The following is a 529,299-nucleotide window of genomic DNA, read 5'->3' as shown; positions in this document are numbered from 1 at the left end:
TTTACCGGTGCTCAAATCGTTCCAATAGAGAAAAAGACAAAAGCTATTATAGGGTACCAAAAGTAGTCACCCACAAAGGTGAGAAATGTAAAAAACTTACAGAACAACGCCGTCAAAGGTGGATCTTAAACCTACGTCTGCGGCCGGGAGGAGCAGAGTCTGCTAATGCCCGTGTCTGCAGTGACCACTTCGTCAAAGGTATGTTAGCTAGCTAACTTGGTTTTTGTGGCTGTGTTTATATCATTAGGTTGTCGCTTAATGCTCATTTACATAGTAATAATTATTAAGTTGCCGGTAGTCTAATATGGACTTCACTGGGACTTTTTAGGCTGCCCTAGCGCTTTAGGAGACGTTGACTCAGTAGACTGGGCACCGACGGTCAACCTCGGTCACGGTCAACTCGGTTACCAGAAAACTAAGCCCAAATCAAAGGCATGTCTTCAACGAGAGCAGAGAATGAAGCTGAAGGAAGACCAACTAAGACTGTTGGAATGCGCAGAGGCTATGTTGGATCTTCAACGGACAGCTGAGAGCCTGAGTATGAGCCGGTATCTGATGCAGACAGCCGAGAGCGAACCGAAGCGGCCAGCTAACCCACAATCAGAGGGCATCAGTGGGAATGAGACATTAATTGATCAAGGTAAATTATTGTACTAAGATGTGTAACCAGCCTTATTATTAAATATTACAAATGTTGAGTATGCGTATCAGATCCTGTTTCAACAAACCACAATCACTGAAATACACAAATGCAATGTGATTAAAAACTGATAACCACTGAATACAAATCTGACAAACCTTAGCTGCTTTTGTAATATATTTTTTTAAACTGTAAAGAGACCTGTGTAATCGGACCGGAGAACTTGCATGTTTGTAAAAAGGTTGTCAAAAAAAGTGCATCCACTGTCTTGTGAATTAATTTTGCCCAATTGAATTTAAAACAAAAAATGTTGCTAGAAACACTTTTCTAATACTACAGTATTTCCATGTTATTGTCAGTAAACTGTAAAATAACATTCACTTTGAAGTGCTTTTCAATTGCTACATATGTTCTTACAGCCATGAAAAACTTTTATGTACATTTTTTGTTTTTCTCAGGTTGATTATCCACTTTCCAACACTAGGTAGCAGCATTTAACCAGCAGTTCACATTAACAACATTACAATAAATTATACTTCACATTTGAACAGATGAATCACTCAGTAACAGTTTCACAGTAAAACCTGAAGATAGTCCTTAGTCTGGTCCTTAGATTGATACACATACCCCACACAAACCTATTCCCTACAAGTTCCTGCACAAGAGAAATACTGCACACACGTCTGAACAATAAACTTATTTTGAACTTCAAGAAATAACACACATCATGAAATGGAGGGACTGATGTTACAGGGATTATTTTGGGCCACAGTTTCTCTAATGTTGCATGTCTAGACGTGCCACCTTGTACCACTGCAGCAACTGCAACTGTCAAATCAAATCTGTCACAACATAAGCAAGCTGTTTATGAGTTATTCTCATGACTAGAGGGTGTGTTGATTCAACAGAGGCATCTGGTGGTTGGATATACAGGAGGGAAGTTAAAGTAACATACTTTGAAATGTCAAACCCATATATACCATTCTCAACTAGCTATGAGTTTAGGATGAATGAAGAAAGGGGTCTGCTTCCAGAACAAAGATTAATATGAAGAATGTCATTTAATATATTCAATGCATTTTGCTAAAATCTACATGAAGATTAATGTCTGCACTGGCAGAGGTGTGGGTATTCAGGTCCTTGCATTCTGCTGACATGGTACCTGAGCTAAAGTCAGAGATGACCAGTAAACCATGAAGGAAAAGAGACATGAGCATCAGACAATGACAGCTGTAGCTTCTGTAGCTTCCTTTGAAACTGTAGGCAGTTTTAGAGAATGCATCACTTTTGCACAACATATGCATCCAAAGATTTTGCTCTGAACTGATTTGATCTACAGAACAGTCGTTCAAACTCTAAGTAGAATGTATTTTATTTCCATTTCTCACCTCAAATAAGAGTAGGAGCCTTCTGGCAATGAGGAAATACCATGTACTGTAATTAGCCTGGTATTTGGTAGAACTTTGGGATTAAGTTTTAATATTAGACTCTGTGTATATTGAAGTTCAGGGACCTCAAGATTCTGTGAGGAAAATGGGAAAATTGGTTTCCGGAAAAATAAACTAAGATTTCAGCAGTAGTAGAGACACTAATTTATGGGGTTTTAAGATTACTGTAATTAACAAAGTTGCTTAAGGCTGACTGTAACCAGCTTTATCAAAATTATTCTGGTTTGGGATCAGCTATGAGGAAAATCATCCTCAAAGTCAGTGCAATGACTGAAAACACCACTTATTGACTAATTAATTATATATTGACTATTAGTCCCAAACAGCAACCAAAAACTTATTTCACAAACATGCAGCCTGTTAATGAATCTACATGCTTGGGTAAAAGGAAAACTTTTCTGCCTTCAGGGACCTAGTTTCTCCTCAGGAGTGAAATTCTTCTTGTTTTTCAGTTTGTGAAAATGCACATGATGCTGTAGTGTTTTTTTTTCACCTGAAAGTAAGACTCTGTACAACCAACCTCTGCTATCCACTGACTGTTTTAACTACTCATCCTTTTAAGTGTCGAACTGTATAATCACCTCTTTGTTCTGGCACAGGAAGGCTCAGTTGGTTGGCAGCAGCTGGCAGCTCTCTATATTATTTCTCATAGGACGCAGCTGCCAGGATTAAAACTTCACTCTCATCCATCACCACTCTTTCTTCACTAACTCCAAGGACATTTTAGTAGTTTCCCCTAAAGCAAGAGCTGCAATAAAGGAAAGATGTTAGAAGGAAAAAAAGATTCTTTTTGAGGACTTCTTCGTTTTTTGGGGTTTTTTTTTAGCTGGATAATGGAAAAGTGAACTGCAAATACATGTAACAATAAATCCAGAGAACACTTTACACCTAGCCTGGAATAACTGACAAGTAAAGTGATGAATCTGTAGCTTAAACTCACCTCATATTTCTTTAGGGACAGAAAAGGAGAAGGAGAAGTGTTCTTTAGCATGCTCAGCGCTTGTCTGAAACCAGCTAATTATATTTCATAAAGGAATCTATTTCCAGGTTAATGACCCGTGAACCTTTATATACTTTTGGGCCATGATGAAAATCTATTTCTCTCATTTATTTTCAGCTATCAATGGCAGGGACTGGAAAAATAGGTGTCACCGTTGAGGTAAACACTCAAATGGACCATAACAGTCATTATGTAATGAACTACAATATTGAATTTCATGGTATTGCATCCCTGAAACAGAGCAGCTGGCCAGGTTTTGGTTGTGCGTGTGAGTAATGCGAAAGCTAGAAAAGAGATTTCGCAATACAGTGATACAGAAACAGAATACATCATTGGATGTTTTTTAACAGCTCAACAAACACGCTCAACATTGTTTTATTACCTTGACATTTCATAACGCACAGGGAGTGTGACTGACACCAAACATAAGTAAGGTCTTGACATTATTTATGTTTGGTGAATGGCTTTTTGGCAAATAAGATCAATAGAGAGTGGGGTCCAAAAGTCCAAGACCACTTTCTAAGACTTTTGGACCACACTGTATTTGTTCAAACATATCTTAGATAATGTAATTCATGATATATTTCCGTATTTGGTGTAATGATGATCTGTGCAAGGACCCCACACAAGGAGGAAGTAAAGGCAAAGTCACCAACCTTCATGTAATTTATCTAAGTTAATGCATCACAATATTATATTACAGTAAGCCCACTTTGCCCTGCCATTTAAGCCAGTACCTACCAGCTTATGCCTCTTTCAATGTAGCATTTACTTCATGTTGTATTTATGATCACATACGATTGAAATGTCAGTTACATAACCGTAGGTAAGGCCACGCCAGCCTGTGCTTTGTGTCTGTTGACTTGGCCTCCTTGCTCCTGGCGCGTTACAGTTTCTGCGCTGTCTGTGATTGGTTGGTTTGGGACCAATGAATGCAAACATCTGTGGTGACGTTCGGTGTCAGTGGGTTTTTGCGCGAAGGTGCAGATGTTGGCGGTCTGAGTAAAGACGAGAAGACGTTGGCTGAGTGGCTGAGGGCGCCTCTTCAAACTGAAACACTCGACGGTGAGAACAATGCTTTTATGTAAATGCTTTCAGACCATTCAGAGACGTTGTTGATGGAGTTCAAGGTCGCTCTGGACACTTTTGTTTTTGCAGCGCTTTGAATTCTGTTCGGCATTAATGAATGAAGTCAACTGTAGTAGCTAACGGACTTTATTGTTATGGCCGCTGTTCAGCAGACGTTATTTGCTGTGCATTAAAATTCAAAATGCTTTGGAAAATACCTTCAAAATGTGTATCACAGGTATACATTTTTCCAGCATCTTGCCACACACAGCCAATAAGTCAGTTCACACTAAGTTTGGCAGACAAACGTGTTTGTGTTAGTATTATGTAACGATGTTTGTGTGTTTATTAAGCATCTAACGTTTATGGTTTATTTAGGTGCCTCATCTTTGCTGCCCCTCTTAGGAATTTGAACTCGAATCTCATCTTTTTTTCTCTCCTCCTCATTCGTTTTTCAAAATGATGCCTTAGTTTTCAGTTGTGTGTGTGTGTGTGTGTGTGTGTGTGTGTGTGTGTATGTTTATCGGTGTTATGCTGCATTTCTATTGGCCCGTCCCGCCATTTTTTGCAATCTTGCAAAAACAAACAAACAAACAAACAAAAAACAAAACAAACAAAAAAGTGTGTGGACTCTCCATCTGTGGGCACCCAAGAATCATCACCATTTAATACATGAGGTTCCAACTTGTTTTTCCTGACATGTCACATCATGTTAGACTGGCAACTGAACAAATTATGTAATGTTATAACTGGTGAATGTGTGCAGCACCTGCTGAGGTGTTATTCTTATTTATGCTGCAAAGATTAACTATTGTATTGTTGGAGAAATTATGTTATCAACTTGTCTTTCTGTGCCCCAAAAGATGCTTGGTTTGATTCTGTAATGCCAAAGCAGGAGGGACAGTTAGTTAGTTTTATTTTTAAGTCATGTTTGCATGCTTGACTGATGATCTGTAAAAACATGACCTGTTACTGTCAGCTACATTGGTGCACTGCTTCTCCTGCAGAGAGGACATGGACATGGTACATCCTCTCATTTGACCAAAGTAAAATGAACACTTCTGCACTGTACTAGATGTACATGGCTTGTTACTAATCTCATTTTTTCATTTTCTCCTATAGTGTTACTAAAGGCAACATTTCTGCTGAAATGGCAAGCTGTGGAGGTAGGTCTAAACTATGCAAATAGTTACTGTCTGTGGTCTTTTGGGATGCAACAACACCTTAAAAACGTTAGATTAAAAATCTTTAAAGACCTTATCAGTGCATTTTAAAATAAATGTAATCCCATTTTCATTACAGCACAATCCTGTACAGTTAAAACAAGACAAACAAAACAACAGTATATAATTGCTAAAACAGAAAAGCAGGGCAAAGTTGCGACGTCCTTAAGACTTCTGAAACTATATGCAACAACCAAACACATTATTTAATGATATAGCAGTAAGTAAGATCCCTTTGATGTGGTTGGTGTTGCAAGTTACAAAACTGATCGGTACAGCTGCGCCCCCACAGTCTTTGTCTTCTCACATCTTGTTTTCATTTCTTTTTCACTGGGAGATGCTTCCACACAGCAGAGATCATTGTTCTCTTTTGACCTCTCTGACAAGGCAGTGACCCCTAAAAAGGCAGCAGGAGGCCACCTCCTCAACCTCCTTTAATTTTCCTGACTCTGGATGGAGACAGTGAATCTCCATCTTTTTTATAGTTAATTGTTTATCATTCATCAAGATTTTAACCATCACTTATACCGATATGTAGTAAAATATCCTTTTTTTTACAGAGATCCAAGTGAAGGAGCTGAATAAGCGTGCTTCAGGTCAGGCATTTGAGGTCATCCTGAGCCCCACAAGCCCAGATGCCAAGGGGGAATTTCCACTGTCCCCTCTTAAAAAAAGGGAAACATCACTGGATGAGATTAAGAAGAAACTGGAAGCTGCAGAAGAGAGACGCAAGGTATCTGCACAAATAGCATTATAGCTCATAGTAACTGATGTGAGCGAACGACCCACCAACTGAGCTTTGAGGTGTAGCACGGGGATTAGGTTCTGTTAACTTACTGCACAAGTTCTCTTTTGTCATTCTGTCAGAGCCATGAGGCTGAAGTGCTGAAACACTTTGCTGAAAAACGAGAGCACGAGAAGGAAGTCATCCAGAAGGCCATAGAGGAAAACTGCAACTTCAGCAAGATGGCACAGGAGAAACTCAATCAGAAGATGGAGGCGAACAAGGAGAACCGCACTGCGCGGATGGCAGCTCTCAACGAGAAGTTCAAGGAGAAGGTGAGCTCCTAATGTCACACCAGCATATCTTCATGTTTAATGTTGAAAGAATTGAAACTATATAGAACTATATATACTTAACAGGACAAGAAGCTTGAAGAAGTGAAGAGGAACAAGGAGACAATGAAAGAAAGGGAAAATTAATTTGTTTGCGACCTGAAAAACAGTCTTTACATCTCTAAAGATAAGCTATATTTTTTTAACTGACGCTTCCACATTATTCTTTGTAGTGTTTGTTCTGATTATGCTGTTGATGCTGTTGAAGTTGGTTATACTGGTTAGATTTGGTGTGGATATAGTCTGACTTTTCCTTACATGTAGATTTCTCTTTGGCAGCTGATTACACATTGTTTTGGGTTTTGAACTTTTTTTTTCATAAGCAGGGATTCCATTGCAAAAAATTGGTCATTATGCTTCACACTGTTAAAATGCATCATTAATACTGTTCTGAACTTTTGATACTGTTACTGAATGATACCAAGGTTCTGCCATTAAAGTTTGTATCCTCAATTGAAGTTTTAAGTTTCTGTCCTGGAGAGTTGATTGTGTTTACAATGTTATCTTTGTGGCATTTGATGAAGACTTACATAATTATTGGAACAAGATATTACACAGTCCCCATGTGGCACAGTCTGTAGTTAACGATATTTTGACACTGCTGACACCTAGTGGCAGAGAGTTCATCTTATTTATAGTTTTGTAATTGTTAAAAGCTCAAATCCCCAAGGGATATTGAGATAAATCTTATGTTCTTATTTCAATTTGTTTATTTCTCTTAGGAAATAATGAATATTTATCTCACCAGACATAAAAAAATCTTTCAAATAAGTAATAATAGAATAAAAAACATGAACTGCTCATGTCCACAGTAAAGATTAGGGGCAATATTTTTATTTTAAGGGGTCACAAGCCACAAAAGGTGGAAACCAGTGTTCCCCTAGGCTTGTTTATGAGTCTTTTCCTGGTCTGCATCAACAAACAAACAGACCTTATTTTTAAAAGATAGGAGCTTTTGCAGAGAAAACTTTTGGATGAAATGTGCTGCCTGATTCCACTGGAGTTGTCATGCTTGTCAGAGATGGTTCAGCTAAGTCTTCATTTGGATAAAGAGTTTTTGGAATAAATAAAAAAAAACTTGATGCATAAACCTATCTGTAGAGAGACAGAGGAGTAACAATGCTGCATATTAACAGTGGCTTGTTTGTGAAGGTGACAAAATATTTTTGCTATTTTACTTCCCTCCCTCCTCAAGCCTCATAGAAGGAAGTAGTTTGAAGCAATATGAGTGGTAAATGCGGGGGAGAGAGGGCAGAGAAATGCGAAGGCCTTTTTGGCACAGCACAGATGATAGTCCATCTTTAAGAACAATGTATTCTCTGTATTTTCCCGGCAATATCATAACCAATGTACAACAACACACCAAAAGAAGTACAGAAATATTGCTTCACTTTAAGTAATCCCAGACCAAAAAAGTTTGGGAACTGTAGTCATCTGTGAAAATGAACATACAGCTTGAAAGGTTTATGGTATAATGTCTGGCAGCACAGACTGATGACTGATGGCAAGGCAAAGAAACACAAATCTGTCATTGTGGTAACACATAAACATTCTCACGTTTACAGCTATGAGCATATTGTAGTTTCGGTGTTAGTAGACAAAGCTGTAAAACTTGTATGCTGTGGTATGATGGTGTACAGGTAGCTCATGGGCCCTGCACATGAGCTACCTGACACAAGTTGTCACAGTGATTGCTTTGTCACACATCCTTGTAGTGAACATGAGTTTGTAGAGTCTTAAAAATGCCCAGACAACATGGTAGCACAAGCTCAAGACTTCTTCAGCTCTTTTGCACCTAGTTACATAAATCTATTGCATATTGTTGAACACACAAAATTGCAACAGAGGCCATGGATCAACCATGGACATTTTCAGACAGCTGTGAGGCAATCCCTGCATGCCGCATGGTCCACAACATTTTGTGTAAGTACACAGAAAGCTTGCCAGTGCTTTTGAATTTGTTTACACTTGCTTGCATTTTGCACAAACGTGCAGTCAGTGTCTGTCCTGTCGCCCATGCTGGAACTGTCAGTGCCAAGTATCATTCATTCAAGTTCAGAGCAGTGTTGTGTGTGTATGCTCAATGAGTTTTCTAAAGCAGCTCAACCTGTTTGAATCTTTCATTTCCAAAGCATGTTTTGTGCTTCTGATCACTCTCTCAACATAGATTTTTACCTCTTTCATTGGCTATTACATTTAAATAGTAACTGCAATGGCTTTGTTTATTACTCATGAAGTGCAATGTGAAACACATACCTGCACTCATGGATCAACCTTTTTCCTCAGCTTACATAAGAAAGAAAAGAAAAATTCTTACGGTGCATAAATTGAAGAAACGATAGACACTTAGCCTTTTTTGAGATTTTGCACATGCAATGATCTATCCTACATGTCCTTACACAACATAATCCCTTTCCTTCATGTTTAGGTTGTCTTTCAGGTTTCTCAGCAATTTAACACTTTGTGGCGACAGTATAATAATGTTTGTTGAAGTGTGATGTATGTACACATGGTTGTTTGTGTTTGAGTCTGTATTGCTATGCACACACACAAGTACACACAGTGCTGCACAATCCCATCTTTGTCATATGTTTAGAGGAAACTTCTGGACCCATCAGCCCACAAAGATGCTTGTCCCATGGTGCAGTGCTCCTCCACTGTCTGACGACACAGGGGACAAAGACTGGCTCGACTCCAAGACCCTTTACTCAGCCTGCTCTGGATTTTTGGATGCTTGCTCATGATCATGTGTTTTGCTGGCTTCACCAGTGCATATGCAGCATATGAACCATGTTCTGAGCTTCTGAGTTTTCCAAGGCTGGACTTATTCGGGTTAAGACATAGATCATCTCAAAGTAGGTAAATACCCAAAGGGCAAAAGCACATCCAGTGTTATTGTAGACACACCCTGAATCCATCTCTATTGGGAATATACACTGAGCAGGATGGGAACAATGGATATCTTTCACAAACACAGTCCAACAATGGAAACTTTGTTACTGAACGCCAAACAGGGGAAAGACATAAGCTATAAAACTGATTTGACCACTAGAGTCAAGCAGGGTAATTACTTGTTTTGATAACCAAATGAGATCCAGTAGGGCTATCACTGTTATTTGAAAGGCAACTTAGAAGTCAAATTAAGAGCATAGGTAATCTGACAGCGCACACAATATCGTGGCTCAGATAGCTTTGTTACAATACCGAGCATGGGGGTATGAGCTAAACCTTGTTTAAATATATATGTTTATTATCAAAGTCATTATCAACAGAATGGCAGAAAGCTGTCTTTTGGGGTAAAGTGGTGCATGTTGAAAGGGACATCATTTCCTTCAACAGTGAAGCCACTGCTACTTTTAACCCTTTGTTTTTATGTAGCGGCCTTATGATACATGCAGGGCAGATGTACGAGATTGAGAGCAGGAATATGAGATGTAAAAAAAAAAAAGGCTAGAGTCCAGAATAACACCTCAACTAACTAACTAACATTATGAATTCAAGAAAAATATAAATATATAAACTCCTGTATGGATATTATAATGGGATCATATTTAAATAAATATTACGGTGACCTTTTGTGTTAACATTACATGACTTTGATCTATTTTTAATAACCAGACATAAAGACACAGAAAACCAGTTTGACAAACGTGATTAACTATAAGACTGGGTATCCAAGGGCCTTATCTGACAGAAATGCCTCATGGGAGTGTCATGCATTCATCTGGCAGTGGAAGAATTTCTTGTCGGGAGTGGGTGGGCTGATTGGCGAGACGGCAGCTGTCATTGGTTGAATCCGTGCGTGCGGGAGCAGTAAAAGAGCAGCGCCGTGTTTGCTGATTGGCCAGAAGAGCCGCTCGTCAAATCGTCCTTGTATCCTCCCAGCAGCTGCGCTGTGAGAGCCGCCAGGCGCTGCTCCAGTCACGGTCATCTTTTCTCTGCTCACCCCTTCAAACAATGTTATCTACATTCTGCACGGCTCTAAATCCTTCACCGGCTGCTACATCTGAGTCTTTGGATTGATTCTCCCATCTACAGGTATGTCCATTTTATTAATATAATTATTTTTTTTCCTCGAAAATTCGCGATATTTTTTCCGTGATATGGTAAATTGACATAGCGTGAGATAGGTTCGGATGCGCCTCGATCGCAAAGAAGGTGCAGCGGTATCTTATTACTATTATTTTTTTTTATTCGGCTCTAAACACCGCACAGCAGAGGTTTTTAATGGACTTGGGGGATTGAAGCAAGCGTCGAGGCTCGGAAGAAGGGTGAATGCAAATTTATTTCTGACATTGGCTCTCAAATTTGAACAGGCATGTCGATCAGGTGCAGGTTTTGCTTGAAGGAATTAACTGCAACAGGCCCATATAGGCCTGCGTTTAAAACCCACGCTTTGAAGCATCCTTTCCGGTCATAGTCGAGCATTTTCCTTGACCCATAAATATTTTAAGGGGTTTCAACCCTTGTTGGAAACCGAGGGCTGGACTCGGATGGGGTTATGTTACGTAATCTCTTCCCATTCATCACTCCACGCCTTTCCTCCTGATCCTCGCTCGGCCTGCCTTCATCCCACTCAGCCTGATCTCTCGGAGGCTGCTCACTTCATCCCTGGGAGTAAACCCAGGAAGATCTGCAGTGTTTTAACTGTTTTTTAATCCTGGTCTTCATGTGTAGATCACGCTCATGTCAGTTATAGCCCAAAAGACAAACTCAGCAGTGTGCATAATTAGGCTTGCTATATTTATTTTTTAAATTCAGTTGTTGGTGTTGCAGAACCAGGACAGAAAACACAGCCTATATTTGCTGACAAACACGCCAGGAACTTCAAGTCATATTTTCCTATAAAATTGTTTATCTACTTAAGGGTGAGTCCAAAAACCAGCTGAGCTGGAATTGGAAGGAGAAAAAAAAAGCAAAAAAACAAGCAAACTGGAGATGCATAGTACTGATTACATTCATTTCACCCTCAGGTCAGGTGGGAGTCATTTCTCACTGCTGTGATAGTGTTGCAACGCTTCTTCTATCAGTTATATTGTCATAACTAACCTTTTAGCATCTTGATGTTTAAAAAAAGTATTATTATTATTATTATTATTATATTATTATTTTGTATATTGATATTGTAATATAAAAGTACATATATTGTGACAACAGTCATTCACAGTCACATGATAGTATCACCTGTACAAACAACTTCCACTCTCTTTTGAATTAAAACCTATTTTCATATCCTACCTACACCTCTTGAACAGAAACACTGTGCATAGTATTGATTCTGTGTCAAGCCCTGCACTCTACAAATATCAAGACTGAGAATTTAGAAAGAAGGCAGGAGTGCCAGAATTTATGACCATAAGGGCAGCTGAGGTCAGAGCGTTATTGCACCTTAGCTCCTGTGGTGTGCAGCAGTCCTTCAAAGTGATGCATCATGTTGTAGAGCAGATTAAAAGCTTGTGAACGAGCCAGAGAGAGAGCAATCAGATGCGGTGCTGCCACCATGAATAAAACTCTTATCCATATGAATCCATGATGTATTATTAATTATGAAAACATTAGGATAATTCACTTCGCAAGTGGAAATACTCATCAATACTTTTACTTATTAACAATGGATCAAATGACGTGTGTAATATGAATGGGGTCACAATGAGTGCGGAACACACAGGATTATCACTCAACACTGCAATTCATCTCTATAGAGCCTTTCAGTCTATTTTAGGCTGTGGATTATTGTTTTGGTTTTCTGGCCTGACAAGTCTGCTCTAATCAACCTCTATTCTAGCTGATGTCGGCAAAAAATCTCTGATAAACTCATTGTAAATTTCAAGCAGCAGAATCAAACGGTAGGCAGACACAATTAGAGACTAGCTGGTGAACACGGTGGCGAGACAGTTTTCTTAGGAGTTTGTGGCAAACAAAACTGAGCTAAAAGGAGAGTGAATGTTGTGCTTCAGTTTTTCAGGTGGCCAAGACGCAGCTCCAGATGAATGTAAATATTGCTCTGTGCCTGATGAATGGGTTAACTGTTCATAAATGTTTTGTTTGACCACCCAATCATATTAAACAGAAAACCAGCACACTCTGGAGTATATGGAACCCACTATCAGACAGCATCTGAGTACCAAACACATACCGATTAACTTTTAACTGACTGTTGGTTCATTCTTTCCGCCCTCCTCTCTCATCTCCAGTTTGCCATGGCGACGGTGGTGATGGAGCAGATTGGTCGCCTGTTCATCAATGCGCAGCAGCTGCGTCAGATCCCTCAGCTGCTGGAGTCGGCCTTCCCCACGCTGCCTTGCACCGTGAAGGTATCTGATGTTCCTTGGGTGTTTCGTGAGCGTCACATCCTCACTGGCTACAGACAGCCAGACCAAAGCTGGCGCTACTACTTCCTCACCCTCTTCCAAAGGCACAATGAGACCATCAATGTGTGGACTCATCTGTTGGCTGCCCTCATTATCTTGGTGAAGTGGCAGGAGATCTCGGAGACTGTCGATTTTTTGCGAGATCCTCATGCTCAGCCCCTCTTCATTGTCCTCCTGGCTGCCTTCACCTACCTCTCCTTCAGCGCCCTCGCTCATCTCCTCTCTGCCAAGTCTGAGCTCTCCTGCTACACCTTCTACTTCCTCGACTATGTGGGGGTCGCTGTATACCAGTATGGCAGTGCCCTGGCGCACTACTACTATGCCATAGAGAAAGAGTGGCACACTAGAGTGCAAGGGTTCTTTTTACCTGCGGCAGCATTCTTGGCTTGGCTTACTTGCTTCGGCTGTTGCTATGGCAAATATGCCAGTCCTGAGATACCCAAGTTTGTCCTCAAGCTCTTCCAAGTGGTGCCCTCAGCCTTGGCTTACTGTTTAGACATAAGCCCTGTGGTCCACCGTATCTACAGCTGCTACCAGGAGGGCTGCTCTGACCCAATTGTGGCATACCATTTCTATCATGTGCTCTTTTTCCTAATCAGCGCCTATTTCTTCTGCTGCCCTCACCCAGAGAGTTTGTTCCCTGGGAAGTGTGACTTTATTGGACAGGGCCACCAGATATTTCACGTATTCGTGGTGGTGTGCACCCTGACGCAGGTCGAAGCACTGCGAACAGATTTCACAGAGCGCCGTCCCTTCTACGAGCGTCTTCACGGTGATCTTGCGCACGACGCCGTTGCACTCTTCATCTTCACTGCCTGCTGTAGTGCTCTTACCGCTTTTTATGTACGCAAACGTGTACGTGCCTCTCTCCACATGAAGGAGGAGTAAGAATTGAATTGAGTTTAAAAAAAAAAAGTAATTTATTTTAGTCCGTGGTGACCATTTAATTAAAATAATTCAAATGTTTTTGTCAATGGAAGTTATCAGTTTGTGACAGTGACTTATGATTATTTCTTCTCTGTGATTTGCCAAACTACTGTAAGTTATAAAAGTGATTTAAGGTTGTGTTTTGTGACTTTCACTGAGGAAAAGGGAATCTCGTAATTTGTCCGTAGCAATACAGGTAGTACTTAAACACTGAGTCCTTGCATCTTTCCTCAGCTCTTTTATTAGTCTGCAAGGTTTTTATTTAGTCGTAGTCTAAAGGAATGTTTTACTTTACCGTACAAAAATACACAGAAAACTAAAGAGACTGGTTTCTTAAGATGCCTTTTACCTAATCATATTTAAAATAATCTCACTGTCTTAATCAAATTGTAGCATTTCAAATCATGCAAGCATTTCTTTTTACAATTTGCAGTCCTTTTAACACTTTTTAAATCGCAGCCAGACACCAGTTCCAATCCAGTTTAAACAGCTGTTCAAACAGCTGTTCTTACCTAGGTACTTACCTTTCTGACTCTTTCCTTTCTTCTTTTTGATTCTGCCCCTCTCTTCAGGGATCAAAGCAGGATTTTTTTTTTCAATCTATCAAGGCGCTAACACTGTACCATGCAAATGTTTGAACATAATCTGGGAAAGTTAAAAACCCAATTTCAAAACCAAATATTGTACCTCTTTTAAAAAAGAAAAAAAAAAAAAGAACCGTTTTTCTGTGGTGATACCCTTCTGTTGAATTATGTTGAAAATGAGGCTGGCACTCAGTATTGGTTAGGAGATGGATGCTAGATTACTGATGTCTCTTTGTTGTTGTGACAGTGTTAATCTTTTTTTCATTCAAAGGGCTGGAACTTCAGCTTTTGCCTTTTCACACCCCATGATATCAGTGCTTTTTCGTGCATTGTTTTCTTTGTCAGTTAATCAGATTCGAGTCACAATAAGCCGTGTCTGACTGGTGTTCCGCTTTTGGTATATTTCGGTTTTGTATGATGAATATATATGTGCCTCTACGCATGTCTTTTGGTATATATACTGTGGATATTAAGTGTGTGAATGTCTATGAAAGCTTAGCCTTGCACTTCTTTCTTACCTTGTAAATAAGCTGTATTTCTCTAGAAGGTTGTATCCCCTTTTTTCCGTCTCTAATAGCATTCAGCCCTGAATGCTTTTTTTTTTTTTTTTTTTTTACTGCACACTCCTATTGTGCTGCATCCTCTCGTTGTGTTTTATGTTCGGCGTCCTCCTGCTTATCAGACCTTAATGGCTATGAATACACCATTTCATACTATTGCACTGTTACTCTGGAGAGTCCCTTTGTTTTTAGTCTTTTTTTATTTTAAATCTTTTGTTAATATCACACAGATATGGCTCACTGGTAATGTTGCTTTGTTTTCTATCTCATGAAATCTTAAATGTCAGAACTCTCTGTTCATGATGGTGTGTAATGTGCCAATGAATCTGTTATTTCTTCAGCGATGGTACTACTGAAAAATGAATTCAGAGAAAGAATGTCACAAGTGACAAGTTGATTTTAAATGATGTCTTGACCTGACTGCAAACATGCTATCCTCAATGCCCCTAAATATGAAACTTGTAACTGTTGACTTTAGCGTTACTGACCCGGTCTCATCGTGCACTGCCTGAATCAACACTGTACATACTGTAGCTGACAACACTGGCTATGTTTACATGCATGAAGGTGTCTGCAGTTAATGCGGTTACTCTGGTTTTGTGTTGACTCTTGGAAATGTCACAATTCAGATTAACCTGGGTGAACCTGTGCTCAGGGTTGCCTGTGCGAAACACCTCCCCTTTTTGTGCAGGGTCTTAAATTGGTTGGCAACAACGTTGGAACGCTCATGTGATTTTTGTATGTGTAGTCTAATGCTTCATCAGAAGGCTGCCTTATAGGCTAATGATATCCAATTGGCAAATGAAGCCTCTAAGACTCTCACTAGCTTTGCCTAACACAAGGTTATTGTCCTGATCATCAAAAGTTAAAACCGGGGTTGTAATGTATTTCCCGTGTGTTACAGGTAACTCAGTATTGCTCAAACAGGGAGAGAACAGCTGGAAAGTTACCAGTGTTTTTGGCTAAATATATTGTTGCAACATAGATGCTCTGTCACAGATGATCTAAGTTGCACGCCAATTAAACCTGACTAAAGGCCAGTATATGCTTCGGCAGTAGAATCGATGCTGTACGTATGACATTTTACGTGTGTACCCTACACCGTAAAATGTAACTACACATTGCGATGATGCAGACCACAACAACTGTGAATGATCCACTTGGAAGCTTGTCTCTCAGTAGCCAGATGAGTACATAAAATTCACTCTCTTTCTGCCTCAGTCAGTTCAATGGTTGTACACACCGTCTTCTCTGAAGTCCAACTCCAAAATGATCTGCTCAGTCACAGTGGCACAGAAACTCTACTGCCAACTGGCGTTTTGGCAGCTCTATTGCAGAGCGATAAAGACACACCAGCACACAAGAATAAATGCTCACAATGGCATAGGTACTGCGTCAAATCCTGCGCAGAAGCATAAACCGGCCTTCAGATCTTAACTGGAAAATGGCCAGCAGTGTGTGTGTGTGTATGTGTATGGTTGTGTGGACAAAGTGTGGTTTGGAACCACTGTTGTGAGGACATTTTGGTTGGTCCTCACAATTTTAAGTGGCTGTTTGAGAGTTAAGACTTGGTTTTAGGGTTCAGGTTATCTTATTTGTCCTGGTTAAGGTTAGGGTTAGGGGCTAGGGAATGCATTATGTCAGTGAGTGTCCTCAGAAGGTTAGAGGTACAAAAGTGTGCATGTGTGTGTGTAAACGTAGCCTCTGATGCCACCCAAGGTTTCCCTTGTCCCTTTATGAAAGCAGGGTGAGAGGGACCAGAATGTCTCCTGCCTCTAAACCATGTGTGGCTGACTGTATTAATATTCTGTGGTATTTAAGAAAATAAAAGTGTTACAGTAACTTAAAGTTCTCTTATTCATTTTTCAGCAACATATGGAAGAAAAGAAAAGCCATAATGATGAACGGTGAAGTTGAAGCACTGCTGAATACTTTATCTTGAACTTTAACTACTTTAAGTACTTGAAGTTTAAAGCATTGAAATACTTCACTTTGGAAACAATCTAAATGAATTTGTGTGCCTGAATTCCCTTCACTGGCACTTCTAGGCCATTTCATGTTCTGTAATTTCAAAAACTTAATTTCAAATATTTTTAGGGCTCATTCTTGTAACTTTTGGATCAAGAAATTGAAGTAAAAAAAAAAAAAAGAAATCAACTTGCTCAGTTTGAATATGTGAAATTCAAGATGAAAAAACCTAAACATTCCAACATTCAAGGTACTGAAAAATGTCAACCGAATTGAATTGGTCTTACTGTTGCTATGAGGGCATTTTTCAAATGAGCCAAAGAAGAGAAATTCAGATGAGCAGTTGGAAATTCTGGACTCTAAGTTTGTGAACCTAAGACGGGAAAAAAGTTGGCAAAATTAAAAAACTCTAAATTAAATTTCAAGGAGGTGAATTAAAACCACAAAAATATTTTAATATTCATTAAAATGGTATTTTGTATTCAGAGGTAGTACAATTAGTTTCTTTAAGATTCAAATTGTTATGACTTTATTTCCACAGATACATATTAATGTTTGTATATTTCTGATAAATGGAGCTTCACAGTGATTGAATCCCACATTTATGTATTCAGGCTGATTTCAGAAGCATTATTCTGCAAATCTAATAACTTTGATTTCCTAACACACAGGGAGTATGTTGATATGCAAGATTTATTTATGTCTAACTGGGCACTGCAGATATATTTTGGTCTTTTCACTTTGCAGACAGTAAAACTGCCAAAAATCTAGCAGTTTCTCAGGCATACCTCAGTTAAACAATACCATTTGTCATTGTCCTTACACCACCAGAGGGCAGCCTTGTCGTTTGGTAAGAGTCACAGATCAACAGGAAAGTAAAATTACAGCACATGGAGAGGATTGTCTCATTGTGGGTAAAACTGACTGAAGAGGTGTTTTGAGGTGAAGATATGTCTAAAGTGAAGATAAAACTGAATATGCCCTCTTTTCTGAATGGTTTATGGTTTGCAAGGTGTTTATATCAAAGGCCTTTAATAATGGAGCAGTTGAACACATCAAGATATTACATCGAAATGTTTTGCTAAAAACTTGACATCCTCGGGTTGACTGTTAAAATGCAAACAGCTCATAACATCCTGTAAATCTTTACTTAACTGCAAGCAAAATGGCTTGAATTGGCAAATAAGTTCAACAATGGCCTAATCAGTAATGTGCATAAATCATTGAATGAGCACATGTTAATATTTAAATTTGATAGCTCATACGTTTCATTTTATCAGTAATGGGATGAAGCAAACCATTATGACACGGTTGGCCTATTTACAGCTGCAACATAGTGCAATGCACCATTGTGTTGGTCCCACTGTCTTGGGTTACAATGGCGAAAATACAAAACAGATGTCTCTCTCTCTCTCTCTCTCTCTCTCTCTCTCTCTCTTTCTCTCTCTCTTTCTTTCTTTCTTTCTCTCTCTCTTTCTTTTATTTTACAGTGTACGAGTGTACGAGAGGAGCACGCAATCATTTTCTTCTTGGGGTAAGAGTTCTAAATTGTATCCAGCCAGGGGGGAAAAAAAGTTGAATTATCTGGAGTTCTTCTGCACATTGAAGCTCAATCATTCTCACAAGATCTATTTCATCCCACAAAACTGAAGTTTACCAGAGTCAATCTTTCCATTAGGGGGCACAAACGGTCTGCATGTCATTACAATATATTACTGATGTATCACAGCATTTTAAAATGTACTTGCAAGTCAGTGTTTTATAAAATGCATTGTTATTGATAGTGATGCCCTGCTGTTCTTACACATCAGGGTATTCATTACAGGGCATCTGCAGCCTGGACTTCTAAGCAGCATACTGTATGCCGAGTCCTTTGCTGAATGAAACTATGAGTGTACATCAAGTAAACATTTTGCTTAATAGTCTAAGAATAATATTGCATGATTAAATCTAATGTTTTCCATGCAGATGTTCATTTGGGAACAATAGTGAACAACTGTGTTCATCATAGGTGGCACATTTAGTTTATGTGTGCATATATATGCATGCTCTGTAGGTGTGGACACACTGGCTTGGTTGTTAACTCTTCTTTTTTTTTTATCTACATATGTCTACATATTTTTGTTGTAGTTCCTATATTAGTCTAAATGTGTGGAAGTTTGTGTGGGTTTACACAGCCTTTTGTTGATATTTGTCAGGAGCGTTGCTTATGATGATTAAGCTGGCTCATGCACTGTGCATTCATTTAAGGTAGTCGTCTCATCAAGCCTGCTACCTCTCTCCTACAGACTCACACACACACACACAAATCCATACATAACATTTATATCCTGAGTGAGTGGAAATTCATATGCTGCGCTAATTAGAACATCTCTACAGTACATTTTCCAGTGATGGAGAAGAATCATTGAAATTTAAGGCAGAAATGAGCTCCTGATGTATCCACCTTGGATGTGATTAATTCATAGTATTACACACTCAGACGGTCTTAAATCAAATGCCAGAGATAGTGATAATTGCCTTACAGCCTGCTTCCTGTCCTCTAACTATCAATTGCTTCCCCAGACTCCATCAATTTTCATACGCCTGTTTCTAGAGCAGCTCGCCGTCCCTCTTCTCCGAGCTTCACTTGTCTTTTCTCCCTCTGTCTCCGTTCCTTTCTCTGCGAGTTGCGCTGCAAAGCTATCGCTCCTCTCCATTCCTCTTTAAATGCTTCATTTGCTTTGTATGATTTGTATCAAGGTTGCCAAGGTAATATTGGGTGGCCTTGGTCTCCTATCGTGTTTTGTAATTAAAGGTTTGACTTGCTAGAGGGAACTGCTTTGTTCAGAGCTATTAAATCGCCTTCTCTTTTTGCCAGGTGACAGACAGCCAACTTCTTTTTCCATCTCTCTATTTTTTTGATGAACCTCTTCTGCTCTGCCAGGTATTTTGTTCTCACATCCTTTGTTATTGTGGCATTTTCATATGGTTTCTCGCTTTTGTTATTACATAAGAGAAAAGCTTTGGGAAAATCACTGTGTTATGAGAGATGTATTCATATGAGGAACTGAACAAAGCACTATCAGACTGTAAATTAGAAAGGAATCAAAATGAAAAAGGTAATACCTGTCCTCCAGTCCCTATAATGTACTTATAACTAATAATGGTGCAGAGTCAGTGAATGTTTAAGCTGATACCCAGCAGGACTGTCAAATATTTCTCCCTCTAAAACCTCATTTTCTGCTTCATGCAGTAAACTTAATTCTCATTACAGTTCAAACAATGGTCTATTTGAAGTTTGAAAAGTATATTGAAAAGACTTTGAAATGTTCAGTTGGTTCTTAAGGTCTAAAATGTTCATTTAGTACACTGAACAAAAGCAAGATAATATTCAGCGCTTTGCTGTCTATACACCTGGTTCACCTGAAATAGTGTAGGAGTTTGAAATATCTGTTATTGCTCTTGTGTAGGCTTAGGGAATAACACAAGCTTTTTCGCATTTCTTCCCCAGAGGAGATTGATGCTACTTCTACATATCTGTTCATTAAATATGAAGCTGAAGCTGTGAGACAGTTAACTTAGATTAGCTTAACCATTTTTTTTTTAATTAAACCTTTGGACAGAGCCAAGCTGTTTCCCCCTGCTCCCAGTCTTTGTGCTAAGCTATGCTAATTGGCTGTATAAGACAGTGCTATTGATCTTATCATCTACCTCTCAGCAAATTTTTTTTTTTTTTTTAACTTGGCTTTGTAAATTTATTGGGAGAGACTTGACAGATTAGAAACTTACATTGTGCCTACTTTGTTCGGTAAACATACAGATCATACTTTACATGTTATACACCATACTTGTCGCTCAGCTGTCCTCTTTTGCATTGCTTTCTGAGCTGCATTGAATGCCATTGTTTTCTAGAGTCGCATTTAGCTACTCAAATGTACTTTACAGTGTTTGGTTTCTGGCAATCCCAGAAATCCCAGCAGTGTTTGTCATCAGTCATCATAGTGTGTATTTCTAAGCAGAGTAGGACTGCAGTAGACAGATAAAGGCTAAAAGGAATAGAAGTGTAAAATATAGATAAGAGGGTTGATGAAGCAGGCTGTTGAGGGGTGTAAACTGTGATGCTCCAGCTAATCAATGGTTGTTGTAGAATGAATCCTTCTAAAGTTACAAAGTGAGTGTGGCTTTGTTAAAGGCAATAATGAGGCGCTGGCTCATTATTATACAGCCTAATGTTGTTATATACTACTTCTAAAATAGCATGAGAGAATCAGCCTCTGTCTTCACGATCTCATAAACATTGCATTGTCCTTGCTGGCACTGATATATACTGTAGCGCTCATTCTACGGCACTGTCAGAATTTACCTCTAACCTAATAGATTCAGTCTGTTCCAAAAGAGACACCTCTTGCCTCCTTTTCATCTTTGCAGTTGCCTCCATGCTACTTGCTTCACCAATCAGCTCGCCCGCTGATCGGGCCTATTCATCATGAGCTGGTTGAGGAGATACTGGAGGCTGGCGGAGGTGAAGAGGAAGCACGTATGCCCTATCTGAAGGTCTCTCTCTCTTGCCAAAGCCCAAAGCCCCTCAAGGATAATGAATTCCCTCCTCTTGCCCCTTAACCTCTCTGCGTACAGCAGGGTTACAGACTCCCAACACATTATACCCAGATAACCAGAAAGTGGGAAACTTTAAGAAGCCTGGACATTGTATTTTTCTCCCAGCAGGCTTGTGCTAGTGGAGTCTATAGACTTGTATTGTTGGTGTTGTTTCAATAACCTTTTGCTCACTTAGAGTTGAGACATGACAGCCAATACTACATGCTTCTGCAGCAAGCACAATTCTTTACTGTACTTCACTGTAACCTCTACCTTTGGGTTTCTCTGGCATCTGATTTTGGCTCACTTTTTTTTTACCGTGTCCCAGTTCCATACCTCACACTAAATCTTAGCATGTTCTGAGTATGTGGCGTGTTCACACAGGAAAAGTGACTAAATAAAGTGTACGTAACATTCTGGAAAGTAGTAATATTTGCTTTTTTTTTGCCAAAAGTTAGATGTGGAGATGGATACCGCTCTTGTGTCTGTACAATAAATATGCAACCAGTTAGTTTTTCTCAGCACAAGGACTGGAAATAGCTAACCTAAAATCCTCCTACCAGCATCTCTAAAGCTCACTAATTAACACATTCTATCTCATTTATTTACAAAAACTGTGGTGTTAACAAATATGTTGTAGTGGGTTATGTGCTGGACTATTTCTTAAATGGGCGCAGGAACTTTCTGGGCTTACTGCTGGTTGCCTGGCAACAACTCTGCGCCAAAAAATAAGTCATGCACATGACCCTCTAGTAAAACCGTAAACTGTCACTTTTATTTCTTGTATTTAGTTTTCTTGTATGTTTGTTTTTGATCGACATTTTATTTAATTTTAGACAAACATATGAATATAAAAAAACATAAAACAAGGGGAAGAGGCTGATATGCATTTACAACATTAAACAGACATTGACTCTTGAACAAGACAAATTCAAATACAAATACAATAAGAGCAGAAAAGAGCCTGTGTTGTAGTTAAGGATTTCCTAGTTAAGAGGAAAGTCCATAAGACCAGGAGAGCACATGCCTGGATGTGTATGTGTGTACATGGCAGGGAGCTAAGCCTTCAGTTTGCCTTTACTGGCCGTTAACACAGAGGGGAAATTTTTCCCATTTTGAATAATACCATTCTATCCGGCCCAGCAGAGAGAAGGATAGCTGTTCATATGCCGCCACCCTAGCAAACAGATTATGCCAGTCAGTGACTGATGGTGCATGAACTGATTTCCATTGTTGGACGAGCAGTCTCCTATCCAGCGTGATAACAGTCTGGGCCCATTCAGGGTAGATAGGAGGAATTGTGCCTTTCGGGATGGATGGCAGAAATAAATGAATGCAATAGGAGACTTCTTGACCAATAATTCTCTGGATACACTCATGAACTTATGTCCAGAAGTCTCATACTCTGGGGCAATACCTTAGGACATGAGGTAATGTACTTTCCTCAGGGCATTTCAGGGCACTTTCCTCAGGGCATTTCACGGTTTTCGTAACACACAAGATAATTATGTTGAGTGTTAATTAGTGACATATAGAGGAACTGGTTCTTGGATTTTGCTGTCTCAATTATACAAGAATTATATTGCACATGCTGTATACAGTAAGTATGTATCATCTGTATGGTTTACTGAATAAATTATAGAATTGATGGGTATGTGCTTGTCAAAATGGCAAGCCCCTGATGCTTTTGCCCAATGTATCTGCTCCCTTATTCTCATTGTGCCTCACAGAAGAGTCTTTATGTTCCAGTTCTGAAAATCCATCACCTGGTGAAAAGTACCCTCCTCCTCCTCCTCCACAGTATGAGTTTTCGCAAAAGACTCCAGATGGCTCAGGATCCTTTTGTTGAAGCCTATCTGTACGCTTCCTCCACTCATATCTGTTCCTTGATACACACTATTCAATTACCCATGCACCTGCAGCACGGGTTTCAATTTTCCGACGGAAATGTTTGAACAAGCTTTTCATGCTTGTTTCTATAGGAAATGAGATATTTCAAGTTTCCCTACAATCACTAGTTTTCATATCTTTACAATATTCTATGTTGGAAATCAATGCTGAAGAGTTGTTTTATGATGGTGCCTTAAAAATAACTTCCTTTTTCCAGTGCATGATGAAAGTCTTGAGCAAGACAGGACAATGCTCGTACAGTAGATGTTCGGGGTTATCTAATTTCAGTTTTAAGTTGTAACGCTGAATGTAATTCTTGGATTATGCAATTGGATGGGCTCAGTTATTGTTGTGACTTTTTCAGGGATTACATCCACACTGAGGATTAGTAGAGAAATTGTTAAATTGAATTTTGGGGAGGTGCAGAGATGATAAAGGGAAATGGTGCTACATGGTATATTGGCTGAGGCTCGCTGAATAGATGTGCTCTTCTTCAAAGAGCAGAAGACCTGAGAGCCGCTTGAAACTGGCAAACCTCTCTGATCCCTTTTCTACCGTCTAAACTGGCTTACTGAGCAACAGTTGAGCATCCTATCAGAGGCTGATTTTGTGCGAGAAGTTGTGCCCTAAATTCAGAGGAAAGTCTATCACGGCAATATAAGAGAAAAGTACCAGTAATTCTGTATAGTTCCTGCGAGAATAAAAGAATAATGATAGCTGAAATGTTTAGCTGAATATTTAATCCATAAAGACTGAGAATAAAGAATAAAACTAGGCTAAATACAGAGACTTTATGAAAAGAACCAGAAATACCTCAAATATAGCTTTGTACTTCAGATTACAGTAATTCTGTAGTGATTACCTTTGAATGGACTATTACCATTTACCTTCATCATAGTTTCCATAAGACTGCAATAGAGGTTCATTTTATAGCAATTACGCTTTACTTCAGAGTTTCCATTCTATTTTTGCATGTTTTCAATCACTGTGATATGAAGTCATTACTTGTAGCAAGAGCTTTATCAGAATCAGAGAGTAAAATAAATAAACATGGACAATCCATGATGGGGAGATGGAGCCACAGGTGGTGTGGTTTCAAAATGGTGGCTTTATGATTCAGGTCTTGTAATAGCTGTAAAAAAAAAAAACAAGAGCTGCCTTCTTTAACTGGCTCAAAATAATTTAAACCTCCGTCTGTGTGCATGTAACGCATCCTTTTTCTTATCTGTCGAGGAGGTGAGCTGGGACTACTAACAAAAGGAGTGTGAAGATACATATAAAAAGCAGAGAACCCCCATGCCCATGACTCTGAAACAATACATATAATGTGATGAGTGTATCTTGACAAAATCTAAATAGAAGTGTCTGAGGCAAAACAAGGAATGGGTGGAGGCAATCGCTGTGGTTCGAGAGCTCCAAACTCTCTGAATCGACACAGGTTGATAGATGGCGCTCAGGCTGACAGCGCTGGCACAGTAACTAAATCACAGAGAGGAGGGGCAGGGCTGATAAAAACTCTGGGACTGTCACACTGTTTCTGATTAAGGTTTTCTCTCAGCCTCTCCATTGTGAGAGAGCAGCACTTTTAAACTTGGTTTGAGAGAGTTTTTAGAGATGCCGGAGGGAGGCGAAGAACTTCCTTCTCATCCCAATTAACCTGAGCACCAGTTCTGTGGGAGTACTAGTGCAGGGAGTGGGAGTGTCATGCATTTAATGTTTTCCCTTTATAATCTGAATAGATCTTGATATTTTTTTTTTGTAGACATGACCATCTAGGCACAAGAGCCTATAGTGCTGAGGGGTTAATACCAATTACATATGTTAGAAAACATGCCAAAAATATATATATTTATGTGTTTATTTTGGTCTGGAAAAATAAAATGTTGTTTAATTGTTGATACATAAGCATAATGCAGTCTGGCTGCATTCCATTTGGAGCCAATTTGAAAATTAGTTATGGTGCTATTTAGGATTTATTTCAGCACTTTGAAGTCCAGATAAATCAGGCTGTAAATTTAATGAAAGACTGATGATATGCTCACTTGAAATAAATGCCTGCGATGAAGATAACACTAGTTTGCATTTTGGTGGAAACTCAAGAGTCCTCTAAAAGAATATGCCCCTTAAAGGCGCCACAGTGTATTTCAAGCTGTGTGAGAAGAGCAGCTCTTTGTGTTTTAACGAAGCGCACACCCACTTACGCTTGTGAGTCATCTCCGTCTGCTACTTGTGACAGCTGGCTCAACAACTTATAGAGCAGCAAATAAGTAAACTCACTGTCACAAACCCAAACTTGGCAACAACAAATCTGAGTTGATGCAGTTAATTTAAAATAGTTGAAACCTTCATATTTTATTTCCACAAAAAATAAGTTGTAATTACCTCTGTCTATATAGATGCATTAAATACGACACCCAGATTTATTTAGGCATATCCTTAAATGTGCAATCAAATGTAATGTGATAAATGATGAAAGTTTAACAATACAAAACAAATCAATTTAGCTGTGACAGAATTTTCATTTGGAAAAACAAAGCAAAATGGCCCATATTGTACGTTAGGAGACAATCTTTAGTTTTGCAACAGCTAAACATTAAGCATAACTTGTGTACATTGCACCAAACCTGAGAGTTTTTATTTCAGTTGTGTGTCACTGAGGTGACTTAAAAGAATAGCTTGACTTTTAAGGAAATTTGCTTGTTTGCCTTTTTTTTGCTGAGTTCAGTGAGAAGATTAATACCACTCTCATCAATAACCATCAGTAAATATAATTAGTAAATATGAGGCTACAGCCGGCACCTGATTAGCTTAGCTTAGCATAAAGACTGAAAGTACAGTAGGGGTGAAACACTTGGGTGGCTCCTTTCAAAGGAGAGAGGGATGCAAAAGAGCTGTGACCAAAACTCATGATTTTCATTTAAGTTTAAAGGGGAACAGCAACAATTTACTCATCTGAAAACAGTTTAAAACTGTTGTAAAAATGGTCTGTTATTCTGAAGGGAACTTTCCAAAAATAACCCTGAAGACATGAAATATTTTCAGAAAGTCTTTGTTACAAACTGGAAGTGAGGAGTTTGAAAGACTTGCACATTTACAAGGCAGGGAGTGTCTAACAAAATGCAATATTATATTGCATTATGGGAAAGTATAAGATCTAGTATTTAGAGATCAAAAATTTAGGATATCTCTGCCTCTGCTGCTGCCGACTTTGACTATTTGTGATTTTTAAAGTGTCTCATAAAATATTTGTTTCTTCAAGCTTTTCCGCTACCTTAAGAAAACACTTATTTTAACCTAAATTATGGTCTTTTTCAAAACCTAAGTTGTTTTGTGCCTAAGCCTAACCAAACTGACTTTCCACAACCTTAACTACAAGTTTAGTATTGTAACCATGTTTGACCTGCTGCTGCTACACTCCTACAGGTTGTGTTATAGTTACTATTCTTATTATTACCATTACTACATTACTGTTATTATTGTTACCAATATGCCTGCTGCTGTTACGCTCCTACTGGTAGTATCAGAGGGCAGCGACAAGCAAGTTACAAGGTCATTTAAGTTGGAGGACTTGTTGTATTTCTGTGGATGAAATCTGGATGTAATAAAGTATTTTTAATTGTAGTGCATTTTAGACTCTGTCCATCACACTGATGGCCACTGCCCAAAAAAACTGGAACAAAAATATATATCAGCACAGATGGAAATGCAGTTGGAGCACACATACAGAGTGAACATAAACATATTAAAGCCAAGTGAATGAGAGGAAGAACAGATGCTGTATTAATTTACTCACGGTTAATCCAATACTCAGCGGCAAGCCACACACTTCTTCCCCTCGGCGTGAAGGTCTTCTGTAATAGAATTGGTATTCTTCTGCAGACACAACTCTCTGGGGTAAATATTTATAGAGGGGACTGGCATGAGGTGATAAGGAGTAGGGGTCCATTCATGATAACACAGGGGAATTTAAACAGAATATTTAATCAAGCGCTAGTTTGTATCTCTGGGACAAAAACATTTCAGAGCTTTTAAAGGCATACGTTAAAGCATTCTGGCAAAGGTCAAGGAGGAATTCTGCAAACTTTTACTCACCCTGGAGCTGCATGCTGTTTAGAGGCTGCTTCGAAGGGTTGTAATAATCATAGACAAAAACATGGCATATTTGTTGTCCCAGAATGCCGTGCACTGTGGGCTGCTAGCTGAAAATAAAAAGTTATCTGAATGCGCACCACATGCAAAATAAAAACTAAACTTGCAACTGCATATTTAGATACAGATATATCACAGACAGGACTGTAAATTATGTTTGCTCCTAAATGGCTGCTTCTTTATTCCTTCAAAACAACTACTTTTCTGTTTTTGACTTTAACCCTCACTTTGAAATCCCCTGTGTGCAACTGGATGAATAAATAAGAAAACAGTCAAGGTAAAACGCAGTGATCAACATTATATACTGCATTAAATTACAATTATGTCAAAACTGCTGTCATCTACATTATTAATCCATCCACCATGAAATGCTCAACATGGGAATCCTTGTTTATTGCTTATCCAGTACCCATTTTATTTTACATACGATAATCATTTTTCAGTCTTCACAAGGTGTGACAGAAAACACAGAGCTGAGGCGTGGAGGTGCAACAGGAATCAATACATCATTCACACAACAAGTCCCCAAGCACTCATATTCACGGTTGAGCAAGCCTGCAGTTAATAGTTTCACTTCTAATGTAATAGCTATGCGCAAAATTGGAATCTCAGTGTGAACGCGGAAGATATCCAAATGACTGACTATCAGTAGGTCACGAATTGGAGCCTCTGCATCGAAAAAACATGAAAATGACAAGTCATTCTACAACCTGGAATATAATGTTGACTCAAATTACTTTGTATTGATCATATTTATCTGTTTGCAAGATCTGATTATCACTGTTATACCAAACACCTATTCTTTGAGATTTTTTTGGCCATTTTAACTCCTCTGTTTATCTGTCCATATACTATTTATATTTATATCAAGATCAATGTAGCCTAAATAATCATTTTATAATTTAATACTTTTAAATTTGTGATTTAAAGGTTGCGTAACACACCAAATTGCAGGAATTCCATAAGAATGAAAAACAGAGGCGGCAGCTTCTTCTACCCAGCCAAGCTTGGTTTTTAGCTTTGTAGCTACTGTAAATTTAAAAAGCTGTTTTGACAGAAAGGACACATTTCACTGTCACAATATTCCTTATGTAATAAAACAGGCATCAAAAGGCCAGATTCTGGTTTTGGCCACATGTAGTTACTGTGTGTTGCCGTATTAGGGCAGTATTCCACTGTATTTCATGTCCTTTATGATGCAAATGCAAATGTAAATTTAAGATTACGTGGGGAAAAGAATACAGTAAAAAAAAAAAGGAAAAGGAAAAAAGCAGTGGTGTCAGTTCCAGTGCATATTACACTCAATGGGAAGAAGTGTGTAGACTGCTTATTTATTGGGATCTACAAAGGAAAGTGTTAGTTTAGGAAAATGTAGAGCGTGAGATAGTATGAGCTTGAAAATCTTTTCAAATAAAATGCTTGGCAGCAAGGACCCTACTGTGACAGATGGCTGAGGGAGGTAAGGGAATAGCGGAGAGCACCAGATCAGACCTGACTTGGGATTGAAAGATAGGGGAAAGAGAGTTTTTGGAACTCAGGATGAAAAATGGGTGATGAGAGGAGGGATTGCAAGATTAACTCCAAACATGAATCATATAACTTTAATGATAGTTTGGAGTGTCCAGACATAGAAGTCTTTCTTGTGCTTTCCACAAACATGAGTCATTTCATTTAGACAGTCTGAGAGAAGTACACTGTCATGCTGTACTTAGGTCTCCTGCTGAGTCTGTGATAAACAGAGTTTGTTGCTTCACATCTTAAACCCAGGTCATTCTTATTTGCATGCAATTAAGAACCGCTTTAGCTATGCAAAGAACATGGCCGCTTGATATCGCATAGGCTTACGGGCGGCTCACCTCAAATATTGTGTAGACCCGGTAACACGGAGCCTTTCACTGTCTTAATTAACCCTGATCATGCTTGTATTGTGTTCTGGTTAGTATAAATGGCACTGCCAGCGAGAAGCCTGCAAGTACAAATGAGCTGGTGAAAGCTTCATGATGAGTCGGAGACTGGGATATAGTAATGCATAGTAATTAGTATGCACACCCAAGTGAATATGTCAGAGAGATAGAGGGAGACTGTAAAAACGTGCCTCTCTGACAGCAACGCTTACATCGATGCGACAACCCTTGCATTGTTATTTATTACCAAACTGTGGGATGATTCAACGGCAACGTCTGAAACATCTCACAAAAACATGTAGTTCAGAAACACACACACACACACACACACACACACACATTGATTTCAAAGGATTTCCCCCTACAGATTTCTTGGTTTTGGTTTGGTTTTTGGGAGCTTTCTCTCTCATTCTTGGCATGGTGCTCTTGACCCACGAGCCAGGCTTAATGAGTTTACTGGTTCATCTGTTTTTCAACATTCAACACTTAACACCATCTGTTGTGCTCAAATACAACCCACCCGCAAGTCCAAGCCTCACCACCTGATTCTCAAGCTACGCCGCACTGCTCCATCATCCTCTTATCCTCCCCGCTCCTCCTGAGGGAATCTGTGTTTTTAGACACCCGGCTGGTGGATAGAAAGTGTCCAATCTTTCTGGTGCAATGGGTATTTAATCTTGTTTTTTTCCCCCATTCTCTTTCTCTCTCTCTCTCTGATGATCTCTACAGCCTCCCTGAGTTTTATCTTTTAGATAGGAGCAACAATCTGCATCATCTTCCTCCCTCTGTAAATTGTTTTCTCCACACCTCCGCTGACTTGTTGTAAGCCATCAGTATGATTTAGTGAGTGATGCTTCACTGATTTTAGTGTCTCTACAGTGAATCAAAAGGGAAGCTAACAAGGAGGGCAACAATATGAATATGACTTTTTCTCTTCTAAAATATGAGGTGCCATTGTAGTTTTAAGACACAGAGAGAGAAGGAGAGAAGAAGAAGAAAGGAAGCAAGAAAGGCATGTTTGCTTAGTGTAAATGCAACAAGTTTGAAAACTGCACAGCAGCTACACTCATCACTACTTATCATGAAATGACCAGTGTATTTATGGATCAGTAAAGATCCAATTTGTTGAAACGGCTTGTTTTTATATGTGGATTGTTAATTCGTCTTATTTTTCTCATTTCAATCATGTTGTCTGCAACCTTTTCTTGTCCTCAGGAGCATAGGTCGTGCCCAAGTTCACCCATCTGAGAGAGACCAGTATTTTCTTTTTATTTATTTTGTTTCCATTCACACCTATGTGTGCCACCTTCTCCTGTAATTACTGAAAATGACTTTGCATTGAATGTGCATTAAAGTGGGGGATTTAAATGTCGGTGCCTGCATGTAAGAGTTGAAGCAGAGAAAACAGCTAGCTGTAACCTCTGCTAACCTTTGCTCCACAACAGGGCAGATCTGCACCTGGAGTCCACTTCAATTTAAGTCCAACTGTATAAAAACCTGGTTTAATGGGAGCTGAAATATATGCAGTGTCGAGGGAAGAGCTTTGAGGAGGCAGTGGCTTTGATGTGCATGCAAATATCATTGTTTGAACATCCTACAGTTATTGATCTTTAGGAAGATGGCAATATCAGTATAGAAAAATTTCTATTTGGATAATGCAGTAACATGTTGTCCAACCCAGAGATGCTGTATGAATTCATCATAAGACAGGTGTCAGAGCCAGTTGGTTTGAAATCTCAATACTGGATCCCTTAAAGGCACAATCCAGATGTAAACAAAAGTATTTCCTCAGCACAGAAGACTGGAGCCTGCTACAACTCAATGATTGACAGGTCTTTGAATACAGACACTAGCCAACAACAGTAGACAACATCTAAATCTGTTTTTGTGTTTTTGTCTAGGAGAGATGCAGTAACTGGCCCAGAGAGGTTTTGGATTGCACCACATGGTTTTTCTCAGAAGACTGAGTTGCTCAGTTGGCATTGAAATCTGGAATTTCCATTTTTCTGAGTGCTCCTCATACAGTTTGTTTTAAAAGCTGACATCGAAAGTTCTGTCTTGAGTTTGGAAACAGTAGCTGACGAAGACGATCTTACCAGAAGGTCCATTCAGTAGCTATGCTGGAGAGTCACATGATCACATTTTGTCCCTTAGCAGAAGTGGTAGAGTTTCTTTGTTAAAAGTTATTTTGATGGACAGGAAACAAGATTTCTTCGATCACCTCACCATGACAAGTTTCTGGTGGTCTTTAGTTTTTGTATAATGTTGTAATTGTGTATTGCATTGTGCTGTTTCACCTTGTATGCTGGAAATTCAGACTTTACGGAGATCTAAAGAAGTGTGTTGTTTTTCTAACCACATTTTTACCTCACTCTGGAGTGCAGAGGTCAGTCACGTACACCCAGTGGGCACACCCGGCTTTAAGTAGTTCGTAACAGCACAATATCCATTTTGCATAGCTAAATGTAGATGTGCCAGTGATGTTACATTGAGGCTAACTTTGCTCCATTCTGTTTTTCAAACTTTCCCTTTTCAGGGCCTTCATGTTGTTCTTCTGCAATTACTCATGACAACAACTTGCATAGATTAGCATAATTTCCTTGCAAAGAATTTGTGCCTCTTGTTAGCATTGCGCAGCACTGCCATAGCTAAGCAGAGGTCATCCATTTCTCACAAGTGGTCTGCCTCTCCTACCTGCAATTAGTCTGGGAGGCAACATTTGAGTTGTATCAAGTATCACTTCATTTCAAGGATGGAAGGAACAATTAGCCTGGTACTTTTATCTTTATGTTATTTTAAAATTGTACTACTGTCATCAACAAATCCAATGGAAAAAAACCCAAAACACAGTACTGGCCTCCAGAAAATTAAAGTTTCAAAGTATATGATGCATCCTGCATTATGGATTGTTATATGTGTTTTTAAAGGTTTTGGGATGTCACAAACTTCTGCAAATCCCATTTCAATCTCAATGAAATATATTTGCACTTCTATAGCCAGTTATCCTGGTTTCAATTAATCAACAACTGGTAAAACATTTAATATGTGGAATGAAGATATGTACATTGACCACGCCTTTGCCTTTGCACAAATTAAAATAAAATATTCATGGAGGATGCTCCTTCTTCAGATAGCTTTAGGGCTAAATGTTAAGAAGAACTCTGTGCCCCTGTTTCTTATGACAGATGGGAGAAAGGGCTTCATCACATACACACAACCTCAAACAAGGATCCGCACCATTAAATTTGATTCAAAATACAGCACAGACTTCATTATTCTAAAGTAAAACTAACAAAGTCTGTCCAGATGTTTCTTCCATATGTCACAGATGCCAGTTCTCAGAGAGCCGTAGTTTTCTCATGTGTGCTAAAAACCTTTTGGTCTGATGTTTTTGATACTGCCTTTAAATTCATTACCTCTAATCCAGATCTAAACCAGATCTTTTACTTATCATCCTTGACTCATTTTGAGTCACCGGTGAAGCTTACTTCAGCTCAGCAGTCCTTTCTTTCCTGTTTCCTCATTACAGTTGAAACCTAATTCTGACATGTTGGGAGAGAAGAAGCTTTTATAAAACAAACTCAAACTTCTATCGAATTTGATCAATTTTGGGAACCTCTTTAAGTTAAGTTTGAATCTTGAAATTGGGAAATGAATCTGTATTTTGCACGGTCCCATACAAATGTGAATGCCTTTTGGTTTTGTAATTGTCAAATGGAGCAACAACTGAAACACTGTTGCTGGTATATGATGAGCCAGTTCTCGGCACAAGGGCTCATAGGACTGTGTCTACATCGCCCAGTATCTGTGGACAATACTTCAATATTTCATTGATGTTTTGGTTTCTTAAGGGGATTTGTTGATAAAAAAAAAAAAAGAAAGCACCACCAGCAATATACTTTAAATAGCACTAAATATTCAATACTAATGGTATTAAATGAGCTGAAAGCATTTCTCTAACCATGTAAGATCTATGCTCATCTGTGCTCTTGTTACACAGCATACAGTAATTACATGACCATGAAATATGATCCAGTTTTGGTTTGAACAGAGTGGCCCAGGACAATGGAAACTTGCTGGCTAAGAAGCACATGAGACACATTGTGACCGACTTACTGGGTCTGTCTTTGGCCAAAAGAAGAAAAAATGGAAAAAGAAAAGAAGCCAAATGCAAACTAAGCAGCAGAGGTGTCTGTGTGACTGGCAGGAAATGTAAGAACGAAACCATTTTTGTCCACAAGTCTAGTCTCCTGCTCCAGTTTCTTCATGTCACCTGTTAACACTTTAATAGCTAAATTAGAGTGCACTTAACTTCAACTAATGTGGCTATTTCAACAATACTGAATTTTTTTTTGGAAATCTTTACAGCTCTATTACTTATCTCTGAGTTACAGGTTTTATTTTCTGAAAAGCCAGCTGGTATGTCAGTTCAAAATCCTATTAAATGTGGACAAATGCTTCAGATTACAGGCAGCAAAGGTTTCGTTTCTTTTTAATATCAACCAGGAGTGGAGTCAGGTGGCGGGTCAGACACAAATCACTGAAGTACTGCTTATTACAAACAGTAAGGAAAGCAATTTTAGCTTGGGTGGTGAGGAAATAATGACTGAGGGACTTAAAAATGATGAGGGATAGAGAAGAGGGTCATGTGTTGACGAAATTGGGAAGAAAGTAGTGAGGCAGATTCACAGAAATAGTGAGAGATGGTTTGATATACTCTGCTGACAGAAAAGTCTGCTTTTTGGAGAGGAGCGAAGCAGAGTGGCATGATGGTGAGGGGCATCGTCTTTTAACTGGAAGAGTGTGAATTTGTGACTGAAGGCTTGGTTTAAACCTGCGTGACAGAAGGTATCCATCCTGCTGAAGCATCATTGACCGAAGGCACTGAAACCCAACTCAGGGATGATGTCACTGTCGAAAGAGGAAAGGTGGAAAAATGAATCTTTCCTTTGAGGAGTATTGCAAACAAAAATTGCTACTCATTTTCCAGTTTTCAGTAATTTTCTGTGTGGCAGAATGCTTGGTTAAAACAATTAAGGTATTCACGATGTATTCAAGAAAAAGTTTCCTGACCAAAAACTGTGCACAGATGTATAGCCAGCTGGCAGGGACTAAATGTGCACAGACTCCACTGAAGGTAGAAAAATCAAAGAGGAACTGCGAAAAAAAAAGAAAAAAAAAAACTTTCCACAGTGCACTGTATCTCACATCAACCCCAGACTAACAGCAGCCATGCACACCTCAGTGACTCAGCAAAAAAAATTCCAACACAGTCTGGGGACAATACACCTCCATCAGCAGGTGTTTACTTTTTTAAGACCATATGTGACATTCCTCTCAGGTAGTTAAGCAGTCTTTGAGCGATAATGGCAGTGCATCTGTTGAAAGAAGGCTAAAACATCTTTGTACGTGACATTTAACAGATTAAAAGCCAAAACAAATGTGACCTTTGGGAGTATTATTAAGTTAAGAGACAGACAGGTAGAAATTATGCCAGACCTTTCTTCACACTCTGATTTTTGGTTATTACACTGTCACAGAGGGCTCGTTTTGTTCACTGCCCCTGATGAATCCGACTTGCGCCACAGTTTTCTGCGTTTTCTATGGCCACATAACTTCAGAATGTGTATTTCACAGCTCCGATTGTGGTAATACACTTGGTCATATTATTAGAGTTTTTATAGATCAATATTTTCAGTCTGTGCTGTTGGCCTACTCTCATGTGTTGACATGATGTCACATTTTTAACCACGCTGGTAGAGAGGCTTCAGGAATGACAGTGTCAGGTCAGCATGTCCACCACTTCAGGGGGACCAACCTGAAGTGGTGGATTTCAGAACAACCAGTACAACCTCCTCAGGCAGTACTGAAATATTTAAGACTGTTTAAATGGATTGGCATGAAATTTTGTACAATAGTTTAGCAAATGTAAGCGTTCCAACACACTATGGTTAACATGGTAAACTGATCAACTTACATTAACTTAACTATTATGAGTCAATGTGTTTCCAAGATGTGGCTTACATGTCTGCAGGTTTAGGCTTAATGGCACAGACTGAGACTCTGCAAACAGGATTGAACAGTGCAGCTCAATCGACTGTCGCATCAGTCTCACTTGTCGTTTGTCTTCCAATAGCAACATACAGCACACTGCTGTGTCTTCAAAAAAAACACTTAAGATCTTTGTAAATTAAATATTGAGATGTTTTAATACCTTTTACCTATGCCTGACCTGCAAGTACCCTGCATCAGTATGTTGGCATTATAATTGTAAGCATGTTGCCATGTATATTTTAGCATTAGTGCAAAGCACTGCAATGTTGATGTAAAGCCTCACAGAACTCTTAGCATGGCTGTAAACTACTTCCGTACTCTACAGTGTGCTGTGAAACTTTATTCAGAAGTTAATAAACTTGTATTTCAGCTGTCAAGAAGAGAAAAGGTTACGGACTCCATGCTGCTTAGTCACTGGGCTGAAGGATAATTCATGTGCTACCATCATTGTTCTCAGCCCTGTTCCCTTAAGAAAGCTCTCATTATGACAAACTGATCGGGTCGCAGTGCAGGAGAGGACACTTTTTTGTAATTTCCTCCAGAAAGGAACTTTAAGCAAGATGACATTAGGGCATTGTACCCTGTTGCATCATTCAGCAGCTAAAAGCTGACAGCTTTTGCAGAGCATTTATCTTGTTAGTTTTGGCTTCGGCATAGTGGTGCTTTGAAGGAGAGAGAGTGGTGTGAAATGCTTCATTTGAGGGTGGATGTTCCCCTTCCTCTTCACAAGTCTAATTACCTCAAGGTAAATAACTACCCATTCCACAGGTCTCTGTTGCTAGGGTGAGCTCAGTAAAACATTTTGTGCAACCCTCTGCCTCCTGGAATCCACTGTGTTTGACCATAAAAAGACATGTATGCCAGTGTATGTTAACCTTTCGCTTTTAAAAAGACATTTTTTTATTTTTTTTTTGCTTGGATGAAAAATGGCCCATGGGACATGAAAGACTTCTGAATTCATGCAGCTAAAATGAATGTATTTTGTTTAATAAGAATGCTAGTGCAAAAGCACTGACCTTCATCTTCATTTGAGTTATTAATTTATTTATACTTTTAACAAAACATTAGTTCTTCAATTAATTTTCACTTAGATTGATCAAAATGTCCCAAAGTATCCCAACAAAGACATGCACAACATTAATGATATATACACCCTGAGTCATTTAGTAATTTAAATTTTCCTTGAAAGAACATGCAGTGTATTTGTTTTTGTTTTTTTGTTTTTTTAACATGCACACGTTTTTAACCCAGTACTGGGTGATGAAAGTACTGCATAAGCATAGAAGATTTGCATGTCCAAAACTAAATGTAGATTTGAAAGAATTGCATGTGCTGCAGCATCTGTAACCTATCCAGCTGCTGAGTGCAGGTAATCCAATAATACTCACATGCATTCCTTCTTAGTGAATCTTGCTTCATGTGGAAAACCACAAGTCGATAGATTGTACATCAGCAGACGTCCACACAAACATTTTTATAAGTCTGGGGTCTGACTCAGGTCTGTATTTGCATAATGGAATCCTTTGTTTATTATAAACTTGCACATTAATTTCACCAAGGACCATTAAACAAGCACAAAGTAGTTAAAAAATGTGGAAGCTATGGCACGGAATATAAAATTAAAATGCAAATGTGGCTCAATCCTGATCCTCCATGGACCAATAGAACACCAGCCTAACAGGTAGTGTGTGCTTCTCCACAGCGACAGTCGGGAAGCAGAGGACCCAGAGGAGCAGAGCCAAAGCAAGATGCGGATGATGACACTTGATTTCCCTTCATGAATGAGACTCAGGTGGGTACTGAAGAGCGTGTCAGGGAGGGGGGGTATTGGATATGACGAGGAGGAAGGGGGCGGTATTAACGTGGTAGATCAGATCAGCACCACTGTGCCATTAGCAACTTCCTGCACAGAGATTTTTGAACAGCTACTTGTGAACCTGTTGTGAACACAGACAAACAGGCAAAATTAAAGGTCAGGTCACTGAGGATTTGCTTCTTCACTCAGCATACATATTTATCAGATTTAGTGTGCGTGTGCGTTCTTGAGCTTCTGTCCTGTGGTTTAATGCACATACGCACATACAGAGATTTGAGCTTATCCTCACCATTTGCAATGTGCCTGCCACCTCCCTGCTCCGCACATTCACTATGACCCAGACGTATAATGTTATAAATCTGTAACTGTATTTGCTATCAGAGAAGTCTTATAGTGTGATAAGCCTGAATTTGTGGTAGAATTATCTTTCCCTAGCTACATGGTGATGTACTGTTGTTTCTGGGCAAGTTGCCAAGACAACGTGACTGGAGTTGAAGTGTGAGGAAAGCTTACATAACCACAAATCTGCGTCTGAGCTGTGTCAATGCCATGTAATAACCCCAGAGGAAAGACTTGAGCCAAAATTGAACTACTGTCCCTTTTATCTTTTCTCTGCAATGTTATGGAAGCCTCACTTCATATTGATGATTTTTTTTTTCAAGAGACATGACTTTGTAGTGATTTTTTTTTTTAATAAAAGAAGATCAAAATGCTGTAGGTTAGATGGTGAGCAGGTGAAGAAAAGGTGACAGAGAAGTAAAGTAACAGTTTTAATGTGCATCAGGAAGTTTGACTGTTGCAGGAAATGGAGCAACCAGATCAAACCAAGGGCCAGAATCTATTGTCATTGTTATTTGGGCACGTACATCCATCTTATTCATTCAACTTGTAGGACTTGTAGGAGCCAAAACTGTCAATAAACAGTTAGTGTTATTATCATGTTTATATTATTTAACAGATCTACAAATGTAATTAGGACTTTTCTTAATGAGTTTTGTCTAGAGCATGTGCATTTAGTTAGATAACCCATTTTGTTCTAGACAAGAAGAAAATGTGATGTTTAAACTCACATATATATTTTCTAATGTTTTATGTTGAAAGAATCTCAGAGCACATCCTCACATTCTGTGGAAGGAAACTAAAGACTTGAATGGATCTGAGAACCTTAATAAACTGTCATACTCAGATAATTTGATCTCAGCCCCATAGAGATGCGATTTGTCTGCAACAAAAGCAAGAAAATCACAGAATATTTTAATAAAAGTAAAAAAGGCTTTACCTGACTAGCATCCTAAGTGGGTTTGATTCTACATAAAGAAACAGTTTATATCTGTACAAAATTTCATAGCAAGCCATCAAATACTTGTTCATATCATTTTAGTCAGGGACCAAAGTGGTGGAACATCTGATCAATGTTGTCATCCCTAGAGTCAAGGTGGCAAAAAATTTAGGCTGCTGGTACCTTGTGATTGTGACATCTGTGTCCCCAGCCTGAACACATTTCTTTTCCCTTTTTTTTTTAAAAAAACACCTGTTCTCTGTCTAGGAGATGTACATTTTGGTTCTCAGAGCTGATTCTCATCCCGTAAATGGGTGAACACTGCTGAGTACTGACCTGATTTGTTGGCTAGACTATGTTGTGCTATGTGTTTTGCGGAGGGTTGTCTGGATTTGTATACTCCTCACTGCACTCCATTGCATCTGTTGCTCTGCTGATGTTTAGGTATGCCTTAGTGTGTTGCCAGGTTTGTAAAATACCAGTTTGTTGTGGTTCACACAAATCCTGTAAGTGGCCTCATAAGGGATGTTTGGTTTTAACAAAAGCCCACTCAGGGTAACTGTAGGCTCTCACAACCTGTTGGAAGTGTTTCTCTTCTTCTTCTTCTTGTTAACCTCAGTGTTTGTTATTTTCTATGCTCAGTGGTGCAAAGGTAGATCTCTGGCCCATTCATGCTCAGTTGGATGGGGAGAATCAAACAGTAGGTTCTGGTTTGTGTAGGTGGGTTTTCCATGCACCTCAGTTTCAAGGCTCCCCTTTCTTTCATGGAGATGGCACAGTCCATGAATGCCAGTTTGTTGTTATGCAAATCCACCTTTGTGAATTTGATCTTATCATACGCTGTGTTGATGTGTTTTGTGAAAGCCACCAACCCGCAGTTTTTGATTTTTTTTGCACCCAAGTGCCATCCAGTAGCTGAACCAGTAGCTTGGAGCTTCCCATACCTGTATGTTTCCAAGATTTTTTCTTTTCTCAGGTCATGTGTGGGACCCTGTGTTTGTAGAATGTGGTGTTCAAATAAATCCACCATTTACCATGGTCAAGTTGTGCTGTTCAGAAATTGGTCCTGTTGTAACGGTCACAATCTCCACTGCTTTTTGTTGTTGTTGTTGAAATGCATTTAAAGCAATGTGCAGTTTTATAACACTATGCCTTCATCTGCTCCCCTTTAAATCCACACTGAGGACAAAATCCACAGAATTTTTTATGTTGTGCCAAATATAGGTTTTAGGACAATAGACAGATAATTGGCTTAGCCATAGTTTGAATTCCACTGACAGCCGGTTGGAGCAAAGACTTACTTTAGGACATTGTTTTCAAGGAAAGTATTTTTCTTTGTGATGAAAGGTCACATCTGATTACTTTTAGTTTCTTTAGTGATTGTGGACAATTGATAAATCTTTGTCTGTAGACTCTGGTAGGATCTTTCTGTGGGTTTTTTATGTGCTGTCATCACAAAGATGACCACTTGTCTTATTGCGTTGGTCTGTTCTTCTCTCCTTGTCCACAACAGGATGGTGATTTTCAGGTTCCTATCAAATGCAAACAGAGCTGTCTTCTTCTCTGTTGTCAAATTTGATAGGGGTGGCTTGAGGTTTGTTTTATCTCTATTTGTTGTTTTTGTTACGCCTGTGTCAGAGATATTGTTTTTCTAAAAGTCTGATTCCTGTGACTGTGATCAGTTCTCTTTAAGTAACGTCTTATTAAAGCTGCTCACATCGCAGAGGGTATTCATTTTATACCTTCCACACTTTGAGACAAACCTTAATTTCCTCAGTGTGGCAAACAAGGAGAAGCCATGTTACTGACCTGTGACAGTGACAGGATACTCAGTCAAGGGCAAAGAGAAGGAGAAAATAAAAAGTCTGCAAATAATTTCACTGCTTTGACATTTGGACTCTGTGTTGTTCTGGCCTGGAGAACTCATCATCTTTTCAAAATCCTAAATATGCGCCTCCGCCAGTAGTCTTGTGCTGTACTTACTCTGTATTTCTACAATATAAAACACACATCTTCAGTCTAATGTAATACCACTGACTCCGCACAGCAAGGGTCAGGTGCGGTAAAGCCAAAAAGATCAGAGAAGGAATTCAAATTTTTATTTCCAAAGGGATTTTCACGGTGCAAATGCAACTCCTTCAACATCCCTCCACCCCTCCACATTGTCATCTCCCCTCAAGCCCAATGAATTTGTTTCAAAATCCTCCCAAACATTGGACTCACAGTCCCCGGCACTGTTGCCATGGAAGCCACCTCAATATCAAGTTTCCCTCCTCCTAATATGGTTACAGGCCTTATGAACAGCACATTTCATTATGGCCCCCATTAGATTAAAGCTGTTTTGCCCTGGAACAACTGAGGGCCTAAACCAGCTGTCATAGTTTATTAGAGGGCAGCCTGGTACAAAAGCAGACTCTGGATGTTCTGAGATGATACTACTTCTTTATTGGACCATCATGTTTATCTGGTCTTTGTGAGCAGGGATACATACATTTTCGTGTCATGAAATTCTGCTCGCCGATATCCCTTTAGTGCTGAATATTAGCTTTTTATTTTTAGTTCTGCTCTGCGCCTGCTTTGTTTGAGCTGACAGCATTGTTACTCATGTTTCTTTCATTAAAAGTGGAATAACAGCAGATTCATAAGCAACAGCACTTACAGTTAGAGGCTATTATCACCAGCGCGAACCGTTACAAACCTTCTCTCATGACTTTCCCCCCGTCAAGCTTAGCACCGTCCTCTTGCTCCCTCGCCTTGTTTCTGAGGAGCTTTGCCTTAGCGCTAACACTAACAAACATAAAGCTCACAGAAACAAAAGCTTAACTGTCAAACACTGCCAAAATGAGCTCCCACACACTAAACAATGTCTTACACTGTGTGTGCTGCACACTGCTGTATGGCCAAATATGCTATGCACAGGGCTGGCATTCCAGTAGGCGGGTAAAGTACAATCTACCGTAGTAGGCGGCTCTTATGGAATTCGAATGTTTCATACCTCAAAGATTAAAGAGGGAGCTGATAATTCCACTTTAGACAGAGACGCTCAGATTAAGCCTTTCTCTGTTGCTCTCTCTCCCTCTCTCTCTCTCTCTCTGTGGCTCTTTGCGTTTTAGTGGGCAGCTGGAGCCTGCAGAAAAACACAGGGTGAAGAGAACTGAGCTGCCACTAACGGGACTCATACAAGGTGTGAAATTCTCAGTGGCAGAGTTCTTGCATGAGGTGAAAAAAAAAAAATTAATAATCATCTTCTATTGTATAAGTCTGAGACAGATCCTCCCAGTGGTCATTGTGGTTCTCATTTGATATTCCGTAGTCTGCAGAGGCTTGCTAATCAATAAGCCTATCAAGCCTCTTATCTTTCAAGGTCACAGGCATCTAAAATACACCATATTTCAGATCCTCCTTTTCCATTTTTCATCACTGTGATTTTAATAGCATTTCTTAAATTTTAAGGCGGTGAAGTTCACAGCACATAATGTGCCATGTGGAAAATCAGTATTCCTATAGTATCCCCGACTGTCAGTGTAGATAGTTATCAAACATTTTCGTGCTTGTGGGTGAGACACTAAAACCTGACAAATGAACCAGGGTCATTTATATTTTATTCAGATTTTAATGACTCGTGAGCTAGGGAATCCTCCTCTGAATGTTTTGATGAATATCCCATGTCAGCGGATACATAATTTCTCCCAGTGATGATTTTACCTTAGCTCCACATGAGGAGAAAAAAGTATATTTTGCTTTTCTCCAAATCGTGGCAGAGTAATATCACCAGCTGAGATAGCTTGCACACCAGAGGGATTTTTTTGGGGGGTGAGAAACAGATTGATGTGAAGAGGTGTGGAGTTGCAAAGTAAATGCAAAGCCTCCCTTTTGATTTCTCTCTTATATCAACCAGCAGGGGGAGCTAGTAGGCCAGTAACAGAGTTGGGAAGTTGGTTTCTTGTGAACTCAGAGCAGGAGCGGAGGGTTTTTTCCTCAGATGTGGTGTACAAGCTCTTCAACAACACAAACACAGCTCCCCTTTTCTGCTTCTAAGTGTTCACTGTGCACACATAAATACTCAAAAACAAAAAAAAGAAAAAGAAAAAAAATCAATTCAACCACATTCTCTTTTGCTTTGACTGTGCTGGAGAGATTTGCCGGTGTGCCCAACTCTCTGTGCACTCACCAAATTTTGTGTCACACTTTTAAATGCTGCTTGCTTTATATTGCATAAGGAGTAACCCAAATAATAGGCCACCGTTCTGCCTTTGCTGTCACGAAACTGGGAATTCAGCAGCTGAACAATACAGCTGAACAGTCCATTTCAGAGTGATTTCAAAAATAAGTCACCGTCTGGAAGTATGAAAAACGCTCCTCACTTCGTCAGCAGAGATAAACACCTGACTCAAAAAACAGGTGGCTTTGCACTGTGTATTGTTATGCTTGTCTTTCTAAAGGTTAGTGCTGTAACTCTCATTACATGTAAGTGCTTCAGTGGTAATGCGCCTCTTATGACGGAGGAGCTCACATTTGGTTTGATTCTCCTCCTTTCTGCAGCTCCCCCTCTCTCAGCATCTCACCCTTTTCTCTCCCAAGCAAAGAACTGCATTCATGAAATAGTGATGCCTGTCTGTGGATATACTCTACATTGTGCCTTGCAAATTCAAGTGTCTGAGTTTATCATTCTTTTCTCTTTCTCAGAGGCCTTTCTTTGAGAACTTATCAGCTATAAATTATGTGCTGCCTAATGTGTTTTTAATGTGTAGGGCAATCGAAGCTGTTTGAAAATATTTTAAAGGAGTCTTTGCGGGAGCTTTGAACGCTGGTATCAAAAGTTGTTCAAATCTAGTGAGTCCGGTGAAAGGTTTTCGTTTACAGAATACCTCTTCTTATGTTAATTGGTCCCTGTGAAGGTATCGTTTGAAAGAAACATTGGACCAATGTAAAATAGTTGGAAAAAACACCTAATGCACTGTAAAATTCAAAATTATCATAGATGGAAGCTGCATAGAAGAATAAAAAGTCTGAAACTCAAATATCAGACAGCATTCAGATTTAACAGGCTGGGTGGTGAATTCGAAACCACATGGACCACCAGTGACATGATATTTTAAACCTGAAGTCCAGTGACCTTTGACATGATAGAAAGAATTCAAGGGTTAAAATTTCATATTACATGTCCATAAAATTCTGCGACTCACAAGAGACATTTTGAATCCTACATTTCCCATAATGCAGTTCAGCAGCATTATGCCTCTTTCATTAGTTCCCTCCTGCCTTCTAAATGTTTAGTTTTTCAAGCCGAGATTAAATTTGGGAAAGCTTCTCATTTAGCCACAGCAGACATTATACAGCTGTTTTCACAGGCTGAGCAGTACCTCTAATGATGAATACACAAACCTCTATGTAAATCAGTGGCTTGTCCCTTTAAAATGTAGCCTGGGTGGCGTTTCACTGCTTTCAAAACACATTCTCTGTTAAAAATTGATAGTAACTTAAAACATTTTCTTGGAGACAGTGTTACAACCCTTCCATAACAACTGAACTCGCGCAGCCACTGGACTCCAGGTAAAATTTTGATCACCTATTTGTCAATAGCATGGGAGTGAAACACAAAGGATCTGTGATATTAAGAGGGTCATAACTCAGTCTGAAGATATGGCTTGGTTTGACTAAAAAAACAAACAAACTGTGAACTGATATTGTAGCATTATTATTGGTTCGTCTTGGTTGTGATGTTTAAACTCACATAGAATGAAGTCACTCTGGGCTTTGGCCATCTGGATCTTAAGCACCGCCGTGCTCCTTAGTGGCTTTGGTTTCCATTGCTGAACTATCCCTGAGCAGCTATTGACACCCGAGAATGTCAGCTTTATGAGCCAGGAAGTTTGTTCCTTTCTTCTCATTGGAGGTAAAGAGAAAAGAACAGATATCATTATGAGATGTGCTTCATTAAAAAGGGGGCTAATGGCTGCTCTTTAACGCTGAGCCTGGGCTGCCTCTGCAGACATCAGTGCTCTACACTGATTGCCACTGCAGCCTCAGCATCACTTAACTTCACGTTAAATTGGCCTGTGCTCGGTCTGCTTTGAACTGGGGCACGAAGGAGAAGCCAGTCAGCAGATTAATGAAGGCAAAAGGACCTATTCTCTTTTGCTTTCCTTAGTGAGAAGCAATGAGAGACACTAATGTCTGGAGAATAGAGGCTGAGCTCTTGGAGGCTTTTGTGGAGGGAATGGAGAACGCAAAAGGGAAGGAATTACTTTAACCCAACAACCTCATGCCTTCATGGTTTCTCCTGGCTGCTCTTTCTCTCTAGGGCAGTATAGCTTTATTGAACATTTTTTATACATCAGGGAGAATTGTCATCGTGCCATTAAATCAGGTTTTATACTGATATTTATGTGACAAATGCCATTTTCCCCTTAAATAGTTCTTATGGGAGCAACAGCCTGTGTCACTGCATAAACTGCAAACATAAAGCTTTGTAAAAAAATAAAAAAATAAAAAAAATAAATCTATTTGGAAACAACAGATTCATCCAGTGCTAATATGCCCTGAATTTTAACTCCAGCTCAGGCTGAAATCAAACTTCTCAACTGAGGGCAACAAATGCGAAATGAGCCTTGGAATCAATTTAAAGACTTCTCAGTCAAAATGAAGTTAATGCATAACTTATTCTTTGAGAAAATGGCAATATTTATTCTGGGAAATTCTCCAACGTTGCCTGGGCTGTTATTCAAGAACTAACAGAACAAAAGGAAAGAACACCTAGCCACTTTTCTTATCCATGATTATTTTCTCACACACCTTGGGGTAGATCTGACAGGAATAAAGGAGCTTGCTCGATGATGGCAACTAAATCCTTCCGGACACTATTGTCTGTCTTATTCAGGCAGATAGCCACAGTCTCAAAATTGCTTAGTTTATTGTGTGTGTTTTTTCTGCATGAGATGACGATCTGAGAGGTGATGATGTGTGTGAGATACTGGTGTTCCACCATTTCTCGGTCTCACACATCAGACAGGTTAGAGAACCAAACAGTCCAATAAAAGTCTCCTCAGGACATATGATCTCTGCGTAAATTTAAGTTCTACAGGAAGGAATTTTGTTTTGAAAACAAAAAACAAAAACAAAAACAAACGAAGAAATAAGAACAGAAACTCACAGCTGCCAGCACAAAGAATGAACAGATCTAAAGCTGTACTCACAATTCAACATCTCAACATTTTGCTTAAGGCAGACCCAGAGATCTTTCTGAACGCCCTTGAGCATGACACTGGGCATTACAAACCCCTCCATCACACAGTGGTGTTTGGTTTATGCCCAGTGTAAAGGACAGAGGAGTTACTGCCATGCACAGCCCCTGTATTGACATGTGGCCTCCCGCTGGGAGATGCTGAGGAACCAGTGTTCAGCGACTTGTCAAGTGAATATTAATGCTGAGGACGTCACTGAAGCAAGGCTAGGAAACAAATGCTTGACAACACAAAGGACTATGACAAATTAATCAAGTGTCATTGTGACAAATGCCTATTGCTCAAAAGTGGGTGTTGAAAGTAATTATATTTAAATGAGCTTGTCATCGGCAGCTTGGGAGATCATCACCGTACAGTAGCTTGCTCCTTTTTCATAAAGCTTTCCTGCTGTGAAAATCCTACAACCTCTTTCTTACAGGAAATGAGACTAAGCCACAAAGGCACTAGTTTAAATCCCTCTTAAGTGGTTGATAAAAAAGCACTTTTAGCACTTTTTTGGCTTTTAATACTATTATTTGTAATATTTTGTTAAATGAGCTGCTTTTGGTTGGTTCTGATGATTTTTGACGTTGAGTTCCAACTGGTATCAAATTAAATCACCAGATGAAAGGGTCCCACAAGGGTCAATATTAGGCCTCCAGAATACATAATTACAATATCTTCTTCAACTGAATATTGCAATGTCCTTTTTTATACTCACGACACCATCTTGTGTGCCAGATTGTTTGATGCCCTCCAGACCCCTTTTATTAATTTAAGGCTTGTTCTAAAATCCAAAAGGGCAAATTTTATGTTCCCACTCTCATCTGTCTCATAATGGAAATCCAGTAGATAGAGTACAGCATTATTGACACTATTATGAGCAAACTGTCCTACGAGACTCATGTTAAGCATTAGTTCTATTCTTATAGCAAAACAAAGCGTATCTCCTCTTTAACAACAGAAAAAAACATAATACAATTCACTATACTCTGCTATGCTCATGCTGCTTCCACTACCCTCAAACCACTGGATGCCATTTACCACACTGCAAGTGGTTGTGATGCTGTATGCATGTATTTTTCTCTCAGGTCCATTCCTTGTAAAAGAGATCTTGATCTCAGTAAGATTTCTGATTAAATAAAGCTGAAAAAAAAGCAGAACATAGGTGGCTGCGTTAAATCGAAATCTAGTGCTGTGATAAAGTTGCAAAAATACAGTGTACACGAGAGGTCAGAAAGTAAATGAGGTTTTCATCCAAGCTAATGGTGCAGTAATGAGCTTTACTACCCACAGTAGCGTGTAGCACTTCCTAAAGTGTGGGTCACTGTGTGATTTTGCAGTAGTGAAACTGTTAATACTCAGCTCAGCTGTCACTGGATTTGTGGAGTCTGACTTGCCTTGATGTGGTCCACAATGATGTTGACATAAGGAAATAGCACAAAGAACCAAACAAACACATGTAGACACCCACACAGCTGTGAGTACACAAGTGATATGAAACTGTCTATGACCATACATAAATATGCAGAGAGAAAGAGGGACGGAGGGAGAGCGAGACACTAAAAGGAGGAGCAGGGGGAGGATAGGAAAGGACACGCAGGAGCAAAAGAGAGGGAGGGAGAGATGGAGGGACACTGCCTGCGGGGATCTGTTTTTCTGTTTGCAGTCAAACAGTCTTTCCTTGCAATGTTTTTTTTTTTTTACATTATTCCACCAATTGTTATCAAGCATGTCCCGGGGCAACACATTGGGCTGGTTAACTACCCAATATAGGGCATAGTATATGCGCTGACAGCACAATGCTTTTGCTTTAACAATGCTGCAACAATGAATATGCTAACAGCTCCCTTTCTGGAAACAACAAAACAAACTTGTTCAACTGAAAAAGCAATTCTTCAGGATGGTTCGTGTGTGAATACGCCGGGCTGTGTGTGATAATATGCCCTTTGGCAGAAAAAGCTATTTCTCAACAGCTTCCCCAACCAACATGTCCACAGGCTGCATGTCTCCTGACCCTACTGTACCAACAAGAGCATTAATATCAATTTGTGTCACTTCATTACAGTTTGCCATTATTTAACATCAGGACTGCAAATTTTTTATGTTCCCTTTGCTATGAGCCTAAGATTAAAGCTCTAACGACCACTCCCCGCTCTCATTAGAAAGCTCGCCCAGATACACTTTTCATCTGAGCCTGTCACGCGCTGAGACTCGCCTGTCAGCCAAATGAAGATGGAGGGACCCTTAGAAAGGCTTTGTTGTTTTGCCTCAGTGTTTGGGTTGTTTTCTGGCATGCGCACCCTGTTTTGATTTTCCTCATCATAGTCCTCATTCGGTTCCTCACAAATTTGAGGGTGAATTTGTGTGTGTTGGGAAGTGTGTGTGAAGATGTGATTGAATTGGTACACGCTAATCACAGCACCCAGAGGCCTTGCTGATGCAAATAATTGGTGACTTGACCTTTTGGCAGTTGCATCCTCTTGCACAGGATATAATATATGAAATAAGCCAAGCCGGTTTCATTATAAAGGGAAGATGGCTGTGGCAAATCAATTCTCTTAATCTGCCTCTCAATAAAGATAATGGCTAAGTACAGTTACAATAAACGTGTGGACATTGTATTTTTACTGCTCTAAGTCTTTCTTTTTCTTAGGTTTTGATGGCTTTATATTTTAGACTCTAATCAGATTGTTCTGCAGCGCTAAGCACCACGAACTCAAAAACAAACATCTCTCAGAGGCGTCAGCTGTGTGGGTTTTCCGGATAATGATCAGAGTTTTTAAGCTGCAAGTGCTGAGTTACTCTGTCCAAGTGCATTGTCTTCTTGTGGAAAATGTGTGTATTTATGGCTTCTCCACTGACACGGTTTTTAATAATTCAGTGATTGCTATATGTAAATTATTCCATGGAACCCGCTCTTCTCAACAGGAGGAACAATTTGAAAGATGAAGCTGCTACAGGCATTTTAAGATGAACAACAATTTCAGTGCAAGAACAATATGCAGAGGTGTTAAAATATTCAGCATGGCCCGCAAACAGTCTTTGCCTCTCCTCCCTGGGTTATTGTGCACTGAAATATGCAGTTGATATTGGCAAAGGAGCTGCATAATGCTAAGTCTAAGTACTTGGATGTAATGTCTTTGCATGAAATGCTAATATTGTTCAATAAGTACCAGTGAGCACCGATAGACTTTTTTTTTTTTTAAGAACAATTATAGGTGGAGGGGAAATAGGGACATGGAGTATGCATACATATATATACAGCATATGTCTCATATCGCCTCAAACTTCCCAACACAAGAGGGTGTATTAGTTCTCTGCTTTGCTTTGCTGGGTTTTGTAATGAATCACAATTCAGAGACCTCTGCCTTGAATCAATACAAAGCGCCACGCCAGCACTATCTCTGCCTTATTACAATATGGTTAGAGTCATTGGAAATGAGTTCCCAGCAAGTGTCCCACTAGTTCTTTAAAAATGCATAGGATTAAGAGGGAATGGTGTGCTGCAGTGTCAATCAAGCTCAGCCAAGTGAGTAAAAGGACAGAGGGGATAAGAAAATTGATGCTTGACAGTTTCTACAGATGGTGTTTTCTGGATACTTGGTGCACGTGCACTTTAATTCTTATAGATGTAGACCCACTCTCAGTTCTGTATGGAGAGTTGGTGGATTGGTGGTAATGGTCAGTGGGTGGCAAGGTCATTATTTATTGCTATCAGACCAGAATATTCGGTCTCATTTTGAACTAGTGTAGGCTGGAATGTACTGCGAAACACGTAGAAATGAAAACTAATGCATTTGACCCGAATATGGGCACTGAGGCATTCCAGCAGGGTAGGTGTTCTCGTTTTACATCATGTATGAAAGGAATTTAAATTCAGGTAAATCTGTGTACCAGAGAAATAAAAGTCTGTGGGCTTTTCAACATTGGTTGCATTTTTTTTTCCACGCTGTCAGTACACTTTACTTGGACAGTGGCAGAGACAGCACAGCTACTCACGATGAAAGCAAAATCCCTGGTGGATTCATGTCAGTGATGTGAAAATGCTCAAATGTGCTTCCTGTGTTATCTGCAGTACCAGCTGACACCTAGCACATGAAATATGGCCATGTATCCCTTCAGAATCAGGCTTTGTATCTGGGGAAAAAAAAAACAGAAATCAAAACGCTTATACACATCTGCACCACTTGAGAGTACAAACAAGTGGATGACTTCAGTGAATTCAGACCCTTCCAGGGCAGAACACCAGATGAAAATATTCACCTTTGATTGTTGATCAAGTTGGGTTCTTTCTAGAATGTACCCAGTAGGTTTGCTCATAACTACGAGAAGAGTTGAAACAGCATTATGATGAATGAAGCAGCTGAGAGAATAGCAGAGCAAAAGAGAACTGAAATGATCCTCAAAACTGAGTTTATTTTATGGTGAACCCTCAGTTCAAATGTGTCTACAGTGTTTCTTTTTTTCCACAGTTTTATTTTGCCAGGCTATTATTTGACTTCTCTGAGGCCTAAAAATCCACAGTTTTGTTGTAAAAGACCATTTTTAGCCATTCATGCCAGCGGCAATGCTATACAGGACACAGTATCAGCAGGTCCAGACTGAAATATCTCAACAATGATGAACGGATTTCCATTAAATTTTGGATAAATCCTGAGGACTTCGGTGATCCCCTGACTTGTCCTCTAGTGTCACCAGCAGGTTGACAGTTTTCATTTTGAGTGCACTGTCCCAACAATTTGATGGGATGCATTGCTATGGTGCACATGTTCCTGCTCTCTCAGGATGAACTGTAATCACTTGTCTTTAACTTTCAATCAGTGTCATGAGATCCAAATTTAAATTACTTTATCTTATGACAAAATATCTGCAAAGTGCACTCAGTTGACCAATCAGCAGCCAGACAGAAACCAGTGAGCTGTTCCTAACTGATCTTGATCCTCACTGTTTGTCCAGGGAACGCCTCCTTTGTTTTTGTCCTGAATAATGTAATGTGATTATTCATGGCTATTTGACAACACACAGTTTATTCTAGTGTCTGGATCATCTCAGTTCATGACACCTCAGTTGCACAGTCTATACAACAGATTTTATAAAACGTTCTTGAAATTGATTTAAATGTGCAGTCCAGCCACGTTCACCTACCTTTGGCCCGTGACTCTAGGAGGTAGTAGTAGCTGGCGAAGAAAGAGAGAAAATTACTGGTTATTCAGTTATTTTGAGGAACCTTTTGGTAATAAGTGTGTATCTCTGCCACACAGTTTTTATTTTGCATGAGTTTGATGTTCGGATTTGAGCCAGTAGTCTTAAAAAGATAAACACCCATATCAGCAGAGACCAGAAACAAAGTGTACAATGACTAATTAATGCAATTAATACAAAATAATAAGTCATTATTTTTGAAACCAAGGTTCAAAAGAGCCTCATGATCAAGAGATATCAAAGTCTGAGCAAATGACTTTGATCAGTACAACAGAAGGACAGTGACTTACTACAGTGATAGTAGAGACTTAAAAATAAAGGAGAATTAAAAACTTGGTTCTGAGCGAAATGCTTCAGCAGATGGAATGATTAAGAAATAAGACTGATGGAATAAAAACAAGGAGATGGCGACAAGGATGAAATCCTTAAATTTTCTAACAAAAATTAGAGCCAACGATTACAATAAATAGGCCGAACGATAACTGAGTATGTGTTTAATTTGCACTGAACAAATATTTATAGCTTCTCCATTCTGTTTTGTTCTCCACTGCAAACTTTGATTTAAAATCTTTTTGCTAAAAAACTTAGAATAAGATACCAAACACATACCCAAAATAAATGTAAGTTTCACCTTATGTTCGGCAAATTCACATTGTAAATTTTTCAGTCTACGTTCCAAATGAAAGACAGGGTTTGAAACAGAGACGAGCAAAAGCCTAAAGTAATATAACACCTAAAAAAAAAAAAAGTCTTTCAGCTTTTATCAGCACATCTCTACCTGCCACATCAGTCTCTCACTTTCCTCCACTATTTCTGCTTCCAGGCTATATTTAATTTCCCCTAAAGTGCAAGCAGTAACTTATGTTGCCTGGTTCTGAATAGTAGTTGTAAAAAAAAAAAAAAAATCAGAAATAGCTGAAATGAAAAATGTTCACTCTCACAAAGTAGATGTGTGAAGCAAAGTTTGGCACTTATTTGGGGTTCAGTTCTCTGTGCCTCAGTGAAAAGACTAAGTATTGTTCCAAATCACTTCAGGTGTGTGTGAGCGAGGCAGGAACCTCAAACTTTCACTTTCATTCACAAGAAATCCATTTGGTGGCTGGTGTGCAGCCAAACAGCCTATTTATAGTTCCCATTGCACTGGCCTCTAGCGGTGGAATCAGACAACTCCTCACTGCTTCGGTGTGGTTCACACACACTCTCACAGGATGACTTGTGTGTGTGCTTAACAAGCATGAAAAACAGCTCACAGGTGGAGGCAAGCCATGACTACTAATGCACTGAACAAAGTTAAAAACTAGTGAATTATTTGGCAGCTGAGCATTGCTAATATCTCATGCAGAGGAAACAGCAAAGGAAGACTGGAAGTTTTTAAGTCAGAGAGAGCGACATCTCCTGATAAAATGAAAATAAAGTCAGATGTGGAAATTATGAGAAATAAAAGCCCACTAACATAAGACAAATTTAACCCTTAAATGTGGTTATAACGTAAATGTTGAAGTAGTTATTTATATATTGTGTTTTTGGCCACTGAAGCAAATTACATTTAGGAGAGTTTTGTATAGCTGTGATCAGAGTTTGAGACTTGTATTAGCTGAGCCCCACAGGTTCTGCTCAAGGTTTCTTCCTGTTAAAAAGGGAGTTTTTTCTTGCCACTGTCACCTTAAGTGCTTGCTCTGGGGTCAGGCTCTGGGTCTCTGTAGAGCGCTTTGAGACAATTTTGATTGTGGAAGGTGCTATATAAATAAAATTGAATTGAACTGAATTGAATTGAATCATTACATTTCATGTAATGAGTAAATAGTTGTGAGTAGCAAGGTCATCTGTGTTCTTGAGAGTCAGCAAATACAGTAGAGCCCTGCTTCTCTCTATCTATGTAAACTCACTTCAATACCTGGTGCCCACAGAGCTTCAGGATAGAAAACAGTGCCACTGATAGGAAGGAAGGATATTTCATTTTCCCAGTCCCATCTGGTAAGATTTCATGTTCAGATTTGGGGATTTGAAAAGTCCAAACTCACCAGAGATGGTGGTGATTCAGGCTTTTAATGCAGTTTACAGCTGATTTACCTACCTACCAACAAATCCCACCCACCCCTGCTGTCCTCATCACGGATTAGCATCACACTGTCCACATGTGCACATGGAATTTGAAAAACAAACAAACAAACAAGCAAAAACACAACAATCACAACAATTACATTATTTGTAATCACATTGTTCTCATTCATTTTGCAGCTCCACAGTTCAAGATGCATGTGACATGTGATAGATAACACAGATATTTTCTTTATTCCCTATATTGTTCATTTTCGGGCTTTCAGTAGACAGCAAGAAGTGCCTCATGTACAGCTCTGACTTTATCATCCTTGGGGCCAGCTGGAGTTCACGGACTCAGATGCACAGTGCAATGCAAAAATACCCATGTGCTTAAACTGATAATTCTGCTCTCAGACTCAGATTCGTTTGCAGTTCCTGATGTCTTTTATGTTACTGCACAAGTTTGGCTTCTGAAAAAAACAACTTCAGTGATTTACTCTGTCAAAACACTTCCCAACATGCGGTTTTTACATGCTCAGTCTCAGTGGTCATTATGTTATGGCTCCTAGTGTAAAACAAAGACAGTCAATGGATAACAGAACCTTCATACATGTGCCATAAAGCCACTAGTTTACACCACATTGCTGTAATCATATGTGACACATAAATGTCTGTGGGGTCTGTTTGCCGCCAGGCTGCATCCCTGCCAGGAAATATTCACATTGTTATGGTGCCTTGAGATAAAGACGATTTTAGTGTGCATGCGTGCGTGCGTGTGTGTGTGTGTGTGTGTGTGTGTGTGTGTGTGTGTGTGTGTGTGTGTGTGTGTGTGTGTAAGGGTGAGTACTGAGCATGAATGAATAGCTGTGAGGAATGTATGATTGACAGTGAGTGTTTAAGACAGTGGACCATCTGTATCACTCTGGCACAGACCAGTCTTCCATGCTTGTATGGGACTGAACTTGACCATTATTGGTTCTGTTGTGATTGGGTTTTTCACTGAGCTGGCACCTATGCAGCCCACCAGCGGTCAGACCATGAGTAACAGAACAGAACAGAGGACTGTGTTCACACACTGGGTCCTGTACATGCCCGGCTTAATTTCTTTTATTACACTAATGGTAACATATGAAGACATTGAATTAAGATGTTTCTACAAAGATGACTACAGCATCTCAGAAAGTATAGCAGCATGCAGATTTAGCAGTAAGGGATAGAACTATTTCCTGCAATGCATATAATATATAATATAGAGTCCTTACCTTACCATAGGCACATGCATAAGGCAATAAAGTCAACACTATATTTGCAGAAAACATGATATTTCTCACCCCTCCTTTATTAACACATTACAAGATCTGCAAAACCAAAAAGCACATTTGTCATACAAGACTGGTGAAATCACTGAAGCAACCAAACTACTAGATACTTGATAACAGTAATTATTACAGACTGTCAACAAAGGAAATTTCATACTGCTTTGGGTGAATAAACAGCATATAATTGGGTTTTAAAAGGATATATCCAGTACAAACTAGGGACATATCCCTGACAGTGGACACTTTGTAGGTCATGCATCCATGATCTCCTTTTGTTTTGTTTTTTCTGTGCAGCTCCTCCCTCCTCTTACCTAAAATCCACAAATTAGCTGATAAATGCAGAGACATCAGCAGAATGACAACATTAGCAGCTGTCATTATCTTTAAGTTCAATAAAGCGTTGACAAGAGGTTTTCCATGAGTTATCTAGGGAGAGGCAACAGAGCACAACAGGGGACATCGAGGATGACAATGTTCATCCCAGGTTTTCATTAAGATCTCTGCAGAAACGCTGTGCTTTGCATGGAATATAAGCTGTCTCCCCCTCGTCCCATCATGTACTGAAGCGTACGCCTCCCACTGCTTTTAGATTAACTTTGTATTCCCTCTTTCACTGTTGAAGCAAGGCTTTCATATCGTCCCACCTGCCATGTTGTTAACTCCTTCAGCTGATAAATGCAATTCACAGCTTCCAGTCTTCCTAATTCAGCAATGCTGCACACGCTACGCCAAATGAATAAATTAGATTCAGTATCACAAAGTGGCACAGAAAAATAGAAACTTGAGAGGAGACTTTTGTGAAACAGACTGCGATCAGCGTTTATCTCATCTCACTCTCCACTGTTTCTGTATTTCTAAAAGAACTGGGTTTCACAGAGACTTCCATTATTCTCTCCTCTTTGTTTTTTAAATGTTGTTGTGACAGGTAGACTTTGTAACGGACGTCTTGATGATACTGTTTTATCTACATGACTCATATATTGGTCCTCGCCTCATCTGTGGTACTTCCTGTACTAAGAAGAAACCACTTTATAATCTAAACTATGGAAATGACTAAGTTTTGGATAACAATGAAGACTGGAGTGAATCATCATGCAACATAAATGCAGACATATTAAAGAGACAAAAAAAGACACATTTTACCTAATGGAATCAAAGAAATTGGATGCAGTTACTTCAAATGAGATACCATGTTTAATGTCCAACAATGCCAATCTCAGGACACATTTCCAATAGAAAGACCATTTCTTGTGTTCTAGAAAAGGCATTCAAAGATGGAATGTTTTTGTACTGTTTGCCATCAGTCTGCATCCTTGGGACTCAGTGGGTCACTCAGTACTGATCTGTATGACACCACAATAATGGAAGATATCCATCTACGGTGTATGACTCTGTATTAAATGTCATTTTCAATTAAAAGTGTAGCTCTGAACATTATGACTCCCTCTTCTCATCTATGCTCTCGTCCTTCTGCCTTTTCATCAATTTAAGCGCAGGGATGATTTTCCTCAATTAACACTTAACGCACAAACTATTAGAGGGCTTTTACATTAAAACCTCCTGCTTGCTGGGGTGAAGGAGGAACTGTGCTTTATGCTCTGTCATTTGTTCAAGCAGGTAAAGTCTGCTGTCACTGATAATTAGACCTCAGAGAGCCATATAAAGACCTGTGAAAGGGAATGATTGAACAGATTGCCAGGACCCCTGAAAGTGTTTGTGTGACACCAGAGGGACTTGTGTATGAGTGTGAGAGAGGAGAGAGGAGCAGACAGACAGGCGGGCAGACGGGAAAAGCGGGAAGCGAGGAAGCCATTATCCAATATGAATTTCCATTTTTTCTTCCGCCTGCCTTCTGTCCGTATTCCACTCCAATGAATATCCCACTGATAAAACAATTAGACTGAGAGACAAAACACTGGTTTCAAAGCCATTACTCATGCTTGGCAGTAACATATTTTCCACTGTTTCGCTGCATATTTCATATAGAAATCTTTAATTATGTACTTACACAGTTCACATGAAGCATTTATATAATATTACTCTAAACTGAACTGATAGCACTGTAACCACACCCACACCGCTCTACTTACAGTAGACAAAATGTCAGCCAAAGTAAGTAATGTGAGAAATTGTATATGAACCTGTTGTCTGAGCACGGTGGCTCTGGTCTATGGAAACCTATCAGTCGTGCTTAGCTGGACATTTATGTCCATTTCCTCCTAATGGCAGCAGCTCGAGGCTCTTCCTGGCAAACCGGCCCCAGTCACACAGGATGTGATGCGAGACTCCTGTTGTATTTGTGGACAGGTCTTATTTATCTCAGAAAAGGGCATCAGAAATGGCTGGAACAGTGATATATCCAGACTCATTTTCCCTGCTGGATGTCCTTTCACTTGTCAGCTGGAGATATGGCAAACATCAAATTGCTATTAGTGCTGAAGCTGCAGCTACTTTTGTCCAAAGCTGTCTACTGTACATACAGACTGTACAATGAAAGCCTTTCCACTGATTAAAACTTGGTTCTTTGTCATTTTTTTCATATTTAAAAGCATAAATTAACAAAACAAGATTCTTTCTCTCCAAATTTTTATGAGCTCAGGCTGCAATTATGAACTGTTTTATGATCCTGACAGAAATATGGGCTTGTAACAAAGAAATTATCTCACTGCATAAGTGGCATTTATTATCATATAAAGGGAGAAATGAAAGCAAGAGCTATGCTGGTGAAACCAGCGCAAAGCCAAGAGTTTGTGATCGTCATCACAACAGCACAGAAGTGCATGTAAACAGGCGAGCGTGGGAGCACAATGGGAAACAAAGGAAAAGTAATTTTCATCCTCTGTCCCTTCTACCAGGAGTGCCACCACAGCTCTGAGTGCCCCCTGGCACATTGATTCAAAGATGAAGGGGAGCCTCAGCAGCAGCGTGATCCTAAACACGATGACACAGGACTCTGTGGCTGATTCTTTGGACAGGTGCATGCTGGGTGATTTATGTGTGCGTCTTCTCGCAGGTCCCCAGGAGCAAATATTGACTGTTTATTTCTCCAAGCTCAAGGCAACAGGGAGGCAGCAATTTCTTTATTTTTGGACCTTAGATAAATTGAACCCCGCAAGATGCAAACGCAACTGACAGGGAGCAATTTCTTTTTTAACCTACCGACCAACACCCGAAAACCTCCTCCCAACACTGAAAATGGTGAGGGGAAAAGAGCATCTTAATTGCGAGCATTATTGATTTGTCATTCCTATTCTCGGACATCTATACACAACAGGGACATTTCAATTACATGGGGGCTTTCCGATTGCTTCTCCATTCAGCTTCTCACCAGGACAGGCTACCTGCTGGTGATCAATGATGGACACACACCGACACTTCTGTATGTTATAGCTGTAGCTCATATAGATTCATGGTATTGTCCACTTAGAGGTTTGCGCTTGAAATCACCAAATCCGTCCTCAGAGGACAGGGCAGAAACTAAGGATTAGTCAAGTCACAATTTAGTATTTTTCTGTATATTAGTGACAAATAAGAGACAGTATATGCTTTAAATTTAGTCTGACGCACAATGTGAAGGACATGGTGAAGGTTAAGCTAAGATGCCCTTTCTGCTATTGATGCCATGATAGCGGATAAATGTAAAATTCAGCTTTATTGAAAATATATCCTTGAATTTCCCTCTAAAGATACAAATATATAAAAATACAGTATACCCAAGAATCTAACATGCTGAACACACCATGTTCCATCCGGAGGGTCCTGTTTTTCCCTCTTTAATTTGCCCTTTACTGGGAAATGGACTGCACAGGTTTTTCTCAGCAAAGTCTGCTCCTGGGGGAAATTGTGTTTAGTGTTATCGGTGGGAGATACATGGGCTCAGTCAGCCAGAACAAACAATTATTTTACAGAGGGCAGAGCCGGGGTGTCTGGATGGAACCGGCCCACATGTTTATAGTTCTGAATCCAAAAGTGATAGAATGAGGATTCCACATTAATAATAATAATGAAGATCAGAGATAACACCTTCTTATTCAACATTGTATTAATATTTCACCTTCCTTCATTCTCTTTCTCACCCTTGTGTGCCATCTTCTATTCAACAGCTATTGTAGTTTGTGGACATACAGACATTCAGCAGCAGAAATACTATAACGAAAGAAAACTTAATAACTAAACGCAGCAGTGTGTTTCTCCTCTGGTGCTGAGAACATGTGATTCTTACCTGCTGCACTGGGGACAGAGATTAACAGTGGATAGTGCAGAAAAAGAAAAGCCAGACATGCTTTGTTTATTCAGTGGTCTGAGTGGTCTATTTTGATTTAGGGAATAGCTGCATTATGTTATTTTGGTAATATTCCCATAAATCCATTTACTTACTCAGGAAGAAGAAGCCTCACAAGCATGATTGAGGAAAATGCATCAAATTGCACTTGTTAGTTTTCCTTTTATCAATTATTTTGTTTTCTTGGAATACAAGTTCATTTTTCTTGTCGTTGGGGTCCAAGCAGTGAAGCTGCGAGGAACCCATTGTGTTTGTGAGCGTTCTTCTTCTTATTATTATTTATTATTGTCTTATTATTATTATTAGGGCCAAGCACAAAATTCGTGCGAAGCCCTATTGTAACTGAAGGGATTATTATTATTCTCCATTTATTTTTCTTCCGCCGATTTCTTGGCTAATTTGAACCCCTGAACGTGCTCAAAAAGTCACCAAAGTTTGCCCAAAATTGTCCCCTGACGAAAATTCTTGTTTGACACTGTCCGTGCGACCGGGTAAAGCCAAGCGGCTCTGCAGTGCCCCCTAGAGCAGACTCTTGGAGGAGGCATATTTTGACATCATACCGCGGAATTACGTTTTTTATGACATTTTGAGACCTTATTAAAGTATGACTTTTTTTGGCATATTTCGACATCATATGTTCATTTTGAGACCTAGTATGACGTCAAAATATGCCAAAAAAAGTCATACTTTAGTAAGGCCTCAAAATGTCATAAAAAACTTCACCGCGGTATGACGTAAAAATATGCCAAAAAAAGTCAAACTTTAGTAAGGCCTCAAAATGACATATATAACTTCATAGTATAGTATGACGTCAAAATATGCCAAAAAAAGTCATACTTTAGTAAGGCCTCAAAATGTCATATATAACTTCATAGTATAGTATGACGTCAAAATATGCCAAAAAAAGTCACACTTTAGTAAGGCCTCTAAATGTCATAAAAATGATCATAGTATAGTAAGGCATCAAAATCGGCCAAAAAAAATCACATTTTTTTTTGGCCTCAAAATGTCATAAAAATGGTCATGGCATAGTAAGGCGTCAAAATCGGCTAAAAAAAGTCATTTTTCAGAACGGCCTCAAAATGTAATAAAAATGGTCATAGTATAGTAAAGCGTCAAAATCGGCCAGAAAAAGTCATTTTTCAGAACGGCCTTAAAATGTCATAAAAATGGTCATAGTACAGTAAGGCGTCAAAATCGGTCAAAAAAAGTCAAAATTTTTTTTGACCTCAAAATGTCATAAAAAACGTCATACTATAGTAAGGCGTAAAAATCGGTCGAAAAAAGTCAAAAAAATTTTTGACCTCAAAATGTCATACTATAGTAAGGCGTCAAAATCGGTGAAAAAAAGTCAAAATTTTTTTTGACCTCAAAATGTCATAAAAAATGTCATGCTATAGTAAGGCGTTTTTTTTCGGCCAAAAAATGTCAAAATTTTTTTTGACCTCGAAATGTCATAAAAAACGTCATAGTATAGTAAGGCGTCAAAATCGGCCAAAAAAAGTCAAAATTTTATTTGACCTCAAAATGTCATAAAAAACGTCATAGTATAGTAAGGCGTTTTTTTCGGCCAAAAAAAGTCAAAAATTTTTTTGACCTCAAAATGTCATAAAAAACGTCATAGCGTCAAGGCGTTTTTTTTCGGCCAAAAAAAGTCAAAATTTTTTTTGACCTCAAAATGTCATAAAAAACGTCATAGTATAGTAAGGCGTCAAAATCGGCCAAAAAAAGTCAAAAAATTTTTTGACCTCAAAATGTCATAAAAAACGTCATACTATAGTAAGGCGTCAAAATCGGTCGAAAAAAGTCAAAAAAATTTTTGACCTCAAAATGTCATAAAAAACGTCATACTATAGTAAGGCGTCAAAATCGGTCAAAAAAAATTTTGACCTCAAAATGTCATAAAAAACGTCATACTATAGTAAGGCGTCAAAATCGGTCAAAAAAAATTTTGACCTCAAAATGTCATAAAAAACGTCATACTATAGTAAGGCGTCAAAATCGGCCAAAAAAAGTCAAAATTTTATTTGACCTCAAAATGTCATAAAAAACGTCATAGCGTCAAGGCGTTTTTTTCGGCCAAAAAAAGTCAAAATTTTTTTTGACCTCAAAATGTCTTAAAAAACGTCATAGTTTAGAAAGGCGTTTTTTTCGGCCAAAAGAAGTCAAAAAATTTTTTCACCTCAAAATGTCATAAAAAACGTCATAGTATAGTAAGGCGTCTTTTTCGGCCAAAAAAAGTCAAAAATTTTTTTGACCTCAAAATGTCATAAAAAACGTCATAGTATAGTAAGGCGTTTTTTTTGGCCAAAAAAAGTCAAAAAAAATTTTCACCTCAAAATGTCATAAAAAACGTCATAGTATAGTAAGGCGTTTTTTTCGGCCAAAAAAAGTCAAAATTTTTTTTGACCTCAAAATGTCTTAAAAAACGTCATAGTATAGAAAGGCGTTTTTTTCGGCCAAAAGAAGTCAAAAAATTTTTTCACCTCAAAATGTCATAAAAAACGTCATAGTATAGTAAGGCGTCTTTTTCGGCCAAAAAAAGTCAAAAATTTTTTTGACCTCAAAATGTCATAAAAAACGTCATAGTATAGTAAGGCGTTTTTTTTGGCCAAAAAAAGTCAAAAAAAATTTTCACCTCAAAATGTCATAAAAAACGTCATAGTATAGTAAGGCGTTTTTTTCGGCCAAAAAAAGTCAAAAATTTTTTGGACCTCAAAATGTCATAAAAAACGTCATAGTATAGTAAGGCGTCAAAATCGGCCAAAAAATGTCAAAAATTTTTTTGACCTCAAAATGTCATAAAAAACATCATAGTATAGTAAGGCGTTTTTTTCGGCCAAAAAAAGTCAAAAAAATTTTTGACCTCAAAATGTCAAAAAAAATGTCATAGTATAGTAAGGCGTTTTTTTCGGGCAAAAAAAGTCAAAAATTTTTTTGACCTCAAAATGTCATAAAAAACGTCATAGTATAGTAAGGCGTCAAAATCGGCCAAAAAAAGTCAAAAAATTTTTTGACCTCAAAATGTCATAAAAAACGTCATAGTATAGTAAGGCGTCTTTTTCGGCCAAAAAAAGTCAAAAATTTTTTTGACCTCAAAATGTCATAAAAAACGTCATAGTATAGTAAGGCGTCAAAATCGGCCAAAAAAAGTCAAAAATTTTTTTGACCTCAAAATGTCATAAAAAACGTCATACTATAGTAAGGCGTTTTTTTCGGCCAAAAAAAGTCAAAAATTTTTTTGACCTCAAAATGTCATAAAAAACGTCATAGCGTCAAGACGTTTTTTTTCGGCCAAAAAATATCAAAAATTTTTTTGACCTCAAAATGTCATAAAAAACGTCATACTATAGTAAGGCGTCAAAATCGGTCAAAAAAAATTTTGACCTCAAAATGTCATAAAAAACGTCATACTATAGTAAGGCGTCAAAATCGGCCAAAAAAAGTCAAAATTTTATTTGACCTCAAAATGTCATAAAAAACATCATAGTATAGTAAGGCGTTTTTTTCGGCCAAAAAAAGTCAAAAATTTTTTTGACCTCAAAATGTCATAAAAAACGTCATAGTATAGTAAGGCGTTTTTTTCGGCCAAAAAAAGTCGAAAAATTTTTTTGACCTCAAAATGTCATAAAAAACGTCATAGTATAGTAAGGCGTTTTTTTCGGCCAAAAAAAGTCAAAAAAAATTTTCACCTCAAAATGTCATAAAAAACGTCATAGTATAGTAAGGCGTTTTTTTTCGGCCAAAAAATGTCAAAAAATTTTTTGACCTCAAAATGTCAAAAAAAACATCATACTATAGTAAGGCGTCAAAATCGGCCAAAAAATGTCAAAAATTTTTTTGACCTCAAAATGTCATAAAAAACGTCATAGTATGGTAAGGCGTCAAAATCGGTCAAAAAAAGTCAAAATTTTTTTTGACCTCAAAATGTCATAAAAAACGTCATACTATAGTAAGGCGTCAAAATCGGTCGAAAAAAGTCAAAAAATTTTTTGACCTCAAAATGTCATAAAAAACGTCATACTATAGTAAGGCGTCAAAATCGGTCAAAAAAAATTTTGACCTCAAAATGTCATAAAAAACGTCATACTATAGTAAGGCGTCAAAATCGGCCAAAAAAAGTCAAAATTTTATTTGACCTCAAAATGTCATAAAAAACATCATAGTATAGTAAGGCGTTTTTTTCGGCCAAAAAAAGTCAAAAATTTTTTTCACCTCAAAATGTCATAAAAAACGTCATAGTATAGTAAGGCGTTTTTTTCGGCCAAAAAAAGTCAAAACATTTTTTTGACCTCAAAATGTCATAAAAAACGTCATAGTATAGTAAGGCGTCAAAATCGGCCAAAAAATGTCAAAAAAAATTTTCACCTCAAAATGTCATAAAAAATGTCATAGTATAGTAAGGCGTTTTTTTCGGCCAAAAAATGTCAAAAATTTTTTTGACCTCAAAATGTCATAAAAAACGTCATACTATAGTAAGGCGTCAAAATCGGCCAAAAAATGTCAAAAATTTTTTTCACCTCAAAATGTCATAAAAAAACGTCATAGTATAGTAAGGCGTTTTTTTCGGCCAAAAAATGTCAAAAAATTTTTTGACCTCAAAATGTCATAAAAAACGTCATAGTATAGTAATGCGTTTTTTTCGGCCAAAAAATGTCAAAAAATTTTTTGACCTCAAAATGTCATAAAAAACGTCATAGTATAGTTAGGCTTCAAAATCGGCCAAAAAAAGTCAAAAATTTTTTTCACCTCAAAATGTCATAAAAAAACGTCATAGTATAGTAAGGCGTTTTTTTCGGCCAAAAAATGTCAAAAATTTTTTTGACCTCAAAATGTCATAAAAAACGTCATAGTATAGTAAGGCGTTTTTTTCGGCCAAAAAATGTCAAAAATTTTTTTGATCTCAAAATGTCATAAAAAACGTCATAGTATAGTAAGGCGTCAAAATCGGCCAAAAAAAGTCAAAATTTTTTTGGACCTCAAAATGTCATAAAAAACGTCATAGTATAGTAAGGCGTCAAAATCGGCCAAAAAATGTCAAAAATTTTTTTGACCTCAAAATGTCATAAAAAACGTCATAGTATAGTAAGGCGTTTTTTTCGGCCAAAAAATGTCAAAAATTTTTTTGACCTCAAAATGTCATAAAAAACGTCATACTATAGTAAGGCGTCAAAATCAGCCAAAAAATGTCAAAAATTTTTTTGACCTCAAAATGTCATAAAAAACGTCATAGTATAGTAAGGCGTTTTTTTCGGCAAAAAAAAGTAAAAAAATTTTTTCACCTCAAAATGTCATAAAAAACGTCATAGTATAGTAAGGCGTTTTTTTTCGGCCAAAAAAAGTCAAAAATTTTTTTGACCTCAAAATGTCATAAAAAACGTCATAGTATAGTAAGGCGTCAAAATCGGCCAAAAAAAGTCAAAAATTTTTTTGACCTCAAAATGTCATAAAAAACATCATACTATAGTAAAGCGTCAAAATCGGCCAGAAAAAGTCATTTTTCAGAACGGCCTTAAAATGTCATAAAAATGGTCATAGTACAGTAAGGCGTCAAAATCGGCCAAAAAATGTCAAAAATTTTTTTGACCTCAAAATGTCATAAAAAACGTCATAGTATAGTAAGGCGTTTTTTTCGGCCAAAAAATGTCAAAAATTTTTTTGACCTCAAAATGTCATAAAAAACGTCATACTATAGTAAGGCGTCAAAATCGGTCAAAAAAAATTTTGACCTCAAAATGTCATAAAAAACGTCATACTATAGTAAGGCGTCAAAATCGGCCAAAAAAAGTCAAAATTTTATTTGACCTCAAAATGTCATAAAAAACATCATAGTATAGTAAGGCGTTTTTTTCGGTCAAAAAAAGTCAAAAAATTTTTTCACCTCAAAATGTCATAAAAAACGTCATAGTATAGTAAGGCGTTTTTTTCGGCCAAAAAAAGTCAAAACATTTTTTTGACCTCAAAATGTCATAAAAAACGTCATAGTATAGTAAGGCGTCAAAATCGGCCAAAAAATGTCAAAAAAAATTTTCACCTCAAAATGTCATAAAAAACGTCATAGTATAGTAAGGCGTTTTTTTCGGCCAAAAAAAGTCAAAAATTTTTTTGACCTCAAAATGTCATAAAAAACGTCATACTATAGTAAGGCGTTTTTTTCGGCCAAAAAAAGTCAAAAATTTTTTTGACCTCAAAATGTCATAAAAAACGTCATAGCGTCAAGACGTTTTTTTCGGCCAAAAAATATCAAAAATTTTTTTGACCTCAAAATGTCATAAAAAACGTCATACTATAGTAAGGCGTCAAAATCGGTCAAAAAAAATTTTGACCTCAAAATGTCATAAAAAACGTCATAGTATAGTAAGGCGTTTTTTTCGGCCAAAAAAAGTCAAAAAAAATTTTCACCTCAAAATGTCATAAAAAACGTCATAGTATAGTAAGGCGTTTTTTTTCGGCCAAAAAATGTCAAAAAATTTTTTGACCTCAAAATGTCAAAAAAAACATCATACTATAGTAAGGCGTCAAAATCGGTCAAAAAAAATTTTGACCTCAAAATGTCATAAAAAACGTCATAGTATAGTAAGGCGTCTTTTTCGGCCAAAAAAAGTCAAAATTTTTTTTGACCTCAAAATGTCATAAAAAACGTCATAGTATGGTAAGGCGTCAAAATCGGTCAAAAAAAGTCAAAATTTTTTTTGACCTCAAAATGTCATAAAAAACGTCATACTATAGTAAGGCGTCAAAATCGGTCGAAAAAAGTCAAAAAATTTTTTGACCTCAAAATGTCATAAAAAACGTCATAATATAGTAAGGCGTCAAAATCGGTCAAAAAAAATTTTGACCTCAAAATGTCATAAAAAACGTCATACTATAGTAAGGCGTCAAAATCGGCCAAAAAATGTCAAAAATTTTTTTGACCTCAAAATGTCAAAAAAAAACGTCATAGTATAGTAAGGCGTTTTTTTCGGCCAAAAAAAGTCAAAAAATTTTTTGACCTCAAAATGTCATAAAAAACGTCATAGTATAGTAAGGCGTTTTTTTCGGCCAAAAAAAGTCAAAAAAAATTTTCACCTCAAAATGTCATAAAAAACGTCATACTATAGTAAGGCGTCAAAATCGGCCAAAAAATGTCAAAAATTTTTTTGACCTCAAAATGTCATAAAAAACGTCATAGCGTCAAGACGTTTTTTTCGGCCAAAAAATATCAAAAATTTTTTTGACCTCAAAATGTCATAAAAAACGTCATACTATAGTAAGGCGTCAAAATCGGTCAAAAAAAATTTTGACCTCAAAATGTCATAAAAAACGTCATAGTATAGTAAGGCGTCTTTTTCGGCCAAAAAAAGTCAAAATTTTTTTTGACCTCAAAATGTCATAAAAAACGTCATAGTATGGTAAGGCGTCAAAATCGGTCAAAAAAAGTCAAAATTTTTTTTGACCTCAAAATGTCATAAAAAACGTCATACTATAGTAAGGCATCAAAATCGGTCGAAAAAAGTCAAAAAATTTTTTGACCTCAAAATGTCATAAAAAACGTCATACTATAGTAAGGCGTCAAAATCGGTCAAAAAAAATTTTGACCTCAAAATGTCATAAAAAACGTCATACTATAGTAAGGCGTCAAAATCGGTCAAAAAAAATTTTGACCTCAAAATGTCATAAAAAACGTCATACTATAGTAAGGCGTCAAAATCGGCCAAAAAAAGTCAAAATTTTATTTGACCTCAAAATGTCATAAAAAACATCATAGTATAGTAAGGCGTTTTTTTCGGCCAAAAAAAGTCAAAAATTTTTTTGACCTCAAAATGTCATAAAAAACGTCATAGTATAGTAAGGCGTTTTTTTTCGGCCAAAAAATGTCAAAAATTTTTTTGATCTCAAAATGTCATAAAAAACGTCATAGTATAGTAAGGCGTCAAAATCGGCCAAAAAAAGTCAAAATTTTTTTGGACCTCAAAATGTCATAAAAAACGTCATAGTATAGTAAGGCGTCAAAATCGGCCAAAAAATGTCAAAAATTTTTTTGACCTCAAAATGTCATAAAAAACGTCATAGTATAGTAAGGCGTTTTTTTCGGCCAAAAAATGTCAAAAATTTTTTTGACCTCAAAATGTCATAAAAAACGTCATACTATAGTAAGGCGTCAAAATCGGCCAAAAAATGTCAAAAATTTTTTTGACCTCAAAATGTCATAAAAAACGTCATAGTATAGTAAGGCGTTTTTTTTCGGCAAAAAAAAGTAAAAAAATTTTTTTGACCTCAAAATGTCATAAAAAACGTCATAGTATAGTAAGGCGTTTTTTTTCGGCCAAAAAAAGTCAAAAATTTTTTTGACCTCAAAATGTCATAAGAAACGTCATAGTATAGTAAGGCGTTTTTTTCGGCCAAAAAATGTTAAAAAATTTTTTGACCTCAAAATGTCAAAAAAAAACATCATACTATAGTAAGGCGTCAAAATCGGCCAAAAAATGTCAAAAAATTTTTTGACCTCAAAATGTCATAAAAAATGTCATAGTATAGTAAGGCGTTTTTTTCGGCCAAAAAATGTCAAAATTATTTTTGACCTCAAAATGTCATAAAAAACGTCATAGTATAGTAAGGCGTCAAAATCGGCCAAAAAAAGTCAAAAATTTTTTTGACCTCAAAATGTCATAAAAAACGTCATAGTATAGTAAGGCATTTTTTTCGGCCAAAAAAAGTCAAAAAAATTTTTCACCTCAAAATGTCATAAAAAACGTCATAGTATAGTAAGGCGTTTTTTTCGGCAAAAAAAAGTAAAAAAAATTTTTCACCTCAAAATGTCATAAAAAACGTCATAGTATAGTAAGGCGTTTTTTTCGGCCAAAAAAAGTCAAAAATTTTTTTGACCTCAAAATGTCATAAAAAACGTCATACTATAGTAAGGCGTCAAAATCGGTCAAAAAAAGTCAAAAAAAATTTTGACCTCAAAATGTCATAAAAAACGTCATACTATAGTAAGGCATCAAAATCCGCCAAAAAAAGTCAAAATTTTTTTTGACCTCAAAATGTCATAAAAAACGTCATAGTATGGTAAGGCGTTTTTTTCGGCCAAGAAATGTCAAAAAAATTTTTGACCTCAAAATGTCATAAAAAACGTCATAGTATAGTAAGGCGTTTTTTTCGGCCAAAAGAAGTCAAAAATTTTTTTGACCTCAAAATGTCATAAAAAACGTCATAGTATAGTAAGGCGTCAAAATTGGCCAAAAAAAGTCAAAATTTTTTTGACCTCAAAATGTCATAAAAAACGTCATAGTATAGTAAGGCGTTTTTTTCGGCCAAAAAATGTCAAAAATTTTTTTGACCTCAAAATGTCATAAAAAACGTCATAGTATAGTTAGGCGTTTTTTTCGGCCAAAAAATGTCAAAAATTTTTTTGATCTCAAAATGTCATAAAAAACGTCATAGTATAGTAAGGCGTCAAAATCGGCCAAAAAAAGTCAAAATTTTTTTGGACCTCAAAATGTCATAAAAAACGTCATAGTATAGTAAGGCGTCAAAATCGGCCAAAAAATGTCAAAAATTTTTTTGGACCTCAAAATGTCATAAAAAACGTCATACTATAGTAAGGCGTCAAAATCGGCCAAAAAAAGTCAAAAAAAATTTTGACCTCAAAATGTCATAAAAAACGTCATACTATAGTAAGGCTTCAAAATCCGCCAAAAAAAGTCAACATTTTTTTTGACCTCAAAATGTCATAAAAAACGTCATAGTATAGTAAGGCGTTTTTTTCGGCCAAGAAATGTCAAAAAAATTTTTGACCTCAAAATGTCATAAAAAACGTCATAGTATAGTAAGGCGTTTTTTTCGGCCAAAAAAAGTCAAAAAATTTTTTGACCTCAAAATGTCATAAAAAACGTCATAGTATAGTAAGGCGTCAAAATTGGCCAAAAAAAGTCAAAAATTTTTTTGACCTCAAAATGTCATAAAAAACGTCATAGTATAGTAAGGCGTCAAAATCAGTCAAAAAAAGTCAAAAAAAATTTTGACCTCAAAATGTCATAAAAAACGTCATAGTATAGTAAGGCGTTTTTTTCGGCCAAAAAAAGTCAAAAAAAATTTTGACCTCAAAATGTCATAAAAAACGTCATAGTATAGTAAGGCGTCAAAATCGGCCAAAAAATGTCAAAAATTTTTTTGACCTCAAAATGTCATAAAAAACGTCATAGTATAGTAAGGCGTTTTTTTCGGCCAAAAAATGTCAAAAATTTTTTTGACCTCAAAATGTCATAAAAAACGTCATAGTATAGTAAGGCGTCAAAATCAGTAAAAAAAAGTCAAAAAAAATTTTGACCTCAAAATGTCATAAAAAACGTCATAGTATAGTAAGGCATTTTTTTCGGCCAAAAAAAGTCAAAAAATTTTTTGACCTCAAAATGTCATAAAAAACGTCATAGTATAGTAAGGCGTTTTTTTCGGCCAAAAAAAGTCAAAAATTTTTTTGACCTCAAAATGTCATAAAAAACGTCATAGTATAGTAAGGCGTTTTTTTCGGCCAAAAAATGTCAAAAAATTTTTTGACCTCAAAATGTCATAAAAAACGTCATAGTATAGTTAGGCTTCAAAATCGGCCAAAAAAAAGTCAAAAATTTTTTTCACCTCAAAATGTCATAAAAAAACGTCATAGTATAGTAAGGCGTTTTTTTCGGCCAAAAAATGTCAAAAATTTTTTTGACCTCAAAATGTCATAAAAAACGTCATAGTATAGTAAGGCGTTTTTTTCGGCCAAAAAATGTCAAAAATTTTTTTGATCTCAAAATGTCATAAAAAACGTCATAGTATAGTAAGGCGTCAAAATCGGCCAAAAAAAGTCAAAATTTTTTTGGACCTGAAAATGTCATAAAAAACGTCATAGTATAGTAAGGCGTCAAAATCGGCCAAAAAATGTCAAAAATTTTTTTGACCTCAAAATGTCATAAAAAACGTCATAGTATAGTAAGGCGTTTTTTTCGGCCAAAAAATGTCAAAAATTTTTTTGACCTCAAAATGTCATAAAAAACGTCATACTATAGTAAGGCGTCAAAATCGGCCAAAAAATGTCAAAAATTTTTTTGACCTCAAAATGTCATAAAAAACGTCATAGTATAGTAAGGCGTTTTTTTCGGCAAAAAAAAGTAAAAAAATTTTTTCACCTCAAAATGTCATAAAAAACGTCATAGTATAGTAAGGCGTTTTTTTCGGCCAAAAAAAGTCAAAAATTTTTTTGACCTCAAAATGTCATAAAAAACGTCATAGTATAGTAAGGCGTCAAAATCGGCCAAAAAAAGTCAAAAATTTTTTTGACCTCAAAATGTCATAAAAAACGTCATACTATAGTAAAGCGTCAAAATCGGCCAGAAAAAGTCATTTTTCAGAACGGCCTTAAAATGTCATAAAAATGGTCATAGTACAGTAAGGCGTCAAAATCGGCCAAAAAATGTCAAAAATTTTTTTGACCTCAAAATGTCATAAAAAACGTCATAGTATAGTAAGGCGTTTTTTTCGGCAAAAAAAAGTAAAAAAATTTTTTCACCTCAAAATGTCATAAAAAACGTCATAGTATAGTAAGGCGTTTTTTTTGGCCAAAAAAAGTCAAAAATTTTTTTGACCTCAAAATGTCATAAAAAACGTCATAGTATAGTAAGGCGTCAAAATCGGCCAAAAAAAGTCAAAAATTTTTTTGACCTCAAAATGTCATAAAAAACATCATACTATAGTAAGGCGTCAAAATCGGCCAAAAAAAGTCAAAAAATTTTTTGACCTCAAAATGTCATAAAAAACGTCATAGTATAGTAAGGCGTTTTTTTCGGCCAAAAAAAGTCAAAAATTTTTTTGACCTCAAAATGTCATAAAAAACGTCATAGTATAGTAAGGCGTCACAATCGGCCAAAAAATGTCAAAATTTTTTTTCACCTCAAAATGTCATAAAAAACGTCATAGTATAGTAAGGCGTTTTTTTCGGCCAAAAAAAGTCAAAAAATTTTTTGACCTCAAAATGTCATAAAAAACGTCATAGCGTCAAGACGTTTTTTTCGGCCAAAAAATATCAAAAATTTTTTTGACCTCAAAATGTCATAAAAAACGTCATAGTATAGTAAGGCGTCTTTTTCGGCCAAAAAAAGTCAAAATTTTTTTTGACCTCAAAATGTCATAAAAAACGTCATACTATAGTAAGGCGTCAAAATCGGTCGAAAAAAGTCAAAAAATTTTTTGACCTCAAAATGTCATAAAAAACGTCATACTATAGTAAGGCGTCAAAATCGGTCAAAAAAAATTTTGACCTCAAAATGTCATAAAAAACGTCATACTATAGTAAGGCGTCAAAATCGGCCAAAAAAAGTCAAAATTTTATTTGACCTCAAAATGTCATAAAAAACATCATAGTATAGTAAGGCGTTTTTTTCGGCCAAAAAAAGTCAAAAATTTTTTTGACCTCAAAATGTCATAAAAAACGTCATAGTATAGTAAGGCGTTTTTTTCGGCCAAAAAAAGTCAAAACATTTTTTTGACCTCAAAATGTCATAAAAAACGTCATAGTATAGTAATGCGTTTTTTTTCGACCAAAAAAAGTCAAAAAAATTTTTTGACCTCAAAATGTCATAAAAAACGTCATAGTATAGTAAGGCGTTTTTTTCGGCCAAAAAAAGTCAAAAAAAATTTTCACCTCAAAATGTCATAAAAAACGTCATAGTATAGTAAGGCGTTTTTTTCGGCCAAAAAATGTCAAAAATTTTTTTGATCTCAAAATGTCATAAAAAACGTCATAGTATAGTAAGGCGTCAAAATCGGCCAAAAAAAGTCAAAATTTTTTTGGACCTCAAAATGTCATAAAAAACGTCATAGTATAGTAAGGCGTCAAAATCGGCCAAAAAATGTCAAAAATTTTTTTGACCTCAAAATGTCATAAAAAACGTCATAGTATAGTAAGGCGTTTTTTTCGGCCAAAAAATGTCAAAAATTTTTTTGACCTCAAAATGTCATAAAAAACGTCATACTATAGTAAGGCGTCAAAATCGGCCAAAAAATGTCAAAAATTTTTTTGACCTCAAAATGTCATAAAAAACGTCATAGTATAGTAAGGCGTTTTTTTCGGCAAAAAAAAGTAAAAAAATTTTTTTGACCTCAAAATGTCATAAAAAACGTCATAGTATAGTAAGGCGTTTTTTTCGGCCAAAAAAAGTCAAAACATTTTTTTGACCTCAAAATGTCATAAAAAACGTCATAGTATAGTAAGGCGTCAAAATCGGCCAAAAAATGTCAAAAAAAATTTTCACCTCAAAATGTCATAAAAAACGTCATAGTATAGTAAGGCGTTTTTTTCGGCCAAAAAAAGTCAAAAATTTTTTTGACCTCAAAATGTCATAAAAAACGTCATACTATAGTAAGGCGTTTTTTTCGGCCAAAAAAAGTCAAAAATTTTTTTGACCTCAAAATGTCATAAAAAACGTCATAGCGTCAAGACGTTTTTTTCGGCCAAAAAATATCAAAAATTTTTTTGACCTCAAAATGTCATAAAAAACGTCATACTATAGTAAGGCGTCAAAATCGGTCAAAAAAAATTTTGACCTCAAAATGTCATAAAAAACGTCATAGTATAGTAAGGCGTTTTTTTTTCGGCCAAAAAAAGTCAAAAAAAATTTTCACCTCAAAATGTCATAAAAAACGTCATAGTATAGTAAGGCGTTTTTTTCGGCCAAAAAATGTCAAAAAATTTTTTGACCTCAAAATGTCAAAAAAAACATCATACTATAGTAAGGCGTCAAAATCGGCCAAAAAATGTCAAAAATTTTTTTGACCTCAAAATGTCATAAAAAACATCATAGTACAGTAAGGCGTTTTTTTCGGCCAAAAAAAGTCAAAAAATTTTTTGACCTCAAAATGTCATAAAAAACGTCATAGTATAGTAAGGCGTTTTTTTCGGCCAAAAAATGTTAAAAAATTTTTTGACCTCAAAATGTCAAAAAAAAACATCATACTATAGTAAGGCGTCAAAATCGGCCAAAAAATGTCAAAAATTTTTTTGACCTCAAAATGTCATAAAAAACGTCATAGCGTCAAGACGTTTTTTTCGGCCAAAAAATATCAAAAATTTTTTTGACCTCAAAATGTCATAAAAAACGTCATACTATAGTAAGGCGTCAAAATCGGTCAAAAAAAATTTTGACCTCAAAATGTCATAAAAAACGTCATAGTATAGTAAGGCGTCTTTTTCGGCCAAAAAAAGTCAAAATTTTTTTTGACCTCAAAATGTCATAAAAAACGTCATAGTATGGTAAGGCGTCAAAATCGGTCAAAAAAAGTCAAAATTTTTTTTGACCTCAAAATGTCATAAAAAACGTCATACTATAGTAAGGCATCAAAATCGGTCGAAAAAAGTCAAAAAATTTTTTGACCTCAAAATGTCATAAAAAACGTCATACTATAGTAAGGCGTCAAAATCGGTCAAAAAAAATTTTGACCTCAAAATGTCATAAAAAACGTCATACTATAGTAAGGCGTCAAAATCGGTCAAAAAAAATTTTGACCTCAAAATGTCATAAAAAACGTCATACTATAGTAAGGCGTCAAAATCGGCCAAAAAAAGTCAAAATTTTATTTGACCTCAAAATGTCATAAAAAATGTCATAGTATAGTAAGGCGTTTTTTTCGGCCAAAAAAAGTCAAAAATTTTTTTGACCTCAAAATGTCATAAAAAACGTCATAGTATAGTAAGGCGTCAAAATCGGCCAAAAAAAGTCAAAAATTTTTTTGACCTCAAAATGTCATAAAAAACGTCATAGTATAGTAAGGCATTTTTTTCGGCCAAAAAAAGTCAAAAAAATTTTTCACCTCAAAATGTCATAAAAAACGTCATAGTATAGTAAGGCGTTTTTTTCGGCAAAAAAAAGTAAAAAAAATTTTTCACCTCAAAATGTCATAAAAAACGTCATAGTATAGTAAGGCGTTTTTTTCGGCCAAAAAAAGTCAAAAATTTTTTTGACCTCAAAATGTCATAAAAAACGTCATACTATAGTAAGGCGTCAAAATCGGTCAAAAAAAGTCAAAAAAAATTTTGACCTCAAAATGTCATAAAAAACGTCATACTATAGTAAGGCATCAAAATCCGCCAAAAAAAGTCAAAATTTTTTTTGACCTCAAAATGTCATAAAAAACGTCATAGTATAGTAAGGCGTTTTTTTCGGCCAAGAAATGTCAAAAAAATTTTTGACCTCAAAATGTCATAAAAAACGTCATAGTATAGTAAGGCGTTTTTTTCGGCCAAAAGAAGTCAAAAATTTTTTTGACCTCAAAATGTCATAAAAAACGTCATAGTATAGTAAGGCGTCAAAATTGGCCAAAAAAAGTCAAAATTTTTTTGACCTCAAAATGTCATAAAAAACGTCATAGTATAGTAAGGCGTTTTTTTCGGCCAAAAAATGTCAAAAATTTTTTTGACCTCAAAATGTCATAAAAAACGTCATAGTATAGTTAGGCGTTTTTTTCGGCCAAAAAATGTCAAAAATTTTTTTGATCTCAAAATGTCATAAAAAACGTCATAGTATAGTAAGGCGTCAAAATCGGCCAAAAAAAGTCAAAATTTTTTTGGACCTCAAAATGTCATAAAAAACGTCATAGTATAGTAAGGCGTCAAAATCGGCCAAAAAATGTCAAAAATTTTTTTGGACCTCAAAATGTCATAAAAAACGTCATACTATAGTAAGGCGTCAAAATCGGTCAAAAAAAGTCAAAAAAAATTTTGACCTCAAAATGTCATAAAAAACGTCATACTATAGTAAGGCTTCAAAATCCGCCAAAAAAAGTCAACATTTTTTTTGACCTCAAAATGTCATAAAAAACGTCATAGTATAGTAAGGCGTTTTTTTCGGCCAAGAAATGTCAAAAAAATTTTTGACCTCAAAATGTCATAAAAAACGTCATAGTATAGTAAGGCGTTTTTTTCGGCCAAAAAAAGTCAAAAAATTTTTTGACCTCAAAATGTCATAAAAAACGTCATAGTATAGTAAGGCGTCAAAATTGGCCAAAAAAAGTCAAAAATTTTTTTGACCTCAAAATGTCATAAAAAACGTCATAGTATAGTAAGGCGTCAAAATCAGTCAAAAAAAGTCAAAAAAAATTTTGACCTCAAAATGTCATAAAAAACGTCATAGTATAGTAAGGCGTTTTTTTCGGCCAAAAAAAGTCAAAAAAAATTTTGACCTCAAAATGTCATAAAAAACGTCATAGTATAGTAAGGCGTTTTTTTCGGCCAAAAAAAGTCAAAAATTTTTTTGACCTCAAAATGTCATAAAAAACGTCATAGTATAGTAAGGCGTCAAAATCGACCAAAAAAAGTCAAAAATTTTTTTGACCTCAAAATGTCATAAAAAACGTCATAGTACAGTAAGGCGTTTTTTTCGGCCAAAAAATGTCAAAAATTTTTTTGATCTCAAAATGTCATAAAAAACGTCATAGTAAAGTAAGGCGTCAAAATCAGTCAAAAAAAGTCAAAAAAAATTTTGACCTCAAAATGTCATAAAAAACGTCATAGTATAGTAAGGCGTTTTTTTCGGCCAAAAAAAGTCAAAAATTTTTTTGACCTCAAAATGTCATAAAAAACGTCATAGTATAGTAAGGCGTTTTTTTCGGCCAAAAAAAGTCAAAAAATTTTTTTGACCTCAAAATGTCATAAAAAACGTCATAGTATAGTAAGGCGTTTTTTTCGGCCAAAAAAAGTCAAAAATTTTTTTGACCTCAAAATGTCATAAAAAACGTCATAGTATAGTAAGGCGTTTTTTTCGGCCAAAAAAAGTCAAAAAAAATTTTCACCTCAAAATGTCATAAAAAACGTCATAGTATAGTAAGGCGTTTTTTTCGGCCAAAAAATGTCAAAAATTTTTTTGACCTCAAAATGTCAAAAAAAAACGTCATAGTATAGTAAGGCGTTTTTTTCGGCCAAAAAAAGTCAAAAAATTTTTTGACCTCAAAATGTCAAAAAAAAACATCATACTATAGTAAGGCGTCAAAATCGGCCAAAAAATGTCAAAAATTTTTTTGACCTCAAAATGTCAAAAAAAAGGTCATAGTATAGTAAGGCGTTTTTTTCGGCCAAAAAAAGTCAAAAAATTTTTTCACCTCAAAATGTCATAAAAAACGTCATAGTATAGTAAGGCGTTTTTTTCGGCCAAAAAATGTTAAAAAATTTTTTGACCTCAAAATGTCAAAAAAAAACATCATACTATAGTAAGGCGTCAAAATCGGCCAAAAAATGTCAAAAATTTTTTTGACCTCAAAATGTCATAAAAAACGTCATAGTATAGTAAGGCGTTTTTTTCGGCCAAAAAATGTCAAAATTATTTTTGACCTCAAAATGTCATAAAAAACGTCATAGTATAGTAAGGCGTCAAAATCGGCCAAAAAAAGTCAAAAATTTTTTTGACCACAAAATGTCATAAAAAACGTCATACTATAGTAAGACGTTTTTTTCGGCCAAAAAAAGTCAAAAATTTTTTTGACCTCAAAATGTCATAAAAAACGTCATAGCGTCAAGACGTTTTTTTCGGCCAAAAAATATCAAAAATTTTTTTGACCTCAAAATGTCATAAAAAACGTCATACTATAGTAAGGCGTCAAAATCGGCCAAAAAAAGTCAAAATTTTATTTGACCTCAAAATGTCATAAAAAACATCATAGTATAGTAAGGCGTTTTTTTCGGCCAAAAAAAGTCAAAAATTTTTTTGACCTCAAAATGTCATAAAAAACGTCATAGTATAGTAAGGCGTTTTTTTCGGCCAAAAAAAGTCAAAAAATTTTTTTGACCTCAAAATGTCATAAAAAACGTCATAGTATAGTAAGGTGTTTTTTTCGGCCAAAAAAAGTCAAAAAAAATTTTCACCTCAAAATGTCATAAAAAACGTCATAGTATAGTAAGGCGTTTTTTTCGGCCAAAAAATGTCAAAAAATTTTTTGACCTCAAAATGTCAAAAAAACATCATACTATAGTAAGGCGTCAAAATCGGCCAAAAAATGTCAAAAATTTTTTTGACCTCAAAATGTCATAAAAAACGTCATAGTACAGTAAGGCGTTTTTTTCGGCCAAAAAATGTCAAAAAATTTTTTGACCTCAAAATGTCATAAAAAACGTCATAGTATAGAAAGGCGTTTTTTTCGGCCAAAAAAAGTCAAAAATTTTTTTGACCTCAAAATGTCATAAAAAACGTCATAGTATAGTAAGGCGTTTTTTTCGGCCAAAAAAAGTCAAAAATTTTTTTGACCTCAAAATGTCATAAAAAACGTCATACTATAGTAAGGCGTTTTTTTCGGCCAAAAAAAGTCAAAAATTTTTTTGACCTCAAAATGTCATAAAAAACGTCATAGCGTCAAGACGTTTTTTTCGGCCAAAAAATATCAAAAATTTTTTTGACCTCAAAATGTCATAAAAAACGTCATACTATAGTAAGGCGTCAAAATCGGTCAAAAAAAATTTTGACCTCAAAATGTCATAAAAAACGTCATAGTATAGTAAGGCGTTTTTTTTCGGCCAAAAAAAGTCAAAAAAAATTTTCACCTCAAAATGTCATAAAAAACGTCATAGTATAGTAAGGCGTTTTTTTCGGCCAAAAAATGTCAAAAAATTTTTTGACCTCAAAATGTCAAAAAAAACATCATACTATAGTAAGGCGTCAAAATCGGCCAAAAAATGTCAAAAATTTTTTTGACCTCAAAATGTCATAAAAAACATCATAGTACAGTAAGGCGTTTTTTTCGGCCAAAAAAAGTCAAAAAATTTTTTGACCTCAAAATGTCATAAAAAACGTCATAGTATAGTAAGGCGTTTTTTTCGGCCAAAAAATGTTAAAAAATTTTTTGACCTCAAAATGTCAAAAAAAAACATCATACTATAGTAAGGCGTCAAAATCGGCCAAAAAATGTCAAAAATTTTTTTGACCTCAAAATGTCATAAAAAACGTCATAGCGTCAAGACGTTTTTTTCGGCCAAAAAATATCAAAAATTTTTTTGACCTCAAAATGTCATAAAAAACGTCATACTATAGTAAGGCGTCAAAATCGGTCAAAAAAAATTTTGACCTCAAAATGTCATAAAAAACGTCATAGTATAGTAAGGCGTCTTTTTCGGCCAAAAAAAGTCAAAATTTTTTTTGACCTCAAAATGTCATAAAAAACGTCATAGTATGGTAAGGCGTCAAAATCGGTCAAAAAAAGTCAAAATTTTTTTTGACCTCAAAATGTCATAAAAAACGTCATACTATAGTAAGGCATCAAAATCGGTCGAAAAAAGTCAAAAAATTTTTTGACCTCAAAATGTCATAAAAAACGTCATACTATAGTAAGGCGTCAAAATCGGTCAAAAAAAATTTTGACCTCAAAATGTCATAAAAAACGTCATACTATAGTAAGGCGTCAAAATCGGTCAAAAAAAATTTTGACCTCAAAATGTCATAAAAAACGTCATACTATAGTAAGGCGTCAAAATCGGCCAAAAAAAGTCAAAATTTTATTTGACCTCAAAATGTCATAAAAAATGTCATAGTATAGTAAGGCGTTTTTTTCGGCCAAAAAAAGTCAAAAATTTTTTTGACCTCAAAATGTCATAAAAAACGTCATAGTATAGTAAGGCGTCAAAATCGGCCAAAAAAAGTCAAAAATTTTTTTGACCTCAAAATGTCATAAAAAACGTCATAGTATAGTAAGGCATTTTTTTCGGCCAAAAAAAGTCAAAAAAATTTTTCACCTCAAAATGTCATAAAAAACGTCATAGTATAGTAAGGCGTTTTTTTCGGCAAAAAAAAGTAAAAAAAATTTTTCACCTCAAAATGTCATAAAAAACGTCATAGTATAGTAAGGCGTTTTTTTCGGCCAAAAAAAGTCAAAAATTTTTTTGACCTCAAAATGTCATAAAAAACGTCATACTATAGTAAGGCGTCAAAATCGGTCAAAAAAAGTCAAAAAAAATTTTGACCTCAAAATGTCATAAAAAACGTCATACTATAGTAAGGCATCAAAATCCGCCAAAAAAAGTCAAAATTTTTTTTGACCTCAAAATGTCATAAAAAACGTCATAGTATAGTAAGGCGTTTTTTTCGGCCAAGAAATGTCAAAAAAATTTTTGACCTCAAAATGTCATAAAAAACGTCATAGTATAGTAAGGCGTTTTTTTCGGCCAAAAGAAGTCAAAAATTTTTTTGACCTCAAAATGTCATAAAAAACGTCATAGTATAGTAAGGCGTCAAAATTGGCCAAAAAAAGTCAAAATTTTTTTGACCTCAAAATGTCATAAAAAACGTCATAGTATAGTAAGGCGTTTTTTTCGGCCAAAAAATGTCAAAAATTTTTTTGACCTCAAAATGTCATAAAAAACGTCATAGTATAGTTAGGCGTTTTTTTCGGCCAAAAAATGTCAAAAATTTTTTTGATCTCAAAATGTCATAAAAAACGTCATAGTATAGTAAGGCGTCAAAATCGGCCAAAAAAAGTCAAAATTTTTTTGGACCTCAAAATGTCATAAAAAACGTCATAGTATAGTAAGGCGTCAAAATCGGCCAAAAAATGTCAAAAATTTTTTTGGACCTCAAAATGTCATAAAAAACGTCATACTATAGTAAGGCGTCAAAATCGGTCAAAAAAAGTCAAAAAAAATTTTGACCTCAAAATGTCATAAAAAACGTCATACTATAGTAAGGCTTCAAAATCCGCCAAAAAAAGTCAACATTTTTTTTGACCTCAAAATGTCATAAAAAACGTCATAGTATAGTAAGGCGTTTTTTTCGGCCAAGAAATGTCAAAAAAATTTTTGACCTCAAAATGTCATAAAAAACGTCATAGTATAGTAAGGCGTTTTTTTCGGCCAAAAAATGTCAAAAATTTTTTTGATCTCAAAATGTCATAAAAAACGTCATAGTAAAGTAAGGCGTCAAAATCAGTCAAAAAAAGTCAAAAAAAATTTTGACCTCAAAATGTCATAAAAAACGTCATAGTATAGTAAGGCGTTTTTTTCGGCCAAAAAAAGTCAAAAATTTTTTTGACCTCAAAATGTCATAAAAAACGTCATAGTATAGTAAGGCGTTTTTTTCGGCCAAAAAAAGTCAAAAAATTTTTTTGACCTCAAAATGTCATAAAAAACGTCATAGTATAGTAAGGCGTTTTTTTCGGCCAAAAAAAGTCAAAAATTTTTTTGACCTCAAAATGTCATAAAAAACGTCATAGTATAGTAAGGCGTTTTTTTCGGCCAAAAAAAGTCAAAAAAAATTTTCACCTCAAAATGTCATAAAAAACGTCATAGTATAGTAAGGCGTTTTTTTCGGCCAAAAAATGTCAAAAATTTTTTTGACCTCAAAATGTCAAAAAAAAACGTCATAGTATAGTAAGGCGTTTTTTTCGGCCAAAAAAAGTCAAAAAATTTTTTGACCTCAAAATGTCAAAAAAAAACATCATACTATAGTAAGGCGTCAAAATCGGCCAAAAAATGTCAAAAATTTTTTTGACCTCAAAATGTCAAAAAAAAGGTCATAGTATAGTAAGGCGTTTTTTTCGGCCAAAAAAAGTCAAAAAATTTTTTCACCTCAAAATGTCATAAAAAACGTCATAGTATAGTAAGGCGTTTTTTTCGGCCAAAAAATGTTAAAAAATTTTTTGACCTCAAAATGTCAAAAAAAAACATCATACTATAGTAAGGCGTCAAAATCGGCCAAAAAATGTCAAAAATTTTTTTGACCTCAAAATGTCATAAAAAACGTCATAGTATAGTAAGGCGTTTTTTTCGGCCAAAAAATGTCAAAATTATTTTTGACCTCAAAATGTCATAAAAAACGTCATAGTATAGTAAGGCGTCAAAATCGGCCAAAAAAAGTCAAAAATTTTTTTGACCACAAAATGTCATAAAAAACGTCATACTATAGTAAGACGTTTTTTTTCGGCCAAAAAAAGTCAAAAATTTTTTTGACCTCAAAATGTCATAAAAAACGTCATAGCGTCAAGACGTTTTTTTCGGCCAAAAAATATCAAAAATTTTTTTGACCTCAAAATGTCATAAAAAACGTCATACTATAGTAAGGCGTCAAAATCGGCCAAAAAAAGTCAAAATTTTATTTGACCTCAAAATGTCATAAAAAACATCATAGTATAGTAAGGCGTTTTTTTCGGCCAAAAAAAGTCAAAAATTTTTTTGACCTCAAAATGTCATAAAAAACGTCATAGTATAGTAAGGCGTTTTTTTCGGCCAAAAAAAGTCAAAAAATTTTTTTGACCTCAAAATGTCATAAAAAACGTCATAGTATAGTAAGGTGTTTTTTTCGGCCAAAAAAAGTCAAAAAAAATTTTCACCTCAAAATGTCATAAAAAACGTCATAGTATAGTAAGGCGTTTTTTTCGGCCAAAAAATGTCAAAAAATTTTTTGACCTCAAAATGTCAAAAAAACATCATACTATAGTAAGGCGTCAAAATCGGCCAAAAAATGTCAAAAATTTTTTTGACCTCAAAATGTCATAAAAAACGTCATAGTACAGTAAGGCGTTTTTTTCGGCCAAAAAATGTCAAAAAATTTTTTGACCTCAAAATGTCATAAAAAACGTCATAGTATAGAAAGGCGTTTTTTTCGGCCAAAAAAAGTCAAAAATTTTTTTGACCTCAAAATGTCATAAAAAACGTCATAGTATAGTAAGGCGTTTTTTTCGGCCAAAAAAAGTCAAAAATTTTTTTGACCTCAAAATGTCATAAAAAACGTCATAGTATAGTAAGGCGTCAAAATCGGCCAAAAAAAGTCAAAAAATTTTTTGACCTCAAAATGTCATAAAAAACGTCATAGTATAGTAAGGCGTCAAAATCGGCCAAAAAATGTCAAAAATTTTTTGACCTCAAAATGTCATAAAAAACGTCATAGTATAGTAAGGCGTTTTTTTCGGCCAAAAAATGTCAAAAATTTTTTGACCTCAAAATGTCATAAAAAACGTCATAGTATAGTAAGGCGTCAAAATCAGTAATAAAAAGTCAAAAAAAATTTTGACCTCAAAATGTCATAAAAAACGTCATAGTATAGTAAGGCATTTTTTTCGGCCAAAAAAAGTCAAAAATTTTTTGACCTCAAAATGTCATAAAAAACGTCATAGTATAGTAAGGCGTTTTTTTCGGCCAAAAAAAGTCAAAAATTTTTTTGACCTCAAAATGTCATAAAAAACGTCATAGTATAGTAAGGCGTCAAAATCGGCCAAAAAAAGTCAAAATTTTTTTTCACCTCAAAATGTCATAAAAAACGTCATAGTATAGTAAGGCGTCAAAATCAGTCAAAAAAAGTCAAAAAAAATTTTGACCTCAAAATGTCATAAAAAAACGTCATAGTATAGTAAGGCGTTTTTTTCGGCTATAAAGAGTCAAAAAAATTTTTGACCTCAAAATGTCATAAAAACGTCATCGTATAGTAAGGCGTCAAAATCGGCCAAAAAAAGTCAAAAAAAATTTTGACCTCAAAATGTCATAAAAAACGTCATAGTATAGTAAGGCGTTTTTTTCGGCCAAAAAAAGTCAAAAAATTTTTTCACCTCAAAATGTCATAAAAAACGTCATAGTATAGTAAGGCGTCAAAATCGGCCAAAAAATGTCAAAAATTTTTTTGACCTCAAAATGTCATAAAAAACGTCATAGTATAGTAAGGCGTCAAAATCGGCCAAAAAATGTCAAAAATTTTTTGACCTCAAAATGTCATAAAAAACGTCATAGTATAGTAAGGCGTTTTTTTCGGCCAAAAAATGTCAAAAATTTTTTTGACCTCAAAATGTCATAAAAAACGTCATAGTATAGTAAGGCGTCAAAATCAGTAATAAAAAGTCAAAAAAAATTTTGACCTCAAAATGTCATAAAAAACGTCATAGTATAGTAAGGCATTTTTTTCGGCCAAAAAAAGTCAAAAAATTTTTTGACCTCAAAATGTCATTAAAAACGTCATAGTATAGTAAGGCGTTTTTTTCGGCCAAAAAAAGTCAAAAATTTTTTTGACCTCAAAATGTCATAAAAAACGTCATAGTATAGTAAGGCGTCAAAATTGGCCAAAAAAAGTCAAAATTTTTTTTCACCTCAAAATGTCATAAAAAACGTCATAGTATAGTAAGGCGTCAAAATCGGTCAAAAAAAGTCAAAAAAAATTTTGACCTCAAAATGTCATAAAAAAACGTCATAGTATAGTAAGGCGTTTTTTTCGGCTATAAAGAGTCAAAAAATTTTTTGACCTCAAAATGTCATAAAAACGTCATCGTATAGTAAGGCGTCAAAATCGGCCAAAAAAAGTCAAAAAAAATTTTCACCTCAAAATGTCATAAAAAACGTCATAGTATAGTAAGGCGTTTTTTTCGGCCAAAAAAAGTCAAAAAATTTTTTCACCTCAAAATGTCATAAAAAACGTCATAGTATAGTAAGGCGTCAAAATCGGCCGAAAAAAGTCAAATTTTTTTTTCACCTCAAAATGTCATAAAAAACGTCATAGTATAGTAAGGCGTTTTTTTCGGCCAAAAAAATTCAAAAATTTTTTTGACCTCAAAATGTCATAAAAAACGTCATAGTATAGTAAGGCGTCAAAATCGGCCAAAAAAAGTCAAAATTTTTTTGACCTCAAAATGTCATAAAAAACGTCATACTATAGTAAGGCGTTTTTTTCGGCCAAAAAATGTCAAAATTTTTTTTCACCTCAAAATGTCATAAAAAAACGTCATAGTATAGTAAGGCGTTTTTTTCGGCCAAAAAAAGTCAAAAATTTTTTTGACCTCAAAATGTCATAAAAAACGTCATAGTATAGTAAGGCGTCAAAATTGGCCAAAAAAAGTCAAAAATTTTTTTGACCTCAAAATGTCATAAAAAAACGTCATAGTATAGTAAGGCGTTTTTTTCGGCCAAAAAAAGTCAAAAATTTTTTTGACCTCAAAATGTCATAAAAAACGTCATAGTATAGTAAGGCGTCAAAATTGGCCAAAAAAAGTCAAAAATTTTTTTGACCTCAAAATGTCATAAAAAACGTCATAGTATAGTAAGGCGTTTTTTTCGGCCAAAAAAAGTCAAAAATTTTTTTGACCTCAAAATGTCATAAAAAACGTCATAGTATAGTAAGGTGTTTTTTTTGGCCAAAAAAAGTCAAAAAAAATTTTCACCTCAAAATGTCATAAAAAACATCATAGTATAGTAAGGCGTTTTTTTCGGCCAAAAAAAGTCAAAAATTTTTTTGACCTCAAAATGTCATAAAAAACGTCATAGTATAGTAAGGCGTCAAAATCGGCCAAAAAATGTCAAAAATTTTTTTGACCTCAAAATGTCATAAAAAACGTCATAGTATAGTAAGGCGTTTTTTTCGGCCAAAAAATGTCAAAAATTTTTTTGACCTCAAAATGTCATAAAAAACGTCATAGTATAGTAAGGCGTCAAAATCAGTAAAAAAAAGTCAAAAAAAATTTTGACCTCAAAATGTCATAAAAAACGTCATAGTATAGTAAGGCATTTTTTTCGGCCAAAAAAAGTCAAAAAATTTTTTGACCTCAAAATGTCATAAAAAACGTCATAGTATAGTAAGGCATTTTTTTCGGCCAAAAAAAGTCAAAAAATTTTTTGACCTCAAAATGTCATTAAAAACGTCATAGTATAGTAAGGCGTTTTTTTCGGCCAAAAAAAGTCAAAAATTTTTTTGACCTCAAAATGTCATAAAAAACGTCATAGTATAGTAAGGCGTCAAAATTGGCCAAAAAAAGTCAAAATTTTTTTTCACCTCAAAATGTCATAAAAAACGTCATAGTATAGTAAGGCGTCAAAATCGGTCAAAAAAAGTCAAAAAAAATTTTGACCTCAAAATGTCATAAAAAAACGTCATAGTATAGTAAGGCGTTTTTTTCGGCTATAAAGAGTCAAAAAATTTTTTGACCTCAAAATGTCATAAAAACGTCATCGTATAGTAAGGCGTCAAAATCGGCCAAAAAAAGTCAAAAAAAATTTTGACCTCAAAATGTCATAAAAAACGTCATAGTATAGTAAGGCGTTTTTTTCGGCCAAAAAAAGTCAAAAAATTTTTTCACCTCAAAATGTCATAAAAAACGTCATAGTATAGTAAGGCGTCAAAATCGGCCGAAAAAAGTCAAATTTTTTTTTCACCTCAAAATGTCATAAAAAACGTCATAGTATAGTAAGGCGTTTTTTTCGGCCAAAAAAATTCAAAAATTTTTTTGACCTCAAAATGTCATAAAAAACGTCATAGTATAGTAAGGCGTCAAAATCGGCCAAAAAAAGTCAAAATTTTTTTGACCTCAAAATGTCATAAAAAACGTCATACTATAGTAAGGCGTTTTTTTCGGCCAAAAAATGTCAAAATTTTTTTTCACCTCAAAATGTCATAAAAAAACGTCATAGTATAGTAAGGCGTTTTTTTCGGCCAAAAAAAGTCAAAAATTTTTTTGACCTCAAAATGTCATAAAAAACGTCATAGTATAGTAAGGCGTCAAAATTGGCCAAAAAAAGTCAAAAATTTTTTTGACCTCAAAATGTCATAAAAAAACGTCATAGTATAGTAAGGCGTTTTTTTCGGCCAAAAAAAGTCAAAAATTTTTTTGACCTCAAAATGTCATAAAAAACGTCATAGTATAGTAAGGCGTCAAAATTGGCCAAAAAAAGTCAAAAATTTTTTTGACCTCAAAATGTCATAAAAAACGTCATAGTATAGTAAGGCGTTTTTTTCGGCCAAAAAAAGTCAAAAATTTTTTTGACCTCAAAATGTCATAAAAAACGTCATAGTATAGTAAGGTGTTTTTTTTGGCCAAAAAAAGTCAAAAAAAATTTTCACCTCAAAATGTCATAAAAAACATCATAGTATAGTAAGGCGTTTTTTTCGGCCAAAAAAAGTCAAAAATTTTTTTGACCTCAAAATGTCATAAAAAACGTCATAGTATAGTAAGGCGTCAAAATCGGCCAAAAAATGTCAAAAATTTTTTTGACCTCAAAATGTCATAAAAAACGTCATAGTATAGTAAGGCGTTTTTTTCGGCCAAAAAATGTCAAAAATTTTTTTGACCTCAAAATGTCATAAAAAACGTCATAGTATAGTAAGGCGTCAAAATCAGTAAAAAAAAGTCAAAAAAAATTTTGACCTCAAAATGTCATAAAAAACGTCATAGTATAGTAAGGCAAATTTTTTCGGCCAAAAAAAGTCAAAAAATTTTTTGACCTCAAAATGTCATAAAAAACGTCATAGTATAGTAAGGCGTTTTTTTCGGCCAAAAAAAGTCAAAAATTTTTTTGACCTCAAAATGTCATAAAAAACGTCATAGTATAGTAAGGCGTTTTTTTCGGCCAAAAAAAGTCAAAAATTTTTTTGACCTCAAAATGTCATAAAAAACGTCATAGTATAGTAAGGCGTCAAAATCAGTCAAAAAAAGTCAAAATTTTTTTGACCTCAAAATGTCATAAAAAACGTCATAGTATAGTAAGGCGTTTTTTTCGGCCAAAAAATGTCAAAAATTTTTTTGACCTCAAAATGTCATAAAAAACGTCATAGTATAGTAAGGCGTCAAAATCAGTAAAAAAAAGTCAAAAAAAATTTTGACCTCAAAATGTCATAAAAAACGTCATAGTATAGTAAGGCAAATTTTTTCGGCCAAAAAAAGTCAAAAAATTTTTTGACCTCAAAATGTCATAAAAAACGTCATAGTATAGTAAGGCGTTTTTTTCGGCCAAAAAAAGTCAAAAATTTTTTTGACCTCAAAATGTCATAAAAAACGTCATAGTATAGTAAGGCGTTTTTTTCGGCCAAAAAAAGTCAAAAATTTTTTTGACCTCAAAATGTCATAAAAAACGTCATAGTATAGTAAGGCGTCAAAATCAGTCAAAAAAAGTCAAAATTTTTTTGACCTCAAAATGTCATAAAAAACGTCATACTATAGTAAGGCGTTTTTTTCGGCCAAAAAATGTCAAAATTTTTTTTCACCTCAAAATGTCATAAAAAAACGTCATAGTATAGTAAGGCGTTTTTTTCGGCCAAAAAAAGTCAAAAAATTTTTTGACCTCAAAATGTCATAAAAAACGTCATAGTATAGTAAGGCGTTTTTTTCGGCCAAAAAAAGTCAAAAATTTTTTTGACCTCAAAATGTCATAAAAAACGTCATAGTATAGTAAGGCGTTTTTTTCGGCCAAAAAATGTCAAAAATTTTTTTGACCTCAAAATGTCATAAAAAACGTCATAGTATAGTTAGGCGTCAAAATCGACCAAAAAAAGTCAAAATTTTTTTTCACCTCAAAATGTCATAAAAAACGTCATAGTATAGTAAGGCGTCAAAATCGGCCGAAAAAAGTCAAAAAAAATTTTGACCTCAAAATGTCATAAAAAACGTCATAGTATAGTAAGGCGTTTTTTTCGGCCAAAAAAAGTCAAAAAATTTTTTGACCTCAAAATGTCATAAAAACGTCATCGTATAGTAAGGCGTCAAAATCGGCCAAAAAAAGTCAAAAAAAATTTTGACCTCAAAATGTCATAAAAAACGTCATAGTATAGTAAGGCGTTTTTTTCGGCCAAAAAAAGTCAAAAAATTTTTTCACCTCAAAATGTCATAAAAAACGTCATAGTATAGTAAGGCGTCAAAATCGGCCGAAAAAAGTCAAATTTTTTTTTCACCTCAAAATGTCATAAAAAACGTCATAGTATAGTAAGGCGTTTTTTTCGGCCAAAAAAATTCAAAAATTTTTTTGACCTCAAAATGTCATAAAAAACGTCATAGTATAGTAAGGCGTCAAAATCGGCCAAAAAAAGTCAAAATTTTTTTGACCTCAAAATGTCATAAAAAACGTCATACTATAGTAAGGCGTTTTTTTCGGCCAAAAAATGTCAAAATTTTTTTTCACCTCAAAATGTCATAAAAAAACGTCATAGTATAGTAAGGCGTTTTTTTCGGCCAAAAAAAGTCAAAAATTTTTTTGACCTCAAAATGTCATAAAAAACGTCATAGTATAGTAAGGCGTCAAAATTGGCCAAAAAAAGTCAAAAATTTTTTTGACCTCAAAATGTCATAAAAAAACGTCATAGTATAGTAAGGCGTTTTTTTCGGCCAAAAAAAGTCAAAAATTTTTTTGACCTCAAAATGTCATAAAAAACGTCATAGTATAGTAAGGCGTCAAAATTGGCCAAAAAAAGTCAAAAATTTTTTTGACCTCAAAATGTCATAAAAAACGTCATAGTATAGTAAGGCGTTTTTTTCGGCCAAAAAAAGTCAAAAATTTTTTTGACCTCAAAATGTCAAAAAAAACGTCATAGTATAGTAAGGTGTTTTTTTTGGCCAAAAAAAGTCAAAAAAAATTTTCACCTCAAAATGTCATAAAAAACATCATAGTATAGTAAGGCGTTTTTTTCGGCCAAAAAAAGTCAAAAATTTTTTTGACCTCAAAATGTCATAAAAAACGTCATAGTATAGTAAGGCGTCAAAATCGGCCAAAAAATGTCAAAAATTTTTTTGACCTCAAAATGTCATAAAAAACGTCATAGTATAGTAAGGCGTTTTTTTCGGCCAAAAAATGTCAAAAATTTTTTTGACCTCAAAATGTCATAAAAAACGTCATAGTATAGTAAGGCGTCAAAATCAGTAAAAAAAAGTCAAAAAAAATTTTGACCTCAAAATGTCATAAAAAACGTCATAGTATAGTAAGGCATTTTTTTCGGCCAAAAAAAGTCAAAAAATTTTTTGACCTCAAAATGTCATAAAAAACGTCATAGTATAGTAAGGCGTTTTTTTCGGCCAAAAAAAGTCAAAAATTTTTTTGACCTCAAAATGTCATAAAAAACGTCATAGTATAGTAAGGCGTTTTTTTCGGCCAAAAAAAGTCAAAAATTTTTTTGACCTCAAAATGTCATAAAAAACGTCATAGTATAGTAAGGCGTCAAAATCAGTCAAAAAAAGTCAAAATTTTTTTGACCTCAAAATGTCATAAAAAACGTCATACTATAGTAAGGCGTTTTTTTCGGCCAAAAAATGTCAAAATTTTTTTTCACCTCAAAATGTCATAAAAAAAAGTCATAGTATAGTAAGGCGTTTTTTTCGGCCAAAAAAAGTCAAAAAATTTTTTGACCTCAAAATGTCATAAAAAACGTCATAGTATAGTAAGGCGTTTTTTTCGGCCAAAAAAAGTCAAAAATTTTTTTGACCTCAAAATGTCATAAAAAACGTCATAGTATAGTAAGGCGTTTTTTTCGGCCAAAAAATGTCAAAAATTTTTTTGACCTCAAAATGTCATAAAAAACGTCATAGTATAGTTAGGCGTCAAAATCGACCAAAAAAAGTCAAAATTTTTTTTCACCTCAAAATGTCATAAAAAACGTCATAGTATAGTAAGGCGTCAAAATCGGCCGAAAAAAGTCAAAAATTTTTTTGACCTCAAAATGTCATAAAAAACGTCATACTATAGTAAGGCGTTTTTTTCGGCCAAAAAATGTCAAAATTTTTTTTCACCTCAAAATGTCATAAAAAACGTCATACTATAGTAAGGCATCAAAATCCGCCAAAAAAAGTCAAAATTTTTTTTGACCTCAAAATGTCATAAAAAACGTCATAGTATAGTAAGGCGTTTTTTTCGGCCAAGAAATGTCAAAAAAATTTTTGACCTCAAAATGTCATAAAAAACGTCATACTATAGTAAGGCATCAAAATCCGCCAAAAAAAGTCAAAATTTTTTTTGACCTCAAAATGTCATAAAAAACGTCATAGTATAGTAAGGCGTTTTTTTCGGCCAAGAAATGTCAAAAAAATTTTTGACCTCAAAATGTCATAAAAAACGTCATACTATAGTAAGGCATCAAAATCCGCCAAAAAAAGTCAAAATTTTTTTTGACCTCAAAATGTCATAAAAAACGTCATAGTATAGTAAGGCGTTTTTTTCGGCCAAGAAATGTCAAAAAAAATTTTGACCTCAAAATGTCATAAAAAACGTCATACTATAGTAAGGCGTCAAAATCGGTCAAAAAAAGTCAAAAAAAATTTTAACCTCAAAATGTCATAAATAACGTCATAGTATAGTAAGGCGTCACAATCGGCCAAAAAATGTCAAAAATTGTTTTGACCTCAAAATGTCATAAAAAACGTCATAGTATAGTAAGGCGTTTTTTTCGGCCAAAAAAAGTCAAAAAATTTTTTGACCTCAAAATGTCATAAAAAAATGTCATAGCGTCAAGACGTTTTTTTCGGCCAAAAAATATCAAAAATTTTTTTGACCTCAAAATGTCATAAAAAACGTCATAGTATAGTAAGGCGTCTTTTTCGGCCAAAAAAAGTCAAAATTTTTTTTGACCTCAAAATGTCATAAAAAACGTCATAGTATGGTAAGGCGTCAAAATCGGTCAAAAAAAGTCAAAATTTTTTTTGACCTCAAAATGTCATAAAAAACGTCATACTATAGTAAGGCATCAAAATCGGTCGAAAAAAGTCAAAAAAATTTTTGACCTCAAAATGTCATAAAAAACGTCATACTATAGTAAGGCGTCAAAATCGGTCAAAAAAAATTTTGACCTCAAAATGTCATAAAAAACGTCATACTATAGTAAGGCGTCAAAATCGGCCAAAAAAAGTCAAAATTTTATTTGACCTCAAAATGTCATAAAAAACGTCATAGCGTCAAGGCGTTTTTTTCGGCCAAAAAAAGTCAAAAATTTTTTTGACCTCAAAATGTCATAAAAAACGTCATAGTATAGTAAGGCGTCAAAATCGGCCAAAAAAAGTCAAAAAATTTTTTGACCTCAAAATGTCATAAAAAACGTCATAGTATAGTAAGGCGTCAAAATCGGCCAAAAAAAGTCAAAAAATTTTTTGACCTCAAAATGTCATAAAAAACGTCATACTATAGTAAGGCGTTTTTTTCGGCCAAAAATTGTCAAAATTTTTTTTCACCTCAAAATGTCATAAAAAACGTCATAGTATAGTAAGGCGTTTTTTTCGGTCAAAAAAAGTCAAAAATTTTTTTGACCTCAAAATGTCATAAAAAACGTCATAGTATAGTAAGGCGTTTTTTTTGGCCAAAAAAAGTCAAAAAAAATTTTCACCTCAAAATGTCATAAAAAACGTCATAGTATAGTAAGGCATTTTTTTTGGCCAAAAAAAGTCAAAAAAATTTTTCACCTCAAAATGTCATAAAAAACGTCATAGTATAGTAAGGCGTTTTTTTCGGCCAAAAAAAGTCAAAAATTTTTTTGATCTCAAAATGTCATAAAAAACGTCACAGTATAGTAAGGCGTCAAAATCGGTCAAAAAAACTCAAAAAATTTTTTTGATCCCAAAATGTCATAAAAAACGTCATAGTATAGTAAGGCGTTTTTTTCGGCCAAAAAAAAGTCAAAAATTTTTTTTCACCTCAAAATGCCATAAAAAACGTCATAGTATAGTAAGGCGTTTTTTTCGGCCAAAAAAAGTCAAAAATTTTTTTGACCTCAAAATGTCATAAAAAACGTCATAGTATAGTAAGGCGTTTTTTTCGGCCAAAAGAAGTCAAAAAATTTTTTCACCTCAAAATGTCATAAAAAACGTCATAGTATAGTAAGGCGTTTTTTTAGGCCAAAAAAAGTCAAAAATTTTTTTGACCTCAAAATGTCATAAAAAACGTCATAGTATAGTAAGGCGTCAAAATCGGCCAAAAAAAGTCAAAAAAAATTTTAACCTCAAAATGTCATAAAAAACGTCATAGTATAGTAAGGCGTTTTTTTCGGCCAAAAAAAGTCAAAAATTTTTTTGACCTCAAAATGTCATAAAAAACGTCATAGTATAGTAAGGCGTTTTTTTCGGCCAAAAGAAGTCAAAAAATTTTTTCACCTCAAAATGTCATAAAAAACGTCATAGTATAGTAAGGCGTTTTTTTAGGCCAAAAAAAGTCAAAAATTTTTTTGACCTCAAAATGTCATAAAAAACGTCATAGTATAGTAAGGCGTCAAAATCGGCCAAAAAAAGTCAAAAAATTTTTTGACCTCAAAATGTCATAAAAAACGTCATACTATAGTAAGGCTATTTTTCGGCCAAAAATTGTCAAAATTTTTTTTCACCTCAAAATGTCATAAAAAACGTCATAGTATAGTAAGGCGTTTTTTTCGGTCAAAAAAAGTCAAAAATTTTTTTGACCTCAAAATGTCATAAAAAACGTCATAGTATAGTAAGGCGTTTTTTTTGGCCAAAAAAAGTCAAAAAAAATTTTCACCTCAAAATGTCATAAAAAACGTCATAGTATAGTAAGGCATTTTTTTTGGCCAAAAAAAGTCAAAAAAATTTTTCACCTCAAAATGTCATAAAAAACGTCATAGTATAGTAAGGCGTTTTTTTCGGCCAAAAAAAGTCAAAAATTTTTTTGATCTCAAAATGTCATAAAAAACGTCACAGTATAGTAAGGCGTCAAAATCGGTCAAAAAAACTCAAAAAATTTTTTTGATCCCAAAATGTCATAAAAAACGTCATAGTATAGTAAGGCGTTTTTTTCGGCCAAAAAAAAGTCAAAAATTTTTTTTCACCTCAAAATGCCATAAAAAACGTCATAGTATAGTAAGGCGTTTTTTTCGGCCAAAAAAAGTCAAACATTTTTTTGACCTCAAAATGTCATAAAAAACGTCATAGTATAGTAAGGCGTTTTTTTCGGCCAAAAAATGTCAAAAATTTTTTTGACCTCAAAATGTCATAAAAAACGTCATAGTATAGTAAGGCATCAAAATCGGCCAAAAAAAGTCAAAAATTTTTTTGACCTCAAAATGTCATAAAAAACGTCATAGTATAGTAAGGCGTTTTTTTCGGCCAAAAAAAGTCAAAAAATTTTTTGACCTCAAAATGTCATAAAAAACGTCATAGTATAGTAAGGCGTCAAAATTGGCCAAAAAAAGTCAAAAATTTTTTTGACCTCAAAATGTCATAAAAAACGTCATAGTATAGTAAGGCGTCAAAATCAGTCAAAAAAAGTCAAAAAAAATTTTGACCTCAAAATGTCATAAAAAACGTCATAGTATAGTAAGGCGTTTTTTTCGGCCAAAAAAAGTCAAAAAAAATTTTGACCTCAAAATGTCATAAAAAACGTCATAGTATAGTAAGGCGTTTTTTTCGGCCAAAAAAAGTCAAAAATTTTTTTGACCTCAAAATGTCATAAAAAACGTCATAGTATAGTAAGGCGTCAAAATCGACCAAAAAAAGTCAAAAATTTTTTTGACCTCAAAATGTCATAAAAAACGTCATAGTACAGTAAGGCGTTTTTTTCGGCCAAAAAATGTCAAAAATTTTTTTGATCTCAAAATGTCATAAAAAACGTCATAGTAAAGTAAGGCGTCAAAATCAGTCAAAAAAAGTCAAAAAAAATTTTGACCTCAAAATGTCATAAAAAACGTCATAGTATAGTAAGGCGTTTTTTTCGGCCAAAAAAAGTCAAAAATTTTTTTGACCTCAAAATGTCATAAAAAACGTCATAGTATAGTAAGGCGTTTTTTTCGGCCAAAAAAAGTCAAAAAATTTTTTTGACCTCAAAATGTCATAAAAAACGTCATAGTATAGTAAGGCGTTTTTTTCGGCCAAAAAAAGTCAAAAATTTTTTTGACCTCAAAATGTCATAAAAAACGTCATAGTATAGTAAGGCGTTTTTTTCGGCCAAAAAAAGTCAAAAAAAATTTTCACCTCAAAATGTCATAAAAAACGTCATAGTATAGTAAGGCGTTTTTTTCGGCCAAAAAATGTCAAAAATTTTTTTGACCTCAAAATGTCAAAAAAAAACGTCATAGTATAGTAAGGCGTTTTTTTCGGCCAAAAAAAGTCAAAAAATTTTTTGACCTCAAAATGTCAAAAAAAAACATCATACTATAGTAAGGCGTCAAAATCGGCCAAAAAATGTCAAAAATTTTTTTGACCTCAAAATGTCAAAAAAAAGGTCATAGTATAGTAAGGCGTTTTTTTCGGCCAAAAAAAGTCAAAAAATTTTTTCACCTCAAAATGTCATAAAAAACGTCATAGTATAGTAAGGCGTTTTTTTCGGCCAAAAAATGTTAAAAAATTTTTTGACCTCAAAATGTCAAAAAAAAACATCATACTATAGTAAGGCGTCAAAATCGGCCAAAAAATGTCAAAAATTTTTTTGACCTCAAAATGTCATAAAAAACGTCATAGTATAGTAAGGCGTTTTTTTCGGCCAAAAAATGTCAAAATTATTTTTGACCTCAAAATGTCATAAAAAACGTCATAGTATAGTAAGGCGTCAAAATCGGCCAAAAAAAGTCAAAAATTTTTTTGACCACAAAATGTCATAAAAAACGTCATACTATAGTAAGACGTTTTTTTCGGCCAAAAAAAGTCAAAAATTTTTTTGACCTCAAAATGTCATAAAAAACGTCATAGCGTCAAGACGTTTTTTTCGGCCAAAAAATATCAAAAATTTTTTTGACCTCAAAATGTCATAAAAAACGTCATACTATAGTAAGGCGTCAAAATCGGCCAAAAAAAGTCAAAATTTTATTTGACCTCAAAATGTCATAAAAAACATCATAGTATAGTAAGGCGTTTTTTTCGGCCAAAAAAAGTCAAAAATTTTTTTGACCTCAAAATGTCATAAAAAACGTCATAGTATAGTAAGGCGTTTTTTTCGGCCAAAAAAAGTCAAAAAAATTTTTTGACCTCAAAATGTCATAAAAAACGTCATAGTATAGTAAGGTGTTTTTTTCGGCCAAAAAAAGTCAAAAAAAATTTTCACCTCAAAATGTCATAAAAAACGTCATAGTATAGTAAGGCGTTTTTTTCGGCCAAAAAATGTCAAAAAATTTTTTGACCTCAAAATGTCAAAAAAACATCATACTATAGTAAGGCGTCAAAATCGGCCAAAAAATGTCAAAAATTTTTTTGACCTCAAAATGTCATAAAAAACGTCATAGTACAGTAAGGCGTTTTTTTCGGCCAAAAAATGTCAAAAAATTTTTTGACCTCAAAATGTCATAAAAAACGTCATAGTATAGAAAGGCGTTTTTTTCGGCCAAAAAAAGTCAAAAATTTTTTTGACCTCAAAATGTCATAAAAAACGTCATAGTATAGTAAGGCGTTTTTTTCGGCCAAAAAAAGTCAAAAATTTTTTTGACCTCAAAATGTCATAAAAAACGTCATAGTATAGTAAGGCGTCAAAATCGGCCAAAAAAAGTCAAAAAATTTTTTGACCTCAAAATGTCATAAAAAACGTCATAGTATAGTAAGGCGTCAAAATCGGCCAAAAAATGTCAAAAATTTTTTGACCTCAAAATGTCATAAAAAACGTCATAGTATAGTAAGGCGTTTTTTTCGGCCAAAAAATGTCAAAAATTTTTTGACCTCAAAATGTCATAAAAAACGTCATAGTATAGTAAGGCGTCAAAATCAGTAATAAAAAGTCAAAAAAAATTTTGACCTCAAAATGTCATAAAAAACGTCATAGTATAGTAAGGCATTTTTTTCGGCCAAAAAAAGTCAAAAATTTTTTGACCTCAAAATGTCATAAAAAACGTCATAGTATAGTAAGGCGTTTTTTTCGGCCAAAAAAAGTCAAAAATTTTTTTGACCTCAAAATGTCATAAAAAACGTCATAGTATAGTAAGGCGTCAAAATCGGCCAAAAAAAGTCAAAATTTTTTTTCACCTCAAAATGTCATAAAAAACGTCATAGTATAGTAAGGCGTCAAAATCAGTCAAAAAAAGTCAAAAAAAATTTTGACCTCAAAATGTCATAAAAAAACGTCATAGTATAGTAAGGCGTTTTTTTCGGCTATAAAGAGTCAAAAAAATTTTTGACCTCAAAATGTCATAAAAACGTCATCGTATAGTAAGGCGTCAAAATCGGCCAAAAAAAGTCAAAAAAAATTTTGACCTCAAAATGTCATAAAAAACGTCATAGTATAGTAAGGCGTTTTTTTCGGCCAAAAAAAGTCAAAAAATTTTTTCACCTCAAAATGTCATAAAAAACGTCATAGTATAGTAAGGCGTCAAAATCGGCCAAAAAATGTCAAAAATTTTTTTGACCTCAAAATGTCATAAAAAACGTCATAGTATAGTAAGGCGTCAAAATCGGCCAAAAAATGTCAAAAATTTTTTGACCTCAAAATGTCATAAAAAACGTCATAGTATAGTAAGGCGTTTTTTTCGGCCAAAAAATGTCAAAAATTTTTTTGACCTCAAAATGTCATAAAAAACGTCATAGTATAGTAAGGCGTCAAAATCAGTAATAAAAAGTCAAAAAAAATTTTGACCTCAAAATGTCATAAAAAACGTCATAGTATAGTAAGGCATTTTTTTCGGCCAAAAAAAGTCAAAAAATTTTTTGACCTCAAAATGTCATTAAAAACGTCATAGTATAGTAAGGCGTTTTTTTCGGCCAAAAAAAGTCAAAAATTTTTTTGACCTCAAAATGTCATAAAAAACGTCATAGTATAGTAAGGCGTCAAAATTGGCCAAAAAAAGTCAAAATTTTTTTTCACCTCAAAATGTCATAAAAAACGTCATAGTATAGTAAGGCGTCAAAATCGGTCAAAAAAAGTCAAAAAAAATTTTGACCTCAAAATGTCATAAAAAAACGTCATAGTATAGTAAGGCGTTTTTTTCGGCTATAAAGAGTCAAAAAATTTTTTGACCTCAAAATGTCATAAAAACGTCATCGTATAGTAAGGCGTCAAAATCGGCCAAAAAAAGTCAAAAAAAATTTTCACCTCAAAATGTCATAAAAAACGTCATAGTATAGTAAGGCGTTTTTTTCGGCCAAAAAAAGTCAAAAAATTTTTTCACCTCAAAATGTCATAAAAAACGTCATAGTATAGTAAGGCGTCAAAATCGGCCGAAAAAAGTCAAATTGTTTTTTCACCTCAAAATGTCATAAAAAACGTCATAGTATAGTAAGGCGTTTTTTTCGGCCAAAAAAATTCAAAAATTTTTTTGACCTCAAAATGTCATAAAAAACGTCATAGTATAGTAAGGCGTCAAAATCGGCCAAAAAAAGTCAAAATTTTTTTGACCTCAAAATGTCATAAAAAACGTCATACTATAGTAAGGCGTTTTTTTCGGCCAAAAAATGTCAAAATTTTTTTTCACCTCAAAATGTCATAAAAAAACGTCATAGTATAGTAAGGCGTTTTTTTCGGCCAAAAAAAGTCAAAAATTTTTTTGACCTCAAAATGTCATAAAAAACGTCATAGTATAGTAAGGCGTCAAAATTGGCCAAAAAAAGTCAAAAATTTTTTTGACCTCAAAATGTCATAAAAAAACGTCATAGTATAGTAAGGCGTTTTTTTCGGCCAAAAAAAGTCAAAAATTTTTTTGACCTCAAAATGTCATAAAAAACGTCATAGTATAGTAAGGCGTCAAAATTGGCCAAAAAAAGTCAAAAATTTTTTTGACCTCAAAATGTCATAAAAAACGTCATAGTATAGTAAGGCGTTTTTTTCGGCCAAAAAAAGTCAAAAATTTTTTTGACCTCAAAATGTCATAAAAAACGTCATAGTATAGTAAGGTGTTTTTTTTGGCCAAAAAAAGTCAAAAAAAATTTTCACCTCAAAATGTCATAAAAAACATCATAGTATAGTAAGGCGTTTTTTTCGGCCAAAAAAAGTCAAAAATTTTTTTGACCTCAAAATGTCATAAAAAACGTCATAGTATAGTAAGGCGTCAAAATCGGCCAAAAAATGTCAAAAATTTTTTTGACCTCAAAATGTCATAAAAAACGTCATAGTATAGTAAGGCGTTTTTTTCGGCCAAAAAATGTCAAAAATTTTTTTGACCTCAAAATGTCATAAAAAACGTCATAGTATAGTAAGGCGTCAAAATCAGTAAAAAAAAGTCAAAAAAAATTTTGACCTCAAAATGTCATAAAAAACGTCATAGTATAGTAAGGCATTTTTTTCGGCCAAAAAAAGTCAAAAAATTTTTTGACCTCAAAATGTCATAAAAAACGTCATAGTATAGTAAGGCATTTTTTTCGGCCAAAAAAAGTCAAAAAATTTTTTGACCTCAAAATGTCATTAAAAACGTCATAGTATAGTAAGGCGTTTTTTTCGGCCAAAAAAAGTCAAAAATTTTTTTGACCTCAAAATGTCATAAAAAACGTCATAGTATAGTAAGGCGTCAAAATTGGCCAAAAAAAGTCAAAATTTTTTTTCACCTCAAAATGTCATAAAAAACGTCATAGTATAGTAAGGCGTCAAAATCGGTCAAAAAAAGTCAAAAAAAATTTTGACCTCAAAATGTCATAAAAAAACGTCATAGTATAGTAAGGCGTCAAAATCAGTCAAAAAAAGTCAAAATTTTTTTGACCTCAAAATGTCATAAAAAACGTCATAGTATAGTAAGGCGTTTTTTTCGGCCAAAAAATGTCAAAAATTTTTTTGACCTCAAAATGTCATAAAAAACGTCATAGTATAGTAAGGCGTCAAAATCAGTAAAAAAAAGTCAAAAAAAATTTTGACCTCAAAATGTCATAAAAAACGTCATAGTATAGTAAGGCAAATTTTTTCGGCCAAAAAAAGTCAAAAAATTTTTTGACCTCAAAATGTCATAAAAAACGTCATAGTATAGTAAGGCGTTTTTTTCGGCCAAAAAAAGTCAAAAATTTTTTTGACCTCAAAATGTCATAAAAAACGTCATAGTATAGTAAGGCGTTTTTTTCGGCCAAAAAAAGTCAAAAATTTTTTTGACCTCAAAATGTCATAAAAAACGTCATAGTATAGTAAGGCGTCAAAATCAGTCAAAAAAAGTCAAAATTTTTTTGACCTCAAAATGTCATAAAAAACGTCATACTATAGTAAGGCGTTTTTTTCGGCCAAAAAATGTCAAAATTTTTTTTCACCTCAAAATGTCATAAAAAAACGTCATAGTATAGTAAGGCGTTTTTTTCGGCCAAAAAAAGTCAAAAAATTTTTTGACCTCAAAATGTCATAAAAAACGTCATAGTATAGTAAGGCGTTTTTTTCGGCCAAAAAAAGTCAAAAATTTTTTTGACCTCAAAATGTCATAAAAAACGTCATAGTATAGTAAGGCGTTTTTTTCGGCCAAAAAATGTCAAAAATTTTTTTGACCTCAAAATGTCATAAAAAACGTCATAGTATAGTTAGGCGTCAAAATCGACCAAAAAAAGTCAAAATTTTTTTTCACCTCAAAATGTCATAAAAAACGTCATAGTATAGTAAGGCGTCAAAATCGGCCGAAAAAAGTCAAAAAAAATTTTGACCTCAAAATGTCATAAAAAACGTCATAGTATAGTAAGGCGTTTTTTTCGGCCAAAAAAAGTCAAAAAATTTTTTGACCTCAAAATGTCATAAAAACGTCATCGTATAGTAAGGCGTCAAAATCGGCCAAAAAAAGTCAAAAAAAATTTTGACCTCAAAATGTCATAAAAAACGTCATAGTATAGTAAGGCGTTTTTTTCGGCCAAAAAAAGTCAAAAAATTTTTTCACCTCAAAATGTCATAAAAAACGTCATAGTATAGTAAGGCGTCAAAATCGGCCGAAAAAAGTCAAATTTTTTTTTCACCTCAAAATGTCATAAAAAACGTCATAGTATAGTAAGGCGTTTTTTTCGGCCAAAAAAATTCAAAAATTTTTTTGACCTCAAAATGTCATAAAAAACGTCATAGTATAGTAAGGCGTCAAAATCGGCCAAAAAAAGTCAAAATTTTTTTGACCTCAAAATGTCATAAAAAACGTCATACTATAGTAAGGCGTTTTTTTCGGCCAAAAAATGTCAAAATTTTTTTTCACCTCAAAATGTCATAAAAAAACGTCATAGTATAGTAAGGCGTTTTTTTCGGCCAAAAAAAGTCAAAAATTTTTTTGACCTCAAAATGTCATAAAAAACGTCATAGTATAGTAAGGCGTCAAAATTGGCCAAAAAAAGTCAAAAATTTTTTTGACCTCAAAATGTCATAAAAAAACGTCATAGTATAGTAAGGCGTTTTTTTCGGCCAAAAAAAGTCAAAAATTTTTTTGACCTCAAAATGTCATAAAAAACGTCATAGTATAGTAAGGCGTCAAAATTGGCCAAAAAAAGTCAAAAATTTTTTTGACCTCAAAATGTCATAAAAAACGTCATAGTATAGTAAGGCGTTTTTTTCGGCCAAAAAAAGTCAAAAATTTTTTTGACCTCAAAATGTCATAAAAAACGTCATAGTATAGTAAGGTGTTTTTTTTGGCCAAAAAAAGTCAAAAAAAATTTTCACCTCAAAATGTCATAAAAAACATCATAGTATAGTAAGGCGTTTTTTTCGGCCAAAAAAAGTCAAAAATTTTTTTGACCTCAAAATGTCATAAAAAACGTCATAGTATAGTAAGGCGTCAAAATCGGCCAAAAAATGTCAAAAATTTTTTTGACCTCAAAATGTCATAAAAAACGTCATAGTATAGTAAGGCGTTTTTTTCGGCCAAAAAATGTCAAAAATTTTTTTGACCTCAAAATGTCATAAAAAACGTCATAGTATAGTAAGGCGTCAAAATCAGTAAAAAAAAGTCAAAAAAAATTTTGACCTCAAAATGTCATAAAAAACGTCATAGTATAGTAAGGCATTTTTTTCGGCCAAAAAAAGTCAAAAAAATTTTTTGACCTCAAAATGTCATAAAAAACGTCATAGTATAGTAAGGCGTTTTTTTCGGCCAAAAAATGTCAAAATTTTTTTTCACCTCAAAATGTCATAAAAAAAAGTCATAGTATAGTAAGGCGTTTTTTTCGGCCAAAAAAAGTCAAAAAATTTTTTGACCTCAAAATGTCATAAAAAACGTCATAGTATAGTAAGGCGTTTTTTTCGGCCAAAAAAAGTCAAAAATTTTTTTGACCTCAAAATGTCATAAAAAACGTCATAGTATAGTAAGGCGTTTTTTTCGGCCAAAAAATGTCAAAAATTTTTTTGACCTCAAAATGTCATAAAAAACGTCATAGTATAGTTAGGCGTCAAAATCGACCAAAAAAAGTCAAAATTTTTTTTCACCTCAAAATGTCATAAAAAACGTCATAGTATAGTAAGGCGTCAAAATCGGCCGAAAAAAGTCAAAAATTTTTTTGACCTCAAAATGTCATAAAAAACGTCATACTATAGTAAGGCGTTTTTTTCGGCCAAAAAATGTCAAAATTTTTTTTCACCTCAAAATGTCATAAAAAACGTCATACTATAGTAAGGCATCAAAATCCGCCAAAAAAAGTCAAAATTTTTTTTGACCTCAAAATGTCATAAAAAACGTCATAGTATAGTAAGGCGTTTTTTTCGGCCAAGAAATGTCAAAAAAATTTTTGACCTCAAAATGTCATAAAAAACGTCATACTATAGTAAGGCATCAAAATCCGCCAAAAAAAGTCAAAATTTTTTTTGACCTCAAAATGTCATAAAAAACGTCATAGTATAGTAAGGCGTTTTTTTCGGCCAAGAAATGTCAAAAAAATTTTTGACCTCAAAATGTCATAAAAAACGTCATACTATAGTAAGGCATCAAAATCCGCCAAAAAAAGTCAAAATTTTTTTTGACCTCAAAATGTCATAAAAAACGTCATAGTATAGTAAGGCGTTTTTTTCGGCCAAGAAATGTCAAAAAAAATTTTGACCTCAAAATGTCATAAAAAACGTCATACTATAGTAAGGCGTCAAAATCGGTCAAAAAAAGTCAAAAAAAATTTTAACCTCAAAATGTCATAAATAACGTCATAGTATAGTAAGGCGTCACAATCGGCCAAAAAATGTCAAAAATTGTTTTGACCTCAAAATGTCATAAAAAACGTCATAGTATAGTAAGGCGTTTTTTTCGGCCAAAAAATGTCAATAATTTTTTTCACCTCAAAATGTCATAAAAAACGTCATAGTATAGTAAGGCGTTTTTTTCGGCCAAAAAAAGTCAAAATTTTTTTTGACCTCAAAATGTCATAAAAAACGTCATAGTATAGTAAGGCGTTTTTTTTGGCCAAAAAAAGTCAAAAAAAATTTTCACCTCAAAATGTCATAAAAAACGTCATAGTATAGTAAGGCATTTTTTTTGGCCAAAAAAAGTCAAAAAAATTTTTCACCTCAAAATGTCATAAAAAACGTCATAGTATAGTAAGGCGTTTTTTTCGGCCAAAAAAAGTCAAAAATTTTTTTGATCTCAAAATGTCATAAAAAACGTCACAGTATAGTAAGGCGTCAAAATCGGTCAAAAAAACTCAAAAAATTTTTTTGATCCCAAAATGTCATAAAAAACGTCATAGTATAGTAAGGCGTTTTTTTCGGCCAAAAAAAAGTCAAAAATTTTTTTTCACCTCAAAATGCCATAAAAAACGTCATAGTATAGTAAGGCGTTTTTTTCGGCCAAAAAAAGTCAAAAATTTTTTTGACCTCAAAATGTCATAAAAAACGTCATAGTATAGTAAGGCGTTTTTTTCGGCCAAAAGAAGTCAAAAAATTTTTTCACCTCAAAATGTCATAAAAAACGTCATAGTATAGTAAGGCGTTTTTTTAGGCCAAAAAAAGTCAAAAATTTTTTTGACCTCAAAATGTCATAAAAAACGTCATAGTATAGTAAGGCGTCAAAATCGGCCAAAAAAAGTCAAAAAAAATTTTAACCTCAAAATGTCATAAAAAACGTCATAGTATAGTAAGGCGTTTTTTTCGGCCAAAAAAAGTCAAAAATTTTTTTGACCTCAAAATGTCATAAAAAACGTCATAGTATAGTAAGGCGTTTTTTTCGGCCAAAAGAAGTCAAAAAATTTTTTCACCTCAAAATGTCATAAAAAACGTCATAGTATAGTAAGGCGTTTTTTTAGGCCAAAAAAAGTCAAAAATTTTTTTGACCTCAAAATGTCATAAAAAACGTCATAGTATAGTAAGGCGTCAAAATCGGCCAAAAAAAGTCAAAAAATTTTTTGACCTCAAAATGTCATAAAAAACGTCATACTATAGTAAGGCTATTTTTCGGCCAAAAATTGTCAAAATTTTTTTTCACCTCAAAATGTCATAAAAAACGTCATAGTATAGTAAGGCGTTTTTTTCGGTCAAAAAAAGTCAAAAATTTTTTTGACCTCAAAATGTCATAAAAAACGTCATAGTATAGTAAGGCGTTTTTTTTGGCCAAAAAAAGTCAAAAAAAATTTTCACCTCAAAATGTCATAAAAAACGTCATAGTATAGTAAGGCATTTTTTTTGGCCAAAAAAAGTCAAAAAAATTTTTCACCTCAAAATGTCATAAAAAACGTCATAGTATAGTAAGGCGTTTTTTTCGGCCAAAAAAAGTCAAAAATTTTTTTGATCTCAAAATGTCATAAAAAACGTCACAGTATAGTAAGGCGTCAAAATCGGTCAAAAAAACTCAAAAAATTTTTTTGATCCCAAAATGTCATAAAAAACGTCATAGTATAGTAAGGCGTTTTTTTCGGCCAAAAAAAAGTCAAAAATTTTTTTTCACCTCAAAATGCCATAAAAAACGTCATAGTATAGTAAGGCGTTTTTTTCGGCCAAAAAAAGTCAAACATTTTTTTGACCTCAAAATGTCATAAAAAACGTCATAGTATAGTAAGGCGTTTTTTTCGGCCAAAAAATGTCAAAAATTTTTTTGACCTCAAAATGTCATAAAAAACGTCATAGTATAGTAAGGCATCAAAATCGGCCAAAAAAAGTCAAAAATTTTTTTGACCTCAAAATGTCATAAAAAACGTCATAGTATAGTAAGGCGTTTTTTTCGGCCAAAAAAAGTCAAAAAATTTTTTGACCTCAAAATGTCATAAAAAACGTCATAGTATAGTAAGGCGTCAAAATCGGCCAAAAAAAGTCAAAATTTTTTTGGACCTCAAAATGTCATAAAAAACGTCATAGTATAGTAAGGCGTCAAAATCGGCCAAAAAATGTCAAAAATTTTTTTGACCTCAAAATGTCATAAAAAACGTCATAGTATAGTAAGGCGTTTTTTTCGGCCAAAAAATGTCAAAAATTTTTTTGACCTCAAAATGTCATAAAAAACGTCATACTATAGTAAGGCGTCAAAATCGGTCAAAAAAAGTCAAAAAAAATTTTGACCTCAAAATGTCATAAAAAACGTCATACTATAGTAAGGCATCAAAATCCGCCAAAAAAAGTCAAAATTTTTTTTGACCTCAAAATGTCATAAAAAACGTCATAGTATAGTAAGGCGTTTTTTTCGGCCAAGAAATGTCAAAAAAATTTTTGACCTCAAAATGTCATAAAAAACGTCATACTATAGTAAGGCATCAAAATCCGCCAAAAAAAGTCAAAATTTTTTTTCACCTCAAAATGTCATAAAAAACGTCATAGTATAGTAAGGCGTTTTTTTCGGCCAAGAAATGTCAAAAAAAATTTTGACCTCAAAATGTCATAAAAAACGTCATACTATAGTAAGGCGTCAAAATCGGTCAAAAAAAGTCAAAAAAAATTTTAACCTCAAAATGTCATAAAAAACGTCATAGTATAGTAAGGCGTTTTTTTCGGCCAAAAAAAGTCAAAAATTTTTTTGACCTCAAAATGTCATAAAAAACGTCATAGTATAGTAAGGCGTCACAATCGGCCAAAAAATGTCAAAATTTTTTTTCACCTCAAAATGTCATAAAAAACGTCATAGTATAGTAAGGCGTTTTTTTCGGCCAAAAAAAGTCAAAAAATTTTTTGACCTCAAAATGTCATAAAAAACATCATAGCGTCAAGACGTTTTTTTCGGCCAAAAAATATCAAAAATTTTTTTGACCTCAAAATGTCATAAAAAACGTCATAGTATGGTAAGGCGTCAAAATCGGTCAAAAAAAGTCAAAATTTTTTTTGACCTCAAAATGTCATAAAAAACGTCATACTATAGTAAGGCGTCAAAATCGGTCGAAAAAAGTCAAAAAATTTTTTGACCTCAAAATGTCATAAAAAACATCATACTATAGTAAGGCGTCAAAATCGGTCAAAAAAAATTTTGACCTCAAAATGTCATAAAAAACGTCATACTATAGTAAGGCGTCAAAATCGGTCAAAAAAAATTTTGACCTCAAAATGTCATAAAAAACGTCATACTATAGTAAGGCGTCAAAATCGGCCAAAAAAAGTCAAAATTTTATTTGACCTCAAAATGTCATAAAAAACGTCATAGCGTCAAGGCGTTTTTTTCGGCCAAAAAAAGTCAAAAATTTTTTTGACCTCAAAATGTCATAAAAAACGTCATAGTATAGTAAGGCGTCAAAATCGGCCAAAAAAAGTCAAAAAATTTTTTGACCTCAAAATGTCATAAAAAACGTCATAGTATAGTAAGGCGTCAAAATCGGCCAAAAAAAGTCAAAAAATTTTTTGACCTCAAAATGTCATAAAAAACGTCATACTATAGTAAGGCGTTTTTTTCGGCCAAAAATTGTCAAAATTTTTTTTCACCTCAAAATGTCATAAAAAACGTCATAGTATAGTAAGGCGTTTTTTTCGGTCAAAAAAAGTCAAAAATTTTTTTGACCTCAAAATGTCATAAAAAACGTCATAGTATAGTAAGGCGTTTTTTTTGGCCAAAAAAAGTCAAAAAAAATTTTCACCTCAAAATGTCATAAAAAACGTCATAGTATAGTAAGGCATTTTTTTTGGCCAAAAAAAGTCAAAAAAATTTTTCACCTCAAAATGTCATAAAAAACGTCATAGTATAGTAAGGCGTTTTTTTCGGCCAAAAAAAGTCAAAAATTTTTTTGATCTCAAAATGTCATAAAAAACGTCACAGTATAGTAAGGCGTCAAAATCGGTCAAAAAAACTCAAAAAATTTTTTTGATCCCAAAATGTCATAAAAAACGTCATAGTATAGTAAGGCGTTTTTTTTCGGCCAAAAAAAAGTCAAAAATTTTTTTTCACCTCAAAATGCCATAAAAAACGTCATAGTATAGTAAGGCGTTTTTTTCGGCCAAAAAAAGTCAAACATTTTTTTGACCTCAAAATGTCATAAAAAACGTCATAGTATAGTAAGGCGTTTTTTTCGGCCAAAAAATGTCAAAAATTTTTTTGACCTCAAAATGTCATAAAAAACGTCATAGTATAGTAAGGCATCAAAATCGGCCAAAAAAAGTCAAAAATTTTTTTGACCTCAAAATGTCATAAAAAACGTCATAGTATAGTAAGGCGTTTTTTTCGGCCAAAAAAAGTCAAAAAATTTTTTGACCTCAAAATGTCATAAAAAACGTCATAGTATAGTAAGGCGTCAAAATCGGCCAAAAAAAGTCAAAATTTTTTTGGACCTCAAAATGTCATAAAAAACGTCATAGTATAGTAAGGCGTCAAAATCGGCCAAAAAATGTCAAAAATTTTTTTGACCTCAAAATGTCATAAAAAACGTCATAGTATAGTAAGGCGTTTTTTTCGGCCAAAAAATGTCAAAAATTTTTTTGACCTCAAAATGTCATAAAAAACGTCATACTATAGTAAGGCGTCAAAATCGGTCAAAAAAAGTCAAAAAAAATTTTGACCTCAAAATGTCATAAAAAACGTCATACTATAGTAAGGCATCAAAATCCGCCAAAAAAAGTCAAAATTTTTTTTGACCTCAAAATGTCATAAAAAACGTCATAGTATAGTAAGGCGTTTTTTTCGGCCAAGAAATGTCAAAAAAATTTTTGACCTCAAAATGTCATAAAAAACGTCATACTATAGTAAGGCATCAAAATCCGCCAAAAAAAGTCAAAATTTTTTTTCACCTCAAAATGTCATAAAAAACGTCATAGTATAGTAAGGCGTTTTTTTCGGCCAAGAAATGTCAAAAAAAATTTTGACCTCAAAATGTCATAAAAAACGTCATACTATAGTAAGGCGTCAAAATCGGTCAAAAAAAGTCAAAAAAAATTTTAACCTCAAAATGTCATAAAAAACGTCATAGTATAGTAAGGCGTTTTTTTCGGCCAAAAAAAGTCAAAAATTTTTTTGACCTCAAAATGTCATAAAAAACGTCATAGTATAGTAAGGCGTCACAATCGGCCAAAAAATGTCAAAATTTTTTTTCACCTCAAAATGTCATAAAAAACGTCATAGTATAGTAAGGCGTTTTTTTCGGCCAAAAAAAGTCAAAAAATTTTTTGACCTCAAAATGTCATAAAAAACATCATAGCGTCAAGACGTTTTTTTCGGCCAAAAAATATCAAAAATTTTTTTGACCTCAAAATGTCATAAAAAACGTCATAGTATGGTAAGGCGTCAAAATCGGTCAAAAAAAGTCAAAATTTTTTTTGACCTCAAAATGTCATAAAAAACGTCATACTATAGTAAGGCGTCAAAATCGGTCGAAAAAAGTCAAAAAATTTTTTGACCTCAAAATGTCATAAAAAACATCATACTATAGTAAGGCGTCAAAATCGGTCAAAAAAAATTTTGACCTCAAAATGTCATAAAAAACGTCATACTATAGTAAGGCGTCAAAATCGGTCAAAAAAAATTTTGACCTCAAAATGTCATAAAAAACGTCATACTATAGTAAGGCGTCAAAATCGGCCAAAAAAAGTCAAAATTTTATTTGACCTCAAAATGTCATAAAAAACGTCATAGCGTCAAGGCGTTTTTTTCGGCCAAAAAAAGTCAAAAATTTTTTTGACCTCAAAATGTCTTAAAAAACGTCATAGTATAGTAAGGCGTTTTTTTCGGCCAAAAGAAGTCAAAAAATTTTTTCACCTCAAAATGTCATAAAAAACGTCATAGTATAGTAAGGCGTCTTTTTCGGCCAAAAAAAGTCAAAAATTTTTTTGACCTCAAAATGTCATAAAAAACGTCATAGTATAGTAAGGCGTCTTTTTCGGCCAAAAAAAGTCAAAAATTTTTTTGACCTCAAAATGTCATAAAAAACGTCATAGTATAGTAAGGCGTTTTTTTTGGCCAAAAAAAGTCAAAAAAAATTTTCACCTCAAAATGTCATAAAAAACGTCATAGTATAGTAAGGCGTTTTTTTCGGCCAAAAAAAGTCAAAAAAATTTTTCACCTCAAAATGTCATAAAAAACGTCATAGTATAGTAAGGCGTCAAAATCGGCCAAACAAAGTAAAAAAGTATTTTGACCTCAAAATGTCATAAAAAACGTCATAGTATAGTAAGGCGTCAAAATCGGTCAAAAAAAGTCAAAACATTTTTTGACCTCAAAATGTCATTAAAAACGTCATACTATAGTAAGGCGTCAAAATCGGTCGAAAAAAGTCAAAAAAAATTTTGACCTCAAAATGTCATAAAAAACGTCAAAAAAGTCAAAATTTTTTTTGACCTCAAAACTTCATAAAATGGAGGCATTGGTGCAGTTGAGCTCCTTTTACTTGGAGCCATAAATGTCTGTTTATGTCAGTGTGCCATGTAAGCTATATAATGGAAATACATACATTCTACATAGATGTGTTAACATGGAGTTGTCATGACAAGCTGTGTAGATTTAGGATTTTGTGTGGATCTTACATCATCAATCTATTAGCAGGGCACTGCAGGGAATTGAACCCCACCCTAGTGTACTAGGTGTACCATAACCAGTGCCTTTTGCTTTTTGAAGTGATGTAAAGGTAAAGTAAAACTTATATTTCAACAGCATTTTTTAAATATTGTGATATCACCATATCTAATTAGAATGAGATATGGCATTCGTGGAAATGCTGTTGTACTGAAGGAAAGAAAACCTTACTTTGAATAATGTATATGACATATATGTAGGTATTACTGCTATAGAATCAAAGTATGGATTTATGACAATCTATAATGTGTTATGTATTTTTGCATTACGTCTGTGGGTAAGTGATGATGTACATGATTGTATATCATTTGAAATAGTTCTTAATTGTTGAGAAAGTAGAGAAAGAAAAGGATTTGGACATGTAAAGAGCACACACAGGCTCCATTAACCTGCTTCATTAACATCTCTCAAACTGAACACTGACTGTATGAGTTATTCTCTGACAAACTTCATGATAATTTTTCTTAACGTGCAACTTTCTTGTAACCACATTACACATGTAGTCACATAAACACAACTCACTCAAAGTACAAATGTCCATTAAAGTTGATTCAGACCTGAATTTCACTCTGTCTAAAAAGTCTAGTTCTTACTGCAAAGCATGTGGCAACACTTTACTTTAACTCACCCATACTATTTAGCATTTATAAGCAGTATTAAGTATTGAATCAAAGTATCTGTCAACAATATTTCTTGCCATGAGGCATTCGTGTTGTGTTTAAACAATTGCTCAGTTGTAAAGATACTGAGGGAGACTTCCTTTATTAATAATTATGATAAGTATAAGTTCCTTTTTAATAAATTAGGAAGCAATAAATATAATAAATACATAATTTTCCATATTCATATATTTATCATCTTTTTATGCACCTGTTAGAGATAAAAGAAAGTTATAATTTTTTACAAATAGATTGATAAACACTTGAACTTGAATGAGGTTATAGTGTGTAACTGTACAAAGTGTAATAAACCATTCATTGGATGTTCACATCCTGCATGTTAATGCTAAATAGGAGGGCTGAACTAAAGTGTTGACACAAACACTACTGCACCTCTTTATTTACAAATGATTTACAGTAAACAGTTCACAAACTATATGTCGTCAGTTGGTTCACAATGTGGCATCGTTGTTACTAACAGTGCTAAACACCTTTAGTGCATTTTACCTCAGTCCTGGCTGTTTTACATTGCCTTCCGGTACCTTTTAGAATCCATTTAATTATATTTAAAGCCTTTAATGGTAACTATCTAAGACATCTCTGTTCTTTTAACCCCATCCTCAGAAGCAGCACTACTCATAGCCCCTAACCAAGAGACATTAAATGTTCTGCAGTCTTGTTTATATCCTGCTTTTATTCTATTTTGTCGTGTGTATTTGTAAAGCACTTTGTAACTATGGTTTTAAGGGCTCTATAAATACAATCTACCATTTTATATTAAGTTTTAAATTCATTATCATTCTTTCCCCCCCCCTAAAAAAGTCCCATAAACAGAATGATTTGGAAAGCTTTCGGCCCAATTTCCAGGAAGAGGCCTGCTTGACTGAGGATGATGCTGACTTAACAGATACACACAGCCAACCACTGTGGAGAGATCACTTGCAGAAATACACAGCAGTGACAGCAACCGTCTGGCCAACAGGGAACATACTATGCACAGACACAGACTCCTACAGGGTGTTTACCTGCTTTCTGTCCTTCTCTTTCTCCATGTCTAATCCTGTCAACTTATGAAGCTTCTGAGGAAGCGACATCTACAACCTGCATGAATCCTGATAATACAAATGCAGCCAGTGTTAGAAGTGCAGTTTAAAAATCCACATGCAGGGTGCCTCTTGGCCATCTCTCATCTGCCTGACTTCTATTTCCTGTCAGTTCTGTTGGTGAATCTTCAGTCCTCCATTGTCTCACTTCACCATTTGTAATGTCAATGCTGATGTCAGTATTAGGGATGAAGGTTTTCCCACACATCTCAGGTATACTGTATAATTGTGTGTTTGTCGTTGTGTTTGTTTTGTGGTGAAATTTTTAGTAAAGTAACAATTCTTCTTAAAAGTGAACTTCTCTTTGAGATGTAAAAAATACAATACCAACCATGACATAGTCATTCGTCTTAAAGTGTTTTTTTGCTTCCAGGTTGTTATATTGGACTGTGTGACAGTCTTTAGAGGCCTGATCTGAAGTTATTGCTGTGTGCATTGGCAGAGACAGAAAATTCAGCTTCAGTTGTTTTAGTGATTTGAGGAAGATGAGCGTTGTTCTTTGATATTTAGTTATAGTGATCTCCTGCATTCAATGCCCCACCTGGTGAAAGCCATTCTGCAGTCAGCCCTACTGTTCTGAGCTGGAGATGAATGTACAAAACCTCTGATTAAGATATTTGTTGCACCATCTATCTAGCTTACCTTTACACTCTGCTTCGTTCACATAATCTAAAAATATTTTGCCTCTCGGCTGAACTGGAAACTGCTGTTTTAGCATGAAAAGTAGACTAACTGGAAGAAACTGAAAAGCTGATCCAGTTTACTGTAGTAATGACAATTTAATGTCTAAGGCCAAATCCATGACAGTGTAGAAGTATTGATGGTTAAAGGTTCTGAGTCTCATCATCCTTATTTCAGTACATATGATATTCTTCAAAATATGAACATGTATAACACATAATACCTCATTTCTGACTTTAAAAACTGTGTAAATACTAAACTAGTAAAACAAGTTTTGCCAGTAATATTAACACTAGCTTATATAATGCAGTAATGCGCTTGGAAGGTCTCATGATACCTGCAGGTACTTTTCCCATGAAAAAAGATCAGATCTTTCTGACAGCTCCTGGGAAATAGCGTAATGATCCCTGATAATCAACTCTAGTCAGTTTGTCAAATGGCAAAAGTCCCTATTTGCGTAGCTACCTAACCACAAAGGAGTCATGAGAGAAAGAGAGAAATCTAAATTCATATTCTGCTACAGCAAACATTGTTTATTTGTTGTGAATTACTGACAAGTTTTATTAAATAAAATAAAAAAATATGCTCAGAAAGCATTGAAATAAACACATTTGCAATAATAAAGAAATAATAAATAGATGGACAAGGATGGAATTTACTGTTTAACCATTTTAACAACCCTGACACAGCTTGTTTTCTTTACTGCATTCTGTTTTCCAAATCCCACCAACGCATGTATGACTCATTACAAGGACAATGCGTTAGTTCAATTAATGCTCTAAAAACCTACGAGGAGAGTGTCTTTGTCACTGGAGTAAATAATATTCAAGGTTACTTTCCAAGACACACTCTTGTCCCGTAGAATTAGGAGATAAAACATACGCATTTGCCAGAGCAAGAGGGGGAAAACAAGCAGAACAGGCGACAAGTCCTGTTGTCATGGTCAAAGCCTTAGTTTGTGTTTTTTAAGTAGAAAACAGATTGTCCCCCGGTGGCTTCCTGTGAGTCAAGGAGAGCTGAAGTAGATAAGCCTAATGACTCCCACACTTCAAAGCCGACTCATTTAAATATTAAATTATACCACTTCATTAATTAAAAAAAAAAAAAGTGAGGAATAGAACGAAGAGAGTTTTCAGCAGCAGATGTTAAAGATGGCAGTAAATGCAAGGCCAGAGACAGAGACACACAAACACATAGAGAGAGAGAGAGGGTAGGAAAAACATAAACACGATAAACACTAATTAGCTACTCTAATTGAAGTGTACTCTTAAAGTAATTACTAGGCAGAGGAAGCAGTATTTACATTCATAAATAATCCTGACAGCACAGGGAGCCACTGCAGGGGGAGAGTCCCTCTTCTTTCCTTTGGGTCCAGCAGAAGGTGGGCTTCCCACTCTATAAATCTGTCAGTCATCAACAATATCAGTTCCAGTTTACTGCTAATGGCTTTGTATAACAGTTGATTTGTAAGCATTAAATCAGTGACTGGCTGCCCTCAAAAACAAATACAGTGAGTATATACAAAAAAAAACCTTGCACACAAACAGTTATTGGAATATGGATCAGTGTTGTCTCTAAAGCATCCTCTGAGAAAATCATAATAATCTCTTTATTACAGTAACTGGAACCTCATTCTTATACAAGACCCAAACATCTCTGATGCCTCTACTACAAAGCATCGTAGGCTGCTTCCCGCTGTGGCTTTTCACTAGTGTCTTATTACTTTTTAATAAAATAAAGCTCTGTAGCTATGGTTCAGTGGCCCAGCACGCGGGGGAAATGTGTTAAACGCATGTTTCTGTCTTTCTTCTAATGAGCCCATTTATTTACACTGAGCAATCATAATATACAGCCGCAAAGGAGGAAAATTAAAGTTTTTATTTAGTGCTGTTCACTCTAGAGTACTTTTCTTTAAGAGCACATATGTTAAGATAACATAAATCAGCATCTGGCAAACACAGGTGAAGCCAGAAACGAGAAAAGGCAAAGATGAAAAGTGTAAAACATTCCTGTCTGATACAAAAGACAGCACACAATGACAATACCTCCCAACACTGACACACACACACACCTAAACTCTCCAGGAAACATGATTTCACATTCACAGTGTCCAGTTAGGATGGAAATTATTACTGTTAAATGAGGAGAGCCGGAAAAGCCGGAGATGACACATCAATCAAATGGCAGCACACGGTCTTTGTCTCACACATCTTCCTGTCAGTTAGTCTGCCCACCAAGACCCTGTGGATCTCAAAGTGCTCCCGTCGTAAAGGAATATCATTTTATGTGCCACACATGGTGGAAAGAGATGACTATTCTGACTTTAGGAGCACTATTAGGTGATAGTAGCCACTGCCTGCCACACATTATCAAGAAATATAGCTGTGTTTTTGGTGGTGACCTTTTCAGAATCGCTAAATATTTGGTGGCAAAGAGAATCAAATGAGAACATTGTATTTATTCTGTCGAGCGTGCACACTGTCGCTGTTCTCTGACTTCCTGTTGGCTCCTTACACACAGGAATGACATGAAAAAAGTTAATGATATGGCATTTGTAGGCTTTCCAAATTTAACTGGACTGAATGCATTATACTGAGAACAATCTGGGTCTGTTTAAGACACTCATTCCTTGCTTTACAGCTGTTCCTTTTCCGTGTAGTAAAAAGTCTTCTCAGGTCAGTGTGCGTCATGTCAAAACTGCCTCACAGTTCAGCACCGTTCCTGAGGGTTTGTTTAGTGTGTGTAGTAAGTGTTAGCATGCTAAAATGTGCTAATTGGCAGTGAACACAACCTGAGGCTGTTGGGGATATCATTGGTTTTGCAGGTTTTTGGTCATAAAGTATCAGACATATTAGGATTTTAATCTGAGTTAAAATGTTAAGAGATTGTCAAAAATAATTCGAACTCATCCATGCAGGTAACAAGACTGTCTGTGATAAAGTCCATAGCAATTCATCTAATAACTACTCAGATGTTTCAGTCAGGACCAAAGGACCAACCGACATCAACATGCATACAGTTCATGTCACGTAGACGTCTCTAAAACCCTGAATAAAGCAATTAAAAAACTAGTGTCAGTGGCTTATCCAACGCATTGCAGACATTTATTTTCCTTTCGTCTGAATTGTCTTCATGCTAATTGGCACTTGACTAAGTAGTATGATCTTCATAATTTCTTGGAAGACTTTGTTTGTCTTGACATATGCATTAATGAACTGGTTGTCAAGTTGAAAAACAAAGCTGCAGATTTTGAGTATAACTGATTAACAAACTCTGACTGTCTGCCCTCCCTCAGATAATCTGTGTTTGCTTTCTCCTTCATATGTATGAACAAATTAAACAGTCTAATTTGAATTGTTCTCATAGCCCTGGCAAACAGCACAATGTCTCCTCAGTAGTGTTGGTCTACAAGAAATAACCTTCTATTAAGCTGTCACTTATCAGCCAGCAAAAACTGCAGGGGGCGGAAAGTTTTTTAATCAAAAAAATGTACGTATCTGTTGTCACAGAGCAAAAGCACAAGGAAGGCGGTGTCCCACTGAGGAGGGATATAAGAGTCTGAGACGTGCCACTGAACACTCCTGGCTACACTCACACAGAGAATTGTAAAACAAAAGCAGCTGAATTTATGGATTTTTTCAGATCCCATCAATCATTTGGAAGAAAGGAGCTTTAGATGACCCTGCTGAAATATTCAATCAAAAGAAGCACACACATTTTGAGCATAAAGTTGATTTAATTTAGAAATATAGGGCACATTAATCGATGAGCAGGAGAGATATCCAACAGTTTGTTTCTTATTAATCTCACAAAGATCAAGTTACTCAGTATCCACCAACTTGAGTTAATATTTTCCAAATAGCTCCTGCACAGTTCATGCACAGGACAAAAGTAAGAAGAGGATGGGAGATGGGGGAAAGGGGGCAATGGGAGCGAGAGACGGTAAATTTCGCACATGCTGAACTACCACTTTACTAATCCACAACCTAGTTATTGTTAGTTACATTACTTGCATTACTTCCTCTCTTCTGTCGCTGTAGTTAACATCAATCTAAACCAATAGCTCACGGTAGTTTTTACTCAGTTGAGTGTTAAATACTGTGTCATTTGTTTCGTTATATGTTATAATGTTTGTTTTACTTCAGCAATGAGAAAGATGGATTCCCTATAAGATGGCTTGCTTCTGCGATATTTTTTCTTTTGGTCAGCTGGTCCAGTTGTTAGTGTCTTTGCCTTGGCAATGCACATCTGTAAATTAGGGGAGTGGAGCTTCTGGAGGAGGGGTGTATTTGTTTGTGTGTTGAGTTCAAACATCAACTCTTCAGATGTCTGGGGAGCAAACGAATCTGACTTGGTGGCAACTTGAAATCTAAAGGCTACACTTGGGTGTGCAGAAAGACCACAGAGGGAGTGAGAAGAGAACTAACTTGCAGTCAGGTAACACTGACAGATTGTGACCCACAAACATTATAGCTATACACCGAGGCTAAGTTAAACACAGAGGAGTGTAGGACCAATTCTCGGGCTACTCAGTGATTTGGGTGCTGGTGCTAAAAAATTTATGAAGCATGAATTTAATTTTCTAATCTATTTGAAATATGACCCCCTGTGGATCTTTACGAATATGTGCACTGTGTGTTTGTTGTTTTAGCACATTTACTAAGGGAGCCATTGGTTTCAGTTCATTTCAAATGGATACTACTGTATAATCAATAGACAGTTGACCTTTGCGTGGGACACTCATGTCCTCAGTCGTTCTCTAACCTCAACCAACGTTAACAAAGTAGTCATCTGAACCTGAACTGTGATGTTTCTTTCAACCTGGCCACGTTGTTTTTGTACCTAAACCTAACCAAACCATAGCCACAGGGTTATCAGATCAATAGATTTATTTTTCAAGGCAAGTGATGATATCCTGCTAACAGGGACCTCAGGTCAGTAAACGCTTCTGTGTGTCTTTCCAAGCCTCTCGAGGCCCGCACGAAAGATAAATACCTTTCCTGTTGTGGTGCGATCTCCTTCAGCTTTCACTGTGCTGATGTATGATGCCATTAACCTATTTAGTACAATATCACACCACCAATAAAAGTGCAATATCACTAGAGAATTTGTGATTGCTCTGACTTGTACTCCGAAAAACGCTTGAGAAAAATCAAGAAGATTGTCACTTTGGGAATAAGTAGGGGTTCTAATAAGCATCTTGTGCAAATGACCTAGGGTGTTGTTTTTTAGGGGAGGACAATCAGATGCAGATCTATGAATACTGCTGTGCACTGGCACATTGGCATTGAAAAAAAAGTTTCTGACTCAATTTTGTACGCCAAATTCTGCAAAAGAATACTTTTCTTGTGATTTCATTCATACATTTTTAGATGATCTTTAAGCTTTAATATGGAGGGTAAAAGCCAAACTTTTAGGTATAAATTTTGGTCGGTTCATTCCAGTAAAATAGCTACTAACTTTCTCAGTCTGAACATTACATTACATCACACTACACATTTAACTACACATTTGATGCATAAAATGTTTGTCTACTCTAATGTTTTTTATTAAATCAAACTCTTTTGATACATACACACTTACGTGCATACACTGTGATACAACATAGCTTTAGTTGTGGTTTCTGTAAGTCATAAAGTGCATAACAAGGAGACTGTTATTTGAAAATAAAATAATAATGCAAACAGTACGTTCTGTCAGCATGCAGCCTCTAACGAGGTACATTTATAGATCACAACATCTAACAACTTAAACATAACAGAGGGAGGATATAATGCAGGATCTCTTCTACCGAATAGCATTCGCCACTTTTTCTTTTCATCTTTATGCAGTTTGGTGTCTGAATCAGAGGAAATGTGCTCAAAACAGTAAGTGAATGCTTCAGTCAGATGAGAAAAGAAGAAGCTGCTTTTAATCAATTCACTCCACTGATGAGGCAGGAGCTCTGAAAGACCATGTTTATTTGCAAAAATTCTTCCTTTTTAAATCTTATTTTCATACTTTGGGACATCCTTTCTTGGTTCTGATGACATTTTATTCACCAGCCTTATTTCTGATTTATGGGGTTGTAGCAGCTCTGCAGCTTTTCAACAGAGGAAGCAACATGAGAAATCAGCCAGATTTAAAATCACTTATTCAGAACTAAAAACTAAGAAAGAACATTAAGTTACTGCCCAAACTGTCCATTGCAAACCATCACATTTTTCCTAGTTCAGCCTTGACCTATGCTTTACTGTAGTTTAGGCAGCCAGGACACGATGAATGGATTTATAAAGTGAATACAAATTATGCAGAGTGAGAGCACGAGTTGAGATTTGGTTCCTTGGCTCTAACCTCACCGGTTCCCCCAAGAATACATCAAGCTCAGCACAGAGGAAATTTAAGAATGAGAATTATTGAATCCACTTACAGTCACAATACTAAAAACTTTTAAATTTTCTGTGAGGGCTAGGCACCAGCCGCCATGTGGCCATTCCCTAACAAAGCAGCTACAATAACGGCAGAGACCATGAACAGATAAATCTAAATCCAGCATGAACCTCATTTGCAGCAAAGAGCTTATTTATTGAGCAAAATATTATTTTTAATTATTATCACAAAAAAATCACAGCCTGGAAAATATCTTTTGATATTGATAATTTTCATGATAATTTTCTGGTGAAGCCTGGTACTACATGTGAAGCCTGGTACTACATGTTCTTAGTATTGTATTTTGATAAATCTGGAAGCCTTGAACTTAATTTAAACTTAATTGAATGGTCAAAACTGGTGCAGCAGGGGCCAGGATAACCCCTAGTGTAGTTTAATCTCCAAAAGCATTGACCTACACTTACCCATAATGCAACTCATTAGTGTCTTATGTTAGATTATCCCTAGTGTGTAATGCAGGCTTTCTCTCTGAGCACAAATCATGTTGAGCAGATGATTTCAGTTGGGTCATTTTCAGACTTGACAATAACTGAGTGGGAAATGCAATAGAAAAACATATTGTATATATGTATATATGTATATAAATGTGTGACAGCAACTTCTCACTCACAAGTTTTTATAGAGGGGGACTTTGAATTGCATCACAGAAAAGGCTAGTAAGTGGAGTTTAGTTGAAGAGTTGAGATTAGTTTATCACACATGGCGATCCCAAGGTCAAAAATAAACTTCCATTCTCACAACAATGTAAATCAACGGCATTCATGTATAAAATTGCACATGCCAAACAACAAGCAGTACAAAAAAAAGTCATTCAGAAGACAAATCTTCACTCACGAATAGATCTGTGGGAGAGAAATAAAGGAGCAGCATCGGCAGCCTCACAGCACAGATATCAGCAAGCACACAAGCACAGCGTGGTATGTGGAGAGAAGAACCTCAAGGATTACCAGGATGAGGACAGTGAGAAACATACCCTTTTGTGCTCTCTGACAGCATGTACAGTATATATCACAATGAGTGGTATGCAGTATGCAGCCTGTTTGCAGTTATTGTTTTATTCATTCGAGCACTGAGTTCGTGACTGATTTTGAGTTTTGCTTATTCATATTATTGGAAGCTATTTTGTCTCTAAATTTATTCTACTATATTACTGAGACTGTCCTCCAGCAGCAGCTTATTGCAACCCATAGTTACGTTTTATTGCTAGGGACAAAGTCCATGTTAAGAGGAAGGAAGGGTGAACAAAACACTGGTGTTTGACACAGAAGACCACAGTTTGTTTCCTGTTTGAAACCGATAGTCATAGTTGTCTCTTTAATCTTGTCCGTTTCCCCAACCTCAACTTTGTGTTATTATTGTAACCATGACGACGAATCTTAACAAAGTACTTATTTTAACCCAGGATCTTTTCCTAAACCTAACCAAGAAGTACCAAGTACTTAACCAAGCCTAACCAACCATTCCACCACCATCATAACCATGTGTTTACTATGTAACCATGAAGACAAAGGTCCAGCATGCCTGCCGCCGTAGGGGCACTAAATCAGGGAGCGCTCCTGTGGGTCGTATTAGAATGTAGAGGAAAACTACTTATATGGTCGTTCAGGTTGGAGGACAACCTGATGACCTTTTAAAGCTGAAGACCAGTTTCTGTAAACAACAACAACAAACCAGCTGTCTAACTAGACACAAACTGTATCACATCATCACATCGTTTGACTGCGTTATAATGCAGCTCAGAGTGGATCCTACCCTCAAGAGGTAAACAGAACTGTAAATACTGAATAGTAGAAAAAAAAAGAGCTCTGAGTCATTGATGAACAGCAAGTGGAAAATACATACAGCAAGTGTATGTATTGGTTGATACAACTTGAAATTTAGAATCCATTTTTTACTTTAAAAATGTGGAGGTGACATCATATGTGAAAATGTCCAAATGTGGAAAATCCTATGAAAGCAAAGCTATTGGCGATTTCTTCGGTGTGTGCTCCTCACTTGTCACTGTCAAACGTGTCTAGATTTATTTATCAATGCAAATAACTCAAGCTCATACCCGTCATACACCAGTGGCGTATGCATTTAACTGGACTGTTCCTTCTGCACACACTGAGCTGGGAAATACAACTTAATCTTCTCCAAGGCTGTAATGCACCCCACCAGTCATCTTGGCCCACACGCAGGGCATGTGATTGAACTCTCCTGGGCGCATGTGAGGTGCAAGAGACATGGAGCGCCAAGGTCCAGAAGCCACCCTGTGGCCTCCAGACAAGCAGGGCGCAGGTTAATGAAAACATCAAACAACTCCCCGTGGAGCCCAGATGAATAGAAAGTTGCCAGGACGACCACGGCCCCCTCAGGACCAGGCCTAAAAAATGATCCAAACAAACAATAATCTGCTATTCAAGTAAACACAAACAGCACATTTGTAGAGGACATACAGTACACCACACTTCATCTTCTTTATGCTCTCACACAAAATGGAAATCAAACTAATGACATTATTTCCCTACCTAGCTTTTAAAGATGAAAGATTACTTCCTCCCTTAGAGGACAAAATGTTCAGTGGGCTTTTTATGCAAGTGTCTGTAAAAAACATATCATACCATTCTGACTTTTCAGTCCATTATCCCCAGCATCTAATTTTCAAGAGAGTGGCTGCATTTGTACGGAATCTCCAAAAGCTGAAATAAAAGAAAAGATATTTGCATATTTTTTTCTTTTTTCTGTTTTGTTTTAACAGTGATCCAGAAATGTCATACATGCAATTAGTGCGTATTACCTAAACCATTTCAACAAATGCAATCCCATTAGGAAGATCTGCTGAATGTCCTGGCCCACTTAACGTAAGTATACCGTGAAAGCACGTATAGCAATGGTCATTTGCACTGCTGGTACAGAGCATGTACTGTAATGAACAAGGACTTTCAAGAAGTCAAGAACTTCTCAAGAACTGCATTTGTGTTTCATATCACACTGTGATCAAAATATTTAAATTGCAAACATTAGTGAGCACAGTAATTGTTCCAGCCCGTTTCTGTGGAAAAAGGAGAAACAAAATAACATTTCTTTCTTCACTCTATACCACAGAAACTGCATTTGCCCCCCATGTGTCCAGTTTCTGCATATTTGTTGCCAATCCCCTGATCATCCCCTTTTGCAATATATATAGAATGAATTATGTACAAGAAAAAGCTGCTCTACTAAAGCCAGTGGACACACACACACACACACACACACACACACACACACACACACACACACACACACACACACACACAAATCTGTATAGTTTGGCCTTATTTAACAATTGTCATTTTGCATTTGATTAAACAAGCCTCCATTAGAGCAACACAAAAGCCTCTTTTTATAGTGGTAGTGCAGGGAGCAGCTACTTCTAATGACCTGTTGTACAGCATATCTTTCACTAAAATTGCTGTGTATAAAAAAAGTATAATGCATACTGTACATTTAATCATAAAACTACTAAAAGCTAACAAGAAATATGAGCATCATTTGCTACCAACAAAGATCAAATTTAAACCACTTCTTAATGATCCCTGAATCAGGCATCTAAAAACTTTCACTTTATGGTCTCATTAGGCCCAAGAAAACAGAAGACATCTGAAAATGTCATAATTGGAAAAGCACAGGTGTAAACAGGTGTGCTAACCATTTTTTATGTTCATTTTCAATTTGCATATAAAATGGAAATGTCATACATTCAAAATAATTAAAAATAACTCAAAGTAACTCAAAATGTGACAAAGTGAAAGTGTAGTGGAGCCAGATTTTGCACATAAATCATGCTGCACATGAAGCATGAGACTTAAACGTCTGCTGAAGCTTCTGCTCCACTCAAGAGACTGAAAATAGCTGCAGACGAAAACATTAGATCTGTGTGGAGCGATGAGGGGACTGTGACGTCCCTCAAAGTAGTAAGTGGAACAAACATAAACGTCATATTTCCATCATGTTTTCAACATTGCTTTCACCACTTGAGCTTTGACTAGTGCTTCTTTAAGTCCGTCATCTTGTTGTGCTGCCCCTCTTCTTCTGCCAAGTTTTAAAGGCACCCACCTGGAAAGTTAGTGCCACAAGTTGTTTATCTCAACAAAGCAACTCATTTTTTTTTTTTTTTTTTTTTACTGATTTTCTTGAACTTTGGTTAAAATTTGCAACACGTTTGGCCAGAAACTCGGATTTGGACACTCGAATAGAACAGAGCTATGATTACTCACGCCAAAAGGTCTATTGGGGTTGTTGGCGATTTAAAAAAAATCATTACTCTAGATTTAAAAGCTAAATTTCTCATTTGTTAAAAAAAAAAAAAAAAAATCCAGTAGCTGTAGCTGTTCATGTTAGGGGTCACCACAGGGGAAGACAAAGAAGGACAAAATCAAATTTACACATCCCACTCACTTTTTGACAGCTAATATTAAATGTGTCCTCCATTTATATGCAACTCACATTTTCTTTTCTGCTGCTTTTTCATGAAGCTCTTCAATTGTCTAGTGATATTCTCTCTATAAACATCCAACGAGGGAATGATTGTTTCTTTGAAGATAACGTAATTTTATCTCCTTTTTTTTTGTCTTCACTGACTTTTTCTGCCATCCTATGCTGTTTCAAACAAGGTCACTTAGCCAGACTGTTATGAAACATACTCTGTAGAAGCACAGCTTTCATTGATGTTCACATGCAGCAGACGTTGTTAAAGTGTGGATTATCACTTTCACCTTGTGGTTGTACCTTGGGGACAATTTTCCACTGCCCTCTGTGGTTATTGGTCACTCTAGATTGTATCATTTCATTCGACTAAGTGGAAGTCAGTCAGGAACGCTTACTTCAGACCCCTGAGCTGCGGACAAACGGGGAGTTATGTGTGGACAAGAATCCCTCCGTAACACATAAATCAGCCCGGCAACACTCTTGCAAGACACCTTGCTTTTTCTTAATTATTCCCATTAGCAGCTGAAGCATCTGAAGCATGTATCACTGTCTATGGAATCGACTCAGTGGATTGACCAGGATGTGAGGAGTGACTTCTAATAGGACATGGAGAGTGTTATCAGTCTTATGCACATGAAGAAAAACAAATGGGTTCATCCACGTCTTCTTCTACTAATAAGGACCTGAGCATATAGAGTTCTGTGTAATTCAGTAAATTAAGAGCAGTTTGCTATGAATAAAGCATGAAAGGGGAATCAGTAAGCTTGTTGACATATACAAGAGCCTTCCCCTCCTTGTCAATAATAAGTGTTAGTTAATACAAACAAACCAGATGCACCCAATGCAGCCTCAGAGATAGTCCTCGTGTTATGGCTGGAGAGGACAAGAAGTGCATGACATCTCTTTCTCCCTTCGCCGGTCAATGATCCTTGCTCATGTGGAGCATGGCAATCAATAGGAACACAGAAGCTTCAATTTCCAGTAGTGCAAAACTGACTGCAAGATTTATTTGGTTAATTAGGTGGAAGAAAAAAACAAAACAAAACAAAACAATAAAAGACGCAATCACCCCATCCTCGATCTCTCTCTCCTCTTCCCATTCTCTCTCCGTTACATCAGGCACTTAATAATTGCCTTTCTGTGTGGAGAATACATGGGAACATTGATAATGAATGATAAAAGATAGGAAAACATGGCCAGAGTCCATCTCAAAAGATTTAATTTTGGTTGTTTATTTAATAGAACGATTACGATCAAAATCAAGTGGTAATAGCTTTAGGAACGTCACTGTGGTGATAGCAGTGTTTGCCTGCAAATAGAAATGACTGGAACAATTTTTGTGGCTGGATAGAGAACCCCATTTAGATGAGTGCAATGACCACTATCTGCTTATTTAGTATCAAGTGATTTTAAAACTCCAATTCTTGATTTTTGCAATAATTGTTGGCAAGTATTTCATATCTGTGGAAATGATTAATTAATTATAATTTAATTTTCAGATAAACATGTGGTCACTGGAGCTGACAGTGAAAGTTTGGGGATCCTCTTTTACATTTGATGCCTGTTAATCCCTCTTAGCTGTAGAATCATAATGCAAATGAGTAAAATGAGCCTTAAAGGTACCCTGTGGAGTTACTGAGTACTAGTGGCGTTATGGCGTATTATTTGTATGTGCTGTCCCCATTTTGTTTGTATTGTGAAAGCGCAAGAGGAGGCACACGGGGGGGGGGGGGGGGGATTCACACTCCTGCCAATGGTTTCACATCATTCTACTGCGCCACAGGTGGCATTAACACGCTAATAAACAAAGCAATGTGCCAACAAAAGCAGGGAAGGAGAAGACTGCAAGCTAGTAAACAATGGGAATAAACAATGCAGGAATGAAAATGTTTAGATGTTTGTTCATAAGAAAACTCCACATGGCACCTTTAAGATGCATGGGGAAAAAAAGGAATGGAGTTTATTGGTATCCAAAAAAATCCTCTTTCTAATATCAGTGCTGTATGGTGGAATACGCACATCATTCTTAGAGAGTCTGAGCTCCCTCCATGGAAGTGGCAGCCACCATGGTTGATTGTTGAAGCCATGGCCACAACAGGATTTCTCCATTACAGCTGCAGTATCTATTTTCATTTTGTCCATAATGTATGTTTATTGCCATTTGCAAAATGAATGTTCTCTTTTATAGCTGCATTAACAGTTCTAATCTTATCTGCAAAAAAAAAGAAATCAACCTGTAGCAGCTCTAAAAGAGGACACTGAGTACTTTGAGCAATGAGACTGAAAAGTAATTGATCAAACACTTAAAAACACCTTGTGTTCACCTTTTCCTGTCAAGCAACCTCTAGTGGCCATGTAAATAATGACTTCAGAAGTTGTTAGAAAACCACAGACGCCAGGGTGGATTTCAAGGCAAAAAAAAAAAAAAAAAAAAAGCTTCACTTTGAAACCAGAGATCACTGTTTGGATTCCATGACCTTCCAACACTAAACATTGATTTCTTTTAAGGATGAACACAATCGTTCTGTAACATTCATGCTTTAGTTGCCCAGATCCAGACCATAGAGGTGGCAGATCAGAAAAATCTCATACTGGTCAATGTGGAGGGTAAAACAATTCAGTTTGGAGAACTTCAGTATAGATTTGGCATACAAGCTACAACTTGAAGCTCATTCAGTCCACCTCAGCTACACTCATATTTAGTCTTAAACTTATGGCAGTCTAATTAACCGGTGTTTGGATAGTCCCCTAGTAAACAGGAGCTTCACAGCTTGTTTTGATCAGACTGCAGTGGCACACATTTCCACATCATGACAGGCCTCTCTGGAGGAATGTTTGCATCTCGTATAGTACCAAGGTGACTTCTGCTGTGTGCTGCTATGCTGAATGCAACCCTGTGATAAGATAAGAGAGGGGCATAGAGTTACTGCCCTAGAGATACAAGCTAAAGAGGAACAAGCTTAGTAAGCACAGCACTTAGGTTCTATCGAATGCCTGTGTGAGAATTTACTGAGGTGTCAGTCTATTCATAGGTTTGAGACAGTTTCTCCAGGGCTATCAGAGAATTGCATCGAAAACAGCAGGGTAATGTGACGTCAGTCAAAAGCGTAGGTTCAGCTGGGAAACTTAGATTTGAACATTTTTTGCTAGAGCTTTACACACAGATATGTACTCAGTTAATTCAGATACAAAATTATTTGTTAAAGATACACTGTTGTTTATGGTTACTATAGGTATAAATATTTTTAAAGCACTTAGATTGTGTTAGCTCATGGTTTTTGTATGGCTGCTGAGTGCTGCTTGGTCTTCAAGAGAATGTATGGCAATTCCTTGAGTGGTGACAGTGGATGAACCTTTTGTCATATAAAATAAATCTTCTTCTGTGTTTTTTAATATTTGGAACCTCTCCTTGACTTAGAAAAAAAACCCCTCAATTTTATGCTTTTTAAAATGTTACACTCCACTTTAAACATCAGTATCATAATTGGACAATAACATAGCTATTGGCATGCACATTACAAGGGAAATTCAAATCTGTGGGCACCGTGGCAAAGTGCCCACAAACAAGTGCAGACAGCAGCTCTGTTGTGCAATCTGCTGTATTTGTGTTCAAGAACATCAACTATTTGATGTGTTTTGCAAAATACCTCTCACTAATTCAGTAACTATTTTCACATGTTGTTTGTGGGATATTGTGTTGTTTACTGGGTGACTTGTGTGATACTGTTGTACCACATAAATACTGAGGGGATGTTTTATATTGAAGATGGCTTGTTGCTCACCAATTTGCCATGTAACACGGAAATCACTGCTTCAAACCGCAAGTTGGTGAGACAGCAAGAACCCAGTTTAATCCATGAACAATGAACCAGGGAGGTTTGATGTCTCATCTCCTCTCATCTCCTCCCACTGTTTTCACTTTTTTACTCTAGATTTACAACAAGAATAGGAAATGCCAAAGGCAAGAATAGCCATGCATTTTACAGTGGCGCAATGCATCAGAAAGCAGAATTTGAATTTTGAGAGGACTGAAGGGGCTTTCATCTGTAGACCCCCTGGATGCCCCTGAAATCAAAGCTGAAGGAACGCTGCTTGCACTCATTGTTGTCGCTGTACTGAAGAGCAGCATTCCTCACTGTACAGTTTGATTTTGTGGCTGCCATGGCTGGATGCAATTTTCAGCCACAGAACAGGGCATGATTGGTACAATGGCTGATCTCGGACAGGACACGTTAGCCTCTGCCAGACAGCAAGAATTTTGCTCTAAATTGCCAGCAGTGTAACTGTGTCAGAGGGTACGGTGCAGTGTGGCAGCAGTCAATAAGCCATCTGTCTATCGGACCAAACCAGAACAGCCTTTTATGATGAAACATTTTGTTCTTGTTGTGAACACTGTGTTGGGGATGGAGAAGACAAAAAAAAAAAAAAAAAAAACAATCACACAATTTGTACAAGTTGGAGTCGAGTGCTGAGTTGGCCTGTGTAAGTGTGGATTCGTATTAGCATAAGACTCCACCGACAGCCTGCTATTAATGAAATTAATAAAATGAAAAGCAGGGCACCCGGGTGCTTTACAGTAATTTGATCATGTTTGAAGAGCTTCTTGAAATTTCACCCACCACAGAACTCTGAGGATTTTTTGGCCAGTGTATTACCAGTGTTTTGACCATTTTTACTACCAACAAAACAAGAAAAAAAAAAAAAAAACTCATACTGTAAGTAAAATTAGCATACTGTGATGCTCATGTCAAGATGTTTCTTGTGTAATAAGAAGAAACTAGAAAAAAGTGCCCTCTTTTGGTGCTGTAATAAGTACTGTGACTGAAATTGCCTGTAGACAAACTGTGCTGTCTACTCTTCTAAAAAATTCTAAATGTAACTCTAAAGCAACAACTGTCCCAACCTCCATCCGTTTCTACGTCATCTGTCTGTCAGAGGTGCTATGTCTCAGATGCAATTTTAAGATTGGTCCTTGAGAACATGATGCCTCCCCCTACTGTGTTCTGGCATTTTTAACATTACAATGATGAGCCCAAGGAAGCTGCTTTTACAGGTATTATGTAAGGTGACATTTTTGTTAGTGTTAGCTCCAGAGGGGCTACGCATCAGTCATGAGGGATGACATGTTTACCTTTTCCTTCGTCACTTTGGCAGAACTGTGTTTTGAGAGCAAAGGGAGCTGGGAAGGAAACTGTGCTGACAAGCTTTGAGCAAAAATCTTAGGTCAACTTATAGTGTGACATCTTTTCTTATGAGCCTCTCAGTGCTTTCACCTGCTCAGAATTTGGTATTCAGTATGATTGAAATCTGCAATGTTTTTCTGAAAGACATCAAGTGGTTTATATTATACAAAGTACAACCCCCATTCATACCATATAATCAAAGATTACATAGCTTGTGCTTCAAAAAAAAAAAAAAAACACTTGAAAGTATGATTATGACAAGCCTGTTGACTTATTAGTGGATTTCATGTAGTAGGTGCACCGTGTCGGAGGAGCAGTTACCTATCTTTATCTCCCAGTGAACAAACAAACACATGGAAACAAAGATTCCAGCCCCTTGATGTCGAGATTCTGTTTATGCAATGTGGTGTGTGAATAATTTCTACAGTCATCAACCTCTTATTTACACAAACAAGTCAGACCCACACAGCTACACAGCTGCAAAGCCTGTGCAAATCAACAAGCTGAATATTAGGATATTTGTTTCATTGTTTCTCATAGCGGATTCAGTTTGGTATGCACAGGTGCCGATACTGTATTGCACCCATGATGAGCACACGAGTTGTTTTATCTATATTCAGTATCCGTCATGCGCACACTGAAATGGGCTTTGTGCATTTACATTACATTAAGATACAAAAACATTAGGCACATTCTTTTTCAGTTGCATTACTCACTGAATTTGCTTGACCAGTATAGCAAAACTGATGTAGTGCTCTTGTCTTCTCACACATGCACCCACTCCTGCAAGCACAGACACACACAACCACTCGGCTCAAATTCCTTTTCATTTGACTCAAACAAATGATACAGCATGAGTATCAAATCAAAGATCAAACCTAAGTCTGTCTCCGACTTATTTCACCTAAAATGGTGTATTGATGCACCATGCTCTTAGTCATTATTCTTAGTTTCTCTAGTTAATTATTGATCTGAGCAGTGTTTAGAGTCTTGAATAATTAACATGCCAGTGTTGTCGCTGTCAGAACAGAAGTGATCACAGCAACATGTCAAAACAAAATTGAGAGAAGTCTTAAATTATGCAACGTTGCAGTTGCACTCATTTAGGTGTCCTGTGACAAGTTTCTGCTGTATCAGTAAGGAGCTGCAGGCAAAGGGGCAACACAACACAACACAGGGCATGGAGTCATGCTCTATGACCTAACAGAACAGTTATACAGTATGTTGTCGAAACAATATTCAGAGTGGCTTATATTATGTTGTGAAACCTTTGGAAAGGGTGACATAAAATTGTTTTATTTACTGATTAAAACAAAATTATGACAAATCCTGCCACCAACACTTTTAAAGTTCCCTAAAGAAAATCAGTAAACCAGAATATTGTATGTTTCCATTTTTGACTTCCCCCTCTTCTCTTTAAATTAACTTTTGCTGATTACTTACTGGTTTAGTTGTTTTTCATTATTTACCACACTGTTAAGAAAATAGAATTCCTTTCACACCACTAATGAATACAGCTAAAAATGTATTCTCTCTTACTGCTACTGTATATGACACAGCCCACTCTGTGGTGTTTAGTTATGCAACTCTTTGTAGACACAGAAGACTATTAAATATACAATATTGTTTTATTATATAACAACACATTCACTAACAAGTGAGGTTCCTATGTATTTACAAGCAGGAGTTTCACAGTTTTGGCCACAAGCCCATACACCTACCAGAATCTATCCTGGATTTACAGTTAATACACTGTTAACCTCACTCAGAGTAATAATAATAACCCACAACAAAATCACATTCCTAGACATTAAGCAGGTTTTATACATAGCCATTATGTTTCTGATTTAGCCAGGCTGAGTCTAGCTTAGACAAATTTAGTTTACTGAGGTGGTGAACTAGCAGCTTACAACAATACAAAAGCAGCAACAGTTTTATAGCTCATTATTCAGGTGATTAATACTTGAAAACAAATTTGAGATTTGCTCAAATTTGAGACAAAACAGTTTGAGTGAGATGACAGTCATTTGTGAGTTTTTGTCTGTGCAGCCTGGTCTTACCAATTTTGCATATTATCAGCATGATTTTTTTTTTGCTTTTCCTGTGTCTTTTCACTTCAAATCATTTCTCTGCTAACCCTTAACCCTCCCCCTAACCCTAACCCGAACCAAAACAGTTTTAAATGACATGCGAAAAACTTAAAATGCATAAAATGACATGAAATGTGTCTGAAAGTGGCGTGCTATTTAAATGCAGTCCCATGAGATCACATTAGTCAGTGCCACAGTTTCCTTCCTGAAATTTCTTAATTTGTGAAGACAGGGTTTTGCTTCAAGTCATGTTTTAAAATAATTTGCCATGCGGACACTTTAAGAAAGCTCGAGGCATTACTAATTGATCTAATCTGAGAATGAAGGAAAACAAAATTGCACAAGCCGTCGTGTAATTAATGTTTTTTTATATATATTCTGCGGGTAGCTCTGACAACAGTTTTCTGGATCAAACTTGGAATTTAAGTTCAACAATTAGTCTATTTGAATTAGTCCATATGGTAAAGCTAAAATAACAGTGTTACTGTAACAGCATCTTGAGTGAGGGAGTCCATAGTTCATTTCAGTCATTGTGTCCTGAACCATTAACAATAAAGATATCAAAACTTGTTTTGAAAAAAAACTCTGTTGCTGAAACATTGCTGCAAAATGGATATAGGACGTTAGAGTCAGTCAGTAGAAATTAGTGTATCTGTTCAAAGTAAATTAAAAAAAACAAATGCAGTACAAACAAGCTGAGACACATGTAGCTGTTATATACTTGTATAGTCATGTTTGAAATCATGACAAAGATTTTTCTGTCAAGCAAACAATTTATAGTGGCACGCCGATCTAGCTCTCAAATCATGTACAACAAGAACATTGAACTCTCTGACACTGATCATCTATATGAACGTCAGCGGCTCTATGTTTGCTGGCAGGCTGCAGCTATCAGCGTTGACAGTCTTGAAGAAGCTTTATGTTAAAATGGAAATCAGGCAGCTCTGAGAGCCACCATCCTCCTGTTTGCCTCACTCTTCTTGCAGATAACATTTAATAACGTAGCAGATTGCTCTCATCATTTTTTTAAACATGTTTCAGAATTAAGGCAGTTACAAAACTTTTTCTGTAATTTTCCACTTGGTAATTGCAGTGAATAAGATGTTAACCTTCCACAACATAATAATTTTCCACAACACATTCATAGTCCTAGATTTAAAGTGTGTGGGGTTTTTTTTTTCGTTTTCGAACTATCTATTATTTTTCTGATTTCATGTAAAAATGTGTTAAGCGTCTCTCGGTGAAAAATGACTTTAATGAGTTTTGGAGTCTAAAAACAAGGCTTATCTAAACTGTGCACCAACTCTTCCAGCACTGGTTGATGCATCATGAGTAATCAGTGTTGCCTACACCAAACCAAGTAAACAGACCTACACTGTGCGTGTCAGTTTGCATAAGTGGTGTGTCAGAGGGCACTTCTTGGCATTTACTTTTTCCCACTACTTCCTTCCCCTGTGGTGAGTGCACTTGTCTTCTGCAGGGCCTCTGATTAGGCTGTACAGTACACTGAAGTGGCAATGTCAGATCAGATTTCTTTTTTAGATATTTTCTGTTAGCAACCCCATGATTCTCCTCAGCTCAACATTGTCTTTTACAACTGTTGTAGCACTGTGGACTGTGCTTGCATCAGGAGACAAACACAGTTAGCTTAGATTTGACCTCATATTGCATTGATCAGTACTGCTTTCTTTAAACTAATGCAAATTATGCTCTTTCGTCCCAGAATGTCTTAAATGGGTTTAGGACCGTACATCCTGTCCCTCCTCAGTTACTGTTGTTAGCAAGCTTTCTGTTCCCACACAGCACATATCCAGTCAATAAAGACAATAAGAGCAGATTTATCACTCCAAATTCTTAGTAATTTTTTAAACAATGGATTCAGATGATGGTAAACAAAAGCAGGGTTCAATACTTTCCAGCCTTCAACTGTCAATTATGCTGGATGATAACTATTGCTGGTAGATTTTATCAGCTGTAGGTACCTCCCTAATTAAGTTAACACAACTGGACTTGCTTGAGGTTGTTGAAGACATTTCCCCTCTCATCTAAAAGGCTTCTTTAGTTTTAACTGACTGGTGGGGAGTCAAAAGTATTGTGGGGTTGTTGCTGTCTGCTTGGCATATAAACTTCTGTGTACTTTTAAACCATATGTTTTAATTTTTAACATTACAAGTAAAAAGGTTTTTAGGATTAGGACCAACTGATTAGCGCAATTGTGTTGGCTGGGATTGCTTGTGTTTCAACTTCCCCAAAACAACCTAACAACTTCTACCGTTGCCCTAAACCCTGAGAGCATCCATGACCAGCTTCCACACAGTGGAGAAATACTACTCTCAATCACTGTAGGCATTTAGCTGGTTAGCTGGACATGCTGATATTTGTGGCTGACATTACAGCAGACAAACACTGTGTTCTGGTCAAACCATTTCTACACTTTTGCTCTTACTGTTTAGGCTTTATAAAAGCTAAAAATAAAATGTTTCTGCAACGTCTCAGCTGTTTTCAGTATCCGAATGAAAGTTGTGCCCTCAAGAGAGGCTACTCTGGGGACAATAAAGTGGCAAAAGAGTGAGAGGATCTGTATGTCCACTGTGTATACTACATTCCCCATGGATATATGAAGAGGAATAAACACATGGTTCCCAGCGGTCTGCTGGTGCCAGGCCTGCTGGTTGTTGGCTGTGCAGATGTTTGAGTGAGGGCAGCGGGAGTGAGGCAGAGAGACCGTCAGCCCAACTAACTCCGCACACTGACATATGGACTGCCTGTCAATTGCAATTATTAATTTGATATTTCCCAGCCCCAGGAGCGTGGCACAACATGCTGCCCAGAGTCAGTATAATCAAATTACCGGAGCATAAGTAATGGCTGGCCATACACCACTGGTTCCCCTGACTCAACTTTTAATTCTGCCATGCTGGCTCTGTGGGTAAAAAATAGGATATATTTGAACTGATAACTGCAGACAGTCCTCCAGAAGGGTCTGTTTATTGCTTGCTCGGCGGGATGGATACACACATTGTTCTGGGTGCAGTAACCATTGCTTTGGGGATGGATTTTGCGGTTGAATAAAGTTTAGAGTCAGTGTTTGACAAACCTTAACCGAGTGTTTAAGTAACCTTATACTAACCTCACCTTAACCTTATTTTATTTTTCCATAACTACAACAACATTCCCTAACCTTAACCATACCAAATCGTAGCTATCATACGCAGATATTGCAGAGAGCAAAAATTTTAAAAAATTACCACAGGGACGTCAAAAATAGTGGCAATAAACTCCACAAAAAGTTTCTATGGGCAATTAAAATGGCTGATCAAGAAAAAAACGATCAATTAAGAAGTAACATGAAACAATACATATTGTTATGTATATTTCCCGTGTATGTATGCATTTGCTGTTTCATAGTTAACTGAAAAAAAAATGTATGTATGTAACTTTTTGTATGTCTTTCATACTTCTCAAGGCATGGGGTCTAAATAGAAAAAGGCTAGATCGCCACAGTATTATCCTTTACTGACTTCATTATCTGATTTGTATTACAAGTCAAATAATAACCTGTAACCTCTCTAATTTATGAAGTTAATAAATAAAACTCTTCTAACGGGTGTTCGCTGCACTTACAGTGCTGGTCAGCATCCCACTGCTGGAAAAAGGACGATGATCATCACATGAATGAATCACCACAGGAATTTCAGGAACCTCTTCACAGGACATCACCTAATCTCTCACATGTTAGCCTTTTTCCGCTAGATTAATCCCAATCAATATTAATTAGTGCTAATCAATGCCGTGCAATCTTTTTCACCCTCAGAGGAGTGAACCAAACTAATGAAATTAATGAAGTACAGTGTTTCAGACTTCGGTCATCAGCCTCTAGCGTTGTGCAACATCTACTTAAAGAGTTTTTGGGTACAGGGCAGTGCTAACAGTTCAGTAGATGACTGTGCTTGAGGATGGCTGTAATTTATGGTTCTCTTTCCCCTTTGAGGGTACAGTTTCCTGATAAGAGGACAAATATTTATTGTATTAAGCCATATGCTTTTTGATGGATTTTAAATAAAGCCCAACAAGGAAGACCAACACTCAGCGCCAACAGATTAGCAGGGGACTACAACAAATACGCTATGCGGTTTCTTTGTGAATCACTAATACACATTTGACTGCCAAGGACATTACATGCAGACCATCCTCGAGGGAGAACTCCCCCTTAAAAGTCTTGCCTGCCTTGAATTTCATTTTCCTGCAATTAGGTTTATCAATAATTTGTTCAAGCATGCCCTGCTCTGCAAATGGAGTGATGATTACTTGTGCAGACTTCTAATTGCCTTGTAAATGAGAGCAGAATTACCAATACATCAACTTGGATTCAGTGAACTGTTTGTTTGCTCAAAATCATAGAGTCTAGACAAAACAAATAATAAGAACTTTTGCAAAAGGTCCAACTGCAAGGTTGTGCAAAAGAAATCATATTTGACAGACATAGTAATTGGATCATAACAGTTCAATATCAGTTCTTGTCTTTTCTTGTCAGTAAAAATTTCCTTTGACGGGGATAGATCAATGTCAGCCCGATATTTTCATCCGTGGCTGAAAATACATGAAGGCGGTGACATTATTTCTAACATATTGTTCGCCTGCGAGTGTGACTAGCAACCTGACAAGGTGCTAGGATCTCTTCACAGCTTGTTCCTGTTCATATTGCTTGACAGTAGCGTCTGTTGCCATGTGAGGTACACTATACAATACACCTACTCCTTTCTGTGAGCAGATTATTCTCTTGTCTTACCATAAGGGACAGTGTATATTGAAATTAAAACTGTCTCTCCCTATTCTTGTTGTTATCAGTACAAAACGTTTATAGATAGATAGATAGATAGAAAACTGCAGTTCTAAGGAAGTATAATTATCGTTGCAGATAATGCGGGACAGATAATGATATTAACGTGCCAAGAGGCGTAGCAGTTGGCCAACAAAGGCAATAAAGATAGCAGACAAATAAATAAATAAGCAACAATGTAAAGAATGAGTGATTAAAATATTTTTTTTTAAATGAGGAAGGATATCATGTTGGTTAGATTTAAAGGATACATACAATGTTTTTTGGTGAAAAAACAATAAATATAAACAACTTTTGTTTGTTTACAAGAAAATGCCACTCCTCCTTTAATTTTAAAATGTAATTAAGAATAAGAGGGTAAAATCCTCCTTTGTCTTACCTCCCATGAACCTTACATTATTACTATTATTATTATGATTGTTATATCAATGAGGCATGAAACCATTGAGCATTGTCTTTTTCCACAGAGGTCAATGAGTGACTGAGTGGCAAAGCCAGTGTTAAACAGTAATCTCCTGTGCCTGGTCTTGGAGAAGCCCTGCACGAACAGCGGAGGCAGATTCATACTTTCATCCAAGCAGCTATGAAGCCTCCCGGATTCCTGGCAAGTCCAAATCCATGTGACAGTTTACTGCATTTCAACACCTCCCACACGAAATAAACAATAAGAATAAATAGGAATGCAAGCTCCCTTAACATATTCCATGAGGACTGTGGGGTCCATTTGTATCGGCAAGCCTAAAAAAATAGCTTTGCTGCAGCAAGTTCTTAAGTTTTACTCGAGTCATTCTTGTTTCTTATTTTAACAGTAAGATTTGTGGTTCTGCAAGTACAATGCACATACAGAGCATGGTAGTAAAGCCCAATGTATGCTCCAGTGTATCTGCAACTCATTATTCTGCTGTGATTCATCCATCTTAGTCAGAGTAAACCCTGATTTCCTGTCTCGCAAGCACCTGGGAAGGGGGTCTCTTTTTAATGGAGGTAACATTTGTCATTGGCTGATGTGATTGATTAAAGTGACAAGGTCTCATCGAATGGTGTTTCTCACCCATATGTGCTTCAATCTGGGTGCGGGTTCTTCCACTTCCTCGTCTGAGAGGTAAAGCGCTGCACCTGCACCATCTGCTGTGCCATGTCAGGCCCTCTGCACAAGTGTAAGGGTTGAATTATTGAGATAGGGACACGTTGTTCTCCAGACACTGGTACCTGATGATACTGTGCAATGTGAGCATGGGTTGTTTACAACCAAGCTCAACAAGGCTCAGAGAAAGAGAGAGAGAGAAAGAGAGAGAGAGAGAGAGAGAGAGAGAGAGAGAGAGAGAGAGAGAGAGAGAGAGAGAGAGAGAGAACATAGGTATGCAGGCTGAGGTGATTCTGTTTTTGATTATTCTACTGTGTTAAAATTGCAGCTTTACCATACTTTGTAATATACCTATAGGTTTTATTCTCTAGCGTTGAAAGGATGTTGGAAAACCAAAGCTAAAGAAAATATTTGCTTTGCTCTATGTAAATTATCAGTAGGAATTAGTATTATTATTATTATTTTGGTTGCTGAGACTTCACTTCTAAGACTGGTGTTTCCCTTTGGAGTACCTGTAAACTGTTTCTCGTGTAATTAATTCTGGTAAGATCTCCCTGTCCCTGCTGATTTCATTCAACCAATTCCACGGTTTGAACAACAGGACTGCTGCTTCACATGGACATTTGAGCCCAGGGGGGCACACAGGAACAGGAGAGTGAAGAACTTCATACTGCGACGGTAAAACACCTTTGCAAAATTTTGTCAGACAAGGGGACAACAAAAAGATTGTTTGTTCCAGGCACTTCAAACAATAAATACTGTTCAGGAAAAGGCTTGAAGTGGTTGCAGGCCAGGCAACCCTCTGTGGCGAGCATTATCATATTATCTGCTGTGGGGAAAACAGAATCATAGAGATGTTTTTGCTTTCTTCCTTTCTGATTTCATGAAATGAATGTCAGTATTCATTTTAATTTTACTTTGACGGTTTCCATGGAACAATTACCGAGTCTGCGCAGAGAAAAATAGGAAATAAATCACAATGTATGTGACACCATAGGCAGTACAGTATATTTTGCTGCAGTATACACAATGACCCACATCTCAACTGTACTAAATGTGAGATATGGTAATGTGACTGTAGCTTTTGATTTGTCTCTGATGGCAGCAGCTGCGTTAGGAGGACAACATGCATTGTGTGTGACGAGCTTCCAGAGATAGTAGAAGATAATGGATAACTCTGGAGAGGCTCAGATGAGATCAGTGAAGCAGGAACTCAGCTGGAGACGGAGCGAAAAAGAGATCCTTATTTTCGCTCAGTATGTACAGTATGTACCTGCAGGAAGCAGATGATTGATTCATCAAGCCTGCAAAATCAATAGTAACCTGCTAGAGTTGCCACTCATCGTATCAAAGTAATAAAAGCAGCAAACCTCATCTGAGGCAGATATAAACATCGTGAATGTGGGGAAGATAGAATAGTAGAAATGTGGGAACATGAGGGAAAACTGCATAAAAAAATATAGCAAAATTAAAAAAAGAAAACAAGTCCTGCCAGTGTTGTTGCACAAAGGAAAACCTTTAAGCTCACATCTACAACAGTACGTTTGATGCTGATTTGACAGCGTTTAACCACATTGCATTTGCATAGGCTGGGCTGATCAATTGCAGGTGCTAGGACAAAACACCTGCACAATACATCACTCTGCAAAAACTGATTAACTTCCCTCCTTTGAGCAACACACTCCTCTGGAATGATGATATGTACGTGTAGTGTGTTGTATCAGAGCTGAAGATACATCTTCAGACCATTTCTACATCTCGAAAAAAAAAAAGGAAAGAAAGAAAAGACTCCCAACGAGGAGCTTCGTCTCATTGTTTTGATTCATTGAGAGTGAATGAATACTAAAGATCAAGATGAAATCTGATCATGTATTTTTTTTTCAACTCTCCATTCTGGTTATCACCATTGTTTCTTGCTGAAAAGAGACGGGCCTTAAAAGAAAGAAAACAGTTATTGTAGCTCAAGGGGAATGATGAGGCCAAGTTAATCACCGTCCATTGATTTTACTGACACGATCCAGTGCAACTGAGCCAGCTTTCCATTCACATAGAAAAGAAAATCAATAAAAACACTGTCATACATGTGGTAAAAGATTTCTAGTTTGCAGTAGCTAAAGCATAAAGCATAAACTTCACAGTAAGTTTAAATGTTTGTGTCTGTAATGCGTCTGTATTACTAAACCGCATGAACAGAAGAACCACGCTTTTTCCTATAATATAGAAGGAGGCCCAAAGCAAAACTGCACAGCGTTTGCCGGTTATTGCTGTGCCGTAAATTGTTTCCTTTTTTGAAAAACAAAATGTTTTTTTTTTATCTTCACAGCTTGGTAGACTGTGTAGATCCTCTCCTGGAGTAGAGGCAAAGGGCAACATGCAAAGATGAATCGCTGTTGCTCAGTCTAAAGACAGAACAGGCCAGCACTGAGGTCAAAGAAACACCAGCTGCAACACTACGTTGTCAGTTCCAAATGAGTAGCGCTGTGGGGTACAACACAGTGTTTGTGACAAAGACTCTTTTGAATGACGGGGTTCCTGCTTTGGCTTCATGTTCAATTCAAATGCCTAAAGTTAAAGTGGAAACAGACAACTTTTCCACCCCCCCCTATCTGGTCACAAAGACCAGATCGCTTTCTGTTTACCCAACAGCACAGGACACAGTAAAAATATTCAGCCATCTATCTGCTTATCAACTCCTTAATTTTAAGAGACTATAGTAGCTTTGACCACTGCTCAAACACAGATTTTTTTTTCTGACTGTTCCTGGTTTACTGGTATCTCTTACTTCATTTCCTGGCTGCTAGCACTAGTGTTAGCACCATGACTGCCGTTATCTGTCTGGCTACTGTCCAAAACAAGAAACAACCATAAGAACCCCAATTTGAACTAGAAGCCCTGATCTCAATGATATGATAAAGGCAGAGCAAAACACCCGGTTGCATTAATAAGTAGGCGGGTTTTGCGGGGTTGCCAGCTTTTCAGTTCAGCTTGGAGTGCAGGTTTGTTCTCTTGGCTACTGTCAGTGGCCAGTAGCATAAATAAACTGTCAAACAGTAATGCATGAGAATCAGCTTAAATGTTGCAATGAATGATCTTTGTCAGTGAGTTTGCACCATTTTGGATTTGACTGGAGAAATGAGTCTCAAACAGAAAATTCTCTAGTTACTTGTATCACGCTTCAGCAGATTCTGCTACTTGTCTACTTTATCATCAAAGAACCGTCGTGTTGTGAAAACATTTTGTCGGAATGACAAGATCATTCACTCCACCCACCCACACACAAGCAATGTCGCCGGTGATCAGAGGAGAAAGTTGGTTATCTTGGTATTGTACAGTGTCATTGTAGCAGCAAAGTAGAGTTATTTTTAGGCAATTATTTTACAACTTTTATAATATACCTGACCTGGGTTTGATTGTTTACTCATGTGAACACCTGTCCAAGGTTCACTTTCTATCACTCTCCCTCTTTGCCTTCTTTGCCTCTTCTGACAGCAGGGTTCTTTTTCTTTTGTTTCCACAGTTGATCCAGTTGTTCCAACATCTGCCACCTGGGGAAAAACTACCAATAGCTACTGGTGGGTGGGGTGGGAGGGGCTATCATCATCCAGTTTTGGTTGCGCAATGGCAAACACACATCCTTTGTGCAGTAAATCTAGCCTTCATTTTCTCTGGAGATTTTGTACCGAGTGGCAGACAGCATTGCAAAGTGAAAGCAAGGCCTATAGGGAACCAATCTAAATGCCAGTGGTGTCATTATTTCATTATGATATGTCAAAGCAAAAAAAAAAAAAAGACAACTTATTGCCACTTTAACTGTTACCATAGAAACAGTGATTAAAAATATACTCTTTCAAAGTGTTTATGATCAGTTCATATACTTTCTCACTACTCTGGAGAGTTTGTAACATAACAGTGTGCACATATGTGTGTCTGGGTATGATTTCTCTGAGAACAATGTTGCACTGTTTTATTCCCATTAGTTTGTAATTAGCGCAAGAGTTAATGTTTGAGGAGAAATCATTCCCACCACTCAGCAGGATGAGGTAAACTCCAGGCTTTTATTTTTCTCTCCACGCAGCAGGTGGAGGAGTCTGATCAAACAACAAAAGACATTTAAACACTTAAAGTCATACTGTGGCATTTTCAAATATTCCACCAAATTACTCAAATGGTTAATGGCGGATGATCCTTTGAAGTGGAACAAAAGATAAGCTGCTGATCCGTGTCAGAACCCCATTTTTTTTTTTTTTTTTTTTTTTTTGCTAGTGGCTATAAGGTTTACTTTAATGATAACTCCCTTTAATGTTTCATTTGTTGTTAGAAGATTGTCTAAAATCCAATATAAATAACAGAGGGAACAGCTACATTTATGTGCTTTCTTGTAGCCTACTATTTCCAATCTCAGTGCAAGTAAAGCTAGTTAACCTCACCGAGTCACCTGTACTGTTCTCGTCCTTTCACGTTTTCTCAGCCTTGCTGGTTACTGGTTCGCTCCCTGTTCTTCCTTAATTCCAATAAATGCATGCTGCAGTAATGAGGCAAAGTCAGAGCTCCCCTGTTTCCTTTCATTTACTGAGAGATCACAAAGCCAATGCATCACACAGGGGTTTCTAGTGCCCTCCCAGCTGACCATGGCTAAATGGTGTTTTTGCTCTGCTGAACACTAATCCTTCTGTCAGATAAGGCCCATTATAGCAGGGGTGTAGCCAGCCTGCTTCAGTCTGAACAGACATGGAATCCATCTGTGGCAGACAGCACAGTCCTGCAGGGGACGGCAGTTCAATGGCACCGCCGCGTTAGTGCGTTCATAATAATGCAGTGTGTCTCTCTTGCCGCACAGTGGGTTGCTCCTCACTCTCAATATTCAAAGTCAAGGTTAAGGAACATCAGTGGCACAGAAAAAAAAAAAAGAAAAACTGCTCAGAAAGTTGCTTTGAAGTAGCTGCTGCTGTTCCACACCTGTACACTGCAGTATGCAAGGCAGAATCAGATTCAATCACTCTATCTTATTTAATGTAACACAAAGTGAAGATGCTCATATTTCATAATAGATCCGGAGACAGAGGGAGTTTGTCATGCATCAACTGTGTTAGGCTGTTCTGACAGCACAAGGGCCATTATATAAGCTACTATCCTCTACATCTGTGCATTAGATTTTATTGCAAAATGAAGTTTGCTCTCGTGAAACTCATTTGGAAGTCAGCAGATCTATCATCGGCTCTCCCAGACCCAGACAGCTGCATGGAAATGAGGAGCCAAACAGATGCACTTTATTTCTGTGAGAGCATACAGGCATTGTTATTTTTCTCTCTCCGAAAATGAGGAGCTTGGGCTGGACGTTCACAGCCTGAGGGGATGGAAATTTAACTTAGAAATGGGTCATATATTGAAGCCCACAATCATTGGTATTCTTTGTAGTGGGTTTTAACGATGTACATCAGCCATTTCAGCATTATGGTCGGCAATAGAGCATGTGTGATGCCATTAGATGATATTTTGTTAATAAAATCTCAGAAGAACTAAATCCTCAGAAAGAAAACAACAGATTTGTCTTTTTTATTGCATCGTACTTAATGGGAAAACAACTTGCCCCTCTCTAGTCATGTTGTTTTTTCTTTGAGTATGTTCAAGAAGGTGAGTCAAGAAGACTCATCTATAAGTGGCTGTTTACCAATTGTTCCCCTGCAACACCTACACAATACGCAGTAACAGCGTGCTCACAGATTGACCACCCGGGGCGCTGTGGGAACACAAACATCAGGAGAGAAATTGGTTTCCTTTCCTCCTCCTGCTGTTGTGTCTGCTCTGCAGCTGCAAAGTCCTTATTAATATCATCAAGGGTCTATTCTGTTGATCTTTCAAAGAGGTAACATCTTTCACATAAAGCGCAGAGGAATCTTGGGAGTATAATGTCAAGGGAATAGGTTGGGAGATTGTAGGGAGCGCTCAGAATGACTCCTCTGCCTGCTCCCTCTCAACATCACACACATGCTCATGCAGCTTCTCTGCCCCTCCTTTCGCCTGTATGCCAGCACTTCTATTTTGGTATATTTGTGCTGTGTACAGCCTGATGTGGATGTCATTATGGGAGGCGTTCACACTAATGAGGTTTTGGGGAATGTAAATTCATTAATTAATCTGTTTCTTTATACTGGAAATGCAGTAACAGGAGTTTGGGAACTGCCTTATAGACTTGACTTGTGGGATACTGTTATCTTTTTTTAGGTTTATAGGTTATCCTCTACCTTGTCTGATTGTTAAGAGAATTTTGAATTGAATGTCTGCTTTATGATTAAATTTTCCTAACAACTGAATGACCATATAGGTTCTCAGTGATCCAGGTCATGGCATTTGTAAAAGCTATCGAAAGACAACTGGATTTGTGGGGAATTCAGGTGTTTACCTTATTGTGGAGACGTTCACACCTTGAGGGTCGTTGATGTCACATATGAGTCGTTAGGGTCACATGAGTCATGGTTTTGATCTGTCCCAAAACTGCATCACACTAAAAATTAAATTTAAAAAAAGCACATATGATAGTCATGAACAGGGCTTTTTAAATGTAATCTGTAACCCAACATAAAAATTGTAATATGAAACGCCCCTGGCCATGTGCATTGGGTGAATATTTTAATGAACACGTCCTGTTTAAATATCAACACCTCAAACAAATATAGATACAATCAAAGTCACTTTCATCCAACTTTAGCCCCTGGTGTCTTGAACACGGCAGCCTTCTTCTTGGTAAAAGAATAGGGTGTCAGCTTTAGATAATCCATTGAAGTCATCTCTCCTCCTTTAGAGAAAAACAAAAAAAAAAAAGCAATGGCTTAATCTTCTTTTGATAAATAAAAGTAAGGTGAACTGAAAATGTCAAAATAAAACATATTTAGAGTTACATTATTCTTAAATAAAATTGTACTATGCAAAGCTATACCCACGTTCATCATCTACTATGACGTATGTTTACGTTGTGTGTAGTAAAGTAGTTTTGTCAAATGAAGATTGTGCAGGTATTCATGGGATCGTCTTATTGATTATTCTCTTTTCATAAGGAAATTACTGAGAGCAGCAACACACATCACCATCATCAGAATCATTTTTAGTGTACAGTATTAACCAATTACCGAAATGACTCCAAATTAAACAGCCAATTAAATTCTGAATTGCATTGGTTTGATCATATTATTAATATGTACTTTTTTTCAGTTAAAGTGAAAAGACTACTTTCTGTCTCGGCTTTATACAAGTTTTAAATAATTTATTCTGATTTATTTATCTATTTATAGTATAGGAAAGTTAAATTTAAATTAGCCAGCCACTGCACATTTTAGAAAATAAAAGTGGAAAACCAACAAAATATTGAAATGTTGAAATTTTGGAGACCAAAGTACTGGTTTATAATGCAGATGTTTTCATTTCACATCAGGGTTTTGACAGGGACACAAGTACTATGAATATTTACAGAAACAGAAATCATGCTCATCAGTAATATTGATTTCATTGAAAATGTTCCAGCATTTCTTCTTACTTGATAAGATGTTGAAGTACACTTCGCAAATAGAAATTGTCCACACAGCCGGAATGTAAGCGCTGAATCAGGAGTTACTCTGCACTGCACTGAGGCTGAAGGCAGCTGTGGTTGTAAATTTATATTTTACTCGTTATCTCGAGATCATGATTGAAGTATCTCATTATCTCGTTGTCAAACACTTTTGCTCATGATCATGGTTTAATAGCCTCATTACTGTGATAACATTAAATGGTTTTCTCAAAAATCACAGCTCAATTAGGAAACTGATTGAGGTGGAATTTTCTGCTTAAGTCACACATGTACCCTTGTCTGCATAAAAAAAATAAAAAAGCACAGAAAGAGGGTCATTGGTTCAAACCTAACCAGATGTTTGGGGTCTTTCTGTGTGGAGCATTGTATGGGTTTCCTCCAGATGCTCTCAGTTCCTCAGAAAATCCAAAACCATGCAAGTTAGGTGACTGGGAAAGTGTGAACATGACTGAATTTCTTTCTTTATATTTCAGCCATGCAAAAGATGACCTGCCCAGGGTGTATCCTGCTGCCTCCCAGTGTGAGCTGAAATATGCTCAATTCCCCCATAACCCTAGCATTTTGGATATTCTGCCTAATTAGTCCCCATGAAGGCAATAACAGTTGAAATAAAAAAAAGTTGAAAAAGGAAGTTAAATTTCTGGAACCACACAAACACACATTTGTGTGTCAGAGTAATGACATATTCTTTTCAAAATAACGTCACATTCATCGGCTTCCACTGATACCCACAATCAGAAGTGCTGTAAAGCCACGCTGGCTTTCAGTAATAGGAATTAAACACAGCGAGTGAATTAAAGGCAGCAATGCAACGACGTAAAAGTCCTACATTCATAATAATGTTTTTTATTACAAATGCAAGTATTACCAAAATGCACTTAAAGTAATCAGTAACTGCCATTATCAAATAAATGTAGAGGTATAAAAAGTACAGTATTTTTCACAGAAATGTGTTAAACCATGTAATAATGGTTCATACAACACTGAAGTAGTTGCAAGCAGGTGGAAGTGTTCAGTTTCAGTAACCATAACTTCTTCTATGGGTGCTGGTGCATAAACAGATAATGAATGGCAATATAATACATATGTCTTTATAGGGTGAGTTATTATTGTTCACTAATACTGTACATTAATAACCATTAAAAGGTCCTTTTATCTGCTTACAACTGAATTATAGTGTGCTATGAACTATTTATTAACCGTTTCCATAGTGCTTATAAATGCTAAATAAAGTGGGGGGGTTAAAGTATAGCCCAACTAAAATAATGATTTTTGCTGTTACATCATTATGAGATCATTTATGCACTTTGTGAAATCCTGGCTGAGAGACAGTAAATACAGTCTGGTGAAGGGCTCCTGTTCAGCTCCCCCCTTTCATGTTGTCATTTTCTGTGATATAAATGAAGGCGCACAATAATATTTTACTCATTGAGAGAGGGATGAGGCATCATATGGTCCTGATACACTTCCTCGCCTATTTGCAGTTCAATATTTAAACTGTATATGCCTCACAGACTCTCTGAATGTTTTCTACTTCAAATATATTCAAAAAATTGCATATTAGGTATTAGACAACGATATTTGAAATTGAGTTGGGTATGAAGGATTATTCTAACTTCAGAGAAACCACACTCCATGATATTTTGGGTAACCTGTTTCACTGAATATAATCTCTTATCTGCGATTGTGAAATTATTCAGTGAAAGGGGATTATGAAGTTTAATCTTAACAGGGATTTTCATGCTGAAATAAATTATTTTCCTTCCTTAGTTCATCAACATAAAATGATGCGGGGAAGGATTTTGCCAGCTCCGGATGACACAGGTATGAATGTAGAGCTTCAACATCCATTCGAAACACAACAGAAATCCACACTGAGGCATTACTTCCCTTTCTCTGTTCGTATTACTGTGATTATTTTCCTGTTCTGTTGCTTTCATCAGCTGTGCGCTCAGCTTAATCAGTCAAAGTGAAGATGAATCCATGTCTGTGAAAGCCACACAAGACCATTCATTTGGTTTATTATGTGGTCAGACAATCATTGGGGCGTTTTTTTGTTTTTTTTTTAAATGTCTTTCTTGACGTCAAATGAACAACAGTTTCATAACACACCTTCTGTTATTTTGCTTAATAAACTAAGAGCTGAAATTATGCAGATTTTTACCAGGAATGAAATTATGTGTCCATCACATGAATGTGTAATGGTGTTAAATAATTTAGAGGAAGTAATAGAAAGGGGAAGCCTTCCTATCGCAGAATATGAAAATGTTCCAAAGGATGATTGATCTGTTTTTAAACCTCTTACAACACATACAACAACTCACCACCTCTTTTTTCTAGATAAGAATCACCTTTGCAAACCTTTATAAATCCCAAACAGCCCATAATACTTTTGATACACTTTACCTGATAAATAATTGTGTCTGAATCCATGTCTTAGCCATTACATAGATTTACTTCACTGAAATGGATTTGCAAAGCAGAACCGATAACAGTTTATATCAAAATTATTAGCTGAATTACTGATTTGACTTCACACGCTATCAGGCCACAGTGATTGCCAGAGGGCAAAATCAATATTGTCCTTTTTTATTCCAACACTGTTATCAAATTCTTTTATAGTACCTAGAAACAATCCAGCAATCAATCCACCATCCCAATAAATCATGTATGTATCATGAGTTGTTGTTGATGCTAAATGTTAAAATTCTATTGGTCAAAGACTCATCAGCCTCTCACTGTGCTGCAGTGGCTGCTATCTATATCTACAGCTGACTCCCAAAGGTTCGTTTCCAGCCCTGACTGAATTCGAAACAATCTTCCTTGGGGAACGGTGAGATTTTTCCACACTCATGTACCCCTCCCAACCCCCCACTACCCAGGAGAGCAGCACAGTGGCTCTTTATGATGTTGAAAGATAACCTTGGTGTATCTGGGTTGCACGCGAGACGACTACACTTCATACTGTCCGTGGTTGTATCTCCTGATCATAGCTTCCAGTATCAGATAACCAGGCTGCTTTAACTCCCAGCGGGGACAGATTTTTGCTAAAGTCACCTGGTCCAGACTTATCTCAGCTGAACTTGAGAATTTCTGGTCTTAATCTAAAGCCAGAATCAGCACAGTCTCATAATCTCAGAGCCATTCTCAATACAGAGTCAAAGAAACACCCTAAAGAGCCCCTGGAGGAGATTCAGCAAGTAGAAATCCAGCTCCTGAGAGGAAGGTGCTGAATTTGATTCAGCAGCGTAAGACTGTAGGATACACTTGCTGCATTTTGAATTGTCTCAAGAATAGTAGATATTGCGAGACAGGAGGAAGACAGAGGGTGAGAAAAAGGGCGCAATTTTACTGACACGAGAAAGTGGCTGGATTTGTTGACCAACCTCTTTCATTCAGTAGACATCCTTCCAATCTCTATCCGGATTTTCTATATAATCCTGTCTTTCAATTTAGTGCCTCAATCTCGTGTTCACTGAGGTAAACAACCTGCCCAGCCACAGTGTCCTTTTTATAGCTTGTTACACCCACCCCTGTGCCATGTTCTCACACAGATGGATGCATGAGCAGGTTTATATGATCTGCATAGACATGTCCCAAACAAAGTCAAAGCTGGAAGCAATATGAATAAAAATGTCTGACAATTACACTGCCAATTTTTAAAGTCTAGCTCTGTCCAAAGGTAACAAAATCTCCTTGTCATCTGTAAAGATCAGCTGTTAAGGTATTATATTTTGTTTGTTTGATCAGAACAAAAACTTAAATGTAAAAGTGTTAGAATGACACGTCAAACTATTCCTTTAATATTATAAACATCAACACTCACTTGGATTAGCAGTGTTTACCATGTTGCAAAGACACTGGTGGTGGTGATGAGTAATGAGGCTTGAGGTTTGCGACATCTTCTTAGAATGAGACTTGGAGGGTTTGATTGGAGAGTGTCGGGCATCCACAGTTGAGGTGGTGAAGGGGGTGGAGGCGGGTCAACAGTCGTCGCAGTGCTGATATGACAGCTGAATGACAGCAGAGAGAGAGAGAGAGAGAGCACTTTTAAAGTTTGACAGCTTCAGAGTGATTGGCTAAAGCTGAGTGTGTCGGGCTGTGGTTGGACGCAGACGAGAACGAGCTGGTGGAGCTTAGAATTAGTGGGAAACTCTGCTTGTGACTTAGAAGGCATGCACAAAGACATAGTCTTCCTGACTGAACTTTTGCTAAGCTTCCTTGGGGTCAAAAATGTAATTGGTTAAACGTATTGTAATTATATAAACATAATTTCAGTAAGACAGGGTTAACTGTAATCCAATGGTGTATGCAGTGCTTACTGTGTTTGCACTTTTGACAGGTAAACAGATGCTAAGGTGAACCAGGTCAGTGCTCATAACTTGTGTGAATGCTGTAAAAACAAAGCACTGTTGGAAAGGCTCTGTGAACGAGAGAGCACAGAATTTTCTGTCAGTTTGAATTATACCCAAAGCGATTGGAATTCTAATACACACAGACCCACGGCTCGTTCTGGATGCCCACATAAGTGGCTGGGAAATATTCCTTCACAGCCTGTGTACAGCCTGTGAAACATTCCTCAGAAATGGATATCTACTGCATGCATGTTTATTACTGCTAATTAATTACTAGTAATCTCTCCAGCAATAGCTCATGAATTAAATAGTGTTTAGATGTAGTTTAGGAGGAGCTGAGGAGAGCAGCGTGAATGCTGCCTGTCACATTCATCGGCTTCCACTGATACCCACAATCAGAAGTGTTGTAAAGTCACGCTGGCTTTCAGTAATCACAAAACCCCCGACTGCAAGTTGTTCTCTCTGAATAGACCTCAAATGTTCTTCCTAGAACTCAGCGGGAGTGGAGCTGGACCTGTTGGGTGGAAGAACAGCAGTGAGGCAGACAGACTGCTTCAGTGACATCTTTGTAATAGAAAATAATAGGGGATTTATATTTCTCACATCTATTCAGCTTGAGCAGTCATCACCTTGTGTTCGATTTTTTTTTTCCCTTCATGCCATTTCCACCGCAGCAAATTCAGCCCGGCATTCAGGCTGAAGTAAATTGCAGGTGATGGTGGTTTTCAGCTGAATACTGTGAGCATACTTATTTCCACAAAAGAGAATTGTACTAAATGCATCAGGATTTAGCACTTACAGTATGTACCATTCTGTTTCTTGATTTTAACCAATTGTTACCTTGCCATTAAGTCAGGTTTTTGCCAAGTTTTTGCCAAGTTCACATAGTTATCTTTTGTGGCAGTTTGATGTATGTAGTTACAGTTAAAGTCGGTGCTGTGATTTGTATTCAGTTAACTTTGCATTACCTCTGAATATATGGTTGTGCTCCCTAATAAAATGATAATATAAAAAAAAGTTATATTTTTTTAAGTTCTTTTGTGAACCGTATTTTGTACAGGTAAACCTCATATTGCTGCATTTCAAAGCTGCACCTTGGAAAGTAAACTTCTGCTAATATGTTGTGAATTTCAAGAATGGTTAGGGCAGAGACTCAGCAGAGGTTATTATGGTTCTTTGCACTGTTGTGTGTTAAACTAAAAGGAAAAAAGGAAAAATACTAGACATTAGTGAAGACACATTATCAAATCCTACCATATTCACAAATGCAGCTCCAAGGAAACATGGCTCACCACTCTGACATTTCATTCCTTATTTATTCTGTGTGCTTTAAATGTGCTTTAACTTTATGTGGCTTATTTCCTCATGAAGTTCAGTGGAAGTAAGTGACCAGAGAGACTCAGAGACATTTTCTACATTATTTGGTGTCTTTCGTGTTTGAACTGATAATCACACATTCATGTTTTTTGAGTTTGGTTTGCTTATAAAGCCAATGAAAAGTCAACCACAGAAATGACAAAAAGTAAGAAAAACAGAGGTGAGTTTTGGTCCAAGTCGATAACAAACAGTGAGTGAGGAAAAGAAAATTGATGATAGGCCTTTCATCAATTTTCTTTTTCTCAGGAAAAATAGCTGAAACGGACCGGAGAGTACAAAAAAAAAAAAAAAAGGGTAGCCAGAGATTATAACGGAAGAAATGAGACAGGTTTTATTAAATTAATTTGGACAGGAATAGTGTGCAGAGGTTTTGCTGACAGCTGATGAGTCTGCTGCTATAGATAGCTGCTTTGGTAGGGAACTGATCTGCAGTGAAGCAGCAGTCCGCTCTCTCTCTTTCTCTCTCTCTCTGCCTCCACAGGCAGGCCTTAACACTGGCATTGAGCTGCTGTCAGCTCACACTCACACATAAGAGGAACATTCTCAGAGGTCAAACGCCAGGCTGTATCACCTGTCAGACACCAACAGGGAACATCATCGTGACAGGAGGAAAGGGAGGACAAGGTAATCTGCTGAAGGGTCCAGACAGCTAAATACCATAAAGGAAAGACGAAATCCATGTTTCAGCACGCAGCTGTTCGTTCATTATTTGTGGATTGTTGAAGAAAACTGGAAGAAGAATGCATGACTGGATCTAAATCTGTCCATTAGAAAACGATTATATCAGGGCGTTGTCAAGAATAATGGTATGTTGCACATTGCAAGATATCAAAATGGTCTAACGACAAAAAAAAGAGAAGAAAGACTCAAGCTGACAAAGAAGATTCACCTGTAAGCATTTGGCCCTCAGAGAAAAAGCCGTCATAATTGACGCGTCACTCAAATAACTGAAATGCAATGATTTCTTCTATTATTGCATGTGCTGTTGCTTGATACAGGGCATCAAGCCAACATGTATGATGTGCTTTTTTTTTTTTTTTTTTACAATTATTACTTATTCTTATCTCAGCATACTGCAGGAATCAGTCATGTTCCACATGCTGAAAATATCACAGCACAAAAGGGAGCAGCCACCTCCAACTGTGACAAAAAAGGTAAAGGTTAAAGTGTTATCCCTCCATCCAGTATGCTGGAAAAAAAGTATCTTGTTTATTCCCTACTGGTATTCACATTGAATTCAAAGCCTCTGGTATATCAGATAATTTGCCCTTTTCTCTTCTCCTGCTTTTTGGCCCCATCACTCTTGGCTGTCTTATCTCTGACGGGAAGGACAAGCGCCCTCTCCCTCCATCTTACACCTTCCATCTTCTGGCTCTGACCTCCAGACGCATCTGCCATCAACTCAAAGGCATAAAGAGTGTGCATAATTCCATAATTCTCTCTACAGGGAAGTGAACAAGGTGGTCTTACCTCTTTATATCGGCAGGCTTAAATAGATTTTTAATTTTAGTTAGACTTTTAATTTTTGTCTCAAGCTGTGATGGTTTGAGGGAATAAATGTGTTAGTGACGTCTCTTTGTGTTTCATTTAAACACTGGCTACATTTACACAGCCTTGCGAATACTTACATCTTCAAATGAGTCTTCAAATGAAGACTCATTTGAAAAAAGCACTCTAGATGCTGTCATTCATAGTAGACTGACCAAACAACAAAACAGCAACAAAATGGAAAAAATTATTTGCAGAATCACAAATTGGTGGTGCATCAGTTAAAAGTAAACGATAAATCTATACGTGTAGTTGTATGAAATCGTCATGAAAATCGATGTCAGCAGTAATTGTGACTATCTGAAGAAGAATCAAAGTCATGTGCTATTGTGCTCTTAAAGCAGTTAAAGTGAATTTACATGAGAGAAAGAGAGACTGAGCCAGTATGGCAGTCAGAGTCACTGCATTCTATGTTATCAGGCATCTTGAAAGTGCAGACGTTTGATACCTTCTCAGAGAGTCCAAGGAACATGGAAATTTGAATAACAATATCTAGCCATTGCTGAATAACATGAGGTGATGAAATCAGGCCACCTCAGGGCTCCAGGAGTTCTTAACTTTTATCAAGGCCACAGTGATTGTCAGAATTGCTACCTGCCATTGACTGTGGCATACACCTGCTGTACAGTTACTGGATGTGCACAGAGAAGGTACAGGCTAAAGCACTGCATTAGGTTTGGCGAGATTTGCATTCCAGCGGGAACAGGTGGTTTTAAATTTGCTGCTGGCGGTCAAAAAAATAAATTGCAGGTCCCAGGATTTAGCTAGCACTAAAAAGAAGGATGGAGTCAACAAATGAAGTTGAAAAGAAGATTAAAGCTGAAAAGAAGATTAAAATCAGGTTTTTACAATATGAAGCAAAGCAAGGCATGTCTGATATTGGGACAAATTTCACACCTCAATGTTGAGACGACATCCCTGCTCCGTTCTCCCTGGACAAAGTAAGCTCTGCTGCAAAGATAACGCACTTCTTCCTGCACATCTTAAAAAAAGTTCTATCGAAAAATGTCTTGCACTTTGCTGCAGAGACCTTCGCTTTGTTGACATTGCTCAACACTTTGTTTATGTAGCTGGTAAATATGGCAAATTTGATGTAAAGGATGTCCTGCATCACCCAAACTCTGTATCCAGACATGTCGAGGGGAGAGCACAGGCACTGCAGGCATCAGAGGCAACTATTAAAAGCTGGGATATTTTATCTCATATTTTATTTTAATCACTTAAATAAAAATAGGCCTAGGTTAGGCAATTACTTAGTCATCTAGCAATTCATAGGGATTTTAAAGAACTTTATAATTTTAAAGTGAAGTCATTCATATAAATATTGTGCCTTGTTAGGCTATCAGAGTTAGGCTAGGTCAGATGCAGCCTCACAGCTGTGATGTTTTGTAGCCAATCAAGTGCTAAGATGGTTTTGTTAGGCCAATAAAAACAGGCCCAAAGTATTAGTCATGTGTGGTGATAGAATAGCATAGAATAGAAAGCCTTGATTGTCATTGTACAGAATACTATTTAAAATCAACCACAAAGCAAACAACCATAGGCAATAACAGGTTCTAAAATAATAAGCAAAACTAGACAATTCCCCTGCGGGAAATCGCAAGAGTGGTGCGGTGCGGTGTGCTGTGCTGTCCCATTCATTGTACTGTTACTGTAAACCAGAAACCAAAATATATTCATGACCTTTGTAAATGAAAGAATGATAAAAGAGAGGGTGGAAGAAGAAGAGAGGGAGTGTAGGACAGATAGAAAAGGGTCCGATTCACAGAGGGAAGAGGAATGATAAAATGGGCTAGTATGGAAAATCACTGTAGGAAGAAAAGAAGGAAGGGAGGGCAGAGGAAGGATACAGAAAGGACGGATAGATGGGGATGGGGGCACAGAGGGGTTAGGAAAAAGAGGAAAAGATAGATAAAAATGAGTAGGAGATCTTCAGAGGAGTTAGAGAGGATAAAGGATGGAAGAATGTCAATAGTAGTGTGTGTGTGTCAATTAAATAAAATTAAATAAAATATGAACAAATTACTTTGGGTCATTACATCACATTCAGTTATATCATGAACATACTTATCACAGTTCAACACAGACTGACCAGAGACTGGAAATGACACAGAGCATCGGCTAACAATCAGGAGAGAGCACAATACCAGCTAATATCGACCTCACAGTACAAACTGAGAATGGTAACCTTGGAAACAGCAGAATATCCCAAATCATAAGAACCTAAAGTTAGAACAATAATTTGCTATGGTTGTTAAACATACACATAATTCAGATACCAATATAGATTTGAAATTCATTCATAAAATCACTCACTTGGTAAAAAATACAGCTTTAAGACAACGTCAGCAACAGTCTAAATGAACAACAACTACTTACAACACCACTATGTCATACGAATCGACTCAGTTTGACCTTATTCACTATATAATGGAGAGGTTCTGGCTAATTGAATCCTGTTAATGATAATTACTGCCAAAATGTGAGCACTAAGTAAAAGAAACTACAAAGAATTAAACACTATAAAGTACAAGATTTTCTTCATCCAAATGAAAAAATAAAATGACAAACATACGAGAAAAGGGACAAAGAAATCCTTCTTCAACCTGACTTCAACCTGTATTTTAATTATTTTTAGATAGAAGATACGATTTCTTTTAAAAAGCACAGATACCAGCACATGTTCAGACAGTTTCTCCAGGGTTTAGATTCAAGTGTTCAACTTCAAGTATGTCAACAGCGGGTAGCACAGAAGGAGCAAATTAATCATCATTGTTCAACCTGGTAAACTTAAAATATCTATTAGGTTTTCACAGTGGTCACTGCGTTCATCATCACCACGAGATGGAAAATTAAGCAAATATACCCAAACTGGGTGCATCTTTAAAGTCATCTGAGTCGTCTCTCTGCCAGGCTTCCTTCCCTTACTCTGTCCACCACGCAATTAAAAAGAAAAAGAAAGAAAGGTATGAATCCACCTACACTTAAACCTGACTCAAATAACCCCACGTCGCTTGATTCTGCAGCGAATCTTGTCCACGATTGACCGTATGTAGCGCTTTACAGGGGCGGGAAAAATTCCCCTGTCGGGAGGCCTCCCTATGTGCCGACGCCAAAAAACAGAAGAATCGCAAAACTTTTCCTCACCACACCTACTTCAACCAAGAAAGGTCCTACTCCAGTCTCCCCTTGGAACGAAACTTGGCAGAGCGAGACGAGCCAGTGTTTGACCTCAGTGGTATCAACTCACCCTCCCTGTACAATAAAGCTTCTATCAAAATTTGGCTGGTGATGATGGACAGCAATGCAACTATGCTCAGGACACAGGCTGACCAATCGATCTACATCACACCTGTCTGTGCATCTCCACCATTTAATGATGGAAAACTTGGTAACTTACTGACCTAACAATAATTTTACTCAATATCAAAAAATGATCAGTGATCACAAATATATCTCACATGTCAATACAGATTTTAAATGCATTCATAAAACATCATCCATGGGCTGAATAACCTCTTGAAAAAGCCAACATCACAGACTCAGCTGTGTTTCGTTTGCAAGTTCCTGAGACCATGTCCTCTTGAGGCGTCACAAGTGAATAGCTGGTAAAACTTTGGTTCCAACAACAAAGATACTAAATGGTCACAGTCTGTGCTTAATCAGCACTTGAGCTTCACTATGCAGAAAATCAGTCCATCCACCCCCTAGATGCAGCAGAGTCACTTCCTGGTCGTGTCCTGTAGTTTGTAGAGCAGGTTGCAGACTTGTGCGATGTGGGCTGCAACAGTCCTTCAGAGGTGAGGTCCGGAGATCTAGGCGGTGTCCAGGACTTGGTGGATTAGGTCAGGTCACAACATTCCCCTTCCAGCCTTCCTTAAGGGTGGACACATGACTAAAATAGAGAATAAAACAATCATTAATAATAAGTAAAATGTAAACAGACTAAAGCAAACCTTCAACGTGACCTCAGATCTTACCTTTGGTTGCCGCTCTCTCACTACCTCTGACTAATTTCCTCTGAATCTCGTGTCTGCTGCTTTCAAATACTTTCACAGACTGTTGTGGAACAATCCAGTGCATCCATCCCTGCAGGGTGGAAAGTCTGCTGGGAGCATCTATCCATCAGTCCATTAACTCAAAACTTCATCACATTCCAGTTCTGTATCGCCTGTGGAACTCCTCATCAGCATGTTCTGCCGTGGTCTTGTGATCTTTGCAAACCCTTCCACAGAGGCTCAGCATTAAATAGCAAGTCCAATGTCCTGACGTACATGGAGACAGTCTGAGAAGACACTGTTGTCTTCTACTGCGTTTTACACCTTTTGCAGACTAATCATATCAACAGGTTGACAGCTCCGTGTCTTGGGCTCAGAGACAGAAAAGTCCAAATGTAAAGCAAGAAATTAAAAAGATAAAAAAATAAAAATACAAATGATCAAGCACTACAGAGTACAAGGTTTTCTTCATCCAAGTGACAAAGTTAAATAAATTCACAATAACAAAAATTTAAGAAAAAGGATAACTATGAAAACAAAAGAATAAAAAAACATACACAAATGTGTAAAGTTACACTAAAATAAATAAAATGACAAGTATATGGAAAAGGTGCTAAAGGACAGAGAACTGACAATAAGGGAGCAATGTGTACAACAGACCATGTAAACATAAACAGCATGGAAAAAGAGAGTAACACCATCACTGGAGGTTCAGCCACAGATTAAAGCCTCAGTTCACTCATAATCGAACTACAGCAGCTACAGAATCATTTAAGCAGAACTTAAGGTGTGTTCAAACGTCAACATGTCTTCCTCACTCTGTTTCTTCATGCACTGAAACGAGGCCTTAACTGTGTCTTCCTCTCTAGTGTCTTTGACATGTTTTTTAAAACATAGTGAAAGGTTTCTCTACCATCTGTAAACATCTTTTCAGGTTTGCCTTCTGAAATGGCTGTCACTCTGTTCAGATTTGTTTATAAAGATTAGCAGTTCTACTTCAAGACAAAGCCTGTTATCCTTAAGACCTTCTCTTCGATTCAGCCCATGACAATGTCTCATTTCAAGTATGTCAATAGCACGTAGCTCAGTAGGAGCAAATTAATCATCATTGTTCAACCTGGTAGACTTGACACATCTGTTAGGTTTTCACAGTGGACACTGTGTTCATCATCACCACGAGATGCAAAATTAAGCAAATATACCCAAACTGGGTGCATCTTTACAGTCATCTGAGTCGTCTCTCTGCCAGGCTTCCTTCCCTTACTCTGTCCACCACGCAATTAAAAAGAAAAAGAAAGAAAGGTATGAATCCACCTACACTTAAACCTGACTCAAATAACCCCACGTCGCTTGATTCTGCAGCGAATCTTGTCCACGATTGACCGTATGTAGCGCTTTACAGGGGCGGGAAAAATTCCCCTGTCGGGAGGCCTCCCTATGTTCCGACGCCAAAAAACGTAAGAATCGCAAAACTTTTCCTCACCACACCTACTTCAACCAAGAAGGGTCCTACTCCAGTCTCCCCTTGGAACGAAACTTGGCAGAGTGAGACGAGCCAGTGTTTGACCTCAAAGTCCAACTCACCCTCCCTGTACAATAAAGCTTCTATCAAAATTTGGCTGGTGATGATGGACAGCAATGCAACTATGCTCAGGACACAGGCTGACCAATCGATCTACATCAGACCTGTCTGTGCATCTCCACCATTTAATGATGAAAAACTTAGCAACTTACTGACGTAAGAATTATTTTACTCAATATCAAATGTGTGATCACAAATGTATCTCACATGCCAATACAGATTTTAAATGCATTCATAAAACATCATCCATGGGCTGAATAACCTCTTGAGAAAGCCAACATCACAGACTCAGCTGTGTTTCGTTTGCAAGTTCCTGAGACCATGTCCTCTTGAGGCGTCACAAGTGAATAGCTGGTAAAACTTTGGTTCCAACAACAAAGATAATAAATGGTCACAGTCTGTGCTTAATCAGCACTTGAGCTTCACTATGCAGAAAATCAGTCCATCCACCCCCTAGATGCAGCAGAGTCACTTCCTGGTCGTGTCCTGTAGTTTGTAGAGCAGGTTGCAGACTTGAGCGATGTGGGCTGCAACAGTCCTTCAGAGGTGAGGTCCGGAGATCTAGGCGGTGTCCAGGACTTGGTGGATTAGGTCAGGTCACAACATTCCCCTTCCAGCCTTCCTTAAGGGTGGACACATGACTAAAACAGAGAATAAAACAATCATTAATAATAAGTAAAATGTAAACAGACTAAAGCAAACCTTCAACGTGACCTCAGATCTTACCTTTGGTTGCCGCTCTCTCACTGCCTCTGACTAATTTCCTCTGACTCTGGTGTCCGCTGCTTTCACAGACTGTTGTGGAACAATCCAGTGCATCCATCCCTGCAGGGTGGAAAGTCTGCTGGGAGCATCTATCCATCAGTCCATTAACTCAAAACTTCATCACATTCCAGTTCTGTATCGTCTGTGGAACTCCTCCTCAGCATGTTCTGCCATGGTCTTGTGATCTTTGCAAACCCTGCCACAGAGGCTCAGCAGTAAATAGCAAGTCCAGTGTCCTGACATACATGGAGACAGTCTGAGAAGACACTGTTGTTCTTCTACTGCGCTTTACACCTTTTGCAGACTAATCATATCAACAGATTGACAGCTCCATGTCTTTGGCTCAGAGACAGAAAAGTCCAAATGTAAAGCAAGATATTAAAAAAATAAAAAATAAAAATACAAATGATCAAGCACTACAGAGTACAAGGTTTTCTTCATCCAAGTGACAAAGTTAAATAAATTCACAATAACAAAAATTTAAGAAAAAGGATAACTATGAAAACAAAAGAATACAAAAAACATACACAAATGTGTAAAGTTACACTAAAATAAAATGACAAGTATATGGAAAAGGTGCTAAAGGACAGAGAACTGACAATAAGGGAGCAATGTGTACAACAGACCATTTAAACAGCATGTATAAAGAGAGTAACACCATCATTGGAGGTTCATCCACAGATTAAAGCCTCAGTTCACTCATAATCGAACTACAGCAGCTACAGAATCATTTAAGAAGAACTTATGGTGTGTCCAAACTTCAACATGTCTTCCTCACTCTGTTTCTTCAAGCACTGGAACGAGGCCTTAACTGTGTCTTCCCCTCTAGTGTTTGTGGCATGTTTTTTAAAACATAGTGAAAGGTTTCTCTACCATCTGTAAACATCTTTTCAGGTTTGCCTTCTGAAAAGGCTGTCACTCTGTTCAGATTTGTTTATAAAGATTAGCAGTTTTACTTTAAGACAAAGCCTGTTATCCTTAAGACCTTCTCTTCGATTCAGCCCATGACAATGTTTCAATTCAAGTATGTCAATAGCACGTAGCTCAGTAGGAGCAAATTAATCATCATTGTTCAACCTGGTAGACTTGACACATCTGTTAGGTTTTCACAGTGGACACTGTGTTCATCATCACCACTAGATGGAAAATTAAGCAAATATACCCAAACTGGGTGCATCTTTACAGTCATCTGAGTCGTCTCTCTGCCAGGCTTCCTTCCCTTACTCTGTCCACCACGCAATTAGAAAGAAAAAGAAAGAAAGGTATGAATCCACCTACACTTAAACCTGACTCAAATAACCCCACGTCGCTTGATTCTGCAGCGAATCTTGTCCACGATTGACCGTATGTAGCGCTTTACAGGGGCGGGAAAAATTCCCCTGTCGGGAGGCCTCCCTATGTGCCGACGCCAAAAAACGTAAGCATCGAATCGCAAAACTTTTCCTCACCACACCTACTTCAACCAAGAAAGGTCCTACTCCAGTCTCCCCTTGGAACGAAACTTGGCAGAGTGAGACGAGCCAGTGTTTGACCTCAAAGTCCAACTCACCCTCCCTGTAAAATAAAGCTTCTATCAAAATTTGGCTGGTGATGATGGACAGCAATGCAACTATGCTCAGGACACAGGCTGACCAATCAATCTACATCAGACCTGTCTGTGCATCTCCACCATTTAATGATGGAAAACTTGGAAACTTACTGACCTAACAATAATTTTACTCAATATCAAAATATGTGATCACAAATATATCTCACATGCCAATACAGATTTTAAATGCATTCATAAAATATCATCCATGGGCTGAATAACCTCTTGAGAAAGCCAACATCACAGACTCAGCTGTGTGTTTCGTTTGCACTTTCCTGAGACCATGTCCTCTTGAGGCATCACAAGTGAAGAGCTGGTAAAACTTTGGTTCCAAGAACAAAAATACTAAATGGTCAGTCTGTGCTTAATCAGCACTTGAGCTTCACTATGCAGAAAATCAGTCCATCCACTTCCTAGATGCAGCAGACTCATTTCCTGGTCATGTCCTGTAGTTTGAAGAGCAGCTTGCAGACTTGTGCGATGTGGGCTGCAATAGTCCTTCAGAGGTGAGGTCCAGAGATCTGGGCGGTGTCCAGGACTTGGTGGATCAGGTCAGGTCACAACACTCCCCTTCCAGCCTTCCTTAAGATTGGACATATGACTAAAACAGAGAAAAACAATCATTAGCAATAAGTATAAAGCAAACAGACTAAATCAAACCTTCAACATGACCTCAGATCTTACCTTTGGTTGCCGCTCTCTCACTTCCTCTGACTCTGGTGTCTGCTGCTTTCACAGACTGTTGTGGAACAGTCCAGTGCATCCATCCCTGCATGGTGGAAAGTCTACTGGGAGTCTCCGAACTCAACCATCCATCAGTCCATTAACTCAAAACTTCATCACGTTCCAGTTCTGCATTGCCTGTGGAACTCCTCTTCAGCATGTTCTGCAGTGGTCTTGTGATCTTTGGAAACAAAGATTGGGAATAAATGGTCACAGTCTGTGCTTAATCAGCACTTGAGCTTCACTACATGGAAAATCAGCCCATCCACCTCCTGGATGCAGCAGACTCACTTCCTGGTCGTGTCCTGTAGTTTCAAGAGCAGGTGCAGACTTGAGCGATGTGGGCTGCAACAGTCCTTCAGATGTGAGGTCCGGAGATCTAGGCGGTGTCCAGGACTTGGTGGATCAGGTCAGGTCACAACATTCCCCTTCCAGCCTTCCTTAAGGGTGGACACATGACTAAAACAGAGAATAAAACAATCATTAGTAATAAGTAAAATGTAAACAGACTAAAGCAAACCTTCACCGTGACCTCAGATCTTACCTTTGGTTGCCGCTCTCTCACTACCTCTGACTAATTTCCTCTGAATCTGGTGTCTGCTGCTTTCACATACTTTCACAGGCTGTTGTGGAACAATCCAGTGCATCCATCCCTGCAGGGTGGAAAGTCTGCTGGGAGCATCTATCCATCAGTCCATTAACTCAAAACTTCATCACATTCCAGTTCTGTATCACCTGTGGAACTCCTCCTCAGCATGTTCTGCCATGGTCTTGTGATCTTTGCAAACCCTTCCACAGAGGCTCAGCAATAATTAGCAAGTCCAATGTCCTGACGTACATGGAGACAGTCTGAGAAGACACTGTTGTCTTCTACTGCGCTTTACACCTTTTGCAGACTAATCATATCAACAGGTTGACAGCTCCATGTCTTTGGCTCAGAGACAGAAAAGTCCAAATGTAAAGCAAGAAATTAAAAAAAATAAAAAAATAAAAATACAAATGATCAAGCACTACAGAGTACAAGGTTTTCTTCATCCAAGTGACAAAGTTAAATAAATTCACAATAACAAAAATTTAAGAAAAAGGATAACTATGAAAACAAAAGAATAAAAAAAAAACATACACAAATGTGTAAACTAAAATGAATAACATGACAAATATATAGAAAAGGGGTAAAAGGACAGAACTGACAATAAAGGAGCAATGTGTACCACAGACCATGTAAACATAAACAGCATGGATAAAGAGATTAACGCCATCACTGGAAGTTCAGCCACAGATTAAAGCCTCAGTTCACTCATAATTGAGCTATAGAATCATTTAAGCAGAACTTATGGTGTGTCCAAACTTCAACATGTCTTCCTCACTCTGTTTCTTCAAGCACTGGAACGAGGCCTTAACTGTGTCTTCCCTTCTAGTGTCTTTGGCATGTTTTTTAAAACATAGTGAAAGGTTTCTCTACCATCTGTAAACATCTTTTCAGGTTTGCCTTCTGAAATGGCTGTCACTCTGTTCACATTTGTTTATAAAAATTAGCAGTTCTACTTCAAGACAAAGCCTGTTATCCTTAAGACCTTCTCTTCAATTCAGCCCATGACAATGTCTCATTTCAAGTATGTCAATAGCGCGTAGCTCAGTAGGAGCAAATTAATCATTGTTCAACCTGGTAGACTTGACACATCTGTTAGATTTTAACAGTGGTCACTGTGTTCATCATCACCACTAGATGGAAAATTAAGCAAATATACCCAAATTGGGTGCATCTTTACAGTCATCTGAGCTATCTGAGTCATCTCTCTGCCAGGCTTCCTTCCCTTACTCTGTCCACCACGCAATTAAAAAGAAAAAAAAAAAAAAAAAGGTATGAATCCACCTACACTTCAACCTGACTCAAATAACCCCACGTCGCTTGATTCTGCAGCGAATCTTGTCCACGATTGACCGCATGTAGCGCTTTACAGGGGGGCCTGTAAAGGGAGGCCTCCCGTCGGGAGGCCTCCCTATGTGCTGACGCCAAAAAACGTAAGAATCGCAAAACTTTTCCTCACCACACCTACTTCAACCAAGAAAGGTCCTACTCCAGTCTCCCCTTGGAATGAAACTTGGCAGAGACGAGCCAGTGTTTGACCTCAAAGTCCAACTCACCCTCCCTGTACAATAAAGCTTCTATCAAAATTTGGCTGGTGATGATGGACAGCAATGCAACTATGCTCAGGACACAGGCTAACCAACTGATTTACATCAGACCTGTCTGTGCATCTCCTCCATTTAATGATGGAAAACTTAGCAACTTACTGACCTAACAATAATTTTACTCAATATCAAAAAAATGTGATCACAAATATATCTCACATGCCAATACAGATTTTAAATGCATTCATAAAACATCATCCATGGGCTGAATAACCTCTTGAGAAAGCCAACATCACAGACTCAGCTGTGTGTTTCGTTTGCACTTTCCTGAGACCATGTCCTCTTGAGGCATCACAAGTGAAGAGCTGGTAAAACTTTGGTTCCAAGAACAAAGATACTAAATGGTCAGTCTGTGCTTAATCAGCACTTGAGCTTCACTATGCAGAAAATCAGTCCATCTACTTCCTGGATGCAGCAGAGTCACTTCCTGGTCGTGTCCTGTAGTTTGTAGAGCAGGTTGCAGACTTGTGCGATGTGGGCTGCAACAGTCCTTCAGAGGTGAGGTCCGGAGATCTAGGCAGTGTCCAGGACTTGGTAGTTCAGGTCAGGTCACAACATTCCCCTTCCAGTCTTCCTTAAGGTTGGACATATGACTAAATCAGAGAAAAAATATCATTAGCCATCAGTAAAAAGCAAACAGAATAAAATAAATAAAATAGAAATAAATAGAATAAAAACATAAATATGTAAAGTCAAACTAAAATAAATAACATGACAAGTGTATGAAAAAGATGCTAAAGGACAGAAAACTGACAATTTAGCAGAAATGTGTGAAACAGACCATGTAAAAGTAAACAGCATGGATAAAGAGAGTAACACCATCACTGGAAGTTCAGCCACAGAATAAAGCCTCAGTTCACTCATAATCGACCTACAGCAGCTACAGAATTCTTTAAGCAGAATTTATGGTCTGACCAAACTTCAACATGTCTTCCTCACTCTGTTTCTTCAAGCGTCTCCTTGCTGAATAAAACCAACATTACAGATCCAGCTGTGTTTCGTTTTACCTTTCCTGAGACCGTGTCCTCTTGAGGCATCACAAGTGAACAGCTGGTAAAACTTTGGTTCCAACAACAAAGATAATAAATGGTCACAGTCTGTGCTTAATCAGCACTTGAGCTTCACTATGCAGAAAATCAGCCCATCCACCTCCTATACGCGGCAGACTCACTTCCTGGTCGTGTCCTGTAGTTTGAAGAGCAGCTTGCAGACTTGTGCAATGTGGGCTGCAACAGTCCTTCAGAGGTGAGGTCAGGAGATCTAGGCAGTGTCCAGGGCTTGGTGGATCAGGTCAGGCCGCAACATTTCCCTTCCAGCCTTCCTTAAGGTTGGACATATGACTCAAACAGAGAAAAAAAAAAGCAATCATTATTAATAAGTAAAAAGCAAACAGACTAAAGCAAACCTTCAACATGACCTCAGATCTTACCTTTGGTTGCCGCTCTTTCACTTCTCCTGACTCTGGTGTCCGCCACTTTCCCAGACTGTGGTGGAACAGTCCAGTGCATCCATCCCTGCAGGGTGGAAAGTCTGCTGGGAGTCACCCTAACCTGACATTAACTATCCAAATTGAAAGTTTAAAGGAGGGTCTGACTTATCAAAATGCCTGATTATTTTGTCCTTCCACACTTGTGACTATGGTCACAAGTTCAAGTTAATTTGTCTTATTTGAAGCATTTTGTCATGTGACATAACTGCTGATATATATATCACTGTTTATTCTGCCAATCATCTGTCTGCCTTGGAAATTTGCTGTTTAGGTTGATAAAGCTAATAGGGGGGGGGTCAAAATCAGACCCAACACACGGTCCCCAAATCACCCCACATAAAGCTAATGGGGATGGGGAGGGGGAGAGGTCAAAATCGACCATATTAGACAGAGACAGGCCCTAAATAGCCCCAATGCTGGGCCCCTAGTTCAACCCCTAGCAGGCTGATTAGAGGGAGGGAGAGAGACAGAGGTGTGAGTGTGAGTCTGTGTGTATGTGTGAAACTGAGAGAGACAGAAGGATAGAGACTGGCACAGCAGCCGAGACAAGGTAAAATGATGGCACGGTGGCCAAGCAAATACCAGATACCTCATACCTCTTGAAGACTCAAAACAAGGATGGATGGATGGACAGCAGCCAGGTTGGAAGGATGGACAGGAACAAATTCTCTAGGAGGAAAAGTTATGGCACGGCGGCCAGACATCCCAGCATCAAAGAAACAAAAATCGAATACCTCGTATAGCCTCTTCATCCAACGTGGTCAAAATCGACGAGCAAACAATAATCAAACAAACAAACAATAATCAAACAAACAACCGCCCGACCAACAGAGAGAGACAACCGATGGCAGCCACATTGGATGGACAGGAACAAATTCTGTAGGAGGAAAAGTTATGGCACGGCGGCCAGACATCCCGGCATCAAAGACATGAAACTCATACCTCGTATAGCCTCTTCACCCAACGTGGTCAAAATCGACGCTATAAGAATAGGGGGGTTAGACAGACATGCAAACGGTCGGGCGGACAGTAATAATTATGGCATGGTGGCAGTGTGTGAGACAGAAAGAAAAAGAGGGTGAGTTGTGTGTGTGTGTGTGCATGTATGTATGTGTGTGCGTGCATGTATGTATGTGTGTGCGTGTGTGTGCATGTGTGTGTGTGTGCAAGAGACACACACACACACAAACACACCCCAGAAGCAGAACAAAAACTTCACTTACAATTAGTTGATTTATTCTCATGCTGATCTGTTTGTGGACCTGAAAGAAGAAAAAGAACCAGCTCAGTCTGAGTCTGCAGGTCAGAGCCAGTTCACCTGTGAAGACACAGAGTGGAATGATCCTGTACAACACTCAAACTCTGTGGACATCAGTTCACTGAATATAAATCCATCAGTGTGACGCTTTATACACACACACCTCACACTGATCAGGGAATAATAATTGCTCCTGCTGTGATCGAGTTTATGGAACATTCCTGTCATAGTTATTGATCATATTGGAGACTGTGATGTGTGAGTGAGGATGACTGTGGTGAAGCTGAAAGATTAAGATTTTCAGACTGACTGCAGGTGGTTTAGAGATCGGCAGCATGTTCTCTTCACTGAGCAGCGTTTCACAATCTCTAAATATTGTTTATTGATTAAATTCTGCTCAACGAGTAAAACGGAAAATCAACACTGATCAAACTGATGACGGTATTTTACCGTCCGAGCTTCACTCGGAGCGAACCACCACTGCCGCTGCTGCACCTGTGAGCCAAGGCAGCAGGTGCGCTCCAAACAGCCACAGTCGGCGCGCACTGACCTGGAGTTCTGGACTCTAATATAACTAATAAATGTATATGTGGGTAAAAACTCTGAGGACTTACAGTCCTGTCTCCACATATCCCTGATAACCTGAGCACGTGGGAGGTGAACTGAGGGTTTACTAACGTAAACTGAGGAGGCCGAAGAGGCCTAATTATCTCTGTGCGGCTGCGCTGTCCCGCGTGTCATATTCAGCCTTTATCTTTATCACATGAACCACATCACGGTCCAGAATTTAAATATGTCAAACCACCAAGGCTTAAGAAATATTTACTACAGAACCAGGTGAGCTCCACCTTAAAACATAACCTCAGGTGGCACCAGCGCAACATGGCGCCGTAAACTGTGACCGTTTTCGGAACCTTGCGCGCTCTTTGGGGCTTGTCTGAAATGGTGGACTGAAATGTTGTGTGTACTCACTTTTCGTAGAAAGTCAAGAAATCCGTTTCCAAGCCGTCTGTCCAAGGTGAGCGGTGCTATGAAGACACGCGCACTGAGGCTGTGTGCGCGAGCGTGTGCGCGGGCGTGAGCAGAAAGTGGCGTCTGTGGCTCACACGGTGGAAAGGCCTCTGTTGCAGCATCTGAAGAACAGAGATTCACAGGCTGATACACCTGGTCTGTTTCCCTCAGTGTGCTCACACTGTCTCCATACTCACTCAGAAACTCGGTGGAAGTCTGCGTTCCGCGCACACGCGCTCTCCTCTCCTCCAAACCGACGCGGTAATGGCGGACTCCCGTGGTGGTCACAGTGGTAACGTGGTTTAGCTGAACTATGAGCTGAAACCAGCTCCAACACACGGCTCAGCGTCCGATTTTTACACAGGTTACACTTTCACTCAAAGTCCCGGGTCTTCACCTGATGAACACCAGTATTTCACAGATTTGAATAAACTCACAACTAGCGTCTCTGTATCCCCCTGTTTCTAGCGTTTTCCCGGCCTGTACCTGTCCCTTTTAAGTCCCACCCCTCTAACAACCAGGTGGGTCGTCATCTCTGATTGGCTAATGATTGGCCAATGATAATTGAGCCAGACCACAATATCACAGGGGTGTGCGATACTGCTAAATTTGGTATGATCCCATACCAAGTAAATACAGGGTCAGTACTTCTGATACGCATACCAATATCAATACTTCTTTACTCAGAAAAGCAGCTTCTCTACTTTTGTGTAGGGCGGAGCAATGCGTCATAATGACGTGAATGCAATATGCTAACTTAAATAAAATAAATAATAAAAATTGAAAATGTGAATTTTCATAATTGAATGATTTTGTGATTTTTCAATTAGTTGATCATGATTATGATCATAATAAAACACAGGACAAAGATTTTAGGCAAATAAAAATACTTTTTAAGTCAAAATTTAAAATTTACTTTTTCATATAAGATTTTTGTACAGTTTTTTGTTCAAAAACAATAACAATATATAAATACAACAATATATCAAAATGACAATATCAACACTATAAAAATATAACAAAAATTTGCTTGCATTACACAGTTTTTTGTGAAAAATAAAATCAATAGGGCAAATTAAAAAAAAGTGCAAATAACTAAACAAAAGCAAAAACTACTATTGGCTGTCATTCACAACCTTTGGCTAAGGTCCCCTTTTGGTTCCTGTCCCCATGTTTAGAGCCACAGATTTATAGGTTTTTGTTCAGAAACAATAACTTGTTTACATTTTTCCCTGTTATTGCACTTGCAGTTGCTGACTACTAAATCTGCTACTGTTACTATTTTTATCTAGTTTATATTTTATATGTTTTCTTGTATGCTGATGTTTTGTCTTTGGGAAATTTTCAGAGCACTTCCCTGCTGCTACGACGGACTCATTATTGGCCGATTCAGGCCTGTCAAACTACTGCTATTTATTCAAAAACCAAACATGATATTGCCAAACAAATTTCACCGTCAAAGCCACGAGACCTTAAGGAACACAGTGATGTATTTTTGGTCTTAGTGTCAAAAATGTGGATAATATGGCAAGTTTAAAAAAAGAGTATTTTCTGCTTTTCTCCAAAAATCCTCTTCTCGATTTACATTGGAGTCAATGGAGCAGATGAGAGCGACTCATGTCAGTAAAAGGCAGGCTATTCAAAAACCGTAAATCCTACCGATAAAGTAAACACATTGTGAGAAAGAAGACAAGTGTGGCTACGGAGAATATCACTGTTGTAGAGTAAAATTTGTGGCTGTAGTCATCATGTGAAGAAAATATTTCTCAGACTTTTTTACACTCTAAGCTGGAACATTCTGCAATACACACCCATTGTAAACTCAGAATTTTTCCAAAATCACTCATGAGCATTAAAGGGTCACCGTTCAAAAACTACACAAGTTAGGGAAAAGTTGAATACACCTCAAATACACAGGGCTTGTGTCTACATTTTAAAGCACCACTTATAGTGTGCGGTGCTACACCCCGCACCACTAACAAATAAATACTAGACAATTGCCCTGCGGGAAATTGCGAGAGTGGTGCATTGCACTAGTAGTACTATTGTGTGTCTGTATGAGTATGTGTGAGTGTGTGTCTGTGAGAGTCAGATTTAAAAACAAGTATTGTGTAAAACTGATGAATGCAGAAACATAATTGTTGTCAACAGTGTTGTCAACAGTTCTCAAAAAAAGAGAACAAATAGGAGACAGCCAGACCATTGGTAACCAAATTTGTGTATTTCCATATGCTGGACATGTTACCAGCAGGAGGGGAGAGGATCTGTGTTGAATCACACTTTCCCCAAGCCACCTACTGCATTAAACAGTAGAAAATGCTCAGATGCATGCACTTTGCCAATTTCATATTACTGTAGGTAACATTTAGTCAAAGTTCTGAGAGAAAACATTTGGTCCTGCTGCTTTTCCATGTGTCCTTAACTGCAAAAATCGGAGTGTACCTTTCCATTCTTATACCATTAAGCAACCATGTGTTGCCTTGAGCAAATAAATCACTGTTGTTTGCTAAGGATACTTTAGAATACAATAGTAAAGGCAGTAATACCCTGGGCAATGATGATTAGTACGTCAGCTCGCCTGAGATTCTACTGTACTAGAGAGGGAGCTACGCCAGCCGTGCTCTGTCTCCAATATAATTAAGGAATAATGGAACAACAGTAATGTCTTACAAGCCAATAATGGAGGCCTTGAGTCGATAAGAATTGATTTGGGAGTCATCTCATTAATGTCTGAGGCTAACCCAAAAGGTGGTTTAGTCTTAGAGAGTCAAAGCAGCAGAATGGTGACAGAATGAAAACCATGTTAATATGCTGTAAATTTTCTGGGAATATAACTTGAACAGTAAAGGTGTCAACTTTGCGTTAAAGGGTCAGTTCTCCCATTTCACACACACACGCACAAAAGAAAGGCTCTTTGCCCTTTGATTTCTGCCAAGACGACATGACTATGAATACAAATAAAATTTGTATGTGTTGCCCAAAGCATTAAACATAATATTTCCTTTGGCTGAAACAACACTTTAAAGGCATAGTTTGAAAGAGTTAGATGAAAAGATTGACATCAGTTTCATGTCTGTATGGTAAACATGAAGCTACCATAAGCGGCCAGTTAGCTTAGCTTCGCACAAAGCCTGGAAACAGTGGGAAACAGCAGCCTGGGTCAGTACAACTGTAACAAAATCAGCTAACCGGCACCTCTACAGCTCTTTCCCCCCCATAAAATGGAAATTTGACAATTTACACTACTTTGATAACGTGTACTGACAGGTGTACAGCATCAAGGTGCCATGCAGTCTCAGAGGGTATGTAGCTCATTGTGTATGCATTAGTAAACAGGTTAATTATATGGATAGTCTGCATTTTGTTTTGTTTTGTTGTTTTTTTTGTTTGCTTTTTTAGATTATCAGTGTGTTTGCCCAGTGAAACAAATGCTGTCAATTTTTGCACCATGACATCACAAATAACCATTCAACCACAGATGAAAATTGTGCTGGGAGAAGGACTGCAACTAACCTGCACTTGCATACAAATGCATCATGTGATTTTTTTTTTGGCAGAGGCAACCAAGAGGAACCATCATTTAATGATTGTAGTTTGACATATTGTGTGTTCCTGCGCAACTCTCTAATCCTTGGCATTGTAATTGTTGGAGGCACACAGGGTTGTCAGAGCATGGAGAGGCCCCGATTAGCTCTCACCTTACACCAGTCAGCTCTGTTCTCAGGCATTTCACAGCAGTTTTAGTATTGCCTTCTCATTAGTTACACAGGAGACCCGAGGTGCTATCCCTCCATTTAAGCTGGTTGTTTAACTGTAGGGACAGGCCTCCCCTCCTTCACTGTAACACCACGGCTCCTCTCAACCATAAACTGAGAACTTGAGAATGCAACAAGGCAGACCAATTCACCACACAGGTTGAACAGTCAATCAAGTAAACACACAAAACATTAACAGCTTCAGTCATAATTAAACTGTTATAAGGATAGGTAAAATTGCACACTGCCACCTCACTTGTATGAAATCTTTAATTATGTCTACAAAAATTGGCAATTGGGAGTCGCAAAATTACTAACAGTAGTTGAAAAAACAATAAAACTTGGGCAATATTTCAACTTTTCACAAGGCACAACAATTTTTCCCTGTGGATTATATGAATACAAATGGTTCGTGTTTGTTGAAAATGATTGTTTTTGTAACAGTGATGCCAATAAACCTGAAAAGATTATAAGTATTTGTTGCTTTGTATCACCACAGAGTTGCAATGTCAAGACATGAGGTCCATTTAGTAGCTATTCTGAAACTGGTGATCATATCAAAAGAGTCTTTTTTCTGAACACTTTCTCACCAATTGTGGCTGAAAACCTGAACATCTACAAGATTATCTACAATTCTGTGATGTGTGGGGAAATGCCACCTGCTGATGAAGGTCATGTAATGATCCAAAGCTCCAGAATACTCATTAAATTGAACTACTGGTGAGCTTGTTTTCTCAACTATAATTTTCTTCTTGTGAGGCATTTGCATGACACCTATCTTGACAGGAGAAAAATGGGATTAACTTTAGTGTGTAGGGTACATTTTAACAGAAAACAATCCCCGACTGACCATATACACAAGGAACTCTCAAAATTAATAGTTTAAATTGCTGTAAAACACACTAGAAATTAAAAATGCTACTGCTGACCTTTCTAACTTGTGGGTGCTACTGCAAAGGTCTTTTGTGACTCACCACACAATCATCTGTACTGTGAGCCTCATCTATGATGAGTGTGCAACTGCTCCTGACTCTCTCAAAGTGCCTCTGCTTGTCATCCTAAATGGTCAGGAAATATAAGGCCGTTCATAGAGGCCTGAGAACGTTTCCTCTGAATGGTCACATTAATGCAGTGAACCCACAGACATGCACTAGAGCAGACAGTGGGACTGCATCGCATCTTCTGTAGTTACTGGCAAAAGGGCAGCCATCTCTGTCTTCTCAATGTCTTTATCCACATGAAATAATAATGTCACCTCTGCAGTGCATAGAATAGAAATTTCCATAGGGTGCAGACAGAGTTGTCACATGGCTAAACAACTCTAACTATGCTACTCACAACACAGAACAACAGGGAGGAGAGATTAAGCAAGACCACTGACTGCTCAAGATATAAATCTCATGAAAACTATTCTGTTTAGGGTGTGTGTGTGTGTGTGTGTGTATGTGTGTACGTGTGTGTGTGCATGCATGCTTTTTATTATCTCTTTGGGACCTTATACAGCATGAACACTGACCTCACCAGGACCAATAGTCCTCAAAAGGAACAAAGCCCGGTCCTAATGAGGCAAAACTGGATTTCTGAGGTCCTGATTAGGGTTAGGGGAAAGGAGTTAACTGAGGTTAGGTTAATGTTAGAGTTAGGCATGAATTGGTTGGTTGTGGTTAAGATAAGGGTTAGGGTTGGGATTATGCATTTATTTGTTATGGTTAAGGTTAGGATATGGGTCTAAGGAATGCATTATGTCAGTGAGTGTCCTCACAAAAATAGAAGTACAAGTTTGTGTGTGTGTGTGTGTGTGTGTGTGTGTGTCTGTGTGTGTGGTTTATTTTCTTTTGAAGCTGGTATAGACATTAAATCATACGACTTTGAAAGAATTCCTGGTGTCAGCGATTTCCAGCCATTAGAAGGTCTATGACTGTTCAATAATAGATAAGGCTTAATGGCTTCTTTTCTGCTGCTTCTGGCTGTGTTTGACATGTAGTGAGATAATGAATGTAAAAGAGTGCTGGGGACATGGGTCACATGGTTAACATCCTATTTTGGTGCTGAAAATTTCCCCATGTTTCCTGGTATCCTCTGACTACTACCTGTCTGCGTCACACATTTCTAAAGAGCTCTATAAAATATTCAGTGCACAAACAATCAATGCTTTAACATCTAAAGCCCTAGAGGATTTATTACAGATAGTCAGACATATCTACTGATATTCACAAATGAGTAGGGTGAGCAAATTTTCCTCATGCATGAAGGGCAACAGCTTGTGTTGCTTTCTTCATTTTATCTGAAAGAAATGCATTTGTCACAATATGATATGCTTTAGATTTGTCTGTACTCCTTAGGAAGGCTCTGCGATACGACAAGTAATTGCAGGAAAGTCTCCTTTCATCTTGAAGAGTTCTACTTATTTTCTCTTCCAGACAAAACACTAAGACTTTGAACCCTGAATATATATCAGTTCTGAAACCTGGAATAGTGTATGTAATATCACTACAGCCCGGCCCTTGACTGCCAGTGGCCTGCTCAGGCCATTTTGAATGGAGTGGACAATGCTGTACACAGGCTCAGATAAGACAGTCACTGAACAGCTCTAAACACACACACACATGGTGACAGCTTCACTTAGACGTTGAAATTACCATGTCATGAAATCCAGTCCAACAGACAGATTTTTCAAGCAGTCAGTACCTGACACGTGAACAGAATTGCCTTGGTGTTGCCATCAGGTTACCTTCAGGTATGTGTGTAGTTTAAAAGTCAGTGGACATTTTAATAACTGTATTGACATTGTCAGTTTTGGTAATTGACAGTATTTTCTCATTATGATAAATGTAATCAGAGCAGAATTACATTTTCTTCAAAAGTGTATTTGCTGTAGCATAGTAGTAATAAAGGAATGCAATTTCTAGTTGCCCTTGTGTTATGACCCTTGTGACTGCATCAACATAGTATATAGATGTTGTGTGAATGATTGTAGCCTTTCTATGAAATATAAAGAAGGTCAAAAAGTGTAACTGGAAATTTCATACTATAAAAGAACATAGATAAGACAGTAAATCAGTGAAAAAGTCCTTTAAATGTAACAGAGCACTAAATTCAAAGTTGTAGCTTTGGTTCTATAGTGAGAACAGATGAGGTGTTCACCCATTCTCAGAAGAACTCAGACCTCCCCGATTCACTTGGCTGTATCACATCTGAACTTACAGTGTTTTCTAAATGTCTTATTTCCAGTTTTCTCGGGCAATTGACACAAGTCCTGTTCTTGATTGATTTCGCTGCTGGTGCCTTCTCTCTGTGTTTACATGCGATAAGACAGGTGGTTGTTAAACACGGCTGGCATTAGTCAAGAGGAATGTGCTGAGATTGAGGTGAGGCAGCATAAACAGATCTCCGTTAATGGGTCCGTCCCTCTGGGTCTGCTGTGCGCTGAAGCGGAGAGATAGCCACGGACCCTCCCATCCTGATGGAATACTGCTCCAAGAAAATAAGAGGTAGATTATTGATGAGCAGCTTTCTTGACTGTCAGCTCATCCAGTGTGACGGTGGCCACATTCTTCATTAAAATCTAGATCATTAAAATTTAGTCTGTTTTTTTTTTTATTTTATCAAGGATTGGACTACAGAGAGACAAGAACAGTCAGAAGCAGCAACACAAAAGCACTTTATAACTAGAATATGTCTGCTGAAAGAGCACATAAAATTTTTATTTTGCTAAATCTTTTTATTAAAATTGACTGGCTTTATCATTCAAAAGTTATTAGAGTGTATTGGCAGTGTTCACAAACATCAAAAAACTCATTTCTTCAGCACTGACTAGAAACAAATTGGTACTAAAGCTATATGTTAAAAGATAAATCCCCCTAAATCTCACTGTCACTGGGACAGTGAGATTTGTGAGATTTGTTTACATCTCGACAATCCATTGTGTTCAAAACCTCATCAACATTTCACAGCTCAAAGAGTTACTCTCCAGCAAGAACAAGAGAAGCAAATCGAGCTCCAACTGAAGTACCCAAAAAAAGGTGATTAAAAGCGTTCCCAAACAAAACATACCGTGAAACACACAGTGCAATGAACACACCTTTAAACAGCAGCAATCAAACAATTAGCATGGCATTTCATTTACAGTTGTCTGACACCTGCCTCACACATTTCATTGTGTCAGCTGTCAGTTTATGCAACATCTTTGTCAAACCAGAGGGTGTCATGTGAAAGTGTTGTTCTTTCATACGTTAGCATGAACGCAAAAATTAATGTTGATCTTAAATGCCTTAGACTGCTATCATCAGTGCATGCAATGTGTTGTGACAATCTTCCACAAATTGAGCAATTTGTGACGCTTTTCACAGACATCAGAGCCTGCAGAAGATCTCACAATGCTACGTGTAATTATCACTAGGAAGTTGATGTGAAATGTTTTTCCCAGTTGGCAGCTAGAGTGAAAACATTTGATTTGACATGAACAAGACATCAGAGTACTGTTGCTAGATAAAAGTCTGTAACACCCACAGTACATTCTGTATTGGACAGTAAATACTGTATGTTTTATTCTGTTAATGATTAAAAACAGTGTGTAGCCCTCTAAACTAAGACTGGATTTTTTTTTTAGTTTTTATTATCAGCATGGTACTAGGGACAACAGTGGCACTTCTCTAGGTTAGTCAAGATGGATGTTATCAGATTTTGTACAGACGTTTATGGTTCCCAAAGGATAAATGTAAATGACTTTGGTGATCCCCTGACTTCATCATCTAGCTTCACTAGGAGCTTCATGTTTGTGGTTTTAACTGAAATATCTCAACAACTGTTGGCCAGATTGCCATGAAATTTGGTTACAGGCATTCATGTTTGTTTCTAATGCTAATTAGCAAATAACAAACTAAACTAAGATGACACTATACCTGTTAAACATCAGGTTAGCACTGTCACTGTGTGCATGTTAGCACTCTTATGTTATCATTTAGCTCAAAAAACTGCTGTGCCTAAGAACAGTTCTGTATATTTCACAGAGATGCTAGCATTGCTATAGAATTTTAATCCTGTTCACTTTCCTTTTGTCTGTTATGCTGAGCTTTTTTCAACCAGCAGGTTATAATAGAAACTTATGAATGACATATTAGTCAAAAGGATCCATAGTAAACATATTAACATATTACATATAACATACTACACAATCCCTGTGGCACTATGTTTTTTCACAGGCACACAGTTATGTCATCTATGCTCTAGTATGGTGGCAAATACAACCTCTGACAGGGGAAATGATTTCCAGGCTTGATGAAGCAGAAAGGAATTACCATGAAAATCCACAGAAACTCTTATAGTTAGTGTGTGCCACCCATCAATTATTTGAGTCACAGGTCACCTGTGCAACGGTGGTAGGAAATGTGGAGGGAAAATTACTGGAGTGGAAAGATATTATAATATTGGAAAGTAGGAAAAATTAAAAGCTTCGACCATTGCCAAGTAGCCCGGTACACTGACAGACTCTGTGGACGCTCCACCGACAGCTGAACATGTCTGATAAGAAGTGAGCCAAGGAACATCGGCAGAAAGAGAGGTTCCAAGACTTAAAGAGACATGAGAGAGAAAGAGAGAGGAAGGGAGGGGGAAGTCTATAGAGCATGATGCTGCTTATTTGATAGAACTAATTTTGATCCAATATTAGCTTGAATAAGCACTCACACTCCGGTTTCTGAACAAGTAACACTTTGACTATAATGTAATATTGTTGTTTTTATGCCCAGAGGAAACACATTACATTAGAAATGTAGCAAAATTAGTTGAAGATGTCTTCTAAGTTTAATTAACTTACTGAAGAGGAAAAATGTGCTCTCTGACCCCAGACGATGGAGGAACTGCTGCTTTAAAAAATAACATCAAAATAATGCATGCTTCATAGAGCAAAAGACGGTAGAAAAAAACTTTATATATGGTATAACATATCCATTACAAAGATCTAAAACAATAAATGCCAGTTGCAGTTTTTAGCATCTACATGGTGCCTTGTTGTACAATGTGTCTATTTTTAGCATAAATGGTCCAAATGGGAGTCAAGTTGCTATAGCTGTCAGTTAGAGCCTTTGCTCATTAAAGTTTACAGTCCCTGTACTTGTACTTACGTCGAATTCTGCCATCGGGGTTTTAAAAGAGATCACATTAATCCGTTCCCGGCTTCCCTGGTGACCTGTTAGCTTCAGAATTAATTTCAAGATTTTTGAATTCATGCATTTCTAGTGCCCACCTTAACAGAACTTTTAACCCTATATGACCCAGGATGAAGCCCACTGCTACAACTCTATATTTCGACAACACTAATAATATTGGTCCAATATAGTAGAAGTTGTATTATTTGTCCCTGTTATTACTGAAGTAGTATAACTGAATTATTTTACTATGGAAGATAGTTGTAGTTTTATTCTGCCAGGTCTGTCAGAAGTCAGAAAATACACAACATCCATACAATCGACCCACGGGCCTTCAGTGTGGCTGTGGAGATTAGAATGCAAATTAATTAGATTTTTTTTTTCTACTCCCAATATTCACCTGAAAACATCAAGTTTGAAGAGGTCTGCTTCATCTTTCCCTCAATGCCCCTACAGCTGAATAAACAAAATTGTTTTTATTTTAATCAAATTCAGCACATGAAAGGGTAAAACCTTGTGGGTCACTGAAAATGAATATTTTGTTTTGGAATGCCACGGAAATATTTGTGAGCAAAGGTGACTCACATTTTCAAGCTGAACATCCAACCAACACTCCCTTTTGGGCTGGCACGGCAGACTTTAAATAACAACTGCAATCCTGAAATAAACAAGAGTGGAAAGAATGCATTTGGAGTGTGGACTTACATGTACGACATAGCAAACAATGTTGCCCACTAGGTTTCACATCTGATTGAGGGTGTTTTGATCCTTATTCTTCCTGCACTGCTTTGTTTTTATTAACTATTTCCCTCTGCAAGCTATTTTCACAGCTGTACTGTTTTCTTCCTGCCTTCTATGTTTCCTGCTGCACTGTGGCTGGCTGACATGGAAGAATGAGCCATCTCAAAGAAATTACCTTGGATTGGCTCCATGCAAAGAAAAAACATATATTTTGAAAATATATGTTTTTGTCTCTGAGAACAAAAGATGTTCTCACTATTTACTTTGCACTAGATGTGATCATCCTCACATGCTCAACCAGGAGTGAAAGATACATTCTGATGACATCTTTCCTCTTTTTGCACAGTTGGCCTACTGAGTATTGATGAAGGTTAATTTTCAACTGCTCAAACTGGCTTCTACATATGAGCCAATTTGACCAACTCCCTGAAGCCCTGGTTTATCTCACAGTCTTTTCGTGTACCTGCCAATATCCTGTCTCCTGGTGCCATTGTAAACTGCACCGTGCCCTGTGCACACTCAGCAATCCATGCTCATCAACCCAGTCAACCTTATTCCTTTAATCTATTGTCTACCTAAATAAACTATGTGTCCTCTGACATCACAGCTTTTCAATAGGACCAACAGGGAGGTAACACAGGACTATTTCTAGTCAACTGGGTCTTCCAAGGCCACACATTGATTGAACTTGGAGTTGAAGTTGGATCCATTTTTGTACCACTTTGGGCCCATAGACATCAGCACAAGGGAGGGGAGCTTGCAAGTCAGCAATATTACAGTGCGTTAACATTGTTTTTCTTACTTGGGGTTATGATCTCATCACAGAAATGGCAAAAGTTTTGCAAGTTGCAAAACATCCATAAAGAGACTATACCTTCTCCATTGTTTGCTGTGTAGCTGGTGGACAAACATAAGTGAAACACAAAAACAATGTGTGAATATAAAGCAGGGCAAAGGTTTGTATGCAGCCTTTAAAAATCCTTTTAAAAAATGATTATCTGCAGTGCTGATCCACAATTTACAATCGAAGTTCTGCTTTGATCGTATGGTTTGTGCACATTTAAATGATGTGAAGCCCATAATGAATTTCTTAAGGCACAGAGCAGGGGAAGTATGATTATGTTGAACACTGTTACAGCTACATGCCTGTATAAAAATTTTACTTTTTGTTTACCTCAAACAAAATGTGGAAAATATGTTTATTTGCTTTCTAGATGAACAACATAAATACCTCAATAAATATCTCAAGCCTGTGCTACCACCAGCAGCTGGTTAACTTAGCTTATCATAAAGACAGGAAACAGGGAGAAACAGCTAGCCTGGCACTGTCCAGAGCTGCCCAAGTTTGCAGCAAAACATCAAACTATTCCTTTAAACTAACACATTCTGCTCATTTTGCATTTAACAAAGTGTAACTTGACAAGTCTAGCTGCCTTTGCCTTTGTGGCCACGGGCCTGAACTGTCCTTCAGAGAATTCCAGGGCCCCCACCCCCTCAAAAAAAAAAAAAAAAGAGTAATAATTTGATTTAGCAAATGATTGCTTTATTTCATTTCAGTGAACCTGTAATCAAATCTATCACCCTCAGGTCAGGAGCATTGTACCAAATTAATCACACCTGTACAATGTCACTGCTGCACAGTGTATGAGCACTGTGCACCCACACACCCACCCTCTTTCTATTGACTGGGAAGGAAAAAGACAGCCCACCTTCCCCACCAAATAATGATGAATGGTTCCAGCCTCATACTTTCCTCCTGGTCAGTAACAGCTTATACCAGTCAGTTGTATACTACTAGTTACTGCTGACCTTCATGGTTTTGCTGCCGGTCATGGCCTGTCTTATGCTTGGCAACCTCTTGGCATGCCGTGGAGTGCCGAGGACTGTCGCGCTGCATTGCCTTGCATGGCGTCTCAGGAGAGGGATAGGGTGGACAGTGGCCCCGAGGATGCCAGTGCTCCAGTTATACGGAGGAAGTGCAGCAGTAAGTGGATGTTGGTGGAGCAGGGGTAGGTCTGTGATCCATGTGTGGATCTCATGCAAAGGCAAGTGGATTAAGTGTGTGAGAACATGGCTGCAAATCAACTCAGCCTTTTGAATCTGCAATGCCATGCCCCACCCTGCAGTGGTCCAAAGCCTGACAGTGTGTCTCAGGCAATTTGGATAAGACCGACAGCTCTGGCTGGATGTGTGTAATGCAGCGGGGTGGGTGTCCTCATTGACCTTGACTGTGTTCTATCATTTAAATGTAGCATCATCCTCATCTGTCTCAACCCCTGTTCTTGGTGTGGCAGCAGATTCTTAAACTTATCCATTTCATTTCAGTGCCTAGTCCATTTTCACTTATGCTCTTTGCCCTTGTGAGCAACTTCGGCTGTCTGTTTGGGTCATGCTCTGGGTTTCCACTCTCTGTCTCTTTTCATTAAGTACATATGTGTTTGTGGACATGCTATTAACCTGGAGAATCTAATTTTGCTGGCAATAAAGTGCATGGAATCTGGAACTGGGGTATGTTTTTAGCTCTGTTTTATATGAGTCACTGGCTCTTAAAACATTGTCTGTACCTTGTGTCATCTCACTTTCCTCATGATTGATCTGGTGTATTGTAGTTACTGATCCACCGAAAATTAAATAAAACAAATGTTTACTAATGTAAACATAATTTTATGAATGGCCATTCATCATCACTTGGTGGGGTGTGTGACGCTCATATATTGTGCAGTGGTAATGTCGTACCCACAGGTGCAGTTAGTTTGGTTTAAAGCTCCTGACCTCTGGGTGATAGTCAAGTGGTAACAGGTTCACTTTCATTCATAAAACTGTGTTTGCATATGTAAATATCCAATTTACATATATCGCCTAATCTGAATTTAGTATTAAGTTATGTAACTGGCATGAAGTTGGATCCAAAAAAATCTGATCCAGAAGAATCTTGGACCGAGTTCCAGCAGATAAATAAAAATGAAATTCAATTACAAGGCCCTGCGGTCTAATGTAGACCTATTTGGTGTCTTTTTTCACTTGATGAGTTTCTTATTTAGCTTGCCCTTGTGCATGACATTTATTTGTCTTCCACACAATGAAATCGGGGTGTCAGACGGTGTTCATGATACCGATGAACATGATGTCTCAGGTGCTGGAGTATTTCAAGCCCCACAGGTGTGAGTTTGATGAAATCTGGCACTGCTGAGGAGATTAAAATATTACACATTGGCTTAATGGGGACATTAGCGCTTCCACTGTACTTGGCATAGCTTATCACTCTCTTTTTACGTGCATTGGCTTAATAAATTTTTATCTTAGACAATTTTTGGTTTAGTTAAGATGATGAACTGAGATATCCACCAATCTTTTTTTTTATTATTTAACTATTCATTCATATTTAGAGCTGGGATGTACACAATGCCGTATGTCACAATTTATTATGGACAGTAAAATTAAGGGTAATTTTGATAAAACCTGGAGGTTTTTCAGTGAGTCAAGGTGAAACTGCAGAAAATATAGAAAAGACATATGTTTACTGAAATAACTTCAGCATTAGCATGTTTGGAATAAACAGAGTACCACCATATGTGACAACAAGTACAGTGTTTGCCTTTGCCTCCCACCATATGAGGGGAAGCACTGTGAAAATGAGGAATAATAAAGGGATTAATTATTTCTCACCCATACCACCTAGGGGAAAATCCCCATATGGAGGGTTCCAGTGAATGAATTAAACTCACAGATGTTTCCGCATCTGGTTGATCCTTTTGGCATTTGCCAAGGCAGGATACCTGTTTTTGCTTGCACAATTAGGCACTTCAAAGGTCTGGCACTTAGTCTACACATAAGCTAAATAAATGCCTGTCACTCAAACAGTAGGTTCAAAGCAACTGGTTTTTACCTCTTGATTTTATTTTCTTTCACTCTTTGTCTTCCTTGAATGCATTGCAGGGAATGTCAGCCATTCTTGTTTGGTAGGGTTGAAGTTGTAGGGTCAATCCGTTCTCCTGTTCTCCAATCAGTTCTCCTGACCAATGGAAAGAAAGGAAAGACAAAGGAAAGAAACACAGATGCAGACTTGTAAGCTTGACAGGGTCATGCATGAGGATTATGAAGCAGTGTATTTAGTCATATTATGACATAAAATTGGCAGTGGAGAAGTGGATTATGCTGCAGGAGTGGACTGAGAAACTTTTATGGATGTTTCATTTCCACCATGAAAACTAGTCCCCATTTAAATCCAATGCAGCTGCTGTGAAACTAAGCTGACTACAGCATCAATTCTTTATGGAGGAGCAAACTACAAACTTTTTACAGCCTTTTTACACCCTTTGAGGTCGACGGGGGGTAAGTGTTTCATATTCTAAAGATAGATTTTGGGTGAAGTATCACTTTAATGTAAAATAAGATAACAGAGCTTCAGTCATGCAACTGACACATGCATACACAAACAAACAGATACGCATACAAGTTGTGTATTTCTGAAAACTTCACATGCATATGAATGCGTCTGAGAAGGTTCAAAGTGACTCAAACAAACCTCTCTATCTTATTGACTCACAACCACAAAGAGAGGCTATGTCAGTAGAGAGGAAGTAAAGCTCCAACAAGATGGAACATGTCAAATTTAAGGATTCAGTGCATGACTGCTCAGTTATATGGTGGATTCAGCAGTTCCGACATGCCAAGTAGAACTGACAGATGAAGGTACAAAAGACAAGAATGGCACGGTGTGATGCTTTAAAGCAACACAAATTGTTTCCTTTCTGGCCTCGCTTTGGCTACGAGACACTACAGCAACAGCGACAACAATACTGTGAGCAATACTGAGAACAACCAGACAACCAGCAACAGGATTTAGTTAAAACCCCTACACTTGGTCATTTTTGTAACATGAAAAAGAAAACTGTATGCAGCCCATTTCAGTTGATCGTTTATTATAAATGTGATTTGTTTTGTCTCTGCTGTATTTTTTATAATGTGTAAATTTATGCATGCTGATCTACAGACAGAATAACCAACTGCAGATACTGTAGAGCATCAGCAGAGGGGAAAAAAAATACTTGAATGACCCAGTGCTGCTCTGCCAAAAAGTTTATTCATTTTATTTAATTTTTATGCAGTACTTTATACAACACAACCTCTGCCTGATGAAAAACGGAGGCAGTTGAAATATATTTATGCATAATTAATAGCCCAAAATATACTATTCCCCTGAATCTTTGTCATAATCCGTAGTGTTGTGAAATTTGACCAACTGTAGCTGCAAAGACCAGCCGGGATTAGAAAGAAATCCCTCTCTCCATCACATCATTTAGAATAAATCTGAAACAATTTTCTCACACTGTAGTTGAATCTCAGACTCAACAGACCATGACTTCCTTTAGGTTTCGCAAAAGAATTTCTCTATCACTTCAAAGGCGGTCCGCCACAGCAAGAGCAGCTCTCTGCAACAGTTGTAGCCTGCCAGCATCAAAACGTTCAGTCAGAGGCTTACTCACACCCTGTGGTGATTCTCTGGAGAATGTTGTAAGCATTTTGAACAGTTTTGCTCCTTGTGACTCTTAAATACAAGACAGTTAAAGTGACTGGAAAGAAGTGACACAAAGAACATGTCCTTCTGTTTATTTACCTACTTACTGCATATGCTTATTCTACCACATTCATACTATGGACTTTACAGAAAACACAAACTATATGAAGGATATATATTCAAGCTTCCCTTGAAAAAATGTTCAGAAAACAGTTTTTTCAGATTTGTTAGTATGCATCAGAAGTTGTGGTTAGCTGAGGAAACTTGCATTACATAAAAGGACTTTTCTGGGGTTTCGTTCGGTTCAGTCAATAATTGTCAAAATCAATAAACTTCTTTTGGAGCAAAGAAGCCAAAGAGCCAAGGTTGTAAGCTTTAATCAGAGAACTAAGGTTAACCGTGGAGAAGCTACAAAGGTGACTGTGTTTTTTAAGTTTTAAAATAAAATATACAGTTCATGTTATTGTCGTAATGAGCCCATAAAATTACCCTGAGCCAAGTCACAGTTTACACAGAGAGGATTTTTCTCTGGATTGTTGCTTTGTCCAGTCCAGTTGTCCACAATTGTAGAATGACTCACTCTCCAAACTCAGATGATGAAAATTTATGTTTACTCTTTTATCAGTTGAGAGGTCCTTGAAAAGAGAAAGAAGCCTGAATGCACATCCGTGGCCTTAGAGAAGTGGTCCACTTATCACCTCTCGAATCTTGAATCTAAGTGAAGGTTCCTCTGTTCTTGGTATGTTTGGCATGTTTGCCTCATTGTGAGGAAAGGGGCAAGGGGCGGTACAAAGGGCTGGATGCCATCTGTCCAAAATACCCATCGCTCTTCACCAGGTCAGATATCAATTTTTAAATGTTTATTCTCAAATAGCATATTCAGAAAGTGTAAGATTTCCTACTCAAAATTCCTATTAATTTTTGAGTTTAGTCATTATTTCTCAGTGGAAACCTAAACTGTGATAACTTCTATACTACTACCAGAAAACAGTGTATGTGTAAGTCTTGAATGGGCTTTTATTTTTAAAGTAACCTGTAACCCCACAAATTAATGTGGGTAGGTAATGATATGCCCCTTGGACTTACTCTCTAATATAGGTTGTAGTTAGCCAAACATGCTAGCAAATGCAACTTAATTTAAAGCAGGCATAATGTTTTATGTATTTTTTACACTTTGTTTGATGTGGTTTTGTTTTTGGAAAGGCAAAGAGGACTCGACTCTCCAAACTTTAAATGTAGAGTATCTACAGCCCCGTAAACCCCACTGCAGTATGTGGAGAAAACTAAAACTGTGCCTGGTTATGGCTGCTAAGCTATGATTGGATAATCTCGGTTTAGGGGAGGGGCTCACAGAAATATCAGTTCCATTAGTTTTCCCAGGACTAACCATCTTGATAAATAGCAATAACCCACCCCTAATACATATAATATAAATGATGTAGCTTTAATTATGTAGCTGGAAAACATTCAATCAGAAGCAGAAAAGATATATTTCATGTTTGTTTTACAATGTGTACCATTAGTTATTTTTTGTCAATGTGCAATTAAACTGAACCTAAACAATGTGAGAGAGATGTAATTTTAAGTGTTAAGTGTTTTTTTAAGGGTTTATATTTTATTGGCATGCAAATGAACAAACGCATTACATGGTTTTCAAAAACTGGTCTCCCTCAGGCATCAGTAAAATCTGTGAGAGAAACCTGCAGTTGTGCAATGTAATGTAATGGCCACAATTACATTGTGTTCCATTGTGTTTTTTGGTCTGTTCAGCAAAATTGCTTCACCCAGCCATCTGTAGGCTCTTTGTCTATCTTTCTCTCTTTCCTACACTATGTCTGCGAGAGTGGCTAATCGCAAAGCTGAAAAGTGAACTGAAAAAAAAATACAACGTACAATTTAACAAAATAAACACAGCTGGAGAATAGTTCTAAAGAGAGAGAGAGGATTCTGTTTGGGAATGTGAATTAACCTGAGAAATCCCTTCCTCAAGTCTCCATCTTCAGGAAGATTAACTGATTAGAAGGTTGTGGCAGACAAGAAGCGAGTGGAGGTGCCTCAAAGTTTGTCTCTTTTCAGGTTTACCTGAAACAAATTAAAATCACATCATACCTCTGTGCTCAGTTGTAAAGTTTGAGTTTTGAAATCAATGGCTAAAGCATCACACGACAATAAGCCTCTCATTTTGAATTTGTGCCGATTCTGATCAGAAAAGCTCTGTCCTCTTATCAGTGTACTCTTATCATTGTTTTCCTTGATGATTATGATTTAATAGTCAATACTTCAAGACAAGCTTTTCGTCTCCCAATGGGAGGTGACTTCCCACAAGTGTCCAAACAGATTTTTGCCCATGCAATGTAGGGACATTGTGACCACACACAGTAATTGTGACACCCTGCATTTCCCTTCATTTTTGATTTTTTTCTTTAATCAGTTGCTTATTTTATTTGAGTAATAACTAGAATCACCGCCTTGTGGTTGTAGTCTACAGAACAGACATTTGCATCTTGATGATTAGGAGCTTCCCACGTGAAGAAACCCCCCCCCCCGAGATGAAGGCAGAGGAGAGGTGGTTTGAAAGGAGTTTGGAATTAGCGGGAAACTGAAATTGACTAAGAAAGCAATGTGCAAGGATGTAGTCTTAGTGACTGAATTATTGCTAAGCTTCATTTGTGTGAAGTTTTGTCACAATTAGTGAATGAATTCTTGAGCTGTGTTTCTGAGGTCACAGTGAAATTGACCTTTGACCACCAAATTCTAATCAGTTCATCGTTGAGTTCAAGTGGATGTATGTGCCAAACTTGAAGAAATTCCCTGAACCAATAAAGGGTATGTTTTACTACTTAACTACTTAAGTTTAACTTTTCTTTTCTAGAGGGAGGACTGCATGCAAATGAACAAGTTTAACAAGAAGTAAGTCTGAGGCAGTGGAGTTTGTCACCTTATCTGCTCTCCTCTACATAAAAAAAACCATAATTATGATATTCTACCAATTTCTACCTTCACTTTCAGCATGAATAAAGTCCAGAAGCTGAATTTAAATTCTAAAAGCCAGCACAGGAATCACTTGAATCAAAGAATATTATTTCTTTTAGAAAACTCTCCTACATAGAAAATAGTGTCTTTTCAGTAACTTAACCTTTGTTGCTACCTCGGGTGGAAGGTAGTAAATTAATCAGTCTCTAATGACAGCCTAACCCTGTGGAAAGGTTTCTATTTCTGTCATTATTCTCACAAATATATTGTAGTGTATGTTGTGTACTCTGTCTGTGTGCATGTGTAATAGTGTGTGTGCACATATCTTTAATTATTGCACTTGTGCAGGTCTGTGCATACATGCATCCTGCCTGAGAATTGTGCGTGTATATATTTACTGATCATTCGCAGTGTGCACTGTAGGAATATAATGATTGCATGGGCAGGAGAGATAATATTATCTAGGATGTCCAAAAGACCAGGCAATGTCACTTGGTGGGATAAGTGCGAGCCAGCAATTGAATAGAGGTCCATTATTGCCAGCAGAGGATTTCTGATGATGTTTATGAAAGCTATTATAACGCAGAAATTGAAAGAGCTGAGAGCTCAATACAGAGTGCTCTCTACTATCTCTGGCCTTTTACGTAAAGCGCTCCCCCATGGACAGAAAGCCATCCAGTAGTGTCTCATTTTGGAGAGGGGAGGGCAGAAAGAAAGAGGGAGGGAGAAAGAAAGAAAAGAGACGTGCATTTCATTTTTTAAATATATGATTTCAGTATTACTACATCCTCCAACCTGGCTTCAGAACATTGCACTGAAACACTCAGAATCAAAGTGAGACATGACCTGATCCCTTTCAACAGTTCCCCGAAAACAGTAAAGAATTTCAATCCAGACATGTTTCTGGGTCTACCTCAAATATAAATTTGGCTTTAGGACAAGTGATAGGAATCCTTTAAAGCTGATTGCAACATTCATTCATTCATTTTCTACCACTTAATCCTGTGTCAGGGTCGTGGGGGAGCTGGAGCCTATCCCAGCTGCCTATGGGCAAGAGGCAGGGTACACCATGGACTGGTCGCCAGTCAATCGCTGACACACAAAGACAGACAACCACACACGCACACCTACGGGCAATTTAGAGTAGCATATATGCATGTTTACCCAGAGAGAACCCACGCAGGCATGCAAACTCCACACAGAAGGGCCCAGACCGGGGCTGTGAGGCGACAGTGCTAACCACTGCACCACCGTGCCGCCCTTGATTGCAACATTCCAATAGTATTATAAAACAAAATGATACAGGGCTAAGGAGAAAAAAATATGTGCATGACTCCTCTCTATACTTCAGTAAAATTATTTAAACATTTTGACGGAAGTTTGCGACGCTATCTGTAAAACATGGGATAAGACCTACCTAAGGGATTTAAGCAACTGCTGGGGATTTGTAAGTAGTTGATAAAAGCTACTGAGGTTATGTTTCATCGCACATCTCAGCAGATTTAATTCTCATTTGCTATTCATTCCTGTGTACAGAAACACCTTTTATTCTCCACAGTATTTATAGTTTTTTCCTGTTCTTGTATTATCCTTCTTCGTCCCAAAATGGATACAGTTAATGCACTTATGTGATAGAGTGAATACAAGACATCAATGAAAGATTTTTGTATTTTACTGTCAAAAAAAAAAAAAAGAAATGGAATAGCACTGGGACAGTAGCTACAGTACAAGGACATGATCCCTCTACAGCCTCTCATCCAGGAATACTCACAGTTTTAGTCAATGGGGCCAAACACTGCTGCAAGGCATTGCACCCAGGTCTTTGTAGTGCCCTCCACACACCCTGCAACACCCAGGTGGCTCAGTCACTTTACCAACTTAAACTGTACTTTCAGTGCAGGTTGAAATGGAGCACATTTGCACCTTAAATAGGAGAAAATATTTCACACTTTTACAGTGTATCAAAAGGTGTGTGTCAGACACATTATATACCTGTTATGGTACATTTGTGAAAAGTTTACGTAGAGTACTTTTGAGTGTTTTTCAGTTTAGTTTCTGGTGCAGCAAAAAAAAAAAAAAAGCTTCCTCTCTTCTCTACTTTTCTCTTTCCATTTATCAGGCATTGTGGATATGTATTATACGGTCGTCCATCATGGAATACTTGTTGTTGGTCTGGTTCTTCTATTACATTGAGGGAAAATTTGTGCACAGCCACAAAGTATGACAAAGTATGGGTGCACTGTCAGCCGGAATCTGCCTTTCATATGACAAGGGTCACATGCCAGACACACATGGTGTATACTGACACCACACACACGATTAAAAAAAATGATATTCCCACCAGATCCCATACTCATGCATATGCCCACAACCTCTTGGAGGAAAGGTATTAGTCACTGGGACAGGCATGAAAGGCATGAATAAATACAGCTATGGTTGCGTGGGTCCAAGGCCAAAGAGACAGAGTGGCTAAATACAGCTGACAGTTTGATATCTCTCTCACCTGGGTCAGGGTGGCACATGGGGTTAGATGGTGCGACACCTTTTAGTGTGAGACATATTGTAATCTGTATGTTTTTTGTATTTTTTTTTTCAACTTAACCTCTGCTTCTTTGCCAGATTAAATTTATATTTAATAAGCCTCACCATCCCACTGTGTGTGGGAAAGACATGAATCTCTAAGTTTAAGTTGAAGGCAACAACAGGGTGTGGATTGGCCAGAAGAAACACACACGACTTTTTTTTTTTAAAAGAGAGTATGGGTGCATTGTCAACTGGTATCTGGCCATTTCTTTCTAAAAATGTATCATTTCACCCTTGAAACAGTGTCCCATGAAATACAAAGTGGTAGGCACTCAGACATGAAGGATGTGCACAGGCTCAGAATACATATCTGAGACGAACACACACATAGCCACACGGGTTTACTCACGTTTCACGTTCTTGCATGGGCACAGTGCAGAGTAAAGGCCCCTTTTATGCTCATTGTGTAGATTTAAGGCCATAGGTCATTGTCTCCGGGAATGTCATTTGCCAGAACATTTTATGACACTGTCGGTCGGCCTCGTAAGCCCAAGGGCTGAGACTGAGAGAAAGAACCCATCTTTGTATTAAAGCTATAAATAAAATCATTGGACTTGTGATATTGTTTCAAACCTCTAGGCTGCTTGCTCACCCTGCTGCTGTGACGGACAATTTTCTGCCCATGACAGGTGTTAGAGGATTGTTTCGTACCCTCTAGCAGTCGAGAAGAAGTTCTCAGGACATGGGCTACAGATGAACAGGATACTGTGGTTGAGACATTGCCCTCTGATTGGGTTTATTATCTCATCTGGTAGGGCACTGAGCTGTACCATTCACCAACAAGCAGCCCTGCAGCACTGAGCCATGTGCCTGTAACATGGTGATAAAACAGGCAACTTAAGGTCAGCTACCAGCTGAGCTAGCATTTAGCTTCTGGAAACCAGAAATAACATCACAACATAAGACCATAATAGTGGTGGTAGCACAGATGCATGGACATAATGAGTGTTGTTCACCAAAGGTATTTACCCTGTAGTTGTTGCTTCCACAGCCACAGAACATAGAGAAAGAACTCCACTTTGAGCGTTAACTTATTGAATAAAAACACTTCACAAATCTATGCTATACTGAGTCCCTAGTTTCCAAATCCAAGTTATTAGCTCGAAACGAATGTTTTACTTAGAAAAACATTTAGTTATAAAAGTATTTGAAAAAATAAAATGTGTGAAAAAATGGTAAAATACCAAAACGTGTGACCTTTGAGGAGCACTTTAATAACCCTGCGACAGAGCTGAAAAACAGCACAATTATTTTCTAGCATAGCACACATCTCAAAAAGTTGATATTTGTTGTAACGGAAGTAGTATGATATCAGAACTGTGCTTAAAATACAAACTTTGATGAAAATATTCCAATACAACCAAAAAGTCCATTATACACAATCAGCTAAATTACAGTTTACTACTAGAGTAGTCAGTCTTTTAGAATCATAGCATGAAACCCAACCCAACCTCTTCTTTGCAGTCGGTTATGGCTGAGGGTCTTTTGGAGAGATTATGGGTCATCTTGTGTAATATCATCACTCACACCTAGCAGAGGGCGAGACTTCCACACCAGACACGATTACAGGAGTTGTCTGTCTCTCACACTCTCCCAGAGCACTCTCCCATTTCCATAACAGGTCTTCTCAAAAGACCGTCTTCCAGGTAAGCTGAAAGCTGCTTCACTGTACCTTCTCTGTTCTCCATTTGCTGTTGAGAAACGTGATCTTGATTGGTGTCAAAAACAGAAAGAAAAAAGTTTTAACTCTTTCTTTCTTTTTCTTTTTTTTTTCAACCAAGTCAGTATATTTTACAGCATGGCTTAAATTCTGCAGCACACTGAGGATTGAGGTGAGCATTTGTATTTGAAATCCAGGTATTATAAAAATGTATGTAGTCCACACTTGGAACCACTTGTCCTTTAAAAGGACTGGGAACACCTGGGTACTCAGCACCAGAATAGACTAGACCAGACTGCTTGAGGATGAGTTTCAACAGATGGATAGACTCTCTTCCCACAGCATCTAAAGCAGATGGTGCAGCAGCATCAAGTCAAGGACTTCAACTTCAGCTTCAGTGGAAAACCAAAGGACCTGGGTTTTGTGTGATTACACTTTTTTTTTCCTCAGGAACTTTCCCTGCCTGTTTGTTTATTTGTTTGAAACTTGTCTCTCAATTTTAATTTCTATCACAATTTCTGACATAACCATGCTTTCAAAGACATGCTTCACAGAGCCGCTGGATCGCTGTTTTTTATGATGCTTTAGTCAGAGGACTAATGGCTTGAGCCTGCAGGGCACAAAAGAACAGCCAGCTGTGGGTGGTAAAACTGGAAGATCAATGGATTTCAACATTTATGCTGTTCCTGTTAATTATACCCTGATCTTGATGGAGACTTTGTTGGTGCAGTCATAACGAGAGTTGTTTATGTCTTTGAAGGGTCATTATAGAAGCCCTGGTTGGAGATCTATCCCTTTTTAATTATCTCTCCATTTGTAAAGTACTGATCACATACCCACTGCATCATGCTGTCAGCTGCACTGTTAAACTCATACGAGGATGGAGCAAGGTTAATTATATTGTTATTTGCAAGGTTATTATTCCCTGAATCGAATCCTGTATGAAGGTAAAATAAAACGAAACAAAGTCTTGAATCATTACACCTCCGACATTAACTAAAGCTACCACACCTACACTGAAAACTGAATAAAATAAACTTGAGTATCATTAAGATTGTTCATTTTTAATGCTAAATTATAATAAATGGTACTTTAATCATTGATGTCATCCATCTTTTTTTATATTGTCAGTTTTTGGGGCAGTTTACATATCCTAGACATAACATCTTCATAAAGGCTTTACTGGTGGATTCAGTTGCCTGTGTGCACAGAGTGTCAGATGTTTGTTTAGATATGCTGCTTCTGGAGCAGATCTGTGTTTAGTCCTGTTCCATCAGCCCTGGATGGACTAGAGCAGCCAGTGCATTTTATTTCTGTATGACAATTACTGTGGACCTCTCTCTGCATTCTAATACAAAACACCAAAGCTGATAAGGTTTTATAAAGAAAAAATTATACAGCTTGTATAGATATACGGTCATTACAGCTATGCATTGCTTTTCAGGAATCCGTAATGGAATTTGATTTAGAGGCTGTTACAACCACAATCCAAACACACACTATTTTTGTAAAAATAAATGAAATTTTTGTCACATGAATAGCCAATTAAATCTGTGAGATCAAAATAATAGATTATCTTGGTAGTCGGGCTGAACTGAGAGAATTAATGTTTCCTTTCAAATTTCTGAAAAATACAAAAGAGCATTTACCAGTTGTGCTGAGAGTTGATTCTTGAGTAAAGCTAAAAGCTCCCCTGTCGGTAGCACCATGTGGTGCTAAGTGCATCTGACTGAGTTCATTAAAATCATTTGAGCCTTAATTATCGGGGCAAACATTTTACAAAGTTTAATCAGACAAGAACCATTGTATAGTTTGATTGTGTTACTTTGGCTTTTCTTTTCATAACTTCTCATGTATTCCAGCAACCTAGGCTCCCTCCCCACCTACGACTGCACACGTGTGCATGGTTCCAATACCATTATCAAGTTTGCAGAAAACACAAAGGTGGTTGTGGCCTTATCAGCGATAATGATGAGTCAGAGGACGTCCAGCACCTGGACTTGAGAACTTCAGAAATACCAAAGACACACACACACACACACACACCCTTAGCCATGTATGTTTGCGATTCTGGTTAGATGCTACTCTGCATTTCATTGTCTTAGTACTTGTACTCTGTGCAATGGCAATGAAGTTAAACCTAAACTAATGTGCTACTCATGGTTATAAATAGATGTCAATCAATGGCAAATATCGGCCTCTTTTTTCACAGCAGACATTTTGCCATGTCAGAGGTGGAAAAGCACAAGTGTAATAAATAACATTCATTAATGCTTCTGTGAGTGTTGGCTCTCTGGCTCAGCTTACTGGGACACCTGAGCAAGCATTATTCATTACACCTGTGCTTTCCCTGCTATGAAAAGTTCTAAGAAAACGGTGCTGGCTGAGAAAACTTCTTTCAAAGCTGAATGTGCTGACTGCAACAACAGGGCAAATGTTTAAAACAGTTGGTTTTACATCCAGAGTTAATTTTGTTCAGTTAATGTTTCATGTGCAGAAAAAAAGTGCAAGTTAAAAGTGCAAATATTTTAGTTAAAAGTTAAAGATACAAGTCAATTTTAACTGCTGTCCAATACCACAAAATAGTCATAATATCTATGGAGAGTTTTGACAACTTTGGTAAGTACTGAGATTTCTTGCAGCCCAAAAATCACATTTTAGTTCATAGTCTGTTGTGAAATAAAAAAAAAAAAACTCGAAAACCTGCATTTTATCGGTTTAGTTACAATATGGACGATGCTGCCAAAAATGGCCAACATGGACTATTGTTCCAACAACACTAATGAAACTAACACAATTGCGGCATGTTGCATCACACTACAACCTCCTCACTAGACCTTTCAGTTGGATCTGTGATTTCATTAGCTGCCTCCATTATCAAACTCTGACTTTATTCTCTGTGACAGTTACAGGCCATCAGCTCTTTCAGAGACCTGTGGATGTTGTTGCATCTCTTGCACTGATGCAATGTTTTTATTTATTTATTTATTTTCTCCGGCAGTGGTGATGCTGCATCACCCCAGCTAAATAAAGGTGCATGTATATGTTAAATAGCAGAGCTCATTCACTTGCTTTTGCTTGGAACAAAATCCTTTTGCTACACTGTGGGGTGTTGTTGTGCTATCGAAGCACTCTTAAAGGTTATGTACTACACTTTTCTTTTGAGGGCACAATGGACACCCTCACTTGCCACTCTCCTGTCATGTCTGGTCTGATATTACAAACAAGGTAGTAATAATAGCTACAGTTTCCTGTTGTTCACCCTTCTCTCCTGGGGATAACAATGTAACTGTGTAGCAATCTACTATGCCAGGACTCTACAATGTCTCTCTATCATGGTCTGCGTGGAGGCACTGCTTTTCTGCAGCGCAGATTGAGTTCAAGCCCTCGGACTACAAGTAACGACTCAGGCCATCTCTTTATATTTTTCCCTCAAATGAGGAATCTGTGTGATTGACAGGGTGTTAATAGTAAATGGATCAAACCAGAGATGTTGTCTGTTCAGAGTAATGGAACCAGCCACTGTAGCTGTGTGTGTGTGTGTATATATATATATTTTTTGTTATATATATATCCTGACAACAACAAAACGCACCTACTCTTTGGCCTTCAACATATGCTCATAATTTAAGATGTGGTGGCAGCGCTCTCCATCTGGTGTAGGTAGCAGAGATCAAGCTATTTTATAACAGTTATATCCTGAGGTGAGCAGCTACACATAATACATTTTCTATATGGATATCATGTGAGTGTTATTGAACACTGACTGTCAGAGGCAAACCTCAGACTATCACTCAGATTTTTTTTTCCAGTGGTATTATGAATATTGTGTCCTAGGCATGAAACAGTTTTACATGTAGAATTGTTTCTGTAAAATTTTACATTAACACAACTACACCATGCTCTTCATCAGTTTCAATTCAGGTGGGATAAAAAAATTAAAAATAAAAATAATAATGCCATCACTGTAGCCAGCTAATGCACAGTCACTTTTAACATAATCGCAACCTCGGCCAACTAGAAAAAGTTATTATACTGAAAGAGATGTGAAAATCTGAGCGAGAGAGAGTCTTAAACGTATCGGGTCTTATTAAACCTCAGTCATACAGTAAAAATGATCAGCTGCTGAAACATGCGGCTGTGTGTTGATTATGATATGAGGTTAACAAATACAGTATTTTTTATTTAGTTTTTTTTTTTTTTTTTTGGTGGAGAAAAACAGCAACAAGGGGCTAATGAGAGATGCCAGCAAGATATTACTACTGTAAGCTGGTTTATTTTCATGTAGCCTGAGGCTGATTTGTAATTTTTGTTTCTGCAGCAAATGAGTTGACAAAGGTCATTATTTTTTCGTTGTTGTTTTCTTAAACTGCAGTGATCACAATTTACAAATACTACTAATGAGTGAGGAGTTAAGTAAAATCTATTTCATTACCAAGGTCTTATTCAACACAAATGAATGGATTTTGGATCCAAACACAATATTACTATATTAGATATGTAAAATTATATATTTTTCAAATTCCCAATGTCAATAACTACACTTGCATAAAGCCAGTATCAAAGAATAACATCTAAAGTCCACATGGATTTGAGTCCATAAGCTCCAATCCATGTTGCCTGCTTGTTCACGTTTGCAGTGTGGAGAGATCACATGCTGTAAACATTATATGAATGAAACAGTCTGCATCACCCAGTCTTGTGCCCCAGACACCAAGTCTGTGCATGGCTGTGCATGTGCAAGTGAATGCCCGTGTCATGTGGGAGCAGATTTGACATCAAATGTTACCACAGGAGACCTAATGTGTGACTGACAAAAATCACAAAGTTACCCCCATAAATGAACCTGGCAGTGTCTCCAAATCCCCGTGTGAAAGCATCTTATGATTACAGTCTCAAAAAACACCCTCAACGTCGTGAAGAATTGTGCCCACCAGTACTTCACCCTGAGGAGACACTGGTGCTGTCGCACCTCACAGCAAGATTTATCGGCAGCTCTGTGAGAGGGTGTATGATTCCCTCACACCTCTCTCCTGACTCAGGGGTCATTGACAGTGACTTATGCGAGAGGAGACAGAAGTGTCATGGGGAAAATATGTGTGTCAGCTCACATCAGTTCTGTTCTGCTCTCATGGAGACCAATCACATCTGAAATAGTAAGAAAGTCCTGACAGTGATTCTACGATACCTTCAAAACCTGCAGGGCTGCAGCAAAGATATATTTTTAAAGGTATGTTAGACCAAGGAAAGATCCCGGTATACTAGGTAAAGTATATACAAAAAATAAATATGTATTGATTTTTTTTTTTCCATTTATAACACAGATTAGGACTACAGAAGATCAAAAACATCAATCCAAAATTTTCAAGTATCTTGAATTCAGACCAAACATGAGAATATATGTCTTGACACAGTAGCCACAAAACATTTTTTCTTTTGCTTTGTGGCATTTCATTTCCTTCAAGGTAGAGCATGTGATGAAGAATTTCCTTTGCTCCATGTCTGAAAATTTAACTGTAGATGTAATTCATTTACTAGAGGAGGCAGATGTGATTGGAACTAAAAACAGCAGCTTTGTGATCCATTGTGCCTTATGTGTAAGGCAGAGAGCCTTACACATAAGGCACTCTTTTGCTATGGTTTGTGTGGTATGCCATGACAGGAATGTTCTGGTTGCATATTCTCATATATCCAGTTTTCACTTTATATGGCCATTTACATACTAGTATTGTGGCTGTGCTCACTTTGTAATGATGAACTCTGAATGCAGTAGAGGTCCACAGTGCATCTAAATTGCCATCTGCGTGGGTATTTTATTTTTGCAAAAAGCTCTTGTTGTTGCATTGTGCAACATGATAACCTGTTTGTGTTGACAAAGGAAAATGGTGGGGTCCAGTGTTCACACAAAACATGTCTTGCATCAGGAGTGGGTAGGCAGACTGACAACTGAATGGCAGAAGCTGACCTCTAGTCAGCCTCTACCGTCCTGCATCGCTTTGGTGGAAAATGCAAAAATGACCTTTACATGTTCCTATTTGCTGCACTAACAGTACTACCAACGATAATAATAACGGGCAATGAGACAAAGTCTGTGTTTGTCTTAAAGCTTGTACAATGTGTACTACACAACCTTTGAAACCTATCACAACGGTCCCTGTAAATGCATCCAGTGCAAGAGAGCTACCCAGACACTAGGCCAGAGATAAATCCTACTCATTTCCTGTGTTGACAGTCTGAGGCTGCTTCCTTGACTCTGTAAAATTAACGGTCCAGAACGTTATTTTCACATCCAATATGCTGCCATCAATCATTCTGTGTGCCTTCATCACTTTCAAAAATTATGTGTCACTGTTTTCTACAAAGGCAAAGCAACAAATTTAGTCACCAGGCAAAGGAGTGAGGGGAGTGAGTGAGAAGTTTGAGGGTAAAATGAGTGGGAAGGAAAACTTTGAAATGACGAATTTGAATTTCTGCCCATGCAGGGATGATTTACTGCAAAGCAATCAGTTGTGGGTATTTGAGCTTTAATGAGAGAGTCCAGATGTGATTGTAGGACAAAAGTAGTTAAAAAATAAACTTGCAGGTACTGACCTAAAGTAAGAGGTCACATTCACAGGTTTCCACTGATCAAGTCACTAATAGGTAAGATACATGAATTGACAGCAGCTCAGAGCGTTCTGTGACTTTCAAGCTTACCAAGAAAAGACATAAATGTTGACCTCACAAAACTGATTTAGCACTTGTAAAGAGACTGTAATTCATATATCATCTGTTATATAAAGTGTCACAGGCAAAGTATTAATAGTCTTGAGAAACAGAGTTCTTGGCAAAAGACTTCCAAAGCTGTTCATCTCTCAGAGTACAGGCATCAAACTCAAATGGATTTTATTTTAGTTTTTGGAAAACATTGTGGACACCAATGTGCACATTTTACAGGCTTGTTTCTATTGCACACCATTTTTTCATTGCAGCATCAAACAACAAATTTGGGGTAGTAAAGCTGAATCAAGTGTATTTATCATAAAATGACAACTAGTCGCATGTAGCCTGATAGACAGAGGAGGAGGTATATTACAACTGTAGGTTGTGACTACTCCTGCATGAAGTATAGAGTTTCATTGCAGAGCAGGAAATTGCAAGTGCCAGGGAACAGGAGTGAATGACATCAAGGAGGATAGTATGGTAAGGGAGCATGTAAAGCGCATCCTCATTTCACTCCTAGGCTGATGCTCTCCCACTCCCTGATCACAGAACAGCAAGGGCTGATGGGAGAGCGGATGGGTGTTTGGGGGGGGGGCGAATGTGATTTGAGGGCATCAAGAAGCGGAACTGACAGAGACGGATTCACTGTGGCCCAAGCATGGAATTGCTTTTCCTTTCCCCTGGAACTGAGCTGGAAGTGTCTGCGGCTGCAAACAATCTCTAAGCAGCAGCTTTCACAAAGCCCAAGAGCCAGAACCATGAAAGTTCAGAGGCAGGTGAGAAAACGCTGAACTATTTAGAACAAGAAAAAATAGGTGGTGAGGAATAACTAAAAGTCAGGTCAGGTCCTCAGAAACTGTTGCATCAACAGAAAACCCTAATCTTAACATATTGTGTGTCATTACTTGTACTATCTTAGGTGAAAAGCAGGCAAGCATATGTGTGTGAGTGTGTGTGTGTGTATAAGTAGTATTGTGCATGTGTTACTGTCTGTGAGTGTGAGCACACACACAAATCATTTTTGTTTATTGGTGTGTGAAAGCCACAGAGGGTTTGTGTGTGTGAGCGTGTCAAGTTGCACAGCTAATTACACAGGTGCTACAGAGCTCTTGGATGGAAAATTAGGAAGCCAAAGGAGTGTTTCACTCTCTCAGTTTGACACGAGGATGAAGGTGCACTGTTCAATTTACACCTTAACCTGAGAAAAGGTGCATGTGGAGTTCTGTTGCATTGACATCAGGTAAACTCTAACCTCAAGATCACAGCCATTTTTGTATGAAGCAACACATTTACCATAACTTAACCACAGTCATTGCTATTAACATCATTATGTACATAATGAATTAACACCCCATCAATGCACATGCTGCTGCAATGAGCCACAAGAGAGTGACGTTACAATGAAAAACATCATTATAACCTATGTGTATTAGCTGAAAAACTACAGATTAATCTTATTTGAATTCAATGTGACAAATAGCTTTTCTTAATGGCCCAAAGTCTTGGAGTTAACATTTGTTCTAAGGAGATCAGACGAGAGCCCCCGTTGTTTCACCCCTAATGGTGCATGTCTGTGAGGAGATGAGGCATTGTCAGACTGAGAGCCTTGTCCTCACAGAACCCACTATTCATATTCAACATGATTTTTTTCTTTTCTTTTTCATCACTAAATCTCTCTACATGCTGAGAACATGTAGAGTCTTTCAAATCCAGTCACCAATTTTGCCAATCTCTTTTACAAGGTAAAAGCATATTGGGGTAACCAATCAGCATACTGAGCCCTGGCCAGTCCAAATCACTGAGAGACTTTCACCCCGTTAACTGACAATAGCTGAACAGAGTTTGCCCACAGCAGGGCTGCAGAGAGGCATTCATGTGCGAGACACACAGAGAGCATTATCCTGTGCCTCTACCTCTGTTGTCTAACTGGATCTGATGTGTTTGTGTAGAGTGAACCCTCCTCATTTGTCTGTGTGCATTTAATCTGCATCTGGATCGGCCCCATTGGTGAGGGCTATTACAGCCTGCTGACAAGAGCAGTACTGAAACTGAGATAAACATCAGAGAGAAGTAAATAAATTCACAGACATATTCTTTTTCTCGCGTGTTGCTTGGACGGCAGAGAATTGTCACAGTGGATGTCCTCTTCCCGCTGACCTAAACACATGCCATTTTCTTTATGGATAAATTTACAGTGAGACTGTAAGTGGAGAAGAAAAGCAGCCATCAGGCAGCGATGATAAGAGGATCACATAACTATCTCTTCTTGCATCCATAATGCAAGCATGCATTTAGCCATTCATTGTAATTATAGTCAGTTGTTGCCACTTTGCATGTCAAGCCCATGCAATATGCAGCACGGTTCAATGTTTTCCTGTTTTTCTACTCATTCCAGGAGATTATCATCAAACATGGAGTTAGGAATGCCACAGTACATCAACCAACTCAGTCTTTAAATAACAACACTTAAGCACAGAGACAAAATCCAGTTATTGTTCACACCTAGGAGAGTGTGACTTTCCTTTTCTGTTTTTGTGAGGGAGCTCTGTTTTCCTCTCTGTGTATCTTTCTCTTCAATCATTCTGCAATCAAACTGATAAGTGAAGCAGCTGCTCTTCAAACAACAACAACACAAAACAAATATCTATTACACTTCCAGTATAATTGATTTGTGCCATATTGCCGATACTAACTTGGAGTGCTCTGCATTGCTGCTCAAATCTAATATGATGGTGTGACAGGTGCAGAGCTGGCTGCCTGTAACAGTATGTAGTGTGAAGGTGGCCCCCGCTGAGGATGCTGTTCTCTCCACTCTGAGTGACACAACAACATCAAAAACATGTCTCCGCAAAGCATGTCATGACCCCGTCACCCCGGTCACACAGCAGAGCAGACAGCTGACGAGAGGGCTGGCGAGATCTCCACTCAGCAGACACTCCAGCAGCTGTCAGAGACTCCCACCTCCACCAGTCTTCTTACCTGACACAGAACATGTGACACGCTGCGAGAAAAAAGAAAAGGACAAGAGGGCTATAAAGGAAAGAGGAAGGTAAGGTGATAAAGAGGAGAAGAGAGAGTTTACAAAAAGGGAAACAGATACAGATGATGAGAGAGAAAGGTGAGAAGTCATTAAATAAAAAAGAAGAGGACAGAAAGGGAAATCGCAGGAGCAGGAGTGAAACTGATAAAAGACAGCAAAGAAAAAAAAGAAGCAAGACAGTCAAATATAGGGAAAACAGGGCCATGAATTATTCTGTTGTTATCCTGTCTGACAGCAGTCTCCAAAGACCTTTTTTTTTTTTTTTTGCAAGGAGGTATTTTTCTGGTAAGGACGAACAGCCAGACCTGTGGAATGAAATATTAAAGAGTTCATATCTGCATGCGTGTAGATCCAAGGGCTCGGCCTACATGACACGACAGCATAATCCCCAGTGCTCTGTGGTCCAGGCACACTATTAAATGGGGAAGCAATGGAGAGAGATGAAGAGAAATAGCTCTTCCCTCCCTCTAATTAGGTTTGAAGGTTGTGAAAGACCCGAACATGACACTGACAGTTGCTCTCTCTTGGCAAGAGACAAGACTCTTAAAGCCCGGAGACCAATTTGTAGCCAAGTCAGTAAGTCTCACTGTTTTACTGACCTATAGGGGAATAGGTAAAAGTAAAACCAGTATGTCTCGCAGATGTAAGGGCAATCAGGGGGTAAAAGGACAGCAGAGTTTGCCAAATTACATTAAATGAGCAGATGCAAAATTCGAAAGTCTATTCAATTAAAATGATGTTAAAGTATTAAGCCAAAAAGAAAAATAGTGCTAATCTTGCCAACTATCTGTCAATATGATGCTACAGCTGGTTAGCTTAGCTTAGCTTAGTCTTTGTGACAGGGATTGGGTTGTAAGGCAAACAGCAGAGACTCGAGGAAGTTACTGCTCCCGGCAAAGAAATAGTCCAGTTCCTCTATCACCACAACTTTGTACAGATTAAACAAAGACACAATGAGTTAATTAGTGAGCTTTAGAGATGATGGAGGGTGGATTTTTGTCAGCTTGGATGGAGGAAGGCAAGCTATTCCTAGCCTTATGGCAGTTAAAGGCAGCAAGCTAAAGCTCCACAGTCTGAACATAAACTGAAAGCAAATATAGGGAACGCAATTTTATCTGTAAAGTCTATAAACACCAATCCGGCCAAAAACAAACAAACAAAAAATAAAAAAAAGCAGCTGACAGCTCATATTTGCTAATATTAAAATAGTGGTTTCACTTGGTCTAATTACCCTCATTATAATATGTTAAACTCTATTACTGCAACCTCTGGATTTGGCTCTTCCAGAGCAATATATACTCTATCTGTGCTTATCAGTCAACAACATAAATGCAAATTTACAATTTACAGAGGGATGAGAGGGATTGCAGGTTGGCTCTCCACAGGCTGAGGTGCTAACTGAAATGAGGACAGTGAAGATGACACTACATGCAGCAGGTGTGAAAGGCAGAGTGTTGAGAAGGAGTAGTGTTGTGAGCCATATTTTCATTGAGGATGCAGACAACTGTCTTCTCCACTAGCACGGCATTACTCAGCCATGGCAGAAGGAAGATAGGTTGCAGCTACGGGGCTGCATGAACCAAAGGATGGTAGGGCTCCAGGGATGTCATGAGGAGGACTGGGGTTACAGAATCCTGCACTCAGGGGTGTCTGGTGTGGAAGAGAGATGAGGGAGAAGAGGACGACTGTTGTTCTCCTCGAGGTTAATGTACTGCTATCAGTTGCAGAACTGTCCTCTCGTGGCTGCATCTATTTCAACAACTGCTGGAGGAGAAAAGTGAAAAAAGACAGAGGGAATGAGGGAGATAAAGACAAGAGGGAGGGCGCATGTGAGAGGTGGGTTATGGGAGAGAACAAGGGCAAACAGAGGCTGAGAGTAAGAACCTTGAAAACAAACATGAAAATACATACTGTAAGGAGCAGACTGAAAGCCTTTGCTTTGTTGTTTATAAGTGCCTTGAGAGTTGATAGCAGGTTTCATTTTAACCAGAGTGAATGAATGTTTTTTTTTTTTTTTTAAATCATAAAAAAGCAACATGTGTAATCAGTCACCACAAATATGAAGTTAGAAATCAACTCCAAGCAGACTCAACTGTGGACATATAATTATCCACAGGCTAAAAAGAAAGGCTTAGAGTTTAGTTTATTTTCAGTTTCTATAGACACTGGTTGAATTCTACCTGCGGTAGCTGTTACGCACCTGGATAATTTTGACAAATTGATTATTTTTAAAAGGAAAATGTTACACTTGACTAGCAGTATATTTCCAGGGGTTATTCACTAACCTTAAAAGAAATTTAAAAAAAAAAAAAAAAAACAACAACAACTCTGCTCTTGTCAGATCAAATTTTGTCAAGGATCACAATGAAGTATGACTGATGTTAGTCGTTGTTTGTGGCCCCATTTTTCTGCTCTAAATAAACTGAAGGATAAATCCAGTTGCTAAGCCAGTCCCTCAAAGGGCTGACCTTTTGATAAGCCCATCTCTCAAACTTATGGCATGTTGGAGATGCTTTATTGCCACAACCTAGAAATGGCTCATGTTGACATAAGATCATTTACAAGCTTCTCCCCAGAACCCTCAAGGCTCAACATCTCTATATGTGTACTAACAACGAGAGATTATCCTTGGAGCTAAATAACTTCAGCCTCTGCTTCACATGAGATTGTATTGTTATCAAGAGAGGGGTGGCAGAGAGGGATTTTCTGTGTAAAACCTTGAAATGTTCTGCACTACAACTTCTCAAACTTTATTCTTTTCTTTTCCTGTATTTCACAACCCCTCTCTGCCTTGTTTTATTTTATTTTACAGTGGCCATTTCATGCCAACCATCTTGTTTCCATCCACTAGCTTAATTCAGCTGTTGAATTCAAGACCACAAAATGATACAGGTCAGAGCATTCCAGGTTAAAGGTGGCTGGTGTCGATGGTGGAATAAAACTACTGTGGGGGGGTTTGTTAACAGCAAAAGGTGAGTCTGATAAAGAGGAAAGGGACAGCTGAGTCACTCATGTGTCCTATGATTCTGGTTATCTGGTCTCCAGCTTCTTGTTTGCCTGAGTGATCCAGGCCGGAACCATCAGGAGCTCCCTCTCTTCCCCACATTCATGTGAACCATGACTTTCACTGAACTGAGAGCACACTGCTGAGATAAGGGCTGCAGTCAGATCAACGGTGGCAATGGAACCAGTGAAAAAAACATGGTGGACAGAGCCATCTGGCCAGCTCCTCTCTGTCCTCGCTCTGCTGAGCACAAAGCTGGAGCCACCTGTCTTGTCTGCAGCACTATCCGGCAGAAGTTGAGTACCAGCAGGATGGTAAGACAAGATAATGTGTATGTGTGTGTGTGTCTGAGTGTGTGTGCGTTCACATTTCACCTTGTGCGTTTTATAGGAAACGTGCACAGAGAAGAATTTGTTTACAAATCTGTATTGCTTTTAAGAAATCATAGACTACATAGATCCAGATATTTCTTTTTGTCTCTAAAAGCCTCTAACAATATTTCCATGCTATGTTAAAGGATATGCATCTTCTCTTTCTATTTATTGACTGAGGCTTGGGCAAGGTCATCCGCAAAAGCTTTTGTGACAATATTCTCCCAGAGAATATTGGATTTTATCTGCATCTATTAGCAAAGCATTTGGCATGAAAGAAGAAACATTTAACATTTAGTAAGATACACCGCTTTGCTTTGAAGCATAATATTCTGCCAATGATAAAACCTTCAGGAGCTTTACAGCCTGTATCATGTCTCTATAGGTATTTGGCAACTAGCGAGCACATTTTTTAAAGCAGTGATTCCGAACCAAGAGTACCCCCAGGGAGTGCTTGATGCCAGGGGATACACGGAAAGATTGTGCATTAAATTAACCATCCAAATAGACACCTTCCACCAGCTTAACTCTGTTACCTTAAAAGTGTGCATGAAAGTTAATAAACTAGCAAAAAGTTGAAAGAGTTAGCTTAAAGTAATGGATAGGCTACATGGTTTAAATGGTTAGCTAAGACAGGCTACGACATTTGAAATAATTTGATAATGGATAATTCACAAAACGGCCTAATGGATAAACAGGTGAAATAGCAAAAGTGATGGATGATTATCAAAAGAGCAAAAAGTAATACATAATTAGTGGAAAAGGCTAAATGTAGCCTAATGGGTAAAACATTTGCTTAATGTAATGGAAAAAAAGTTAAATGGATAAATTGTTGAAACAGCTAAAACTAATGGGAAATGGTTGAATTAGAAACATGAAATTGGATAAATTGGTTAAATAGTTAGTTAAAAGCAATGGTTGAGTAGTTGAAATAATCATCCAAAAGTACTTTTGGATAAAAAAAAAATGTAATAATAAGCAAAAGATAAGAAAAAAACGACCTAAATGTAATTATAGAATATTAATAATATTATATAATAATTAAATTTAGCTATTTTTTTCTGATAAACGATCAGACAAGATAAAGCTGTTTTTGGTTTAAGCTATATCTCTCCCTCTTTCCAATCAGATGACAGTGCAACAGACCTCACTGCTGTTTTACAGAAACCCCACATGAGAGTGTATCTGGTGAGAGACCATGGGAGAGGCCAGCATCCATCAAACCTGTCAGTGGAGGAACATAAGACAGGAAGCCCAGAGAGAGAAAAGGAAAAAACCCAGTTGGATCTCAGCGTAGTGATAAGTTACCTTGCACATGGGAGTCATTACACCATCAGAATTAAATGATAAGATTCCAATTACCTGCTAATTTAAACCATGGGTCAGATATGAGTAGTAAAGGATGATGGAGCCCATCGCTAAGGATTTCATGTTGTAATAGCTTTCTGCAGGTGAAAAGGGAAATTGAGAAAATCTTGCAAATATTAAATGGGGTAGTGTTAATGACCTACCTCTATCAAAAAGCTCTTTATCTATGTCACATTAAATCTATAATGCATTCTTGCTCCTTCTAACTGGCATGACAAATAAAAAATCTCATCTAAAGAGCGTTTGCATTTACCTACACACTATTTTACCATATCTGACAGTTTTTGAAGCTTAATCAATCTCCTAACAATCTAAAGGGGAATCCATTTGGCATACATTGTCCTCAACCCAACAGTAGGGGGCTTGTCCTCTAATTAATCTGGCTTGTCCCTCTGCTAACCACTGGATCAGTTTGCAGGACTGCTGCATTATTCAACATAGCCATGGGTGAGAGAGGAAGTCTGTGGTCTGGAGTCACCTTACTCTGGGCAGAGCAGCCAAGCGAAAGAGATGGAGAAGGATGAGAGTGAGAAATGAAAGTAAAGGAAGAGGAGTCGCGGGTGGGGGAGGAGGACAGAAAGAGGTGGGTGAGAGGTATGATGAAAAGCGGAAAGGGAAAGAAATGAGGTTAGAGATTAAAAAGAGAGGAGAGATCAAATGGTTGATGTGGTTCAAGGCAAAGAGAACTGCTAAAAGATCACATCCGTATGAGAAACCGCAGGAGGATCGGAGGCTTAGAGACAGGAAGTCCACGTCCAGTTGTCAGTTCTCTGCTTCTGCTGACAAACCAATCACAAAACCACACAGAATTTTTTTGCTGTGTATGGATTTTTGACAGAACATCCAATGATAATTTGACAACATCTTTTTTTTCCCCCCTGTTCTTTTATTGGTGATCGTTGCCATTCTTCAGAACAAACCCCTTCCTGACCCCAAAATACATCTGTCTTCTATGCCTCTCTCATTAAATACACACCTTGCCCCCACAAATACAATGGTTAAAAACACAGTAGTCATGTACCATTGGTACATACAGAAACACGCAAGTGAAATCAACGGTACTCTCCGGGCAGTCGACACCAGTTAGAGAGCAGTCATAATAAAAAGCTTTGGAATGGTAAAAGTACAATGCACTCACACAGTTGTCGTAGCTGCTGGACAACACAACGGCTGAAATAAATTATGTGGATCGGGATATTCTGAAATGAACTAAATGAAATGCAAAGCAGACAATGGGTTCATACATGCTTTAACAGACCTGTTTTACTCAGAGCACTCAGGGAGACTCAGTTCATACTCGGGTGTTAAAAGTTCTGGCAATAACTCACAAAATGGTCATTTACAGCACATTCAGCTTCATGGTTATGTAGTGGTTACTTACTGTACGTTTTTACTCTGGGCAAACATATAGTATATTATTCATATAATATTCACATAACATAATATACATCTGTATGTACACATTCCTTCCACCCTCGAGAAAAACTGTCCAGGCACTTCCTCCAGTGATCTTTTGTCAGATCACTTACTACACTGTTGCTACCTCATTCTTCAACCTCATCAAAAACAAGCTGCCCTATCAGTGAAGCTGTGGGAGCCTGGTAATGTTGGCATACGGTTAGATTCCTCACATATTCTGGCGCTCCCACCTAAACCAGAGTGTGAGCTGCAAACTAGTAGCAGAGTTCGACTAGCTGCCATTTCTCAGCTTCTGTGTCCTTCAAGGTGTCTCTCCATGTTTATTAGGGCAGGTCCTGAAGTGATACCTTTACCGCTCTCTGTGAAAACCTGTACTTTAAGAAGTTTCAGGAGATATGGTGGAGCATAACATATTTTAAAGGGTAATAATGGAGTGTAGAATAAATATTTTCTTTAAAATCTTCTTCAAAAATGTAAAACGCTAAAGAAAAATTGCTTCCTTTCTGTGTGTTGAGATCTTTTCAGAGGGTGTTTCATTGATTCAGGTATTAACAGTTTCAGTGGTCTCCAGGCATCAGCCAGCAGGTAAAAAATAGTGGGTTAGTGGGTTTTGTTTGTCCATCAGTTCTGTGATAACTAAGCAGCAGGGTCTGTGTGCAACTGTTTCTTTCTATTCTTCCTTTTTATAATACCATTTTTATTTTGAGATAATAAAAAAAAAAAAAAGACCACCAATGTGAAAACACCAGTATCTTAACTGGTGATGCAAAATAGGATATTTTAACCTCTACACAATCTTAATGCCCCTTTTTGTATTTTTTATATTTATTTATTTTACACCACTAGGAACAACAACTAATGTTCATGTCAAAACTGTCAAAATGAAACCCTTAACTGAAAGGGTTATGATAAAATTCAAACTGGCTTAGCTTTCTTCGACAGTTTACAGTACAACCAAATGCCTCAGACAACAAAGGAGTAAAAGAGTTACAGGCTCGAACCTGTAACGCAGCACTGGTTTAGACACTTCACCACAGCATTAATGAAACATCATTTTTCACACCAACACCACCACCACTACTATGGCATGTCGGTACAGTTTCCCCTGCTCCTTTTTTCTTTCCTGCTGGGTATAAAATACAAACAATCATTTTGGAGCGAGAACATCAGCTGATGCAGTACATACTGTGTGTTTGTAGGCATATATCGAGATGAAGCAGTAGAACAAAGTAAAGAGGGGATTCAAGTCAGTCAGTGGGATTGGCACTGTGACAGCAATGAGACAGGAATCTCCCGTGGTGGCGCCAGGCCCAGTGCTGTGGTCCCTGGAAATGTCCACCTATAGCACACATGGTAATCCAGCACAAACATTATGGCAAAATACAACACATTGCACTACTGTACAGTTTCTGCATCAATACTGTTGAGGACTGGGCTGGTCTATCCTAATGCTTTAGGTCTCTTGTTAAAATTTCTTGCTGCTGTTTGTACACCAGTATGGCGACCTTTTAGATTTATTCGGTGATGTGAATAAATCTGTCCTATCATCAGAGAATAAGGCAGTTTATGGTATGGTAGATAAGTCATGCCACAACTACAGTGGACTGCTGTTGTATGTAGCTCTTAAGAGAGGAGAAATTGCTTCCACGTTTAGATAATGCTGCTGTAACTCTGGAATTACATCCAGCCCCCTCGCTGTTTGAATGAAAACGATGAAACACAGCCAAGGTGACCCTTCTTCAGAATAGACAGGTCCATTTTGTAGCTCAGAATATTGTTTTGCTGCTACAGAAACCCTCAGCACAAAAAAGGAGATTTAGTCCAAGAGGCAAAGAGGACCAAGAAAAGCACAAAAAATATCAAAAGAGATAAACATCACCAACAAGGAGGAAATCACAGCTGTACATTAAAGGTTAAAAGTTAGAACCTTGACCAGGCTTTTTTTTTTTCCTCTCCTTCCTCTGCAGTTCCTTCAATGCCAAAGTCCACAGGTCCAAACATTAAAGTAGAGGGGGTCACTGTGTGGCCTCAAACTGAATCTCCAGCGCATGGGATACTGGTGCTGTGGTAAACATTTAGTTGCTATCTCCCTTCAAAGCAGTCCAAGTACTCCAGGACAAGGTCATAGCAGAATCGATACTGATCCTGAGGAAAAATATAATATTCATCAATTAACCAGTGAATAACATGAGGATGATTACAGAAATATTCTTGCCACTTCAAAACATCATGTTTTATTTATTTAAAGAATCTCTTACCAGGGACTCCACCATATTGGGTTTGCAGTTGCGTAGAGTTTTGACAGCATAGAAGATGTCCACCATATTCTGGTACTGTATCATCTCGAGGAGAATGTTGCAGGCACAGAAGGTCCCACTGCGACCACCACCGTTACTACACCAGGGAAGATGTGTCGTTTAAGAAAACATCTCAGGCAGATGCCTCTTTTTCTTTTCATTTGGGATTTGTTTATATCCTTTAATGTTGCATTCTAGAGGCATGGCTCTAGGGATAGCAATGTTGGTTTTAAACACTCAAAAGTTTTTATCAAGTGACATCTAAATTTTCATTTTTCCAATGCTTTCATTTATGACCAAATGCCTGCAAAACTAATAACATTAAGTTACTTTATATTTACTGCTAATTAGCATATGTTAGCATGCTTAACATGTCAGACTAACATGCTTCCCATTCAGTTAATCTAAGAGCAGTTTAGTGTTTTGGTCTCATGTGATGAATAAACACCCTAGTCACTTTTCTGTAAACGTCAATGACAGTGTTACCATGTTCCATCTAGTAACATTTCTGTATCACTTTCAACATGGAACAAGTCTGAACGATTGCAGTCACACTGATGGACAGGCATACACACCGGCACGGGATTACGATGCATCGACATGGGATGTTGTTAAGAACAGTGTGCCTGCCAGTCACGACAGTCTAAGAAGTGATGAACCTAATCCCAAACATCATTTGGAAGTGGCAGGTTTGACTACAAAGAGGAATTGTTTTTAATTTTTTTTTTTCTTTTTGGGTAACAACAACATCAGGGATGCTGCTGTTCCATGTAACTTGCTGTGCTGTCTCATCTTGGGCGTTAGATGCCAATTTTTTCCCAGAGTACCGTGGTTCTTTTACAGTCACTGTGTGCATGTTTCTCGACTAGAAAAGCAGCTTTTCACCCATGTTTACAATGTATTGCACCTATGCCAGAATATATACCACAATGTCAGAGCAGAATAGCATTTGTTTACAAAGCTATTAATTTAGATGGAAAAGAAACAAGAATCCAAGAAGTCAGTTTTCAGCCATGCTAGCACCATCATTATGCCATTACACCACAATTTGTATTTGCTCTATAGTTTTTCTATACCTTTAACATTTATGACATTCCCATCAGCTGCAAATGAACTTTGTGTTATTAGCAAATACATGCCAACATGCTACACTAAGATAGTGAACAGTAAACATTATAAATGCTTAACATGTTAGCAATTTCGTAGTGAGCATGTTAGCATGCTGATGTTAGCATTTAGCTCAAAGACTGCTGCACCAAATACAGCGTAATAATATAGCACATTTAAAACAAAGGTTATTGCAAAGTGTACAAATTCCATAACAAGTTATCCAAAGTCCACAGGCACGCCAGCGGCCTTCTGTTACATGCCGTTTGTGTTTGGACCTTGACTTTCAGTGTGATGTAACCCAGATCCAGTTTTCATTGGCTGAAATCCTATACCGCTGAAGATTCAGCAGAGCATGTACCGTATATGTACAGTATATACAATAGAACTATATGCACAAATGTATCTCTCCAGTGGGACTAGGCCCTCTAATTTGGTTAAGTGCGTTCTGGAAGACTATAATGAAGTATAAACAGGGTAGAAAATGTGTGTAATCTGATAACCCTGTTTTTGTACACAACATCTTGATACAAAAATAGCGACACAAGAAAAGCTGTGAGGAAGACAAAATTGAGAAATAACAGCACAGTGACATTTCCTCAGAAATATTGTCCTGGTCATCATAAATGAAAGGCAATATCAATAAACTACTGGAGGACAATCCACTTCCTCTCTCCTGAGACAAACGCAGCAAAGGTGGGCATGGAAGCCTCTGCAGCGTATACAAGCAATATTAAGGTAATCAATCGTCGTCAGTGCTTTGGCAGTGCTGGATTTACTGTAGTGAGAACCATCGCATTCTGTATTAAGCCATAATTGATTTGATCTCCATAATCTCTTTCCTGGTTGTCGTGGGTAACACTGTGTGACAGCGCTGACTGATGTGCTTTTGGATGGGGGCGGTGGGGATGAACGTGTGACGGGTTGGCAATGAGCTGGACAGCCCATTCATATTCATCAGCGGGTATGCGCTCCAGGGGCTTACAACTGAGGAGCACACAACACCACACACTGCCCTACACCACAATTTGATTCTCTACATTACAAAGGACTGTCATGTAAAAATACTTTGCACTGCATTCTCATTGCACCAAACCACACAAAACACCACAGAGACAAGGCATGACACAGACTTTGTCTCTCATCAACAGATGTGGTCATGATTTACGATGTTTTAACAGACATTTTTGTGATGCCCCCCTCTGCGAATACTCTTTGGGCTTTGAGCGCAATTTTAAATGTCAGTCTTCAATAGCACTATTTCACAGTCTGAGACCTTTTCAGAGAGAGAGACTGAATTTATATCCGCTTTGTATTTTAGTTTCCGGAACATGATGCACATTGCTAAGAGATTACTCACAGGCAGTGGACAGCAGTGCGTCCTTCTCCACACTCTCTTTGCCACTTGTGCACTTGAGCCAGCAGGTTGAGGAAAGCCTTCTTGGAGTCAGGAACATCACGATACGCCGACCAGCGCAGGAACTGGAACTGACACACCACCAGCTGGCCCTCTTGGAGCTTCAGATGCAACAGGAAACATTAAACACATGGAATCTGTGTCTACTGTACAGTGTGGGAGTACATGCAAGTGCTCTAATGTGTCTGTGTAGTATTACGCTTTTTGTGTTTGTCTCAGTATTTGTGTGTGTGCCAGTTAACACCAGTGTTTGAGTGTTCCCCAGGCTGTGCGCTGGCACTCTCAGCTGTGCTCACTCAGCAGACTGACTTTGAGATATATGGGTCTGCAGGTGTAAGTGGGGCCTGAGCTGTGTGTGAGAGAGCTCCCTGTGTGTTCATAACCTTGTCCTGTAGAATCTCACCTAATACTTAAGGACCAGTGGAGAACTGTAAGTCATGCAAATTGAGCTGGCAAAGACACCAACGATGTATGAAGGAATTGCCTCAGCGGAGGTGGGATTTACACAATGTACTTTATTTTTGTACTGCTTTCCTAGCCACACGCACATATGCTTACAATGCACTTCTGTTGACTTTTACTCCCTACCCTTGTATATCATTGTCACGCATAGGAAAAAGACACACTTATACACTGAGAGATGGGCACAGAGAAGAAGAGGTGTGTGTTATTTCTGAGTGATTTGATTCCTCCCATGCTGTGTTAAGTTGCCCTCTCCTTGACAGTGGTGTGCACTGAGCAGAAAAAAAAGGTGCTATAGGTAGAAAGGGGAATGACAAGGGTAGTCGACAGAGGAGGTGAGGATGCCAATCAAGAAAGGAAGTTCTGGGCACTGCCTGTCGCGCTGCCTTGTAATAAACGCCTTGCATACAGATTTGTTCAGTAATTGGTTGACAGTGATCCTGAGCAGAATGCATGTGTGTGCTTATGCAAATTCCTGGGCATAAAACCATACCTGCACACGCACACATACACACTCACGATCAACAAAATGTCTGATGTGTGTGAAGTCGAAATCACTGATTCATATATATGCACACACTCAGAGACAAAATATATGCTATATATATACATAGTCTTTTTCAGCAGAGGAAAGACCATTCTAATGTCCCCCTCTGCTCTCTCTACCATGACAGAACAGTCAGCTGCTTTTTTTTGTAGTCTATTCCATGAGTTCTGCCTAATTCTCTACTTTTTTAAAGTGTGACATGCTTTATGAACACATCAAAAGAAAGTCTGCTTTGCCACCTGGAAAGAGTATCCTACAACTGAAAATATGACATGCATTATGATGATGAAAATCCCCTCTTTAGTATGCTAACAGGCACCTTAGAGAGGGAAGACGCCTATCTAGGTAATGACAAGAAGAAATTGAAAAAGGGAGAGACTGACCTTTATTGCATGCATGTCAATGGGCTTCTTCTTGCATGTTTTGTCATAGAAAAAAGTCCTCATAATATGTAACGCTTTTATGGGGAAGTCTTATGAAAACACTGGTGGCTCTGTTTCAATTTTCTGGACTGCTGAATATCAAAACAATGCCCTTTGTAGTATGCATAATACAGTCTATGAATACATTTTTTACTGATCTGCCATTGTCTTCTGTACAAATCTCCAGCCTATATTTTAGAGTTTTTTTTTTTTTTTTTTTTTTTAACAGTATTTATTTTAGAGTGTATTTATTTGAAAACGTCCTGTGTCCCACAAGGCATACACTAGAGAAGTGCCAATGTGTATGCATAAGAAAGCAATACAGACAGCTAACGATGCAGAGGCACAGGTCCAGAATCAAGTGAAGAGCACATCCAAGAAGTCCTATCGAAATTCAACTCATCATCTGAAGGTCTCAGGAACAGAGTATTTTTACAGCCAAGCTGGTATTACTTTGACTTTGAGGACCTGTGTCAGCTCTTTAGATGCACATTACAGGGGGTAGCTCTAAATGTTCTGTAGGCAAAATGTCACATCTGAATTACCAGTGAGGACCACAGCTAATGCATTTATAATGAGGTTCAAGTTATCATTTGTGAAATACCACAGAGTGGAACAACATGTCCAGGGCAGGCTTTTGTGGCACTGTAATGACTCACCCTTGTTACGTTCTTGACCCGAAACAGGCGAGTGACGACATCCTCGTCTGCTGACATGGACAGAAACTCCACTTCCATGGGCCCGTACTGCTGTAAACCAGGCTCCGGCCAGTACTGAACACACGGCTGCAGATAAAAGGGAGATCGTTTTGTCAGTGATGAAATATGGCGCATACAGTGCTTGCGTTCTTCAGTAGTTGTGGCCAAAAAATTGCCTTTGCTCTTAAAACTTTAGATCATCAAAGATTCAATCTTTAAGAAGATCGAATGATGAAATTAAGCAAGTAAATGTGTGTGTTGGGCTATGTGTGTGTGTCTAAGCAGTGGGGGGGTCTCTGCATGTAATGTTAATAAAAGGAAGAGAGTAATAGTTGAGGTTAACACACAGACACACAAGCATAATAACAGCAATGATAAAACTGGTGTCAGCGTGTGCCTACATAGACCAGGAGATGTCACGGCTTCACGTTAATAAGGAGAGAGCAGAAGCATGGGGAAGAAGAGACATTATGTGCTTTGAGAGATTGCAACAAGAGGTAGACAGACAACTCTGTTGCTAGGAATGAACTGTGTAACAGAGTTCATAACAAGATCTTGCAAAGAACAACTTAAAGTGGCAATAACTCAATTTTCAGGCGAGACCCAAAAGGGCTGAATTGCACTGGCAGAGACGAGATGAGAAATATTTAAAGTGGGTGGTTGAAAAGTGGGATTGAACTGGGGTACCAAAGATTTTGTTTCTTTCTTTTTTTTCTTTGTCTTTTTATTTATTACTGGACTGCACAGGGTGTTGGGGATTGTCTGAACAACGCTAGATTGGTTCTGTTTCTATTTAGGCTTAACATGCAATGAACTGCAGGGATTAAATCCAGCTCTGCTCTGGTCTCTTCACTACTAATGACCTACAGTTTCTTCATCTTCTAGATGCTGGTCACACTAACGCAATAACAACCTATCTTTTTACAACTTTAAAGACTACGTAATGGACCCTTGAGAACCAGTAGTGCCACTGCTGCTAGTTATAGGCAATACATAAGTATATCTACACCAGAGCAGCATTGTCCCAAGAAACACAGAAAAAGTTTTAAGGGCTGATTTTTACAAGAATCTAAGGTAGACCTTGGACAAAAGAAAAAAGATTAATAATTTAAAGTACTTCATTTCCAAGGCTGCAATTCAATGTAGCACATATTTCACATGGTTAATATTTTACGCGTGACACCACAAAGCTTGTAAATGTTGCATTTATGCCTAAAAATCCAAATCTGGATTCTGTGTGAGATACTATCTTCAGTGTCTTTGGCTTTTTACAAGGGGATTCTGTGATTCACTAGTTCATTTTGCACATATTAATTACACAGGTGTGAAAACAAGATCATTTGAGATTATATATAAGTACTTTGCTTATGTAAGATGATATTGTCATGAAGGCTCATGTTAGCTAATGCTCTGTTCTAGTAATACTGATCACAGCAGCCCTTGACACAATGGATATATAGGTATAATATATAAACATATTCTTATTCAGAGTTTAGGGCATCTCCAGGGTCTTCCATGATTGCTTTTATTTGTCGACTTGTTGACCACAAATTTTCTTCAGGACCCAGGACCCCCGTTTGGTGTTGGTTTGTGGGACACCAAACGGGGTCCTGGTCCTGTGTCCTGGTTTTTTCTTTCCATGTTTTCCTCAGGCTACCTTTTTAGACACGATAACACTTGTTATTTCTTTCCATTACTACACCAACAATACCCAGTTGTCCCAACATTATTGAATAATTCAGCAATATTGTCATTTCTGCACGACTGTTTATCTGCCATTAAGGGCTGGATGTCTGCCAAGCTCGTTCAGCTTAACTCCAACAAAACGGAGATCTGAATTATTGGCTGAACATGTCTATAAGTTGTGCCAGCTTTTGGCTCTTTACTAGATTGTGCTAAAAATCTTCTGCTAAAAATCTGAGATTTACATTAGCTCAAAGGCTTAGTCTGGATTCCCATATTATTACTACAGACTTGTCATGTCCTGTTTCTTCCACCGGAGAAATATCTGAAGAATGAAATCATTCCTTTCTTTTAACGACACCCATACTATTTTACACGCTTTCATTTCATCCATGCTTGATTATTGTAATAATCCATTCTTCTGTCCTAATCAGAAAATTGTAGGATAGCTCAACAGAGTTCAACAGAGTTATGATTATACTTCTCGTGCCTGTACATTTTAGAACAGACTTTAAGATTGCTGACTCTTAAAGCCTTCTTCAGTATAGCATCTGATTATCTGAGACTCACAACCCTACACCACTCTCAGTTAAACCATCACCACCACACATATTATACAACACACAAACTTTTCACATGCATATACAAATGAACATTGCACATGTATCCACAGATCTATTTAATACATCTATTGTTGCCATTTTTTTAACTTACTTTTTCATGTATAGGAATTTATGGAAAAGCAAAGGCTTTAAGTACTTTAAAATTTCTCCTTAATAATGATTATTTATGACATTCTTTTAAGGGGCAATGTGTAAAAATTGGCCAACTGTCAAATTCATACTCCAAATAAATAGGGGCAGCATATTACCAGAAAGTTGGGGTGTCCACCAACGCTATCATAAGAAACAAGAAAATAATTTTTTTTGGTACGTGAAGGAGAAGGAGAGCAGCTAGTGCAGGGAAAGACAGAAGGGATGTCGCAGAGAGAGGATGACAGCAACACAGGTTTATGGCCAGCTCGCAGTTACTACTTCTTCATCCTCTCATTTTGGACTGAGAGCAGGCTGGACACTACAGTGACTCACTACCGCCTTATTGAGGTACAAAGTGGCTTCGCAAGATGGGACAAACCGGGGCTAGCAGTAGATATCAGTAGATACCTCTGCAACACAATACACAGACATGTTAGTTAATAATCTTAGTTCATTTTTGAATGTTTTTAACTAAAATATTCTAAATATTTGACATTATAAAGACCTATTGCACCTTTAATCAATTTTGTGTGTGTGTGTGTGTGTTTTCAAGTTCAGTCTTCAGTCTTGCTTCCACTCATTATTACTGCTGTTATTATAAGCTGTGTTTCCCATAAATTGATTTATTGCACATATTTCAAATGGGTGAAATCTCATTTAATTGTAGAGCTGTGTGCAGTGCAATGATTTGCTCCTTGAACTATTCTTGCCCTCACCCTCTCTCTTTCTCTCTCAATCTTTTCATGTTTTCCATGTTAATATTATCCACTTCCATAATCAAATGGATAAAGTTAATGTTAATTCTTTAACTCTAACTTTGAATGTTTGATCCCTCAGACCAGATGAATATTGAAAAACATTTTCAAAGGCTCCTAAGAGTTCATCCTGAGGAGGAACAAAGACAGTGTGGACTAAAGTACCTAGAAACTGAAGAAAACATACCTGGGAAAGCTGAACAGATCTGATCAGTATTATTAGCTATCCAATTAATTTGCTTTAAATATTTCCAGGCTTCAACCAGTGCTGCTGTGGCAAAGATAGCTATAGCTAATGAAAAAAGAGATGTAGGGGAGGAGGAGGAGGAGGACTGCAGCCAACATGCTGCTGTGGGAGAGCCAGCTCAGGCAAAAGCAACAGGTGAGATTGACAGCACAGAGATAGAGCTGAATATGTTGTTCAGTTTGTTATATTTGCAGTGGAGCACCTCATATACAGTATTATTTAATACCCCATACCACACAGGCTCATGAGACACAGTGTGACGCCAACAAAAAGAACCCTAAGATGTGGCTGGAGGGTAATGCAGGCCTGTTCTCAAGAGATGGAACTTGAAGAAGGGAAGGAAAAACTGGGGCGGGTGTTATCTAGTCATGCCTTGAGATCAATGTGGTCAGGGATCAAAGCCCAACAAAATGGCAAGAAGGAACTAATCCCAAGCACAGTAAGATACAGAAACAGTGAGGGGGAGGGTACGTCAAGAAAGTCTCAAGTAAAGTTCAGATAACCTCCAGACTGAAAGTAAAAACTTGTACAGCAAACAGTGACTCCTGAGTGAACTCAAACATTTTGTTTAGTGTCTTTTTCCTTATAAAGTCAACAAATCAATGGCAATAAAACAGTATAGAACCATTTGACCTTACCCAGGCAGAGTTTGACTGGTTGAGTTGGTTGAGCATGACCACTGCTGTGCAGCCGTAGTCGAAGACCAGTCTCCAAAAGTCCGCCGTGGTGCCCGGCAGAGGGTGAGGGGTCACAATGAAAGCGGCCTGCCGATGGAAGCTGTCTGCAAGAGCGGCGTTGATGTAATTGTTGCTCTCCCCTTCTGTCGTAACCAGGAAGGCCAGGGCACGATCAGGCGGCAGAACATCCATGCTGCGGTTCTTCTCTCGGTTTCTGGGCAACAGAGCAATGCTACACTCTTCCACATCCAAGTGGGGAGTCACGGAGTTGAGCGTCTGCAAATGGAAATGTTAAAGAGGTGAGGTGAGAGTGAATGGAAGATGAAATGAAATTGAAGAGAGTGTTTAAAAGATGGGAGGCGTGAAGAGTGGTGAGACATGGCAGAGGAGTCAAAGATGTTACGGAGGAGGAGGAGGAGGAAGAATAAGAAGCAAAGACTGAGATGTAGAGTAGAGAAATGCAAGAATCCAAAAACATAACATTATGGAAATAATCTTTAATACTCAGAACCTAACGCTGACAAACTGATTTAAAAGAAAAAAGGATCAATTAGGCCAACTGCATAGTAAAAGAGAATGTAATGAAGTTTGAAAAAAAAAAAACGCAAAAGGAAATATTGCATACCAGTTTTCTTTGATGAAAACTCTGTTCATTTAGCTGTAATTACATTAGACAACTTGAAAAAAACATTTGGATCATTAATACACTGCATCAATAATAGATCTGTGACTTGCTGATCTCAGTACTACCAGTAGGCTGTTTGCTGTCTGCAGGATGACAGAATAAAAAGCAAACACAGAGATCACTGGGCGGTGGAAAGGCTTTCAACAATGTCAGACGGGTAAGTTTACAAGATCAAAGAGAAGCATTTCCAATTTTCCTTTATGAAAAACTAACAGTTTGTAATAAGAGTGTTGCACCACCTACTGTATCATTCCCGAATCCAAAGCAATACATCGATCATAATTCTTAAGAACTATATAAGGATAAAACTGTATAAAATTAAGAGAGGAACATGAACCTTTTCCAGTATTACTTTGAAATGCTAAACCTGAAATAATGCAGTTGCAGGCTGAGTGTTGCAGCGGGGGGGGGGGGGGGGGGGGGGGTGTTGTTAAGACTGCATTCCTACAAACCAGGCAGAGGATTTCAATGACAGTCACACAGAATCAAAAGTGAAAGGAAACTAACATCACCCTGCACAAATACACACACACACACACACAGATGCATATCCATTTCTATCCATTAGTCTATTCCTTTCTGCACTCTGCTGATTTTAAAATATCCGTGCTATGAAGGACATTTCCACAACAGAGCAGATGCAGTCACCGTCTGATGTTTATAAAACTGTCTGAATACCAAACAGACTGTTTTAACTTAACTGAGCAACTACAGCACACAGCAGAACATATACAACACCAATACAATGTGCATTACAATACTCCCCAAATTGTACACAGTGAATATGGCTGCCTCTAGGTGTGATTGTATCACCTCTAACCTTGATGTTCCACTCATCAGATTTAACACATCCATTAATATTAATATTAATATTAATATTGCTGTTATTAGCGGTAGAAGTAAATTTCACTGTAGTAGTAACAGTAACACATACACCAAGGATGAAATATGTGTGTTGTTTATTTGTGTTACCATTAGCAGTACTGTGGTAGCATTAGTAGCAGCACTACAGTACACGTAGGTGTAATAGTATTATTGTTGGTGTTACTGGAATTTAACTGTAGCAGCTGAAGTACTGGTAGGTTCCATTAAGGTAATTGAAGAAATCATGTTGATGATATTAAACAAACTGCATTGTGAATGCAAATGACTGAGTGTGGGCTGTGTAATTAAGAATATGAGTTTTCATGTTTCATATTTTAATGGCTGCATATTTCAACAAAATGAAACTGCTCTCAAAAATTGATCAAGGCCCTGCTGCTCCACCGTCCAGCACAGGACTGACCTGGAACTCTTCCCGCAGCTGAGAGGAATTGCTCTGGGAATCCACTCGCAACATCTCTTTGTAGGTGACAGCAAACTCGTTCACCAGGATGGCCGTCTCTCCGCACAGACATGCCTCGAGAATGGCATCGTGGATAAAGATATACTGCTCCTGAAAGGACAACAGGCGACATGATTAAGCGCTGTGTATGTGCACACATGAGGGCGTGCATATGTTCGCTAGTGGGTGCCGGGTAACACGTGAGAGCGTGCTATATGCTCGCCAAAAACTAAACAGACATTATGAAGGAGGCAGGTTAAGAAGGAAGCAGGTTATGAACATATGTAGATGTAAATAAATAATCAAACAATGTGAAGAATGGCAGAGATTTTTCATAACCTGCCTTGATCTGAATTAAACATGTGCTATAATGCTGGTAGTGTATCAAAGCTGTGGGAGAATAAATAAATATTTCTAAGTAAACAAACACATGCGGTGTGCATTTAATTAGAGCACCCCTGCAAATAACTACAAATGTAATAAACAGCTAAGTCAATGTTTGATTTACATAATAAGGGGTGAATATGCAAATTATTTTCACATCTAAAGAACAGCGTCGTGCCTACACAGCACACTGAGAGACAATGTGAGTCTTTTCTCTAAAACTATTGCAATGACCTTTACATAAGTCCCAGAGGGGGAGTATGATAATACCCCCCACCCCCCCACCTTGCTCTTTGAATTTCCAAACAACAGGAGGGAAAAACAAATGTTTAAAAACCTGCCTCTTCAAAGGTTCTCCAGTAGAGGAGAGAGGTTACCATATTATGTCCAGTCATGAAATCTCCTAAAGATATATATGCAAGAAAAAAAAATTGGAGAAATCGGACTTAGTTTGAATATGAAGTGGTTTCTCAGCGGTCCTGACCTCTGTCTGGATCATGTTGATGCGTCGAGAGCAGAGGGTTTTGACACAGTTGTAAATATCCACCACGCCTTCACACTCGGCCATGTCCAACATGACGTCCAGCACGATGTAGCAGCCGGTGCGGCCCGCCCCCACGCTGGAATACAAAGGACATCTTTCATGAGGAATCACGCACAGTCTTACAATCACTTTTTCAAGTTAATAAAAATGTTGCTATGGTTTTGAGAATAAAGTGTGTCTGCTCAGGAGCACAAATTATTAACACTACATGATTTAAAAGAAAATGGAAGAGTCTTTAAGGGCACTACAGCGTACAAGTCGAGGCTCATGTAACCAAAGGAAATTGCAAAACTTGTGCTGGTGGCCAAAGGGGTAAGATAGGCTGCACTCTTCCCACTGCCACTTTGCTAGGTGTTATTACATTACGATCTAATTAACTGTGAAATGGTTTCATTTTGGCATGAAATTACTGAAAATTACCTTTGTTAGTTTTTGTTACATTATGTTTAGGCTGTATTTTGAATTCTAAGTAAGGAATTCATGTACGTGTTCATGTATCGCTCAGTTGAGTGAATACGAGTCTGTAAGTCTGTGCTTTAATACTTTTATTTATTTATTTATTTATTTTTACAGGACAAGTAACTTAGCTAGGAAGTATAACAAAAAGTAGCCTACAGATGTTAACAGCTGCCATTATCGATCACTTCATTTCACATATCACAGTCTCTCAAAAGAGAATACTATTAAAATCTATTACAATATCATATTCTGGAAAAATGAACTGCAATAACAGGTGGTTGGTTTTATAGCACTACAGGTTACAGCAGTTGCCAAGCACAGCGTTACCTGCAGTGGACCACCACAGGGCCAGCATCAGGAGGTGTAGAGGCTTTCACTCTTCGTATAAAGGCCAACAGTCCAGTGGCGTGATAGGGCACCCCGTGCTCAGGCCAGGATGTGAAGTGGAACTGACGCACCTCGTGCTTGGTTGAATATCCTCTCTGTCAACACAAACACAGTACACATTAGCATTGCATGTAAAACACTATATTTTTAGGCTTGCATTCTAACTATAGTAGCCTACAGGCCATTATTTAATCCAAGACGTGCTCCTATCCATTCGGAGTCACCCCCCCACCCCTCCATGAGAGATGTGGCAGATTTTTCGGTTCAGTGTGAGGACAACCAAGACATTATTTTCGTGGGGTGTTAGGCCTTCTAGGACAGTTAGGCCTCTGGGCATCACATGCTAGTAGCAACTGCAGTGTGACAGACATGGAGAAAGGAATTACTGAGGCTCGGGGAGGGCTAGGAGGTTTCTCCTCTCTGCTGGGTGGCTGCTACAGTCACACAGCAATTTCTTCCTCTGTACAGAGATGACAAAGTAAAGCCACGCAAAGCAAAGATTTGTTGAAGACAGGAATCCAAAAAAATAAAGGAAAAGAGCTATGAAAAACAAGCTGTCACCAGCTCCCAAATTTGTGCCGATTTGAATAAGCAGCAGCGTGTGCCCATGGAGAGCGACTGTGACAGTGTGATGATAATGCTCTGTTGGTGCTACTGTCAATCCAGTGTTGCTCTGAGCCCTTCCAAAGAGAGATCCCCCGGGAGACTGACAGGATGGAGGCCACTGGGGGCACAACACTTTAACAGCTATGTTGGAAAGACGGCAGGGGTATTCACATAGCTACTGCTGTTAATTCCTCTAAATTTAACATGTGTACTTCATGCCCATCAGCTCTAAGTCCTGCCAAGTATCTAATCCGTTCTATTAATGTAGTCGTTCTAATTTTAATTCTTACTTTTCCAGGTAACAGGAAAACAAGGCTGTCTTCTGTTCGTCAATAAATAACAGAACGAGACAGAAAAAAAAACAGAAGAAGTGCAATTTAGCACACACAGCATCACATGGTGCTTTCCCGCCTGAAAGAGTAGTGAAACTGAGAATATTACAACAAGTATTAACAAATGTAAGAGGGTAAGCAAACAAGGCAAGGTGCAACGCAAATCTTAGATAAACTCACCCTCTCCAAGGCAAAGGTACGAACTGTGTATTCAGCCAGTGTCTCTGTCTTAAGCAGAGTGATTTTAATGTTGCCGTACATCTCGCTGTCATCAGGCCAGTATTTACAGCATTTCACCTGTTCAAAAACAGCGTGGCAACAGAGTTAAACCTGGTGTTGACATTCTTGGAAAATACATCAGCAAAACTGTTGAAGGTGTAATATGAATTAATCTGTTTGATATAGTTGTGTAGACTGAATGTCCAGAAAATTCTCTACAATTTCAACCACATTCCCTGATGTTAAGCATAAACATAACTTAAAAATTTGACCAACTAAATTTCCAACTTTTCTCTTTGACTAAAGTACTTCATAAATTTCTATATAATTTAAGGGAAGAGACCGGATGAAGTACTTCCACAAAATGTGCTGCGTGTCCATTCTCTGCTATTGAACAATGCTGGTGAGGTGTTTTAGGTTGCTCTGTTCCTGCTGACTATGTCAGTTTAAGTTAATAAGTACATAACATTATCATACCATCAATTTTATGCAGTAATGCATTATTTTTTTTCCCTTGGTCCGGAGCAAATTAACCAAGCTACTGGTGTGGAAAGGTATGAAAAGCAGCCTTAGTATGATCCTTGCATTCTTTCTTGGGTCAGTTTTGGATTTGTATGAATGTTCTTTCCATTATATTTGTAACTTAAGCTTTATAGTCAGAGCATAATTTAATATTGTAAAAAATATATACACATAGTAATATAATTTATAATTAAGGGATGAAAAAAAATCAAATACTTCATTTGTTAGTTTAACGAGAACAGAGAAATACGGGTGTGAAATTTAATAAGTTGAAAACGTACAACGGTTTCAACCTCGAATGCTGCAGAAGAACAAAAACAACCTGTTCCTCTGCAGATATTTCATCTCAGAGGGCAAAGAAAAGAAAAGCACAATAATCACATAATGGTGGGAAGCATAATGAACAGGAGGGCAGCAATCTTTTTTCACCAACATCAGACACAAAAGAGGTAATTTTTTTTATTTAATAGAGGTGTTATTTGGATTCAGCCACACAGTCCAGTCCTCATTTGTTGACTGTTCCCTGAATTGTTAGGATGGAGAACCAAATTGGATGTAGGGCTACTGCTAGAAAAATGGTGTCATTTTAACCACTCCACTGAGGTAATATGTTTCTCTTGCCAGGGCCGAAAAGGATGGAATACTTAGAGCAGAATTCATATGCTACAGGTATTTATGTGAGGTGGAAAATAACTGTACTACAGCACGGCCATTAAACCTGTGTAGTCATGCGGTTTATATAAAGACAACGGCCGTAGATATGTGGCTCAGAATATGTTTATATGCGCCACAAGTATTTTATAGCACATTTTATGGACTCGCCATCATGAAGCAGATCTCTATGATACACCATTACTTTTCATGATGATAATGTCATAACAGACAAATGGGAGCTAATCCATGTTACAAAACTTCAACATGTTTATGGTTAAGGAAAAAAATTATGAAGAGACTTTGTGTAAACTTCCTTACAACATTGCTTTTGATTATTCCCGAATTTCAACTACAACCAAACGAATGTTGTACAGAAAGTTAAAGGAACAGATTGTCATTTTGGGAAATACAGTTTTTTGCAGAGACTTAGGTGAGAAGATTGATTCCACTGTCATGACCGTACATTAAATATGAAGCTAAAACAAGCGGCTGGTTAACTCAGTTTAGCCTGGAGACTGAAAACCAACGTCCTGTGAGATCCACACTCACCAAACCCATAAACACCTTTCAAATAAACACCATAATGTTTCCTTATGGCAAATGTGGGATGTTTCTAAGCACTAGGTGGTAACAGGAGGAGGAGGAGGAGGAGAAGGAAGGAGAGTACATCACTTACCCTGCCAACCTCCACCAGCTTAGTGATCATGACGATGCTGAAACAATTTTCCTGCCACACCATCCTCCAAAAATCGTACAGAGTCTCCTGCTTGGGCCCTGGTGGGTAGAGGGAAGGAATAAAAGAGAAAGAGACACAAACCGCAGCATCAAAGCATTGCCCTCTCAATAACGGAGTTCTTGGTGCTGTAAAATCTTGTATTATTGCGACCTAAGTGTCCTTCCTCAGACGGCAGGGTACTGATCTCTCAAGATTGCGCCATCAATAGCGTTATTGGGAATTCCAGGCATATAAGGGAAGGGGCGATGAGTGACAAAACAACAGCAGCAGCTTATGATGAAAGCCCACAGGACCATCAGTCACTCATTGTCATCTGGAGGAGTACACGTTTAGGAAGCTAGATACAAGTTTAAAACGAGGATCACGTAGGAAATAAATGCTCTGAGAGGAGAAAACACTGCTGACATCTTTTTTTTTGGCAAGTTTCATCTGCTACTCTCTGTCTCTCTAAAAGGAGCAAGAGGAGGTGCTGGTGCAAGATAAGCAGATGAGCATTCAGACCTTGAGTGACTTTGTGATGGGAGCTCCCTAGAAACTGACACTCGTTGGGGTACACAAATAACAGAGGGAAATTTTAAACACACACACACAGTCCGATTGTCCATCAGAAGCGGCTTTGTATTTGAGCGACAGTGGGTGAACTACAGGTTCTCTCCCTGTCAATGAGCACACCGCTCCACATGTCACAGAGATTGAGAGGCTATAATTAATGTATTTAATTATTCACCTCTTCTCATGATTAATTCAGTGACATCACTAGCACAGCCTTCACAGGACGGTAGTCACATTGTCACCTTTGGATTTGCCAGAGAGATGGTTTTGGCAAGGGACTGTGCATGAGTAGGCTCATTGGCTTGATCATCTTCAATTTACTGCACCACAACAAAAGATACTCACCATCCCAAATCCACACGCACACACAAACACATACACACACACACACACACTACTGTATAGGCTTGCTGGGATACTCACCCTGAGTGGCGATGAAGTGGTTGGATCGATGGTAGCCCTGAAAGAGAGAAGAGGGATGACATGCTGAGTAAGCCATCTGCGCCTCAGGCTCAGCTGTATGGGAGGGTGTCTCTCTGGCTCACCCTTCTTTTTTTTCCTCTCCTTCTCCTTTGCATTCAGCTCTAATACTGACCCACTCTCTGCAGCTGTGAACCTATTTCCTATGTAATTTTCCTGCACTGTCTGACCTGTTGCTGACTCCAGACCATGTCTTTGCCCTCAGAGACTCCACAGAGAGTTTGGAGGAGTTGAGGCAACACATGGTAAATGCTGCATCTTGATAAACTGCTGATGAATCTCTGAAAAAGTGATTTCTGAAGTGAGTCGGGCGAGCTGACTGAAAAATACCTGAATCCCTGTGACAGTTTAATAAAGATATGATAAAGAAAGCAAAGGCGCACGCTCTTCAATTTCGGGTGTCCGATTTATTTATCAAACTCCCGCTCGGAGCGCTGTCCCATGAAAACACATCAATTTTCATTGAAGATGCAATATGTACTATATCTGAGATGATGAATTAACAAACTAAAACCACCCCCCCCCCTCCCCACCCAAAAATAAAAACTCCACCTCCTTGAATTCTTCCACTTGGGTCAAGTGGAAGAATTTCTTACACAGGTTACCCATAAATGCATGATATCATCACCAACATAAACAGTCTTCTAGGGCAAACTCTGACATGTACAGTGAAATATTCTGAGATCCTTTATATCAAAGGTTGTGACCGCCTTTGATATAGATGACAGACATTTTCATATGGTAAGTATGGGGTGAAAATGAATGAACAATGAGGTGTCACCTCTACAGCCTCGAGGGGAATAAACACCACAAAGACCACCTGAGGGACTTTGAGCAAGCAAACCGTTGAAAGGAACTCCTCCTGAAAATAAGTACTGCTTATCTAACCTCGCGGGGTAGATGAAACGCCTGCTTCCGAGATTCTACGAAGACATCTCCTAGAAAACTGCATGCATGTTGTGGTTCACTCTGTGTCGTCATTTTGGAGCAGCTGGAAGGATAATTGATGCCCCAATTACCTTGCATGACTCTGTGGAGTGGAGAAGGCAGGTCTGGAATAATCTGAAAAAACTCCCAAGCCTACCGGCTCTCATCAAATCACCGTGATGGGGCAATCCATGTTGATAACAGTTGTTATCTTTTTTTGCAGAGGACATCTTCCTAATATGTCGAGTCCATCCATGTTGCTGACAGATGGCTAAACTGTATTGCATCCAGTCAGATAAACGGGGACATGTTTGAAATGGAGATGGATGACCAGTGCTGTGAGGCCTACTATCCACAATTCCTCTGGCCCTGGCCAGACACATCAGCATGAATGCTACCACTCCACCTAAAACGATTAGCAGAGCAACTAAACTTCCTCAGTCTTGGCCACTTATGAGAACTAACAAAGACAGCAGGGTCCTCTATTTGGACAGGAGACATCCCCTTGTGTTCATTTAAAAACATCAGTTAAAGGGCATGTTTTGTTTTTTTTTTCTTTGTCAAATGTGCACAAACCTGAAACACACTGACCTTTGAGCATTTGTGGATAGAAGATAGTGGAAAGAGGAGAGGGAAGTGGGAAGAGAAGAAGGGAAAAGAGCAAAAACAGAGCAATGGCAGGCAGAAGAACGAGCAGTGAAGTACTTACTTCCCTGTTAATCCGAATCTACAGGGTCCAAGGTCGAGGAAGTGGGGAGGGGAGTAGAAAAAGAAGACATATAGGCTAGTTAATGAAAGAAGCTTTTGGTAAATAGGAGTTAAAGACAGGTGGGAAGAGGTGTGTGTGTTTATGTTACTACTGCTCTAACTACCCTAGTCTACAACTTGCTTTTCAAATGAAAATTATTTTTAGTTTATTCATTCATGAGTTTATTAATTTCATGATGTTTCCGTTGTGTTAGGGATTTTTTTTTAAAGGAAGTAGAAAAAATATATGAAAATCTTACTTCCATCAGCTGTGAGAGTGTGGTTTTATCAGGTTTGGCTTATGGTGGGCTTGCAACAAGCAAACAACTCCACAACTGATACAGCTGTGGAGTGGGACAGGGGGGTCTATTTCGGGCATCCCTGGTTCTGTTAGTAAAAGTCCAATTCATTTTTCCCTTAGACAGTGATGCTCAGAGTTGGAGCACTTCTGCAGCTTGGATTAAAACTCCCCTGACTCATCTGTACAAAAAACAATTAACAGCTGCATTCGGCAGCTTCTTCGACAAAAAGCCAAGCGTTTTGAAATGGCTATCATTCTGACTCGCAACTCTGACTGGCTTCTTTTCCATGGCAACAACAGCAATGGCTCATGGGTATGGTAGTATTTAGAGCTGCTCAGCCATGCCAAATGAGACTCAAAAACAAAGTGGAAATAATTAAAACTGGTGCCAATGGAGCCGTTAGATCATCTGGGAGAGTCCTGTGTTTCTATGTTAAGGAACAGTGAAGATATCATATAAAGAAAAACTTGAAAAAGGGCCCCAGTGAGCCCTCCCATAGAAACTTTTGAAAGAACAAAAACTGTTCAGGCAGAACTTCCTGTGTGAATAATGGAGCCGATTACTAAGAGTAAGAAGCTGAGAAAATTAAGTTTTCAGGGCCTTTAAGGTAAGCAGCAAAGTACGGCATAACTAACGTTCTTACATTAGACAAAAGCTCATTAACAGTATGGCCGTGTGTGTGTGTGTGTGTGTCAAAGTTTGTATGTGTTTTGGGTTGTGTGGCCACGCTATACCTGTCATTAAAACCCTGTTACGCTTTAGATGCAGATGAAATATTAATCAGCAACAGCTGTGATGCACTGGGCTGCTCTGCTAGCTGTCAAACATATGCAAAGCTGCACGCCTCTTCAAGCAACACTCGCCACAGCCAAGCAAGGACTCACAGATTAAGTGACAGAGAAAGAGAAACAGGGAGCATGCACTTTCTCACCTCTGTTTTGAAAGTGTGATAATATTTCAGAGGGAGGAAAAACTTTTCCATTTAACCTCTGGTGAAATAATCACAGGCTGTCCAAAATATGATCTGCTGTGGCTAAGTAGTTACTATTCAGCCTGCCGGGTCAGCAGTGTCAGGGAGTAACATCACTGACACTGACACTGTAGTGGCTGCTGAGTGGTGTTTTCCCTCTAATGCCTGCACCTCTGTGCCCTTAACGCTAATGGAGACCCTCACAATAACTACAGCCCTAACAGCAGGCCAGGTTTTTAATGCCCTCTCACTATAATGAACTCTCTAAAAGCATCTCACTACTACCCATTCTCTACAGAGAAATAAAAGAGAGGAAAAAAGCCCTGTAGTGTCAAGCATTTTGATGATACAATTTGGCTTAAAGGAGGAATCCACCAAAAATCAAGTCAACTTATGCACCGGGTAATTTTCTCTCACTGAAAAAAAACTAAAATAATACCAGTTCTTTTTCAGATATATTCTTTATAAAGCTTTTGAGTGAGACATGATCTTATCGACCTCATACAGCAGTGGGAGCACATCAGCGTGCCTCAACTTCTCACAGAACGTCACATTCACTTTACAGTAGTCCCAAAGAGAGGCATGCAAAATAAATCTTGTGAGATAAAGAAATCCTATCAGATTGCCAGACTTCCCTTGACATAACTCAAATAACTCAAATGACAAGCAGCAACTGAGGACTATGACAGCAAATTCACAGGGGAACCAAAATACAAGTTTCTACCTACAGTATATCTGGTAGTAAAATAGCATTTTCCCCAAAATCTAAGTTGATTTCTTTTGTTAATAACTTCTGCTTCTTCTGCATGCTGAATAAACACAGCCTCCTTTAGCCTTTATGAATGAAAGCACACATGAATGAGACTGTGTGAGACACATTAGCAACATATACATGTATTTCATATGATTAGTGAGAATGTTACTGTGGCACTGCATGTGTGGCAGACAGTTAAGGTGAACAGTGGAAAGGATCATCTCCTCCAGGCCCATCTACAGATTGAATAACATCAATCATGTCTATTTAATTTAGGGGGATTTGTGGCATCTTACCGAAACGTTCATCTCCTCTGCAAGATATTAAATGCATTTATTCCACTCTGTTTTAATAAAAGTGATAGCTGTTAGTCTGGGTCAGGGATTCGGAGCATCAATTGACAACCACGGCATCTGGCAAAACACTGCTCGGAAGGGTGTTTGATTGGATGAAAGCTTCCAGGTGAAAGTGGGCCAGCAGACTGGTGGGCTTACAGGAATGAGAGAGATGGACTGTGGCTTTGCAGGGTGTGAGAGACAAAGAGTCTCCGCAGAGGCTGGCTATTTGTATCCCATGTCAAACAGAGGCAGAAAAACAAGATTAGACTTACATCAATGTAGTTAGCGTTGATGTAGTCTGAGTTGGGATCTCCCAGGAGAGGGTGGAGCTTGACTCTGTGGCGGTCATCTGAGACAGATAAAAATAAAAAGAGCAGAGGAATGTTGAGATACAAAGTTTTAACAATATTTTTTGTCTTTTTTTCTCCCTTTTTTTTAATGCAGGATAAAATGGGTTATAATGACTTACATCCCAGCAAGGTGTCATGCCTCCCTTTGGTTTTGTCCTTTTTCTTTGTGCAGTCCCAGCCATCAAAGAAACTCTGCAGGAATAAAGAAACTTTTGTTGCAGATTTCCAGAACAGAGTCTCTCTGTATTAACCATTCAAATATCTCAGATAAACATGATCACAGCTTCAACACACGTTTGCCTTTGTTTTATGGGCGATAAGGACATTTGTGTTTCATGGTTAGCATGATTAAAGCTATCTGTACATCAGTACATTTCTCAAGTAGAGCTAAGGTTTAAATCAAGAGTCAATGTATCCTACAGAGACGAGAGAGGTTTGGTGCTTTATGCATGATATGCAATTAAACAAAACAGTGCCATGAGCATCGTGCAGTCCTTATTTGATTCTGGAGCCCTCATGACTCATGGACCTCCAATTGCACCTATGCTTGTTAAAGCCTTCATTGCTGTAGGTTATGGTTAAAATTTTAACCCAGTGGCTATAATCCCACTGGGTTTATCACAGCATAGGCTAATGGAGGTACTGGCAATTACATAACTCACAAATTGACCAATCACTGAACTCTTCCCTAAAACTGCGATTATCCAATCACAGCTTAGCAACCATAACAAGGCAGAGCAGATCTGTCAAACTTTGGATTTCAAAAAACATGCCAAAGTATTGTACATGAGGTTGTAGAAGAAAAATTATTTTTTAAAAGAGTTTGGAGGGTTGTGTAGTTTTTTTTTTAAGCCTTTCCAACACCAAAAACACAAAAGACAAGATGTCTTAAGACAAAAGACAACAGCACGTTTGACTGTTCTGATCTAAGCTGCACTTAGGTGCATTATATACTTATCAATCATCCCTCATAGAAATCACTATTTGGTGAGATGAATGTTACTAACGGTGAAGGCAGAGAAAGTGTTTACAACCTGCCGGGTGGATGGCTGCTCAGCCGTATTATAACACATCATACTCATCATACACCTGTCTGCATGGATGCACTGGCGAGCATCCATGCACTCTCACACGTCGTCATAAGCCACTTTTAAGCGTCCACTGTGGGGCCAAATTAAACCTGTAAACAGCCCCTTCAGATCCACCTACAAACCCACACACACATACAAAAACATACACACACATCTATACCAGTCAACCCCCTGTGGTTTTCAGGCACTAGGGGAATCTGGTGAAACTCTGCCCAAGTCTGCATGCTGAGCAGGGGATTACAACGCAGTTCTCCCCACAGAGAGCCAGGAACCAGCCAAATCCTGCCTGGGATTACACCCTCCTCCTCACGTTTTCCTCCTCTTTTCATGCACTCTCTCTCGGGGTCTGTCTGTCTGTCTGTCTGTCTGTCTCTCTCTCTCTCTGAATCCCTTGTTCTCTTTACCTCCTTCTACCTCTCTTCATCATTCTTCATCATCACTTCTCTCCCTGTCCACCTCTTCCATTTTTCTCCTCCTCTGTCTCTTACATTTTTGACACTAGACCTCTTTGTTTCTCTGCTCCCACCACTCCTCTGCTTATCCCTCTAGAGAGAGGAGAGAAGCAGGGAGAGGAAAAAAACAAGAAGAAAAACTGTGAGAGAGTGGCAGTATATTGAAGGGAAGAGAAGGGATACAACACAGACCCGTGGAAGATTGATTAGAAACCCTCATCGGCAGGGATCAGTGGGGTGGGTTGTTTAAGAGGATCATATGAAATGAGCAAAATGAGATGAAAGAAATTATGACAAGTGCAGTCCTGAACTATTTACGCTATTACACCTTTAAAGCACTTTGCGCTATCAACAGCCCACTAGATTTTATCATGTGCTTTATTGTTTCAATAGCAAAGCAACAGTGGACATGCTGTTCTCCACAATTTCCCTTTCAGAATCACTCAATAACTGTAATGTCACCTCGCTTTGACCTGCAATTTTTTTTCACCTGAGTAATTTTTAAAGTGCCACAAACACAGTGATGAGATTTATAATCCCTCCACATTCAGTCAAAATCCAATCAGATATGTCTGAGATGTTACATATAAACTTATCGAAAATTGAACAGAATATTCTAGTCAAAAAATAAAGTATGTCTGATTTGTGCTGCCAAAAAGGAAGCATGAAGTAGCTGCTGCTTTTCTAAAATAAGGATGGTAATTCAGTAGCCCCTGCAGCAACGTTTGAGCTCTCCAATAAAGCTTTGCTGTTGTTTGCTCATAGGTTTCTGCAGTGAGAATAATATCTTTATTATTTAACTTTATTAAAACAAAAAAAATCATTGAGAGCTGGCCCTCTCAATGATATAAAGTAAAAAGATACAAAATAATAAAAGATACAAAGTGAACGAAAACAAACAATTAAATGTAGCACATAAATACAATTAATTAAAAAAATACTAGACACAAAAGTCTAATCAGTTAAAATTGAAGCAAACAGAAGCTGAATGATTTGTCATTTTAATATTCAATTTCAATATTTAAATTGACCAAGGGTTACCAAAGAACTAATATTTAGGGTAGTGCTGCACGATTTGATGAAAACGTGCGATTGCGATTATTGTGGACAATATTGCGATTTGCGATTACGATATTATAAATGAATGGTGTCACGAGTCCACTTGCTTGAATATCAGGGACAACACAGAATAATGTTAGTTTGTGTATTTCTCAACTCAAAAGATACACATGACACACACCAAAAAAAACAAAACCTTTAGATTACAGACTGTTTGTTCCAAATAACGTAATATCAAATATTAAAAAAGGGTACTTGGTTGGGCTTTTATTTGCATGCACTCGTCGATTTTTTCTCTGTGTTGTCTCAAATGTATATAGCGATTGTTCGTATTACCTCGGGACGTAGCAACTTTAGCTTTGCAGGTTTTACACAGCACGTCTTGCTGTTCAGGGTCGTCATACCTGAGTCCACAGTATCGCCATACAACAGAAGTAGCATTTTTTTTTTCGCCACCAACTCTGCTTGTCCCTCGTGTTCCTCCTCAGCGTCCATGTCGTTCACTACTGTTTGCTGAACGCCGGGTAGTCACGTGACCATACCTGCGGCTGCCCACAGCGTGTGGATGTGCCGTTGATTACTCCACATTGGTTTACATTTAATCGCAAATCGCAGTCTTTTATGCGGTTACGTAATCGCACAGCGTGACATCGCGATTGCGATTAGATTAATCGTGCAGCACTAATTTAGGGTTGCTCCTTAAAGAGTCATAAAAACTAAAAGAAGAGCTCAGTGCAGATTTGAAGGACACGCAGTGCAAACCAGTCATTTGACCAAGTTTGATGTGATCCAAGGCACCAGTCATGCATAGAAGTGATATAAGATGGCAGTTTCCCAATAAGGGCCTTGTAGATAAACAAATACATATGCCTATCACGTCTTTCAGACAGAAAAGACCACCCAGCTTTTTCATACAGGACGCCATGATGAGTACTATAAACATCACCAGTAATAAACTTTAGGGCAGAATGATAAACAGCATCCAAGGGTTTAAGAGTGGAGGCAGAGGCGTGCCTATAAATCACATCGCCATAATCCATAACAGAAAGACAGCTTCAACAATCTTCAACAAAATTTGGCTCTATTTCTATACAAAAAAAAAAAAACAAGATTATTGTAAGTACAAGACTGTCATTGATTGACTGATATTTGATGTAAATTTGTCATCTATCCAAATACCAAGATATTTATAATTCTGTAAATTTCTAAACAGTGGATCCTTGTACAGTAGAAACATTAAAAGTTTTTGCTTCCTTTATCTCTCGTTCTAGAGAACATTAAAGTAATGTTACAGGGGCTCCAGAGCTACCTGAGCAGAATCAGCAATACAGTGTAATACTGTGTTATCTGTATGCAAATGTGCATGGAAGTTATATATAAAATATAATATGAAATGTAAAAGAACTGGACCAAGAACTGAACCTGGTGGGACACCCTTAGTTATCTGTAAAACTCTGAGCGAATAGCTCCCAAGTTCACTGGCTGCTGCTGATCAGACAGGTATTCCAGGATCCAAGCACAAGGACTTGAACTAAAACCAATATGACTACAGTGACAGCACCTGCCACATATACAAGCCCCTTTACAACTCACTGTAAATCCTTGATCAATGTTTTTACAGAACGTAGGTATTCTTCAGGGAAATAAAACCCTATACCTACCAGGGGAGTGTAATATGATACTCTCATCATTTTCCTTCATAATAGAGAGAGACACTCCATCAAAACACATACTCCAACACACAGGGGGGAAAAAAACACAAAGAGGTGTGTATTGATTTTTTGAGTGGAGTGTGTTTTGCCTGTAAGGGACAGTTTAATGAGTCTACAAGCAGAGTTCCAAAGGGGGAAACCATGAACCAGAGACAAAAGATGTTTTCTCTTTTTCATGGATGCCATAGGCCGTGGGTGACAGGGTTGGACTTCTCCCGCGGGTGTGATCTCAACTCTCAGCCACAATCATTCCACTGGGGAGAGGCATTCAGAGATCTGGGCCCTTCATTATGTGCCATGAATCATACGACTAGAGATAGCAGCCTCTGCAACAGCAGGAGGGGGATAAGCAATGTTCTGCAAATGAAAAATGTTTGCACTTACGGTTCAATTCAGGACCAAAACTCCCTTGTGCATTGGTAAAAAAGAAACTAACCAAGCAGTGATCTGCCAAGCAAACTGAAGTGAAGTACGACAAATCACAGTGGTGGTATGAGCACACTGAGAACAATTCCTGGTAAGTTCCTCAACAACGACTTGGCAATTAACAGTAAGTTTGAATTATTAGTAATTCTCTACCTTTTCAATTTCAAGCCAGTGGGACAAAATACTCAGTAGATGACAGGATGTTTGATTTGGTCCATCCAGAAGGGTTTTAAGGATCTGAGAATCACCAGGATTATGGCGCATTGCCAGACTTCTGCTGTGAGAAGGTCCCATCTTCTGACCTCCAAATATCCGTCCTATATCAGAGTCATTTGCTTGATATTTTTGTCACAACTGTAAGAAATCGAATGAGCAAAATTGTGCCTGTGGCCAACATCAAGAGCGAAATAAATACCTTATAATGTGAAATGTCTTTCTACAAAACAAAATCTAGTGGGCACCTTTCATGGCTGCTCTATGCATCACAGTCTCATGGTTACCTTTACCAATTAGAGAGCATTTTTGCTGCATCACATTCTGAAAAGGGAGATAAAGGCTAACACTGCTGTCGGGAGGAGGTTATGTGGAAGTTGTAGGACATGGGAAACAAGAGCTCTCTTTTCTCACATTCCTCCCTCTGCACCCTTTCATCTTTCTTTCCTTCCCACTCAAACCTCCCAGACTCCCCTTTCCTCTCTTTGCCACCCTACGCTCGGTGAGCAGCGGAGAAGGAACTCACTTTCTAGAGCACCTCCAGAGACGTTTAACCTCATCAGGTCTGCCCCCATGACAGAGGTCTTCCTTGGGTCCAAATGAGGATGATTTATTCATGCGCTCAGAAACAGTGTGATCCAGCTGCCTTTTTAACCCTGCTAATTAATTTCAGTGGGTGGTGAGGAGGGGGCGCCTGGATTATGTCAGAGGAGAATTGATGGCCTCCACTCTCGTACGTACCACTCCAACTAACATGGCTTCTTTAAGTTAGCAGTTATTAACAACATGTAGTAATTGCGCATGGTCCTGCTTACTACTGAGTATCACAACCTGGTAAGAAGAGAAGATTTATACTTGTTGGAACTTGAAGAAACTCAAGTCACAGCTCTGAGTTTGAGCGTATAATCATGCAGCAAAACACAATCACTCTGTCTGCCATTTGTGCACTGTGTCTTTAACTTGTTTTTGCTGTGACTGTTCTTTTATATTCTTTGTGTGTGTGTGTGTGTGTGTGTGTGTGTGTGTCTACACAGCAAATCAATTTCCTTTGGGGATAATAAAGTTGATCAATCACTCACACAGCAGCTCCCACAAGATATTTTGGAAGTTGTCAGAAGTCCACCAAGAGGATTATTTTCAGTGATATGTCAGTTATCTATGACAGATTCGGCGCTGGTTCAGGACAAAATCTGCACTTCTCATATGTGGGGCTTGACATCAGTCTCTTCCACCATGGGTACCTCTGTCTAGCTCAACTTCCACTACTGAGCATAGAGGCTCAGACACAGCCAGAATTATCAAGAAGAGCCTGCAGCACAGAGGGTTTGTCTATAAGGTTTACAAGCTCCTCAAAAATACTTCTTCCACCTTATAACAAAGGCTCCAATTAAGGTCAACCACTTCTGCTGAGGAAAGCCAGGGTACTAACCTGCTTTCCCTCCTGGGGCACTAAGTAGTGTTGCAAAATCTCTTCTAGCCACAGTTTCACTTCTTCAAATACTACACCAGCAGCCCTTTTAACTTCCCAGTTTCCTCTGCTGGGTTAGGAGTGCCCAGGTTAACCAGGCATGGAAGTACATTCAGTGTAGCCATGTCCCAGACCTTATGCTGAAGAGTGAGCTAACCCACAAAGCACAGCTTTGTCTTTGCTACAACCTCCCCTATGGCATCAAGCTTCAAGCAGTAAGTGAAAGAATGAGATCATGGATAAAAGAGGCTAAAATAAGTTTGTATTTTTTTATGCATGGTGGTGCCCTCAGTAGGGCAAGGAGCTCAACAAACCTGGGGGAACCTTGGTGGTGAGACACTGCTCTTGCACAATAAAATAAGTACTCTCTTCAACTGGTAAAGAAGACCCTGGGCCACATATTCACTGGTATACTGGCATACTGGACTGAGAGGAGACCTCAAGATAGAACTAGGACATGTTAGGGAGGTGATAGTTTCCACCTGGAAACACCTGGAAAACCCCTGAAGTAGAATCTTCCTGTTGTGACCTCAACCCAGTTCAGGTGCTATGAAATGGACAGATGGATTGATGAGCTGCAAGCTTTTAATTTAATAATTAATTGAAAGATTAGTAACATTAGCTATTGTATAGGGACCAGTGAAGCACCTGTTATTCATATCCAATAACCAGCAGTTTCAATGAAGACGGTGACCTTGTGCATCATTGAGGAAAGCAGGCGGAGCTACTTCATGTTTAAGTGTCTCTGACTCTCTATTTCAATGACACTTCTTTGGTGTTCCACGTCTCTAAAGTCCCTCTACCACAACAGTTTCAGCATGACACTAGTGTTTCTGCAGCTGCTACACAGAACACTTTAGAAAACACTCCACACAGGAAGTGGGAGACATCATGCAGGAGACATTGCTCTCCCCATGGGAACTGAGATGCTATGACATCACTAACAACCTTGGTACAAAAACGAATAAAGCCTTCAGTAAGTCTCACATACTTGAAAGTAACTCGGCCACTTTCTCATTTGCAGCAGTGGAATTAAAATAAAGGTGAAAAAGCCTCCAACCGCGACATTGTATCATGCATCCCACCGCACTGTTCTTGCCTCTAGTTCTCTCACTTGGAACAATCAAATGGAACAATTACAGTCATGATGTTGAATAGTGTTCTCTGGATATTTATTTATTTTCTTTTATCTCTACTGATATTGTATTTATTATTATCTTTTATTTTTAATTTTTTTTGTTTCTATACATTCAGAGTGGAAGGCAAAGGAAGAATTTCACTGTAACTGTGGGTATGACAATAGACTCTTTGATTAAATTTACCGTGAACATTGGCTGATAAAATAAATAGTGTGAATACAGACATCTTACATAACTCTTTTCTTTAGTACAATGCAGCCCTAAAACCTCTCTTTGATAACTGTTCATGGTTCTTGACACTAAAGCACCAGCAGCCATGTTTTGTACTGCTGTTCATTTCACGTTCTCAGAGTGTAAGAGTAAACGCTGCCTATGTTGTCAGAGTGTAAGTGAGGAGTTTAATAGAGCCCCTTCACCTCATATTCCTGTTTAAAGCCGTAGCCCTCGGCAGTCTTCATCTGGTTGATGTGCTGGAGGAGGTCAGCCACTCGAACCGCAGGGTGGAGCTGCCCTGTGTGGTAGGGGGAGCCTTTACGTCCACATTGGTGCCTTGGGGAGCCTCCCAGCAGGCTGCTGGCCTCGTTCACTGAGCTCCGAGCATCACCTGAACCAGACACAGATACATTTGCAATTTTGGTGCAGCTGCAGGTGGAAAAATTCATGTACAAGACGGGTTATGGCCTAAAACATTAAACATCTTTTGTGGCACTTTTTGCTTTTAGTCTGGGATGTTATTAGAGATGTCTCACTGCATGCTGATAGTGACACATACAGTTTATTTTACAGCGGCATCACTTTGATAAGGTTTGCCTCTGCAAAGGTGCCTTTATAATAGATGCTATGTAGAAGTGACAGCAGCTCTGTCTCTGATGACATGTGAAGAAGACCAGGATCTGTATCAACTTCTGAGTAAACACATCTGTTTTTTCCCCTTTTCTGTGAGACTGACAATATTAAAAAGGAGATCAAGATGAAAAGTTCTGACAACAATCACAAACAATTTCCTTTGATTCATTCAAATGTGTTACTTCACTTGTGCAACTCTCTCTTTTATTTGTAGTCCTGTGAGATTCTTTGTGTATCAGTTGCAGGTGGTGAATAGCTGAGGGTACTGAAGGATATTTTTCATACAGGGTGATAACTATCTTTCAGAGTGATTCAGACATTTATGGAGTGAATGACTGATGGTCAAAAGATTACAAAATTGAAGAATGATGTATGTCAAGTTCTGAAATTGCATTATATTGTAGGTTTGTGCATGCTGTGCTGTATATGTGTGAGTCTTTGCGCATTTATCTTACTGCGTGTCCCGCAGGTGTGTGCATCCATGAAGGAAAGAGCCATTCTCTCATCCTCCTGTAGGGTGCTCTGGTCTGTGAAACTGCGCTCCATAGAGCCCATATGGCTCTTCTCCTGCCGATATGTGATGGGTGTCTTATTCATGTTCACTGGTTTCCTATTGATGGATATAGAAGAGAATGGAGGGGACAATTGGCATATAGGGGAGATGGTAAAAGACAGATAGAGACAGCAGCAGAGAGAGGAAGAAAAAGAAAATTTTATGTTTAGTAAGGAACAACAAGGAGGTAATAACAGAGAAACAAAGAGAAAGGTGGTGATTAAGAGTAGAAAAGTATTGCTTTCCCTCTATGACTTATGATTGACAGCCAGAGCAAAAGCATGTATATGATGGATCACAAAATGATGGAAAAGCAAAGAGGTGGAGTCACTTACGGATAGTAAGAGTAGTAGTCCCTTCTGGTAAGAGTGCAGGAGAAGGAGGAAAAAAAATCAAGAGAAAGAAGAGATGTAAGATGAAAGCAATGTCAGCTGAGGGCAGAATGTACTGATTACAGTGAAAATGAGAACCACCCTCTTCATGAGCTCGGCTATGCAGGTGGCCACATGACACATGTCCCAACCAGGTGCTGACGGACCAAACCACAGGCAAACCAGAAAAATGTGCTTTTCCTTCGCTCGAATATGTCTCTGTGTTACACTTGAAGGACTAGACCACGTGGCTTCCTGTCACAGCAAATTTAGCAATCAATTCCCTAAGAGCGAAATTCACGGTGGCTTAGCCGAGGAACTCGGGCTAATGTGCAGAGCAGTGGAGACTTTCACAATCAACGTTATTCAATACTAGCCTGGACGCTGTGTCAGCCATTTAATAATGATTGCTGAAGCCCTGAGTAACTTCACATTTGGCATGGCAGGTTCTTTAGATTTCAGTATACCTTATTTAAGTAAGACAGGTTAAGCCTTGTCTGGGACTTTGACTGAAGCTGGCCAACAACTGCAGCTAAATTACTGCAGAGCCAGAGGTGTGGATGAGCTACTGTAGACCTGTGGGATCATTGGCTAATAATCTCTAAAAGCACCTTTTCCTTCCCAATTACCATCTCATTTAAGGGTCAGGCCTCTGCTTGGTGTGCGTAATTAAGTGGCTAATTGAATTGCATCCGCCTTTAATTAAATACTTCACACTCAGATAGGCTCTGCAGATGAGAGTTGTTTGGTCCCTCTGGTGCACCATAAGGGAGTGAAAACAATGCAGCACTGGCTGTTGGTCCAGCATCTTTCCTAAACAAGCGTGACCTTTCAGAAAGTTCAGCAAGTATGAAAACTGATTACTGAACTGTTCCAAAACAAAACATAAAGGAGAAATCAATGTGGGAGGTGTGGTATGATTGTGCATAATGAGGCATGTTTTGTGCTCAACGGCTATCAGCAGACGTTTACCCTTTCTTAATGATGATGATGACGGCACCCAGCAGGAGGATGAGGACAACCAGGCCTCCGGCGCACACCCCTAGAATCAGCCCCATCTCCTCAGAGTGCTGGGAAACCTCCAGAGCCTTGCGGTGATCTTTGCAGGCCGCTGGAAGCAGAAACAGAGATACACATTAAAAAGGCATAATGCAAACATAGTACAAAGGAATGAAGGTGCAGAAGAAGTGGTTCAGAGTAAAGTTTAAAGCAGAGTGAAAATTTGAATATAGAAAGCAAAATTGAAAATGCACAGCTTTGAAGAACTTCTCATTCATGCACATAAAACTTTTTTTCCCCTCACAAGCGCAGACTTTTCACATGACAATGCAGACATCGACACTGCTTATCCTGATGCCTGTGAAGAGATCTACTGAATCATAATAGTCTTTTTATTAATGCCAAACTTACATTTCACTAGTAGTTTTCAAGAGGTATTTCCAAATAGCAAAAATGAAAGAAATGTGAATAAAGACGTGATGCCTTGAGCTAGGCAGACAGCGGTTCTCTAAGTTGTCCAAGCCAACTAACCTGCAGTCCTCAGAGATGCATAATGACAACTTTGACAAACAAAATGATTGGCTCGCACGCAGAATAAAAGTTTGATTGTCTGAAAGGTTTTCAACCAACTAATTAGAACTATGTTTGACATTTGTGCTGATGTTTACAGAAAAGGAATGGAGAAGGAAAAACAGACTGCTATAAATTAGTGTAGAAGAGAAAACCATTTTCACAAGTGTTGCAAATGTGTCAAAGTAAAACGGGAAACTCATTTGCTAAGATTCATTAGTCACGTACAAAAAAACACATTGTTCTTCTCTCTATTGTTCATGTTAGAGTTGCACAATGGCATTGCAACAATAAACTGACTCTTTATGATATTGATATTGCACTTGTACATTTTCATTTCATGCACTGAACATGCACTGAAACTTTAGACGTGCATCTTTATTCAATACAGAATTAAATATTACATTTTTCCCAGTCACAAGTCATCCACACAGCCCTACATTATAATCTCAAGGTGCCCTGATGTCTGAGAGCTACTGGAAAGGTCGTAATCATAATAGCAGGTTATTCATTTCTCTGGTATAAAGCTTCATACTTATGTAAATGGTGCTGAGCAGTGGGCCTTTCTTTGTCTTGATCTAGGGGGCCCACTGATCTAGTTTTTTCTGTGTGTGTCAGCCTGTCCTCCAGGCCTTGACAGCCCTGAAACTAGCCCTTATGAGCCTATTGGAACAGCACAACCTATCTGGAGAGCGGTGGAAAGTCAGAGCAGGCCTGGGGATACAGCTCTATCTTGCAGCCTGCTGGGGAGGAATCAGATCTGGGGCAGAGGAAGTGAAAACAGAGCCATGTTTTAGCCCAACTATCTGTAGCCGTGGGCACTTTATGGGTGCTTCAGAACCCTTATCCTAAATAAAGATGAAAGTAGGACAATATCATTTCATTATTTGGCAGGATTTTTTAATCAATGATAGCAATGATGGGTGTCTGGCATATCTGAGCGATATGAAGAAGAAAAGAGAAAAGAAGTCATTGGCCTGATATTAGAGAGGAACTGTTCCCTCTAAAATTGTTCATAACATGGCTTTTTAAGTTGATATCCCCATGTAACATGTTCCAAAAACGTGACATTTTGGTGCATGCTGTTCAGTGTATTGACACCATATGTGACCGTTGTACTTAAGGTTGGTTACCATTTCATCAGATTGTGAATCAAAGATCATTTTTTGTGGTTCCTACTCTCACACAGGGACACACTATCATCCTAAGATGGCTTTGTGTCTGTGAGCTCCTGTAACTGAAAATAACAGAAACTTCAGGCCTGTCTGTAGGTGCTCCATTCAAAAAGCAGCGCCAGCCACAAACTTGGCGCTCGCTGTTTATTTTATGCTGTGACTTCATTTAAAATTACATCGACAAGTAAAATACAGGAGTAGTTTATAATGGCAAAAAAAATCTAGATGAGGAGGTGAAAAATCAATTTCACTTTTCTGACATTTTGGACAGATAAGGCAGTTTTGCCACATTTAGCCACAAAATTTCTATTAAGCCAAACACGAGCATGAAATGGATTTCCACATGAATCCATGCACCTGCCAGCTGCCCGATGGTGGAAATTGGCACTTAGAGGAGAAATGGAAGTCTGTTGTTGTGTTGAGCCTGCCAGAGGATCCTTAATTAAACTGTCACCTGGAAGTTGAAATGTAATCTCCAGCTTTGTTATCCAAGCCAGAATCATTTGCCTCCACTTTACTTGTGATGGGCTGCATGATAATAACGGCTTAGGAACCGATGATGCAGAGGCTATGTTAATGGTAGAGGGATCACAGAGATCTCAAACAGCAACAAAAAACCCTCTGACCTGTCGCACCTTGAAATTGGAAATCACCCCCCAGAATTTTTTTCCTATCAATTTGCTTTCCAGTTTTGTTTTTTTTTCAGTTACATCACCCTGCAAGTGGATGATGTAATGGTGGCAGTTTTTTAAATCATTACTTTCCATTGTGCATTTTGCTCCCCCATTTCTTTTTTTTATCTCCCTTTCTGTTCTCTCTGTTCTTGCTAATATCTAATATCTTGCTTTCTTACATAATAGAACTGAATCATTTTCACTGTTAGCGCTCCATTGTGCATTTCTTTCTCTCTTTCTTTCTTTGCTTAGTGTGAAAGAAAAGAGGCGAGGGTGGTGTAAAGCCCATTGCTGTGAGAAAGCATAATTAATCAATGCCCAACCGGGTGTCTGTGTGGGGCAGATGGAGTGAGACGCTGAGCTGAAACGGCTGGCCTTGCCTTTTGGCTTTATGCTTGAGGAGAGCCTCATCTCTTTCGTTTTTCACTCACAAAAAGAGGCCTTCACCAAAAAAGAAAGACACCCCGCCAAGTCAATTTACTTGCAAGGCTCTGCTTACTGTAGCGGTGCTATGAAAACTATAAATACATGACTTTTATTCACCATGATCTGACAGTGTACTATGGCACAGGGGCTCTCCTGCCATCAGGACTTAGAGTCAATTTCTCTGCCCTTTTCATGTCCCTTTGTATCCAAAAGCTGAGCTACAGAGAGGGAGGAGAGGGTTACGGGGTGTGAGGTGGGTGGGGGACGGGGGCTTTCTCATACAGCCAGGCCAAGGTAGCTCCATCTGGAAGTTTTGATCTGGAGGACCCTTCTGGACTGCACTGAGGTCAAAGCCCTCAGATGTAGCCGTCTAGTGGGCTGCTGATGAGAACAAAGAGACTGCTTTTGATATAGTGTGTCCCAGCGTCTGCCCCCAAACAAACAGGATGAAAGCCTGACCTCTAATCCCTCCCTGCTTGTTGCCCTTTTCTCTGAGGAAATTTTGTCCAGACCCCCACCTTTGTACATGAGAGAGAGGTGAATAACAGTGCAGTACAGACTGGTAAACCACGCCATCACAATTGCACCCTTAATTTCTTATCTTAGAAAAATAAAAAAGTAGGCACTATTTATTGCAAAGCACTTAGAAATGATGTAGGGAAATGTATTCAAGGTCACAGTGTTTTTTGGAGGAATGGGTTGAATTACCTTTGCGAGCAATGCGGATGCAGTTTATTCTTGATTCCTGAAAGAGAGAAAACACAGACATCAGAGGGGAGAGTGTGGTTTTGCATTTTGCATAAATGAGATGTGATAAAAGAAAGGAGGATGACATGAAGTACTGAGCTGAGACACACACATATATCATGTTGAAAATAAGACTATAACAGATAAAACACACACTCTGAATGAATATTGAAACATGATATTTACTCCCCAGCCGACAGGTGAGGTAACTCTGGACCACATCTGGAATCACATTACCGTTTCACCCTGACAGCATTTCTACCCTCTGTTTACTGAAATTATTAAACCTGTGTGGGTTGAAATACTCTTTCTTTAACAAAGAAAAAAAAAAAAGCATAATTTATTTTGTGATGGAGACACAGAAAAATGATTCAGACTAAAAGGACAAAATACCTCTGCCTTAAGAGTCCTATTGATGACTTTACAAGCTATCTAGAATCTGAGAGCTGTGTTGAAGTGTTTGAGAAGATTAGAGATTCTTGCTGAAGGAGGAAAGATGAGAGTTGAAAGGGGGAGAGCATAATTAAGAGGAGGGTTTCAGACCAATGCACAACCATGAAAAGGAATTAATTTTATTCAAATTTCAGCTGATGACATCGCAGTGTTATGAAAAGGACCTTTGTCAAACAGCGCTAATGAGATCCAAGACTGTAATCCAATTCTATCCTGCCACCTCTTGAAGGAGATGCATTATCAAATTAAGATTTACAGATGCTAATTCAGGCATTATGGGACAATCATGCAAATTTTCCCTTTCGGAAATGAGCGAAAAACGCTTTCCTCAAACTCCAGTTAAATTGCTTTTTTTTAAAAAAAATTGGAAATCCATTTCAGGCTGACAGACACTTAAACAAGTTCTTAACTTGATGGTTTGATCTGAAAATACAGAGTCAAACCATAGACAGTCATTTTATTTCCATAAAAATCAAATGGACAGATTCACTGAATGTAAACTTACTATTGGGAAATGGTAGTCCAGACTTATTTTGCCCTCTTTTATTTATTTATTTATTTATTGTCCTCTTTATTGAAAAGACAACAACAAAAACAGGGGTTCATAGAGGTTCATATGCCCCTCTTTTAAGAAGAATGCAATGTTTTTCATTCACTTTCATTATACAGTTAAGGCAGTAAGGTTAAGGCAACTGATAAATTAAAAAAAAAAAAAAAAGATGGCACAAGGCAGTCGTCCTTGTACTCTTTGAAGCAGCATATGATGTTTTCATTTCATCTAGTTCATAATGTGGCTAAGAATCATTTCCTTCTGTTCTAAGTATATAAACATACAGAGCCTTGAGGTCCTAACTCCAATAAAATGTCTTTTAATACAGGACAACAATAGTTACAGCCATGCTAGCAGATCTGCGAGGCTATATTTAGGCAGTGCCCTAAGCTCAATGCTAACATTAGCATGCTAACAAGTTCACTATGATAATGCTAACATGCTTATGTTGAGCAGGTCAGGGTTAGTATTACTATGTTAATTTGTTCACCATCTTAATGTAGCATGTCAGCATACTGACAATTGCAACACTAAAGTACATTTGCTGCTGATGGGAATGTGAGAAATGTTGAAGGTATTTGGTCATAATGCTCATAATCCTTGTTAAAAATGTTTCTTTTTCATCTACATTTACCAGCCACATAAACCAAAGGTATTCTGACACTGTGGCGTACTTTTTGGTGAAATAAAATTTGAATGTGGGTAAAAAGCTGCACTTAAAGTCGAGAAGTAGTACTGCCATTTGCATGATTTCATTTTTATTGGTGCTCTCCAGTATACACTGGTTTTAATTAGCAATCATTAATCAAATTGTTTAAAAGTGCATCCCTGGTTCATTTCTACTGTGTCTCTAGAAACGCTGACTGGTGACTTCGAGCTTTTGAGGGATTGACTCAATTACAGGAAACATTTTCCATCAGAAAAAGCAGATTCATCTTAACCTGCCTCCTCTGTGGAGAAAGCATTTGAAATAGTACATTCAATCATTACTTGCCTTGCCAAATTAAGACAGAGTACACTGGTGTCTATTTACTGTAGATGATTAAAAAATAAAATAATGTGTTATGATGGAGAGACGCAGATTCTATGACGTGCACATCTGAATCGTTGTGTTGCCGGCTCGTTGCCGATGAGTTAATTGGCAAGATCCAGATTGTGGGGACACACATCACATGTCTGGCCATGCTGTGCCAGTCATGCCAGAGGGGCTGGTGGTTCCTGGCAGTTTTAAATACAAAATACAAATGCCAACACACAACAAGGCTCTCACTCAAGGTTTTACAGTGTGTGTTTGTGTGGGGGAGATGTAAGTGTAGATGTTATAAATGGCCATGCTGTGGCCTGCAAAGCTACAGTCTGCATTCACAGTCTTTCAAGCACCTCTTTAGTTGGATCAATCAAAGCAATTAGAGAGGCGTGACAGCCACTCTCCAGATAATTAGCATGGGCAAATGCCAAATATTTTGGGTCCCATATAATGCTCAAATTATTCCCACTGCTGCCACTGTTGTCGAGGATTAGGTGCAATGTTGCCCGTCCACAAAGACATTAAAGACAAACACAAACTTACACAGACCATACAGACCCTGACTTATTATGCTGTACAATTAAATGATGAAATAGGCAGGCTGACAATTCAGTTTACATTTTAGTAAGGTGTACAGGGTGCAAACACTTCCAAGTGATTGCCAAACATGACAACTTTATCACCACTTCCATATGCAGAAACCTTTATCGGCAATTGTTTTATCCAAGTAAGAATGTGACTGTTTTCTGATGTTTCATTCTTAGAGGAGAACTGCTTTCACCGCCAGCTACCCTTTTAGTTGAAGAGCAGGTACAGTTTTTTCTAAAATGAGTGGGCATACGGTAATTATGTTCCCCCCTTCTGTATAAAGTCCCCCCCAAAAAAATTCTCCCATAAAAATATCCCACAGTACATGCATATTCTGAATGCATTTATGCTTCTGTGCAAAATCAAATTTAGAAAGCTAAAATTCTCTTTTTTGGCCTACATTTTTGTGACAGCGTGAGTACAGTGCTAAAATGTGAAAGGCCTGAAATTCATAATTGCACATGGAGGATAAGCGGGAAGACAAAATACAAAGGAAAATTCAAGATAGCACATTTAGCAATTGCTGCACCTTTCTAGTCCATACAGACTGCATGAGCCAAACTTGAACATCTGCTCTGTGGTTTTAATAGACTCTCTCATTAACATTTGTGTGACCACCATCAAAAGACTGTAAAATGAAAAAAAAATAATGTTAATAATATTAATAACAGTTAGAAGAATACGTTAGTGTCATATTATTTGTTGGTCTGGTGGTGGTTTAATTGCTGCTGTGTAAGGCTCCTTTATTTAATTTAACTTGATGAAATTAGCACTTTTTCTGCTGCAGTCCTCATGTGTCAGTTCATGTTGTCATTGCCCTGCTGTGACATGTCTTCTGTGCCTTGCTGTTGATGGGATATATGCCCCTCAACCACTCAACTGATATAATCGACTTGAATCACAAGCTTTTTAGCTGACATCCTAACTAAAAAGCCCTTAATAAAAAAAAACGACTTGTTCTTAAAAGAAGGAAACAATAAACCAACAATAAAGACTGCATCCACAAAGGCGAAGTGTCTGAAATATTGACATCAGAATCAAGCTAAGTCTGTAATTATGTGTTTGCAGAAGTAAATTTTGTAGGAGAAAATTTCTGACTGCAAATGAAATTGAAGTTGCTGCCCTCGCAGCACGTTGTTGTTATTTTAAGAGGAATTGTTTCAGTCCTGCAGGACCAACACCGGACTGATGCCCAGATTTCAACAGATTTCTGAATGCTACTGTATTTCCATGTGAAGGCAACAGTGTTTGAAAGACTGGGGACAGTGCTGGCTGTGTGATCTGGCACTGTGCTCCACTCATTGTGGGTCATGGATGCTGGCCCCCAGCCAGACAAAACAAAACCTAATCCCATCCGCCGGTAAAGCCAGGCCTCCCCTATCTAATCCCATGCTTAGTAGCCTAGTTGTGTGAAGTGCTCGCACTGCACTCCCCCCGTGTGTTTCTCCACTGGGGTGGAAAAAGGTGCCACTGGTGGGGATGAGCCACCCAGCTCTGTTCATGGGAGTTCATAATACAGAGACATCCAATGCAAAAAAAAAAAAGGAAAAAGAAAAGAAAGTGATTACAAAGTACCAGCTACTGACAGGACTCAAAAAGTCAAACAGAGCAGTAACCCAGCTTGCATGTATTTATTCCCAGCTGATGATCACAGAGGGCTGCATTGCCTACGGCAACATTTCTCAGCTACATTGCCACAGTCTGTGAATATTGAAGCAGCAGCTTTCTACCTCTGATCATCTGCACCTGTGCCCAATTATCCTTAAGTAATTGCCTCACCCAGGTAGCAGCTCTTCCTGTAATGGAATTTGGAAAGGTAATGTGGCGTCCTTCGGGTATGACTGGAGACTGGAGGGCTTTGTGTGCACAGGATCGGTGAAATGGATGGAAACACAACAGTGTGGAATCACACGCCGTTTCCCAGCTAAAAGGTCTACCAACCAAGATTCACAAGCTTTTTGTTTTGTGGATACAAATGCAGAAATGTAAAAGCTTTAAGCATGGTTTCGTGTTACCATGGTCTACAATCACTGGCTCTTCAAAGATACTCCACTGATTAACTGCATAAAGAAAGAGAGTATATAATAATGAGAGGCCTGCTGAATGAAGGACATGAGGTAACAGGACAGAAAAGAAAGGAATAGGAGAGAATATGAAAAGAAGAGAAAATGAAAGACGAATTAAGTGAAGTACGTTGTTGACTCTGACTAATCACAGCTTTGCTCGCTCTAAGTAATGCATGCAAGTAATTCCCTGTTTCAGACATCCTTTGTTTGCAAAGAATCAAAGCAGTGGGATATAAACATACATAATTTCCAAGTAGTTGTATTGCCAGCTGAATGTGTTTCCATCCAATAACCCCTTTCACAGCATAAATACTCTTTCAAGGTTTGTGAGCCCAGACAATGCCAACTGTCCTACAGTGTCAACTACAGCATTAGTAAATACAGATCATCATTAACACCACTCATCACTGGTACAGGATTACTTTGAACACTAATGCCTACAACTGGACCACTGGTAGGACTTTAAAATTGCTCACCCCTCTGAAGTTGCTCATAGCTTGGAAGTAGACAAGGTAGCTCTTGCGTGGGTCCAAAGGGCTGTTCCAGTAGCCGTTGTAAGTGTGATTGTCGCCCACAGTGAAGGGACTGGCCTCTGGCAGACTGCTGGGTGGCAGCTCGGCTGTGTAGTAGTGTGGAGTGCCCCGGGCCTGGGCCTCACCGTGGGACATGGGCAAGGGGAAACACTCCAGAAGCCCCAGCTCCCTCTTCACTTTCTTCACGGTTTCTTCTTCAACCACCACCTGGTATGTGCTGGACACAGGGTGGAAGTGCACCTTTAATAATCAACGTTTGGTATTAAAAAGAAAAATCTGATATGCACATTCGAGGTTGTGTCCTCACCTGACAGGCGCCCCTCTGCCTTGGGCAGGACGCAGCAGGACAGTAATTGTGCTCTCTGTCTCACTCAGGGGGGACGGCATGTCTCCGTAATCAAATGTGGGAGCTGAGGACACGCAGAAACACAGAGTTTACATGTCAAAAATAATTAAGGCAAATGCACACACACAAACACACATCTGACCTTACCTGGTGCTATTTCAGACCACCTTAATTTAGTGTAAACACAGTCTCTCCCTCTTTCTCCTTCCACATAAACATGTTCAGCCCCTCAGTGTCTCATGAACCTAACAGACCATTTAATTTTAGCACCATCCATTTCTCTGCATAAATGACTAACAGTGCTAATATACCCAATACCCATATCCTCATATTCAGTACACTGTTTGAATTTCCCTTCTAGTTGTCTTGGATACAAGTCCAATTAAAAGTCATGGGAGTGAGGCAAAATTGAATGGGTTTCTCATTTGAAAGGATTTGGCTAAAGTCGTGCTCCTCCCCGGAGATGTGGCGGCACATTTCTCTTTAATATCAGTAGTCAATTAGTGAGGGGAAGGAGAGCAAACTATTCATGAGGAATCAATGATTATCATATTAAAAAGCGGTTTGCTAATACCCCAGCAGGAAAGCGCTGACATCAATTAAGGTGAGGCATTAAGGAAAACTGAATGTGCATTTGTTGACATTAAAGGTCTGTTGCGGTTTGTAGAACTAAAAGAGAGTTTGATGCCTGCTGCCAGATAGAGTCTGTTTGAAGGATGATTGTGTATCAGCCACAGCGGTGCGCACGTCTATATGCATATGCGTGTGTGCGAGTGAGGCAATGTGTGTAGTTGGATACTCTGCGGTGGGTATTGCTTAAAGATGCTGACAGTAGTAGCTGTTGAAGGTGTTCAGTGTTTGCTAGCTGTCAGTGCAGATTTGAGAGACGCTCAGTGTAAGTGAATGTTCTGCACCGTGGGCCAGTGGAGGAGGTTGAGGATGATCTGCAAAGACTTTTGGACTCTATCTGCGGTCTGGCTTTGTGCCACTGTTCAGTCTGACATACAGCCAGTATGCAGTGATTGTGCACTAAATCTATAATTAAACAAACTGGGCCTTTCTGTAAAGAGATAGGGGCAAGAGAGAGTCAGGGAGATTAAATGTGTGAGCGAGACAGGGTGGGAGTGGCTGTGCTATGCGTTCCTAAGAGGTGTAATCCCATCCCTTAACAAGCGCAAATGCATCATTAGAAGGAAACAGAAACACCAAGGCTGGATTTCTATCACCAGTAATAAGCTCTGAGACTCTCGGAAGTGACATTCTGGTCCCAAGAATGTACTGCATCGTTCCTTATACATAAGACACAGCAGTGTCCCCTCTGTGGTGTGTCTCTGCTTCCTACGAGTTAATTTATGTCCTGAGAACCGAGAGATGACAGTATGTCACTATTTTGGAGAGGCAATGCAAAATAGCTCTTACACTCTGGGAACAGTAGTTTTGCCTCTGCGAGAGAGGAAAGATACTGAGGTCAAGAGAGAGAAAGCCCGGATCCTAATTATAGCACACAGCGGGTGAAGTCTAGTGTTGTACCTGCATGCTGCATCAGTGATGGCACAGAGAGCAGCCCCTACACGTAGAGACTGCCTGTTTCCATTTCTGTTTTACGATTGTACGGCAGCTTTCACACTCCCACCTCGCTCAGTTAGTCAGTGGTGCTTATACCTGAGATGTTGGTGGTGATTTCAGTGAGGGCGGTCTGCCCAAAGCCCTTGGCTGTGCGGGCTCGGACGGAGATTAGGTAAGTAGTTCCAGGGTGGAGGTTGGAGAACATGTGGTAGGTCTCGTTCTTCAACTTTGACACTGTTCTTCTAGGTCCTGGGACGTTGATGCCTGGATCAGACGACTCAATACTTTGGTAACTGATCTATTGTGATGGGGAAAAAAAAGATGGTTTAAGGGCAACATTTTTAAAACCAGAGTCAACTTAGTGCTGACTTTATGCTTTGTTTCGAGTAAAACGTTTCAAGTAAAAGCTAATTTCGGAGTTTCATACCGATCAGCAGAGGTCATTAACTTGATGCAGAAATTGCTCTGTCATAAGTAGTAACTTGAATGTTTGATTGATATGATTCACTTCACTCCAAAATGATTTTGCTTCTCTAAATCAGTGTGCTAATTGCTCATGTGGTTTTATAGTTTTGGATGAATAGGACTTGATTGGCAAGTTAAAGTCATACAGGCAACCTGGAGACTTTCAAAAAGTACTGTGAGTAGTAAATGATTTTTTGACTAAGTGATGCACGATAAAGGCCACAGATTGAGGACAGCATCCAGTAAAAATTGTATTCAAGTGTTCAAATCAATACTGCTAAGTGTTTATGAGTTCAATTAAGTCTTATTAACACAAAAAAATTGCTGTGCATGAGTGTCCTTTAAAAGTTCAATCTTTCATAAAGTTTTTTCTCAAGAGGTGATTTGCCTTGCCTGCACGGTACTCTTGTGAGAATTTCCACTACACCCTTTAAAAGAGTGGAGAGCTACTGGGGAGGGAGACGACCTTACTGCAATCAGACAAGGGTGAGCATATTAGGATATACATTACAGCTGGAAGAGATCCACTTCATTGAAGGAATAAGCACACACGCTCACTGTGTACTGTATATGCTGATATGCATGTATTACACGCATATACATGCTAACACCACGCACATTGAAGATGCCACTCAAGCCAAACCAAAGGCTGTGCTGATTATCATAAGAAGAGCTTAATGTCTGCTCCTGCCTCCTTAGTGTGAAGATAGAATTATGAGCCATCCAGTGACTAAAAACAGAAAAACCTCTGTGTTTCTTCTACAAAGGCAAACATAAAAGATGCCCGACAGTGTGCGTGGTGGTGAGGAGGGCGTGCAGGACAGCATGGTGGTCGATTGGCTCAGGCAGAGTGGTCAATGGTTTAATCTGAGAGAAACGAAGAGGATTTCTGCAGCTCCATATAAAGCTTTCTCTGTCAGTCGAGGGAGATCAACACACTACAGAGTGAAAAATCCTGTGCAGCCCCCACTTTATATGTCAAACCACAAATCCTATTTAATAATATCCTTGAGGCGACATTGCAAAAAAGACCAAGGAAAGCAGGCTTGAGGATAGGTAGGCAGGCCTACTCATGCCTAACCACAAACAGAGGGTATACAGTAAATATAAAGTCATTATCCACTAAATGGAGGGCCTACAGTTTAACACATGCATGTGAGCTACTTAGTATTGATGCTGGGTTCTATTTTAAAGGAACAAGACCAATGTTAAGTGCTAGGCCACGTACAAGGTCAGTGAAAGCGTAACCATGTCGCGCTGCTATTTTTGTGCACATAGGCGTAGCGCACTTTGTGTTAAAGGGTAGGGTGAAGAGGAAGACTACAAAGCAAAGTGGTTTGGTGATTAAACACATATCTGTACTGTGCCAGTTACAGTGGCACTTGACAAAAATGGTTCACCAAATGAAGAGGAAAGTATTTTTACACTAGGCATTTAAATACCGCAAAACAGGAACGTTTCAAAAATGTTAAAATGTTGTGGTGTTGCTTGAGTTTGTCTTTCAAAGTGTTAGTGGATGTGCTGGTTATGTGGTGTTTGAGTATTAGAGTTGGAGCAGCAAAACAAAAAAATAAATAAGTAAAAAGAAAGAAAGACAGGGAAAAAAATGCCATAAGCCCAAACAACACACTGTACCGTCACCTACACCAACCTGCTGAAAATCATATCACCCATCTTCCTCAGTAGATGGAGTTTGGAGTTGATGAATTGATGAATGGAGTTGAACTTTTCTGTGCAATTAATGGACTTTCTATCTTAAAAGTTACTTTTTCAGTTGAAAAGTTGAAATTTTAACTTCTACAATTAAGCATTCACTAAACCTCCTTCTCTGACTGTCCAATCAGCAACAACAACTACTCGCAGCACCTATCAAGCTTTGGATTTCTCCACATTTAAAATGGTGTTCATGGGAGATATACTCAATATACAAAGAGTCTGAGTTTGTTTTTTAATAGCCTTTCAAAACTCCAAAAAACACAGGAGCAAAAGTGTAATAAATGGATTTAACAGTGTGTTAGTGTGTTTATCTGCTTCAATTTAAGCTGCAGAGCTAGCTAGCCAGACATACATTAGCAAGTCTAGCTTACTAGCTACAACAGTAATTTAAGTGTTTCTCCCCCAGTCGTAGGTCTCCAAGGGCAAAGGGAAGCATTAGCCAACTAAACTGAGTGGGGTTACAGTTAAGGTTTAAAATTTTTTTTTTAAAAAAGTTCATAATAGCACATCCGCTGTGTAGCATTTGTCCACTGCGTGGGAGTCGGCCCTGGATACTACAGATATTAGGCTAACGTTAGCAGCTCTGTCCATTATCTCAGATAGCGTTGCAATCACCATGCATTAATTAGCCGCAATCCTAAAAGTATTTTCTTCGGAAATATTAAAAGTGAAACATAGTGTTTCAAAATGCATTGTAAATCTAACCTTTGTCTTGCTACTCTAAGTATGTAGTAAGTATGTAGACTAAGCTTTCAAACAGGCTTATGTTGGAATGAAATAAAAAGTCTGATCTTAATTTTCCTTACCAGATTGCAAATTAGTAAACCTTTCAGCCAGCTAGAAACACAATAATACTAGTTTGTCAATCTTTGTCTAAAACCAAGGTCCTATTACTTCAAATAATACTACAAATTAGCTAACAATTTATGTTCAGTGTGAAAACAGAAATTATAACAGGTGTAGCAACAGTATCTAAAGGGGGGGGGGCAAGAAAAAGGTCAATTCAATGACATCTGAGTGATTTCTGTTTGCACAGGAAGACTGTGTAATATGAGGGAAAGCTCTGGGACAGCGATGGACCATGTAGTGAGACTGTTTTGTCAACTACTGTCTTCAAGGTCAAGAAGGGACTTTCAGTCTGAACCTAAACACTATGTTCATCTTAACTTTTAATGTAGCACAATGTCAAAACGGCCACATCTCCAAAAGCAGAGGCTTTTCCTAAAATCTTTAATGATTTTTGTTATAGTGACAGGGCAAAGAAACTCAGCAGTGTATCTCTCTGAGCTCACCTCATACTGGGTAATAAGGCCGTTGGGCTCGACAGGCTCCTCCCACTTCAGGAAGATCATGTCATCCAGCGGGGTGAAGGTGAGCGACTCCGGTGCGATGCCTCCGGGAACTATAAGAAATTGTCAGAACAAACATTTGTCGGTGGAAATTGAAGTGCTAATCCCATAGTGAGCCTCTCCTGTCAATATCACAGAAGTGAATGTCACAGTGGCTCAGAACAATGCACCACATGAGACACTCAGAGACAGCCAGAGAGCAGCAGCCTGAGAACATCAGATAAGGACACAGTTAATTTATGAACTGCATCAATTATGTAACCACAATGCAGACAAGAGACAGAAAATATGAAAAGGATATTACAATTTTATATCAATCCTCTGTCAGAGCTGAAATATATTGATGAATATATCAGACACTTGCTGGTAAACTTGTTTCTGAATGGCAGTAAGAGGAAAGCGAATGCATCCACATTCAGCTATACACAGTGTTAACAGTGTTAACAGTTTTTTGGGCCATTCTGTAGCAGCTCCAGTCCCTATGGTCTGTGTGAGCGCTGTACTGAGGGAGACTGTTATGTGAGATTCAGGCCTGAGGCTAAAGCAAGAGCCAAACAGCTGAGTCGGCTGTTATTTTTGAACTGAGTTAGTCTGGAGGACAGAGTTGCTTATTAAGGCTTTTGGCAAAAGCGTTCATAATTGACGTGCACTGTGTGTATATATACATATATTCATCTTTTATCACTTTAGAAAAAAAACTCTTTCTCTTGCTCTCTCACTCTCTCTTGATCTTTTTCTATCTTTCACTGTAAATATCTCTTTCTGAAAAATCTTGTTTGTCTTGATTTTTTTCACGGCAGAATTGATTTCTCCCTCAGCCGCCATGCAGACAATGTGCTAAGGCAGAAAGCAATAATAGCAGATAAGAAATAAGCAGAAAATCCTATCTCAGGGTTGCCGGAGTCTCAGATATAATGTTTTCTCTTTTATGTTATTTTCATCTGAAAATGAAAAGGATCTTTTGTAATGCTGATTCAGCCTCAGTCAGATGGTCACCCTCTCTGTATTCATGTGTTAGAGGAAGACAGAGGAGCTGGCAGAAGTGTTAGAAGTGTTAATGTCTTGAAATATTAAGCAAATTCACCACATGAGAACCAGAACTGACTGATATATGGATATGGATATTTTAACCACAAATGGTGTAGTGGATTTATGTTGACAAAAATATAAAAGCCTCAAAAAACACAACACAGGATAATGTCACAAAACAGGTCTGGTTCTGGGAAGTCTCCAGTCTGGAGATCTCCACTATGACATTTACTATGAGAATAGTTAAACAGTTAGAGGTATTCCAGACATATCCAGGGACATTTTAGATGTCACAATGATATCTCTTTCTCTTTGCATGAAGGGTTGAGACAGTAGAGTGCACATGAAGCTGGAGGGCAGCATTGTCATTTTGCCAGTGTATCGACTGCACTTTAAAACGATAAAACAATACACTGCAGCGTTTAGAAGACAGCACACACTGTTGTGACCACTAACATACTATGCAATGTCAGATTCAGTACAGTGATGGAATTATTCAGCCCCTTTACTTAAATAAAAGTACTTTCAGCACATTAAGCATCAAACAGTACTTGTTCTGCAGATGTTCTGTGCCACTGGGCCTGACATCTTTAATGCAGTTTATTACATCATAATATTGTTAATAATGATGAATCAGTGCTTAAGTAGGATTTTAACATAGTTTAGTCCAGTGGTTTTTACCAGAGACATTACCCCAGGAATTAGGGTATGGTGTCTAGCAGTAGGGTCTATATGGACTTTGGTTTTAGAACTGGAGGGTGGGTCACAAGATAAATCTGAGGGGTTGTGACAAATTCATATTCATCTTTAGGACTATTCTCAAATAAATTTTTTTTAAATATTGCATGCATAGTTTTACCAGTTTAGACAAATTATTTAGTTTAGTATAGAGGGGAAATCACTCTGGTGGAACTACTAACAACCCATGGACATCCGACAGGGGCCCAGAGTAAACACTGCTTTTGAAGGGGTCGGAAGCCAAAAAAAAAAGGAAAGGAAAAAAAAGAGCTAAAAAGTTGATTATAAGTACCAAATTAATGTAGTGGATTAAAAATATAGATGATTTCCCAATGAAATGTAGCAGATTATAAGTGCTTATAAGTAGCATAAAATACCTAAAAATTCTCCTCAAGAAATGTAAGTAGTTATTTTCCACCACTGATTCAGAATACAAAATATTTTTTTCTTATGACACTTTTCTGTGCTCTGTTTCAATATTATGTTTTCTGTGACTTCCTCCAGGACTTACTGTCCTCCTCGGTCTGGAAGGTGACCTCTCTGCCCTCTTTCTTCCCCTCTGGATTGGCCAGTGACAGGCGGACATGGATGCCATGGTAGGGTGGCAGATCACGAAGCGTGAAGCGTGAGGCGTTGTGTTCCACTGCCAGGCACTCGCGCACGGTGGTGTTGTGGCCTCCACCACCTCCCGCTGTGGTGTAACGGTAGCACAGGGACACTGAGTAGGTGTGGCAGCGTGTCAGGTTGAACGCCAAAGGCTCCCATTGCAGGGACAACTGCCTGGACTGGATATCTGTGGCTGTGAGGCCCCGCAGCGCACGCATGGGCTCTGGGAGGGAGGAAGAAAGATTGAAGAAGAAGAAAAAAGAGAAGAGAAAATTGAGTAATAAAGAAAGCTGAAATATAACAACAAGTAATGTCATTAGAAAAGTGCTGAAGGCACAATACTGAATTTGAGAAAATGAAAACGCAGGTAACTCTGTTTTACTGTAAAATATTTGATTTTAGACAGAACATCCAGAAAATTACAGTGTCACTGATGTCCCAGGACTATCCTGGCAGTTTTTCACTTCTTCTTCTACTCCTACATGCAGACATACTGCCCCACCACAACGTGGAGGTCAACAGTTTGCTGCCAGCACAACACACCCACATCCCCCGTGGCTGAGCAGGAACTCATGCCAATTGCTCTAATTAATTGGACAGGCTGCGGGTTGCCATCGCACTCCCACCAGTCCCCGCCTCCGCGTCGACGAGCAAATTGACTATCCAGTAGTTATACTTCTTTGCCCTGAGGTTTAATCCACATACAAAAACGCCAGTGCTACACAAGGGCAGTCGCTTCCGCTGGTCACTTTTACAGCTGGGTCATCGCAATGGCCTGTCGCATATTTTTAGAAGGGACCAAGTTAATTCTAGTCATTGCCGGGTTAACCCTGACTCAGGGTAAAAGAGCAACAGCTCTGTCTTTGATATCCTCTTCAAAAGTAATGGCTAGCTGAAAGATACAGAGAGCCTCTATGCACAGAAGCACAGACAAGCCAGTGTTCAGGAGGATGCCCAAAACCGAAGAGGCTGAGTTAAGCCAAGGACATCCTCAGCATCAATGGAGGCATTTATCAGCGGCCATTATTAACACAATCAATGCTTTTTTGTCAAGTAATATGCTACATAATGTATTGTATGGCTTTATTCTTTTAATAGGGCATGTTGAGTAATGGGCCAGGGAGGCAGGGAATGACAGCAGAGATACAGGGTACAGAGAGAGATCAGTGGAGTTTGAGGTTACTGGCCAAGGTCTTCATTCCTTCACTGACTCGCACACTCAGTGGGATTCTCACTGCAGCACAGATTAGTGCAGGGAACTTAAATAAGGTGGCTAATTCATCACCGAGCAAGGGGCTAATGCTCTAAAACGAGAATTATCTAAGAAAATGGATTTGAAAGGTGCTTTGTAGTTGTGAACACAGGAACACAGAGATATGCACACATGTGCTGCATAAAATACTGTTATTCAGCTCTATCTCCCTCTCTTTGTCTCTTTTCCTCTCCCTTCCTCCTTCTCTCTGTATCTATTTTGCGTGTACACCTTCAAACTTACATAAACATTTTCAGATACAACAGCCTTATGCCCAATTTCTTACGTGCTTATTACTGCCCACAGCAGAGCAATTCTTTTAAAGTAAAATTTTATGACACTTTCAATCTATACTGAAGGCCTCTACAGTCACCAGCTTTCTCTTTTAATTTGCTGCCTGGCATCTCACACTAGATGGAAATATGACCAGAGCATTGATCTGAACCTCATCCAGACTAATGTGACGGCAAATAAATGGGTGGGCTCTGTAATCGCAAAGTAGTAGACTGCACCCAGCAAGATATGTTAATGTTCCATTGTTCAGTGTGACTGAGGATTGTCTTAATGGTGGAATTGATAGTCTGCACAGTCTGAGAGCTAAATAAAGAGAGGCATTTAACTGCTGAGTTAATGAAAGCACCGCCAAAGAGGCCACAGTGTGCTCATTGTGGGTTTTCTCAAAGTGGACATTTGTGCCAGCCCCTTCCCCTTGCCTCGTCTTATTTGTCTGTATGCCACGGGCATCCATTCTCTGGCACCCAGTGGCGTGAAAACTGCAGCCGCCCCAACACGGCCAAAAGCCCAGAGCACCATGTTGATCCTTGGAGATTGGAAGTCAGAGTGGATGTGACAGGTTCTGGTTTATTATCTCCTCTAAAACTGTGACATGGGACAGCAGCAGGACAGAGCATTCGTGAAGGGGATCTGGGCTGATGGCGTCAAACGGGGAAACCAAATTTATACAGACATGCACGCCTATACCCATGTGCAAGCGAAAAAAAACCCCCCAAAAACAAGAATGCATAAATCCAAACACCACAATTGCGCACATATAGGGAATTCTGGCTCCAAAAGGAAGACATGATGAACGACATGCCAAGAAAGGCAAAGCACTTGTGTTCCAAATGTGCCTAATTTTAGTCAGGCTCCAGTTTTGGCTCCCTCTAACAGTCCAAGAGCATCATGGGCAGGGGCTTTCCAGAAGGTTCAGTGACCCAGCAGCAGGTGGAAGCCCATTAACGTAGTTTGGGGACCACCTGCAGTACAAATGCTCGCCTCTCCTCTGTGATTTACTTGAGGGGCTTCAAGCTGTGCTAATGCACCGTGCTGATAATCACAGCAATGGCTCATCAAGCACACCTGGATGGCCATCAGAGCCAGGCGGAGACCATGTTCACATTCACGGCCATTAGTTTTACAGCACCCGCATGAGGACAGCTCGGCTCCACGAGGATGTGAATGTGTACGGTGAAGCTGGCCGGCCAACATGTTTGGGAAGGAGGGAAATATTCACCATGACCATGGAAGAGTGAGATTAGTCACAGTGGCAAGACACAGCTTTTGGAGAGGAAATTCACTTTCCTCCTACAATACAAAGAGGGTCCAAACATCCCTTCTGTTCACTGGATAATTACCGCCTCCCTGAAATCACTACAACAACCCCACTATCTATTTTCTCGTGCTTAAACCTAATAAGGACAACAGAAAGGGGGCAGGGGTGCGATCAGGATTCAGCAGTGGAATGTGGGGTCAGTAGGGATACTGTAGACCAGATGGTTTAGAGGTTGGGTCAGGGGGAGCTCTGGGAACCAGGTGGTGATTAGAGTCTCCTGGAGGGTCGCGAAGGTGAGATACACCAGGTGTAGGGGGTTGCACCTTACAGTAAAGTGTATTACACATCAACACGCCCAAGTAGGGAGCACAAGCCACTGAGCCAGGAGTCAGTCAGCTACAGCTCCACAAAAAAAAAAAAAAAAAAAAAAAACATTCAGCCATCAGTTACTCGCAGCTTTGCAGCTACCTAATGAAAAACTACAAGACACAACAACTGGCAAAATTAATTTCACCTGTATTTCCTCTGTACTGAACTAGTACTGCATCTAAATGCCCTGTTTAACAGCTCAGCAAACACAGCAGTATTACTTATCCCACACATGGTTGAACAAGCTAATGTCACAGTGGTTGAAATGTAAATACATCATTAAAGCCAGAGTTTGGTGACTTTCACAAACACCAGCAGCAGCAACTGTGAAAGCAATTTCCGTACGTTGTGAATCCTCTCTCGCTTCACCTCTCGTACATTCACTCGCCTCATTTTTACCGTTTCACTCTCTCACTTTGAAAAACTACCCTCACTCCCACACACACACTCCCACACCATAGCCTTCCCTCCACTCTTCTCCCTCTTGCTGTCGGCTTTTTTTTTTTTTTAACTTTTTTATTGTGAATTTTCTGTGTCTCTTGAGTTGGGGAGGGGTGTGCAGGGATTGGAGAGAAGGGGCTGTGAGCTCACTCAGGGTGCCTGATGAATGAGGGGTGTCTTTGGCTGTTGGGAGAGGAGAGTAGCTTTAATATGTCATTGGAGAGGGGGGCCGGGGGAGGCTCTACTGGAGCGGGGCAGGGAGATATGTGAGGGATGGTGTGTGGCAGGAAGAGACCGTTGGGCATAGAAAAGAGTGATGACCATGGAAGACACAAATCCACAGACTGCCTTTGGGTAACACAAAGCTCTCCATTTCACGTGCCCCTGACTCCGACGCACACATTGCAAATGCAGGCAGCAGTAATGTGTGCATCTGCATTAACACAGTACTCTTTATGCTCTATATGTGTACATATATTCAACAGTGAGCACGGGTGTGGCCTGTTGGTATCCCATTCATCTACCTGGGTGTCCTGGATCTGCACTGTCACAGATGACAGAGGTGCACAGATGTGAGCAAGCAGAACAAAATGTTAAAAAAAAAAAAAAAAAAAAAAAGTCACCTGAAACAACTGATGAAAATGAAAAATAACCTGTTTTTAAATCTGTAAAAACTGAGAAAAGCACAAACAGGAAATACACGGGAAGGAAAACTAACAAAACTGTAACAGTTAGGCTATTATTACATTCACAGAGTGACAGAAAATTAACTATTTTTAATTATCAATTAAGCTCTTCTGTCATTTTTCAAGCAAAAATGCCAAATATCCACTGGCTTCAGGCTGTCAGATGTGAAAGATTTGTTGCTTTTTTTTTTTGTTATTCATGCCAGTAAACTCAATATCTTCCAGTTTGCATAAAATAAGCAATATGATGATGTTACATCGGGCTCTGGGAATTTATAATGGGCTCTTCCACTATTTTATAGACAAAGAAAATAATAATGCATTAATGAAAATAACTGGTAGCTACAGCCCTACAAGTTAATCATGTTGGTACTGAGTGTATAGAACATATATCTATATTTGTGATACAGATAGTATTTTGTCCATAGTATTGTATATCCCACAATGTTTACACTTTATATAAAAACCTTTACAGTGTGTATCTGTGATTGATATGTCTCCACCTCTGTCACCTGAAAATTCTAGTCCATTTATTGTACTTGCCAAATAAAAATTTCTATCTTCTTCAGTAGATACCAAAGAAGCCTGCTTTAGGCTAGCTACTCCAGTCAGCCAGCTGTTATCTTTTAAATAACCATCAAACCAGTATTGCCCTGCTGGCAGCAAAAAACGTCTCCTTTTCAGTCTCCTCAGCTCCAGAGAACGCCAGCGATAGCGAATGTGCCTTTTCTTATGAGATAAGTATATGTAGTGAGTGAGTCAGGACTTGTCTATCAGTTCCTCTTCTGTTTGAATTTTAGCAGATTATCATAACAGATGCAGCCCCATAATGTAAGAGTTTCTAAAGTTATGGTGTGTGGCTGTTGGGCACCAGTGCTTTGATCCGAGGATCTTTTATGAAATGACTTCATTACGTGTGAAGATGGAGACATATTTATAAGTATTATTTTCATCTAGATTAAATATATAAGCCGATGCAATTTAGAAAATCACAGGCTGGCGCTCTGGTACAGGTTGTATGAAAAACCCTGCTGCCCCCCATGCTTGTGAATTCTACAGAACAGCCAGGTGTTCAACACACTATATTCCCCTTTTTCAGGCTCAGGGGCGATGCATCAACAGTGCACACTGTGATTTCCCTAAGCGCTACATGTTGCATAATGGGTCCTTTCAGAGCAACGTCCCCACTCAATCCAAAAAAAAAAAAAAAAAGAAAAGCCATCTCATTCTTTGTGAGACAAACACAAAACCCCAAATGGGAATATGCAGCAGTCTAAATATACTGTTGTAGACTGTTATCTCTAAAAACATGACAACACACTACAAGATCCACATATGGGTACAAATTTCTGGTGTAGAGATGTAAAGATGTAATAAAGGCTGACATTACTCTATGATTTATCTCAAAATAAATAACATATGGATGAAAGCTAGGAGGTGGGTGGCATGCTTTGGGAAATGAAACAGCAGCCCCTGGTCAGTGTATAGCAGGAGAAATAGCACTTTCATGTTTGGAGTAGGGCTTTAAAATGCATGGCTCTGTTATGTGAATGAGTGTATGGCTCACTGACAGTCACACCTGCCTGAATCTGTGCAGTGAGAACACTTATCTATAGCATCACAGCCTGCAATCATCTAATGCTATACAACCTGAAGTGCAATACTAATACATTAGGACAGTGGGTCTCACGCTGGGGGTTGGGACCCTTCAGGAGGTCTGAAGATGAATCTGAGGGGTCACAAAATAAGTAGATTTTTCTCTAGACATTTCTCTTTTCTTGTTAAACATTTGATACTTTCACATCTTCAGGCCTCAAAAAATTCTAATAAAAAAAACACCTAAGTAGAAAAAAATCCCTCTTTAGTTGAACTACTCATGTCCCACCGTAGTCTGTCAAAAGGGATCTCAAGCAGACAGTTCCAAGGAGTCACAAGCTGAACAGACTGGGAACTGCTGCATTACACAACTACGCCCAGGATCCCAGGATCTGAGAGCTCACCTGCACACTTGGTCCTGCTCACAAGAGGCGGCCCAGGAGGACCGGTTCCTCCCTCTCCAGGCCGAGTCAACAGCACACTGATGTGGTACTCTGTGTCCGGATCCAGGTGCCACAGCTTGTAGGTGACCATGTTGACCCCGTGTACCTCTGACCATGGAGACTGGCTGGCGCGGTACTCAATCTCCTTCCTGATAATGGGGCCATCTCCCAGGATAGAGTTAGTGTTGAGCTGGATGATCAGGTAAGTGGAGCCAGCGCGCAGCAGCTGGGGCGGTGCGATGGGGGATGGAGGTACTGTCAGAGGAAATAAGAAGCAGTTCATTTCTTTGTTTTCCTGTTCAAACACATGTTTGCGTTAGTAGAAGCATTTGCTGGCGGGGCCGTAGCACATGAACAGTCTGGGGAGGTAAAGTAGTGGTATTAATTTTACTAATCAGTTGTATGCAAATAGATTTCTCACTACGTTAAAGCCCATAGAGTCTTAAATGAGTCCAGAGGGACCGCAGAATGTGAGCAGGTCAAACTGCATTCAAATAGCAGATTAGTCATACCTATTAACAAGGCATTCAGAGTCTCGCATAAATTTCAGCAAAGTAGTGAGTGAAAAAAACAGCTGTGCATGCAGCGCATTGAATGTGTATGATCTTTTTTTTATCTAGTGGATTACATGCTGTACATCTTTTTTTGTCTGAGTGTTCTGTCCTCCCAGCTGGTCACCATGATGAAAGAGGAGACTCTGCATCACTGTCAGTAAAGACTGCCAAACCAAGGATTAATTTCAGAGCCCACCGGTCAAATGTCACTTACTGGCAGATCCCAGCCACTGAACAATTACACAGACAACAGTGTGAGAGAGGGAAAGGAATGCAAAAGAAATGAGGACAAAGCATGAGAAAAGATCAGAGTTAGACCTGTGGCTGTGACTAATCCCTCATTCCTGCAGAGGCGCCTCTGTCTTTTATGGCCCTCTGCTGTGTGGGCTTTCGACATTACCAACACCTCACCTCTACTCTGCACTGCTTTCCTTTGCTTTGACTGAGCCTGCAGCAGCTCATCTTTGGGCTGTCAATGACTGCATCCATAATGAAAGGGCAAATTTAGGCCGCAGGCAAGCAGCAAGTGATGCCAAATTTAAAACAACTCACTCATTTCTTCCACAGTTAAAGTTCACAGGTCTAGTAAATATGCCAGAGATGTTCTGTGCATTTACTTTGTTTTATTTTTCTTAGCATATCATTAGTAGTCTTGGTTTCCCTCTGCATAAGGAGCTATTCTGAAACCAAACAGTGCTCTCAGTGCAACTTTATTTTTAATTAAGGATTTCCTTGCACTGAGATTTGGGCTTTAACAGGCTGAAAATCCCTGAAAACACATCCTCAAATGTGCACAGGATCAAAAAATAACAAAAGCCAGAGACATACAGCACATTTAAAGTGAAAGATGAAAATGTTTTATTTATTATGTAGGTATGTTTCTGCCCTCTATGGGGCAATAAGAGAGCTTCATCATGATTCCTGCATGCAATCTAAGGTCTTGAAATTAGTGGATCCAGCTCATTAAGGGGATGATTAGGCTCTTCTTAGCAGGGCAGTGGGAGGAAAGGGATTTATGAAAGTCTCGTTAAGGACCCGGTCTCTGTTGCTGTGAAATAGATTATAGAGTTACAGCCAGTTGACTTGAACGTGACTTATAGCTACATCTACTCATGGTACAGAATGAGCTTTGCCAGAAATAACATCTTTGTACTGATTATAAAATAAAGTAAGGAAAGCAACAACCACATGGACACAATAATGCTGATTTGCTGGGAGTGTGAGCACATTAAATGGGATTTCATGGCTTTCTATCAGCGCATTTACTGACTCCTGGTTTACTGGCAGCTGCTGGTGAGAGGGTTTAGCAGCATTTTGGCAGAAGGGCTCCATTTTGTGTAACGATACTAAACAGAATCCATGCTTCCTTACCAATCAAAAGGTTTTACTTCATGCATCAACAACAGTCTCCATCAGTCTTTAAAAAACATTAATAACAGGAGGAGCATGCATGGAGGACAAGGAGAATGAGAATCTTTCACATCCTTATTTCCCCTTCTCATCTTCCCATTGCTGGAGTGTGTTATGCCAACAAACCATCCCACAGCCATGTCATTACTATGCTGTCAAAGTGGTGTCAGGCTGTGGGGTTGGAGTGAGTAATGGGAGTGAGGTCACCATCTGCGGTACACGATATGACAGGGGCTGCAGGAGTCCAAGTCAAGTGAACAGCTTTTTGACAGAGAGCTGAAGAGCTGAGTATGGCAGCGTATTTGACAACTCCAGCACAGAAAACAACACATGCCAGGCAGATTGCATTAACCACGCAAAGAGCCTTCATGTGTGTTGAGTGCTATACAATTTGGGATTAAGGAGTTTTGCGGAAATCAATTTGAAACAGGTGTCTATAATTAACACCACAGTGTACAAATAATATCCTGTGACTGATTCAATATATTTCCACACTAGTGACTATCACTGATTGTCATGATCAGTTTTCATTTTTAATTCGCCTTTGATTGACAGGCAGTGATCCACCATGACCATGAAGAGCAGAAAATCATATGCTATCACAATAACAGCAGGGAAAAAAAATGATCCTTAGGATAAGAGAAACAGAAGGGGGAGGAAGACCAAAAGAGAACAATAAAAGACAAAGAAGTGAGAGTGTTTACCTTTCACGACAAGTTCAGCAAAGTTTGAGACCCCAGAGCCCCTGGGGGACTGAGTGACACAGCGGTAAAGGTCCTGATCCGTTCGCTGGACGCTATCTAGCTGGAAGGATACCACAAAGCGACGGTGACTCAGGTGCTTGACCGATGCTGTTGTTAAAATGTCCCCATTGTGCCTCTGGAAAGCAGAAAAGGACAGGGTGAGAGAAAACAGGATTGGTCATCACGTCCCTCTCTCTCGCACACACACAGAGCTAAACACACAGGTGTATGTTATCTCATACAGTGTATCGTGAAATAGCTGCACACAAAAACATAGGCTAATTATGCACATACTGTATGTATGTGCTATAGAAACAGTAATAGGAATACAGACACACTCCACCATACCCCTCTTCCAAAGTAATGCATTCCATGAAGTTGTGAGACGTGCAACAGACACAGCTAAACGGTCATAATTAAAGCAGCAAGGGCTGACATATCAAGACTGTGAACGAATCAAGTTCCCACAACCCTGGTCCCTACACTTCCCATAATGCAACTCGATACAGCCTCTTCATTAGATCCTCCCTACCTCCCTAAATACCCACATCTTTCAAGCTCCATGCCCCCGCTTTGTAATACAGGCCTCCAGAGCCACAGACATAATACAGTTGTTGTTACAGGCTGAACAGTACTCACCATGACAACAGCAGTAAACTGACTTTTATGTGCAAAATGTACCCTTCAGTTATAAACACCTCTGAGTAGCCTCTCTTTCAAAGAATAACTACATTCATTAACTGAAAGTTTCTTACCAAACACTGGTTAGTGAAAGTGTGTGTTTTTAACTTCCTTTTCCTTTTCCTTGTCATATTGTGCACTTCGTCTTTTTTCCTTTTCTTTTATTTCTCTTTCTTTCTTTTTCTTTCCTTCCATCTCTCCTTTCTAAAAACATCCCTGTACACACCACAGTCCCACGTCCCCTGGTCTCTCTCTCTCTCTCTCTCTCTCTCTCTCTCTCTCTCCCTCTCTCTCTCTCTCTCTCTCTCTCTCACACACACACACACACACACACACACACACACACACACTCATTATTGTAGCTTGCCCTTGTACACAGTTATTGCCCAGTGAACTCCTGGGACACTAAGCTAATAATGTGAAAAAAAAAACCCCAACTTGAATTATTGCTATCTGGGTCAGTTCTTATTAGAGATATGTGATTAAAAAGGACGAATGTCCAATTGTGAGTAATTTAATTAGACTGGCAGGACCATCTCTCTGATTTAATCACGCGATATGACAATCAGACATGCTTTAATAAAAACAAATGAAATCTTGTTAAAATAATAGTGATTACGGGGGTAATACATGTCATGAATGTCGTCCTTTAATGGAGCCCATCTACAACCTCAGCCGTCCTCAGTGTGCAATGTTGTTGAACCAAAACATTTAACTACTCAACAGTTAGAACGGTGAGACAGATGGTCTTTACTGTATTAAGGTTTAATCAGATTAGTACATAGGGTAACAGATGAACAGTAGCATGCAGACTTTATATTTTGGTGAAAAGCTAAAAAAGAAACAGAAACAGCTGTGAAACAGCTTCTCATTTCGGCAAAAAGCAAAAACAGAACATGAACAACAGTGAGTTTGGTGCTGACAAAGTGAGAAACAGGGAAACAGTGATAGAGAAAAAGGGGGAAACAGAGAGACAGTGAGATTCAAATGAATGTTACATGATGCACCTTGCTGTTGCACCATGAGAGGCATTTCTCACATTGTTCCACACCATTAAAACCACTAGCACCCGTCAAGTCGGCGTAGTATCAACAAAACACACTGGATCTGACAGTTTTTCTCATGTTTCCAGGCCATTCTCCCATTCATTGTGTGAAATGGTGGACATGAACCTCAATACTCATCCTTTTGATGTGCCAGTCTTAACTGAATCTGAAGTATGTGAGAATGCTGGGACTAACAAGGAGACCTCTGGGTCATGCTAGACCGTTGCTCTTCTGATTCGGGGCCATCAAAAAACCCACAGACCACACAAACCTCAGGCTGAGCGCTCGCAAACAAACACATAAACACACACCCGCTGATTAGGGTTAAGCAGGCAATGAATCTTGTGACCACAGGAAAAGAAAAAAAAATCAAATCTCAGTCATACGCTCCCGTATCCTCCCTGCATCTTTTAAATCTCTTTTTCACTACGTAGTCGGCGGATTACAGAAAGGAGACAGGAGAAATCAGGAGAAATCAAATAAACTCAAGATCACTCCATGTTACGTAAACAATCTGGCTGTAGCTAATTGGCGAGGAAACGACAAAACGATCTGATAATCTGGCAGGCGTGTGCAGCCAAGACTGTGCTGCAGCTGGTACAGCAGACAAAATGTACACGAAAGGGCACAACAGAAAACAACAGCGATGTGAAGTTCATATGGAGAAAACAGGCCTGAAAAATGTGTGTGACGCAGGGAGAGCAGACGGAAAGAGGTGAAGAGGACAGTGAAAGGTAGACGAGAGGCAGGCAAAGAGCATTCCAGTGGCCTGGAGATCTCATTACAGCAGGCGCCTGTGTGGTTATGCCAGCTAATTACCCAAAGCATTTGTCTTCATCCTTGTGTTGTGACCAAATGGGTGGTTTGATAAAGTGTTCAGAGAGGTGGGAATGAGGACGCTTCAATTACATAAATCACACATCTCCCAATTTCAAACAATACAGTAGGTTTGCCTAAGGTCAACTATGATTAACACTGGGTGAAGTGGGTGGTAAGATGTTGGCAAAAGCATTGAATGTGTGGCTGCACAGTAATTGCAGCGTGAGATGAACAAAAAAAGAAAATCCTACAGCACAATGATTTTGGTCCTTTAATCAAGGCTACATAAAGACAAGGGTTTTAAGAGTTATTCCCACCAGAGGTAAGGACTGTGCAGCTTGTCTGACCTTCACAGAGCAAGCCATTCTAGATGAAAAGACAGACACAGCACATGATTTGAATAAAAACAGTAGGCAGTAAAGAAAGTAGAAAACACTATGATCCTACTGAATAAAGCAATGTAACTTTTCAAAGGCAGTGAAATGGGGAGGCTACAAGGCTTTCGTGGCCTTCACAGAAATCAGGCTCTGTCTACTGTTTTTATTTAAGCACAAGCATGTCTGGGACACATAATGATTCAATAACAGAAAAAAAAAACTGGTTGCAGTGGCTGTTTTGGGTAACAGCCTCCACTTAAAAATGTATTTGGGTAGACAGCTGCAAGTCTTCAACTTGATGATTTACCTTGAAATATGGATGGATTACTGAACAAACCTACGGCCCAACGGCCCAAGCGTTAAGGGGGCTCCTGGGCCACAAGATTTTGTTTGAAATGAATGTTAAAATTTCTTTTTGGAAAGCCAATCAAAAGGCTAGAAAGAGACAAAAAAACAACCACAAAGAGAAGCCAAACAACTACACAGAGTCAAAAAATGACTACAAAACAACCACAAAGAGACACAAAACAACCACAAAGACACAAAAAGGCCACAAAGAGATGTAAAGTGACAGCAAAGAGACAAAAAAATTATATGAGATGCAAAATAACTGCAAAGAGATGCATTAGAACTACAGAGAGGCAGAAAAATGACCACAGAGATACAAATGACTACAAAGAAAAAGGAAGCAGCCACAAAGAAACCTAAATGACTGAAAGAGATGCAAAACTATGACAAAAAGATGCAAAACAGCTACAAATGACACAGCAGTTTGTAGTCATTCTGTGTCTCTTTCAGTCTGGTTGTTTTGTTCCTTTTTACATGTCTGTGCCCAGGGGCCCCACTGTGTCATTATCCGTCTATGACCTGAAGTTCCTCTAAAATATAGAGAACTCAGTCAGTCAAGCAGGAAAAATACCAAAACCAATTTTTCCCTTTTGTGCTGTTAACTGTTTTGGAGGTAAAAAATCTAACAAAGGCCAACACACCTAAGTCAGACACACAGGTTCCTTTAGCCACCATTAAACCACTGACCTCCAGCAGGAGCTTCTCAGCTTCCGATGCCCTTCCAGCAGCAACACACTGGAAAGTGGCATTTTGCCCAGCATTGACCTCCTCATCTCCTAGCCTGGAGAAGTGTGGCGCCTTATCTGGAGAGACAGACAGAAAGACAGAGACACAAAGTGAGATCAAAAGACTCCCATTACCTTTCAGCCATTCTCAATGCCAGTCAGCTACACAGGACATGTTTTTATGTAATGTAATGTAATGTGTAATAAGTAAATGAATAGTGACTCAACATGTGATTGGACTGATGCATTCTGAGGAATAGAACTGCTAACAGCAGTTTGCCAAAATGAACTCCAAATGCCGCTGCAGGAAGAAAATAAAACTAGAAAAAAGAAAATGAAAAGTGAAAAAAAAATGTTTCTTTTAATTTTGATCACTTTAGGGTTTTCTTGAGTTTGTGTATTTGTGTTGACAGTGGAGGAAAATATGTTGCAAACATGGTTTCCATTTGCACATACTCCACAGCACACTAGAGTGGATGTACGGTATATGTCCATCATAACATCAAAATAACATTCAGACTTGGAGAATGTGTAAATGTGTGTGTTGAGGGGTTAACTTAGTGTCCATTACCAAAAATAACTGGCTAACAAACAACATCTGATTATAGGCAATCTATAGATGAGCAGAATGTGAGTATGAATCTGCAGAAGAAAAGCCACAGAGAAGTATCAGTCCTCCACATTTTGGCTAATAAAGTCCCAGCATGCTGTGTGGAGCTGCCAATGAGTCAGTGTGTGGGAGTAGCCCTCTCACCCAGCTCCGCGATTAACAATAGAGCAGTGAGAACCAGACCCCTGCGGAGCCAAATCACTGGGTAAACGCCAGCAGCACTGCCTGCCATCTCTGAGAAATGGGGGTAGGACAAGCCGACATGTCACTCTGAATAACTGACAGGAAGAGATGGCAGAGCAACAGTGATACTGAAGCATTGGAGAGAAGCAAGCGTTTGTCTCTCACTCATCACCTGCTTGGTTTTGCACAACACTGCTTTGCTATCTAGGAAAAGAAGGAGATGACAATTTGTTGATCTTGTTTGTATACAGTACGGAGTAAGGGGAGAGTGCCTGCATTAGTACCCCACAGGTGGCCATGTTTCCTTTGAGTGGCTCTCCCTCCTAAGGTTAATTCATAATTCATGCCTGAGAGCCAAACATAAACAAACACCGCAATGAGTGTGAGTGGAAAAAACAGGCCTTACAGTTGGCAGGAACTGCGGTGTTACACAGCTAAATGTGTCAGATCTTATCCTCAGGACTCCAAAGCGTGATAAATATTTCACTGGACTGTAACACTGGTTTCAGAGTCAAAGACTAAGACTCAGGAGAATACGACTAAAATGTCAACCATGCTTTAACTACAATTCACAAAAAGGAACTTGTTGAGCATTTATTTATTTATTTTTATTTAATTTACTTTTTTTTTTTTTTTACTCTGCAACACTTCCCTTTGGTTTTTCACTCCAGTCTTTTTTCCTCACACTATTTGCTGCCAAGTAACGCAGGATGGCCGCGTGCCACATCATAAGGCATGCTCGGGTCTTGATGAGAGTCTTAATCATTTAATGGCCACAGTGGGAGCATTCAGAAGATGCCATCTGCTGTCTCTGGGAGAAACAGGGTGGCTGACTGGGCGGGATGCATACAGTAGGGGTACGAGCTGATCTCACAGCCAGTGTTCGTTTAATAAAATCAGTGGTGGCATCATCTCCAGCGTGTCATCTCTGGAAAGTCCATCTCCAAACACCCCACTGAAAACAATAGGCGATGCACAAATACTAACAAGGATATAACACTGAGTCCCGTGAGAACACACTATCTTTCAAGCTTGAGTCAGTTATGTAAGTCACTTGAAAGCCGTGCAGACCATGGGTGTTAAATGTCCTATGAGCTGACAAGAGCCCTTGTGTTCAGCAGTGGGCTGCACAGGGAGTGTGTAAGTGACACTGCGACACTTTGTCCAGGTATTAAGCTCAAGGGTCTAAGGGAATATGTTTTACACAGCGTCCTCAGGGGCTGACAGCACACCCTGACTTTTCTACCACTGATACAAAAAAGCCCTCTGCTGCAGGGGGGCCATTGGTTACAAAAAAAAAAAAAAACACCCTGAAGAGAAGGCATTTTCTTAAAGCTTTGAAATGTAGTGCTTCATGGGGAAAAAAAAACCCTCTCATGACAAAAAGCTAATGCAGAGTTCCAGTAAGGGCAGAAAACAAGAAGGTGTAGAAGTCTTTGGAGAGAGGATTCAAGATTTTGCCAATTAACAAATCAATTTGGCTGTCAAACAAGGCCGGAGGTGGAACGGCAGGTGTGTTTTCAGGTGAGCGGGAGTGTTGTCATGTCGTTGTCACAGTGTTTTAATAGTACTGCTTTTGTCACAGGGTGCTTCAGGACAACCTGCAGTGCTAATATAAAAGGTCAATCAACCATTACTCTTCTCCTCATCCCATTTGTGTTTCATGCTGCTTTGAAATACATTTTCCTCTTTTTTTTTTTTCCTCCAGCACCTTCCGTAATTGCAATCCATCATCAGAAGTGGCACTTACAGCAGGGATAGTTGAGCACCATGATGTCATCTATGGCAATGTAGCCTCGCCGCTCTCTGGAAACCGTTGCCTCAATCAGAACCTGCAAAAGTGAAGCGAACGTGAATACATGATGAACAGATTTAATTCACAACCACAGCGGCAAAAGCATATACTTGTGACGAACCTAATGCTCTCAAAGCTGAGGTGTAGGAGCAATTTTCCAAAGAACACTGTGCGAACGCTGTGTGAATTCTCTTGCTCCCGTTCCTTTTTGGTGACAGACGCATTAATTACAAACAAGCCCATCATCACATCATTGCACATCTGCTGACCCAAAACAGGAAGCTAGACAATGAGAGAAAGAGGAGAAAGATAGAATTGGAAAAATAAAGAGATGGATAAGTTTGGCCTCAGTCCGCAGGGCCAAAAGAAATAATAGCTTTATCAGGAAGCGCACAATGTGGTGCCTGAGTCATGACTCCCATTCTACATTCAGGGCGCAAGGCGCTGCGGAGCCATAACAACAGATAATACAACTTGCACAGGGCCACGAGACTCAAGGGAGGACAAACCTCCATACGGTCCTGTGGAACAATAAGCTGGATGAGCGGTGGGCTCTCATGAAACCTAATCAATATCAAATCACCATCCTCAGTAATAGTGAGAGAGTTATGAGTCACAGGGGTGATGTTTGTTTTCACTGCACCAAGGACAGTCTTCCGTCCACACGTTTGATCAAAGGCCAGCTTTGAGTTATTGTTTCTCATAATCCTCTGATCAAATGATTACAACATGGCACCTATCACTGGGTCTTGATTTTTACTGAAGTCACCACGTGCACACACTCTCTCTCTCTCTCTCTCAGAAACACACACACACACACACACACAGAGTCAAATACAAAGAAACTCTTAAATCATCCAAACCATGTGTGTGTTTGATGTCTGTGTTTACATGCAGGCGTAGCTGCAATATGTTGTGGGCGACTGAAACTTATTTTTCTCAGTCATGTCTCAGTAACTGGATTAAGACAGGTTAGATACTGTACCTTCACCCATGATTTTTCCATGCATATCTTTTACACTAGGGCTGGGTATCTGAAGTTTTTCACTGTTGGTGCCAATAATGATATCTGAGTTTTTGTGTAGATATGAATACAATATTTTTTTTTTTCACTTTTTCATTTTCATCTCACTTTTTTTTTTCCTATTCATCCACACTCAGCAGGACAGAAACAGTCCACCTCCCTGGACTTGGAAAGGACGACATCTGATTACAGCAACAATTGGTGTAACAACATCCCAGGCTATGCATGACCCCTAAAGGCACCTCCACAGACAACACTGTGATGGGATGTAAGGAGATTGGGGTCACGTAAAAACAAACTGTGGACAGAATGAGATGCAGAGAGCCAGGTGTGCAGGATAGAAGCTGAGAAAAGGATAGGTGGAGGGGAGAGGAGAGATGAAAGGTCCTGGCTGCCGGGTCTCGGAGTTGGACGGTGACCCTGCTCTTTCTATAGCTGGCTGCTCTCCTCTGGCTCAGGGAGGAACACTGACGCTAATCTCCTTCTGCCAGAGTCAATTTTCCTATTTGTTCCCAGACACTGCGGGAACCTGAGCTGGAAGATGCCACCGCTTTTAACAAACGGATATTAACATTTCCTGTTTTCATCATTTCCACTTTTACCCCCTTTTTCAGCTGGTCGATTTTCTTAAAAGCCTGTGCAGGATAATCTTTTCTCATTTCATTCCTTCTGTATTTCATTTTTTCATTGTCTTTCTTTATTTCTTTCGCTGTCCGTTTTCTTCCCTCCCCTCACTTTGTGCACCTGCCTAATCATACAATATTTACAACAATGATTAAAGTGCAATATGTTGACCTGAATAAGCTGTGTAAGCACACTCTGCCATGCCATTAGTCTAACATTAAAATTAGCCAGAAAACACTGATTAAGCTTAATGGTACACAAGGAAGAGAAAAAAAAATGTCTTTAAAGTCTAATTGAAGGTGTTATTACTCTCTGCTGAGCTAAAGCACTCAATAAGAGATTGATTGCTGGTTAATCCTCAGTCTTCCTAGCCATTAGGATAGGAGGTTATTAAGAGGGAGACATTCAGAGCATTTGTTTCAATAAACAACCTTTCCAGATTTTTATTGAAAGCCACTTTCCCAATGAAACTTTCCATATGCTTGTACTTTAGCCTAATGAGTGGTTACTTTACTTTGAAAAGATGAAAATACAGGAATCATGCTGTCAAGAAAAAAAAAAACAGAACTGTGACAAGCAGTGATTTACGACTGATATAAAATGCATATTAGGAGATCATATTACATTAACCTGTAAGACTGGCTTTTAGAAGCAGTTGCAAAGTATACAAATCAAGAGACAATTTATCTAGCCCCATAAACCAACCTCCACCTTTTCCTCTGTAGTCAGGAGAAACCATTAGACGCAGAGGGGCTTTCAGTCACCATTAGATGCAGTCATAGACTAAAAAAAAAAACTCTAAATATTCACAGACAAAAGGTCACGTGCTGAAATATATCTGTTCAGGTGGAAAATGCCAAAGGATAACAGCCTGTGTCTGAGAATATGGTGTAAGTGTTAGGAATCTCAATTCGTTCTCCACAGTACTTCACAAAACCCTTTTCCACGGGCTCAGCTTGGAGGACTCTCAGCAGGCTGCATTGGGGAAAATAGGAGGTATTATCAGACAAAGCTGAGACATGAGAATTCTTATTTACGAGTCTTTGATGTGTCTCCCGCTGCTAAGTTGTTGTTCTTCTTTTTTTAAAAATAATGAGTCAAATAAGTAAATGATGAATGATGGTGTCATGGGAAAATCCTTTTAGTGGGCTCGTCTGGTTTGAGAAGTCAAGTAAAACAGGCTAGATGTATCTAAAACGTGCCAATCCAAACATAACGTTTGTTTTTAAATAATTCCGCCTTTGGGGAAAATATGTTTAGGCCTATTTGTATCTTTCCAACATTGAGAGGAGCAGATTGATTCTCATGATCTCATGATGTGCGTTTTAAGTTCGGAGTTAGTTGGTTAATGGGGCTGCCAACCATCACGTAAAATACAGAATCATCTGGAAACTGGAAACTAAAAGACGCATTCCACATTGAATATTGTGCAAATCTACATATTACAGGTTACACTATTAAGACAGGCCAATTTGAAAGAGATAGAAGGAACCCGTCTCCCTGTCCCTCATGACTCACAATCAATGTGAAGCCACTGACGACAGAAGCACAAGGCTTTAAAAAAAAAAGGGAGGCTAACTGCACCATCTGCCACCGGGTTTTCTCCATTAGTCACCCAGGAATTAGTGACATCAAACAACATGGATCAACTGATCAAATCTGGGTTTGCTTGTCTTAACACGTACTGTTATTTTTTACCTGTAGACAAGATAGTTTGAGCGCAGTGTCACAAATTTTAAAGATAAAAAGTCTAATGTATGACACTGTCTGTATATGTGCGTTGCACTTTGCAACACACATATACATATGTTGCACTGTTTGTGTGATTGATTGTTTTAATACATGGGTCTTTAGATACATGTCTGGTATGTGGCCACAACAAGTATGCAGGCATATGTGTTATATCTTCAGATAAGTCTGCAACTGCAAAGTGAGGCAGGTGTAAGACCCACTGTTTTGTACAAAATGAGCATTATACAATAATCTAATATTTGTTGCAGTCCAGTCTAAGTTCATATAGGACATATGACCTGTCCTATATGAACTTTATTATGAAAGACCTGAAAACAAAAGCAACCTATCATTAAAGCAGCAACACCTGCAACAGGTAGGATGCAGTGCAAGAGGGGGTAAACAATATATACGTAATATCAACATGTAGGAAAAGGAGGAAAGTAATGCAAGACAGAAGAATAGCAAGTTTGAAGAAGATTCTGACATTCAGAAGAAGAGAGAAGAAAGTGTGGTAAAGAGGGGAGGGCGACATGTCTCCCGCTCTAGTTGGCAGTCTTGGAGGCCTGGATAACATCTTTAATATTTGATAACAAGGTTCTCCAGGTACTGCAAACACTTCTACCAATAACAGGCAGAGAGAAATATGGCAATGTGCTCCAGACACACACATGACATTGAGACATCTCAAGGTGATCTTACTCTCTGAAGATGTCTTCCACCCTAAAATCCACTGAGATCCAAATCCCAATTTCACAACTGGGATGGGAGGAAGTGATGTGTAATGCTTGTCACCCACTGAAATTAATATAAAGGGTAACCTGATGAGAGAACTTAACTGAACTTACTGACTTGTTGAGAGTCCTGCATGAGTGCTAAAATCTTGAAAAAGTACTCAAGCAAGAAAATAATTTCTCACATCACCAGACAGGTGAGCAAACAAGATTGGGGTGATTTTGGTTTTCAGCATAATAATCCTCTTAGTTTTGGTGATTATGAGAGAATTGCTCTGACTGTTTTTAATTACATTCCACAATGACATTTTCAAGACATAAACAGCAACTGTGAGTGCTGTAAACAAGGTATTTCATTACGCCCCCAAAATTGTGAAACGAGGAAGCTCGAGCGTAATCTCACATCTGTATCTGTGCAGTGCAAAAGGCTACGCTGACATTTTGTATCCTTGTGCTTTAGGCAGAGAACTGGGAGCTCTAATATGACCTGAAACCTAATAAGGTGGAAAAAAAAAACCCTGCAGATTTGAAAACCGTCTCCAAAATGATGTGTGTTCTCCTGGGATTTATTTTACTCAGAGACAATGATAAGAAGTGCCTATTCTCCACCTCTGCTTCAAAGGAGTGCTTTGCTAGTTTAATGACAGGGTAAATCTGCCTGCCTATCACTTAAAATCCAAAGTGATTGTATTAGACTTGCTATGGAGCTGATATAACCAAAACCCTTTAGAATTTAAAGTCACACAAGCTGCAGCTAACGTTCTCAAGAGCTAAAAGTCTCGGGTGAATACCAAGAGAACCGCTGAAGCAAACCAGGCTCTGACAGATTCTCATTGTTCTCCTTTTTTGTGTTCATCTATCTGTTTTCATTGCACTATTGCTGGTTAACAACAGAAAATAGCAAACAATAAGATCCTATTAGAGAAAACGTTCAGCCGTACGCCTCCCCAGTCACCCTCTTCTGTTTTGACTGTTTTGACTGTTGAGGGATTAGCAATGTAAGCTGTGGTATAGGTGACTTAATGTGGGCAGTTTCTTCAGCTTTCTTTGCACCGAGAAGCAGCACAAGGTCAGCTGAGTTAAAGTGAAATGTGAAATGAGAGAAGAAGCTGAGGGAACACGTTCTTTAATTCCCTACACACTGCAATTAGATATGAATTCTTTAATGGTGCCAATACCTGGTGACCAAATCCCCAATATTAGCAAATTTAATCCAATAAAATTGAACAATGTGTTTTGCCCCCACATGGGATAAAAGAAAGGCCATTAGCAGTTTAAGCTGTTCTATTAAAAGGCTGTACTGTCAATACTAATTTAAGTCTTAGGCCCATCTCCTTCTCCTGTACTGTTTGTCCTGTCTTCAGAGTCATTCACTCCTCCTCATAAGCCCATTATAAACCTTCCTCTCCTAACTGGAGCTGCTCATTGGCAGCCACAGCACATTTCTGACTCACCTATGAGCCATCAGTGTTTACTGGGATGCCTACAGGACTGTGAGACAGGAAAGCACACAACTCCACTGGGAAAGGGGAAAGAAGGACATGGAGAACAGAACGGCTAAGTACACAGGCAAAATTCAACAGCACTTGAGCAAAGACAGAAAAAGACAAAGCAGGACAATATGTTATTGTTGCATTCCTGACTTATCTGTCCCGATGTGGTGATAGGGCAGAGTAGTGGTTCGGAAGTCTGTTTTTACAACAGCTCAGCTCTCACTGTGTGCATCAGCAGTGAAGCACTCTTTTGCAAGACACTTGACCATTTTCAGTTCACTCATTGTTAAATATTCAGCTTAAGAGCAACAGCTATTTAATACACTAAATAAGGGTATTGTAAAAGTGATAACTCCTACTGAAAATGCCATGAAAAGAAAAGAATCTGGAGGACCTCATTATTTGTTGTAAAACTGAGCTAATGAAGAGTTTCACTGACAGGAGTCCTTGCTTGCCTGTTTATGGAGGCCAAAGCTCAAGAGAAGGTATGACTGACAGTGGCACTGATTAGCAGAGCTTACAGTGCTATTGTATATCTATTTGTGGCTACTGAAAAGACACCCAGCTGCCAGCTCCACTAGCATTTATAACTTGACAGGTTTTCCCCATAGATGGCTTTGTTCAAAGGTATGTTCCTTTGGTTTACTGTGTTCTCAAGTTTATGTCAACAACTAGAATACTAAACTGTAACAAAACAAAAGGAGGATTTGGTTGGCATCTAAAATATCCAACTCTTTGTGTACATTCTTGTACATGGGTCACAACAACAAATCCTGTGTATCCTGTTAACCTAAGATAGTTCACCTTATTTTCAGATCATGAAATGTTTGTATGACAGCGTCACCCTATAGCTAGCTCCCTGTTTGACTATTATTTACATAGTGAAGGTCAGATCTCACAGGGCCAGATAGAATTTAATTATGGGGGGGGGGTATTCACACTACTCAACTTAATTGCTTTTTGACAGCTCCGCAGAGTTTGCAGAAAAAAGAAATTGGATTAATAGATGGATATCCCTTGTGCTCACCTGACTGCTCTACAGACCACAGCACATGAGGCACCCACAGCAGATGCCCGTCAATGTCCGTCTTGCAGATTGTCGGAGTCAGCTGAATCTGGAGTACACAGGCCTCAGTAGGTGAAATCTCTACCAGGGATGCCTATTTGAGATCTAGTTAGGGCCCTCAAGCGCTAACATTGGCTACATTCACTAGGGAATCAATGCTAATTAAATTGCAAATGCAAGTAATTAACATCAGATTCACCTCCAGGCTAAAATGAGTGGTGATCAACACAGCCTTACTGTGTAACATTTTTCAGCTGTACTAGATGTCGATGTCAACAGGGTCAGCAGATCTTCATCACACAAATGAAACCTCTGTTGACTGTTCAACTCCTCAGCATCTGGTTTCATTAACACGTCATGAAATTGAAGTCACAACACTACAAGTTAACAAGACAAATCAGATGCATCGTCACAGGTAACAACAAGGAATCTCGAGCTGAGAGTGACGAAGTTCGTACCTGGTATTCATTAGGCCAGAAGGTGCTGACAGCCAGCTCAACCTGATGCCACTGCTTTCCGTGAGACCCTGATGTGTTCCACACTGGACTGCCGAGTGGGCCGCCGTTGACTCGCACATATGCCCTTAAGGCCCCAGGACTGTGGCCATCGCGACTGTACAGGAAGTAGCTGAACTGGACACAATGCGTGTCGTTTTCACTCAGCGACTGCAGCAGCAACTGAGCACGATGACCCACGGCATGCTGAGAGGAGTTCACCAACATATACGATCCTGAAAGGAATAGAATAAATACATTGGTTATTCATAGAATTCTGTGTATTTCATAGTATTCAATGATTCGTTTTGAAACCAGTCTATGTCTAATTTATCTGCTATTTTGAGCCTAAAAACTTTATAATTGTTTATTTTAAATCATCATCTCAGAAACAGATGTCATCCACAAGTTGTGACAGTGAAGCGAACATTTTAAAAAGTTAACAAGAAGCTAAAATGCCTGCAGTGCTGAATCATTTTAAATTGGAAACCGAAAGCAGCCAAAAAACACGTCTTTCCCGAGGCAGCAATAACAGCTAACCTTCTGGCCAGTGATCTTTTTTTTTTTTTTTTATTCATGTGTTTTAGATATTTATGGTATTTACAACGTGTTTACTGTGCTGTTTTCTTTAAAAATGAGAGCCATTAAAGGACAAATGTAACATAGTGTGCAAACTGTGTATTATGTAGTAGATTTACTTTTCAGAGGACTGTATCAGGAGATACACAATACAAACTGATAATTAAGTTTAGGGAAATTCCAAAATCTTTCCTTAAGTTAAACTTGAATGACAGAAAATGTAAATGAATTGCTTTCAGATAAAATGGACTATGATTAATGCAGTGGGGGAAAAAAAACAGAAAAATGTGCCAAGGGTAACCATATACCTCGCTTTGTCACATTTTTAGTAGTAAGAATGACAAGAACTTACTTAGATCAGTCTTTCTATTGCGAATACATGCACAGTTTTCACTAGATTTATAGGCAGCTGGTGTAGGTTTGTGCATGAGCCACTGAGGGATTTGTATTAAACACTCATGTGAACTAAGACACACATGTCACAAAGGAACAAATCTGCGTTTAACCACTTTCAGCAAGGTGGATCCACAAGAAGAAAAAGGAAAGTATTCTCCAGCAACTCACTGCTGTGTGTGTAGGCGTTCGATAACAGGAAAAGAAATGCGCCCTGTTAAATCAAAAAGGACACAGTCAGTGCTGGCTACGGCATTACTGCTTGTGAATACTGGAGAGAGACGCAGAGAACCAGTGAGAGTTTGAAGAAAAAGTCGACAGACGGAGCCAAAGAAAGAACCGATGGCATTTTTCCCTCTGCAAGGTGATGCCGAGGTAGGAAATGAGATTCACAAAATCCCCCAAAGCCTCATCTAATCAGGATAGCATAACCCCATTGCCCTTTGCCTAGCATCTGTCCTGCCTTGAGTCTGTGCCCACTAACATGATTAGCACAACAATGTTGGGAGACCTTCCTGTGTACTCACATAATCAAGCCTGTTGTCTTTGTACTCCAAGGTCTTTCTGTTCCCAGTCAGAAATAAGCCCGGGAGACCAGACAGTCACAGCCTTGGCGCCAGGTGTCCTGAAGACATTTATTCTCCACTCAGATGTAATAGCATGTGAATTCTGAATTGCAGGACAGAAAAGAAATTCTCTACATCCCACACAGTCTGCTCCTCTAAATTGGGAAACATCCTCTACAAAAGAGCACACACTGTCCTCCTTAACATCTTCCCATCTTCTAAACAACTCACCATTCAAACATAAGTATTATGGCTTATGAGTACAGAATTCTTATTTGTCCTTCAGGCACAGAAAAATAGCTTTTGTCCTTTTTTTTTCAGTAGTCACAGCTTGAGCCAAACACCTGATGAAGGCATTTGGTTCCTTACAAGCGCAACTCTTCTACTGAGAAAACACTAATTGCCTCCTTAAGTGCAAATAAGACAAAACACCCCAAATCACAGGCTGATGTTTTACATAATGAGATTGAGATTCACAACCTTTAACCCCAAGCCATAAAGAAAGTTAAACTGAAGACCACAGAGAAATCGGGATGGTCATTATCCAGAGGTTAGAGTGCGGCCTTTGCTACAAAGCCCCATTGCCCTGCAGCCTACTGTCAACGGCCCCTGATTTGTGTCTTGTCCTGAGCTGGGGATCGCAGCATTCTCATTTCGCTTTGCTTAATTAGATCTTTCAGGATCCGTCTCCTCTCCTGCACCCTGCAGGCTCGCTGGGGACTCATAAAATAATAGCAAAGGGCTGAAGCGCTGCAGCCGCACTGTCCTCACTGCTGGTTATACCCTTGTTTTATATATAGACATTATTAACACCTTTCTGTTGACTCTGCAAGTTAATATAATGCCACGTGAGGACACATGAAGCAGTCGCTCAGCTGCCCTTTAGCCCTCCTTTGAGCTTCAGATCGAAGATAGATGAAGTCATATATTTAATAATATACTGTATATGAGTGCCTATGATGTATGAAAATGTCTTATGAATTAAACATTGTGCTAAATTGAATTCAGGTCCTGGACACAAAGAGTAGTCAAGGAAAATCAAAGCCCAAAATCTGTTTATTCTATTATAAAATAATTGTGAATCAAATGGGGAAGAAATTTTCCATGTAATTCATCTACTTTATTCCTACAAAACATTTTTGTTTGTTTGTTTGTTTTTAGAAGATTGCAGCAAAATTTTGTGATCTGATGTTTTGTATAGGGCTGTAAGCATCAGTTATCATTATTTGTTAATCTTTTTATTATTCTACTAATACATTACACTTTATAAACATTTTTGTTTACAAAATGCAAAAATAGTGAAAATGCTCATCACAAACTCCTGAAGCCCAAAGTGATCCCTTTAATTTTTTTTAACCTCAAAATCCCAAAGATGATTTTTTTCCTGTCATTTCAGCAAATGCATTTCTTTTTAATAAATGACTTGAATGGTTAAACAGTTATAGCAATAAATGTTCTGTCAACCGACTAATCAATTAATACTAGCTCTGTCTATGAATTTCACCTATTCAGGGATTGATTGTTATTGTTGTTGTTATTATTTCATCTGTGAACCTTTACCATCCCAACAAAATATGTATAAAAAACAAAGTAAGAAATATATTAAAAAAACAAAATATTAGATAAGATACAAATATTTACATTTAATCAGGTGAGGACAGGAGAAAGGAAACCTCTATGTTCTTATTTCAGTATGTTCCTCCTCTGACAGCATGGCATTGTGGTGCATTTTAGGGGATGATGGTGCAAGGAAAAGTCTTTCAGCACTGGCACTCTGCCCAACCTTCTCTACCATGACTACCGACTATAGAAGCACAGCATGATTGCAGGGCCCCGTGGAAGTACAAAAATGACAAAGGGGGAATAAAACCCACTCAATTTCCTCTCAGTAAATCACATGTCAAGACACACATGGATTTCTGATAAAAGAATAAAAGAAAGAAGACCTTGCTAGGGTCAAAGGATCACCTGTGAAGTGGTCCAACACAGGAAGTGTGTACTTCAGTGATAGACTAGTTAATATTAACCTTAAGGCCAGTCAATTTAGCTTTACCTCGAGATGGGGACACATTGAATAACATTTTCAGTAGAAGCTGGGGAGATGAAGAAGCTGTTACCTTCCACCAAGTCATTTTCGAGAAGTAAATAGGAGGTCAGAGTGAGAGTCCCAGCCCAGTCCACACAAAGCAATGACGCTGCCACTGCCGCTCATAGAAATCCTTGGATATAACTAGAAAGTACTCCTTAACTTGAAGTTGTCAACCTTTATAATCATCTCCTCCCTGAATGCACACTTTGACTGTAACCTTCAGTATCTCATCAGCACTTAAGCCGTCATAAGTTTGTTGGGCAGGAGAGTTCTGTCAGTCTTTTTGTTCTTCTACCTGAGGTCATTTCGGCTGTGAGTTCAATGACACTCGAGCCTGCAATATGTTCAGCTACTCTCCTGTACAAAAGGTCTATCAGATTTTTTTTTTGAAAAATGCATTTATTAGCAACATACTGTATAGCTCTGCAATGACAAATGACTTTTTGCAGAACTATACAGTTCTGCAAAAAGCACTTTTTGATGTGTTGACATGATGTTTGAATGTAGACTGATGTAAATTCTTTAAGTGTGATGATGAATATTCCTGCTTCTTAATCAGTGTTAATATTTCCATTCAGCTGCTAGCATTATATGAAGATTAGGTGCTATTAGGTGATTATTAAGCAATTACATCTAAACTTGAACACAAAGTGTGAAAAGGCTCATTTGCTGTTACTGAAGGCAGAACATTTAATGCAAATACAGGATATTGCTAATTAGATTGTCTTGATATTATTATTATAACAATACAGTACAGTTAGTTCTTTTTAAAATGAACTGAGCTAAAGTATATGTGAAATGAATGAAATACTTTAATACTTATATCTTCCAAAGCAAAAAAGTATTTTTATCAAACATTTGGGGGACAAACAGTGCCAACCCTGAACTCCTGCATGTTTAAAAGCTCCTTTCATAGAACCCAAACTGTTCCCATCAAGGTCACCAAAACATGTTTTGGTGAGGACTTTTAATTTTGAATTTTAATTTAGTTTGATTTAATCCCAACCTTTGATGTGGTTGACCACTCTATTTCTAAATCTAGAAAAGAAGCTCAGCATTAAGGACACTGAGCTGGGTTTGTTACTGTGCCCGCAGAAGCTTTTTGTTGTTGTTGTTCTTGAAGAGGTTTCTTCCAAAGTGGTGTTCCCCAAGGATCATTATTAGAGTTACTGTTATTTTCTATACTGGAGAGTACTCATCTATATGCTTCGACTGAGCCACATTAGCATTTCAGAGACAAGAACCTAAAGTAAACTGCCTGCCTTTAACTTATCCTGTCTTTGTTGTCTTATGATACTTTCATCGTTTCACTCTGCTTCCTCTTTTTTTCCTCATATTTACATTTTTAATAAAAGGTAAATGCTGGAAAATAAATTGAACTAATCAGATCAGACTGTAGTGTTTAGTGGCACCTTGCATGCCCCACGCACATACAAGACAGCATCTTTCATGAATTATACTCCAAAGCACCGTGAAATCTGATAAAGTTCCATCCATCCATTGATGCCCCTCCCAAGGGCAAAAGAACATCCATAACAAGATTAGGAGTGATCCAGCACATCATAATTCATACAGTGCAGTGCTGGACAACAGCCTGGTCACAGGCTGTAGGTGACACTGTCTGTGGCAAACCACAACAGACAAAAACAGGAAAGGAGGACGACAAGCAGAGGCTGGAGTTTGGGTTGTGCCACGTCGATACATTAGGCGAGGTCACAAACACGGAGACAGGAAAACAAAAAATAGGAGATGGTAAAAATAAAACGGGGGAAACAACATGAAAGTAGAAGGAGAGTGTTTATTCTCCTCTTGAGTAAAATGCACTGAGCCTTTCTCTGTGTGACCCATTCAGCAAAGCTTTGTTCCTCTGACATTCAAGGCCAGAGTCCAAATAATCTCAAATACACCAGAAACTAGAGGGACCAGAGGTCTGAATATAATGGGATCAATGGCTGTGCAAGGCTTTAGAAACCGTCCTTGATGCTGCTCGCTGTGCCATTACAGTTAGTCTGAACCCCGTCCAGCTCTCAGCACATCTGCCTTGATGCTTGTCTCTTCATCAGGTGCCTTCATTCTGCCCCGTACTCTCTTGTCTGAGAAGGTCATGTGGGATTTCAGACTCAATCTCTGAGGGTCTGATGTCCCCCAACTGTTTATTTGCTGCCGTCCTCAATAACCTTCAGCACAAATAAATAAGTAAATAAATAAATAAAGTGCTAAAATGGGGAGAGAGAGAGGAGCTTTGGCCCCCTGGCCTTAAAGGCACATTAGCGATGTCATTTCGCTGATGTCTGGTCTCTCTCTCTGAGAATAACCACCTCACAAATGTGAAATTGCCTCAAATTATTCGCAGCGCAATAAGAGCTTTCAGTAGTAGACGCTGAAATCACAGACATAAACGCCTTGTCACTAACACTATAAGTTAATGTGTTTATTACCCCTAAGTACCATAAGTAAATGACAAGTAAAGTTCTTCTGTGATTCTTTGGTGGTTTTTGTCTCTTTGACCTTGGATCCTGGAGTTATATAAAAACCATATATAGAGACTTAGCTATAAGGAAACCTGTTGAGAAGATGGACAAGTCTTCTTCCTAATAGAAAATCTCATACAGGGACAAAGCAATTATAAGACATCATAGAGTTTTAATTGACTTACAGCAATGACATGCAGTGACAGCGTTCCTACTAGGAGGCTGAGGCTGATCTTATATTCAAAAAGAAAAGCAGCACAACAACTATTAAACATAAAGCAGTAATTTTACCAATGTATTAAAGCCAGATTCACATGAATGAGAAATCAAACCGAATACCCTATTCATTTTAAAATTTTCATCATATACTTGTACAGTCGTACATGTACCTGTAGGTAACTTCTACTCAATGGTGTCAAAGTAATTCTACATAAACATTAAAGCTGCTATAATCAACATTTTGATCAAATGTCCACCTTACAGATATTTGCTCAAATCTCAGCAACGGAGTGAATAGGAGTAGTTCCCAAAATTATAATACACATAGAACTAAAATCATACTGCTCAGTATTAGTCAGTGTTACGTTTACAGCTTATTTCTGCTGCTCTCAACATGCCAAAAAAAATTATCAGTTAAAAGCAAGCTATAAATCCATTTAATTTTGCAGAAGATAAATCCAGGATGTTACAAAAGCAGCAAAATAATCTGCATTCATATCTTGGGTGTCTTTCTTGCGACCCCAAAAAATCCTCACATATAGTGCATCGAATTTAAAAGGCATATTTAATTTTTCTAGAATTAAAATAATGACATTTATGCCTGCGGATCACATGCCTCCTCACACACACACACACACACACACACACACACACACACACACACACACACACACACACACACACACACACACCATTGATGTTAGACAAGTGAAAACATCAGCGTTGGCTGCATAGGAGCCTTCTCCATTGCAGCTGGATCAATAGAGCAGCCTACCAGCTTTGCATGAGGGCATGCAGGACTGACAGGTTTTCTATTCGCAAGGCTGACACACCACCTGAAGTGCGGAACCTAATCTCATTTTCACCCCCCACTCGGTCTATCGTTCGCAGCTCCACCTCTGTCATACTCGTTCTCTCCCATTCTTATCATTTTTCATTATCACCGCCATCATCCATCAAGCAGCGTCGCTCTCCCTCTCTCCCTCGCAACTTTAAAATATTCAAAGCAGTGTACAGTAGGTATTGACATTTTCTGTTCTTTGAAACAATCCACCCCCCTCTGGCTGTGGTATTTTTCATTGACCAAAGATCAATTTCAAATGACATCTCCTCTGTCATTCACTTCGAAATGTTAATAATGGAACAGTATTCACTTCATCAACTTATTGCTTTTCATCTGCACGCAGTCTATCCAATCTGGAGGACTTTAAAGCACTCTCAGTCATCCATACCCCATGTCCTCATTTTGAGACTTCTCTGTTCTACAAAGTCCTGATTTAAAATGCAAAAACACACCAAAAGGTATTGAATTAGGCTGTGTGGCGCCACAGGGCACTCTTAACCTTTTTTCCACTGTTTTTCCTTTGTCTACACTCTTAACAACTCATCCTCAGTTTCTCCTCTTAACTTCATCTTATCCTCTCATCCTGAGCAAGAGCTGTGACTGGTTTCTCTGCAGGTCTTTATCGCCTCAAGTAGAGGGGCCAGTAGACCATTACCCACACCTCTGGGGACAGCCTGGTGCACGCAGGATAGAAATGGAGAGTGAGAGAGCAGAGGGCAAGCTCAGGACTGATGTTCGAGCACAAAATAAATGAAATACAAGTGGTGCTATTGTGGAAGTAGCTTGTGCCTCCCAGCATTTGAGAAAGATAGGGCCACGTCAGCAAGTGTTGTTGTCTTCTTTCCGAGGAGAGGGAGGAGAAGGAAAGGTACATTTTCTCAACAGTCTGCTTGCACTGACCTTTCAAATTGTCCTCCAGGCAGTTAGGGATCAACTGCCAGATTTGCCCAGGAGAGAGGCGGATGAGCGGACACATGAGAAAAAAGGAGGAAGGAAGGAAGATGAACACTCTTATATGCCTCGATCTTAACGCTTTAGAACTCCAATTTATTCTGTGACTCAACAGAAGAAGAAGAAAGGTGTATGCACAGACAGTAATTGCCAATCAGCACTTAACACATCTTCCAAAGACACACACATATTATTTCAGGCTGTCAAAATAACTCCCCCATTCACTCATTCACTATACACTGCATACAGTAAGTCTGTAGACACTATGCAGTTTATGTTTTAGTGCAGTAAATTTAGATTTAAATTTAAATTTAGACTTCACTTGACAGTGAATCATTATCATTTTTGCATCACTGACAGCTGTAATGTCACACACCTGTAATTTGCATTGCTTTATGTTAGCAGAAAGTAGTGTCAACGACTACACAGCTGTGTGGCTTCCTCAACTCACCCACTAATTGCTACACATGTAAAGAATGTCTATTTGACTTAGACACTGTGAAGCACTAACCCAAAACTAACTAAACTAACTAACCCAAAACTTAATTTCAGGGGTGCCTTGGTAGCTTAGTGACTCAGGTACTGACCATGAACCATATCCATATATTCCATAAAAATCTGTTTCACAACAACTGCACAACCTTTTCATGCCATTTCACTGCTAGAGAACAAAATAATTTTGTATTTCTCTGCTGCAACAAAAGAACAAAAAAAGTCAAAAAAAAATCACTAGTGTTCCTGAGGCACCTCTACAGTATTTCTGATATTTAAGCACCAAAAGTACTCAAATTTAGAGCAAGTCATGATTTTGATTCCCTAACTCCTAAGTGGAAACCTCCAAAGAGCACTTGAAGTTGGCGGACTTCACAAAATACCGCACCAAGTGAGCTCGCTGATTACTTCAACTTCAATGCTTGAAAGTGTGCAAATCAGTAAAATCACCCACTGTTGTCCTGCATACTCTCAGCTCTGCATGGCACATGGTTGAACATCCGTGCTGTCAATTAAACCGTATGCAAGCCCTAATGAGCACCACTCATTTTGGAAGTAATACTGGGATTACTTATTTCTAACATCTAAGCCAAACCAACACAGAAATCATTCAGGATTAACACAAATATTTTGTGTGCAGACATGGGCGAGTGCCACACCAGCTGTCCATCCAAAGCTCAGCCAGACACACAGAGGTGGTGTCTGCTGCAGTCCTGAAAAATCTAAAGAAAATCCTTCACACACTGGATCAGATCTTGACCATATGACTGAAATTAGTAAGTCATTAAAAGAGATTAGTTCAGCTTTAACTGCCAGAAATGCAAATGAATAGAATAATTGCAGACTTTTCTTTTAATGCATTCTGGACTATTAAAACTCACAAGATTCCCTCAAAACTGAGCAGTTAAGACACAGATGAAGTGGAACTGCAACTTTGCCGTTTGGTCCAAGGAGTGATATGTACAGGAGGTTCTTTACAGGAGCCTGCGACCTGCAGTGTCCTCTTACACACGGTGGCCTTTTGTGATACAGGTTGCTCCATATCAGCGTGTGTGCTCACATGGCAATGAGGACAAGATCACCCCCATGGCTCTAAGGGTTGGTCAGGGATGTAATCAGCCATGTGGTCAGGGTATAACCTCTATCACAAAAAGACAAACTAGATAACCAAGAGGCCCTGATTAATTTGGTCTCCATTCAGTTTGTAAGAAAAGAAAAAAAAAAAGTAGTAGTACCTCACCAATGAGCCATGCATCACCATTAGCAGTCTGGTCAAAGTGCAAGCCCACACTGCTGTTCTGCAGAATGAACATGTCAAAGGGCCCTGCAGGCCAGCGAGAAACTGCATTCAGCAAAAGGGAACAAAAAGGGAACTGAGATATGGAAAGACTATGAAGAAAGCATTTTGATGTGGATGTTTATTACTCCGACGGCACTTTGCAGGACAGCAATCACCTGCAAATGCCTCTCTTATTTGCAACTATAAGGGAATTCGATGCATCGCGGTTCACATTTCAGAGTGTGCAGCTAACGGACGTCTGTGTGATGTGCCAGACTGGTCTGCTGCCTCCCTCTGGAGCGTACCGGAGGCCAGGAAGCTGAGGAAAGGCACAGTCTGAACATGTGGAAAAAGAAGCTGGGACCTTGTTGTCATCCTGCTCAAACTGTGGCTCTGGGGTGTTGGAGAAATCCATAAACCTCACTCCCCCAGCACTCAGCAGCACTTTATCAGCCAGTCATCACCCTCAGAGAACACATCACACGGCTGTGAAAGACATGCTTTCTCCCTATAACACAATTAGCCTCGAGCTTTCATAACAGCAAATACAATACTGATAAGTGCTGAGCTTCACTGTGGGTTCAAAGGTCATTTTATATCACCATCCATCATGATCAATAGATAGGGTTTTCTCTCCATTAGGTAAGTGAAATATATGTATCGTATGTATTGGTTAGATTGCTCAGATATAATGATAGCCTGCTGAGGCTTAAAATTGTATGAAGGCACAGTTAGCAGTTAAAAAGAGCAACACTAGACTTTCCAAAAAAGAAAAAGCCATCACAGATACAAGAAATTAAACTTGTCACTTGTCACTATTGTCTGTCTTCACAGTTTACGCCAAGTACAGAGGCTTTATTCATGCGTTTTTAAAAAAAAAAAGAATGAATAAATAAAAAAGAAGAAGAAGAAAGGAAGAGGGATGCTGAAATGTTTGTGGAGGCACTCATAAATTAACATTTGCATAATATCTAATTATGTGCGTGTTAAGAGTAACCGCTGAACATATGTTCAAATGTAACTCAGGTGCAGCCCGCCAACATCACGGCTCGAGACAATGCACATATGGCTCTGCGTGGCTGTCCTACATTCAACGCCTACAGGGCATTCATACATTCCTCTGTAAAGCTCGCCCGTTTAGTTTCACTGCAGCATCCAGGCCTTGAGGGCTTCATCCCAGTTAGCTGTTCCCCTGAGCCACACTGCCTGGACAGAGAAGTGAAAACACATTGTCCTCTATCATGACAGTGCAACTATGCTAAACTGGATTTTCTGTATTCCCTTAATTGTTGTATGAGTATAGGTTTAATGCTCCATGTACAGATCCATCTGACCTTCTCTGCTGGGATATTTAAAACAGTATCTTGGCCTTAGCCTTGACCTACTCTTTCTCCTGCCTCGTAACACCCCAGGAGGAAGATAAAATAGAATGAATTAATGGGGCTCCATTAATTCATTACCTGTATGCCCCTTCTAACTGAAAAGCTAAATTTAACACTGCTGCAGTGGAAAGACAACCTGTCTGATGTATTTCCCCCCTTTTTCTGATATAGCTTGAGGTAATTTTTAGACTCCAAAGCTCTAAAAAAAAAATTAAAGAGGTAAAGAAAAGGGATAAGTGAGTAAATAAATATATGAATGAATGGATATTTCTTTTTTTTTTCAGGATGGCACTGCAAATCACACCTGTTAATGAGACCTGAAATAGGAATTTTTTCTCATTGGACACAGGGGAGAGGCAAAGAAGCTTTGTGTCTGCAGCATTCAGAGCAGGAGAAGACAATCCAGTGATCCAGGCTGGTTTTCTGATTAGATTTTCATTAGCTCCTTGTTATCAATGACTGATCCCATTAACATGTCAGCATGGCGACATGCCCCCATGGTAAACTGAGAGGCTTGGAGGCATGGAGGGCGCAACTGCATAATAACACACGCCGTGGTTTGGTCATCTGTCTTGACACGAAGCTAATGAGCTAGTCACGAGAGGAAATGAGTGGCAGTTGGCAAATGCTGACATGCATAATTATTTATAAAAAAAAACAAAAACATAACTGTCATACTACATGTACTTGAGAGATATTTGTAGTTTCTAAAGCTCCACTCAAAGTCAGCATTGCACTAATTTAATTGTATGGCTCTAGGCACACTATATCCCAGGATATTAAGAGTCAACAGTGATAAATCAGCATAATAAGCCATTCAAGCAAAACAACCCTATATATACGATCTGCTCGCGACGTGTAAACACACACACACAAACACTCAAATACACCTAATCTTGAAGTTCATGTCACTGTGGTGTCAACGGATCCAGCTTAAATGGCCTTCAGCATGCTTTTTAGTAATTACTCAGCTTGTTTAAAAGAGCCTTCACCAGTGCCATCAGCAAAGTTGTCCACCCACACCATCCCTCCCAAAACACTTAAGTCCCAATAAACTCTGCCAGCTTTTTCCCTGGTGGATGTTAACACAGTTACAGTGCTCAAGCAATGACAAAGCGTCTCTCCGGCTCTGCAGATTTGTATTGTAGCAGAACATCGCCGCATCCGCTAACATTGTGTAGCATTTATTTAGTTGTGCCGACTGAATGAGCGGAGCGAACAATGGCATTGCCGTGTGGCGGCAAGAAGCTGTAAAAAGAAAAGAGAGATTGTGTCCAGTGCATCACAGGAGAACTTAAGAGGCTGATGGATGGACAGGTGCCAAGCTCGGCCCAAGATGAGGCCACGGTCTAGTGTCGGATAGATAAATCTAAGGGAGACACTGATAGGCCACAGAGTCATCATAATGACAGGCAGGCTGGAGCCAAAGGCAGGAGGCTGCAGTTCCGCCCATCCCAGAGGTGTAATGTGCTTGTGATTAACTGTCAATCCCCCCCTGTTTGGTGCGCAGACGTTCTATCTCAGTGAGAACCACTCATCATTGTGACAGCTACTGTAGCCCTGACCTTGGCCTATACCAAGAATTCAGCAGACATTTTCTCATGAATTTGCAGAGATGTAAGACATCAGTGCTGAATAATTAGAAATTAGTTTTTGTTTCTTTTTATCTGAACAAAGTGCGTTTCAGTGTTGAATTACTTCTTTTTTTCAAACTGCTAAAGCTCAAGTTTCTTTTTAAGGTAGCTGGATGTAAACACACTCAGGAATGAGTTTTAGTACATCATGGCTGACTGCGACCGTGAGAACCGAGCCATTGTTAATGTTATTAGTAACACCTGTGCTTTTCCTACAATGGCAAGTCAAAGTGTCAGATAGGCTTATTGCTAAATGTTTTTTTTTTTTCAAGATAGTAGCTGCTTTTAGTTTACATCTCTTTCAAAAGACAGTATCAAGGCTACTCTTGATGATCCACAGACGTCGTCAACCATTTTCATTGGAACTACTCTCTGCTGACGCTAGTTCTTATAAAACACTGTTGACAAGAGTATTGTGGGGAAGTAACAAGAACACTGTATCTGAAAACACATCATTCTTATTTTTTTTTTTTTACATTTAGTTTTTCAACACTGGGCTCCACAGACAGAATTTTATTCACCTCTATTGCATGGATGCATGGAGGTGAAGGCAATTCAACGCAAACATGTATTCCGGCGTGGGATGAAACCCACGCAAACACTGACAACGCTCAGACCGGGACTCTTACTGTGAAATGGCAGCGCTAACCACAAAAGCCACTATGGTGCCAGTTAACATCAGGATAACGGGTTAGAAAATAAGCCGCCGCCTGAGAAAAGAGTGAGGAATTCGACATTCATACGGTAGTATTCCGGAGAAGTTTTATGCAAATTAATGAATGCAGTGCCATAAGCAGTGCTCAGTGACTGTGCTTGTCAGCTGATGAGAAATGCGTGTTTGAAAACAAACACCTGCTGTGTGTCTAGACGGTTGTGCAGCAACATAATGAAACATGGAAATTGTGATGGCTAATTACACAAGTATGTTAAAAACAAGGGATATTCTATTTTCCTTCTCAAAAAAAAAAAAAAAACATATATAGAAGCTAAACATGATTTTCCATGTTGTTATTCTTTGTATTGATGTCCATCTACACAAATGGCCATCATCTGTTGTTAGCTGTTACTATTCTCCGCTGCTGAAAAATCACATTTGAATACAACAGAAAAGCTGAGCCAGTACAGACGCACTCTTTTTTTTCTCACCCCCACCATGAAAGTGGTTCCTGTTTTCCAAAGCTTGGCAGAAATTGTGCTTTTCTTCCTGTGTTTTTGTTTAACCTCCCATCGATTACCACCTCTGTTGGCTGAGAGCAGAGTGAATTTTTTTTTTTCCTGGCCCTCTTTGTGGTGCCTGTCTATGGTGTGACATCCTTGTCCTGACAAAGAGACTAGGAGAGGGGAAGAAAAACCTTCGGAGAATTAAAAAAAAGAAGAAGAAGAAGAAGAAAAGAGAGAAAAAGACAGAAATGCAGCAAGGCAGCAAAGCCGAGCACTCAGTGTGCCTTTGTTTTCAACACACTGCCTTAGGTACGCAACTGTGCACTCTAAATACAATGAAGAGTGATTAAATTAGACGCAGGGAAAACAAATTTGGACTCGATATTCTTCATGACTCTCTTGCTTTACCCTCCCTTTCCTGCATGTAATCTGTTGCCCTTATGCTTTCCTTCCAATTTTTTTCTTTAATATCCCTCTCCCAAGATTAAATTCTTTTTTTGCAGTCTTATTCTCCATTTCTTTCTCTTCTGTCTTGGGGGAATTAATTAGAGCTGGTCACAGATGATGGGCTAGACAGGGTCCAGTATTGGGATTGTTTGTCCTCCCGCACCATACGAGCCTCTTGGACTGGGGCTAGGCTGGATATACATTCAGTGCATGGTGAGACAAACAGTTATTTACTTAATCTGCATTTTGATGATACAGTGTGTCCTTGTAAACAGCCCGTGGAGAAATAAGAAAACAATCACTGCTGAACATGAATATAATGCATTCCTCTTGTACTGTCAGTATTCAGAGGATCCATTTTCTGTTGTCAGCACGACATGACGGAATTTCATGCATGTAAAGTTTGCAACATGATACATTTAAAGACTGTTGGTGTAGCCATCTCCAGCATTTCTGGAAGGCACTGCAGTTTTTTGTTGTTTTATTTATTTATTTTTTTAAAGCTCCCTTTAAAATAATCAATAAATGACAGCACATAAGACCTTTTCTTTTCTCCCAGACTCTCCTAGTTTTTAAATCTCTACAGACAACTCAGTCTCTACTTCTCCTCATTGTCTGCTAGGGCTTTTATCTGCACCTCTTGCTTAAAAAGGATCAGAAACTGTCAACCGCCAAACTCTGAAGAGCAGCAGCATGGCCATTAGGCAACCATGAAGACTACTGTGCTTGCTTTCAGAGGGTTTGCGAGAGAGCAGCTCTGAAAAGCCCTGCCAAGCCTCAGCCTAAGGGAGCTCCTGCGAGCTCAGGGCACTATTTCTGCCTCTACATCCAGGCTGCACTCATCAGCCAGTCTGTCTGCAATCAACAATAGAGCCAGATGGACAGAGACCGAAGGATCCACCGGCTGGCTCTACAGTAAATGTAGCCAAGAAGTATAGTGCTCAGAAATAACTTTGTTAAGCCATGAAGACTGTAGCTTACCAGGTTTGGACAGGTGCACAGCAAAGGATCTACCTGGTGCTAAAAGAGTCTGTTTTTAACCTCTTTTTATCCAGAGGGGGTTCGCTGAGCATGAATGTGCTTTTTTCGGGACATGCACACACATATGTACTTCTTTGGTTTCACACCATGAGAACCCTTATTCAAACCTGGAGGCTACACAGTACAACGACAGTCCACCAAATCCCCACATGGTCCAGCTGGGGAGGGCTACGTTCTCTGTCCAGGGTTTCTCAGCATGTCTGGGGATGTCCTCATCACAAGGACGTTTCCAGGACTTCTCGAGGCCATCGATCAAACTATCTAAAGATAAGTGTTTCCTTATCCGATTTGATTGTGTAAGGACAGAGGGAGCTGAATGCTGCACAGATTGTGAAGTCCCCTGAGGCAAATTTGCGATATAACTGACTTGTCTTTAGTATCTGCTATACTATTTCATGCAGTACATTAATCCTGAGTATACATCACCCTCAAAAGAAGAGTTATTATTATAAAGATACAGTAGTTCACAACCATATTATGTGGCTATATATAAGTGATTCTGCAAATGTCACGCAGACGTCACTTAAATCATTTTCACATTTTTCATGCAAATAAGTCAAATGTTCAAACTTTCTAGTTGTGTAACCTGTGTGGGGGATGAATTTTAAATATAACGCCATCACAGCCGAGTTGAACTGTTTATTGAAAATATATAATTAATTCCTTCCAAGAGTCTAACATTAACCTAAAAGGATTACTTATATTTATACAGAGATGGTGGCAAAAAAAAGATTTCTGTATGGTTCGATCCGATTTCTTTCAGACTGCTGTGGTGACAGACGCAACACAAGTCAGTCTATGTGGCAATTAGTGTACCTGACAAAGTCAGAGAGCTAAGAATATGTCCACTCTTCATCATATAGACACAAGTTGTATAAAAGATTACAGCGGTTATTTTCAGCAGAATGAGGCAGAGATTTGGCACACATGCCTGTGATTTGCCCATCAACTCTTGTGGGTCATAATGACAAAAGATTTGTGTTTTCCTCAAGGGTCTTGTACCATATGGTCAGATATCACTTTACTTCCACTCAGTGCGTAATAAGCTATGACTCTACACAGGCCTGAAAAATATCCCTCAGTTAAACCGCCCCTTAATCACAATTTGACCACAGATTCTGAATAATTTTCAGCCCACATACTGCGCTTACAAGTGATCCTTCTGCTAAATTCTGCTCGGCTTTTGCTCGACTTTGTAATCAAAAAATAGCACCGGTCCCAAAGGAGATGGCTTACTAATAACCAAAACAAAGTTCCTCAACCATCTGCTTGCTGGTGTGCATTGCGTTTAAAGACCCAGAGGTCTTATGAGACCAAACGCCAAGCGTGCCCGCAACAAAGAGGGCAGACTGTACATTTCTGTGTACTGCTACAACCTGCCGAGCCTCTCAGGGTGAGAGGTCTCCTTGAGATGAAGCCGAGCAGAGCCGCTGGAAAGGAAGGGGGGGTAAAAGCAGCAGCAGCATTAGAAGCGAGCCTTTGAACTGAGGAGTGGGCTAAACCTTCACGCTTAAGACGTCAGAGGGTGGATTTACAGCTGCACTGTAAACAACCACGCCTGAGCTATGTGTCCATCCACGTACACACATATACATTAATAATATCTGCTGCGGGGTATTATTCTAACACGCAGTATAGACTCATTCTCACACACACACACACACACACACTCACAAACACAGGCAACCGACACAGTAATTATATTGTACCAACACGCACGCTTATATGTGGGTGCTGATTTAAGCCTCCCCTTATTCGCCTCGTCTTTGAAGTGTTCTTCTGCGCCTCTTGGTAGTGCAAGGAGGTTCGACCCTTTAAAGCCCATGGAAAAAGGATTAGTCTAGCCCCACTTCCTAATTAATTGTCGGGATGTTTGGCTAATAAATCTTGGTTATCTGGTCCTCTAATCGTAGCAGGAGATAGCACGACTCTGACCCAGCCGTTGGAATTTTTAGTAGTCTGTGCTTTTTGTAATCAAGCTCCAGGAAATGTGGAGGGAATATCTGCTTTATTTTGCTCCTCTCCTAATTCAATTAAAAAAAGATAGGCCAATGCTTTGTGGAAACTGTTGTGCATCATTAGATTAGTCTCTAATTGGCTAGTTGTATTCTGCAGCAAGTTTGGCAGCATGTGTTTTTTTTTTTAAGAACTTCCCCTGACACAGTGTAAGAGAGGAAAGGATCATGAGGAGACACAGTAACTTTCCAAAAAAGAAAAAAAGACTGTCTGACTGCAGAGCACCTGAAGTTCAGCGTGCTCTAGATGGAGTGTCTTGACATACTTGCAGACATTTGTGTTAAAAAAAAACAAAAAAACAAAAAGGCCCTCACACCCAGAGGCATACATGCCTACAGCAATGAGCACAGGCCGGGATAGCAGTAGCTGGTGTTCGGCTGCTCCCGCCCTGCCACAAACAGCCTGTCTCTGTAGGGAATCTGCCTAGATCTTAGTCTAGAACTCCGAGTCTGTTGCAGCATGTCTGTGTGAGCATAGGCATTTACTGTATAATGCACCAACCACAGCTCAGGAAAAGAAATGCCATGTCATCTCATTCTCGATATCGTGCTACAGCTAGGTGTGAAATAAAACTCAAAGAGTTAGGCAGGGACGGAATATTTGGAAGAAAAAAAAAAGAAGAAGCAGGGAGTGAGCAAATGAGTGAGAGATAAGCTGTAGAAGACTGGAGATACAGGTGCAAATGCACAGTTTGAGGACTGCCTGAGAAATGGAAATGCGAGTGAGTCTATGTGTGTGAGTGTGTGTGGGCGTAAAAAAATAGGTGCATGTGATCCTGGGCTGGGACAACTCCTCTGCTCTCAAAGAGGCCTCAGATAAATTAGGTTAAGCGATGTGCAAATCCCGCAGCTGTTTGTGGCAGCGTTTTGCAGCCGTGTGAGGGGCATCCAGCTGTGTATCACAGACTGTCCCTGCCACCTCAAAGCGAACACATCAGAAGATGAGAAGAGCGGCGTCGCCTCCCCACAGAAATCACGTTCATGAGAAAGACTTTGAAATGTTATGTTTCCCACAAGTTGGATTTTGAAATTCCCTGTTTTCTCTGCAATGAAAAACATTACAAGCAAAGCATATAAAAGAATATGAGTTTCCACTGAAGTTACGATTATGGCTTTTTCAATTGCTCCCTTTAGAGAGCATGGCCCTTAGCAAGGTGACAAGGAAGTAAGGAAGCAGTGGGAGCTGGAACTTCATAATTGTACTGTCACAATAAAACTGATGCAGAGCTTCGCTCAGTTTATGGCATTGCCTCAAAACTCACATAAACTGGCATGGAGGCAAAGCAGCTGATCCTCCAAGCATGGCTTCCTCACGTTTCCTTCCACAAATCACCTACTGTATATGCAAAATGTAAGTCCGCGTATAGGGTGCACGCATGATGGTGTGCACCTGAGTGCCCGTGCCTAGCTTGTTCACACATGCGCTGCGTTCGTGTGGCACCAATTTACAGCGCGTGCCATTGTCCTCGCTCCCGTCGTCTGATATTAGTATCTGAGCAAATGCTGTCAGACAGCTCCTAGTGGAGAAGCCCCAGCAGTCATTAGCTGTAACAACCTGGGAGTGTTCCTCGGAGGGACATGCTCTTCACTGCAATTACAAACAACACAGAAAAAGCGGGGACCACGATGCCACATTGGAGCTACCTCGCCTTTGTCTCTGATGTTTTTTGTCATGCTGGAAACATTCTGAGCTTTTATTTATTTATATATATATTTTTTTTCCCTAGAGCAATTGAGAGGCTTCAAGCTGTGGCTAGCACAAGCCACATTTTGATCATGATCGCAAAAGACAGCCGCAGTTTTATGCCATTCACACTCTATAACTGCAGTCAATATTTCTGAAGGTAGGAGGTACTGAACAGATTTGATAGAGGCAGTAAAAACTGTAATGACTGGGACTGAGAAAGAGGAATCGAATGTAGTAATCCTACAGATGCTATAAAAGCACACTAGGCACTCCTCAAAACGAATATCTCTCATTACAGAGGGTGCTGTAACCTCTATCCTCTTTATTCCCAACCTCTCTGTCTGGCATGACATTTACAGTCAAAGCAGAAAAATGTTCTATCTGCAGCACATCCAGTGTTAGCGGGGCTCCTTTGTTTCTCACGCATATAATCTTCTCGGACATATTATCATCCTCCATTCTCCGGTGACAGTGAAGAATCTCCATGTAAGCCAAGCCTTCCTCCTCTAATCCTTATGTTCTGCATTTGGAGGAGAGGGTGCAGATGAAAAGTGGGGTCTACGTCTCAAGAATAGCTTGTCAGAATTTGTCATTAAAGGTTGAATTATCACAGCAATGGGGGCCATTTTCTTTTCTTTTCAATTAAGTAAAAGAGATGGTGTTCTCTATATCACAATTAAAAAAAAAAAAGTGCTCGCAGACTGTGACTTACAATAGGGTTTGAGAGATTGGTCCATTTATCAACTTAGTTCTGTGATGAAAATGGACACCAAAATCATCCAAGTGTCCATAGTCGATTATTTGCTCCATTTCCTTATGTTAGCTCTTCTGCACAGTGTACATTATGTGGCGTGATCAAATAGAGCCAGCATGAAACAAAGACAGAACATGGGCCTTTTGGGAATCAAATGTTGACATGCAGATTTACACATTTTTGCCAAATAAAGAAACATTAAGTATAGACCAAATAAACAGTTTAGGTTTGGAATTATTCCGGGTGGGAAACTGTCTACAGTCACACTCACCTGTATAATCCTCCCCTGGCAACAACATGCAGCACAAGAGCAACTAGAGGAGGAGAGCACTTGACAAGGCAAGAGAGAGGAGGGTGATTCTTGAGAAAAAGCTGTTACTCAGCCTCCTGAGGACGACATATGGAGTTAAATATTCAGGATGCACCAACTCAACTTTTTCTTTTCCAATACCAATGCTTGATACCTATGCTCAGAGTCTCAGCCATTACTGAGAACCAGTCTGATACCAGTGCTCTCTTTTTCCCAAATCTAAAATCTGCACACCAGACGGTGTGAACTGTTTTTATATGAGGTACATGAGGCTAAGGTTTACTGTGGTAATAAAAACTGAGTCAGTCTTGAATAAATGTAAGCCACAGGACAAATCAAATTAAAGAGTTTAAATTTGCTAACAACCAAACAACAAAGGCTGACCCTGATCACACAAACAAATATTCAAACATTTGTTCTTTTATGGGCGTTTATCACCATTAAGCTCTTTAGCAAATCAACCCATATTATTTCCTCCTTGAACTTTAAAATACTTCAAAATACTTATAATAATAGGATGTACAGAAAGGACATTCTCTGTCCTTTAAGGATAATAATGTCTGAAACAAAGGAAAAAAATTAAATTTAAATAAAGTCACTGACTTCGCTGCAGCTAATTCATCTTTGTTTTTAGTCGACTGTGCTGTCCCATCTTCACCCAAGCCCTTCATACTATAATAACTCATTTCAAAGGCAATAAGCTTTTCATACATGTTAATGGAGAATAATAAAGTTTGGTGAAGCTTGAGGAGCTAATTATCGAATGTCTGGTTAAAGGCACGGCGATGGACAGCATACTAAACAGACTGACACATAAGAGATGGAAACAGCGCAGACATTTTGCCACTTATCTTGTTTTTAGATACCACTGTTCTAGTAACACCTAAAATATCACCACCCTAAAACATTAAAGAGTATGTTTTGGTTCAATAATCAATAACTGCTTCTATAATCAACAGATATTAAGAATAGTAAGAAGAAACCTGGTGGTGGAAGGAGATGCATGATGGGAAAAGTATTTATATTCAGGCAGCCCTGGCTGATCCGAGTAAAAGACAGACAACAAATGCACAGAGAGCCATGGACCCCTGAGACCTGATATAATATATTACTTATTGTGTATAATTCAAATAGCCATCCATCTCCAGTTAGTCATTCTGCTTGCATCAGGCCTTTCACATTCATTATCATATCAGTTAACACGATTTAATGCAAATGGCTCCACCCAGAAGCAGTGCCTACATATCAATTACTGACACAGAGTTGTGCACGACAAGAGTTATTATAGTAACACTGCTGAATTAATTACACCTGAGAGGAAGTATGTGAATGAGAATGGCAGGAATGGATGAGAGATTAAGAGGGAACATGAGGAAGAAGAATAAAATGCTTTGTTCCCACTCCTTTATTCTCTGAAGGACCCTTTTGGCACTTCATGAGTCTCCAACCAGATGCCGACTCAAGAGGATCCTACATCTCAAATCAATGTTATTCCAACAAATGGAGATGAAATAACCTACACTCAGAACCCCTCCTGGCAACTGGATTGCCACCCACTATGTCTATGGACAAAATACACTGAAATCATTAAGTCTCACAGCAGAGGATCAATGGCTGCATTCAAATTCTGCTCATGCAATCTGCGGGGATGTTTATCTCCACCATCATCCTGCACTTTACACCCCGATTATAGTAAGGATACTTAAAGCACATACAGCAGTTTCAGTCCTAAATGATGCATCCATCACCAACTCAGCCAAAGTGACAGCTGATATAAATATGGAACAGATACTTACTTTATACTGGATTTAAAAGTGAAATGATATGTGTTTTAAAACAAAGCCTTATAAATATCTGTGTAGGTCTGACAGAACTGTCTGCAGATGCTTTATCATCGATAAATTTAAAATGTGAGGTGCAAATAGGTGCTTTGTAAGTGCTGTTACGCAGAAAGAACCGTTTTGCGAATCCTTCGAGGCACTACCAGTTTTCCCAGGGGGACCTCGGAAGTATGAACTAGGGTCCCAGGGGGGAACGGGGCACTACATTTATAAGCAGATGGTGGTGGCTTCACACTCCCACAGGAGATCACTACACCATTTTATTTCCCCTTAGAACAGCAGTCAACCTCACAATGTAAATAAAGCATACGCTGGAGAATAATGCCATTCAAACAGCAAGCTGGCAATAACAAGTGCAATGTTCCGTTCCTGTAGCAAAATCAGTTTAGTGTTGTTTCTGTCTAGAATTTTAACAAACCAGGATGACTCAAGTTTTGAACTTACTTTTTTCTTCTTTTTTTTTTCGCTGCACTTTGACATAGGTTCCATTAACATCAGCACGGCTCTGAGAAGAATTTTCTGTGTGGGCCCACAGTCCTTCGAGCCTGCTGCTAAATCTTCTGCTGTGTACGGGTAGGCACTCATGCTGCCACTTTTCCAGCTGAAATGCTCTGCTCTCCTTTGCCATGCCTTTTTCTGTTTTCTTTTTCTGCACCATAAGGGTGTTTTCACCATGTCATAATTCTCAGCAAAGCCAGGTAAGTGCACTAAACCACTCCTGAAGCATCATTAGTGAGATACTATGCCATTCAGTTCTATATATACTTAATCAATCAGTGTTGTTGATAAGCTCTATTATTTTTATTTCATCTTATTTCATTAACTAAAAAGTTCTAAAAAATAATGTTGATGCTGGATTCTAAATGTTTTTGACATTTTTTGACTAAATTATTGACATGAAAATGCTTTTTAATTCTGCCACTTAAATTACTTGTTTAAGGTTAAGATAAGATCATCGACATGGATGCTGCATAGACTGCACATAACTGTATATCCTGCTTTAGCACAGAATGTTCTTCCAATATAAACATAATTCATAGGAGTGCACAAAGCCCTAACAGCTGTCTATTCTGTTATGTTATTTTTGTTTCTTAAATCTTTACTTTATGGATAAAGAACCCTGTGGCTAGCCTTTAATTGCAGAGCTGCATTCAAAAGGTATCTGTTTTTTATTTATTTATTAGGCACAATCACACACAAAATCAACTTAGAGTGTTTTATAGAGATAAAACTGCAACATATTACACTGATCCAACAACAATAATTCCCAGTAACAACCAAAATCCGACCAATAGTTGATTAAACTGCTTTTATCCCGTATTAACCAGCATCGATATTGATCTTGTGGCCACTGAGACACATCCAAACCACAGGTGACCATGAAATAACCCACAAACTACTTTATAAGTCCAGTATTATTCTCAACCCAAAACTTTAAGCACAGGTGCTTGATGTGCATCAAGAACATAGTGGAAATGAGATACTACTGTTTTGCTTTGAGTGAGGATGAGCCATGGGAGCTGTCAAAAATTTGAACATTTTTTAAATTTATGATGTATCAAAGCAACAAATCTGTGTACATCTGGTTCTGACATCTCACCTGCCTGTGTTCTAGCAGTCAAAGGAGATCAGAGACATTTTTCCCTTTATTGAAACTGATACAGCCCTGAATCGTCCATGAATGAGTTTCTGTGGAAGTGAATTCAGAACTCTTACTTTTCTGCAGATTGTCTCTTCCATTTCTAATTCATGGGTATTGAGAAAGCTAAACGCGGGGCCTATATACAAAGAGAATTTTAAGAAATACTTCTGTTCTGGTTTCAAACAACTTGCCAAGGCCCACGAGCCTGTGATCTGTGAACATTCAGAGACAGCTGAAGCAAAGTGTGGGCAAAGAGAAGTAGACGGAGAGCACAGAGGCTGGGAAATATCCAAAAACACATACTAAAACCACATCAAGCAAACATACAAAGCTTATTCCAATCTCCAGATCACCACAGAGGGAATGTGTGATTAGCAGAAAAGAGGAGGATATTGGAGGAAGGAGAAAATGTCAAATATTTAAAGAACATCTTATAACCCAGCAAGCAGGGGTAGAAGTGTCTCTTCAGTTAGTTCAAGTGTTCACATTTTAATCACAAAGATGCTTTAACTCTAACTTAATCTTTTGCTTGCTAAGAACGTAACGGAGACCAACAAAGTTGGATTAAGTGACATAAAGTTCTGGACAGTTTTGCAAGTATCCATGTGACCTAAACTCTTGAGTTCTGTACTCTAACTTTGCAGAGCAAGGCAAGCTCTACACACATTAGGACTTGGTACAGACATTCATGGTCCCAAGACAATAAATCCTCATGACTTTGATGATTTTGACTTTTCAAGCAGTGGCACCATTAAGTCAACAGTTTGTCCAGTTCTTTGGTTTATGACCAAATAACTGCAAAAGTAATTACATTCCCATCAATTAGTCCTTTGGCATGCTAACACACTAAACTTGTAACATGGTAAACATATACATGTATATATTAGTATTTTTACATCGTCCATGTGCCTATGACATTAGCTTTTAGCTTAAAGCCTCAGAGAGCTGCTAGCATGGCTACAGGCTCTGTCTAATTCAATTATATCCAAAAGTTTTCACAAAAATTAAAATTAAAAATTAAAGTAAAAAAAGTAAATTAAAGTAAGCATTTTCTCAGTCTAGGAGAATGTAACTCTTCGAATGACAATATTTTAAAAATATATAGAAGTTATATAAAGGAGTTGCAAAGTTTCTCCCCAACAGAATATACGAGAAAAAATATACATGCTAATGCCATACCTCCAGTTCAGCTTGCTTCACTATTTATTCCTGTACAAACTCTCCTGAAATTATTTAAACAGCAAGACAAACAATAAAGCAGCCACAATAAATCTCTTGATACTCAAGTCTGTCACATAGGGCCAATTATGTGTGAGCAAAATCCAAAATTCCCAATTTATGCTGCAAAGATTCTCAAGCGTCACTGCAGTTGTCACCCACATTGGCCTTTTTCATGAGCTGAACCATTATGCTTCAAGTGACTGGCCACTTCATCTTACCTGAGTTAAGGTGATTCACCCAGAAAGTCTATCTGCCTATGATTTCGAGAGTGCTTCCTGAGCCTCAATTATGTTGTTAAACCGGCAACCTTACACATAAAAGCCCTCTAGCTGTCCCTCTAAAGCGACACTAATTAGACGGAAACTACAGCCAAAAGGGGGCTGCATTACCATACCTACTTATCACCTGGGTGTCTGTGTGTGGGTGAGTTAAAAACAGAGAACAAAAGAACTGGTCGCAGAGTATACTCCATTTAGACTGCAAGCCACAGCAACTGGCACAATGTCTGTTGTAGAAGCCATTCCTAAATGTGTCTCCAGCATTCACATTAATGATTCCTCTTTACCTTGTTGAAAAGGCATAAAGGGAGCTGACGCTCACTTCCCTGAATACCAATTCAATTAATTTGTTAGATTTTAAAAGCGTCTGTGTAGTGACAGGCATTTTGAGATACTTTAAAAGGGCACTGAGCTTTCAGACATTTACATAATACATTGGTGATCAAAAAATATGATCTTCTTTGCCTTGAGGTAATGAATCGTAAGCAATTATCCCTGTGAGCCAGTGGTGTCCAGTCCTTGGCGATGGAAGACTCTCCAAGTTTTCATTCCCACTAAATGCTACAGCTGCTTATTTCACTAATCACTTCCTCCCTCTGCGACTGAAGGTGTGTTAATTAGTGAAATCAGATGGTGGAACGATGGGCTGAAACTACACCCTTCAGACTCTTCAACAGCTCATGGCCAGATACAACTCTCTTTAAGGGGCCGATTGTCCTCTGTAACCCAAGCTAAGTGATAAATACAGCTCTCCAACAAGAAAATGTTAAAAGGTTCTTTCTCTCTTCACAAACTGGAAATAAACAACAGACCACTTTATCCCATCTCTAATTTCATCATCATCGCACATTTTTAGCCTTGAAGCCAAGCTTTCCCGTAAGGCTCATACGCAATTACATGACTTTGTATGAAGATTTACTGAACCAGGAATGCACATGTGTGTCAAGGAAAATGTTACACTAAATTCCAAGCTGAAATCTCTGCAATGTCTTCATCATCCAGCATACTAGCAAAAGACTTTAACTGTGCCATGAATCCTGAAGTAGACCAAAGCCCCCCAGCTTGGACCACACCTTCTAAGATGAGAGAGGCACCAGGGAGACATGTTCAGACTCACAGCTGTTTGACACTTGGACAGTCCTCCACCCCAGAGAAAGGGATCATACTTTCTTTTCTCTTGCACATCAAAGCTTACTCTGAATAGATGTGTAGATAACTTTGCTCAAGAAGACAGAAGCCACTCCATCAGAGAGACCCAACTCCTGACGGCAAAAGCAAATCTCTTTTATGCTAAACACAGATTGTTTGAAATGGGACAATTATTTGCACGCTTGGCAGCCGGCAGACATGAACCTAAGGCTATCTCCTCATTATAGGATGAAGCTGGAAGAATCATTCAATCAGAATAAAATGTTAGTAGAGATAATGAGAAATGTTTATATAAAACTGAGTTCATTGCACCCCTGCACTGTATACAGCTTTTTCTTTTTTTTTTGAAAACCTTAACCTTCTGTAACTTTCAGAGGCAGATAAGATTGCTCTTGGAGGGCCAGTAACCAGTGAGATCTTAAATGCAATTAATCCCTTACAGAGTGGAAAAGGTCCTGGACTGGATGGATATGGCCCTAAGTTCTTTAACATATTCATAAAGTTTAAGTTTAAAGTTTAAGTTTAAAGTTTAAGTTTAAAGTTTAAGTTTAAAGTTTAAGTTTAAAGTTTAAAGTTTAAAGTTTAAAGTTTAAAGTTTAAGTTTAAAGTTTAAGTTTAAAGTTTAAGTTTAAAGTTTAAGTTTAAAGTTTAAGTTTATACTTTATTGATCCCTCCTGGGGAAATTACTCTCTGCATTTTACCCACACAAAGTGAACGAAACACACACACAAGCATGCACATGCACTAGAGACGCTGTGGCAGAGGCCCCGGGAGCTGGAATAGATCGGTGCCTTGCTCAGGGGCACGGCCATGGTGGCAGAGGCGGGGGGGTGCGTCTCCTTCACCACCACCCATATCCATTGTGCTTAGTCGAGGAATTGAACCAGCAACCCTCCGCCGCTCTCATGTTAGGGAGATCTGCTCATCCAGGGGACCCCATATCCCCTCTTATTTTTTGCCCTGGTCATTGAACTGTTGGCAAAGGCCATGAGAAGTCATAACAGTAGGTTTAGCAGGTTTCCAAATGAGATCTATCCTATGTAAGATTACATTATATGTGGATGATGTTTTGCAGTTTATAACCAACCCTGAGGAGCAATACTAGTCTTAATCTCAGTTATTCAAACCTTTGGGTTTATTTTTGGAATATAAGGACATATAAGGCTATACAGGTTGGATATGGTAAGAATATACCAAACCTGCTTAACTTTTCTGGTCTATCTCAGGATTCCCATACTTAGGGATTAACACAGAAATATTAGTAATTTACTGAGACTAAATTTTGACATAATACCTAAAGGCATTAAAAACGATCCTACCAGATGGATGGATTTAATGATTTCATGGATGGATGGAATAAATTTAATAACAGTGAATGTGCTACCCCAGCTGCTCTATCCAGTGCAGATGTTACCTATTTATATCCTCAAGAAGATAGCATAAGAGATTGAAAAGACTATTCAAAATTCATTTGGCAAGGGAAAAAATCCAAATTAAGTATGAAAACCTTACAATTATCAAAAGACAAAGGAGTTCTAGCATTTCCTAATACTGTATATTACAAAAGAGTCTGTCACTGCAGACTTATCTATGTTCAATGCTATCTGGAAGGAAGAGAGGACCCGCTTGAATTGTGGAGATGTGCTCCCTTTGGATTACTAAGGGAGCTTTCAAGCAAAAAAAAGAAATTCAGGGTATCTTTTCACACCGAATGCCACTCATGAATAACATGGACTTCCCACCTGGTAGTAAAAGTGTTGTATTTTGTTCCTGGTATGGAGATGGAGTGAGAGTGAGACTTGTTTGATGATTATAACGTTCTTATGTCTTTACACAGGTTCAAAACACTTCTGGACTTCAACAGAAAGACTTTTTTGCTTATCTTCTAGTCCGCCACTTTATCAGCACAAATGTCAGACTAACACTGGATACAACCCTGCTGGGACCAATCAAGAAGATTATAATTAATTTCACATTAGATAAAGGTTTTATCTCATATTTCTATAAGAGCTTGCAGATTTATAAAAGGCGTAATGTTGAAAGGCTTGTTAGGCGATGGGAGGAAGAATCTCAGAGTGTTTATGATGAAGATGCTTGGGAGAGATGTATTCAGGCCACCCACTCTCTGTTTGTCAAACATAAAAAATACAGTACAGAGTATTTCACAGGCAACACAGGATATCTCATGCTATGAGAAAAATAGATCCTGGTAGTTCATCATTGTGTTCTGAATGTAAATTGAGAAAAGAATCTGAGAACTTCTAAATAGCATCATATGTACTGTACATAAATGGTAAATGCAGGTTGCGACATGGTAAAGGTGGAGGAGGACAGAGTGATAGAGTATTAAACCAGTAAGGATGGCTGGTCAGCTCTGTTAACAGCAGCTCTCCTACAGAAAATGCATCTGTCTCCTCACTCTGCCTCACCTTTTCACAGACACAGACAGTATTGCCAACTACTTTCAATGGAAAGTGGCTTAAATGTGCTTGAAAAGTTGCTAAATGCTGCTAAATAACACCACGAGATAATTAGCATATCTGTGACGTCATCACAATGTATTTGCATTTTGCCTAGTGTCGGCTGATTGCTTATCCCCTACTCTCTGTGCTCACATACACAGTAAAACAGCCAAATTCCCAATAAAGCTGTTCTTATTTACATATTTGTCTGTTTCTGTTGTAAAACAACAGAACAAGTATGAAATAGTGACTGGGATGCGGCCCATTAAGACTACATGATAACCATTTCCAAGCTGCTGCTCTGCACTGATTTTATAACCAATATGTTGCCTGACAAAATCAGCATGTGCATAAGTTAAAAACGTGATTTTAGCTATATTTACCTTTAAAACGATTGATCAGAGAGAAACTTAGAAGTGACAAAATATCTTTCTTAGTTCTGGTTACTCTCTTCTATGGACAGTAGCTAAGGTTTGTCCAAAAAGTTGCTAGATTTGTTGCTAGGTGCTTTTTAATAAAGTCACTAAAAGGGCCTGAAAAATCATTAAATCTAAGAACAAAGTTACTAAGTTGGCAACATTGGAGGCAGATTACTGTCAGTGACACACACACAGACTAATGTGCCTCTGGTCTGCAGTACGTGGCTGAGGCCAGGCAGGGGTGAGAGGTCACAGATAGTAAAAGCCAGAAGTTATGACATCGTCCTCCAGGGCCGACTGCTAGAGGATGTCGCAGATACAGATGGACGATTGTCTGTGTGTTTTATTGAATGAATTAGCTTTGTTAAGGTCATTACATTGAGCCTGCTGCTACAGTATGTGCCGATTGACCAGGCTCTGACCCCATGACAATGCTTAAAGCCATGCTTCATGTAAGTCTTAACCTTCCTTAGACCTGAGGTCCCATCCAATATTAGAGTCCATTCAGAATGTCTGAGGGTATTTATGTAAGGATCTATTGTGCTAGTCGATAATAAAACAACCAGTCGATTGACTCTGTAGCTTGTTGCAGTGTGATGTACATGTACACACATGGTGCTGGATTCTCATCTGCTGCAGGACCTTTTTTTTTTTTTCTTTTTTTATACAAGTTTCCCTAACTGTATGAGTGCCATTGGACAGCACAGCAGATATTACAAAAAAAAAAAAAAAAGACAGGGAGAGAGAGGATTTGCAAAATTAGCACGCAACACACGGTAAGAAAAAAACAGCAGTAGCATATTTCAACACTCTATTTCAATACTGTCAGAGAATATCTGTATGACTCAGCTGGAAACTAAAGTCCCAATTTCAGCACATCCAAGAGATACTGTTTGTACGGCTGCTGAGGTGGAAAACTGAGTGAGGATTGTGTGTTCACTGGCACTTCAACAAGAACAAACACCTTGCAGAACAGAGGGTTGAATCAGGAACCCTTCAGTCTCTAATACCCAACTCAAAGGACAAACCCATCCTTAGATTATCAGGCTGTGATATTCAAGGAGGTTTTGAATGATGTGAAGTAATTCTCTCTGGACAGTCTCAACTTGCGTTTTCCTATAATCATTTGCTCCATATTGTTTTTTCCATGTTTCGTGTACAAGTTGGCAGAGAGTTCATTTTTCCTGTTAAAAATACAATTAGAGCGTTGTGTCCCATGGTTAAAATTACAGTAAACTACTGAAGTAGTTGTCATATTTTGCACGCTATCAGATGAATGTACATGGCTGCATGTAAGCTGTGGCCCCACTGTTGAAGCTGCTGTCACTGTTGTTATCTCTGCCTCTCTTCTAGTACATTTCTTGATGCTTGAATCTTGATTTGCTTCTGTTGGGCTGATAAGAAATTGATATTTGCTGAAGTTTAAGTTTAGAAAATGTTCTGCTTTTCAATTTCCATTCTAGTTTTGCTGTAAATATTTAGGCATCATGTCTCCCACGTTTCACCTGTTTGACCTGTTGTCAAAAATTACAACACCGAACAACGTGAACCGAGAAATCAAGATACACGGCCACTAATGTTTTTTTTTTTTTTAACATTTTTTTGTATTCATATTTTTCCCTTAAGAGGACCCTGATACACGATAATGGATTTTGCAGCAAACCCGTAACTTTTAAAGATAATATATACCTGCCTCTCAGAAAACAAGGTACACTTGGCATGCAGACACATTCTTCTTCACAAGGTCATCATCCTGCAGGCCCAAATTGTTCATTAAAACAGCAAGAGAACTGAAGATGATCAATAGCAACCAGGCATCTCCAATCTAATTCAAAATGAAAGAGAATGTGATAAAATGGACCATTCTTATTAAGATCTCACCACATTCTATCTTCTTTTTTTTTCCAAGATGATTTTCTCTTTCATGGGAACGGTAGTCTCTAATTTCTCCTGGGAGCCACAAGCTGCTGCTATCTCAGCTGTGTTTACTAATCTTCCCTCGACACCAATTTCTCAGCCCCACAAAGTTAATACTGGTCCAATGTAAATAGCCTTATCTCATAAACTCTTGTTATCCCCCCACCTTGGCGGTCCAGTGTGATACATGGTTATAAGTCAACACAGGGGGATTAAGTCAGAGAGAAGGGGGGAAAAAAGAGAGAATAATTTCCTGTGTCATCTGCAGTAAGGTTATTCACCTTATAACACAGTGAAAATGTCAAGGTGTACCTAACAAAGGCACACTCCTGTCACTATACAACGACACCAATCAGGTGAAGAACATGAGTAATACTCTGCTTCCAGTGTAGAGCTGAAGGATGAGCGGATAATAAATTAAACTGAATTTGGTTCTGAGATCTGATCGATTGAGAGTTGATGCTCGGAGTCTCTCCCACCGTCTCGTCATGGGCAGATTACAGTACCTGCCTCACTCCACCTGTGCTACTCCGTTCCACTGAAAGCCGTGGATCGATGTAAGTGCCATAGCAGTAAGTTTTAATTAAACCCAAAGGGAAAAGTATTAATTATCCCATCGCCTGCCATGAATTGGCTGGTGGCTGCAGGCAGGATTCTCACTTGAATGCTGATGATGTGGAGGTGAGTGAGGTGCGGTTTAAGAGTTTAGGATTCAATTTGGGATTTATCAGATTCAGAAATCGGATATTTGGATAGACGCCTGTGGACAAAAAGGAATTTTACTGGTATAACAGCATTTATCCCTGCAGGAAATTTTGACCATTTTCAAAGGCTGCTCCAGTCAGTGTTTTCCAAACGGATGGAGTATTCCCTGTGGCCTACAATTATTTCTTTGTAAATGATCTACAGTATCTGACTATATTCGATCCTGTCATTTTTTTACAGCTGTTCCTCTGGCTTTACATCTTCCACTGAACTGTCTCTTCTGCTATCAAATGATGTCAGTTCCCACTTTCAAGCTTTTAAAATTGCTGCAGCTATTGAACTGAAATTCTCTCTATCATGTACAATGAACAATGAAATGCATGTTTCTGTCATGGACTGGTTGAATTCTCATTATCATATCACAGATCGATTGATTGGTTAAAGGGAGGTCGGCTCCCTAATCATGTTGCACTGTTTCCACTGTAGAAGTAGTTCAGCAGAGAGCCCACTGCTGCCACTGATATTCCTGCTGAGAAGCTGAAACAGCACTCTTCTCTTTGTCAGATCCCTGTAGGTATTTGTTAATGCAGAGATGGTGGAGCGCCTTATAAACTATGCATGCCATCTCCCTCTGGCAACCACCAGTAGAGAAGATGATGGCAGGAAAATGCTGGTTTCCATTAGTCCTCTGAGGCTGGTTAACATAAAATTATCCTTGGAGTTAGCGGGAAGCAGACAAAACTGGGGTGAGTGCTTCATTAAAGCTGATGCATAATTGACGGTGGACATCTATAAAGGCTGATTTACACACAGTCACACTTTGCTGATATGTCAGCCACACTGATTCAAACAAAAGTCCATTTATTTCCCCAGACCTAAGGATAAATTAAAAAAAGGAAATGAGAGCACACACCAACTGAGACAAGAGCTTCTAGTCTTGAGCCCCATGAATTTTTACTTGATGCGTGTCAGTGTGAGATTTGCAGCAAGCCAAGCTCCAAGTCAGCTCTGTCTAATCAAAGATCTGCATGCCAACAGACATCTAATAACACAAAATGGCTGCGGCCTGAAAAAGCAGCCTGGTACAAGCTACAGAACCGCAGGAAAGAGGACCACTCACCCCGCAGGAGGTCAGAGCTGGCATAAGGTGAACTGTACGTCCGAAACAACAGCCAGTCAAAGTCATCCTCCTCCCCCTGGGTGAAGTCGCACAGATTGGGGTCTGAATCCTCTTCGAACGTGCAGCCAGCAGCTGAAAAAAAAAGGAAAAAACATTAAAACAATGGCTATCGCAGACAGACACATTTCTGTTATCACAGTTCAGCCGTAAGAAAACAGATTTAAAAATCACATAGGACTTTTATCAATGCTTAATCTGTCATTGTATTTAAATTTTCATTCATCTTGCTCATTTTCTTACCAGAAGACTGAGAAGGTGGAACCAGAATATGTACCAGAGTAGTTTTTTTTTAACTTAAAAATTGATTTAACACAAATTATTAATTTATGATCAAAATTCTTTTCTGTTCCTTAAATATGCAAGAGCTTTAGTGTTGTGGTGATTTCTGTTTATTACAAATTAATGAGGGCTTTATTTTTAAACTTCCCACTGAATCTCCTCCAATTATAGAAAACAGGAGAAAAATCAATCATCCAACCAAGATGTCTTCTTCCCACATTTAATGTCCATTTGAACCACAAAAACCAATCTTAGCAGCCAGCCACAATGAAATGTGCAATGCAGCCACACTCATCTCTACCCTTTAAGGCCAAAGCAGTGACCTGTGTTTGCTATCTGATTCTGCTCAGGTTTGGCATGAACCGCAAAAGGGTTACTGTAATACCTTTAGGAGGATGTGGATTAATGTAGTAACCCTGGAGGAGACACTGGCGAAAACTTATGCCCCTCTCAGACGATTGTCCCCCTCTCTCTGCAATGGCAAAGATGCTTTAACACGAATGTAAACCATGAGCTGCTGCACTAAATTTTCACAAGGTGACCAAAGACGCCAAAGACCCAACCACCATCTTGAGCCTCCAGTATGTATGCAACACTGGAAACTCAACAATATTAACACGTAGAATTGCACAAATCTGTACCTTTTAGTAGCGTTAGCAGGGATTAGGTATTAACTGTGTACATCTGCAGAGTTCGAATGGTCAAATGCGGGCTCAGTGCCGGGTTTGTGTGTTATAAATGTGTTCACATGTTCCCAAATTCTCTCAAACCAACAGCAAAACAAGCAATGAACAATAATTACTTCAGACTCACACAAAAGAACACAAACCCTGGCATAAGCAATAATTGCCCCTATATTTGAGGAAAATTACCCCTCCCATAAAACATTCACAAACAAGACTACAAATCCCAGAGCCCATTCGTAAAGGCATATACAAATAGTAATAACATTTGGAGAGAGCAGGCACCCTGGGGAATGTAGTGATTATCATAATACCTCACAACCTACTATTCCATGCGCTAAAAAGCTAATTTTTTCAAATTATATTTAATAGCTATGGCTTTAATGGCCCTTGGGCCCTGAATAATGTGCTTCAGTCGTTGCTCTCTGCATCTGTTGCCATATTTCACATTAGTCCATCGGTGTTAGAATTACAGTCTAACAGTGGGCAGTTTGAACAGCCCAGTCATAAGACCGGAGCCTGTGTCAGTAATAATTGGAGCAGGACAGCACGAAACGCGACATGCTAATGATGGGAATAACCATGAGCAGGTCCTGAAGGTGACCCCTGTGGTCTACAGCTTTATTGCTGCTCATTCTTTTCTCTAACCTCCCATTAAACAAATGGTCTCAATATGACAGGCTGCAGACAAAAACACAGCACGGCATCAGTGTGGCGAGGATTCATAATTCTCACTTTTACTACTGATGTATCAGACAGCCACAGCTTCCAGCCATTAACAGGTTATGGTGATTGTTGGATTGGTTTGTTATGTTACAGGCCAAATAAAATGGAGGACAAAAGAAAGATACATTACTTGGTTTTTGGTACCAACTACCTCAGCAACAGGCAACTGCACACATAGGCCTACATGCTGTAGCTGTATAGAGTTCAAGCTCAACAAAGACCCTGAACAAAACCAGAGCAAAGCAACAAAAAAGTGCATTCAACCAGAAAACCAAAGATTTCAAAACATCATAAATTAAAGTGCACTTTTTGTCCACGATGTAAGTGACAACAGGTCATTTCAAAAACAGTAAAAACAAAAATAGAATAGTGTGTGAACCACAGAGGCAGAGCTCCAGGCTGTGACAGCCACAAAAATAAAACTGTAGGTCTACAATGTCCTTTATGACGAATTAAAAATGTGATTGTCACAGCTGCTTCTAGATGTTTGTCTCCTTTCATTTCACATTTTAATGTTGACATCATTTGAAAACATACATACAATCAGCCACAACATCAAGGTTAAAAAGACTGTCGTCAAGTCGGATACACTCTACTTCCTGAAGTGTGAGTGAGCTCACAATGGCTGAACTTACCCAAATTGTTTTTACAACTTTCTTGCTGGAAATTAATACTATGGTGTATGGTGCTAAATGTAAAAAGATAATCTGCCACAAGGAGAGGTAAACATAGCCGATAACGGATCTGAAGGTCCTAGAATAAAAATGTACCACACATCGTGCATGTCAGTGCAGCCTTAAGCCAAACAGTTCCCAGTTAGTGAAGCAGGAGGAGAGCAACTATAGGGCTTGACTCAGAAAACTGCAGCTACCTTGTTCCCGCAAGGTCATGTGACGTTGTGACATTCTGCAAAGAGGGTGAAAGTCAAACAGAATTTCTAACCAGCATGCACTGTTTTAAGATCAGCATGCATCACATAAAGTCAAAAGAGCCTAGAGCCCAGGAGACTGGTCTGGATGGGCTGTGTGTGTGATGTATATATTTGAGATTTTTTTTTTCTTTTTGTATCTGTGAGAGGGAGGGAGTCATGGGTGGGAGAGCGAGAGAAGTGAAACACCAAAGCAAGTTTAATGCTGGAGGCTGAAAAGAATTACATGACCATTTGTATCTGATGTTTGCAATATAGTAATTTACTACATCCCACATAGAACAAGTTGCAAAACATCGAATATATTCAAGATATCGCCCACCCCTACCTACAGCCAACCTATTACATCACTCTTGCACCTCCAGTGATTATACGATAAGACCAGAGTACGTCTACCGTCATGTAAGCTCGGTCCATTGGGTGATAGTAGCAGCCAACCAGCAGGGGAGAGAGTGTGGGTTTCTCCCTCTAGGTTTGATTTATTGCCCCGTGCTGGGCTGTTACTGCACAGATCTGCTGCTGAGGCCAGGGGTTAATTGTCCCGCACTGGGGTCTATTTCTAATGGAACAGCCAGAGATATGGGACCTGACACATCCAAACGCTGGCACTATATTATTCCCTGCTGCTTCAGTAAATGAAGCCTGCAGACTCCTCCCTATACAAAAGTCTCATCAAGCAGAAGAAGGAAGCTGGGATCCGAGGCCGGCGCTGCCCGGGAATGTCATCTCCTCAGAACACACCGGGAAAGATCCAGCTCATCTATCATGACAAACACACTCCCCCTCCCTCGGCTCCCCCAGGAGGACCAATGAGTGTGTGGGGTGTCAGCGGTCATTTTTTACCTGAATAATTACAGCATAATTTAGTGCAATGACCAGTGCAAAGTCAAGACACTGCCAAGATTTTGTGGCTGAGGTTAAAAGATGCTTCACAGTTTGTTCTGTTGTTCATGCTGCTGTTAGCTGATATAAATCATCCATTTTAAATATATAACTGTAAATGTGCATTTAATAACAGTTGATTAATTTTTACTGTAAATATGGTTACTTAGCATCACTGCTTTGTTCTTGGAGAAACAATTTGTGGGGATGTATCAAAACAAATAAATATATATTATAGAAATGCTTGTATCATTAAAAGGCTTGTGAGACAATTAAGGCTTTCTGTCTTCATCACAATCAGTGTGTCTAATCTACAGTGCAGTACTCACCAGGCTTGTAAGCATCTCTGTAAATGTAGGTCTACGGAAAGAACATGCTGTGTCACTTCAGAACTGATTAATTTTTTTTTTTTTCTTAACAAACAAGCCAGGAGGCATTAGTTTCAAGGTTGCAATACCAACAGAAAACATGTTGAAACAGCCCAGCAGTGCCAAATCCACCTGCTGTGGTGCCCTGCATGCAGTGCAGCACTGCACCGTTAGGAGGAATATAATGAGGAGATGATGATTTACAAACTCGAGTGAAAGAGATTTTTGTCACTGTGTTTAACACTAATCTCAGTGTTTACTGTGAATTTAAACTTGATCTTGAGAGCTCCAACACTGATCGCCCTGTAAATAATTTAATACATACCCTCTGTTAGCAAACCAAAATAACTTCAGATTGACACTGTGGAAGTGATGAGCCACCCTCTGTCAGAGGATGGATGCAGTAGCTCCTCTTTGATTCCATAAGGACATTAAAAAAATGGTGGCAACTTGTTTGCCAGACACTCCAATTTGCCACCAGATCCGTGGGGATACGTAAAAATGTTCCCTACTTTTATCTGTGCAGTTAATCAAAACTGTGAGTCTCTCTCTGCTCATATCAGTTGTTAGCGTCACACATAGCCCTTCATATTAGATTTGGTATCTCCTTGTCTGTTTACTTGTATAATCCCCTGCCTTGCTATCTAATTAGAATGTCAGCTATGCACAGTGAATATTGTCGGAGTCTCTGTTTATCCCCTTTATTTGCATATGTTTTAAGCATAAGGACGCTGGCCTAAGCTTATTTTAGGTGCTACTACTCCGACAACTTTCCACTTGAATAAATCAAATGCAGCGAAACAGGGAGAGGATGGAATCAAAGAAGTGGCTGAGCCCTACCCCCATCGTTTCACCAGCTGTTAAGGTGTTGTTGATTTTTGAAATTAGAGCCACAGTCAAGGGCGGACAGTCATCAAAGTGCAATCTTAAAATGTGCACTTCTTTTCTAATATTTCAAAGCAAAATGAGAATCTTTTGCTAAATACAGAAAGCAATCCTTTGATCTGAAACACTGCAGTTAATCCTGGCTCCTAAGGTTCAGTGCAGTGAGTGAGAAGAATAAGTCCAACACCACAGAGAAGTACTTGTACAGATTGTAATTTAAATCAGTAGTACTTCTTGAAGTACCAAATTGTCATATCGGCCACTCACATAGGTATTCAAAAAGCTGTACATGAGAAGGTTGGTGTAAATAAGCTCAGGTGATGTAATTTAGAGGAGGTATAGCATGGGAACTCTGGGAACAGTGACAACAGCTCACTGGGGAGATGAAACCACAAATAACTTCAGTTCTTAGTGCATTACAGGATCCCTGTCCAGCTCTGGTCCACAGGGACCCTTCCAGAACAACACAAATAAAAGAAGAGACAGAAGCACAATACGATAGGAAAGTGCACAGTATATCATCATATCACCCAACACTACACGTAGTATTAAATAAGTGAAAAAGTGAATGCAGTAAACATAAAAAATATACTTAGATTGTGCTGTATTGTACATAAACTGACTGTTGTCAGCACAGTCCTTTGTGGTAGCCTCAAATAAAGAAGCAGCAAATTAGTAAAGTGCTGTCATTTGGTCTAAATGTGGCTGTTACCTCCTGTTTTATTTAAGTGTTTCCTGTTTATTCCATCTTGATCAGCCGAGTGGCAAGCACCTGTGCTGGCTTGTAGGCTGCGTCTATGCATTGTTCTCTCCACCCTTTGTGGTGTTTGGTATATGTTTTCCACCATTTCTTCATTTATTTCAATGAACTTTCATGCAGTAAAGTTCTATTCTGGTGCTGTGTCCATTGTTATTCTCCCTGTTCGAGCCGGCTGTAACACAATATTAGGGGCTTGTCCAGGATCAATGATCAATGATTGAACGGATGTTTCTGCACATAGAGGTGTCAGCCTTTAGAGGATCTTTCTGGCTATTTTCAGCCAAGACTTTATTTACTTTGGTTTCACTGTAGAGTTTCATGTAGGTCTAAGTCACTACATGCAATATACCTGCAGCACATTTAAGTAGTTTGACATATTTGTTAGTAAGTTACATGACGAGATATCACTCTCATATTTGTCTGTTAAATGCAAAGCTACAGCCAGCAGCCTATTAGCTTAGCCTAGCATGAATACTGGAAACATGGGAAAGAGGAAGGCCCATGATGTCAGCTGCACATCTCAGCACATCTCTGAAAATATCAAACTATTCTTTTAACGCAGTACAAATTCACTAAAAAATAACTATTTTATAATCGCTATCTTTTATCTTGTCCTAGGATTTGTGGCTACCAGTCAGTGTTTGGAATTGTATATGAGAGATTTGCATCCAATCCCAGAGGAAAATAACAAAAAAAATTTTAAAAATCAAAATGCAGAAGCAAGAGTGATGAACACACATAGCTAGGTACTTGTGTGGCCCTGGAAATAAAATCCTCCAGTCCTTATTGTCTGAGGCTGATCAAAACCCACTGAAAATGCAGCCAATTTCAAGACACAGACCAAAACACTTAAAGCCCAGCCTCTCATTTATTACAAAAACAGTAAAAGCTGATGTGTGGGCTCCTAGAAGCCATTCGCAACCCTTGCTTTAATGTCAACTCCAAGCTTCTGCCCTTAATTATCTGGCAGTCAGGATGGCTAATGAACACCAGAACCTGTGAAGTCACCTGGGAAATGGGAAATGGCGTGATGATGAGCCACGGATGCTTGTCATATCATCGTCAACAAATGGGAACCGAGGCATGCAATGGAGGCCGGCCTATACCTGAGAGCTCCATGCAGAAAGCCTCAACTGAGTCTAGGGTGACTGAGTGTCTGGCTGGTGGGGATCCAGGTGGGAATAGGTGAGTAATACTGTAGGCAGTTAGGAGGAGGAGAGTGCTTGATTTGCATTGCAGTGAGTGTGGCCCGATGCATCAGCAGGAGACAGGTATATTTATTCTCTACAGAGGCTATCCTCCCCAGCACTCCCCTGGCTGCCTCTGAAAGCCATCTATCCCCACACCTGAATACGCAATGAAATCATCTCTCTGCCTCCCCAGGCATTAATAACTCAACCCTGGTGGCTGGATGGGCCCGGTCACACACAGAGGGCCAGGAAACAGATTGAGAGAAGAAAGGAGTGGAGATGGTGAACAGGTGCAGCAGAAGTGCTGAGCTTCAGGGAAGACCACACTGAAATATGCTGAAGAAAACAAGAAGGTGGGGAGGGGGGGTCTGAAGCTTATGGGTTGTTTTTTTTTTTTTTAAGTAAGTCTCTTCCCTGCATTATTAATATTTTCTTTGGACCCTCCCCCCTTCCTCAGAAAAATGCAACATCCTCCCTTTAATATGTTCAAGTGGCAATACACAACTCCACCCTCACTCTCTCTCTTTGCCCTCTGTACCTCCTCCGACAACCGGGCTCTTTTTCTTTTACTGGGTAGAGTTTCAAAAGTTACTCCAATTGTTCCGCCCCATTTCTGCTACCTGGAGAAAGCTACCAATAGCTACCAGGGAAAACAAAAGCACTATCCTCTTCCTGTTATGGTTGCATAATGGCAGACACACTTTCTTACTGAGAGATTTTGAACCTGGTGGCAGACACAATTGCACAGTGAAAGCGAAGCTTACTGGGCACCAATGTAAACGCAGATGGTGAAATCATTCTATAGCCATTAGATTGTGCAGTCCACCAGAGAGCACTGACTAGAGCACCTGGGTTTTACACTGTAAAACACTCCACTCATTATGTATTGGTGTCAGTTCAATATAACAAATTTAATTTAAACACATCTAGGTGTTGTTTATTTTGTGTGGTTAATTAAAAAAATAAACATTTAAACTCACAGTATCAGGTTAAAAAAATCCAGGGCTAGTCAGGCTATGATGGCGTACTCTAAATTTAACCTTAATGGAACAATCATTTTTCACATGGCACCAAAATCAAACAATATCAGTCTAACAAGCAGCCTCCAAAATTATGGAAAACATAACAAAATGCTGCATCTTGTTTACCAAATATTCCAGCCATCCTTTATTTGTGAAACAAGAGCTGTCTCTGTCACTTAATATGACATATTTAACATTTCTGACACACAGAACTTTACTGTTCTACTTTCGGTTCAGATGCAAAATAAAGTGAAGGTAGGCGAGTGAAAAATAACATGGTGTCTGAAGAGATATGTCTCTCAAAACTGACAAAATAATCCTATTAGCTTCTAGTTGATTATGATGAGGAGAATAGAGGAGAATATAAATATATATATACACATGCACACACACTTTTTTTTTCTAAGAAAATAAAATTTAAGAGGAAAAGACATAACCATTCCCTGTTCTGACCTCCCTTTCCTCCCCAGATAATAATTTTCAGAGCATTCCTTCAATTCAGTGAAGTTACAGTTCAAGAACATTTTCCCTTTTCATCTTCAGGAGCTGAACAATGACAAAAAGGTTTCCTACAGCTGTATTCACGCTGAATCCTGAGATACCAGTCAGCCGCAATTCATCTTGAAATTAATTTTGCTTTTACTTTAAACAACTGGTACAATATTTCATTCTCAGTGGTGGGTTGATGATAAAAGTATCTCAGATGTCAGTAGAATAAGAGTCAAAAATATTCTTTCAATATCAACCCCGTCTGTGCTATTCTGAGGGCAACACAAAGTAAAAACAAGGATGCTAAGACAAAAGCAATCTGAGCTTGTTGTCTCCTGTTTCTCCTCCTTGGAGAAAAAAAGGAAAACATCAATTATTCCACTTCCCAGTTCCTGTGGGTTTAGGGTAGGGGGTAGAAGAAATCTCAGTTCACACTGCTGATAAAGAGTACGCTTTAATTATAGTTTTGTTTTTTTGTTGTTTTTTTTTTTCAAAATGTTGGTCTATTTTTGAGCTGATGTCTTCTCTCGGGTACAGTTGCATTGCTCTGTCATTCATCTCCAGTTTGCATTTCTCTTCACCTCCACAGAAAATTACATGTGGGCCACAAGTGGATCGCGACAGAAAATCCAAATTGAAAGGCCCCATTCAACAAATCAGTTTAATTAGCAGGAGAAAATCTCTCATGTCTGGTGACTCGCTTTTCAACATCTGTTTCATTTTAGGCTCTAGCTCGATGAACGCTCTTTTAGCTATGAGAGACACAGATGTGGGGAGACTTTGTAAAGAAGCTAATTTGGAAATGTAAGTTCAAAGCGAGGGAATAATAACCACTGTGTGTCTGGATGATGAAGTGAAGGAGGTCCTTGACCTTGATGGACCTTAAGACACATGTCTCGTTCAACCAGTGAGGCACTGAGACACCGCTCCAACAAGGGGATCTTATAAAGTTTTGTGAGCATACAATGAGACTTGAAATTGTGCATTTGTCCAAAAGCTGCATTGTTTTAATTGAGCACAGTGCTTTAGGGATCATTTGATTAACTGATTATTTGATCAACTGAAAAATAATTGAAAACTACAAAATAACTGATTACATGTTTAAGTAACTGCCAAACATTCGCTGATCTTTTGGGGCCATTAACTGATTAATCACTCTAGAGAAATGTATTCAGCAACTGTTTTGGTTACTGATTAATCATATCAGCTGTCACACTTTATTGCAATCATCATTTTTCATTGTATTTAGACATTTTATTTAAGAAAATAAACATCTGATTAATCAATAATGAAAACAATTTCCTATTTTTGACTCTTGGTTGTACAAAACAATTTAAAGACTTCACCTTGGGCTGTGGAAAACTGATTGTTTTTCACCATTTTCTGACATTTCATTGACCAAAAAGAAAAAATAATAATAATTTATACCTTAGTAAAATTACATTATTAGCAGCCCTATGCCTAATTATGTATGCATATGGTAAAGGAAAGCCATAACACAACAGACTGCACATCTGAACAGTATATTTCAAAAGGTGAAAATCCAAGGTCCTCACTTCAATAACTGTTACTTACAAAGTTATTCATTTCGCCTACAACAAGATGGTTCCTATTTTTTCCTTCCCTTTCATCTCTTTTCTGAAAAGATCATGTTCAAACATCTAATTTTCTAATTGGATTTCTGTTGATGCAGCTGCAACATATCTGAAAGCAGTACTTGAGTCAATGTCATATATATTGTACATATTTTTGATATAATTTCAAATAGGTTATTTGAAATCTGTAGTTTCTCAAATGAGCAAAGTGAATATTGGAGCTCGATGCAACCCAATCCAAAATATTTCCTCTGAAATGAAATGAAAACATGATGTCAGGCGACAGTTTTAGAGCTCATTAAAAAAAAGGAGGTAAATGCTACACAATGACACACCTCACTTTTGAAATGACTGATGTCTTTAATTTAGATACTAATGTGTTATGACCCAATCATAATGCTTCATAATCCATCTTAGCGTTATGAATCACATTATTAGTACATTCTCTACACTATGGTGTAATTCATATGTGCTTAAGAGGTGATTATGACGTGTCAAAGAAAAACACATTTAAATGTGAATACATTTGCCAGAGGAATACTAGCAGTGGAATATGTGTGTGCGGCAACTGAAAAGTAAAAGTAAGTACTATACTGGCTTGAAAATTCCCACCTGTTGACACTTCCTGTATGTTGTTATAATAACTGAACAGCTAAGATAAATATATGATTCATTTGCAGGCGTAACCACAACAGTTAGAGAGCCACTTCCTGGTTCACAGATGGGTCCCTCTTGTGTGATTTCTATCAAGCAGGCCCGCAGTGCCAGAGCGTTCTGCGAACTCAACCATACGAGCACAGAGATGACTTAAGGATTCATTTAAAGGTCATGAGCAACATGTCCGAATTTAACATCCACAATTATATCGTGTAAACAAACAATCTCCCACACAAAAAATAAAGTTTAAACTCTTATTTCCCACCCCAACTGACCTCAGCCACTTGCATGCAACCCCTGCTGAGCTGAGCCAACTCCATTTGACTGTGCATCCAAATCAAACTGCCTGTAGCATTCCGACTCGCTGGAGAAAAAAAAAAAAAAAAAAAACACAAAACAAAACAAAAAAAAAAAATCTGGTGTCTATCAAGTCGGCTAAACCACATACCCCGTAGCAGCTTCACCGCTCTGCTGCCTGTCAATTCCGCTAACACAAAGGCAGCCAATTGCTGTCTCCACAACCTGCAGCCTTTCAATTCCACTAACCCACATATAGGATCACATGAAGGGAGGGGAGTGGGAGAAGAGCATTTCAGCAAGTATTTCAGTTCACTGTGCCTATTTTTTTTTTTTTTTTGGTCTCTCGCTCTTTCTCTCTCACAACCCATTGTTCCCGAGCACAAGACGTGCTCTTTCTTTCTCTTCTCCTTTCTACATTTGGCATCAATGAAGAGGAGACAAAGGGCAGATAATTTTACCCTTTTTAAAGAGTAAAATGCTATTCTGCATAGAATGTTAAAAGTACTCTAATATTTTGCACAGTTTTTGCAGATATTTTCTCTGCCTCAGGATCCTTTCCAAAATGGCAGGGAAATCAAACAGTCATACCGTTTAAAATTTCACTTCAAAACAAACCAAAAAACAAAGCTGCACTTTTGGTGAACGTGGTACAAATCTGCACATCCCACCAAAAAAAAAAAAAAAAAAGTTCCATTTTAATAAAGTCTCTATCTTTAAGTTTTGGGGAGACAAATTTGCATTTGTAGCTCTGATGGCTGTGATGTATTGGCAAATACAAATTTTAAAGCCTGTGAGAACTCGGTTTCAAGTCAAAAGTATTTATCTGTGAGACTAAATATTCTTGACTTCATAAGCAGCAATCAAAGTTTAAGTGAAAAAGTAAAAAAATATGCATAGCGATCATTTATCAAGAGTTATTTATCACATTCGATTGATGCACAGAAATACATAACATAGAGGGCAGCTGTGGCGCAGCAAGTTAAGAGTAGAGTAATTAAAATTAAATTAAATTAAAAATAACACCACCTTTTCCTAAATAAGCTACACTCACTTCAAATTACAGTGAGAAAAGCAAGAACAAAAATATAAATCTTTTATGTCCAATAAATAAACCTGCTTAAACTCTGACAGATCTGATTGAAAAATCAGCATTCTAGGCCTTTAAGAGATGAATCACATTAAACTTGTCATTCAGGTACCTGCATAACCTGTGAAAGGTTTAACAGGATCTGTTTAAAAAAGGCGGAACTCAGCACGATGGCACTTTGTACGCCGTAACCCACACACTGTCGGAGGGGAGTGGATCAGCCAACTCCAGCAGCAACAAATGACACAGAGTTGCCTACACTGAATGTTTATGAGCGGTGTGCTATTTGCGTGACATTGTACGGAGCCTCCCCGGGGTCTGCTAAGAACAAGAAAGATCCATGCTTTCTTTGTATAACACTGTATCTACTGTGCTTTTTCACATGCAAACCAGGCGGTTTGAGTCCAAGATTTCTGGGTAGATTTACAGGACACAACAATGTCATGGCAGGTGTGTTGCTGAGGACCCAAGAAAGTGCAGTAGCAATTGTGAAGTTATTTGGATGATGCTCTCAAGCAGGCCAAGCAATCAGCCCCTACCGACAGGCACATGTTGAACGGGCATTGCACTAGTCACATTAATGAAAGCAAGAAATCTGCATGACAGCAAATGTCACAAAACATCAAACAAAGTGTTGACTGTTGAGTCAAAAGCATGCAGCTAATTAATTAGACTGCACAACTGTCTAGTCCTGTCAGACTGAATAGCATTTAAATAAATCTGGTGACTCCACAACTAAGCAGACAAGGAGCATCCTCCCACTTAAGGCCTGACATTTTCGAGGATTATCACAGAAGAAAGGCAGCGCCACCTGTGCTACTGCTGCAAAGAGGGGGAGCCAAGAAGTCATTTAAATCTGCTTTAAAACGAAGCTGTCCAGTGTTTGTGCAGGGACAGGGTCATGATCATTGAGCTGTGCAACTTATTAGCACAGGGAAATTGCACTGAAACCATGCCTGAGACAGGTGCTCTGTCAGAGTCTCAAAACATGATGAAGGAAAGTCTCAGTGTCTGGCACATGAAAATATGTGTGGAAATATATATTCAAATGCAGATTTATAATCAAGGAAACAAAGCTCTGTTTTTGAGCATATCCAGTGCCATTTTACAATCAGGCCACAAAGTGGACAACAGCAAATTTTGGAGCTCAGTTGGTCAAATCCTTGTGTCCAAAATGAATCCCTGATTACAATAAAGATCACATTTTTTTTTTACCATGGCATGGCATGGACACTACTTTCTGCTAACAAAGCACAACATAATGTGTGCAAAATGCCAAATTAGTCAACTAATAAGTGTCTTTTATGTAGGAAGCAGTGAATGAGTGAGCAAGGGAATGATTTCAGATGCAAGTCTTAACTCTTCGAAAAAAGAAAGTAAAGGATAGAAAAGGAAAGGAAAACACACCTATGTGTTTGTGTGAACTGACACTGAAGGAAATGGCTTCAGTTCCTGTAAAAATAGAGAACAACCTGGTGCTCCAGACGGATCTGTGCACTCAGTATTTGTCCTATGGGGCATCCTCTGAAAAACAATGCCAGTCTGAATGACAACAATGTCAACAAGCGCAGCACTGAAAACGAATGAAAGAAAAACAGAACAATCGTATGCTTTGGAGGGCAAAAAGTCAAAATCAACTAAAGAGACACGGCTCCCTCCTCTCCTTCCAGCCTCCACCTGCTCTGCCACCCTGTCTGGGCGACCACCCAGCCAGCCGTCAATGCCCACCTGATCGTCTCCTTATATCCGGGCAGCTCTTGTGAGCACATGGTCCTTTGGCCTGCTGTGGACGTACTTCCTGGTGCAGCTGCCACCTGCCCAGTCGTGTGGTGTTTTGCATCAATCTCACTGTGTCTGGAGCCAAGTGGCCAGTCCAGTGTGTTTAAACATGATGTGCTTATAAATGTATGCCCGAGAGTCTGCATGTGTGCCCCTGCTTCTGTCTGTAAGCATTCATTTATATGTGTGATATACGCTGCTGCTGCAGGGAAACACACAGTGCAGACAGGCTGTCACTCAAACATAGATGGGCATGTAGAGAAATGGGAATAGACATCCAGCAATCAAACATGAGGATGTGCTTTCACATTTAATCCAAGGAGAGATGGCCACAGACGCACCAAATGAACCTAAATCCGAACTGTCCCAACTGTCTTGGCACATAAACCTCAACCTCTCTGTTAATTCTTGTTCCTTCCTCCATTCTTACGAGGTGAAGCAAGGAAGTGATTAAACTGACCTCAAGTCTAAGAGGGTTCTGTTAAATGTCACTGCTTGCGTATGTGGCTTCTAACTGTTACTGGTTTAATGTTCAGCCGCCTAACCTGCCCTGAACTGGTCCTCATGCACTGCAGTGTTGACGTCTGAAAAATCTAGACTGAAAGACCAGACTTTGTTAGTTCAGCTGGTCCTGTGGAATGTGAAAAATCAGAGTGAACGTCAGTATTGGACACCTAGCAGCCAATCGATGCTCCACATCAATCTGTGGTTTGAATTTTTTTCCAGTCGTGATGACTTCCAGATACACGACGAGAAAAACACCAGCGTTACATTGAAGCCGCGGGCTGATTTTGGGTCATGCTGTGTATTTTCAAACATAATAAAGAAGCGCGTATGAGTGTTTCTACCGGTCTCCTGGGGACTAATCAGTGAGGCTCTGACAGAGCTTCTGCTGTCGACACCATGTGAAGAGAGAGAGGAAAGGAGAGGATAGGATCGGGATGCAGAGCGCCGGCTGGGTGCGTCAGAGACGAGATGAGGACAAGACCGCGTTCCAGCCATGTTAGGCCAAGTGAAGACAGTGGAAACAAAAAGCCTTGTTTAAAGTGATTAGCCATGCTTCAGTCACAGCACTTTGAAGACAGACTCAACGCTCACTGAGAGTATAATACCATTTTGAACAAATCTACATTTCCATTCTGTTCCTGAGGTATGGAGTCGTATATGTCAGACGTTACCAAACACCATGAACATCCAATTCACACCTGAAGAAATCATAAGGACAAAGAAAATATTTAAGAGGCTTATTGTATCTACATACTTGTTAATTAAAGCACATACTGCTGATAGTAAGGTGATAATACCATCACAAAATATGCATTAAAATTTAACTGCAATCTTTGCTTTTTATGAATGTGCTGTAAATAAAAGTAGAGCGTTCAGGCTACAGTGAGAGCTAGGGAGTGAAAGATCACAGGGAGTGGCACTGTCTACTGGACCTCAGCCAGCCAGTAGGGGACAGTGTTTGAGGTGAGGATTCCCAGTGGAAGCAGAGGGAAGGAAAGCTGCCAAGGCTCGCTGTTAGAAAGCTAATTAAACTATTGGCCCATTGTGAGGGAGGTGAGGTCTGAAAAATGGGTTTGAGCTCGCCCCAGGAAGCACCTCTACAGTTTCAGAGCGGTCGCACTCACTAACGCAAATTTTCCACTGAGTCATACAAACACGCCAGCGACGGCCTTTTGATCATAGCCCTCTGTCTCTCTGCTGATCACCGGCCCTCGCTCTTTCTCTCTCTCCCCCTCTCCCTATGGGTTCAGAATGAGCCTTCACCAACAAAAAGCAATTCCAGGAATCCCTCTGCAGCTTCAATCACTGTGCCCTGTGTGAGCCGTGATGAGTTCCTCATGTGTGTAGACGTTAAAAGGGAAAACACAATGCGCCAGCACACAATAAATCCTGCACGAAATCGGTGGCCATGCTTACAGCGCACTGACAACCAGCAGTGCTGTCTCCAGCAGGCATCTGTGTTTTTACACTCTGGTTTATTGGACTATGAAAGTGGGAAAGTGGGCGTCCACCTCTGACTCTGGGTGACGGCAGCAGCTGTCTTGCTTTGAAGAAGTGACGCGAGAGATGAAATGATCTGATGACTCTGCAACATCTTTTATTTTGCTAAACAAACTAAATACTAAAATATAAGCACAAAGCACTGAAATGCTCCAATTTTCAACAGACGCAATTGTTAAGGTAGGAGCTCAGCACATTTGTCAGACATCAAATTCAACATGAAATCATTGTAAGAATACAGGGAACGGTCTCTTTGGGCCCTGCAAAGTATTGGTGCTTTTACCCACCGCTTCTCTGAGAAATCCTCTAAATTCTGCTGCTGAGGACAATTCATGAGATCCAAGAAAAATTCGAAGAAATCTGCAGAATGAGGACATTGTGCTGGCAGATGTACAGGGTCAGCGCTGGAAGAGGGAGAGCGAGGGGTTCATTTGTTATATATGGCTGCTGGCCAGAAGAATCAGGGCCATGCACACTAACGTGGACTCTGTGACTGCACATCCAAATTCCTCTACACATTTTTCTTCTTTAACAGAGCTGAAGTGATCTGACACTGTGCATGGCTCCTGAATGAGTAGTAAAGACATTGCTTGCAGTTTGTTATTGGTTGACATTAACATTGCAGGGAAAAAAAATATTTCTTAGATATTCTCTGCCTGGAGCAAACTCTCTGATCAGCTGTGTTAATGCAGGGTGTAACCCTGAACATTAACAAAGCCAACATAGGAGCGTGCAGAGCCTTCAGATATATCTACACCCTGCTGTGCCTCAGTTGCAATTCCGCCCCAGTTGGTCAGCCTTGCTGATGGAAGACCCCACAGGCTACTTCCATCTCCTCCTCACATATTCGGCCGCAGTTGTGGGACCCATGCAGGGGGAACTAGAGGTTACGCAGCTACAGATGGCTGCGAGCTCAGACTCACTGAGAGATTGGTTAGGGCTGCAGCTGTAAAGCAATTTGGCTTCTATTCAAAGACAAGGCTTGATGTTTTATCAGCGCTGGATTCACATCATTTTCCACTGAAGTTTCTACTTAACATGTAATGATAAAGAACCAGATTAAGCTATGCACATAACACATATCTCTACTTCAGCACTTCTTTACCAATTTATCTGTACGAATCTATTTTTCATTTTACAGCTTAAATTCATCTGAGATGACCTAGTTCTCTAAGTACTCACAATTCCCTTTTGAGTCTCGACAACCACAGACATCAAACACCAAAGGAAATGCCCACAATCAAATATGTAGCATATCGAATCATCCAAATCATAGAAATACGACTGGTATGCTATCTGTCCTCCAAAGCCAATCATTTCAAATTACACTTGTTTTAAAGCTACAACATTTTTTTCCCTGACAAATCATGCAATAAAGACCAGAAATCTTCATTTTGTTTACGTATTAAGAGACTTTGAGCTTTGGGACAATCTCACTAGAGGAACAAAATATACTATGTTCTCAAAATGTAAAAAAAATGTAAAAAATCCAACAGTGTTTTTGTGAGTACAAATGAATCAGAACTCCCTTTGTCACACCTCAGCTTAAAAGAGGGATCATTTTCTACAGACCATAAATGAACCTCAAATACATTTTCATGGTGGCACCATGTGAAAGGTTTTAGCTGCTTTCAAAGACCAACGCGATTTAGTAAAAGGTCAGAAAATAATCCAATCCTTTCATGAGGTGTCTACTTGCAGCTTTTTTTTTTTTTTTTTTTTTCCCTCCTTTATAAGTACTGCACTTTAATGTAATGATATCTTCCATGAAGGCACAGACTTGGGTCTGTGAAGGTCTTGTAAGGGGAAATGAAATGTGGAGAGCAAGGAAACACAGTGACTCTGTGATCCTCCATAGGGTGTCTGCATTTCTAATTTACGTTTAAGTACAGTCATTTAATTTGTGCACACCTCTGCACAATCAAACCTACAGCTTTAGAGATGAGAACAGTTTTAGGGCATTTTTCAAGCATAACAACATACTGACAGCATCTAAGGAGCCATTTTCCTACCAATCTTCACACTGGGATTTTTACAGCCTCATTACACAGCCAAAGTAAAATGAGTTAAGGGTCTTAATCAGGGATCAAGTAGTTTTAGACCTCTCATTGAGAAGATTATAGGTGGAAATGCCGAGGGACACCTGGCATTAGACTAGAGTGGGGGGGCTGAGCGGCTTTTTATGAGGCTTCCTTCTCTAATATCCTCCTTCCACCACGCGACTGTCTTTCATATAGAGTCCCTGTTGGTATACTTCACATTTTCTCAGCATGCACCTGTCTAGCTTATGCTCAGGAAGATGTTCAGAAAGATCCATTCAACTTCTAATTATAAAATCTAATTATGTTGAAATTGCACCGCTATTGTTCTGTCTGGCGAGTTATATAAAAATTGCAATTTCACACCAAATGTTGATGGAATCTGTATCTTTCATAAACACAGGAATCATTGACAGTGTTTGTGTTAATTGTATATGTCCTGTGTGCACAAGCTCTAGCCCCTATTGTTCCCAATGACATGTATGTCGCTGTTTATGGACATATTTAGTTGCCATAAATGGCACATCAGTAGACATCATTCAACCATAACACCGCAATTATATTCAGCTGACAAATTAAAAAGAAACAACTGGAAAAAGTTTGACCAGACACTGATAAATATCTTCACGGCCTAATTATCAGAACCAGCACTGACAGAAAGAAGTAAAGTCCAATAACTTCCCAAGGGTTATCTCTCAAGGTTAATTGCTCAAGGAACTCTGGGAGCATGTCTTGTTGAGCATGTCTTAACATCACATTAATTTGCTTCAACATATATACAAGGCTCAAGGATGAACCTACTGATGAACCCTGGCTCGATAGCTGTAGATTTTAAAGGGCTTAACAGCACATCAGTAAAAATACCTTCAGTGTGGTACACATAAAAGCAAAAGGACTTCTTGTCAGAATCTCTCGAAAAAGCCTTTTTGAGGAGACAACTGCTCAGATTGGTGAAAACAAGCACCAAATGGACCTCACAAGCTGCCACCGTGGACAGTGTGAGTGTCTTTATTAGCGCCACAGACAGACGGATGCAGAGTGAAGTGATAGAATCCCATCGTGACATCTAGGGACTGAGATGTTTCCTTCATGATGTCCACTGACAACATAATTATGCATTGTATCTCACTTCGCACGGCTCGCCAAACCACATCAGCTGCAGCTCAGAGTCCAGCATCCCAGCAGCAGTGGAGCTGAGGGAGGGAGCGGAGGGACGAAGAGAGGGTGGGGGAGGTGGAGCTCGGAGCCCGTAGCTAAGCACATGCAAAGGCAGTAGATTGGAGACCAGGCTCGGTGGGGGATGAAGAGGGATGTCAGACGAGTGCCAGTGGTCTTTCACTTTGCATCAACGTCAGATTAAGGGTACTGGCGAGAAGAGCAGGAGCTAAGGCACCGAGGGGCAAGGGTGGCAAAAGAGTGTAGGGAGAAAGAGAGTGTTAATCCCAAAGCCAGCGATGCCACTGCACATAACCAGAAGGCCACTTAAGGGACTGGAAATATGATGAAGAGAAATCTGTCTCCACAAAATCAGACTACGCCTGTCCTGAAAACCACTATAATTAGTTTTCAAAGACAAATGTTATTGTGAGTTTAGGCAAAAGCCATCCAGGACAGGAAACATGTTTTAAACTTACACTCACCAAGCACTTTATCAGGAAAACCTGCTTATTCATGCAGTTATTAAGCAATCGTGTGGGAGCATTGCAATGAATAACATCATGCAGGTACAGGTCAGGAGCTTCAGTTAATGTTCACACCAAACAACGGAGGGGGGGATAAAAGTGACCTCAGTGACTTTGACTGTGGCATGATTGTTGGTGCTGGTTTGAGTGTTTCTGAAGCTGCTGATCTCCTGGAGTTTTCACGCCTAACAGTCTCTAGAGTTTAACTCAGAATGGTGTAGAAAAACAAAGAAACATCAAGTTTTGGGCTGTCGGGAGGCACAAAGCAGGAGGTATCCTCCTTCCCCTCTTTGGTATACATTATTCATTGAATCGTTAGCGATATCTAGAAGAGGTAAGAATTAAGGGAGCATGGGTCAGGGGAAGAGAACATAAACTTTTTATTAATCTCTGCCCAGGCACTCCTTTATACAACTGAAACATTTTCTCAGACTTCTGGCCTTAAAGTCAATTGGCACAAATCCGAGGTTATGCCTGTATGTCATCTAGCTATAGTTAGGGCTGGCCAGTTTAAGTGGATCTCATCTGATGTGAAGTATTTAAGGGTCGATTGTGTGCCCATATAGCAGATATGATACATTTTAATGTGATTCCTCTCTTTACACTGGTAGCGCACAACATAGAGAAGTAGAAGAAACGCAACCTGACCCTTTGGGGCAAGATTAACAGCATTAAAATGATGGTCGCCCCAAAGTTTTACTACCTGTCAGTGATGCCACTGATAACAGTAGCTGGAGAAAATCTCCAACAATACAACCAAACGATAAAGGATTATTTATGGAATGGGAACAAGCCAAGGATTAACTTAACAAAAGCTTCACACAACAAGAAGTAATGGTGAGCTTTCCCTGCCCAATTTTAAGCTGTACAATATTGCCTCTGAGCTGGCTAAATTGGCGAGACACTGGATTAATGAGAGTAATTACCTAAGACAGACAGGAATACAACAAGAACTTAGTGTCCCTTTCAGTCCAACTGAGGCTTTATCACAAAATACCCCATTCCTGAACAAGCCTGTGAGTAAAGAGACTAAACCAATTTTACAACACTCAGAAGAGCGTTAAGCAGGTATATTCTTCACCTTGGACTAACCCAGTGATAAAGGTGTTGGATAGAGTAATTGTTTGGCATTCCTGGTTGTCTAGTGATATAAGAAACATAGCTGATGTAGTTACTGATAAAACATTCAAATCTTATCAAGAACTCAGTGCACAGCTCAACCTAAAAGATTAATCAGACTTCTGGAGATATTTGCAAATAAAAAGTAGTTTGGAGAGTGTGGCCGAGCAGTTGCCTGGGGAAGATACTATGGTACAGAGCTATTTTAAACTCCCCAAAAATATTCACTCAGTTTCCACCTTTTGTAACTGCTAACGCAATATATGGCAACGATGAGAACCTCAGGCTTATCTGGCAGAGGGATTTGAATATGAACACTGATAAGGACTCCCAGGCAAAGATAATTTCCAGTGCAGGCTGGTTTACAAAAGAAGCCCTGGGAAAATTTACATACTATAAGAAACATCATCAATATTATTTTACACCTGTCTGTCTTCATGAAATGGGTTTAAAAGAAAATAATTTGTGCTGGAAATGTAAAAGGCATGAAGGCACCTTTATCCATGCTTTGGGGCCAGCTCTCAAGTTCTGCCTTTGTGGAGAGACATAAAATCAAAACAATACAGCAGAGGCTAGTTATACCTCTGCCTGAATCAATTCAATTTTGCCTCTTGGGGTGGTAGGTCATGTTTACCAAGAGTCTCCAAGTCAACCTTTGCTACAGCCCTATAGCTTTATTCCAGCTGCTAGGGTTATTATCCTGGAAAAGCCAAGTTAGGCCTGAACACAGAGAGTGGGTTAAAGCTGATTACAGAGAACAACGTCATTTGAGTTAATGATAGCCAACCTGCATAACTGTGAAAAATCATATTTGCAGGGTGACTCCATAGCTGAGAGCTCACTCCACATGTGTGTGCAGCAAGTCCCCAGTTTAACATTTCCTGTCTTTCTTAACTTTCCTAATCAAAATAAATGCATATAAACTAACTTAAAAATCATATTTGTTTGTCTTTTATAGAAGGAGAAAACATATCACAGGAGCCAGATGTCCATCTCATGTTTATTTAATTAATTGAATATTTGTTTTTCAATTTTTTTTTCCTCTTTTTTTTGCTTTGGTTGTGCCACACAAACTCTTTTTTGTTTTCAGGTTTTATCTGTAGAATGGGTCACTTGGTGACTCCCTCAAGGACTGATGCTGTGCTGACAGGCTTTTGAATCATTAATGCTGTGAACACTGCAGAGATGATGCTGTACTTTTGTCTAGTCTGGGCTGTTTTGGTTTTTGTTCATGTGTTTTTGTCTTTTGCACTTGCTCATTTATGTTGACGCTTCTTTAGAAAAAACACCCAATAAAAACAATAACAAAAACACAGGTTGGAGCTGGAGGATAGAAAAGCCACGACAACTCAGATAATCACTCTTCACATCTGTGGTGAGCAGAAAAGCATCTCAGAATGCACAACACATTGAACCTTGAGGCAGATGGGATATAACAGCAGAAGACCACTTTGGGTTCCTCTTCTATCAGCCAAGAACAGAAATCTGAGGCTGCAGTGGGCACAGGCTCATCAAACCTGGACAGCTGAAGACTAGAAAAACATAGCCTGATCTGATGAATTTGGTTTTTTGCTGAGGCAGCAGATGGTCAGGTTAGAATTTGGCGTCAGCAGCATGAATCCATGGACCCAACCTGTCCTGTGTCAACAGTCCAGGCTGGTGGTAGTGGTATTATAACCGTGTGGGGAATGTTTACTTGGCACACTTTGGGCCAAACAGCATCTCTGAGTATTGTTGCTGATCATGTACATGGCCACTATTTACCATCTTCTAATGACTACTTCCAGCATGATAATGCACCATGTCACAAAGCAAAAGTCTCAAACTGTGTTGTGAAGATAATCATATATGTTCGGTGTGACCTCTCCAGTCTCCAGACCTGAATCCAGTAGAATACCTTTGGGATGTGGTAGAACAGGAGATTGGCAGCATCAAAGTGCAGCTGACAAATGTGCAGAAATGATGTGATGTATCATTTCAACATGGACCTGAATCTCAAGGGAATTTTTCCAACATCTTGTGGAATTCATACTATGAAAAACTGAAGGTGTTTTGAGAGCAATGGGATGTCCTATCCGATATGTGTATGCTGTTCCTAATAACGCTTAGTGAGTGTATTATATGAGTGGATACCTGGATCTGTTTGGTAATGAAACACACTTGCACTCAACTCAATACACTCAGTGGTTTTGCTGCTACAGCCTTAATGGTGGTTAATGTTAGCAAACTTTAGATATTGCTGTGTAATTACAAAGTCAGTTTGCTGACTTTGTGGCTCTTCTCTGCTTGTGCTACTGTTGCACTAAGTTTCAGCATTTCACAGATAAACATTTCAGTGGTTTCATCACAAGTTAAACACTCCACAAGGGAAATTGAATGTGTCATTATCCTGTTTCCATTGTGGCCACTTCTGGCCATGTTCAATGGCCTCTGTTCAGCAAAAATTAGCAAAAGTCTGCTATACACTACAAAATGCTTTCTTTGTTATTGACCTTGTGAATAACACAAACATTTTGTGACCCAAAGTGACCCAGTTATCAGGACAACATCATGGCACAAAAATGGTCAGGGCTAGGGAAGCATTGTGGTTTGGGATAATGTTACTACTTCGTAAAGCTTAGGGACGTTCAATGTCCTTATTAAAGTAATAACTATTGTATTAAGATAGTCAACAACTGTATTCATGGTAGACTCACTTAGAAATGACTCAAAATTCCCATCATCCCATCATACAGTAAGTTTGAATGTAAACATATAGGCCTATTGTTAGTGGACATGATCAACTGAAACTGAAATGACCAATGTTGTCGTTTTTCTTGAGAGGAACGCCTCAGGTTAGAACAACAATAGGAGCAGAGCCTTTAAGGGACTGTCAAATTAGTTTAGTTCATGGGTTTGGGAAATTCAATACTAGAAATCTCAGAATGGAAGAAATAATACTGAGAAAGGAAACAATGAACAGACATCTGAACAGTCCAAATGTAACTAAATGCTTCATAGTGACCACCTTCAAAAGTGTCAAATATTTCACTGTTCACAAATGCCTTTTGTCGTGTTCTTTCACACTCTTTTTTTCCTTTTGTCAAGAAAATTGATGGAAACTTATTTCAAAAAGACAATTCAATGAAACTTTCTGTCCTGACCAAATGGCTAAATATTACAGAGATACTGTCCATGATACAAGGGTGTTAACAGTGTAGAGGATGAAACACTCTCCCATGGATAATCATGTGCCTCCCACTGCACTAAGATATATCTCTTCAGTTGTGTTCCTCTGAATTTTACGACACTTTGTCTAAAAGAAAAAAGAAAAAAAAATCACAGACAAAAGCAAGTACACTTAACACTTAACACTAAACATTATATCACCCCAATCTTGAAAAATGGTACATTTACTGCTTTATTCTTCCCAGATGAGACAGCTGGGTTTTGCTACACCAAAGAGAGCGAATTATCTCCTATGATCCATTTGGCCTCTTCTCCCGGGTCACTGTTGTGGAAGTGCAGGTGCCCCATCAGTCCTGCCGCAGCCAATAGGGGATGCTAGGTAAAAGGGGTGGGGGGCTCAAAAGTGGCTCCTTAAATCTCCGCCTCCATTAATCACACTTTGCACGCCCACGGCCCACCGAGCAGTGTGACAGTGACAGCACTGAGAATGATTAATACTTAATGCAGCGTTTAAGAGAATGATTTATGCCATCTGTTAGTGGATGACATGCTGCAGAAGTTGGCTTCACCACTCACACACACTTGTCAGCAAGGATTAGGAGAATGATACATAACTTAATCTCAGGAGCAGCAGGTCACCTCCAAAATTAGGCTGATTTTAGACCATGAACACAAGGGGGAGAAGTGGGTGTGAGGGGAGGATATAAGGGGGTGGATGTACATAACCTCAGCTTCAAATTAATTGGAGCAGGCCAGGAATAGTCCACAATTAAGCACGCATTTAGTTCATCCGGTTTTAACCCCTAACATGCGGTGGCCTGCTGGTGGGTCATTACAAATTCAAATCCTCCATCCATTTTCTGCCACATAGTCAGTTGGGAGCATGGTTGACCATGTCCATGTCCTCCAACTTTTCCTGGGGGATCTGGAGACATTCCTACACCAGCCGGGACACAAAATCCCCACAGCGTGTTCTGGGTCTGACCTGGGGTCTCCAGTTGTACGTACCATGAAAACCTCACCTAAATCATCCTCCGCCACTTTTCAATGAGAAAGAGCAGCGGTTCTGCTCCAGGTTTCTTTTATTTCTAAGCCATCTAGCAAGAGAAACTATTTTCAGCCACTTGATGATCCATGATCTAAAGCTGGGAGTAAACTTGACAGCAGTCCTGACATTTATAATTACAGTATAGGTTTTGATTTATTGTTCAGCAACATATGTAAACCAACAATAGCATCACTGATAGCTGATTGATAGATACACTGATAGCTGGCTGTACTGAACATGACAAGACCATGTTATGATTTTGATTATATTTCCCTCAGTAAATGCATTTACACTCTTTCTTGTGCCTGGCATATATGAAGAAATGGTGGACAAAGCATGTAAACTACTTACAGAATCTCATTATCAAAAACCCTGCCAGCATCAGAAAACTGCAAGAGAACACATAAGCAGGCCAAACTGACCATGTGCAGTCTCCACGTGGTATTCTGGTAGCCGTCCTATCCCAAACGTAGACACATTTTGGAGGAGGTGCTTACCTACAGTAGCAGGCTTTGTAGCTACGTCGTAACAATAACCCCCCCCCCCCCCCCCCCCCCCCACACACACAGAGCACTCGTATTCCCAGTACGAAATATATCTGCTGATGATTGGGTAAATGTGTACAAAATTAGGCAATGGAGAGGAAATGGTGAATCCATATAAAAAGATGGAGACTTGGGTGTCAATATCAACATCATACAACTTTGATGAATAGTTGAAACAACCTAATACAGAACATGCAGTGTATTATACTTTTAAGCAGTGTGTAATAACATTATTTTACCTCGCTTAAATGTACTAAAAGGGAAATAAAAGAAAAAACTGGAAATTACTGGTTAATTAAAAGGCGAAGAGCTCAAAACTCAGGATGTATACCAACAACAAGTATCACCTAATCTCACGACGTGATTGCAAATGAGAAGCGTTATCTCTGCCTGCCTTCCCTCTCACTCCCTTCCTCTCTATTCCCTCTGTAATATTTACATATTCAAACAAACTGTCAAAGCCCCAAAACAAACAATTTGTTATCCACCCGAGTTTGCATGGTTAAAAATACTCTGCATCTGATCTGCATAAAAAGTATCTGTCTTTCGTCAGAGATTACGGGCTTCTCCTCCTCCTCTCCTTCTCTCCCCCTCTCTCTGTTCCTCACAGAGCTATCAGATGACAAGGTGAACACAAGGGTAATCAGTTTGGTCACTGCTTTGAATATCTTTCTCTTCTGGAAGGTTACACTGTTGTTGCCCGTTTGATGTTCCTGCTGAGAGTTAATCGACAAAAATCACTCCTTCAGCGACACACTCTCACCCAATAAACAGCCTGTCCAAAACTTCACTTCACATTAATGTTAACACTGTGCTTTCATGAAAAAAAAAACAACCCAATGTTTCATAATCAAGATCAAAAAGAACACCCATTACTGTATTCAAATTCAGAGAGAATATGTCCTCGAGTATTGCTATTCTTAACCCAACCAGACCCCTGTAGGGACCAGAGAGGGAATGTTTGTCAGTTATGGGCAAGTACAGTCTTGCCTGTCAGCAGAGTGGTTGAACTGCAGTGGTGTCCAAAAGCGTGGGAGCAAAAACGTGGAGGAGCATGGTTTGATGCTTCGATAGAAATGCAGAAAATAATCTAACATTAACCAAAAAGATCCAACACGACTTCACCTTCTTAACATATTTATCATGCAGAGCTGTTGCTTTTAAAATACTCCAACAAATTACGCATTCTGTTTTCTAAAGGAGAGCTGCAAAATGCAAATTGAGGTGTTTAATAAGCCAAAAAAACCAGTCTGATTTGTTGGAACAAGATACTTCGTCCAATTAATCTAGAGAGTTGAAAAAAACTAGAGAATTGAAATTGCTACCCTGTGCACCTAAGGTTGTTAGGCAGAACGTGGAGCTGTCTGAATTTAAATGTATTACGACTATTTATAAGCACAAAAGACTTATTTTCCATTGACCTATTTAACTTTGCTTTCGGTTGCACCTTTGCTCTTGCCGAATGCGAGTGCCTCCTGCCTGTCTGCAAATAGAAGAGAATAACAAGGTACTTAAAGCAGTGAGCAGTAAGATTTTTATGAGAGAGAAATCACACCACAGGAACGAACAGCAGGATCCATTTTATACAAGCAGAGAAATGTCAAACAATAGCAATCTCAGATGTCTCATTTTTCCAATCACAAGCAATAGTCATGTCTCATTAGCGTCCAATCACATGGTAAAGTTTTTCTTTATTACCAGCTGAAGGAGCAGACCGAGATAATCAAGGGATATCTGCAGACAGAGTGGAATAGCAGCAACTCCACCTTTGGCATATGTTACATGTCTTCTTATATGAACTCTAATGATGTAAGTGTCGTAAAACGACACAGAGCAGCAGTCTGAGGCAAGTTCACTCACACACACTATGATTGATTGATTGATACATGGTGGTAAATCAAAGAGCACGGTGCCTTTTCAATCACAGGTGGAGTCTTTGAACATAAATAAGAGCCATCATCTTGCCTGTGGCAGTTTGAGCTTGCTAAACATAGGGACTTGGCAATCGTGATGCACAATGAAAAGCGTGTTTGACAGAAAGACAGAAATCTTCCCAAATGTAAATTTATGTACACCCATTTGACTCTTTCCACTTTTGATGGGTTTGTATTTTGCCTCCTTCTCCTTCCTACACGTTATCACAGACGATTCACATTATTTCCAGGCCCCGGTTGGGCAGTGAAGGAGACTAGTGGGTGGAACAGGGCCTCGAAAGCACCACTAACCCTGACTAGTGCCCTGCCTGTGACAGATAGACAGCTGGTAATCCCTGTCTCCTGTTGACAATAAAGACTCACTGCAGTCATTCACCTGAGACCTGAGCCCATAACAGGCCTGCAGAGGTACAGTAATAACAGCTCCACTAACTGCATATTTGAGAGGGAGATTTCTCCAGCGGCTGAATAAGTGCTGAATAACTTGTCTGTTCTTTTCTTGTCACTAATTTTAGGAATAGATGTCAAAATTAAAAAGCCCTGGAGAAATTACTGCAGAACTTAACTGCAATTTAGTCATGTATAAAAAATAACAGCAACATTTACAGCATTATTTGTGATGTTTGTGCCCACACTGAACTCGTTTTTCTGTCCTACTTTGAAATCAAGGCATTTGTGCAGACCATCTTGAGAGCAACATCTCACCATTTATGAAGATGACACTCTGCCAATTTGGCCATTAATGGAGACATCAGTTCTGAAAACAAAGCCAAAAAATTTACTTCCAAACCGCTCCAATAACTCTGGATGCTTGTTTTTTGTTTTTTTTTTTTTAATTTGCTTTGACAATGCTTTTCAGGATTTTTGCCAGTCCAACGAAAGACAAAACGACTCAAGAGCAATCTCTTTTTGGCAGGACTGGATCCCCTGAAAGAGGGCATTCAAGCACAAGTTGCACAGAAAAATATACATAGATAAAGAATAACATACACACATAAAGATTAGTGTTCTGTATTTACAAGCTGGTTTAGCTGTGAAAGGCTTTGCCACTTTGCCTATTGAGTGTCTGAGAGAGTGAAGAATCTCAGACTGGACTGCCAATTAGAGTCAAGGGCAGGCAGCATAATGATTCATATGTGGGAATGACACATCTACCTACTGCTAACGAGAACTGGACTGTACAAAAATAATTAATGGGCGACAGTACATATTTGCATACTAAATCAAGCTACTACTTGTTAAAAGGGGTCTAGATTCTCTCTAAATGTTTGAATCTTTTATGTATCACTATTTGCATATTTCCTTGCTTCCCACAAAACTGATTCACAGTTTGCATTGAGTCAGTTATCACTTCATTGCCTCAAACTGGGTCATCATATCTCCAGGCACAATTACAGCCAAAACCGCAGTGAGACAAATTTGCTGTCAGTCTCCGTGCCACTTTTATGTATAAACAGCATGCTGTCAGCAAGCCGGGCAAAGATAAAAATAAATAAATAAATAAATAAGAAAAAAAACACTGAAAGCGGGTAGAGAGGAAGCATTGTGGATCATGCAGCAAGCCTAACCGGTCGATAGGAGACAAACGTATGTCTAATAAGCCAATGATGAACCCAGAGTGGTCTCTCTTGTGGGGGCCAGACCCGCTTCTAACAAATGTGTTATTGACTTCATACAAGCAGCCAGTCATAGAAATACACTCTGTATCTGAGAGGGAGGAAGAGTGTGAGAGATGAGACATGAGAGACTGCTGCAGTGGGATAAAGTATTGATCATACAATCCTGTTCAAACCATCCAGCTCATGATGAGCAAGATGAAACTGACACAACAGTGTGACAGCACTAAAGGAATCATTAGAACAATGCCGCCTACATACTCCATAGACATGTTCTACACATTTGTTTTAAGGAAATTCCTAATAACCAAAAATACAATTAGAGACACGGCATGTTTTACTAAATGGAAAATCAATTGTCATAACAGGCTATTTAAGCCACTTTTTTTTTATCCTCTTGCATTTTCTGGGTATAGGATGGTGCTACCTTTGAACAGCCAATATACAGAAGAATGGTTCTGCTGAGGACTATTTTCATTATGATTAATTAATGCCTGTTACAATTTCCTTGTTCCCAACACAAAGGCTTCAAATGGCTTGTTTTGTCCGGCCAACGGTTTAAATTCCAAAAATATTCAATTTACTGCAATGTAACAAGGTAAATGCAGAAAATCCTCATGTTTCAGAAGCTGGAACAAATGTTTGTAATTTTGCTGCCAATTAATTTTCTGTAGATCGACCAGTCATTTCAGTTCTACAGAGAAGGAGAGAGATCCTGGTCTCTAAAATAACTCCCTTATAAATTTAGATTACGCTGATTTAATGATAAGTAGTATTGTAGTTTATAAACATATACTAAAATGAGTTACAGATAATGAAGACAAAATGGCAAAAATGGCTCCCAATAGATTATTAATGTGTTGGCTCCAAATTGAACTGTAAAGTGCACTACCCTGCGCAGTGCTTCATAGAGGGTTATCAAGAACCACCAACAATAAGTCAGGACCACATTAAAGCCATTTCATCTGCAGTTATTCATCAAAGTGATTCAGTAATATTAACTACTGCTATGCAGTTGCATGCCGTGCATTATGGATATGACTTATGGAGCTCTGAGGCTGAATTGCAGTCACATGCTACAGAGTCCAGTGAGTCAGAGTGCAATGAGCCCGGCTGTTTTTCAGCTCTGTGTGTGTGTGTGTGTGTGTGTGTGTGTGTGTGTGTGTGTGTGTGTGTGTGTATCTGTGCGTTTCTGACTATACATGATGTTGTGTAGGTCTAATTAAGCAGGAAAAGCACAGCTTCTCATTCATCATTGTCATTAATTTCTTTCCCCCAAAAATGTTTCGTGCTACTTCGGTTCAACATCACTGCCTTAAATGTGTATTGAAGTCTCTTCACAGAAATAAATAAATAACTCCTGTGTCTGCACAGACTGGATAATGAGATTAATTTACAGTGCTGCTTGGTAAACACTCTTGGTCTTGTGTTTACTTTATTTAAATTTTATTAGCTGGTAAAAGAGTGACAAGTAGCACAGTGCCCATTAGGCTTATGGACTAATGAATGCTAAAGCTAACTATAAGGTTAGCACCAGTTTCTGTTAAATCTGCACTAATAAATACTTTTATGTAAAACTTGCTATAACTGATTTTGTAGTGGCAGAAACAAGCCGTAAACACAACAGTGACACATTGTGACTTTTTAAGCTGATGTAGGAACAGTATTAGCCGTTGTTGTTTCTTAATTTGCTTATTTATACACCCAGCAGACATGCAGCAACATTTGGAGTTCTGGCCACTTGATAAAAGTCCAATATTCCCTCTTCTTTTTACTCTGTTTTTGTTCACCACCAACTCCTGAGAAGAATGCTTGTCACTTTAGCTGCTAAATGTGCACCAGTTAGTTCCTAACATTGTCTGTGCGCCTCTTTTTTAGCATCATTTAACCCATTTTTTGCACCATTTAACTCATAGTTTTACCAAACAAATGTTTTCTGTTTTGGTTCACTGTCAGAGTCGTTGTCAGCAGAAGCAGGTGGCTGTTTTCAAAAGCTCTAAAAAATATCTGACAGTATATTACCTACAGTATAAAGCACCATATGGCAGAAATACTAAATTAGCAACCAGCTAAATAGCCATATATTTCCCTCAGGAGTTGGTGGGGATCAAAAACAGCAAAAAAGGAGGGTGAATATTGGACTTACTTTGGGCAGAAACGTGAACACAAATGAGGCCAATGTTGCTCCATGTGTAAGTAAGCTATTGCTAACACATTCATTATATTAACTTTTTGTGTTAATAGACCACTGAAGTGCCAAAAAAAAGTGGCTAAAAAAATCACAGGTTTAAGGTCACAACATAGAGGCACCATTATATTTCAAAAGTGTCACTTCATTGTAAAAACATGAATTTATACACTGAGCACACAACCACCACATCATAAATTACACAATTACACAAGCAACATGAGATGTGAGACCTGTGCAAACAAATGTTTCACCATGACCATGTATTGTGTTCACATCTGCATTTGTGTGTGTCTATGTGAAAATCTACATTTATCATGCTCAGCATGAAGCATGATGCCTGGATACATCCACCACACTGCTGATCACTATGGAAATGTGTGTATATTTTTTTTGTATGCATATTATAGATTAAAAAAAAAAAAAAAAACACTTGGATTGCTGATCAAATACATCTCTCGTTATTTTTTATCCACCTGTGCATATATTATCTGCGTATCTGTGTTTGTCTTTCTATGTTTGCATACAGTACATATATAGAGAAATGAGCTTGCTTCCATGCTGTGTTCGTTGTGCGGGAGTGAGGTGGAGTGTGTGATAAATGTCCTGTTTGGTGCTGACGGAGCAGGTCCTGGAAAGCTATACTGTCCCAGGGGCGGGAGGCTAATCACAGTGGTTTCTCTGGAGCCCTTGTGCCTCTGAATGACAAACAACTATAACCGCAACTCTGGAGAAAACACACAGACATAATACTGATTTCATTTATACTGTCCCCAATGTTAATGATCGAGTTAAGTCACATCAGATTTAGCCGTAAAGCCTTTTAACAAACAGGTTTATCGCAAAGCTGGGGCGGGGTGGGGGGAGATGGGAGACAAGAACAAATTGATAAAACAATACAATGGGTCTCTTTGATTATTCAGTGTCATATCCCTACAGTTGGTCATAAAATCACGCAAGGATTCAAACGCTTTTGAATGACTAAGAAAAAGTAATGAGTGTTTTCCGCTTTTCATTACCTCGAATTTAATTACCCTCAACCACCAGGGTAATGAATGTATATGGAAGCCTCGTTTAGCCCATTGTGAAGCATTTTGAGAGTTTTCCACACTTATCCTCCGAACAATATTTGCGTTTGTGATCAGAGCTGATACTGTGTGTAGACACCGTTCTGTTTAACAAAACATTAATTATGTAAACTCAACAAAAGCAAAGCTGGTTCCTCTGGCCTCTGTTTTCCTCTCTCTCTTTCTCTCATTCCCTTTCTCTACATCCATCTCTCTATCCCACAAATCACAAACACACCCGCTCAGACACACACAGTGAAGTGCACTGAAGCAGAACGCATCTGGCTACACAGCCCGTCAATCTCAGGCTGCTGTGTGGCCTTGCTGCGGGACGACACCAGCTCTGCCCGGTCTTGCTGCTGGTGTTGATTTGAGGCCTCTCACAGGACAGCATGAGATCTCACAGAGCTGGGGCTGGAAATATACGAGGAGAGGGTGAGACAGAGGGAAACAAAAAAGAAAGGAGGTGAAGGAGAGACAGCAGGAGACGTAAACACAGGGAGAGGTGGGGTGAGAGACAGGAAGAAAAGGTGAGAAGGGAAATGAAAACTGTGGGAGAGGTAGAGCGAGACTAGAGAAGGATGGAAGACAAGCTTGCGCCCATCGAGCACCTCTTTTTCAGCTCCAGCAGCCCTAAACATGCATATGAAAAGCTCTGATTGCAGCTATTGCTGCAAGACTCCTGAAATCTCATATGAAGCGTGGCGCTGTTCTGCTGAGAAAAATGAAACATTTTCAACTCCTAGCGCTCTGTGCTGTGGGCGCTAAAGACATGCAAAGTTCTCGCTGCTGCCAAGAACATGCCATAGCACATCTGAAAATAATGTGGGAAAAAAGGAGGCGGCCGTGTAAATAGAGGCCCCCTGTGAACATGTAGCCAAAGGGTTTGTGGGGGGTGGAATGGCGTCAAATGAATGGATCAGGTCGATCGAGATGTGAATGGAGTACCGTGTGAAAAGAAAGTATGACAAACGGAGCCAAAGCTTGACGAGTCATAATAGCATTACCACCTCTTCTAACCCCCTGTGCTCATTCCTCCTCCAGGTAAGAATGACTTTTGCTGGGCACGCCGGAGCGAGAGGAGGGTTAAAAGAAGTTAGCGGTGAGTGCACAGCGCAACTGGGAAACCTCTGGCAGATACTAAAGGAGCACTCCACAATATTTTCATACTAATCCTGCTCCCTCAGGCACAAACCAACACACCGCTCTGCTAGAGCACAAGTGATGTGTGCTACACCACCACTGAGATAATAGCTTTCTTTATAACAATGTGTGTGTAAAAGACTGAGAAAAGGCAGAGGGTGAGTGTGTACTTATCTGTGTATAGTGTAGATGTGTGTTGTGATTAGAGCTGCAACAGTCACTGTTCATGTAATTTTATATCACAGGAGCAATATCATGCTATAGTACGTTCAGCATTTCAATGTTTTTTTTCTTTTAATCTTCAGAAATTCAAACGAGAAACTGGATGAAACAATGATTTTCATAACAAACAGGAACATGAATTATCAGGTGCTTTTCTTCAGGTTTTATGATATTTTTGAATTTTGTGTTGTTTTACATGAGTTTTGTGTGTATTTGCATAAAGGGTTGCAAACTAGGCTATTGCAGTGACGTGTGGTTGATGTTATACTTGTGCCAGTATAGATTTAAGCGTAAACTAATTATATAAACTAATTATATCTCTCTTGATCGTTATATTAATCAAATCATCATCACTATAAATAGTGAAAAATGCCAATCACATAACATCATATTGTTTCTTGTCAAAAAGCAACAAATGATCCAATACAACCAGATATAATCCAGAGATACTGCGGCTCCCACAACAGAATCATCTCAGAGTACACAGTATATCACTGCATTGCTCAACACTGATATCACATATCAGAGATGTGGCTCGTAGTCCAGATACATGACAAGCCAAAAGGCCATTCGTCCAGTCTGAAACCCCCTCTCTGTATCCCTGCTCTGTGCTGCTGATCTGAACCTATTTGCAGGCAGCATAAAAAAAACAGTCCTGATCACGTGGCCATTCCTGGCTTGATTTCCAGCAGGAGAGCAGTTATTTTTCATGATGTGGATGATTTTATCAAAGGCCATGGAGAGAGGGCAGTATTTCTCTAAGCAGTCAGCTGATCCCCAGCTCTGAAAAGGTGGCATGGAAAACAGGACCTGCCACAGGAAGCTCTCCACCCTGCGTACTGCCAGAGGCCAAAACAATGTGAGTATAGTGGCTGCTGAGATAATAACACAGCACGGTGTGTTATTAGCTTTCATGTTGATATAACTACTAATGATCTACCTGAGTGACTGCCTTTGTCTAGGTCTGCTGGTGCCTGGTGGCTCTACTGTAAACCCGCGCCACACACGGTGCCACGATCATGGAGATGTCTGGGGGAATTCGAAAGCTGTAATTTCCCAGAAATTATCATCTGCGCTTGTAAACATATAGATGTCCATGTGCTCATTTACCCTGCAGCATCAAAATCTGTTATCTTTGCTGAGCAGTGACAGAGGAAAGAACAAAACACTGTTTCAGCAATCATTTCCAGGACAACTTCATTTTCACAAGGGTCATGTTTTGTCTCTTTAAAGCCAGAGGTTGCAGTCAGCTCAGTTTTCCTCATTTCCTGAAAACATTTTATCTAAGCGGCATCTCTGCAGAATCCCCCTGAATCTGGCCTGTCAGCTTGAGACTGACAACAACAGGGCGGCTGTCGGCAGGACATGTGAGATGGTGCGTTCTCTTTCCCTCGTTCCCTCCTCTCATCTCCATGTGTCTGCAATCCTCCAGCTTCAACCCCCACCCCCACCCTCCCCATCTCCTTCGCCACTTCTTCACCTTGACCGGGATACATGACTGGGGAGCTGACAAACCCGAGCGTGTGTCAATGTGACTGCGTGTATGTCTGTTTTTTCTTAAGCAATTGTAGGTCAGAAAAATAGCCTCACTGGGAGTCTGACAGAGGGCTTAGAATAGTTTTTAGTCTGCCCCGACACAAAAGCCTTGCTTATGAATGTTATATTATAGCAGTGCTTGTGTGTGGAGAATACAGAATATACACACACTCACAGAGAAATAAATGTTCTGTTTCAACAGGTGAATGCAGACACAAAGCTATTACAATGCATTACAGGATAAGAGGCAAGACTATGAAAGTGGCCTTCACTACAACTCCCTCAAGAGATTTAAAGTGTTTAATCGGGAGCACACAGTTTCATGTGGAAGGCTTAGACAGTTCTAATCTAACAGGCCTGAGGAAACTAAATTCCACTATTTTCTGGTCAATAAAGTCTTAAAAGAATGGAAGGAGCAAGACTGCAAAAATGGCCATGAAGATGTGGCAACTGATTGTTTCAGTGAGCTGCTTCCTGTGAATTACACAAACTCATCTATTTAATTTCGCTGCCCTAGGCACACCTCAGGGGCACACAGAGCACTAACATATCTGCAAACCCTATCACCTAATGTGGAGAGTGAAGTCAAGAGGTGCTGTGGATCAATTCGGGTTAAAAGAGGTTAATGTTGTTTGCCTCTGAGTAATGAAAGGGCACACGTGTGACTATGCATGACTGCAAATGTTTGTGCACATTACGTGGAAACGATAGGTTCAGTGATATTGGAGATACAGTCTAAGTGGTGAAAACCGATGGTTACGCTTTGTGGTAGTGAGGCAGGAATGTTAAAACAAAAAAAAAGAAAGAAAAAGGAAAGGGGTAAAACAAAGGTAACATGTGCCTGAGATCTTTAAAAAAATAGCTGTTCAGAAAGTGCACATGTACAAGCACGGGTTAAAGCAAAAGTGTGACTTCCATCAACCAAATTATAGAAAGGGGTTTCTACACCGATACATGCTCATTATATCAAGATGAGTCACTTAGCAAATTACAGAGCAGCCAAATGTCCCAGGTGTATCTACAGACCCTCCTTCTCTCCTTCCTTTCATGGCACACACCCACCCACACGTGCAACTACATACAGATACACACACACATGCACCACTACCAAGAAAAAAAAAAAAGAAAGAAAAAAGATGCGCAGATTTTAGTTCCAGGTGTGACATTTGTACTCTGCACCCCTGTCGCCATCAAGACTTGGTTAGTATAATCAAGTTAATCTGTACAGCGGGAACTGGCTAATGAAGTTACCTTCTCCCATCGCCCCAGGCTGGGAAATTATGTCTCTGTCGGGGGCCTTTTAACCTCCGCATGCGCGCATGTTTCCCCCCGACAGCCTCCAGAAACACACACCTTCACACACCAGCTTAATGAGTGCCTGGGGAGGCAGGCAGACACACATACTCAAAGACAGGTCTGCTTTGAGCTCGTACTCACCCCGCCTAGAATACTGAACCCTTCTCTGAAACACTGAGCGTACTGTAGATCCACGAGAAGCCCTAAGGCTGAGAGGACAAGGACAAAGATGGAGAGGAAACACAGAGAATGGTGATGCAGGCAGAAGGGAGGGTAGGAGCGATGAAAACTGAGAAATTAAGAACAGAAAAGCTCCTCAACACAGGCAGGGTGTGAAAAAAAAAAAGTCTTTCACAAAACTCAGTGAAAACTAGTTTTACTTCATGTTCAGTTTATGAGAAGAATCATAGGGCCAGCTCAACATGGGGACTTGTTAGAAGAGTATGTCGTGGCTATTTTCAAAAATGATGGACAGTTTGAGATGTTAGATGATGTGAGACATCATCTGAAAGAGCTGAATATTGAAAAAAGATAACATTAGGAAAAATGTGTCTTAAATTGATTCACAGGATCACAGGACGGGAGGCCGATCAAAGCGTTTCCAGTTTATTAGGATCAACTGATACTAAATTTTATGACCAAGACATTCCTGAAGCAGTGTACAAAGCATCGCAATGACTAAACATGGCTGGAGAAAAAGAGCAGCAGACAACAGCTGTGAGAAAGCAGATGCTTTCCACGTTTGTCTTCCAGTAATTCAGACTCAACACTTTCTGCAGCTGCTTCACAATAAAAGCCTTCCAGAAAAATCAACAGATGGCGACTGACTACTGTGAAGTAACTGAATCAAGAGTTGAGCCACCTTAGCTAAAACTAGTTCGATTATTGGGCAAAAGCTATTTATGGACAGGTTCCTGTAGGCTTTCACATACCTTTGGCATAGCTTTAACTACAGTTTTAGCTTTATGTTTATCCAGGTAAAACTTTAAGATACTAAACTTGTGTAAAATGTCTAGAGCAGAGGGGTTTTCAGAGTCTGAAAACTGTAGGCCTCCTGATCAGACAACTGCCTCTATGTGTTTACATTTTACTTAATACTTAATACTGAGGAAAACTTAAAACGTGATCTTTTTCAGGCAAGAAAATCATGATATCCTCAGAAAGTGTAAGACACACTGAATCTTAAAATATTTGTATTGCATATGAGCTATGACTCTAAGAAAGAGTGTGATTTTGTACGCAAAGTGCAGCAATAGGGCGCTAATGGTTTTTAAATGCCTTAATTGCCTTCATGAACCCTGTGTCACAGCCTCTGCTACAGATCCAACTGCATGCATGTCACGGTGTAAAAACCTCTGATCCAGAAGAACGCAGATGATAAAGATTTTGGTACTTTTTGTAATAAGGTACCCAATATAAAAGGCCTATAATCTGTAAGTAACTAATGGCCTTATAAATGGTAAAAAAAAAAAAAAAAGGATTATTCATGCTTCATTGATTAGTTACGGGCCACTGATCATTTCATTTTTGGTTTGCCAGAATATAAAAAATCTCTCTGTTTGACATTTATTCTCCTCCAGCGATACGTTTTCTTTAACTGATCAGAAAAATCCCTCTCAAGGATCGTTTGACCTCTGACGTTCTGATATCAACTTATTAAAATTAAAAAGCCTTTATTGCCTTTCCAAGACACTGTACACACCTGAAAACATGATAACTAGCCAAAGAAATTTACTAATGATATACAAGTGACATATAAAGCGTTAGCAAATGATTAATTAATCATCAGTGAGGTATTACAGCTAATAGAGAGTGACATATCAGAAAATGGTACTGAGATTTCTATACCTATTTCCTACAGTAGTTTTTCTTCTGAATAAAACTTTTTCTTAACCTCACCTTTCACCCTCACTTTGCCCGTTATTAATTTCAACCCAAACGTATCAACTGCAGGTGCAGACACGAATATTTATTGTAAAAAAAAAAAATCTGTCTTCCCAATCTCTGTGGAAAAAAGACAGGCAGACAGACAGACAGTCTGACCAATCTTAAATCCTTCAGCAGGAGTTTGTGGCGCCACAGGAACTCACTGGACTGGGATAAATCCTCAGTTCCATGGTCTCAGCACTGAATGAGCCCGTTCCCCCAGGAGCACATGTGCCTAACCAAGCCAACAGACAACCAGTGAAGCGAGGAGCTCTCCTCTGAGAGGTAAAACCTAGTTAATTCATCTGCCGTAATGACAGTCTGAGCCACCATTAAATCTTCCCAAACCACCACCGAATCCCAATCAAAAAGTTGTCTCCCGCTTTCACCGACACATAGGGGCTCACAGAATCAGACACTCTCTCCTTATCCTGGCTCAGAAAAAGGAATTAAGAAGTCAAGTTGTGTGGGAGGAGTTTTCCTCCTTTGCTTTTCCAGTCAGGGGTGAATAAAAGCCAAGTTAGCCAGACAAACACATTCCTGTCTGCCTCTTGTTCTGGCAGCGTTACCTCAGACGTGACTGAGTTAGCCCTCCATGCTGCGCAGTCCCTCTGATGGGATTAGCCCTTTAAGACTGTGGAAAACAATTCCCTGCTCGCTCTCAATAAGGTCAAAACAAAGCATTGCTGTGTCACGTCATGCACTGACAATTCTGCCAACTCTCCACCTGCAGGAATGTTTTCTAATACACAAGGAGCTGATACCAGGAAGGTCTGTTGTAAATAAGAGTAATGAGACGAGTTAGGTGGGCCATTTGATGTAACCTTTCTGTGCTGGGATAGGCTCTCTCCCTACATTGTTGTTGTTCACACTGGCCTGGTTCCATATCCTTTCTAAAGGGCAACAAATGGCTTCACTTATGGAGGTGGTGCAGAGGCTACAAGCATCGGGTTACCTCTGCATGTGGATCACAATAAAAGGCTGGACTAACAAGAAAGTAGCTATCTCACCGCTCTTTGTTTCACATGCCAAACACAGGCTTCAGTTTCAGCGACCGTGTTTCCGAAAGTAGTGGAGGGCAAGGACCCGAGGGTATCAGGCTTTTAGCTCTGCCTTACAGCTCGTTCGCTCAGTTAATGAGAACATTAATTACATTCCACAAAAATATTTCAAAAACAGCAAGAGCGTGTGTGCATTCACAAGAGAGATGAACAATCATGCATGTTTCCTTTCAAAAGGTGCTGGTGTAAGGCAAATACATCTGAACACTGCTAAAATACCTCAGGGAGGTGTACAGCAAAATATTACCATTTTCTAATTAGGCTGAGACAAATTACAAAAAGTTGGTGAGTGTGAGTAAGGAAGATAAAGCAGGAAGGTGGAGTGCTGCACACTGTGGGTAAACAAAGCTATCTGGAGGAAAGCCTATTAGTGCAGAGCGAGGGATCTCGGCATCAACAGGGTTCCATTGTCAGTTGTCTTATTGTCACATGATACCAGTGCTAAGCAGAGTAATACCCATATTAACCACCATTCTCCTAATGCCTTTTCTCCTGTCCCCTGTGATCAGCCTACTTCCAGCCATAATCCCGGCCTAAGCTGATTCTTAATTACGCTGGCTGTCCGGACAGACAAAGGCCGGGGCCAACCTGCTCCAAGGTCTCTGACACACTGTGTACTCTAACCACTCTCTAAACACAGAATGGCTCCGAAGCCCGTTTCTACAGCAAAGTCCGGCTTTTTGATCTTTGCAGAGCAATGTATTTATCATCAGAGGAGTGTGTCTTAAGCATAGTATGCAGATTTTTTTTCATTAGCATTTCCACACCACGGAGGAATAAAGCAAACAAAAGCCTCGTAATAATCCACATGGCTGTGATTTATGGAAGTTCAAAATGGCCAAAAGGAGTTCAGCAAATATTTACATATAACCAGGTGGGAACAATCACCAATCCGGCCCTTCCACATACACAGAAGAGACACCGAGGCACTCACCACTATGCATTCAAACACCCACCCAAACACCCACACGCATTCACAAACAGAGAAAGGAGAAGCAATAATTATAATCTTCTATTTGTTGTTTTGAATTAAGCTCTTTGTTAACGACACCCTGTGGGCTCCCCGGACATTCTTGCATATTTCTGGCTTTGTGCTAATGAGAGACAACAAACGGTGTACTGCCTTTGGCCACAGCAGATCCACGCTATTTGAAAATGGCATGAAAGCTTTCCGTGCACATTGGCCTTTCTCTAAAAGTTTGCCATTCACATCAAAAATGCCAAAAACAACAGAGAAGCACTGAAATCTCCTCTGCTGGACGTGCACATGCCTCTCTGGAGGAAGCAGATTTACAATAGATCACTTGTGGTGGTGTCAGCATTTCTGAAAAGCTTTCCTTTCACGCCGTTCACATGACAATGTGAGACGAGCACTTTAAGAATCATCCATGAAAAGCGTCAAGTGTCAAAAAGGTCAATTTTCACTGGCAGTTCAGCATGAATGACCGGCCAAAGATAGATGTATTTTCAAATCTATCTGTATTAGTGTGGACATGTCAAGTCAGCTTTATTTTATATAGAGAACTCAAACTCACAAAATTGCCTCAATGGGCTTCACAATCTATGCAGCATTCAACACTCTCCAATCTTAGACCCTCATTTCATACAAGGAAAACACCTCCAATGAAAACATAATCCTTTAATGTGGAAAAAAAAACGAATAAAATCCCAGGAGGACCTGCAGAGGAGGAATCCCTCTTCTGGGACAGACATGCAATATGTCATGTGTACAGATTGCCATGGCCTTTTCTTCTTTACAGAAGGAAACATGAAAGGTTCTTCACACCAGACCAGCACTCTGGATCATGTCAATGCCCACTTCAGTCCACCCCATAGGCCCTTCATCTCTTAGGGCAGTCACCTCCCCATTCCAGGACTCCCCTGAGCTGGCGGGTCGAGTCAGGCAGCCAGCACAGGAACAAACAAAGGTCTTTCACAGTGTTTGACGAGCTGTCTCTCAGGAACGCCAGGCAGCAAAGCAATCACCAGCCCAGGAGGACCCAGGAGGACGCTAGTGGGCCCTGGCGAGCTGTGGTGAGTCAGATTGCCTTCGGGGGAAGGTTTTATCAAGGCTAATGCACCTGGCATTCAGGTGAGAAACAGATCAGCTCTCAGGGTTTGTATAAACAAACCTAAACATCAAAGTACATGTGTGGGCATTGTGAGGTATTGTATTGCACCTGTTTCTGAGCAGCACAATAATAGCACAGTGATCTGAAGATAAAGGCCACATATTTTCTTGGTCAGGAGCTATCTCTCTTCATTAGTGTCCCTGCAGAACTTACTCACACTGCCTAAATACACTGGGCAGCAAATGGAGATCCATCTCTTTGCCCTCAGGCAATTACAACACCTTGTCAAAAGAAATGAATAATAGACACTGTTTTCAATGAATCAGCTATTAATGAGTGACTTGACTCGTGCACACTGCATACCACACGAGGGAAATGGTGAAGGGTGGAAAACCCTGAACTGCTTGCCCCTGAAACATCTTAAAACAGTACAAAGTGTAACAGCCAAGGGAGAAAGGGATGGTTTTTTTTGTTTTTTTTTTGTTTTGTTTTGGGGTTTTTTTATGAAAAAGGTATTCACGATCCCCTGAGCAACTGCTGAAATAGCAGCATGTCAAAGTGAGGAGGACTGTGATGGGAGGTCATGTAGGATCGAAAGGAGAGTTTCAAGAGGAAGAAGACAATAAGCTGACTGTGACAGGCTGTGTTTGAGAAATCAATAGGCTCTGCTTTTGTTCTGACTCACTTCAACACCTGACTCAGAACAAAGTGTCCACGGCCGGCCGAGTTCCCCAACTCTCTTTACTGACATCACTTGACAAAAGCTTTCCAACCCAAAACGGCAGTCAGACACCAGTGTGCTGCTAACATTTCATACATAGCATACTAATACAAAGCATGCATTACCATGAGCAAAACAAATTTTTAAAAAAAATGGAACAAATGAAAAGCCCTGTAGTCCGCAGTAAAACAAGTATTGCATGCCTTCTGCAATAATAACAAAAATGACAAAAACTTTTTTTTTTTTTTTGTTGGGCTAAAACTGCCAGACTACTGTGTAATTTTTCCCCCGCATGGAACCGTGATGAAACTGCAAGCAACACTCATGTCGCTGTGGTGGAAACCATGCAGCTCCAGTTTGGGTGAGTTTGATGTTTTCACTTCAGCTAAAACAACTATAGCAAAATTCTACATGAACTCCACGACAACCCCAATAATGTCATCCAGGCAAAAACAGGGTCTGTCGACATCACATTCTTGTTAATGAGACTTAAAATCAAGTACTTCATACATGCTATATAGGTTCAACAGGTCTGAAATCAGTCAGTTGACTGATTTACTGCCAGTTGGCACCTGTGCTACCGCAACCGCCATGACCTTAACCCACCAGCCGCAGCAGGTGTCACAGCTGAGAGTCACCGATGTGCCATGAGACTGTGGTGCAGAGAGAGAGAGAGACTAAATGCCTTCAATTTAACAGCAAACAGGGATGTAAGGTAGAAGCTTCAGTATATAACAGATCAGATATGGCATTTCTGAAAAGAGCTCAGTTTTAGTTCGATTTCATGCTGCGGAGGCCTCAAATACTGCGTTCTTTTACATCAGCACACTAGACATTATCCATGCTCTGCTACACTTAATGCTCTTCAATTTCCACTGTCCTAATAAAGTTTATATGAAAGAGTGTCCGTCTATTAAAGTGTGAGATACATCAGGGTGATAAGTATTCAGGTTCATGGCTGGGTCTCTGTGAGGATGTGAGGATACTTTTTTTTTTCTTCTTTTTTGCCCAAAGGGAATGGTCGAACCAGAAATACCACTTCCCCTTAGAGAGCAGGCATCGGGGCACAAAGACGAGTAAAGCCAGCATCCATTACACCAACACAGAGACAAATGTCCTGAAGACAGTGTTTTGACTTTTAGAGGAGTGTCAGCAGTTCAGATTTCACTGGGGGTTTCATATGCAGAGGACTGTATGGGCGGCTCAACAACAGGTCAGATTTCTACGGCGCAGCCCTGGCCTAATCCTCAACCCCGACACCATGACCTGAGCATTTGTTACACACCGCATACGAAACAACGGAGGGCCTGAGGAATCTGGCTGTAAATTTGTTGACACAGACAGAAAGGTAAAGAACTGAAACACGGCCAGTGGGCTAAATATAAACTGCTCAGGAGGTTTTCTTTCCTCTGGGTAGGGGATAAGGAGCAGCGCTCGCAGCATCAGTCTTGCAGACCCACTTTTAGCAGTCTGGAGCTCGCTACCTCGGGGGAAGAAAACACAGGGACCGAAACGGCTGCAACTCACAGCCATGCTTATTTCTTTGTTGGATAATTACACATCTGTGCGTGTGCTCAAGCTACACAGTCTCACTCTCTTCGTATCCAGGCAATAAACGCTGGCCCATCTGCGTTGAATGATAAATTTCCATGTCCATTATTCAAGTAAAACATATGCTTTTAAGTGATAATGAGCATAATAGTCCTGTCATTTTAGGCCAGTACATCAACAGGGTATTTTGTAGCTTATGTGTAATATATGCAGCCTTCTTATGGAACGGAGGCTCACTCTTTCATGTTTGAGAGGATTTCTTCTTTTTTTCAGCCCTTTGCTCCACAAAATACAGCTAACATTCATCTGCTACAGACCCGGCTCCCTTGTACGCACTTACATCATGCAAGTCCTGGCTGGCAGGCTGGCTAATTCCCACTCCTACATCAAACTTGCAGGCCGGCAGGCAGGATGCCACTTTGATCAAATTTAAGTAAAATGGACTTGCCGGAGTTTGAAAGATCAATACCACATTAATAACACCTGGCTGCGGGAGAAGAAGCCTGGACTCTAGCTGTTGCTGCAGAGTGGAAATGAAGAGACAGGCCAAGGCAGGCCGCTGACTGTAAATCTCTCAGTCTTGGCATCTCTGCCAGGGTGCTGGAAGGTGTCACAGTAACCCTGAGGAGCTCATAGCGGTGGCAGCTCCAGCCCCTGCTAGCATCAGTGTCAGGGCTGAGTCACTTTCAGTGCCTGATTTCCTGCTCTTACAGGCAAAGGTGCTAATGAACAAGTGTGCTGATTAACACGTGCGTATACACAAAAATCCAAAAAGCACTGCACACACATACATTCATATACTGTATCTTAATCAGTATGCTGAAACATTCACAGCATTGGACACAGCGTGCAAGTTTCTAATTAAAATAGCAAGTGGTCTGTGCAACGCTTGCAAAAGAAATGGAATCACATTTGAAGAGCCTGGCCAAAAAAACAGCATAAAAATGAAATGACAATGAGGAAAAATAGAACGTTCTCTGCCAAATGCTCAATGCAACACAGAACACAATAATGTAACAATCATTTGACTTGAGTCCTCTTCACCTTAATGCTATTGGAAATGTGCATTGGCGAGCTGTTGCCATGCTGATTTCCCAAGTGTCTCATTGGCTAATGTTTCATGGTCATTTAACTCTTTTCTAAAGGAGAGAATTTGTATTTTCGGTTCCCCACTCGCCGTTCCTGTGGACTTGTCCCGATTCTTGACCCTTTAATAATACACTTACAATAAAAAGGACCTTGACAGGATAATAAGTGTCATGTACAATTATCTCCAATCTGGACGGTTTCCCTGCGAGTGGTTCCTTTCAGAGCTCGTTGTAGGCCTGCGGAATTGGCCAGCGAGACTCGATGCGAGGGAGCGCGGGCACACGGAGAAGGGTCGGGCTAAATGGCAGAGGAGACACACAGCAGAAGCCATCCTGCTCTTGGGGCTTTGCCCTGTTCTCAAAGGCAACGACCTGCTCTTTCTCTCCCTTGGAAACATGGTAACCAACCTGTACTTGACCTTTCTGAAGTGCAAACAGTCCTCTGCCTGAGTAAACCACAACTCACCGCACCTTAAACAACAAAACAAAAGAATAAACTCAGGGGAGGACTGATTTGGAAACAGAGAAGTAACACATGATAATTAAAAAGAGAACAGTAAAATGCTTAGCAGGACTAATTAAGCAACAACAATCACAAGATGTGTGTGGGCTGCAGTCTCGCATTTAAAAAAAAAAAAAAGCCCTGCATCCTCAGCATAACACAAACTTAGGTGAGATGCATTCAAAAGACATGAGAACTGTGACCAGAACTGTGACAGAGGAGGACCCTGATTGGACATGTGCTTCTACTGATGAGGAGTACCAGTCATGGCACTTGGCGTCCAGCAGTATCCCTTGAACACAGGCAGTAGATGGATATGTTTCATCTTCCACTCTTGTGAGATGAGTAAGCCAATCGGGGGGCTGGCTCTCCTCCACACAGCCCCACATTACAATAGATCACAAAAGAGAAACGGGAAGAGACAGGCTGCAGAGCAGAGGACTCCTCTCATAAGCACCCTTTTTAATCACACACAGATGCATGCGTGCTGAAGGCAGAATGGCCAGCACACACAAGCCCAGCAAAAGCCCCGCTGTGTCCTCAGTCCAAAACAAAACATCCTGACAATCTATCTGAATAAATCCCTCTGTCATTTTCAGTTTCTCTATCTAAGATCCCCACCCCCCTTTTCTTCCCCTCCAGTCCCTTTCCTCCTTGCTGCAAAGTTTTCCATCTGCTCTCTGAATTACTGCCCGTGATCCCACAAAGATGGAAATCGACCAGTCTTTTCAGGAGTCTGATTTAGGCCCAATCCCCGCCGCCCCTCACCCTCTATCCGCAGATGGTGGCCTGGCTCCTGCAGGGACCACTTCCACTTGGTGGGTTTGCTGCAGCTCTGTGGTGCAAGGCAACATTTTCTACATGATGGTTACATTTTTTTTTTCATCTTCAGCTATTCACAAATACATCTCATGCTCCTTTTTTTTTCTCCCCCCATTCAGTTTAGTTATAGCAAACACATCTAACGGCCTCACAATAACCAGTATGCTACAAACAGCTATAATAGGCCACCGTGAGATGAATAATGTAACAGTAATGAGTATTTGCCATAATAAACAGGGTCAAGACCATTCTTTTGAAGAAATGTGTTTCATATTAACAATTTTGGTCATGTAACAAATAGATCTGCCCTCCGCTTAAGTACAGTCTTCTCTATATGCTGTTTAATCTGGTAAGTGTTTTCCTACTGCTGTGTTTCCTGTATGAATCAACGGATCAGTGGACCTGTTAATGCCTCTACATATGTGGGCTACACTCTAATATATTTAACCCTTTTAAGATTGGAACTAACAAATGTTTTCATTATTGATTAATCCGGCAGTCTGCTGTAATCTGTTTACCATTGTGTACGACAAAGAAAAGCCTCAAATCTTCACATTTTAGGAGGTGGAATCAGCAGAAGTTTGGAATATTTTTGCTTTAAAAGTTACTTAAATGACTATTTGATTTAAAAAAAAAAAAAAAAAAAACATCGCTGCAGCTCTAATCCCTCGATGCTTTTATGTAGCGATGGTCCCATATTATGTTTGTCAATGCAGTTGCTGATGTTTACGCAGTGTAAACTCGAAGCCCTGAAGCATTATTCATTCCATGCCATGCTTTAACTAGACAGTCTGGGCCTTCACAGTCCTTTTCATCTCAGTCCATGTGTTATCTTATTCACTGAAATAAGCAAAAAGGACATTCTGCCTTAACTTTAGATCAAACCGGGAAATGAGTCATGAGACACAGGATAATTACTCCACTCAGTTGACAACATTTGCTGCTAATAGAGGAGACAGATGGTAAGTGAACATCCATTCTATTCCCATGAGAGACAACAGAGGACTGAAAGTGTCAGATTGGGCTTTACACCATGAGAAAAGAAAAAAAAAAAAAGAAAAATATACAGAGATACATCCAGAAACTGGACTTTCATGTTCATAACCTCTTTGTGTCTCAGCAAATATGACGCAAATGTTAGATTTTTTTCCCCTCTTATCAGCCTCACTTTAGTCAGTCCAGTGCAGCAGAGAGCCTCCATATTTCATGGCCTCTAATAATTTCACTTCCCCTGAACTGACAGCCTGGGCCGACCAACGCATAAGCATGGAAGAGTTATGGAAAATATGGATTAGATCGTGTAGGAAAGGAAAGAAATCCCAGACGGAGGGCAGAGTCTTAGCTCAAGGTTGAGGTGTGGTCTCCACACAATCACAGACACTCTGAGGCTGCATTTATGCTCCTTATGATTTCTCCTCCTACAGGACGCGGCAGGTGGAGAAGCATGAAAGGACTCAGGCCGAGGGATCAGTCACGTAGAGGAGAAGCCACAAAAAACTGACAGCTTTAACTATTAGTGCCTAATGGGAAGGTAAAAGTGCAGATGGCGAGGCTTGCAACACTCCAGTTAACTAAATAAAAACCCACACCATGTAAATTTTTGTTGACAGGCACTCTGACGCAGCCGTAGTGAAGCGTTGCTGTTCCATTCAGCTCTTTTAATTACCTGTGTGATTTAATCCTTCATATGTCTCAGCCCATTCCTCTTAATGATCTGCTCCATTCAGCTCTTGACAATACATATTCTGCTTGTATGGGTTTGTTGTTTTTTGGGAGTTTTTTTGTCATTGTTGTTGCTTCTTTCACAAAGAGCTATGCGTACGAGCTTTATACTGAGCATTAGTATGTTTTCCTATTTCTCGCAAAACGATAGCTCTGCCAAATTTCACAGCAAATCTCCTTGTGATCTCAACATGATCAAGCTCTTTTTTTTTTTTCGACCTGCATGTGACAAACACTATGTCGCATTGTTATACGGTGTTGAAAGAGCCTGCAGTGTAAATGTTACCAATATTACCTCCTCACCCTGGATTTATGTTACACAGGGGTAAAGTCATGCATATGTATGTGTGTGTGAATCACAGAGCGATTCAAACACGACCAAGTCAATTCAGCCTTTTATCAATATATACTGCAATTACATTGCACAAATGATACAGAACTCAGGGAGTAAAAGCAGATTTAGAAGAAAACATGAATGTGAATGAATATGAAAAGGTCTGTGCCAGACGTAGATAAAAGACATTTAGTTTTACCACTCTCTTTCAATTTAGTTTTACCACTCTCTCCATCTCTCTGATATGTGGCTGATGTTCAAATTTAGAAAGATTTATTTATCCCACTGCTGTGAAAATGAAATGGGGAAAAAAAAAGTCAGTCGGTTTTAGAAATTGCATCATTTTGATCCCTTTATCTGAAAAATACATTATCGCCATGTTACAATCCAGCTTGTTTGCTCACAGGACAGAAAAGATGACTTTCAAGAAGTAAAAGCCTCCTCTACCAACCATTTGACATGTGAATATGGTTCATTTTCATCTCATCTGGAATGAATTACAGCTGATCTGTGAGCATTAATATGTCTTCTACAGCCAGACAACCCAAAAAGACCAGAGGCAGCTCATCACATCAGGAGAAAAATCCAGCAGCTTTGAGAATGAATCTGACTATTTCCCCACAGTCGATGGGAGCCTACATCTTGGAATAGAATTATGAGAATTTGGTTTAAAAAAAAAAAAAAAAAGAAAGAAAGAAAGAAAGAAACCAATAAGCATTACAATGCCTCAAACCTTATTAAAATGTAAACTTTTAAAGAGTCACTCAGTCAACAATAATACAACCCAACGCCAGTGTGAAGCAGCTCCAGGTTTTTGGTATTTGGATGTCATCACAGACTGGGTCAGGCTGTTGGGATCTGGCAGATTCATGCTCACAAATATTAATTAAATTGCCTAAAGGCGGTGAGAGTGCAGTTCAGTCCGTTTAATTGAAAACTGTCTCTCTGAATGAACTGCTTTCCAACTTTGGATCACCGTGTCAAACACCTTTTAGGCTACCTGGCGTCTTTAAATGTGCTTGAGCAATAGGGGGGGAAAAAACAGCGTAAGGCAGCGGATTGTTGTTTTGGGAAATGGGAGCTTTCCCCCAGAACACCCAGGCGCAGTCTTCCTAAATGATCTATTTTTTTTTTGCAGGAGCCAGGCGCTAAGGAAACTTATTACTTCAGTTTACAAAGTTATTAAAGAATTTGTTTTTCTTCTCTGCTGGGAGGATTGTCCCATTTGTAAACCATGGGAAGCAGCAGTAAGCCGCAGATAAACGCAGCAACGTGTTGGGAAAATGGGGGGCACAAAGTTGGCATCTTCACCAGACTCGCTTCGTTTTTGCTTTCAGTGGAGTTTCATCCACACGTAAAAAACTTCCCAACTGCGTTTAAGAGGTCGAAATGAATACGAGTCTTACCTGTTGGCCCCTCGATACCATCGGCGTAGATCTGAACAGTCAAAATCAAAAGAAAGGCGCAGGTGTTCATCGTGTAGCTGTTGTAGTCCACTTTAAATGTGCACAAGGAATCATTTCATTCACTCCGAGAGCTCCGGGCGCGTAAGTAGTAGAGACGAGCCCATCTAGTCCCCCAGTTCTCACTGAGTGGAGTTTCAGAGACACTGAGGGAGACAGGGCAGAGCTAGTTCTGCAAACTGACGTCAGGGTAAACAGTTCAGGAGAGAGATTTCTTTCTCAAGCCCACTTTCCTTCCCAGCCTCCACTTCTCTGCAGGTACAAAGCATGAGCCGGGCGCCTCCAAGTGACTGAACCCTGCAACGACACTGTGGTATTCAAACGTCGGCCAAGCAAAACTCCAGACTCTGTGTGTGTGTGTGTGTGTGTGTGTCCTGGTACTTGTATCTTTGTGAGGTCCAGGAGGAGTTTTAGACCCTTGGACTGAGGAATTTTTGTTTAGTGTGGAAATATTTGACAGTTTTTACTTCTTCAAAGGGTCGTCTGAGATTTCAAACTGGATTTTGAGGTGAAAATTAGGTTTAGAGGGTAAAGTGTGAGGTTGTGATTTGGGGGTAGGTGTGTCCTTGTGATGTTTAAGATGGTTAAGTCCAGACTTGTTTTTGTTAAAGTTGGAGTAAGTGTTAGATAAGACATGGGGTTGGGTGTGTGTTTATCATGGTTAAATCTTAGGACAAGTCCCTATGAAGTAAATGTAAGTCAGTGCAGTGTTCCTCTACGTAATAAAAAGAGTCTCTATGTGTTGCTGTGTATCTGTGGACACAGGGACAAGGTGCTGATCGCTTTCTCTGCCGTTTCATCCATTTGGCTTCATTTTAATGAGACGATACTTAATCTTCACTGCCCAGCAGCTCCTAGCAGCTGTCACCATGTACCCAGCAGCAGAGGTACAGGATTATCAGTCTGACAGCAATGGCTACAGGTTGAGAAAACACTCATTATTTAAGCTACATGCCCTTGCACTGAAGACAGGTTTGTGTTCTTAAAACTGCATTAACAATGAAATCGTCATTCTCATGTTTTAAAATCACATCAGCCATCTGAGTTCAAATGAATCCAACAATCAAAATTTTTTTTGCTCATATCAGCAGCTTTTTCACAACTGAGTTAGTCATATGTTTGCACACTACAGACAGGTATGCATACCTTACTCCTCCCAGTGACAGGCGCAAAGCATATTTCTCCATAAATTAGATAGTCTGTCATGATGTGTGCACCTAATTTGCATTTGATATGGTTCTCTATGCACAGCTGACCATATTTGGTGCAGAATACCTAATAGAAAACGCTCTTTGATTTAATGTAGTCTGTAAACTTAAATGTAAACATCAAGAACATATGGAAATATTTGGCTTTCACATATTTGACAGGTTCTCTGGCATGTCATATATAAGCTGTGTAAAAGCATTAGAGCTGTGTATTTGATAATGAATTGCCGGACACTCGTCACATGCTGCAAGGTGTCCCATCATATTTGATTAAAGCTTTCCATGGCATTTGTGATCCATATCAGAGATTAAACATCTTACACAAGTGCTGATTTTGCAGCCAGCCCTCTGCATGAACCGAGCTGGTGTTAAAACATGGCTGGGCTGACACATTTAGCTGTGGCTCCAGGACTCCCGATTGGATCAAGACGCCATTATGCAGGCTGGTCATCATTCATTTTGTTGTCGTGTGCGAACATTAAAGTTGTGGATTAAATTAAAGGGGGCCAACAGACGCATCTAAGGCTTCCAACATGAATGCACATCTCAGTCTCTAATGTTGTTAGCCCAGAATGACAGATGAACGATGGACTGCTCAGCAAATTACTTAATTTAGCCAGAGGAGCAAAGCATATGTTGAACTAACACCTGTAATTACACCTGCTTGATTCATGGCAGCCATTTTTGCTCCCTGGTATTCAAGGCACAGAGTAGCAATTTATTTAAACCAGGGAGTATTTTGGCCTGAGTCTGTTCAGCTGCACGATGGTTTAATTTGCAGTAAAGCTAACAGGATGTTGCAAAATACTGTTAAACTCCAACAACAGGACAGGCGTCAGAAGGGAGGCTGACAGCTGCACTATGATGAAAGTCATTTTATCAAGCATTTTATCAGCTGCCACTCATAACCCCTCTCAAACAAACACATCTGCACAGGCAGTGTTGTGCATGAATTTATAATAACATATCATTACAGCTCTGACGGAAATTGTCAGAGGCTGGCCATCAAACCATCACTGTCTATCACACGGGCTTGACATGCAGCATGGTGCTCAAAAAGTAAATGAACATCAATTCACACAGGGCAGGAAAAAAATGCTGCTACACTTTTATCTTTGATGAAATGAAACTTTAAAGCGTGGACAAACACACCAGACAGTGATATCACAAAAGATTTCCAGTGGCTGTCAAATATAAAATGATTGCTTGACATCAGTGATCACAAGCCTCACAGGCTTGTAAGGTGAATCCACAGAGCAGTGTGAATTCACCCATTAATTTCTGTTCTATAAATGTAACTGCAGTAACAGCCATTCACATCAAAGGTTAGCTGAACCAGCGTAGAGATGAGGAGATGAATGAAACGTCCAACCAGCATTTTACAGCTCTCATCCACAACCTGACAGTGAAAAATTTAAAGAATTGAGTAGCTTAGACACGGCTTCTGTTAAATTGTTGAATGTAAATTTTTTTTTATTTAAAATGTGTTCATAATCTTACAAGGTCACACTTTCATATGTTTCTCCATAATTTTTCTATGGTAAAGGGAGAAGAGGTTATTTAACATGATTTCCAGCACGTTAGTACACAGTACGCCGTATAAAGCAAGAGCACATGCCTACAGTTACAATACTTATTATATATATATGTTTCACTGTCTTAAATTAAGAATAATGTATTCTTCAGGCAGTGAGTGTCTGGTGCATAGATATTAGGCAGGTCTTAGGCACTATTTTGAGGGCCTAAATACAAGCCAGAATACGAAATATTTCACGAAATCCAGATTATAAAAAAATTAAAAACACAACTGACAAAATAAGTATGTTAAATTACAAATATTGTTAGAAGTTAATTATAAAATTATTGACAGAATTTGTCACAAACGCATGGAAAAAAACTGCCAACTAATTTCAGGAAAGGGAAAATGTTATCACCAAAGACTGTAATCAATCAGTCATTGATTCATAAATCAAACATTATATTTACAGATTTCTAAAAAGCGTGGTTAGACTGAAATTTAGAAACACAGAGTTCGGTCAAAACTACCCGGGTTTCTAATACTATATCCAACAGACAAGAGAGAACTCTGTGTTTTAGTATTGCAACTAACGATTATTCAGTTAAATCACTGATTATTTTCTCCAAAAATATCCAAAAATTGTTTAAAAAAAAAAAACACCCTTTACAAATTCCCAGAAAGTGGAAAGTGATATATTGCAAAATATTGCATATTTTGTCCGACCAAAAGTCCAAAACCCAAAGGCAGGGCTACAAAAAAATAACCATCAAGTATTCACATTTGAGACACTGAAACCAGTGAATGTTTGCAACCTTTTTGCTTAAAAAAATGATTTAAATGATTAATCGATTGTCAAAACTGTTGCTGATTAATTTTCTGGCAGATGACTAATCAATGATCAACTCATCATTTCACCTCTACTGTGTTTTGATTTGTTAAAATGTCAGAAAAGCATGTCCAGAATGGTCTCAGAAGGGCCTTTTCCATCCTCAATGCAATAACAAATCTGTGCCCGTTACCACTGAAGTAACTCCAGTTCAACTTAAGTAACTACAGTGTCTACACCATGAGCAAGAAAACACAAAAAGTACACAAAGTAAAGTACTTTTTGAATCTTTTATCCTTTAAGTCTTCAGGTCTCAGGCACATTCCCTCACTTAGTCCTCCAGCATCCCTTCACCATCATCTCCCTCTCACTTACTCTTATGTTTCTTTGATGCTTTTCTTCCTATAATCACCTTTTCGATATCATGCAAGCCCATTGTCTCCTCTTCTTCCTCACTAAGATGAGGGTCTTCTCGAGGCCTAACTGTCCTCTGTCCAGGGTCTTTGTAGATCCCTGAGGTGTCATCTTGCTCCACACCTTCCTGTCCCTGCTGGTGAACCTTCCCCGTCTCACCGAGATCATGGTTCCTCTCCAGCGTAGAGCTTCGGCTGTCTCTGTCCACCCTGTCTGCTCTGGTTTGGTGGTGCTGGCCAGTGGAGGCAGAGAAATGGGTGAGGAGCTGAGGGTTGATGGTGAGCTGAGCATAAGATGCAGCAGATAAACCAGTAACAGAGAGAGGCTGTATCACTGGGCTTGTTTTCACGGGGGACAGGACGTTCCGGGCTTGGCTGTTCGACCGATTGTGGCGTTGAAGGCGAAGGTGTTTCGAGGATGTGCTTTTGTAAGATGTGCTTTTATCACAGTCCTGCTTCCTCCGTTTTTCCAAAATCTCATCCAACACTAAGAAAAAGCATGATATCAGTCAGTACAATCCACTAGGACATCACTGTTTGGACTGTATGCTGTTTTCAACAGCTTTCTCATCATAAACACTGTTATGGATCTTACTGTCTTCAGTCTGGCTGCGCCTCAGGTCCAGAGCTTGCTTCACTGAGTCTAAAAGCCCAAACATCTCACACAAGGAATTAAGTAAGATGGCATCTGACAAAACAAAATAATCAAATGTCAGCTACAAGGCGGGATCACTTTACAAAAAAAAAAATCAATGTCCATGAATTTTGTTCTCAAGCCAGATTAAGCTAATGGAGTTCTTGAAAAGTCTTTAAAATTTTGGTTTATATTTTTGTCCTATTTTTACTTGACTTACATTTGACAATGGCAAAACCAATTCTTTTCACAGACCAGAAGTTAGACAGGTCCCGCTGCTGGAACTCACCTGTCTCCTGCAGGTTGGACTTCTCACTGCGAACCTCCACTCCTTTAAGAGTGGCTAATAATTCAGTCTGGAGACTGGACAGAACCTCCCCCATCAGCCCTGAGTCTGCCACACCCTTCCACAGGCTCAATACCCCATCTAGAGGAGGTCAGTTATGAAGGACATAATTATGACATGTCAGGAACTTTGTATGTGTGCGCAGAGCCACAGAGAAATAAAATAAAGTCGTGTAGGCACAATCATAGAGGTCATTTGTGTATGTGTGTTTAAAGTACACATTCCTACATGAGCTGTGGAGTTGTGCAGCAACAGAGACCGGACACAAGAGACAGAAAAGGCAAAGCAAAATAAATAATAAATGTGGGATAAATGAGATAGAGTGGGAAGGCAGAGAAAGGTGGAGATTTGAAGAGAGTGAAAGGATTGGAAAAGAGAGTAATAAAGTGAAGAGGGGAACATAGGAGGAGGTGTCAGGGTTAGAGAAACAATGAAAAAAGATAGAAGGCGATAGAGGAAATGGGAGAGGGGCAGCACTTGGAGAGAGGATGTTAAATGGGTAATAGAAGCAGAGAGGAAAGTAGGAAAGAGGGAAAATGGGTTAGAAAAGCGGTGCTCTAAGAGGAGAGAAAGGAGGACAGAGCAGATTGGAGAGAGAATGAAAAATTACTTGGGATCTGTACAAAACTGAGCAAAATACAAGTTGAGTGCATTAGAGTGATAAAACGTCAGAGACACTTGATATCTTATCTTGCAAGAAATGCGTCCACTTTCATGTTTGCTTAAATGTCTGTCAAGATAAATGTAATGTGCCAAATAAAAATATTCCAAATCCCATTTGCAGCTATCTGAAGCTAAATTGATTTATTTCTCTATGTCGGGAATATACGCTGATGGGAAGCAACACATTTCTGTAGATAGAAGAGCACAGTTATTGGCTGGGTGCGTTTACTCGGAGTTGTCAATTTGTTTAAAGCCCTGTGACAAGCAATACCGCTTGTGCGGCGAGGCACTGCAATTTGCCATTCACACAAAAGATTGCTTGAGGCTATTTTACCTACTGCGGTCCAGCTGGACAATGCCTAATCAGGTCACCTTTAAAACCCCTTAAATCAAAGCTTTAGGTCCCTGAAAGAAAAAGCCACACTTAGAAATGTCAGATGCAGTCGATGGTAATATAAAGGGACATGACTCTCTGCCTGCCAGGGTCAGCAACTTTTTAAGGCCAGTCTGCAGGAATGGCATCATATTGCACAACTGCAGATTCTGAGGTTCAGTGGCTCTGTGTATCAGAGGTGTCAAACAACGGTGACAGCAAGAGGCATGACACAAGATAAGGTTTACCGGTAGATAATGTTTAACTTATACTTTAACATAAATATACTTATATATTCTTTTCCTCATTTGTTGCCATTTTTATCCATGAGGACACAGCTGTGTTGCAGCTGAAGGGCCATCTTCTTTAGAGGACATGGCTTAAGAATGCGCAAGCTTCTGGAGGACTGAAGGTCAGTGGGCTGAACCTGTGTCTCTGCCGTAATAAAAGGGTATCTTATAAACTTTCCAAATTTACCTCCAGGACCCTGCCCTTCCAGAGTTTCAGTTGATAGACGGTTATCAGGGAATCACGTAACTTCCATGCACAAACACAAAACTGCAATATACCACCGGATTACAAGGCTTTTAAACAGAAGACATAACCATGTGGCATCTCCTGTTAAAGCAGAGGAGCACTGCAGGTGAGTTGTTTCCTGCGCAAGCACAGATCATTGGCCAGTAAATGAAGCCCGCTATTGCTGGTTCCGTAGCAACTAACTCTGCACAAATTTTACTTTTAGATGATAATTATTTGCGTCACATATTACACAATGACTGCTAATTATTCAATATATTTACCAGGTGTGTCAGCCCTCTTTCTCTTTGCCGCATGTCCATTGGCTGTTGTAGGGTTTACAGGTCGGGCTGGACCAGGGCTCCACTTCGCTGTTGCACTAAACTTATCCCTCAAAGTCTCCTCTACTTCTGCTGCCTCATGCACAACCTCTGAAATGGAAAAGAAACAACAGGCATATATTGTAAATACAGGTCATAAACAGCTCATATTACCAGTGAGTAGGCAGGGGAAAGGCTGCCAAGAAAATCCAATTGTTTTTCTCTAGATTTTCTTTTTGTTTCTGTGCAGTGGTTGGTGTATTATTAAAAATATCTGAATGCTCTTAATGGCAGATGTTATTACTTAAATGTTCAGCTTATTTCCTCATTCACTGTTTTCCTTAAAGTCACTGCAAGAAATCATTGCACTTGTTTCATTACTGCAGATAAATGATATCCAGGTGGCTTCAGAAGTTTTTAGCCTGCGTCATCTCAATGATACAACAGCAGCACAAGCATATGTTAGGGGGAAAAAAGCAAGAAACGCTAAATGCCAACTGAAATCTACCTGTCAGCGGAGGCACCTGTCCTCCAAGAGGGTCAAGAGCCAGATTTGACGGGCTTGGCTGTGCTGAGATCCCTGGAGGAAGCCTCGTACTGTTGATCAGCACATCAAATTTAGTGCTGCGGCAGGTGTTGCTGCACACGGTGTCATGCTGGTAGAAATCTATCTGGCCAGAGTCCATCATTTTCCTACGTGGGAAAAGCAGGTTAAAAAAAACACTACTGAGTATGCAAGAAAATATTATTTATTTATATATATATATTTTGTTACACAGCTGCTGAGGGGTGTGATCGTATAGATTGAATTTGTTGAACAATCCCAATAGCTTCCTAGAGGATTTTTTGACACAAAGCACATTGATCTGACCTCTGGAGGAATAAAAGATGAAAAGAGCAGATATTGCCCATTGAGTTTGTATATTGACTCACAGCAACATCAAGAACAAGTGCAAACACGATAAAGGGGTGAGAACTATCACCTAGCAGCCTGCCTGCATGCCATTTGATCCTGCTATCATGATAATGCTGCTTACCGACTACCTCTGGAATGTAGTGGCAAACCCCGACACAGACAGACATGACAGAAGAGCAATTACATGAGTGAGATATGCTGTTGACTGCATTAGAGTTAGGTGTTTTCTGCAAGTCCGACACTTTAACGCCAACACAGCAGATCAAAGTGAAGGACTCCCTTGAAGGTCATTCAGATTTATATGCATGTGTCTCCCCAGCAGCTGTGAGGAACACGACAGACAAATAATTTTTTTTAAATTCTCATACGTCTACCTAAGCATCACCCCTCCCAGTCTGATGGCCCTTTTCCAGTCCTTCAGAGTGGCTTTGCCTGCCAGGTGTACAAACTGCTTTGGACTGATGAGCTGGTCATTGAACTGCAAGAGAAGAAGACTATGTTCATAAGTAAGTGGAGAGAAGAATTAAGACACTTGAGTTAATGACTTGACTGAGAGAGGTCTAACAAAGTAATTCTCCAGTTTCAATAAATTAATAATTCACCACCCTTTGATCACACTAAACACATCAACTTACTTTGACACATCTGACATTGATTCCAGGGCACACAAACTTCTTAAACAGCAGAACTGCTCTGCTGTCTCCACAGGTGATGGGGTAGCCATACTCTATTTCCTCTCCTTCTGCTTTACTGTCATCTTAACATAACAGAACAAAAAACATAACCATGCAGTGTGCATTCACAGGAAAACCTTCCCAGATACTAAGCAGAGTAGGACTTATGTGACAACACAATCAAAAGTCCATCATCGCTTGTTTATCAATATTCTTCAATAATCTGTCTAAATCACACATGCAGCTTGAAATACACTGAGAGACTCTTTAGTGCACATAATACATTTATTGTATTTTTAAAAAGCTGTTGATTTTAAATGCCTTGTATCTGAAGGAGTAAATGTCAGCAAATATCTCTGTCACTCACCATGATGGGTCTCTATGGCCAAGACTGTGGTACCAGTGTCTGCAATGTCATCATTTACCCTGCAGAGGGCAAAATTTTCTCACATATGTAATAATGATTATTTAATGCTACCTGAGAGACTACCATTTCTCAGTTTAACAGCAAAATATGTGGAAAAATGACTGCATGTCTCACATTTTTTAAATGTGAGTGCTTTTCTTTTACCCCACACTTCTTATTGTTGCTTTGTATTTATTTATTTTTTACTTGAGTCTATGTTAAACTGATTATATACAGCTCTGATGTAAAAAAAAAAAAAAAAGAAAAGGTATCATAAGATTTGCTCAATATCAACATTAGGCAAAAGAAAAAATGTTGTTAATGGTATGTAACTGTCATGCTGAAAATCGGTCCATACATTTCTACAAATCTGTCTATACACTCACATTTGCCTCTCTATTTTGTCACACGGAAAACAAACACATCGCAAACACATCTATTGACCGTTTAATGATATAAGCCATGTTACCCTTGCAGGATGGGCTGCAGGTGCAGGATGACTTGAGTCTTATGGTTGTTGCCACTGGATTCCCCCTCCTCTTCCTTCACCATAATGAGCTCCCCTGAAGACACAGTGACCTCAGCACCCGCCATCACCCCTCCCCACAGAGCTGCACGCAAAGAGGGCCCAGCACGCATGTTAACATCCAGATCACACACATGCATGCAGTGATGCTATTTAATGCATAACTCAATGAAAGCCTCCCCCAAGTCTTTTCTAGCGTGCAACTGTCATAGAAATGAATCCATACTGAGCTTAAAATGACATAATCCTCACATGGGCAGGTCTTGCTTTCTGTATTGCTGTTGAGAATGTGCATGAATATCCTAGATAGTGGAACAAAAGCTAAATCCCGGGTTATAAGGCCTGAATTGTAAAACTGGTGCAGCAATTAATAACCACAGTGGACTCAACAGGTGAAACTGCACTGTCATAAATGCTTTTTTTTAACCTATCTAAAGTGAAATTCTCAAATCAAATCATATCACTACAGTGTTATGCAACATTGTTGAATTTAGGCCACTATTTTTGCCACAGATAGGATACCAGTGGAAGACCTGTTGAACAAATGTAAATTGCAGAAATGCTGTTACCAAGTCGTATTAAGCAAAACACCAAATTCCAGTTGATAACAGTCTCTAGAAAATGTTAATTCTTTGTCTCTGCTGTCATGCTGTTAAGTATATATGTGATCTATTTACAATTTGTGAAAATGTCACAGTTAAATTATGAAAGACGGTAAATACATGTCCTTAAATACTGGCAGTAAATGTGTAAACAAATGTGCAGCATTAAAACATATTTTAGATTAGTCAAATGTGAATATCCTGTCCACTGGACTACTATCTTTTGTTATTGGGAATTGGGGTGGGAAAAAAATAAATATAAATTTCCTTCTCGGTTAACAGTTATAGAAGAATAAATCATGAATCGTCACTACATTCATTCTAGCAGGATTCTGCCCATAACACTCTTTCAATCCAACAAAAGCAGCAGCTGAAGCGTTAGATAGACTGGGCGACAATAGCACAGAAAGGCACGGAGGAGAAATGAATTTACAAACTGGTAGAGAAACAAAACAGGCAACCTTTCCATGCAACGAACTGACCAACGTATTCCACACGGATGTATATGTATACATATAAACAGTACTTGATATACAAAGTAGCCCTTGTTGGATCATCAACTCCTACACACGGACAGTTGCGTGTCTTTCTCACCCTCCTTCACCCACTCAAACTGACGTCTGTTGGTGCGGCAGCACGCACACCCCGGCCAACAACGGTGCGACGGCGCGCTCTCCTCATCCAGAGAGGGTGCCCACACACACACACACACGCGCGCGCGCGCACACACAAAGAAAAACACACCGGGTCCACACTAAAACTCGCAAACACACTACCTGCTACTTTAATACTGTCATAGTTTGACTTACCCGTTTTACAGCAGGGGATCATTCATCCTCCGCTTGTCAGAGAGGTACGAGAGCATGCGCCGTGCGGCTGCGTTACACTTCCTGCAGTGAAGGCAGCATTTGCCTGAGAAGCATCTGTCCCGCTGTCACGAGAAGCGGTTAGTTCGCACGCGATGTGTAAATCGGTCAAACTGCTCTTATGCGGCTTGGTTTGAGCGCCTCTGAGCCGTGCTAGTGCGCAGGCTGGAAGACTTCAAGCTCCGGAAGCATGTTTTCCACCCACAAAGGGAATAGTGAACATGTTTTTTTTTTTTTTTTTTTTAATGAACGGTTCCTTCGTGGTAGGTTTTAGACTCAACACACACTTTCAGTTGCCACTTGGGTGGTTTAATGTTTGTTGGTTTGTCATGCAATAAACGCTGTCCCGAACAGTTGCCTGTTGTGTTTTTGTTGTTGCCCGCGTTTCACCAGGAGGTGGCAGGGTTTGCTCTTAGTTGAAGGAAAAATGTAGGTGTGCTGATAAGGTAAAGAGAAGACATTTCAAACTACTGGTCCTAAATATTTTGACTTTTGAACACAACATTTTCAACCTTTTGACAAGGCGAATTTATGAAATTGCCATTAAGAGGAATATAGCCAGTCGAGGTCCTGGTTCAGTGCAAACGGGAGTAAATCGTTTGTATTTTTCCCACGGGCTGGTCTCAGATCAGCGCACACCTACAGCTCAGACCACCCATATATGGGAATGGAATGCTTGGGGGTTCTTTGATTGACACTCCAGGAAAGCCAATGGGAAGTCGAGTTTACATCTCGTGGCCAATAGTAAATATCCAGTACTTTGTACTATAACTTTTAGTGAAGCCAGAGCCTCGAGCCTGCGGGGCTTGCACCTTACTTTTCCACGCAGAGCTCTGGAAATCATGCTTGCAAAGTGTGAAAACATCGGTGATGCTGTGAAGTCTCTTATTACCGGTTTCTGGATCACATTTAGCGTCTGTTCCGTAGTTGTTCGCGGGCAGGAGGGTAAGAAAAAGTCTATTTTGTTGACGTTTCTGACAAAGATTGTGACGAGAGACTTTATTTCAGATTTCTTGCTTGCCTTCTACTAACCGTACGGCCACGACGAGCTACTACAGATTTATTACTATTTTATTTCAGTTTAATAGTATGTCTTTTATGTAAGGAAACGCTCTAGAAGCACTGGCAGAAGTGTCATGCACCAGTAACCAACAGGCTTTAAAACATCCTTTTGCATCTTACTTAAACTAGTCATTATCTTATACTGAATTTTATATGAGCAACTATTAACTTCACCGTTAGCTATCCGGGCCTATAACACACAATACCTTACTGCTTTGACATGTTCTGCCGCCATTTCTACTTTTATTAACCACAGCAAACGTACCTTCGGCCAACTGTGCGTTTAGATAAGTGACAAAATAGTGTATTTCAAATTGAAGTAGGTGCAAAGGTTGGCCATGGGATGTCATGGCAGCATTCTTGACATACTCTCCCCTTGTCCGTGTTTACCTGCTGATCCCATCTGTAAGCGTTACCCATCCCACAAGTTTTTTTTCTTTTTTTTTTTCAAAACAGCAGTCAAGTCCATGTGCAGTATGAATCACACTGACCATAGACGATAGAAAAACAATTTATGGCCTAGCAGAGCCATACCACAGGTCTTTTCTTGTTGTGTTTGTCTGTCTCTGGGACTTTGGTTTCCTCATATCGGAAGATGATTAAGTCCAGGGTTGATTATTTCTTCTGAATCACTGTTTACTTGCTGGCAAATATGCAGAGGGTTTTGGTGGGGCCAGGGTATGGGGGAAACATTTCAGCCTTGGTGTTGTAACGTTGTAATTGACACACAAGACAGAATAAGGCAATGTAGTGACAGGTAGCACAGGTGAACATCCTGTCTGCTAGTGTGGACCTGTAAGGACCTGCCAGCAAAGCTTCAAGTGGAAAACAATGTTGCTGGGGTGCTTTTGGTTGACTGTCTGCTCTCCTGCCACCCAGTTTGACTCCACTTTTCTGTAATTCACCTCCTAAATTTTTGAACTGGTCAGAACAGGCTGAAGACATATCCCTTCCTGTATGAAACAAGAAACAGACTGGCCTGGAGACAGACTGTAGGTGAAAAGGTTCAGTGAACAGAGGAAGATTACCAGCCACCCAGAACTTCCCCAGCATTGCTGCCTCTGAGGTCTCCCACCGGAAGGTGACAGATCTACGCTCTGTTGCCCACAGTTACAGTGTGTTGCTGTGGCATTTCCAGGGAATCCTTTGGGGACTTGAGTAGGGGCAATAACATCCAAAGGTTTATGGTATTAGGAGCTGAAGAGCTGTCAGGGAGCAGGGGGGGCGGCTGGTGTGAAAGAGGACACGTGTGATACAGAATAGGTGAAATGTTATCCTCTGGTTTCCCCTCAACAAATCTCCAGGAGCCTTATATGGAAGATAAGGACAGGGGTGATGCGAAGCCTTGGATGGACCCTGGTGCCTTTTTTATGTTTTGACCATTCTCGGAACTTGACATTTTTGGGGGTAGGATTTGAGCCTGCTGCCCCCACACTACTTATCTCTGTGTGACCACTGTGGGAATTGAGTCATTCATTTTCTGTGATCCACAGGGATGTTAGACGGTCTAAATATTTGTGCTCTCCATTCCAGTTCAAGTGTTAGTCACAGAAACCGCAGGTCAGAGGACGTAATGAATCAACACTGAGAAAAAAACATCGGCCATTAGGAAACTAATTCAGAGTTTTGGAAGAACAACAAACTTTTTATCAGTAGTCTTGCCTTTTCTCTGAAGAACAGCATCACCTTATATAAAATAAAATTATTGATTTAATATTTAATCTTAAAGAGGTGTATCTTCTGCAGTATGTCCAGTGTACAGGTTATAGTTTTTGGAGCTGAGCACTTCTCAAGCTGACAGTTGTGTCATCTCACAGCTATGATCAGAGGAGTATAAACACGTCCTGGTCTTGCTGTGCATGTTGAGAATAGACATGTTACTCATCTGTCCTGATTAAACAAAAGCCTGTGAGTTTAATTAAGCAAATTAATGATGAAACTGTCTGCGGTTAGGTGATTTTGGCTTTGCTTACGCTTGAGGTTCTCACTCAATAACTCCTCTCTTCTCACAGCTGTTATAGAAGTGAAACCTGTAATACTTTCGTATCTAGTAGCTAAACAGGATTGACAGTACACTATACAGCTGATTAGACTATTAGTCAACATTTGATCGTTTTTAAGCCATAAAAATTATAAAATTGTGATGGTGCTTTTTCTCTGTTTTTCACATTTTGAATAATCTTTTTTTTCTGTCACGGCCTCACTATTGTGCTTCTGTGATTTCAGGTAATGGCTGTGGACATACACTGCTGGGCACAGAGTCCGGCACCTTGGCCTCTCAGAACTATCCAGGCACCTACCCCAGTAACACTTGGTGTAAGTGGAGGCTTCGTGTGCCAGAAGGCCGCACGCTGCGACTGCTGTTTGGGGATTTTGACGTTGAGAGCAGTCCGGGCTGCAGCAATGGCTCTCTTGTGATCACAGAAAAAAATGGAGAGCGCAGTTTGGGTAAGCTAGCTGACTATGGTTTTTCCAATAATCAATTTTGTACTATTTTTGCCCTTTAGTACTATTATCTATTTTATTTTGTACCATTTAGTGTTATCTGCAGTGTTTCTAGAATTTCTATTGTGTGTATTGTCTAGGTGTTCAGTGTGGACAGCAAGGTAAGAATTTCATTGTACAGAGAAACGTGTTTCCTCACTGTGCACATGACAATAAACACTTTGACTTTAATGAAGTCTTTTAGACATCACAGACGTGCTGTCATGTTACCTGTGTACTCATCATTCTTTTCTGAAATACCTTCTGATAGACTTTTTATGTTCCTTGTAATTACTGATGCTCTCCCAGCCGTGATTGTGGAATACACACAGGACATGCCAATCCACTGACACACTGACAGAGGAGGCAAACCCAATTTCATAAGATACACATGCACAAGGTGCATCAAGTCATGTCTTGAAGGTAGAAAAGTTTGACAACACATCAAAATGAAGGTTGAGAGATTTAAGAGATAGAAGCATTCTTTTAGGGCTGGCTTTCATGTTTATGATTGGATTCCACAAAACCTGTCTGGTTATTTTTAGTTTGTTTTTTTTGTTGTTGTTGTTTTGGGTTTTTTTTTGCTGCATAGCTGTTCTTAAATGCAGATTTTCCAAACAACAGTTTACATGGCTCCACTCTTTACTATACAGTAAAGCATAAGCGGGGTGAGACTGACTTAGATAATCTACATCTGTTATTAAAGAGCAGAAATACATGTGTTCTTTGTGTAATTAACGTAGTGTGCAGACAGATGTACTGCATTTGTGTTTGTTTGCTTTTAGAAATGTGGTTTGTGGATCTGTGTGTTCACAGGTCCTGTGTGTGGGAAGCTTGATGCTTCACAGAAGAATGTGACACTTAAAAGCAATGAAGTGACAGTAACCTTCAAGTCAGGTCCACACCGCTCTGGACGAGGGTTTCTACTGTCCTATACCACAGACCAGTATCCAGGTATGATAGTAATTTGCGCACATTGATGTAATCTGTGCTGTTCAGCTATTTGTGTCATCAAAATAACTATAGGAATGATGTTTATTACCAACTGTTTTTACAATTGTGTTGTTACTGTGCATGTAGAGCACACACCATAATATTAGAAATGTGTGATTTTTAGTTTTGAATTGAATTTCTATAATGTTCTCATTTACAAGTTTACCCTGGTGTAATTTTAACACTGCCGTCTGGGTGAATATTTGTCCATGTGTATGCGCACTTGTGCTCCAATGTGTACATATGTGTGGCTGTGAGTGCATGAGTCACTGCTTATTGGCATTCACCCTCCATCACTATCTTTGCTCTGGCGTGTTTGCTCAGAAAGCAGGAGTAAGACTCCTTCTCTCAGGCTGAATGGAATGAGGCCTCGAGGCTTCAGTCTGTTGCATGGAACGGCTGGCTTTCTTTTTCCCTCCTCCTCCTCCTCCTCCTCTTTATCAGCCTGTTAACCACTGCAAGCCCACTCCCATCCCAGGTTTTTATCGCCACAAGGCATCTCAACCCAGAGGCTGTTGATTTAGCAGCTTTCAAGTCCACAGCTGGACCATATTTTCATATTTTTAGGGCTAAGGTTCTCCCTGTGTATCATTTTAATAACCATGTGGACTTGTTTAGTTTGAATGCTCGTCTATACTTAGGGATAGTTTCCGTTTCTGTGAATGAGTATGTGAATGTGGTAATCTGTCCTGTACAGTATGTATCACAGTTTCCTGTTTTTTACTGAGCTGTTTGTGAAATTCGGCAACGTCTGGAGCTAAGCCCACGTTCAGACGTACAAACCACTGTCTGTTAACTGTGATCACACGAGGACCATTCGCTGTACTCGTGAACTCTGACAAAGTCACAGAAACAAAGGGCTTAGTCACATCAACAGTGATGACCGCTCATCCCCTAATATAGCACACAGAGCGTGCTAGACTGTCTCACACAAAGTCTGTTTGTGTGTTGTTGAGAGAATGGCGGGGAGGTATTATGTAAGCCTGAGATACTGGGTCCCCACAACATACTATTAAAAAAAAATTTATTAATTCTCAGGAGTGTTAATTTTCAGCATGTGTCTTGTTACAGACCTCGTTTCTTGTTTACAACGAGGATCTCATTTCAGCTCGCAGCATTTGAGGTAAGTGGTTGACCTCCATGTTTCCCGTTATAGAGTCTGTCTCAGTAGAACAGTAAGTGTTTCTCACATCATCTCTTGCTGTTCCTCAGTGTGTACTGCCCTGCTGGATGTAAGAATGTCACAGGGGACGTGTGGGGGAACTCTGAACAGGGTTACAGAGATGTAAGTAGATCACATTTTAGACCGAAGCGTTAGACTTTTTAAATTCAACTCAAGTCTGAATATTTCCCCTTATCTGCTCTCTTCCGCAGACCTCAGTGCTGTGCAAGTCTGCGGTCCATGCTGGAGCTGTGTCTGATAATATGGGAGGTCGTGTCACTGTGACCCGTGGGAGAAGTCTGACACTCTATGAATCCACCTTTGCTAATGGAATCCTTTCTAAAATGTGTGTCTGCTTTTAACGAAGTCACAAATTCGAAAATGGGGGATGGCAGTAATTTCACCAACCTTCAAATTACTGAAATTCTGAGTGGTATTTGATGATGTAGATGTACTGACCTTTCAACCATCCTCTTTTGACAGGGGATCGTTATCTGAAAAGAAGCTGCTCTTCAGCAAAGGTTTGGGCCAGATGAGACATTTATGACCACATGTTGCAGATTTTTAACACTATAATCACTGTTTTTGCAAGTTTTAGCTCAATTACTACAAACAACATATTGTCTACATTCATGCTGTCCATTTTTTTCAAGTCATTCTGTCATGTTTGAAATTTTAGAAATGTAATTTTCCCACCCACCTTCCATAATTTTCCATTCCTTTCACTATAGTATGAAAAAAAAAATCAACTTATTTATTTATGCAATTCACCACAGTGAAGTGTAAAGGATTTTAAACAGTGTTACTGTACATAGAAACACTCTGAGTTAAGTAACCACTTTCATCACTTTCATCCTTTCCTCTGGACTCTGAACAGAATGCAACAACATCCTGGCTGTTTCTGGTTTTAATGCCTCATCTTTCTGGAACAAAAACAGTCGAGAGCACAGAATGTTCTGGTCCTCCAGAAACATGGATTCTAGCCATGAGTTCCTACCCTGGGAGGCAGACAGTAATGATTCCAACCCGTGGGTGGAGCTGGAGCTGAGTGATAGAAGCACTATCACAGGTACGTTAAATATGTAAAAATAAAATTTGTATTTGTGGGTAAAAATATTTAATATTCTTTAATATTGATTTTGATTAATTGGTCTGGTAGTAATCAGTAGTTTTCTTTTTGTTAACAAATCCTATGAAAAGACCAAAGCCAACAATGAACTGAGCCAAGTAAAAAATGCCACTTGCCTTATATACATTAGGTTGTTCCTCTGTGCCACTGGCCTCCATTGTTGTCCAAAACCTATTTGAAACACATCAGTGAGTCACACTTTTGCACTGGGTGCCATATTCCTTCATTACGATGAACATGGCCACAATCATTAATTTTTTAGTCAGTGTGTGTAGGGCTGAGTGAAAAAGAGTGGAGGATTCAGGAAGTATTTAGAGGTATTGTTGGTTTTAGTCTTTTCTTTGAATTTGTTGACAGAAGAAGATTTTAAATGTTTAACTAAGTACAATTTTTTTTTTTTGGACCAAATTTCAACAAAGTTTTTACATTGTTGTAGTATTTTTCTTCATTACCTAAAACCACTTTCATCTTATCTTAAATGATTTAAAATAAATGTGTTCTCTTCTCTCAGGAATAATAACAACGGGCTCAAATGAGTACTACACAGAATCCTACATTCTTAGTTTCAGCAAGGACAGAAAGAACTGGAAGCTTTACAAAGGTGCCCTCAGCAAAGAAAAAAAGGTATGCATTGCAGTGCACTCTCTGATGTTCACTTCATGGTTCTTAGTGAGGCTCCAACACTCCTGAGCTTATGTGGCAACTGAGTTTCTACTGTGGGCTCTCTACATGGCTCTCTATGTGAATAAGTAACTTGGTTGTTATGGTTCCCAGGTGTTTCAGGCCTATACCGATGGCCACCTCAGGGTTCTCAACAGCTTATTTCCTCCTGTTGTGGCTCGGTTTGTTCGGCTACAGCCGCTGAACTGGCACGGCAGAGCTTCAGCTCAGGTCCAAGTCCTGGGTTGTCCTGTTGCGAAGGTCACGCCAAGGTCCCGCTCACCTAGCGGTAGGCATTATCTACTGGTCTCCCAGTTTACCCAGAACAAACTGTTCTGTGAACAATCTGTTTTGTTCATGATTTGTTTAGCAGTCAAGAAATCCTGATCTTAATTTTTTCTTTCTTGCTACTTGTCCAACAGAATCTCTGCGAACCATTGTTAATGTGGGTACACTGCTTCCAAGCACCTCTCCCACCCCCACAGAGGGCCCAGTGTTGGTGGAGACAAGACTGAGTATGAACTTCCATCACCCTCTAATTCATACATATGTGCACAATGAAAATTAATACTAATCGATTCGGAGAAAGTCACTTGTAAAAACAATTCAAAATGTCCTTGAATCTCACATTCAGCACTGTGTACATTGCAATAAACTGTATGCCTTCACCACACTTGTACAACTGTTTACTTACTCTGATACTTGTGCTCCTGTAGGCACCAGTCAGCCAGTGATAGTGGCAGTGGGAGTGGTCCTGGGGTTGATAATGTGCGGCAGCTGTTTGTTGGCTGGAGTCTGGTGGAAGAGAAGGTACTAAATTTTAATACATACTGTTTTGTACTTTTAAGAATTTGGTTAATACAAAATGGTGAAAAAGTACCTACCACAACTTCCCAAAGACCAAGGTGTCACCTTCAAATGTTTTGTTGTGTTCAACCAAAAGTCCAAAACCCAAAGATATTTTGTTCATGCAGATTTTTATTTTTTTGGATTCTTATTATCAACTAATCATTTTAGGTCTAACAATGATTCACCAATATTTATATCACATTCAGAAATGATAGTTATGTCTAATGTGCTCAGTACTTAAATGTTTTGTGTTCCTCTCCTTTTCCACACAGAAAAAAAGACTCACAAATGAAGTACTCCTTACCCACAAGTAAGTCAAGTGCTCTTATAAATTTTCCAGTAATTTTACAATCTCCTGCTAAAAAGCCGCTGACTCTGTGTGTCGAATAGGTTGTCAGAGTTTCCAGGCAAAGAGTCTCCCCTGCCCTCCATCAGAGCTTATCTCCTACCCTCTAGAGCGAAATGTCCACGACGCTCTGCCCAGCCCTCCTCTGAATGGTGAGAATTCATAGAAATATTTTATGACTTCTTACTTTTTTAAGAGAACACCCCAGCAACTCAGTCTTTCTACAAGTACCATCAGCTCCTGCCTTTTTTATTTTTTTTTTGCTACTTTTTCCATAGTCCCTTCACGGTTTAATGGTCATCTCAAGTTTTGCCCTCCTCCATCTTTCCCACTCTTAAGTCTCTGGCTTCAGTGGTCAGTTTGAGGAGCTCATGTTAGGCCTGACAGGCAAACAGCTCTCTCCACGGGCTGTCCATTCTTTCCCCCGGCTCAGCCCATCACCCAGTTGCAGTATAAACATTCCTTTCTTTGGTCCACGGAGCCTCTCTGAAAGAGACCCTTTAATTGGAGCTCGATAAAGAGTGCTCAGCCTGCTCCCCACCACCAGTACCCTCTCTGCCACCCCCATCCTCTCCCCCAGTGAGGGGGCCCTTCACTGAGAGGTCCAGTGATAAAAAGGACAGAGGGTCAATGCTGAGACAAAATACAGCCCTCACTAAGGTCTAATTAAAATAGCTCTGGCTCTGAGGCTCCCTCTGGGCTCTTGAGTAAGGTCTAGGCCTCCCACACCACAGCCTCTTCTGCTGTGGGGAAGACTAGGGTCTGGTCTGGTCTGAGTGCTATACTGTCATCCCCCGTCCCTGTGATTAGAGGAGACATTGTTGGTGGCCAGGCAGCTCATGCAGGGGCTCAGCATTGGCCTGGAATGAGACAGCTATTGAGTAGAAAAGAAGCATTTCCCAGAAATCGCTGCGTAAGATGCAAATAAGCAAATGAGAGTTTTCCATTAGCGAAAGGGTCCTGCTGTGCTGCACAGAGAATGTTTTCATACCCATTTAATAACATTTTTCATCACAGTAGTGGAGTATTAGTGGGAAGGCACCAATATGTTTTAAAGCTCATTAAGTATCAGATTTTTCCTACCCATATTTGCTTTCTTAAAGAGTCTGCAAAGAGCCTTAAAGATATACGACAAAAACAGTTCAAGCATTTCTGACATGCCTGTTCACGCCTGGCTGTGGGGAAAAAAAAAGCTTGAGGTGTAAGCTTGAGTTTGTAATTTTATCACAGTAATTAAAGAGTTTAAAGATAATACTTTAATCCTGGTTTTACATTAGGTGTCATTGATGGATTTGAATAAAACTAAGAACTCACTAAGACTAAGGTCTCTTTTACAGGAGATGCAAAAAAAGTGTAACAAGCTGTTGTTACATGATGAAATGCTTCTTATCTATAGTCAAGAAAAAAAAGCGATCACAACACTGTGGTATAAATAATAACATGTTTCAGTGACTGAGGCAAATTTTGAATAAATTTACATTAAGAGTGTATAAAGTGTGCTTATTTGCTTTCGTATAGAGAGTTAGATGAGAAGATTGTCTTTTACATGTAAGGCTGCCTTTAGCAGCAGGTTAGTTTAGCATAAAGGCTGGAAACAGGGAAACAGTATCCACCTACCGCCACCTCCACAGCTCTGCAAATGTTTAATTAATACAAAAACTGAAGTGTAAAAATGACAATCCACACCTTTCCCTGTGGTTATATTCCAAACAGCTTGGCTGCGACCGCTAACTTCCTGGAGTCTCCCCTAGTTGCCTGGCAACTGCTCAGGGCTGACACTACAACAAACTGTCCAAATATACTGTATTTATATAATATGTACAAGATTAATATTGGACAGACACTCATCTGGTTTTTGAATCGGAGTTTAGCTTGTGGCCATAGTACACCCGTGTTTGTTGTATCTCTGACGAACAGAAAAACAGTCTGACTCATTTTTATTCATCCTTTCATTCATTCCAGACTATGCAGAGCCTGCTGTTACAGCTATTGGACAGAAGGTTGGGTCGACATTCAGACCCTCCACAGATGAGGGCTACACCACCCCCTTCATCCTGAACCATTATGACACCCCTGGCAACCTGCCAGAGTATGCTGAGCCACTTCCCCCAGAACCAGAGTATGCCACCCCATTCAGTGAGCAGCCCTCTGAGTCCAGCCTGCCCAGTTTGATGGGGACGCTTCACAGCAACGCACACGAACCTCCTATACCAGCACTTGCCGGTGGTGCCAGGAAGACATCCAGCCACGCTCAGTATGACTGCCCCTCACACAGAATGCTGTCCAACGGCTACTGCACTCCTGCTCTACATGCCAGTGGGCCACGACCAGTCAGTGTGGTTTACGCTGAGCCCAAGTCATGTGACTCTTTACTGCAGAAGCACACATACGAGGAGCCTTTGTGAGCACAGCAAACTCAGATGCAGAGAAAAAATAGTCTCTTGAGTTAGAATGTGCCTTGGGACCAGAGGACGTGGACACTAAGCTGGACAGTGCGGTCCAGAGTGTACTAATGCAGACAGAGGTGAACTTCTAGTGAGGAGTCACTTTGGACCACTATGCATATCCGAGAGTACACACTTCTCAGACTACAGAATAATCTGAGAGCCATATGGACACAGATATTTCCTTCCAGGAAGTACGTAGTTCCTGTGATGCACAAAGAAAATCCAGGTTCAGTCGTGTCTCAGAGATACTGTGTATTGATTTAATGTTTAATCACAAGCTGCACTTTCAGAAAACACATACAGAAATGTATGTTCCAGTCTATTTAACAGGTTAATGCAAAAAAAAAAAAAGAATATGTTACTTGTCCTCACAAAACATTGTATTCACAATGTATAATTTCAACATGTTTATATATATATATATATATAAAAGAAGAAGACATTGAAGAAGCACTACAAATTGTACACTTTAACAAAGTGCATAAGATGTTGCTATGATCATATATAACCACTAGGTGGCTCTCTTTGAACATCTAACAATAATGTTCTGTGTGTGCTGGTTTTCATTCCTCAGATAACCGTCATCGATTTCTAACATATATAGTCAAGTAAACATTGACACCAAACATTGGTTTAAAAGAAATGCTTGGATTATAGTATAACACAGAAAGGCACAACAGGAAAGGTTGTGTCATAATTAGGACAGAGGACTTCACATGGACCAAAGTCCCTGCGATTCAGCCCACTGCTGTGTCCTTAGAAAAGACAGATACACCTCCGCCAGAATCCAGAGCTGTAGTCATGTTGTTGTCCACCAGTTTGCAAAAGAAAGACTGTTCTTCCCCCTTTGAGGGAGTTTGGAGTAAAACAAAACCTTAACACGAAAGAAAGATACCAGTGTGTGGCCTTCTTGTTACTTATTAGGCTTCTGTCATTCTACAGCAACTTTCTCACAAGTGAGAAACATTTAAGCAGTTAAGTAAAATTAACTCAATATTCCCCACTTTAATGTTTTTTAAACTTACATGAGAAAGCCATTCAAAGTCCACTGGATTTTCTTAGATTTTTCTAAATATGGGTCTTAAACAGTGAAATTACTAAATAACATAATGTAATAAACTTAAATGACGTTGCTGTTCACACTAGTCACCTTTAAAAGGAAAAATGCAAAATATATTTGTATTTAAGATAGAAAATTGTACTTTTTCTTATTACAAAGCATTCTGTATGATAAGGATCAGGTGGCAGAGATAGTCCTCCAGTATATCTGAAACTGTTACTAAAACACCCTCAAAAATTGCTTTACCAAGTTCTGTGGTGCCACATTTAGTGACTTGTTCACTATAATACAACACGGAGAATCAATCAAGTTCTTCCACTGCTGAATAAGGCACAATAAAACAACTGAAAATATAGAAGTTGGTCTGTTGGTGTGTGAACTTCTATCAAATCATTTTTTTTTATCAAATAGATGATAGAGAGTGAAATTCTGGATACAAGTTGTACAGAATCTCTCCTTGCAATCCTAAAGGGTGTGACAAATCAAATTGTATTAAAAAAAAACCCTCTAATATAGTCTATATTGTAGCTCAAAAAGATGTAGTGCAATATCAGACACTTTCCAAATTGAATAGAGTCATACTCACCAACAGAACTGATTTCAGCTCTTAAAAACACTACTTACTTTGTGTGTTTTGATGGTATAACGTACCAACAACATTAATTCACTCTCTGCTGTTACCCCGGACCCTCTCATTTGTGCTTATCTCTTTCCTCTGAACCCTTCCCTCCTCCTCTCTCCCCTCAGAGGAGTAATGCACCAGAGTCTGGTGTGTGTTCCTGGACGGGGCATCTTTAAAACGCAGGCCGCAGTCTTCACATGCATACTGAAGCGTCTCTCTGTTACCGCCAGGGTTTCCTGCCTCAGACCGGGCAACAGTCGACGCGGGAGAATCTCTGGAATCTGGAGCTGTGTGTGAGTCGCTGTCTGAGCTGTTAGGTGTATTTAGGCCAACACTGGCGGAAGGAAAAGTCCTGGGATAACCACGGCCTGCTGCTCCACGAAATGCACCCCTAGTTCCAGCTTGTCCGGCATGTTCGGAAGCCAGGCCGTGGACTGTGCGGTAGTGGAAGCGGATCCCGGAGCGGTTGGAGAAGCCTTTCCCACAGAGGCTGCAGATAAAGGGCCTCTCTCCTGTGTGGATGCGGGTGTGGATCTTCAAAGCTCCCGACTGGGTGAAACATTTTCCACACTGGCTGCAGCGGTAGGGCTTCTCCCCTGTGTGGGTCCTCTGGTGGGCCCGGACCCCTGCTAGATGGGGGAACCCCCTGCCGCAAAATCCACAAGAATACGGCCTTTCTCCTGTGTGAATCCGCCTGTGGATCTTCAGAGCCCCCGACTGGCTAAAACTCTTCCCGCAGTCCGAGCAGGAGTAGGGCCGGGCACCAGTGTGCACGTTAAGGTGGATGCGGAGGTTGCTGTGTGAGTTGAAGGCCCTGCCGCACTCTGTGCAGAGGAAGCCGGACGGTTTCTGGGCGTGCTCAGACCGCTGGTGCTGCAGCAGCTGCGATGGTCTTGAAAAGGAGGCAGAGCAGTGCATGCAGGGATGCAGCGATAACAGGGTTGCAGCCGTCCTGCCTCTCTCCTCCTGTTGCTGTGTTTGTCTGTGCTGGTGGCGGCAGACCTGAGAACAGGTGGGAAAAGAGCGCTGGCAAGAAAAGCAGGGAAAAGGACCAGAGAGCTGTGGGGAGTGAGAGTGGGCGAGCTGAGGGCAGGAAAAGCACGAGCTTATCGGGCAGTGGTGGTGATGAAAATGATGATGGGCGTGGGTGTGGGAAAATGGGGAGTCCGTGCTGTCCTGTTGGCTCAGTATCTGGGAGCAGGTCTGGAGGCTGCGGTGGCAACATAAGCAGGGAAACATGGAAAGACTGGACAAGGAGCTTGAAGTTGGTCTGGATGTAGGAGTTTCTGAGTTCTGGTCTGGGCTCTGAGTCCCTCTGTCTGCGTCCTCTCTCTGCAGCCGGCTGGACGTCCCGGTCTCGGAATTGGTGGCGGTGCTGCTGCTGCTTGGTTCGGTGGTGTCGGGTAAGCACATGCTGAGGCTTATTGGAGCAGTGCTGCTAAGGTCTTTGGGGTGGCACACCGCGTCTGAACGTGCCGATGAGGACAATGATTGTCTGGGTTTTAAAGTCTCAAAGGAAGGTGGAGAAGTGGAGTAAGGGCAGCCAGGGCAGGTGCAGGCGTGATGCACATCTAAACGCAAAGGAAACAACAACACAATGAATAAGAAAAAGACACTAAGAATTTTCTAGGGAAAACGACAGAAACAATCTCCATTATGAGCTCTAACCTTCTCTTCTGTCCCTGGCCTCTCCCTTCCTCTGTGCGGCCCCATGCCGGATATGCCGACCCGCCTCTGCCTTGTCCTGAGCAGGCGGAGGATGTTGTAGAGGCTCAAGTGAAGCACCTTTGAACCCCAGGGCAGCAGAACCACCAGCAGCAGGCACGCCCCACGCTGCGTTTAGCACATCTGGATGATCCTTGGAGGCGTTTCCAGATGTGATAAGGTCACCAATGAACTGATGCATCTCCATCCAGGAGCAGGGACCATGCTGCGAGGAGCACAGAGAGCATGAGTGCAGGCTGTGCTAAACAAAAGCAGTAAGCAAAAGTCCAGGTGGCTGTGGGCTGACAGTGAGTTAAATGCTCATGAAACTAATGGCTCCTCTCAACCGTCACGTTAAAGCGTTTTAGCTGAATCAAATAACGGAGTCGTTTACTTACAATGTCGGTACTCTTGTCTTTGTCCATGAATCAAAACAAACGCAGCTGCTGGCGCAAGAGCAAGATCGACGGCTTTAGCTTGACATCAACGACCTCTGTAATTCAGAGTCTGGGGTTATAAACACTGTTAGTAACGCTGAAAAACAGCATTTTTCCATTATATAATGACATCTGTACTGTACCCGTTAAAACATCTCGTCACCAAGCAGACGTTGTATTTCCGGGGTTTTTTTTCTCCCCAATCATGTGACGGGAGTTGTAGCCCGCCCCACACACGCATATGGAATATTCACTCGAAAAATAAATAAATATTAAAATAAAACGAAAAATACTACTAAATACTAATAAATGTGGAAAATCAAAACTCCCTGTCAAATTAAAAGAAAAAAGGAGAAGAACAAGAAAACAGGTTTAGAGTCAGAAAATGTGCATCAGTGTACCTGGTTCAGTGGGGTCAATGGCACATTGTGGTTGTGCTTATACAAACTCTGGATTTGTAGAATTTTAATCCGTGTTGAGTTTATTTTAAAGGGGGTTATGTTGTCAACATAGTTGAACCACTATCACAATAAGAAGACTCAATAATTAAATACAAAAAGCACAAAATAGTAAATCCCTATAGGAACAACATGCTGTTCTAATGAGGAATTTTCTGTACAATAATAATTATCTTCCATATGATGGGATATAGCAGTGAAAGCATTTAAGACATTTAAAGGTGTAGTGTAAAGGTAAATGTGCTGATTTACTGTTTCTCTTTCTAGGTTCACAAAAAAAGTAGATCAAAGTCAGGAGTGATCCAAACTACTTACCTTAATCTGTGGATGTTAGGACGCCACACTGTCATTCTCTACAGAGACGGACCTTACGAGAGAAACGTGGGTCAGGTGTTTCTCATTCACACACACAAACACACAAGGTGATAAAAAAATAAGATGTCAACAATCTCATTAGCTAATATTGCATCAATGACAAATGTTTATTTGCCTTTAGAAAAACATCCAAAGATACCTGCAAACCATAAAGATTCAGCAATGTAAATCACAAATTGACATTGTCATATTATTGATCGGTATTTTACCTATTGTTTGCATTGATAAAATATTTAGCATAGTACTAAAGGTCAAGTGTCTATACACAAAAAAAAACCACATCATTTTGAGTTTTCAGCTGAATACTAGGTAATCCAGTGTTTTCATTTAACTTAATACACATCAATAAATCTAAGAACCCAATTTCCCCACACGAAAACAAGTACACAAAGGTAGGTAGAAATGTGGAATATTTTTTGAATCCTCTGAGAAATCCTGCACAATATCGCACAGATTTAATAATTATTAGAGTACCATTTAGTTCTCGTGGCCCAAGCCACAAGCCTTACCCAAAAAGCAAAAGAAACAAATGGAGCCTGGAATGTTTTGTTACAGAAGAATCAAAACTTTTTCTTCTGTTAAAACAAAAGTCACACAGTCAGCTGATAGAGAGACAGTCTATTCATACTTATGGAAAAAAAAGTTGAAGGAAAAATCAGCCTTGTCATTTAACCATATTAATGTGACTACAGGCATAGCAAAATAGTAGCTGTGTCTTGTGCAGGGTAGAAAGTGTGACCACAGAATAAGATTTATTCTCTTTTTTTTCTGCCCTCCCTGTATTTCATTTCTCCTTGTCAGCACAGACAGGGTGTGGAACGTCAACCTCCATCTTAATTTCTTTCTCTGGCCTCAGCTGGCAGGATCTGGATGACCAAAGATCAGAATCGGAGCCAGGAGACTGAGGCTCTTTCTTAATTTCCATTATTGGTCCAGAGGATGTATTACGAGAGGAGAGATCCATGGGATCTATTTTTAACTGCTTCATTTCACTATATGTATCTGCCTCTTCTGGATTTGTTTTGACGATCGCTTCTTTTTCGGTGCCGTTAGCCTCTCCTGAGATTTCAAATTCTTCTGGCTCATTTTTAATGGAGTGAAGAGGAATGTCGCTCGAAGCAGACTTAGAGGAGTTACACTTTTTCGACAAATCCAAAGGTGCTTCACAATCTGGATCCTGTTTAATCCCCGTTACCAAATCCAGAGGGGTGTTTAGCAGCACTCCAAGAGCAGCGTTCACTCCAAGGTGTCCCGTGGCTTGAGGCTGGACCTGCATAGCTGGAACTGGCAGTGTCTGAGGGACTGCAGATGGCAGGGGCAGGCTATTGGTTTGAGTTGGACAGACTGGAAGAAACACAACAAGTTTAACACCAGGAGGCGGCTCCTTGTCAAGGGTTAGCTTCCATAACCCCTCTGATGAACCAGAGCCAGTGGATGCATCCCCTGTCACAAGTCTGGGATTAACAGAGTCTTTGACAGGTGCAGCAGTGGTGTTTGAAACAACAGCAGGCATAGTGACTGTGTTTGCTGGACTTGATGAGTCCTGTTTTGCATTAAGCTTTTTTGCCTCAGACGAATGGCTCTTTGAGGCCTGACGTTTCTTGGGAGCACTCTAAAATGGGAAAGACAACAAAAACATCCCGGTTACCAAATAAATCATACAAAACCTATGTGTGCTATGCCAGCACATCCAGAGTAGAGAGATTTAGAGTAATACCTCTGTGTTTTGAGAAATAAGCTCATTCCCTTTCTTACCAAGAGTTAGATGAGAAGATCAATTCCACTCTCTGGTCTGTATGATCAGTAAGTATGAAACCACCGCCAGCAGCCAGTTAACTTCAGTTATCATAAAGACTGGAAACAGCTAATCTCATTCTGTGCCCTATGAAGCACCTAAATTTACATGTTAAATCTTGCTTGAGTAATTTATATAAAACACCAAGTGTTAAAACATCAAGAAAGCAAAAAAACAAATTTCTTTAAACTTCAAACTATTTCTTTAAAACTTACTTGAGGAAAGTTTAAGTCACAGTTTGCTCCCACAGTCTGGTAGCTTCTTGTATTAAAAGTGTTGCTCACTAGAAGCCAACTCTCAAATTCTGGATGATAGTGTTCCTAAAAGCATTTGTATGCTAAAAGCTTTTGTATGCTTTAGTCCATATCCCTGTAGCTTCATTTTCATAAAGCTGAATCATTCAAAGTTGATTTCATTACATCCTGAAAGGTAGGAAATCTATCCAAAAACACACAGTATGCTTTAGAAGGTGGGTAGTAGCAGTGTGTATTATAGGATTTGAACTTAGTGCAGGTAAAAACACAGGTATGGTCCTTTAAAACTCTGCCCCCCCCTCCCCTGACACTTACCACAGGCTGCGGTGTTTGTCCACAGGTCTTGAGGTGACTGTCATAGTTCTGCTGGTGGGGAAAGCCCAGTCCGCAGCTCTGACAAAGGCAGGGCGACTTGCCGGCATGACCACCCATGTGGGACATTAACAGCAAGGCCGACCGGAACCCCTTCCCGCATTCAGCACATTTCAGCACCCTCTGGTGAGCCCCGGCATGTTTCTTCAGCTCCTCTGGAGTGTCAAACCTCTCTCCGCATTCCAAGCATCTGATTTCGTCCCCTTTAGGCTCCTGGTTGCCCCAGCAGCCTGTGTCCTTTTTGTGCTGCTGGAAGTCCTCCTGACTGAGAAACTCTCTGAGACATGCCACACAGTGAATGCGTTCAGGTTCACATTTGTGTTGGCGGTACAGTCTTGCCAGGCGGAAGTGGCAGCGGCATCGTATACAGGTGTAAGGCAACAAACCAAGATGGGAGAAGCTGTGTTTCAGGAGAGCGTTCTTCTTGGTAAAGGTCTTTGTGCAGTCTGTGCATTTAAAACTGCGGTGGCATGTTCTCCTCCGGTGACGTGCGAGGGATTTCGGAGAGGAGAAATTGCGGCCGCATATTTCACACACAACATCCAGCATACATTTATGTGACTGCACGTGATATTCACACGCCTTCAAGGAAGTAAACACGCGTTTGCACAGGTCACACTCGTAAAACTCATCCTCAAAGTGAGTTTTCGACAGGTGGTCCTTCAGATCCTCCTGCGACGCAAAGCCCATCAGACAGATGCGGCACCGGAGACGATCCACTTTGGTCTGGGCGTGTGTGCGCAGGTGGACACGGTAGTTGTAAATCTGGCAGAAGCGCTTCCCACATTCAGCACAGCAATATGGGCGTGCTCCAGTGTGCAAGTTCATATGGTCCTGAAGTTTGAATTTGGAGGGAAGCTGGAGATCACAGACGCTGCAGCGGTAGTCGCCTGAATGATTCGACTCTGGGGAAAAGAGAAGGAAGCTCAAAGTGTGGCAACTGATTAGGGTTAAATCATTATCAAAGACATACACTGAGCAGGCAGGAGAAAAAATGCAAATAATGCATTATTGCAGTATCCAAATCAAGCCACTTTATCACTCCAAATATTTAGCTGGCAGAAGTGACTAACAATTTTGTGGTCTTGGAATCAAAACACAAGCATGACTGAATGACTTTAGCACTAACACTCTGGCATCAGTAAGGATCAACATGTACATTTTACATATTGGATATTAAATTCAAGCAATTTTGCTGCAGCTGTGGTGTTTACATACTTTACTTATAAGTGAAATGAATGAGCCATACCATTGTTTAGCTCTTCTTCTTCCTCATAATCCTCTTCATCATCGAGTTCTTCTTCCTCATACACATTAGAAACTTCACTGTCATCTGAGTCATCCTCCACATCGTGCTGCAGCTCTGTGGAACAGTCTTGTGCAGTGTTTCTGTCAAAGCCACCATTCTGTCCGTTTTCTTCCTCTTCAATTACTAGCTGGGAACTGTCTGTAGTCTCCTGTCCAGCAGCGGGATCATCTGCTGTGGGTTCGAGAGGTGCAGTGCCTTTGGTCGCTTGTTTATCTTGCAGACTCTGTGCAGGAGTTAGCCTTTCACAGAGCGCTGTCTCGGACGGAGCTGTGGCAGAAAACACCGTGGTTTGCTGAATGTCTGGGGTCTGTCTTGCTGCACCTGCTTCTTCGCCATCTGCTGACAGTAGTCTTTGTTTGTGTGTGCTTGAATGGGAGGTGGAGCAGAAACGGGGTGAGAACGAGTCTTCAGATGATGTGGAGCGACAGGGTGTTTCTCTCACCGAGGTCTCCTGTGACTGCAGGACGTCCGGAAATCCCAGCTCTGTTAGCTGGATATCAATGGTGTATTCAATGGACATGACTGCTGCCTCAGTCAACATGAAACACAGAGAGGGGCACGTGTCCGATTAGCATTTGATACTTACAGTTATGGTTTATAGTTTAAAGCACCAACTGTAGGTTATTATTAATGAAACAGACACACAATACTGTCACAAATACCTCTTTCGCCCTACCTGTCGAGCGACTACATCTGTGGCAATGCTTCTGGCACTTTGTTTTCTTCTTCCTTTAATTTTCTACGGAAGTTGGCAAACATGCCACATACAACATTTTATGCGGAAATTTATTGACGACACACCTTAAACCGCGGCTGGTCATCTCGCTCACCTGGCTGGAGGAGCTGGTGATGGCAAAGCGAGGTTTCAGAACAATAAGTCACCAAGCTTTATCCTCGATGCTAGCTGCGGACCAAAAGCGCAATTTCCACGGAAAATAAACAGCGCAACAAAAAGACTCGTTTATGCGATGTGAAAGAAAGAGATTTTAAAAATTAGCCGAGTGGCTAGCTCCAAACTCACTTATCCCGATGATAAAGAGGAGTTGAGGGGGAAAAAGGAAAACAAATGAGGCACCACGAGAAAAGGAAATCAGGCGAGCGCTCGGGCACCCCTAGCGTCTTGGAGCGGTATTACATGTGCAAACGGCAGCACAGGTGTTTTAACAAGAGGACGAATTTGCCTGTAACTGTGTACCTGTGTGAGCAAATTTGAGCAAGATTACCAACCTTGTAAAACGGGTCCCAGATCCCCAGGGCCCCAGAACCCCCCAGGTTTTTGGGTCTACATAAATTCACATTTAATAAATTTACTCCACTAAAATACAAGATCATTTTCTTCTTGTAGAAGGACTCTACAAGGTTAAGATGCAGAGTGTTAATATCAAGCTAATTTGTTATAAAGGTTTGTTTCATTAAAATGCTTCTATTTTTCTGCGTGTCAAGTGTTTAACACACAAGGTCCTATCTTTCAATCATACAGGAACTATAAGGCTGAAATCATTATTTTTATTATCAATACATCCGAAAATTATTTTCTTTAAGGACTGATTGATTGTTACATGTATTAAATGGCATAAAATGGTGGAAAAACAACACATTAACACATTCAAATTGTTTGTTATTTTTCTCTGATAGTCAAAAACCCAAAGATGCTGAGTTTACTATCACAGAAAACCAGGAGAACTGGCAAATATGCTGACATGAAAAGCTGTTAGCAGTGAATATTTGGCAAAAAAAAACTGTGGTGTCAATTCTAACTACTTTGTATTGTACACTAAGTATTTAATATTTAGACACAGCAGTTTTATGGTTTAGCTGCCCGGTGGTAAAGATACACACAAGTAAATCACGGGCTCTCACCGAAATGACCTGCATATATTATATTCTGTAGGTCACTGAAGTATTACTAGCTCTACAAACTAACAAAGTTCTTCTCTTATCTTTTTCAAGCACGCTGGGGCAACATTGATGCTGAACAATTAGGTGAGGCAAATTCTAAGAATACAAACCATGTGATCACCACATACAATAGAGGACCACATTTCAGGTTGTGCTGCTGAATTAGAAGTGAGAACAAAGACAAAAAGGCAAGTTATTTCCTCAGCAGCCTCCCTTGGGATAGCATGTTTTATTAGTTTTTTTTTTTTTTTCTTTGCGGTGTCCAGACACATTGCAGTGGGTAGAGAAACAATCCAATCAGTGAATAACACATGATATACACAGTTCCCTATAGGACTCGAGGGCATTAAAGAGCCATGAGTTCCAGTTCAGAAGTGTCTAAGACATGAAATATCATTCTAATAAGTGAAAAAATAAAGGAGAAAATTTTACTGTAAGACAAATCAAGATTATAGTGGATCATTTCTGCCCACAGGCCAAACACTCCACATTGAATCTGGAGCACTCGGCCAAAATAAAATTTTAGCAGAACTTAATTATGTTATTTTAAAATTCTTCCTCAATGAGACTTAATTTAGAAAGGAACATAATCAAAATATTAAGTGTAAAAAATGCACAATATGAACCAGAAGCTGTACATAACACATTTCTTTTGACAAACTGTCTACACATTCAAACATAGTATCTTTACTAGGCATCTAATTTGCTTCAAAATACGTACTTACCCAGTCTGTTCTGAAAAAATTAGGAAAAAAAAACTTTTAAAAAAACATGTTTGACCACAAAGTGAGTTAAACAACTCAAGACACCAAGTAATAAATTCACACCACACGCATTTCACGCTTAAAAAAAAAAAAAAGAAACAAATCATTTAAAAAGTTAATCAAAACAGTTTGTTTTTACAAATAAACTATGTTCTGTGACAAAGGGTGTAATAGATGGATTTAACAACATTTGGTTAGTCAATTTAGAGGATGCATGTCCATAATTGTCCATAATTTCATCAGCTCATAATCAAAACTCAACTTTAAATCCAAAATTTTCTAAAACGCCATTCTCATAACCATTCCAAACTCCTCTGAAACCATGATCTGGAGCATCAGATATCAAATGTTAAAAAAAAAAAAAAAAAGAAAAAGAAAAGAAGGACAATTCCTGACTAAAATCTTCAAAAACAATACACTTTCTGCAATGTTCCCATGTCTAAATTATCTCTTTGCACTTGGGTTTTCAGGCTTTTCCTCCGGGTGGCTTTTCTGGTGAGCTTTCAGTGTGCGCTCACGGCCAAAGCTCTTCCCACAGGTTGGACAGGCAAAGCGACCAACAGCGTGAGCCCGTGACATGTGGGCATCCAGCTGCTCAGGACGGGCAAAGCTTTCTTCACATTCCTCGCAGGGATGGGCTTTCCGCGGGGTGTGTTTCTCCTTCTTGTGAGCACGGAGCTGAATCAAGCCGGGGAATGTGAGGTTACATTCAGGACAGGGGTGCTGACGAGGTGGAGTTGAATCTGCTTTAACTTTCTTCTCCTTTCCTGGAGCTTGACTGTCCTCCTCGGGACTCTTCTTATCTTCCGATTCTGGTTTTGCTACTGCTTTAGAAGGACGGCCTCGCTTTGCTCCACCTGCTTTTCCCTTTTCCTCTGCTGGGGCTGCTGTTGACTCTGATGTGCTGGTGGCTGTCACTGCCTCCTCAGACGCCTCCGCCTCATCCTTCTTTTTCCGCTTTCCCTTTTTCTCAGCAACAGCCGGGTCTTCGGTTTTGGCAGGCCGTCCACGTTTCTTGACGGAAGAAGCACTGCCATTGCATTGCTGACCTTCAGGGTACTGCTCCTGGTGAGCTACCAGCTCTGACTCTGTTTCAAAGCCCTGACCACACTTCTTACAGCGATGGGTTTTCGTTGGGTCCTCCGGCTGTTCTGTAGTCTCTACATCTGGGCGGGGATGCTGGGTCAGGCGATGAGTACGCAGAAGTCCAGCACTCCGGAAGGTTTCGTTGCAATCTTTACATACCAACTGTTTCTCTGGACACACTTGTCTTCTATGGGCTGTGAGCTGCATAGGTGTGAAGTAAAAAGTTAAACAAAGACATTTAGTACAAACTAGAAGGTGTTTAATATTTAGGCTAATAACATAGTTTGAGTGGTATAAAAAAAACTAATTTCAATTATTCCCTGAGATTTTGGCATTTATGCTTTTGTTAAGTATACATAGTTTCTAAAAAGAAAAAAAATATATACAATATATAATAGCATATATAAATATAAACATATATAATATTATGACAACATAATATACTCACTTCAGAGAAGGTCTTAAAGCTCTCCTTGCAGTGAACGCATTTGAAGGGCTTGTCATCCTTGCTGTGTGTTGGCTGGTGCTGGGTCAGTTCTTCAGATGACTGAAATGTGCGGTCACACACATAGCATGTGAACAATGTGTTTCCCTGTAAAGAAAAAAAAGAAGAGCCAAAGTTAAATCAATTCAAGACCCAGAACTATTTGTGAAATGGTAAACGCAAGTGTATCAAATTCAGGACAGGACTGATGTGCAGGAGTTTGCCTTGGATTACTGACAACTAACACAGCAACATTCAAGCAATATGAAGTTATATATATATATATATATATATATATATATATATATATATATATATATATATATATAAACTTGACTTTACAACAACTAAAAGAATGAAAGATCACAGAATAAGACAGAAGGTCTTATTCAGACCTGGAAAACATAAGGTGCCTAAAGCATAAAAAACTACTTCTTTAACTATTTGAGAACTTTAAAGCATAGCATATTAGCACAATTAGAAATGGGTGGGGGGGGGGGGGGGGGGGGGGGGTCACAACAAAAAGGTCATACAAGTTAGTGTAAGGATGTAAGGTTGACTGACAGACCGACTGTGTTTACCAAAACCGAACATAAACACTGATTGAAATGTCTTTTTATAAGGACAGAGTCCTTATAAAAAGACGAACTGATGAACTGATATTGTGAAGCTTACCTGCTGAAGCTGTTGCTTATACTCTTCCCGGTGACTCTTCTTCATGTGCCTTTCCTTGGCTTTGGCATTGCAAAACGTGATGAAGCACTGGAAACACTGCAGGTTTTCATGCTGGTCTGGAAGGTGGACAGGTGGAGATTTGAAAGTTCATACAGGATATCATACAAAGACAAGGTCTGACTGAGTACGAGCAAGTTGTGACAGCTGTACCACTTACAGGATTGAACAGAGGGTGCAGGAGGTCCATTCAAAGTGATGGGTTTGTATGGTTCTGCTGGCTTTTCAGGGGGAACTTCAGGAGGTGGATCTGGTAATCCCCGTCCCATCACTATCTCCTCTATGTTCAAAATCTCTGAGTCCATTCTGAGATGCTGGCTTGTCTTAGCTGGCACTCACAACAAAATTTCTACATTTAAAAAAGGAAACAATGCATAAATAAAGACACAATTACAGAAAGGTTACACATCAGGTGGAAATAACAGCAGTGCGATTAACACCGCAAAACACAACACTGTCATCAGCCCGCAATGTCCAAGTTCACGTTAAGAACTAGTTATGCTCAACAGATGACAACATACAAGTAATCTGCCGTTCTAGCTAGTCGAGGGAACTCTAAAGAAAGGGTTTACAGAAGCTGATTTGAATGTAGCCTAAGGTTTGTTTAACTATTAGTCCTGTTTCCCCACAGGGATCACTCAAGTTTCAGCTCGTCCTCGCTAACGTTAACGTACGTTACTGCTGCCGTTAAGGCCCATAGCTAAGCTATCTAGCTGCATGCGAGCTTACCAGCATCCGGCCTTCAGTTAGCTCATTTTAAATACCTTAACGGGTTTAGCTGGTAACCATGGGACCGTTTGTAGAAAATGTGAGTGCTTTACTTTCAATGTATGTGCACGTAGCTAACGCTAAACGTAAAAAAAGAAAACAGGCTATCGAGCGGGCTAAAGCTAGCTAGCTAGTTAGTTAGCGCTAACAACACGGGCTGCCATTCAAAGGGGTTTGAACACTCTTCGTGCTTTTTCTCACACCAAGTTTAAACTAATTGATTAGCGCTTACATGCCTCTGCCACGAATCAATATGACGTACGTTAATATCTGTTCACAGAGCTAATTATTTGTATAACAAATACAAAACTGAGTAGACGTTTGCGTTACCTCTAACCGCTCTTTGAAGGTAGTTTGACTGAGAGAGTTCACCCCACAGAAATACAACGCACAGATCGGATCACTCACTTCCTGGCGTATGGTGTTGTGATAGCCCTCGGTACAACTAAGATGGCTGCCGGAGACTCTTCGATACTCTGTTGTTATGGTTTCATGTTTAGACAAAATGTTCAAACATTGAGTACAGATGTGCCGAGATGTTCCGTGACTTATACAGATACGGGGCAATACTAGTGAGTGCGGGATGAAATACAAACCTTTCATGGAAACGAAGCACGATTTCAACTGTTCTGCAGTTTGAACTGTTACATTAATAGTAAACCATTTTGCTTTTAAAATGTCACCACACCTGTTGACGCACCACATCAATTCATAAAATAAGCTAAAACACTCAGCAGTACTGAAATACATTTATGTGCTTAGAGTTTAGCCAAACTCATTTTCTATTGAGTCTGACTCTATGATTGATCTGCGTCACGTGACACAAAACAACTCAGTGAGTACTTTAGGGTAATTTTCATTGACTCTAACAGTTTTGTCCCATACAGATCCACGCAGCCCTTTCTGTTAAATGACTGACTGCATGTTTTCACACTCACGAAGGAGTCATTAAATAGTGCGACCATCGGTATAAACTGAAGTCTATTTTACAATATCAACTCTATTGTCTAAACGTTTTGCGGTCATTTTCTAACATACCTACACCGTCTAGACAACCATCTGTTTCTACAATGTATTTGTTAATTCATATCTCTATCTCAGCATGTTAGAACATTCAGTTTTCAGTAATTTACAGCTGATTTTCACTACTATTCCAAAGGATCAGTACATATTGGAGAGTATGGTCCTACTGCATTTTTGCTTTTGGACTTCTAAATTTTCACAATAGAAATTTGCATGTCACAGTAGGAACAGCACAGGTTTCAACATGAGTCATTTTTGTACATTATTCTCAGTTACTTAATCTCATGCATGTTTAAATAGTTTTTATGTTTAATGAATATTTATAATGCTTATCCTTGTCACTGCACACATGCACAGATAAAAACACAGCACTAAGGAGAGAGTTCATGTGGATATGAACTGGCATGTGATGGTTCCATTGGTTTTTTTTTTATATCAGTCCTACTGACTTTTTCATTGATACTCTTTGTATAAGTAATCTCAGTATATTGTAGATTGAGTCGTTCACCCATATAGCAAACGGTTTAAATAATAATGGCCCAATTCCACGTAGCTGCTTCAGTTTCATGGCACTGCCACTGTGCACACTGGCTCACTGTCGTGGCTTACTGGGATACCTGAATAAAGGCAATTGTTAATGTTACTGTCAGCAGTTTTCACAAAAAAAGAAGAATCAAAAATGCTTGTATTTTTTATGTTTTTATTATTATTTTCTGAAATTCAAATAAATAATGTTTAAATTCAGAGAGCTAAAAACAAGCTCATCATGGAATGCAAGTCAGGTCAGGTTAAAATAAATAGTAAAAAATATCATGGTAACTACAATTTCATATTTTACTCTTCTCTTGCAGAACAAAGTGTATGGCTATGAGATTTTTTTTAACATTTCATCCTGAAGGCAAATTCATTTTTACAGTTGCTCAATGACATAATAAGCCACATCACAAAGCATTTGTTTTGTTTTTTTAAACTGCAGCACAATAATCCTACAAAAGAATGACACCACCAGTGAAAGGCATCATGGAAAAGTTGTAAGGATAGAGGAGATATTACCACTTTTTTTGATTAGCTGGGTTTACATACACCAAAAGCACAGTTACATTCTAGATCAGAAAGTAAGATGTTAAAAATGGAGGGTAAAGACTACTCTTCTCCCAAACTCCCTTGATTGTGGAAATTCAAAAAACAGTTGTGGTTGCGTGAGATACAAAGAAAGACACAGCACTTAAGGCATAGCACTCGAGATGTTCTCTGGCAGTCCCCGAAACGACACCTGCCCCCTTCTCCCTCCGCAAGCTGCTCAGGCCAGTGGCCTGAACCATCGTACCGCGTGGCTGCATCTGGCAGAGGACTTTCCTCCACCAGGCTGGGATTTGGGGTTTCATTTGTCATGTTGGCCTTTTCTGTCGGGGGCTGTGGGGGAATCGAGTCCTGGGTATCAGAGCCACTGGAGAGGATCAAAGCCTTGGACACCTCCAGTCTGAAGGCCATGAGAGTCAATGGTACAGACGCTGCCCTTGGGTCCTGTCGGTACAGGAGCCAGGAGTTGACCAAAGCCAGATCTGTTAGGTACCAGAGCACTGCTTGGGGCCAGCAGGTTGGGGCCGAGGCAGTGAGGGGAATTGGGTAAAGATTCCGCAAATCTCTGTTGAGACGAGCCGACATCTGGGCTTTCTCAAAGTTGTCAATGAGAGAAGCCATGTTCCTCTGGCCATTTCCCGCAGTAGAAAGTATGAAGCCACAGTGTGATCTGCGTAACATCAGCTTCCCGTCTGAGCTCACAAACTCATCCCCAATCTGTCCTCGTGCTCCCCCCACCCTGCCTGCACCATGAACCCCAGCAACTAGTAGGCGTTCTAGCATTGCAGGGGTGGAGAGTTCCTGTTTGCAAAGAAACACCATGCTACCTTTTGGAACCATTTTTTCCACAGCATCTTCTTTGTCTGAGAGATCCAGTTTAAGATCCACATGTAAGAGTAAACCGCCAAATCCAATTAATGTGGTGCAGTGAAGAGACATTTTATTATTGTGCATCCTCCCAGTCAAAGGAAGTAGATATTGGTCAACTGCATAATCACCTTCTCTTCTCAGTGACTGGCACCCTGCTTTGAAATGGCACAGTAACGGCTGAACTTTCCACAGGGGATCAGTCTGAGCACACTCATTTGGCTTGTCACTTTGGCATTGCCTGTCACTATGCTGAGAAATTACACACTGTCTGCTTGACAGAGTTTTACCTTGATGTCCATTTTGAAAGGCGCTATCGTGTCTCCCTTCCTGAATATTACCACAGACTGGATCCTTTGCCGGAGAAGCCAGCTTCAGCATGCAAGACAACTCGAGGAAACGTGAAAGCGGCATGGCTTCGGCAACTAAGGGCACCTTAGTCAAATCCTCCCAGTAGAGCCTTGGATTGGGAAACTGAAAAGTAACGAGACTAAATAAATCAGAACTCTTGGTGGTCTTACATCCAATTAACAGAGCCAAGTAATAATTTGAGAAATCAATCAAACAGGAAAACAAACCTTCAAAGTTCCCATTGCAATGTGGATCCCAACAAACCGTGCGACCTCTCTGGCTGTGAAGGGGTTAGGCATGCTGGATAGTTTATTTGTGCAATTGGCAATTTCTACCCAGGTATCCCAACCAAAGTACTTGGAGAAGTAATCAATGGGCTCTCTGGTGCTGTTTTCATCTCTTGGTGCTTGGATCTGGCTCGATGAAGCTGGCAAACTGAGGAAGACAAAGAAAAAAAACATCATGAGCAAGCGAGGACCCCATACAAGGGCAAAACAATTACCATGTATGCAACCATTACATGAGTACCAACTCTTTTATTTACATATTAATCTCCAAAATCTTTAGTTTTCCCTTAATTGTCCCATTTTATGTTATAATAAAATCTAATTTCTGTACTGCATTATTATTGAGCCAATATATGTATATATGTATGTATGCATATGTATTCAACTATACTTTTGTGATGTTTGATCTGGCTGTCGTGTGCCGTTGGTTTGGTTCTTGTAGAAATAGGCCATCACTTCTGCTTCTGAGTCAAGCTGAGGATCAGACAGTTCAAAACCACCCACGTCCTCTTCATCAGAACTCTGGAGTAGAAAGTTCCGAAGGTCTGGTGGATGAGGCCAGTCAGCATCTGCACCTGCTGAAAGACGAGTTATTTTATGGATCTATATTCAACATTTTTTGATGAATAGCTGAAGGTCATTAATAAAGCAGCTACCACTTTATGGTGTTTTTTAAACAGAAAACAAACCTTGTCCATCTGCACTGACCCCTGGTTCTGACAATAGTCCTCTCACTCCTGTTTCCTGGTAGTCTTGTGTAGCATGGCTCCCTTCATCTGTTGTCAACATGTTAAACATTAAAATAAGGTCTTCCAATACTGTGTACTGGGACTATAATTAGAAAAAGCAAAAAGACTCACGTAAAGTACTATCTACAGTTTGGTGGTCTATCTGGTGGGCAGCCCCGGATCCCTCTGGGGTTAAACTCCCTGTGCTGGTTGGGGTGGCTCCCAGAAGAACCTCCCTCTCCTCCTCCTTCACCGGGTAGAAGATACACTGGTTGGTGTTGAACTCTGGGGTGACGCGACAGTCCCTTGTTATCTCCCCACTTTCCATTACTGAAAACACAAGTCCAAAAACGTCATTCATCCTTCTCTGAAAAGATAAAGCCCTGAAAAGGCAGCACAACATGAACTTGTCACCACACAGGCTTATTTATTTGTCACCTGTTTTCTGGAAAATCATCTATACCATGAAAATGAGGAAATAAATTACATAATTCTATTGATTATATATATTTTATAACCTACAATGGATTATAAGAACAGTTTTACATTTTGACAAACATGCTTATTTGATTTCTTTCTGAGAGTTGTGAACATTGAGACCACTCTTGATTTATTGTGTTAAGTATAGAAGCAGAGCCAGGAGGTGGCCTGGCCTGTGACAACAAGACTTTAGGAACTTACTGCTTCTAACAGTTGTTGGTCAAGAAAAATCTACAGAACATTATTTGCCTTAAGACTACAAATTATATTCTTTGTTTGGAAATAGCCCAGCTAGCTGTTTCCCACCAATTCCAGTCATAATACTAAGCTACGCTAAGCGAATTGCCCGGGCAATGGCTCTGTACCAAACACCCAGACACGAGAATGGTGTTGATCAAATGAAAAAGTAAATCATCATACTTCCTAAAATGCTGACTTATTGCTTAAAAAATATCACTACAGCATGCACTAATACTTACATGGAGTGGCAGTGTTTTCATTGTTCACTGGCTCCACATTCCACCTGATATGTCTGCTGCCCTGTGAGGCCTGAGCCTCATTCAGCATGAGGCTGCTCTCCTCCTTCACCAGAACAGTCCTTATAACTCGATGGTGCTGTGGCTGCACGCTTGCACTCTGTCTAATGTGACAAGTGGGTGCAGCCAGCGACAGATCTGAGATATTCTCTTCAATCTTGATCTCCTGGCTCCCAGGGACGTGTGCTTCATTCTCGGCAAAGCTGTCCAAACCCTAGAATGAAAATGCATTTTGTAAGATTGTAATGTTAAATTCGTTATTCATTGTTAATGTATGGTGTTTGCTGGCACTACTAGTATCTCACCTTTCTTTGAATTCTCCTTGTGGTCATCAGACATGACTCTTTGTCAGCAATCTCTCTCTGTCTGGAGGTGAGGAACTTCTCCAGTATAATGCCTGGAGACTGTTCAGTCTCCCTGTCATGTTCCTCTCCTCCCTGCAGTCCTCCTTCATTCATTACATCCTCAACACTGGTGGTAACTGACTCCAGCTCAAACACAACCTGCTCTTCAGGAGATTCTTCTAAAGTAGAGGGCACAGAAGGCAAACATGTGGCAGCATCTGTAGCTTTGCTGGCCTTAGATTCAGACTTGGTCTCTAGCTGTGAAATCTTTGTGCCCACCTCCCCTTCATCATGAATTTCTGAATCAGAGGTGACAGGATGTTGTTCATAAACTACCTGACAGTCATCTTGTTCTTTTTCTGATTCTGTTCCTCTGACAGTATCTTCACCTAAAACTGTCTTAGATATCACGCCCCTTTTTAGACGTCCTGTTCCTCTTCGTCTACCCTTTGCAGCATTCCTTCTTACAGCTCCTTTCTCTCCTTTTTTCCTCTGGACTAACATTTCTTCTTCTTCTTCCTTGATCTCTACTTGATGCGTGGAGCATGATACAGTCTGCGAGGTGAGACTTTTTTCAGTTGCTGTTTCATCAACTTGCCCTGGTGCTGCAAGGGTTTCAATGCTTCCACCCTGAGAATGACAAATTCCCTTTGATTCATTTTGGTGAACACTGTCTTGAGGAGAAGCTGGATCATCTCTTTCATTCTGCTCCCCAACAGTGACTAGATCTACCTCAAGAAGTAAGTCCTCCTTAATGTCTTCATCAGTAGTAGCCTGGACCTCAGATTCAATGCTGGGATGCTTTGGGGAACCTTTTTCTTGCTTGGCCTCATCCAGTGCCAAAGGCTCTCCTGTCTCCAAACTTTTTGTGTCAGTAGAGGTACTTAAAGTGGATTCAGATGTGAAATTTGGAGAGGTCTCACTATTTTTCAACTGATCAGATTGTCTGTGAACTTCTTGGGAGGCATAAGACTGATCATCTGCTCCTGTTTTACTTCCACCCGTATCTTCATAGGCACTCACTTCAACATCTGGAGGAGGAACTGGTAAAGATGGGGATGGAATCAAAGCTGGAAAAGAGAGCGTTTGCTCCCTGTCTTCTAATGCTATCTCTCCTATTTCAGGCTCAGTATCCCAGTCTGCAGCAGTATTAATCACCCCAACAACCTTATCACGCTCTTTTGGAAGCTGGTAAAGATCCAATCTTGAGACCCCTTCAAAGATGTTCCCATTGGTGTAAGTGAGACCGGGACTCTCTATGATATGCACCATGGCCTTGTGCTTCTGAAGGGACGAGACTTCACTAAATCTCTCCCCACAGTCCTTACACTCTAAGGCACGTTTGGAATGAGAAGAAGTTATCACTCCTTCAGTCTCTACATTTGAGGAGGCTTTGCGTTTCCTGGTGGTCTTCGGCTTGGTGGGTAGAGTCTCAGGTGGTTGACGGGAAACCTGAAGTGAGGACAACAACGAAAGAGCTTTCTGGCTCTTTTTGGGTCTCCCTCCTTTTTTCTTACTTTCTTCTGGGAGATTATTTGTAGACTCACTTGTTGGGGGTATGTTGTCTTTGATCTGTTGGGGCACTGTTTGGGACTCATGAGGCGAGGCCTCCTGTGTCTGCCCTGATGCCTTTGAAGGGTCTAACTTGTAAACCTTCAGCTGGGGCTGTTTATGGCCTTTCAGTAAAAGTAGAGAGTCTTGTGTTATGTGTGGGCCAGGTATGTCTGCTGAAGCTGTGCCTGTTTTTGCACTGACTTCTTTCTTCCCATCTTTTTCGTTCTTGGGCTGATCTTTCCGCATCATTTTTGCTTGTTTTTTCTTTTTAAATACAGGTGAGGCTACAGTTTTGTGTTCACTTATGTGCGTCACACCTTCCCTGGCTACTTCTTTTTGCTTTTTCATTTTATTTTTTCTCGTATCCTCTTTGATTTGTTGCCCCTGTGGGTCGTGGGTAGATGAACGTGATTTTATCTCAGCTGTAGATACCATATGTCCTACTTTCCTGTCCTTTTTCCCTGTTCTTCCCTTCTTCTGTGATGCTGCTTTTTTCTCTGAGAGATTTGTTGTTATCTCTTGTGTCGGCTGATGCTGCTGTGATGACTTCTTCTGTTTCTTGTTTTTTTTCTCTTTGCTTTGTGGACCAAATTTAACAACAAGATGAGACTTTTTTGTTCTTTGGCGTTTGGCAGGTTTGGCATCAATTTGTAAATCATCCTTGTGTAAGGATCCAACTAGTTCTTGCATGTATCCTTGAAAGAAAAATGCCCTTGCTGGCTTTCTTTTCCGCACTTTCACCAGCTCTTGAGCTGACATTAAATTTACAGGTAACTCTGAGATCTGTGGCCCCTGCTTGGTCTCTAATTGTGATGGGACCTCTTCTTTAGCAGATGTGTCCTCCACTTCAGACTGGTTATCCAACTGCTCCTGACCCTCCTTGCAATCTACTAGTAATTTCTCAGATGGTTCTTGATTAGATGGCTCTTCTTTAGGCTTTTCTTGTGTCTCTTGAGGTGCCGCTCCATCCATCACATGGTGGACTTGATCTAGACTTACTGTTTGAATCTGTGAATCAACCTCTTCTTTGGGATTCGTTTCAGATTCACTTGGAGTTTGTGTAAGTGTGTCCAGTGGAACAAAAGGGCAAGAGGGAAGGTCCTGTTGCTCTGTTTGTAAAGGTGTCAGCTCCAAATCAACTGTAGGCATAAGTGGCGGGACTGACAGGCTGGTTTCCTGCTCATCTATTACAGTATGGTCTGGAATCTGATCAGGAGTCTTCACCAATTCAGTGGTTGGTGCGAATGAGGACGACGGAATTTCATTTTGTGGCACAGTTTGGGATTGTTCCAGCTCCAAAGTTGGTATCAACGCAGGGGTAAGTTCTAATATTACTGTTTGCTCAAGGTTTTGTTTGAGGTCAGGTACTTCATTCTGACAAACCATTTGGTCAGATTGAATTGCACTTATATCTGGCTGTTGAAGGATATGCATCACCTCTCCCTTGGGTCTCTCTGTTTGTTCAGTCTGAACAAGTGTTAGCTCTATATTCTCACCTGTAGCAATGTGGGAACCTAGTTCTGAGAATGAGGGGTTTTCCAACTGGCCATCTGGCGTAATGGGTTCCAGTATAATTGTTTGTTCCATTGGATCACATTGGTTGTTTGAACTGTCCATTTCAACTGTCTTAGATTCAGACTGTTTCAGTCCTATAAAATCTATCTGTGGCGGGTTGAGATTCAAATTCACTGGTTCTGCCAACTGCGATACCTGCTGCACTTCCAGTGGTGGGGCATGAGGTGGCACCTGCCCCAATATGACAACTTGGTTCACTTTCTGCACATTTCCTAAAGATTCAATAAGTCTCCGAATCTGCTCTGTGTCAATATTGGCATCAACTTTTTGTAGAGGTCCATTGGGCTCCACCTGAAGTAATGCTGGTTGGCAAATAGATATCGGAGTGATGATGGGTGTACTTTGTTTCACATTCTCCCCAACTGTGACGGCATTACCAGGAGCTGCAGGCAACATATTGTGCTTAGTTTTCATATGATGTAGACGTGTCTTGGGACTCTTGAAAGTGGCCTTGCATATGGAACAAGAATACTTTACTGTAGAAGCACCTATGGATAAAAAAAGTGGAAAAAGCTGTGATGCATTGTGGTATACCATGAAAAGAATGCCATATTTCCTGCCACTTGACAGTTTTCAATAATTCATTAATTATCTCACTGAATCAGAAAATAAGAAAATAAGACTGAGAATCTCTTGCCACACTAGTAGCTCTATGGTGCTGGCCATAAATTATTGGTTGAGATATTTCAGTCTAGACCAAAGTCTTGGACTAAGATTATTATCCCTAGAGCCATGTTACTCACATAAGTAGAAAAGTATGTTACCATTTTAATGTGTAAAATCATATAACATCCTTAACATGGAAATTTTTCTTACTATCATTTCTCTTCAACTGTGCTTCAGCCCTGGTGTCTCCCTCCTCTTCCTCAGTTCCCTCTGGCAAGTGGGACAGAATATGTTTCTGCAGAGCTTTGGACATGGTGAACCGTTTTCCACACTCCTTGCAAACATACGGTCTCTCTCCAGTGTGTGTGCGACGGTGATACTTCAGCAATGTCAATGTTTTGCATGGCTTGCCGCAGTCAGTGCAGGCATAACCGTCCCGGCCAAAATGAATTTTTTTATGAAGGGTGAGCTCTGATGACTTGTTGAAGGCCAGGCTACAGATTGGACACTTGAAGGGTTTCTTCTCTGTGTGGGCTTTCTGGTGGGTCATGAGCTCTGTGGAGTTTGTGAAGTGGCGGTCACAAACGTAACAGGCAAAAAGGGCATTCCTCAGTATGCACTGCTCATATTGTGCTGGGTGGCTCAACTTCAGATGACGCTCTTTGCTCTTGTGATCGCTGAAGATTATGTGGCACTCGATGCACTGCAGGGACAGCTGAGAAGCTAGAAGGAAACAGGGCAGGAAGGGGAGTAAGTTAACAAGTAGAATACATTCATTTTGTTAGGATAAAGACAAGTATTCATAGAAAAAATAAAAGCTTGAGAAAAGGAAAATGTGAGTTAACTGCAGTCCCATCCAATTAGGTCAAAAGTCCTAGAATAAATGAGGCATCTTAAGAAATGTAAAGGCAACTTTATAAAGTAAATACAGATTTTTAAATAGCAAAAAATTGATGATTGAATGAATGATTGCTTTTATGATTGCATAACACAAACAAAATATTTTGATGGGAATCCTTTAAATTTTTAGGAATTGTGACAGCAATAAGCACTGTGTAGGACATTTTGCATTTATCAGCTCTCTCGTGAACCAAGATACTGGACCAAAATTTAGTAATTATTAATATATAAGTGATAAGCTAATGTAGGTCAATATCTCAGCCAAACTAAATTGGTGGTCCAGGTCTTGCCTGCAGTGTTTTGTAAACTATTCATTCTACAGTAAATCAGGAAGTGTTTTGTAAACCAGGAAGTGAAAACATTGTATCTGGTAACTAAGTACACAGAACAAAATTACATTTGTGCACATTTACTTTAGTTACTGCAGATTATTTTTTTAAACTTGAGTATTGTGTATTAAATCTAAAACCGACCAACATGCTACCGCTAATGTAATAAATCATAATATATTTATTACAGTGTAGTATGCTCCCTTTACACAGTGCACTGCTGTAAACTTGGATTTGAGAAAATGCTAAACCTCCAAAACTAAGGAATGTGACTGCTCCATGTGTAATCCTAAATTCTTTGTAATAACCACCAAATTGGTATCTCAGTCATAGTCCAGTTGACACAGAACAACACACAAATAAGGTAGACTACTCACATGTAAGAGGCGTAACCAGTGGCTTGGACATGTCTATTTTCAGAGGATCTATCATGGCCTTCTTGGAAGGAACATATCTCCTACCATCACGTAGACTTTTATCCTGTTTCTTTGTCTTTTGCCCATTTTGACCAGGAGTTTTTGTGTCAGGTTCTGTGGGGGCACTTGGCTTTGAAGCAGAGTCTATCTCCATCCCTCCAGAGTCTACTGAGGGGTCACTCAGTGGCTGAACGGTGGTCTCTTTCTCCACTGATTGTGTGAATGCCACTGTTGCAGTTGTTCCAGCTGTTTGCACCCCTGTCTGTTTTTCCTGTGGTGTGGTTACAGTCTGAACAGGAGCCGCAGATTTAGTCGTCTCCTCTTGAGCCTCTGGTTCACTTTGAGCTGGTGGAGCATCAGTCCCAGTGTCCAGTGGTTGCTCTGTGGGTGCTGCGGTCACAGGGTTTGGCCCGCTGTTTGCCTGGGTAGGACTCTGCATGGCTCCCTGCCTCTTGGCTTCTCAAATTCACAAGTTCATGTGTTTCTATGAAAACAGTTTCCATACAGAAACGCACATGACTTTCACATTTAAATCAGCACCTATAAGGATACCTCACACAAAGCACACAGTCTCTTTTGCATCACTTAAACTTACTGGACTATTATGTATATATATAACAGGCATCGTTACACAAGTTAAAAGCAGTAAACAGCATCTTTGTTATCCACACGGCGGGAGCTAGGAAACCAGAGAATGAATGAGCTTAAAACATTTGTATTATAAAAGAAGACGGATAGACATGGAGGACAGCTGCTTGAGGCGGTGATATAACCCAAATTCGACACTTAAATCAGTCTAAATAGAAAACTGAGGGAGGCTTTCAACATGCTGATCATTTTCTTGAACAACCCCTCCACAATAACCTCACATACACAGATAATGGTAGCCGGGTTAGCCTAAATTCACCGATTTGCGGTCCAATATAGGTGCAAAGCGTTTGCATTTCCGACCTGTTACGGCGCCAAAGCTGCAAAGTATTCACTCGCTTTCATCGCCCACATGTTTACACACTCTCCCGAGTGTCCGTGTGAAGGCTTGGGGATGCAGATATAACATTACCTGTGCTGACTTGTCCGCCCGAACATCTCCGCGTCGTTTTCGCACAAAGCAAACACGGAGGTGCTGCAGACATCATGACGTCAGGTCTGACATGGGGCGCAGAGGGGTCATGGGAGTTGTGGTTTTCGTACAGGTCAGTTTGCTCGCTCTGCTAAAACAGTAAGACAACCGCGCTACACAGCTGTTCTGGTACCATTTAGCGTACTTACCTATTCTTATCAAGTTTATAATACATGCAGAGATAAATACCGCAGAAATTACAGAGTCATAAATTAGGCGAGTTAATTTTATTTCTGTAGCTTAAATTGGCAACAAATTAGGTACCATTATAACAATATAAAAATATTCCAATGCTAGTGAAAGCCCTGCATTTAAAATCCACAAGTATGATCAGCAAGGTGTACTTAAAAATAAAAGAGCTTTTTCTGGAAAAATGTCCGCCAGTGGTGTATTACCGGGTTTATTGCAACATATAAATTCTATATCTAAATGTATTTTGGTAGAAGTATAAAGTAGCAGAAAGTAGCACGATTTAGAAATACTCAAGTACCACAATGTTATCTCTCTCAAATTGAATCGAAGGCAACTGGACTTGTATTTGTCTGGGAAGACGTTTCGCCTCTTATCCAAGAAGCCATCTATGTTAAAGTGGAGAAGCCATCACTAAACAGAGGAGGGGGTCTGCGACGCCACCTATCCCCCATTTACAATGCAGCCCTTTCATATGTACCCAGGAGAGTAAACAACTTAACCTCAGACGACTCTCAACGATCGTCATCCACCAGGGGCTCACCTGACCCTAACGACTGTCGTTCACACAAGATAGAAACAGGGGCACAGGGGCCTGACGACTGTCGTTCACTGGGGACCACAACAATGGTCAGGTGAAACCAGTACTTTCACAGGTACTTTGGTGGACCCACCCACAAGAGGTTAAATACCTGGGTCCTACTCCCCTTTCTTGATCATACTAGTGCGGACTAGAAAGACCATGGCATACGAACTGATGAAGCCCCTTGAATAAGAGGCGAAACGTCTTCCCAGACAAATACAAGTCCAGTTGCCTTCGATTCCATTTGAGAGAGATAACAATGACCTGGATGAACATTCACAGACATACCACAATGTTGTAGCACAGTAAGCACAGTGCTTGAGTAAACATACTTCAGAAGATTCAAAAGGTTTTTTGTCATCTGCACAGTACAAAGCAGCTGTTCACACTATGCAATAAGTGTTTTTTTTTTAAGTATTTGTGTTATTTATTCATTTGTGTGCCTTAAAGCCGTTATGTTCGCATAATGACAAAAAAGACTCTTGAATTATATTCTATTTTTGCCACTCTCCCTTCACATATCGCTATAAAAAAAAACAATAGATCTTATAAAAAGTAAAAGAAATAGTAGATAAATATGTACAGAATAACTGTCTTAGTCTGGGAAGTGGACGGTGTGGGGGGAATGGTGTGAAGTGTCTGTATTCAGGAGTCTGTTGAGGAGCCTAGGTGTCCTGTCCTAATCCTGTAACACCTCCCTGAAGGCAGGAGTGTGAAAAGACAGTGCTGTGGGTGTGTATTGTCCTTTATGATGTTGTGGGCCCTCCTGACGACCCTGCTGGTGTAATTGTCCCCGATTGGTGGGGAGGCTACTCCAGAGATGTGCTATGCAGTCTGCAGTAGACCGGTTCTTCCTGTATGCATATTGTGAGGGGCCCAGGGTGAGTGAGAGGGATCTTTTGATGCGGGTCATGAGTGAGGCACAGTGGTAGTTGTCTTGAAGCAGGTGGGCACAGAGGACTGAGAAAGCGACAAGTTGTAAATGTCTGCAAGCGCATCAGCCAGCTCCACAGAGCAGACCCTGAGCGCAGGCCTTGGGATGTTGTCTGGGTCACAGAGAGCCATGTGTCCTGTGTCCTGTGGCCTCTCTGTCTCTCAGTGTTGGCAGCGTCAAAGCGAGCATAAAACTCTGAGCTCATCAGGGAGTGTGGTGCGGCTGGAGATGTTCGCCAGGTTTTTCTCTCTGTAGTCCGTGATGTGCTGGAGTCCTTGCCACATGCGCCGCGGGTCTGAGGTGTTAACCCTCCAGCTTCAGTCTGGCAGCAGAGCGAGCACATAGCATGGACAACATTTCACAGTTTATCCAGGCTTCCAACACTCATAACGCCCTCTGTCCTTAAACCCAGAGAAACTCATTATTTCATCATAGTTGGGGTCATTTTGACATCAGTTCAGAATACAGTCAAGGCTGCAGTTTGCTTGCTTGCTTGTTCGTCTCTATACTTATCTGCATGTTGAAAAGCAGCACACTGAGAAGCAGAGACGTAGACTTGAGACTTAGACTGACTTGATTTAAAATGCTTAAATGTTAAATGTCCCCTGCAAATTCTCTGTCATCTTGGTCTCAACCATGTTTACTGAGACCTTCATGTAGAGCTGAAAAATGGAGAACAGGGCCGGCTGAATGTCCAACTACTGTAAGATGATAACATGGTAACATTCAAGCTGAAAAACTAGCTTTAACCACCTTTAAGGAAAAGAGACGTGTGTCCTTGCAACAGCAATGAAAATAAAGGCTCATACATAAAATGACATTACATCCTACCCAAGAGAGAACTGAATAATGCTGAATAAAGCAGACGGTGGGCCCTGACAAGTAATAGGTAGTAGCCAGCTGGTGGTGCTATTGCAGCGTGTGATGTAGGATCTTCTTCACAGGGATGCACCCAAATCCTATTTTTCTAGTACTTAGAAACCTCCATAGACTAATTAAAAAGAGTCCATGAGCACACTATGCTGCACCGCTCTGTATTGCTGAAATATGCTTATACCTATATTTCCATTATATCTTTATATCTGTGGGGAATTGTTTGTAGATACTTAAACTGGACCCCGTTCATTACAGTGGTATTGTAGTAACTACATTAGAATTAGAAACCTTTCAGTATGGTCGAGCTGATCAACCATGTATAAGCTCATGATGATAGGATGTATAATTTATGAGACTGTATGGAAGCTCCATTAGCTGTCGTTGTATTAATGACTCAGCCATTACTTACAGCACAATCTCCATTAACATTTCAAACTGCTGATTGAAGCAGACTGGTTGACTGTAAGGTAACCTCTTAAAGACTATGACTTTTATATGAACAACAATAATGATAACAATGTATATTATTGTTTTTCAGTTGGTAGTTGAAAAAATCATATATATAATATATATAATTTTCAGGGAATACATTTATTAGATTTTTTTTTTTTTTTATAAATAAAAAAAGATTGTGTCTTTAGTTTTGGCAAAAGTTTAAGTTTTAAAGGTGTAAGATCTGAAAAATTATTTGTGTATTGCTTTCAAGAATGATGTAAAACAATACATTCATAGAATATTTACAAAATGTATTTCTAATATGAATACTTCAATAAGCCCTCAGCATAAGTAGTGTTGGTAAAAAGTGAAATTTATTTAATTTTACAAGAAAATGAGGTAGCTTTTCCTTTTAGTTCATAACATTCTGCAACATGTAGTTTCATCTTAGTTTATGTATCAGAAAATATACATTAAAAACATGCAGTATAATCTTATAGCATTAGTCTGTTGAGGTTTACTCTGTTGTACTCATTATCAATCTCCCCGAGGATATTTGTCCTTAATATAGTGTAACACAGTGAAAGGTCAAGTTTCAAAATTCAAAGCATACAAGACATAGTTCATCCACAGTAATTTGTTAACCCTTTGTTTCATGGCCCAAACCATTCATCTGTGGCTGTTTGAAGAAAAAAAAAGGGATAAAAGCTATTAACTGCCCCACTTTGTTTCAACATTACTGGGGGTAAACCAGTTTGAGAAAATAAGGCTCTCTGTGAGCCTTCATCATTCAGTATCATCCTGTGGAAAAGGCAGCTCCCCAGATGCATGTTTCATATAATGCAAATGCAGCTCCGCAACATCATCAAAGCCCATGTCACATTCAAAACACTCCCATTCCCAATATTTATGCTCTCTGTACATGTGTGTGTCCTGTGACTGATTCTGATCCAGCTCCTGTCCTGCTTCTGGTTGCCCAGTTTTTGATTTCGACTCATCAGGTGGATCGTGTCCAGCCGGGCCAGCCAAGTAATGTATGGGCTCTCCACAATCGGACTCTTCAGAGTTAGCGTGGTCCTCAAACTCGGCATCCTCACCTGATTTTTGAGTCTCGCTTCTCTCCACACTTTCTTCCTTTCCCAGCAGCTCCTCCATGTGTGTGTCCATTTCTGGCTCTTCATTAACAGTAGTGAGAACAAATCTCTTCTTTTTGATCGCTTGCTTCTTTGTGATAATTGCAGAATTCTTGAACCCCAGAGGCATCCCGCTGGACCCAACTCGAAGATGCTTTTTTTTGTGCATAATTAGATTTCCAGCATGGGAAAAGGTCTTCCCGCAGAATGAGCACTGGTGAGGCTTTGCTCCAGCGTGGATGTTGTAGTGATTTATAAGCTGTGCAAACTTTGGGAAACTTTTGTGGCAGATGTCACACTTATGTTGCCCCAGACTGTGACTCTGCAGGTGTTTATCTAGCGACAGTTCATCTCTGAAGCCTTTGGCACAACTTAAACACCAAAACGGTCTCTCTTTATGGACTTTGATGTGAATCATCCATCTCTTTACAGAGCTGAAGTCTTTGTTGCACTGATCGCACCTGGGAGGTTTTAATTTCAGTTTTGACCTGTGAGTTCTCAGGTGACCAAGTAGCCGTGTTTGCCTGATGAACGACATCCCACATTCTTGACACTCGTATTTATGCAAAGTCTGGACGCTCTGATCTTGTGCCGTAGAGGGAGTCCTTTCGTGCTGCTGCAGGTGTTTTCTGAAAGGAACCAGATATGCATAAGCCTTCCCACAGACCATGCAGGTATAATCTTTCTGAAGTTTCTTCATCACTTCATCTCTGTGCCCTCCTTTGTCTTCGTCTCTCCCGGGGAGCAGGTCTGCTGCAGGATTTCTGTTGTCTCCTGTCTGAGCTTCTTCCTCCTCTTTCTCCTCTTCTTCCAGGGCATGCTGGTGCAGGTGAGTCTTGAAGATGTCCCAGTGTGAAAACTTCTGTCCACAATCCTTACATACAATGCTGAGCTGTTTGACTAGAAAAGAAGAGAAAGAGAACAAAATACTAATTTAGATATTGTATGACAGATTTTGTCAGTTAACATACTACATTTAAAACTTTGTTACAAGTTAAAGAAAAATGTTTCCTGATGTTGTGAATCATATAAGTCAAATAATTATTCTGTGATGTTCCACCTGACATTTTGCAGTTTGGTAGAAAAAGCCTGGTAATTACTGGTAAAATTACCAATGTTTTAATTGCAGCAAGTAAAAGAAAACTTACAAGCCTGAGTCGTGGCTCTTCTCTGTTCACAGCTGATCATAACATTTTAACACTCTTCATAAATGTTTTCAACATCAGAACACTGCACATTAAAACAGTTCTTTTGACTCCGAATCATGTCTGTAATGCAAGCAGATTATGTGAGAGCTACACGTGAAGCCTAGACTGTGACATTCAAATAGGTTGGACTCCAGTAATGTTTTAACTGGCACATTACATATACACCTACGTTAAGAAGAGCTTTCAGTCACAACTATCGCAACATGGAAACAGTTAATGTTAAAACAGGACAAGGCCGAAACTTATCCATGTCAATAATCTGTTATTATATATAATTAGTTAATACACATTTGATCTATAAAATTAAAAAAAATAGTGAGGAAAGCCTGGAGACCAAGGTGTGTGAGTGTGTTGTGTAGTGGGTCAAAAAAGACCACACAATCCAATAATTAACCAAAAAATTGATCAGTTTATTTTTAAGAGAACCTTCTTTGTTTCAGAAACAGCAAGATAAACAAGTAGTCAAAGGGTATATTGGTCATCTAGGGGAAGAAAGGTTTTCATAAATTAATAGAGCAAAGTAACATCTCTTGTACAATACAAATGATTTTTCCACTGCACAAGTGGTGGAAAAACAACTATCAACTATCCTACATGAATATAGACTCTATTTTAGTTTAAGTAATGAATAATCTTTCCACAACATAGAAATATAACACTGTAAAGGAAAGAACATGGGAGATTATAAATCAATTAATGCAAACTGTAATGTACGCAATGTACAATTGCTTGACTGTGAAATTTGTTTTATGGTAGGAACTGTCTGTGATGTTTGACATTGGGACATTTAATACCAATTCACATCACATAAAACGATGCACATTATTGATTTTTTTTAATCTTTATCTTTCTCTTAAATATGCAAATAGTACCTCATTCAGCCAAACCTCAGGCATTTAAAATGACAGCAGCAAAATCAGTAAATATTTATTGTGCAGAACTGTTTGATTTTTTTCATAAACTTTGCAGTAAGTAGTGTGTCAACAGCACTTTTCATTTTTCTGGGAAATTTTAAATGCAAGAGGACAGACACATACATGCAGAAATGTTTCTACATCTTCTTTTTTTTCTTCTTTTTTGATACATCGTGTTATAAACGTCAACACTTCGGCCAGTGATCCCCAAAGAGATTAACAAGGTCAAACTGACATTCGTGATAGGTCTATTCAAAGACAGTCAAATCAACTGGTGGCTCAAAACTATACATTTGTGACTTCTCAACGCAAGTTCATCAGAGGGGTTATTCTTCAACATTTGTACATATACTAGTCCAGTGTAAAAGAAAGTCTGAGAATGGAAAAATAACCTAAGAAGCTGCTCTTTTTTTCTTTTTCTTTTAAATATAAAGAATCTCAAATAATACAGGAACAAATAGGGAAAGCATGTGTCTACTTAGCCTAAACAAACTTCTAACAAACAATTTCCAAGCTTAACACATTTGGCAATCTCTAAAAGAGAAAGAAAAAAAAAAAACTCAACAATCTACAGTGTCTTCATTTCAGTTCTTTTCAGTTTGTTCAGTCTAATGCTCTCCACGGGCATGTTCAACATAGTGCTGGTGCAAATCAGTTTCTTGACAAAAAGTAGTTCCACATTCAAGGCAAGTAAGGCCATTGGTATCTCCCGATGAGACAGCAGCGGGGGCATCACTCTGCCTTTTGTAATCGCAGACACATTTCTGGTGATGGTCGATAAGGTCCTGTATTTCACTGAAGGTCCTGGAGCAAATGAAGCAATGGTATGAGTCTTTGTTACAGTGCTGAGTTTCGTGTTTTTGTAACGCAGTTGGTGAAAGAAAGGCTTTGCCGCAATGTTGGCATTTATGGCTACTCTGTGACTGGCTGTCTGTGTTAAGCATAGGTTGGTTCAGTGTAGCAGACGGAAAGGTCTTCCCCCTGTTTTCAGCAGAAGGGATGTTGGGTTTTAGAGGCTTTGAGGTCATAGTAGCGCTGAGCCTATAGCGAACCTCATTTGGGAGACGGCAGCGGACTTCGTCGTGCCAGGCGAGGTGCTGCTGCAGCTGATTCTCGGTCCAAAAGCCGTGGCAGCACAGAGCGCAACAATAAGGCCGGCTCTTTGCCTTGGTCTTATGGGCGCTTAATTGTTCCTCTGTTTGGAAAGCTTTCCCACACTTATCGCACTTGAAGAGGCATTTGGCTGTGTGCTCCGACAGACGGCTGAGCGGTGAGGAAACCTCGGCTGTGGCTTCAGGAGTCTGAATGTCCTGTTGGGGCTCCTGCTTTACCTCCAGGCACACTTTCTTATGGTCCAGGAGTGCACCTGCAGAACTGCACTGTTTCCCACAGTCGAGGCATGAGACAGACTTCACAGGTGGAGGGGTTACACTGATTTTTTGCCTTCCTTTGTCAACAAGACTATTTTTCTTAGCAACAAGGTAACTGCTCATCACTGTAGTGTTGTCTGCAGCTGACGAATCTTCCGTATTTCTGATTTCACTGCTCGTGGCAACGGACTCCCTTTTTGTATTGAAAGGAACCTTATTTTTACCTTTTGTGCTCTTCGAGTGGGCCTGCCACGTGTGGGCACGCAGACCTCTTGCTTTGGCAAAGGTCATGGAGCAGAGGGGACACTGGTGAGCTTTTGGCTTCAGTTTCAATGACCTAGACTCGCTCCCACTGAGACTGACGTCAGCCTGCTCTGGAACCTGGTCCACTGAGACGAGCCCGTTTTCAGGGATCTGGTCTACTGAGGCAAGCCCGTCTCCATGATGATCTGCATAGTGGGCATCTAGAAGCGAGCCTTGAACAAATGTCTTGTTACATTCAGGACATGAAAACACTGAGTTTTCCAGTCTGTTGTTGCTCTCTGCACTTTTGCCTGAATCGGGCTCCTGCTCCTGTGATTTGTTTTGACACTGAGGATTAAACATTTGGTGGCGCTGGAGAACACAGTGGTTGAAAAACTGTTTGCCACATGTGTTGCATTGAAAAGGCCCGTCCTCTGTCTTGTGGCTCACAGATTTCAAATCATCATCTTTTAGCGAGGAACGTGAAAATCTCTTTTCTTTGTGCCATCGTTTGTGCGAGCCCAGGGCTGAGTTGGACATGAATCGCCTCCCACACTCGGAGCAGTGAAACAGCCCTTTACTTGTCTCTTCCTGCTCAGGTTTCTTGCGCATTACTGAAATGGCCAGTTTGTTTTTTCCTACAGATCTGTGGCGCTCAGCGTGAATTCTTTTATGAAAATTCAAAGCTCCAACCACTGAAAAGCTTCTGTCGCAGTTTTTGCATTTGTATTTCAAATCTGTTGTGCCGGTCTGATCTTCCGTCTTTAGCTCCCCAATGTCCATTTCATGTTTTACTTCAGCATTAAGTGTTAAGTGCTCAGAGCTTACCTGTGTACTGACATCCACACTGTCCTTGCACAGTTTTAGAGTATCATTATTTTCTGTGGGTTCTGTCTTAGAATCAGTTGCTTGACTCTCTCTTTTAATGCAAAGTTTTTGATGAGCCCGCAATGAGGCCTTGTTGCTGAAATGTGCAAGGCACGTTGGGCACTGACGATCTTCCAGCGTGACAGTAGATGTGGGTGATGAAGGCGAGTGCCCAGTCTCGTACCCGTGGCTTTTCATGTGAAACTGAAGCGCTTTGGCACGTGAAAACAACTTCCCGCAGTCAGGGCAGCTGTATGTGTTTTTTTTCAACTGCTCCACCTGATGCTGAAAAGACTTAACGGGTGGTGGGAGTAACTGGTCATTATGTACAACCTGGTGTCGGAGGAGGCTGGAAAAAAGACGGAACGACCTGTTGCAGAGTTCACATTTATGATTTCCATTTTCATGTTTTCGCATGTGCAGTGCCATGATGCCCTTGTGACGAAACTTTCTACCACACACCGGACATGCAACCTTAACACTGGAGCGTGGGTGTCCGTTAACAGAGTGCAAAGATCCTGCGACGCCTTTTCTTAGCCTCAAATCCACACACTCTGTCTGATTCTGCTTGTGGTGGGAGAAAGCTCCTAAAGACCAAAAACCCTTCCCACACTGTTCACAATGATAAATCTTTGGGCCTAGAAGGGTTTTCTTTGGATTGTATTCTTTCTTGGCAACTGAAATATTCTCTTTCTTTTGAGCGGAGCAGTTTTTCATATGGTTAAACAAGTTAGCTGCATGCAAATAAGACATCATGCAATCTGGGCACTGGAATTGTTTTCTTTTGGGATGATGTAACTGATGAGAGACTAAAGCAGACAAACGTGAGAAGCATTTACCACACTCACTGCAAGACAGGTTTTTCTTCTCTAATTCCTCTGCCTGGTACAATGCATTGTTGCTTGTGTTTTGAGCCTTGTGTTTTTGCATATGACTGCAGTGTGCTGCATAGCTACTGGCTTCGTGGCTGCATGTGTCACATGTGTAAACTGCCACTGACTGACCTTGAGTCTGTTGTCTTCTCTTATGAACGCCATGCCACATTCTGTGAACACGCAGTGATGAAGCACTAGAAAACCATCGGTAACACTCTGGGCAATCAAATCTTTCCCCTGTGGTTTTATTCTCGGCTTCCCTCGCTATCAGTGCACACTCCTCGTCGGCCTGCTCAAAGTCAATCTGTACGATTTTCAAGTCCATCTCTGGTTTGGAAACGAGGCTACTCGGGGAAACGTCCGCGTCACCGTCATCTCTTACTTCTTGATCTGACTCACACAGTAGCTCCAGATCAGGATTCAGGTCTTGGACGTTCTCGTCCTCAGATTCACTTGCACTGATCACCTGAACATTAAAGTCCCCAGGTTCATAACTCTGCATGTCTTCATCAGTCTCATTCATTTGTGAGACTTCTTCAGCTATACTCATAGAGAGCACTCTCTCTGATTCCACTTTCTCCTCCAAGTGCTCAGTCTCTTTTCCTTCATTTTCCAAACTTTTTTGTTGAGGTAGCAGAGAGGTGCACATCTGGGCCTCCTTCTCTGTTTCCCTGAAAACATCTGTGTGATGAAGCTGATGGGAGTGAAGTGCTGAAGCCCTGGAAAACTTAAGCCCACAGTCCTTACATTCAAATGCCTTCTTCTGAAGCTGACACACCTGATGGAGAAAGGACTTTGCTGGGGTCTCGTCACTGTGTGCCGTGCGCTGGTGCCTGTAGTAGAACGTTAGTGTCATAAATACTTTTCCACATTCCTCACATGGGAACCTTTTCGCAGACTCATCTGAGTGATTAGCGTGCCATCGCTGATGATTGAAGAGGGCAATATGGCCATTAAAAGCCTTCTTACACTCACTGCAGTAAAACTCGCTGCAGTTTTTCTTTGGTTTTTCTTTCATTTCTTCTGGAGAGCACTGACTGTTGCGGCTAAATCGCTGATGTGTTTTCAGGCGCATCGGTGCGGAGAAGGCTTTACCACATGAACACTTAAAAAGTTTTTCAGGGGTATCATCTGCCTGATTTTCATGGGGCTTGGCTTCAACTACTGACTCCTCCATGTGAAACGAATCTCCTGAACTCCTGTTTCGCGACTTGACTAGCTTTTCCTCATGACAGCGACGGTGTGCGTCGAGAGCTGAAGCGCGAGAATAATTCCGCCCACAGGACTCACACTGAAATGACTTCTTTTTCAAATGTTCGAGGTCATGAAAAACTGATTTGGAGGCTTGTCTGTGTGAGCGCTGATGGTTGAGAAAGTGCCCGATCACACCGTAACATTTCCCACAGTCTAGACATTCGTACGTGTGCTGCTTTGTTATACCAGAATTCACCCGACTGCCAGATTCCTTTTGGGAGTTTTGACCGTGGTTCTTTTCCATGTGCAAGTGGAATTCACTCAGTTCAACAAATGAGAGTGAGCATAAAGTACAAAAATTTGCTGTTTCACTGTTCTTTTCCGCATCATGTAAGCCATCCAAATACACGCTTTCTTGTAGGTGATGATGGCGATGCTCCAAGTAGGCTGCCTCCTCTCTGAAGGCTTCTCCACAATCCTGACAGCAGAAAACCCCAACCCCTAGAAATAGAAAGGGGAAAATAGGAGGTCAAAGCCACTCCTGTTTCCAGAGAAAGGAAGAAAGAAAAAAGAAAAAAAAAAAGAACACAAAACTTGTGCAAATAAGATCTTTATTTTAAAGGTGATTTGAATTTACAGTATAATCAAACAAAAGAAGGCTTTCCAAAAGAAATGCAAAAGAAATAAATATTATGTAAATAAAACACTGACCTAAAAAAAAAATACCCAGTGTTATGATAGAGGTGCTAATAACTACAGTGCTCAAGCCAAGTGACCTCTGTGAATTTCCCTTGGGGATGAATAAAGTATCCATCTATCTATCTATCTATCTATCTATCTATCTATGTCAATCATTTGGTTATGTAATGGTACTGTTGCAGAATGCATTGCATTTTTTAACAGGCAAATGTTGCCAAACCACCACATTGCAGAAAACTGTGGTGCTGCACCATAAGCTTATAAAAGAAAAACAGTGATTTTCTTTTCTGTGGAAACCTGATGATGCTTTCACAATCACATCTAAAAGCATACGCCTGCCCTAATTTAAAAGGGAAAGAATTACATAAAAAATGAACAGGCATGTCTTCACAACAATACGTCCGATTATTAAATCCAAATGGATTATATTTTAACCTCTGATTAAGACAGTTATTAAGAACCTAACTATTAAGTTGAGCTAAGCAGAAAATTGCTTTTGATAGGTGAAACATCTGGTTTAAAAAATCATGTTTATGCCCATTAAAGCAGTTCTTATTGACAGAAAGGCATAGTGATGACCTGCACATCCAGAAAGGTTGAATTTAGTCAGGGGGGCCACACCAGCAAGTAGAGGCATTTGAGTTATGTTTTAGACACAGATAATTTAGCACACAATAAGCTTGGAGAGCAAGAGGTTAAAGCAGCAATAACTTTGTTGTCTGACAATAAAAACAGGCACCACAAAAACTCCCTATTGTTGTCATTTCAAAAACAGTAAACGTTTTTTTTTTTGTTTTCACATTGTGGTGCCAAGGAAAAACAAATAAAACTCCCTCCCACTGGTTCCATCATTGCTAAGAGTGTCAGCGTAATTGTCACCAATCAGAAAATTTCAATTAAGTTGTAAATCTAACACGTGGGTGTTGTCCATGTGCACTGTTCACATGGAGAGTCCAAACAAATTAAGGTTAACACAACCCCATTTGGGGTTACCATGCCTTATTATATACTGAGTAAAAAAAAAAAAAAAAGTTTTTGTTTTAAATCCTGTACCACCCTCTACCATTCAAAATATGACGTAAAAGGAGAAAGTAGTGCTTTACACACAGAAGTCTCAATACAGTAGAAGCAACATTATCAAGCAAGTTTTCAAGAGTTTGTTTCTGTTAGTAGCACAGTCTGCATCAGGAATACTGTTATTGAAGCTTAACAAAAAAGTTATCAAAGCTATTAAAGTGCAGAAAGCATAAGATGAGGGAGTCAAATGATGCCATACATTGAACCTAGGGCCTATATACACACACCCAAAGCAGAGACTTTACCACTGGGATGGTTACTAAATGTAAGCAGTGTGAGGTCCATTACTTTTAGCTCAGTGGAGAACAACATTGCGCACAGTGATTGAACTCTGAATTATAGCTGAATGGTTTGTGCCTCATGAAACACTAATAACTGCAAGTCAGCATTTCATCTGTGTGGTTTCCTCAGCTTGGCCTGATCGCATAATAATTACTGTTCAATGGGACTACAATTACAGTATTTTCCCCATCAATCAGAATACTGCTTGTAATGCATTTGCTATTGTGAACAAGATCACGTGGTAACTACTAAATATCACACTAAAATGCAAAAATGTCAACACTTTATCAATTTCGATATGGTCGCGATCCTCTTTGTCTGTTGACTGCTGCAGGATGTGTTCGATAAACAGCAGAGCATGAATAAACATGTAGCCAACCTGACGTGGATTTGCAGCAGAGCAAGTTAATGCAACTTTCTAATTAACTGTCGGCGTCATGCGTTTGCCGTAAAAAACTGCAGTTATTTTTCCAGAGGGAAAATGATTTCCATATCTTTAAGCTAAAGTTGATATAGGAGGTGACTACGCCTGAGCATGCCGGTGCTAACAACGGTATCGTTTAAGTGACGGCTGCTGCATACTTACTGTCGCTTGGTGTGTCCTCAGCCGATGGACCGACGCTGTTTTCCGATGTTCCGTGTCCACTGAGTGGTTCGTTTTCAGCTCCGTCCTCTGTGATCGCCGCGGCAGCAGCCCCGTCCATCTTGGTGTGGCTGTTTGCTAGTGTTAGCTTTCTTTAGCTAGTGCTCTTTAGCGTAACCGCTCCACGGTTGTTTCGGTTTTCCTTCTCGGCGCAAAGCCTGACTGAATACGGGTGGAAACGATGTGTGTAATAGTCTAGTGCGTTACCACACCACAGAGCAGCATCTTGTACTGTTTTTACCAATGCGGGTAATGATGGACAGCACAGCTAGCTGAGTAGCGCGCACACCTGCACTGTGTCGCTGTGCATCCATCGGCGGAAGTGGATTCTTCTTCTTCTGTTCTGATTCCTCCAAACGAGACTGAGGACCTGCAGCGATGAACTCTGAACATTAACTGTTATGAGTGTTATACTGACAAGATTTAACAGGTTAAACAGCTTCTAGACAGGATAGCTAAACCCAAACATAAAAACTGTCATTCTGATTCCGCTTAAATAAATAAATAAATGCAGATAAAGGATCATTTCCACTAAAATTCACACTAATTCTTACACAGCCAACGTTTTTCATTTCTCACCTGTGTTGCGTTGTAACTAAGTACATTTACTGAAGTACTTTTGTGCAGCTATAGTTTTTTTGTTTTGTTTTGTTTTACTTCATGGTACCTTATTCTTCTATTCTATTGTATTTCAGAGGGGAACATTGTACTTTTCACTGCCCTACATTTATTTGTTTCACTTTTCAAAGTAAGATTTTACATAAAACATATAAGACTGAGTGATATAGTGTAAAAATATTTAATTATCCACCAACAGTACATTAAATGGTTATTTTTTCCCCAAATAATACTTATGTACTTGTATGTAATGTTATTAATGCAAAACTTTTACCTTTTTACTTTTTGTTCTGTATTTTCACAGTATTAGATTTGAATACTTCCTCCACCACCGTTTACCACTAGTGAAATACTGAACATGGCAGGAAATCACACTGAGTGCGATGGGAGCAATTTAGTAAAGTAGGGTTTACATGGTGGATTTTAGTCTCAATTTACCAGATTAAAGAAAGTGAGTCTTTGCTAATAATTTGTGTTTTTCCCCCATGCAGGCAAAATTTTACTCAGTCTGCCTTAACCAATCTTGATGCATACTTGCTTTCTATACTTTTAACTTTACCCAACCATATTCAAAACCAAATGCAGGGGTACACTCTGTTACTGTTAATTTAATAAATAGATTCTCCTCACAAATCAGAAGAAGTTTATCCTTGCTACCCTTTAGTTTCATACCAATGATTTGTCCTTAAGGCTAAATGCTGAAGGTTAACCATGAGTTAGGTTTACTTAACAAGTACAGTGCAACACAACATTATAATCAAAGGCAAGTTTTATTTAATCCAATATGTAGACATCATGGGAAATTTCTATTTCTTTCCATGCTAAAACAGTGGATAGAGGTAGAAGGGCACATGTTTTTATATCTTAAGACATTGAATCTTAAAATGCACAGGAACGGTTCCTTTTTTTTTTCTTTTCCAGAAATGGACCTTGTGTTTATTTTACAGTAGTAATGAAGATTTCCAGTCACTTACTGGACCAGCAAAGCTACTCAAATGCCCATTTTCATAACGGAGGAGATGGGATTCTGTACTGTAATACTGTAATCTAAATCTACCGTTGTGGAATGAAATCATTCATTATTCACAAATAATACATTGAACTGTACTCAAAAGTGGACTTCACTTTTTATAAATATGGGCACATTGCTACCTGAATGTACCCATGGCACTCATCAGTTTACAGCAGGTGCTAAGCACCGCAAAGTAAGTTTAAAATCTAATTATCACGTGTATCAGTCATGACACATAGCAAAACATTCGCTGAATGATTAGAGTAAAAGATACATTTTAGATTATGTTTCATGTTTGTCTTGCCATTGTAAACATATTAATGACAAAACATCACATAAATCCAAATTTATTACAAAATTCACTATTTGACAACAGTGTGTGAAATAATTGTGATGACACTACTTTCTCCCTCTTCCCAATAACCACCCAAGAGTTTAATTTAAAGAACAGTCTTGCTGTTAAATTACCTTGGGTGTAAATGTCACATTTTGCTTTGAGATAATTTTTGCTCTGTCCAAATTATCATCATGAGAACTTTACTTATGAGATATTCAGAGCCAGCCAGTGGTCCTATGAATACAAGTGCTTCCTAACTGTGTGTGGTCAGTTTTCGTATAATCTGAGACAGGAATCTGTGCGGACCCCCCCACCCACCCCACAAACCCACTGCCCCGCCGTGCTATGCTCCAAAAGCAAAAACTTACTTTTCTTTACAGTATCTCAGAAAGATTTGCTTTGTGTTTTGGGAGCGAGGTCACATTGTTGAGTCTACCTTAAGCACAAACTAGGCCTAGAATACCAAGACAGCAGACATGCAGACTGTACTCATAAAAGGCACACAGTATACTGTACATGAATAAACACAGTTGAAATGGTTCAGGACATATGATCAGAACTATAAAAGTACTAATATTATCTAAATCTAAATGTCATTGGCAATAACTGAAATGTTGAGCACAGAACCTCATTAATCTGCACCCCTCAGAAGTTATTTAAACCAGGTAAGCATATGGATCACTTAAATGCATTAAAAAGAAAAAAAGAACAAACAAAAAAACTAACTAATTTAATGGCACGTGTATACATCCTCTGTTTCAAACAACAGTCTGTGCAGCAGTCTTATTTGGAGCTATATAACTTTAAATAAAATGTGCATCGAGTGTGCAGATTAAATTAAGTCTCACTTTTAACTTTTTGTTTCTAATGTCCATCCACTCATCTGGTCAAACTGCACAACTGAGGGTCAAATAAATGAGGCTCCACTGAATAAAACGTATTTGTAAAAAAACATAACCAAGTCTTGTTGCTAGAAATGTCAAATTTCTCCTTGTGCATGTTGCAAGTAATGCATTTGTAGATCCAGCTCTCGAGGAAGAGAGCACCCGCATATCATGCACTGGAGAAGTCGATCTGGGGCAAAAGGCAAACGGGGTCCAAGTTTGTGAGGTTCTGTCCGCGGGGCAAGCTGAGGTAGGGGCAGGGTCTGTGGCATGTGTGGCCTCTCGCTCATCACTGCCTGTGGTGTGAAAAAAATATTTGGGTGTGGAGGTCTTGGAAGTGCACCAACTGCGACAGAGTGAAGAGGGTGAGGGCCAGGCAAAGCAAGAGGAGGGAGCGGAGCAAGTGGAGGTGAGAAAAAAGGAGAAGGCTGATTTATGATTATTTGAGTGCCCGTTACCATTGGTTGTTGCTGCAGCTCCTGTCCATTCCCTGGTTTGAGTTGCCCAGTGAGCAGCGTTTGAGGACCCACGGGATTACTTTGGAAGCCCCATACTGGTGTTCCCATCCCCTGGCCAAAACGATGAGGCTCGTATTGAATGGAGATGGGAACCTTCTGTGTCGCTGTCTGACTCTGTACATTGGCCCAGCCAGATGACACCTGCTTTTGCTGCAGTTTAAAATCTTGATTATTTACTAATTTCTCGGGGGAGTTTAGAGTCTTTGGAATTCCTGGTGGTGTTTGTATGTCCCACAGGGTGCTACCTACCCCGAGAGAAACAGGAGTTGAAATTGGCATAGCACTGCTTTGGTCTATTTGAGCTGAGGTGGACGCACCTGCTAAGCCCGAAGCCCACTGTTTCTGTGGCTCACAGCCGTTCCAGGGCTTCTCCGGCTGGCTAACAGTCGACGTTATTACTTGAGGATTATTCATGTCCCACACTCTATTGTCCTCTTTTTTAGGAGGTGTGGATGGCTCTTTTTGTGTTGACACCGGGGCACCTGGCCATCTTGACAGCTGGAGCTCTTGACCAAGCTTATTCGGAGAGCTCCGTGAATTTGCCAGCGAAGCAGGTCTGACGCTCCACAGAGCTGCCCCGTCAATGTAGGAGGACGGAACAGAAAAATCATGTTGCAGGGAGCTTGTGGAAGCTAGCACTGTGGATGTGGGTGTGTTACTCCATGTAACAGGCTTGAGCTGCCTGTGCTGCTCCATCTCACTCCCTGCTAACGGGCTGGATTTTTTTGGCACAGACAACGGGTGGGAGCTGACAACAGGAGCTGCACTCTCTTTCATGTGTGATGACTCTAAAGTCTGAGCAGAAGTGGGGCCTGACTGAGTTATCAAAGGGCTATCCACCCAACCTGAACCTCTCTGATGGTGCTGCTGTAGGCCTGGCTGTGGTGGACTGTCAAACTGTGGACCTGCATGTTGCTCCTGCGAAGATGGGACAGGCATTACCTCTCCACCATCCACCTTCCACTGCACTGGTTGAGAGTGTAGCTCAGATATCCACTGCTCCTTATGCTGCCTGCTTTGTAAATCCATGCGAGATGAGAGCATGGAAGACTGTGGCTGCACTGCCCTTCTATGCAACTCTGCCTCTCTAAGTGCAGAAACTTGAAACTGAGATGGTTGAGAGTTAACCATCACTGAGCCTCCTAATGGTCTAGACAAGCCCAAAATGAGCCTCCCCCCTCTCCTCCCCCTGCTGCCCCTGCCTCTCATCCTAGCACCAATTGGGAAAGAATTATACTGGCTGAAACCTTGGCGCTTGCGAGCATGAATTTTCTGGTGTACTAGCAGGCTGCTAAACCAGGAAAAGGTTTTGTGACACTCGTCACACCGATGAGGCCTCTCTCCTGTGTGTGTGTTCATGTGATCTCGGAGCAGATAGGCCAATCCGAAGCTCTTGTCACACAGGTCACACTTATGAGGTTTATCACCATTGTGTGACAGCATATGATGCTGCAGTTGGGTCTCATCGCTGTAGCCTTTGCGGCAGCTGGTGCAGCGGAATGGTTTCTCCTGATGCAGCTTTTGATGTGTTTTCATGTTCTGCAGGAAGGCAAAGTCCTTCCCACAGTCGGGACATTTGTATGGCTTCTTGCCTGTGTGAATGATGAGATGCTGCTGTAAGTAGCTACTGAATCTAAAGCCCTTTCCACACACTTTGCACTGGTAAGGCTTGTCCTTGGAATGTATGCGCATATGCAGCTCTAACACTGAGCGATGGCGGAAAGTTTTTCCACACTCAGAACACTTGTACGACTTAATACTTATGCCATCGCTTCTCCATTTCCCAGGCATGTTATCACCGCTTAACAGATTAAATTGTCTTTTAGGTGGTGCTGCCACCTTTTCTAAATATTGTGCTACAGACTTATGGACACTTAACATATGTATGTTTAAACTGGATTCATCACGATAAATGCACGGGCAGTGCGGACAGGAGTGTCCCTTTTCCCAGGACTTGTTAATCTCCCTTGGGGGTCTGGGTGTTCTCTCCAGAGTCTCATACTCGGCTTCGTGAATAAGCATGTGGGTTCTCAGGTTAGATGGTGCACAGTAGGTCTGGGGACAAAGGGGGCATTTGAATGTGCGTTTTGCTTCCTCACTCAGGTGTGCGTTCTCTTTTCCTAAGCCTCTAACTGCCTCCTGTACAGGCAAAGGGGTCTGCTTGCAGGGCTGCTCACTGGAGGAGTTGGTTTCACGCAGTCTGTGCTGGCGGCAGTGCGCCTTCATGTTCTGGGCGAAGGCAAACTTTTTGCCACATTCTGGGCAGCGGAAAGGTTTCTGTCCTGTATGAAGATACTGATGCTGATGGAGGAGGCTGCTATACTTGAAGGTCTTACCGCAAATGTTGCACAGGTGGGAGCGTGTGTTGTCGGTGTGTTTGCGACGGTGGTCTTCCATGACAGAGTAGTGTTTGAAAACCATGCCGCACTCCGGGCACTCATAGGGCTTGAGGGCGGTGTGACATCGCTGGTGAAAGCGCAGGGCGACGGTGTTTGGGAAGCTTTGATTGCACTCTTGGCATGTAAACATGCTCTCCTGCGAGTGGGTCATCATGTGCTTAGTGACAGACACCTTAAACTGGAACTCTTGGCGGCACAGGGGGCAGTGGTAAGGCTTTTCGACTGTATTGCTGCAGTTGTGGTCCCTCAGCTTATCCACTGTAGAGAAGATCCTCCCACATTCTGCACATTCAAAACTACCATCCTCCTTTGCTTGCACCTCCTTCTTTGGAGTAATAAGTAGCTCCTCCTTCTCTTTATGTTCATTTCTGTGTTTAATGAGGCTGCTGCGGTGCTGAAAGGTAAGGCCGCATTCTTTACAGGTGAGGGGCGTGAGCTCATCCTCATGTGCGTGAAAGTGGCGGTGAAGGTTGAACGTCTCGCGTCGGTTGAACCTCTTCCCGCACTCCTTGCAAACCAAACGGCACTTTTTTGGCTTGGCCGCCAAATCAGCGTCCTCCCCTCGGTCTGCCTCCTCCTCATCCTCAACCACGTCCTCTGTCCCGTCTGCTTCTCCCATCGGCTCCTCAGGCAGCTCCTTCTCTGTGCTCCTCATATCAACATGTGAGTTTTCCTTCGTTGCATCAGTGGTAATGTTCCCAACAACATGTGTACCCTGGTGCACTTTTTCAGCTCTCTCTGTAACATTAGTGAGGTCTGAAAGAGAGAAGAGCACACCAAAATAATAACTTGACCAACAAAACCAAACAGCAAACAGCCTATTTGCTGATAACCAAACAAACCGCATGCAACTATCGCAGCTATCAGCCCTAGGCACAAACAACAGTCTACAGTGCAGGTTGCTAGCTCGGTTTTGTTGTGGTAAATAACGTTAGCAGAGTTGACAGGGTGTATTGAACCTTTAGTGAGAGCTACATCCCAGGTTAGCCTGGGAGCTAAAGCTAAATGTAAAATACATTAACAACGTTAGCATACCACACTTATCATTTTCCTCCTCCTGTGTTTTCGCTTCTTCATCTTCAGGTTCGGACCAGTCGAAAGCCCGCTGGTCGCTGCCAGCCGCCTCGGCCATTTTTTCAGCCGACGTTAGGTCCTCCGGTAAATTACATGTCGTTTTGTCAGCTCCAGCACCGGACTCGACACTAACCTCAGAATGGCTGGCAATACAACCGCCGTCTTTGCCAACAGTGGCTGTCCGCTGGTCGTCGGGACTCTCCGCGGTTTTATTACATGTTGTTTCGTCTTTCTGGTTTGAGCCGCATCCCGACTCCACCGCCTCCGTCTTCTCCCCAGATGTTTCCACCTCCTCCGCAGGGGATTTCTGTCGTTTTGGAGACTCCGATGGGTCTACGGCAGCCATGTTTCACCCATGCACCCCCTTGTCCAGAGCACATAAGGATCATGCTAGCCAGCCCCAACAAGGAATGAGATTTCCGGTCGAAACTTTCAGAATAAAACACTCATCGCCGACAACCGACTGTGGTTTATCGTTTCTGAAAGTAAAACTCGAAACCTTAACTTATAAGTTTCCTTTTCTACTGCTGCTGCGGTTTTGGCGTTCAACACACCAGATAGTCTCTTCACAACTTAATTAATTCAACATAAATAAACTTTTCAACGTAACCATTAACAATGCATTAACTTTTTTTAATACGCTATATGACAAATCCACAAGCGATCTGCTGGATTTATTTGCAGTCCATGTCTGACTTTTATTAAAGTTTAGTTACATTTCATCGGAACAGTTGCTATCTACAAAATATAGCATGTGCAAAACTACGTAGATGATGGCCATATGCTGTTTCTTAGCAGCTATCTACAAACACATCCATCATACTGCATGCAAGATTATAATAAATAGCCCCTACATACTTATGTATGCTTTTGAATTCCACCAGAGAAGTCTGAAGCTTATTGTGAGGTTTATGTCTGATGTTTTTTTTTTTTTGTTTGTTTTGGAGATCACCAGAACTGGCAATTTTTAAAAATATGACATTTTTGTCATAAAACGCACTGAACAGACCACAGTCTAACTTTATTGTCCAACCAAAGTTGGGAAATTATGTATCATGAAACTGTTAAAAAATGCACAAGCATACATTAGCAGGTAATTACAACAGCTGTATAACTACAATATATGGTAACAACTGCAGATTACAAGTACTTCATGACAGTGTAGTTAGTGTATCGGGAGAACTGAGACGGTACTGAACTAGTAAGAGCATCATGAGCTTCACAGCTCTGCTGCAAAGCATGTACAGTGACGTGCATATTAAACATCAGCACCTACAGAATGTTGTTGTCTGGGTATTGAAAGTCTCATGGGTGAAGATGTCACTCCACAGAGCAAACCGTTTCTTTTAGCAAAGTCTTTTAGCACAATATGTTCGTATGTCTGAAGAACCAAGCTAATGTTAAGGCCACCCCATTATCTCAAGTGTCTAATTTTCTTATCCATTTCCGTCCTCTTCGAAGACAAACCTAAGTGCGAGATGGATCACTGGTTTGTAGTCGGAAGTAAAACTCCAAACAACTCAGTTTATTTTTTACAGAAACACAGTCAGTAGAAAAGGAGCATCATTTCCTGTTACATTTTGAAACTCCAAATATGCATGATGTGCACTTTGAGTTTTTAAAGACTTTCTCCTCAGCGCCGTCTTCTGCGCCTGTGATCCACAGCTCTTCCTCGCCGTGGCCGCTGACCACTTCCATTTGTGTCTGCGGGCTGATCAGAGGAAAAAGTGCCATGTATGTCAGGGGATGATGGTGCAGGTGCCACCGCTACAGCTGACTGATTGTTCAGATGCTGGGTGACCTGTGTTTGCTGCTGTTGTGACTGTTGTTGTACAACGTGTAACTGCTGCTGCTGCTGTAGCTGCGACTGCTGTGGTGTTTCAATCCGCTGTTGTTGTTGTTGCTGCTGCTGAGGTTCTATATGTTGTAGCTGTTGCAGTGCAGGCTGTGGCTGTAAGTGCTGTTGAGATGTTTGTGATTGGTGCACTTGTTGTACACGATGTTGTTGTGGCTGTGGCTGTTGCTGGGCCTCGAGCACTCCTAACAGCCTTTGTAAAAGAACATTGTTTTGTTGCAGACTGACTGCCAATGCCTCTTGCGAAACAACAAGTGTTCTCATGTCCTGTCTGAAACCTTCCCCGAATTCCCGCAGACTCTTTTCTACCCGATTTCCCAGTTGAATTGCTGCTTCTCCTAACCCTCGCAGCTCATCTTCAAGCCAGGAGCTACGTGGAGGGGCTTCAAGAGGACCCTGCTGTGCTCCAAGTGATGGCTGAGGACTGCTGGGCTGAGGGCTGCCGTTGAGGAAAGGGGCGCTGTAGAGTGGGGAAGGAGGCAGCCATCGTTCTGATGGAGGGGGTGGTCCAATGCCCAGACCCAGTCCTAATCCCAGTTTGTCCTCCATACTGTTCTCTACTGGTTCACACTCAGGTTCTCCCATGTCTCGCTCACGCTCAGGATTGTCCTCATCTTTATCCAAACCATCTCGCTCTGATCCTTCCACTCCTACACCTGCAAAAAAACCCAAAAAACACTGTAAGTGAAACACTGTACAACACATATTAGCTGCATCTATAGACAAAGAAATGCAGTAATTAGACAACTTAGTTTTACCTGTATCAGAGTCAGGGAAACATGGAAAACTGGGCTTTGGTCGGGTGTTTTGCTTTTGTCTGGCTTGTTGAAGCCTGGGGCTTGGCTGGGAAGGACGTCCAAGCATTGAGGCCCCTCTGCTGGATGGCAGGTAACAGCTCCGGTGGCGGGCATCCGCCAGCCTGCCACCATTACGCCTCTTTAAGTCGTCCCAGCGTTTCTTCACCTCTCGAAGAGTGCGTGGGACTCTAGACACAGCATTGACTCTCTCTAGGATTCCTGCCCAGATGCGCTCTCTCTCTCGCCGCCGGAGCCTCCCCGCAGGACCAAAGAGCTCTCCTTCACACCGAGTGACTTCTGACACCAGCACCTCCAGCTCTGCTCCACTGAAACGACTCTTTCTTTTTCCTGCACCACCAGCAGCCAATGCAGCTGACATTGCTCTATCTGTTGAGAGAAAGGTGTGAGAACAGCCCAAAAGGGAGAGGAAAAATATCAGCTGAGGCTAAATATACTGTGTGAGGAGGAGAAATATGGTTTAACAGTGTCAGTTTTTTTTTCTTTTTAATGGTGCTAAGCCAAAAATATATTTAACTATAACTACTTTTGTCAAGCTATGAGGATATAAAAGCAAGTATTTGTTTAAATTTTACATTAGTCTTCCTTGAGCCACTATAATAGAGATAAAATGCTTTAGGTGTTTGCATAGATAAAATGTATTAATACATATCCTGACTATGTACACTTCTGTGTATACTTTGTACACTTCAGATAAAATAATGTTACGAAATAATTTTGCACATATTTTACACACTGTTCCCATTAGGATCCATATGCTCTGCATACATTCACAAATAAACAAGAAAGTGGCTGATCCAGTTTCCCATAATGGTCTTAATCTCATTCAGGCTTACTTTGTTCAATGGACAAGAGGTCGTCTGAGGACATGCCGGGTGCCATGATGTTCGGATGCACCACTACAACATTGAAGGGGAGCCCTCCAGGCAATCCACTGTTTTGGTCACAACTGCCCTCCGAGTCCTCATCCTCCCTGGGGAAGCCGTTTTCTGAGGCTCCCCCTCCAAAGGGTCCCTCCGGAGACTCCACTTTGATGTGCATGGGAGGTGATTGCTCGTACAGCAGCCCCCCCTCCTCGTAGTACTCAGTCATGGGTCACACCTGATTTACAGCAGAACTGACTGGCGGGCCAATTCTGATTCTGACAGCTGCATCCCCATCAACATGAGTTCAAGGTATAACTGAGCCTACTGCTAAAGACATTACAACTCTTCAGTATACTGCATCAGATGGTTATGAGCTGCCACACACACTATGGGGTGATTTCTTAGGAAATATAGAGTTAAAGTAAAGTAAGTGCTGTTTTTAATACTGTTCTTCAAATTAATTAAGTCATTGCTGCAGCTCAGTGAGAGATACAATCATGTTGTGTATGGTTGGTGCATAAAGTCCACAGACTTTTCTGGCTAGCTGCAGCCGCTTAAATCCATTTCGGTCATTTCCATGTATACTGATATGTTACTGAAAACATCTGTGCACTATGTAAGACACCTGGAGCAGGCTGAGCGCTACATCTGAACATCCAGCTCTTTTACAGTGAGGAGCATCATCCAGGCAGAGATCGCCTCCAATCGCTTCCAGAGCTGAAATACATCAACAAAACATAACACTGCTTACAAGTGCGTAGCATTTTAAAATAGTCACGTTCGTATTTGTCAGTGATGCTGACTTCTGTATTCTGTCGCATCGATGCGCATTTTTTTCTGCACCACGTCCGCAATGGTTGCGCATTCCGCATACATTAGGTGCTGATCTTGCAATGGAGCTAGCTGTTAGCTAACGGCTAACCACATCTTCAGGCAAAGCAGCAGCTTTGTCTGCACTGCTAGCGGCAACTGGGCGGAAATGAAGAGAAGGTTGAGGCTGTTTTGTGTTTCTTACCTCATGACAGCGGCACATGGGAGGCAAAACAAAACCAAAACACAATTGGTGCAGCTGTTAGCTCAGCAGCCGATACACAAACCGAGAACGGTCGCTTTATTTTGACGTCACCGAGGGGTGTCTGTTCAGGACCAATCACAGTTCGGGGATGTTGGGCATGCTGGACTTGGGTTCTTTTGCACTTGTCATGTACTTTTTTTTTATTTCATAGAAACGAGTTGATATGTAGCTGTAAATTCTAAGACAGTGCCCCGGGAGGATTAGAGTAATTCTGTCCTAATTATAGGAAAGTGGAGACACTGTTCAATTGTGACACATCAGATTAATTAAGTCTAAATATAACTTAGAGAGTCAAAGAAGATATCAGGATATAGAGAGTAAAGTCTCTTAATGATGACTAAATATTTGATTGGATTAAAATGGAGCAGTTCTTTTCACAAAACTCCAAAAACAGTTTCAGTATTTTGTCTCGATCACCACTATAATGTGTGCCAGTTTACATAGCGTCTTTCAGAAAACCTTATCAGGAATGTAACCAAGATTAAGATGGATGATCATTTGAGTTGTAACTATAATAAAAACTGACATCATAGGTTGTAGATTTCCATTGTGACACGTTCCAACTAACAATCACCTGTTGCTATCCAATGTGACTGTAACTGTACACTTAAACGTGAGAATTTTTTTTTTGTCTGTGTCCCCTCCACCTTTGTCTATTGTTGTGTTCCCATTTCTGTTCATTAGTTAATGTATTGGTAGGTATTTAAGATTGAGGGTTGTATTGCTTGAAAATAAATGATTCATGGAAATTCATGTGTTGTTCTCTTTGACCATGCTGCTGTTTCCCAGGTGGGATAATGTTTAATCATAGCACACATGGAAAAATCCTTGAGAAATAGAGTTAGATAAAAAGCCGTTGAGTTTCAGTAGTACTCAACTGGTATATAAACCCTCTGCATCCTGTCCTGTTGTGTGTAAGCGCAGTAGGTGCAGAGCATAGTCATGAAGTACTTCATTCTCCTGGCCCTGTTTGCTGCAGCTTGTAAGTTCTTGGATATTTTGTTTGTGGCTTCTTAACAAGAGTAAGTTTGAGCTCATAAAATTGTTATTAATCTCTTTTTATATTAAAGTTGCTGCTCCCATTGAGGATGACGATGACAAGATTGTTGGAGGCTACGAGTGCAGAAAGAACTCTGTGCCCTACCAGGTCTCTCTGAACGTTGGTTACCACTTCTGCGGAGGCTCCCTGATCTCCAGCACCTGGGTGGTGTCTGCTGCTCACTGCTACCAGTCGTGAGTATAAACAATGGATATGAGATTCAAATATTACCACAAGCCTGTGGTAAAAAAAAAAAAAAAAAAAAGTTCAAACTGGAATAATTGTTTATCTAAATACATTTCTTGTTCTGGTTCATCATCACAGGTGGAACTGGATATTAAATACATTTTTACCCTCATGTCTCTCTCTCTCTCTCAGCCGCATCCAGGTGCGTCTTGGTGAGCACAACATTGCTGTCAATGAGGGAACTGAGCAGTTCATCAGTTCTGCTAAGGTCATCCGTCACCCCAGCTACAACAGCTACACCCTGGACAACGACATCATGCTGATCAAGCTGAGCACGCCCGCCACCCTGAACAGCTACGTCCGCACCGTGTCCCTGCCCTCCAGCTGTGCCAGCGCTGGCACCCGCTGTCTGATCTCTGGATGGGGAAACACCAGCAGCTCTGGAAGTCAGTAAAACACTGCAGACATATCTGAAAGGTTTTTGGTACATGATGGGGCTTGAATATTTACATGTATTTCCATTTGCTTTTCTAGGCAACTACCCTGATCGCCTGAGGTGCCTGGATGCCCCCATCCTGAGCGACAGCAGCTGCAGGAACTCCTACCCCGGAGAGATCACCTCCAACATGTTCTGTGCTGGATTCCTGGAGGGAGGCAAGGACTCCTGCCAGGTACCATCCAAAGTCACCATCACTGTTTCTTCATGTGGACACACCAAACTTCAGGACATCTCTGCTCACATCTTGTTTTGTCTCTTGTGTCCTATCAGGGTGACTCTGGTGGCCCCGTGGTGTGCAACAGTCAGCTGCAGGGTGTGGTGTCCTGGGGCTACGGCTGCGCCCAGAAGAACAAGCCTGGAGTCTACACCAAGGTCTGCAACTACAACACCTGGATTCGCAGCACCATGTCCTCCAACTAAAGTCACTTTACTAAAGAATCTCTGACTATGATAGCTGTATCCATAAAATAAATGATTAGCATGACCTGCTCTCTCTGTGATTCATTGTTTTGTGCTGTTGAATAAAACATAGATTTACCAATGAAGAGAATTAGCTGGAAGGAAATGAGGAGAAATGATAATAGTAGTAATCAGTAATATTTCTTTAGAAATGAACAGAAGATATATGTCTAAAATAAATCACTCTGAGCCCTGCATAAATATAAAAAATACAAATCTGTTTATCAAAAACAAAGAAAACTGCCACAAAGTGAAATAGTTTTCACCACTATTTAAAAAAAAAAAATCTTATAAAAATGAAACAGACATAAGCTTTTCTCCACTTCAACAAATAAAATGTTGAAAAGGCAGAGCTCGGTACGTGTCAAATAAATATTTAAGGATTGTACAAAAAAGTCAGGCACTAGAGGGATTTTGAGAGAACAGCTGCTGAATATTTCTTCATATTTAAAAGTAAATACAGACTGCATGTTGCACAAAACAGAGAAATTAATAGAGTTAAATTTAGCATGATGTCTTCTAAGCTCCCACAATTATTTCAAATTTGCGAACCGAGTGCACGTGACTGACTAATGGTGGGACTAAAAGCACACATTGTCAACATGCTGGCCCTCGTCTTCCAGATGTGCTTTCACACAGGCTGGTCAGCGAGAGAAAGGTGAAAATGGAAATTCATGTCCTTGGCCAATCAGATAGTGGAGGGACAGAGTGGATTTAAAAAGGGAGCCTGCCGTGGAGCTGAGCTGACACTGAGGTTCAGACGGAAACCACCATGAAGGCTTTCATTCTTCTGGCTCTGTTCGCGGTGGCATGTGAGTATGAGCCTTGTGTTTTTTTTTTCTCAATTTTTAAAGTAAACTGTTCATTTTATGAGAAAATATTTTAATACTACAAGACTTCTTTGAAAATGTGATGTCCAACAAATTCATTCTCCATTTCTATCAGATGCCGCTCCCATTGAGGATGACAAGATTGTTGGAGGCTACGAGTGCAGAAAGAACTCTGTGCCCTACCAGGTCTCTCTGAATTCTGGCTACCACTTCTGCGGAGGCTCCCTGATCTCCAGTACCTGGGTGGTGTCTGCTGCTCACTGCTACAAGTCGTAAGTACAGAAATAAGATTCAAATTATACTACAACACTCATCATTCATATTGAAACCATTTTTCTGTGTGTGTTAACTCTTACCCTCATGTCTCTCTCTCTCTCTCTCTCTCTCTCTCTCTCTCTCTCTCTCTCTCTCTCTCTCTCTCTCTCTCAGCCGCATCCAGGTGCGTCTTGGTGAGCACAACATTGCTGTCAACGAGGGAACTGAGCAGTTCATCAACTCTGCTAAGGTCATCCGTCACCCCAGGTACAGCAGCTACAACCTGGACAACGACATCATGCTGATCAAGCTGAGCAAGCCCGCCACCCTGAACAGCTACGTCCGCACTGTGTCCCTGCCCTCCAGCTGTGCCAGCTCTGGCACTCGCTGTCTGATCTCTGGATGGGGAAACACCAGCAGCTCTGGAAGTCAGTAAAACACTGCAGACATATCTGAAAGGTTTTTGGTACATGATGGGGCTTGAATATTTACATGTGTGTCCCTTTGCTTTTCTAGGCAACTACCCTGATCGCCTGAGGTGCCTGGATGCCCCCATCCTGAGCGACAGCAGCTGCAGGAACTCCTACCCTGGACAGATCACCTCCAACATGTTCTGTGCTGGATTCCTGGAGGGAGGCAAGGACTCTTGCCAGGTACCATCCAAAGTCAGCATCACTGTTTCTTCATGTGGACACACCAAACTTCAGGACATCTCTGCTCACATCTTGTTTTGTCTCTTGTGTCCTATCAGGGTGACTCTGGTGGCCCCGTGGTGTGCAACGGTCAGCTGCAGGGTGTGGTGTCCTGGGGCTACGGCTGCGCCCAGAGGAACAAGCCTGGAGTCTATGCCAAGGTCTGCAACTACAACTCCTGGATTCGCAGCACCATGTCCTCCAACTAAATGTATGATTCTAAAAACGAATAGAGTCCTGAATGTTACATGGATGAAAATATTTTTTAAAATGCCAACAATGGTGTCGAAAGTCACAGTGTCCACATTCTGAAGTTGTTATATTTAATAAAAAATATTTAACAAAATATTTGTGTGACTTTTTAATATATATATATTTTTTCATAATTACCTAGTGTTGAGACCCATAGGACGTTTAGAAAGCTCATGGTAATGCAGATTACTAAGCATACTTTTCAATGGTGGTGTATGATTGTGTAAATAAAACAAAGTTTTGGTGTGGTTAAAGAATGTCTGCAGAGCATTTCTTTCATCTAACATCCATGTGAGGTTTATATGAAGTTCTATAGTCTAAGTAGCACAAGAGATGATTGCATGTCTCCTGGTAATGCAGATTACTAAACAGATTGCATTTGTAATTTATGGTGATTCTGGTTATACTGAATTAGCTTTAGTACACATTTACATTTTCAACACATTAAATCATTTAGGTCACTAAATTACTTTAGAGTGTCTCACAAAAACCTGAAATAACTGAACTCACTATGAACTTTTATTGTAATACCAGAGCACAAATGCATTTACATGTCTGTTGTGTTGGCAGAGCAATAGTCAGTTACTGATTATTCTATATCAATTATAGAATGGTTCTGAAATTATTTAGTTTCAGCAACATTAATTTCAGCAATATTCAGTGTAAAAAATGATCAATCAGGATGTTATTAGGAATGAGCTGTTTGTTTCTATCAACATGACTGTCAGAGAAAACTGACAGCCTTACTATCATGTATCATTTCACTGCTCTGCCATCTTCTATTTTGTTTTAGTTTGATTGCCATAAATTATAGTACAATGAAAACGTTAGTCAGCAAATCTGGAAAGAGGATTTAAAACTCTGTCAGTATCGTTATTTCTATAGATCTGATCAACATCAAATGACACATAATATGTAATGGGATCTATACATACTTTTCATATTCTGTTTTTCTTCAGTGAATTTCCTTGTCTTGCAAAACGTGACACATTAAACCTCAGAGGGGAAAACTTGAACACAATCATATCAAACTTTAAACCACAACTTTTTGTTTCCTGATGAATAATTGACCAGTCATGTAATCTTTTATCTTGGTTTTAATTTGGTATTTTTACCATTTTGTCTATAGAATATCTTCACTACAGTATTGAAAGAATTTATTTTAGGTATAAATGAACATTAACGTATTTTTTGAGCAGCTCAAATGCTTCTCCAGTTGTACACCAAGTCCCATTCAGTTTTAGTATGAAGAACATTTGTCAAATGAAGCCACTTGTAAATTCAACTTTTAGCTTTTAAACCACAATAATTCTCAGAAATGTGTCTGCCACTGTAAAGCCACTTTCATGATATGTCTGACTGAGTATCAAAGATACTCCAGGATTCTCTGTGTGCATATTAATCCAGGTCCAGAAGTGACCTGTATTCATTCTATTTATCATTATATGATACAGACAACTGATGTATAATATGGCTTTGAAAGCTGTTGTTTCTCTGTGTATGAGGGACATATATGTTGCACCTGAGGATGGTTTATAATTATAAGAGAGAAACAGAAACAGAATGTTAAATATTAAATTATTTGAATAAAAAAAATAAGAAAATCACAAAATCAGAAGGTTATAGTTTAAGTAAAGTATATTTTTTGATAAGTAATAAGTAATGAAACTGAGCCTCCTGTGCTTAAGGGCTCATGCATAAGCATGTGTCAGGGTGTTTGTGGAACCACAGGACATATCATATATTGGACATAGGTTGGCCCTCGTCTTCCAGATGTGTTTTCACACACGTTACTCAAGAAGATAACGATAAAAAAAAAAAAAAATGAAATGTGTGTCCTTGGCCAATCAGATAGCGGAGGGACAGAGTAGGTTTAAAAGGCCCTGCAGTGGAGCTGAGCTGACACCGAGGTTCAGACGGAAACCATCATGAAGGCTTTCATTCTTCTGGCTCTGTTCGCAGTGGCATGTGAGTATGAAGACTAAATCACGCTTACTTTTTACTTACTTTTTAAAGTCATTTTGAACATTTTGTGACAGGGTGGGTTGAAAGGTTATTCAAGATTTCTTTGAAAGTTGGTACCCCTCAAATTCTATCAGATGCCGCTCCCATTGAGGATGACAAGATTGTTGGAGGCTACGAGTGCAGAAAGAACTCTGTGCCCTACCAGGTCTCTCTGAATGCTGGCTACCACTTCTGCGGAGGCTCCCTGATCTCCAGTACCTGGGTGGTGTCTGCTGCTCACTGCTACAAGTCGTAAGTACAGAAATAAGATTCAAATGTTACCACAAGACTCATCATTCCTAGTAAAACCACTTTTTTGACTTAACTTTTACCCTCACCTCTCTCTCTCTCTCTCTCTCTCTCTCTCTCTCTCTCTCTCTCTCTCTCTCTCTCTCTCTCTCAGCCGCATCCAGGTGCGTCTTGGTGAGCACAACATTGCTGTCAACGAGGGAACTGAGCAGTTCATCAACTCTGCTAAGGTCATCCGTCACCCCAGGTACAGCAGCTACAACCTGGACAACGACATCATGCTGATCAAGCTGAGCAAGCCCGCCACCCTGAACAGCTACGTCCGCACCGTGTCCCTGCCCTCCAGCTGTGCCAGCTCTGGCACCCGCTGTCTGATCTCTGGATGGGGAAACACCAGCAGCTCTGGAAGTCAGTAAAACACTGCAGACATATCTGAAAGGTTTTTGGTACATGATGGGGCTTGAATATTTACATGTGTGTCCCTTTGCTTTTCTAGGCAACTACCCTGATCGCCTGAGGTGCCTGGATGCCCCCATCCTGAGCGACAGCAGCTGCAGGAACTCCTACCCTGGACAGATCACCTCCAACATGTTCTGTGCTGGATTCCTGGAGGGAGGCAAGGACTCTTGCCAGGTACCATCCAAAGTCACCATCACTGTTTCTTCGTGTGGACACACCAAACTTCAGGACATCTCTGCTCACGTCTCGTTTTGTCTCTTGTGTCCTATCAGGGTGACTCTGGTGGCCCCGTGGTGTGCAACGGTCAGCTGCAGGGTGTGGTGTCCTGGGGCTACGGCTGTGCCCAGAGGAACAAGCCTGGAGTCTATGCTAAGGTCTGCAACTACAACTCCTGGATTCGCAGCACCATGTCCTCCAACTAAAGTCACTTTACAGTCATTTGTTGTGAGACAGGAAAGTGCAAATCCCTTCAATAAAAAACCCTCAATACTCACCTGTGTTTGGATTCTTGGCAGAGAACTACACGTTACACTCAAAGTAATAGCTTTGGACCATTAAAACATGCAGCAACAGCTCTTTAACTGACTCTGAAGAGAGAAAACCACAACCTTTTTAGTTTTTAGCTTAAAGGTATTAAATGTGAGGCACTGTATTTAATATGTTCATTACAGTTGCTTCTCTCATCAGTTGCTTTAATAGCCTTAAACTTCAGCATCATATCATCACCAGAAATATTTCAGGATTATTTTGAATCTGGACAAAAGGTGTTAAACTATTCACGTGTGAGAACAAAACTTCAGAAACAATTAAATATGATTACAAAAGTGACCTTTATTGTTTTTAAGACAAACTATAGCATAAAACTATATACAACAGATCAGGATGTCCACGTGGGAAACATTTTTTGAACTGCCATCTTTTTTCATGATTTAAACAAAACCAAGCCCAACATCGAAGCATAAAAATGTAGTTTTTCAGAAGCAGCAAACAGCAGTGGAAGTTCAACAAAACTCACTTGTGCAGCAGGTGTGGAATGTGTGTGTTTGTCAGTATATTGTGCAGAAAATTTAGCATCACTTGATTTCAGCCATAATTTTACAAGTGCACAACAGATGCAAACTCTTTGACAACCTTGTGCGTGATGGAAGCTGACACCGACCTTAAAAATGTAAATACATAAAATGTAAATCCTTGTTGTAGACCAGAGGAAACCAAATCTGGAATCAGTGCAACACATCCTCTGCAACATTTTGAGTAATGGTTTGACTTGCATTAGTTAACAACAGATCTTCATGATATCGATATTTGATATTAAATTCACAGTGGTCATACAGTAAATGAATGCATCGTGACGAGGTGAGTGATTTGTAAAACTATACATGGGACTATTCACTTAACTTATCCATGGACATGATTTAAAAAAACATGATCTGCACATTTAATATATAAACTCTATAAAATAAAGAGTTTATGAATGAGTTCAGTGACGTCTGATCAGTTGCTGATTCTGTGAAATGCTGGACGGGCAGCGTCCTTTTCCGAATATGAATAAAAAACCAAGATGCTTGGTGTTTGAACTGATGTTTTCTAGTTCAATTTCTGTCTTCAAATCATTGTCAAAAAGCCAATCACATTATTCCAGGGCTGCTTCATCAATGTACTGAAGCAAAATATCTGTGCAAATTTTTCCAAAACTTTTCCAGGTATGTGATAGACAATGTTTTTATCTTTTCTACAGTAGGACTACAGGACCTCTGTGTTAAACAATGTAAAACACATGATGTACATATAGATGGGGAAACGTATCTCCATTTAGGTTATCACACCTGGCCTCTGGCATGCTGCAAGTAGTGGTGATAAAGGTCTGAAATGGCAGGATATGTATTACCACACACAGCACATTTAATGCCATCTGAAGACCCTTCATTTGATATGCTGGCATTTTGGGTTGCGTGTCTTTTCACAGTTCTCAAAGGTGTGATGGGTTTCCCTAGTGCATTTTCCACTATTCTGTCATGACTGCTTTCTCTATCTTGGATTACATGTGTGCTGCTGGGATGCTGGGAAGCTTTACCCACATCAAGATCTTGATTTTGGACAAAGGAAATCATGGGCGCTAGAGGAGACTCTTCAGGAACTGGGTCTAGATATTTGGATAAGGGGTTCAGGGGAGAGTTGCTGTCCTCAGGTACAGGACATAATGTTTCTATATGGTTCTTTATGGAAGGGCTAAACATTTTTTTGCTTGCCTGTATACTATGATCATCTATGGATAAATCGAAAGCAGCGTCCTTGTGCGTGTCTTGCGTTGAGGAATGGCAGAGCTGGTGATTAAACAGCAAGTCTAGAGTCTTAAAGCTGCATCTGCACTGCTCACACTGATAAGGCAGAAACACTTTCTTAGGCCTGACCTGGATCCACTGGAACTCCGGGTGCTCGCTCATGTGTTTTTTGTAAGGCTCTACGAACCGAAAACCCTGGCCGCACTGAGGACAAGTGAAGCGACCGCGTCTCTGTCGATGGATTCTCTGGTGATGCCACAGTTTTTTCCAGTTTTCTAAAGTCTTACCACAGCAGGCACAAGTGTAACTTTGACCCGAGGCGTGAGTGAGCATGTGGGCTCTGAGTCTGCCCATGTGTCTAAACAGTCGCCCACAGCTCGGACATAGATATTTCCTGGGGTCGGACCTGTTGTCTAGTTTGTTTAATTTGGACACGAGGTGTGAGAGATGGTGAGCCGGTATGACTGTGGACTGGAATGGTTTCTTTAGGTTAGTGAGGCGTTTCTTGCGGCTGGCATGGGATTGTTTTTTTGGTGTTTCACATTTTGCAGCTGTGAGAGGAGAAGCTGAATTGTGTCCTGACGAACACCTCAGAGCAGGCACCGTGTACTGTATTAACGACATCGTCTCTTCCTCCTTTATCTCAGAGCTGGAGGCGTTTCTCTCTCCTCTGCACTGATTGCGATGGGAATTAAATTCAGACAGCACACCAAAAAGCTTGTCGCAATACAAGCAGCGATAAAGCTTTGCGCCGGTGTGGGCTCTCATGTGACTGTTGAACTCCTGCAAATGGTCAAAAACATTCTTGCAGATGTGGCACGTGTACGTTAGCGAAGGCTTTACGCGTCTGCTGGGCTGCGATTCGTCACCGCTTCCCGTAGGTCTACATGTGTGATTTTTGGCATTGCTATAATGAGTGAACGATTTTTCACAGCGTGTACAATTGTAGCGCTTCACAGACCAATGTGTCAGCTCGTGAACACGGAGGAAATAGGCCTGACCGAAAGCTTTGCCACATATATCACATTTATAAGGCTTCTCCCCTGTGTGGACACGCACATGTCTTATGAGGGCAGACTGAAACGGGAATGTTTTACCACAGTATTGACACACTTTTCTTTGTCTCTTTTCTGGGGAAACTGGTGTGTGATGTCCCTCACTGTTCTCGTGATTGTTTCCTCTGCTCCGTTTTTCAGATTTGCTGTTCTCACGCTCCTGGTCCAACTCATGTGCATGCATTTTCATATGCGAGGCATACTCAGAGCAAGAGAATTTGATCTTGCAAAACGGGCATTTTTGATATATGTTGCTCTTTCTGTGTGTCTTGAGATGAAGATTTAAGTTTGAGTTTTTGCTAAAACCTTTGCCACATTCAGGACATTTGAAAGGTCTCTCTCCAGTATGAATCCGTTGATGGATGATGAACTGAGACAGAAATTTAAATGTACGACCACAGTAACCACACTTCAACAGAGTTTTCCCTCCTTTTTTAGTGTAGATGACATTTGTGTCAGTATTTGACTTGACGTCCTTGTCTGTGTCATCACAGTCTGCTTTTTGTTGAGCGTCAGCGGTGCCTTCATGGCCTTCGACGAGCTGCTCTTTCTGTAACAACACATTACTTAATCTCCTCCTTCTCTTGCCACCTCTCTTGCGCCTGAAAGTGTTTCGCTGAATGTACGGACCCTCAGATTTAACTGCGGTGTTGGCACTGTATTGTAAAGATTTAGGACTGCTCGACTCCGACACAGGATTTAAATGATCCAGCTCTACCTCTGTATTCTCAGTTTTCAAAGCAGGGGGGCTCCCGACAGGTTTAGGTTTTTCTTCAGACAACATCATGACAACATCAGTGTGAGAGAGCTCTGTACTGAATTCTGAACTCTGCAACCTTGAGTTCTTTGCAGAGTTGGGACTGCTTTTTGATTGTGACTCCTCGCCCCCATTCATTTCCACTGACTGTTTTACTTTAGGTTCATCACTTTGAGTAGGATTTGCCAAGTTTAGATTGTTAAAATCCTCTAAAGGAATAACTTCAGGCTCAGCTGCCACCTGGGAACGCAGTGTTCTTTGTGGTAATACTCCTTCCTTTCGTTTTTTACGTTGCTCTTGTCCTTCTCTGGACTGTGGGCAGCACAGACCTTCCTTTCCATCTGTATCAGTCTCTTGTTTGTCAGTGTTTAGTTCCACCTGCTTATCTGTCTCTGCTCTCTCCCCACAGCCTGTGTCATTGCTCAACACCGACGAGGCCGCCTGGGAATCCTCCAGTCTGGACACTTTAGCTGGAACTCGCTGAACAGACAGTTTAGGCCTCCTTCTTTTAACACCTTGTAACTTGGGTGTATTACTACTTCCTGGAGGAGTCAGTTCAGATTCCTTGGGTTTTACCTTGCTATCAGATTCAGTATTTCCATCTTGTGTCGGAGGCTGCTGCTCTCCTCTACTCCTCAGTCTCCGTGCCGGACCATTGATATTGTTAGCATGAGTGGAGGCAGCAGGGGCACTGGCAGTAGCAAAGGTGTTTTTGACAGCTATGATTTCTGATTTTTTTGGCCTTCCTCTTCTTCTTTTTGACAGCACAGGGACATCGTCTTCTACTTTACCATCAGAGACGGTGTGAGGGCCAGAATTATTGATTAAAGGACCATGTACAGTGTCAGGCACATCTCCACTGTTGTGGTTTTCTAAGAATGCTGGTAAAGGTATGGTCGTACTGATCTCCTTATGTTGCACTGCATGAAGACCAGCAGGATCGGGATCTTTTTTGTCTTCAGTCGACAGCAGTTTTGCTTTTCGAGGGCGTCCGCGTCTTTTGCAGACCTCCGTAGGCTGTCCACGACTGTCTGTTGTTGAGCTGCACACAACTGCAGGAGTCACTTGACGCTTTGTTTTCATCCCTACCTGTGATGATGGGCACGCACTTCGTTGGCTGTTTGTCCTGCCCACTGTTTCAGAGTTAACATGGCCATCAGACTCCAGGTGCCCTGATGAGTGGGACTCAGGGGCAGTTCCAGTCAGGTCTGTTGCTTTCATTTCGTCCCCCCACCTGGAGTCCAGGTCTTCCTCACTGCATCTTATATCTTCTGGTATCTGTGGAAAAGAAATCAGTTTGTCACAAATGTACTGATGGTTTTGTTACACATTTCCTAAAACATATATAAAAAGAAACACATAAAAACATACACAAAGAAATCAACACTAATGTTACTGTCTCTATAATTTGCTCAACTATATAAATGTTTAGAATAAGATTGTACACATCAATGTTTTAGTGAAATAAAGTTAAATTAATGCTTAATAAAAGAATAAGATATAATAAATTTAGACAGTTACTTGAATTGAGAAAACATTCCCATGTTTCAACAACTATAAATCTGCTGCATTATAAAAGTCATTGTCTGACAAATTAAATCTGCACTTAAACTAACGTACAACTTTGAAATGCTTTAGGACCTTCATAAAGATACAATTATAATTCAAAGCCCTTCAGCTTTAGAGGTTTTAATGCAGAAACTTCATCCATATCCAAAGGTTTTCCAAAAGTTGCTCCAAAAATTATGCTGTATACTGTAAACAGACGGCATAACTTTTGAGGTGACATGTCTGTTTTTCTTTCTCTCTAACTACCTGCTTGCAGTCCGAAGGGGCATGAATGGAATTGGGAGGAAGAGGTGTCACAGAAGTTAACTCAGAGACTGTATTTTGGTCACTGCTTCCTCTGCTGAAGGACATTTTACTCCCCATGTCAAAAGTCTGTGGATTAAACAGTGACAAGGAGGTTGTAACTCATAAAAACAGTGACATGTATTCCTACAGCAAAACGCTATCACGTCACAAAGCCTGGACTAAATTGCAAATTCTCCTGGCCTGAAAAATCACAACTGTGAATACTGTGCATGCTCTGCCCATCTGTCACAAAAATATGTTTAGGTGATTTTGTAATCACAACCTGTCTAGAAAGATAGCCAAGTAGCAGAGTTTGTGACTCATGTTAAAGGAAAATAAGCTATGCATAGGAAATTACTGGAGAGTAACTCAGAGCATTTACTCAAGTACTCAACTTAAATACAGAACTGATGTATTAGGTACTTTGAGCTATTTCACTTTACATTATCATTTTTTACTCCATTATATTTACTTGAGACTTACAGTTAATAGTTACTTCGCAGATTAACACTGTCATGAGAAAATATGAGCCTTTTATAAATTCTGATGCATTATTACGATTTATAAACTATATAACATGAGTTCAATCACCACCAGTCATAGCATTAACATGCTTACGTGTTAGGGAATAAGTAATAATAACAGGTTTATTTGTCACTGGACTGGGTTGAAATTTGTACTGTACATCCAAGAAAGCCTAAAGATAATTTGCAACAGGTATTCATATAAACAGCCAAAACAAAAGCTCTTACATTTACAAAAATTGTAGTAAATACGTCTATCACAAAGATCAACTTTTCCATTAGAGTAAGCGGTCTTATGACAGATGGCTGCTTCTTGTAGTACTGTACCAACGGAGCAGGGCTCCATGATCTTACTATCACATCACACTGCTTGATGGTGAAATCAATTATAACTGCACTGATTTTGAGCATGTTGCAATCCAACAAACCAAGTCATCACATGCTGTAAACTCGCAAAGTCCCTGAACCCAGTGAAAAAACAGACTCAATCAGTATCACACAGACTTCCACAGCTGCATCATGAACCAAAGTGGCAGAATGTATGGTGCTGCAGTTTGCAACGCTCTGGATGAGTGTAACAGATAATGCAAAAATAATCTAGACTGGTTTGTGCAAGTAATCAGTGGCTGCTATTCATCTCTCCTGCAGGCACATTTCATCAGATGCACACACAAGAGAAAATGGGTTTTGACTGTGGTTACAAGTACTCACACATGAACCCACAGAGACACAACCAAGCACCCACTGAGTCACATAATATGTATGTTTAACAGCTATGGCCAATGCGACAGCTTCAGCATCCAGCTATCAGTTATCATCAGAGGCTACCAGCAGCATGACAAACAATGTAGGCGTTATCCTTCGGTAGGCCGGGGTGCTAGCTCCGGTTATTTAACGTTACAGGCCACGCGAAACGAACCGTTAACTCCGCTGTCAGCTCATATGTCTTTCTGTATAGCTAATAACGCGCATGTAAGGCTGTTTCTCTACACCGGTTACCAGATGTGATGGGCGGTAGTAAACACAAACTCCTTGCCTGCGTGGGAGAGAGTCAAGACTGGTCTCTGCGTAGCCATGCACTGACCGCTGCTCCACTTGCTAGCTACTGGCTAGCTCAAAGCTAATATGCTCTGTCGTTACGTGGCTGCTTGGCACTTGTTTTCTTTGCAAGCGTGCATTGATCTGGGAGCTGAGCTGTTAATGTGGACCTGGCTTTCTCTTCTTTTTCAGAGCAGTTTGCAGCAGTGGGCCACTCGACATCCACGCACAAAGCAACCGACGACTGTCAATCACGCCGAGCTCACAGAGTGGATACTTCAGGACTGTGGGAAATTTAGGTAGTTAGTTAGTTAGGCCATTCTGCAAAAGTGACAAACTCGATACAGAAGAGGGGGTCAGTTCAAGCCGAAAGAGTCAGTAACACATGGGCAAACATCATCTACCCCCATGTATATAAGTGCCAGTTTTGGTGTTTCTGGCATAAGGTATTGAGATTGCAAGCATACAAACGACACATGAACGCCGCATAAGCGTATTTGGGTATTGGCCACGGATACTTACCTCATCACAAATGGACACACAACAGTGCCTTGTTTTTGCTCTGAAACGGCCCCCTCTGCTGGAGGAACAGGCAATAGACCCTGAATACACCTCAGAGGGAAACTTAATCACCCTTAGCTTAGAAACAAGACGCAGAAGAAGAGAAATGGGGCATCAAATTTATAGCAAAAAAAAGAAGTAATGCAAAATTCTAAACAAATAAAGATAGCTTATTAAAAAAGAGAAAAAAAACTAAATATCTACATAAGCACACATAGCTTCTGTGAAACACAAAAAGTTGATTTGTCATAATGTTCCTTTTATTTTTCTGCCACCAGTTCAAACACCCCACAACATACGGGCATAGCTGAAACTGTGTTTTGATTATTTCTATTTGTATCTTCCTTTTAGGATTTTATATGATAAATTTTACTACCATGCCCTTATTATAACCTCATTAACTGCACTTACCTGTTATCTTACATTATTTTAATATTACTGTATTATATATGCAACTGGTTTAAGTATTTGTACTACCATCAGTTTAAAAGCACTACACTTTCAATTTATTGTATGAATAACCTCATTGATAATATAACATGCTGCATTATTCCATGAACACACACACAATGAGTTTGAAAATATAGTTTAATACAACATATACTGAATTTGAAGTCTGCCAAAACTGGTAAGAACACGCAAAGTATCGTGGTCAGTTCCCACAACCTTACAACACATTCTGATCATACATATCACACAAACATATTTTAGAAAACAAACAGAACAAAACCTTTAATGTAGGTTTATCCCATCAAACATGGGTAAACCATAAACATACATTTGGATAATTGACATTACTGATTTACATCCCCTATAACCACTGCTGTGGCACCAACTTTAGACTTTTGTGTCTATAGTCAATATGGGTCAGATGCATGTTTGTACATGCTGCACTTATACATCTTCTGAAATACTTTGGAGCATTGTGTGATCAACCTAAACCAGTGGATGCTGTTCAACCAGGAGACTGCAATCTCTTTGCACTTGGTCCATAATTAACATAAAATGTCACATGCAAACTGGATGTGGCTCTCTATTTTAGTCAAGTTTTAATAGGAACAGATGAGGTTACTTGGTAAATCATCTCAGCAGGTTTGTCTGCTCTGGTTTCAACAATGTAACAATCATTGTCAATTTCCACTTCTGTTTTTCCATTCACAGGAACCACACCTTGCCCCCTCTCCAGACTGACAGCCATAACATGATTTTTCTTCATGTTCCCAGCAGCTGGGACGTCAAGTTTTCTCTCACCATTCATTTGAGCAGGAACTGGTGTCACCCTCTTTAGTTTGTAATGCTGTCTGCCACCTCGCATGTGCTGTGCCATAAACTCCTGTGCTTTGATGCACTTGTGTCTCTGAAGAAGCTGAGCCGTTTCAAAAGGAATATGACAGACTCGACATGTGAACCCATTTGGTGCAGAAGATATCTGTGACGGTTTGCTCAATGCGCCTGATGCAGAGTTCAAGGGCATCTTCAATGGTGAGGAAGAATAGACAGGAAGCCGCCAACTACTTTTACTGGATGCACGCGGATTTGGACTCTGACTCTTCAGTGGAGGGGAGACATTGGTATAAGGTTTGGATGCACTGGGATTCCAACTCTTGGACTGCGGGCATGGAGTGACATGACGCCCCTGATTGATTTTATTGTATGTTCTGACATTCTGATTTTTCAAGTGCAGGGTGGAAGTGATGCAAGGTGCTGGAATGCCTTTAGCGACTACACTGGGATTCTGCCTTTTCACCTGTGTAGAGAAAGTGGCCTGAGGCCCCTGAGCACTCGGGTTCTGACCCCTGTCTCTACTGGCTTCATTTCGCCCCTTGAAACCTTGGGGTCTCGCAGTAATGAGTCTGAATTTGGTAGCAGTGTTTGGTGTGTTACAAACATGGAAGCGAGGCACTACCTTCTTGCTTGAGAGCAGCAGCCCACATCCTATACAGCCAGAAACTTTATCTGTGACATGAGAGCTGTGGTGGGAGATTAGACAGGTCTTTGTCAAAAAACACTGCCCACATTTACCACAAGAGTATGGCTTTTTCTTGTTAAACTTGCGCACTGTCTGCAACAACACGACTGGCTGGTAAAGAGTCCAAAGATCCACCGTTGGTGCACCCACACCTGCAAAAATATTCTGCATGTCTGCTGTGTACATGACAGGATTTGTGGGGAGAGATGCTTGTGACACAGAGGGGTACAACTCAGGCACTTGTGAAATCTGTGCAGACTGCGTGGGAACTGGCATATAAGCTGATGTAACTGGTACCTGCAGCGTAGGCTTCGCTGGCAAAGAAATTGATGGCACACTGTTCAGTTTAGGTGTCTTCCAGACAACCTCACCAGTCTGTAATCTTTTCAGCTTCTCCTCCTCTTCAATGCGCTTCTCAATTCTACGCTTCCTTATCGTTTCATGATCCAGCACTTGGTGCCCTGGTTCATGCGTCGTACTGTGCTCTAGCATGTCTCTGTACTGGGTAAACTCAGTTCCACAGGAGCAGATGTAACTTGCAGCAGAACACGTGTGTTCCTCGAGGCATCTCCGATCTGAAAATATTTGCTCACAGCTGAAGCAAAACCGGCCGGCATTTATCAAATCTCTGCTTAATCCATCCTCCAGGACATTTTGCAGTGTTTGCTGTCCTCTCTCCATGATCAGGCTCGGCATGGATGTACTCACTGATGATGTGGAGCCCTCGAGAGCACCCTGCCTGCTGATGGAGACAAGGTTTAGAATCAATTCAATCATAAACAGAATATTGGCCAAATGTTAAATTCAGGTACAACCCATAACGGATACCATCTGGGTCTGAGGAGCTGGGAGCTATGCTAACAGCTGTATACACTAACCTAACTGCATGCTAAGCAAAGAAGAGGACTGTCATTTTTCCTAATCACTTATAGCCTCCTTTTAAAATGTGACATTAATCTCTCGTTGTCATTTGACAAAAACATATGAGACAAGCTTATGAACTCTGCCAGGTAATTTCTTCTGTCATACACCCCGCTGCTTGTGAAATACACACCGTAGACTCACCCAACCAAATAATACAGTGGCATATTTATAAAACCTATATTCTATACAACCAAATGCTTGAAATAATGATTCAGCAAGTCACGTTTTACAATTTATAACGTTATCAAATTGTTGAACGCGCGCTCAACTTGCTATGCTATAACCCTACAATGCTAACGTTAGCCTCGACTAGCTCAAAGACAATAACGTTAGCTTACTTTCACATGGAAGTCAAAGTAGTGCCGTATCAGTATTCTGATATGTCTTCGCAACAAACCGTAAACAGTTTGTCGATTGTCGTTTGGTGAGACATTCAGAATTGGCCCGGCGTTCAGCACTAGTAGGCAGCAGCTAGCCCATTAGCCCAACCAAAAAACAAGAGGGTAGGAAAAAAAAAACAAAAAAAAAAACTCACTCTTCTTCTACGGATGGCGCACCTCTACGGGAAAGCGTCCGGGGCTTGCTTCGCCATACTGACATCTATCGACTGGAGGCGCTGGTTCACCGTTGATGTTGTTACCTCCAGTAGACCTCCACAAAACTAGACCATGGAAAGAGCTGCTCTCTACTCAAGGTCAGGTTACTTGTTATGCTTCTTCAAGCTTTCGACAAGATGGAGTTTCTTCAGTTGCCATGGAAACACTTGTTTCCCAGCACCTCTACCTCAGCTCACCCTTGTTGACTCTAAAGTTGAACTTGACAGTACATCCTTGTCCTTGGAACCAGTCTCAATTCAGTCTGCACATGAGGACTGTGTGATTCATCTGAAAGCTCATGAACAAGGGAGCCATTTGATCCCAAGCACCGTGGCCCCTGTCATATAGCAAAACATTTGGCATTTTGGCACGATGTGCATCTAGGCCTTAGGAGAGTTTACATGACTAGTACTTTTTTTTTGTCGTTGTAAAAAAAAAAAAAGACTGCTAAGTTAGATTTAATAAACATAAAATGGGTAGTGTCATTACAGTGAATTTAAGATCAAAACTGTTCCCCTGTGAGTGTTCAAATCAGAGACAATTCTAACCTTACCTTATACTGTAGATTTTCTTCTACATATTTTACTCATCAATACACTTACCTAGAACCCACCACAACTTTGTGTGAAGACATAGCCAAATGGTGTCCCACCCCTAATTAAAAAAACAGCATTTTTTTCAGGTTTCCTTTAGTCTTTAAAATAATATCATCTGATGACATACTGTTAATTGGCTTTCAAGTTATTACCCACTTGTGTGGCAGACTGCAATTAAGCCCTTTTTGTCATACCCTGTGTACAGTTTTTATTATGCTGGAATACTGACTGGTCCCAGATTTGCTGTGTGGTAATTTGATTAAATAAATCATTTTGGGAATATGAAACATATAAGCATGAAAATGAGTCTTAAAACTAGGTTTGGCACAAGGACCCCCCTCAAGACAGTCTCAAGTAATATTTAAGCACAATTAAGCAGGAGCCACATTATGACCCTTGTTCATAACTGAACACTAAAATTTTGAGCTGTGCTTCATACATTTCTATTAAGTAAAACTGTCCATCAACAAAACAGAATTAACAGCTACTTGGATAATTCTGATGAGTAAAACCAAGACATGAAGCTTGAGCAGCAGTACAAAGATAAAAGATAAATTCCAGTCTTTATTAACTGCAGTCATTCACCTAAGTTTGAGAAACATAAACCTTGGTCATTGTGATGCCACTGATATACTTTTCATGTTAAAACATGCTCTGTACACAATGAAAGGAAAAAAAAGACTGTGTTAATCCTTGATTTTTTTGCCTTAAAGCCTTTAAGGAAGATATAATCGCACAAAATGATGTGATGTACACAATTAACATACTGGCATGTTTATTAACACCAGGAACAACATCAAGCTACATCACAACCTCTGTGATAAAATTCTGATTACCAAATACTCAAACATTTACAGGCTAATGACGCTATGTAATGTAGGGATTAAAATGTACAGTTTATCAGAGCTTTGTTTTTACACTGGCAAGCTAGTATGACACACTCCAAAGAGTTGCTTAAAAAAAACATCACCTTATGCAGCTGTACAATGTCTCCTGGAAAATAAAAAACCAGTACAACTGGCAAATATGGAAAAAAAAACAAACTATAATTCTACTGTACTATCAGATGTGCTCTGTTCGTAATCCAGCACTCCACTAAGAACTCAGCTGTTCTTGTGTTTGTGGCTTGGTGTCTCCAGCCATGATGCGATGAATCCTCCTGCGATGGTTTTTCAGTGATTTAAGGTTCGGGTATGTGCCCTGACAGACGTCACAGCGATATGACTCAGACTGTTTGTGAGTAAGCAGGTGTTTCTGTAAACCGTCCACAGTGCCAAACCAGCGGAGACAAACAGGGCAACGCACAGGCTTAATGGCGGGCTTGCAAGCCCCACTCCTCTGGTGAAATATAAGACTTATTGTGTTCGGGAAGTCAGAGTTGCAGTGGGAACAGTGATAGGTTTTAGGTGGATTTGTGGGTAGATTTGTAACCCGTCCACCTTTGCATCGATTCCAAGATATGTGCCTTCGAAGGGAACAGCGAGTGGCAAAGGTGTTGCCACATCGTGTGCATACAATCCGCTGCTGCTTTTTTGTGGAATTTGGAAGCTGCTCGGGGCTCGGTGGCTTCTGTGGAGACTGATGTGCTGACTGAGGAGGCTGCTGCTGAGGAGGCTGTTGTTGAAATCGGAGTAACAGAGGTTGTGATCGTTGTGGTTGTAGGCCCTTTAGCAGCTGGTGATGAGGATGCATGTGAATCTGCAGATGAACTTCGTAGTCTGCCCAGGAACTCACAGTCTCTCCACAAGTCGGACACGTGTAAGATTCCTGGGCATGTTTCTGCAGATGCTCCAGGAGAAGTCTTGGAGATGTAAATCCGACCCCACACTCACATGTCACTCTCCTTGGCAGAACAGAGGGCAGTGACATGATGCCCCAGTTGCTTCCATCGTCCTCCTGGGTTTGACCATCTGTCGCACTGCCTGACCTACTCTGCTGAGCAGTCCCTCCATCCACATCTGCCAATGTTTGTTGCAACTGACATTTCTTACTGTGAACCATCATGTTATCTTTGCGATTAAAGGTCTTCCCACAGACAAAACAAGCAAACATTGGTTTCATACTGTTTGCATTTAGTGGAAGGCCCTCCTGACTACCACTCTGAGCTACAGTCCCAGGTCCACGTGGCCTGAACCCACACAGCCGTAGATGGCGCCTCAGAGTAGATGCCCGACTGTAGGTTTTCTGACACCTGTTGCAAGGGTAACGTTTCACGCCATCCCTGACAAAGTAGCGCAGGCTAGTGGGCGTCGTCTCTGCGTGTTCGACTGACACAGGCGTCTTCACCTCTCTGTCATCATCGGCTTTATCTGCAGAACTAAGCACCTCCATTTCATCATCCAGCGGCATTGTCCACTGCCCTTCATCGCTGTCCTCATTTTCAACTTCTTCATTCCAGCTGTCTCCTTCTCCTTGCTGGGGTGAAATCCCACACAGAGAGGAATCCTTGTGCTGCTCCATCACTGAAGATTTGGAGTAGAACGGTGAAAAGCTTTTTGCTGGATGAGTCCAGGCCAACTGTGAAACTGCAGACTGGTCTGAATTTGTCACCTCTACCTTGATGCGACCAGTAACTTCAGTGCCCACAGCAATACTCTTTACAGACTGAGATCCGGGATTAACCTCTGTATCTGTTTCGGCTGTACTGTTTGATCGCAATGATAGCATTTTATGAATGGGGGGACTGGCTTGCCGTGAGAGGGCCGACCCTGTTCCCTGACACTTGTGCATTTTGAGGTTCCACCTCCGTGCGTAGCTGTGCTTGCACAAGGGACAAAAGAAAACTTTTTTTGTGTTGTTGAGCCCGTGGAATGGCACTATTTTTTGGGCAAATGCTAACTTGTTTTTAAAAGAACTTGAGGGCTGTGTGGTCTTGGTACCTAATTGAGGGCATACATGATTGTCAGGTAAAGGGAGCCGCCCTATGATCAGCTGCTTACAGTGACGACAACATTTAATTCTCTCTTTTTTGTGCAAGAAATGATGCTCTGTTAGTCTGTCCAAGCACTGAAAGACCCTACGACAGCGGCCACATTGATATTGCCCATATGCACCATTACCCATAGGATCCACAAGCTTTTGACGGGTCTCAAGAACCACAACAGGTGAGAAAGTCTTGGTCAGAGAGACAACCCTCTTCTTACTGGACTCAAGAATTCTGCTAATGGATGGAGCTTTCGTCTTCATACCGGGTTTTGCAAGCAGTCGCCTCAACTGTGCAATAGAGAGATCATTGATCGCGGACACCTCAGTTTTTTTTCCTGGTGTTATATCAACAGGGACTATTTCCTGTTTAGGGGTAACTGTGTTAGTGTTTTTAGTCTGAGACTGAAAAGGTGAAAAGCGCTTCATGTACGCTGATGCCAGCAACTTCATTAGAGCGTTATTTTTGGGCAAATCCTCAGCCTTTTCACTGCTGAGAACAGAATTAGTTTTGTCCTGGAAATGCATGTCCTCTACAGTCTCTGGTACTTGCTTTGCTGTGGCTGACATGTTGTCCAGTTGTTTCTCACTGTCATTGTGGGGGGGCGTACACTGGCCTTGAGAAGTGGTTACCATGGCAAGATCATCCCCCAGGCTTACAGCTGCTTTGTGGTCAGTTAATGTAGGCAGTTCAACAGGTGGGGACCTTGAGGTAGAGGGACAGCTAAAGACCAAACCCGGCTGGGTTACAGTTGTACTGAATGATACGTGCTGGGTGGGAAAAACTTGACTGCAACTTGTTTCATTCGAGAGCACAATATTGTTGTCCAGAGGCTGCAGTAGCTGAATTTGAGAGACATGTGAACGCTTGTGCTCCAACATAAGATTGAAGTCCTGAAACTCCTCTCCACAGTCACAAATATAAAAAGAAGGTGAAGGGCTCTCAGCTAAGAGCGTTGGTGGACTGGGTTGCTCACTGGATGAGTCCATACTTACAAACAGTGTTTCGTGTGGGCTGATGTTAGGCTGTGGAGGGGGGGGCGGGACCTTGGCAAGGGCACTAGCATGGGTTGCCTGATGTACCAGCAAGGACGCCAGTCCAGTGAAGGTGGCTGAACATGCCACGCAACGATACACTTTAGAGGACGAAGTATTTCCCTGTAATCCAAGCATCATGGGAGCCAAATGTACAAGGCAATCCAGGTTTTGTGGTCAGGCGAGGCAGTTTCCTGTAAAACACACACAGAAAACACACACTAATGTCACTCACTGAAAAAACACATTTTCACACTGTCTGCAAATATATTAAAGACACATTTTTAGATCTAACATCTTTATACTCGTTCTAATGACATAAGACATCTATACCAAATTAATTTCACTGCTGAACACTGTAAGTCTTTTCAAATACGGATACTAATGCAAAACAAAAGGAACAAGAGAAAATTGTGAGTTTGTTTTAAACCATAAGACAAGCAATATCATTTCTGCAATGAAACATTACAAAATGCCCTATTCACACTGTTAAGTGGTTAAAGGGGGGTAGAGAAGTGGAGGCCTGACACCTAAGGACCGGAGCCCACTCTGTAAAAGTAAGAATTTATTAAAAGTAAGATTATTAGAGTAGACTCTACTCAGTAGAGGTAACTATTATCCTAAAGGGGAGAAAACAAAACAAGGGTTAGGAATACAGTAGACCATAGGGAAATTAAAAGGAGGCACTATACCCGACAAGGTACTATTTTGTCACATGAAAGAAGCCACTTCCCACCTGCCTTCAGTTCAAAATGGGGGAGCTGAGTATGTGAGACCACTAGAATTTTTCTGTCAGCATTCAGACCTACTACTAATGAACTACAGCAACTGCTCATGATCCAAATGTGAAACAACTGCCAAAGTGGCTGCAAATTTTCCAGCAGATGACCTCTGTGACAGAATCAGAGCAGGTTTCCCATTAAGATTAGACATGAGCAGTCATGAGCATCAGCCTGCTGACAGAAGGAAGATGAGACTGCTGCTGACTATCTCACTAGACTTACTGACACACAGTGGCCTCCAAAGACCAGCTGGATTACCTGATGGGAAGCCCATTTGCAAGACCATTTTATCATCCGTATCAAGCCAGAAATTACAGAGATAGTGAGGCGAAACTATCTGCCTTAGGACTGTGGCAACCTACAGACAGCTGAAAGATATACCATCCATGCAGAAAAATGCTTAAATTAAAAGAAAAAGAGGAAAACTGCACAGCTGACAGAAAGACTTCAAATCGCTCAACTTATAGAATATGAGAATCAAGCCAGGGGAAGAGAAAGAGGCTGAGGGCGCTAAGCAAAGCACGAGGAGGGGGCCACGGAAGATCTGATGCCTGCTTTCGGAAAGGTGGGATCCTGGGCCAGAGACTGTGGAGAACACGGAGACAGAGGCCGACTGACTAGCGGTGGAGCTGAGGACAGCAAGGGATTCGTCTGGTTTTGACACAGAGACTGAAACAACAGATTTTTACACAAAGTAGACAAGTACAAACATACACACACACACACACACAGAAAGAAGCAACATCAGACACACAACAAACTCTTTCACAAGCCATTCAGCACCTTGAGTCTACACAAAAAAGTGATGAAGTGGGAATTATTGAAAGCTACACAAAATATGCACATGATATATATACGAAAAGATGCCAATACACACAATTTATGTAGAAGGAAGAGACATTGCTTTTTTAGTATTCTCAGGAACCTCAGAATCAGCTATGAGATATGGGAAATTTGACCCCATCCCCAAACTGAGCAGCAGATACACGAGAACAGTGGGAAGAGCAGGCACCTCTGTGATACACAGTTCCACTATCATGCCAGGATGATGTTGAGGGAAAAAACACTCATTTTTACTGCCAAAATGCGGCCCTGTAAATCTGCTAGGGAGAGAGCTAATGTGTTGCCCAGGCATCATTCTGATATCTACCCCACAGGGCATAGCTGGGACCAGCATTCCCAAAACAAATTCCTTTGTCTAATACGGCAAGGAAAACCTGATACACGCTTATTGGTGGAAGATTCCAAACACTACACTGAACTCCTCTCTGATCCAGGAAGCCAGAACACTCACCATCTGAAACCACAGAGCCTATACTGCATACCCCAAATCACTCTAGGAGCAGACAGCTAGCAGACATGCACTCAATTAGTAGTAGTAGTATTAGTAGCTTTGTCTGATCCATCTTCTCTGACTCACGTTCCATTGGTCAAACCCAGACACAAGAGGTGGGAGAGTCTGGGGCCTTGGACAAAAGCATACAACGAGGCCTCCGGATGGAAAGGAAGGAACATTAGATCCTGATGTTGATTTTCAAGGTGCACAGAACTGTTGAGCTCTTTCCAGACAAAGATTTCCAAACAACCACAGAGGTAAATGACATACTTGATCTGTTCCATGACAAATACATTTTTGTGAAAGACATCTCTGAAATCCCTGAGTTAAATCACATACCATCATGCTTGAGGGCACAACGCAAATATGACGTAGGATGAATGAAACCAGCTGCTGTCACACCCAAATCCTTGTACAGACCAAGCCAAAATCAATATCCACTGAAAAAAGAAGCAGCTGAAGGCATTAAAGCACTGTTTGAATCTCTTTTAAAAGCTGGAGTGGTCGTTCAATGTGAAAACTCTCCTCTTGGAACACAGATCTTTCCTGATCAGAGATACTGGGCAACCAGACAAATGGAGATTTGTACATGATCTGCAAGCAGTAAACGCAGCAGTCTGTGCACGTGCACCAGATGTTCCAAATCCACACACAATTGTCTCACAAGTTGCGTCTGATATTAAATGGTTTTCTGTTTTTGATTTGGCGAATGCATTTTTTAGTATCCCAGTGCCAGACAGAAACCTGTAGCGTAGTTTTAATCAAAACTCGACTCTGCAAACAGCAGGGCTCCATACCTGTCTGAGAGCTGTGGCAGCATCTGAGAAAGCTGTGATAGCAATGAACAACACTATGGGATATGCTGATTTCTCTCTGCTGATTCCTCATGTTGTGTCCATGATTTTGCTTGAGCAAAAGCCCTCTCACCTGTCAGCGGCAAGATGATTCAGATACAAAACAGTTTTGCATGAAATGCCTAACATCTCTGCTGCGAGACGCACTGTTCTTAACCCTGCAACTCTCCTCCCAACACAAGGTGATGGACAAGCCTCAAGAAACCCAGCAGCTGGTAAAAAACCAAGCAGGCTATGCTATAATGACACAACATGACACTATCATGGTCGAACCACTCTCCTCAAATTACTCTGCACAAGCCGCAGAATTGGTTGCATTGACTGAAGGATGTTAATTGGCTTAAGGCAAAACTGTCAACATCTGCACTGACAACAGATATACATGGGGGGGGGGGGGGGGGGGGGGGGGGTACATGATTTTGGCTGCCTATGGGCAAACAAGTTTTTTAACATCTACAGGAAAACCTATTGCCCACCACACCCTGGCTGCTGTGCTTCATGACGCTGTCCTCCTGTCTTTACATGCTACTATCTGCAAATGTGAGGCACACCTAATAACACTGACTGTGTTTCACAGGGAAATGCCAGAGTAGATGCAGCTGCAAAAGCAGCCACAAAATGAAAACACGCTGTTAACTGTCTTGCAACAACTAACACACCACTAACACCTACAGTCTATTTGCAGGAACTACAGACCCGACCCACTCCTGAAGACAGACCTGCATGGAAGAAAACAGGTTTTTTATCACTTAACAAAAGTGTGGTATGGTCTGAATGATAAACCTTATTTGCCTAAGTGCTTGTTTCCTTACTACGCAAAGTTGACACCATGTCCACATGTCAAAGGGAGGAGGGGGGGGGGGGGGGGGGGTGATGAGTAAAATGCAAAGGTATTGGTTCACAAAGGGATTGTGTAACTTCTTCCAAAAATTTTGTCAAAGGTGTGTAATTTGTGCTACTGACAATGTAGGCAGAGGGATCCAAACACCACAGAGTGATCATTATTGTTGATAGGTTCTCCAAGTGGAAGCCTTTTCCACATGTAAACAAGATGCAATGGCAGTAGCTAAAGCTCTAATCAGAGAAATCCTCCCACAAAGGGGAATTCCAGCAAAAATCTCCAGTGACAACGGTACACCCTTTGTAAGTGCTGCTTTAAAAGATGCTGGTGGTATTGACATGAAGCAGCACTGTGCCTGCCACCCAGCCAGCGGGGAGGCTGTGGAAAGAGAAAATGGCACATTAAAAAACAAATTAGCAAAATGTTGTGAAGAAACAGGTTTAACCAGAAAAAATCACTGCTGATTGTTTTGATGCATGAGACCTAGGGTGAGAAACAGAGATGGCCTCAGCTCATATGAGATCTTCTTTGCACAACCAATGGAAACAGGGATTGGGCCTGTGGAAAGGCAACATATCTGCCAATGTGAAGATGAAATGTTGCGTTATTGCGCAAACCTGTCGTGTGTGCTTTCTGATATTCGCAAACAGGTAAACGACGCCTTGCCAAAAGCCATGGAACAAAAACTGCATGATCTGGAACCAGGAAACTGGATTGCGGTAAGAGACCTGAGAAGGAAGAACTGGAAAGCAAGCCTGTGGAGCAGATCCTCCTCACCATGGAAACAGCTGTAAAGATCACAGAGAGGACAACCTTGACGACCACACCAGCCACTGCAAATGAGTTCCTGAGCCCACGAGTGCCGCCTCATCAAACACACATCAACATCAGTAAGAGGGCCGATGCTTTCCCCAGCCCTATGTCTGCGAGGAAGAGAGAGGTGTGGATTTACAATAGAGCCACACGTTTCTCAGACTCATGAAGAGGCAGTACACTGATCACAGGGATGAGCAGAGGCCACACTGCTGATATGACGGTGCCCACAACCACGCTGTGGCATCAGAGGATTGGCAGATGGAGAGGAAAATGCAGCATGTTTCTGTTCACTGCCATCACCGTCATGCCACTGCTCCTGATGGAAATCCAGCAGCCACACACAGATATTCACGAGAGGACTGCCACACAACTCCCCTACGGGGTTGGTGCCTCAATACCTGCAGAACCACAACCACCAAATATTTCAGAAACCCTAGATGTAATGGTATACTTCTCCCTAGGTGTCTCCCTACAAAACAGAACCATGAAAGATATGACTAAGGACTAGAACTAGTGCAACATCAGCATCATCAACTATGAGGGTTCTGCCTCAAAATTCATAGAGCACGACACAGGTGACACAACAAGGAATCTGCCAGTCCATCATGACAACGAACTCTACACGTCAATCAGGTATTGTTTTTAATTTTCACCAGAAAATGCTTCACAGACAAAAACCATTTCATGGGGACATCAACATGCAAACAAACAGTCACTGCAACACGTGGGACAATGGAGACACAACCTCATGCAAAGAATCTGACCCTAATGAAGAGAGCCTGTGGTCTTGGCTGCATACGGGAGGATGGAAGATGACACTGTTGAAAATATTGACACCTCTGCTAGTCTTTTTGGTAGTAATAGCTGTCCTGATCTATTGTGCCATCCCTTGTATCAAAGCCTTGATCACCTCACTAGTTACATCCTATGTTGTACAGTTCGTACTCCTATCTAAGAGTAACACCTACAGATCCCTGGTCTGGATTCCACCATATGAATATGACGACACTGTTTAAGTCAGCACTGTACTGTACAGTACAGTACTGTGCTCACTCTCTGTCCTTACTCCGCATATCAGCAAGAATAACACAGCAAAAGCCTCTCCTTCGTCCAAGAACAGGACCAGATAAGGAGGCCTGAGCCCTCTGTTATCCTTAAAAGATGCTGTTTTTTGTCTCTATAAGGACAATATATAACTATGACAGATAAGGTGACCCACTGAAGCTGTATATAAGACCTACACACTTTCTCTTCATCAGTCATCTGTGCATCTCATGTCTCAGAGTATGGTGGGTCCATCTGCAAATGTTTGAATTAAACTTGCACAAAGACAAGAGCTGATTCTGAGTTTCATTCAAGAGAAAATTGCCATTCCAGGTTTTAGCCAAAATGACCCAGCTGGTAAAATGCCTTCCTAGGTCCTCTTCAAAGAGCCCTAAACTTAGACTAGTAAGCAATTTACAGAATAAACCATGATTAGTCAATGCTGCCTTGGCCTCCATTTTCTCTCAGCATCTACCTCCAGCGAACACATGAGGGATGCCCTGGTTTGCAACATGAAAAGTCATAGCTCTCTGACTGCTAATGGTCAGCAAATCCATCAGACACTTCTGCAAAAATTGTAAACCGTAAGAATGGTAATTCCACTCTGATGAAGACTATGAAAGGTCAAACACAGCTAGTGTTTTAAACCATTATAACAGACTAAATAAAGACTTTTAATATTGTTTCTCTTTGCGCTGCCTAAAGGCCAACCTGCACAGAAAGTGGTTTTGAAGCATTTTGTCACTTACCCGACTCACAGAACAGATACACTACCATTTGATAAAAGATATCAATCCACACTGAGTCAGAGGTGGACCTTTGTTGAAGCTGACACTGGTCTGCACCTTGCTTTGTGCGCTAATCAAACAAATCTGATGTATAGCTAAAAATCTTTTGAGAAAAAGATTTGTCTTATACCACAATAGTTAAACTGAAGATGGTTGAAGAGTGTTACGCCCATGTGCGATTTTAAATCTTACAGAAAGGTAATGCAGCTCTCTCATAAATATATTCACACCTGTATTACAATTACCTTAACCGTTTAGTGTTCTTCACCTTCTCTACACCCACCACAAATAAATCATTAGACAGTCTAATTAAAGTTTTACCTATTTTTGAAGACCACATCATACACTTAGATGTGTAAACCTGACTAACTGAGGTTTAAGCAGTGCTTTGAGTGCAGCTCGCATCATCTGACTAAGCAAATGACAACGAGCTCAGTCAGCCACCAAGCATGAGGTGCACCCTAAACCTAAACACACAGGAGCAAACCCGTTGCTAAGACAGGAAAAAAGGAAGAAAGAAAAAACAGCCACCACCAGTAGACACTGAGGGTCTTAAACCCCGCTAGCTTGCTAATGTTGGGCAAACTGCAAAAGAACACAGCGATGTTATTACCCTAAATAACATACTTTACCTATGCACACACGTAGTATTGTTTTAACAAGCCCCAACCTCAGGCTAACGAGCTCCTCACTTAAGCTCTACTGATCTAACACACGTTTGCTAGCTTGGCATCTGACTCCACCACATATATACTCGACACGCACCCCCCACCCCACGTCCTGTCCAAATGTCTCAGAAAGGGTTGCTAGTGAAAGCTAACCAGGAGGAGGTGGCCGGCCACGTTTCTGAAGAAGGCCGGAGAAAGAAATAACGTTAGCAAGCTAGCTGCCATGACCTATGGAGCAGCTGCAACACAATAACCAACCACTCGTATCTTCACCTACTCACCAGCCAAAGGAGACTCAGCGTTATCCTTCAAAGAAAAGCCACAATGGCTGAGCGGAAGGAGGAGAAATGGCTCGGCACACATCTGTCCGGGTAGAGGCAGAAACTCTCCAGGGAAAAAAAAGCGGCTCGGCTCAGCTCTGTGGTGAACAAACGAGATGCTGTGCCAGGAGGAAGAGCACCGAGATGTGAGCTGCAGCTGCGAGAGACGCGGAGCGACACCGTAGGTTCGCACGGCGCAGGCGCAGTCACCCCGAGCCCTTTCGGAAAGCGCCGGACGTTGTTGGGGTTGTGCGCTGTGCCTGCGCTGAGATTCAGCGCTGTGGTCACGGTGGGAAATGCAGGTCATGTGAGGTGCTCTGTCTAAGACAAACTTTTACCTTTTAAATTCAAACTCCTATAGATAATGCAAACATTTGTAACATTCAAAAATGACTCCTTTAAATATTTATTTATTCTTTATTTTTTTTAAACATCATCACACCTGCACATGTACCGGGTGTCAACCAAACTCAGTCACTCAGTGGCCTGATGATGTATTATTATTTTGGAAGGCATATGTTCAGGCACACAAGAAGATAGTTAATACAAATTTAACACTAATGACCCTGGACTTTGCAGTTGTCCATTAGGCAAACATAAGCTGCACTTTATCTGACTAATGCTATATATATTAACGGTTAACGAGAGAGAACGACGAAAAGATTTTTTTTTAAATCTTAATTACTTTATTGATGCCTCCTGGGGAAATTACTTTCTGCACCAAGTGAACGAAACACACGCACCCAACTAGAGACGCTGGGGCAGGGGGCTGCCTAGTGAGGCGGAGGGTCGTGGGTTCGATCCTCCGATCTCAGGCCGGTCCAAAGCCCAAAGCCGCACTCGCTAAGCCCCGGCTGCGCCAATGAAAGAGAGACTGAGACAGTGTGTGACGAAGTAATTCTGAGGCTGTTCAATTCCGACACTGAAGAAGAATACTATCGTGGTTTTACTGCGCAGGAGTGAGAGGAAGATATAGCATCAGTGACTTTTCTGGTATTTTTTATTTTTTTTTAACCAGCCGTGTTACTGCCATGTTACTGCTGTGTTACAGGCACTGAAAAAAAGCATTTATTTAATTAAAAGTTTAAAAAATCTTTCGGTGCACCAGCTTTCTGTGTAAATCTCTCATGTTACAACATAGACACCTGTGGCTTATAGCCAAGCGCGGCCTATATATGTACTTTTTTTTTTCTATTTAAATTTAGTGGGTGTGGCTTACTTTCAGGTGCGCTCAATAGTCCGGAATTTACGGTAACCAAAGTGTGCGATCACGATCACACACATTCGACAGTCAGGCATTGTCCAAACCAGACAGATGTTCCTGGCAAGAAGTTATTAACAGTTATTGGCCTGCTTCACTTATTTGAGCACAAAAGGTTCAGTCAGTTTCAATGAGCACATTACCTTAGGCAGCCTCTTCAGCACAGGGAAAAATGTTTTTTTTTTTTAAATCCTTACAAACACACAAGTCAAAATGTTGTCCGGGGCACATACACCCTCACGTTTTATCATTGCTCTCATTATTTGTTTAAATAGAGACAAAGAAGGTCAAGTGCTGCTGGGGTGAGATGAGACTGAAAATTGTGACTGCCTTTTCTCAGAAATGCGGATGTAATACGCCACAAGACTTGTGTTTTGATTTGGCAACGCTATGCCAGCTTGCCAAGAATCTTTGCTCTGATACTGGCAACAGGCCTTCTTCTGACTCACAGCTGTTTCCATTTGAGTTGAGATGCCAGGGAGGTTTACCCATACACCAATGCTGTTTATGAATTGTATCTACAGTTTCAGGGATACGGAGACATTTACTTTCCCAAACTACTCCCACATCCTATACACATCTTCTAGATATCTGCTGATCTGGTGTTAAGAGGTCTAAAGTTATGGACCATGACTGGATGTTACCACCATTTAATGTACTGTAAAATTTTGTTCAGGTAAATAAGATAAAAGATGTCCTGGTCACATGGGCTGAAGCCTATACCAGCATACAAAGTTCACCTAGCTGACAAGTCTTAGACTGGGGGAAGTGCACAGAGACAGAGGGAGAACATGCAAACTCCACACAGAAAGGCCTGAGGCAGCTGCTTGAATCACTACAGTGCTAATCACTGACTGGCCATACTGCCAATCACACTAGCATCCCCCTACAGTGCACATAAATAAAAACAAAACACACAAACTGATTTTCTAGTTGACTTTACTTCTTCGTTGAACGCATCAACTTAAATTTCTTAGGAAAAGTAACATTCTTGGGTTGTCAAAAGGATAACCAATTACTCATCTTTTGAGTGTCTGTACAAGATATTTATCAATATCACAAAATGCAACCCATGATAAACAAAGGGAAATGATGAACTAAAAATTACAAAATTATCTATAGTACATGGATAACCATACCATAGAAAATACCAGTAGATTAAAACAACTAGTTTGGAGTCTATTTTACATATTAGCAACAAAACTGGCTAAAACTTAATTTTAAATAAATTTCAAACATCAGAAATGATCATATTTGATCAGAAAATTCAGCTTTTGCTCAAGACATTTTATAAACATCTTATCCCATCATGCTTTGTATTCAACAGAATAGTAAACAGCTTTACACAACTTTGTCATACATATACAATTACTGTCAAGAAACTATGTGGCTAATTTATTTTATACAAATCCCAATATCAGAACTAAAAACAGAAACTCAGGAGAAGATGCTCTATCTGACATGAGTCAACAGGTTTGTGCGTGTGTGTGTGTGTGTGTGTGTGTGTGTGTGTGTAACAAGGGCCCAAATGCAAACTGGATCTATATTTTGATTGCCAGTGGAGGTACACAGTCAGATGTAAGGCATGAAAGGGATTTCAAGTTACTTTACAGTTACAGTTGTTTAAAAAAGGGTAGATAAGGTAGATGGTATCTAACAATCATTACTGAGAGGAACCAGCATGAGTCTGTTGATGTTCCTCCAGTAGGTGAGGAAAAGCAAAGGCTTTGTCACATTCTGTGCACTCATATACAACTTCTCCAACATGACTTTCTTGGTGCTGCTTAAGAAGAGTCCAGTGGCTGAATGACTTGTAGCACATATCACACCGGTATTCCCCAACTTCTTTTTCAGCGTGCAGTCTCATATGCAAAGACAGATCTTGTGCTGTATTGAATTCGTTGCGGCACTGGGCACATTTCAACTTGTTGTTGGCCGACCGAGCAGTGTTTTGAGTAGCCAGCTTTAACTGATGCCTTCGCTTGTGATCTCTAAGGTACCGCCACACTGCAAATGTTTTCCCACAAAGCTCACATTTGAATGGCCTGTCATTTGGGTGCTGTTGGTTTTGATGCTCCAGGAGACCACTTTTGGTGGAGAACTGCATTGAGCAACAAGGGCATTTGAACAAGTCCTCTCCAGTAACGTCAATCTCCTCCTCGTCTCCTGCTGGTTGATAATGGGTTGGAGGAGATGTCTTAGCTGAACAGTGGTGCTGGCGGAAAGTGTCACTTCCCAAAAAGCTCTGGCCACACTCTGTGCATTCAAATTCGGTAGCTGATGTCAGATGACGGCGCTCATGTTCTTTGAGCAAGCGTCCAGAGGGAAATGTCATTTTGCACATTTTGCATTCAAATGTAATATCAGCATGCGTGGGAAAATGACCAATCAGTTCAGTGGCATTGGCATAACACATATGGCAAACTGGACATATGAAACTGTGTGAATGTCCTCTATCTTTACTTTCAGTGCTATGGTTAATTTCTGTTGCAGGATCAACATGGGTCTTAAGATGGTTGAGAAAGAGTTGAGAGGAGGAGAAACTGCTGTTGCACTGATTGCACGGATATTCACTATCACTTGGCCATGACATTGGATGAGTGGCCCTGTGCTTTTTCAGGTGAGATGCATGAAGAAAATGTTTATTGCAGTCTGAACACGAGTAAGGGCGCTCTTTGGTTGCCATGCAACCATGCTCAGAGAGCTCCTCCGGGTCTTTGAAACGATCATTACAAACACCGCAGCGATATTTAAGTTCTTTGGTCAATACTGATGGGCTTTCAGAAGGTGTAAGAGACTTTTCATGCCCTGCCCTTGCAAATGAAGGTGGGGGGTGGTTGCCTGACTTGGAGTGGCTTTTCCGATGTTCGGCTCTACTGCTCTTTGAGAGAAACACACGATTGCATATATCACATGGGAAGTTCTCTTCACGGTGGGTAGTCATGTGTTCTGCTAACTGTGAGGGACCTGTGAAACTGAGGTCACACTTGGAGCAACGGTATGGACGGCTCTTCCCATGAGTATGCTTATGTTTGCGCAGTGCAAAGAGAGAGACAAAACCCCTGCCACATGCCTGGCACTGAAATTCAGACTTGTGCATCCGCTGATGCTGCTGCAGCTGGGAGGCCTGGAAAAAACACCTTCCACATTCTTCACATTCGTATGGTTTTTCGCCCAGGTGACACCGCTGATGATCCTCGAGACTTTCTGATGTTGGAAATGTCTTGCCGCACACATGGCACGGGAAGTATGGTGCAGAGTCTGAGTCGCTGTCCTCACTGTCGTTATTTTCATCCTCGTCGCTTTCACCTGTTGTACTAACTTGACTGCTGTATTGTTCAGTGCTGCTCTTCTCATTCACAAGATTCTTCTGCTCATTTTGATGCCATTTTCTATAGTGTCTTGTCAGTGATTTTTTGACTGCATAGGTCTTATTACAGAAGCGACAAGTAAATACATCTTCTGGATGGTCTTCACTGTAATGGTTACATAAAGACAGTCTTGTCCCAAACCTTTGATTACACAGTTTGCAGACATAAGGTCTATTTGGATCATGACATGCTCTATGGATTTCAAGATCAGATAAGGAGTAAACCACCTTGGAACAGTCAGGGCAAGGGTACTTCTGGATAATTCCATGAATCCTCATGTGTTTTTCAAGATTTCCTTGACTTGCACACACTCGTCCACACTTGCTACATGTATTGCGCTTCTTCTCTTGTTCCTGTCTTCCATGGTCTTCAAGGTGACTAATGAGCAATAAGCCATCAGTGAAGCTCATATCACATTCAGAACATTGGTACTGCACAGTTTTATTCTCATTTTTTGAGCTGCTTTGCACCTCACTCCCTTCTGAATTTTGCAGGGATTCTTCCATTGAGTCATCTTTGCAGGAAAAGTTGGTCTGTAAAACCCCAGTTCCAGTTGCTGTAGATCTGTCTTTAAAAACTAGAACAGAGTCACTCAGCGCAAAATCAATCTCTGCTTTCAGAGGGACTACCAGCTGTTGGGATGTATTCCTCTCTGAAATATGTCCAACTCTACATTTCCTGTAGTGATTACGGAGAAGACTTTTATTCCAGAAGCCTTTCTTGCATGTTTTACAGTTAAAAGGATGCTCCATTGAATGTACACGCAGATGACCAGTTAGTCCAGCTTTACTTGCAAAGGACATATTGCACTCTGGGCAGAAAAACTGTTTGAGTAAGTCCCTATCCAGAGTATCATCTAATTTACAGATTAAATTAGCACCATCACTACGCTGTTCATCACAAATCTCCTCCAAAGGTTCTTCTTTGATGTTTGGTATATTTGACAGGTGCTGTTGTAGGGGTGCTGTAGACACAGGTGGAACCACTGTTTCCAGCTTGTGTGCATTTAAAAAATGCTCTTGGAGCTGTGAAAACAGCAAAAACCGCGAACTACAGTATGCACAAGAAAAGCCTTTTGGTGGGCTTTGTGAGGTTGACTGTTGGTTTTGGCAAACTGTTGTCTTCGATAAGTCTGGAGTTACAGTGCAAATTTGTCTGTGATTTTCAATCTTCACTTCAGAGAAAAACCCTCCACACCTGTCACAGAGCACTTTACTTTGCTGTTGTTTCTTGGGGCACTTTGAAAAATGACGCTGTACATAATCCTTCCTTATGAATCTCTGGCCACAATAATCACACGCAAATGGCTTCTCTCCTGTGTGCAGGCGGGTATGCACACCCAATTGCCAGCTGTTTCCAAAAGTACGAGGACAATAACTACATACAAATTTGTACTTTTTGTTGAAACAAGGCTTGATCCTTTGTAGAATTCGACTTCTTGACCCACGAAGAGGTTCCATCACGTTTTCTGTCGGTGGATTAGTTGTAAGTTGTGAAGAAGCATTTTTTTCATTGGAGACCTTTCTGCACTTGTTCACCCTCCTATGCTTCTTCAGAGATTTTTCATGAGCGAATGAGGAGCCACAGCGCGTGCACTTGAATAATTTTGTAACATGGAACATAGTCACATGCCGGGAAAGTTTAGACTGAGTAGAGAAGATTCTTGAACACGCTTTGCACTCAAATGTCTCTTGCTTTTCAGCAGGCTTAAGGTTAAATCTATTTTGCCAACCCTTTCCAACATCATCTAAACTGATTTTCGGAATACAGACTTCCAATCGCGTCCTTTTCCCTTTACAACGAGTCTGATGTACTTTCAGATGATCATACCTTGAGAAGCAGCTGTCACAGGCTTTGCAGCGATAAGGTTTCACTTCGTTGTGTGTCAAAATGTGACGTCTCAGGTTTCGTGATTTCATGAAAGTCTTAGTGCAGAATTTGCACTTGTACTCAGCTTCACCTTCTGCTTGCTTCTGTGCAGCCTCTCTGCCAGTTGGTATGCTCAATGTGTTTGGTGCAGCATCACTTTTACCTTTTGATGGCCCCTCTGTGTATACTCCATTACAGAAAGCTTCATGTTGCAAACACATTGTCTGACTTCTAAATCTGTGGCCACAGTGCATACATGCATAGGGTTGCACACCAGTATGTGAAACAAGATGTCTCAAGAGTACCGATCTGTACCTGAACCTCTGTGTACAGTGAGGGCATTTAAACTGAAGCATCTTGGTTGCATTGGACTGCGAAGGCATTTTATAGACACTTTGGTTTGTCTGAGAAGTGCTTTTACTGAAATCACCATTAGGAGAGACAGTGTTGAGCCCTGTAGTACCCCCGCAGTTCCTCTGATGTTGATTTAATTTTCTAAATCCAAAGTACTGGCCACATCTTGAGCACAGAAGGAGCGTGTTTGTCTTGTGGCCTCGGAGATGACATTTCAGGCGGATTTTCTTAAAAAATGCCCGTGGACAATAGGAACACTGATGTGGCCTTTTTGTCTTAGTGTTGGACTCCATTGTGACAAGATGTTTAGTTTGAGCAGGCAAGCACCTCTCACTGTGAAGTTTAAGGTACAAATAACGGTAAAACTGTTTTCCACAGTTTGAACAGGAGTAGGGTTTGTCTCCAGTATGTCTGATCATGTGGCGCAGCAAATAGCGGCGGTTAGTGAAACTATGTTTGCAAAATGGACATTGGTTTGATGAGGACCCGGAGATGTGGGTAAGACAGTGCTTTCTTAGTACTTGAGCATCGTCAAATACCTCTTTGCATAAGGAACATTGTAGCTGTCTTCGTCCATTCTGCTCTTTCACAGAGTTCAAGTGCTGCTGTGGTTTTAATGGTGGTCTCCCTTCAAGCTGAGGTACCTTGTTTTCTCCATTTTTGTGGGAGTCTAGATGCCTGAGGAGATATACAGGATACTGGAACTGTAGATCACAGTCTGGGCATTGAAGCATTCCCCTTTTAAGATGGGAGCTTCTGTGCTGGATCAGTTCTCCAATGGATGGAAGAATCTTTCTGCAGACTGTGCACTGTATCCTCCTCTGGTGAACAATTTTATGACCAATCAGATGGGCACGTTTCTTGAATCCTTTTCCACATTCCAGACAGCGGTATGGTCTTTCACCTCGGTGATTGCGCTCATGTTTCTTTAGTGACTGTGATGTGCTGAAACATTTTCCACAGAAACGACAACTCAGGGTAAGAATGCCATTTGCTTCGGGTGATTTTGAGTTGTCCTTTCTCTCTTCAGTTTTTGTACTGCTTGAGGTTGCTGGTTTGGACATGATAGAGAACACTGAATTCCTGTACCGGAACATTTTGCCAGTGATTTTAAACAACTCATGTTTCTTCATGTGTCTGTACTTTCCAGAAGCATGACAGAACACTGCTGGACAAAGATTGCATTTGTAACGTGGAACAGGCTTGGCAGCTTGTTTTTTCTGTTCATTTTCCTTCAACAGTGCTTTCTCCTCATTTTCCTTTGACTGTGTTTTCTGCTCAATTTCGTTTGTTTTTTTCCGTTCAACCTTTTGCCTCGATCTTGCCTTCTCCTTTGCAAGTTGATTAAGACAGTCTTTGAGGCAAATTGCCTTAATATGTCTGTATCGGTTGGATGGTTGAGAAAAAGTAGTGTGGCACAAGGGACACCGATATTTACCACCAACTTTGTCCTTGCCACCACATACTGAATCCCTGACACAATAGCGTAAATGTCGAGCCCGGTTGTAGGAGTACTTGAAAAGCCGAGGGCAAAGAGGACATTTGTACTTCCCTCTCGTCTCAGCCTCTGCTTCTTGAGTGTTCTCACCACCGGCCACACTCTTTCCCTTGTGTAAGTTGTAGAGGTGCTCTTTGGCCTTCTCTGCTGTTGAGAAGCTTTTACCACAAAAACTACACAGATTGGTCTTGGAGATGTCAACAAGCTTTACGTAACATTCGGGCAGAGTATTTGCGTATGGTTTGTTCTGCATCAAGTCCTTTTGTGGTGGTGTTTTAGTTTTGCTGGTAACAGTATCAGAATTTGTAACTGGAATTTTTGCCTGCTTGCATCTACCAGGTATACGCTTGTGTCTTTGCAGGGTACCAGCCTGTGCAAAATATAATCCACATTCATTACACTTGTAAGGTGTTTTTCCAGTGTGAGTCCGCATATGCCTGATATACTGAACTATTTTTGAAAATACAAGTTTGCACTTAATGCAACTGTGCTGGCCATGGCGTCTTCTTTTCCTCTGGAGGCCAGAAACAGAGCAGAGCTGAGGGCTTTCATTGGTGACACCACACAAATGTTTTTCTGCTTGCTCAGTCCTCATCAGATAGAGATTACAAGTCTTGCAAAACTGAAAATTGTGCCCTGCATGGCGACAGTGGTGGTGTTCAATTAGATTACTTACATTGAAGGCCGTGTGTTGGCAATCTCCGCAACGATATGATGTTTCATTTACTGACTCTAAGCTATTCAATATTACCACAGGATGCAGATGTTTTCTCATTTGTCTAGAAGATTTTAGTTGAGGTGTTTGTCTTTCTGAATGATCCACGCTGCTCTTGTCAGGTCTGGCCACAGACATTTCTTTAGATTTACTTGTTCCAGGTTTTGTTTCATCTGCGTCACATGAAGAGTCTTCTCTTGACAGAGGTTCGCCATACAGCACTGAGTGCTCCTCTGTCGATGTGTCAAACTCTTCAAATAACTCTCTTGCATTTTCATCGACATCTGCACCAAGACTGTGTGACTCTAAGGTCACTGGACCTTGATCTAGTGACTGTTGATGATCCGGGGAAGAGGTGGCATTTGTATTCTCTGCTGGACTTGTCCATTCCTTTTTTACATGGGGATTTACATCGGTGCTTGAGGTGTTTGGCTGTAAGCAGGATTCTGGACTAGAAACACTTTGCTCATTCTTGTCACTAGTATCAATAGAAAGATTCTCACTAGCGACACCAGAAACATTACAGTCTGGATCTGTAGAAGATGATGTAGTTTTCTGGTCTGCTGGATCTGTTATTTCCTTTTCTGGACAGGGATCTATGCATGTGCTCGAGCTGTCTGCCTGTAAGCTGAATTCCAGATGATCAGCAACACTGTGCTTGTCCTTGTCACTAGTAACAATAGAAAGACCACTACAGTTTGAATCTGGAGAAGAAATGGTGTTTGTCTTCTCTGCTGTGCCTGTCCCATTTTCATCTAAACAGAGATTTATATCTGTGATGGACCTATGTGACTGTAAGCAGGATTCTGCATGACTTGCAACACTTTGCTCTTTTTTGCCACTGTCATTGCTCAAATGAACATCATTCATGATAGCAGGGCTCCTACAAATACTGTCCTGATCTATACTTTCTTTAGACTGGTGCTCAGGTAACTGCGAACAGGATTCAGGATCAGGACTGTTGCTTTCCAATGCACTTGAGTATTCACTCAGTTCAGGAGTCACGTCTTTAGAATCAGACAGCTTGATAAGCAGTAGATCTGAAGAATGAGAGGTATTTGATGTAATTTCTCTCTCTTTATAGTCAGTTTGCATATTTTCATCTTCACTATCAGAGGAGTTGGGATTTTGAGAATTCTGCTCATCAAAAGCCTCCTTTTCCAATAAACCTGATTTTCTTTCTCCTTTTAGGACTTCATTTTCATTTTCTTGGTTGAATGATTCAGTCATTTCCTTTCTTAGAACTTTTTCATCTAAGTAATCTTGCCTATTATTATTTGGAGCAGTAGCAGTAACCTGCTCATTCTCATTGCCACCTGGGTACTCCTCTTTTCCATCACCAGGCAAGTTTTCTCCTGCTTTCACATTAGATGGACTTGGCAAAATTACATTAGTCTCTGACATGTTAGGGCATAAACGCTCAGTCGGAAACATATTTCCAGTATGGTCGAAAAGCCATTCTGATGAACGCTGTTTTGAACTAACATTAGTCTTAGATTTTGGAACTGCATTACTTGCCATGAATTTACAAGAAGGCCTTGCTTCACCAGCATCTGCATCCGAGCAGCTACTGACATCTGAGTAGTCCTCAAGAAATGATGAAGCTAGCATCCCACAGTCTTGCTTAAGTCCTTGTAAATCTGTTGGAAAAGACGAGGGAAAAGATCCTGATGTCGATATTCCATCTGCAGCAAAGTCCGAGATATCACTATTTCCACAATTTGGCAAGTAATCCTTTTCCATTTGTTCTCCATCGGCTTGCCATTGCGTTTCCCTGTAGTATCTTTGATAAACACAGTCTGAACTGGAATTTCCAATACTGGGATTTGAGTAATAGTCCACATTGAAGTTTGAGTTTGTAGCAGGGGCTTCTTGAGAAGCCACTGTGTCATGAATAAAGTCATGATGTTCGATGAAGTTCTCTAAATGCTGGGAAAGACTCCCTTCTGACTCTGATGTCATTGTCAAAGTCCTTGAATCCGATGATAGAGCTGGGAGGTTTTGGTAGTATGAATCCCACCCATGAGCCATTCTCTGCATGGACCGGAAGCTAGGGTTTATTTTACTTGAACCTGAAAAGACAAAGAAACAAGTTATAAAAGAAAATACAACCAATATCAATACAAACATGTGCATAATAACTGAAAAGAAAAATCTGACCTTTTCTTGGCCATCCAAGGACTATCCAGGAGGATCAGAGTTAGAATAGAATGGAAACCTATAAAAACAAACAAAAAAAGATTATTTTTATTAATATGAACACTTTACAAGACACCATTAAAAAGAAAAAAAAAACAGCCCAAGAAAGGCCTCTGAGTTTCTGGGTGGGGTCCTGGAGAGGGCACTTCTATGAGACTCAATAGTCACATAGGTGAAAGACTTCAATAATCATGTGAGCAACAATAAAGAAACCTGAATGCAGGTAATTGAAAGGAATGGCCTGCCTGTACTGGTTCAGTTCATAAAACAGCATCAGTGGCTATTGCTCCAGTCATACTAGCTTTGTTGACGGATCTTGACAATCCCCCCACAACCAAACCTGACAGTGAAAATGGATGGTAAGAAACTGTCTGTCCCCTTTTCAGATCTTTGATTGGCACAGTTAGCTTTTTACCTCTCTCTTAAGCATCTAGGTTAGTTGTGGATGACTTACTGCACAGCTTGTTCTGCTATGACTAAATGAAAACTATGTATTTAGTTTGTCTATTTATTGTGACAAAATATATATCACTGTTTAGCACATGTACTGAGCACACAGAGGGACAGTGGAGAAGGGGATTTTCTAGGTGTGTTATTTCGCTGTGAAACTGGGTCTCAGCTGGAATCCACTGCAGATGCTGTAAATCCCACCTGACTACTACTGCCTTGTTCTGTGATGGACTAAGCTTTTCAAAGCCACCTTTGAAGCCACAGAATATTCTACACAAAGAACAGAAGTTTTTGGTTGGCTGTTCATTTAAATCCTTAGGTCATCAATAGTGTACCAAATCACTGTTACTGTCTTTGTTGCAAACCACTATGCTGGCTGGATAATGAGAGAGAGAGAGATTGTAAACCAGTACTATGCTGGTAGCAGGGTAAAGGATCAACACTCTGGAAAAGATGTTGTCTGGCTGCTAAAAATGACCCTGGTCATTACGGACAGCCAAATCATCCCACAGTCCACCGGGCCCAGTGACCTTATACAAAATTATAACAATGGCAACAAGAGATCATCTGCCAGCCTGTGGCTCATGCTCCAACCACAATATTGCAGAAACTGAGGGCCTACTGTGTGTGCATTTTTAATCAACAATGTTGGAGAAGAAGGATAATAAGCTCTTATACCCACTGCTTGTTCATCCTAGCTCATCTTCACTACATCATTCCACTTAGCTAATTTTAAAACATGGGCTTCATTTTCCTTTTCACACTAGGACAAATGACATTCAAAGGAATAGCTGTCATAATTCTGTGCAACTACAGTGAACTGGCTGGATGGAAAACTGCTGGCCATAGATGCTTACTTTGTCAGACTGGTGCTCTTGTATGGAACACCACTCGTGCACTTCCAACAGTGTGGGATCTGATCAGTGTTGCTCATTATGCTGCCAGTTATCTACCAGTTACATTAACCAGGAAATTCCTGTCAGAACCGGACAACAATTCAAACCTTCTTCTAACCTTACCCACAAATGTGTTATTTCAAGATCGACAACCAGATGATAATCATGAATTTTCTATTAGTGGGCCTACTTCTATCCCTGAATATCCTTGCGGGAAATTTGTTCTTGTGGTTTCTGGTGTAATGAGAATGTATTAAACAACTGACTTCATATGATTTACAGAAGGGAAGCAAACACCATGCACGCTCTACGGTAGTAGGCATGTACCCGCACACCCAGCCACCCGCCATAGCTTCAAGTATTGGCAGACTTCACCACCACACAAGCCAATGCTTACTAATTTGGCAATGGTGCTTGTTTGTGAAATGCACACAAACTTTTACCATCATCAAGTGCCATTAATTTTTTAAACAAAAGTAAAGACAAAACAAAAAAGTAAAGGTGTTAATGTTTTTTACAGCAGCTGAGAGAGACACTTTTTTTTTTTTTTAATTGAGTTGTTTTTAGAAAAAGACGTTTTTTGATAGTCCTTCATACGATGCTTCTGTCTTAACGGCTTCCTCGACACTTTCAGTCTGAACATGTGATCAAGCCAACAACGATGTGGATTGTCTGAAAACAACAATGACCAAACAAAAAGGACGGAGCTCTGGACAGATGAACCACTGTGAGGGACATTTTGACATAATGAACGGTGGTCTAACAAACATTACATTTCTTTTGGGACTGCTATTGCCAGGTTGTCATTCATGCTAGGTAAGTGGAATAGATTACTGGCACACTACAATAGAACAGAGCAATTGTTGCATTCATCTCCTACATCTACCACCACCTGCTCGTCCTTTTCTGGCCCCTGTACAGTCCAGCTCTCACCAACCATGTCCATCAGTACAACATCAGCACAACTGCAACTCAAGCAGATCCAAGGCTTGGTTTCCAGTAACAAGTCCAACAGCACAGGATCAGTAATGTTATAGCATTTCCTATGATGTGCTGGAATTTTGAGTGACATGCTTGGGAAAAATTCAGACAACATATTTAAAATGGTAATTCATGGTTTAAGTAACGTTGCACTTTAAATAATACTGCACATCAATCAACTGCACGACACTGAAAAGGAACATGCTGGGATTTCAGGAAACAATTTCTTGCTCCCAGATATTCTGATAAATCTCTGCTTGCAAAATCAGCTACTAAATGCATGATGCTCCACACAAATAAGACAGATGTGTGAGATGCTTTCTTCAGTACTGCAACAAGGATGGCAAAATGTCAAAAAAACACAATGAAAGTCACACGACTGCAGATTCGACATGTGGTATTGTTTTATTATATTTAATGGTCCGCAACTCAAACCACTAGGCCACCAGAATGTACTGTGAAGGCTTGTGTCCAGCACTGAGTACATATTGAATACAACTTACCGCTGTAGAGAAACATGTGATGACTGATCTTTCTCACACTTACTTCTCAAATGCCTTTCCCCAGGAACCCTAATCATAATTATGAAATGTGTGGTGGAGTTGAAACTATAACCAAAAAGTTATGTTAAGTTAAATTACTTGCAGTTGAAGGGGCAACTGAAAACAGAGGAACTGCCCGGGCTTCAGGACATAACACAACAAATGACTGAGCAAGGCATGTTCTGCCTGCCATGGCAGCAGAGCCTCCTGCTTCCAGTTCAAAGTGCATGTGCTTTTATCCCCTCTCACCTACCGAGCGCCATCTACACCCAGTGACTTTTGTGGATTGACAGCAGCTGAGACAAGAGTGGCACAGCCAGAGTTTGCTGCAAAAAGAGCCAGAGGTGCTGTCAGCACACTCAACGGCACACAGAAGAATGCAGAAAAGTCACGTAAGCCAATAGAATATACACACACAGGATGCTCTTAAGATTTAGGGTACCCATGAAAAGTGCTTCATTTTGATTTGACCATTTACAGAATTTATTATATAACCAACTGTGTTGATATGTTGTACCGTACAATGCACAGGGACAAGGAGAGCAACGCCTTAAAAGCCAGCACCATCTTGCAGAGAATATGATCCCTCACCGAAGCATAGAAGAAGAAGAATGAGTCCTTCTTTATGCCCTTTCTCACTGTTGTTCAACATGCTATTTTTCCTTCTGTTGATATCGACCAACTAGGACTGAGGCAGGTCAGTGGATGCACACCCTATCCTGGCCTTTTTTTTTTAAACATCAACAGCTGACTAACCCCACCTCCATTGTTAGAATGCTACCGCGTAAGAGCGACCTGATTGGGAATGGGCCTCAGAGTACAGTGGGAGGAGACAATGTGATGTACAGCCATTGAGACAGCACGCAAAAGAAAACGTATATGCTGCTTTACACTTACGCGTTAAAAAAACACCCAAAAAAACACTGCCTAATACTAAGATGAAAAAGAGTCAAAGCTATGCACAATGTTCCTAGAAGGCCAGCATCACCACTTTAACCAGCTACGACACATACACCACTTTGCGTTGCATCTATCAAACCGTAGTGAATGGCAAAAATGCAAAATACAACTTCCCAGGTTCAGACAATAACAAACCATGGACTGTACAGCTAATGTACCCTGGCCTAACATAGGTCCAAAACAAGCAAATTACAGCAAATATCAAACCCACAGAAATGCAAAATCCACAAATTATAATAAGTGACGTAGAGTATACCACTCCTCCTTACCACTTACTTGTTATGGTGTCTTATTTTATTGAGTTATGTTTGTAATAACTTTTTCTAACAAAGAGGGCCAAAATCCTGCTCCTGTCACAGAGTAGTTTCTCTTTCACTTCCTACCAATGATTTCTTTTTAGAATTATTCTGGAAAGACAAAACATCATACCCGCCCCCCCCCCAAGGAAAATAAGTAATAATGCTCAGTTTTCAGTGACACTGTCAGAGAGGTATTAATTTAACTATATGGTCATTATTAAGGTTGTAGTTTGCTGTAGTGTTGGAGTGGACTGCACTACACTGAGAAGTGTTTCAAACATGAGAGGGGGAGAATATCAAACATTTAGTTTAATTTACACCCCTCTGAAAGTATTAACAAAAACTGTCGAGGGAGTACATGTGCTCTGAGTGCTTTTCTTGGGATATGTTGTTAAGATTTTAAAAAAGTCTTTTTTGTCCCTAGAAATTCACTTTTCAGACACTTATCTCAGTACACGGACAGAAAAAAACCCATGATCATATTCAACATTCACCACTATGACTAAACTTAGTGTTTGGCTGACACTAATGGATCAAAGACTATTCGCAGGCGTAAATAGGCGTGTAGGACTTCTGCACTCTCCTCCAACATGATGGCTTTCTCTAGCAGAAGGGCTACCTCAAACACAGAGTTCCTTATCACAGATGGATATATCTGGTTAGTCCACAGATCAGATTTTCCCATGCAACACCACTCTCAGAATTATGACTTTGTCAGTGGACTAGGAACTAGCGACTTGACAACAGAGATGCAACATCCAAGATAACAGATCTGTTATTTGAAATCTGTTAAGATTACAGTATCTATCACTGAGAGTGCCAACCAAGAACTTAGTTCAAATATCATATAAAACATTTAAAGGAATTATCATACACATCACAGCTGTCACAAGCCAAGAACTTTATTTATCAGCAGATGAACATAACATCACCAAAACTTAATCTGGCAAACTTAAGGTTTTGTTCTCAGTGATAATTAAAACATAGGCGATCATTTTAAATTATTCCACGACTTAAAATGCTTGTTAGTAGGAAATGACTCTGTGTGTTTCTCCTGTCCTGACTGTGTTATTGTTTGATGCTGTACTTTAAATCGTCCTGGACAGCAGACCAAAAGATGACGGTAGGGTGCAATCAGCTTCACAAAAACACAAACAAGCCCAGCAGCAGCAGTGTGACTCTAGCCACGTGTTAGATGATTTTACACTGATGGCTGATGTTCAGAAAGAAGCAAGCTAGCTGGCTCGGTGACTAGCACAAAGCTAGCTAGCACCGATAACCAGTAGCTAATGGCTTCTCTGCAGCTGGTCTTATGAAGGACCCCCTTACCAGATCACAGCTCCGTGTTGCTCTGATGTGCTTCGCCGCCAGATCTCCTTTGTGGTTTTTCGACTACATCGTCTTTGTAATAATTATCACTGGACAGATTTCGTTCAAAGACATTTCGCCTCGGCTTTCTTTAACGGTACACGCAGAAAGCGGTTGTCCTCCTTGCCGATGGCTTCCGTCTTCCCTGGGAAATACCGTCAGGAGACCTTTTTTTCCTCTCTGGACTGTGAGTCGACAGGGGTTTCTTTTGTCCTAAAGGCTCCTGTTGTTTCCGCACGACTTAGACTATAGTCCCCGACGCGCCGGACGGCGGCGTTAGATTGAGATCCGCCTCCATTATCTTTATTTGCGCATTTCAGACAATGTGCCCAAAATTGTGCGTACGTTATACAACTATGTGATTGCAACCAATGATAAGGTGCGGACACACCGGGAGAGCCCGCCCCTCCATGTTCTATGGCTGTCACTGCCAGAGCCTGACGGGGGCGGTCGCCCGGAAGGAGTCGTGCGACCGCGCCGCGGTTGCCTCCTTGCTGTTGCACTCCCTGCCTGCAGTGACAGACAAGCAGTAGTGCCTCTGCTGACAGTGGCTGTGCCGATTAGTGAAGTCCTCAGTGAAGCCTCACTGCTCCCATGTGCAGTTTCAGTACCACCCTGCTGATGTTGCATGAGTATCAAAGTCACAGGGGCACCCAGTCAGGCGTGCTCACTTGTCTGCTGGATTAGGTGTGGTTGGTCTTTAAGGGGTTAATAAGTTGCATACGACCATTTTGTGTGCAAGGCTACAAAATGGCGCCACCTCCCTGTTCTCAACTACAAAACTGTCTTGGCTGAGGGGGCACATAAGAACCAGTTCCTGGGAGGTGGGTGGGTGGGGGATACGCCATTGTAAAGGAGAAAAAAATACTCAAACCTAAATTTTGGCCCAATGGGTGAATAGGATCCCCTGAATATGTCTGCTATTCTGTGAGCACACAGTTACTTCCTCTCACTGGTGCATTTATGCACCCACCAGGTTTACCTCAGAAAGTACAAATCATTGCTTAACTGATCTTAGGTTATTCAGTTTATTTAAGTGTGCACTACAAAATTGTGCAAATGAATATGGAACAGCTTTCTGAACAACTCAGACCATATAAATCTCCCAAATATTGAACCTTCCATGCAGAGGAGCAAAAAAGGTCCAGTGATATAAAATAGCCCGACACTCAGTCTGTCTATTATCAGGGTTTGCTCCCTAAATATTTCTGTTAAACTGTATGACTTTGTGATTTTGCTGGGGATTACTTTTTTCCACATTTTCCACATTCAGGACCCTGAACTTCCCTGTACCCCCAAGACCCCCAAGGGAGAAACACTACAGCTGTAGCCTTCTGTCAGTGTGCTTGCAGTTTAAAGGTTCAAATACCCAGACTGGCTGTAAAACACTTAGTTGGGATGGCAAAGAAAAAAAAATTTCCCCCATTTCAAAATGCCTAATGGCCCCTCCCCCCACAATGCAGTGCTGCCCCTGTGCTACCTCAAAATTAAACAATACAACACCTTTAAATAACCCCAACTGTAGTTGCTCTGGGCACTTCCTAGATGTCACCAGTAGTTTTACTTAAAAGAAGAGGCCTGTGCAAGGCCAAATGTTAAAGGCTAGGGTTTGTCTGAAACTATTTTGTAGGACGTGTTGTCCAAACATGTCCAAAGGCACAGATGCTTACAACTGTTGGAACAGCTACAATTGTAGGCAAGACAAAATCTGTCATGTCATAGAGAGGAGCATGTGTAGAGATGCTGTGATTGATCAAATGGAGATATTGGCATGCACTTTAGGACTCTCCTGGAAGGTTTTTATAGTGTTGTGCTTCTTCGTAAATAGTAATGGAAGTAGTTGTGTGGTAAATTTAAATGCGACCTTGTGAAAAAAAGTTCAGATTCGGCCTTGTTTCTCATTTCTTCACACTCTTCCAGTGCTGCATGAATTGGACACGATTTGCTGGATTGTTGATTTCGGAAAGTTACAAAAAATAGAGAACGCAACCCCCGAGTTCATTAGACACATAGGAAAGGTGTGTAGAGAGTAGGCAGGAGTGGGGGGTTCAGACTTTTCTTGACAGTCTCACATGAACACTGACATCAAGTCCAGAATTTCAACAACTAGGTTTCCGCAGTTTTTAGCTATGTCAGTGATTAAACTGTTGATCAGTGATTAGCTGCAATTACATTTTTTGTGTAGTTGGGTTAAGAGCAAGCCCTTGGGAAGGACACTAGAATGTGAGGAAACTTTGGCATAGTGGCTACTCTTGGTATTGCTGAATCATGTGACAAACACTGGACCAAAAGGTATTTTCCCCATACACAATTATAATAAAAAGAGTGTCACAAACATGCTAAGGTAACTGAAAGGAGTCATATCATTAAAATGTTTTATGCAATTCATGTGTGCATGGACCCAAAAGGAAGTCAGCCTCTTCAGTTAGAGGAAGTCTCAAATGCTAATGCCCTCAATTGGTTTGGGGGTTGAAGGACACTAGGACCCAAGTGCCAGGACAGGGACAAGGACACAGTGTGCATGTTCTAAGACCTTGGAGACTGGAGATTTTTTCAGGATACGCACCTATGGAGCATCCTTGATTCGACTGAATGGGGCATCACCTTATGCAGATTTTCATAATGCATCCATGGGTAAGAGCTGACACTTGATTGCCCATCATACTTTAACTTACATTGTAAGTAGATTGTATGTACTTGATCCATACTGAATACTCCTGTCCAGTTCTCCCGTGGTTATTCAGCCCAGTACTGTCTTGATAGTGCATACTGAACCCAAGGACAGTATTTGCCATTCACTAGAGGATCCCTTAAGTCACCCATGGCAGGCGCCAATTTTTTCATCCTAGGACATTGTACAGTGATGTGATTTCCTTTCCATTTCCTTGCCTTTTGGTTCTCTTGTATTACCTTCTCTAATGCTCAGTTCCCAGGGAATCTCATATATAGCTACAATGACAAATAGATTGGACCTTTGGGATGCGCACACAAAGCAATTGCCCACTACGGCAGAATTGCAGGTTCAATGCCCAGCCAATATCCTGCCAGTTTGGTGAGTAAGAGGATCCAGAAAATGACTGAATAGATCCCCACTGTGAGGACACTGTGGGGACAGCTATCTAATCTGTCAGCTACATGATTTACGCGTAACTAACTGCATTAACACATTGGTGTGACAATAACAATGGATGTTCCTTACTCTTGTGTCAACTTGGGTAGCTCCTCCTGGTCACAGGACTTGCCTGGTTATAGCAATAATATAAACTGCATAATGCATGAACAGAAATGTAGAGAAGCAAATGGGATCCTGTGCTATCACATCAGTGACTCATACTAGCAATACATACTCAGTGGTGAGAAGTTGGTGAGGGATCCCGGTATCATCACTAAAAACAGTCAAGCCAACCATTCAGCGTTTGAGGGGGGTATAAAGGGTTCTTGGAGAGTTTTTACCATTTAATATTACAAAGTGCATCAGAGGAGGTCTAAACTCACTGGGTGTCCAGTCATCTTTGGCTGGACATCTTAACTAGTTAATGCATCTTAGTAGTATGTACCATTAGGCATATTTCAAAAGACATTCGACTTTTTACTAGTGAGAATTTGACCACACCAACTGTACCTCGCGTCTGCTTTTGTGCATAGTGGAATACAGAACAACCTGCATGGCTGGTGGGGTGCTTTTGAAAATACAAAGCATATTGTGATTTCTCAACTGAATTTTGAAGGAGCAGAATAATACTGAATAACCTTTTGGTAACAGCCTACGTGGTTTGTAGACCTACCCACTTATTCTTCGGGGCAGGATAAGAAAACAGTCTCTCACCTACAACTTTCTCATCCATAGATTCTGGTCTGGTCCTTTGACTTTTGTTAGCCTTGTTCAGAGTTAATGCTCAACAACCATCTTCACAATGGTTGGTCTTTCTATTGTCTCTTCTTGTTAACCGGATGTATGTGAATGACATCTGTGTTCAAGGTCTTCATACCCTGAGGTCAAATCCAGGTTGCCTCTATTAGTAGTTTGGGCTTGGGCTCTTCAACTTGTCAGCAATCCCAGTGTGTCGCCAACCAGTCACATAAGAAATAAGAAGAAATCCTCTCAAAGTGTTTTGAAATCTCTCAGATGTGCTACATAAATTACAGCAAGCACTGAACTCATGGCTTTGTAACAGTTAATTACACTGATGTCTAAGAGGGTGGGGCCAAGCACTAAAAGAGATAGAAATCTTAACAATACCATACAAGCCTGCCCTCTGGAGTAAAAAATGTTCACTGGGATATTACAGACAGTAAAGCTATAAAGAGCAAACAGAAAGGCACCAAAAACAATTCTAGGAGAGATCCATAGGGATTAGAGGGTTGTACCACAGAAAGACGATTTGTAGTGTGATTTGTTATGTGTTTCTGCCTTTTATTAAAACTGTATTGGGTGTACTGCGGGTACTGTGTTGGGTATGAAAGAGCAGGTATTCTATAGCCAGGAAGAAAAGGAAGTGGTTACAAGACATAAATGGCCATCTTCATGTGGTCTTTGCCCACATCCAATTGTGTAGGTTATTAAGTTTTTACAAAGAATTTCAGTTGACCTAAAGTTACAGTTGGATTAAAGTCTCAGGATACACAGGATTTCATTCACTCAGACATATGTAAAGATAGTTTAACAAAAAAAAAAAAAAAAGGGTGCACAGGAGATCTGGCATATTTTTTAACTGCAGATGTGCAAGGTCCCAGGGGAACCTTCAACTTCAACCATTACTAAATGCTTTTGGTGCAAACTTTATTTTACTTACTGTCCAAAATTGTAAATAGAGGAAAAAAGAGCAAACATCTGACAGTAGCAGGCTTTCCAGTTTAGTCTTGCTGGCCTTCCCTATGTGGAGTACACCACCTTAAATACAGTTCAAAACTTCTCATAGCCACCAAACAGGAACACCCTAGATTATTGGTACTCTCTAAACATTTGCACAAAATGTCAGAATCAGTATCACTACAGTTAGGTTCAAGAAACGTTAAAGCAAGAAGTTTCATGTCTTAACAGCACTGCAGTCACTCTGTAAGGGAGAATAAAAAAAAAAAAACAAAAACAAAAAAACCCAAACAAACAAGAAATGTCAGCCCACAAGCAATAACCCTGGCTGCTAGGGGTTTCTTACATTTCTTGTTTCTAATAGCAGTAGTTTGTCAGCCTGTCAATCCTAACCCAAACTGCCATTGCCATGAAATTTGCCAGAGGATGTTTTCCAGTTATTCTGGTAACCTCCTGACCACTTTGGTGGTCCATGAAAAAGGGATCTTCAACCGGTCTCTGGTTTTGTAAATGATACCAAAATACCCAGGGGATCAGCCATATTCTGGGGCTATTTAGAACCCACATTTTCCTAGAAGAGTGTCTGAAACTACCACCAGGAGTTGCCAAAGGAAAAATTGCTATATAGCAATTCCATAAAAATGTGAACTAAAACACCTAAAGTATATATATAGAGGAAAGAAAAATGTGTAGTTCATGGGAGTTTTTTACTTTCAAAAAGGAAAACTGATAGCACATAAATTCCACTGTACAATTTTAATGGCACAATTATAAATCTACTCATTGACAATGCTATCCTTTAAAAAAAGGAAGATATACACATACGAAATATTAAAAGAAAATCTCACACATATGTGCTAGTAAAATATGTTGGAAATACTGCAATACAAATGACAATAACAGCATAGGTAGCCACTAAAAAATACAATAAAAAGAAATATATTTATCCTAGCTAGTCAACAACTGGGACTTCGAAATGAACTACAATGATAGCCTGTGGAAAAATACAACACTTAAACTAGCATTTTACCCAGGTGGATGTTGTAGTTGTGTCTATTTTTTATTTAACTTTATTCTGAGATAATTAAAAGGTAATTTGATACGCTCGTCACCCAAGCCTTACTTCATGCTTCCATTGGTTTCAAATTCACCAATGCCCAGAATTTTTCTCCACATGCCAGAAAAACAGTGTGGGTGAAAATAGCTATGTAAAATAACCATTGCAAACAAACTTTACATCAGTTCTTACCCTATACAGTTCAAATACTTGCATTCAAAGGAGTCAAAAACACTCCACTCCTAAGAGCTTGACTGTTGGCAATAACAATGACTAATGGGTCGGACATCATAGTTACCCGTTGCTTTCTGAGCCATGAGAAGTCTGGTGCTGAAGAAATGTCTCCAAGCATAAGAATGTCTCAGTGCACTCAGTGCATTCGTAAAGAACCTCAGAAGAAATTCCTTTATCGTTTTGAGTATGGTCCATATAGTCATCCTCCATATCCTCTATATTACCCTTTTCTCGAAGAGGGCCCCCACTGGAGCCAGTGCAGTGAGAAGTCTGTCCAACATCATCTGCTTCTCCAGTGCTTGGATGATTTTGAAGGTGAAGCTCAAGGGATGAGGAATTCCTGAACTGAGCTGGACATCGGGGGCACTTGCTAGGTTCCTTTTTGTGATAGCGCAAATGCCGTTGGTACACACATAACAGCCCAAATCTCTTACCACATTCCTGACACTTGTAGTTAACTCGCCCTGCTTTTCCTGATTGCTTCCCCTTTGGAGGCTGCTCTGGTGATGTGGTTTGTTCATTGTCAGAGGAGCTCTTGGTTTTCTCGTCAGGAGAACTTGGGGTTTTCTCACCATTAAGAGAACTAGGGGTAGGCCCATTTTGTGGAGCTGTATACAAGTGTTTCAAACCTGGTTTCTTTTCCAATTCAGCTTTGTGGTACATGGCTACATGCCTTCTCAAATCACAGCGCTGTGGAAAATGTCTACCACAAAATACACATGTGTGCATAGTCCCCTTATGGTATCTCATGTGCCGAGATAAACTACTAGAATGATTAAAGACACGATGACAGTGCTTGCAAGGATGCAGCTTGCCATTTGGATTACTCCCTCTTCTATGTCTGCCTTTAGGCTGCATTCTTCGCTTAAACGTTTTTTGTGATTCTTGATTCAGCTGATCTATTTCCTCCTGAGTTTGATGCGTGAGATGATGCTCCTTTAGAGCTGTTAACTTTTGGAAACGATCCCCACATAAACCACATCTGTAAGGTGTAAATGAGTATTCTGTATCAATCTCACTGCTTGTATAACTAAAGATTTTAGTATCCCCATTCTTAAGATCAATAGATGTGCCATTGTTGTGACAGTTTTCAAGTGGCATGTCTTCTAGGTTTTTAGAGTTCACTTCAATTTCAATTTCAGATGCAAAAGTAGCATCAGGCTCTTTTCCTTTGCAATGGTACAGTGAATGTGTCTGAAAATCTGACATCCAGAAAAAAATCAACTTGCACTTCCTACAAGGGTATGTTTTCTCAAACTTTTTATCTTGCTTATTCTCTAATTTACCCAAAGCTATAGCCTTGGGGGAAAAGTGGTTTTCTTTTTGATGAGCATTAAGTGAATCCACTTTAAGGAATCGTTTACCACAATGACCACAGTAGTGAAACCTTTCATTGGCGTGGTCCTGAAGGTGTTTCTCAAGGTCCTGTCTACCTTCAAAGATTTTACAGCACAAAGTACACTTGTATCCTCGCTCTGTGTTTCGATACTGCTGGTGGCGATGTAAACTCTGCAGGCTGTTGAAAGATCTGCTACATATTTCGCAACGGTAATGGCCCTGACGAGACTTGTCCAAGGTTAAGTCTGATGGCCTTGGCCTGAACACATCTCTGTAAGGGGAAGGTTGTGGCCTTAAGGTTGGAGACACTGATTTAATAGGGCATGAGAAATGTGATGGCAGGACTCCCGGAGATACTGGTTTCACAGAGGAATGGGACTGTGCCAAGCCATTCACAACTGTCAGTGTACCATTTTCTTGTAGCACATATTCTCGGGGGACTTCGAATCCATTGGATGAGCCATCGAAGGAAAAAGACTCCAAAGGTCCATGAATGGCCATGTGGGCCAGCACATTAGAGTACTGACTGAACCCATCACCACACTCAGTGCAGATGAAGGTACTCGATTCTCCACCCAACGGTGCTGAAGCACTATTCACTGACTTCTGCTTTTCCATGATGATATTATTTTGTCCATGTGCTGATGGCATCACTTTTCAATCTGCAAGTACAAGTAGAACTCTATGCAGACACCCAAAAAATTGGTTTCCATGTGGGAGTCAGAATGTCCACTCTCTCCCAACAGACTGGCTTTACAAAGATGTCCTTATGAGCTGTATGTTGACCTCTCTTCTGAGGTTTCCCATGTTCTATCAGCACCTGGGGGGTTGGAAAAAAGAATCATCAAACCACTGAAACCAAAGCTTGTTTTACAAAATTCCAAAATATATGCCACATGACTATTCACTGTTACTTTGCACTGAATAACCTAAGCCAGGTCTGATGGTCTGATGCGTTGACCAGTTCAGACTGACTGCCAATACGGGCTTGGCTGGAAAGGTTGATTTTGTGACAATTTGCTTATTTTTGTCAACTGCCTGACACCCAATTTTTCATTTTTATTGAAACCCCATTTTCCAAGTCAACTGTCCAAGTTGGGACAAGCATTGCCCTTTACAACAAGCATGCATGCTTTTTAAAATCTTTTAATCCCAGTAAACCAGTGACCATCCCTTCAACCACCTAGTCAGTTGTTGTCCCTCACAGATTTCCTGACACTTGAGAGTTTGCCGACATCAAGGTTTCCCACTCACTCTTCTGCTTATTCACTGGAATTCTGTTGGCCCAATTTCAGTCCTCTTGTTGGATCGTAGTACCTCATCTGACCACTAGGGAAACACCAATCTGATGTGCCAAATTATGAAGCGAGTATTGGTCATGACATAACTGATCCACATTGCATGAAGTTTCTTTGGTTGTGCCATCATAAAATTAAGTGTTTCTGTTATCAGTTGCATTCAATCGGTCACGGTAAGCTGCCAACTCAATTTAGTGCCCCTGAGTTCCCTGACCTCTTGTTACCTTACACAAAAATGATTCCAATATGTAGTTATGGATGCACATTTTTAATTAGTAAAAGTGAGCACTAGCATTGGATTGGTAGGCTATTCAGTATCAGGAAATACTTCCAATTCTCCCCATCTACTATTATCAACTTGGAATACTGAACTTAAAAGAAGGCTTGGGTCAAGAAAGTTTAAAGCTTCAGCTTCGGCTAGGTGCTCAACAGGGTTGTGATCTGATGACTATGAAGGTTGTAGCATGTGATTCACATCATTTTCATATTCATCAAGCCAGTGACCCCTTGTGCCCTGTGGATGGATGTCATCCTGCATCTCCACTCGGGCAGCCGTGGCACAGCAAGTTAAGCATGCGGCTTTGGACTTTGGGCTGCCCGGAGATCGGAGGGTCGCCGGTCAATTCCTCAACCAAGCACAATGGATACGCACAATGGATATGGGTGGTGGTAAAGGAGACGCACCCCCCCGCCTCTGCGACCATGGCCGTGGTGCCGATCTACCCCAGCTCCCCGGGCTCCTCCCAGGGAAGCCCCCCTGCCACAGCGTCTCTGGTGCATGTGCATTGTTTGCACAAAGCAACCATCTTAACAGTGTCTGTATTTCTTCAAGGGGTTGAGGGGAAAAAATAAAAAATCTTCAGTCTACTTGGGTCAACCGGTATTATCCAACCTGGCCTCATATCCAAAACATGGGTTAAACACAAGAACCTACCTGCCTTTATTAAACAGGCCTTTTTATTAGCGGTATTCAATAAGTAGAGGACCTTTTAAACATTATACAATCAACTACTACACTAGTCCAAAAACTAGAGACCATCTTGCGTTGGGATGACACATGTCTGTGGCAAGGTTGTGACACTAGACTGTGACAAAAACTGTCCACAGACAGACAAGCATATAAACAAATTACTGAAAATGCCTCTGTGGTAGTTCCCGCTCTAAGGTAAGTGTCTGCAGGACCACATTTTTATGTGATGAAACACAATACACACTCTCTTGTGCTTGGTAGTCTTACACTACTAGTAATGCCATAATGGAACTATAAGTGAGACTGAGCCACAATGCCTCCTTTTGAATTCCACATGTGTGAAATGGAGAAGATGCATCTCATGGGGGCTTTAGAGATGTTGGAAGGCACCCCAGGTGGAGTTGGGCTGAGCTGATGAAACTGATGTAACAGGTCGTGCATTTAATTACTGCTAAACACATTCTTAATGAGTAATAAGATTAACTGATCACAGCCTGTGAACTGCACAAATAAGTTTACATCATGTCTAGCAATGACTGCTTTTTTGGCTACTTGGGAGCAGCAGAAACTAGAAAACACCACTGACATATCAGGCCACAGTAACTCAGATAACCACTCTTTACCACCGTGGTGAGCAGAAAAGCTTCTCAGAATGCGCATCACATTGAAGCTTGAGGTGGATGGACTACAACAGAAGACCACACTGTCAGCCAAGAACAGAAATCTAAGGCTGCAATGGGCACAGGCTCACCAAAACTGGACAGCTCAAGATTGGGAAAACATAGGTCTGATTAATCTGTATTTCTGCTGGGACACACAGTTGGAATTTGGCATCATCAGCATGAATCAATGGACCCAACCTGCCTTGTGTCAACAGTCCGTGGTGGTGCAACAGTGTGGTAATGTTTTCTTGGTACACTTTTGAGTATCAATCAAACATGGTTTGAATGATCCCTTTATGGCCACAATTTACCATCTTGTAATGACTACTTCCAGAACGATAATGCACCATGTCACAAAGTAAAAGTCGTCTCAAACTGTTTCTTATAAACAGAGGTTGTTTTGAGGGCAAATGTTTGTGTTTGTTTAAGAGATATTATCTCTATCTCTAGCTCTATCGCTATGAGATACAAGGTCATGAAGTGTGCATATAGCTTAAAAAGTGGTTCTCAACTTTGTCTGTCACGCCCACCCTATGAAGGCCAAAAAATGTAATTCCTCTCAAACAAATTCACAACTTAAGTCAAACCATTTGAGACAAAATAATCCGTTTCATTTTGTGATACTGAGTTATAAGCATGTTAATTTTTTGACACCACACTTAAAATGCATGTTTGCAAACATCCTGATCTTTTTCCAACTGTAGTTTTCTCCAACAGTAGACTACATATGCAGAGGAAAACCAGACATTTGTTCACTGATTTAAAAGAGCCTAGTCTGTTGCGAAAAACACAAGAACCACAACAGCTAATAAAACACAGCACAAACATAGCACAAGTAATAATTATTTTTATTATTGCTGAAGTTTATTATTATTTTCCTGATTGATAATTTTTTGTCTATTTAATGTCAGAAGCTGGTGAAAAGTTGTAGAATTTCAGATTGCACCTCATGTCATATTCATATTGCTTTATTCAATCAAAAGTCCAAAAAGTATAACTAGTTAACTAGTTAAGGGTGTTGCGATTAACAGATACAACTCTCAAAATGTTAGCATAAGAGGCAATGATACACAACTGCAGATCCAAATTAAATCCTGAACGAAATGTACCAAAGACACAACAGCCATTAAAAACAAGCAAAGTTTAAGTCTTTCATTGTACACCTGGGGTTTTAGCATGTATGGATTTATCTACCTCCTATTCATTTTAACACTTAAAAAAATGCAACATAAAGAAAATGCTACCATGTATAACAGCCTGAAATCTTGAAAAAGGTTGCAAAGAGAGATGTCCCACACCATTTTTGCAATATAATGCAAGTAAAGCACACATGGAGCGCTGCTGTTTGAAAACCATCTTAACTTCAGTAGGGCATTTAGAGTTGAGCACAAGCTGTCTAAATACAGACTTATGGTTCTTCCCACAGATCAAAACAGAATCAATCATCATAAAAAATGACTAGATAACTGATTTTAATTTTGAATAATAGTAATCAAGGTATGCAGTGTAAATGGTATTGCAAAGTAAAATAAACAAACAAACAAACAAACACACACACACACACACACACACACACACACACACATATATATATATAAATTCTAAAACTGAAACCATCAACAATGCACAAAGGCTATAGTTTATGTTCTGAATTTCACATTTACCGTGAACGGTGCGTTTCAAAGGCAGATAAATGCCGCCAGAGGGCGATTGAACACTACACTATTATTCATCGATTGTATTTAGGCAGCTGGGTAAGGCTATGCTATTTTAACGTTAAATTGGGACAAAGACAAGCTGGCTCTTTGAAAGACAAAGCTCTACACAGGAGTAAAGTACAAGCTGCCCACAAACTGTCTCAACGTAAACTGAAGCTGTGGGCCAGTACCAATGCCAGGCTACAGCTAACGTTAGCTGCTGCTAGCTAACGCTACATAGCAAGGGGAGAAAAGTGATTTCTGCACCAAGCATTGGGGTGTCCGCCAGTGAGCTCAAACAGGCAATTTAGACACGACTTACCATAAAATCAATTACAAAATGAGTCTCAGTTGAGGGTCCTATTTAGGGCTAATTCCTGCGGTGTGGCCTGTGCAGCAGGCCGAGACTATCGCTCCCAGAGCTTCTGAGATGATAACAGATATGACGTCATGACGCACGCTGCAATACGTGTGCGTCGCTTTCCAGGAAAATGTACAAAAAGAAATATATAAACAATAATAGTTATACAAGTATATAAATAGTTAAATATAAATATTTGAATGTCACTGTAAACCACGCATTTAACTGTATTTTAAATTTAAATACCCTCAGAAGACAAATACATGCACTACACAACTAACCACTGACCCAGCCAATAGTAGCAGTGTGATTTAATGCAAAGCTTTCTTGAAAGGTGTGCATATTCAGCAAGCTTATTGTGCATTAAACAGTCCCACAACCCAATAATATTTTCCACCAATATGTCGTTGTTTTAAGATTGTATCAAACAAGATTATGATAAAAAAAAACTGAATTATAAACTTGACATTTGTAAACTTGACGCCATGAAAATGATCTTGTAAAAGGATGTAAATGTGTACATTTATTGCACATGCTTCCTAATTTATCATGCTAGTACAGGATAATGTACTGATAATCCTATGAAAAATATTTACACACAATAACAAAGGACTGAGCAGGTTCCCGTATGTAAAACAGTTTCTTCTGCTGGTCAAGGAATATCACGAGGGACGTCTGAAGTAAAACAGTTTTATCCAGTCCAAAACAAACAAACAAACAAACAAACAAACAAACAAACAAGGAAAAGAGTAAACTTCTATATGTGTTATATATGTATTTATCATGCTAAATCACTTGTTTAGGAAAGTATGTGGTAGATATGAAGGAATCTATGGCATGTCCACATGGCAGGTGGCAATGTAGATTAATGGCATCCGGAGGGGATTATAAAAAAATTTTGTGGGAAAACATTACTGTATAGACCAAAAGAGGAAATGAAGCTGGCTATGTGGTACTGATATGTTCTGTCTCAAGTTTTTCTCACATCTTGATGGTAGAGGAAGTTGGGTTGTATTTCACACCATAGCGTCTATATTCTGTTCCATAAGCTTTACAGTATACACAGTGTTCTTTGTCAAACTGATTTAATTACTATTTCGTTTAAGTTATGAGCCAGGCTTTTTATTTGTGAATGTACAGTTATGTAATTTAAATATATAGGCTGTTTTTGTCTTTGCTGACACATGCAGGCACAAATAAAGTAATTGAAATCTGCAGTGCACTTGACAGATGAAAGGAACATATCTTCTTTTTTTAAAAAATTATTTATATATTTTATTTGTTGATGATGTATGAAATGAAACACAAAGTAATCTAATACCTATTTTGAATATAAGTTGTTATATTTATTTACATTTATGATAATTGTATAGTTTTAGTAGTTGTCTCTTCATGTCATGGACAGTCTTATACCTCAATATAAAGAGCTGACATGTCATTGTTCAGACTGTTGTCTACTGACTTTGTGTCAGTGTGAGAGTGTCTCCTCTTTATGGAAGGCTAGTTGCAGTACATTCAGGATTATTTCCAGAAAAGCATTCTTGAAATCTTGTTCCATGAACAGGGGAACTGTGGATTAGTAGCCATGTACTCAGCCATTTGAGTTGAATTCTGAAAATTTCACTTTTCTGTCAGTTCAAACTATGTTAGCCCACAATTGCATCACAAATTGATCTACAGCTCACTGTACACTATGATTATTAGTCTGCTCTGCAAAGTGTAGTTAAAAGAAAGATTTTATTTTTTTGTAGATCTGAATAGTCAGCTAATCATTAAACTCATATCAATCACACTGTAACAGGTGAATTGTTCTAATCTCATACAATGTATAGAAATGGTCTTGAGCGTCCTTGAATAAAAAACAATAAATGTCAAAGAAAAGTTATTTGTTATATACATTCATTCACAGTTAAAGTAGTTATGTACAGTTTGTTTATTCATACTATGGGTTTATTCATATCATGGGCAACCTTATACCTCAGCATCAGTAACAGACTGCTCTTTACTGCAACTGGTGACCATTGAGTTTGCGTGGGTACAAGAGTGTGTCTCCTCCTCCTTGAAGGCAGTCTCGAGAACCCTCAAGATGGATTTGCGGACTATATCCCTAAAATCTTGGCCCATGAACACATACAGCAGGGGGTTCAGGCAACTGTTGAGAAAGGCCAGACTGGTGGCTATAGGGACACCGACAGCAGTGACATGGTATAATATTTCATCTGAATCAGTTGTGTGATTCACCATCTCAATTAGAGTCAGGATGTGAAAAGGAGCCCAGCACAGGAAAAAAGTGGTGATGACGGCAGCGATGATCTTAAAGGTTCGACTTGACTGGTTGGCCAGGGTGCGGTTCCTCCTCAGACGATGGATTATCACAGCATAGCAGGAGACAATGACAGTGAAGGGGACAACAAATCCCAGGATGAAGCGGGTGATGATCACAGCCTGATGACGAAAGCTTTGTAACTGTTGCACAGATTCTGTTTCATAATCATCTGACAGAGCAAAGTTGTTGAAGCATCTGATGGCGTCTTCATTAGAATTTGATGGCGTGGTGTCCCTGAAGATGAAGTTTGGAGCGCTGAGAATCAGAGCCAGTACCCAAACACCCAGACTCACGTAGGATGCCTCGCGTACATTTCTGTGGTTCTGGGCCCAGACGGGCCACACCACAGACACACATCTGTCCACACTGATCACCACCAGGATGTAGACACTGGCAAACATGTTCAGAGAGTTTATGGTGCTGTTCAGTTTGCACATGAAGTTACCAAAAGGCCAGTGGAAATCCATGGCTGTGTATGTCACACCCAGAGGCAGGAATGCTGTGAAGAGGAAGTCGGCCACAGCAAGGTTGAGGAACCAAACTGTGTTAACTGTTTTCTTCATCTTGAACCCGGTCACCCAGATAACCACTCCATTACCGAGCACACCAAGAATGAAGGCCAGGCAGTAAACGATGAGAGACATAGTGTGAAGAGACTGTGTCAGTTCAGCATCTTTGTTCTCAAAGTCATATTCATAGTAGTCATACAGAGAGCCATTTCCACCATATAATTCTGTTGTATTAATTTTCTCCATTCTTGTCTTGAGACCAGCCTGCGATAGCAACATGAAAAAAAATCTTATTTTTTTTTCTACTTTTCCTGGAGGTTAACAACTACAACTCATTACATAACAGCTTTCTTTATGTAAATATATTAGTAAATCAGATAGATGGTAGCTGAACTATGCCTCATTATAGAAATATTTCTCCACTTAGAAGTTAGCTGGAACTAACACCAGATGCCTTTAGTACTTATTTAAAAAAAAAAAAATCAGTCTAACCCCTTCAGATTAATCTCAATTTCATGCAAATTCAAAGGATAACATACAACAGCAGTACCTTTCTCAGAGTTGTCAGTCAGATGAGGAGTCTGTATCTGGTCAAATTCTGCCAGGTTAAGGAAAGCTCAGTGCACCGAGGACTCCTGAAATATGTGAGATCACATCACCACATTGAGGCGGGACCACATGCAACACAGACACAAACAAACACACTCACACACCACATACACAAGCTTGTGTGTGAGAGCGAGAGCGCACACACACACACACACACACACACACACACACACACACACACACACACACACACACACACACACACACACACACACACACACACACACTTACATAATAATAATAATAATAATAACAATAATAATAACTATTATTATTGTTATTATTATTATTATTACAAATTTAACCAGATTTTCTTGTGTGCTGTAGTTTGATTCTTAAATATTTCAGTTTTGTTACTAAGAGACATGCCAAGGCTCTGTAACATCATGCCTTATTGTTTCAAACTTCAGTGTGCAATAAACCATTGCAAGTAAGAACAAGCAGCACACACTCCACTTGTGTAGAGGGTATAGCTTTATGAGGCATTGAGGTTTTAAGTAATACTGAAGTCAGGAGTCCAACTTCCCCCCAAAAAATGAAAGACCAAAAAGAAGCGTATGAACGACTGTCATTTCTGTGTATATTTGTTTATTTGTACTCACATTTCCATCTACCAGGTGGAGCATCCCTCTTTAGAGACAAATGATGGCCTATACACCTACTCAAATTGATGAGTGTAATCAGGGCCAGTTGTTGCTGCTGTGTGTGAAAGGTATACAGTTTTTAACTGAGCCTCAGCCTGAGTTTATGTCCAGTTTTGAGGTTTGTACTTTTGGTTGATCTCATGTGAGAAGGAAACAAATACAGCAGCATCAGCAATTGATGAGCTGAGAAGAACAGTGTAATAAATCTGAACTTTTGCTGATCTGCAGAAAGCAGCATTTTATACTGTTCGGTTATATTTTATGTACATTTCATTTTCTGACATGAAGAACTATATTTTGTAAAGTTGTTTCAAAGCCTTCTTCACAATGGCTGAAATAAGTTAATCCTTTATTTATTCAGGCCTTGTTTGCTAAATCTCCGGCCTGGTGACACATAAAGTTTGAAATTATTTGTTTGGTTATTGGCCTCAATGTGGTTCCTGCTTTGTGGCCGATAACCACCCTCTGCTGCAGGCCAAGACTGTCTCTCCCGAAGCTTCTGAGATGGTAACGGCTATGACACCATGACGCACGCTGCACACGTCTATGTTGTTTTTCCCGGAAATGTATATACATAAAAAAGACTCATTATAGTAAAATGTCCCTGTAAACCACACATAACTTTATATTTAATTCAAATACCCTCAGAAGACAAAGAAATGCGTGACACAACTAACCACTTAACCAACCAATAGTAGCACAATCTGACATAATGAAAATTATCTTGTAAAAGGATGTAAATGTAAGCATTTATTGTATATGTTGCCGAATTTATCATAGTAATACAGGATGATTTATTGATAATCCTATAAAAATATTTATACATAATAACAAATGACTGAGCAGGTTCCCACATGTAAAACAGATCCCTCTTCTGGCCAAGGAATATCATGAGGAAAGTCTATATTAATAAACAACTTTATCCAGTCAAAAACAAAACAAAACAAAACTACAACGTACTTACAATACTACATGTATTTATTATGCTTACATTAGCCATTCCTTACAGTAAAGATAAATCGTATGTTTAGCTAAGTATGTGGTAAATATGTTGGAATCACAATTTACTTTTATAATGTTCCATGGCATATCTATATAACAGGTGGTAATGAAGAACAATAGCATCCATGTACTCAGTGGATCATAAGAAACATTTCAGGGTGATTTACTGTGAGAAACTGACTGAATAGACCAAAAGAGGAAATGTCATAGCAAAACTGAAATCATGAAAATGGTGCAGGTCAAGAAAAAGATGGTATTGTGGGGACTGTCATGTTCCTGTGTCCAGCATTTCTCATGTCTGGATGGTAGAGGAAGTTGGGTTGTGTAGGACTCAAGGTGAAAGTGGGGTAGCTGGTGCTGTCAAAATTAACTTGCTGTAAGCCTGTTTGTGCAGTGGTTCAGAAATAATACTTCACACTGTAGCTTCTACATTCTGTTCCATAAAGTTTACAGTTTTCTATAATTAATGACAAGAAAGGTTCTTTGTCAAACTGATTGAATTACTATTTCGTTTAAGTTATGAGCCAGTTATGTAATTTAAATAACTAGGCTGTTTGTTTTTCTTTGCTGACATATATAGCCACAAATGGACAAAATAGCCTCTTAATGGAAGGCTATTTCCAATAAAATAAAAGTTACTTGTCATGTACAGTTAGAATATTTGATTATTCATATCATGGGCAACCTTATACTTCAGCATCAATAACAGACTGCTCTTTACTGCGACTAGTGAACAGTGACTCTGTGTTGGTATGAGGGCGTGTCCCCTCCTCCTGGAAGGCAGTCTCCAGAACCCTCAGGATAGATTTGCGAACTATATGCTTGAAATCTTGGCCGAGGAACACATACAGCAGGGGGTTCAGGCAAATGTTGAGAAGCGCCAGGCTGGTGGCTACACGGACACCGACAGCAGTGACATAGAATAATGTTTCATTTGAATGTTCAGTTGTGTAAGCCACCATCTCAATTAGAGTCAGGATGTGAAAAGGAGCCCAGCACAGGAGAAAAGTGGTGATGACGGCAGCGATGATCTTAAAGGGTCGACTTGACTGGTTGGCCAGGGTGCGGTTCCTCCTCAGATGATGGATTATCACAGCATAGCAGGAGACAATGACAGTGAAGGGGACAACAAATCCCAGGATGAAGCGGGTGATGATCACAGCCTGATGACGAAAGCTTCGTAACTGTTGCACAGATTCTGTTTCATAATCATCTGACAGAGCGAAGTTGGTGAAGCAAAAGATCATTTCTTCTTCTTCTTCAGTGTCCGTGAAGATGAAGTTTGGAACGCTGAGAATCAGAGACAGGACCCAAACACCCAGACAGACGTACGACGCCCTGCGTACATTTCGGTGGTTCTGGGCCCAGACTGGCCACACCACAGACACACATCTGTCCACACTGATCACCATCAGGGTGTAGACACTGGCAAACATGTTCAGAGAGTTTATGGTGCTGTTCAGTTTGCACATGAAGTTACCAAAAGGCCAGTGGAAATCCATGGCTGTGTATGTCACAGCCAGAGGCAGGAATGCTGTGAGGAGGAAGTCGGCCACAGCGAGGTTGAGGAACCAAACTGTGTTAACTGTTTTCTTCATCTTGAACCCGGTCACCCAGATAACCACTCCATTACCGAGCACGCCAAGAACGAAGACCAGGCAGTAACCAGTGAGAGACATGGTGTTAAGAGACTGTCTCAGCTTAGCAAATGCCTCGTAGTCATACTCATAGTCATCCTCGTAGTCATCCTCGTAGTCATCCTCGTAGTCATACAGAGAGTCATTTCCATGATAGAATTCTGTTGTATAAATTTTCTCCATCCTTGTCTTGAGACTAGCCTGTGATAGCAATGTAAAAAACAATTATCATCATCATCATCATCATCAGTAATAATTTATTTATTTTCTCTGTCCTTCCTGGAGGTCAACAACAACTACTCATTATACAACAGATATAACGAAAATTTATGTAAAGATATCAGCCTCTTTAAAAAACATCTTTTCAATCTTTTCAGAAAGGCAGCAAGCTATCTGAAATATAGCAGTTGACCTTTAATTTATCATTTTATTCACGGGAAGGTGTATGCCACAGTAGGTATAACTATATGATGCATTTCTTTATTTAAAATAATAATAATAATAATGATAATAATAATAATTATTATTATTGTTGTTGTTGTTCCCCTATCCAACCCTTTCAGATTCCTCTCAATTTAATGCAAATTCAAAGGATAACAACAGTACCTTTCTCAGAGTTGGTCAGTCAGATGAGGAGGTGTCTGCAGCAGAAGAAACTTGTCTGGTCAAATTCTGACAGGTTAAAGCTCAGTGCACTGAGGACTCCTGAAGTATGTCACCACATCAAGGCGGGACCACATGGTAATTCTTCTTAGTACTTTTGACTCTTCTTATAACAAACTCCAGTTGTGAAATTAATTTAAAGTTTGCAAGTATTAACCCCTGAATTGTTTTCATTTTTTATCAAAAATGATATGATTAATTCTTTTTTCAAACTCAAACACCCTTGGCTCATTTCCTGTGAAGAACATATATCAGAACACCTTCACTTTGTCCTCCTCCTGTCTGCACCTGCTGTTAGTATGTGTTTTGTGTGTCTGCCCAGTGTGGCACAAGTGGGTACTTTACAACGCTTTAGGATGAGCAGCTCCTAAGCGTGCACATGGATTCATATACATCTGGGCTGCCTGTGATGCCCCTTCCTCATATGCTTGGAACTTACTTACTTAAGTCATGTCATGTCATCATCTGCCGCTTATCTGGAACTTACAATTCATGTCATGTCATTGTCTGCACTTATTTGGAGCTTACAAGTCATGTCATGTCATTGTTGTTGTCTTGCCAGGATGAGGGGGCAACTGCCTCCCAGCCCACAATGCACTGATGTCCTACGGCACCTCCCAAGGGTGATGGGCCCATGGGAGGCAGTGCCGTCCAGAGTGGGGTTCCCACGACCCTGAGAGACAGAGTCTCGTGCTCTACCAACTGAGCTAAAAGGGCAGCTGAACAAGGAAACACACAGGAAAACCTGATGGAGGAGCCCCTGAGAAAAATCAGGAGTTGTCCTGGACATGACTCAGGGACACAGTGGACACAACATTACACACAATTTTTTTTTACCATGCAAAAGATGGTATTGCAGCTCCTAAAGAAGAAGCTGACCATTAGGGGTGGTTAATCGGTCCAATTTCCAGATTCGATTCGATTCGAACTATTGAGGTCTCCATTCGATTACCAAATCGATTATTGAGTTTCCATTTGACAACAGTAATCCAAAATACACCATAAACGTATTGCACCATTTAAAAAAAAAAAGTCAGCTGCTGAATTACTCAACTTCTCTTTTATTAAGAAACATCTCAAAGCACCATCAGTATTGTGTCGTATAGCTGTAACTTCCAAATTATTATTATTATTTTTAAACTCGTTTTAGATGTAGTCTTTCACCGGGGCTAATTTTGTTGTCACCTTGTGGAGAGTACGTTGATTCGGTGAAATGAGGCTTCAGGCGGTTGTCTTTAGCCCACGCAGCCTCCTCTGGATGGAAGCGCGACATGTGAGCCCTCATCCATCAATCCACCCGTTTTCCATACCGCTTGATCCGTCAGGGTCGCGGGGGAGCTGCAGCCTATCCCAGCTGACTACGGCGAGAGGAGGGATACACCCTGGACTGGTCGCCAGTCAATCGCAGGGCCGATACGCAAAGACAGATAACCACACACGCACACACTCACCTAGGGACAATGTAAAGTAGCCAGTTAACCTAATGTACATGTTTTGGGGATTGTGGGAGGAAGCCGGAGTACCCGGAGAAAACCCACGCAGGCACAGGGAGAACATGCAAACTCCGCACAGAAGAGCCCAGACCGGGGTTTGAACCTGGAGCCCTCACGTTGCTAGTATTTCCACAGTGCAGTAAAGTTTGCAGACAACGTACGTCCTGTCGATGTGTTTAAAACTCCTGCTATGAAAACCGAAATGCACCCACACGCTTGCTTTTACTCAGATGAAGCTGGATGGATTGATTAGTTGGTTAGCCGGTTAATGTTTTTTCTTCGTTCAGCTCACTCGCTGGCTCTATCACAGGGTGTTTTGTTATGACTCTTAGTCAACAGCTCCGCCTTGGGGTTAAATCCTGTATGACAGTCAGTAATTGGAGGAGTCACTGCAGTGTATTACAAAGAAAAAAAATCTATCTTTAATAATCAAAATTTAATAATCTACCAACTTTAAGAGCACGACTCTACATTATACTGCCTTAGCTCGTTCACTGAAGTAAGGTGGCAGAGCGGATTTTCATGAACTAAAGAAAAATACATCTTTTACATTTTTACCCTTTCTAACACTTTAACTTATGAATTTTAATATTATTTTTAACCTTTAAAGACAGCATACTGGTCCTACTATCAAGCGACACGACGAACTGGCACAGGACAAAGGATGATATAAAGACACTAGGTAATGGGGAACAGGTGAAAACAATCAGGGCGGGGAAGACAATCAGACTGGCAGGAACACAGGAGGAAGGGCCAGCTACCTGAAATACAAAGGGAGAACAGATTACAAAAATAAAAGCGGAAATTACAAGACAAAATATGCACAGGATAAAACAAAACATAAGACATTATTTCCTCACTTGGACAAATGGGGCTGATGTGTTGTCCAGACTGACATGGTTAGTGTATGTGTTCAGCTTGTGTTGTGTAAACCGACTTGAATGGGCTGAGTTTCTAATGAAGTTCAAATAGATACAAATCAGTAGTTATGAAAAACCTTGTTTCATTTATAAATTTGTTGATTTTTTTCCACTCATATCTTGATTGTAACTGATTTACTTTTTTAAAAATAACATTTTATTAAAAAACAAACAAAAAATGTGTAGTACTTTAATTCATAAATGTGATCTAACAAAGGTAAAGGGCAAATATTAAGCATATATGCTGTTTATATTGATTGTAATTGAGATGAAGTAAACATCTGTTGAGTATTGTAACATAAAATTGTTTGATTGTGTTGCATTAAAAGGTCAAAAATGCAGCGGGTCCACCAGACCCAGGAACACTGAGTAGCAAAAATATGAACAATACACAAGGGTTAAAAAGCCAAAACATATCAGAGCATCACTATGGACCACTGCACCATTGCAGATTTTAGATATGAACCCCAGTCTACGTGAATACCAGAGAAAGATCAGGTGCTTTGACTTGTCACGCCTACCAGTGGAGTAATAGTTGATCTTTGTCAATCTGTTCCTTCCTGTCAACATGTTCTTCTGAAATTTAGAAAGACACATGACATGTAACTGTTATTTTTATTTTAGAAACAGTTCAATGGTTCAGCAAGCACAGATGCTACCCTAAAGACTGCTGGCAGTACTTATTATAATTTTCATACACAAAATTTCTAAACACTTTCTAATTTTAACAAAATTAAAAAGTAAAACAAAGTAAACAAAAAAAGAAAGAAAAGATCAAAATACTACATGTATTTATTATGCTTACATTAGCCATTCCTTATAGTAAAGATAAATTGTATGTTTAGCTAAGTATGTGGAAAATTTTGTTGGAATCACAATTTACTTATACTTATATAATACTTTTCCATGGCATATCTATATAGTAGGGGGTAATGTAGAGCAATAGCATCCATGTGCTCAGTGGATCATAAGAAACATTTCAGGGTGATTTACTGTGAGAAACTGACTGTATAGACCAAAAGAGGAAATTTGGGTTCCTTGTCAGGTTGAAAAAAACAAAATACAGAGTTAAACCAAGTTTTTATATTCACTTACATGTATGATAATTATTTGTGCAATTTCATTAGTTATATAATATAAAGAGCTGACATGCCATTGTTCAGACTGTTCTCTACTGACTTTGTGTCAGTGTGAGAGTGTCCTCTCTTAATGGAAGGCTATTTCCAGTAAAATAAATTTGTCATGTACAATTAGAATATTTCATTATTCATATCATGGGCAACCTTATACTTCAGCATCAATAACAGACTGCTCTTTACTGCGACTAGTGAACGGTGACTCTGTGTTGGTATGAGGGCGTGTCTCCTCCTCCTGGAAGGCAGTCTCCAGAACCCTCGGGATGGATTTGCAGACTATATTCTTGAAATCTTGGCCGATGAACACATACAGCAGGGGATTCAGGCAAATGTTGAGAAGCGCCAGGCTGGTGGCTATAGGGACACCAATAGTAGTGACATCGGATAATGTTTCATTTAAATGTTCAGTTGTGTGATGAACCATCTCAATTAGAGTCAGGATGTGAAAAGGAGCCCAGCACAGGAAAAAAGTGGTGATGATGGCAGCGATGATCTTAAAGGGTCGACTTGACTGGTTGGCCAGGGTGCGGTTCCTCCTCAGATGATGGATTATCACAGCATAGCAGGAGACAATGACAGTGAAGGGGACAATAAATCCCAGGATGAAGCGGGTGATGATCATGGCCTGATGACGAAAGCTTCGTAACTGTTTCACAGATTCTGTTTCATAATCATCTGACAGAGCGAAGCTGTTGAAGCATCTGATGATATCTTCGGGAAAATATAATGGCGTGGTGTCCCTTAAGATGAAGTCTGGAGTGCTGAGAATCAGAGCCAGGACCCAAACACCCAGACACACATATGATGCCTTGCGTACATTTCGGTGGTTCTGGGCCCAGACGGGCCACACCACAGACACACATCTGTCCACACTGATCACCATCACAATGTAGACACTGGCAAACATGTTTAGAGAGTTTATGGTGTTGTTCAGTTTGCACATGAAGCTTCCAAAAGGCCAGTGGAAATCCATGGCTGTGTATGTCACACTCAGAGGCAGGAATGCTGTGAGGAGGAAGTCGGCCACAGCGAGGTTGAGGAACCAAACTGTGTTAACTGTTTTCTTCATCTTGAACCCGGCCAACCAGATAACCACTCCATTACCGAGCACACCAAGAAAGAAGGCCAGGCAGTAACCAGTGAGAGACATGGTGTTAAGAGACTGTCTCAGCTTAACAAATGCCTCATAGTCATACTCGTAGTCATCCTCGTAGTCATATTCGTAGTCATACTCGTAATCATCCTTGTTGTCATTTCCATGATAGAATTCTGTTGTATTATTTTTCTCCATCCTTGTCTTGAGACTAGCCTGTGATAGTGACGTAAAAAACAATTATCATCATAATCATTATTATTATTATCAATAATAATTTATTTAATTATTTTCTCTATCCTTCCTGGAGGTCAAGGCAAGGTAAGGCAAGGCAAGGCAAGGTTAATTTATATAGCACCATTCGTACACAAGGTAATTCATAGTGCTTTACAGATTACATTAAAATCATAGAATAAAAGCAAATCATATTACATTAAAATCATAAATAATAGAATAAAAGAAATATATTAAAACATTGGAGCAGAAAAAATAGAAAACAGTAAAATAATTAAATAAGAAGAGTGCAGTTAAGACAACTTAAGAGAATGCTTCAGTAAAAAGGTGTGTTTTCAGGCCTGACTTAAATAAGTTAGTGTTTGGGCTGACCTCAGGTATTCCGGAAGTTTATTCCACAAGTGAGGGGCAGAATAACTAAATCCTGCTTCACTTTGTTTAGTCCTGACCCTAGGGACACTCAGTAGGCCTGTCCCTGATGATCTAAGGGGTCTGGATACGTCATAAGGAACCAGTAAGTCCATGAGATATTTTGGCCCAAGACCATTCAGTGCTTTGTAGATCAAGAGTAGAACTTTAAACTGTATCCTTTGATTCACAGGAAGCCAGTGCAGTGATTTGAGGACAGGTGTAATGTGGTCCATTTTTCTGGTGTTAGTTAGGACTCTGGCAGCAGCATTTTGGACCAGCTGCAACTGTCTGATAGATCATTTGTTTAGACCTGTTAGGATACCATTACAATAATCTAGCCTACTGAAAATGAACGCGTGGATAAGTTTTTCTGTGTCTTATTTGGATAGAAAACCCTTGATCCTAGCAATGTTTTTCAGGTGGTAATAGGCAGACTTGGTGATAGCTTTTATATGGTTGGTGAAATTCAGGTCTGAGTTAAGGATTACACCGAGATTTCTGGCTTGATTTGTAACCTTCAGTGACATGGAGTCAAGGTGAGCACTGATCTTGGACCTTTCATTTTTGGAGCCAAAAACAATCAATTCTGTCTTATCTGCATTGAGCTGGAGAAAATTCTGGCACATCCACTCATTGATTTGCTGAATAGTGAATGCTTGCTTAGTGAATGTAGGGGACTGTGGTTGTGTGGTGACACTGAAATATAAAGTTGTGTGTCGTCTGCATAAGTGTGGTAAGAGATATTGTGATGTTCGATGATCTGAGCTAGGGGCAGCATGTAGATATTGAACAGAAACGACTACTCATTATACAACAGATATATCGAAAATTTATGTAAAGATATCAGCCTCGTTACAAAAATCTTTGTCCGGTCAGAAAGGCGGCAAGCTATCTGAAATCAGTTGAACTTTAATGTATAATTTTATTAATGCCTTTGTTATTAAGTTCAATGGAAGGTGTATGTCACGGTAGCTATAACTATATGATGCATTTATTAATTTACAGTTGTAGACAAAAGTATTGGCACCCCTGTCAGTTTGACATGTTTTGCATAAAGCAAGGGTTTAATGCAATTTTTTAGTGAAGCAAACTAAATGATGGTTAGAATGATTTGTTGATCACATCATTGTTTTGAAATGTTCATTTAGTTTGCTTCAATAAAAAATTGCTTTAAACTCTTGCTTTATGCAAAACATGTCAAACTGACAGGGATGCCAATACTTTTGTTTCCAACTGTATTATTATTATTATTATTATTATTATTATTATTATTATTATTATTATTATTATTATTATTATTATTATTATTATTATTATTCATCTATCCAACCCCCTCAGATTCATGTCATGCAATTCAAAGGATAACAACAACAGTACCTTTTTCAGAGCTGGTCAGTCAGATGAGGAGGTGTCTGCAGCAGAAGAAACTTATCTGGTTAAATTCTGACAGGACTCCTGAAGTATGTCACTACATCAAGGCGGGACCACTTGCAACACAAGGTAATTCTTCTTAGTACTTTTGATGCTTATTATAACAAATTCCAGTTGTATTGCAAGTCCCTAAAATGTATTAATTTAAAGTTTGCAAGTTCAGATCTATTAAAAAGCCAAAACATCTATGGACTGCACTATTGCAGATGCAGATTTTAGATATGAAGCCCAGTTTACCTGAATACCAGAGAAAGATCAGGTGCTTTGACTTGTCACGCCTACCAGTGGTGTAATAGTTGATCTTTGGCAACTGTTCCTTCCTGTCAACATGTTGTGCTGTTTTCTTCTGAAATTTAGAAAGACACATGACATGCAACTATTATTTTTATTTTAGAAACAATTTAATGGTTCAGCAAGCACAGATGCTACCCTAAAGACTGCTGGCAGTACTTATTATACTTTTCATACACAAAATTACTAATTACAGAGGGCTCAAAACAATTTCACTAATACAATTAAGACATTTATCACAAAGGTTACCTAACTGAGAATATTAGAAGAACAGGAAAGTTCTTGATAAAGCTAGTAATCTTCTGAGTTAGTGATAATACCTGACTATAGCACAAACAGCCTACTGAAAACATACTTTATTTCCTTCCAAAGTTTTCCTGTCCCTGGTCTGAGAAGCACCTGATTCTGCAGCACATAACTGAATGTTGTTTATTTAAATATGTACAGCAGTTCCCTCTGCTGGAGAAAGTTCATAATAACAACCAGAGTATCAACATCAGAAGAATATCCTATACAGTCTGTATTAATGTGTTTTACTAAAGAAAAAGATTCCAGGCATAATCTAATCAAGTCCACTCACAGTTGCTTTCATGCGTCAGTGCAAAGAAAAACAAAGCAAAGCAGAAAACAGGTGGGGGTGGGGGCGCATGATGCGGTTAACAGGAAGTCTCAATCTTGACTCTCACCCAACTCCGCACAGGTGAATGAACGCCCTCTTTACGCACAGGTGAATGCAATCATTTGTAACTCTGAGTGAAGGACACACCCATAGTGACACACCCACCACCAAAATGACAAAGATGTGTACACTCATGATATGGAGGAAACTTACATGACAGCACCTACAGATGGGCCGTCATCACCATTTATGATTCAAATAAAACAGCAAATCACATATGCACGTGTATACATAGATACATGTGTAATGTACACCTTAAACTATGTAAACCATGCAGCTGCTACATTACAAACATAAAACTCTAAGCTCATGCTAACTTCCTTAATCACAAGACTACAGCAGTCTGTCTTAACAATGAATTAAAAATGGTTATCAAACCAGCAGCCAAATTTCAGGTGAATCACTTTCTATGGTGTCACGACATGGAAAACAACAAAGCAGATTGATCAGAGTGATTTATGTGGTGACTCTGACCATACAGGCCAAAAGAGCAAAATTACAGAACAAGACCTACATCTAAAACTGGTGCCGATCAACCAACAAATACTTTTTGTGAGGGCTGTCATGTGACTGCAGTTGGGTTGAGATGGGTGGTTGTAGATGTTTAGAACTTGTTTTTTTGGCAGTACAGAAATAATGCTTTACATTGTAGGTTCTGTATATGAATATGTTGTTTAGGTGATTTGCCAGTCTTTATATTATCAATACATTCTAAAACTACGACCCTCAAAACAATTGTACTTGTATTGCCAAGTACAACTGTGGTGATGACGGCAGTGATGATCTTAAAGGGTTGACTTGACTGGTTGGCCAGGGTGCGGTTCCTCCTCAGACGATGGATTATCACAGCATAGCAGGAGACAATGACAGTGAAGGGGGACAGTGAAATGATCATGGTCTGATGACGAAAGTATTGCAGTTGAGTTACAGATTCTGTGTCATAATCATCTGACACAGCGAAGTTCTTGAAGCAAAGAATGATATCTTCATTAAAATATGATGGTTCAGTGTCCCTGAAGATGAAGTTTGTAGCGCTGAGAATCAGAGCCAGGACCCATACACCTGACTTGCATAGGATGATGTGTGGGCATTGCTATTCTGGGCCCAGATGGGTTTCACTCAGACACACAAGGCATGTGTAGTGCCTTGGTTACACTGCCGTGTTGTTCATGAATTCATGGTTCAGTGTAGCATGAACAAAAGTGGGACACACTCCTGTAATGCAATTTCTTTGGTTACAAAGATCAATGACCAGTGCATCTCTATGTGGATTCCCTCCACGCTGAATATAGCACATCTTCAGATTCCCTGATACAAGCGTTTTTTTAACATGTTATCATCATATTAGTAGTAGGTGAATTACAAAAACATCAGCTATCTGCATGTTCCTTCCTGTCAGCATCCTGTGTTGATTTCATCAGACATTTAGAAACAGTTTAATCGGCCAGCGTGCACAAGCGTTTCCCTGAACACTGCTGACAGCACTTTATCATACTTTACACAGAATCACTTTGAAAATTATAGAGGAGGCTCCAAACGATTTCATACATCCAAACCATTTCACTGATAAAATTAAAAAATGTGTCACAAAATTCACCCAACTGAGAGGAACAGGAAAGGATGTGAAATTTATTGATAATACCTGACAATGGCACAAAAAAACTACTGAAAACAAACTTTATTTCCTTCAAAAAGTTTATGATCCCTGGTCTGAGAAGCATCCAGTTCTGCAGCACATTACTGCATGCTGTTGACTTAAATATGCACAAATATACACATTTGAATGCCCCCCGCCTTCACTCAGTGCCACGTTACAAGAAAGTCAGGACACCATGTATCATTTACTGAGGGCTTTATAAAATAGCAGACTGCTCCTCCTTTGCCACTTTGCACTTGAAAGATGGACACATTGACTATGCTGCCTCTATAGATGCAACCCTACAGGTCTGACATAAAAATATATCCTTTTCCAAAACAATAGTAGAATTCTGGGGTAATTTCACTGATCTAGATTATCTGTGCATTCCCTTCTGTTAAGATCCTGTTTAGAGGTCTTAATCAGATTTTCCTTTGTCTTTCCTTCAGATGTTTACTGTCCTTAGACTGAGATGCACTTGAGTGAACTACACATTAGAATTAGCTTTTATACACAGGTTCATGTTACATATTAAATTATTCATGACCACAGTCATTCAACAAGTGTGTCATTCTGTTTTACTGTGTTTTTTCATTATGTGTTGTCTGAGGGTTAAAGAACAATGTAAAACTAAGCTGTTAGAAATATAATAGGTTATGATAAAGATATTTATCACACTAAAAATATCCCATACAATCACATTTGTGTGAAAATGCTTTCCAATCTACAGTTACTGCATTTGTTTTACACTTTCCTCATGTCACAGACAGCCTTATACCTCAGCATCAGTAACAGACAACTCTTTACTGCGACTGGTCACCATTGAGCTTGTGTGGGTATAAGGGCGAGAAACTTCCTCCTGGAAGGCAGTCTCCAATACATTCAGAATGGATTTACGGACTTTATCCTTGAAATCTTGGCCCATGAACACATACAGCAGGGGGTTCAGGCAACTGTTAAAAAAGGCCAGGCTGGTGGCTATAGGGGCACCGATAGCGACGACATGGAATAATGTTTGACTGGAATGTTTAGTTGTGTGATTGACCATGTCAATTAGAGCCAGGATGTGAAAAGGAGCCCAGCACAGGAAAAAAGCGGTGATGACGGCAGCGATGATCTTAAAGGGTCGACTTGACTGGTTGGCCAGGGTGCGGTTCCTCCTCAGACGATGGATTATCACAGCATAGCAGGAGACAATGACAGTGAAGGGGACAACAAATCCCAGGATGAAGCGGGTGATGATCACAGCCTGATGATGAAAGCTTCGTAACTGTTGCACAGATTCTGTTTCATAATCATCTGACAGAGCGAAGTTGGTGAAGCAGAGGTTGATTTCGTCTATTTGTTCAGTGTCCCTGAAGATGAAGGCTGGAATGCTGAGAATCAGAGACAGGACCCAAACACCCAGACTCACGTAGGACGCCCTGCGTACGCTCCGATGGTTCTGCGTCCATACGGGCCACACCACGGACACACATCTGTCCACACTGATCACCACCAGGATGTAGACACTGACAAACATGTTCAGAGAGTTTATGGTGCTGTTCAGTTTGCACATGAAGTTACCAAAAGCCCAGTGGAAATCCATGGCTGTGTATGTCACACCCAGAGGCAGGAATGCTGTGAAGAGGAAGTCGGCCACAGCAAGGTTGAGGAACCAAACTGTGTTAACTGTTTTCTTCATCTTGAACCCGGTCACCCAGATAACCACTCCATTACCGAGCACACCAAGAGCGAAGGCCAGGCAGTAAACAATGAGAGACATGATGTTAAGAGACTTTCTTACATACTGGACATATTCATCAGAGCCATTTGGTTCTGATGCATTCGTTGTATTGTTTTGATAGAAAGGGGTGGTGGTCGTCTCCATTGTCTTGAGACCTGCAATGGCAATAGGATGAAACTGTGATGAAGCTTTTTGTTGTAGTTTAGCTTATTAAGAACATGAAAAAAACAAGAAAAAAAATAAAACAAAAAAATCGATCTTTGTTGTCATAGAAAAATTTTCAATATTACCTAAAAATGAGAGCACTCACCTGTAACTTTAAGACGATTCTAAATAAGCAAAAACCACCGTCACTGACCCTGAACCTTGTTCACTGTCAGTTTCCCGTCTTATTTACTAATAATTATATTATTGCATCAAACTGTTAACAAACAAGAATCAACCACTTTCCCTACGGTTAGACACAGACATAAAATGGGAAGTATCACTAAAGGCTTTAACAGTGTTATCAGTTTGACCGGACACCAACCGCGAAATCATTTTAAAAATTGTTATCGGATCATCTGAAACACCGCGGCGTAGCTTATTTAATGACTTTAAATGATTTGCTTTATTATTCAAATTCACTGTTAGCTGTTGTAATCTCACGTAAACCAGCAAAATGAACATACCTCTCTGAAAGTTTTTCTAGTGGGTTAAGGATGGATCTGCAGCAGAAGTCTCCCTGACCAAACCCTCAGAGGTTCTTATAAACTGGTCTGGGGGATGTAATAAGTCACAGCCCACGCTGAGGCGGAACCACATTACGCACAGAAAAAAAACATTTCCTCCTGTTAAGCCAGACTTCTGTTAAGCCATTTCTTTGACCAGTGCATCTCTATGTACATTTCCTTAACTATACTGAATATGGAAATATATCGCTACCAGTATTTGTAATGATCAGACACATCTTCAGATTCCCAGAAAGCAGAAAAAAGTTACATGTTCTCTTCTTGCTTTATGTTGTTGTACATGTCAACCAGCAACAGTGAGCACAGCAGCTGTATAGGGCTCAGGAGCCCCTGCCAAAGGTTTGAGTTGTTCTGTGTCCTCTTTGTATCACACACACATCCCTGGGAATGTGATCACTGGCATGTTTCCATAAGTAAAACTGCACTTGGACTGCACCATCACTGATGCACATTTTGGATAGAAATGAAAACCTGAATCCAAACCCAGTCTGAAGACCTGAGAAAGATAAGGTGTGTTGTGCTGAGATTAGGAATCAGGCCAGGACCCAAAAACAAAAACCCCAAAGACAAGCAAAAGGAGTGAACTAAAAGTCTTTTAATAAACTAAAAATCACTGGAAGTGTCCAGGACTGAGAAACAAAACTCAAATAACCAAAAATCATCCACAAAGGAGAAAAATACTCAAAACCAAATGAAAATACAAAATGTTCTTACATGAAAATGGAGGAAACCAACATAAGTCCATGAGGTGGGAAAAATGCAAGGCACGGCACAGGTACGGGAACAAACACGGGGAAGACACACACTCAGGTACAGACTTGGGTATCGACACGGGCATGGACACAGCTGACAAGAACACAGGCAAATGACTAGACTTAAACACACAAGGCAATGGGCAACAGGTGAAACCAATTAGGGCAGGGCAGGAGGGAAACAAGACAAAGACAGGAAATAGAACTAGACCACAAGGGCCATGACTTCAAAATAAAACAGGAACAGTGAACAAAACGTAACCAAAGTCCAAAGGAGTCCAAAAGAGATTTCAAAACATAACCAAAAGAGTTCAGAGAACAGCCCTTTAGGGGCTAGTCATGACAAGGTGCTCTGACTTCTTGTGCCAGTGGTGTAAGAGTATAATTTCTCTTTGTTAATGTTGGAACTGACATTTTGCTGCATTTAAATTTAATCGAGGGTTGCCAAGCTATTTTTTACTGTAAAAAAGTAGGCTACTCCCTCTTTGTCTCATTCAATTTGACACATAGGTCTATACTATGCTGCATCTAGATCCAAGCATTTTTTAACATGCTATCATCATATCAGTAGTAGATGAATTACAAAAACATCAGCTATCTGCATGTCCCTTCCTGTCAGCATACTGTGTCGATTTCATCAGAAATGTAGAAACGCATATGACGTGCAGCTTTTAGTTTTAGGTTCCAAACAGCTTAATAGTGCAACAAGCACAGGCGTGCTGGCAATACTTACACATACACAAAATTACTTTGAAAATTATAGAGAAGGCTCAAAATGATTTCATATGTCCAAACCATTTCACTGATAAAATGATGACATTTATCACAAAATTCACGCAACTGAGAATATTAGAAGAACAGGAAAGGATGTAAAATTTTACTGATAATATCTGACCATGGCACAAAATGCCTACTGTATGTTACTAGAGAAAGAGATTCCAGGCATAATCTTTCGTGACATTATGTGGTAATGATGAGCTGTGTACAACTGAAATAACAGTCACCATCATTTATGATTACAGTAAAACAAATGACATACAGTGCTTAACAAATTTATTAGACCACCACCCAATGTAACGTTTATGCCACAACCATCAGAGTGTGGTGACACTGACCATACAGGCCAACAAATGCTTTCTGTGAGGGCTGTCATGTGACTGCGGTTGGGTTGAGATGCGTAGTTGTAGATGGATGGTTGTAGATTTTTTAGCAGTACAGAAATAATGCTTTGTAGGTTCTGTATTCGGTAAAATATATTCCATTAGTTTACAGCCTACTATGACGTACAGCAAAAGGTGATTTGCCAGCATTTATACACTGTCGCCCACAAAGTTGGAATAAAATATATTTTACGTCTTATCATGAAATGATTGTGACAATGTGATTTATTCTTGATAGATATCGTTGATATATCGTCTCAAAACTTTATTGATCAGTCTCTTCTAATGTGATCACTGATGTGTATAAATAGCAATAAAAAGAGGAATGTGTCTAAAAACAAAATTATTCCAACTTTATGGGTAAGAGTGTATTGTCAATATATTCTAAAACAATGTTCATCAAAGTCTGTGTGAAAGATGGAAAAAAAAAGTTCAATTTTCAAACAAAATTCATTGTTTGGTGCTCGTGTTACACAACAACTATAAAATAATGCAATATGAAATTTTGAAATGACTGCTGAGTCATGTTTCATTTGAATGGTGTTACATCAGATGGGTAGTGTATCTGACAGATACAAACATTCTTCTCTCTGTATTTAGTTACAGTATTTATATTTAGATAGTTGCATAGAGAGTGAGACTGCAGGCAGAGTTTTGTAACGTTATATGGTTTTCTTTCTTAAATTTTTTTAACCTTCCTTTCATTAGAACAAAGCTTTTATGTCCACGTATATATAGTATATTGTGATTTAGCATTGTGATGTTGAATCACAATGGGATCATATACATATCCCCTCAAAAAATAACTAACATTGATCAAAACATCAAACTAAGCTTTACAATGCAGCTACTACTTTAACTATAATAATCTCATAGCCAGCCACATATCTATTTATCACATTAGCCTGTCCTTATGCTGAATAACGTCTATCAAAGCATGCAGCAGAGCAGACACGTAACAGCTGAAGTTCATCAGCATCAGTTCCTCTTCACACATGATGGCATCAGTGGAAATAAGTTGGGTTTGGGGGGGAAGTTGGGAAATTAACGTTTTTTCTTTTGTGCTGTTCATGTTACACAAGTTCAACTATTAAGTTATGTAACATGTATTTTTAAATTACTGCTAGGTCATTTTTCCCTGGAAATGGTCTTCTATAGATCCTTTTAGCTCTGTTATGGTACAGACTGAAGATACTACGGTGGGTCAAAGAGAATGGTTTAGCCCACAAAAGGCACCGCAACCAAACCGCTCTTTGATAGACTTGATTGATTAGCCATGGATTCAAACTCAAAATGACTTTCTTTGTACTGTTTCAGTAGTTGTCTCCTGCTGTCATGGACAGCCTTATACCTCAGTATTTAAAGCTGACTTGTCATTGCTGTGACTGATGTCCATTGACTTTGTGTCAGTGTGAGAGCGTGTCTCCTCCTCTTGGAAGGCCGTCTCCAGAACCCTCAGGATGGATTTGCGGACTTTATCCTTGAAATCTTGACCCATGAACACATACAGCAGGGGGTTCAGGCAACTGTTCAAAAAGGCCAGACTGGTGGCTATAGGGGCACCGATAGCAACGACATGGAATAATGTTTCATTTGAATGTTCAGTTGTGTGATTGACCATGTCAATTAGAGTCACGATGTGAAAAGGAGCCCAGCACAGGAAAAAAGTGATGATGACGGCAGCGATGATCTTAAAGGGTCGATTTGACTGGTTGGGCAGGGTGCTGTTCCTCCTCAGACGATGGATTATCACAGCATAGCAGGAGACAATGACAGTGAAGGGGACAACAAATCCCAGGATGAAGCGGGTGATGATAACAGCCTGATGATGAAAGCTTCGTAACTGTTGCACAGATTCTGTTTCATAATCATCTGACAGAGCGAAGTTGTTGAAGCAGAGGTTGATTTCATTTATTTGTTCAGTATCCCTGAAGATGAAGTTTGGAATGCTGAGAATCAGAGACAGGACCCAAACACCCAGACACACGTAGGATGCCTTGCGTATATTTCGGTGGTTCTGGGCCCAGACGGGCCACACCACAGACACACATCTGTCCACACTGATCACCACCAGGATGTAGACACTGGCAAAAAGGTTCAGGGAGGTTAAAGAACCATAAAATTTGCACATGAAGTTACCAAAAGGCCAGTGGAAACCCAGGGCTATGTATGTCACACCCAGAGGCAGGAATGCTGTGAAGAGGAAGTCAGCCACAGCAAGGTTGAGGAACCAAACTGTGTTAACTGTTTTCTTCATCTTGAACCCGGTCACCCAGATAACCACTCCATTACCGAGCACACCAAGAACGAAGGCCAGGCAGTAAACAATGAGAGACATGATGTTAAGAGACTTTCTTAGCCCTGCATACTCATCAGACCCATTTGGTTCTGATGCATTCGTTGTATTGTTTTGATAGAAAGGGGTGGTGGTCGTCTCCATTGTCTTGAGACCTGCAATGGCAATATGATGAAACTGTGATGAAGCTTTTTGTTGTGGTTTATCTTATTAAGAACATATTGATTTTACCAGAATTGATAGGAAAAAAAAACAAGAAAAAACAACAACAAAAAAAATTGTTGTCATAGAAAAATTTATACTACCTAAAAATGAGAGCACTCACCTGTAACTTTAAGACGATTCTAAATGAGCAAAAACCACCGTCACTGACCCTGAACCTTGTTCACTGTCAGTTTCCCGTCTTATTTACTGACTAATAATTATATTATTGCATCAAACTGTTAACAAACAAGAATCAACCACTTTCCCTACGGTTAGACACAGGCATAAAATGGGAAGTATCACTAAAGGCTTTAACAGTGTTATCAGTTTGACCGGACACCAACCGCGAAATCATTTTAAAAATTGTTATCGGAACATCTGAAACACCGCGGCGTAGCTTATTTAATGACTTTAAATGATTTGCTTTATTATTCAAATTCACTGTTAGCTGTTGTAATCTCACGTAAACTAGCAAAATGAACGTACCTCTCTGAAAGTTTTTCCAGTGGGTTAAGGATGGATCTGCAGCAGAAGTCTCCCTGACCAAACCCTCACAGGCTCTTATAAACTGGTCTGGGGGATGTAATAGGTCGCAGCCCACGCTGAGGCGGAACCACAGGCATTACGCACAGAAAAAAAAAACCCAAACACTCATTTCCTCCCTGAAGTCTGTAACATCTTGTGTCCAGTCATTCTTGAACAATTTGTGCACTGTGATTTAAAACAGAGAGTATCTTCACTGATAGATGAGCTGCATTATGCATATGTTAATACATTATAGTACTACATTAAACTCATTGCAACATTATACTCTGTTGTTTTGTGTTGACTATGTGCATCAACATTTGGACATTATTATATTATTATCATTTCACAGAAACAAACAACAAAGATGATGATGATGATGATGATGATGATGATGATGATGATGTCTGGACATTATTATATCTTTTACTGTCTCCTCTCAGTGCTGCATCTGTAGATCCTGTGACTATAAGAGATCTGAAGTCGGAATATATTGTTTTTACAACATGTTTTTGCATCAGCAATTTCACGTCTAGGTTGGCTGCATACTGTTCTGGGATCTTGGTTAGATTTCACCAGATATTTTGAAAGACATTTGGTGCTGCATTGCAGTCTGCTGTTACTTATAACGTATCAAAAACAACAACAACAAAAAAAAAAAAACCTTTACCAATCACAGCATGTTTCCTCAGTCCACTGCTACCCAAACACACCCGATAATAAACATACACCATGAATCTCCTTCTACAGTTTGTCCTTGACCAAAAAACTTACCACAGTTCACTCAAGAGCTCAGGCGCACTTGTCTCTTTATCTTCAGCAGCAGGGTACTGCTCCACAAATGTCTTTGTTTCAAGGTCATATCAAACAGCAATATAAAATGAATAATGATTGAGGATTGTTGAATACTTTCCGAACACTGAGAGAATCATATTGTGAAAGGATACAGGGGAATCTAAATGTTTTTGTGTGGTTTTCTTCATGTTGCAAGAGTGTAAACATTTGAAATTTGTTTAAAAACAAGCTAAATTTTTAGTAGAGTACAAAAAGCCAATCCACAGTATTTAAACATCATCACAAATGACTGAGGATCAGTCAGTTTGTACCCACTTGTTGATTACTTGACTGACACTTGTTTGCAGCCTTTAATAGTGCAAACAGATTTGTTACAGTGTTTTGTGAAGTTATGCAGTGATTAAGAGATGAAGATGATGAATGGAAAAGTGGTAAAGTCCAAATAATATTTTAATAATGGAAATAATGGTAACAACAAGAATAATAATAACAGTCATCATAATTATCATCATTGATGAACTCTGAGAAGAGTTGACCTCTAAGGCTGAAATAATAATAATAATAATTAGAATTAGAATTATTATCATTTACATTGTTTATATTAGAATAGGTAATTCATGGAGACGTTCATATTACATCACAATATGCCACATAAACCAGCGTCATACAGTACATACTATAAGTGTGTCTTTCCATTTTTTCCTCCATTCAGTTAGTCAAATCATTTATCTGCAACAGTTTTGATAATGGATTTATATTTCATGTTAATTTTGCTGAACAACAATGTGAAAAATCCACAGATTCATGCTTTTTAAAATGTGAGTATTGGTTTTGTCTTTCATGATAGTAAACTTAAAGAAAACATTAAAAATTCTCAGATTATAGCACAACATGGAAGTACTCAGGGTGGAGGGCTCATACACGTCCCCTCAAAGAACACCTAACAATTATCAAAACATCAAACTAAGTTTTACAATGCAAGTTTATGATGCAGCTGTTACTTTACCCATAATAATCCCGTTGTCAGTAACATATTTATTTATTAGGCTATCAGTAGCCCATTCTTAATAATCAAAGCGTGCAGCAGACATGTAGCTGTCCAAAGTCATCAGAATCAGTTTCTGCTGCGTTGCAACACACAGTTGTGTACCCAATGTTGTCACACACATGATGGCATCACTGGAAGTAAGTTGGATTTGAGGGGGAAGTTGGGAAATCAACATTCTATGAGGCTCTTTCACAACAGTATTTCACCTCGTATTTTATATTCAGTAAAAACTCCTCCATACGTTACTTTACAGCCTACTATGCTGTACAGAAAAAAGCATGGTGTTATTAGTCAAAATACCTTTACTACTATGTTATTTACATGTTGAGCCAGATATTTTCTAAAAAGGTTAAGACTTATAAACCATTGGTACTTGTTCTATATCAACACCTGGGGTGCACGAGACGGTTGAGGCACACAAAGTTCCCTTTGTTAGTCTAAAACCACAGCAGTGTTGTCTTGCTTGTCTTGCTTGTGTTGCACAAATTCAGCTTTACACCATGCAATGCTAACAACAGGACTGCAAAATGAAGAAGCACCACTTGTACTCAAAAGATAAATGCAGACACTTGCTTTTTATGTGATTAAGTTTGGATTAATTTATTGTTTTTGTGTGTAGGCAAGTTGCTTAAGGTGTGTATGAAATACATACTGTATGTAACATATATGTGTATATTTTTCTCCTTCTGTTCTTTCTTTATTTTCCTACAAAAAGCACATGAAACCTCTAGTTTGGATACGTGCTATATAAATAAACCTTATCATCATCTAAAACATTTCCCTTCTCCACAAATGTATCACAAACTCATCAACAACTCATTGTACAATTAACTACAAGTGTAGTTAAGAGGAAGATATCTTTTTGTGGATCTGAACAGTAAGCCAATCACAAAACTCATATCAATCAAACTGTAATATGAGAAATATCTCATATAAAAATCTCATATCATGTATAGAAATTGTCTTGAGGGCCCTTGAAAGCTACAAAAATTATTTGTTATATACAGTTTACATTTGATATGTACAGTTACAGTATTTGTTTATTCATTTCGTGAGCAACCTTATACCTCAGCATCAGAAAAGGAAGCAGACTTCTCTTTACTGCGACTGGTGACCATTGAGTTTGTGTAGGTGTACGAGCGAGAAACCTCCTCCTGGAAGGCAGTCTCCAAAACATTCAGGATGGATTTGCGGACTTTATCTTTGAAATCTTGGCCCATGAACACATACAGCAGGGGGTTCAGGCAACTGTTGAGAAAGGCCAGGCTGGTGGCTATAGGGACGCCGATAGCGGTGACATGGTATAATATTTCATTTGAAGAATCAGTTGTGTGATGAACCATCTCAATTAGAGTCATGATGTGATAAGGCGCCCAGCACAGGAAAAAAGTGGTGATGACGGCAGCGATAATCTTAAAGGGTCGACTTGACTGGTTGGCCAGGGTGCGGTTCCTCCTCAGATGATGGATTATCACAGCATAGCAGGAGACAATGACAGTGAAGGGGACAACAAATCCCAGGATGAAGCGGGTGATGATCATGGCCTGATGACGAAAGTGTCGCAGCTGTTTCACAGATTCTGTGTCATAATCATCTGACAGAGCGAAGTTGTTGAAGCATCTGATGGCGTCTTCATTAGAATTTGATGGCGTGGTGTCCCTGAAGATGAAGTTTGGAGCGCTGAGAATCAGAGCCAGTACCCAAACACCCAGACTCACGTAGGACGCCCTGCGTACGCTCCGGTGGTTCTGGGCCCAGACGGGCCACACCACAGACACACATCTGTCCACACTGATCACCACCAGGATGTAGACACTGGCGAACATGTTCAGAAAGCTTATGGTGCTGTTCAGTTTGCACATGAAATTACCAAAAGGCCAGTGGAAATCCATGGCTGTGTATGTCACACCCAGAGGCAGGAATGCTGTGAAGAGGAAGTCGGCCACAGCAAGGTTGAGGAACCAAACTGTGTTAACTGTTTTCTTCATCTTGAACCCGGTCACCCAGATAACCACTCCATTCCCAAGCACACCAAGAAAGAAGGCCAGGCAGTAAACAATGAGAGACATGATGTTAAGAGACTGTCTCAGCTGAGGATGCTCGTCCTTGTAGTCCTCCTCCTCCTCCTCATCATACAAAGAACCATTTCCTCCAATGAAATCTGTTGTATTCATGATATAGAAAGGAGTAAGAGGCGCAAACTCCATCATCGTCTTAGAACCTGCAACAAAAACAAAAAAAAAGTTAAGCTTGAGGTCAAAAACGTTACATAATTATACATGAGTGATGTTTTCCAAAGTTATTTAAATTAAAACTCGGGATATTCCATTCACAAATTTCAGCTTCACTTATGTCAGTTCCTTAAAAAGGCCTAGAGAGGATGCTGTTCACAGGGACATGACTTGGACTCGCGGGGCAACAGTCCCGCTGTTTCACAACCCTTTCCTGGGCCACAATAGACTTTAAGCCAAATCATAATGACAGGCTTAATAATAAAGCTTAAAAAAACAAAACAAAACAATAGAAATTTCACTGCAAAACATGCAGACACCACATGGACTGAAATCCACGTCAAAACGGGAGCCGCATTTTAAGAGCATTTTTTTTTTCAGAGAGAAGTCAAATCAAACCACTCGATTGCATAAAAGTAACCGCGGCCTTCTGCGCACATGCAAGCTTCATTGACTTTTTTTTTTTTTTTTTTTTTTTACCGTATTGCTTATAAATACTTAAGAAGCAACTAAATGCCTGAAATGCAGCGGTTCAAACGGCAGACAGATGTTTGCCAGAGCATGCTGTATAACCTAGATGCTTTTACTAACTTCTTAACAACCTCGTGTGATTCACTGAGCTACGGTTTCTGACCATAACAAAGATGCAATACCTTTCTCAAAGCTCTGCTCCAGAGAGGATGCGTCCGCTACAAAAAGGCACCTCCGGACTTCTCCGACTCATCCAAGGAAACTGTGGAGCCTGAATCCCAGACTCCTTAAATATGTGACGTCATCGCTCACATCAAGGCGGGTCCTCAGACAGCTCCCCTCCACCCCCCCTCACCCCATTCCCAGACCACTGAACTTCAGATGCTAAACGCTCTGTCTGTTCAGATTTCTATAAATCTATATTTATATATACTTTTAAACTTTTAAAATCACTGATCTCGGGGATAGACGGGTCGCAGCAGTGAACTCAGCGTTTAGATGCAATATGTGTGTAGCACACACAGAGACACAGTTTAACCTCCCCCTGCACTGACAAAGGGATCCACCTCATGCATGTCTGACCAGCAGCTCTTATTTGCAAGAGCTTCTCTTCTGCTGACCTGGAGTCTGACACAAAATTTCTTGCTGCAACACGTTTGTCTTCTTCAGATGCCACAAGACAGAGCCTTTGTGCTTTGGGAAACTCCAAAAGTGAAAACACCAAGTAACCAAACAACTAAATGCATAAATTGCGGGTTGTCGAGATGACTACCTGAGAAAAAGTGGGGCTGCAGCTTCTCGTGTCCACACAATAACCCTGCTGAGTAATGTGTTTTTCTCTGTGTGTGGGTTGAGCTCATGTTTGCTTGAGGTTGAGCATAATTGCCCCGTGTTGACTGTTTGAATCGCCATCTGGACGTGTAGGTTACATATTTTTAATGTCTACATATAAGAAAACTCAGAGCAGACCCCCGTTGCTAATTTTGGGTGACCAAGGAGTTTTATAAAGTGGCAGGCTACTCCCTCTTTGCCACTGGACATAACTGTGGCACCTCTGTAGATCCTACCCTGCAAGGAAAACAGATCTGGAGTAAGTTTTTTTACAACACATTTTTGGACATAGTGTCAATACTGGGGATATTGCATAACTCTAAGTTATCTACTACTGCTCTTCCACATCAGCATTTTATTTTACACCCTTAAACAGATCTCTTTTGAGATTTGGAAACACATTTGAAGTGCAAGTGTTTTCTTTGATGTGTACAAGAAGGGTTAGTCTCACAAATGAGGAAACAAACAGGTATTTTGGGCAAACAAAAACACTACTGGCTATATTCAAACAGTAAATATTCAACATGGTTTTCTACTTTTGCAACTTTTAGGTATTTTCAGATTTTTTGTGAAACTGAAAAGTTTGCATCATCTCGAAAGTTTAAAAGAAGGAACTTCTTGGGATGTCTGTGTTCGCTGGAAGTACATTTTTACATTTTTTACATTTACAGTATGTGCCAAAAAGTGCATAATTGTGGGTATGGGAAACAAGGGGACCAGCAAACAATTGCAGACCTGATTGCAAGCCTAAAACTAAAGGGAATTCATATACCCACCCTGAAGCAAATCGAAGTTGTAATTCCCAGTAATTTTATCGCCTGAAACCTGCCTGACACATTCCTGCTGTTCTGTTTGTCTCAGTCAAGTGCCCAAAGTTCCTAAAACTGTAATTTATACCAAGGCCTTGTAGACATTTCACACGTGGATTTTGTCAAAACAATATTCACTTAAATAATTTTTAAAAATCTGCAGAAATGCATTACATCCGAAAGAGAATATAACATTAGAAATATTATAAGAGCAAGATGTGCACGGGGGAGTGTGGGCTGGAGAGCATTGGTCTCATCTCCCCAGAGTACTGCCCTACCTTTCAGTGGGGAAGAAATGTTTCATCTGATTTTGACTTCATGGTCATTTTTCCTCCCACATGGTTCTTCTTTGCGTATGATTTCCTGTCCTCCTACCCACACATTTGTACATGTATGAACTGTATACATGTTTTCCATTCTCTTTTTCCAGGAAAATTACTTAAGATGAAGAATGGGCTGTTACCTAAATTTGTGTATTCTACACACTTGATGAGAAAACACTCTGATGTTCAAGCAAAACAATGCCAGTGTCCAAGATTAATTCTTTTGGCATCCTGGAACAGAATCTCAATGAGCACTAGGATTGAAAACAGCTGGTTTGTACCTGCTTATATTTAACCAAATGTCAGTTAACACTACACGTTTGGCATTTTGTTGCTACGTAATTCATTGTATTCAAGTTCAAAGAATTTCAGCAGTTACAGAATAAACCCCTTAATCAGTGTAGGTGAACATATGCTAAAATTTCATGAAAACGACTCGTTTTTACATCAAAATTCTCAGCTCTCAAAGATGATAATAAGCTGAGCTGCTCACCTGCCCAACCCTGAAACCGAGTCCCCTGCTAATATATGCACACCCCACATAGGGACCAGGTCCTGCCAAAAATCCAGATGTGAGGGGGACGAAGAAAGGAAAGAGAGAGGGGAAGGAGAGGGCGAGAGAGAGGGGGAAGGAATAAGAGACATTACATGTCTGTGTTCGTATATATGAGTTCACTCTCAGCCCCTGCATGAGTTCAGAACAACACCCGTATTTGAGCGTGTGGGAGGACTCATGTCTTCATGTCTTTGTTATTGCTGGCTGGCCTTTCTTTTTTCTTTATCTTTTTTTTTTTTGGAGACATTTGAGATCATTTACATCAGGACCAAAACCAATTCACTCTAAAGACAGGAAGCTGTTTAAAATAAGCTGACCTAGTTCACTTCTTCATCACTCCTCGAAAAACTACATTGTACTGTTCAGCTCCATTTGCAATGCCAAATGACCTGCCGCTTTTAGCTAAAGTCTAGACAGAATGACTACTTTGTTTAATTTGGTCATAATCCTCTTGTGCAATACGTCCACCAGTTTTCAGTTTTTTTGCTAAAATGTGTTTTTTGAAACTTGTGCTGCAGAGTCTTGTACCAGAGCTTAAAGGCAGAGCATTTTGCTGCTGTCTGTAGGGGATATTAATAGCTAACCCAAGGCTATAGTTTGAGGGAAGCCTTCAGAGCCCAGGGCTTGCCAGAGTTCTTGATTTACCAACCAAACGTGCAATTATGTGTGTGCCACACAAATACCAATTTGGGTGTGTAAAACAACGAGTGGAGGTTTAAAGGGAATTTAGTTTTAGCAGTGGGTTATATATGCAGTTTGAGTTTGGGGGTTTATTATTCACTACCAGCTGTTGGGAAGGTGGGGGTGGGAGATAGGGGCGGGGGGTGGGGTCTCCTGGAAAGCTCAACTAAACTGCACTGTATGTGTGTCTGTGTGTGTCCTTGTGTGTGGGACAGTCAAGCACTAATGACATACTCCAGTTCCCAGCGTCACTGTAGTACACCCAGTATTTTTCGTTGCTGTTGTGCACACAACACTGTGAGCTCGCAGCATTTCCAAATCCACAGCTCCTTTTGCAGGGGGGCAGAGAGAAACGGTGGTACTCTAACTGTTGCAATGAAACTTCTCAACTGCAGCAACGCTGCCACAAAGACACAAATAGTGGGAATCTGCTGTGTGCTGAAACCTCAAAGGTTTGTTGATCTTGTTGCGGTGCTGACTGGAAATCAAATCCTCTGTCTCACGGCTGTGGAGAGGTCAGGAATTTTGTTTTTCAAGTCAAAACCGGTGCCAACGGCTTTCGTCCTCATGGCTCAGTGACGGTTTTTTCCATGAAATACACCACACACAAGGAAAAAAAAAAAAAAAAAGCTGAACCTCAATAACTTAAACCACTTCCTTACATTCGTCCCTGCTTTCAACCACAACGGCTGGTCCCCCTCAGCAGACCAAAGGGATAAGAATAATACGCCTGGGCTCTGTCTGACAGCAAACAAGCCTGGCAATGCATAAGTCATACAAAGCTTTGACACAGGGCTCTCTCTGTCCATCTGAAGGTATTTTGAGGTTCAGTGGAATGGGATTAGGGGAACCGGAACTGGTTAAACATGCAGGGAACACCAGATGGTGAAATAAATGGAAGTGTTTATCCTTTTCCATATATTGCAACTCAGGGTTAGGGTGGTAAAAGCTGGAAAAAAGCAACTGGCAATCTGTGTTTCTCTAATAAATGACACTGGAGGGTTGTTGTAATGTCCTGTAGCCTCGTGCTTTCTGTTGAAAATTTATCTGTCTAGGAAAACCTACTCAGAACAAATTTAAAAAAAAAACACAAGCTCATAACAGTGAACACACGCAACCTTTTCATCTGTACAGAGAGTATGTTTCCCTGCAGGCTGCACCAAGTTGTTGCAATTGCTAACAGTTAAAAAAAAAAAAAAAAAAAAAATACAAGCAATGATATGCAGGTTGGAAAAGGAATGAAGCTGACGACGTGTGTGCCACACAGTAATGAGTGAAGGCTGGGGTGGGGGGAGAACTTGCCTGTGCTGGATGGGAATGCGTTATATTTTAGTCTTAAGTGTATAATCATAGGGTTGGGGTAAACATACCCTCACATTTAAATGTTTTTCTGTCTAGTGCTGATGAACACCTATGCTCATACATGAGTAACGGAGCTGTGTACCTCTTGGTACGTCTCCATCCTGAACCTTTGGCTCATCAATGATAAGCAGTTTCGCTATGCTGGATCAGTGAGAGTGCTGAATTCCTTTCAACATTTCTTACCCAAGCCAGAGTGGCAGAAGAAAGTTGTAGCCCAAACTGGATTTCAAAACTAGATTGCAAGATGAAACTGTTACCTCAAGTTGTGTTTTCACAAGCATTTCTTTTTTCTTTCAGCGTTTTTATGTGATTCCCAAACTCACACGCAGTTATGCAAAAGGTGAAAGTATTAACACTTTCATATCACATGTTGCAATATAGCCACATACTGCACTTTTTTTCAGACAGGAGCTTGCTGATTAGCTTGCTGATCCTATCTGAGTGAGCAGAACATTAAAGCAGTTAACTAATAATAGTAAAGCTCTTTTATTTATGTGCCCCCCCCCCCCCCCTTTTTTTTTTTTTTTTTTTTTGAAATATGGCACAATGTTCCTCCTACACAGAGCACCTTTAACCACATGAGTTTAACCACATGAGTTGCACCCACATACCAAGTCCTACTCATCATCCACAATGTCACTTTGTGGTTCATTTGAAGGCAGTAAACATGCCATATCCAGTATGTGACTGTGTAATAAAACTATCACAAAAAGCCTCACAAACTTACAAAGGAATGTGATATTAATTTCTAAATTTTCACAAAGAAAGTTCTCAAAATCTCCCAGAAATCACTCCATCAGAATAGAAAAAAACCTCAATAAAATAAACACAAAAGCTCTTTCCCCAGGTATTTACACAGCATTTGTCTGCTGTGCTTTTATGTCCTAAATACTGTACATTAAACCAAGCGTCACTGGGGAAATGTAACACATGTTTAGTGTTTGAGGTGTACCTCTGACGATAGAAGACCTTGAGAAAAAGGAGATAAGAGTACTAAAATACCTGAAAGTAAGAGGGTGAGGGCACATTCATCTGCCAGCCAAGCAGACAGAAGGCATGAAGCTTTTCCTTCTTCTCACTCTCTTTGGAGGGGCAGGTATGGAATTCACAGGGACTGCAAAAAAACAAAAAAACAAAAAATATCAAACTATGGGAGCTTCAGACAGCACCAGAGACTCACATGTTAAGGAGATTAATGATTGATGCCAGTTCGCTGATGATACAGCTTTCTCTCTTTTTATTCTTACTGTTTTTCATACCAATAGTTGCCCTGGCGGGAGATGACAAGATTGTCGGAGGGTATGAGTGCCCGAAAAATTCTGTGCCCTACCAAGTGTCTCTCTTCACTGGGTACAACTTCTGTGGTGGGACTCTTCTGTCTGATGAATGGGTGCTCTCTGCTGCACACTGCAAACCAAAGTAAGAAAGATGATGACTAACTTCTTTTTACAGCACGCAAACCGAAACTTTGGCAGTTGGTTAACGCTGATGGATTTACGTGTGCTCATATTGTATCTTTTTCATTATATAATCAGACTGTGAATCTCCCTTGAAGCCAGGTATTAGGGAGAAAGCAGCAAGGGAGAAAACTGACCTTCATGGTGTGTGTAATTCTTCCAGGTCGAATGTTGAAGTTCGGCTGGGAGAGCACGACATCTGGGAACCTGAGGGGACTGAACAGCACATCATGTCGGCCAAGTTCATCCGCCACCCTGACTACAACCCCCGCACGCAGGACAGTGATATCATGCTTATCAAACTGAGTCGACCCGCTACTCTGAACAGCTTCGTGCGCCCTGCAACTCTTCCTTCAAAGTGTGCCAGTGACGTGACAATGTGCCAGATCTCTGGATGGGGGAGTCTTCGACCCAGTGACGAAGGCTGTGAGTTAAATGCTGGATATGTTGATAGTTTTTCCAAGCTCTTTCCATGCCATTGTAATGCATAGAAACACTGATGCATATTCTTTTTCTGTCTTTTCCAGCAAGGTATCCTCATAAGTTGCAGTGCCTGGATGCCCCTCTCCTGAGTGATGACACATGCTTTAATGCATATCCTTTCCAAATCACTGAAAACATGCTCTGTGCTGGCTATCTGGAGGGAGGGAAGGACTCCTGCCAGGTAATATCGAGACCATGGCTGCTGTTTGTTCCCTCCTGATGTAAAGGATCCATCAGTGAAGATAACCTCATGTTTTTATCCTCAGGGTGACTCCGGGGGTCCCATGATGTGTGACGGAGAGCTCCAGGGAGTTGTGTCTTGGGGACATGGTTGCGCTCAGAGAAAGAAGCCTGGGGTGTACACTAAAGTGTGCAATTACGTCTCCTGGATCAAGAACACAATGGCATCTGGTTGAGCAGAAAAGATATTAAAGAATTCACGAGGCAATATCAGTAAAGTCAATTGTGAGACGTGTGTACAGTGTCTTTTATAGAGGCCCGTTAGTCATTAGAATGTTAGGATGTCTATAAAGGCGAGCATCTCAGAATATAACCTCCTCTGTGAAGAGAAACATGTCTGCCTTTTTTCCCTGCAGCTCCCAACACACACACACACACACATACAGCAGTGACTGCTTTTATAAGAAACTCAAATTCTCACCCAGACTTTACATTACAGTAAACTGACTGACAGGTGTTTTGCCCAACAAGTGTCTAAAACAAGTAGCATGTGTGTTTGAAAAGCCACTTGTGTCACTGCCATAATTAATAGCTTTGGTAAGCATGACTGTAAATCAAAATGGTGAGTTTCTGAGAGTGTAATATACCGTCTAGCTGCCTAACAAATGTTTGGTTTTGCAAACTCTGACTCAGAATGACTTTGCAGTAAATAGGCAGACATGTTTCTTGCTCATGGATGCCTCAGTAGAACAGTAGAACAGTTGAGGAACAAACCTGATGTTTGTAGTCAGCCATCACCAAGGCTGAAAAATGCTGCTACACTGCTCTCTGTGGGCTGAAACCATAAAGCTTGCAGCACACTCTGGCCACACTCCATAATCAGTGAGTATGGAGCACTGTGACAATTGTGGTATTAAGCCAGTTGACTATGCAGTAACTTTTATCCATAGTTCCTTAAAACTACATGAGATTACAACTGGAGTTCTACAATATCTTGGTTAAGAGTATTGATGTTAGTGCAGTTTGAGTTTAGAGTAAAACGAATATGTTGATGGCCAATTCTTGCACAGCTGAAAAAGTAAGTAAACATCCTGAATCCCATCCAAGGACACTCCTCTGTAACATCTGTGCGAAAGGTCACAAACTGCTAATCAAACAGCATCAGGTGCACATATGCGAATACTGAATCACAAAATCATAAAATGATTTAAGTGGATTTTGGTTGCTTGGGTGTGGCAGAGAGAGGAGGAGTGAGTCACCAGGCAGTTGCTTGACCACCAAATAAAGACTGGGGACTAACGAGGTTTCTGAGGACTCATAGCTTATGTACAAAAAAATAGCTTTCGTCGCTATGAAGCAAGCTGGATGCTTCACCCCGGTTTTTTTTTTATTTTTTGAAAACATGGCCTTGGTCAGGATGTTGATTTTGGCAACACAGATGTCCATGTTTTGAGTCTTACAGAATTCCACAAACCACATTTAAAGTGATGGCACGATAGTAAAAGAGTCCTTATCCTTCTGCAGCGTCCTTTACAGGACATGCACTTGATGTGGTCTCAGATTTATACAGATGTCAGAGAAAAGCAGAAGCTTAGCCACGGCTTTTTCATATAAATGGAGCTATAAATTAAAAACAAACAAAAAAACAAAATAGCAAATAACCAACAAGCTGACTGGCCGAACATTTACTGAATAAAAACGGTATATGAAAAGATTCAATAAGGACAGCAATGAACACACACCTTTATAAACATTCAATGCCAAATGATAAATGATATTGCAGATGAATTAAAATTGATAAAATTGATTTTTAATATTTACAGTTGCATAAGGGACGCTAACACACGCTTTATGTTCATTATTATTACTATGTGTACATTAGTTTGTCACTGCAAGACAAAGTAACATTAACAGACGTGTATGGTCCAGGATTCTGTCAAGCAGGGTCACAACCGAGGCAACCAGGAACACGAGGGAAGAGAGGACCCAAATGCAATAACCCGCAAGACAGGCTATGAGTAACTAAAAGTCTTTTAATAAACCAAAATCACTGGAAAAGTCCAGGGCCAGGGAACAA

At 39.7% G+C, this 529,299-nt stretch overlaps 26 protein-coding genes and 1 pseudogene across 46 annotated transcripts; 7 read left to right on the top strand and 20 right to left on the bottom strand.

Moving 5' to 3' along the window:
- Positions 1 to 4,051: 4,051 nt before the first annotated feature.
- Positions 4,052 to 6,948, top strand: stmn1b (stathmin 1b). The gene is made up of 5 exons (XM_041045169.1): positions 4,052 to 4,153; positions 5,279 to 5,322; positions 5,940 to 6,112; positions 6,247 to 6,438; positions 6,523 to 6,948. Exons 2-5 carry the CDS (start codon positions 5,307 to 5,309, stop codon positions 6,580 to 6,582), a joined length of 441 nt encoding a protein of 146 aa, XP_040901103.1. The 5' UTR covers positions 4,052 to 4,153; positions 5,279 to 5,306; the 3' UTR covers positions 6,583 to 6,948.
- A 3,457-nt stretch (positions 6,949 to 10,405) lies between these two features.
- Positions 10,406 to 16,768, top strand: paqr7b (progestin and adipoQ receptor family member VII, b). The gene is made up of 2 exons (XM_041045167.1): positions 10,406 to 10,533; positions 12,690 to 16,768. The coding sequence occupies exon 2, from the start codon at positions 12,696 to 12,698 to the stop codon at positions 13,752 to 13,754; it is 1,059 nt and encodes a 352-aa protein (XP_040901101.1). The 5' UTR covers positions 10,406 to 10,533; positions 12,690 to 12,695; the 3' UTR covers positions 13,755 to 16,768.
- Positions 16,769 to 202,723: 185,955 nt separating this feature from the next.
- On the bottom strand, positions 202,724 to 359,141 carry ptprub (protein tyrosine phosphatase receptor type Ub). Of its 2 annotated transcripts, XM_041043968.1 has the most exons (30): positions 358,925 to 359,141; positions 309,420 to 309,551; positions 276,316 to 276,587; positions 269,141 to 269,222; positions 266,560 to 266,675; positions 262,563 to 262,737; positions 259,856 to 260,149; positions 253,461 to 253,778; positions 251,126 to 251,235; positions 247,749 to 247,950; positions 246,048 to 246,150; positions 245,684 to 245,957; positions 240,485 to 240,521; positions 236,905 to 237,043; positions 235,897 to 235,920; positions 235,464 to 235,618; positions 234,579 to 234,766; positions 226,722 to 226,794; positions 226,525 to 226,601; positions 222,158 to 222,194; positions 221,123 to 221,220; positions 219,232 to 219,348; positions 218,054 to 218,208; positions 217,208 to 217,343; positions 216,301 to 216,450; positions 214,292 to 214,606; positions 210,175 to 210,300; positions 208,028 to 208,185; positions 205,522 to 205,657; positions 202,724 to 205,408 (listed from the first exon to the last, which is right to left on the bottom strand). In XM_041043968.1, the coding sequence occupies exons 1-30, from the start codon at positions 358,992 to 358,994 to the stop codon at positions 205,346 to 205,348; spliced, it is 4,332 nt and encodes a 1,443-aa protein (XP_040899902.1). In that variant the 5' UTR covers positions 358,995 to 359,141; the 3' UTR covers positions 202,724 to 205,345. The 2 variants fall into 2 exon arrangements, with proteins under 2 accessions (XP_040899902.1, XP_040899903.1); XM_041043969.1 differs by lacking the exon at positions 235,897 to 235,920.
- A 2,490-nt stretch (positions 359,142 to 361,631) lies between these two features.
- On the bottom strand, positions 361,632 to 369,996 carry LOC121186089 (glucocorticoid modulatory element-binding protein 1-like). Its single transcript, XM_041044710.1, has 10 exons — positions 369,733 to 369,996; positions 368,265 to 368,406; positions 367,757 to 367,815; positions 367,351 to 367,472; positions 367,090 to 367,193; positions 366,308 to 366,492; positions 365,764 to 365,910; positions 363,871 to 364,008; positions 363,543 to 363,635; positions 361,632 to 363,434 (listed from the first exon to the last, which is right to left on the bottom strand). The coding sequence occupies exons 1-10, from the start codon at positions 369,752 to 369,754 to the stop codon at positions 362,902 to 362,904; spliced, it is 1,545 nt and encodes a 514-aa protein (XP_040900644.1). The 5' UTR covers positions 369,755 to 369,996; the 3' UTR covers positions 361,632 to 362,901.
- A 588-nt stretch (positions 369,997 to 370,584) lies between these two features.
- si:dkey-34d22.1 (discoidin, CUB and LCCL domain-containing protein 1) lies at positions 370,585 to 381,014 on the top strand. 2 transcript variants are annotated; one of them, XM_041044956.1, is made up of 16 exons: positions 370,585 to 370,734; positions 373,078 to 373,299; positions 373,437 to 373,457; positions 374,152 to 374,289; positions 375,400 to 375,451; positions 375,541 to 375,613; positions 375,703 to 375,836; positions 375,974 to 376,011; positions 376,368 to 376,559; positions 377,131 to 377,243; positions 377,394 to 377,568; positions 377,702 to 377,794; positions 377,996 to 378,089; positions 378,401 to 378,438; positions 378,519 to 378,626; positions 380,437 to 381,014. In XM_041044956.1, exons 1-16 carry the CDS (start codon positions 370,632 to 370,634, stop codon positions 380,877 to 380,879), a joined length of 2,037 nt encoding a protein of 678 aa, XP_040900890.1. In that variant the 5' UTR covers positions 370,585 to 370,631; the 3' UTR covers positions 380,880 to 381,014. The 2 variants fall into 2 exon arrangements, with proteins under 2 accessions (XP_040900890.1, XP_040900891.1); XM_041044957.1 differs by lacking the exon at positions 373,437 to 373,457.
- A 431-nt stretch (positions 381,015 to 381,445) lies between these two features.
- LOC121186268 lies at positions 381,446 to 384,977 on the bottom strand (annotated as a pseudogene).
- A 689-nt stretch (positions 384,978 to 385,666) lies between these two features.
- wu:fe05a04 (zinc finger protein 628) lies at positions 385,667 to 390,379 on the bottom strand. Of its 8 annotated transcripts, none has more exons than XM_041045329.1 (4): positions 389,984 to 390,379; positions 389,248 to 389,842; positions 387,942 to 388,903; positions 385,667 to 387,189 (listed from the first exon to the last, which is right to left on the bottom strand). In XM_041045329.1, the coding sequence occupies exons 2-4, from the start codon at positions 389,825 to 389,827 to the stop codon at positions 386,362 to 386,364; spliced, it is 2,370 nt and encodes a 789-aa protein (XP_040901263.1). In that variant the 5' UTR covers positions 389,828 to 389,842; positions 389,984 to 390,379; the 3' UTR covers positions 385,667 to 386,361. The 8 variants fall into 8 exon arrangements, with proteins under 8 accessions (XP_040901263.1, XP_040901265.1, XP_040901262.1 ...); XM_041045331.1 differs by having other exon boundaries at positions 389,248 to 389,836; XM_041045328.1 differs by having other exon boundaries at positions 389,248 to 389,832.
- Positions 390,380 to 391,414: 1,035 nt separating this feature from the next.
- LOC121186617 (zinc finger protein 93-like) lies at positions 391,415 to 395,447 on the bottom strand. The gene is made up of 5 exons (XM_041045396.1): positions 395,371 to 395,447; positions 394,433 to 394,621; positions 394,216 to 394,331; positions 393,505 to 393,648; positions 391,415 to 393,257 (listed from the first exon to the last, which is right to left on the bottom strand). The coding sequence occupies exons 2-5, from the start codon at positions 394,575 to 394,577 to the stop codon at positions 392,415 to 392,417; spliced, it is 1,248 nt and encodes a 415-aa protein (XP_040901330.1). The 5' UTR covers positions 394,578 to 394,621; positions 395,371 to 395,447; the 3' UTR covers positions 391,415 to 392,414.
- A 1,357-nt stretch (positions 395,448 to 396,804) lies between these two features.
- Positions 396,805 to 407,254, bottom strand: LOC121186413. Of its 3 annotated transcripts, none has more exons than XM_041045136.1 (10): positions 407,177 to 407,254; positions 406,078 to 406,600; positions 404,682 to 405,194; positions 400,698 to 404,353; positions 400,336 to 400,606; positions 399,509 to 399,706; positions 399,338 to 399,424; positions 399,040 to 399,226; positions 398,589 to 398,796; positions 396,805 to 398,484 (listed from the first exon to the last, which is right to left on the bottom strand). In XM_041045136.1, the coding sequence occupies exons 2-10, from the start codon at positions 406,553 to 406,555 to the stop codon at positions 397,207 to 397,209; spliced, it is 6,876 nt and encodes a 2,291-aa protein (XP_040901070.1). In that variant the 5' UTR covers positions 406,556 to 406,600; positions 407,177 to 407,254; the 3' UTR covers positions 396,805 to 397,206. The 3 variants fall into 3 exon arrangements, with proteins under 3 accessions (XP_040901070.1, XP_040901072.1, XP_040901071.1); XM_041045138.1 differs by having other exon boundaries at positions 399,040 to 399,223; XM_041045137.1 differs by lacking the exon at positions 407,177 to 407,254 and adding an exon at positions 407,068 to 407,125.
- A 3,367-nt stretch (positions 407,255 to 410,621) lies between these two features.
- si:ch211-261d7.6 (zinc finger protein 585A) lies at positions 410,622 to 421,065 on the bottom strand. Of its 2 annotated transcripts, XM_041045020.1 has the most exons (3): positions 420,702 to 421,065; positions 416,993 to 418,558; positions 410,622 to 412,286 (listed from the first exon to the last, which is right to left on the bottom strand). In XM_041045020.1, exons 1-3 carry the CDS (start codon positions 420,817 to 420,819, stop codon positions 411,040 to 411,042), a joined length of 2,931 nt encoding a protein of 976 aa, XP_040900954.1. In that variant the 5' UTR covers positions 420,820 to 421,065; the 3' UTR covers positions 410,622 to 411,039. The 2 variants fall into 2 exon arrangements, with proteins under 2 accessions (XP_040900954.1, XP_040900953.1); XM_041045019.1 differs by lacking the exon at positions 410,622 to 412,286 and having other exon boundaries at positions 412,881 to 418,558.
- Positions 421,066 to 422,248: 1,183 nt separating this feature from the next.
- Positions 422,249 to 427,988, bottom strand: zgc:66448 (uncharacterized protein LOC327401 homolog). 2 transcript variants are annotated; one of them, XM_041043807.1, is made up of 3 exons: positions 427,562 to 427,988; positions 424,068 to 427,282; positions 422,249 to 423,905 (listed from the first exon to the last, which is right to left on the bottom strand). In XM_041043807.1, exons 1-3 carry the CDS (start codon positions 427,944 to 427,946, stop codon positions 423,705 to 423,707), a joined length of 3,801 nt encoding a protein of 1,266 aa, XP_040899741.1. In that variant the 5' UTR covers positions 427,947 to 427,988; the 3' UTR covers positions 422,249 to 423,704. The 2 variants fall into 2 exon arrangements, with proteins under 2 accessions (XP_040899741.1, XP_040899740.1); XM_041043806.1 differs by having other exon boundaries at positions 422,249 to 427,282.
- Positions 427,989 to 428,516: 528 nt separating this feature from the next.
- On the bottom strand, positions 428,517 to 432,248 carry si:ch211-261d7.3. Its single transcript, XM_041043827.1, has 4 exons — positions 432,152 to 432,248; positions 431,107 to 431,853; positions 430,214 to 430,639; positions 428,517 to 430,111 (listed from the first exon to the last, which is right to left on the bottom strand). The coding sequence occupies exons 2-4, from the start codon at positions 431,360 to 431,362 to the stop codon at positions 429,234 to 429,236; spliced, it is 1,560 nt and encodes a 519-aa protein (XP_040899761.1). The 5' UTR covers positions 431,363 to 431,853; positions 432,152 to 432,248; the 3' UTR covers positions 428,517 to 429,233.
- An 848-nt stretch (positions 432,249 to 433,096) lies between these two features.
- Positions 433,097 to 434,419, top strand: LOC121185610 (trypsin-3-like). The gene is made up of 5 exons (XM_041043867.1): positions 433,097 to 433,193; positions 433,282 to 433,444; positions 433,629 to 433,882; positions 433,971 to 434,107; positions 434,206 to 434,419. Exons 1-5 carry the CDS (start codon positions 433,154 to 433,156, stop codon positions 434,353 to 434,355), a joined length of 744 nt encoding a protein of 247 aa, XP_040899801.1. The 5' UTR covers positions 433,097 to 433,153; the 3' UTR covers positions 434,356 to 434,419.
- Positions 434,420 to 435,113: 694 nt separating this feature from the next.
- On the top strand, positions 435,114 to 436,380 carry LOC121185613 (trypsin-3). Its single transcript, XM_041043873.1, has 5 exons — positions 435,114 to 435,206; positions 435,340 to 435,496; positions 435,654 to 435,907; positions 435,996 to 436,132; positions 436,231 to 436,380. The coding sequence occupies exons 1-5, from the start codon at positions 435,167 to 435,169 to the stop codon at positions 436,378 to 436,380; spliced, it is 738 nt and encodes a 245-aa protein (XP_040899807.1). The 5' UTR covers positions 435,114 to 435,166.
- Positions 436,381 to 438,346: 1,966 nt separating this feature from the next.
- Positions 438,347 to 439,617, top strand: LOC121185612 (trypsin-3-like). Of its 2 annotated transcripts, none has more exons than XM_041043872.1 (5): positions 438,347 to 438,391; positions 438,523 to 438,676; positions 438,831 to 439,084; positions 439,173 to 439,309; positions 439,408 to 439,617. In XM_041043872.1, exons 1-5 carry the CDS (start codon positions 438,352 to 438,354, stop codon positions 439,555 to 439,557), a joined length of 735 nt encoding a protein of 244 aa, XP_040899806.1. In that variant the 5' UTR covers positions 438,347 to 438,351; the 3' UTR covers positions 439,558 to 439,617. The 2 variants fall into 2 exon arrangements, with proteins under 2 accessions (XP_040899806.1, XP_040899805.1); XM_041043871.1 differs by having other exon boundaries at positions 438,523 to 438,679.
- Positions 439,618 to 439,952: 335 nt separating this feature from the next.
- Positions 439,953 to 446,909, bottom strand: si:dkeyp-84f3.9 (zinc finger protein Xfin). Its single transcript, XM_041043808.1, has 3 exons — positions 446,816 to 446,909; positions 445,045 to 445,170; positions 439,953 to 444,507 (listed from the first exon to the last, which is right to left on the bottom strand). The coding sequence occupies exons 2-3, from the start codon at positions 445,159 to 445,161 to the stop codon at positions 440,956 to 440,958; spliced, it is 3,669 nt and encodes a 1,222-aa protein (XP_040899742.1). The 5' UTR covers positions 445,162 to 445,170; positions 446,816 to 446,909; the 3' UTR covers positions 439,953 to 440,955.
- An 874-nt stretch (positions 446,910 to 447,783) lies between these two features.
- Positions 447,784 to 450,578, bottom strand: LOC121185587. Of its 2 annotated transcripts, none has more exons than XM_041043824.1 (2): positions 450,438 to 450,578; positions 447,784 to 449,917 (listed from the first exon to the last, which is right to left on the bottom strand). In XM_041043824.1, exon 2 carries the CDS (start codon positions 449,869 to 449,871, stop codon positions 448,249 to 448,251), a length of 1,623 nt encoding a protein of 540 aa, XP_040899758.1. In that variant the 5' UTR covers positions 449,872 to 449,917; positions 450,438 to 450,578; the 3' UTR covers positions 447,784 to 448,248. The 2 variants fall into 2 exon arrangements, with proteins under 2 accessions (XP_040899758.1, XP_040899759.1); XM_041043825.1 differs by having other exon boundaries at positions 447,784 to 449,914.
- A 1,273-nt stretch (positions 450,579 to 451,851) lies between these two features.
- im:7147486 (zinc finger protein 836) lies at positions 451,852 to 462,853 on the bottom strand. The gene is made up of 2 exons (XM_041043809.1): positions 462,659 to 462,853; positions 451,852 to 455,442 (listed from the first exon to the last, which is right to left on the bottom strand). Exon 2 carries the CDS (start codon positions 455,387 to 455,389, stop codon positions 452,387 to 452,389), a length of 3,003 nt encoding a protein of 1,000 aa, XP_040899743.1. The 5' UTR covers positions 455,390 to 455,442; positions 462,659 to 462,853; the 3' UTR covers positions 451,852 to 452,386.
- Positions 462,854 to 464,880: 2,027 nt separating this feature from the next.
- Positions 464,881 to 479,787, bottom strand: znf1035 (zinc finger protein 1035). The gene is made up of 3 exons (XM_041043804.1): positions 479,422 to 479,787; positions 473,926 to 473,983; positions 464,881 to 473,837 (listed from the first exon to the last, which is right to left on the bottom strand). The coding sequence occupies exon 3, from the start codon at positions 473,803 to 473,805 to the stop codon at positions 465,622 to 465,624; it is 8,184 nt and encodes a 2,727-aa protein (XP_040899738.1). The 5' UTR covers positions 473,806 to 473,837; positions 473,926 to 473,983; positions 479,422 to 479,787; the 3' UTR covers positions 464,881 to 465,621.
- Positions 479,788 to 483,860: 4,073 nt separating this feature from the next.
- Positions 483,861 to 491,985, bottom strand: si:dkeyp-84f3.5 (uncharacterized protein LOC334144 homolog). Its single transcript, XM_041043820.1, has 2 exons — positions 491,849 to 491,985; positions 483,861 to 487,719 (listed from the first exon to the last, which is right to left on the bottom strand). The coding sequence occupies exon 2, from the start codon at positions 487,548 to 487,550 to the stop codon at positions 485,622 to 485,624; it is 1,929 nt and encodes a 642-aa protein (XP_040899754.1). The 5' UTR covers positions 487,551 to 487,719; positions 491,849 to 491,985; the 3' UTR covers positions 483,861 to 485,621.
- Positions 491,986 to 493,501: 1,516 nt separating this feature from the next.
- LOC121185601 (chemokine-like receptor 1) lies at positions 493,502 to 499,301 on the bottom strand. Of its 2 annotated transcripts, none has more exons than XM_041043850.1 (2): positions 499,221 to 499,301; positions 493,502 to 494,986 (listed from the first exon to the last, which is right to left on the bottom strand). In XM_041043850.1, the coding sequence occupies exon 2, from the start codon at positions 494,966 to 494,968 to the stop codon at positions 493,859 to 493,861; it is 1,110 nt and encodes a 369-aa protein (XP_040899784.1). In that variant the 5' UTR covers positions 494,969 to 494,986; positions 499,221 to 499,301; the 3' UTR covers positions 493,502 to 493,858. The 2 variants fall into 2 exon arrangements, with proteins under 2 accessions (XP_040899784.1, XP_040899783.1); XM_041043849.1 differs by lacking the exon at positions 499,221 to 499,301 and adding an exon at positions 495,273 to 495,391.
- LOC121185600 (chemokine-like receptor 1) lies at positions 496,746 to 499,357 on the bottom strand. Its single transcript, XM_041043848.1, has 2 exons — positions 499,221 to 499,357; positions 496,746 to 498,815 (listed from the first exon to the last, which is right to left on the bottom strand). Exon 2 carries the CDS (start codon positions 498,795 to 498,797, stop codon positions 497,664 to 497,666), a length of 1,134 nt encoding a protein of 377 aa, XP_040899782.1. The 5' UTR covers positions 498,798 to 498,815; positions 499,221 to 499,357; the 3' UTR covers positions 496,746 to 497,663.
- A 1,388-nt stretch (positions 499,358 to 500,745) lies between these two features.
- Positions 500,746 to 506,138, bottom strand: LOC121185598 (chemokine-like receptor 1). Of its 2 annotated transcripts, XR_005894375.1 has the most exons (4): positions 505,942 to 506,138; positions 502,974 to 504,135; positions 502,212 to 502,266; positions 500,746 to 501,531 (listed from the first exon to the last, which is right to left on the bottom strand). XR_005894375.1 is itself a non-coding variant. In XM_041043847.1 (2 exons), the coding sequence occupies exon 2, from the start codon at positions 504,115 to 504,117 to the stop codon at positions 502,975 to 502,977; it is 1,143 nt and encodes a 380-aa protein (XP_040899781.1). In that variant the 5' UTR covers positions 504,118 to 504,135; positions 505,942 to 506,138; the 3' UTR covers positions 502,345 to 502,974. The 2 variants fall into 2 exon arrangements, 1 of the variants encoding a protein (XP_040899781.1); XM_041043847.1 differs by lacking the exons at positions 500,746 to 501,531; positions 502,212 to 502,266 and having other exon boundaries at positions 502,345 to 504,135.
- A 2,436-nt stretch (positions 506,139 to 508,574) lies between these two features.
- Positions 508,575 to 512,194, bottom strand: LOC121185595 (chemokine-like receptor 1). 3 transcript variants are annotated; one of them, XM_041043842.1, is made up of 2 exons: positions 511,773 to 512,194; positions 508,575 to 510,482 (listed from the first exon to the last, which is right to left on the bottom strand). In XM_041043842.1, the coding sequence occupies exons 1-2, from the start codon at positions 511,894 to 511,896 to the stop codon at positions 509,374 to 509,376; spliced, it is 1,233 nt and encodes a 410-aa protein (XP_040899776.1). In that variant the 5' UTR covers positions 511,897 to 512,194; the 3' UTR covers positions 508,575 to 509,373. The 3 variants fall into 3 exon arrangements, with proteins under 3 accessions (XP_040899776.1, XP_040899777.1, XP_040899778.1); XM_041043843.1 differs by lacking the exon at positions 511,773 to 512,194 and adding an exon at positions 510,999 to 511,050; XM_041043844.1 differs by lacking the exon at positions 511,773 to 512,194 and adding an exon at positions 510,638 to 510,772.
- LOC121185602 (chemokine-like receptor 1) lies at positions 508,575 to 516,004 on the bottom strand. The gene is made up of 3 exons (XM_041043851.1): positions 515,957 to 516,004; positions 512,361 to 515,421; positions 508,575 to 509,174 (listed from the first exon to the last, which is right to left on the bottom strand). The coding sequence occupies exon 2, from the start codon at positions 515,408 to 515,410 to the stop codon at positions 514,316 to 514,318; it is 1,095 nt and encodes a 364-aa protein (XP_040899785.1). The 5' UTR covers positions 515,411 to 515,421; positions 515,957 to 516,004; the 3' UTR covers positions 508,575 to 509,174; positions 512,361 to 514,315.
- A 1,218-nt stretch (positions 516,005 to 517,222) lies between these two features.
- On the bottom strand, positions 517,223 to 520,852 carry fpr1 (formyl peptide receptor 1). The gene is made up of 2 exons (XM_041043846.1): positions 520,723 to 520,852; positions 517,223 to 520,059 (listed from the first exon to the last, which is right to left on the bottom strand). Exon 2 carries the CDS (start codon positions 520,046 to 520,048, stop codon positions 518,900 to 518,902), a length of 1,149 nt encoding a protein of 382 aa, XP_040899780.1. The 5' UTR covers positions 520,049 to 520,059; positions 520,723 to 520,852; the 3' UTR covers positions 517,223 to 518,899.
- LOC121185614 (trypsin-3-like) lies at positions 518,557 to 527,458 on the top strand. Of its 2 annotated transcripts, XM_041043874.1 has the most exons (6): positions 518,557 to 518,578; positions 519,229 to 519,258; positions 526,383 to 526,521; positions 526,723 to 526,985; positions 527,087 to 527,223; positions 527,309 to 527,458. In XM_041043874.1, the coding sequence occupies exons 1-6, from the start codon at positions 518,557 to 518,559 to the stop codon at positions 527,456 to 527,458; spliced, it is 741 nt and encodes a 246-aa protein (XP_040899808.1). The 2 variants fall into 2 exon arrangements, with proteins under 2 accessions (XP_040899808.1, XP_040899809.1); XM_041043875.1 differs by lacking the exons at positions 518,557 to 518,578; positions 519,229 to 519,258 and adding an exon at positions 526,150 to 526,198 and having other exon boundaries at positions 526,368 to 526,521.
- Positions 527,459 to 529,299: the final 1,841 nt, after the last annotated feature.

The sequence above is a fragment of the Toxotes jaculatrix genome, chromosome 8 (assembly GCF_017976425.1).
Source record: "Toxotes jaculatrix isolate fToxJac2 chromosome 8, fToxJac2.pri, whole genome shotgun sequence".
Classification (NCBI taxonomy): domain Eukaryota; kingdom Metazoa; phylum Chordata; class Actinopteri; family Toxotidae; genus Toxotes; species Toxotes jaculatrix.
This window is presented reverse-complemented; position numbering and strand designations above follow the sequence as displayed.

Bases quoted from the DNA above. Each gene is read 5' to 3' on its own strand.
- si:dkeyp-84f3.5 (XM_041043820.1), bottom strand. From the start codon at position 487,550: ATGCCATCAGCACATGGACAAAATAATATCATCATGGAAAAGCAGAAG.
- fpr1 (XM_041043846.1), bottom strand. From the start codon at position 520,048: ATGATGGAGTTTGCGCCTCTTACTCCTTTCTATATCATGAATACAACA.
- si:dkey-34d22.1 (XM_041044956.1), top strand. From the start codon at position 370,632: ATGCTTGCAAAGTGTGAAAACATCGGTGATGCTGTGAAGTCTCTTATT. The intron at 373,458-374,151 runs GTAAGAATTTCA...GTGTGTTCACAG, and splicing joins TGTTCAGTGTGGACAGCAAG to GTCCTGTGTGTGGGAAGCTT. The intron at 374,290-375,399 runs GTATGATAGTAA...GTCTTGTTACAG, and splicing joins TACCACAGACCAGTATCCAG to ACCTCGTTTCTTGTTTACAA.
- LOC121185598 (XM_041043847.1), bottom strand. From the start codon at position 504,117: ATGGAGAAAAATAATACAACAGAATTCTATCATGGAAATGACAACAAG.
- LOC121185587 (XM_041043824.1), bottom strand. From the start codon at position 449,871: ATGCCGAGCCTGATCATGGAGAGAGGACAGCAAACACTGCAAAATGTC.
- LOC121185602 (XM_041043851.1), bottom strand. From the start codon at position 515,410: ATGGAGACGACCACCACCCCTTTCTATCAAAACAATACAACGAATGCA.
- im:7147486 (XM_041043809.1), bottom strand. From the start codon at position 455,389: ATGATGCTTGGATTACAGGGAAATACTTCGTCCTCTAAAGTGTATCGT.
- si:ch211-261d7.3 (XM_041043827.1), bottom strand. From the start codon at position 431,362: ATGACTGAGTACTACGAGGAGGGGGGGCTGCTGTACGAGCAATCACCT. The intron at 430,640-431,106 runs GTAAGCCTGAAT...TTCTCTCAACAG, and splicing joins CCTCTTGTCCATTGAACAAA to ATAGAGCAATGTCAGCTGCA. The intron at 430,112-430,213 runs GTAAAACTAAGT...GTTTTTTTGCAG, and splicing joins TTTCCCTGACTCTGATACAG to GTGTAGGAGTGGAAGGATCA.
- LOC121185610 (XM_041043867.1), top strand. From the start codon at position 433,154: ATGAAGTACTTCATTCTCCTGGCCCTGTTTGCTGCAGCTT. The intron at 433,883-433,970 runs GTCAGTAAAACA...TTGCTTTTCTAG, and splicing joins AAACACCAGCAGCTCTGGAA to GCAACTACCCTGATCGCCTG. The intron at 434,108-434,205 runs GTACCATCCAAA...GTGTCCTATCAG, and splicing joins GAGGCAAGGACTCCTGCCAG to GGTGACTCTGGTGGCCCCGT.
- wu:fe05a04 (XM_041045327.1), bottom strand. From the start codon at position 389,848: ATGTTGACTGAGGCAGCAGTCATGTCCATTGAATACACCATTGATATC. The intron at 388,904-389,247 runs GTATGGCTCATT...TCTTTTCCCCAG, and splicing joins AGAAGAAGAGCTAAACAATG to AGTCGAATCATTCAGGCGAC. The intron at 387,190-387,941 runs GTAAGTGTCAGG...TTCCCATTTTAG, and splicing joins GACAAACACCGCAGCCTGTG to AGTGCTCCCAAGAAACGTCA.
- si:dkeyp-84f3.9 (XM_041043808.1), bottom strand. From the start codon at position 445,161: ATGGGGAGTAAAATGTCCTTCAGCAGAGGAAGCAGTGACCAAAATACA. The intron at 444,508-445,044 runs GTAGTTAGAGAG...TCTTTTCCACAG, and splicing joins CCCCTTCGGACTGCAAGCAG to ATACCAGAAGATATAAGATG.
- stmn1b (XM_041045169.1), top strand. The intron at 6,113-6,246 runs GTATCTGCACAA...TCATTCTGTCAG, and splicing joins CTGCAGAAGAGAGACGCAAG to AGCCATGAGGCTGAAGTGCT. The intron at 6,439-6,522 runs GTGAGCTCCTAA...TATACTTAACAG, and splicing joins ACGAGAAGTTCAAGGAGAAG to GACAAGAAGCTTGAAGAAGT.
- LOC121185601 (XM_041043850.1), bottom strand. From the start codon at position 494,968: ATGGAGAAAATTAATACAACAGAATTATATGGTGGAAATGGCTCTCTG.
- zgc:66448 (XM_041043806.1), bottom strand. From the start codon at position 427,946: ATGGCTGCCGTAGACCCATCGGAGTCTCCAAAACGACAGAAATCCCCT. The intron at 427,283-427,561 runs GTATGCTAACGT...TCTCTCTTTCAG, and splicing joins GGAGGAAAATGATAAGTGTG to ACCTCACTAATGTTACAGAG.
- LOC121186617 (XM_041045396.1), bottom strand. From the start codon at position 394,577: ATGGACTCAGAGATTTTGAACATAGAGGAGATAGTGATGGGACGGGGA. The intron at 394,332-394,432 runs GTAAGTGGTACA...TCCACCTTCCAG, and splicing joins TGCACCCTCTGTTCAATCCT to ACCAGCATGAAAACCTGCAG. The intron at 393,258-393,504 runs GTGAGTATATTA...ACACCTATGCAG, and splicing joins GCTTTAAGACCTTCTCTGAA to CTCACAGCCCATAGAAGACA.
- LOC121185600 (XM_041043848.1), bottom strand. From the start codon at position 498,797: ATGGAGAAAATTTATACAACAGAATTCTATCATGGAAATGACTCTCTG.
- LOC121186089 (XM_041044710.1), bottom strand. From the start codon at position 369,754: ATGATCCCCTGCTGTAAAACGG. The intron at 367,194-367,350 runs GTAAGTTGATGT...CTTCTCTTGCAG, and splicing joins TCAATGTCAGATGTGTCAAA to TTCAATGACCAGCTCATCAG. The intron at 364,009-365,763 runs GTAAATATATTG...GACCTCCTCTAG, and splicing joins AAAGAGGGCTGACACACCTG to ATGGGGTATTGAGCCTGTGG.
- LOC121185595 (XM_041043842.1), bottom strand. From the start codon at position 511,896: ATGCCCGTGTCGATACCCAAGTCTGTACCTGAGTGTGTGTCTTCCCCG. The intron at 510,483-511,772 runs GTAAGAACATTT...TTGCCATTGCAG, and splicing joins TTGGTTTCCTCCATTTTCAT to GTCTCAAGACAATGGAGACG.
- ptprub (XM_041043968.1), bottom strand. From the start codon at position 358,994: ATGAACACCTGCGCCTTTCTTTTGATTTTGACTGTTCAGATCTACGCC. The intron at 309,552-358,924 runs GTAAGACTCGTA...TTTTTTTTTCAG, and splicing joins TGGTATCGAGGGGCCAACAG to CTGCTGGCTGCACGTTCGAA. The intron at 226,602-226,721 runs GTAAGTCATTAT...TATCTGTCTCAG, and splicing joins GCATGACACCTTGCTGGGAT to ATGACCGCCACAGAGTCAAG.
- paqr7b (XM_041045167.1), top strand. From the start codon at position 12,696: ATGGCGACGGTGGTGATGGAGCAGATTGGTCGCCTGTTCATCAATGCG.
- LOC121186413 (XM_041045136.1), bottom strand. From the start codon at position 406,555: ATGCAGAGTCCTACCCAGGCAAACAGCGGGCCAAACCCTGTGACCGCA. The intron at 400,607-400,697 runs GTGAGATACTAG...TTTTCATTCTAG, and splicing joins CAAGGAGAATTCAAAGAAAG to GGTTTGGACAGCTTTGCCGA. The intron at 399,227-399,337 runs GTTTGTTTTCTG...CTCGTCTTTCAG, and splicing joins GGTCAGTGCAGATGGACAAG to CAGGTGCAGATGCTGACTGG.
- znf1035 (XM_041043804.1), bottom strand. From the start codon at position 473,805: ATGCAGAGAATGGCTCATGGGTGGGATTCATACTACCAAAACCTCCCA.
- LOC121185613 (XM_041043873.1), top strand. From the start codon at position 435,167: ATGAAGGCTTTCATTCTTCTGGCTCTGTTCGCGGTGGCAT. The intron at 435,497-435,653 runs GTAAGTACAGAA...TCTCTCTCTCAG, and splicing joins GCTGCTCACTGCTACAAGTC to CCGCATCCAGGTGCGTCTTG. The intron at 435,908-435,995 runs GTCAGTAAAACA...TTGCTTTTCTAG, and splicing joins AAACACCAGCAGCTCTGGAA to GCAACTACCCTGATCGCCTG.
- LOC121185612 (XM_041043871.1), top strand. From the start codon at position 438,352: ATGAAGGCTTTCATTCTTCTGGCTCTGTTCGCAGTGGCAT. The intron at 438,392-438,522 runs GTGAGTATGAAG...AAATTCTATCAG, and splicing joins GGCTCTGTTCGCAGTGGCAT to ATGCCGCTCCCATTGAGGAT. The intron at 439,310-439,407 runs GTACCATCCAAA...GTGTCCTATCAG, and splicing joins GAGGCAAGGACTCTTGCCAG to GGTGACTCTGGTGGCCCCGT.
- LOC121185614 (XM_041043875.1), top strand. From the start codon at position 526,159: ATGAAGCTTTTCCTTCTTCTCACTCTCTTTGGAGGGGCAG. The intron at 526,199-526,367 runs GTATGGAATTCA...TCATACCAATAG, and splicing joins CACTCTCTTTGGAGGGGCAG to TTGCCCTGGCGGGAGATGAC. The intron at 526,522-526,722 runs GTAAGAAAGATG...TAATTCTTCCAG, and splicing joins GCTGCACACTGCAAACCAAA to GTCGAATGTTGAAGTTCGGC.
- si:ch211-261d7.6 (XM_041045019.1), bottom strand. From the start codon at position 420,819: ATGGACGGGGCTGCTGCCGCGGCGATCACAGAGGACGGAGCTGAAAAC. The intron at 418,559-420,701 runs GTAAGTATGCAG...TTCTATTTCTAG, and splicing joins TGAGGACACACCAAGCGACA to GGGTTGGGGTTTTCTGCTGT.